Source organism: Pongo pygmaeus, chromosome 7 (genome assembly GCF_028885625.2).
Source record: "Pongo pygmaeus isolate AG05252 chromosome 7, NHGRI_mPonPyg2-v2.0_pri, whole genome shotgun sequence".
NCBI classification, from domain to species: domain Eukaryota; kingdom Metazoa; phylum Chordata; class Mammalia; order Primates; family Hominidae; genus Pongo; species Pongo pygmaeus.
In genome coordinates, this window is record NC_072380.2 from 143,580,725 (window position 1) to 144,157,440 (window position 576,716).

Sequence of the window (576,716 nt, forward strand, 5' to 3'; positions counted from 1 at the left end):
CAGGGATGAAGCCAACTCGATTGTGGTGGATAAGCTTTTTGATGTGCTTCTGGATTTGGTTTGCCAGTATTTTACTGAGGATTTTTGCATTGATGTTCATCAGGGATATTGGCCTGAAGTTTTCTTTTTTTGTTGTGTCTTTGCCAGGTTTTGGTATCAGGATGATGCTGTCCTCATAATATGAGTTAGGGAGAAGTCTCTCCTTTTCTATTGTTTGGAATAGTTTTAGAAGGAATGGTACCAGCTCCTCTTTGTACCTCTGGTAGAATTCAGCTGTGAATCTATCTGGTCCTGGGCTTCTTTTAGTTTGTAGGCTATTAATTACTGCCTCAATTTCTGAACTTGATATTAGTCTATTCAGGGATATGACTTCTTCCTGGTTTAGTCTTGGGAGGGTGTATGTGTCCAGGAATTTATCCATTTCTTCTAGATTTTCTAGTTTATTTGCACAGAGATGTTTATAGTATTCTCTGATGGTAGCTTGTCTTTCTCTGGGGTCAGTGGTGATATCCCCTTTATCATTTTTTCATTATGTCTATTTGGTTCTTCTCTATTTTTTTATTAGTTGGCTAGTGGTCTATTTATTTTGTTAATTTTTTCCAAAAAAAAAAAAAACCAGCTCCTGGATTCATTGATTTTTTTGAAGGGTTTTTTTGTGTCTCTATCTCTCAGTTCTGCTCTGATCTTAGTTATTTCTTGTATTCTGCTAGCTTTTGGATTTGTTTGCCTTGCTTCTCTAGTTATTTTAATTGTGATGTTAGGGTGTTGATTTGAGATCTTTCCAGTTTTCTGACGTGGACATTTGGTGCTATAAATTTCCCTCTTAACACTGCTTTAGCTGCATCCCAGAGATTCTGGTATGTTGTCTCTTTGTTCTCATTGGTTTCAAATAACTTATTTATTTCTGCCTTAATTTTGTTATTTACCTGGAGTAATTCAGGAGCAGGTTGTTCAATTTCCACATTTTCATTAGGCACTTGCTTGTTGGTGGGCATTTAGTCTGTTTCCATATTTTTGCAATTGCAAACTGTGCTGCTATAAACATGCATGTACAAGTGTCTTTTTCACATAATGAAATCTTTCCTCTGGGTAGATACCCAGTAGTGGAATTGCTGGATCAGATGGTAGTTCTATTTTTAGTTCTTTAAGGAATCACTATATTGTTTTCCATAGTTGTTGTACTAGTTTACATTCCCACCAGCAGCATAAAGGTGTTCCCTTTTCAACACAGCCACGTCAAGATCTATCATTTTTTCATTTTTAAATTATGGCCATTCTTGCAGGAGTAAGGTGGTATGGCATTGTGGTTTTGATGTGCATTTCCCTGACAATTAGTGATGTTGAGCATTTTTTCACATATTTGTTGTCCATTTGTATATCTTGAGAATTGTCTATTCATGTCCTTAGCCCACTTTTTGATGGCATTATTATTATTATTTTTTCTTGCTGATTTTTTTGAGTTCATTGTAGATTCTGGATATTAGTCCTTTGTTGAATGCATAGTTTGCAAATATTTTCTGCCACTCTGTGGATTGTTGGTTTATTCTGCTGGTTATTTCTTTTGCTATGCAAAAGCTTTTTAGTTTAGTTAAGTCCCATCTATTTATCTTTGTTTTTGTTGCATTTGCTTTTATGTCCTTGGTCATGAACTCTTTGCCTAAGCCAATTTCTAAAGGAGTTTTTCCAATGTTATCTTCTAGAAATTTTATGATTTCAGGTTCATTTCTGTTTTTTAAAAATAGTTTAGGTATTTTAAATATTTAGGTAGTTTAAAATAGTTTAGGTATTTTGTTATAGCAGCCCAAGTGGACTAAGAGAGTTACCATTTACTATTACATTATTAATGCATTTGTGTTTTGAGATCTCTGTCTAAGGACCTGGTGGAAGTAGAGTGCTCCCTCCAAGGGCAGTGCTATGGAAATGCAGCAAATGCTTCTTCTCTAGGGCCTCTTCCCAACATTCACAATCTAATTTCAGAAATAAGCCACAGGATAATTTGAAAAGTCCCATGAGTGTGTTGCAGGGCTGAGCATCAGGAAGCTCACTCTCTACCTTGATGCTAGCTCTGGGACTTTGAGCAAACCATTAAACCACCAGAGGATTCTCTTTTCTCTGCTTGGACTTACTTGTAGCATGTTGGAAGTAGAAAATGGATCTTGATTAAAAACTACCACGTTGAAAAACTCTGTTGAAGGCTTGCCCTTGACACTTCCCTCCACATTCTCCTAGCCATAGTGACTCACCAGAAAAAGAAACTGACCCAGTGCCAAAGCGAAGGTCAGTGGAGACATCGACTGGGGGAGATCTCCTTTGTTTGCTGAACTTGAGAGCACAGCAGCTGTGCTTTCTAGGAAAGATAGGAATCAAGAATCTTAGAATCCCAGGGGTGGAAGGAACATTAGGTACCCTCAGTTCAGACCTTCATTCCAAGAAAGAAGGCGGCTGGGAAATTGCCAGCTGTTTGGACCCCTTCAGTGATGAAGAGCTCCTTGCTTGTAAAAGCAGCTCATTCTATTGTTAGATGCTAAAGTTTTAAAAGATTTTAAAATTTTGTTGTTTCATTCACTGAATCATTCGATTGCTCATTTATTGCTTCCCTTCTCTGCACCAGGCATTGCTTTGAGCATGAGAGATAAGTTGACAAGCAAAATGGAACAAAATTAATGCCCTTATGGTTTATATTCTAGCAGAGGGACCATGTAAGAAAAAATAAGTATGTGAGAATTACATGTTGGAGTGTGATAAATGCAATGTCAGGAAAATGAGAGTATAATATTAAAAGGGGTTTCAGAATAGGTCTCCTTGAGAAGATCGTATTTTAGCAAAGATTTGAAGGGGGCAAAGAAATGAGCCATGAATCTGACACAGGCCATGCAAAGGTCCTGAGCCTGTTATGTTCAAGAAATCAGAGCTGATGTAGCTAGGGCAGAGTTAACAAGGGGATGAGGAAGAGATGAGTCAGAGTAAGGTGGGGCAGGCTGTGTACTAGCTTTAGGCTGTCATAAGGATATCACTTTTATTCTGATTGAAGTGGAAAGCTATTGGAGGGTTTTAGGCAGAGGCATGATATGATTTGATTTACTTTTTCACAGGATCCCTCTAGGTCCCTTTAAAAATTATAATACAGAAGGTAAGAGTGGAAGGAGTGTGATTAGTCAGGAAGCTATTGCAACAATCCAGGTGAGAGATGATATGACTTGGACAAAATTGGTAGTAGTGGAAATAGCAAAAAAGCAGAATTCTGATTTAGTATTTGGAAGGTGGCACCACCAAAATTTGCTGAGTGATTGAAAGTGGGGTATGAGAGAAGGAGAGGGGTCAGGGATAACTTCAGTATCTCTGACTTAAGCCGCTGGAAGGGTGGAGTTATCTTTAAATGACATAATGAGAACTGTGGTGGAAGCTCATTTTGTTTGAGAAGGGAGTTCAAACTTGGGCCAGAATAAAATTCACTTCCCTACAATTTTTACCACTGGCAATCTCTATTCTGGGACTGTTCCCGGAGAAATTCCTACCCTTCCTTTGTGTGGCTGTCCATTAGAATTAGAGCCAGCATGCCTGTTCCCTATGAATATTTTTCTCAATTAAAGCATCCCCAAGCTGCTCCACCTATTTCTCATTCATTCATATACTTATTCACTCATTCATTCCGACTTATAATTTTTCATTCATCCAATTTTGCATTTATTGATGCTTACAGTGTGCTAGTCACTGTAGTGGGTTCTTGGAACACAAGCTGGTCTGGGTATTTGAAGAGGGCACAGTGTGGTGGGGGAAGCTCACAGCCCTGTGCATTGCCTGCAAAGGACCAGGAAAACACATGGGGTTTGGAGGAGCCTAACTCAGCTTGGAAACAGGGAAGAAGACAAGGAAGGTGGCGATGGTGGTAGAGGAAGTCTTCTGGAATAGATGAAGTTCGAGCTGAGTCTTAAGGAAGTAGTATGTAGAGAAGTGGGGAGCAATTGAATATTTCAGAGCATGACGGTATGGGAGAGATGTCGGGTGCATGTGGAGGAGAGAAAGAAAAGATGCCAGATAAAGGAGGCTGGAAACCCGGCAGGCCATGATATGAAATGTGGACTTTACCTTGACACCATTGGGAGTCAGGCATTCAGTGAAATTTAAACAAGTAATGGATGTAATCAGATTTTCGTTGTAGGAAGACTTCTGTTAGAAATGTGTGGGACGGTGAGAAAAGAATCATGAGTTAATCACATGGAAAATGTTTTAATAATCCAGGCAAGAAACAACTAGTGTCTGAACCTGAGCAGTAGCAATGAGAATGAAGAAGAGGGATAGATTTTCATGTGGGATGTAGAAGCCCTGGATGCAGCTTGGTGGGCAACTAGCTGGGGAGGGTAATGGTGGAGGGTAACTTAAAATAACCGATTGGCCTGGGATATCAAATGGATGGAGGTAATATTTAATGAGGGGACACAGGAATGGAACATGTTTTGGAGTTTGTAAGGGTGAGATCATGAACTCAGGTTTGGTCCTGTTGAATTTAACACATCTGTGGGACAGTCCAGTAGAAATGCCCTCAAGTCTGGGGAGCAAAAAGGCCTGGGATGAAGACAGAGAATTGGGAGCTGCTGGAATCTCCAAAACCTTTCTTATTAGTGAAATCACCCAGGGAAATGAGAAGCATAGAGGGTCAAAGGCAGAACCCTGAGCAACTCTACCATATAAGAGGCAGACCAAAGAGGAAAAGGCTGCGAGAGAAACCAAGAAGGAAAGAGGAAGGCAACCATGAAGAAGCTGTGTTCTTAAAGCAATGTAGAAAAGAGGATCAAGAAGAGTGGAAAATATTTATAAAGATGTAAGATGAAGATATTAAAATAAAACCTTTGAGTGAGGAGGTCATTAGGTACTTTGACACAAACCACAGCAATGGAAAGTTGGGGAAAGAAGGTAGATGGAGATGGGGTGAGGAGCAAAGAATGGGTGAGGACGTGAGTTAACCAAGCATCCATGACTTTTCCTAGGATGTTGACTTTGAAAAGATGAGAAAGGATTTAGGATAGTGATGAGAGAGTGGTTGTATTCGTTTTCTATTGCTGTGCAACAAATTACCTCACATTTAGTGGCTTAAAACAGCCCATATTTATTATCTCACAGTTTCTGTGGATTGGGAGTCCTGGTATAGTTTAGCTTGGTCCTCTGGTCAGAATCTCTCAAGGCTGCATTCGGATGTCGGCTGGACTGAATTCCTTTCTAGAGCTTGGGGTTCTCTTACAATGTCATGTAACTGTTGGCAGAATATAGTTACTTGTGTTTGTAGGACTGAGGTGCCTGCCTTCTGATTGGCTGTCAGCCTGGAGCTAATTTCAGGTCCTGGAAGCCACTAGGGTTTTTGGCCACATGGTCCTCCCCAAACATGGAAGCTCACTTCTTCAAGGCCAGAGGGGAGCCTCTGCTAAGATGAAGGCTTATATAACCTAATGTAGCCACAGGTGTGACTATTCCATCACTTTTGCTGCATTTTATTGGCCAGAAGCAAGTCACAGGTTCCACCTCTCCTCAAGGAAAGGGCGTTATAGAAAGACATGATTTGTTGAGGGTCACCTTAGTGTGTGTCTGCCACAGAGATCCATAATTAGGAGATTTTGATTTTAATTTTTAATAGGAATGACTTGTATGTTATATGTCAAAACAGAGTCTATTGGGTAGTTAACTACAGAGTTTGATTATTTTAATCTTAAAGGGGCTAAATTGCTACCAAGGTAGAAGCTATAGACATGTTCAGAACGAGTAAGAACTGAGCTTGATGGTTAAGCAGAGGAAAATGGTGACTTGGACAATTTTCTCAAATGGTGTTTGGATTTCTGACTGTATCAGTTATCTGCTGCTGCATAACAAAGTCCCTCAAACGTTATGACTTAAAATAGCCACAAATGACTATTGCCTGTGGGTCTGTGCTGCAGTTTGATAGTTCTAGTTTCAGCAGGGCTTCTCCATGTCTGTAATCAGCTAAGGTTAGTAGGCAACTCGCCTTCTGGGGGTCGGCTCCTCTGTTCTCCATATGGTCCCCATTCTCTAGCTGGCCATCTTGGGTTTGGTTGCAGAGCGGTCACAGGTTTCCAAGAGGGAGGGTGAAGGTGTGCAAGGGCTCTTGAGGCCTAGAATTAGAACTGGCAGCACACTGCTTTCACTAAACGCTATTGGCCTAAGCAAGTTACAACGCCAGCTCAGATAAAATGCATGGTGAAAGAGAGCTGTAAAGTGACGTTAAAAACTGCATAGATACAGAGAGTAGTGAAGAATTGTGGCAACTACTTTTGCAGTTGACAACAATGACTCATGCACATGTGCAAGGTCGAGGCTGACCAAGTACAAGGTGTTAAATTAAACTAAATTTGGCCTAAGGATGCCTCTGTACATGGAGTCCCTACTGAAGCCTAACTTAGTACATAAACTAAAAGCCTAACTTAGGAGTGTACTTTTGTAACATCAGCTGAGTCTCAGCCAGTCACAACAGCCACGCTTCCGTCAATCACAAGCAGCCACTATGTTCAAATAAGGCAAATGCTGAGCTGCAACCAATCAGCTATTTCTGTACCTCACTTACATTTCCTGTCCATAAATGCAGCCACATTACTGAATGGAGCTCTCTGAACCTTTTCTGGTTCTGAGGGCTGCCCAATTATTGAATCTTTCTTTGTTCAATTAAACTTGTTAATTTTTTTTTTTTTTTTTTTTTTGTGAGGCAGGATCTCATTCTATTGCCCAGGCTGGAGTGCAGCGGCATGATCATAACCCACTATAATCTCAAACTCCTGGCTTCAAGCGATCCACCAGCCTTGGCTTTCCAAAGCACTGGGATTACAAGTATGAGCTACTGTGCCTGGCCTGTCAAATTTAATTTGTCTAAAGTTTTCTTTGAACAATGAAACATGGAGCAAGAGGAAAGTTAGATAATTGAAAGAATTAAGGTTATTCAACACTATTAAATTAAAATTGGTCAGGCGTGGTGGCTCACTCCTGTAATACCAACAGTTTGGGAGGCTGAGGTGGGTGGATTGCTTGAGTGCAGGAGTTGGAAAAGAGTCTGGGTAACATGGTGAAACCCCATCTCTACAAAAAATACAAAAATCAGCCAGGTGTGATGGCATGCCCTGCAGTCCCAGTTCCTTGAGAGGCTGAGGTGGGAGGATCACCTGAGCCTGGGGAGGTTGAGGCTGCAGTAAGCAGTGATCATGCCACTGCCCTTCAGCCTGGGTAACAGAGTAAGGCTCTATCTCTGAAAACAGAAATTAAAGTTTTTAATTTACTGAAAGCATTTTCATGCCTCTGTGGTCTTCTCTAGACGCTGGGGACCGATCTGGGAAGGACAGTGCAACATAGAGGCAGGTTTCACACACCCATGCTAGCATGAAAGTCTTTATGAGAAGCACTTATGAGGAGGTTAGTCTTCGGGGCATAGATGTATATCAAAGTCTGGGAATTAGTGCAGGCTGTTGGGGAGCTGAGAAAATCATTTAAATAGCGAGTTGGGATGGACAAGTAGAGGAGAAGATCCAGAGATTCAAACTCAGGGTTGGAAAATGTATGATTAGGTAAGATGACAGCCTATCTGAATAGGTTAAAGACTAGACTTTTGTAAACAGCAATTCATTTGCATACTGTTTTTCCTATATGTGGCTTATAGCATTTTGCTGAGCTGGGGGAACCTGATAAGATTCCAGTATGATCCTGGATAATAAATTGTTTATGAATTGGTGAGACATGTCAGTTCTTTGGAAAAGTGTATTAAGTTCTTAATATAGTACCTGACTCTCAACAAATGATAGCCATTATGTGATTCTTGTTATTCTTAGTTTAAGTACAATTCTACATATTGGATGTTTTTGGTTTTAATCTCTTTCCTCACCAACATGCTCCATCCACATGAGAAGTGCTGTCAGTCAGGTGAGTGGGCACCCAGCTTGAGGAAACAGCTGGGAGGGGGTGGATTGGAGGTGGTGGAGTAAATTGCAATCTGTAACCCTCCTAAAAATGGCTCTCATGGGGGAAAATTACTAATCACTGCCATTATTCTGCATCTGGTGTTAATTATTCCAGGTACAGGACACTATAAATGGAATGTTAAGTTCTTAATTTAGGGTGTTTTGGGGTGGGGGAATGGTTCATTTTATTAGTCACTATTCAAGGCATTAAAAAGAACAAGAAGTTTTGATGTTAAAGTAAGTAGCTAAGTTAGAAAGGTTATGAGACTTTTCTTTTGAGTGCTGATAACTTTCTATTAAAAAATACCTGAGTCCTTGCTGGATTTATAGGCGTTTGGCATACTCTAATATGAAAAGAGGGCAGCATCAGATGAATGGGTATAAGTACCAGGGATAACTTTCACTCTCACCTGGACAATTGCAGTAACCTTCTGACTGGTCTCCTGCTTTCACTTCACTCCTCTTCAATCCATTCTCCACATGGATTGTGGAGCCAGAGTGATTCTCTTAAAATCACGTGTCATCACTTACCTCAGCAAAAGCAAGTTCCTGTTACAGTGGGTAAAATCACATTAATTACTTAAGACTTCAGGGCATTGTCTGCTTATACCTGTATCTTTAAATGTATTATCATTTGCTTGTCTCTTCTTTATTTACTAAGCTCCAGGCATCATGGTGTCTTTTTAGCTTCTGCAACAAGACAATTTTATTCCTGCATCTGCAGTGTTCCATCTCATAACTAGCTCCCTATCCTTTATGTCACAGTGTAAATGCTTTCCCTAAAGAGATTTTTCTTGATCACTGTTTTAAAAGCAGAACCTCTTATTACTTTAAATATCACTTACCAGTAGTTTTTTCTACTAAATAATTATCAATGATCTCAATAGATAATTGTTTTATTCGTTAAAAGATATAATACCTCTCTATCCTACTAGCCTATAAGGCCCAACTTAGAAGAAATCCTGTTTGTCTTGTTATTGCCTAGCAACAGAGACTCTAGAGCCAAATCCTAGTTCAAATTCCAGTACTGTAAAATCCCAGTACTGTTAGTTACTAGCTGTGTACTCAATCTTGGGGCAAGCTGTTACATAACCACTCTGTGCTTTAATTTCCTCATCTGTAAAATGGGGAATAATAGAACGTGGCCTGGTCTAAACTCTCAATTGATATTTGTTGAAAAAATAAAGAAAGAAAAACGAAACAGAAAAGTATTTATTTTAAAGTAGTTTAAACATAGGTAGGTGATGATTAGGCTTCAGAAAAAAAGGCTTTTATGTTATAAAACTGCTCCAATTTCCTAGACATAAAACTAGAGGAGTCTAAAAGTGTTGAGTCATATCACTCACTGGCTGACACGCATAATAGAGGTATTATCTATTTCAAGCATATTTGAACAACATAGTTGTATGGATGATTTATTTGTTCATTTATTTATCCACTCAGAAAACTTGATTCCTCTTTATATGCTGGACAATGTGCAACCATTAAATAAATATAATCCTTGTTCTAGAAGAGTTGACAATCTAACTGAAAAGAAAGAGAAATGGATACTAGAGGATGAATGCTGAAATAGATGTCTGAACAAAGGATGGAGGGATTAACCCTGATATCTATAAGAAGTACCCATGAAAAACTATACATCCAGGGATCATCTCTATAGTTCAATACTAGAGAAGTTTCTCTGAACATGTAGACCACTGCTTGAAGGCACCTAGAGAGAAAAGTCAGGTCACTTACAAAGAAAACCCCATCAGGCTAGCAGAAGACCTTTCAGGAGAAACCTTACAAGACAGAAGATATTGGAGGCCTATTTTTAGTAGAAAAGAAACTAAAACCAAGAATACCATATCATGCCAAACTAAGCTTCATAAGCAAAAGAGAAATAAAATCCTTCTCAGACAAGCACTAGGGGAATTTGTTACCACCAGACCAGCCTTACAAGATTTACTTAAAGAAGTGCTGAACATGGAAACAAAAGATTGAAACTTGCTACCACAAAAACACACCCAAGCACATAGCCCACAGACAATATAAAGCAATTAATCAAGTCTACAAAACAAACAGCTAACAACATGATGACAGAATCAAAATCTCACATATCAATATTAACCCTGAATATAAATGGTCTGAACACCCCACTTAAAAGGCATAGAGTGGCAAGCTGGATAAAAATATAAGACCTAATAGTCTACTATCTTCAAGAGATATGTCTCACATGTAATGACATCCACAGGCTCAAAATAAAGGGATAGAGAAAGATCTACCATGCAAATGCAAAACAAAAAAAGAACAGGGATTGCTATTCTAATACCAGATAAAACAGGCTTTAAACCAACAACAATCAAGAAGGACAAAGAAGGGCACTACGTAGTGATAAAGGGTTCAATTCAATAAGAAGACTTAACTATCTTCTTATACAGGGTATAAGTATATATACTTAATATATTATATATATATATATATATAATATATATATATAATACCCAGTATTATATATGGGTATATATACACCCAGCATTGGTGCACCTGCATCTATAAAACAAGTACTTCTAGATCTATGAAAAGACTTAGACAGCCACACAATAATACTGGGGGATGTCAACACCTAACTGACAACATTAGACAGATGATTGAGGAAGAAAATTAACAAAGAAATTCTGGACTTATACATAACACTTGACCAATTGGACCTAATAGGTATCCACAGAATACTCTATCCAACAGTCACAAACTATACATTCTTCTCATCCACACATAGAAGATATTCTAAGATTGACCATGTGCTCAGTGAAAAGTAAGTTTTAATAAATTCAAAAAAATAAAAATGATACCAAGAGCACTCTCAATCTTTGTGCAATAAAAATAGAAGTCAATAGCAAGAAGGTCTCTCAAAACTACACAAAAAGATAGAAATTTTAACAACCTTCTTCTGAATAACTCATGAGTGAAAAACAAAATTAAAACAGAAATCAACAAATTCTTTGAAATTAATGAAAATGGAGACATAACTTACCAAACATTTTGGAATGCAGCTAAAGCAGTAAGAGAAAATTTATAGTACTAAATATCTTCATCAAGAAGTTAGAAACATCTTAAATTAATAATCTAACATTGTTCCTAGAGGAACTAGAAAAAAAGAACAGCCCAACCCCAAAGCTAGCAGAATAAAACGAATAACTAAAATCAGAAGAGAAAGTAATGAAATTGAGATCCAAAAGCCTAAATGAAAGAGCAATAAAACCAAGTGTTTTTTGAAAGAATAAACAAGACTGATAGACTGCTAGGGATAGATAAAGAAACAAACAAAAAAAAAACAGAAGAGCACAATCAGAAATGAAAAAGATGACTTTACAACTGATTCCATAGAAATACAGAAGATCCCCAGACTCTTATGAAAACCTCTATGCACACAAAGTAGAAAATCTAGAGGAAATGGATAAATTCCTGGAAACACACAATCTCCCAAGATTGAACCAGGAAGAAAGTGAAAACATGAACAGACCAATAACAAGTTCTGAAATTGAATTAGTAATGAAACTCTACCAACCAAACCCAGCCCTGGACTGAATGGATTCACAACCATTCTATGAGATATACAAAGAAGACCTGATACCAATCCTACTGAAACTATCCCAAAAAACTATGAGGAGGGATTTCTCCCCAACTCATTCTACAAAACAAGCATCATCCTGACACCATAATCTGGCAGAAACACAATGAAAAAAGAAAACTACATGCCAATATCCCTGATGAACATAGACACAAAAACCCTCAACAAAATACTAGCAAACTGAATATAGCAGCACGCCAAAAAATTAATTCACCATGACCAAGTAGGCTTTACTCCTGGGATGCAAGGTTGATTCAGCATACACAAGTCAATAAATGTGATTCACCATATAAACAGAATAAAAACAGAAAACCATATGATCATCTCAATAGATGCAGATAAAGCCTTTGATAAAATCCAGCATCTCTTCATGATAAAATCCCTCAAGAGACTAGACATCAAAGGACCCTACCTCAAAATAATAAAAGCCATCTATGACAAACCCACAGCCAACATCATACTAAATGGGCAGAAGCTGGAACAATTTCTCTCGAGAACTGGAACAAGACAAGGATGTCCACTCTCGCCACTGTTATTCAATATAGTACTGGAAATCCTAGCCAGAGCAATCAGGCAAGAGAAAGAAATAAAAGGCATCCAAATATGGGGAAAAAAAAGTCAAACTGTCTTCTCTGGCGTTATAATTTTAGACCTAGAATATCCTAAAGACTCTGTCAAAAGGCTCCTGGCACTGATAAATAACTTCAGTAAAGTTTCAGGATACAAAATCAATGGGCAAAAATCAGTAATATTTCTATACACCAATAACATTCTAGCTGAGAGCCAAATCAAGAACATAATTCCATTTATAATAGCAACAAAAAATGAAATACCTAAATAATTCTACCCAAGGAGGTGAGAGATCTCTACAAGGAGAACTGCAAAAATGACTGAGAGAATTCAGAGGTGACACAAATAAATGGAAAAATATTTCTTACTCTTGGAATGGATGAATCAATGTCATCAAAATGGCCATACAGCTGAAAGCAATTTACAGATTCAATGCTATCTCTATCAAAACACCAACATAATTTTTCACAGAATTAGAAAAAAACTATTCTAAAATTCATATGGAACCAAAAAGGAGTCTAAATAGCCAAAGCAATCCTAAGCTAAAAGGACAAAGCCAGAGGCATCACATTACCTGACTTCCAAGTATACTATAAGGCTAGATTAACCAAAACAGCACAGTACTGGTACAAAAACAGACACATAGATCAACAGAACAGAATAGAGAGCCCAGAAATAAAGCCACATACCTAAAACTATCTGATCTTCAACAAAGTTGACAAAAATAATCAACGGAGAAAGGACTCCCTATTCAATAAATAGTGTTGGGATAATTGGCTATCCATATGCATAAGAATGAAACTAGACTCCTATCTCTCAATCATAAAAATTAACTCAAGGTCAATTAATAATTCAGCTGGGCATGGTGGTACATGCCTATAGTCCCAGCTACTTGGGGGGCTGAGGTGTGAGGATCGCTGAGCCTGGGAGGCAGAGATTGCAATGAGCTAAGATCACGCCACCACACTCCAGCCTGGGTGACAGAGTGAGACCATGTCTCAAAAAAAAAAAAAAAAAAAAAAAAAAAAAAAAAAAATTAAATGTGAGATCTCAAACTATACAAATTCTCGAAGGAAACCTAGGAAATACCCTTCTCAATATTAGCTTTGGCAAAGAATTTATGGCTAAGTTCCCAAAAGCAATTGCAACAAAACAAAAAATTGACAAGTGAGACCTAATTAAATGAAAAAGCTTTTGTGCAGCAAAAGAAGTTACCAACAGAGTAAACAGACAGCCTGTAGAATGGGAGAAAATATTTGGAACCTATGCACCTGACTAAGGTCTAATATCCAGAATCTATAAGGAACTTAACAAATCAACAAGCAAAAAACAAATAATCCAATTTTAAAATGAGTAAAGGACCTGAACAGACACTTCTAAAAAAAAAAAAGACTTCCTGGAGGCCAACACAGATATGAAAAAATGCTCAGCATCATTAATCATCACAGAAAAGCAAATCAAAACCACAATGAGATAAATCTCACATCAGTTAGAATGGCAATTGTTAAAAAGTCAAAAAATAACATCTGCTGGCAAGGCTGTGGAGAAAAGCAAAGATTTTTTTTTTTTTTTTTTTTTTTTTGAGACCTAGTTTTGCTCTTGTTGCCCAGGCTGGAGTGCAGCAGCAGGATCTCCGCTCACTGCAACCTCAGCCTCCAAATTTTTTTTTTTTTTTGTATTTTTAGTAGAGATGGGGTTTCACCATGTTAGACAGGCTGTTTTTGGACTCCTGGCCTCAAGCAATCCACCCGTCTCGGCCTCCCAAAGTGCTAGGGTTATAGGCATGAGCCACTGCGCCCGGCTGCAAAGATGTACATTGTTGGTAGGAATGGAAACTAGTTCAGTCACCATGGAAAGCAGTTTGGAGATTTCTCAAAGAACTTAAAACAGTACTATCATTTGACCCAGAAATCCCACTATTGGGTATATACCCAAAGGAAAATAATTTACTCTATCAACAAGATACATGCACTCATCTTCATCACCATGCTATTCACAATAGAAAAGACATGGAGTCAACCTACGTGTCCATCAACACTGGACTGGATAAAGAAAATGTGGTATATATACACCATGGAATACTATATAGCCATAAAAATGAATGATACCCTGTTCTTTGCAGCAACACGGATGGAGCTGAAGACTATTATCCTGAGTAAATTAACTCAAGAACAGAAAACCAAATACTTTATGTTTTCACTTATAAGTGGGAACTAAATATTGAATACACATGGACATAGAGATGGGAACAATAGACACTGGGGACTACAAGAGGGGAGGGAAGAAGGGGAGTGGGTTGAAAAACTACCCATTGGGTACTATGCTTACTACCTGGGTACAGGCATCATTTGTACCTCTAACCTCAGTGTCACACAATATACTCATGTCATGAACCTGCACATGAACCCTTAATCTAAAAGAAAAGTTGATATTATTAAAAAATGGTGTATATTTATGGAGTGCAATGTGATGTTTTGATATACGTTTACATCAGTAAAAGATTAAATCAAGCAAAAAATGGGAACTACCCATGAATCCTGATTTTTAGTAACAATGTGTATGGTGAATGCTGCTGCATTGCCTAGATTTCCACTGCTAGATACCTCCAGTGGTTGTGTGGGTTACTGAAAACTCTGGCCAGTGTCCTTCTTTGGGGACTGACTGTAGATTCATCTGAGTTTACACCCTGATAGGTGTAGCCCAGGGCAGTCCACATCCAATGATAAGGATATTACCAAGATGGGGCTCTCTCTTTTCACTTTGTGACGACTTTGAAGGACCACCCTAACTCCAGGTTGCAGTACAAGCAGCTCAGCTGCTCAGGTCATATAACCACTATGGTATGTGAAGTATCTGTCATGAGAAAAGATGCTGCATAGAGTTGATGGTAAACCACAATAGAACACTCACAATGCAGGCCTTTGGAGCAAGGTTGTTATCTATGGTAGAGAACTGCACACTATTTGAAAAGCATTATCTGATCATGGGACATCAAGTGATTCTGTAGCCACAGCTGCCCACTGTGAACTGAGTTCTGTTAGACCACCAAGTCATAAGGTCAGGCAGGCTGAGGACTTGCATCATGAAGTGGAAGTGAGGTTAGGCTTCAGCAGGTCCAGAGAGCAGAAGTAAGTCACATATCATGTGGCCCAGATTCCATGTCAGCCACCACTGTTGTACTGGCCTAACCTTCAACTTACACCTATTGCCACCTGGTGTCCCTTACAACCAGTAGATAGAGAAGGACACATGTTCAGCTCAGTGCTGTAAATGCTGGCTGACTCTGCGTGTTGAATAGCCATCTCGAGTCAGCTTCTTTGCTCATTTTTTTGAGAAAATCTAATTCATACTGATCTCTTTAGTTTTTGATCATCCATATCACAAATCTTGTGTCATAATTTAAATTGCTTATCATGTGTATTTTATCCCTTCCAATTCTGTTATGATTGTATCCAAGACTTGATTCAGATAAGAAAATATGTAGCTCAGCTCTTGGTATAGAACAGCATCGCCGTTAAGTATTTCTAGACTCGAATTGAGTTCACGTAGACCTTGGCAGCTGAAATTGAACAGAAGGTATAGAAGATTCCAATAGAAGAATAGATAACATTTCTTAGAAATACATAGCATATCATATTTCTTCAAGGCAATCTTATTCATCCTCTTGGATTTTAAGCTCATGCTGTTCACTGACAAAGTAAATCAATTACTTTATCACAACTAGGTTTTACGTGGAATAATGCTATTATGGGAGGAAGCACATCCTCATGTTCCCATCAGGTAATTTCAGTTCTACTGCCCCAAAGGCAGTGTATTTGTGGAGCCCTTCAAGTTCCCCTCTCTATCTCCCCACGGGAAAATGAGCAGCTCAGATGATTGGTGTGAATGTGGATAGCCTGATATCCATTGGTCTTTGTTATCTGTAGCAGAGACACTGCATTGAAAATGAAGGTAGCAGGAATATTTCTTGCATGTTGTAAAATTGCCCTTGAAAACTCCCTGAGAAGGTCCCACACTGGTGACTAGAGATTGGGAATGCCTGCTAATACTGGCTCTCAATAAGTTGAACAGAATCTTTGTTTTTTCCCTCCAGCTTTGGAACACCATGTTTCTTTAGTTGATTATCAAGTAAAGCCTTCAACTTCCATTCTGTGGAAGTGTTGTACAAAAATATCTATTAGAAAACTCATGTATCAACATTCAGTGGGGCCAGAAGCTCAGACTATTAAGAGATGGGGCAACCAGAATGCACTGAGGGAACAGTGGATTGGAGTAGACCTCTGTGGAGGTCTCTGCTTATTGACAGGGGTGAAGTGGTGGAATTTCTCTCTTTTATTATCTTTGACATGGTCCAATAATTGAATATTTCTAAATCAAATAAGGTGGGATTCCACCACAAGCATTAGTATCATACTTGTCAAGTACTAAGCACTTAGTAAATGCTATCCTCACTAATAATTTCTCCATCACAGGTAACTGTCAAAATAGTACTCTGATGAGAAGTAGGTAGAATTGATTGAATCTGTCTTGTAGAGTTGATTGAATCTGTCTTCCCTGTGGGGTGGCTGTTAATACATTTTTCTGCTGAGATCTTCAAACAGACAACAATAGATAGCTTAATGGTGGAGTCAATGGTTAAAAATTGCTCCAAATATCTTCAACATAGGAAAGAGTACTCCTGCATGAAGGGCAACCCCAAGTAGAGACCTGTTTTTCTTTCTTCAGTCCAGAAGTGCTGGGCTGGAGTCTTGATGTGATTGATTAAAATGGAGAATTATATAAATATAAAATTTTATAAAGGGGATTTGTGGTTGTAAAATTAAATTCTTCAAGAGCCACACATTCTTATTCAGAGTCCAAACTATTTGGAAAATATATAAATCTATCAATAAAAAATTTCCAGACTGTTTTCTTTGTTTAGCTTTGAACACAACTGGAGCTTTGCTTTAAATAACTTGAAGAAGAAAAGGGTTCTGACCAAGAGACTAAGTCGGTGGCTTGAGGGGGTTTACCCAGAGTTTCTGTCTTTGCACTTGTTGGACTGACTTTTAGCTTTTATTGATCTCATAGATTAAAGACAATTGATCATGTCTAAGAATAAGTAAAACTAGATCAATGCTTTGTCAGTTATGATGAAAGCATTCTGAACTTGAGAGTTGCAAAAAATAAATGATTTGTCTTCTGTTATTGCAATAGCATCCTGTTCTTCATTTTCTTCCTTTTCTTTACCTCAAGCTAGTTTCTGTTGTTGTTGCCATTATCAGCACTTGTGCTGGACCATTGTTTTTATTCCATCCTATACGAGTAAGGGAGGTTAGGGTTGGAAGAGAGCAGCTTGGCCGGCACTCCTAATTTTATGGTTTAAGAAATTGAGGTCCAAAACGTTAAATGATGACTTAGCAAAAGAACCAGGATTCAAAATAGGATTCTGGTCTCATTTTGTTACATACTTTTTGCTGCATCAATGAAACAAACCTCTGAAATATAAGACCTAGCTACTATTCCTATTATCCTAGAGGAATAGAACAAAGACTAGCAGAGACTAACTGCAAGAAAGAGGTGGCTGCACAGCTTCCACCCAGCTTGTCACATCCCTGCTCTTTTCATAATTCCGTACTACTTCATGGCCGATACATTGAAGCTTCATTTTTGGGCCACAAGCCATGGGACCATCTCAGAATGATGGTCTGTTGGCATGTGCTAATTAAGATTTCTCTTGAATGAGATTAATGCTGTTATAAAAGAGACCCCAGGGAGCCATCTTGCCTTTTTCACCATGTGAGGACACAGTGAGAAAGTGTCGTCTTGTCTATGAACCAGAAAGCAGGCCCACACCCAACACCAGATCTTCTAGCACCTTGATCTTGAACTTCCCAGCCTCTAGAACTGTGAGGAATAAGATTCTGTTGTTTATAAGTCATCCAGTTTATGGCATTTTATAGCAGTCTAAATGAACTAAGATAGTTAATATTCCTTGTTAAGAACCAAGATAATAATATTAATATCCATAGTTGTTATCTTTGGAGTACTAATTTTGGGCCAGCTATATATAAATTGTACTCTTTTGGCCTGTATGATAGCCTTATGATGTAAGCACCGTGATGATCTATTGACGGATAAGAAATTGAGGCACAGAGAAATGAATAACTCCCCAAGCTCCCCTAGATGATAAATAATGGAGTTGGGATGTAAATTATTTCACTGTCTCATTGGAGCAAATTCTTCCCCTCCCCTCCCTGCCAATACCGTGAAAGCAACCCATTTTCTTATAGATAATTGAGACCTTAGCAGGAGAAACCAGAGAAATGAGTCAGCATAATCCATTCTTTGGTTTAGAGGTATTTTCCCCCAGGGATCCAGTTTGTTGATTTCCAAGGAGCTTGATACCTACATTGTCAAAACTTGAAAGCTTGGCCAGCATGTCCCTGATTTCCCAGTGACCCGGTACTGCTCAGAGCCATGCAATGTCTTCAAAATATTGAGCATCAAAAGATGCGGTAGAACCCCAAGATCTTACAGATGTTGCAAGGCAAACATGGGAGAATGACTCAGCTCTAAATAGCTAACAGTAGCCCAAGCATGGAGAAGCTTAACTTGTTTTGTTTGTTTGTTTAAAGGAAATAGCTTACACTTCTTTCACCGTGGAAGGCACCCCAATTTGTTATAATTACTTGCCTTTTCTGCTAATGTTTAAGTTTGGGGAGTTTTTTTTTTTCCCCTTCTCTCTATTCTTAAAACTTAGCACAGGGTATATATTTGTTAAATGAATGAAAGCATGAGTCTTGGGTGTGCTGACATAGTACCAACGATATACAAAGAAACATAGGCCAGCCAGGGGCGGTGGCTCATTCCTGTAATCCCAGCACTTTTGGAGGCTGAGGCGGGCAGATGGCTTGAGCTCACAAGTTCGAGACTAGCCTGGGCAACATGGTGAAACCCCATCTCTATAAAAAATACAAAAAATTAGCCAGGCATGGTGGCATGTGCCTATAGGCCCAGCTACTCGGGAGGCTGAGGTGGGAGAATCACCTGAGCTCAGGAGGTCGAGGCTGCAGTGAGCTGAGATCCTGCCACTGCACTCCAACTTGAGCAACCAGAGTGAGACCCTGTCTCAAAACAACAACAACAGCAGCAACAAAAACCCAAAAAGCAGAAAACAAAAAACCCCCCAAAATAAAAAAGAAACACAGGAAATTGGGGAGCTTTCAAGGCATCACTGGGTAGAACAAAGGGGAGAGAAGTGCAAACTCAGAATCTCTGGACACAGAAGACCCTTAAGCAGAGTGCTCTGCACAGTTCTCCCCCATTCCATTCGTGGGCCCTCTTTTGTGTGTGCTCAACAGTAACATTCTGATGGACATCAAGCTTCCAAAAGTCAACACCAGCTATTACCTTAGAATTATCTGTCACAATCTTGTCTCTACTCACAAGCTCTGGACTCTACATAGACATGACAAGACTTGGTCGATACTGTGGAATAAACTGATTGTTAATTGCTGGTAGAAGCAAACACACACACACATGCATGTGTGCACACACAAACACACAGTCAACAGAAGAAACTGCAAATAACCTACAATCTGTTTATCTCCTTCAAACTTCTTTGAGACTTTCCAGTTACGGTGGTCTGAAGTGGTAGATGGATCCTTTTGGTCAAAAACAAGTAGAAAACTGGAAAAAATGATTTAAAAAACCATTCAGGGGTTTAAAAGTTGACTACAGGCAGAACAGAAATTAAGGAGCACTTCCTTTTTCATAGCTTTATTGAGATGTACATATCATGATACTCACCTGTTTAAAGCAAATGATTCAATGTTTTTGTGTGTGTTCGTGGAGTTGTGCAAGAGAAGTGCTTATGTTTGAAAACCTGTACACCTGAGGAGCAGGGTAGGGATCTGTGGCCTTCTTTCCTGGAGCTACTCCCTTTACTTCCCAAGCTTGGGTCTGGTCTTGAATATCCACAGATTTTCTGAAAAAGGGGTCCATGCAACGCAAGGCAAGGCCTGAGCACCTGCACTTTGCCAGTGAAGAGCCACTGACTTGGTAAACTAATAAGGAATCCGCACCGTTATTTTATGGGCCACAAAGAAAAAAAATAAAACTTCTGCTAATTAAACCTGACCTTGATTGTACAATGCATCCCAATTTCAGAGATGTTAAAATGTGAGTCTTAGAATGGATGGAATATGAGTAGGAGCAAATGGGTGCGTGGTTGGGATCACATGAGGTGCAGATAAGGATGACTTTGATGTGTTGGACAGGGACAGATTTGATGTCCAGTAAGTGGTTTGAAACTTAGGAGAAACCCTGGTGTGTGGATACAGATTTAGGTGTGTCAGCCTACAGGTGGTATTTGGAACTGTGGGAGAGGATGTGATGGCCCAGGAGGGTGTGGAGAGCAGGGTCTTTCCGCCATGGCACCATTGATAGTACTGTGTTGTCAGGGCTGTTTCGTGTACTGTAGGATGTTTAACAGCATCCTGGCCTCTATGCCTAGATTCCACTAAGCAACCAACACCCAACTGTGACAACCAAAATGTCTGTAGACACTGCCAAATGTCCAGTGTTTCTACCCCTTGAAACCCCTTCTTGTCAAAAACTACTGTTGTAGAGGGAGGCAGGAAGAGGAAGAGGAGGGATTCAGGGGATATTAATGTTTAATACATGTTTAATAATGAATACACAGACTAAGAAGAAATGTGATATTGATTAAAGGATGGTGTGCCTAGTTTTTGTTTTTCCCTTCTATTTGTTCCCCTTGATCATTTTAAATGGCATAAGCTCTTTGGCCTTGCAGACATTGAGCAAGGAGTGCTGGATTTAGGTAGTAGTAAGGGTTCTGCAGTCAGAAATTCAGGGGTCATATCCTAAGCTTCGCTAGTCCCGAGCTGCATGGCCTTGACCACCCCTTGGCTACATGGCTTGACCACCCCTTAGCTGCATGATACACAGGTCAGATTCTCTCTTCTTTTTCTTCTCTTCCTCCCTCTCTCCCTCCCTCTCTCCCTCTTTCTCTTTCTAACTTTTTTGTTCCCAAGTATTTATTGAGAGCCAATCCAGTTTGGAAGGGGAACCCATTAAGAATGATGTTACAAAGGAATGTATTATTCAGAATTGTTATAGATTCTATGAAGGGAAACTGCTCTGATGGCACTGAAAATGTGGGCGAAGGATTACCTAGGTGCCGAGGCAGGAGACTGAAGGCACAAAATGTTTCAGTATGATAAAGAAAATAGTTAGAATAAGAATAGTCATAATACAAATTAGATACAGAGATGATCATGGACATTATCAATCATTAGTATAAGCATTATTAATTATTAGCTTTTAATATTACTCTTTGTTGTATTACTAATATAACAAGAAATAACTGGGGGGTATAGGGTCAGGTGCTGAAGGGATATTGTGAGAAGTGACCTAGAGGCAAGAGGTGAGCCCTCTGTCATGCCCGCATAAGGGCCACTTGAAGGCTTCTTGGTCAAGCGGTAACGCCAGTGCCTGGGAAGGCACCTGTTACTTAGCAGATCTTGAAAGGGAATCTTCTTTCCTTGGAGGTGTGAGGGAACACTCTGCTCCACCAGCTTCTTGTGGGAGGCTGGATATTATCCAGGCCTGCCGTAGTCTTCTGGAGGCCTAAACCCCTCCCTGTGGTGCTGTGCTTCAATGGTCACTTTCCTTGTCCACTTTCATGTTCCTCCCATACTTCTGGTTACTCTTTGAAGTTTGTAGTAGATAGCGGTAGAAGAAATAGTGAAAGTCTTAAAGTCTTTGATCTTTCTTATAAGTGCATAGAAGAAAATGCTGACGTATGCTGCATTCCCTCTCTGCTTTGGCTACCTAAAAGGGAAGGGCCCCCTGTCCCATGATCACATGACCTGCTTGACCTTATCAATCACTTGGATGACTCACTCTCCTCACCCTGCCCCCCTTGTATTGTTTGCAATAAATATCAGCGCGCCCAGCCATTCCGGGCCACTACCGGTCCCCGCATCTTGGTGGTAGTGGTCCCCCGGGCCCAGCTGTTTTCTCTTTATCTCTTTGTCTTGTGTTTTTGTTTCTTACAGTCTCTTATCTCCACACATGGGGAGAACACCTGCTAAGCCCCGTAGGGCTGGACCCTACAGAAAATCTCATTTAAACCCCTACCCCACAAACAGCCTATAATCAAGTGACATCGACACCCCTCAGGGATGACCCTTTGGGGGACCAAAGTTCTCATGGGTTCTCTGTCAGTGAATTTCACAGGATGTATTTCATAGGTAAGAGGGAAGCTTTGGAGATGGATTGTCCTGCTTATTAGCTTTGTGACATTGGCTAAGCTCATCAGTTTTATCTGTCATACTGGGAAAATGTCATCCACCTAATAGGATTTTTGGAAGGAATAAATAAGATAATTCAAGAAGAGGGCTTATACCAATTCCTAGAGTGTAGTCAGTGCCCAGTAAATGCTGTGGCAACTGGAAGGGTCTTAGACCACATGACCAAGGAGTGGGGTTGGGAGTAGGGTGGCAGGCAGGGAACAACTTAAACAACAGGAATGGGATTGCATTTCTCAGCAGAGCCCATGTAACGGGACTCTTCCTGTAGCTAGTGATCCAGGACAGAGTGTTCAGAGGTAGGAGAGTGTGATGGGCCAGGAGACAAGGGAGGAGAATCCATCAAGACAGATGCAGTCCATGCTGGACTATGTCGAGTGCAACAACAGTGGCAATAGGACTTTGTACTTAGGAGGATGTATTAGTCAGGGTTCTCTAGAGGGATAGAACTAATATATATATAAAATATAGGATATATGTATCATATTAGTATATAGGATATATGTATATTAGTATATATATATTAGTATATATATTAGTACTTAATCATATATAATGCAAGTCTGAAACCCAGACTTATACATATATGGGAGTTTATTAAGTGTGTGTATATATGTATATATGTGTGTGTATATATGTATATATGTGTATATATGTATATATATGTATATGTACACACACACACACACACACACACATATATATATATATAAAGGGGAGTTTATTAAGTACTGACTTACACAATAGCAAGGTCTCACAATAGGCTGTCTGCAGGCTGAGGAGCGAGGAGAGCCAGTCTGAGTTCCCAAAGTGAAGAACTTGGAGTCCGATGTTCAAGGGCAGGAGGCACCCAGCACGGGAGAAAGATGTAGGCTGAGAGGCTAGGCCAGTCTCTCCTTTTCACGTTTTTCTTCCTGCTTTATATTCCCTGGCAGCTGATTAGATTGTGCCCACCAGATTAAGGGTGGATCTGCCTTCCCCAGCCCGCTGACTCAAATGTTAATCTGTTTTGGCAACACTCTCACAGATACACCCAGGATCAATACTTTCAATCCAATCAAGTTGACACTCAGTATTAACCATCACAGACGAGGTGAGGACAGAAGTCAGTCTGGAGAGTCCAATGGTAAGGCAGTGGAGACACAGAAGCTAGATAGCTTCTGCTAGAAGCAAATCTGGGGAAGAAATGAAACAGAAGTCAGCAGCTTAAGAGTGCTGTGGCAATAGACAGAGAAAGGAGGCCACACATCAGATAGAGCCCGTAGGTAATTAGAAGGTCTGGGGCATTTGGAAATAGAAGGTTTCAGTTAGAATGGTTTTGCTGGTGTTGCCGTTTCATAACTTCTGGCTGGGGCAAGAGAGGGAGAAGGATAGCGTTGTTACATTGACTGACCATGGGGACCACTTCAAGTACAGATGTGAGGACAGGAGGAGGCAGCCAGATGGGAGAAACTTGGGGGACCAAAGTGACCACAGCTGTAAAGAGCAGGAGAGAGGGGAACTGTAGAATTCTGGAAGCCTGAAGGCTGTGTCTCAACACGGGAGAGAGGACTAGAGGGAGATAAAGACTTTACCAGCCTTGTGACCCCAACTTCTAGTAGATGGCCACCCACACATGGCAGGTATTAATATAAGTTGGTGGTGGGATGAAGAAACCATAGGTAACATAGGTCTCATTATGCCCATTTTGTAGATGACCAGAGACACTTACTGTTATGTTTAAGGTCACACAGCTAGAACGTGCTAGGGCCAAGACCCGAAGTCAGGTCTCCAGAGTCCTGGCCTAGGGCTCTTTCCTTCAGCACATTGTCACTCTCTCAGGCTTTGTCACTTGCCTCCACCACACCTACTCAGAGCCAACCTCCTATCCTCTTGACAGGCTTACAGGGAGGCAAGAGGGTGTTACGCAAAGGAAACTTTGTTCAAATTCTGCTTTTTCACTTGCAAGCTGTGTGGTCTGGGCCAATATTTTACCTCTTTATACCTCATCATTTCCTCTGTCAAACAGGAATGACTCAGCCTTCATGTAGCTGCATCTGAGACAGCCAGCTGGAACATAAACTCCAGGAGGGCAGGGACTTTTGCCTGTTTAGTCCACTGCTCTGTCTCCAGCACCAGCACCTAGAACAGCTCCAGGTCATTCTGGTTTTAGTTAAGCTTCCTTGAATGAATGGGAGAAGCAGAACCTCACACTTCAGGCTTCTGTTCCCCAGTCTGACCAGAAGATGGCAGCAAAGGAAAGCGTGTCCCCTGGACAAGGCTGTTGCAGTGCTGAAGGCCTCTGCAGATTTCCTGATTGCTTGCCCCTGCATTAGGAAGCAGAGCTGTCACTGCTCCTTGAGCTTCAGACCTGTGGGCCTGTGCAGAGCCTAGTTATGAATCCTTTTTGTAGAGGCCTGGTGCTGCTTGGGTGAGAAGGGGCAGCATGTGCAGGAGGTGCCTTTTGGGCCTCCATCTAGTAGAGCTGTGTATAAATCCATTTTCACACTGCTATAAAGACATTACCTGAAACTGGGTAATTTATGAAGAAAAGAGGTTTAATTGACTCATAGTTCCACATTGCTGGGGAGGACTCAGGAAACTTAACAATTGAGGTGGAAGGTGAGGGGGAAGCAAGGCGTGTCTTACATGGCAGCAGGAGAAAGCATGAAAGGGGAACTGTCAAGCCCCTTATCAAACCATCAGGTCTCATGAGAACTCACTCACTATCACAAGAACAGCATGAGGGAAACCACCCCCATGATCCAATGACCTCTCACCAAATTCCTCCCCTCCACACATGGGGATTACAATTCGAGATAAGATTTGGGTGTGTACACAGAGCCAAACTTTGTCATTCTGCCTCTGGCCCCTCCCAAATCTCATGTCTTTTTCACACTTCAAAACCAATCATGCCTTCTCAGCTATCCCCCAAAGTCTTAACTCATTCTAGCATTAACTCCAAAGTCTCATTTTAGACTTGGACTTTTGAGTTAAAAGTCAAAAACTTTTGAGACAAGACAAGTTCCTTCCACCTATGAGACTGTAAAATAAAAAACAAGTTAGTTACTTCCAAGATACAATTGAGGTACAGGGACTGGGTAAATGTTGCAGTTCTAAATGGAAGAAGTTGACCAAAATGAAGGGGCCACAGGCCCCATGCAAGTCTGAAAACCAGTGGGGCAGTCATTAAATCTTAAAGCTTTGAAATGATCTCCTTTGACTCCGTGTCTCACATTCAGGGCATGCTGATGCAAACGGTGGGCTCCCATGGCCTTGGGCAGCTCCACTCCTGTGGCTCTGCAGGGTATAGCCTGGCATTGAGTGCCTGTGGCTTTTCTAAGTGCATGGTGCAAGCTTTCAGTGGATCTACCTTTCGGGGGTCTGGAGGATGGTGGACCTCATCTCACAGCTCCACTAGGCAGTGCCGCAGTGGGGAAACTCTGTGGGGCTTCCAACCCCACATTTCCCTTTCACACTGCCCTAACAGAGGTTCTCCATGAGGGCTCTGCCCCTGCAGCAGACTTCTGCCTAGACATTCAGGTGTTTCCATACATCCTCTGAAATCTGAGTAGAAGTTCCCAAAGCTCAACTGTTGTCTTCTGTCTACCCACAGGCCCAACACCACATGCAAGCTGCCAAGGCTTCTATGTAGTACTGGGCTGTGGATAGCAATGGTCTGGGCTGTACCTTGACTCCTTTTAGCCACGGCTGGAGCTGGAGTGACTGGGATGCAGGGCAACAAGTCCCAAAGCTTCACAGAGCAATGGGGCCCTGGGCATGGCCCATGAAACCATTTTTCTCTCCTAGGCCTCTAGGCCTGTGATGGGAGGGGCTGCTGTGAAGGGCTCTAACATGCCCTGGAGACATTTTCCCCGTTGACTTGGCTATTAACATTTGGCTCCCTGTTGCTTATGCGAATTTCTGCCACCGGCTTGAATTCCTCCACAGAAAATGAGTTTTTTTCTACCACATGGTCAAGCTGCACATTTTCCAAACCTTTATGCTCTGCTTCCCTTTTAAACATAAGTTCCGATTTCAAGCTATCTCTTTGCGAGCACATATTGCTGTACACTGTTAAGAGCACCCAAGCCACCTCTTCAACACTTTGCTGCTTAGAAATTTCTTCTGCCAGATACCCTAAATCATCTCTCTCAAGTTCAAAGTTTCACAGATCTCTACAGCAGGGACACAATACTGCCAGTCTCTTTGCTAAAGCATAGCAAGAGTGACCTTTGCTCCAATTCCCAATAAGTTCCTCATCTCCACCTAAGACCACCTCAGCCTGGACTTCATTGTCCGTGTCACTGTCAGCATTTTGGTCAAAACTATTCAACAAGTCTCTAAGAAGTTCCAGACTTTCCCACATCTTCCTGTCTTCTTCTGAGACCTCCAAACTGTTCCGACCTCTGCCCATTACCCAATTCCAAATTTGCTTCCACATTTTTAGGTTATCTTTATAGCAATGCCTACTTCCAGTACCAATTTCCTGTATTAGCCTGTTGTCATACTGCTATAAAGAAATACCTGAGACTGGATAATTTATAAAGGAAAGAGGTTTAATTGACTCATAGTTTCACATGGCTGGGGAGGCCTCAGGAAACTTACAATCGTGGAGGATGGGGAAGGAGAAGCAAATACATTCTTCACAAGGCAGCAGGAAAGAGAAAGAGAACAAAGGGGGAAGCCCCTTATAATAAAACCATCAGATCTCATAAGAACTCACTTACTATCATGAGAACAGCATGGAGGAAACTGCCCTTATGATCCAGTCACCTCCCGCCATGTCCCTCCCTTGACATGTGGGGATTACAATTCAAGATGAGATTTGAGTGGGGACACAGAGCCAAACCATATCAAGCTGTGTAAACACCCACCTATCCCTATGCTCAGTGCCCCAGTCTCAGATCACTGGGGCCCTGGGATTGGGGACAAGAAGTCAGGGTGGGGTGTGGGCCAGATGCCAGCATTTGGAACATATAAAGGCACCACCTCGGATTCATACAGCAGTTGATCAGGAATCCTTGTCTACCACCCCATTTTGAGACTGGTGTGGTTATCATGGCTTGTTCCTTCAGGTTTGAGCTCAAAATATAACCTCCCCAGGGATGACTTTCCCACTTAAAGTAGGCCCCACATTCTATCATCCTTCTTCAAAGTGCTTACCATTATCAGAATTGATTTTCTTTCTTTATTTTGTAAGTTAGTTTTGAGTGTTTGTGGCCTTCCAATCACTAGGATGTTTGGGACAGGGCTGCTTTCAGTTCCCAATGGACCTCCAATGTGGAACAAGGTCTGGCATATAGGCATGTGTTCAGACAAGAACTGATGAGTGTTGAACAAATTGTGCCCACTTCCTAGCTATCATTCTCACTCATGATATATAGAATTTTACATTGCATGGATCACACATTATTTAGGAATTTATGTGTTAATTGTCCCACTCCCCAGGGGTCCGTAAGCTGAGGGAGGGCAAGACCACACCTGCCTTGTTTGGTACCCTGTCCCTTGATCTTGCAGAGTATCTGGCACCCAAGGTGATCATAGAATTTGGGAGGTGAAGCACAGAGATGCTAAGGCACTCATCGGTGAAGGACAGAGCTGGGACAAGGCTTGCCTTTCCCTTTCTGTCTGGTGCTCTTTCTCCACCAATGGCAGAATGCTGGGAGAACCATTCCCACCACCTACACCAAAGCTTTATTTCTGAACACATCTGTTCTTATCCTGTCTTGGGAGCTATGTGGGCTGGGCCTGTCTATTAGTGGCTTTGTGCACAGGGTTACGTTGAATTGACATAACAACCTTATGAGGGCATTCTTGTTAGTCCCTTTCTGCGTAGATGAGAAACCAAGACTCAAAGAGATTAAACACCTATCCAAGGCATTGCAGGTTAGCACAAGTGTAGGCAACCTTTGAATTTGGAACTCTATTGTCTCTCTGAAGGCAGATGTGACCTAACACAAAGGAGATAAACAGAAGAATTCTGATTTCTGGTGAATGTTTCACCTTGTCTCAATCTTGTTGTCTGATATTTTAGCCTGCAAAGATGATTCAAATCATCTTGTCTTGCAGGAGTTTCATCAAGATCCCTGCACTTTCTGTGATTGGTAGTTGTATGCATGCTTGAAATAGCCTCCGTCTCCTCCCTGTCCTTGTCTTCTTTTGTGTTCTTCAGAACTGTCTCGCCAGTGCCAGCTCCCAGCCTCCCTCTGCTTCAGAAAAGCAAGAGCCTCACCCCGGGCTTTCCTGTTTTCTGCTGAGCCTCTGCTCTCCTCAACCCTATAGGAGCTCAGCTTCTCTTCCTGCACTGTGGATTGGAAGCTAATGGCATTCCCTCTGCAGGCTTTGGAGACTTGCCAAGTGGCCCCCATGCCACTCTGGGCAGCTCCTCTGCTCAGGCCTCACCCCAAAAAATGGAGAAAAGAAATTAAAATGATGACCACCAAGAACGAATCTAATGAGCAGGAGGAAGGCTGTAACCTTAGACTGAGGCTTGAGCTAAATTGGGCAGTGGGATCTTTAAGCAACTGAGAAAATCAACACCCTGAGCAAAACAAAGGGTATAACAGCCCCAGTGGCCCTAGGCTGTGGCCAGGGGCCATCCTGGAAATCCAAGACTTTATCTAAAGGGGTTCCTGGCTCTCAGGACTGAGAGAGAGGGCATGGACTGGGGGCTTCTGAGTCCCCAGGGTGGCATGTGGCTGTCCATGACCTCTTCATAGCCACCCCACCCCATTACCCAGGGATCTTCCATGGAAGACTTTGAGGATCTATTTGTTCTTGACTGTTGGAGACTGGAGTGGATGTCATTGTAGACACTTTTGCAAAAGTTATAACACTGAGAAAATTATGACAGTGAAAGAGATCTGATCTAACCAATCCCCACTTGCTTTTAACCTCCAAACAGCCCTTAGACATTCCTGAGGGTAAACCAAGCTAACTTTGGGAGAAATTTAGTTTATAAATTTAAATGGCAATAGCCCTCCTGCAAAACTAAACCACCTGTGTAAAACTAATGAAAGACCACCAGGTTAAGAGGATGAGAGGAGCCTGAATTCTGTTAAGGTGTATGATTACAAGGTCACAAGATTTGCAACTTCCCCAATTACTCTACAGATAACATCACTATTATAGAATCTAAGATTTGCCTTTTGAAAAGCCTTTTCAGGTTTTTCATTTCTGATGACCGATGGCTCCACCTGGACCCACTAACTGGCCCTATGGTCCCATCCAGAAATAGACTCAGTACATTTTCTTAGGACCATTTTCCACACCCCTATGATTGCATCCCCAACCAATCAGCAGCACCCATTCCCTTGCCCACCAAATTATCCTTGAAAAATCCTAGTGTCATTCACAGTAGCAAAGACATGAAATCAGCTCAAATGCCCATGAATGATAGACAGGATAAAGAAAATGTGGTACATATACACTGTGGAATACTATGCAACATTGAAAAGGAAAATCATTTCCTTTGCAGGGACATGGATGGAGCTGGAAGCCATTATCTTCAGCAAAGTAATGCAGGAACAGAAAACCAAATACTGTATGTTCTCACTTATAGGTGGGGGCTGAACAATGAGAACACGTGGACACAGGGAGGGGAACAACACACACTGGGTTCTGTTGGAGGGTAGGGGGTGAGGGGAGGGAGAGCATCAGGAAAAACAGCTAACGCATGGTGGGCTAATACCTAGGTGATGGGTTGATAGGTGCAGCAAACTACCATGGCACACATTTACCTATGTAGCAAACCTGCACATCCTGCACATGTACCTTGGAACTGAAATAAAATAAGAAAAATCCTAGTGTCTGAATTTTCAGGGAGGTTGATTTGAGTAATAATAAAACTCTGTCTTCTGTGCGGGCTGCTTGGCTCTGTGGGAAGTAAACTCTTTCTCTATTTCAATTCCCCTGTTTTGGTAAATTGACTCTATCTAGAACCCATTGGATGGTAATAGTGTCGCACACTTCTGTCCCTCCTCCCTGTCCTCTTCCAGTGCTTTCTCTCTCCATAAGGAAAGAGGGGCTGCTGTATAAGTCAGAGTTCAGGACATCACTGGGCAATAATTTTCTGGGGGCAGGGTCACCATACCACAATGCAGAAGCCCATTCTTTGTTCTTTTCTTACACTCTCTATTCCTCCATGTGGCAGAGTTAGTAAACTGAATCAAGACTCCCCCTCATCCCCTTCCAACTGGAGACTTGGCCATATATTTCTTCTGGTTACTCTGTCTACTATACTGGTTCCAAGGTTTCCACTGAATGGAGAAGTAGGTGGCCCCACTTAGGTTGCTGCTGCTTTTGTAACTTGACTTTTACTAGGGGACCACCATCTGTTCACCATCAATCCATGAGTGCCACCATCTGCTGGTCCAGCTGCTAAGAAATTGGCACTTTGATTCTGCTTCTGCTATTTCTTTGTGGGTGTGTGTGTGTGTTGACAGAGACTGTTTCCTTGGCCAAATTTTAGTTAAGCTCCTTTGCACCATCTTCTCAACTAGACTTTGACTTTGGCCTTCTGTATCCATCCTGTCCTTGTTGGGCCTGCACAGCCAGCCTACTTCTAGAAGAATGCTTCTAAGTCATCTCTTCCTGCCTTGATATCTGATCAAGTTCTTCACCCCCCATATTTGATGTATAAGTTTTTGGCGCCCCTAACATTGATGTTCCTCTTAGTAATTTCCCATCCACTGACCCTCACCCTGCTTCTGGGCTATAAACCCCCACTTGTCCTTTCTGTAGTTGAGTGTGATCTCTCTCCCCTATTGTAATACTGTTATTGCAATTATCTTTCTTACCATTTTAACTAGAGTTGGAATGATTTTTTCTCTCTCTCTTTCTTTTTCTTTCTTTCTTTTCTTTTTTTCTTTTTCTTTCTTTCTTTCTTTCTTTCTCTCTCTTTGTTTCTTTCTTTCTTTTTCTTTCTTTCTTCCTTTCTTCTTTCTTTCTCCTTCCTTCCTTCCTTCTTTCTTTCTTTAATTCTCTTTATCTCTTTCTTTCTTTTTATTTCTTTCTCTTTTTCTTTCCCTTCCTTCCTTCCTCCCTCCCTGCCTCCCTCCCTCCCTCCCTCCCTCCCTTTCTCTCGTCTCTCGCTGTGTGTGTGTGTGTGTGTGTATGTAGACAGAGCTTTCTCAGGTTCTCCTTGGGGAGGAAGAGGAGATGGGAAGGATGAGATTAGAGAACTCCTAGGTCCTTGGCCCTAACAGCATAATTTTGAATACCTAATATATTAGAATAATCTTAACAGGTCAAGCTGATCCACTAGAATGCAAGCTACATGAAGGTGGGAGAGTTTTGTATGTTTTTCTCACTGCTGCATGTTCACCAACTAGAAGAGGATAAATATTTATTGAAAGAATGAATAAACGCATGTCCAGGGACCAGCACTGAGAGTGAAGTACAACCTGGGGAGGGGAAGTCCATGGTGTCTTGCAGTGTGGGACAGTGCATGATGTTGCCAGGCACAGGGAGTCCCTGGATAGACCTGGTTACTCGTCCATGGAAGTTACAGTCTAGTGGAGGGAAGTCAATAGTTCAATAAACTTTAATGCGTACTGTAGCACTGTGCCTGGGAGCACACATAAGAATGGTTAACCAAGTGTAGGGAGGTGGACAAGGAGAGAACCCAGAGGAGGTATCTTCCAAGGTGAGTCCCAAACCCTGAATCAGTCAGGAAAGGAGAAGAAGGGAGCAACCCAGGTAAAGGAGGCAAAGTAGAGAGACAAGAGTGGTCAGGGCATGCTGCAGGACATAAGGTGGTTTTGTCTTCCTGGAGCATGAAGGGAGGGGAATATTGGAAGCAAGGCAGAAGAGGGTACAGGGGCCGGGTCTGGAAGGACTTTTCAGGAAGTTTGGGCTGTATCTTCTGAGCAGGTGGACCTGGCTTCTGCTCACTGACATCTTCCTTCCTGAGTTTTTTCATTGGTTCATTTATTAGTTCATTCAGTCAACAAATGATTTTGAGGACATACAATAGCCAGTCGTTGCATTAGCCATGGAGTTAAAAACAAGTATAAGACATAGCCCCAGTCTCAAGGAGTTCATATCTGATGGGGAAATCCAACATGCTGTCAGTTAGTTATTTGGGCTCCACATCACTTTTCTCCAGTGCATCAATTCATATATGAGTCCTGGATGCTGTTGGCCTTTAATTGAGCCGGGACACTCTTCCTGATTATCTGTTTGTAACAAGTAGTCTTCAGAGATGGAAGAAATCTCCTGGAGAAGAAACAGTGGGACTCTGGGACTCTATTGAGAAAAAAAAGTGTTGAGAAAACCACCTGGAAACCTCAGGGGATGTCTGACAGAGGAGTGGTTGGAGGAGCCAAGAGGTTCTCTGAGAGCGAATGTATCATAAAGAAAGAGATAGCATAGAGTAAGCTTCGCTTAACCAACTTAGCATCATGACCTAAAGATAATTCTGATCATGAGCTCCATAATTCTGGCTGGTTCTTATTTCTATCTAAACCCAGTTGTTTTTATGCTGTGGTTACTTCCTGGAGACAGCTATTCATTTATGTGAGATTTGAAAGAGTGATATCTTTTGTATATCACTTAAGAATGCATTCACCTACAAGTACCAGAAAACTCTGGAGGCTCAAACAAATGGCTCTTTATCATTTATATTATAAGATGTTATGCAGGGCAGTTATTCACTTTGATTCAGTGGCTCAGTGATGTCATGGCTTATGTCTATGTAATTCTCCTGGTTGTTCCATATCATTATATAATGGCTGCTGCAGCTCCAGCTATTGCATCCATATTTATGGCAGAAAGAGGCAGAGTAGGTTGGTGCTGCCCACATCTACTGCTTCTATCAGGAAAGAAGAATCTTTCCCAGAAGTTCTGAAAACAAATTTCCCCTTGACTCTCAGTGGTCAAAACTGCATGGAAAGCCAGGTAACATGGGGAGCAGGTTTATTATGAATGGCTTAACACAGAAGTTAGCAAACTTTTTCTTTTTCTTTTTTTTTTGTGAGATGCAGTTTTGTTCTTGTTGCCCAGGTTGGAGTGCAATGGCACGATCTCGGCTCACCACAACCTCAGCCTCCTGGGTTCAAGCGGTTCTCCTGCCTCAGCCTCCCAAGTAGCTGGGATTACAGGCATGCACCACCACACCCGGCTAATTTTTTTGTATTTTAATAGAGATGGGGTTTCTCCATGTTGGTCAGGCTGGTCTCGAACTCCTGACCTCAGGTGATCTGCCCGCCTCGGCCTCCCAAAGTCCTGAGAATACAGGTGTGAGCCACCACGCCCGGCAGCAAACTTTTTCTTAAAAGGCTAGAGAGTAAACATTTTGGGCTTTGTGTGGACTAAAAAGCAAAATTAAAGATATTATATAGATTCTTAAATGATCATTTAAAATGTAATTATTTAAAAATATAAAAACTATTTTTTGTCCATGGGCCATGCAAAGACTGGGACAGATTTGGCCTGTGAACTGTATGTAGTTTGCCAAGGCTTGACTTAATCATGATTTATCATCCAGGAATGGACATGTAGCTGTCCTGCATAAACTTGGGCAAAGATGAGAGATGGCAATTGATGTTGATCAGAAAACAGTGTCTGCCACAACCAGGACAAGATGCTCTGAAGTCTAGGCAACCTCTCCACGGGACAGCCCTTGACTCAGTCTGACAATAGGAGGAAAGCAGTGTTCTTTCTTTACCTTGGTGAAAGACTTGGCTTCTTATGAAAGGATAGAGGCTGCATCCAATGATGCTGGAGATTCTCCTCCTCTAATGTGACAGCTCAGCAGTGGATCTACAGTTCCCAAAGTGACTTCAACATATGCAGTAGAAGCTGTGACTCCTGGCTCCACCACTGGCATCAGGGACATTGCTGCTTGGGGCACTCAAGATCAGCAGGTCAGACCTGTAGCTCCTTGGTGCTGTCAAGGGGTTCAGTTGTTTTGGAATCTGGCTGGGAGATGTGTGGGAGTTCCTACTCCACCACCTTGCAATCAACGAGATGCAACTAGAACAGATGGATGGACACATGGCAACCCAACTAAATGTGCTCAGATGTATTTTAGGAGGATGGATTCTTTGGAAAAGATACAGATCCCTTCTATTTAAGCAAGAAGGGCCCAGGGCATTGCATTTTAAACTATTAGCATGAGCTATGATCTCATTTGTAATGAGCAGCATGGGGATTTCACAGATAATTCATGTTTTATTATAAAGTTGTTCCAAAAGTGTGAAGGCACACTCCTGGGGGAGAGAACCAGTGGTGCTGAGATGCAGCATGTGTGGTGGGCTGGAAGGGGACACTGGGCACGCTGCTTGCTGGTTATCAACTTGGCTCTATTGTCACTTCTAGGGTCTCCTCTGAGTCACAGAGAAGCCAGGAACTGCATTTCCCAGAGCCCTTTCCCCAGGGACCCCTGAGTGATGGTTTTCCAAGGTGTAGGAGATTCAAGGAATTTTGGATCTGATTAAGGAAAAACATGACCATGAGGTGTAGCATGCACAAGCCTTGTTGTGGGGGCAGGGGGATAGATCAGAGAGGAGATTTAGGTGTCTCTAGGTGGTGTCCCTCCACAGCACAAGGAAGGATCTGTGGGCCAGAGAGCTCTGAAGGGCAGCAGTGGCTTGGGGTCCTATAAGCACCATATTATAGGCTCCATCTCACCAGGGGTCAGCAGATGCTGGGTATAGTTTCATGGAGTATAAAAAGCAGGCAGGCCCTAAATGGCTAAAAATCAGCTTGTATGCACTATTTTAAAAACAAATGAGTGTGTGAAAAGCTGAGTTTGGCATTATCAGGTTTTTGATCTAATGGTTTTCAGCCTTCAGTGGAGAAATAAATGAAACTGTGCTTGACAGGGTTAAAGCAAGCGGTGACTTAGAGGAATTATTGAGCTTGTTTTACAAAATGGCAGATAAGGAGACAGGTTGTTGAAATCCCCCGTGCTTGCAAAACAGCAACTTGTTAGAACCTGTTGCGGGAAGTCACGGACCCCGAACAGGGAGACCTGCTGAAGCCGTGGCAGAACAACATAAATTGTGAAGATTTAATGGATATTTATCAGTTCCCAAAATTAATACTTTTATGATTTCTTATGCCTGTCTTTACTGCAATCTCTGAACATAAATTGTGAAGATTTCTTGGACATTTATCTCTTCTCCAATCAATACTCTTATAATTTCTTATGCCTGTCTTTACTTTAATCTCTTAATCCTGTCATCTTTGTAAGCTGAGGATGTATGTCACCTCAGGACCCTGTGATGATTGTGTTAACTGTACAAATTGTGTGTAAAACATGTGTGTTTGAACAATATGAAATCAGTGCACCCTGAAAAAGAAGAGAATAACAGCGATTTTCAGGGAATGAGGGAGATAACCATAAGGTCTGACTTCTTGCGGGGTTGGGCAGAACAGAGCCATATTTTTCTTCTCACAGAAAGCCTATAGATGGATGTGCGAGTAGGAGAAATATCACTGGATTCTTTTTCCAGCAAGGAATACTAATAATTGATAGCCCTGGGGAAGGAATGCATTCCTCGGGGGAGGTCTATGAACAGCTGCTCTGGGAGTGTCTGTCTTATGCGGTTGAGATAAGGACTGAAATATGCCCTGGTCTCCTGCAGTGCCCTCAGGCTTGCTAGGATTGGGAAATTCCAGCCTGGTGAATTCTAGTCAGACTGGTTGTCTGCTCTTGAACCCTGTTTCTTGTTAAGATGTTTATCAAGACAATGCGTGCACAGCGGGACACAGACCCTCATCAGTAATTCTAATTTTTCCCTTGCCTTGTGATCTTTTATTGCCCTTTGAAGCATGTGATCTTTGTGACCTAATCCCTGTTTTTACACACCCCCCCTTTCAAAATCCCTAATAAAAACTTGCTGGTTTTGTGGCTCAAGGTCGCCATCATGGTCCTACCAATATGTGATGGCACCTCTGGAGGCCCAGCTGTAAAATTTCTCTCTTTGTACTCTTTCTCTTTATTTCTCAGACTGGCCGACACTTAGGGAAAATAGAAAGAACCTATGTTGAAATACTGGGGACTGGTTCCCCTGTTAGGAACCACTATGGCTGACTGAAGTCTGCATAGAATAGACTTGCTTGCCCAATGGGTGACTTTTTGATGTCATAGCCTGAATTTCTACTATATGTTTCATACCAACTGCCCCCAAATTTGCACATGTGACCCATGAAAAAGCATGAAAAGCAACTGTACATGTCCAACGGGCTTCCAAACTTCTCCTTTCCTGCCACCAATCATTCTCTGTTCTCAAAACTCTCCTCCCAAAGTCTGTCCCCTAAGTAAGCTGCTTTTAGGCTGGTATGGGGAGGCTGATTTGAGCTAGCTTCCCATCCCCTTGCTCAGCTGCCTTGCAATAAACCTTTCTCTCTGCAAAAGACCCACCCTTCAGTGTTTGGTTTTCTGTTGCATGCAGACAAACAAACTACTCTGCTTGGTAACATAAATAACTGAGGGACCAAGGCAGAGAGGTCATCTCTCATTTTTGGCTTATTTATATGACACTAGAAAAGGCACTTGTGTAACAGTTGGAAGGTAAAGGAGAGGGAGGTAACATTCTTCTCCAGAGGCAGCGGCAGCCCCTCATGTGGACAGGTATGAGATTCACAGAGGCTGCCAAGTGAGTCTCAAGAACCATGTTCACTGGGACATCAGGCTGAGGTATCCGGAGGTACTTCCCAGCCTCCAGGAACTACTTCCCTGACCTTTTCTTTCTCAGCTCTGCAAAGATTATATGAGCCCCTAAGAGTACCTTCTAGATTCAATTTCTGGCTTTATTTCTTTCTGGCAGGGCAAACATTCCAAGCTTCTATGTCCTCCTCTGTAATATGTGGGTAATATTCTCCCCACATCTGTTCTTTAGGAATCATGAGATATTTACACAAAGGACCCACCACAGTGTTTGGCAAAGTGCAGACATGTGTTAAATATTCCTCATTCCTCTCCACTTCTGTGTTTCAGAAATATCTGATGCACAGGTGAAGGAAGAAGGGAGTAAACAAAGACACGGTGGCCAGGCTGTTCAGAGGAATTGGTGCCTTCTTTCATTTGACAATGTCCCAAGGCAGTTCCTTTGTTCAGGACAGATGCCAATGGTTGAGAAGAGGCACACATTACTGAGTAAGGAAGTGTGTGGTTGTATAAGGAAGTGTGTGGTTGTATTTGTGTACCTCTTTACTGTTATTACAAGATGCAGAGAGCATGCTGGAGGCATCTCCATAATATCACAACTGTCTGAAGCTACTTAGCTGCCAGAAACCTTGGAAGACTTCAGGTTGAATAAGTCCCCATAGTACATTCAATTATTGTTGCAAAGATCATTGGATGCGAAAGGTCAGACCTGTTTGGGATGCATCTCAGAGGTGATGTAGTGCATCTCCAACTGCTGCTTGATAATCTTTATGCATATATATGCATATTATATATGTATTAATCTGCTGATTAATGTGAATAATCTCTTCTTCTCTCCATATATATGTGGAGAGATTAATCAGCAGACTCTGCTAGAGGTCTGCCTTTCCTTCCACATGTACCTTCCTTCAGGTGCTGGGTTCTGTTGGAAGTCTCTTAAGTCTGAGCCTAGAAGGTCTAGTTATGTGTAGGGAAGTGTTCTTCCCCCAGAAAAGAAGAGGGATGATAATATTAACTCCTATTTATCAAGGCTTTTTCCTGTGCCAGCAACACAGTTGAATGCTTTTGCACAACTTCTCTTACTAAATCTTTCCAAGTTTCTGCAGTAAGTGGGATTATCACTTCCACTCAACAAAGGAAGGAATGAAGACTGGGAGTCACTCATCACTCATCCCAGGTCACTCAGCGAGGAAGTGGCAGAGTTTAGATTCCAACCAGCCAGCTCGACTCCTAGTTCCTTGTGCTAAACCTCCTCCTTATCCCACCCCCCCGGCCCATGCAGTGTGGCAATGGCTGTGGCCTCAGCAGTTCATGTGTCGGATCTTGGCTTCTATTTGCCATGGGCTTGGTCTGTATCCTTCTATGGGAGGCCCAGGGCTTCATAATCAGGTAGAATCCCTTTTGGTCATGTAGGCCCTGCAATGGATGTTCTATGTTAGGGTGTGAAAGCTCAGACCCAACATGTGCCACAGGTTTAATTTCAGTGAGCAAGACTGGCTGGGAGGGGATACCAGGTCATGGCTAGGCTCATCCCTCCTTCAAGAGGGGAGCCCGTTCCCCTTCTGCTCTGGCTAACTGCTGCCAGGCAGATGATAGACTCTATGTAAATGGATTGTCCAATTATTTGATTTTATTTGACATATACAAATTATAGATATTTGTGGTGTACAACATATTTTGAAATATGTATACCTTATAGAATGACTAACTTGAGCTAACATGTGCATTACCTCACCTACTTATTATGTGTGGTGAGAATACTTAAAATCTACTATTTTTCAAGTACGCAATACATTGTTATTAACTGTAGTCACTATGTTGTATAATAGATCTCTTGAACTTATTCCCCCTTTCTTAATAATTTTTGTATCCTTTAATTAACATCTCCTCAATCCCCACCCCCAGCTCCTGGTCACCACCATTCTACTCTTTGACTCTTTGAGTTTTATCTGTTAAGTTTCTGCGTATAAAGGAGATCATGCAGTATTTGTTTTTCTCATGCCTGGCTTGTTTTACTTCACGTAACATCCTACAATTTCAGCCATGTTGTTGCAAATGGAATTATCCAACTTTTTCAGAGGAGCCAGAGATCTAGATTTTAAAATCTTCTAGTGTTTTAAATGCTGAATGCTTACTCAATTAAAAAAAATCTCTGCCTCCTCTTTCCTTCCAAACGAAGTATCTCAGGACTGGTGATTCACTGCTCCATTTAATCATTTGTTTAATGATTTGACAAATGTTTATTCATTGTTTGCTCACTGCTAGGCATGGGCTAGGCACTGGAGAGCGATGAAGAGCAAGACAGGGAAGACAGGCAATGTTATAGTAACACTAGTACAGCGTGGTACTCGCCAAAATGGGAAGCAGAGCTGTGGCAGTTTTGCAAGAGTCAGGATGCAGCACGTAGGCTCTTCTCAGTTGTGTTTTGAGAAAGTAGAATATTATTGAGGTTACCATTATTCACGAGATTTGGAGAATCGTGATGTAAATGTTTAAGGTGATGGATATCTCATTTACTGTGATTTGATCATTACACACTGTATGTATGTAAGTATCACATGTACCCTCCCAAATATATACAGCCATGATTTATTAGTTAAAAAAAGAGAAATTTGGAGAATTGTGAATCTGCTTGCAACCTTTTGGTTCAGAATTTTAATTCCAACTCTTATGAGAAGGAAGTAGTGAGTCGTAGGAGGGGGGAAACATGGCTTGTTACATGTTATGGTAGCTGTGGCTGCTGTGTAGACAGCAAGGAAGGAAATAAAGGGTGAATTGAGATGAGCCAGTGAGGACACAGTGAGGAGAAGAGGTGAGTCAATATATTGACTTGGCTGCAATGGGACATGTGATTAAGAGAAGTTGAGATTAGAGAAATAGTTGGCTGTGGATGTGGGGTTGAGGGAGAAAGATAAATGAAAGACTTCCTGGTCACAAGACTTCCTTTTTGCTGCTTTGGTTGACTTAAGCTTCATTTGTTAGTTTGCATTAAACTTTGCTGCAAATGACAGAGAATCCCAAACACTGGAGGTGTAAACAAGATAGTGTTATATTTCTGTGCCTTTTAGAAAGAGTCTGTAGATAGCCCAAGGCTGGCAGGGTACTCTGTGCAGTGGTCCCCTACATTTTTGGCACCAGAAACTGGTTTTGTGGAAGATAATTTTTCCATGCACCAGGTGGGGGGATGGTTTTGGGATGATTCAAATGTATTATTTCTATCATTATTACATTGTAATAAATAATGAAATAATTATACGACTCACCATAATGTAGAATTGGTGGGAGCCCCGAGCTTGTTTTCCTGCAACTAGACAGTCCCATCTGGGGGTGATGGGAGACAGTGACAGATCATCAGGCATTAGATTCTCATTAGGATCATGTAACCTAGATTTTCGCATGCACAGTTCACAATAAGGTTCGTACTCCTATGAGAATCTAATTCTGCCTCTGATCTGACAGGAGGCAGAGCTCAGGCAGTAGTGTAAGCAATGGGGAGTGGCTGTAAATACAGATGAAGCTTTGCTCTGTCACCACCAACTCACCTTCTGGTGTGCAGCCTGGTTCCTAACAGGCCACAGACAGGTATCCCGCCTCAATATCATGGTCTATGGTAGTATAAAAATATGGTCTGTGGTTTCCTCCAAAAAAAATGGACCCTAATTCTCCTCTCCTGGAATGTGAGCTGGACTTAGCAACTTGTTTCTAAAGAATAGGATGTGGTGGAAAGTGATGATGTGTAACCAAGTTCTAAAAAGACAATGTTATTTCTTCCTTTGATCATGAGGTCTGGGAGAAGCCAGCTGCCATACTGTGAGGGTGCTCAAGCAGCCCTATGAGGAGGCCCATGTGGCAGGGAACTAAAAAATCTCTGCGAAAGCCAAGAGGAAACAGATATCGTGTGTGAGTGAGCCATTGTGGAAGCAGATCCTCCAGCCCCAGGCAATCCTGAGGTTACTGTAGCCGGGGTTGATGTCTTGATGCACCCTGTGAGAGTTCCTGAGTCAGAACCACCCAGCTTAGCCTCTTCTGAATTCCTGACTCATGGAAATGGTAAGACAATGAATGTTCTCTCTTTTAAGCCATTATCTTTGAGGTGATTTGTTACATAGCAACAGATACGACGTGGTCCAAGACATTCCAGGATGCAGGATGGAGGGGGAGGAGGAAGATGAGTTTCTAGAAGGTGAAACTTGACCCTTTTATTACCTTGTATCAATCAGGACTCAGTCACATGGTTCTACAGCCAGCTGCTTGAGGCCAGGAATGTAGCCTCCATTCTTAACACCTTTGCCATCTTTAAGGTGGAAAGAATGGGAACCAGGGAGCAGTGAGCAGGCTCCACCACAAGTTGGGAGTGTTTTTTGTTTTCCCTAACAAAGGGAGCCTTTGTTGATACAAAGAAAGCACTTCCCATCCCTACTTTATGGAGGAGTTGGTCCATTTTTACCCAAAGAGATTGAAATGGTCAAATGCAAGGATCTTGCCTTTATTATAAGAGAAGAAATGCCCTTTCCTTCCAGGAGATGGCAGTAGAGTAAGTGTTAAGTCAGCTCCCTGGCCTTGCCTTACGTTTGCCTAGAATGCAGCACTGGATGGGTTTCTATTCCTGCGATCCCACTTCACACAGACCCAGGTTTGTGACAACTGTGCTTGGCACATCCATGTTGGGCTCCGCGGAGAGAAATAAGCCATAAGGGGTTTTGCCGTGATGCTGGGGAAAGTAGGGCAAGGAAGGCCCCTGTGGAAATAATGAGAACATTGCAGGTGGATGAGCTGAGGAGGAGGAGAAACACCCGGAGGAGGTCGGAGGTGGAGGTATTGTCACAGGGAGACTGTCCCCTCCTGGTGGGCTCTGAAGCAATCAGATTGGTTTGGTCATCCCGGTCTGCACTTTCCACTGGGGTGAGCTTTGGAGAAAGGACTGCGCATGCTGGGAACAGTGCTCCCGTACCACCCGCTTCAGGTCTGTCAGCCCCAACAGCAGGCCCTTCTTCAATCTTCATGTCTGTCTTCATTATGGGCTAAGCACTGGGCAGGGCACTCTCTGATAGCGGAGATTTGCCTTAGCAGGGAGTAAGTTCAAGTCAGGGGGACCTCCTGGGACGCCTTTTGGCTGATGAACCAAACCGTGCTTTCTAGCTTTCCTCTGTAAGGAAGCTAAAATCCTACTCGCTGTCTGTCCCCTGTGTCTTACTTCTCAATTAGTTTCTTTCTAACACATCGAGGAAAGATAGGATGAGGGTGGTGATGGTTATTTTAGGTCTCCAGCAACTTCTAACACTATCCCCAATTTTGTTTAGGGAAAAGAAGTCTTCTGCTGGATAAAGTGGGGTAGAGAAAAGAGAGTCTTTGTGGGGATTTTGCCTGCTTTAGGGATTTGGGACAGAGAAGTTACTTTGTGCCAGGTGCTGGTTAAACACTATATCTATGTCTATATCTCTGTGTCTATCTCTCTATATAAGTATCTATCTGTCTATCTATCCATCTGTCTGTCCGTCTATCTATCTAATCTCTCTGTCTACGTATCTATTCTTATTTGTCACAACTCTACGAAGCAGATACTACCATTATCCCATTATTCATAGAGATGAAGAAATAGATACAAAGAAAGGTTAGGTAAATTGCACAAGGTTACAAAACTAGTAACTGGATTCTAGTCCAGTTCACCTGACTCCAAAACCCACACGCTAGATGACATGGTCTTGTTGGATTCCAGGCAGGTAGGTTTAAAGTCAAATAGGTATTATGGGAAGGCAAACCAGCATGTTCAGTGCAGGATCTTAATGAGGAATAATTCTGTGTGTGTGTGTGTGTGTGTGTGTGTGTGTGTGTGTATGTGTGTAATTGTGGTGGTAAGCTGTCAGGAGAGCAGGGAAAAGGAAAAGAAGAAAAAGTGGTTGGAGAACCAGCAAGATGTGCCTCAGCTGAGCTAGAATTTAAGGAGTTGTACCCAGCCTGGCTGGGGCAATATTTAGTAGTATGCTAAGGAAGAGGGGATGAGCTTCTCTCCAGAGGATTGGACTTGAGTGCTCATGGGACATCTCTGGGGGTTGCCTTGGCATCAGTTAGACATTTGATCTCCTAGTTCAGGTAAGAGGTCCTCACTTAACACTTAGGTTTGAGAATCATCTGCAGAAGTGGTGGCTGACATCATGGGAAGAAGTATGATTGCGCATGGGGCATGTGGAGGAACAAAGCAGGTGAGGACGCAGGAGGAGTCAGGGAACCACAATGAGATGTCTGACTAAGCCAAAGAAGTGTAATCAACACCAGCAAGGTGTGATGGGCATTATCAGCAGGGAGATGAACCTTAATGGAGGAGGGAGGGGCTAGTTGGCTCAGACACTCCAGAAATGTCCAGCGTGTGACTGCATGTATCTCCAGCTTGGATCTTCCCCTGGACTCTAGACTCACACATCCAGATGTACATTAGGCCTCTCAAACTTGCTTGTCCAAAAGCAAACTGATCATCCTCTCCCAAGCCCGCTCCTTCTGTTGTCTTCAGGATCTCAGTAAATCCCCCCCGGCTTCTTCTCTTCCATATCTTGCATTCAATCTGTCTTCAAATATTGTGAACTCAGTGTTTATATATCCAGGTAATCCTGAGTCTGACCACTTTTTGCCACCCCCGTGTCAACAGTCTGGCCCAAGCACATTCTCCAGGTTATTGCACCAGCCTCTCAACTCATCTCCTGCTTCCATTCTTGCCATATTGCTGTACCACAACATGGCAGACAGATGGTGTATTAGCCCATTTTCATACTGCTATGAAGAGATACCCTGAGACCGGGTAATTCATAAAGAAAAAGAGGTTTATGACTCACAGTTCCACATGGCTGGGGAGGCCTCACAATCGTGGTGGAAGGCGAAGGAGGAGCAAAGGCACACCTTGCATGGTGGCAGGGAAGATAGTGTGTGCAGGGGAAATGCCCTTTATGAAATCATGAGATCTCATGAGACTTATTCACTATCATGAGAACAGCATAAGCGAAACTGCCCTCATGATTCAATTACCTCCCACCAGGATTATGGGAGCTACAATTCAACATGAAATTTGGGTGGGGATACAGCCAAACCATATCAGATGGTTGCTGCAAAAATATAAGTCCAGACATGTGGCTCCTTTGCCCAAAACCCTTGAGTGGTGGCCCATCTCATTCAAAGGAAACCCCTTAATAACAGAACTGCAAGGCAGGAGCCAGTGTCCTCCTGAGGGGACAGCCAACAGTTAGAAGGTGCCATGAGGTGAGATAGTCTGTTTACAGCCTGGCTGCTGTGGGGATTGTTTCAAATCCCAGTATTTGCTGGTCCCCACACCTCTCATGTCTTTGCTAAAAACAATGTAACAATCCCAAGTACAGGTTACCCAAATAAAAGGAGATTCATTACTTTTAAGCAAGAAGATGCTTATTTCAGTGGAAACTTGGTAGTGTCAGGGGATGCAAATTGCAGATTTTGATATCATCTGAGAACAGTCAGGGTCTTCCTTGCTATGTTGGCACACTCACTGGAGGCTACCTGTCCTTCAGCCTCCGAGTGCTACCAGTAGTGGACACTTCCTCAGAGGCTGGTGACCAAGAGAAGGCATCCCAAAGATCCATAAGTTGGGCTACTTCAATAGCTTTTTTATGTTTGGTCACTTTTGCAGAAGAGTAAGCTGTCACTCAAAAGGACAGTTGGTCAGTTGTTCACTGGTGACTCCAGGCATGACACACAACTTCCCCTCCAGTTGCTAACAATCTCCACCCCCGGAAGAGTAGGCAGCTATGGTGGCACTACAGTTCTTAGGAAAGGCTGAGGTTGGCTGCTGCCATTTGCAGCAATGGTTGGTTTTAAAAATGAATCTAGGAGGGAAGGAATTAAGACAACCAACAAAAGAAGTTTTCCAAGGAATAATGTACCTCTCTTTTTCTTCTCTTGCTGAAATATTTCTTTGGATTGGGAGCTAGGGTCACTCTCTTGGTTATAGAGAAAACACGAGTGTGCCCAAATCATCCTTTTGAATAGCAGATGCCCAAAGGGCACATATATGTGTGTGAGCACGTGTGAGTGCATGCATGCGTGTGTGTGTGTGTTGGGGGCTGCAGTGCTGCTAAACCTTTGAAGCAGGCCTTGAAGACTTTCACAGTGAAATAGGCAGGGTGAGGCCCTTAAGGAGTGTGGTGAGGGTTTAGAATGGATTGCTTTTCTGAGATGTTTCTAAAAATCCTCCACGCAAGAAGAAAGACACATCCCTAATGCAATGGTTTGTGGGTTTTCAGTTCTTCAGACAATGAAGGGAGTATAGGATGTAGTGTAATGAGTTGAAAATTTTATCATACTTTAGCTGGGATCAGCATTCTCCCTTGAAGGAAACTCTGTTTGGGAAAATACTTCGTTAATTATCTTGGAGTTGAAGGTAAGATGTTGGCTAGAGCTCAAGAAAACCGACCAAAAGTGACCTATCAGGGCTGGGTCCTGGCCACCTCTCTGACCTCCCCTTGCCCTGTGCTCACTTTCTCTAGCTCCACCCAGCTACAGGCCATACATGGTCCCACCACACCACAGGGCCTTTGCACCTGCTGTCTGCCCTGCCTGGAAGACTCTTCTATAAGACGTCTGATGGCTCACTTCCTTACTTCCTTCGAGTCTTTGCTTAAATGTCATCCAGATCATTTCTAACTAGGCTTACAAAAATAACACAACCCTAGTATGCAGGAAGTATCTGTGGAGTGGTGTAATGCCCTGTAATTGTTTGTTGAATGGATGCAGGAAAGTTTAAGTTGCTTGCATGAGAAAATGAGAGGAATTTGATTTTGCTGTCGAAAAGCAGGAGTAGGGGAGAAAGTTGAGAGGAAGCAGAGAAGGGAGGAAGTGGAGACTGTAAGATACTGAAGGTGGGCTGGGGACCCTGAAGATAGACAGGGAAGGGTTGTTGAGTGACACTTTATGAAGGGAGGGCCCTAACACTTAACCTGAATTTATTTTGTTACGTTGACATTAACCACTCTTCTGTCTCCTCTCTTGAAATATAGGGGAAAGACTACTGTACGCATGAACACTTTGTGCTTTGTGCATGTGTGAGGTGTGTTTGTAAGCTGTGTGTATGAGGGAGTGTGAATGTAAGAGAATGCCTGTGTGTGTGTGAGAGAGTGCACATAAAGGTTGGGAGTGTGAGAGAGTATGAGTGTATGTGTGTGTATTTGTGTATGAGTGTGTGAGTACGTATGTGTAGAGTGTGAGTGTGCATGAGCATGTGAGAGTGTATGAGTATGTGAGTGTGTGTGTATATATGAGTGTGCATGTATTTATGTGTGAGAGCATAAGTGTAAGCGCATAGGTGTGAGTGTATGTGTGTGTAAGTGTGTATGCAAATTAAGAAAGGGCTGAGCTTTGTATTGGGTTTTAGCAGTGTGGAACAGTGATGGGAAACAGAAGTGTGAGGGGTCAGCCTCAGGGGTCTGGGGGTAGGTTTCCACTGAGATTTGAATCGATCTTATTCCAGTCCATGGGTTAGGGGAGACTTAAGTAAGCTCCCAGTCACAGGGCTGACTTACTTACAGTAAGCCAATAAAAAGAGGTCAGAACACACGTGGTGGAGTCAAAATAGGACAAGGAATCAGATTCTCTGCATCCCAGCCCTAATTCTATATCTGTCTGTTGAATCTTGGCCAAATATTTCTCCCTCTTTGGGCCTTAGTTCCTTCCTACGTAAAATCAAGACTTTGGACCGTGTATGATCTTTAAGCCCTTTTCAGCTTTAACACTCCTTTGGATAGAGTTTTATAATTTATTTTTATCAATTTTTATTAGCCCTCATTTCCTGGCAAATTGGGATAATAATCTGCCTAAGAGCTGTTATGAAGATCAATTGAAATCATATTTGGAAATGGACTCTGCAAACTGCAATGCATTCTAAAAATGTTAGCTCTCATTATTATGATAATGTCATGATAGGGTCAATGTATTGTGAAAAGACTATGTTTGAAATCATTATGTCCAAATGGAAACAAATTGTGTTTGAGTCACACTGTCTGTTTTATAAAAGGTAAAGATAGGTGCATGGAGTATACTCGTAATGCTTTGGATGCTCACCTGATGAACGGAGATGTTATTTTTCTGGGGAGGGAGGAGGCAGGAGGGTGGCTGGAAGTGTGTGGCTGACAGGCAATTAATAATTCAAACAGGCACATGGTGTTATTCTGCAGGGCGCTCTGCCTCTGGTAACCCATCAGTAAAATATTGGGTTCAGTTGTTTGGAGCCCACAGCTAATCTGAGAGCAACATTCTCATTCGGAAATGCTGGTTGTCACAGGCACCAGAGTGTCAGAAAAGTCTGTGGGTCTGGAATAAAAATGTCAGGGAAGGAAATGAATTTAAACACCCCTTCTCTTACTGCATCCAAAAGGGCAGGGTATATGGCCCTGAAATCTGGGTCAGCAGTGGTGGCCCTGGGAAAATTATCTCTCTACCTAAAGGGGAGTTCCAAACAGGGCTGTCTGTTGGGCAGGGCTCCTCTGAAAGATGTCCACTCCATTCTAGGAGTGGTCCAAATCTCCGACTCAGGGTTTAATCAGCAAGGGTCAAGTGAAATCCTTCGCAGTTTTAAAAGTGAACCCATGTTTTACTTTTGCTTAACTGTCACTTTTTTCATTATCAAAGTAACACATACTTATTAAAGAATATTTTGCAAATACAGACAAGTAAAAAAGACACAGAAAATTGCAGATGTTCACTATTTCAATAAAATCACTGTGTGCTTAATAACAGCAACAAGGCTGGGCACAGTGGGTCATATCTGTAATCCCCAGCACTTTGGGAGGCTGAGGTGGGCAAATTGCTTGAGCCCAGGAGTTTGAGACCAGTCTGAGCAACATGGCAAAACCCTGTCTTTACAAAAATACAAATATTAGCTGGGCATGGTGGCACGGGCCTATAGTCTCAACTACTCAGGGGGCTGAGATGGGAGAATCACCTGAGCCTGGGAAGGCTGACGCTGCTGTGAGTGGTGATCTTGCCACTGCATTCCATCCTGGGCCACAGAATGAGACCCTATCTCAAAAGCAAAACAAAACACAACACCAGCCACAATAAGCAGTATTTGAGTGCGGCACAAGGCCAAGCTAAAGCGCTTGAAATGCATTACTGTCTGTTATCTTTAGGGCAGCCTAACGAAGTGCTGTGGGCTGACAATCTTGTATCCACAAGTTCAAAATTCTTGTATCCACAAGTTCAAAAGAGCTCTAAAAGCTAAAGTTTGTTTTGTGGCTAATTTGGGAGCAAAACATGAGTCCTATTTAGAAACGTTAGTTATGCTACTTGGTGTAAATGGTTATTTATTTACAACATTATTAACAGGCTTAGTTATTGCACACTGCCTCAGGCCCCTGGAGATGTTTCCTAGTACAGGGATATCTTGGAAATAATGTGGGTTTAGTTCCAGATCAATGCAATAAAGCATATATTACAATAAAGTGAATCATGCACATTTTTTGGTTTCCCAGTGCATGTAAAATTATGTTTATACTATACCATAGTCTATAAAGTTTGCAATAGCATTTTGTCTAAAACAAAAAAAGTACCTACCTTAATTAAAAATACTTTATTGTGTCCAGGCACAGTAACTCATGCCTGTAATCCCAGCACTTTGGAAGACGGAGGCACGTGGATCACCTGAGGTCAGGAGTTTGAGACCAGCCTGGCCAAGACGGCGAAACCCCATCTCTACTAAAAATACAAAAAAAAATTAGCTGGGCATGATGACACATGCCTCTAGTCCCAGCTACTCGGGAGGCTGAGGCAGGAGAATCGCTTGAACCTCAGAGGTGGTGGTTGCAGTGAGCCAAGATCGTGCCATTGCACTCCAGCCTGGGTGACAGAGTGAGACTCCATCTCAAGAAAAAAAAACCCAACTTCATTGCTCAAAAATTGCTAACAATCACCTGAGACTTCAGTGAGCCATAATCGTTTTGCTGGTGGAGGATCTTGCATTCATGTGGACGGCTGCTGACTGATCAAGATCGTGATTGCTGACAGTTGGGGTGGCTATGGCAGTTTCTTATTTATGCTAAATCCTTTGCTGTCATTTCAACAATCTTCACAGCATCTTCACCAGGAATAGATTCCATTTCCAGAAACCACTTTCTTTAATCATCCATAAGAAGCAGCTTCTCATCCATTGAAGTTTTATCATGAGATTGCAGCAATTCAGTCACATCTTCAGGCTCCACTTCTAATTCTAGTTCTCTTGCTATTTTCATCACATCTGAAGTTCTGGCCTCCACTAAAGTCTTGAAGCCCTCAAAATCATCCATGAGATTTGGATTCAGCTTCTCCCAAACTCCTGTTAATATTGATATTTAGACCTTCTTTCATGAATCATGAATGTTCTTAATGGCTTCTTGAAGGGTAAATCATTTCCAGAATATTTTCAAGTTATTTTGCCCAGATTTATTGGAGGAATCACTATCTACGGTGGCTATAGCCTTATGAAATATATTTCTTAAATAATAATACTTGAAAGTAGAAATTACTCCCTGATCCATGGGTTGCAGAATGTATGTTGTATAAGAAGGCACTAAGACAACATTAATCTTGCACATCTTCATCAGAGTTCTTGGGTGACCAGGTGCATTGTTCAATGAACAGTAATATTTTGAAAGGAATCTTGTTTTCTGAGCAATAGGTCTCAACAGCGGTCTTAAAATATTCAGTAAGTCATATTGTAAACAGATGTGCTGTTATCCAGGCTTTGTTGTTCCATTTATAGAAGACAGGCAGAGTGATTTAGCATAATTCTTAAGGGCCCTAGGATTTTCACAATGGTAAATAAGTACTGGCTTTAAATTCAAGTCACTAGTTGCATTAGTTCCTAACAAGAGATTCAGATGGTCCCTTGAAGCTTTAAAGCCAGGCATTCACTTCTCTGTCACTATGAAAGTCCTAGTTGTTATCTACTTCCAAAATAAGGCTGTTTCTTCTACATTGAAAATCTGCTATTTAGTGTAGTCACCTTTATCAGTGATTTTAGCTAGATTTTCTGGATAACTTGCTGCCACTTCTATATCAGGATTTGCTGCTTCACCTTGCATTTTTCTGTTATGGAGATGGCTTCTTTCCTTAAACCTCAGGAACTGATTTCTGCTAGCTTCAACTTTCTTCTGCAGCTTTCTCATCCCTCTCATCCCTCAGAGAATTACAGAGAGTTAGAGTCTTGCTCTGGATTAGGTTTTTGCTTAAAGAAATATTGTAGCTGGTGTGATTTTCTATCTAGACTACTAAGGCTTTCTGTATATCAGCAATAGGGCTCTTTCACTTATTTATTTTTTATCATTCCTGTGTTCACTGGAGCAGCACTTTTAATTTCCTTCAATAATGTTTCATTTGCACTCATGACTTGGCTGTTTGGTGCAAGAGGGCTAGATTTTCAGCCTGTTTTGGCTTTATATGTGTCATCCTCACTAAGCTTAATTATTTCTAGCTTTTTATTTAAAGTGAGAGATGTGAGGCTCTGATATGGTTTGACTGTGTTTCCACCCAGATCTCATCTTGAATTGCAACTTCCATTATTCCCACGTGTTGTGGGAGGAACCTGGTGGGAGGTTATTGAATCACAGGGGTGGGTCTTTCCTGCGCTGTTCTCATGATAGTGAATGAGTCTCATGAGATCTGATGGTTTTAAAAATGGGAGGTTCCCTGCCCAAGCTCTCCCTTTGCCTGCCACCATCCACATAAGATTTGACTCCATAAAACCTCTTTCTTTTGTAAATTGCCCCGTCTCACGTATTTCTTTATCAGCAGCATGAAAATGGACTAATACACTAAATAGTTACCAGTAGAGTAGGGTGCTGCTGAAAAGGTGCCCAAATACATGGAAGTGACTTTGGAACTGGGTAACAGGCAGAAGTTGGAAGAGTTTAGAAGGCTCAGAAGAAGACAGGAACTTCCTAGACACTTGTTGAAGTTCTAGACACTTGTTGGAGCTTCCTAGACACTTGTTGAATGGCTTTGATAAAAATGCTGATAGTAATATGAACAATAAGGTCCATGGTGATGTGGTCTTACATGGAGATGACGAACTTCTTGGGAACTGGAGCAAAGGTGATTCTTGTTGTGTTTTAGCAAAGAGAGTGGCAGCATTTTGCCCCTGTCCTAGAGATTTGTGGAACTTTGAACTTGAGAGAGCTGATTTAGGGTATTTGGTGGAAGAAAATTTCTAAGCAGCAAAGCATTCAAGAGGTGACTTGGGTGCTGTTAAAGACCTTCAATTTTATAAGGGAAACAGAGCATACAAGTTCAGAAAATTTGCAGCCTGACAATGTGATAGAAAAGAAAAGCCCATTTTCTGAGGAGAAATTCAAGCCACCTGCAGAAATTTGTATAAGTAATGAAGATCCAAATATTAATCCCCAAGACAAGGGGGAAAATGTCTTCAGGGCATTGCAGAGGTCTTCACAGCAGCTCCCTCCATCACAGGCCCAGAGGCCTAGGAGGAAAAAATGGTTTAGTGGGCCAGGCCCAGGGTTCCCATGCTGTATGCAGTCTAGGGACTTGGTGCCCTGCATCCCAGCCACTCCAGCCATGATTAAATTGAGCCAAGATACAGCTCAGACCATGGCTTCAGAGGGTGCAAGCCTCAAGCCTTGGCAGGTTCCATGTGGTGTTGAGTCTGAGGGTGCACAGATGTTAAGGCTTGAGGTTTGGGAAACTCCACCCAAATTTCAGAGGATGTATGGAAATGCCTGGATGTTCAGGCAGAAGTTTGCTGCAGGAGTGGGGCTCTCACGGAGAACCTCTGCTAGGGCAGTGTGGAAGTGAAATGTGGGGTTAGAGCCCCCACACAGAGTCCCTACTGGGGCACCACCTAGTGGAGCTGTGAGAAGAGGACCACCATCCTCCAGACACCAGAATAGTAGATCCACTGACAGTTTGCACCATGTGTCTGGAAAAGCCACAGATACTCAACACCAGCCTCCAGGCTGTACCTTGCAGAGCCACAGGGGCAGAGTTGCCCAATACCATGGGAACCCACCTCTTGCATCAGTGTGACCTGGATGTGAGACATGGAGTCAAAGGAGATCATTTTGAAGCTTTAAAATTTGACTGCCCTGCTGGATGCTGGACTTGCATGGGGCCTGTAGCCTTTTTGTTTTGGCCAATTTCTGTCATTTGGAATGGCTGTATTTACCCAATGCCTATGCCCCCATTGTGTCTAAGAACTAACTAACTTGCTTTTGATTTTACAGGCTCATAGATGGAAGAGACTTGCCTTGTCTCAAATGAAACATTGGATGGTGGGCTTTTGAGTTAATGCTGAAATGAGTTAAGACTTTGGGGGACTGTTGGGAAGGCATGATTGGTTTTGAAATGTGAGGACATGAGATTTGGGAGGGGTTAGGTGTGGAATGATATAGTTTGGGTGTGTCCTCACCCAAATCTCATCTTGAATTGTAACTCCCATAATTCCCACATCATGGGAGGAACCCAGTGGGAGGTGATTCATTTATGGGAGTGGGTCTTTCCTGTGCTGTTCTCTTGATAGTGAATGAGTCTCATGAGATCTGGTGGTTTTAAAAATGGGAGTTTCCCTGAACAACTCCCTCTTTGCCTGCTGCAATCCAGGTGAGATGAGACTTGCCCTCCTTGCCTTCCACCAGGATTGTGAGGCCTCCCCAGCCATGTGGAACTCTAAGTCCATTAAACCTCTTTATTTTGCAAATTGCCCAGTCTTGGGTATGTCTTTATTAGCAGTATGAAAATGGATTAATACAGGTTCTTGAACTCTTAGAGGCCATTGTAGGGTTATTAATTGTCCTAATTTCAATATTGTTGTGTCTCAGGAAATAGGGAGGCCCAAGGAGAGGCAGCAAGATTGGGGAATGGTTGGTCAGTGGAGCAGCCAGAGGAAACATGACATTTATTGATTAAATTTGCCATCTTATATGGGTGCAGTTTGTGGCACCCCAAAAAGAATACATAGTGACATTAAAGATCACTGGCCACAGATAACCATAACACATATAATAATAGTGAAAAAGTTTGAAATATTGCAAGGATCTCCAAAATGTGACAGAGACACAAAGCAAGCACATGCATTGGAAAAATGACTGTGACAGACTTGCTTGAGGCAGGGTTGCCACAAACCTTCAATTTGTAATAAAATGCAATATCTGTGAAATACATAAAGTGACGTGAAATAAAATGAGATATTCCTGTATTTGATAAGTTTCCCATACTTTTCAAGTCTTACAACTTTGGGATTCTAAATCACAACAGCTTCCTTTCTGATGCCCAGGTGGTAGGTAAAGAGTCTGGGGCACACAGAGTTCCTGCTGCATGTCCAGCATCAAACAGCTGGTAAGTGATAAATATAGCATTCAAACCAAAGCCTGTGCACCTCAAGAAACTGCCTCTGAATGGTTAGCCCAGTACTTTCTGACCTTTTTCATATCACAGGACAGAAAGAAAATAAGAATTGTTGTTTAACCCATTGAGGGAAGAGGATGAAGCTGTTTGAGATCAGGACAAGTGGCCCCAGGCTGTCTGAATGGCTGTCATTCCAGAGTTTTGCACAGCTTACCCATTCACACAGCCTGCAGCATGCAAGTGAGGAGTCTACTCAGAGATCCAACTTTCATTTAATGAACATTATTCACCCCCTTACAAGCTTCAACAGTGGTGTTTAAGGACAGGACTCTTGAGCTAGACCACCTGGCTTTGAATCCCTGTTTTCCAGCTGCTAGACCTTGGGTGAGTTGCTCAAGCTCTTTGTGCCTCAGTTTCCTCATTTGTAAAATGGAGATGACAACATAGTTGTAACTTCCAGTGGAAAGCAGCTACATTCCCATGGTTCCTAAAGAAGGAAGGAATTGGTGAAACTGGTGTGGGGGCATTTCTGAGCTCAAGATGACCCACCTGCTTTTATGTGATGGCAGATTGGGAGGAAGCAGCTCCTCAAACCCAGTCCTTGAATGAAAGCTACAGATACCTTGCCCAATCTCTAGGCAAGGCTGTGCTTGTCTCACGGGAGACTGTGCTTTTCCTACACAGCTGATGAATGGTGGGGGGACCCACCTGGATCAGCTCCCAGAAGAGTAAGTCAAGAATACAGAGTTATTGAGAAAGCCTCAACTAAACCTTATTGAATTTCTCCTTGTATTTCAGCATTTAGGGCACCATTCCCTTGGCATGTATTTATCCTTGACATTTCTAAAATCAAACCCCACATCTCACAGGCATAGTTCAGAGAAGGAAAAGGTAAGATTGATATCCCTGTCTAAAATACTATGCCAGGTTTCCCAGAAATCACTTGACATTTCAGGTTCTTTTACTAAGTGAGCTGAATGGACCAAAAATGTAGGTAAACAGAAACATACTTCTAATTCAGGAAGAGCGTGTGCCTTCATGGCCCCCTCCGGACTCATGCAAGGCCCAAGAAGAGGGTTGTTTTCTTAGCTATTCAACCATGAGCCAGTTTATGGTTCTGTCTCTTGTCCCTTTGCCTTAGTATGGAAAGACCACCTCTGCTGGTTCCAATGAATGTGCTGATCTAGAGGGAAGGGACTCAATGTTTTGGTGCTGGGTGAATTGGAGTAGAGGCCAGATGGCCACTTGATGGGCTCCCTGGCAATCTGATGGGAATTCTCAGCATCATCATGTCCCCTTGCTCCTCTATTTCCTAGAGTCCTGAATGAAGTCACACCTCCTAGACCCAGGATGGAGTGTCCACCTCCTCCATATGTTGTATCTTGAGGCTTGACATCATTGAGTCAGGAACACGTTCTGGGTGAAGCTTTACAGTGGTAACCCCACTGTCACCCCCAAATTGGCATCCACATGCCTGATGGTTCTTACCTTAGTTTCTGCCCAGTTATTTTGCCTAGGGCCAAGTTCTTCTAGTCCAGGTACTTTGTCCTGAGACCTAGCTCAGGGTTTAGAAACAAAGTCTTTCCCTACTAGCCTCTTTTCTTGGGGGTGGATCCAGCTCACCATGGCTTGTCTGCCTACTGGAGTCTCTGTTGATACTGGCTGTGGTTTTGAGATGGATCTTATGCTCTGGGGTAGACCAGAGCTTGATGATCTACATCAAGTTTTCTGTTTTTTAGATACTGTGCCTTCACAGCCTAAGTAACTTTTGGAGGCCAGCCTTTTTGCTAGCTTTGTTTGCCAAGCCTCGAACTACCTGAGCTCAGCTCCCCACCTGCATCTGGTGGTTCCAAGTCTCAGCAGGCATGAAGCTTTACTTTGTTTAAATGTCCTCAGTCCATTGGACTGAACAACCCATGGGGCTTTCCTGACCTCGGATTCTCTGAGTCTATGAAGATTGTAACAGCCTCTGGCATTGGTAGAGGGCTTTATAGTATACTGAGGCTTTTCACATGTCATCTTCACATTCCATTGGGGCCTTGCATGAATTTGGAGGGAGCATACTTCTTTGATATGTATATTGTTTCCTAGAGCAAACAGCATCCCAAATGTGGTTCAAAGTTCAAGGTTTACCTGAATCAATTCCCTCTCTGCTTTGTGCCTCAAGAGAAGACAGCTTCACTTCTAACATTAGGGTCCCACTTGAGATGCCTCAGGTAGATTTTTTTGAGGGTATATCTACGGTGGATTTGTTACCTGGCACCAAGTTTCTTTTAAATGGGATGGTGTTCAGAGTCAAGTGTTTAGAGAATGATTGGGATTTTGTAATTCTCATTCAATTACTTAAACCTTGTACCTCCAACATAGCGCTTACCAGAATAGCTTAGTGTTTATAAACATGGACTCTGGGCTCAGAAAGACTCAGGTGCCTGTGGCATAGGCAATTACATTTCACTTTTCCTTTTGGTAAGGGAACACAGGAATCATCCATTCCCTAACTTCCCCTGCAGTGAGGTGGGACAGAAAGATGACGTATGCCTGGTAGCTAAGACCTTCTAAGTGATTCTTGTTTCTTTCCATTTTTTCTCCTCAGTTGGCTCGATAGAGAGGGCCAAGAAGAGAACTCCAATGCAGAAGGAGGTTAGGCTCCCCGAAAATTGCACAGGAGACCCCTTGACACATATCCAATAGAACATGAGCAAGAAATACATCTTTTATTGTGTTTTAGCCACCAAGATTGGGAGTTGTTATAGCAGTTGGCTTTTATTGAACAATATAGTTATGAAGCTAGTTCTACAACTAACTACATGACCTTGGCCAAATCCTTTAATTTTTCTGGGCTTTCTCACCTATATGAATTTTTCCTGGCAGTCTTGTGGTCATAAGCACATAGGTGTCTTCCAGGAAACAGTGTGCTTGCCCACAGTAGCTCACTTACCCATTGCCTTTCTCATTGTTCCTCCAATGTGCCGGACTTGATCCCCCTCTGGGCTTTTGCACTTGCTGTTACTTTTTCTTCTGAAACTTTTCTCTCAGATCTTATGAGTCATCTCTTTCTATTATTTAGGGCCAATCTTTGACATCACATCTTCAAAAAAGCCTTCCCTGGTGCCTCAGTTAAATCAGCATCCCTGTCCTCCCATTCTTTATCCCAAGTGGCCAACTTAATTTTCTTTGTTGCCTCTACCTCTATCTGAAAGCAGATTATTATCCCAAGTGGCCAACTTAATTTTCTTTGTTGCCTCTACCTCGATCTGAAAGCAGATTATTTATGTATTGGTTAATAAGAATATTATATATTATTCCCCAACCAGAATGTTAGCTCTGTAAGGGAAACACTTTTGCTAGGATTTCCCTGGAGCATAGGACAGCCATAAGCACATTGTAGTTGCTCAGAAAATACTGATGAATGTACTGGTCAAGTGCTGTGAGGATTACAAGAGGTCATTACGTAAAAAATTTGGCGCTTGGCCTGGCACATGGCAAGTGCTCAAAAATAGCAGATGGTGGTGAGTATCTGACTGTATGGAGTTTCTGTTCACTTCACACGTCCCTCTTTTCCACCTAGTTGTAAGTCTCTCAAACTCTCAAAGTCAGAAACTAGATCTCATTTATCTTTGCTTCCCAACAAACCTTGTACACAAGAGGTGACCAACAAACATTTGTGAAGGGAACATTTGAAGAGAACCTCAAATTGTGTCCTTGATCTGGTACATTCAAAGACCAACGAAACCATCCTTGTTCTAAAAAAAATTAAACCTTTTTATTAGTATATTTATTTTATATATAAAAGAAATACAAAAAAAAGAAACACAGAGAAAATGCTTTTATGGCAAATCAGATTTGTCGGTGCCTTCAGCTTGGGCTCCAGGCTCCGTCCCGCTGGGTGACAACAAAGTCCGCCGGTTGTAATGACCCTTGATGATTCCCGTGTTGTTGTTCTCATTGAGTAGCTGCTTCTGCCTTTGCCTATTGAGGGACTGGACAAGTCCCAGGACAACCGCGGCCAGGGAGTACTGCCCAGGCAGTCTTCTTGGGGGCAAGATGAATGGGTTGGGTTGGACTCTTCCCAGGAGAAAGTACGTTTTGATTTTTCCTTCCTGTTCACTGATGCCCTTCACATAAATCTCCCCTCGGTAATCAAAGGCAAAGCCCTGGTCCTTCAGGATGAGATAGGTCTCCTCTGGGACTTGGATCCGGCCACTAACCCCCGTGCTGTCCATTCGGCTTGCCAGGTTCACAGTTTTCCCCCAAATGTCATACTGTGGTTTCTTAGCGCCGATAACGCCAGCTACCACTGAGCCGTGGCTGATGCCTGGGGGGTGAACCAAAGGAGCAAGAAGTCAGAGGGAGAAGAGGGACAATGGAGTGCCTGGACCCCTCCCTGGGACAGTGATCACTGTGTGTGGGGTCTCTGTGGATGAACGGGAGGGTCCAGATCCTGCCCCCAGTCACTTATTAGATGTATCACCTGGGTCAGTTAATTAACCTATTTGGACCTCACTTTTCTCATCAGTAGAATGGAAATAATTAAAGGCAGATTTAATGAGATAATACAAGTAAAGCCACTGTGGCATAGTGCCTGGCAACCAGTGAGTGTTCAATTGAATATAATTATTATTGTCATATGAGCACTGACTTGTCTTAGTCTGTGGGATGATCAGAGCATGGACCAGAAGTCAGGACCCTAGGATCTCCTGCTTCTGCTGACACAGTGCTCTGAGAGCCTGGACAGGACTTTTCCCTCTCTGTTTTAGCCCAGGTCCTCAGCATCATTCCCTTGGTCCATGGTGATGGCTTTCTAACTGTCTTCCCTGTCTCCTCCCTTGTCCCCTTGAGCTCGTCCTCCGCACTGCTGCAGGAGCGGGAGGGCTCTTTCTGATCAAGTTGCACATCTGATCAAGTTACAACCCACTTAAATATCTTCCAGGGCTCCTTTCACTTACAGGATAAAGCCAATGATCCTTAGAATCACCATCAAGAACCTCTCTGATATGGCTTTTGCCTGATTTTCCAGCCTCATTTATCCCACTCTCTTCGTTACTGCTGCATTATATCCACACTGAACTGCTGGAGTTTTCCTAACTTTCCAGCCAGTACCCACCTTTGTGCCTTTGTCCTGACTTTCCCCCTGCTTGGGCTATTACTTCCCCACACTTTCACAGTTTATCTGGTAAATACTTTCAAAGACAGTTTCAGTGCCTCCTCCACTAGGAAGCATAGAGTTCCAGAAATGGTAGCATTTCACTAAACCTGTTAGTGGGCATGTATATCTCTTTCTAAAAGACAATTATTTCATTCTACAAACATTGACTAGGCACTTGCTATGAGCCAGGTACAGTCCTAGGCATTGGGGATATGGTGGGAAAGGAAAGAAATACAGCCCTGGTCCCCATGGAATTTACCTTCTACTGGGGAGACATAGAAAATAATTTTACAAATGTAATATAATATTAATGAATGATTAGGGCTACAAAGAAAAATCGATGAGGGTAAAATAATGGAGAAAGATGGAAGAGAGTATATTTTGGAGTAAGGGGGTTAGCAAAGACCTTGTTGAGCAGAGAATATGGTGGGAATAGCCATGGAGATATCTCGGTAAGATTATTCCAGGCTGAGGCAAAAGCAAGACACATATACACACTGATATAAGTGACTGGAAATTTGAAAATCTCACTCTATGGAGTACATGGGTATCACAATGATAGTTAGCTCTTTAAAATTTGCAGAGAACTTTGACAGCCAATATCCCGTTTGATTCTCATATTATTATTGTGTGGTAGGGAGGCAGAGGAGGTAATAATTTAACACCCAGCTTACACAGGAGGAAACGGAGACACAGACGGTTTAAATGATTCACCCAAAGTCATACAGCTGGTTACAGCAGACCCAAAACACAAATTGAGATGCTTAATTCAGTTGGGAAGTTAATTTTCCAACCTCTGAGATCAGTGAAACTATACTAGGAGTATAAATGTCATGGCAAGGGTTGACCCTGATTTGGCAACATTTTCAGAATTTACTTAGAATATCTCTGTTCAGCATTACAGTTCCCTTTTTATTCCTGGTTCAATTGTGTAGTCAACAATTTCAGAAATGACATTGATAAGATTGATGGAAGATGTGGGAACAAACGTTGAACATCCCATCCATAGATCAAAAACATAAAATATAAGCCCTTTAATGCAAAGAACAAAGACATATGGCATTCCTTACATCTGACAAGTCAGATATTGGTATTTCTTGACCTCTTTTTCTTGAAAGCTGCTAAGGGAGAAGCAGATAAAGTAAAATGGCATATCAGCCAGAAGATGTCTGCAATGTGAGGACTGTAGCAAAAGTTATTTTAAACTGCACTCTGGCAGACAGAATGTCATTGTCTCAAAGTTAGGAAATGCTGGAGCTGCTGCTGGTGTGGCTGTTTGGCTGTGTGATCTTAGGCTAGTTACTCCCTTTTTCTAGGCCCGCATTTACTCATCTACAAAATGAGAATGTGGACTAGACCATGGGTTTTCAGACTGCATTTTAGGAGGTCATTGAGGCTCAGTAGAGATGTGGAAGGAATGGCAAATTATAAAGGATTATCATTGATTGCAGTGATGAATGTTATGTCGTCGGTTTGTGCAGTGATGTCTTTAAGCCTAAAGAAAGGGTGAGCTTTGTGGCTAAGTAAAGCCTGTCCCTGGAAATATAGTATCTGCCATCCTCAGGAGTAGAATCCTGCTTTTGTCTGAAGGAATTATCCTGAAGACCCTGAGAGCAATACATTGACCACCAGCATTGAGCTACCCAGGAGTCAGAATTAAATGACTGATTAGTCAGCTACATCTCTATGCACGACCTTGCATGGGCAGGCAAGTTGGAAGAGGGGTTCACAATAGTCTAGCATTTGCCAAAGGCTGGCTGCTTTGTATTGCTGCACACAAGCCAGTATCCTACTCTTGTTTCTAGCATCTTGACTGAGAGGAAACTAAGAAAGGCCTGAGCTGACCCTGTCCCTATCCTTGGCAGGGTCATGCTAGATCTATTGCATTTTGCAGGAAAAAGCTTCCCTGGATTGATGCCCAAGGCAGGGGAGGGTCTGTTGGAGCAAGGTCAGCTGGCTCTATCAGGCCCCACCTCTGCAGCTGCTACTCACCAATCCGGAGTTCAAAATTGTTGAATGAATGCTTGTTGATCTCCTGTATGCTTTCTGTCAGGGCGAGTGAGAAGTCAGCCAGAGCACACAAATGTCCCCACTTGTCTTCACATTGCTGAAGCAAACATGAGGAGAAGAATTCATTTAATGCGGAATGTGGGGGAACATTAACATTTCTGCAGCAGGGGCTTTACGTCCTAACCCAACCCTACCTGCACATCCCTTAAAGGAAATCATGTGGGTGAGCCCCTCTATACTCAAGTCACTAGTATCTCAGAACATGGGAAGACATGAGATTTGCTTGCAAGAGTGTAGTATATGTGGGTCATTGTGTTCCTTCTTCCACATCTACACCTGTCTGTTCAGGTTGATGTAGCATCAATTCCTTAGTGTATGCTCACTGGCATGTGTGTGAATGGGTGTGAGTGTATGTGTGTATGTGCGTGTGTGTTGGGGGTGTGTGGATGTGTGGGTGGGGGTGTGTGGATGTGTGTGGACGTGAGTGTATGTGGGTATGGGGGTGTGTGTGTGTGTATGTGCTCCTATGTATGTGTAGCTTTTCCAATCTAAGAATTGTGTCTATTTCCTTTGAATTGCTCAGTGTGTGTTTAAGGGATACATTTGCTTACAAAACTCCTAAGGGAAGTGCTGCATAAGCCTCTGGGCCTCTCTGAACATCAGTTTCCAAATCTATAAAACGGGGATAAGCATACTTGCCCTTCCTACCTCATAGGTATTGAATGAGATTTTTTATATGAGAGAACTTTGTGCCCCTGTAGAACAGAGGTTAGCAAATAGTTTCAATAAAGGCCAGATAGCCAATATTTTAAGCTTTGTGGACCATATGGTCTTTGTTGTGACACTCAACATTGCCATTTTAGCTTGAAAGGAGCAATAGGCAAAATATAAATGAATGGGCATGGCTGTTTTCCAATAAAGTTTTATTTATAAAAACAGATGGTGGGCCAGATTTGACCTGTGGGCAGCAGTTTTTTGATCCCTGCTGCGCACGTACCAAATAATAACCAGCATGAGTTTCATCCCAGATAGTCACTCTTGAAGTATTTTATTGTTTTTAGTTGGAAAAAAGCATACGAAGGATTGGAAGAAATTGATGAGAATTCCATTTCCCCAAGTATCTTGGACTCATATTCATTTAACACTAATTGAGGACTTTACTAGATGCAAGGCTTTGCTTGGGGAGCATGACATTATCTGAGCTAATTCATCCATTAACCCTGGAAGGTAGACAGTGTTGCTATTTAACACCAGTGCCTGGAACACAGTCAACACTCCAAAAAGCAGCAGCTGTTATTATTATTATGTAAGACTTTTGAAAGACAAAACAAAAATAGGAAAAAAGAGGCTAGTATTAGGGGTTTAGTAAGATCCACAACTAAATCACAATAGGGTATTTCTTGGCTCTTGATTTTGTTCAAGGGAACAATGAGGTTCAGAACAAAGTCTAGAAGTTTCTCAAAAAAGCAGCATGGCTTCATCTGGTAGACTCTACCTATCTTGGGGGCAAATCCGCATCACATAACTATTATAATTCAGTCCATTAGATTTTCTCCCCATCTTTCCCCAAGGATCTTGGCGACAGAGGCTTCACCACCATCAGTGACATGACAACAGCAAGACCCCTGCCATGCCTTGTGACTGAGTCCAAAGAGTCCTTTACCTGTTTTTCAGGTGACAGGCCTGACACGGCCATGTAGGTGCTACCAATGGTCTTAATCTTTTCAATGTCTTGAAATCGGTCTTCACCAAGCAACTGAAAGAGAGCCAGGCAATGGTGTTAGCCCTGGTGTTTATTCTTCCAGCAGCCTGGGCTCCTGAAAACAGGCCCCTGGCTCACAATGAGCTACCTCTGATGGTTCAGTATCCTCTCGTTATCTGTTTTTCTCTCTGAGAATCATGCTTTCAGCCAGTCAAATGTATTTAATGAGCACTTGCTAAGGGTCAGGAGTGGAGATGGGTGTAAATTGGTACTCTTTAAGGAGTAGGTCTGCCCCTTCACATGTAAGTCAGATCCTGTCCCTGCTCTGTGCCAAACCTCCTATGGCTTTCTGTTTTACTCAAGGTCAAAACCAGTCTTCACTGTGACTCGCAAGGCTTGCCAAGACCTGTCCGCTCTCTTATTGTCTCCCTCTCTCACTCTGCTCCAGCTGCACTGATCTCCTTTGCCCCTTGCCACACTGACCTGAGAACAAGCTCAGCCTGCTTTGGCCTCAGGACTTCTGCACCTGTTGTTCCCTTGCTGGGCTACTCTTCCCTCAGACAACTATATGGCTTACTCCCTCACCTCCTACAGGTCTTTCCTCAAATCTCATCTTTGCAGTGCAGTCTTCTTGACTACCTTACTTAAAATTGAACACAGCATCCCATTCCCACATACATATTCTTATCTTCCTTCCCTGTTTTACCTTCTCTCCTTAGCACTTATCCCTGATATTGCTTATTTATTGTCCTCTTCCTCACGGGAATGTAATATTCCTGGAGCATGTATTTTCCCCTGTTGTGTTTACTACTCACCACCTAGACAGACTGTAGAGATGAATGAACGAGTGAATGATTAAATGAAGGAATGGGTGCTATCCTGGGACATTTCCTTTACCTTTACCTGTGGTTTTGGTTTTAATGCTAAGAGAGGGAAATCTTGGTGTCTTATTTAGCAATGGTGGTAGGCAGAATAATGCTTCCTGAACCCAGGCCCCAAAGATGCCCGTGTCTTAATTCCTGGAACCTGTGCATATGTCAGGTTACATGACAAAAAGGACTTTGCAGAGCCTCTGGAAGGAGCACAGCCCTGTAAGGTTCATTTTGGATTTGTGACCTCCAAACAGTAAGATTATAGATTTCTGTTGTTTCAAGCCACTAAATTTGTAGTCACTGGTTACAGCAGCAGTAGGAAATTAATACAGTAACTATTCACTGAGTTCTTATATGTTGGATGAATAAGATACATGAGCTCTACCAACCCAAGTAGGGAGGTCAGATGTTAAAAATAAGTACACAGAACATGCCCTAGTTCAATTTTAATAGAATTTATGTTGGAAATATACAGGGTAGAGGGATGAGGAGATCAGGCCATTTTGATCTAATCTGGAGGATCTTGGAAGGGATCCCTCAGCAAGTGATTTCTAGCTTCAGTTCTAAAGGGTGAGGAGGGGTTTTTCTAGCAGTGAGTGTATGAGTTTGCGTGTGTTGGGGAAGCTAGGGGCACGGGAAGGGGAGCATCCAGAAATAGGGACCAGCATAGATGAGGTCTGGAGGTTGGGGAGAATGTACAGGAGGTCCAAAGAGTGAAGACGAGGCCAGTTTGGCCACAGTGTGGTAAGCCAGGCTATAAGTTGAAGGAAAAGAGCTGAGAGAGGTAGTGGGGGCCAGAACACACAAGGCCCTGGAGGACACACAGATGATATTGAAGACAATGGATCTCTATGCTAAGAGTAGTGACAAGCACTGAAAGGGTGTAGGCAGAAAGAGACCGAGTCAGGTTTGGATTTTGGAAAGGTCATTCTTATTGTCATGAGGGGAGGGAAACATGAGGGGAGACCTACTGCAAGATCCAGGCAGGTGATGACAATGGCTTGGGTTAGGGATGGAGTCAGATATATGGATATTTTGAAAGATTATATTGGTGGTGATAGAATCAACGAGATTGGTGCTGTGTGGCCTTCCTGCAAATTAGCTTCTAACATTTGCTAGTCCCAGATGTAGATTCGTATGTGTGTGCCTGTGTGCAACTATGTGTACATATTGCATGTGGGTGTGGGTGTATATGTGCATATATGTGTGTATGGTGTTTATGTGCGTGTGTGTCCACCTGCATACACACATGTGGGCACATTTGTAGTGATGTGTGTGTGTCTACATGTGTACAGTACATGTGTGCATGTGTGATGTTTATGTGCACATGCATGTCATATATGTGTCCACATGCATGCATTTGTGTGAGTATGCATTTGCATGTGTGCATGTGTGTGTTCTCATGCCTGTGTCCACATGTATGTGTGCCTGTGTGTGGGTGTGCACACACATGCATGTTGTTTATGTGCATGTGCATCCACATGTGTGCATTTGTGTGTAGTCATGCACATATGTGTAATATGTGTGTGGTGTTTATGTGTATATGTGTGTCCATGTGTGTGTGTGTGTGTGTGCATGCGTTTGTGTTCAAGGCAGTCACGGGGCAGAGAAGGGGAGTCAAGAAAGTCAAGAATAGTTTTGGATTATACCACATGCTTGTTTATCACATGCACATCTATCACAGGCACTTATTTCATATTGGCTTGGTGCTATGCACCAAGATTGACAAGCTATAAACTCACGTACAATATTTCTCTTCATCTGTTGTTGAACACTTAATTTGATTTCATATCCTGGCAATTGTGAATGATGCTGCAGTGAACACGGGAGTGCAGACATTCTTTTGGCATATTGATTTCGTTTCCTTTGGGTATACACCCAGTAGTGGGATTGCTAAGTTTCCATCAATGGATGAGTAAATTTAAAAAATGTGTTACATATACACAAGGGAATACTATTCAGCCATAAAAGAAGGAAATCCTGTCATTTTAGAAAACATGGATGAATCTGGAGGGCATTATGATAAGTGAAATAAGCCAGGCACAGAAAGACAAATGTCATATAATCTCACACATACGTGGAATCTACAAAAGTTGAACTCATAGAAGTAGAGAGTCAATGGTGGGGACTGGGGATGGGGGTGAAGAGGGGGTGGGGAGATGCTTGACAATGGGCACAAACTCACAGATAGGAGGAATAAGATCTGTTCTACTGCACAGTAGAGTGACTATAATTAATAATAATATACTATATATTTAAAAACAGCTAGAAGGAAGGCTTTTAAATTTTCTTATCACAAATAAATGATAAATGTTAGAGGTAATGAATATGCTACTTATTCTGTTTTGATCATTACATATTATATACATGTATCAAAACATCACATTGTACTCTATAATATGTATAATTATTATTTGTCAATTAAAACAAAACTTTACGAAATAAAAAAATTTGCAACTTTATTTGCCCCAAATTGGAAACTACTCCATAACAAAAATAATAAACTCTTGAAACACACAAGAATATGATAAATCACAAACAAATTACACTAAGTGAAAGAAGCCAGATATTAAAGAGTACCTATCATGATTATTTCATTTATATAAAATTCTAGAAAATGCAGAGTAACCTATTGTAATAGAAAGCAGATCAATAGTTGCACTGGAATGAGGGGACAGCGAGGAGCAGGAAGGAGGAATTACAAAAGTATGAATAAACTGTTGGGAATGATGGATATGTTCAGGATCTTAATTCTGGTGATGTTTCATGGGTGTCTAAACATATCAAAACTTATCAAATTGTATATTTTATATGCAGGTTTTTGAATCAACTATAACACAACAAATCTGTTAAAATAATTACATAAAACCAAATATATGCTCTTAAGAGTAAAGACATTCCCTAAACTCTAATGGGCTGGCTGATCTCAATGTCGTGGGCTACCTAGACAAGTTGAAGCATGTATCTCTGTGCCTGGCCTCTCCTCTGAGGAAGCTTCGTGGGTGCCTCTCTCTGCACCAACAGCCCTCGTCTGTCATCACCACATTATATTGAATGATTGGTGTTTGCCATACCAAGTGGACAGTATAATTTTGGAGAGTGGGTACAACATTGCATGTTTCCTTGTACTCCAAGTCTAATGGTCTGGGATGCACTGATAATTGTTAATATTCCTTGGAAACACTAGGTGATATTTGGATGTCTTCTTACCTCAGTGCAGTTTAAGAAAGCTTCACCCGACATCCATAATATACCTTGCAACCCTGTGCAGTCAATATTTTGTCCCCATTTTATATAGGAGGAAATTGAGGCACAGAGGGGTTGACGGAATTGCTAAAGGCCACCCAGCTAAGAAGAGTCAGAACAGAATTTGAATCTTGATTGCCTGACTCCAAAGTCACGCCTGCCTTTCCTGCTACCTTGCCTTAAAGCAGTGATTTTCAAAGTGTGGTCCCATAAGCATCACCTGGGAACTTGGTAGAGCTGCAAAATTGTGGCCCCTTCAGTCCTACTGACTCAGAAACTCTGGGGATGGGGCTTGGCAACCTGTGTTTTAACAAGCCTTCCAGGTAGTTCTAGTGCATGTGTGAGTTAGAGAAGCACCACTTTAAAGGAAGAGAATGAGCTGCCTGGGGGATAGTCAAGTCATTCATTCATTTATTCATCCAGTAGGTAGTTATTGAATGTTATATTCCAGGCACTGAGCTAGGGATACAAAGTCTTTGCCTTTGATGGGCTTGCTGTGTCCTGAGTTGCACATCCCCACACATCATGGACAAGTGCATGCTGCTTTGAGGGCTGGAGTTAATGTGGATTTGAACTTCTCTTCCAGATTTGAACTTAGACTACATGGTTCTGTGGTGTTTTCTACCTAAGCGCTGAATAAGCCATGGCACATTTCAATTCCCATTCTCAGATGTGATTATTAGAGAGACCCATGGGATGCGTTGGCTTTGAATTCCCCAGTTTGAAACGATTTAGGAGGGTGAAACGTCAAAGCCTCCTGTCTCCTTGTTTTTAACATCTATAAGTATTCATGTATGGTAGGGGCTACGATAGTACACAATCCCATTATAAAGTAGCCTGTTCTGTTTTTGTGACCTGCATGTCAAAGTTCACTCTATGCCTCACGGAACACAGCATGTCTCCACCTCTGATTACACAGGAAGCCTTGCCACCCTCCTCAACTTTCTAAATATCTACTCTGCTGAGACTTTAACTTGGGGTTTGCAGTTGAGGCTTTTCAAAGAATCAAGCCTCACAGTTTTGGTGGTGGTGGGGCACAGACAGGTCATAGATGAACAGGATTTAGTTCCAGGTCATCCATTTTACTCCCATCTATGCTGGTTGGTAGGGATTCACTCCCTGGGGACCTCAGCTCTTCCCAGGCAGCTCAGGCCACTGTTGGGAAGCCTCTGAATGAGAGAGCCTTCCTCCGTCGATCCATTATGCCTTTGGGCTGAGATGGCAGCTCTGGGGCAATATAGAAAGAGCCGAACCCTTCTCCATGGGCCAGCCCTTCAAGTGATGGTGCTCAGAAGTGGTTCTTACATCTCTCCTATTTCCCAAATCTCCTTTGAATTTCCCTGAAGTAATCTCTTGATGATGTAGTTTCCAGATCTATAGTACTCAGTTTACACGTTCACGCCCTTTCCCAAATTCTTGGGAACAGCATGGGCCAACAGCTAGAACATGGTTCTGTGTGGTTCAGCACAGGTGGGTTGGGTCTCCTCTTCTTTTACACTACATACTTTTTGGCTTCAAAGTCAAAACTAAACAGGCATAAATCCTGTTCTCATGAAGCTTATACTCTATTGTGGGTGAAGAACAATCAAAAAGAAATTTTACAGCAGGCTGTATGCCGATGGGAAAGATCTAGCAAAGAGGGTGATGGATGGAGTCGGGAAAAAAGGGAGAATGCTGGAGCAGCATGCCTAGGTGACAAGGGATGGGACCTATGTATGCCTGTGGGGCTCAGCCCTCACCAGGAGCCCTGAGAGTTCCTCCCCATTCCTGGAGAGAAGGCACATATGTGCACACAGGGGCAGATGCAGGTAAGTGGAGTGGGCTGGAGAAGTGCCTGGAGAAGACAGGAAAAGTGTGCTGACTTCTGGTTTAAGAAATTGCTTATGACATACTGATTTAAAGGCAAGGAACTAGCTCTAGCCTTCCTCTTACATGTTGTGTGCCCAGGGGCTGTGGCATAGGTATTTTCCTGTTTCAAGGAGAAAGTACCTGAGACTTGGTGATGCAGCTAGCTCACCTCCAAGGCTGCACAGGGCACAGCTTTAACCACATGTCTGAAGTGAACCTTTGGCAGGAGATTATAGTAGTGCACACCTGCTTCTACAGGCACTTCTACAGCTCATTCTACTTACCTGCACCTGTGTGCACACATGTGCCTCTCTCCAGGTGTTAGGAGGAACTCTCAGTGCTCCTGGTGAGGGCCGAGCCCCACAGGTGTTTACAGGTCCATCCCTCGTTGTGTAGGCATGCTGCTCCAGCATTCTCCTTTGTCCCTGACTTCATCCATCTCACCCTCTCTGCTAGATCTTTCCCATCGGCATACAGCCTGCTGTGAAATTTCTTATCCTACAGCAGTCTTTCTTGACGTCACTTTCCTTTCTACTTGTCTCCTTTTTTTGCTGTACAACTTCTGAAAACAGTTGTCTAGACTGATTGCTTCCAATTTCCTCCTCCCCATTTTTTCCTAAGCCTGGTCCTGCCATGCCACTGAAACTGCTCCTTTCCAGGTCCTGGAGGCCCTCCATGTCCCATGCTGCTGGCTGTCCTCAGACTCACTTCTCTTGGGCTACCAGCAGCACTGGACCCAGCTGATTGGGCTCTACTCCTGTTATACCTTTGTTCCTACTTGGCTTCCCCCACTTCAGATTTTACATCCACTTCACTGGTGATGCTTCACCAGTCTCTGTGGTTAATTCCTTCTTTCCACCATTATCTTATTTCACAGGTGGGCCTCAGGGCTCAGGCCTCAGACCTCTTTTCTTTTCCATCTAACTCATTTCCTTGTCGTATCATCGTGTCTTACAGCTGTAAATACAATCTCTTTGCTGAAAACTCCTAACTGCATGCCCTACCTTGACCTTCAGACTCAGTACGGAATTGCTTACATGATGTCCTCATTATAGGTCTAACAGGTGTCTCAGATCTGCCATTCTCAAAGCTGGCCCCTTGATCCTCCTCATTGACCCCCATCTTGGTTAGTAGTGTCTCCATTTTACCAGTTGCTTCAGAATAAAACCCATATAACCCACATCTAATCTATCAGCAGATCCTTAGCCCTATCTTTAAAGACATTCAGGTTCTGACCCCGTCTCATCACCTCCTTGGTCCTAGCCACCCTCATCCATTTTCTTTTATTTAAATAAGCCTCTTAAGTGACTCCCTTCTTCCACTCTTGACCCTGTTCTTCACACAGAGCTGAGAGGAACCCTGTTAAAATAGAAGTTAGGTTACATCACTTCTCTGCTGGAAACCTTTGTAGCCATCCCCATCAGTCTCAGAGTAAAAGCCAAAGCCTTTGCTCTGGTCCTGGTCCATGAGGTCCTGTAATATTTGGCACTCTGGCCCTTCTCTCCATCAGCCACTGACCCTGCCATGCTGGTTTAAAGGCAGGAACCAGCTCCAGCCTTCTTCATGCATGTTGTGTGGCCAGGAGCTGTGGCCCAAATCTTTCCCTGTCTCAAATAGAAAGTACCCAAGACATGCTGATGCAGCTGGCTCACCCCTAAGGCAGCACAAGTCAGGTTCCATCACCTGACTTGCTCAAGAGAACAAGAGAATGCCTGCTGCACACACCCTCCTCAGGGCTTAGAACTTGGGCTTTTCCTTGCCTGCTGCCATGCCCCCCAAGCTGTTTCTCTGGATCAGTTCCACTTCCTCATCTCCTCCAGGCCTCTCAGTAAGCCCTTTCTCAGAACCTTCTCTGAAATTGCACTATGGGTGTCCAAACATCTCGGTTCACCCAGGTCGGAGGGATTTTTTGAGATGCAAAACTTTTAGTGCCGACACCAGGAAAGTCCTGGGTAGGCAATGAGTGGGTGACTTTAATTGCACCCCTCCCTCCAAACCTTCCTTCCCATGTTCCCTGCATTATCTTCCCCCACCGAATGTATCTCTGTCTATTGTACAACATATTTACTTGTTATTCTTTTTGATTGTTCTTCACCCACAATAGAGTATAAGCTTCATGAGAACAGGATTTGTGCCTGTTTAGTTTGTCATTATATCCCATGGGCACAGGGCAGGCCTTCACTAGATACTGGTTCAATAAGCCCATAAACAGCAACTTCTCTGAGGCTGGCTTTCAGTGTCAATCTTGTCAATGAAGCAAGATTCAGTTAATCACTGCCACATGGACTTCATATCCACAGTGCATTTCCAGGGTGGAAGAGTATTAGTTGCAGAATGATGAGAAGTAGAACATATTAGTTTAGAAGATCATAAGTGCACCTCTCCCTTCCTTTTAAACAAACTGACATTTTATCCCTATGCACTTCTAAAAAGGATGTGAATAGTGTGAATAGTATACTGGGTTAAATAGTGCCTCTCAAAAATTCATGTCCTCACAGACTCTCAGAATGTGATCTTATTTGGAAATAAGTTTTTTGCAGAGTAATTTTTAAAGTTAAGAAGAGGTCATATTAGATTAGGGTGAGCCTTAAATCCATTATGGCTGGTGTCCTAATAAGAAGAAGAGCGGGCACAGAGACACACACAAGGAGAAAGCCACGAGAAGACGGAAAGAAATTGGAATGATGCCGCCACAGCCAGCCAGTCACCACCACCAGAAGCTGGGAAGAGGCAAGGCAGGAGTTTTCCCTAGAGCCTTCAGAGGGAGCAGGGCCCTGCTCACCCCTTGATCTCACTCTTCTTGCTTCCAGAACTGTGAGAGAATGCATTCTGGATTTTTTGTTTGTTTGTTTTGAGACAGAGTCTCGCACTGTTGCCTGGGCTGGAGTGCAGTGGTGCGATCTCGGCTCACTGCAACCTCCACTTCCCGTGTTCAAGTGATTCTCCTGCCTCAGCCTCCCGAGTAGCTAGGATTACCAGCACCCACCACCACACCTGGCTCATTTTTTTGTATTTTTACTAGAGACGGGGTTTCACTATGTTGGCCGGACTGGTCTCGAACTCCTGACCTTGTGATCCGCCTGCCTCGGCCTCCCAAGGTGCTGGGATTACAGGCGTGAGCCACAGCGGCCGGCCTCTGTTGTTTAAAGACACCAAATGTGTGGTACTTTGTTACAGCCACACTAGAAACAAATACACATAATAATAAAATGAACTCTGAATGATCATAGTTCTGTGCCAAGTGTATTAGTCTGCTCAACCAGCCATAATGAAAACAAACAACAGAAACTCATTTCTCACAGCACATGAATTTTGGGGAGGAGATGCTATTCAGTGCATCGCATCAAATACAGTCTTAAGTGCTTTTTAATCTCTGCATTTAACTTACAATGACCCTACTGTATCTCATTTTGTAGATGGGAAAACTGAGGTACATAGAGGGATTAAATAACTTGCTTAAGGACATAGAGTGAGAAAACGGCTAAATTACATAAATTCAATGCCCTTGCAGGTAACTATTAGATTAAAAATTCCAGGCTAGGGGTGGTGGCTCACATCTGTAATCCCAGCACTGTGGGAGGCTGAGGCGGGCAGATCACCTAAGGTCAGGAGTTCGAGACCAGCCTGGCCAACGTGGTGAAAACCGCTGTCTCTACTAAAAATAAAAACTCCACAGTGTACAAAGCATAAATTAAACATTTTAAAGAGATTGAAAAGTAGAGTGGAAGAGGGGATGTCTGCATATACTGGGGCACAGAACTAGGGGCTCTGCCTCCATTGATCATCTGTTTCTCTGAGTGGCACTTTGAGCTTAGTATTCTCAGATCCATTTTGCAGATGAATCAGCAGAGGCTTCATGTGGTAAAATAATGTGTCCCAAGGTCCCAGGGTGAGAAAGGGGAGACAGGACCACGCATAATTTGCAGGGCCCAGTGCAAAATGAAAATGTGGAACACCTTTTCCAAAAATTAAGACGCACATGAGAGCAATAGCAGAACATTAAAACAAGTGTGGGTTCCTTTTGTGACTGCACAGGCTGCACACTCACGAAGCTGACCCTGAGTGGGAGAGCTAGGCTCAAACTCAAACTTCACTGATTCCCAAGTCTAAACTTTGTCTTCTTATTCCCACTCTTGGCAGACATTTAGATGCAATTTCTGATTCTCTACCTTTCGTCTCCATTTAAAATTGTAATATCCTCAGAGTCTCTTGTCATCCTGGGGTGGACAGACAGGCAGACGGAGCAGAAGATGGGTTCTCTACAGACTCTCTTGTTTCAGGCATTGTCTCAAAATTAATCAGGGGCTATGAAACTTGGAAAATTCCTCCTTGAGAGGAACTCTTCTGGGAACATGGAGAACACAAGTAGGTGCTTTGCTTTGGGATGTGTGTGTGTTTGTGTGTATGTATAGCCTAATTTACAGCAGAGGCAGCTTTGTTTATTATTTTTGTTTCTTGAACTAAAGTGAAGCCCCTCTTCTGCTGTCACAGAGATTCTGCCAGTTGTGCCCAGGGTACACAGGTCTTCAGCCTTGGATCATGACTGATCTTTGCTTTCAGACCCTAACCAAACATATTTGGTGTTTTGGTAGCCCTTCAGCTGCTAATGTTTCAGCTTAAAAATCCTGGAAGATCTTCAATTGCTCACCTCCCTCCCTCTGCCTCCCTGTAACTACTTTCCCCCAGCTTTCTGCTGGCGGTGGACTGATCTGATGTGGTCCTGTGGAGAGCAGGTACTTTTCCTTCTCTTCTCTTCAGAATCACTTGGCCAAGAGCCAGCTTCAGGCTCTGGTAAGCCTCCCCCTCAGAAGATAATTTGGAGGCAGAAAGAAACTTCATTATCTCATTTAATATCCATCCAGCAGCTTTATTTACTCTATAGCTAAAAGTATCTGGGGGCATAGTGTGGTCCCTGATCAGCCCATTTGTTCACTAGAGCAAATGGGGAAGTGAGATGTGAGAGGGCTCTTCAGCCCTTTGTTGAGGCAGGGGCTGTGGGGTGAGGATCCCTTGAGTTGGGTTATTGCAAACACAGTCTTGGAGATGTGATCTGTGCAAAGTTCAGCTTTTCTCTGAGCCAGAAAGAATTTTGCATGATCTCAGGTTCCTGTGGTAATTATATCAGCAAGAAGAGAAGCATCAGTATTAAAGTGAACAGCAGGCATCTGGCTGGAACTCAGCCAGGCAGAATCTAGAGGACCTCTCTTGACAAAAAAAAAAAGGCAGGTCTGAGTGATCCAAGGACCCACACACAGGCAAAACTGAGAGTGTTTGGGCTGGCAATTCAGGCCGTGTTTTTATTTTTCCTGTTGACTATATTCTCCACTACCTTCCCCCCGCCCCACCCTTTCTCTTCCACCTCCTCCCCTTTCTTCTTTTCATCCTTCTTCTCTTCATCGCTGCCTTTCTTCTCTCTCCTCTCTCCCCTCCTCCCCATCTACTTATCCTCCCCCTCCTCTTACTCATACTTTTCCTCCTAGTCTAACGCCCATGTTCTAAAGAACCCAGCCTCCTAGACCAATTCCCTTTTCTCTACTTCCCTCTGCAAACACCCATTTCAACCACTAGGGGCACTGCCCTCTTTCTCTGCTTTCCAAGACTCTAGAGTGTCAACAATTGGGTTCACTGAGATGCAAATGTAATTCAAATGTATTTTATTGGCTACAATTTTAAAATATGAGAGGGAGCACTTTTGGAAGATGCGTTGCTATAAAGCAAACTTGTCCAACCTGCGGCCCACTGACTGCATGTGTCCCAGGACGTCTTTGAATGTGGCCCAACACAAATTTGTGAACTGTCTTAAAACATTATGAGATTTTTTTGGGGGAATTTTTAAAAACCCATCAGCTATCCTTAGTGTTAATGTATTTTATAGGTAGCCCAAGACAATTCTTCTTTCAATGTGGCCCAAGGAAGCCAAAACACCGGACACCCCTGCTATAAAGTTTAAAATACAACAAAGCCTGACGTCTTAATCTTTAGTCAGATATTTTTAATAGGGTAATTAAAAAAACTGGAAGTATGTTTTGAATTCCATTAACTTATCTTCACCTTACTATCTGCCAGCTTGTTTCTGTCCCCCCATTAATGAATTAATTCCTTTAGCAAGTACTTAGCAAGCATCTGCCATGTCCATCTCTTATGTGCTAGACACAGAGCTGGGCCCTGGAGACTTAACAAGATACAAGAATATGGTCTCTACCTTAGTGAGCTTATGGCCTAGCATAGAGGATAGGAGTTAAAGGTACTATTGTCACAAAATTGCCTTCCCCACCCCACCTTGCAAGACCCTCTGTACTAGTACACTTACCAGTGACTTCTTGTGTAAGGGCAACTAATAGTCACTCTGCCTCCCACTGGATGGTGAAGCCTTGGGAGGCAAGAAGTGATCACGTCTTATCCATCTTGACCCCCCCACACCCATCCAAGGGCAACTACGATGACTGTGTTTGAGCTTATGACTTCAAAAATCATTACCATGAAATGCCAGGTGAGAAACAGTGCAACACAAATGATTACAAATCAAAGCAGTATGGGAGACTGGGGTTCAAATCTTGGCTTTACCACTTAGCGGTATGTGACCCTGGTCATTTTTGATGTTTCTAAGTCTCAGCTTTGCTTATTTTTAAAATGAAGGCTAATCATTCCTAGCCTAAGTGTTTGTGTGAGAGGTAAATAACTATTAAATGATATATATTGAAAACACTTTGCATTTCTGGCAATACTTGTAAAAACCTATAGAGATTAGTAATATGGGTTTCTACCCTAGAACTAAGTGGCTAGTGGATGGTAAACAGGGTGGTAATGAAGGGTTTCAGCCTCTATGATAGGAGGCTTTTCAGAGCATAAGTTTTTCATTAAAAAAGGAGTGACAACATTTACCTGGATAGAGATGGGGGTTAGAAAAAAGCCTTCAACAGTAGAAGTAGTGTTTGAATTGACTGTTAAATGAATGTTAGCTTTTCAGCTGGTCATGGAGTCGAGGACAGAGGATGGGGTAAGGGCGAGGATGGCATGGCCTCCAGGCAGAAAGTGCAGTGTGTGAGAGCCAGGTGGGCTTGTTGGCTTGTAAGTAGTTACGTGGTGCTGGCCAGGTGGCCAATACTATTCAGCCACAAAAAGAAGGAAGACCTGTCATTTGCAACAACATGGATGGGCCTGGAGGATATGATGCTAAATGAAATACCCCAGGCAGAAAAAACAAATACATATGGTATCACTTATACGTGGAATCTAAAGACATCAAACTCAGAAGCAAAGAGTGCAATGGTGGTTATCAGAACCTGGGGGGTGGGGTGGGAAACAGGGAGACATTAGTTAAAGGGTATAAAGTTTTAGTTAGACAAGAGGAATACTTTCCGGAGATCTGTTGCATAGCATAATGACTATAGTGAATAATAATACATTGCATACTTGAAAATTGCCAGGACAGTAGATCTTAAATATTTTTGGCACAAAAAAGTAGTAAGACCTGAGGTGATGGATATGTTAATTAGCTTAATTTAATCATTCCACAATGTACACATATATCAAAACATCACATTTTGCACCATAAATATATACAATGGAAAGAAGGACTTCACCGGACTCAGTAGCTGGATTGAATGTAGGGATGGAGGGACAGGATGCTGTTTAGAGTGATGTAGCAGTTGTTCTTGTTTCCCACCCCAAGCCCCTTTGTGGGGCCATCCTCCAAAATGCCGTGAGTGCTGGCTGCTGACAATGCATTGCTGCACTTCCTTTTGGAGAATTTGCTTGGCCTCATGAGAACTCCCTTGCTGGAAATGCCTGGGATGTACCCCTACCAGTGCAGCCCATGACCAATAATGACTGACCAATATGGGTATCCAAAAGCCTGGCCCCCTGCTTCAGTGTGAGACAGTTGTACCATTTATGTGCCTGATTCCCCTCTGGGGTTAGGCAGGGATTTGGCTTCTTCCACAGCATTTTCTCAGTGAATCACTTGCTTCTCATCTCAGGCTTAAGTAACTGGATGGACACTGGTGTCTTTCAAGATGGGGAATGGGGGAGTAGAAGACCCACTTGTGTCAAGTTTATGAATGGAACTGAAGTGCAGCATGAGTATTTCCCCCCACAGAATGTGTTCACTAGACTCACGGAGCCTGGAGGAAGAAACCTCTATCTGTAGTATGTTTATACTTGCAATTAGTTCTCTGACAAAAGGCAAATGGACAGTTTTATCTTTGACACTTTGAGAAGATGGAGCAATGCCTGCTTCAGTGTCCAGCCTCTGCGGTGTCAGTGCCTGAGTAGTATTGGCCTCATAGAGGCCTCTAGTCAAGTCATGCCTTTGCCATCTGCCAGCTGTACAACACTGGTTTATGTTACTTAGCCTCCCTGAGCCTTATATTCCTGATCCCCCAAATAGGGAAATAATAGCATTTAACTCAGGTGATAATTATGATAATTAAATCAGATGGTACATGTTTGTGTTTATAATGCAGGCTGGAATTCCATAAGTGCAAAAAAAAAAATAAGTAATTCCTACAATGAATAACACAACACTTTGACAACGATGCCCATTTGTGATTGTAAATGTCTCAGGCTTAGAGTTACCTCATCGAAGTCAGCAATGATCTCATTCAGCAAGCGCAGGCATTCCACTCCCTGGTTATTCATTTCAGTCTGAGAGTAAAAGTCTGCAAATCCTGGGATGGAGGCAAACATCACCCCAACAGCATCATAGGATTGAGAATACAGCTCCTGGACAGAGACACACAGAGGGTGCCAGAAATGGTCATCAGAGGTCGGTTCTGCAATGATGCTTCCTGTGCACACATGTGTGTACACACGTGCACAGGCACCCACAGAGAGACAGAAAATGAGGCTTGGATATCGTTATGTCAACACTGTGTGTTTTAGTCCACGTGGGCTGCTATAACAAAATACCTTAGACTGACTGGCTTATAAACAACAGAAATTTATTTCTCACAGTTCTGGAGGCTGAGAAGTCCAAGATCAAGGTACTGGTAGATATGATGTCTCGTGAGGACTCACTTTCTGATTCAGAGATGTTGATTTCTCACTGTGCCCTCAAGTGGTGGAAGAAGCAAGGCAAATCTTTGGGGCCTTTTAAAACAAGGGCACTAATCCCATCCAATAGGGCTTTTACCTTCATGATCTAATCACCTCCCAAAGTTCCCACCTCCTAATACCATCACCTTGTGAGTTAGGGTTTCAACATACGAATTCTGGAGGATCACGAATATTCAGTTCACAGCATCATTACCATATGGAATGTGACGACTGAAAATTCACGGTCTCCAGCCTCAGCTGGGGCCCGAGTTCTGACTGCCAGTTCATTCATTCTTGGTCAGCTTCCTTTTCTTTTCTCCTCAATGGTTAGTCCAAACCTTCAGATCTCCACTTAACCCCCTACTCTGTTTCTCTCAGTAGATGTCTTACCTTTCTACTTCATTGAGAACATGGTAGTGGCTCTTGGTGGTGACTTACCTCTGTTCCAATCCTCATAGACTTGTCTGTTATTCATTTTCTTCTCTTTCACTTCCACTCCAGATGATGATGTGTCTGTCTTTCCTTCTCTTGCTGAAGGTCAATACTTCTACCTGATCATTTTATAACTTCTTCAGCAATTTACTTTTTCAGTGATCCTTTTCTTTCTCATTTCTTTCTCCTGGCCTCCTCTCCCTGCTCCTCCTCATCCTCTAAGAGTCTCTTCTAAGAAAAAGAACAAAGTGCCCTGGATCCTGCAGAAACTTGTGGCTATCAACTAGTTTCTCTTCCTCCTTGTTTCCAAACTTCTCAAACTAGTTACCTTCACTGCCTATTCCCACGCTCTTAATGCCCACTGGCATCTCAGGCTGGAATGAAATGAACTAAGAACAGTCTAGCCTGCCAGTCAAAGTGGAAAAATCAATGTACACATGTAACCTTATATCCTGCTGGACACCTGCAGATTGGTGTTTTTATTGATCACCCCAAGATCTTGATTCTCTTGACTTTTTATGCTTTAGTGATGTCCTTTGCTTTTCTCATGCCTGGCCCCTTTGAGAATGACTTTTTTTTTTTTTGCTTCTTTTATACCTTAAATGTTGGTGATTGCTATGGTTCTGTCCTTGGCCCACTGAATGGTTCAATTTTACAGACTTACCTGGTCCATCTCGTTTCAATACCATGTGCTGACGGTTTCTAAATTCCTATGTCGAGGTCAGTTATCCTTCTTGGGCTTCAAGCTTCCATGTCTCATGCTTGGTTGCCCTCACCCTCCTCCAATCACAAATTCCATAAACCGAGTCCATCTTCTCTCCAACTAAGCCTGTGTCTGCTGCATTGCTCTCTCATTCACTTGGTGGTACCAGCATTGCCAAATCATCAAAATGAGAGACCCTTAAAGTCATCCTGACTCCTTCCCCATTGTATCCATCTTCAATAAATCATCAAGTTCTGTTGGGCTTGTTTTTGTCTTCTAAACATGTTTGCTCCTACCACTGTGTGTGTTTTTAAAAATCAGGCTCTTCTCATTTTCCTTCTTGATCACTAAAATGAGAGCCTTCTACTGGGTTTCGTGACTCCAGTCTTGTTCCATTCAAAGGCATCCTTCACACAGCAGCCAGAGTGATCTATTAAAGATACACTATTGACCATGCCTCTCCCTATCTTAAATCCCTTCAGTTGCTCACCATTGCCCTTCAGGATAAAGCTCACACACTGAAGCATGACATATATGCATGCCCCTGCCTCCACCTATCTCTTCAGCTTTATTGTCTGAAACTCCCCAGTTGGATATGTGCTTCAGAACACAGAAGCATTTGTACTTCTGTGTGCATGTGGTGTCTGATGCTGTAGGTGCTCTGCCTGCATCCTCTCACCCAGTGTTCAAGTGTCAGCCCTTGTGTTTCTTCTCCACTAGATGGTGTTTTTCTCTCGCCACTAGAGGGCACTCTGCCCATGTGACACGCAGCCTTGGGAGGTGCCAGGAAATTAACACCCGTCAGAAGCAGCAGTTGACCAATGCCAATGGGAACTGCTGGAGAGTCCCGGCTCCCTCGCCCCTTGGGCCTGATAACTTTGAGGCATGCTCTCACACCATTTCCCTGAATTTCCCAGCGGGATTAAGCTCCAGTCGCCCACAGAGGTAACTAATCGGTTGATGCATCATTTATCGGTTGCCTTCCTTCTCATTTTCCAATCTACTTGTGTTTACTGGGACAACCGCTGAGTAAATTACTTGCATTCAAATCCTTGTCTCAAGGTTTGCTTCTGGAAGAACCCAAACAAAGACACAAACCCTGTTCTATTTCACACTTAAATGCTTTTATTCCTGCCGTCTGTCGCTGGGTGGGAAATGTTCTTCCTTCCCTGCAGTTAGCTTCCTTTGCCAGGCTAGCTCTTGTTTTCTGCCTCCGCTAACCATTTAGAGACCACGACTTCCAGAAGTCACAGAGGGGGTTTAGAGGCTGCACTTGGTGCTTTGCAGTGACCTCAACAATTCTACAGTATAGCCCTTGCCACCTGCATTACTGTCTTAACATCCATTTCTTCCTTTAAGTGTGGATTCCAGGAGGGCAAAAACCACATGCCATTCATCTTATTGCAGTCCAATCATGTATCATGCGATTAGTAGTTTTTAGATGCCCCGATATAATGCACGCCCTAGACAGTCTGGTCCAAGGTAAATACTCAAAACTGTTGGTTGATTAATGACTTCCTGACCTTCGTAGGAAACATGAAACCTTACAAATTGCTTTCATATGAATTCAATGATTTAATCCTTGCAATAATTCTATGAAGTCATATGGTAATTATTGCCACTTTACAGATACAGGAAATGAGACAGAGAGGAGTTAAGTCATTGTTTTGGATCACACAGCTAGTAGTGGAAGAGAGGATCAGAGGACTCCCAAGGCCTTTCCCTGCTCTACACATGTGAGTGTGCCTCCTCCACATGGCATGCCCTAGGTCAGAGAAAGATGGTGTCACTGCTTCATCATCAATTGCTCTTGAACTTTAAGCGTGAATTAATCTAAACTGATGTCTTCTTTAGTCCGTATCCAAAAGAGCACAGGCAGCTGATGACTAGGAAGGGCTGGGCAGGGTGGAAAGAGTGCAGATAGCAGTCAGGGAGCAGAGCAAAGGTAAAGGCTTTCAAAGGTGGATTTCTGTTTTCCTTGGCTTTGAACAATATGATGATGCCACGAAGGAGCCTGACTCTGCAGCAGGAGTCAGAGATCCTGCTTAAGTAAATGTGCATCCTTCTAATGGCTGTGGTTTGGTGGGAAAGTCTCTGTTTACTCTATTACCTATAGTACTCGTTTTCCAGGGCTGTTGTAATAAAGGACCATAGACTCTGTGGCTTAAACAACAGATTGTAGTTTTCTCACAATTGCAGAGGCTGGAAGTCTAAGTTCAAGGTGTTGCCAGGTTGGTGTTGTCAGAGGGCTTTCCGCATGGTTGCAGATGCTGTCTTCCCTGTGTCTTCACACGGCCTTCCCTTAGGTTCTAGTCTCCTCTTCCTTTTAGGGCACCAGTCATGTTGGGTTAGGTCCCCCTAATGACCTCAGTTTAACTTAATTACCTCTTTAAAGATTCTGTCTCTAAATACAGTTACATTTTAAGATCCTTGGGGTTAGGACTTCAACATATAAATTTTGGGGAGACATAATTCAGTCCATTACGCCTATATTTTTATTTTCTGCTTAGAAATAGAGAAAAAAGAGAAGATCCTACCCTCTAAAATTCATTGTGTAATTACGCAGTGCAGATCCCTTCCAACTTTGGTTTATGCCCTGTGATGTAAATGCCTCCATGGTATAAAATGGCAGGCAGCCAGGGGTGTCTTAACGATTGTTTGTCTCCCTGAATATTCTAATGAATGTTAGCTCCTCTCACACTCTTTTGTTTTTGTTTTTTGAGACAGAGTCTCACTCTATTGCCCAGGCTGGAGTGCAGTGGCAGGATCTATGCTCACTGCAACTTCCGCCTCCTGGGTTCAAGTGATTCTTATGTCTCAGCCCCCTCAGTAGCTGGGGTTACAGGCACCTGCCACCATACCTGGCTAATTTTTGTATTTTTAGTAGAAATGGGGTTTCACCATGTTGGCCAGGCTGGTCTTGAACTCCTGGCCTCAAGCGATCTACCCACCTAGGCCTCCCAAAGTGCTGGGATTATAGGCATGAGCCACTGTGCCCAGCCTCATGCCCTTTTCCTTAGTTTTATTTCTCGGTCTTTCCATCATTTGAAATAATTCTGATTGCTTAAATAATAAAAATGTGATAATAATATTAGCTACTTTTTTGAGCACTTACTATGTGCGAAGCACAATGCAAAAGATTACACATACATCATCTCATTTAATGTTTACCACATCCCCATGAGACAGATACAAGTAAGACCCTTATTTCATCTATGGGGAAACGGAGGGATGCAGAGATTAAATACTTTACCCAAGCCCCATAGTTGTTATGACGTAGAGCTGGAATTTGTACCTAGACAGTCTGACAACAGCCCATGCTACTGCTAATGATAACTATAGTTATAGCAACAACAACAGCAATAATAATAATAATGACAAGCAGGAATAAGTGTCATGGAAATTGGAAACTGGTTTAGGTTTGCCCATCTGATTGGATGGTCGTTTCACAGTGGAGGGGTAAGAAAGAGCTTGAAGAAATATGACCTGAGTTCAGACCTTGATTCTGTGGTATCCTACTGGAGGATGGAGAAGTGGGAATAGGGTGGGCTGGGACTCACCCCTCCTTTCCATAAGATGCTAACTGATGGAGAGAGTGGCTACAGGGGCCTGACAGTCAGTTCAAGACCAACCCCCTAACACAGGCTCTCAGATAAGGATGGATTGGACAATGTGTCTTGGATCTGAGGCACAAATGGGAACCTTTAGCTCCTTCCCGTGAGACAGAGTGGGACTGAACTGATTTATCTATCCAGTGGTTGGCAGGGAGCCTGGAGAATGGTGGGTCTTTACCTTCTTGTGGGGCAGAAAGGGAAACCTGTGTTACGTGGCTTGCCATATGTGAGAAGGCGGGTTCACCTTGGGCACAAACAGGTCCATGAGGATACAAGACAGATTGAGGTCTTTGTGGGTCTTTAGCACCCAGACCCCACGATTGTCTCAAGGTCTGGTGACCCTGGCTTTTCCCAGTCTGATGGGGTAAAGCACCATAAGAGAGGGAGAGACTCCCTCCCTGGCACTTCCCCATAGGGTGGACAGTGTTACAGGGACTTCCTTCTTGGCTGGTGAAGGCAGGAACGTGGGAAGAGAGGAACGCTCGACCCCCACAGCTGTGGGCACATGACTCTGGGCAAGTGAGGTGACTCCTCTGACCACAGGTCCCTCAGCCGTCGATGACAGTGCCAGCTCTTGCTCTGCTTTTGCCCCTGGTGGCCCTGAGATGCTCCACTCCAGTTGTCTGCCTGCTCCTCTGTGCCACGACTGGCAGTGGCTGCTCACACTGGTTCCAGTAACCGCTTTTTCTCCTTGTCCCTTTCAGCCTGGGAGCCACCACAGCTTCCCACAATTGCTGAGCACAGTGGAATATTCGTCTCCTCCTTATCCCTATTGCTTCAATTAGAGACCCAGCAGACAAGAGGGGGCACATTCAGATCAAGACCGTTCAGGAAGGGTTAACTGATAAAGGGGTTAATTAGAAAGATGAGGGCAGGAAGTAGCGAAACCCTAAGAAATCTCCCAGAAACCCAAGGCTAGTGGCAGGAGAGCAGTCATCCCTCTAGGCTCAAAGGGATGCGAAGAGCCCAAAAGGAGTGAGTTGGTTTGACATTGGAGGCAGCACAGCAGTGGCCTTGGGAGGAGATATTAATTTCTGTGAAGTGACATAGCCAGCCTCAGGCAATCGCAAGGGAATAAATATCTTGACCTCACATTCCTCACTTGCCCTCATCTCTTCCCCAGGGCCAGCCATTGATGACCCCTCACTTGGGTGCCTGAGGGCCAAGCAGGTCACAGATGTAACCTAAGTAATTAGCCCTCTCACCCGTGCCCCCCCACCCCCCAGGAAGAGCAGAGAGAAGAGGTGGAGGGATTTTGAAGGGTTCATGGAGGAGCTCTGGCCAACCTACATACACCTTCCGAGACAGTCCCTTCACTCAACTCACTCCAGTCAACCGCCTTGAGTGTGCCATCTGTTTCTTGCTATTTTGGGCTTCAAGAATATGAAAACACTTTGTAAGCTGGGGAGGAATTGATGAATACAGAAAAGCTATTATTGGTTTATTGTTATCTTCCTCTGGTTGGTCGAAGGTATGGACTTAGTAGAGGATTTTGAACATGTACATGCGCTCCGTCGCACACCCGCATATGTCGATATGAGGACTGATGTCCTCTCTACCTGGGCAACTATAGTCTGGTCCTTCACCTGCTCAGGCAACTCCAAGTCCTGCGTTGCTTATACCAGGTTAAGCCACCTCTCAGCATGGGAGAAACTATGTTTGAGACTTGCAAACCTTATTAGCATCCTTTCATGTCATTCAGGTCTCTGATCAAATGTCACCTCCTTAGAGAGAACTTCTATGACCCCTGCTCTTTTCTGAATGTGTCCGCCAAATTCATATGTTGAAACTTCACTGCCAGTGGAATAGTATTAAGAGGTGAGAGCTTTAGGAGGTGACTAAGTGATAAGGGTGGAGCTCTCATGAATAGCATTAAGGCCCTTGTTAAAGGGTATGAGGGAGTGGATTTCTTCTTTCTGGCTCTTACACCATGTGGGGACACAGCATTTAAAGTGCTATCATGGAAGCAGAAACAAGGGCCCACACCAGACATGAAACCTGCTGGCACTTTGATCTTGGACTTTCCATGCTCCAGACCTGGGAGGAAAGACATTTCTGTTCTTTAAAAATTTCCCAGTATCAAGTATTTGGTTATAACAGCACAAACAAACTAAGATACTAGTGTAAATACCCTTTCAACACTTTATTCCATTATTCAGCTATTTCTGTCCTCATCAAATTCATCATTCTCTGACACTATGTTATATATTTATTTATTTGCTTCACTGTCTTGTCTTCCCACAAAAATACATGTTTCAGAGCAGCAAGGCCTTTGTTGTTTTTTTCACTGTTTTAACCCCGGTATTTAGAACAGCACCTGGCACATGGTTGGCCCTCAATAAATACTTGTGGAAGGAATGGGTTAATGAAGGGATAGGGGATGGGGCTGTGACTGGGAAGAAGTAGAAAAAATAGCAATGACTCACATATATAAAAAACAATAGCCAACAACCAGTGTGCATTTAAAATGTGTCAAGCACCATGTAAGTGCTTTAGGCTTGATAATGCATGTAAATGTAATGAATCAGATGAAGATGCAGAGTATGGTTATGATCCCTTTGTAGCACAACAAGGGGCATGAGGAAAACGAGGTCCAGAAAGGGTTATTATCATTTGCCATTGGTCATAAAGGTAGTGAAAGGAGGAACCAGAACTAAACCCACAGCACTGGGGTTTTGAATGCACCCGCACACGGCCTTTCTATAATGAAGCTGCCTTACACCGGTCTGCATTGGGGACTTAATGTGTTATCCGATTTAGCTCTGACCCCAATTCAGCAAGGCCAGTATTATTTCCCCTATTAATCAGATGAGGAAATGGACTCCAAAGAGTTGGGTAACCTGGCATAGGTCACACAGCTAGTTAGTGACAGAGATGGGATTTATGCTGTGTGGACTCTCCAGCACCTGGGACAGCTGCCCTTGCTAGTGTCTTTTCAACAACTCCTCATAAAGCCATGATGAGCCAGTGGGTTTCCTGGGACTCAGAGCTAGCCTGCTTGACATTGATGAGATACCCAGGCATGGACCTCCAGCTGGCTTTATCTACAAGAATGTTCCTGACTAGAGGAAGTGAGTGCTATTCTAAGCCAAAAGCACAGCAGAATAGCAGAAGCTGCCAGAATATTGGTGTGGGTAACACTGCCTTGGACAGGACGCTTCTGGGTGTGAGGCCCTGTCCACCGCCTGTGTTTGGATGGTTTGAGTCATCCTTTGTCACAGTTCCCCTTCTCTGCATGCACTTACAGTGAGGTGGAGGGGAAAGAACACTGGCTTTGGTGTTACACATACCTGGGTTTGGATTTGAGGTCACTACTCACTAGCTTTGTGACCATGGGTAAATTTCTTTCCTTCCCTGAGCCTCAGTTTCTTCATCTAGAAAATGGGGATAATAGTTCCTACCTCCAATTGCACATTGAATCAGATCCAAGCTACTTCAGTGCTCTTCAAGACTTGTCTCTTTGTACTTACGATACCTTTGCTCTGGCCTGTTCTTTCCCTTAAAATATTTGGGTGCTTTTAGTCCCCCCAGTCCTTCTCAGCAAATATCCTATAGTATCTCATTTTTATGCCTTCGACCATTTGGGTCTGTCTGCCTGGAATTCTTTTCCTCCACCTCCTTGACTGATTAACATCTGGGTCCTAGGAGGGTAAGAATTAGAATCATATTACAGTTGAAGAAACTGAGGCTCACAGAACTTAACTAACTTGCTCCAAATCACACGCTAGTAAGTGGAAGAGCTGGGATTTGAATACATGTCCTTCTGGCTTAATAGGTTGGGATTTTCCCACTAGGTCACATGGCCTTCTTTGGAACACCTCAAAAGGGGTTAGAATCCAAGAAGGGAGAGAAAAGGGAGTCTGAGCTTGCAGCAATGATGCCAAGGATGGCTCTCAGCATACCCCTGGCTGCTGTGGCCAGGGACATACACACAAGTTACAACTAAGAAGTCATCTGGCTTTGCCAGCTGGAGGCTGTACATTCGGTTCCTCTTTGAGTGCGGTCTGTGGAATCATTTTCTAAAGTGTGAGGCCCACATTGATGCAGACAAGTCAGTTGGAGGCTTTGTGCATCACACAACTCTTCTAGGTTAGCTGAAGAACAGCCATGAAGGCACTGCCACCCCAGGGATACACCTGGGAGATACCCTGGCATAGTAGGAAAAGGTGGTGCTTTGGGTGCTATTGTGGCCCCGTGAAACTCACAGATGTCTCCAATCAGATGTTCAGAAATTTGTATCACAGTTCAGATCTGTAGCAAGGGGAGAAACTAAAAATGCCTTTGCCTTTTATGGTAACAGAGCATGAAATTGGGAGTTCTTGCCAGCCACTACAGTCCTGCCCCTTCCCTGTCATCCTTTCACGTATTGTATGACTCTGTCTCTCTTTTTCTGTACACACACACACACACACACACTGGTCTTTCCATACTCCAGACGTGGTATGGGTAGCAGCATTGTAAGGGGGAGGGGGCACAGAAGAAAGAAATCTGAGGGACTGGATTCCCCTTGCGGCTTTGCATAAAGAAAGTGGGGCATATCCTGCACCTCTCAGGACCCCAGTTTCCTCATCAATAATATGAGGCTGATGGAACTCTCAAAGTTGTAAATAGAATGAAAGATAATTTTCTCAATTGCCTATTTCATTATCTGGCATGGAGTAGGTGCTCAGTAAATGATATTTTATCCTAATGTGAAAATTCTCTAGGCAATATAACCATAATTGGTGTTTAATCCTAGTCCAGTGTGAACTGTTTAAATATTTATAAAATCTCAAATAATCCTGACAAGATGTCTTATACATGCGATTAATGCTGAAGCAGTTCTTTATTTTGCTCAGCAGGGTTTTGGCCTGAATGACAGCTGATGACCTGGAGTCTCAGCATGCATCTCTGGTTGGTTTCCTTCCTTTCAGGATGAAACCAGTATGTCCTTGCTCTTCTCCACTGGTCCTATGTGCCTCATTGTTTCGGTGTCTTGATTAAAAAGCTGTTTTTTTCTCATTTCTCTTTGGATTTTACATGTGGGGTTTTATCGTCTCCATCTGGTGGTCATGGTTGATACACGCTGATATTCTATCTGCTTCCATGGCTTCATCAAGAAGCTCTTGCAACAAAGACACTGACCTTAGGGAACCTTGAGGAAACCAGGCCTGAGCCCAATTTCAGGGAACTCCATCCGTTGAGGAGGGTGGAGTCTCTGCACCCAAGAGACTCTCAAAGACCTGAGTACATCAAGATCTGATTATTCCAGTGGCTGATTACTCATTCCCTTGGCTTTTCTTCCACCGGTTTTTTCTTCAGTGGCTTGGATGAAAAATGGACCTCATCATTCTCTCCTAGCTCTGCCCTCTATGGTCCTAAGGCAAGGATCACAAACCCCAATGGTTTTAGGGGCCCTACAGGTAACAAATGGCAGGGTACAGATGGGTAAACTGAAGAGCCCATTTTATGCATAAAGGCATCACATTCATAAATTAAATATAAATCAATCAACTAACCCACTGTCCAAGCCAACTGGCTCATTGGTCAGATTTGTCTCAGGGTCTTAGAGTTTGTAATTCTTGTCCCAAGGGTTTTTCATTTCCTGTTTAGCTCAGTCTGAAAATCTGGTCCTGGAAGAGCTGTATTATCCCTGCCTCTCAGACAATCCATATTGCTTTTGTAGCATCCTCAGCAAGGGGTTAGCTTTCCCAAGTTAAAGGCCTCAGCAAGAGAGCCCACTACTCCAGTTCATCCACAGGGATTTTGAAAGCATGGGCCACAGCCATGCACAGTAGTCCCTGCCTTGTGGATCTCACTGTGTTAGGAGGATGAGATGGCCTGATGGCTCTGTCCTCGTAAGGCTCCTCCTAACATGAAACCCAAAGATGTCCCCTGTGGGCCAGTCCGTGGTTCTAGACCTTCCCTTGGGAGTCTCACAGAGTAAGACCAAGCCCATTCACATAATAATGCCACTTCGGACTTTCAAAGACACCTTCAGTTCCCTTTTGAGTTACTTTCCCTTGAAGGTTAGAGGGGGAACCAAATCATTTGATTTTGTCATTTCTCACCTCCCACATCTGCTCCACTATCAAGAACTATTGATTCTATATCCTAGATGTGTCTGTAATTCATCTCCTTCTCTCCATCTCCACTGCCACCATCCTAGGCCTCATCACCAGGGTCTTGCCTGGGCCCTTTTAGAGTCTCCTGCCTGGCTTTTTGTCGCATGATCCTCCTATCCACTATCAGCAGCCAACTGACTAGGTTACACTTAAAACTTCCAAAGGCTCCCATTCTATGTGGAAGTGACCATCGCCCATGGAGCTTGACCATTAGGATTTGTCTAGGGTTTCCCTTCACAGCACTCACCATATGACCCTTCCTCCTTCTAGTGGTCCGAATAGTGCCTAGTGCCTCCTGCCACCAACACTCATGCTCCCCTCAACAGTCATGTCCAACATGGTACTATTTGGAAATAGGGTCTTTGCAGGTGTAATTGAGATGAGGTCATACTGAATTAGGGTAAGCCCTAAATCTGACTGGTGTTCTTAAAGGGAGAGTGCACTTGTCCTTTTAAGAAGGGCTGTGTGAAGATTGAGAAATTAGAGCCAAGTGGCCACAGCCAAGCGACTCCTGGGCCTAACAGAAGCTGGAAAAGCCAAGGAGAGATTCTCCCCCAGACCCTCTGGAGAGGGCATGAGACTCCCAGCACCTTGATTTCAGACTTCTAGACTGCCTTCATAATGTAATAAGAAAAAACAGTTTTAAGTAAAAAGAGCATTTCTGAGCATTTGCTACAGGCTAGGCAATGGGCTAACAAGATATATACACACATATGTATGTATATGTGCATATATGTGTATATAGATATATAAATACACACACATGTATCACACATATAGGCATACACACATTTATGTATATATACATACGTATATTTTATTACTATTATTTTATTTATTTATTATAATACTTTAGGTTTTAGGGTACATGTGCGCAATGTGCAGGTTAGTTACGTATGTATACATGTGCCATGCTGGTGCGCTGCACCCACTAACTCGTCATCTAGCATTAGGTATATCTCCCAATGCTATCCCTCCCCCCTCCCCCCCACCCCACAACAGTCCCCAGAGTGTGACGTTCCCCTTCCTGTGTCCATGTGTTCTCATTGTTCAATTCCCACCTATGAGTGAGAATATGTGGTGTTTGGTTTTTTGTTCTTGTGATAGTTTACTGAGAATGATGATTTCCAATTTCATCCATGTCCCTACAAAGGACATGAACTCATCATTTTTTATGGCTGCATAGTATTCCATGGTGTATATGTGCCATATTTTCTTAATCCAGTCTATCATTGTTGGACATTTGGGTTGGTTCCAAGTCTTTGCTATTGTGAATAATGCCGCAATAAACATATGTGCATGTGTCTTTATAGCAGCATGATTTATAGTACTTTGGGTATATACCCAGTAATGGGATGGCTGGGTCAAATGGTATTTCTAGTTCTAGATCCCTGAGGAATCACCACACTGACTTCCACAATGGTTGAACTAGTTTACAGTCCCACCAACAGTGTAAAAGTGTTCCTATTTCTCCACATCCTCTCCAGCACCTGTTGTTTTCTGACTTTTTAATGATTGCCATTCTAACTGGTGTGAGATGGTATCTCATTGTGGTTTTGATTTGCATTTCTCTGATGGCCAGTGATGATGAGCATTTTTTCATGTGTCTGTTGGCTGCGTAAATGTCTTCTTTTGAGAAGTGTCTGTTCATATCCTTCGCCCACTTGTTGATGGGGTTGTTTGATTTTTTCTTGTAAATTGGTTTGAGTTCTTTGTAGATTCTGGATATTAGCCCTTTGTCAGATGAGTAGATTGCAAAACTTTTTTCTCATTCTGTAGGTTGCCTGTTCGCTCTGATGGTAGTTTCTTTTGCTGTGCAGAAGCTCTTTAGTTTAATTAGATCCCATTTGTCAATTTTGGCTTTTGTTGCCATTGCTTTTGGTGTTTTAGACATGAAGTCCTTGCCCATGCCTATGTCCTGAATGGTAATGCCTAGGTTTTCTTCTAGGGTTTTTATGGTTTTAGGTCTAACGTTTAAGTCTTTAATCCATCTTGAATTGATTTTTATATAAGGTGTAAGGAAGGGATCTAGTTTCAGCTTTCTACATATGGCTAGCCAGTTTTCCCAGCACCATTTATTAAATAGGGAATCCTTTCCCCATTGCTTGTTTTTCTCAGATTTGTCAAAGATCAGATAGTTGTAGATATGCGGCGTTATTTCTGAGGGCTCTGTTCTGTTCCATTGATGTATATCTCTGTTTTGGTACCAGTACCATGCTGTTTTTGTTACTGTAGCCTTGTAGTATAGTTTGAAATCAGGTAGCCTGATGCCTCCAGCTTTGTTCTTTTGGCTTAGGATTGACTTGGCGATGTGGGCTCTTTTTTGGTTCCATATGAACTTTAAAGTAGTTTTTTCCAATTCTGTGAAGAAAGTCATTAGTAGCTTGATGGGGATGGCATTGAATCTATGAATTACCTTGGGCAGTATGGCCATTTTCATGATATTGATTCTTCCTACCCATGAGCATGGAATGTTCTTCCATTTGTTTGTATCCTCTTTTATTTCCTTGAGCAGTGGTTTGTAGTTCTCCTTGAAGAGGTCCTTCACATCCCTTGTAAGTTGGATTCCTAGGTATTTTATTCTCTTTGAAGCAATTGTGAATGGGAGTTCACTCATGATTTCGCTCTCTGTTTGTCTGTTGTTGATGTATAAGAATGCTTGTGATTTTTGTACATTGATTTTGTATCCTGAGACTTTGCTGAAGTTGCTTATCAGCTTAAGGAGATTTTGGGCTGAGACAATGGGGTTTTCTAGATATACAATCATGTCATCTGCAAACAGGGACAATTTGACTTCCTCTTTTCCTAATTGAATATCCATTGTTTCCTTCTCCTGCCTAATTGCCCTGGCCAGAACTTCCAACACTATGTTGCATAGGAGTGGTGAGAGAGGGCATCCCTGTCTTGTGCCAGTTTTCAAAGGGAATGCTTCCAGTTTTTGCACATTCAGTATGATATTGGCTGTGGGTTTGTCATAGATAGCTCTTATTATTTTGAGATACGTCCCATCAATACCTAATTTATTGAGAGTTTTTAGCATGAAGGGTTGTTGAATTTTATCAAAGGCCTTTTCTGCATCTATTGAGATAATCATGTGGTTTTTGTCTTTGGTTCTGTTTATATGCTGGATTACATTTATTGATTTGTGTATATTGAACCAGCCTTGCATCCCAGGGATGAAGCCCACTTGATCATGGTGGATAAGCTTTTTGATGTGCTGCTGGATTCGGTTTTCCAGTATTTTATTGAGGATTTTTGCATCAATGTTCATCAAGGATATTGGTCTAAAATTCTCTTTTTTGGTTGTGTCTCTGCCAGGCTTTGGTATCAGGACGATGCTGGCCTCATAAAATGAGTTAGGGAGGATTCCCTCTTTTTCTATTGATTGGAATAGTTTCAGAAGGAGTGGTACCAGTTCCTCCTTGTACCTCTGGTAGAATTCAGCTGTGAATCCATCTGGTCCTGGACTCTTTTTGGTTGGTAAGCTATTGATTATTGCCACAATTTCAGCTCCTGTTATTGGTCTATTCAGAGATTCAACTTCTTCCTGGTTTGGTCTTGGGAGAGTGTATGTGTTGAGGAATTTATCCATTTCTTCTAGATTTTCTAGTTTATTTGCGTAGAGGTGTTTGTAGTATTCTCTGATGGTAGTTTGTATTTCTGTGGGATCGGTGGTGATATCCCCTTTATCATTTTTTATTGTGTCTATTTGATTCTTCTGTCTTTTTTTCTTTATTAGTCTTGCTAGTGGTCTATCAATTTTGTTGATCCTTTCAAAAAACCAGCTCCTGCATTCATTAATTTTTTGAAGGGTTTTTTGTGTCTCTATTTCCTTCAGTTCTGCTCTGATTTTAGTTATTTCTTGCCTTCTGCTAGCTTTTGAATGTGTTTGCTCTTGCTTTTCTAGCTCTTTTAATTGTGATGTTAGGGTGTCAATTTTGGATCTTTCCTGCTTTCTCTTGTGGGCATTTAGTGCTATAAATTTCCCTCTACACACTGCTTTGAATGCATCCCAGAGATTCTGGTATGTTGTGTCTTGGTTCTCATTGGTTTCAAAGAACATCTTTATTTCTGCCTTCATTTTGTTATGTACCCAGTAGTCATTCAGGAGCAGGTTGTTCAGTTTCCATGCAGTTGAGTGGTTTTCAGTGAGATTCTTAATCCTGAGTTCTAGCTTGATTGCACTGTGATCTGAGAGATAGTTTGTTATATTTTCTGTTCTTTTACATTTGCTGAGGAGAGCTTTACTTCCAAGTATGTGGTCAATTTTGGAATAGGTGTGGTGTGGTGCTGAAAAAAATGTATATTCTGTTGATTTGTGGTGGAGAGTTCTGTAGATGTCTATTAGGTCCGCTTGGTGCAGAGCTGAGTTCAATTCCTGGGTATCCTTGTTGACTTTCTGTCTCGTTGATCTGTGTAATGTTGACGGTGGGGTGTTAAAGTCTCCCATTATTACTGTGTGGGAGTCTAAGTCTCTTTGTAGGTCATTCAGGACTTGCTTTATGAATCTGGGTGCTCCTGTATTGGATGCATATATATTTAGGATAGTTTGCTCTTCTTGTTGAATTGATCCCTTTACCATTATGTAATGGCCTTCTTTGTCTCTTTTGATCTTTGTTGGTTTAAAGTCTGTTTTATCAGAGACTAGGATTGCAACCCCTGCCTTTTTTTGCTTTCCATTTGCTTGGTAGATCTTCCTCCATCCTTTTATTTTGAGCCTATGTGTGTCTGTGCACATGAGATGGGTTTCCTGAATACAGCACACTGATGGGTCTAGAGTCTTTATCCAATTTGCCAGTCTGTGTCTTTTAATTGGAGCATTTAGTCCATTTACATTTAAAGTTAATATTGTTATGTGTGAATTTGATCCTGTCATTATGATGTTAGCTGGTTATTTTGCTTGTTAGTTGATGCAGTCTCTTCCTAGTCTCGATGGTCTTTACATTTTGGCATGATTTTGCAGCGGCTGGTACCAGTTGTTCCTTTCCATGTTTAGCGCTTCCTTCAGGAGCTCTTTTAGGGCAGGCCTGGTGGTGACAAAATCTCTCAGCATTTGCTTGTCTGTAAAGTATTTTATTTCTCCTTCACTTATGAAGCTCAGTTTGGCTGGATATGAAATTCTGGGTTGAAAATTCTTTTCTTTAAGAATGTTGAATATTGGCCCCCACTCTCTTCTGGCTTGTAGAGTTTCTGCCGAGAGATCCGCTGTTAGTCTGATGGGCTTCCCTTTGAGGGTAACCCGACCTTTCTCTCTGGCTGCCCTTAACATTTTTTCCTTCATTTCAACTTTGGTGAATCTGACAATTATGTGTCTTGGAGTTGCTCTCCTCCAGCAGTATCTTTGTGGCATTCTCTGTATTTCCTGAATCTGAATGTTGGCCTGCCTTGCTAGATTGGGGAAGTTCTCCTGGACAATATCCTGCAGAGTGTTTTCCAACTTGGTTCCATTCTCCCCGTCACTTTCAGGTACACCAATCAGACGTAGGTTTGGTCTTTTCACATAGTCCGATATTTTTTGGAGGCTTTGCTCGTTTCTTTTTATTCTTTTTTCTCTAAACTTCCCTTCTCGCTTCATTTCATTCATTTCATCTTCCAGGGCTGATACCCTTTCTTCCAGTTGATCACGTTGGCTCCTGAGGCTTCTGCATTCTTCACGTAGTTCTAGAGCCTTGGTTTTCAGCTCCATCAGCTCCTTTAAGCACTTCTCTGTATTGGTTATTCTAGTTATAGATTCTTCTAAATTTTTTTCAAAGTTTTCAACTTCTTTGCCTTTGGTTTGAATATCCTCCCGTAGGTCGGAGTAATTTGATCGTCTGAAGCCTTCTTCTCTCAGCTCGTCAAAGTCATTCTCCGTCCAGCTTTGTTCCGTTGCTGGTGAGGAACTGCGTTCCTTTGGAGGAGGAGAGGCACTCTGCTTTTTAGAGTTTCCAGTTTTTCTGCTCTGTTTTTTCCCCATCTTTGTGGTTTTATCTACTTTTGGTCTTTGATGATGATGATGTAGATGGGTTTTTGGTGTGGATGTCCTTTCTGTTTGTTAGTTTTCCTTCTAACAGACAGGACCCTCAGCTGCAGGTCTGTTGGAGTACCTGGCTGGCCGTGTGAGGTGTCAGTCTGCCCCTGCTGGGGGGTGCCTCCCAGTTAGGCTGCTCGGGGGTCAGGGGTCAGGGACCCACTTGAGGAGGCAGTCTGCCCGTTCTCAGATCTCCAGCTGCATGCTGGGAGAACCACTGCTCTCTTCAAAGCTGTCAGACAGGGACATTTAAGTCTGCAGAGGTTATTGCTGTCTTTTTGTTTGTCTGTGCCCTGCCCCCAGAGGTGGAGCCTACAGAGGCAGGCAGGCCTCCTTGAGCTGTGGTGGGCTCCACCCAGTTCGAGCTTCCCAGCTGCTTTGTTTACCTAAGCAAGCCTGGGCAAAGGTGGGCGCCCCTCCCCCAGCCTCACTGCTGCCTTGCAGTTTGATCTCAGACTGCTGTGCTAGCAACCAGTGAGACTCCGTGGGCGTAGGACCCTCTGAGCCAGGTGTGGGATATAATGTCCTGTTGCACCATTTTTTAAGCCTGTCGGAAAAGCGCAGTATTCGGGTGGGAGTGACCCGATTTTCCCGGTGCCGTCTGTCACCCCTTTCTTTGACTAGGAAAGGGAACTCCCTGACCCCTTGCACTTCCCGAGTGAGGCAATGCCTCGCCCTTCTTCGGCTCGCGCACGGTGCGCACACCCACTGACCTGCGCCCACTGTCTGGCACTCCCTAGTGAGATGAACCTGGTACCTCAGATGGAAATGCAGAAATCACCTGTCTTCTGTGTTGCTCACGCTGGGAGCTGTAGACCGGAGCTGTTCCTATTCAGCCATCTTGGCTCCTCCTCCTCCCCATAAATTATTTCTCTATTATTATTTTTAATTGTGGTAAAATGCATATAACATACAATTTACCATCTTGACCTTTTTTTTTTTTTGAGATGGATTCTCACTCTGTCGCCCAGGCTGGAGTGCAGTGGCACAATCTCGACTCACTGCAACCTCTGCCCCCCAGGTTTAAGTGATTCTCTTGCCTTAGCCTCCCAAGTAGCTGGAATTACAGGTGACTGCCACCATACTCGGCTAATTTTTGTATTTTTTAGTAGAGACGGGGTTTCACCATCTTGGCCAGGCTGGTCTTAAACTCCTGACCTCGTGGTCCACCTGCCTCAGCCTCCTAAAATGCTGGGATTATAGGTGTGAGCCACTGCGCCCAGCCATCTTGACCATTTTTAAGTGTATAGTTTAGTGGCATTAAGTATAGTCACATTGTTGTGTAACCATCTTCATCATCTATCTCTGGAATTCTTGTGATCTTGCAAAACTGAAATTCTGCACCCATGAAACAATAACTCCCATTCTCCTCTCCCTCCAGCCCTTGGCAACCACCATTCTACTTTTCATCTCTATGAATTTGAACACTCTAGGTACATTATATAAGTGGAATAATATAGTATTTATTTTTTGTGACTGGCCCATTTTACTTAGGATAATGTATTCAAAATTCATCCATTGCTGTAGCATGTGTGAGAATTCCCTTCTTTTTAAAGCCTGAATAATATTCCACTTTATGTATATATCACATTTTGTTTATCTATTCATCCATCAATGGACCCTTGTGGCTGCTTCAACTTTTTGGCTATTGTAAATAATGCTTCTAGATATATAAATATCTCTTTGAGACCCTTCTTTCAATTATTTTGGGTATATACCCAGAAGTGAAATTGTTGTGTATACATACATACATACACATACACACACATAGATATACATATATATATACACACACCCACACACGTGCATATGCACATAAAACTTTAAAATTCCAATTTAGTCTTTCAATGGAGACCTTATTATATCCATCTTGTAGATGAGGTGCCTGAGGTTGGGAGGCCATGTGTAAATTTCATAGTGCTAGGAGTTTCTCCATTCTCATGCACTCACATGAGTGACAGTGATGACACATGCTGACAGTGAAATTCTCCCAGAGTTTAGGATCAATGTGAACAACTGCACATCACCCACCACCACCCTTTCTCACTGGCTAGACTAGCCCCTGGCTCACCTCATTGTCTCGGTCCTTCTCTAGGAAATGGCGGGCCACGTGGCTGGGTAAGATATTCCGGAGCATGTTCTCATTGTGTTCCCTCAGCTCCTTCATCTCATTGATCTCCTCTTTGGCCTGTACTCGCCAAAGGAAGTCCAGGCGGGCTGTGTACTCCAGCTGCAGTACATGTGAGAGAAAGAGAAGAACCAGGTAAACTTCTGAGGTGTAGGCTTCAGGCACAGACAACTGGGAGGCAGGAAAGGCTTCTCTGGAACTCTTCACAAATGAAACAGAGCCTGATCTGAATATTTTGGGAGGCATTTTGTTGGAAGCCAAGTGATCAGAGAATGATTAGGTTTCACAGGGATATGTGCCTGCCTTTCACAGCATTATTGCCCCTGTGATTTCATACTTGTTTGTGTGATTACCTGATAATGTTGGTGTCCTCTACTAGACTGTCAGTGTTGTATGGTGTATTAGTCTGTTCTCGTGGTGCTAATAAAAATACACCCAAGACTGGGTAATTTATAAAGGAAAGAAGTTTAGTGGACTTATAGTTCCACATGGCTGAGGAGGCCTCACAATCATGGCAGAAGATGAAGGAAGAGCAAAGGAACCTCTTACATGGCAGCAGGCAAGGGAGAGCTTGTGCAGGGGAACTCCCATTTATAAAACCATCAGATCTCATGAAACTCATTCACTACCATGAGAACAGTATGGGGGAAACTGCCCCCATGGTTCAGTTATCTCCACCTGGACCCACCCTTGACATGTGGGGATTGTAATAATTCAGGGTGAGATTTGAGTGGGAACACAGCCAAACCATATCATACGGTCAGCGGTGCTTCTATCTGTTCGACTTTACATCCTTACTGTTACAGACTGAATGTCTGTGTCCCTCTCAGATTCATAGCCCTAACCCCCAATGTGATGACATTTAGAGATGGAAACTTTGGGATGTAATTAGGGTCGATGAGGTCATGCTGGTGTATCCCTCAGGATGAGATTACTGCCCTTATAGGAAGAGACATGAGAATACTTGCTCTTTCTCTCTCCACATGCACACACTAAAAAAAGGCCAGGTGGGAATAAAGCAAGCAGGTAGCCAGCCATCTGCAAGCCAGATAAGAGCCCTCATCAGAAAACAAACCTTTCCGGATCTTGACCTCGGACTTCTCAGCCTCCAGAACCATAAGATAAATTTCTGTTGTTTAATACACTCAGTCTATTGTATATCGTCATATACAACAGCTGGAGATACGAATACACTTACCATGTGGTAACACGTTTGGCACAGGGCAGGCACTTAATATTTGTTGGCTCATTAAATAAGTTATCATAATAAAACTAGCTAACACTTACATGGTGCTTATCATATACCAGGAATGGTTTTAAACAATATACATATATTAAATCCTTTAATCCATGTAATAGCCCTAATACGAAGATATTATTATCATTTCTCATTCTACAGATAAGAAAGTCAAAGCAAACATGAATTAGTAACTTGACTAAGATCACACATGAGTTAGTGGAAGCCAGGATTTGAACTTGATTCAAAAATCAGAATATAGAATCTGAGTTGTTAACCACTAGGTAATATAGAATACATAAATGAACTCATTAGTGAAAGGATTACAGAGTTAGTTGCTAGACAGATATAGCTTAGAGTTCTAGTTCCACATTTACATACTTTGACCCTGGACAAGTTACTTCATCTCAGTTTCCTTGTCTCTGAAATTGATGTGAACATCAGTGACCATGCAGGGGTGGAATAGGCATTATAGGAAGTTATAGATAAACACATGGCACATGGTAGGCACTCAATACACATTGGTTCCCTCTTGTCCTAGCCTCCCCTCTCATGAGAAGGTGCACAGTGTCCTCTCACAGCCCGTTTTTACTGCAGTTCTGGGTGTGTCATTATTTCAGTCTTTAACTGTTGACATGAACAGTATGCTACCCTGGTAAACACATGGTTAGCTTCCCTGAATTCAAGGGCTTAGACAGTTCAGATAGCTTCTTTTCTTTTTAAAAAAATTTTAAAGTCTCAGTGGATGGCAAAAGTATGAAAAGACCATATGCACAAGGTTATCCATTCAGCAGAATTTTAAATAACAAAGGCTGAAAACAAACCAAATGTTCATTTTGTTGGCTGAATAAACTTGAGTACAGAAATATCATTGAACATGATGCAGCTATTAAAAAGAAATGAAGACTATCTCTCCATACTTTAAGGAACTGGTCTCCAAGAGGAGAAAAGTGTATGTAGTATGCTACTGTTTATCTAAGGAAGATCGATCTCTCTGTCCACATGCATGCACACACACATATTTCTTAATTAATTTTTTTTCTTTTTTTTTTTTGAGACAGAGTCTCACTCTGTCGCCCAGGCTGGAGTGCAGTGGCACTATCTCAGCTCACTGCAAGCTCCGCCCCTCGGGTTCACCCCATTCTCCTGCCTCAGCCTCCCGAGTAGCTGGGACCACAGGTGCCCACCACCACGCCCAGCTAATTTTTTTTGTATTTTTAGTAGAGACGGGGTTTCACCATGTTAGCCAGGATGGTCTTGATCTCCTGACCTCGTGATCCACCCGCCTCGGCCCCCCAAAGTGCTGGGATTACAGGTGTGAGCCACCACACCCAGCCTTCTTAATTAATTTATTAAAACATTAACATATAAACCATTTTACATTTTATAAAATGGTTTATATTTTAATCTGTGAAATGACAAAGGAAGGGAATGGTGTGGGAAAATAGGGATAGAATTTAAATTTCTTTAATTATGTCTTGTTTTAAGTAAATAACTTTAGAATCATTCCAATATTTTACTTAATTATTAAACTAAATCTATTCTCAAAAAACTCTGTAAAAACAAACAACCAAGCAGACAAACAAACAAATGAGCCTACACAGAGAGGAACTATGTCAGATGTCCTTTTGCACAATAATTTGACGACATGTTGCCAGAAGGAAATACCCTAAGGATAAAAAGAGCTCAAGAAGAATGTCAAAACTGTTTACAGTAACCATATTATAGGTGGTAACAATTGTGTTATTATACTTAGACTATTATAGTGAATCACAAATGAGTAACTGTGTTGGTGTCATTAAAACTAGAATTTTGGGGAAGAGAAAAAGGAGCTGCAGATGTAAGATTGTTGAAGTTAGTCAAAAGCTTGTGGTCCTCATTATGAAGTAGAAGTATCACACTGTGAACTCATGATGTATAGATCTTCTAGCTCTGCCCACTGAAATCACGTTCTAGAAACAATGAAAACTTAGTAGTAATAACTCCCAGTGTCCAGATTGTGGTTTCTAAATATCAGTTCCTACAAAAAAATTCCCATTCTTTTCAGAGGTGCCCAAATTTTAGGTACCTTTAATTATGTCTTGTTTTAAGTAAATGACTTTATTGGAAGATTTTTTAATATGAGAAACCAGGAGTCTATCAGAGACTACCAGGGTTATGTCAAAATGATGCAAAAGCCAACTTGAATGAGCTCCCACTAGTCAAAGATGTGACACATTTAGCTTAATAAGACTAATAATTGCAATGAATTGAAACACAGAGAATACAGTAAAATGCATAAATTCAAAATGACACTTAAAAACCAGAACCTCATGGTCACCTCTGAATGATGCTAGGGAAAAAACTTATGGGGAAACTTACAGCAAACAAACTTATAGGGAAAAAATTCAGCATTTATCTTTGCTTTATGAATTATACTTCTAGGTAACAAATAGTGAGGAGATGGTTCTCTTTAGTAACGTATTCCAGCTAATAAATTATGGAGAACTGATAGGATTAGCATATCACTGTATAAAATAAGTGAATATAGGCGATTATCATAAGCAGCTGCTAACATCACAAAAAGATAAGGAGACCTTATGCACCCCCTAATTGTAGTCTATAAAACCGACCAATTAAATGTTTTGCAGAAATCATTAAACCTGAATCTCACCAAGCTTCTGGACAGAAATACAGTACAAAGAAAACAAAACAAAACAAGAACAAAGGACAGGGGAATCTCTTAAATGCCTTAGAGAATGCAATCAATAAACTGTAAGAAATGACAGCCCTGGAAGGTTGAGTCTCTCAAGGTCACTCATTCTTGAAGTGGAATTGCTAGGACTCAAGCAAGAATATTTGGTTCCAAGGCTTGAGTCTTTCCTTCTGAGCCGCACAATCTCAGGTGCCTGCTTTTATCACACCCGGAAGTTACTGGAGACAGGACCTGATTATTCTCTTTCTCCTTGTGGAGGTGTGGCTTCCTCTGCTAACAATGAAGATGCCCAGGCAAAGCTCAAACTTCCAGGGCTACCAGTGAATCAGGCACCGGGTGGGAGGCACCCAATCGTTTGCTCTCTCTGTTCAACGTTGAGAATGTTCACCTGCCTCAGAGGAGGAAGTGTTTGGCATGTCGTTTCCACATATGTGCAAGATAAAAATTTCCAATTATTCAGTTACATAACCACCTCCGTCCCTCTGGAGATGTTTAATTACACATGCCCCCACCAGACGCTTCTGCGTACCAGGCATCAGTGGGCACTATTCAGCCCCTATTAAAAATAGACGGCCTCTGAGTCACAAGGGAAAACCGGTAGAAGCAGGGAGCAAGCCCAGGAGTGGGCAGGCTTGATTGGAGATTAATAGGACCCAAAATGATGCTACAGATAGAAGACACCTGAAGTGATACAACCCTGCAGAAAGCCACCCCTATCACAGGGAGGCAGTGGCACGTGAAGGAAACAGAATGGAACTAGGAGTTTGAGCATTTGGATTCCCACTCCAGTCTGTCATTTCTTACAGGCTTTGTGACATCAGGGGACTTCAATCTCTGTTCTTGTCTTAGGACCAGATGGCTAACAATACCTGCCTTGTTTGTGTCATCAGCTTATTTTTAAAGTAAAATATTAATAGCTATCAATTTTGAAAATTTATATGTGCGAGCCAGTGGGATAAGTATATTACAATTATATTCTCATATAACACTCTAATAACCTGATGAAGTAGAACTTGTTATTATCATACCCATTTTACAGGTGAGGAAACTGAAAATCAGAAAGTTAAGTAAATTGTTGAAAGTCACATAGCTACTAAGTGGCAGAGTTGGGGTTTGAATACTATCTGCCCAGTTCCAAAGCCTGTACTTGTAACTGCTATAGTTATGAGATGTGGTTATATAATTTCAAAACCATTTGAAAGTTAAAGATAAAAGGGAAAAATATCAGATGTCACTTAAACCCAGTCACTCAGACCCTCATTAAATACTTACATACCCGCATTTTACCTATAATCTTAATGCAATTAGGTTATCTGCTTTCCCAGGACAAATGGAGCATAGGATAAATCAAATCTGAATGTTATTAGGGTACCATTTGAGGAAGGCACGGACAGGGCACAAAGTAATTCCCTAAGGTGACAGAAGAGACAGAACCATTCTCCTTTTTACGGAATGACGACCCTTACCCAGAACTTGTTCTCTCAGCTATTTCCAGGGATATCTCACTTGTCAATTTAAAACCTGTGTAACTGAGTGAGCATATGTTTGTCTGTAGGATGACGGCCTTGTCTAAATCTGTTTTCATAGTTCTCAACTGGATTGTCATTTGTGTGTCACACTAAGGCACTCTCCCCTAGAAATGAAAGCTGTCAAGCAGCAGAAGACAAGACCCCAGTCCTCACAGATAGTTGGAAAGACCTAAAAACAGGAATTCTAGAAATGGCTAGACTTTGACATTTGGCCTAGTGTTTCATCATAATTTCAGCCAAAATGGGAAAACAAGTCAAAGCATATTGCAAGATGCAGTGCCCTGGGTCACTGTGTTCGTATGCAGACAGCATCTTTGTTCTGCTCTGATCAGCCCAGTGATGTAGAAAGGGTAGGCTTTGAAGACAGATCAGGATTTGAATTCTAGTCCTCCTACTTACTAGCTGAATAGCCTTACTTTCATCGTCCATAAAACAGGAGTAATAATAACTTCCATTCCAGGTTGTTGATAGGATTAAATGAGAATAGAGAGAAAGTGCTAGGCACATAGTAGGAACTCAATAAATATTAATTCTTTATTCATTTCTTTCACTTGCCAAGTTTTAATATTATCTATTTTTTTCTTGACTAAACTGTACAATCCCCTTTATTACGAGTAACTTTAAATACCTGTCTCTGTGTTCTTGGGGTTTTGGGCTGTTTCATCCCTGTTTTCTCAGGGTTCGTTACCTCCGTTTCCATGGTGATTTCCCAGCAATGTGCTTCTATTTCTGCTCTGGCTGACAGTCTCCTTGCTGTGCTTTCCTCCTTTTCTGGTTATGGTTTTTGACGTACACACAGACCACAGAAAGATGGACCAAGATCCAGAGAAGGGTAGTGAGGGAGGCAGTGCCTGATTTCTACCAGGGGGTGAAAATCTCCCCAAGCGATGAACGTTCGTGGGTTGGAGTTCACCTGAAGAAGACCTACTGGTCTTTGAGAATCCTGCCTAGATGTTCCTATGAAGAATAATTTTCTTTCTCGAAGTCCCTAGCCAAGTCTCTTCCACACATAACATGTTTGCATTATTTGGGGTTAGCTCTACTCCAGGAGACTGGACCAGAGCTGGGATTTTGTACAGTTCTGCCCACAGTGCCCACTCCAGATTCTGGTAAAGAGTAGGGGCTCATGGAAAGCATAATCCATATGGCAGGCATTTATCTAATTAGGACAGATCTGTAACGAAGTCTTTATTATAAACAATGCAAGTCAGTGCACAAAATTCTACACACAATAATCTCCAATGCTTTCTCAAGACAGCCCTATTTAGGTATTACTAATTTATTTTAGAGTTGAGGAAACTGAGGCTCATGGAGATTAGTAACTTGCCCAAGATCATACACTGCTGAGAGTAAGAACTGTGATTAGAATCCAGGCTCAGCTGAACCCAAATGTTTACCTAAGATAGCACACAACTTTTGTAGTAATAATTTCATCCAGGCAACAGAATTGGGAGGGATCCCAGTTTGTCTTAGGCAGAAATTGAAAGCTCTTTCACTAGGATGATTTTTTGAAAGAGATATATCCAAAGGTCATTAAAACCACATTGTTTACCAGATCTTCTCCAGCTTTGTTTTTCATTAGGTGGTCTTTATTAGGAATTGATTTATTAAGAACTACAACTTGCCACAGGCAGCTAAAAGTTATTTGCTGCAAAGAGCAGCAGAGGCCAGTTTGATGGCAACAAGAAATGTCAGGTAACAGAGCAGTCAGAGCGAAATGTTAGATTACCTGCTGTCCATGGTAGAACACAGCCAGGAGGAACATGGCCATCAGTAGCAGCGATGCCTCCTTGGTCCCCAGGAAATCTCTGTTGGAAGAAAAAAGGAACTGATAACCATGGGGGGACTTCAAGGAGACCCATGAGAAAACTGAGGTTCAGAAAGGAGTGGTATAAAAAGAAAAAAACACACATCTTTTCAGCACCTATTATGTGATCGTGGCTGCTCTAAGCGTTTGCACATTGGCTAATTCAAAAGTCGATTGACCTCCAAGGGTATGAGGTGACCCAGAACACATATGGTGAAAGAGATTCTACAGTCTAGCCTCTAGATGGTACACTCACATTAATAATAATGTTTTCTATGTGCAGAACACATTTTATAGATTTTAAATAGCCTTTATACTTTCCTATCACAAAATCCATGTGAAGATGGAATCTAGCTTTATGCTAAAAAACCTTCCCAGCTTATACTGGGCCAGGCACAGTTCAACTCATCAGGATTGGACAGAGACTTAGGAGTGAAAATGTACATTCTTAGGGAGGTATTTTGCATATGAGGATTAAGAGGACCAAATAACTCTGTGGGCTGGGACAAGAGTCAAATCTGTGAATACCTTGGAGGAAAGATGCTAACAATAGATGATACTAATTATTATGCTTCTATAGACCCAGAGAAGCACATAATTATCGAGCATCTACTGTGTGCCAGGCATAATATTCTGGGATATAGAGATGAAGAAGGCATGTTGTCTTTGTCCTCGAAACATTAAGTAAGAGAAATAATCAAATACACAGATAATTTTATAATATGATAAACTCTGTGGAAAGGATACATCCTTGTTGCCATAGGAATGCACGGGGAAAAAAAAAGCAACCCAGGCTGGGTGTTCAGGGGAGGCTGAAGAGCTGAATCCTAAAAGATAAGACTTCACAAGGAAAAAGTGGGATGGGTTCTCTAGGTACAGGACATATATTTTGCTTAGCTAGGTTGTTTATAGGTCTCTAGTATGGGGATAAAAAATAAATGTCATATATCATGTTTGAAGCCATATGTAGACTCAGGACGAGAGAGTGCTAACAGAGCTGTCCACTGTGAGTGCTAAAGTGAAGAGGGCTGGACTGTGAGCCACACATTGTCATCCTGCATTTTAGGGCTGAGGAGTCATCCATCCATTCATGAATCCATGAATCCATGAATCTATGAATCCATCTAACCATCCACCCATCCATCCATCCATCCATCCATCAGTCCATCCATCCATCCTTTGTTCCATCTTTCCAGCCATCCACCGTCACCATCAGGCTTATTTTGAGGACATAGACACATTCCAGTACCATCCTTTTATTCTTTCATGTCACTTAATTCTCTAGCTTCTGCAGTTTGTGGACCCCTGAAAAAAGATTAAAGACATGAGGTTTGGACTCATGAAGATCTAGGTTCCAACGTCAGCTTTTCTACTGACCAGTTGTTTGACCTTGGAAAAGTCATTTAACATCTCTGAGCCTCAGTTGAATGTATCTAATAGTGTTTACCTCTATCACTGTGAGGATTAAATGAGTTAATCATGGTAATGTGCTTGGCACAGTGCCTGGCCCACATTTCCCCCTTGCCACCCTGTGAAGCACCTGGCACATCATCTTGCTCATGGTGGTGGAGCTTTAAAAAGTCACTCATTCACATTGCTTAGTTTGAATGAGCATGTCCTACGTTCAGCTCCTCCTTGTGACTTCTTCCCAAATCCCTGCTCTGCCTGGCACTTTGGATATCCTTTGCTTTGCCATACAGAAGACTTTAAGTCCAGAAATTTATCATTTGAAACACATTTTCAAGAGAAAACACAAATACCTCTTCAATTATTTTGAAAGCAGTGATTGACCAAAAATAGAAAGATGACTAGACAAAACTCAGAAGAAAAAGTAAAAGAAAATTACAAACAATCTTTGAGTCATTCACTGTATTGCAGATGGAAAAAACAGCCTGAGCACAGACTGCAGAATATGCATAGTAAGTCAGCCAGGCTGAGGAGCATCCCGAAAGAACTGTGGTTTGAAATTAGAAAGTTTTTTTTTTTTTTTAGTTTCAATAATTCCTTAAAGAACTTCCAAAGAGAACCAAATGGCTGAAATCTGTACTGTATTATAATGCTTTGCTTAATATTGGTTGTCAGGGACTTAAAATCAAGAACATGTTGAACTAATTTATTTGTATTGATAAAATCACTGAGTTAATACTATCATCTCTTTATGCTAATAGAAAGGAACATTCTTAAGTGAAAACCCATGTAGCATAATGTAATTTTCAGGGCTATAACAGTCTTTAGAGATCATCTTATCTGATGTATCACAAAAATTAATATTTGAGTGTTATTCATTACAGAAATATTTAGGCTAATTATAGTGTGTTTGGAAACTAATAAAGATGCACATATAACAAAATAAAAATTGCCCTTAAGCCTACCACCCAGAGAAGACAATGGTTAAAATTTTGGAGTTAACTAAATGTCATTTCCTTTTACCCCGTACAAAAAAGTATGTTTACAAATTTAGGATTGCATAGCTCTCATACTGTTTTGTAAGCTACTTCAGACTTAGTAAAAATTATGAAAATAATTTCAAGTAATTAAGTACCTTTTGTGCGCTTAGCAGATTTATTCTAATTCGTACTATGTGCACCACACATAATGTAATATCCCTTGAAGCCTTTTATTTTACAGGTAGAGACTGAGGCCCACGGAGGAGTAGTCATTTTCCCAAGGTCACACAGCTCATTTGTGTCAGAGCCAGGATGAGAACTCATATCTTAGTCACCAAATTCAGCATGTTCATTGTAGCACATTTGACCCTGAATTTTTAGTTTATTAGTTCCCAATTGCTTCTATGACACTCATAATAAACCACTCAGCTTGAATTTATCTTTTATTCTGTTGTCATAATAATGACTGTAAGTGCTAATTTTATGCCATACTCTAATAACACTTTATGTATTCTGCCTACTTTAATTATCATATCAACAATCAAGATACTATTATCCCCATTCTAGAAAAAAAACCCAAGACTGAGATGTTAAAAAATTTAACTTAATTAGCTAGCAAACAGTGAAGACTAGCTATCAATACAGATCTCAGTGATATTTTTCAGTAGCTGCAATGCCCCCCTCTATGTACCTACTTATAATTGCTTGCCCTTAAGGTCCTAAAGGATAAAAATAATGCCTTATTCATCTATGAACCTGCAGTGCCTAGTAAAAACCCACAGAAAACAATGTAATGTGTATTGAATGGATACACGGACGAATTCACGAAGGTCGTGTGATGTTGGACAAATGTTATTTGGCTTTGACTCTACGCGTGGATTATTTCCTGGTTGTTCATTCCTCCTATCGACCCTGCTGTTTCATGTGGACTAATGCAATAGCTAGAACTGGTTCAATAATTTGTGGACCCACTGTAAAATGAAAATGCAGGGGTTTCTTGAAATTTTTTTTTAGAGAATTTCAAGATGGTGAAAGCAGGGCATTAAACAAAGCAAGACCCTTCTGAGTGCAGAGCCCTATGTGAATGCACAGGCCACATGTCCATGAAGCTGGCCATTGCAGTTGCCTCCCAAATAGTCTTTCTGCATCCATTCTTGTCCCCATCTAGTCCTTTAGTTGTAGCAGACAGTGTTCTTTTGAACTACCCCAACTTCTCATTGGTTAAAATCCTTTTGTGCATCCCAAAAACCTTCTTGATTCTTTTTAATTTTATTTTTAATTGATGTGTAATAATTGTACATATTTATAGGGCACAGAGTGATGTTTCAATACATGTGTACTATGTGTAATGATCAAAGCAGGTTAATTAGAATATTCACTACCTCAAATATTTATCATTTCTTTGTGAACATTCAAAATCCTCTCTTCTAGCTATTTAAAAATATACAGTAAATTATTGTCAATTATAGTCACCCTGCAGTGCTATAGAACACTAAACATATTCCTCTTATCTAGATGAATTTTGTATCTATTAACCAACCCCTCTTTGTAGGAAGGATTGATGTATTATACAACACTGAAATGTTGCAGGTGTCTGTTTTCATGATTGGGTAGCAAGATCTGCATCACTTATCTTAATTCTACTTTTGTGGCACTGAATTTGGAAATGTAGCATTTGCCTTGAAAGGCTGAAGATGATGAATGGGAAGTGTGCCCAAGTTCAAGTGTACTGTGCCCTATGATTTGTATTCATATTTTGTGTTGTGTAACTGAGACTGATGAGGTGCACTTGTCCCAAGTGAAGTAGTTTCCATCATAAACCTGGAAAAGTTCCTGTTTTAAGGCTGGGCCTAGAGAAGATCAGTTCTGCTTCTAAAAAGTCTGATGTGTCTTTACGCAGACATTGTTTCTGCAACAGTATGGTCACTGTGATGTCATCAGAAAGTGCATGCAAAAAGGGAACTCTTGCCAATGGGAGAGACAGGGAAGGAGCCAGCACACATATTTTTCTGCCTTCCTCTGTCCTGAGACACTTTTTCCCACCTTAGAGCTGCCCAGAGGCATTTCAAATGGCTCTGCGAGTGGATTTTCCAAGGCACCAGCTGAATCTCTTCACAGCCCATGTTGCCAGCAAAATGTAGTGGTAGCTTGCATTCGCCTCTCATCCTTTTCTTCCTCACTTCTCTTTTCCCTCACTTTCACTGCCTTGGGGTTTCATTAGCCTTGCCTTGGGCTGTTTTTCTCTAAGGAGTCTGGGTAAGATATTCTTTTTTTGTACTTTTCTATATTTCAGCAGTAATACGTTTGTCCCTTGGTATCAGCCCTGTGGATACCAAAAGCCATGCATGCTCAAGTCCCTTATATAAAATGTCATAATATTTGCATATAACCTATACATATGCCCCCCATGCTTTAAATCATCCTTCGATTACTTATAAAACCTAATACAATGTAAATGCTATGTAAATAGTTGTTAAACTATACTGCTTTTGTCTGTAATTTTTTAAAAAATATTTTCAAACTGAAGCTAGTTGAATCCACAATGCTGTGGATATGGAGGACCAACTGTGCGATGCAAAGGGAGAGCATGAGGGCTTAATACACAGTGGCTGCTCTTATTAATATTGCTACAGCCAAATTATAAACAGATCCTACAAGTGTTGAAACCACTAAATTTGAAGAAATCATAAATTATCAGATTTGGAGGAGACCTGAGCTACTATTTAGTCCAAACTTTGATTAATTCATCTGTAATCCATATAAATGATGCCACTGAAAAGTCAGGATTTTTGCTTGGACTTGTAAACTACAGAATGCCTGATTTGAGCTATAAGTCAATATCCAGTCAGACCTTAAGTTTCAGTAACGCAGCGGGCATCATTTTCCCAACGATTCCATTTCCCACAGGAAGTTGAGCACACTTTGGACTCACAGTGGTGGGCACTTACTCTCCACTGTGGTTGAGGTTGTCATAACGCAGAAAGAGGCCTGCATAGATGGTCTCAGTGAGCAGGGCATAGATGGCGATCATGATCAGCAGCACTGCCAGCTTCAGGACGGAGTTCAGCCGGAGGAAAACTGCACAGGTCACCATGGCCAACACCCCTGTGAAGACAAAGTACTGGAAACAGAGAACACACGTGGTCAGATTCAATGGGGGCAGCAGTTCCCTCTCCTAGCCATGGATGCTTGTAGGTCTTACACACATTTGCAGAGAGTTTCCATTTGGAGGTCTCAAGGCCTCCTGAAATTCAACAGGTCCCAAATCAAACTCTTCATTTGCCTACTGCCAAGCCCTACTTCTGTGAATGGCATCACTATTCATAGTATTTCCCAAGCCAATAACTTTGGTTTCATCTTCGTTGCCTTCTTCTTCCCTACACAGGCCATCCTAAGTTGGTAGACTCTACTTTTTTTTTTGTTTGAGATGGGGGTCTCATTCTGTTGCCCAGGCTGGAGTGCAGTGGTGCAATCTTGGCTCACTGCAACCTCCTCCTCCCAGATTCAAGCAATTCTCTCCCCTCAGCTTCCCCAGTAGCTGGGATTACAGGAACATGCCACCACACCTGGCTAACTTTTCTATTTTTAGTAGAGACAGGGTTTCACCACGTTGGCCAGGCTGGTCTTGAACTCCTGACCTCAGATGATCCACCCACCTTGACCTCCCAAAGTGCTGGGATTACAGGCATGAGCCACCATGCCCGGCTGATTCTTCTTGAATAGACCTCCCTTTCAGCCAGCCTTCTTCCACACTGCTTCTGCCTTAGTTCTCACCAACAGCTCTAGAATAGTTTTTTGGCAGCTCTGCCTGCAGTTAGTCCCCAATCCCCACCCCACACCCATATCGTTCTCTACTCCATATTTCTAAAGCACAGATCTGATCATGTCACGTCTTAACTTGAAGTTCTTTCATAGCTCTCCACTATCGCAAATTATATTCTCCTTTCTGAATAGTAAAGCTCACAAGGCCATCACATATCAGATTTCCTTTCATTCTCTGAACGCTTCTCCCAAGTACCAGGGCCCTGTTGCTCAACTCTCATCCATATGCCTAGGGCTTACTCTTCTGGCAAATGTCAGCTTAAGTGTTCTTTCCTCTAAGAAGCCTTCCTCAGTATCTCCAGGTATGTTTGGATCTTGCTTCATTCCTCCACAGCACCCTGCATAGACCAGCATAACACCTATTACCCTGTATGAGAAGTAACTGCTCAAATTGCAAATTTGGAATTAGCCAAGAGCTGGAATATTAGAGTAGCCCTTAGATGTCAGTCTACCCCACCAGATTTCAGCCTTTTATGGGAAGCTCCCCAGCCTATTCCTTCCCTTAGAGAAGTATCCTAATATATCATTCTGGATGGTGGGTTCAGACTCTGACTATCGGGAACAAAAAGAATAAAACTTACATTATCAAAGGCCCATTTTGTGGCAATATTGTGCTCTCTATATACATTTTCACTTGTAACATTCAAAGTAACTGGTCAAGATGGGAGTCATAATTCCTATTTCATAGGTTAAGAAACTGAGATTCATAGAGCTTAAGTAAATTGTCCAAGATCTCTTGGCTATAAAGTGGCATCTAGGTCACCAGGATATAACCAATTCATGTAAATGGGGACTCTAGTTAAAATATTGGACTTGACAATTTCTAAAATTCTTTTTGGTCTTGTTGTACATGGCTGTTTGTAACAACTTGTCTTTTCTCTTCTATTACATAGAGAGACAATTTTTGTATGGGCAAGGGTGTTGGGTAAGAATATCCAAAAATGTCCAAGTAATTACTGAAGATTGTTTACAGATTTCTAAGCCTAGCTGGCTAATTTATGCATCCATTCAACAAATATTGACATCGACAGGTGTGGAGAGTGTCCTGACTGTGTTCTCTCTGAGGGCAAAGGCCCCATGCCTTTGTGGTACATAGGGTGGACTCATAAGTGAAAAAGGCATTTCCTTGCCATTAGGAGCCTAGTGTCTAGTGTCTAGTGTCTCCTTTACTTCTGTCTTTTCCTTTTCCAAGAAATCCAATTATTTTCTGGTCTCAAATGGGATAATAGGTTTTCTTCAGCTGTCCTTTAAGATCTTGAGGAAGATTTTTAGGTAATTCATTTTGATGCCTCTGTGTAGGAAGCTGTGTGTGAAGTGACTGGGCAATAAGAAGTTCATTCTCCAGAGCTCATTTTCTGCTCCAGGGAAACTCTAAGACCCTCCAGTTTGACAAAGGCCAAAGAAAGAGGACTAGACCTGAGGGGTCCTGTTTCATTGTTTCCTGTATCACAACAAGGGGCGGTGCATGGCTTTTTGCAAATTATGAATAATTTATTGGATAAAAAGCCATTGAAATGATTGTGTCCTTGGAACAAAAACTTATGTGGTCACAACAGTTAATTTATAAAATGTAATAAGCATTTATTGAGTGCCTATTACAATCAAGACATGGTGCTAGGCACTGGAAATTCAAAGGAGAGTAAGAGATGGTCCAGGCCTAAAGGAAGTCGTGGTCTAAAATGTAAAGCAGACATAAAAATACAAACAATAATCATGGTGGAAAGTGCTTTGCCAGCAATGTGACCAAATGCAATGTGGGTACAGAGGAAGGACAAAGCATTGTGCTTTCTGCAGGCACATCTGAAGAAGGCTATACAGGGGACATGAGTTTGAACTGGACCTTGAAGGACAGAGAGGATTTCACACAGTAGAAAATGGAAAGGGATGGGCATTTTAGAAAGACAGAATAACATGAATGCAAAAGTGTAAAGGAACAAGGTGTCAGGAAGATTAATTCCTTAGGTCATATTAGAGAATCATACAACTACTCATAAAGAGAACTAGTAACACAAGCAGAAGAAAATATTTGAATGTGTTGCCCTGCTCCTTTCTCTAACAAGGCTGCTGAAGGTATAATAGGCAAATATAATTGTACATTTGCACAATGTGTTGATGGGTCTTTCTCGTTTTGTTGCCTCGATCAATTGTGGCAGCATGCTCTTGCCTTCTTTACCCCTATCCCCCATTCCATCGAAAGGAATCACCCACTGCCTTGCATGGTTTAGGTAACTTTTTACTTTAAAGTATAAAGGTGAACCTTTTGGAGGTGATATAAACCATGGGACATCAAACAGAATGAGACTCCCGGACAACGTCAGAGGAATCTCTGTGCTTTTTATACCTTGAGTGAATAGTGGGGGTGGGACCAGCAAATGGGAGAACAACAGGAGGCTACAGAAGAATTATGGCTTTGTGAAAGCTTTGTGAAAACATTTCTCTTTTGCTGGGTCTGGACTCATAAATTGCATGTGTCCTGTAACTTGGGAAGAAACTGGGCTCAATGCAATTACTTAGTTTCTGTCAAAAAACAAGCAATTTTTGTGTTATATTACTCTAGGAACTTAGAAGGCCCACAGCTCCTCAAGTGTCCCCTAAATGGATCCTGGGTATAAGGGGCTTATAGGTATAGTAGGACAGAGTTAAGGGGCAAAACCACACTGTAAAAAATCCTCTTGTATGGAAATCTGTACTTTATTCTGCAGTCCATAAGGAACCACGGCTGAGTTTCTTGCTTGTGGTGGATTCATTAGGTCAGTGCCTAAGAAATAAATTGTGGTAGGGCAGAATATACGATGTATCAGGATTAATGGAGAAAAGCTGAGGACTTAAAGACAAGATCTTGGCAGATCTACCCAATAAACTTAGCAAGATATAAAAGTTGGACAACATTGTCTAGTTTTATGGGGAGGTAAGAGAGAGGAGTCAGAGGTAGCACTAAGATTTCCACTTTGTATTAATCTATTAAGTAAGAAAAAACTTAAGGTAAAGTATGAGGAAAAGGCAGTGAGTTCTTTTTTAGGCCTATAAAGCTTTAGGTATAGAAGGGGTGGTTCAGGAAGGATGTTCAGTGAGCAATGACATAAATGAGGCTGAGGTTCAGAAGGCAGATGGGGTCTGGAGACACACATTTAGCATCACTCAGCTGAACTTACAGGTGTGGAAGAAACCACTCAAGCAGAATACAAGTAAAGACAGAAGATACAGAGACTAACATTGAGAGCCTACCATGTTTGAAGGACTGTGGAAGAAGAGAAATAAGACTATTGATTAGGCATTGTTGGGGATGTGAGGAGGAGAACTAGAAGACAGTAGTGAAGAAACATGTGCCCGAAGAATAAATAGCTCTATATACAAGAGTTTTCAGAGGAGCGTTTAAATGACAACAAAGAGTGTTCAAAATAATTTTAAACTGGAAAGCAGGGTGTCAAATTGTATATATACTATGATTACAAGAATGCAAACTATGTCTACACAGACATGACATGGCTTTTGAGTGGATTATTTACTTTTGTAATGTCCTTTAGTTTTATTTTAATGTGCAATATGAAATGAAACACTAGGTTGAATACAGTGTTTCAGGGTAAATCCCTGTACTCCAGAGAACTCTGCCTCCCATATAGTAATGGGGTTCTCTGTTTTTTTTCCTAGACCTTTTAATGATAAAAAATAATAATGCCAAGATTTGTATGAGAAATGTTAGGTAGTGCGCAAAGTTCCCAGCAATCTCTGATACAGGAAGCAGACAAGCTATGCATTGTAAATGCATCACCTTTGCCTTGGGAAAGGATATAATGACACCTCAGTTTTTACCATTAAAAAAATTGGTTAGGAAAAAGAAGTCAAAGGCATTTCAATAGGTAAAATAAAATGTAGACAGGAGAAGACAAAAAAACCCTACAGATGTGGAGGTGTGAAAGAGACCAGATTCATCTTACATTAGATGAACTCCAGGTAAGATTGGTGGAGGGACCAGCTGGGTTAGGGATGTCTGTAAATCAGTGATTAAGTTGGTGGAAAGTAGATGTAATAATTAAACCTAAATATTTATTGGGCATGTATTCTGTGAATGACTTTGAATGACTTTATGTGTTTCATCTCATTTAATTCCTTAAATGACCCAAGGACAGGTATTATTCTTGGGTCCACTTTACAGAAGAGAGGAAGTATATATAACACTTTTCTTCTTCTGAATATACAAGGTTTTCTTCTCTCAGATAGATATTCTGGCTTGGGAAATCAATTTCTTCAATGTCTGTACTGAAAAAATTGGAATCTCATGATATGCCAAGGTGTTAAGGGCAGCAACAACTGAACCTGTTTCCATGAAACAAACAGTTTACAAACTAAATCATGCATTTTCCCACAATTGTTGACTGAGAACCCACTACGCACCAAAAACTGTGCCAGGCTAGAAGGACATTGTCAGTGCACCATAAATTGCCTCAGCAATATATGCACAATTTACTCTTAAAAGAGGAGGAAGAAGAATTATTTTACACAATGATAACTGACGAGGGAATTGAGCATCTACCCACATAAGTCAGACAAACTGGACTCCCTGGAGCTATCTGGTTGCTGCCAAAATCCCATAACATCATGAACTCATGGGACAAGAAGAAAAGAAATCAAGCAGACAATTTTCAAAAGTCACTATAGTTTAAAGAAATCATCCGGACTTATTGCTTTACACAAAATCTGATTCTTAGCAATTGTAGCTCTTGGCATAAGCAACACAGTGAAGTGTGTCCAGGCAAATGACAGAAGCTGCTCTGCTTCTTCTGAGACCAGCCTAGACTCTCCAGAAAGTCGAGCAAGGAGGGTATCATAAACCTGGGGACCAACACAGGGTGCTGGGAAGATGGCTGGTCTGACTCTCCAGGGTGTTCACTGGGTTGTGTTAATTAGGGGAAAAGAAAATTTTGTATGTGGTTGGTGCTCTAGTACACTCCTAATGGTCCTTTGGTTCATTCAAGATGCTGGTTTTTCATCGTTGTATTTTTGAAAAATCTTCTGTTATTCATATCATTGTCTTTTACTATGCAATATGTTCCCCTCACACATTTTATGATTTTGTCTTTATTATGGCTTGAGTAATTTGATTATGATGTGCCTTTGTGTGCCTGTGTGTGTGTTTATATTGAGGTTTTGGACCTGTGGATGTATGGTTTTCATCAAATGTGGAAAAATTCATGCCACTATTTCTTTAAATAGCTTTTCAATCTCCTCATCTTTCTCTTAGTCTTTCTTTTAGGTTAGGAGCTAGGACTCCAATTATACATATAGTATGCTGCTTGAAGTTGTCCACAGTACTGCTTTTATTTTTATTTTTTTAATTTTTGTGTTTCATTTCGGATACTTTATATTGCTATGTTATCAGTTTTACTTTTTTTCTTCTGCACTATCTAATATTTGTCTATCATGAATATAGTTATAATAATTATCTGCCTGGCTGGGTGCAGTGGCTCATGCCTATAATCCCAACACTTTGGGAGGCCCAGGCAGGTGGGTCACTTGTGGCCAGGAGTTTGAGACCAGACTGGCCAACATGGCAAAACCCCATCTCTACTGAAAACAATAATAATAATAAACTTAGCTCAGTGTGTTTGTGCATGTCTGCAGTCCCAGCTACTTGGGAGGCTGAGGCACAAGAATCGCTTGAACCTGGGAAGTGGAAGTTGTAGTGAGCCAAGATTGCACCACTGCATTCCAGCCTGAGCAACAGAGTGAGACTCTCTCTCAAAAAAAAAAAAAAAAAGCTAATTCAAATATAAACAGTCAAATCTGAGTTGGTCTTCTTTGGTTGATTTTCTTCCCTCGTTATCAGTCATATTTTCCTCCTCCTTTTGATGCTGGTAATCTTTGAGTGGGTGCCAGACATTGTGTATTTACCTTGTTAAATCCTAGATATTTTTGTATTCCTATACATATTCTTGAAATTTATTCTAGGACACATATTAAATTATTTTAAAAGGTTTGATCTCTTTGGATCTAACTTTTAAGATTTTAAAGGAAGAATCAGAGCAGCATATGATGTAGAAACAATTATTTTACTCTACTGAAGCAAGACTTTTCTGAATGTTCTAACCTAGTACCCCATGAATCTTTCTCAGTCTGACTGGTGGGAACAAAAATTATTCTCAACTCTGTGTGAGTTCCAGGTACTGATCCTTCCAGATGGTTCTTTTCCCATGTCAGTTTCCTCACATGCGTGCACTGATTGAACCCTTTTCAGATCTCTAGGTTTTTCTATCTATGCAACTCTCTAGAGTAGTGTGTTCTGCAGACTGTAGCCACCTTGGTCTCCCAGGACTCTCAGCTTAGTATTCTCAAATCAGGGAGTCCATCTTGGTTTCCTCTTCCTCAGCCACAGTCTAAAAATTCTCTTAAAGCAATAATAAAGCTCAGGCAATCACTTGCTTCCTGTCTTTCAGGATTATCGTCCTTTACTGACTGATGCCTAGTGCCTTGAAAACTATTGTTTCATACATGTTGTTTGTTTTTAGTTGTTTCAGATGGGAAGGTAAATCTTGTTCCTGTTAGTCTATTGGAAGAATGCTTCCTTTCTCTTTAAATATTTTAAAACACAGATTGTGGGCCCTGTCTTGTGCTGGGCCCTTTAGTCAATCTTGAATAGTTATACAATATTATCTTCACTCCTTATGTCAATAAATTTGACAGGATGGAAAGGATATCCCAGCTAAATAAATCAACTGTAGGAAGGATGGAGTGTGAATGCTAAGATGACACCGTAAGGGTATATGAGATGGCAGGAAGGAGAGTGACCTGAAGGAGTTGGGCCTGCCAAACCACATTATGGAAAAAGGGAGGCTTGAAGGCTGGGTAGGACCTGAATAAATGGAGAAGAAAGGGAAGGAAATGCCAGCATGCCAAGACACAGATGATCACATCTCTATGGAAAAATAGGCTCTTCAGGACCCTTTAAAACCATAGCAAGCTCTGACTGCTCTTGCAGATACAGTGAACTGTTTATTCAGATGTGCCAGAGCATATAATAAAGGGGCGTAATTCTAAAGTGAGGGTCTTCTCACCACATCTCCTGAGAACCACATCCAGGTGTTTGAGATAATGACACTCTGGGTTTGTGCATGTGATTTGCATTCATTTCACAATCCTGTGCCTTTCTTTCTCCTCGACTACTCTCCAACCCTGACTGGAATATAGCTTTCTTCACTTTCATTCCCGGCATCTTCACTCGTTTTTAGCATCTGACAAGCTTCGAATTTCGAACTAAATTATACTTTATATCATACATTGTAAAAGCCTCATTTTTTGTATTACATCATCCAGTTTGATAATATGTTTTTGGACTGGATATTATTTCTCATAGGGTGAGGCAGAAATGTCAGGTATACATTTGAAGAAACTGAGGCTCACAAAGATGAAGCGATTTGCTTGGGGACACATACTTGTGAGTACGTGAGTGCTGGGGAGTTGGATTAAGTCTTTCAGAAGGTCTGAATACCTAATCCATTTTAGTTTGGCAATGCTTAGTGAAGCATGTGTGCGCACATACACATGCACACATATATGCACACACACATACATACATGTATCAGAATGGCAAATGGTGGGTCAGATCAGGTGGTTGTTGCAGGTGGTGAATTTGGCCTGTGGCTGTAGTTTGCTGACCTCCTGAACAAGATGATCCTTTCATTGCGGAGAAAATGATAACATCAATCCATATTCATTTTATCTCACTTTTAAACATTTCTGTTGTTGAGTTGTTTCATAACATACACTGGTATATTACGCACAGTGGTTCGGGTATGTACAGGTGTTTGTTTGTTGATAACATACACTGGCATTACATGCTCAAAGCCCTTTTGTTGAAAATAATAAATAAATCATAGCAGACATTTAATGAGCAGACACTTTGTGCCAGGTGTGGCTTCTAAACACTTTATATGGATTAATTCACTTAATTCTTGTAATCAACCAATAAGGAAGGCCCTACTTTTATCCCCATTTTACAGATAAGGAAACTGAGGCACTGAAACAAAACTGTGTGATCAAAAATCTTACCCACCACTTTCTTAGGATCTGGCTAATCTCTGAGTGCTGTGGTCTTGTGTTTGGGGGTTCAGGTGTTGGGTCAAGGGTATACCATATTAATTCAAAGTGATGTGTGGGCACAGATAAATAGCTGCTTCATGTCAGATGCCATGTGAGGAGCTAAATATTTGCTAACCCATCTAGGCAGACACCATGAGAACATATTGTTTAACTCCACAGTAGCCATGTAAAGAAGGTATTAATTTTCTCATTTTCCAGATGAGGAAACAGGTTCAGAGAGGGTAAGAACTGATTCAAGGTTCCACTTCCAGCAAGTGAGGGAGCTTGATTGGAAATGAAAACCAGCTTTTGCCTAGCTCTGACTGTCCAATTCTGGGCCACTTACTCTCTCCAAAAGTTGAGACATTCCCTAAGCCCCTCAAATCAAGAATTTCTCAGGGAGCCATTGTCCCACAGAGTACACTAAGCTGGGGCTCCACTCATTCCTAGGTGGAAGGAAGTCCCAGGGCACATGGTCTGCCCCATGCAGCCCCTAAATGGGACCTAGTCCCATCCTGTCCTGCACATCCGTTAGTAGAGTCTACTGTCTCCTCTAGGGACTAGGCAAGATAAAGAATAAGGTAGATATGGTTCAAATTATAGTATCAAGCCTTGATAATTGAATTAAAAAGAGAAGGAAGGAAGGATAGAAAGAAGAAGGGAAGGAAAGAAGTGAGGAAGAAATAAGATCAGGCAGGTGTGGCCCTAACCAGCACTAAGCAAGCTGCTTTCTGAGCTCCAGTTTTATTATCTATAACACGGAGACAGTAATAGCCTCTACCCCAGACATCTGAAGGATTTGATGATGTTATGCATATCAAGCAGGTGCTCTATGCAAATGGATGGAGGGAGAGGAGGCTTGGTCTCCTTGTTGGAATGTTTCTGGGACCAATTCTTAGGCCTAGAAGAGACTACAGGGGGCCTTTTCTCCATTCATATGTTGGAGGGCCTTCTGAGTGTGGCAGCCTCTTAGAGAACGAAAGTCTATCCAGAGTCCTAGGTATGGGGTTGGCTGGGGTCTGCTGGGACATCTTAGCTGTTCTACTTTATGACCCAGAATGTCTACCCTAATATGTAAAGTTCCGGGTTGTGAATAACAGACCCCATAGGCTGACCCCAAGGCCCAGAAACAGACCACTGGCTCTGTGGTAAACATAGAGTAAGACACACATATTATGATCATAGGTGGCTTGTTGGGAGGCCTACAGAACACATGGTGCTTCTGGCACTCTTTTTACCAGTTAAGTTTAGTTCTAATTTTCTGCCTTTGTAATTCATTCCTCCCTCTCTTCCTTCTTGCCTCCCTCCCTTCTTTCCTCCCTCCCTTCTTCCCTCCCTCCCTTCCTTCCTTCCTTCCTTCCCCTTCTTCCCCTCCCTCCCTCCCACCCTTCCTCCCTCCCTTCCTTCCTTTTCCATCCTTCCTTCCTTCCTTCTCCTTCCTTCCCTCCTTCCTTCTTTCCTTCCTTCCCCTTCTTTCCTTCCATCCTTCTTTCCCCTTCCTTCCATCCTTCCTTCCCCTTCCTTTCTTCTCCTTCCTTTCTCTTCCTTCCTTCCTTCCTTCTCCTTCCTTCCCTCCTTCCTTCTTTCCTTCCTTCCCCTTCTTTCCTTCCATCCTTCCTTCCCCTTCCTTCCATCCTTCCTTCCCCTTCCTTTTTTCTCCTTCCTTCCTCTTCCTTCCTTTCTTCCCCTTCCTTCCTTCCTTCTCCTTTCTTCCTTCCCTTTCCTTCCTTCCTTCCTTCCTTCTCCTGCCTGCCTGCCTTCCTTCCTTCCTTCCTTCCTTCCTTCCTTAATTCCCTCCCTCCATCCCTCTTTCCTTAATGCAGTAAATACTGTTTGAGAAAGAACTCTGCCTGCTAATGGAGATTACAGTGCATTCTGCTACAGGATTTTACAAATAAGCTAGGAGAAATGCATAGAGAAGAAAGAGATAAGGGCAAATGGAAAATGGATAGAAGAAAAGGTGGAAAGGAAGAAAGGGAGGAGAAAGAAGGAGAAAGAAATAAGGAAGGGGTAAAGATGAAAAAGAGGCAGAGGAGGGGACAGGAAAGAGGACTGGGAAACAGAAAATATAAGGGGAGAAGGAAAGGCAGAAAAGGGAAAGAAGAAGAAAGGAAAGAAGAAGAGGCAGAAGAAGGAAAACAGGCCTCTTGAGTACTTTCTACGGCCCTTCAGCCAGTCTTGTTTATTTGGAGCTGGTAGAGATATATCTATGTCCAACTCTCACCAAGGGGAGCTCATAAATAAATACCTCTGGGTAGGAGCAGATATCTGTAAACACAGCTGAGGAATTGAAAGTCAGGTTCTTCAAGGGTATCGACTTGTCAAAATCACACCACAGCTGCGGATTAAAAAAAAAAAAAGAACAACAAAAACAAAAACAGGAACAACAAAGTCAGTGTGAGTGCTGGAAATGGAGCAGTGTGCTATCAGTGGCTGGGCTTCAGCACGAGCCTGGGTAGACTGAACCCTAGAGGGGACTTGAAGTCAGAATGGAAGTGCCAAAGTGCCAGCTTTGATTTCTTTTATTTAAAAAACAAGTGCTTGCTCAGAAAGAGCTTTTGTAAGCCAGTCATGAAACTAAGTTTAGACTGCTCTGTTGGCCCCATCATTTAAGGTCACTGGAGTGTGCTTGTGGAGCTCAGAAGAGAAAGCCAGATGGCAGGAGAAGAGGTCTGGGGTAAACTCGTAGCCTGTCTCCAGATCAACAGCTGCGAGGACTTGAAGAATCTGAAGGGGTACATTTTCCAGAAAGACTCTTAGCATTGGGGTGATGGGCATTTCCTAGGACAGAAGTTGCTGCAGGAGATTTTGTGGTACTAGGAAAAGAATAACTACCATTGGCCAAATGCCTCCTCTGTGCCAGACACTTTGTACAAAAAAGCCTCACAACCACCTTGTGATGTAGCTGCTATTTTTAATCCCCATTTTACAATTGAAAAATATGAAACTCTGAGAAGTAAAGTAACTTGTCCAGTGTCACTGAGCTGGTGACTGGTGGATCTGAGATTTGAACACAGGTCTATCTGACTCCAAAGCCTCTGATCTTCCTACCACACTACCCACTGAGGCACGGTTGGCCTCAGAGGTAACCCTGACCTACAGTCATTGGGCTTACTTACAAATTCTGCACCCCAGAAATATCTAATTTGTTATTAAGACTTAATTTAAGGTCCTGGATGCTTCTCTGCAGCCTGTGATCAATTGATCCCATGTACTTCCATTTCAGTTATCATAATCTATAAGATATTGATTAGATGATGAACTCAGTTAGATGATAATTTTCCTTTTCCCTTTTCCTTTATCCACAGAGCCTTCACTAGAAGGACAACCACAGAACTTAAGTAAGGTAATTACTGGGCCAAATTAGACAGTGATTTCAGGCAGTCTAGGCCTCCAAGTCACAGGCCAACAATTGTGGGAGTCTATAGCTTGGGTCCGTGCACACTTGGGGACCCTCCCTCAGGCCCAAAGGGCACAGTGATGGATTCAACCACACGACAATGCCTCAACTAGCCTCTCTCAACAAGCCAAGTTTAAGACCTGGAACCAAACAAAAATCACCTAAAAAATCTGGCTGCCTGAGTCATGGACAACACAGACTACTTATAAAAGCACAGAAAATACCTATAGGTACCATGGTACAATTCTTGAGAGAAAATGAAACCATGACAATGTGGATCAGCAAATTAAACAGTGATAAATATCATGGCAGTTGGAAAGTCATCTGAATTCTATGTGTCATGTGAAATACAAACTTTTAGAAAGTATAGGCGAGATACTCAGCTTTCCTAAAATGCAGTTTCCTCATCCATTAAATGGGGACAATAATACCTACCTGTAGCACATAGTAGGTGCTCAATAAATGGCAGCTATTTCATTTCCATTTCCCCCACCCCACTCCCACTCCCAGAGATACAATTTAGCATATTAGAGGGGCGTGGGTCATGGAGTCAGACAGACCTTTTTAGCAAGTTATTTCATGTCTCTGAGCCTCAGTTTCCTCAGCCATAAAGTGGGGATAATGAAACTTACCTCACGGGGTTTATGTGAGGATTAAATATGAAAAATATGTAAAGGTCCTCCTTTAGTGCGTGGCACATAGCAGGTAGGTACTGGTACTTAATACATGGTAACTCTTATTTACGATGTAATTGGCCACTGACAATATGGAAATTGAAGGGCTTTTGGAACTCCTTTGGAGAAAATAACCTATCCCACTGGGAAATAGACAATTTTCCAACAGTAAAATGCACAGTTTTGGCAGTAGCCACATCTTTGTTATCTGTCCCTAAGCTTGGGGCTGGACCAGGCACATAAAGGTAACTGGTACCAAGGAAGGGTAATGCAGGAAGCTGCAGGCTCCATAAACTTCATGCTCAACTGCACACTAGACACCAGAGGGTTGGTGGATGTGGGATGCTTACGATATTTAAGATGGCACCCAGGAAATTAATCAAGATGGATGCAAAGATGATGACGTTCCGGGCCAAATAGGTCTCATTAATCCAACAGCAAGTTTTCCGGAGGATGAGGGGCAAACACTTATAATCCTCTGCTGTGGTGATGAGGACCAGAGCTGAGTGCAGCATAATCAGAATGGAGAACTGGATGGTCATTGGCATCACTCTGCAGGGAAACACAGAATGTTGGATCATTGGCATCAATTGTCTGAGCAACACTGAAATTCTATTCCTGGTCTTCCTTTCCCATCCCATGCATCGGATACTTCTTTGAAAGTTCTGTTTGTCCAAGAAAAAGGTTATTAGCAGGAGAGATTTTTAAAAATTACATGCATCCCTAGAGCACTCTCTCTATTGAGAAATTTTGCAAAAAACAGAATATTTGGCTTGATTTATTGCTCCTGCCCATTTTTTCCCTCTTATTATTAATTTTTGTTACTAGGCAGCTGCTGTCATGGCAACACACCACTCTAGTTTGATATCAATGCTCTGGCTGTGGGATGAACCCATATATGCTTTCCCCTTCAAGGTGGGTTTTATGAAACTTTCCCCCTCCATCTATCCTGATACCAAGAACTGGCATTGGTTTTAAGTTGCTCAGGTTGGTTCCTGGTTTTGTGGTTTTCATGGACTATACCATAAGTTATTTGAGACATGGGTAAGGAGAACTCATCCTTGTCCAAGGCATCAGCATCACTCTCGAGTTTACATCTTGAGTTTCAAACTCTCGTCAAAACTCTGTCCCGTGGTAGCCTGTGTCAGTTGGACACCTGTGCTCGGTGTCAGGATGCTTAGTCAGTCTGTGATCTAAAACTCCATCTCTGGAGGCATCTTTAACTCCTCTCTCTCCTATCAACCTATTTATCACCATGCAATCTGCTTCTCCTTTGGAATTATTTCTTTGTTCTCAACTCTGTGTAGCCATTCATGTCCCACACTGGCAGCTCTAATTTTTCCATCTCTATTTCAGGCAGCAAACTGATGCAGGTGTTAAAGGGTACCTTGATAGAAGTGGTGGGAGATTTTATATCTGCTCCTTTTTCTATAAATTGAGGTTTATTCATCTGGCATTAATATCTTCCATTGGCCAGTACTAAATAAATGTGTGTTCAGCAAATAAAGTTGAACTCACCTTCTTTTCCTAACACCATCTCTTACTATCCTCCTCCTTAAACTTCTTATGTATTATTAATAACACTAGTATAAATAATGTATTGAGATCTGATTATGTGTTAGCCACTATGCTGAGCATTTTATATATAATATCTAATTTCCGTTCCTTAGAAGGAACTAAAGAGGTCTTTTTATCTCTTTTTTTCCAGATGAAGATTCAAGGCTCAGAGGGAAGAAACCTCCCAGGCATCATACAGTTGGTCAGTGTTAGAGCCAGAATTTAAAGTCCACTCTGTTATACCATTCTGATATTCTAATCACTTTGGTGAGCAATAGATCTCCCATGTTTGCATTAATCTTATTTGCTTTTATGGTTTCATCATAGTATTTATTTATTCAACAAGTCTTCTTCCCAGGTATAAAGTGGCAGGCATCAGGGTATTGGCGCCAAAGACACATCTTCCTCATCTAGGTGATTATAATCGAGGAGAGGAATATAAACATGCAAATGATGAACTATTATATAATATCCTAGGATCTATAAAGAGTTATAAACAAACATCAATTGAAAAATAGGAAAGGGAATCAAGGGAGGCTTCATAAAAGAGGTGACTTTGGGTTAGGCCGTGAAGATTAAAGAGAAGGCTTGCAGGTAGGAAAGAGTGGGGAGCATGAGCAAAACATCAGAAGAATGGGAGTGACCAGTGTCTTTAGAGTTTCCCAGTAACCCAGGCAGTGTGGCTGTGCTCAGGAGCTTTGACCTGCAGGCAATGTGCAGAAGGAAGTAATCAGATCTGTGTGTTTGAAAGACAAATGTGGTGGGAGGTGGAGGATGAAGTGAAGAGGAAACGTGTTTAGAAGAGTTAAATAGTTAAGGCATGAGTTAATGAGGGAGGAACACAGGGGAACAGTATGATAATTGGGGGGTGCAGGGAAAGATGTGGAGGTATATTAATATGTGTTTTGTATGTATGTGTAGAGGGTATTTGAGAGAGGGAAGTCATTAATGATGACATTAATGTTTTTTATTGTAACTGGGTAAGTGCAGGAAAAGAAGCTAGTCTGTACAGGAGATAGGTTGATAAAGTTGATTTTGGACACAATGCATGTTTGGTACTTGTAGATCATTCAGTTACAGGTATCTAGATGTCCAGGCAGTGAGGGACAACTGAGGAACTCTGAGGCTGGAGGGAATAGGTGGTGATTGAAGATCGAGGAATGGAAGCATTTGACCAAAGACAGTGTGTACAGCAAGAATCAAGAGGACCCAAGATGAGCTGTGGGGGATGCTAATGGGCTGGAAGAAGAGAAGACAGCAAAGGGAACTTATGAAGTGTGGTTAGATAAGCAGGAGAGCAGGAGTGCATGGCATCATGGCAGCAGGGGGGATAAGAAATTCACAAGGAAAGAGTAACCAAGAATGTCAATTTCCTCTGCATGATGAGGCTACTTTAAGGCTGGAAAGTGACTCCTCCCACAGCCTCAGCTATTGTTGGTAGAGGTTTCCTTTTGTTTTTCACTAGCAAAGTTTTGATTTTATGGATCACCTTGACAAGAAATCTCTGTAGGAGTTCTATATAAGAACAGAAGGTTGGTGCATCAGTGAGTTCCCAGAGGGCTCTAGGCAGATGGGAAACTTCCCTCCAAACAGGCTGGAAAAACACTCCCTGACAACACATCATTATTTCTGGGCACCAGGGGAGATAAATGAAAGAGAATGCAGGTGGATCGCTTTGTCAGGAAGTCCCATGAGAGAGGGGGCCAATTGCAAGGCTCATGTGGCTCATTCACATGAGGCAACCAATGAGTATAAAAATGTCTCTTTTCAAAGTGTGAGACAGAAGCAAACCAGGGAAAGGCAGGTTTGAAAGATGCTGAGTTGGCGCCTCAAATTCTTACACAGCCACCACTGCCTGTGGACCTCCACATGGCATACACGGCCTTGAGTGTCTGCTCTTGGCTCTCTCTCCTGCCTTTTTTTTCTCCCTCACCCTTCTGCACCCCATGGTCTGGGCAATGCTGAACTATGCGCAGTCTGTCCCCAGTGCTGTGCACTTTCTGCCTTATGGGCACTTAACATGGCGTGTCCTGTTCTTCCTGCAAGGCTCAGCTTTCCTTTGGATTCTTCCATGACACCTGGCATAGGGCTGAGTATACAGAAGGTGCTCAATAAGTATTCATTGACTTATGCTTTTTCTGGGAAGAGAAGACTCTGCTCCTCCCCTCAGCAGCCTTCATAGGGAAGAAGACTTCCACCTACATGCCCAGACTATCTCCCTGCCTGCTCACTATATCTCTCCAAGGAAGGAGGAAGGGCTAATCCAGAAACTATCGGGGGTGCTCAGTGGACCTCATTTTCCTTGGAGGGCAGGGTCATTGTTAAAGGTCAGTGTTTATGCACGGTTCAGACGCTTATATTCTCCTCCTCTTCGATCCACTGAGATGACAGGGAAGCCAGAGCCTTGATCTACCCTATGGGAGGAGGGCTGGCCATCTCTTCTCTTTGGCTGGGGCATCTCTGCCTTTAAGGAAGAAAGCCCAGGTTGGCTTAACCCTGGCTCTGGCCACAGATGGCACCATCTCAGGTCTGCCTCATTCACCTTTGGCACTGGTGGATGTGCATTTGTTTAGTCTTTTGCAACATCATACTGGTAGGATCTCACACCAGAGTTTAACGGTGGGATATGAGGGCCAGCAGAGAAGAGATTCAGGATGGAGGCCATGTGGTCTCTTGACTTTAGCCACATTCTGTATTCCAGCTTTTATCACAGTTTTGCATAGGCTAAATGGGCAATTGTTTGGAAATTTGTAAAATTGATTTTTTTTTTCTCATTTAGCGATTGAACTTTTGTGTAATCTTTGGCATGGCGGGGAGTTCATCAGGGTATCTGTAGGGCTGTGTGGGAGGATTTGCACACAGAACTCAGGTACTTGAGTCTCTGACCCAGTTTTAAATGGCTTTCTTCTGGGTTTGCTGTAAAAGGGAAAGGGAGGTGAAAGACAGACCGTGTGGTCCAGTGGCAAGAGCAAAGGCTTATATGTTTGAACCTGTAGTTCTGAAGCATAACTAGTAGTGTGGTCATGGGCAAGGTAATTGATTCCTCTGAGAATTACTTTTTAACCTGTAAAACAGGGATTTTTAAAGCCTACCTTTTAAAGGAGGCTCTGAGATTAAACAGAGTCATAAAGTAGTATAATAAAAATTTAAAGAAATTTTAGTTCTCTTTCTCTATTCATCATGAAATTCAGGAAACCAAAGGCACTTTAAAGTTCTACGGCAAGGGTATTAATTAGAAGATTAGCTTTTTAAGCAAAAGTATTGACACTGTATATTACATTTCTCTGGAAATCTCTGCAGCAGTTCCTCAGCATTCATTTATTTCTTTACATGTAAACATTATAACATCAGATTGTACATTTTATCTAATTATAGAGCCACTCAGGCATCCAGGGGTTCTGAATTTGCTTTTGCATTGTTGGTGCACATAAGAGGCAAGGAAAACTTTCATTTCTGAAATCGAGTCTCAAAAAGAATGACGAGTTTTGCAAAGCTCTATCCAAATCATTTCTAGACATTAAGTCCTAATTATTCTCTGCAGTCTGTCTTTAAAATGGTTTGTATTGATATTGTGATTTGACATTTGCTGGGAAGGCAGGAATCAGTGGGGATGAGTGAACAGCCTATAGCAGCTTGCAGTGCAATAGGAAACAAAAACTCAGATTATACTGAAAGATGGCACCTGGACAACGCTTTAGAATCTGCAGACTCTATGAGTGCAATAGTGTCTTTGATCCTCGCAGCAACCCTGAAGAAAGATATTCTAAGCCCTTTCAACAGATGAAAATACTGTGACTCCAAAAGGGAATTTGCCAGAAATAGGCTTGGTTAACTTAATTTTTACTGCAGTGTTGGCAAGTGGGCATTATCATTCCCATTTTATAGATGAGGAAACAGAGGTTTCAGAGAGGTTAAATACATACATATAGGTAGTATAATGCACAGAAAATAATAAGACCCAGTGCCTGCCTCTTTCCCTCTCTCCCTCCCTTGCTTCCTTCCTTCCCTCCCTCTCTAGGTCACTACCTCTCTTTCTTTTCCCTTTCCCTCCCTCCCTCTCTCCCCCTTTTCTTCTCCCCCTTCCTGCCTCCGCCTCTCTCTTTCTGTGTCTTTGTCTCTCTCTCATCATCACATACAGACCAGATACATTGTTCTATAGTCCCAAGAAGTATTTTCTAGTCTTTCCTTCATTTACCCTTCTTGGAGAGGAATATCTGTGGGCATGTGGAAATTAAAGGAAAGAGCTGGGTAAGCACTGTCTCTTTTTTTTTTTTTTTTTTTTTTGCCGAAGTCCATTAATTTTTGCTTTGGAGGCTAAGAATTAGCTGTGGTCATATGAGTAGAAACTCCCTCATCTGCCAAAAAAAATCCATGACAGAAGAAATGCGAGTGAAAAGCACCCACCATCTGTTTAGCTGCAAAGCATCAAACAGAAACAAAATGAGTTGGAGAGGGAACCAGCACATATTAAAGAAAGCTTTTGCTGTGTCTGGGGTAAATGGGCTACCCAATTCCCACAGCATGTGGATTGTCTGGTCAGAGTTCAGTTTCCTTCCTTGTCAGGATTTTTCTCTTCACTAGGTAAGGTTGGGGTGTGGGCTGTATTTCAGTTATGGGCTTCACCTTGAATTCTAGAGTTGGAGACTCCTTATGACTAGCTGCTGGGTGAGGGTTCAGGTCTCTTCCCCCTGAACCCCGGGAACCAGCGCATCAAGGCTTGCTCCCCTCCCCCACCCCGTCACACCACCTAGAAAGAAATCCAGCCCAGGCTGGCTGGGAAGTGTGAGGCTCGCTTCTCGTGGAGGACAGTGGCCCCTTCTCCTGTCCAGTGCCAAGTCCAGATCCTCGGGCTCATCCTGGTCTTCTCCATCTCTCTCATCCCCCACATCCAGTCAGTCACTGTGAACCGTCAACTCTCTGCCCTAAATATCTTAAAAATTCTTCCTCTCCTGTCCACCCTTTCGCCACTCTCTTGTCCTTATTATTTCGTGCCAGATTTTTTTTTTGCAATTGCCTCCTAATTGGTCATCTCAAATCCAGATCTCACTCCCACCTCTCCATCACCCCCGTTCAGTATGAGCCTTCTAAACATTAATCTGATCACATCATCTCTTTCATTAAAATGTTTCAATGAAGACTCCTCTGCCAACCAGTCACAACGCCTTAATGAACTTCACAACTCCTATCCTTCAGAATGCTCTATTTCCAGCCCTTCCTCCCCTTAATCCTTCTCAGTCTTTTTCCATGACCTGGTGAGCTCCTTTAGGAGCCAGGTGAGCTGTCACTGTCATCTCCTCTGGGAAGCCTGCCCTAGAGGCAAAAGGACTACTTTTGCCTCACCCCAACTCCCACACATCGAATCCCAGCTTACACCTTTCCTATCACAATAGTCATCACCCCATATGATAGCTGTTCAGCTAATTGTCTTTTAGCCCTACTAGATGGTCAGCTTTATGATGGTGGAGACCCTGACTGTATATCCCTATCACTATCCAGCACAAACTGTCACACTGATGTTTGTTGAGTGTTTGCCAGGCATGTCAACACCTTGAGCTCTAGGAGTCCAGAGGAAGCAACAGACACGGCTGGGCCCTTCTTGGCTACCACCTTCCCATTGACAAGAGTGACTAGAGGAGCCCAGCAGGTTTGGCTGAATCCTGCAAGGTCCCACCAACACTCACAGCTCGCCACCCTGAGGTGCCTTCTGTCAGGACCCTAGTCCTCATTGTCTCTTTGGTAGTCAAGAAACTCATTCTTTTCTGGTATTCTCTGGTACCCTTCTTCTGATTTATTAATTGGATAACACATAAATATCTATATACATATCTACATATGTATCTACCTTCGTAGGATATAAGTAGCTACATATATCGTGTATACACCTGGACAGATACATATATATTCCTTATGTCTTAGTCTCATTCCACCAGATCATACAGTCCAGGAGGGCAGGGATTTTTTTCTTGTCATCTTTTTTTTTGTCTTGAGATTTATTCCTAGTGTTTGGAATAAGTCTGGAACATAATAACCACCAGTGGCTGTTGGTGGGAGGACTCCTAGCCCACATTTGGCAAAAGTAGGAAGGCCTCCCCTCACATTAATAACTTTTTAAAAATGGTAAAACAAAGCATAAATAAAGAAAACCACACAAAAGTATAGCTTAATTAGTTCTTATAAAGCGTCTGCCTTTGTAATGACCATCAATTCCTGAAATAGAACTTTGCAGGGCACAACAAAACCCCATCCACGAGCCCTGTCCCAATGATAATCCTCTCTCTCAACCCCCATTAATCACTTTCCATTTCCATTTCTTTATAGTTTTATCCTTTCTTTATAGACACTACAGTTTAGTCTCACCCATTTTTATTAAATCTGATTTGTCTTTTAAATCTTAAAATCTGTAACTTCTCTCTTTATCCTTTTATCTTCCTTAAAATGGATTTATTGAAAAACACATGCCTCTGACCCATAGCATTTCTCACTCTCTGGATTTTACTGGTGTGTACTTATCCAACATTCTCTGTCCTCTATAATTCCTGAAAATTGGAAGCTGGATTCAAAGGCCTGACCAAATTTAGGTTTGATCCCATTGGCAAGACCATAGGTGGTGTGCGCCCCCACCAGGAGGTATGGTTGTCTTTCTTATTTGTGTTGATAGCATTCTCTGATGCTCAATTTGTAGATCCGTTAATTCATTATGGGTTGGAATATGATGATATTTTAATTCTTTTATTCTTTAAAATGTTTTAGCTAGGATACTTTTATGATATTTCCCCTCACTTACTATTTAGTGATCTTATGGTGAAAAAACACTGGTTTCTCTCACTTTTTTACAAGTTTTCCAGATAATCAACCACTTCCCTATCACCCACTAAACACTACAAACTTAAAAAAATCATTACAAACTCATAAAGCTAAATATATTTGCTGGATTTTGATAAGTATTTTAATAATTATCCCCATTGAAGCTCAAATTATTCCATCTTTGGACAGTGGGAACTTCTATAATGTGGCTCCTGCGTTCTTTTGATACGATCCTAAGATCGTGTTTGATGGCATCCTTGCTTTCTTGTAGGACAAGATGTTCTAGGCTCGTCTAGCATATTTCCTGTTCCAGCCCTAAAATTAGCCATATCTCCAAAAATTTTTTTTTAAAAAACAGATATATTACTTCAAGACCGTAATCTAGCCCTGAGGTATGCTAATAGATGCTGAGTTGCTCATTCTTTCTAAATCTTCCCATAGGTGTTTCTCCAGTCCAGGATATCATCTTCCATTTAGTTGTTATGTCTCCTTAGGTGCCTCCTTGCTGTGACATTTTCTCAGACTTCCCTTGTTTTAAATGACTTTGACAGGTTTGAGGAATACTGGTGAGGTGTTTTGTAGACTGTCCCTCAATTGAGATTTGTCTAAAATTTTCTTCATGATTATATTATGGGTTTGGGGAGGAAGATAACAGAGGTTATGTGCCATACTTACTAGATCCCATTAACATAACTTATCACTGTTGGTATTAACCTTTATGCCCTGGTTGAGGTAGTATTTATAAGGTTTCTCCATATTTGCCCACTGTACATAGTTTACTCTTTGAAAGAAAGTCACTTTTGCTGTTGCCCATACTTAAGGAGTGGGGAGTTAAATTCCTCCTCACTGAGGATGGATTATCTTCATAAAATATGTAGACTTTCTCTGCATGGGAGACATATCATTAATTTATATTAGTATGAACTGGTGGATATTTATTTTATATTGTAGATTATAAATAAATACTACATTGTTTATTTTGTTGCTCAATTTATTCCAGCTTTGGCCCTTGGGGGCTCTTTTGTTGGCTCCTGTGTCCCTTTGAAATACTCCCATTATCATGTATATGTGTGTGTGTGTGTGTGTGTTTGTGTATGCATGTGTATGTATGTATGTTTTAGCACATTCTTATTTTCTGGCCCTACAAGATAGCCAAGGCTAATCTTGTATATTTCCTGTCCCACTGTTAGAATCAGACAGTTCTCCAAGGAGCCCTGGTTCCTTTTATTGAATATCAGCATTAGAAACCAAGATGTGAGTGGTAGATGTGCTCATTACCACTGAGGTGTCATTGCTTCCAGGCCCTCTCCACTGACAGAGGAAGGAAATGTATGTATATATTCTAACCTGTGCATATAAACATATCTATAAATATTCCTACATGTAACCATCTCTATCTATATTAAGCTACACATGAGTTCATATGGATGTCTCCAACTCTAATCCATTACCACAGTGATATTTCTAACTTTCTCCCTTCGCTTGCATGTAAACTTCCATTCCAACAATGAGAAAACTGACTCCCACCATCTGCCATCCACTTACACAATTGTTTAGTCCCAGTATACATATATAGGTGTTGCAAATTCTTAACCCATGCCTCAATGGGAAATTCCTATATCAACTAGAGCACAGTGCTTAAGTGCAGTTTCTCTTGCCTTTAATCCTACAAACTTCTCTCATTTTCAAAGCTACTTAGTACACCATTTTACCCACCTCATCCCCTTCAGGGAGGTTGCTTCATACACTTTTAATACAGTTAGATTCTTCTGTCACAGTCTAATTCCATTATGGGATCCCCTAAACTCCTAAATAAAATGTTTTAAAGCCTGTATATATTAAAGTTCATTCTCTGTGCTGTAAAGTTTTATAGGTTTTGATAAATGCATAGTGTCAGGTATATACCATTACAGTATACTGAATGCACTACCCTAAAAAACATGCTGGACTTCATCTCTTTAATTCTCCTTTCCCTCATTCCCCAAGCTCCTCTCACCTAATAATCTATTTACCATTTCTATAGTTTTGTCTTTTCCAGAACATTGTATAAATGGAATAATATGTATAAAGCCTTTCAGACGGTTTCTTTCACTTGGGAATATGCATTTAAGGTTCATTGATGTCTTTGTGTGGCTGATATCTTATTCCTTCTTATAATGGAATCTTACTTCATTGTCCAGATATGCCACAGAGTTTTTGTTGTTGTTGTTGTTGTTTTCTCCAGCAAATGGTATTGACAGTTATTTATTTACTTACTTATGTATTTATTTATATATTAATCATTGTACTAGGCATGTAGTGGTAGGTCATTGTTTTAATTTAAATTTCCCTTATGGCCAATGATGTTGAGCATTTTTCACATGCCTATTTGGTATCTGTATATCTTGTTTGGTGAGTTGTTTGTTTAAATCTTTTGTCCATTTAAAAAATTCAGTTGTTTTCTAATTGTTGAGTTTTAGGAGTTCTTTGAATATTTTGGGTGCAAATCTTTTCCCAGACACATGTTTTACAAATATTTTCTTCTGGTCTGTGGTTTGTGTTTTCATTCTCAAAACAGCATCTTCCACAGATCAGACATTTTAAATTTCAGTAAAGTCCAACTTATAATTTTTTTCTTTCATGGATCATAATTTTGGTGGTGTGTCTTAAAACTCATCACCAAATTCAAAACCAAAATTTTATTTGTGTTTTCTTCCAGAAATTTTATAGTTTTGCATTTAGGTATATAAACCATTTTGTGTTAGTTTTTGTGAAGGTTTAAGGTCTGTGTATAGGTTCAAGTTTTTGCATATGGATACCCAATTTTTTAATTTATTTTTTTATTTTACTTTAAGTTCTGGGATACATGTGCAGAACGTGCAGGTTTGTTACATAGGTATACACGTGCCATGGTGGTTTGGGGCACCTATCAATCCGTCATCTAGGTTTTAAGCCCCGCATGCATTAGGTATTTGTCCTAAAGCTCTCCCTTTCCTTGCCCCCCAACCCCAACAGGCCCCGGTGTGTGATGTGTCCCTCCCTGTGCCTATGTGTTCTCATTGTTCAACTCCCACTTATGAGTGAGAACATGCGGTGTCTGGTTTTCTGTTACTGTATTAGTTTGCTGAGAATTGGGCATCCAATTTTACCAGTACCATTAGTTAAAAAGAATATCCTTTCTCCATGGAATTTTCTTAACATCTTTGCTACAAATCAATTGATTATATTTGTGTGGGTGTATTTTTGGAGCTTTTCTTTCTGTTCTATTGAGCGATGTGTTTGTTCTTTCTTTAGCATCATACTGTAGCTTTATAGTAAGTTTTGAAAGCAGGTAGTATGACTCCTCTAGCTTTGTTGTTATTCTTTTATGGTATTGTGTTGGCTATGCCATATTCTTTATCTTTTCATACAACCTTTAGCATTGGTTTGTTGATATTATAAAATAGCTTGCTGAAGTTTTGACTGACAATGCATTGACCTATAGATCAAGTTGGGAAAAATTAACATCTTAACAATATCAAGTCTTCCAATCCATGAAGACAGAATATCTCTTCATTTATTTACATCTTTGATTTATTTCATCAGTGTTTTAAAGATTTCTTGTACAAATTTTGTTAAATTTATTTTCTCCTTTTTGTTACAAGATTAAATTGCTTTTTGTTCTGTAGTTTCCCAAGGTAGAAGCTTAGATTGTTATTAATTTTAGATCTCTTTTCTTTTATAATATAAGCATTTAATGTAAATTTTCCTCTAAGCACTGTTTTCATGGCATCCCACAAATTTGGTAAGTTGTGTTTCCATTTTCATTTAGTTAAAATTTTTTTTTTTTTTTAGACAGAGTCTCGCTCTCTCCCAGGCTGGAGTGTAGTGGCGCAATCTTGGCTCACTGCAAGCTCCGCCTCCCAGGTTCACACCATTCTCCTGCCTCAGCCTCACGGGTAGTTGGGACTACAGACGCCGGCCACCACGCCCGGCTAATTTTTTGTATTTTTTAGTAGAGACGGGGTTTCACCGTGTTAGCCAGGATGGTCTCGGTCTCCTGACCTCGTGATCTGCCCGCCTCGGCCTCCCAAAGTGCTGGGATTGCAGGCGTGAGCCACCGCGCCTGGCCCAAAATATTTTTAAATGTCTCTTGAAATCTTTCGCTCATGTGTGATTGAAGAGTGTGTTATTTAATCTCCAAGTGTTTTGGGATTTTCTAGCTACCTTTCTATTATTGAATTTTAGTTTAACTCTACTATGATCTGAGAACATACTTTGTGTTATTTTTCTTCTTTTAAATTTATGAAGGTGTATTATGGCCCAGAATGGGGTCTACCTTGGTTACTGTTCCATGTGAGCTTGAGAAGAATCTGTATTCTTCCATTGGGTGGAATAGTCTATTAATATTGATTAGGTAAGTTCAGGTTATCTATATCTCTAATGATTTCCTTTCTACATGATGTATTAATTACTGACAGAGGGATGTTGAAGTCTCTATAATGGTGGGTTTATTTATTTTTCTTTTCAGTTCTATCAGTTTTTGCCTTATGTAGTTGCCATTCTCTTGTTAAGCACAAATGTTCATATTGCTAGTTCGTCTTAGAGAATTGATTTTTTAATCACTACGTAATTTCCATTTTTATCTCTGATAATTTTCCTTGTTCTGAGTCTATTTGGTGTGAAATTAATATAGCTACTTAAGTTTTTTTTCATTAATGTTAGCATGGTATATTTCTTCATTTCTTTAACTTATTTCAGTCTATACCTATAGTGGGCTTCTTGTATACAACATCTATTGGGGCCTTTTTTTTTTATCTACTCTGACAAGCTGTGCTTTGTAATTGGTATATTGAGACCATTAACATCAAAAAGTAATATTTTTATGCTTGGTTTAACATCCATCATCTTTGTAACTATCTTTGCATTTATTCTTTGTTTGTTCACCTTGTTTAACATTCTCTCTGATTTTGATTGAGCATTTTATGTGATTTAATTTTATTTTTTCTTAGCATATCAATTATATTTCTCTTTTTAAAAAACTTTTTTTAGTGTTTGCTCAAGAGCTTAAAATATGCATTTTAAATTAATGTAACTCAGCCTTCATACTACTTCATGTGTAATGCAGTTACCTTAAAATAAAGCATTCCCAATTCCTTCCTTATGTCCCTTGTGACATTTCTATTGTTCATCTCACTTTTATCCATATTTATAACCACCAAATACATTGTTAATATTGTTGCTTTAAACAAAAAATAATGTTTTAGATCAATTAAGATTAAGATAAAAACATTTTACTTAACTTCATTTTTTTTTCTCTGATGCTCTTTCTTTATGGAGATCCAAGTTTCTGATCTATATTATCTTCCTGCTGTTTGAAGAAATTTTTCACATTTCTTACAGGGAATGTTGGCTAAAAATGTAGTTTTTGTTTTTCTGAGAAAGTGTTTTTTCTCTACTTATAAAGGATATAGAATTCTAGGTTGATGGTTTTTCTTTTAATACTTTAAATACTTGACTCCACGCTCTTCTTGCTTACTTGGTTTCTGACAAAAAGTCTGATGTAATTCTTATCCTTGTTCCTCTACAGGTAAGGCAGTGTCCTTCCTTCTGGTAAGATGATGTCCTTCACTGTGGTATCCTTTAAGATTTTCCCTTTGTCTTGCATTTTCTGCAGTCTGAATACAATATCTTTTTTTGATGTTTATCGTGGTTGGTTATTTTTATTTAACCAAAGTATTTAACCTTTAAAATTCTGTGTTTCTGTGATTCTGTGGTTTGTTGTCTATTATTAATTTTGGAACATTCTTAGCCATTATTACTTTAAATATTTATTTTGCTTAGCTCTCCTTTCTTCTCCTTTTGGTAATCTAATTATGTGTCTGTTTCTTCTTTTGAAATCATCCCAGAGTTCTTGGATGCTTTGACCCATGTCCCCTGCCCAACCCCCATTCACTTTTGTCTTTGCGCTTCAGTTAGGGAAGTTTCTATTGACCTGTCTTCAAGCTTACTGATTATTTCCTTGGCCTTTCTGAGCCTACTATTGAGCCCATTGAAGGCATTCATTATTTCTGTTAGGTATTTTAAAATTTTTATCCTTTCCTTTTATTTCCTTTGATTTTCTCAGAGTTTCCATCTCTCTGTTTATATTGCCCATTTTTTCTTGCACATTGTCTACTTCTATTAGAACCTTTAATATATTAATAATAGTTATTAAAAATTCCCTGTATGATAATTTTAACACTGTTATATCTGAGTTTGATTCTGATGATTGCTTTGCCTCTTCTTTTTTTTGGTGTGCCTTCTAATTTTCTGTTGAAAACTGTTCATATTGTATCAGGTAATGGAAACTGAAGTAAATAGATATTTTCTGTGAGGATTTATATCACACTGGCTGGGAGTTAAGCTATGGTTAAGACTTGCTATAGTTGTATGTTCCAGTAGCTTCAAATTCCTCTAGTGTATTAGTTTCCTCTCTTGATATGGGCTTCCCTAAGTACTCTTTCTCAGAAAGAATCTGCGTCTTGCAGTTCTTTCAGCTGTTAGTATCCATGGTCAGTATACAGGGTCCTTGTTGGTGTGACGTTAAGGTGTGGGGAAGAAGGCTCTGTCAATCTTTTAAATTTTCTTTTTGACTTAAAAAATGATGTTCTTTCTTTCACTTTCTATATTTCTTAAGTAATTTTTGCTGCGTTTATGTGCTGTATGTTCTCTTTCACTGTCTTCACTTCTGAAACATATATATTTTAAAATTTTTATTTATTTCTTGAGCTGTCTTTCCAAATTTCTAAGTTTTTCTAATTTTGGTTAGGTTGTTATTTCATGTCTTGAACCACATTAAGTGTTTCAGCTTCTTTTAAAAGAATAGGTTAAAGTTTTGATATATTTTGTGGGCATGTCTTTCTGGAGCGCTTTCAATGACTATAAGAAGATTATTCTACTTGTTATTCTCTTATTTTTTATAATAGCTTAGTATAGGATTGCCATCAATATATTTTGTTGCTCATTTTTGTGTAAAACACTTCCCTGAACTTTTAGAAAAAGCATGGTTCAGGATTGTTTATTTATTTTTTTAACTCTATAGAGCTTTCTCTTTGGTTGCTTTCATGGAGTGTTTCAAAACATGATAGCTAGAATTCCTTCCCACTTTAACCTGTATAGCCCTTATTGTAAGTGATTTTGATTTCAGTCACACAGTTCCTTTCAGGGCTTTATCATGGGAGGGAGATTAGATGATCAGTTTCATGAGTTCATAGTGTCTTGATGGTTCCAGCTCTTCAGGCCTTTCAAAATGTTATTGGATTGGGCAAACTCCTTCCCACTTTCATTTGCTTTCTTAGTTTGGCTCACAACACTTCTCAGTGCATATCTGTTGGCTATATTGAGATCCTTTTGTTCCCCGGTGTGACATGCCCAGTACTTCTTTCTGCTTTCTCCCATACAGGTACTGATATCACATTTTGGGGCTATTGGGAGATTGTTGCTACCCATTTCTATATTGGAATGTATGGGTCTATCACCTTTTTTTGTTATAAATATAGTCCATGAGGTTTTTGGTTTTGCTATCTAGTTGGTCAGATTTGTAAGAATTCTGAGAGATTAAGAAATATACCATCTGTCCCAACATCTTCCTGGAATCCCCTCTCTCTTTCTAATGTCCCCTGCTAATTAGGGGGAAGGTCAAGCATGGCCAGCCCTTGCATATTAGTTAACTTGAACATCTTTGTTCCACAGCATCATGCTACAATCTTCCTAAAAATCTCCTGGGGCCCCTTCTCACCCTCAGGATCAATTCCAAAGTCTTTAACATAGTTATGAGCATTGAACTTCTGCTGGTTCTCTTCTTTTTCAGCCATAGTGTCTGCTATATTCTTGCACAAGCCCTTTGCTATCGGCTCTTACATTTAATCACTATTCTATAAACACAAGGCTTTTCTTACTTGTATGGCTTTGCCAGAGCAGTTTTCCAAATGGAATACTCTCCTACTTTTTCCTCTCTCATCTTAGTCAAATCAAAACCTTTTCTGCAAATTTTTCCTTGAATCATGTGGTCAGAAAGAATCACTAATTTTGATGCAAAGCAGTCTAGTAACTAAAAGCACAGACTTGGTCTCTGGGTTCAAATTTCCGCTCAGATATTACAAAGACATGTGACCTGGGATAAATCCTCATCTACAAATGGGAATTGGAATGCTGCTTCACTCATCAGTTATTTTTGAGGCTTTTTGAGACAATCCATGGAAAAGATGTAGTACTCTCCGGGCATGTATAAGTGCTCAGTAACTGGGAGCCATTGTTAATGTCTTTGTCACCTACTAAATTATGTCTTAGAGGTTACAGAACCTCTTCTTCCAAAACTGTATCATCCTCAGGGGCTATAATGTTCCTTAGCCTATATTAAGTATTTAAAAAATATTTGTTGATATTATTTTTAATCATGTGAAAGTGGAAATCTCATGGTAAGTATAGGGAGAAGGCAATTTAGCTGAGAAAAGAGGCAGGAGCTAGCTTATAGTTTAGAGGAGAGGAAAGAGCATAGCTATTGGACTAATCCAGAACCAGGTTCAAATCCTGGCTAGAGCATCTATAACCTGGACAATATGTGTTTAATAGAGGGTTAAGAACCCAGACTCTAGAGCTAGTCTTCCTGGGTTGAATCTAGGCAGTAACATCTTGAACTATGGGATCTTAGGGAATTTACTTCACTATTATGAGCCTCAGTTCCCTCCTCTTTAAAATGAGGATAATCATGGCACCTACCTCATGATGTTGTCATGGGGATTCCAGAAGTTTTTATATGTAAAGTATTTAGAACAGTGGCTGGCCACAAACAGGTGTTTGCATTATTATTAAAGTGTTGATTTTGCAGACCCAGGAGCTACGATGCTGTATCTGTGAATGAATTATACTAACAAAAGCACAAGTAAATGGTGATTGAGGTTCTTATACCTATTTTCTGCATTCATGGGTGTCATGTCAAATAAGAGTGGGGCCTATTTTAATTTTGGTTGTTGTTTTTATTAAGATTAGGAAAAAGATTATTGTCTGGACAGAGTTTTGAGATTATTAGCAGAGTAAGACAACCAGAATAGACATTGATACTATCAAACATTTTGGTATGGGTCCTGGACTCAGTTATTTTAAATTCTGATCCTTTGAAAAGTCAGCTGGCTGACTCCAGGTGAGGAATCTCACAAAGATATTTCACCAGATCAATTAGTTCTTTCATATTTACCTTGAAGAAGGAAGCAAACTTTGTATTGCCGTGATAAATAGAAGAACGATAAATGCACAGACCAAGTTTGACTTGAACACTTCATCCCTCATTTGAGAATACTGTAATTAAAAAAAGAGAGAATGAGTTACTTTGCAGCAGAGTTGGGTTTTGGAAGAATTAAATTTTAGCAGTGTTTGAGGTTGAGGGAAACATCAAGAAGAAACAAGGCAATTAGATTTTTTTAAAATTAAGAATAATTCATATCTTAATAAAACCTTCACAGAGCATTATCCCCACCCCTCCTGCCAGCTTTCCAGTGAGAGCCCAGGAGTAAATACAATGGGAGGGATACTTTGCATGAGCTTATCCAGTTCTTCCCCTCCCTCTGAACTAACATTATTTTAACAGAACAGAAGAGTGCACATCCATATATGCAGCAAATCAAATTCACATTGACTTTCTTCATGAGTAAACTTAAGTCATTTAAGGATCTTGCACTGTTTCGTGTTAAGTTTGGAAACACAGAGAAATGTTTTACCAGGAAGTCTTTCTGCCTCCTTTTTTTAATTAAAAATAAATTCTCAGGCTCTTAAAATAGAAAATAGCCTAAGAGATCTCCAGCTAGTGTAGCCCTTTCATTTCACAGAAGAGAAACCAAGACTAATAGACCAATATGCTTGATGCCCTTCTGTGTCTGCTCAAGGCAGCCCTGGGGAATGGTGGTAACTTTATTTTGATTATCCAGAGTACTCAGTAATTTCATTGTCTAGCTTTAAAAGCTTCTAGAAGGTCAGCGCTCAATGTGTATTTGCCTTACTTCTGCTTAGTCTCTTGAACCATCTTGGAGTTACTAAGCTGGGGAATATCTACTTCCTCCAGAAGGTGGGAAGGTTTTTAAAACTGAAAAAGACCTTAGAATTAGCCTAAATCAAGCCCCACATTTGACCTTAATGAGAGAGAGGTCTAGTAGCAGGCAGGTTATTTTATTTTTGTGGGACAGAAAACTAAGTGTCACTTCGGAACTTTGTAATCCCTGATTTGCATTGCATGGTTACTTCATACAGGAAGCTGGCAAATAGAGGTCTCACAACATCTTAGGCTCTATGTCCACAATACCAAGACAAGGTTTCAGTCAGGTCAAGAAATAAGAAAATCAGTCCAATCTGTTGTTGGTATGGTGTTTGCAATCAACAGTTACATGATTTTTATTCTTTTCTGACTTCTTGGTGTGGTCTGGGTTTTAGACTGAACCCCACTTCTCAGTGTCATGGCTAAGGTTTGGAGAATATCCTGTAGTTGTTGAGCTCTCTGGATGAAGCACAATGCTGTTCAGAGACTGCACGGTTATTGCTTTTGCAGGGCAATGCTTTTTCTACCCTCCAGTATTGAGGCCTCTGTCCACTTGTTGGCAACCTGCTTGTTATCTGGAGGGAAACCAGGAACATGGCTCTGAAGAATCACTCTAAGCCATCCTCAACCCTGATAAAACCACAGAAAGCCCATATTATTAATATTATTAATAGTTACCAATAGTGCTACCCTAGAACAGGTCACAATCATAGAGGCCTACACAGAGCAGCTTGAAAATTAATTAGCCACAAAGTTAATTCAAAGAAAGATAAATGTTTGCATTCCTTTTAACAAGCAATTACAGAGGATCTAATTATTCTTTGTTGGCTTACTTTTTTTTTTTTTTTAGACAGAGTCTCGCTCTGTCACCCAGGCTGGAGTGCAGTGGTGTGATCTCGGTTCACTGCAAGCTCTGCCTCCCGGGTTCACACCATTCTCCTGCCTCAGCCTCCCGAGTAGCTGGGACTACAGGCGCCTGCCACCACACCCGGCTAATTTTTTGTATTTTTAGTAGAGATGGGGTTTCACTGTGTTAGCCGTGATGGTCTCGATATCCTGACCTCATGATCCACCTGCCTCGGCCTCCCAAAGTGCTGGGATTACAGGTGTGAGCCACTGCACCCGGCCGGCTTACTGGTTAATTTCAAACCAGCATGGTTGCGTAGATTTGATAATGAAAATTTAAAAACAGCAGGAATAATAATTTTAGTGTAGTTAATCAGTACACTAAAATTCCTCCTTTTCTTCTTCTTCTTCCTCTTCCTCTTCTTCTTTCTTCTTCTTTTTTTTTTTTTTTTTTTTGATGGAGTCTTGCTGTTGTCACCCAGGCTGGAGTGCAATGGTGTAATCTCGGCTCACTGCAACCTCTGTCTCCCAGGTTCAAGTGATTCTCCCCGCTCAGCCTCCCGAGTAGCTGGGGTTACAGGCGCCCACCACCATGCCTGGCTAATTTTTGTATTTTTAGTAGAGATGGGGTTTCACCATGTTGGCCAGGCTGGTCTCAAACTCCTGATCTTGTGATCTGCCCACCTTAGCCTCCCAAAGTGCTGGGATTACAGGCATAAGTCACCGTGCCTGGCCCTTTTCTTCTTTTATGTCGTCCACCCATCATCATCATCATCACCACCACCTGTCATCATCACTATCATCATCACAGCATCTTGGAGTTGCAATTGACCATTGCCTTCCCAATTCAGAAATCCTTTTCATAACATCCTTGATGTCTCCTCAAATGTCTGTAGATTATCATCCGATGACCCTCTCTGCTTTATCTGGGAAAGTGGGTTTCTTTTCTCTGGTCCTAAGCAGGACATCTCAGGATTCTAAACACCCTCAAGTTGAACACTCAGATCCTGAGCCTGAGAGCTCATTGCTTTGCAAAGGCTTCCTTTCCATTGTTGGCCCATGATCCTATGAAAAGATCCTTTCCTATAGATCCCAAGCCTGAGTCTCTGTGACTCCTTTTATGAATGTTTTTTACGGATGACTTAAAAAATGTCACGTAATCATCATTTGTCCAGACTAAAGTTGCATAAGATATTATATTTTCAATTTTCTTCAGATGGCAAATTGGGTGGAGACAAAGTATGAAGACTTACTTTGCTTTTAGATCTGTCACTATTTTATTGTGAGCAAAGTCAATTTCTTTGAATCTTACTTTTCTTATCTGTCAAATGGGAACATTAATATAGTTCATAAGTTTGGCGTTAATGTAGTTCATAAGTTTGAAGCATTATTTTCCTGTTTGAACTTCAGTGCCTAGCATAACCACATAAAAGAAGAATCTTATAATTGTGAAGTTGACATCATCAAATATAAAATACTGTGTTTCAGAATGTGGTGCATTGTTACTCTGGAAATGCAAGGAGAGCAGGACTTCGAAAAGAAAATTCCTAATAGGCTCAGAATGATAGAGTAGTGATATTGAGTAGTGATTCATTTCACTTCCTCTTGACTTGTAAAGGTCTGAACACTCTGGCACATAGCTTTATTAAGTTAGTTGTGTGCTTATGCCTGCCAAAGTTAAAGACTCCTTGTCTCATCCCTGTTCTGTCCTCACCTGGCCCCACTTATCCTTTTATATCTCAGTTGTGAGCATGAACTAATCAAGAGCTAGATTAACTGGATTTGAATCCCAGCTCTAACACCTATGCAACCTTGGACAAAATCTTTAAGCTTTCTATGTCTGTTTCCTTATCTAGAAAATGATATAATAATAGGAATTATCTCATAAGGGTTACTGGGAGAATGAAATGAGGTAATACATATAAGATGCTTAGAACAGTGCCTTGCACGGTAACCCTATATAAATGTTACCTACTGTCAATCAATTAATTATACTTATTTTATTTCTATACTTTCATCTATGTGAAGCTTGCCTTTTCAATGGTGTTGCCTTGCAGGATGCTGTCTTCTATTCCTCTGTACAGTATTGTACCTTGCACTCAGCGGTGACCCCAAAAGTGTTGACTCATTTTTCCACTATGTTATAAAAGATTCTTCTAAAGAAATTATGATCTCATGTGTGTGTGTTTTATTTAACTTGGAAGAAGACCCCACTCTCATTATTCCCCTTGCTTCTTGAAAGATTACCCACCACTGGGTAGAATTGTTAACTTTTCTAGGATCCTTAGGAAAAGTGTTCTTGGAAATGACCTGTGAATCCTTATAATTTACTGAGCCCTTGGTCTACAAGAGAACTTGGCAATCACACACACACATGCACACGCGCACACACACACACACACATATGTATATATATATATTTTTTTTTTCAGATAAGAAACTTGAGGATCAGAGATGTGAAAGAGCTTGTCATAGTCAGTTGGTGGCAAAATTCAGACACTTGGAACAAATTACAAATACTTCTTCGGAGATCTTAGATTAGGATTTGGAATATTATTATTTCTCAATCTTTAGGGTCTTAGTTGATTCAAAAAAAGGTCAATATCTAGGATAAGGAATTTGAATAATAATGACTAATATCTAGTGCAAGGCTGGTGCTGTGCTACATGCTTTACATGAATGTTCTCATTTAATTATTACAACTCTTGAGGAAGGTGTTGTTTATAATATCCTCACTTTGTAGATAAAGAAACTGAGGATTTGAATAACTGAGCAACCACACCTTCACAGATTGCAAATAGAGAATCCAAAGAGTTTGGCTCTAGAATGCAGGAACTCACTGGCTACTGCTTCCTTGCTATTTTCAGAGTAAGGCTATCTTGTTCATAGGTGCATGATCAGATTTCTTGGGTATATTTCAGTGATGCAGTTTATGATATACAGAAAGGGAATGTGTTAAAAATTTGGGCCTATGTAAATCTTGGTTAGAATGAAAGTAAAGCATATGGGCAAAGAATGGACATTAGAAACAGCCTAAAAGTTAGTTTAATAAAATTCCACTGCTGTATTTTCTTGATTGATGAATGGGTCCTCATCACAATGCAATGCAAAATACTGAGCCCCTTTTTAGGCCAGGATGGGTGAACTGATAATAGGGAAGAAAACAAAAGACAGTAGATTCTATTTAAATGCAACAGAAGGAGAGTGACCACAATCTTCAAATGATAAACAAATCATTTCAAAAATGAAAATTCCTATTTGATTTGATGAAGTTCAGACCCATTCCTTCCAAGGAAGTGGAGCAGATAAACTTGTGTTTCATTTTGTTCATGTCTGGGGATTCTGGCCCTGAATTATCTTGAAAGACATATTCAGAAATGAAATCCTAGTCATGAGGGTCAATGGGTTTTTAGATCCACCACAAAGAAGCTGGGAAACCCCAGTCTGATCACATGCAAAACAAATCTATTTCAGATTTCTTATCCACAGAGAGATGATCAGGGAAGTTCGCTTACAGAGGTGATGGACAGAGCTTCCAGCCTTCCATGTTTCCATGCCTGGGATAGTCCTAAGAACTCTTCCTAGGTGAGGGGGAGGAAAACCGCAGTGCTTTCCTAGACTCTCCATTTTGACTGTAAGCTAAAAGGCACTGAAAGATTCTTACATTTCTACAAGATGTAGAAGATGCTTATAACTAAAACAATTATCTAGTTAATTGCCTAAACTGTAACTGTACTCTATCTTTTTTTTTTTTTTGAGACGGAGTTTCACTCTTGTTGCCCAGGCTGCAATGCAATGGTGTGATCTCGGCTCAACGCAACCTCTGCCTCGCAGGCTCAAGTGATTCTCCTGCCTCAGCCTCCCGCGCAGCTGGGATTACAGGCATGCGCCATCACACCCAGCTAATTTTTTGTATTTTTAGTAGAGATGGGGTTTCTCCATGTTGGTCAGGCTGGTCTCGAACTCCCAACCTCAGGTGATCTGCTCGCCTCAGCCTTCCAAAGTGCTGGGCTCACAGGCGTGAGCCACTGCGCCTGGCCACTCTGTCTTTGTATCAAAGATTGTAGGTGAGATTACAGAATCTTCTAGGTGGAGTGAATTGTATTTGTCATCTTGCTCCAATCTTTACTAATGCCAGTTTAACTCACTAATATCTCTCAGGTATAAGCTGTTAACTCCTGCTTGAATATTTCCAGTGTTGGGGGAAATCAACTCCTCACTTGGGAGCCAATTTCATCTTTGGATAAATTTAGTTTGATTAAAGAAAATTTTCTAGCACATCTTTTATTAGTATATACTAATATATTTGTAAAAGAAAATTCTCAACTGGGATAACCTGTTCATTTTGCATTAGTGGATGAAAAAATTTAACCACTGCTCTGTTGTTAAATTCATGCATTCTGTAGCACGGCAGTAGCATAGAGCATCCTTAAAATAGACCATTTGGGCTGGGAGCGGTGGCTCATGCCTGTAATCCCAGTGATTTGGGAGGCCGAGGTGGGTGGGTCATCTGGGGTCAGGAGTTCGAGACCATCCTGGCCAACATGGTGAAACCCTGTCTCTACTAAAAATACAAAAATTAGCTGGGTGTGGTGGTATGCACCTGTAGTCCCAGCTACTTGGGAGGCTGAGGCAGGAGAATCACTTGAACCCAGGAGGCAGAGGTTGCAGTGAGTGGAGATGGCGCCACTGCACTTCAGCCTGGAAGACAAGGCGAGACACTGACTCAAAAAAGAAATAAATAAATAAAATACACCATTTGGATACAAGGCATAATTGCAATGAGACTAATTTTCAGTAATTTTTAAATTTCAAAATAGGCCATCTTCTTTATCTTGGTTCCTACACCAATAAAATTGTTATTAAGATCAATTCTATGAGTGACAGGTGAGTGTGCAGAATGTCTCACTGACATATTTCTTCCCAAGTAAACCGGCCTCTGAACAAATGTGGATTTAATCATGTTAAGTTGACTCACAAGGAAACATGCTAACAGGCGTTTAAGATCGACGGGCTTCAGAAGTGCAAGGCTGGGAGGACACCTGCCCAGGGGTGACAGAAGACCCTAGGTTGGTAATACATTTCCTAATGTTATGCTCTTCCTTGATAGTGGGGTTAGACTGGGCACATGAGAATTTCAAGAAGAACTTATAAAAACCTTCCAAACCACCATTCTTCCAGCTCACCCTCCCCAACATCTTCCATCCTTGGGAGGAAGAACTCTTCCTTTCTTCACTGGTCCAGCCCCCCACCCCCACCCCCAGCCATGGAGAAGCCAAGAGAGTGGTAACTATTGCTATATTCCTTACCTAGAAGTCCCTGGTTGTAGATGATAATGATGTCTACACATGAAGCATTACAATTGCTTCAGTGACCAGGTCATGTCAATGGCCTCATAATTCTGTAATTCTGTATTACACTATTATAGGTGAAATTGGCTCTTCTGACTCTGAAAATGCTGGCTTTATGGGACTGGAACTGGCTAATTGATCTGATTAAAAAATACACACAGAATGGCACTTGATATCATTTGACTACCTAGAGGGTGGTAGAAACAGCTGTTATTTTGCAAGGTAATATCAAGACAATAAAGGAGTCCTATAAGGCTACTGTCTGATTAAGGGATGGATTTCTTCCCTAAGCCTCTTTGAAACCTGTCCTTCACATCTGAAGGAGGAGGCCAAGATATTCATACTATGTTGGGACTTACTAGAGCAGTAAAAACTCAAGAGCAGCCTGATGCTATAACAGAATGAATCTTTAAAAATTATTTTAATAATAAGATCATGAAAATGACTAGGAGATATGTGATTTAGAAAAATGAAAGAGAAAAGCTGAGACCATTTGGTTCATCCTTCATGTTCCTATTTCTGTTCATCTAAATAAGACATGGAGTGGTTCAACAAATTCTGAATGTCTCCAAGACAAAAATGAGCGTTTTGCTCATTACCCAATTCCAGAGTCCAACATCGTAACCCATCAGAAAATTCATTCGCTTAGCCTTCTTTTCTTTGCCCAGATTTCTCCTTTATTATTTTATACTAATCATTACAACTCCAATAAAAGTTGATGGGATGAAGTAAGAAACATTTTAGAGTTTATGATTCATTTTTCTTGAAGTTTTTAAAGCCTCCATTTAACTTTGATTTTCTTTATAAACGACAGAAAAAAACTGAGAGACATTCTGGACATAGCTAAGAACCAATTGTACTGAGACAAATAATTATCTAAAGATTCTCTTGTGTGGCAAATCCTTGGTTTTATGTGGCTGCTAACCAAAAAAAGAAGTAACATTAAATGAATGTTTTTGAAAATACTCAGCACAGAACTTGGTTCATAGTAAGCACTATTTACAATAGTTATCATAATATAAAACTGGCAAAAGCTTAGTTGTGTGTAACAAATGAAGCTCACTCAACTTCAGTTTTGTTTAATATGAATTTGATCTTTCTTTTTTTTTTTTGAGATGGAGTCTTGCTCTGTCACCCAGGCTGGAGTGCAGTGGTGCGATCTCAGTTCACTGCAATGTCTGCCTCCCAGGTTCAAGTGATTCTTGTGCCTCAGCCTCCCGAGTAGCTGGGATTACAGGTGTGTGCCACCACACCCAGCTAATATTTGTATTTTTAGTAGGGGCAGGGTTTTGCCATGTTGGCCAGGCTGGTCTTGAACTCCTGACCTCAAGTGATCCACCCACCTCAGCCTCCCAAAATGCTAGGATTACAGGCATAAGCGACCACTCCCGGCCGGGTTTGATCATTCTAGGTGGCTATTTCTGGCTTTATCTTCTCTTGAGCCATCTTGTCACAAAACTACCTCCTTGATTGCTCAAGCTAATCAGCCTTTTTTGGGATACACAGTTCAAGGGTGGTTCGAGGACTCATCACACCTTCTCCCACTGGTCTAAGAGAAAAAATGTTTCATGTGTTCATGTATTCACTTATTTGATTCTTACGCGTTCGTGTATAGCTAGGGTGATAGAGTTGCCTTTGTTTTCAGGCTACCTTTATCAAGATCGTGTCTGTTGCCAGAAACATGAGGTGGATTGTTTGTATATGTGTGTGTCTATATATGTGTACATGTGTGACATGTGTGGATATTTGTGTGTGTGTGTGGGGCAGGGGGGAATGAATAGAGGATAAAAGAAATGTTCATGGTTTTAACTTTTTTTTTTGTCTCTACGCTATATTTGCCATATGCATTACTGTATAACTCCTCCCTTGCAACCCACTGGCTGCATCCTTCATGAATTTCAAACTGTATGAAAATCAGGTGCTTAGGAGAAAGACAGGGTTTTTCAAGGTGTGGCAGAAGTGGTAGAATAGCTTGGGAGACACAGTGAACTCTACTTGAATCCCCACTCTGCCGCCTTCTATTACTGTGGGCCTTGGAAAAGCTGCTCAAACTCTCTGAGACTCCCTTACCTGTCAAATAGTACAATTAGTACCTCCATAAAGGAAGTTGTGACACTTAAGTAAAATGAGGTAAAACATTTAAAATAGTCACGATAGGGCCTGATATGGTAGTAAGTGATCAGCAAATGCCAATTTCCTTGTCACATTGCTGCCTCAGTTGCAATTCATTGCAGCCTCCAAGGCACTTAAGTATTATCTGTATTTCATCTGCACCACCTTGCAAAGTGGCCATTATCATGCCCAATTTTAGGATGGGAAGTTCCCAGATCACAAGCCAGAGTGTAAGTTCCCAGGGCACAGAAGCTGTGGCTTTATGTCTTCCTATATCATCTCAGTATAAGATGCCCAATGGAGTGGACACAAACAGAATCCAAACCAAGCATACTGAATGCTCTGAGCTGTTCCTGATGGACTTCCCAAGAATCAATAGCGTGAATGCTCTGAGCTCTGCTGGAGGCACTTCCCAAGAATCACTAGAGTGAACACTCTGAGCCATGCCTGATGGACTCCCAAGGAATCACAAGAAGTGTGGACAGAAAGACAATCTTTTGCAGGAGCATAAAGAAACCCATATGTGAAATATCTAATCCTTGGCTAGCTTGTCCTCATAAGAAGAAAAGCATGGCCTTTGGGAATGATCAAACACCAATCATCCTTGAAGAGAGAAACAATCCTTCTTATCTTTTTTTGGAAAATAATGATAATAAGGATCTTAGAATAATCAAATCATTTAGAGAAAAGACAAGCAAATGACACCTACAAATTTAAACACATCTCAGAGGCCAAGGTGGTCACTGCTTGTGCTCCAATGATCCTGGGAGATTGATGGAAGCACCTCTTCCAATGAGCTACAAGGCTGTACTTGCTTAGATTAATGACAGTTGGAACCCTGGTACCCTGGGATACAAGACACATTAAGATCTCGGCCCATGTGAGATTTATCTTAAAGAGGGTCTTGCCTTGTGCAGGTTTGGGTTGGCAGAGGATTAATTAGAAGGACAAGGGAAAAGAAAGACTATTGCATTTATACAAAGTTCTGTTATATGAATATTGTGCCATTTAATTTTCACAACAACCCCTAGGGGCAGAAAATCATACTCATTTCAATGAGATCAAGCCCTTTGCTTTGTATCACCCAACTAGTACTGGGTTCAAGTCAGGAATCCAGTCTATGTTCTTTCCTCTGTCTTTCAACAAAGACTAAATACTGGTGAGCGAAATGAGGATTTTATACGTGTGTGTGGGTATCCTTTTGAGTGACAGAAAGATATCAACTTGTCATTACCCATTATTGATCAGTAAACTAATCAACTGTCCTTTATGTCCACTTCTATTTCCAAAGTGAGACTTGAACTGAGGTCTAGTTGATCCCAAAGACTGTGGTCCTGAAGCCATTATTAGCCTCATGGAGACATCCCCTCTAGATTTGTTAAAAGCCATATTACCCTTGAGTTAGGACCCGGGGACTTTTTGATGTAAGCTGATCTCTGAAGATGTGGGGCAAGTGACCAGCCCGAGTCTCATGTTCAATCAAGGACAGAGAAAGATGGCCAACAACCTAGAATAACAAAATCCAAAAAAGAGTATTTACCAAAATGCAGGTCTTCTTGCAAAATCAGAATCTTGGAGGCAGAGTGATGGGATGGTACCTGCATTTCAAACAAGATCCCCAGATGATTCTTAAGTTTGAAAACTATTAGCTCTGAGACAGAGTTTTAGGACATAAATTTGTCACAAGGACAAAGGATGCCTTTTCTCAAAACAATTAAGAATCAAGAGGAAAAATGTCAGAATTAAAAGAAGGAAGGAACTTTAATCTTCCTTGATATGGCTTGATTGTAACACTTTACCCACAAAAATACCCATATCCAAAGCATAAATACCCAATCAATTTTGAAGTATATATTAAACATATCTTAATCTTTATTCAAGATGAGGAAGTCACCTTATTATAAGGTGATAATATTGTTTTTGGAACACTTAGCTTAATGAAATAATTCCAAATAAGTGTTCCTATGTTATTAAGCTCTCTTAAGACACTAAAGGTTTTGGGTTGGCTACTCTGGCTTGGAAACATCCATAAGTAAATGTAATTAATTGTCTTCCCTATCCTAAGCCTCATTCAGAGCCATTTCCCAGAAGAGAAGTGAGGACCAGAGGCTGAGAAACATCATCTTCTTGTAAGTGTTCCGAAAATGGAAGGGCCCAAGATAAGCGATCCCACAAAAGGTTAAGTTCCTCAGTGTGTAAAGAAGGCTCACAAATGAAAAAGACAAAGGTGAGCACTGCAATAAAAGATTGGCGATGAAGACAAATGTGTAAATCATACCATCAAGGTACGAGAAATGTGCAAGTCACAAAAGGAGAACTGTAAAGGCCAAAATATGTACTGACAAACCTTCTACTGCAATAATAATTTAAAAAATAAAAACAGAAATGCCAGGCAGGTGCTGCTTTTTATTTCTTACCAAATTGACAAGTTTTTTAAAGTGTAAGCACAATTTTTGAGGGCAATTTCAAAATGACTATTAAGTATTTTTAAATGTGAATTCTCTTTCACCCACCCCTAGGATTTTATCCTAAAAAATAAATAAGCAAAAGCGCATAATTTAACTATGAGAATAGTCATTACAACATAGTTTGTAATTTATAATAGTGAAAAACTTTTTTTAAAAGCCTGAAATGGTTAAATGTGCAATGAGATAGTATGTAAATACTAAAATTACTGTGTAAGTGAATATTTAATAATGGGGAAAAAAGCTCAAGCAAAGAATGTTTAACACTATGCTATGAAGCCCTGTGCATACAATGGTCTATTTTTATAAAAATTGTTGATATGGTTTGGATCTGTGTCCCCACCCAAATCTCATCTTGTAGCTCTCATAATTCCCACATGTTGTGGGAGGGACCCAGTGGGGCGATGACTGAATCATGGGGGCGGGTCTTTCCTATGCTATTCTCGTGATAGTGAATGGGTCTCATGAGATCTAATGGTTTTTAAAATGGGAGTTTCCCTGCACAAGCTCCCTGTTTGCCTGCTGCCAGCCACATAAGTTGTGACTTGCTCCTCCTTCACCTTCCGCCATGATTGTGAGGCCTCCCCAGCCATGTGGAACTGTAAGTCCAATAAACCTCTTTCTTTTGTAAATTGCCCCATCTTAGGTTTGTCTTTTTCAGCAGCATGAAAATGGACGAATACGGTTGTGTGCATAAGTCTATAGATTCACACTCATGTAAGACCAGAATGACAGATGCCAGAATGGTAACAGTGGTTATGCTGGGTTGAAAGATCCAAAGAGATTTCATTTTTTTCTTTTTGCCTTATACTTAGTATCAGCTTTTACTGGTGAAAATGCATTCTTCTTTTAATAAGAAAATATCCAATAAGAAATATCCAATAAGGAAATACCAATGTGATTGGTAGCATCTGACAGACACATTAAGTTTTCTACATCTCTTTACCATAGTTCTGATCTGTGCTTGCCCATGAGATCTGTAAGCCCACTTAGGAAATATCTAGCCTGGCTAAAGAAGGGCAAAGGATTCATCTGGGAAATGTGGGAAGAGCTGAAGAAGGCCTTTGGCAACTGCAATAGGTCTCCTCTCCCCTATCCAGAGGTCTGCTTAGAAAGTCCTGATGATTGGCTGGGTAGCGAAGGAAGATGTTGAGTCACTAATTCTAACGTGGCTGAGGCCCAAGCCTTGGGTCACATGACCTGTTACATATCATCCACACTGGGTGATTTTTTAGAGTGAAGGGAGGTGATACTAATTTCACGTTGTAAAAATAGACATCTACTACTCTCCTGGGCAAACCAGCACATATGGCCACCATGGTGATAGGAAATTCATAGATTTATAGCGTTAACTGCTGAAGCGGTCAGCAGCTGTCCAACATCCTCACTTCACAGATAAAGAATCCAAGGACTAGAGAAGGAAAGATGTGTTTGCTAAGCTACATGAGTCATGAGCATACTGTTCTGAAGCTTAACTCAAAAGACTCCTGTGAGGGAGCAGGGAGTGAGCCACTTTTGAAATTCCATGGCAGGGAGTACACAGAACTTTTATTCTCCGCTGAAACTCCACTAAAAAGAGTCAGATCAAAATTGACCCATGCCTTTCGGCTCTTAGAGTTCACAGAAAATATCCTGAAAACAGCTACAGGGGGTGAGGCAGTCTTATCTAACCTTCTTCAACTGAGTCTTTATTCATTTCCTTATTCATTCAACAAGTATTTATGCAATACCATGAATTATATAAAAGTCCTGTTTCACATAATGTTGTGGATAGGCATGCCAATTATTATAGGCAAACGTGACCAGGGAATGTCTGAATGATATTTCTATACATTTCAATGGAGCTTTGTTCATTTCGGTGTTTGAATATTTCAGTGTTCTCATAAAGGTGGAAAGGCAAACGGGTTCCTATATTCATTTGTCTTCTTATTGTTCAAACAGAATAAAGCCTTTTCTTTCCTACAAAGATTGCAAAGGAACAATTATTTTTCCGTTTCCATTTTTCCTTTCAGAAAACATACTTTTATGGTCCAGACTTCTTCCCAAGAAGAAGGGTAGGGCAGTGGGAAGAGAAAAGGCTTTAGAATCATAAATATTGTATGTATTTTAAAAATTCTAAGATATATATTCTTAATAAAAATGTTCAATTTTCCTTAAAATGTACACCTTAACATCTTTGAAATCAGCACGCACCTTATTATCAGGGGAATCCTAAAATCTTGAGTTCTTTCCAGGGAGGTTTGCAATTGCTTCTGTGGTCACCAGGTGGCAATATCAACCCAGGATCATTTTAAATTAAATTATCTGATAATTTTTTTTTTTTTTTGGTCCACATTCAAAGTGTGAATTCGTGCAGCAAACCTATGCAGATTCCATTTTGGAGTTTAAATTCTTGGGGAGCTTCTTCCCTTTATTTAATCAATACCAGGGTATAGGCATATGGGTTTCCTCACTACCCTTGTCTAAGGGGGTTGCCCCACCAGCCCCTGAGCCCCCCATATCCTTACCCTGAGGGTGTAAGCCCAGTTTATTAGTGTGTGTGTATATGTGTGTGTGTTTCCTCTTAGAAACCCATATTGAGGTGTTTTTTTTTTTCCTTTCTGAGAGCTGCATAGAAAATAGAGCATCTCACAGTTGATGACACCTTAGAGTCAATGAAATACAGTAGCTGGATTTTGAGATCTAAGATCTCTACTTAACCTCTTAGAGGTTCAGTTTTCTCTTTTGTAGGTTGAATAGTAAACTGATATATCTAACAGCAAGCACAGAGGAACTGCATATTAATGCTATTTTCTGATTCTGGAATCCTATGTATTAGAAAGCCTTGTTTTAATTTTGTTATGACTCTAGAACCCTTTCCTACTTAGCCTCTCCTGTAAACTCCCACTCTATGCCTCCCACTGCATCCAAAGTTTGACAAAAGGAAAATGAAGACAGCATGGGATTATCTTCTTCGTACGAAACCCTGGGAAATCAAGTCCTGGGTACTCCTGGCAGAGGCAGCATAGTCAACAGACAAGAGCAGTGGCTATGGCATCACGGTGGGCTCCGATTACAGTCCCTCTCTGACAGTTTGACTTTGGGAAAGCTTCATAATAGTTTCTCCATGTCTCCTTTCACCAAGTATAAAGTGAGACTCATAATAACATCTGCTTTTTATTACTGTTTTTGCCAGTTGATTTATGCAGACAGCTTAGAAATCGTGCCTGGTACTTGGTAAATACCCAATGAATGTTACTTGTGATATATTCTCTGCTCAGCAGTAACAGTCCCTAGAGATGGTCTCAGAGCAGGAGTCAATGAAGAATATCTCGGTGACAGGAGAGGAGTGATCATTTACTGATGTGTCCTGTTGCCGTCACCACTGGGGAACCCATGCAATGCATAGCACAGGCTAGTTGGTCTGTGGCTAGACTGTCAATGGGCAAGTCCTGTGTTTGTTCAGGGTGCTGCCCTCTGGCTCTTCTAGAAGAATCTTCCCTGGTCACAGAAATCAACCTCAGGCACGCTGTGCCTCCCTTAGGTCCATTTCTGCTCCAATACCAGATGGCTGCAGATGAGATGTGAATGCTATTAAATAAAACGCACTAGAAACTATTTGTAGTATGCAGGGGTTAGGTTATTAGTGAAGCAAGTACATCTTTAGCAAAAATAAATAAAAGCGTTTTGTATAGCTCTGGACACAGGTATTTACACAAGCTAATTGAGAAGTTTCTTTGTAAAGCCATCTGCTCTTCATCCTAGCTTCTTCAGTGCAGTAACCAGGAAAGAAAATGCATTTAATTTGGACCTTAAGCCCTTAATTAGATGACGAATAAGAGAAGTGTGTCTGCTACTTTTTTTGTGGGGGTTGAGTGAGGCAAAATGTTTCTTTTCCTTTTGTTTTGTTAGTACATAGACACAATCCATCTCAAATTGGGAACTGTAGGTGAAGGTATTAATTTTGGAGTCTGCAATCCTTAGGTAGCTATCAAAGAAGCTCATTGGGAATGCCGTATATGCACAGAATTGTGAATTCTCTAAACTAAGGAAAGCAAATCTCCCAGGCAGCTGAACAAACTTACAAAAAAATTGCTCACTGGAGCTTTACAGAGTATTGAATCAAACTCCTGAAATTTGCTTGTAGATTCCCTGCTGTTCCTGCCCGAGGCTCCTGCAGATGCCAGGCACCTCTTATGCTCAGTCAAGGAAGGTCTGTCAACTTCTATCAGCACAAAGGAGCAACCCAGTTAAGCAGGGTCGGCACCCCATCTGCCCACTCCCTTCTCCAGTTCAAAGCTGAGGTGGGGGAGGGGAATGGAAAAAGTCATCATTAATATGGTGATAGCTGCCATCCTTGAACACTTTACTTAATCAAGGTATTGCCCTGAAGACTTTCATATTAACTGTGAGGTAGGTGCATTCATTATCCTCATCATACAGAGGGGAACTCACGCTCAGAGAGGTTACTTTACTTATTCTAAGGTCACATAGCAAGAAAGTGGCAGAGGTGGAATTCAAATTTGACTCCGAATCCACAACCCATCTTCTTTCTACTATGCCTAGGTCAGAAGACTCTGAGGCAGCAGACAACTGGGAAAAGGGGAAAATAGATATCTAAAATCTAAGAAAGACAGTGTTTATCACTGATGCTTACATCAAGTTATTGGGTGCCCTCATTTATTATGTTAAAATGGTTGCAGCTGATGTGAATTCATCTAAAAGCAAAGGTAAGTGGCTGTTAATGCCACTTGGCTTAATAATCTCAGTGGAAGAAACTCTTTTTGATGCTTACTGAGTTAAAGGAGTCTTGTTCTTTGAGTCTTCTTTTTCTTAAAGAGCAAGCTGATGTTCTCTTAATCTAACTCTCATTTCCTTTCATGACCTTTAGTCTACTCATGATTTTCAAAGAGAAAAATGAAAGACAGTACCAAACCAAACCAAAGCAAACAAACAAACAAACCAAAACCACAGCCCCTGGGCTCTCTCTCTAGTCCCATGAACATTTACAACAATTTACTCAGAAAAAGAGGCGCTGTGGAGACCCAGCTCTACCTTGTGCTCCAGGCTGGAGTCTTTAAACATCAGTGAGAATGGCTTGATATGCTCTCTTCTCAATTTATCGCCACTCCGCAAGTCGATGGTATGTTCTATTCTCTTGTTAATTTCCTCAGGCCCAGACTGGACATGCAAAGCTTGTGCAAGATGGTTTGGAAGCAGATTTATTGAATTTCTTGTTAGGGCAGCCAGAGTCTAGGGGGAAAGCACATGCAAACACAATAAACCTGCTAGTCCCCTTTAGATAAAAAAGAAATGCAATGTTTTTAGATCATGTTGCATTGCAAACTGTAATAGCATTCCATGCAGTTGTATTCAGTGAAACCTACAGAAGTTGATCTGATAGCATTTGGTGCAGAGAAATACAACCTGGCAAAATAACAAATCCAGAGGGACACTTCCTTTTTCTCTAGGCACACTGAATTCCTTTGGTTGAGGTATTTGGAGAGTTGTTGGCTTAGAAATGTTAATCAAGACCCTTTCTCTAACCAGGCACAACCTGGGTATGAGAGAAAGAGAACCAAAAAAAATAACAGGAAGTAAATATATGTTAAAAGTCCACAAAAATGATCATCTCCAACTGAGTAGATTCCACATTTTCATGTGACCTTTCATTTAATGGTGGTGGAGAGACTTGGGGTCTTGTGGCTTGCATTTTTTTTTTTTTTTAGCATTACTCATAGACAGCCAAATATGCCAGGATCTGCCCATTAAACTTGATAAAGATTGCTAAATTTTGTACTTCGCTAATATGTCCCTCCCTCAGCATAGGCCATTATATATCTATATATTCATATAGATATATGTGTGTAATTTCTTTTAGGTAAAAAATGCAAGCAAGTTGCAGCCTCCCACCATTTCACAGGGTTACACAGCACGAGATGGGGAAAGGCATAACCACCATGGTTGGTCACTGGATATGGATACACGGACGCAGAAACTGCATTGGCTTACGAAGACACACCAGGTTTGGCAGGGAGACCTTTTCTCTTGGTGATTCAGTAGCCAGGATAAGATTAACTGGCTGGATCTAGCCAAATGCAGTGTTCACTCACAGCACCAATTTAAGGCGGCTTCTTAGACCAAAAAAAAAAAAAAAAAAAAGTGTGAGTTGGACCTGAAGGGATATAGGGACAAGGAAGCCCAACCCATCCTTCCAAGAGATCTTCTTGAGGGAAAGTAGAGGATGCCACACATCTGTAGAGTGAGTAAGGAAGTGAAAATTCTCTGCCTCTATACACACTCACTGCATTTGCTTTTCTCTGCCAGCCTCTCAGCTTGGCTATGTTTAGAACACAGGCTAGATGAAGATAAGATTATAGAGTCATCAAATGGCAGCCTGTGAGAGGTGACATAGGACCTTGCAGATCCTCTTGCCAAACCTTCAGATATCAATGAGCCTCAGAGAGACTTGCTCATTTGCCACCAAGCCAGATCTGCTGACTCCAGGACCACAGCTGGAGTCAGGAGCTTTGACCTCTGTGAAGCCATCCAGCCCACCCCATAAGGATTCTCCCTATGGTGTTATTGAACCCTTCATTTTAACCTTCATGAAGATACTCAATGTAACATAAATTTAAAGCTTCTAAAACATTCTATAGCAGGGCTCATCACAGCTAGAATTTACTGAAACCCTCTTCTCCAGCCCTAGAATAAAGAATAGAGCTGCATGTGCCAACATGAGAAAGCAAAGTATATGCTCTTAGGGCACTGAAGCATATAATTTCAGCTCTGAGTACCAAGGAGACTACTATAGAGAAAAAAAATAGATGTTAGTGGGGAGGCATGTTAGGAGAAGGGCTGGAGCACAGACAAGGAAGCCAGAACCAATGTTCCGGATAATTGAACAGCAGGATACATGCGGGGCCAGAGAGTTTAGTCTCTGGAATTAAATGCTATTAGTGCAGCATCCCAGAAAGCAAAGGAAGCTGAACTGTCGGCCACTTGGTGGATTTCTCATTGGTTTTTTTGGTCGGAAGTTTTTTTCATATGGCATGGAAAGTGATAAAACTCCATTTTCCATCTTGGAAAGGAGATGGAAGTGACAGTCCAGCTGTCCTTGTCTGACCATACATTCTGATCTTGGGATGCCAGGGTGCCCTTGTAAGTGCTTGGAGCTGGGGTCTAACAGCTGGAGATGAAATCTGCTACAACATCTAAGCACATTCATAGTTAGGCATCTCTCACTGTCTGATGTTTTTATTTGTATATGGTTTTCTTTCTATTAACTAAATTGAGCTTACCCACTCTACCAGTCCCTTATGCCTTCAGTGACTCTAAGACTTTTGGATTTCACAGAGGAGGGAGGTTTCAAAAAATAGTTTGGGGATTGATTTCTTTAAATTACAGTAGCAGCAGCAGCAGTAGCAACCACAGCTCTTTAATATGACCATTATGTAATAGAAGAAAGGGCATTTTTTTTTTCCTCAACAGGAATGATGTAATCTCAGAATAAAAGACAGTCCTTTACATTGAATGCATTTAGTTTAATAAATAACTATCTTCTTTGTCCTTATTTTTCTCATATTAATGTGAACTGGTGAAAATGTTAGCAGGAACCGATACTGGTATGTAGAGGACATTTGGAAGTTAGGAATAGACATTGCTTCCTGGTTGCCTGTGCTGTATTCAGCCGTCCATTCAGAGAAGGATTCTGCTGCCATTGGCCACTTCTGTAGGATAGAGACCAATGAAATCTCCTCCTTTCCAAACTCCCCTGCTCCTCTCCACATTCTATTGGCTGTCTATGTGGTTGCTTCAAATGAGACAGAAATTTAGAGGCATTCTTCTTTCTTTCATCACCACCACCAAGTTATAGGTAATAGTTGGGAAGGAGCTCCTTTCATCAAAATGTCAATAATGTGGTGGAGAATTCTTTTCTTGCCCATGTAGTTATTTTTATTCTTTGCAAGTGTTTTCCTAGCATTTTATGCAAGTAGTCAATTTTCAGTGATAATTTTTCTGATTATTTCCTCTGCCAATTACATATGACAATTACACATGCTGTTTGGCCAGCAACCTCTCTAGCACCTACCTCACTCCTTAGAAGTATATGTGCTTAAGGGAAGACCATCATTAACTTAAGAAGGCAAGCAAATTGAAACTAGAAAGGGACATCAGGAAATCATCTGCTTTCATTTAACCCCCAGTACACTGCAAAGCATACATGTCTTTGGGGCTCACTATGATTTGGGATTATCTCTGATACCCCTCTATTTCATTAGTCATTAGTAATGACCACTAAGATGTCACCTTCAGTGGGATAATGTTACCAACATAAAAAATCCATACACTGATATATTCACAGTGATTCATTTGTAATCAGTAGTGGAGACAGGTATAACTTGTCTTATTTGTCTATTTAGAGTCATTAGAGTTATACTGGAATGAGCTATTTTTAATAGAATAGGGCTTTCTCTTTTTAAGACTTACAGCACCAGTGTGAGCTAGACTGAGATCATGTTTAAAAATAGCATAAGCTTCCAAATATGATTCCAGTATTAAATTGACCTCCAAAATGTTGAGATGGTTCTTTCACATAAGCACCTTAAACAATTGCCTAAAGAATAGGACAAACAAATGGACAAAATGGAATAAAATGGAAAATGCCGTAGTACTTGACTATAATATAATACATATATAATAGAATACATATATTTGAACGTATGCGTCAATGTATGATTGAAGTACACATTGTATTTTTATATAATATATGTATATGTGTATACTTAGCTGGTGTGTTTGATATTTGAGATGTCAGATTGAAGCAGCAATGTAATAAATAATGTTATAAATGATATATTAAATAAATAATGCTATTCATTTACTTTAGCTGGTGTTTTAGATATTTGGGAAATCAGGTTGGAGCAGCAGAAATGGCAGAATTTGCAGCTGAGATGACCTCTCATGACTCAGTTTTTTCCCAAAAAGATGTTGAACTCCCTAGATTTATCCTAATGGAGATGCGTGCTCTCCTCAGGTATTTCCGTAAATGCTTCCTCCCTCACAGGTGCTTGAGACAGATCAAAGTGCAAATGAGAACCACAGTTCCTTCTGAACTCTGATGGTAGGATCTTGCTTGACAGTTTGGGGGTTCTGGTGAAAATTAGAATGAGAGGGTCAGGTAGCCCTTTGTAAATTGCATTTGAATGGGCTGGGGGAAGTCACAAATCCTCTTAAGCTCATCATTTGGTTTATGATCAGAAGATTCTTCTTTAGGGCTTGTCTTTTATCTGTGTTCCCAGTAAAATCCTACCTTTCTTGCAGATCCTATCACTTCATGGATTGTCATAAAATTTGGTATTCATTAATCAGTTTGTCACAGCAAATAATTCTTCCCAGCAAGATTGCAGGCTGAAGGTGTACTGTCTAGAAACATCCAGTTTTGTTGAGTCAAAACCATTTTAGGTCTTAGGGATCATATGCTCAAATCTCAAAAGACCCTTTAAAGCATCCTTATAGACACTGCAAATCAGCTTACATAGTTACAGTACTGGAGTGATCTACTTCATTGTTAGATCCTTCTAATTCACTCTTTTGTTAAAAAATATGTTTCAAGAAGCACAAGAATGATGAGATGCTTCATTACAAAATGGTTCTTTGGACCAATGAGTTTAGAAAATGTAGATCCATTATTTGTTTGCTGCCATTTCTCCTTACCTTAATTTGTCTCTTTTGTTTGCTTCTTTGTCCCCAGGGCCTGTGACAATGCCTGATACTCTGTAGTCACTTAAATACTTTGTAACCACAATAAATGTGTTTACTGAATGAAAAATTTCTTATATCTTCCTATCTCAGTACACTTTATTGAGATAAAGGCACTGATAAGTTCTGCAGAAATAAGACTTTTAAACTCTGCATCTTCCAAACTTTTTTGACCACAGATCCCCCTTTTCTTGAATTGCCTCTATATGTTTCATGGAATGCTATTTGGGAAACAGCGCTTTGAAGTTCTTCCTTGCTTTTATTCACAAGTTCCACACACGGGACCTGTTTCTGATCTCTGAACAAGATCTACATCCATCTCCCTCCATGTGGCTGCTTTCCAGTGTCCTTAGCTTTCTTCACCAGGCACATGAAATGCATTTCCCCAGTTGTTCCATAGGTGACATAGTTTCTACATATTGCACAATTCTTCTTAGTTTGTCCTTGCCTTGTGGGTACTACTTCACGGAGTATCAGACCCAATGCACGTGGCATCTGAACTTGTGGTGGAGCATGGACACCTAACATAATCTGACCTATTAAGTAGTTACTCATTTTATGTATTGAAACATGTAGCATCTAGGCATATATCCTACTGCTGCTTTAAAAAACAAATAAGACATCACCTTCTCCAGGAAGCCTACTCTGAGGCTGCAATTGTCCTTATCACCATTACTATGATTCATTGTAATTGTCTAATTAGGTGATTGTTTCTCTAGACTATGATCTCCTTGAGGCCAGGCACTGTGTTTTATCTATAACTGAGTCTCCGGCACCTGGTATATTTGCTAGGTTCGTAATAAGTGTGTATGAAAGGAAGGAATGAATGAGTGGATAGATGAAAGGTCAGGTGCCTTTATAAGAAGATTGTCCCTAGGGCAGTGTTTCTGGTCTTTCGCTGCAAAAGTCCCTTTAGTTTTTTTCTGTTCTCTCTCAAATGGACTTCAAATTTCGGAAAGATTCTGTTTACCAAACTGTATTAAATAAGAAGTAGTTTACTTTCATGCGATTTGATCAAATGCCTAGTTTTTCTCAGCATGAGATAAAAGGCACTACCAATGCAGTTAATATTCCAGCCAAGAGCAAGAGCCTTTAAAGGCAGCCTAATGACGCTTGTCAATGTGAGGTTTTATTCAGACTTTTGGAATCCAGAGAATGTCACTCCCATTACTACTTCCCAGTGCTGGCTGCTAGAGCACCAGAGACCACAGGCTGGCAAGGGGTAACCCTGAGCCTTTTCTGGGACCAGCACCTGGGCTAACTTCAGTTTGTGTGTTCTCCATGAGCCAGTTGTGGAAGGAGGTTAAGGTCATTAGTGAAAGCACTTTGTTCTTTATTAGCTCCTGGACAAGGCAGATGTGGTAGTCTTTGGATTTAGCTATAGTAGTTGTGACTGAGGTCTCACAGTGTGGGCTAACTCATTGCTGATATGGGAAAGACCTAGAGAGAACGCCAGGCTCAGCAGTCTCAAGGCACAGCTGTGCAGCTTCTGTCTTTCATGCTGAGATGTCCTAACCTTTCCCAAAGACTCTGCTTGTTTTCAGTTTCAGGCTGGAATCTTCATTCAGAAGTAGGTAGGGCCAGTAGTTTCCCCAGGTTATTCCTGGAGCATGCTTCCATTACCCCTGTGGCAGCATGTTTCTGTGCCTAACTTGGAAGCCTCTGTACCTCTATTTTAAACTTGCTGCCTGCAGCCTTTGGGTTGTGGAAAAGGCAGAGGTTCCACCTTTCAGTTCTTATCAGCTTCCTGTGTCCTACAAGACACAGGAAAAACAGTGAGCCTAAGTAAGAGTACCCCAACAGTGCACATTACAGTGATTCTTTCTCTACTGTTTGTTAAAATGCCAACCTAACCCCTGGAAGAGAAGGCTTCTACTTTAAAAAGAGTTATTTTGTGTTCTTTTTTTGATAAATTATAATAATATACAATTATATGGTACATTGTGATATGATATATGAATATGTTGTACAATGATTAGATTAACCTAGTTAATATGCCCATCATCTTAAATACTTATCATTTATTCTTCTTAAGAAAGCTCATACCTTGGGAAAGCTTCAAGGTGATCTAGTCTACAATGGTTTGCATTGAGGACCTCAGGGAAAATGCTTGTTATGTTTGAAAATGGCACAATTTTTTCCCCTCAAATCTGGGAATGGGGAGAGGTGAGATGAAATATTTTCCTAGTAAGAAAATGCTAAGTGGTATTTGAGTAAACATTGACTTGGGGAGCCCTTGATAAAATATCCACATGAGATTTCCAAGACCCTGTCTTATAACAAGTTTTCCTTCTTACGGGAGTGGAGGTCCTAGTGAATAGGACCATTTCCCATAAGCAAGGTATGTCAGTTAAGATTGTTGCAACTTTTCTTGTTTATACTAAGAGAAAATGAAACAGTACAACCAAATGATCTGTTTGATGCTTTTTTTAGTTAGAAATCATTTTTACTTTTCCTTTTATTTTTTGAATATTTATGTCACTGTAATCTGTTTTCCAAGAAAAGCAAATGAATGTTTAACGAGATCTTATTGTGGGAGGAGGTCTGTGGGATTCTGCTATGGAAAGCAGTTTAAGTAATTTTCATAATAGTCTCATAGCTTCTGCCCCAGGAAACAATATAACAAGGGTCAGAATGTCCATTCTGTTGAAATAATAGCCTAGACATTTCTAATAAGCCTACTGTAGGATTTCAGCACCCCTCTGTTGTCTGGTTTCCCAGTTGAGAGTAAACAATGTCAGTCTGGGGCTCAGGCCATTTGGGAAATCGTTGCTTCCCATCTTTAGGCAGAATTGGAAGTTTCCGACTATTGTCTGGATGCTAACTTTGATAGGGATGAAGGGATCTGTGACATCCTTTGATTGACTTTTGTTCCTTGGTGTCCTGAAATTTCAGTCTATGATGAAGAAAATAAAACAATGACATGGGAGGAGCCCCGACTCTGGCTGATACCACACTAGGCACACAACCTCACTCTTGGCCTTTCAACTAATATTGGTAAACTGGAGCATGAAAACAGTTTACTCATTTGGGGGTTTAGGTCCCAGGATATTCAAGCACAATGCTAGGCTGTCTTCCTGGTGTGCTTTGCCTGGCATTAAATGCCTCGCCTCTTGCTTCAGTCCAACCTACTCCTGGGTCATGGCTTTAGACACGGATGTACTCTCCTGGTTCTCTTGAGATGTGATGTGGGCAAGTGGTCAGCTGTGGCTTCTCTCCAGGTTCAACCACAATTCCAGGTGATTGGGCAGAGCTCTCAGGATAAGAAGACTCAGACCTCACAGAGGGAACTACCAACATTCTGGATTTTGTCCCTTAGACCTGGCCTAAGGACTCCAGCCAGGTTAACGTGGGTCAAGTAGGGTCTGACAATGATTTCCTTCTGCCTGAGAAGCTTGCCTGACTCTATTCCACCAATCTGTTAGCTAATCCTAGATGCTTGCCTCTGATATTATTCTTTGAGCTCCTTAAAAAGAAGATTCTCATCTCAGTTTGGGAAATGTGATTATGTCTGAGACATTACACACTTGGGTCATTTTTGTAAAATCAAAAAATGTTGTTAAACTTCTGCAGAATTGGCGGAAACAGAACTTGGCACACTCGTTTAGCTCCGACCGCTTTGACGCCACATGATTTGAGGCAAATTGTCAATTGAATTGAATTTTTAGCTTTTGAAGTATCACATCCGTAGTAATGTGTGGAACAGATATGCAAACTCCAGCACAGACTTCATCTCGAGATTAGGGATGGTGTAGGTGCTGGGATAAGGTACAATCTAGGAATGGAGGCAAGATTTCTGCCAGGATTCACATGGGACTCATAAGCAGGGGAGAGAGAAACTGAAACATCGGTGGTTTGTTCATAGGGCCACAGGGTAGGTGTGAATTGAAATATCTCCTAGCACTGAATTAGCTGTGTTGAAATGCCATTGGCTGTGGTTGGTGAGATGACCACTATCCCATTGACTGAATGACCTTGGGTTGGTAACCTGGAGAATTTTAGCTCAGGAAATGAATAAATAAACATATATCCAGACCTAGGTTACTCCATTTTCTTGTGAACATCAAAGATGTGGATTTTTTAGAGGTGTCAATGCCATGGGGAAAAGAAGGTGTGTGTGTGTGTATGTGTGTGCATGTATATATGTGTGTGTGTGCATGTTTATGTGTGTGTTTGTGGATGTGCAAGTTTATGTGTCTGCGCATGTTTATGTGTGTGTGTGTGGGTGTGCATGTTTGTGTGTGTGCATGTTTATGTGTGTGTGTGTTTGTGGGTGTGCATGTTTGTGTGTTTTGGGGTATGCATGTTTGTGTGTGTGTGTGGTTGTGGTTGTGTTTTCTTAATAGAAATTTTGGGAAAATTGAAATATAATAATAATAATTATTATTATTATTATTTTTGAGACAGAGTCTCACTCTGTTGCCCAGACTGGAGTGCAGTGGCGCGATCTCGCTCACTGCAAGCTCCGCCTCCCGGGCTCATGTCATTCTCCTGCCTCAACCTCCCAAGTAGCTGGGACTACAGGCGCCCGCCACCACGCCTGGCTAATTTTTTGTATTTTTAGTAGAGACGGGGTTTCACTGTGTTAGCTGGGATGGTCTCAATCTCCTGACCTTGTGATCCGCCTGCCTCGGCCTCCCAAAGTGCTAGGATTACATGAAATAGAATTGTTTAAATGTTTAGCTTTGAAGGTTCAGAAGTAACTTTTAATTTAGGCAGATGAAAAACATACATCTTGGGTTGCTGATAAATTGCTCATGTTTGGTGTTTTAAATTTCTCAGTATGAGTTCTTTCAGACCACTCTTATACAATTTACTAATCACATGTAGTTATTGATGCTTTCCTTAATTTAGTTCCAATGGAGCAACAAATTACTGACCTTCAAGAATCCAGCATCTCTTACTTTTCACCAGTTGTGTCAGGGCAAAACTGGGAAAAGAAGAAACCATCTACGTTAGAGCTACATTGCTACATCTTTGGGGTTGTGCCTGCTACTTCCTTTTACCCTAACCTTCCCAACACACACATTTCTATAAGAATGGTGTAATTGGTTTAGTTTTTCTGGTTTTTTATTATCCCGAGTATTTATTTCCAGGCTTATCACTTATGAGTGGTCCTGTGTTTAAGTTTCCCCCAGACATGAAGTCCAGAGTGGGTGATACTGCATACAACGTATCCAAAGTCCTTACTATCTCACAGTGGGACATGATTCTTTATGGGACTAAAGGTAACATAAAAGTCAGACAGTGGGAAGAGACACTGACAAATCTAGTGGTGCATAACCTGAAATTCACAACAGTAGTTTGGGAATCCTTGAGATAGAAGAGGACCTTGCAAAAACTTCCATCCATACTGTATGCTTACTGAAGATAAGCTACTGTAAGTCTCTTTTGACACAAGGGAAAGTAAAAAGAAGTACATATATAAGTACTGTGGCTGTTCAGGCCAACAAAAATATCAGTTATCTTTTCTCTGGCTAGAATTCAGTCACCTTAGAGTGGGAAGACCCATGTGTTTGTGTAGAGCAGGAAAACTGGTGGGTCAGGGCACATATAAAATTACTTGAAAAATGGGAATAAAAATTCACTCACATCAAATGCAATTTTGCTTGGAAAGAAAAACCTTCCTCGATATGAACTGCGCTGTGTCAAACAATAAAGGTTATACTTGGTGGCAAAGAGATGAGAGCAATCCTGGTGTAGCTCAATGAAGACATTTTACACTGAAGGATCTGAGCCCAGTCCTTGGTAAAGTGAACACCAAGATTGATAGAAAATAAATTCCACTTCTTTGTTTTCAAATTGAGGAAATAAGTCAGGGGAAAAGAATCCAGATTTTTGCTTTTTCTCTTCCTACCTATCTTCTCATATTTAAAATATCATACATTTCCACCTTGACATATTTAAAGTGCTATACGTTTATTGGGTCTTGTTTGTCAGCCCACAGTTTTATGACTCCCCAAACAATGACTCAATATCTTGTAAAAGAAGAGTCCAGTTCGTTTGTGTAGAAAAGTTTTAGCAGGTTATCAGCCATGGGAATAACCGTGGCTGCATGATGTATGCTTGACAACCTAAATGTGTATTTTTCAGGTCTGTGGTTCTACATAAGCCTCAATCCTATCTCTGCCTTTATCTCTTCTTCCTTAGTCTACCCCAGGAACTTCAGAGAAAGGAAGGATGATGAGTCAAAGCAAATGCATCCAATTGCCTACTTAATCTATTCAATGTTTTCTGGAAGGCTTCAAATCCACTTGTCTTTTGAAACAGAGTGAAAAAGCAGACTCCACTAATGATTCTCCCTGGCTGAACTCAGCAGCTATCCTCAGATTCAGGGCTAAGGACAGCCTGGGGAGTTTTATTGTCAGAAAAAGCCGGTTACTGGAAGAATGCAGCTTGACTTCAGGAAAATTTCCAAAGCTTTCCATGTTCTTGACCCTAAGTCTGCAGATGTCTTATCTAATAAACATCAAAACTTAATCTGATGTTAAAATGGTTAAAAAAATTACCTGTGGGGAAAAATATGCCTGTGATTCTCTGCATATTTATATTAAATATGGACAATTAGATATCCTGTAACTTAACACAGAAGCAGGTACCTCTGAAAACACACCTTTCTAAAGATCAAGATTCAATATTTCAGGTGTTTTTAGGGGGAGGAATTTCAGGTCACAATTCCCTGTAGGGAAAGAGAAGTCTGTGCTTTGGTCTTGAGCAAAGAAACTCAGGCTGAGATGGTGGATTTGCTTTTTCTCCCATTCTAAGGTCTTGTTCCCTCATTCTTGACTTAATTCCTGCTTGCCTGTAGATCTCAGCTTAAGGTATTTCCTGATTAACTCAGATCAATTTTCCCTCATCTACTACTCTACTACTCTGTCCTGCAATAATTGTAACAATGTTCACAGTGAGCCTGCTGACCTCTTAGTAGCACCACCTAACTAAGCTCTGGAGTGCTTGCCCCACCTTCATCTCTCTATCCCCAGATCCTAGAACTTTACTGGCAAATTGTAGTTTCTCAGTAAGCTGTTGATAAATGCATGGCTGAATGAATGAATGAACAAATAAGCATCTTGATAGGATTGCCTTTCTTAAGCTGAATGATAAAAGTAAGATGAGTTTGAATTTAAAGGTGCGTTTTTTTTGCACGCCTTCATATTCACAAAAAAGGGGCCTGCCACTTAGTTTGAATCCACCATTTAGGGGCAGAAACAAGAAGGAAAGAAATCAAATCCCAGAGAACAATATCACTCAATAAGAGAACACAATGACCATGGTGAAAACAGGACCTTGAAAGCAGGCAAAGCGTGATGATGTCTGTAATGATGTTTGGGTGTTTATCTACATAAAATCATAACTCAGTTATCTGAAATGCTTAGAGGAAAGGGTAAATCTCATTCCCCAGTTAGGTAAGATTTTACCTCAAATACTTTAAAATTTTTTTCTTTAACTCCTGTTGCTGAATTTGGTATTCATGTTTTAAGACAGTTCACCATGATAAGCATAGCTGTTATCCTACAGTAAGGTAACTGTAAACAGTGGATGTCCCCATGGCTTCCTGGTAAATTATTTATGGATGGTAGAATTCTGAAGTGTATGTGGCTCACCAGTATGGCCACAGTCTCACAGCCTGTGTCTGAGGTAAGGAAATTGAATAGGGCAATGTCAGAGCTGAAAGGAATTGTTGGATCATCCAATCCAGTTTTGCTGTTGTTCAAATGAGGACACTGAGCCTTGGAGGGGAGAAGTGGTTGCCCAAGTTCTCTTAGTAGCAACTGGACAAATCTGGCTCCAACTCAGTTCTGCTTAGTTTCTATTCAGGCCCTTCCACTATCATATGTGCAAATTTTAAATCCTGCAGAGATTTACTCAAAGATCACAAGACTCATAGCCTACAGAGTTAACCAGTTCACTCTGAGGAGCCTGAGGCTCAGCACTGGATCCACAAGGAGGTTTCAATCAGGATGGTGATCAGATGAGAATTCTTCCTTTTCTTCTAATAAATACAGAGAACAGGATCTAAGAAAAGTCCCAGCTGGAATTGGTGAAGATATAGTAACCTAAATACATTCTTTGACCGTGTTGCCCAGCCCAGCCAGCCCCCACTGTCTTCACATTTCCTTTTCCTCTGGTCTCAACATTTGCCAACTCAAGTGAGACTAAATCAAATTGTTATTTGTTTGTTTTGACTACTAGGCACATGTGAGAGGCTGCCTAGTGTTGCCTTTTTCCAGGCAAACAATCATCATGCGAGGATACTCAGGCAATGAGATCCTTCTTGGTTGGGTAGGATTTCCAAAATTTAGCTGGAGCAGAATCTGGTCATTTCCTGATGTTTTCATTTAAAATTTCCAAATAGCCGTGGTGAGCAAGTGACCCATATATGTGAGAGGGTAATACATGTACATACACATACACACCTCACACATACATACACATATACATACACACCACACACATACACAAACACACCACACACATATACACACATACCCCCCCAACACACACATACACACCACACACATATATATACACACTACACACACACACACCACACCACACATACATACACATATACATACACACCACACACACACATATATACACAGTACACACACACACCACACACACATACACATACATACACACCACACACACATATATACACACTACACACACACATCACACATACATACACATATACACACCACACACACACATATATACACACCACACACACACGACACCACACATACATACACATATACATACACACCACACACACATACATGCACATACACACACATACACACCACACACACATACACACACATACACACCCCACACATACCTACACATATACATACACACCACACACACATATATACACACTACACACACACGACACATACATACACATACATACACACCACACACACACACACTACACACACACACCACACCACACATACATACACATATACATACACACCACACACACATATACACACTATACACACACACACCAAACCACACATACGTACACATATACATACACACCACACACACACATATATACACACTACACACACACACCACACCACACATACGTACACATATACATACACACCACACACACATATACACACTACACACACACACCACATCACACATACCTACACGTATACACACATCACACACATACACACCATGCACATATATCACATATCATACATATATACACATACCACACGTACACTACACACACATACATACACCACACACACACCACATTCCTACCACACATAGACATATATACAACACACACAGCCACACATGGAAAGCAAATATGCTTCATTGCCTGGAATACAGATAAACATCCACAAGGTCACCAACACTGACAGGAGTAGAGAGCTTTACACATGTTTATACACACCCCACATCTATACACATCACACACACATACACACACACCACACACATATACACACATACCCCACACATACATACACACACATATACATACACACCACACACACATATATACACACTACACACACATACATACACATATACACACATCACACACATATACACACATCACACACACATATATATACACACAACACACACACATACACATACACACCACACACATACACACCACACACATATACACACAACACACACACATACACATACATACACATATACACACTACACACACACACAGCACACCACACATACATACACATATACATACACACTACACACACATATATATACACACTACACACAGATATACCACACCACACATACATACACATATATATACACACCACACACAGGCACACCACAACACACATACATACACATATACATACATGCCACACACATATATACACACTACACACACACACCACATCACACATACCTACACGTGTACACACATCACACACACACACCATCAAAATATATCACATACATATCATACGCATGTACACATACCACACGTACATACACTACACACACATACATACACCACACACACACCACATTCCTACCACACATAGACATATACTTGTACACAGCACACACAGCCACACATGGAAAGCAAATATGCTTCATTGCCTGGAATACAGATAAACATCCACGAGGTCACCAACACTGACAGGAGTAGAGAGCTTTACACATGTTTATACACACCCCACACCTATACACATCACTCACCTCACATCATATGCACATACACACACCACACACATACATCACATGCATATGTAACATACACATACATACCACACATACATCCACATATACACACACCTCACACTCACCATACCACACATATATACATATATCACACCACATACACTGTGAACATACATAATACATACACATATAAACACCACATATGTACACCACATACATACCACACACACATATACATGCACACTACACATATACATACCACGTACAAATATGCATAACACACACCACACCACACACATACACACACTATACACACAACACACACAAATACTCACTCACCTTCTGAGACTGACAGACGACCTGAAAACAAGGTAGAAGGTGACACCCAGCATACATCTTCAGGCCACAAAGAGGGAAGCAGTGTGAACTGATGGAAAGCATGGGGCTTTTGGAGTCAGATATATGGGGCTCTAATTCCATCTCTGTTATTTACCAGCTATGTGTCCTTCAGGGGATTAATCAATTCTCTCTGAATCCCAATTTTCCCATTTGTGAAGTAGGCACATCACACTTACCCTGTAAGGCTGGTGTGAGAATTAGGTGGAAAAACATGTGCACACCACTCCCGACATGCTACCTGTCCTAAAGCTCTCTACTCCTGTCAGTGTTGGTGACCTTGTGGATATTTATCTATATTCCAGGCAATGAAGTGTGTTTGCTCTCCATTTGTTACATGGAGATAGAAATTCCATCTGTGTTTATAATCCTCATGGGAAACACATTAATTTCAAGACAACAAAAATGCCTCAAATCAGTCTATTGTGTAGAAATGACTAAAATATACAATGGAGGTACCAGTTGTGTACTTTTCTCCATGTGACTCTTTTAAAAGGCCTAGCGGAGTAACAGAAACATGCCTGGATTCTCGGGCTGTAATAAATGTGAAAGGGATGGATGAAATGAAGATGATTCCACAACATATGGAAACAAATTCCAGGCTCTGAAAAGGGGCCTTTCTTTTAAAAGAGTAGCCTCAGTTCTCTTGACATATCACTTGTCGTAAAAATCCAGTTAAAATGATTAATATCCTTCACACAATACATTTTATAGCTACATAAGAACTTTTGGTATCTTCTTGAAAATCTGAAGTCTAAGGTGGATTTTTTTTTCTGCTAAGTCTACTCTTGCCCTGACAGTCCATTCTTCACAGGCAGCCAAAGTGATCCCTTAAAAATCTAATTGAGATCACATCACTGCCCCGCTTATACCCTTCCTATCACTTCTCTTGGAATAAAATACATCAACAAAGCTTGCAGGACGGAGGTCCCAGCCCCTTCAGCTCCATCTGTTACTCCTTTTCTCTGCTCATTATGCTCTAGCCACTTGGGCCTTTTTGCTGTTCTAACACACTAAACTCTTTTCTACCTCAGGGTGTCTGTACTGCTTTTCCTCTGTTTAGAATGCTCTTTTCCTGCTTATTTGTATGACAGTCCTTTTAGCACTCATATTAAATCTTTAGAAAGGCTTTCTCTGACAATCCCTTCTGTATTCTATATACTCCCTGGTCATATCTCTCTATTTCCTTCATTACACTTATATGTTTTGATTAATTGTCTGCATTCCTCACTCCTTTGAAATGTAAGCTCCTGGGCTGGGTGCAGTGGCTCAAGCCTGTAATCCCAGAACTTTGGGAGTCTGAGGCGAGTAGATCATTTGAGGTCAGGAGTTCGTGACCAGTCTGGCCAACATAGTGAAATCCCATCTCTACTAAAAATACAAAAATTAGCCAGGGGTGCTGGCACGTGCCTGTAATCTCAGCTACTTAAGAGGCTGAGTTGGGAGAATCGCTTGAACCCAGGAGGCGGAGGTTGCAGTGAGCTGAGATTGCGCCATTGCACTCCAGCCTGTGCGACAGAGTGAAATTCCGTCTCAAAAAAAAAAAAAAAAAAAAAAAAGAACAGAAAAGAAATACAAGCTCCTGGAGGACAGGGATTCATTACTGGATCCTCAGTATGTAGTACACTTGAGTATCTGTTAAATAACAGAATGAACAATAGCTCAAGCCCAGATATAGATTTTACTCAGAGCATGCAGCAGAAAAGGAAAATATAACCTTTATGATAAGGATCCTGTTCTCATCTTCCTTTCATTTCCAATGTTGTCTTTCAACTGAGAGATTCATTGTCCATGTTGATAACTCATTTAATAATCTAGCCTTGAACTTCCTGGATATTCTCCCCCAGATGTGAAATTTTTCACTTTTGATCTACTTCAACCATCTCCTTCTACTTTTTAAATCTTAAGTTCCAATAGTCCACCTGTGATCATAAACTTCTTGCCTTCTAGTTTCCTTACTTTCATTTCACCTGGAAACTCAAGGCATAGGGAATCTCACTGAGATCTGAGTCAGGGTTCAGGAAACCAAGGCATCAAATTAAGAGGCAGAGCATCTGCACCTGTCAGGGGGCAGGGATATAAAAGGGCATGAGTGTTCAGGATGTCCAAGAGCAAAACTTGGATACCAGAATGGGGTCAAACCAACAATTTTAACCCAAATGGTTACAGATACAGGGGCAGACAAGACACAGCATCAAAACCAAGGGAGTATGGTCAGGCAGACAGAAACTGGAAGACTCACATAAGGGGCCAGAGATAATTATTAGTGATTTTCATTGCTCCTCCAAGCCATTTATAAACTACTGAAATGGGTAGAGGGAAGGGAACAGGGGTGGAACTGGAGTTCTTGGAAACCCAGAGCCACCTCTTACCAATTATGATGACCTGGCTTCTGACTCTACCATCTCACCAGATTTGCCTCTTGCCAATGATGTCCTTCAATCCAGTTCCAATAGGCAGCTATCAGTCTTCATCTTCCTGGGCCTCTTGTCTCCATTTGACTTTGCTGATGGCCCCTTCCTTCTCAAAATGCCATATTCTAGGCTTCTGTGACAACACATTCCCTAGTTCTCTTCTGACCACTTTGACTGTTTCTTCTCTGTCTCTGCCAAGGAATACTGACTCTCTTTCACCTTCCAACTGTGTTCCTCAAGGTCTGCTTGTGTCTTCTTGTTCCTTAATTTTACAGATTCTCAACAGTGATCTCTTTCACTGCCATGTCTTCTACTAAGACCAAAATTCTCGTGACTATGAATACCAAATTCACATCTCTTGCACAGTTCTTTTATGCCTGAGTTTCAGAAATGTGTGATCACTCTCCCTGGATTTTTCCCAGACACCTCAAGCTCAACATGTCCCAAAGAGAATTCCTAGTCTTCCTCACACAATCTCCTATTCCAGTACTGCTTATTTTAGTTGGAAGTTCTATCATCCACGCAGTCACCCGAGCAAAAAATCTAGAATTCAAACTTGACTGGTTCCTCTCCCTCACTACCCATATCTATCATTTAATTCACTCATTCAACAAACTTTAATCAAGCCCTGTGATTTACCAGGTATTGTTCTAATTGTGGGCTAAATTGTGGTAAGTGAAATGGATATAATTTCTATCTTTATTAAGAATATAAACCACTGGCTGACTTTGTCTCTAAAGTGATTTTTTTCCCCATCCCTCCTCTTTTTTTTTTTTACTAGCAGTAGTTGGCTTGTAATAGATGCTCAATTAATCCTTATTGAATGAATGAATACGTGAGGATGTAACTATCTGAACATCTGCTGTCTACATAGCACAGAATATGACACAGCAATTTGATGCCATTAAACATATTTCTAAGCACATATTATGAATGAATAGAAGCCAAAACATCTGGCCAATTTAGCTGGAATACCCCCAGTGAAGCATTAGTATGCTTTATCTGTGTTATGCAAACACTCAGATGGTCGGGGCTTCCGTGGAATTGACTGGGGGTTTTGGCACAGCAAAGGCTCAGCCAGACCAGTCTTGATCTCTTCCAGGGACAAATTATGTCTCTGAATTGCACATATGGCTCACTGACTTCTAGAGTTAGGCATAAGTACAAACACTGAATACTTGTGACTGTTTTAATTGGCTCAGTAATTTCCAAAATATTATTGGTGGCATGCGGTTATTCATGAATATCAGCACACATTCACTGGCTCTTCAGTCTGAAGGCATCAAAATGAATTCAGATTATTCATGGTGAAGACGGCACAGATGGATTACACCCAGGCAAAACTTGGGCATCATAAAAAACTACATGGTATGGTTAAACAACAATAACAATCTCTAGCTAATAATGACATCTCTTATAATAGGTATTTGGTGACATCAGGAAATATGTTTAGGAAATCAGCAAATGAATATTTCAAGTATTCCTATACAATTTAACCAGATCAATCAACTATAGAATAAAACCAAGAACCTCCACCTCCCTCTTCTTGGCTCTCAGTTGTTAGTAGCAAGTTCATGTACAATACAGATTAGAACATTAAGGAATTATCTTAATTCCTACAATCAGCTTAACTGGAGAGAGATTTTTCAAAAATAAAAAAAAGACAAAACAAAAACTAAAACTGAGAGAGAGAACTTTATGCTGAGATATTCAGGATGAGGCATGCATTTCTTTCTCTTTAAATAATCAGCATTCAGACCCAAGCTAACAATAGGCAAAAGCAGCAGAGAGGGCACTGTCAGCTGGTCATGTACCCACTCCAGGAAGTATATAACACCATTATTTTATAAAACAGCAAACTGTACCATGCGCACCAACTCAGAGATGGAAAGAACCTAGGCATTGCAATCAGTTATGACTTGTGTGAGCATAATAATTTTTGGGGGAAATTAAACCCTCACAAAAGAGCTGTCGAAGACCTAAGGGTCAACTCTTGCAAGGCATGCAGCCTATGTTCAACCTGCAGCTTTTCCCAGTGGAATCTGGCCCATGCATTTTCTCATAGTTTTTCCCCCACAGATCCAGAAAGAAACCAAAGATAGCCTAGTCTCAGAGTGCCCCATCAAACTTTCAAATGCAGAAGAAAGAGGGGAGACTTTCAGCATTTTAACCTTTCCATTTAAAATTTTTTTAGGCAGACAGATTTTTCTTATCTACAAGTTAATTAGAAATGTTGAGGTCTATGGAATTTAAAAATTAACCCTTATATGTCTTCATAAAACTCCAGACCCTATTGGCTGGGTACTTCATAGTACTCTCAGCTTCTGCTTGGTCGAGGATCTTGTCAGAAACTGTCAGATAACTGTCAGATAAGTGTTATATATTGGCTATTTTTATTTCTTTCTCTAAAAATGTATAGTACAGTCACATCATTGAACTTACATGAATTCAACTAAATGTGCTGTGTCTAAGAGGTTAAAGGGAAAATCCATATTAGAGCAGGTAATTTTGCCATGGCTCCAAGCAAGCATTCTGGGAGAACAGAATCTCTGTGTCCACCTTGGTTCTTGACCTGGCTCAGCCTCAGTTCTCTAAGTGCCTCTTGGAGTCTGAGCATCTCATTGGGTTTACTGTGATTTCAATATTTGAATAAATAATTTAAAAAGAATTTTGGTTATTGGTGATCTACTCCTTATGTACTGACTTAGTAGCCCTGTCCTTCATAGAAGATGCAAATCCATGCTATATAAAAATAGAATCATGTGGGTGGCTTTGAAATTGCATGCTTCTCCTGAACTCCCTAACTCTAGGCATCACTTGGTGCTCCTTTCCTATTTCCAAATCAGCAGTGCCCTCCTGATTTTGAATCTCAGAGGGCGACGCAGAACTGATGATGGCCAGCTACCGAAAAAGGGGCATTCTCATGTACTTGATCCTCCCCTTTAGTTTAATAACAGAGGATTTATTTTTTCCAACATGAGTGGTTTTTTTTTTTTTTGGTAAAATTACAATTCAGCTTCACATAATATTTATTTTTAGCTAGGTTACAAAAAAAAAAAAAAAAAAAAAAGAGAGAGAGAGAGGGTGTTAGGAACCCTCTGGCATTTCTGGCATTTCCTGAAATTGCATACGAGGTTAATTCTGTCCTGAGGAGACACAGAGATAGTTTGATCATTTGCAATTATGGTGTTCATTGGAGAAAAGGTTAAAGATGAATCAGTTTTCTCTGAGGCGTCTGGATTGGAGATGCACACGAGCATGCATTCGTGGCCAAGCAGAAGGGGGAAGAGAGGACTTACATTCTGTTTCCCCACGATATTATCAAACGGCAGTTCAGGGCTCCAGGATCCTTCAGTGAATGTGGCCCCACTGTTTCTCCGGTCTGAGGAGCTCACTGACTCCTTGACGATATCTTCAGGCAAGGACAGCAGACTGTCCTCAGGCTGCTTAATTAAGTAAGTCTCGATATTATGCTTCCTCAGGAATTCATTCCTCTCTTTACCATGACCCTCTTCCACGTTGTAGTCACCGTTGAGACAGTCCAGCGTGGCTTTGGAAATGTGAATCCTCCTGTGTGTAGAAGGCATAGGTCATTACACACTCCTGATGTTGCCTGCAAAGGCTATATATTTTTTGACCTGTACAAAACCAACACCAGGGTTACACATGGGTATTATTAGGGCATGTCCTCAAGGACAACACTTGTCTTCCTAAAAAGTAGAAAGAATAAAAGAAAATAGAAGCATAAATTCATGAGCACAGTATCACGGACATCGTCCCAAGAGACACTGCTGCCTCTGATAAAATACAGCTCTTCTGAGCCACACCTAAGCACATCTTTTGGCTTTTCTTATGATTGTCAGCCTGATCCCAGCAAACTTTACAAAACAGTGATTTTTTTTTTCAGTCGTGTTGATTATATTGGAAAAACAAGTGCTGCAAATGTTTCTGAACCCCAGTGACAATCATTATCCAAATCACCATGCAAAAACTGTTCTTTCATCGTCTTGGAACCTGTCCTGTCACTTCAGTCTTCATGTATTTGTAACTTGTTTCTCCAACTTGTCTATATTCTTCTCAAGGGTGATTCTGATAAGTCCGTAGGGCTGCACTGAGGATCCTTTGGGAAAACCACTGTAGGGTACAATTTCCCCTATAACATGTATATTATAAGGAGCAAAGAACAAAGCTGTGGACATGTGCAGGCTGGCAGCTGGCTGGGCTCACTCACAAGGGAAGTGACTCATGGCTGCACAATTGTCAGCCACTGTAGATCATGACTCAGGCTTCTTTTTTAGCAAAATAACATGTGACATCAGGGCCTTGAGGATCAAACTTGATTCATGGAAATTTCACATGGTAAATTCTTCTGGGGAAGAGTTTTTCTGTCTTCATAACTGTCTAACTCAATCATATTACTTACTGTGTTATAATGTGGTCTGGGTAGACTAGCAAGGTAAGGTGGTTACAAACATGGACTTCGTTGCTAGATCTCCTGGATTCAAACCCTAGCTCTGCCACTTGGCACCTGAGAGATCTTGGGCAAATTACTTAGCCTTTCTTTCAGTCCATTTTCTTACCCATAATATGGGAAACATAATAGCACCTATCTCTGACGATCATTGTGATTATTCTACGAGTTGGTTTGTGTAAGGTAGTCAAAACAGTGTATGGTACAATATATACACTATAAAAGCAAATATGTAAGTTATTAAGAGTATTCTAAAAAATGCCATTGTCATCATATTACTGTTGTGTATTCCATGCCTCCTCAAGGTTTACAGAAGACTATTGTCAGGCCTTCTGAATAAGGCCTCCAAGCTTTCATTCTCTGGCTCTGTCACTTCAAAGCTCATCTTCTTACACTCCTCTAATATAGCTCTCCTATACTCTCTCCAGCTATTCAAGTAATTGGCAATTCTCCAGATTCAATGTGCTATTTGATGCTTACTAACAATTTCCTACTGTCCAATTCAGCTCAAAAGTCATTTTCCTAAGTTTACTTTAGTATTCATTTGAATGAAAGAATGCTTAATATTTTGATTGGCTTTTGGAATGCTAAGAACAATATATCCAAGTAAACAGAAAAGTTTTAAAAAAAATTTTAGAGTGGCTTTTAAAAATGCGTTGTAGTGGCTCATGCTGAGGAAGCTGAGACTGGTGAATTGCTGGAGCTCAGGAGATTGAGACCAGCCTGCGCAACATGACAAAACACCATCTCTACAAAAAAATACAAAAGTTAGCTGGGCGTGGTGGTGCATGCCTGTAGTCCCAGCTACTTGAGAGGCTGAGGTGGGAGGATCGCTTGAGCCCAGACAGTTGAAGCTGTAGTGAGCCGAGATCATGCCACTGCACTTCATTCTGAACGACAAAGTGAGACCCTGTCTTAGAAAAAATAAATAAATTCATTAATTAAATAAAATGCAGTTTACTTTTAGTATTAGCTCTGCTACTCCCTCTCATCCTTCTAACCCATTCTGCTAAATCCCTCCTTACAGAAAGAATAGTTCATTGCAAAGAACATGTGAAAAAACAGAAACTACAAACAAATCATTTCTGATAATTTAAGGCATGTTCTCCACATCTTCCACATAAATATCTTGATTGATTTCAAGTGCAAGATGTTAAAAATAAATGTGTGAAAGATGTTTTCACTCTCCTGAGAAATGTGCTGAATAAATACTAAATATTCCCAAGATGCATTTTGTTAATACATATGAACTCAACAATATTGACCTGGGAGAATGACAGATTGTTTGACCTTCCATGAAATGGAAGTCCCCGTCTGCTTTCTCAGATGAATCTCAGAGTTAAGACTGGAAGCTTACCTTTTCTCCTAGGCAAAATGAACCTGGTAGGAGGGTTTTCTAAAGCACCGTGGTTGATTTTCTTTTAAGATAATGAAGTTACATATTAACCCCATTTAGCATTTCTCTGGATTCTATTTTTATTATTCTGCTGTCAGTATGCAGGGGGACAAATACTTCCATGTATTAAATCAATATTATGTTTTCACTAGTGAAAGAGATCCTTGCCTTCACTGATTCTTCTGCTGAAGTGCTAATCAATATACACTTAAATGTTTTGGTAGAAACTAGGTTTCAGATGTTTCTTTTCATCCTTGCTACTAACTTGAGCTTTGGGGTAAGGCATTTGCAGATGAGATACTGAAGATTGCATTTCTTTCTAAGGAAATGTGTCAGTTTTCGGGCAATATTCTCATATATTGAGTGTCAAGTAAACTTGGCATTTTCTGATAAATTTTAATGCTAAGATATAATAAAAGTAGTCATGATACTAAATTAAGACCTAACAATTGTGTAACTCTTGCTTTGCATAAATGTTATCTAGTAACCAAAGGTATTACTGTGTGCTCCATGGATTATCTCATATAATTTCCATTCTTTCAACAATCTTAGGTATTAGACATTTCTTTATCTCCTTTTGCAGATGCTGAAACTGGCCCAGAAGTAACAAGTACATTTTTGGCCCCAAATCATATTAGTGGTTAGTGGCAGTGCTGGATTGAGACAAGAACTTTTACTCTCAGTATCTCTCTACCACCCCGGAACTGTACTATATGGTTAGTACTACTACCACAACCACAATCAATATTTACTGAGTACAGTACAAAGGACTTTAGATGCATTACTTCATCTAACACGAGTTCAAAAATGGTGATCTTCATGGTGTGGTACTAAGGCCAGCAGTTCCTACCAGGAACTGGTAGAAAGCATCATCTTGAGTTCCATGCCAGACATACTGAACCGGAAACTCGGTGGTGGGGCCCAGCAAGCTATGGTTTAATAAGCTCTCGGGTCATTCCAAGGCTAAGGTTTGAGAACCGTTCTTCTATAAACACAAGGCTCAGAGGTGTTAAAGAAGAAGACAATAAAAACGTGGAAAAATATGACACAATATCAAACCATGGTGAGTCTGGAGTCCCGTTTTGACATTCCTGCATTTTGCACATTGACAACATCCCATGGCTAAGCAGAGCTGGATACTGAACAGAAGACTAGACTACATGCTTTATAAGCACAATCATATTTGAAACTACATTTTTAAGGGGGATAATGTTTTCAGTCCAAACTTACAGTGAAGAAACTGGGAAGGGCATGAAGTACTTGCCACAATCTTCCAGCCTTCATAGCTGGTAAGTAGTAAACCCACGGTTCAGACTCATGACTCATGATATTAAAAATAAGGGTGTGAAAGATGATTTAAACTCAGTCACTTTTCTGTTTCTTTTTACAAATTATTTTATTCGTTTCTTTTCTTTTTCAACTTATTTTAGAATCAGGCGGTATATGTGCAGGTTTATTACAAAGCATATTGCATGATGCTGAGGTTCGGGGTAAGAAGGAACCCTCACACAGGTAGTGAACATAGTACCCAACAGGTAGTTTCTCGTCCCTTGACCCACTCTCTCCCTTCTCCCTCTAGTAGGCCCCAGTGTCTATTCTTGTCTTTATGTCCATATGTACTCAATGTTTAGCTCCCACTTAGAAGTGAGAACATGTGGTATTTGGTTTTCTGTTTCTGCATTATTTCACTTAAGATAATTTCTTTCAGCTGCATCCATGTTGCTGCAAGGGACATGATGTCATTCCTTTTTATGGCTTCATAGTATTCCATGGTGATGTGCTGATTTAAACTTGGTCACTCTTCTGTTTCTTAATGTTATTCAGAACAATAGCTAAACTGGCTTCCAGATATCAAAGCAGTATCTTACAAACCCCCAAAGCATATTCTAAGGTTTGCAAAAGGAATCTATTGAGTATATGGGCAATTCCCCATTTGGTGATGCTTTTAAGATACAGGCCTGGAAACACAGATGAATTGGCTATCTTGTTTGTCTAAATTCAGCAGGTAGTTACTTGTGGGAAAATCCTAAAGAATGGAAAGATTTAAGAAACCCAGCAGTAACACATCAGGCCTTTCTCAATTCTAAACCTGTCTGGCAAACAGCCATGACACACCACATAGACTGAAAGATCCCCATAGGAATAGTAACTGACCTGGGGCTGTCCCTGCACAGTGTACAAAAAAAGGTGCTTCATACCCATTGCCTGAGATAATCTTCACAGGAGACCTGTGAGGTGGATTATGCCCATTATAGCAGATGAGAGAACAAACTCTCATGGAGGAGGAAAATAAGTTCACAAGGTAGCAAATCATAAGTATTATTATCCCTCTTCCTGCAGTGAAGAAAGTTGGACTCAGAAGTTAAGCACTGGCCTGAGATCACACAGGTAAGTGCAAGCCAAGTTCACACTAAAATCACACGCCAGGTGCTGTGCATGCTTTACATAACTTGCTGAAGATAATAGAGTTTAGCAAGGGGCAGAGTGGGAATCCTAGTTACTCTGATTCCACCTCTTGTTGTCTTTTTCCCCCATGATAACATATTACTTGATATTAAACATAATTTGCAAGGAATGATGGCATATACCAGAGAAATCTGTGACTCCAAGGGCAGGTCTAGGGGGTAGGAAAAGGAATATGTGGAAGTGCTCTCTCTCTCTCTCTCTTTCTCTATCTCCATCCATCCATCCATCCATCCATCCATCCATCCATCCATCCATCCATCCATCATCTTTAAGAAAGAGAGGCTGCAGAAAATCACACTGGCTCACACATATCTGAGGTCTTATTAGGTCCAATCTGTGTCAACAGAATCTTGATACAACTTTTCAAGACTTACCTTAGTTGCAGTGGCCTTTGCAGACCACTAGCACCTTTGGGGATCCAATGTCAACCAATCTTGACAGCCAAATTTGAAACGTTGAGTTTCTAAGGAAGAGCCTGAATTTCCTCACTGAGTCCTGGATCATGCATGGAAAGTCAGTAGGTCTTAATCCTGGCTGCCCATTACAATTCATTGAGGAACTTAAAATAAATTCTGCACAGATTCTGCTTTAAATAAACTGGGACGGGGTCTGGACACTAGTATTTTTTAAATGTTCCTTTGGAGATTCAAATGTGCTGCCAAGTCTAAGGATCAATGCTGTGCAGGGCAGAGACCCGAACACCTCAGTGTTATTCCACATCCTTGTTGCCTCTGATGCATTTTACTAGGTTTTGGAAGCTAATAGTTGTATGATGTTTCAGTGTCTGGTCTCCTTCCAAATAATTGCTTCCTAGATCTAACCCTGAATTTCTGTACACAGGAAACCCACTGTCACAAAATGAGCAAATGACAACTGTTAAGCATGAAAAGGACTTTGCTTTGTCTTACCCGGGGATTCCTCCAGATTCGAGTTTGTTTGCAATATCCACATCCCAAGACCAGACATCAAACTGCCACTTCCTTAGTCCCAAAACACCGCACAGCACTGAGCCTGAGTGGATTCCAATCCTCATGTCAACATCGTGTTTTGTCCTTGACCGCACATACCTGTTGACATAGGTAAATGGAGAGACACATGTATAAGACCAGAGTAGGCATCCTTGGCTCTGCACTTTCTTTTCTTTTTTTTTTTTTTTTTTTTTTGAGATGGAGTTTCGCTCTGTCGCCCAGGCTGGAGTGCAATGGAGCGATCTTGGCTCACTGCAACCTCTGCCTCCCGGGTCACGCCATTCTCCTGCCTCAGCCTCGATGGTCTCGATCTTCTGACCTCGTGATCCTCCCGCCTCGGCCTTGCAAAGTGCTGGGATTACAGGTGTGAGCCACCACACCCGTCCAGCTCTGCACTTTCAATGTCACCCCTTTCATGAAGCCTTCGTAGGTTCTTTAATAACTGGAAGGAGTCTCTGAACATCCTTAGCCTTTTATCTGTACTTTTAAGGGCTCTTTGGCTCTTTGAAACCTTCCTCCAAAACCTGCTGTGTAACCTCTGTCTCAGGGAATGGCACCAGCATCTTTTTCTACCCAACATTAACCTGTGATAGATTATTGATTTCATACTTCATTACACATTCCATTTCCAACCAAAATGTCAACTGTTTCCTTCTTTCTAGCCCTTCTGTGACTTAGTTCAGACCACCATCATGCCTGAGTCTGGGATCCCTGCCTCAGCCTTCCAGCCCATACTGTCATGGTTTCCAGCTGCTCCTTCTAAACACAAATGTGACCTCATTACCCTATCACTCTTTTCTGACCTACTCCTTAGAGCTGTGGTCTCTGAAATAGAGTGTTTACATCCCAGGGCTGAGCTGGGTCATCCATTGAGATGCAGGAAGAAAATGTTAGAACTTCCATTCACAGCTTTTGTTACTTATGTTGAAAAGCTTTACCAACATTTGATATATAGATTGATATTGGAAACTTAGGGGATACATGTCTGGTCATCCTCTGACTGTAAGTATGGAGGAGGCGTCTTGAGAAGACAGAAGAATTTCTACCATTGGATGATTTCCTGTAGTCATGGGCATTCTTTCTTTCAGAGTATTTTGAACAATTTTAGTTTATGATTAAATGACGTCATTTATGCAGAAAATCAAATGGTAGAAGATAATACTTTGTAGTAGAATTACTAGAAAAACCTTCATTGCCCCCCAAACACAATGATTATGTGACTTCAAAATGCTTAAAAGAATTGTCAGACTTAAAGGTGAGCTATTCGTTTGTCTTTGACAAGAAGACAAGTGTTCCAAATTTGCTGATAGTTTTGTGATAATGTCGCCATTAATATTCCTTCTAGCATATATTTGAAAAAAACATACAAACTTGCTTAATTTATTTCTTCCAACTCAAGATGATGACTTAAGAATGAGCAAGAAAGTAACTGATTTTTAAAGAAATTGATGCTCTGAAGAAAGCATTTTGAGAATGGAAGTTTGGAAATGTTTCCATCTTTTTAAGAATTTTGTTGTAAAACCGAAGTTATATTATATCATCTATCAAAATTCTTAGAGCTGCACATTTACTAATGTTTAAATATCTTCTAAATGAAGATTTCTGATGAGGTCGGGACCCATTTATAAGGGCTTAAATCCATTTATGAGATTGGAAAACATTTATAAGATATATGTTTAGCTCTGATAGCCACTGAAGCCTGGTATAGAAATAAATTGAACTTAAAACCTGACCTTTACGTTACTATATCACAAACTATTAAAAATTTTTTTAAAAAAGAATTATGTTTAAACTTACTGCTCTCTAATAAATGGTGAAAGCAGAAAAGTCTTAATTAAATTAAATTGTAATTAATTTAAAATATTTTAAAATTGTGATTAAATTAAAATATTTAAATTCAATTAGATACTGTAAATTAAAATATTTTAAAGTATTTTTATTTTCTCATTATCCTTTAAAATCCCTATATTATGTATATTTTATGGTATATATTTTTAAACATATGAATATAATTAATAGAATAGATAAATACAATTTTATTAGATATGCATATCTTCATATAATTTTATTAATAAAAATAGGGGATCAAAATATTTAGATACTACTGGTCTATAAGATACCATGGAAAATTCCTAGTCTGGCACACAAAATTCCTCATGATCTGTCCAGTGCCTTAGTTATTCTTCTCATTCCTCAAGCACACATTAGACTCCAGCCATCCAAACAAGAAGTCATTGTCTGAACCTTGTGTTCCTTCTTTCCTCTCTGGGACCATGGTGCTTCCTCAATCTGGAATGTCCGTTACCTCTTTCAATGGAAGAGCTTCTACTCCATCTTTTAGAGTGAAGCTTCGTTTAACTCTGGCCAGTAAGCTGCCCTGATTTCCAAGTCTGACTTATGTACCCTTCCCTGTGTTCTCATTGCATCCTGGGTGAACAGTAATTAGGGTGCTGTGTTATAATAATCTGTCTCCTCTAAACTAATTGAGAATGGGGACTTTGAACAACTACTCTGTATGTTCCCCTCTTAAGATTGTACTGTATCTGGCACTTGGTTAACACTTAGCAGGTGTTTACTGAATAGGTGGATGGGTGGATGCCTGGGTGTGCAATACTTTCTATTAATGTTCATATATATCCAAGCTTTTTGGTAAAGAGTATAAGGTCCTTGAAGGCATTATTTCTGCCTGAGGCAGCCTTACATTCCTCACAGCCTGGAGCATCCTGCTTTTCATACAGTAGGACTTAAGACATGCAGTGTCCTTTTTTAAAAGAAAAAAAGAAATAAAGAATGAATGAATGATTCCATGTACTCAGTTGAATCTTTGCAGTCTCTGTTCTTAAATTGTAAGGTAATGCAAAGCTATTTACACAAGCAAGTAAAGTTGAATTGGGTTGAGAATATGGAAATATTGTAATAAATTAGACATTAGACAGGCAACATGTGAACATTAGAAGAAATGCTTGTAACTAAAGGATGAGGTTTTTCTTGATCTTGGTGAACTTCCTGGTTTCTGGGTCATTGTTTTGACTTTAACTCTTAAGTTAAAAAGCATATGGTACTTTATATCTACTGACAATGAAAACTGTAGGAGCCATTGAAAAAAAATTGACAAGGCAAGAGAAGAAATGGAATCCAGCCTTTGAGAGGAGCACATCAGTTTCTGAGGCACTTTCCCAGTGAGCTTCTGTGCAGGAGGTCATTGAGAGGAGTCATTTGTGTTATCCACAGCCATGCCCACTACTATATTACTCAAGTGTATAGTAGGATTGTCCTCCCTGCATACTTTTTTAATTTTTAATTTTTGTGATTACATAATAGGTGTATATATTTATGGGGTAAATGAGGTGTTTTGAGGCGTGCAATGTGAAATAATCACATCATAGAGAATGGGGTATCCATTCCCTCAAGCATTTATCCTTTGAGTTACAAACAATCCAATTACACTCTTTTAGCTATTTTAAAATGTACAGTTAAGTTATTATTGACTATAGTCTGTTGCGCTATCAAATAATAGGTTTTATTTATTTTTTCTATTTTTTTCTACCCATTAACCATCCCCACCTCCCTCCTAACCCCCCACTACCCTTCCCAGCCTCTGGTAACCATCATTCTACTCTCTATGTCCATGAGTTCAATTGTTTTGATTTTTAGATTCTGCAAATAAGTGCAAACATATGATGTTTGTCTGGATATTGATGTTGCTTTTGACCAATGAAATATGAGCAGAAGTAATATGTGTCACTTCTGGGCAGAAGCTTTAAGACCACGATCAACCATACTCTTTAAAACTTTTTCTCTCCTGTGTCACTGTCATGAGTCAAGGAGCTCCTGATGAAGCCTTCTAACCAGGGTCCTTGAATCAGGATAAAATGTGGTGATATCCTGCTATCCCACCCCCTCCTGTAATGAACATAAAGTGTGAATGAAAAATAAATGTTTACTGTTTTAAGCACTGAGATTTTAGGGATGTTTGTTACTATCCTGACTGGCACAATCATGAGTCCCAATTGATGTTTTCCTTATTACACTGTTATCACTGTAGTATGAGGGTTAATATCACAGACTTTAGTGCCAGACAGCCAAGTTCTCATCTTGTTCCATCACTTACTGGCAACATGACCTTAGAGAAGTTATTTTACTTCCCTATAGATGCTTTAATCTCTGCATCAATAAAATGTTAATAACGTTGTCAAGATTAAGTGAATAAACACATGCAGGGAGTTTATAACAGTGCCTGGCCTTTAATAAGGACTAGCTGCTTGTCTATTTGTGAAGGAATTGTAGCCTGATAAAGTAAAATGATTTTCCCTATGGCCCAGAGCTGGTAAGTAGAATTCCAGGACTAAACTGGTACTGTTGTGTTTTTAAAACCCATACTCTTTGAACATGTGATCCTGGGCACATAGTTTAATCTGACCCTAAGTTTCAATAGTTGTAATATAAGGCACTACCTGATTGCTTCACACACAGAACTATTGTGAGCCCCAAAGGATATAATAATGGATGTTAAAGTGCTTTGCCAGCTAATGGTGAGAGACTATTAAACAGCACACGGTGCTAATGTCATTAGGCAATTAACATTATACAGAGAGAGAATGCACTGGAGCATCTTAATGAAAAGACATTTAGATAAGTTTTATTTTCCTCTACAAAACAAGAAGCATAGCAAGAAGACTTCACATTTTTTTACTGCATAGCTTTTCTTTCTCTTTCATTTTATGTCTGGGATTTGACTTAAATAAAAGATAAGAATGAAACTATGTAAAAGTAATTAATAATTTACAGACATTGATCCTCATTAGTAAGGCTACCCCGTGGTTGCAAAGAACCACAAACACACACAGTGTATTTCAAGATCAGTTCTTGAGGGGAGGACCTCAGAGCATTCTTGAAGCTAAAATGGAGGCAATTCTACTCCTAGCGACAAGTCTTTTTCAGTTCTTCCAGAACAGAGCCCCAGGGATGTTTTGCTGGACTAATCAGTCACAAATTAAGAGAAAAGGACTATAGATGACATCTGCACCTTCTCTTTCTTCTCTAGACATTCGGGTTCTGGAGGGCAGGGATGCCACCTTCCATTCCCACTTAGCTCAAAGCTTAGCACACAGACATAGTCAGTGCTGAAAGTTATTTATCAAGTTAATGGAGAAAGCTCAATGGCTTTCTGGGTTCACAGGCCTTTGGCTGTCCCAAAACGGATCTAAGAGTCCCAGAGAAACCACTGAGTTGCCTTAGGACCTGCTAGTTGGGGAGGGGACGACCCTCTAAACCTCCTCCTTTCAAATAGAGCAAATCTACTTTCTGTTCTTCATGGTGAGATTCCATCCAAAATTTCTTTTAAATAAAAAACACACGTAATTATTATTTTTGCTCACTTCTATCTAGCTGGGGACAAATCATGCAACAATTAACAAACCAAAGATTGACAACATTATTTCTTTTAACTGAACTATTAAGGAAGCATGTTACAATTATAAGGTAAAAAAGGAAGGACCTTAGATTTTTTCTTTCAACTTAAATGCTTCAAAGGGTTCTTTTTAGACAATTAATCCATAGGAGTTGCTAGAGTAATGACAGGACGCATAATTCAGTAGCAATCATTGATCTATACATTAGACAGGAATTCCAATGCTGTAGGGGCTACAGCAAATTACACATATTTCCCCAGCAACACCACACAGGCATAGAACCTGCATTAAAGCAGGCCCAGATCTGATGTCACACTTCTCCATTTACTGCTTGTGGATGTCAGGCTAGTTGCTTTAGTCTCAGTGTCTCAGTCTTCCCAGGTGCAATGGGGAAGAGAATTGGTCCTCTGTAGAGGTGTTAGGATGGTTCATAAAGTAGTGTTTGTAAAACACTTAGCCTGGTGGATACTGAACACTCAAAAATAGTACCTAGTACTAACTTTTGGAAGTAATACCATTTTTCAATTGCACAGATTGAATCAGACCAATAAAATGATGAATTGATCACTTTATCTACTCTTTTCTGCTAAAACTCTGCCTACATCAACTCTATTCACACAGACATAGCTTCAACTAACCCATCAGCGGCACAGTTCTTAGGCATAAACTGGTCTAAACAGAGTGAACAATGGTTATAATTTAGGCAGCATTGATTGGGCCCCAGTCACCTGGAAAAAACGGTGCCCTTGAACATTCCAGAACAAAGGAAAGGCAAGGGAGTTAGTTATGGAGGTCAACTATGTTCATTGCCCAGGGCGTTTTGTGCAGATATGGAATCATCTTCATAACAAACCTGGGTATCACTACCAGAGCCATTTTACAAGTGAGAGAACTGAGCCACAAGAGGTATATTGCTTTAAGTCACACAGTTATTGATGGACTAGTTAGAATTTCACACCGGGTGTATGGGCCTGAACCCATTGGTCCATTTCTACTTCCCTGCATGGCTTCTTTGAAGGGAAATACAAAAGGAAGTATGTGGACTACTGGGGTCTGAGCTGACTCAGCCCAATATATGGACATAGTCTCTACAGATTAATCTCCAAAGCCTCCCTTCTTATAGATCTGAGTTTGCTGAGGGTACTTCAGGAGTCATTGTGGGGTAGAGACTGCCATTGTGGTGGCCATGGAGCCCAACTTTGCCTTCAACCCTGATCCATTCTATTGCCTCTGCTGGACTTTAGTATCAGCCTGCCGTATGAAACATAGGGTCCATCTGCTTCTTCAAATGTTTGAAAGCCACCATTTGTTGGGAGCAAGCTCCCCAAAGTCTGGCCATAAACTGGCCCCAAAACTGGCCATAAATAAAATCTCTGCAGCAATGTAACATGTCCATAATGGCCATAATGCGCAGGCTGGAAGATTGTGCGTTTATGGGAATGAGGGCAAGGAACACCTGGCCCACCCAGGGCGGAAAACCGCTTAAAGGCATTCTTAAGCCACAAACAAAAGCATGAGCAGTCTGTGTCTTAAGGGCGTGTTCCTGCTGCAATTAATTTGGCCCATCCCTTTGTTTCCCTTAAGGGATACTTTTAGTTAATTTAATATCTATAGAAACAATGCTAATGACTGGTTTGCTGTTAATAAATATGTAGGTAAATCTCTGTTCCGGGCTCTCAGCTCTGAAGGCTGTGAGACCCCTGATTTCCCACTTCACACCTCTATATTTCTGTGTGTGTGTCTTTAATTCCTCTAGTGCCGCTGGGTTAAGGTCTCCCTGACCGAGCTGGTCTTGGCACCGTGCTTACCCTGACATGAAAGTTGTGATTTCACAAAGTGCTTCCCAATTCATGTTCTCATTTTGATAGCCACAGTGACTCTGAAAGGTAGATGCCTATCAATATTATAAATTTTGATTTTACAGATGAGCGAACTGAGGTTCTGAGAGGATTAAGATATCGTTATTACCTCTCCTGTGCTAGGCCTTTTACCTTAATAACCTCATTTCATCCTCATTTCCACCACAGGCTACATATGCAGCTCATCCATTTATTCTTTCAAGTGTCTGTTGAAGAACTCTAAAGATATAAGCAGTGACCCAAACAGACAAATCAAGTTCTGCATTCATGGAGCTTATATCAATGTGGTTTATTCCCATTTTACAACCAAGGAAGCTGGAGCCCAGAGAGGTTAAGTCACACGGGTGTTAGGTAATGCCAGACTCCAAGCTGAATGGTGTTTGGATACTTTGCTGCTGCTTGCACTCCCTTCCAGTGGAAAGGTAATGGGGAAGACCTAACTGCACTCACATTCAAAAGCAGGGTGGATCTAGGGAGAGAAAAGTGAGAGCAATGGTGTTCTTGAAGATGAAAGCGTTGCTGACCCTGCCTGCCTTGGTGCCCCGGAATCTTAGAAGAACAATAGGGACCAAGTCAGGACAGCAGCTGTGTGCCAAGTCAGCATTTCCTTGTTGATCCCGCTCAGGGGAGTTCTGAAGTTCTGAATTCTGGATGTTTTAGGACAATTTATTTCCCGAAATGGCCCTAACTCAGGGGTGAGGGAGGCACAGGGAGTTTGTGTGTGTGTGTGTGTGTGTGTTTGTGTGTGTTTGTGTTGGGGGTGAAATCTTTGGTGCTTCTTTTATTCCCATTAATTTCCTTTCCTTCCTTCAAGACGCCCCTTATTGTATAGTGCATTTCCTTTTCCAACGTGACCTCTGTCCTACCTGCCTGGAAACACTCAGCATTCCCTAGCAGCCGACATCTGGCCCTGTAGCCTGGCCTGCTGCAGTGCTTCACTGCCTGCGTTCAAAACCCCAAACATTCTGGGTTGGGGGCATAATTTCTTTTAAATACAACTGGAATGTTTTTTTGGAGTTATTATAATTTTCAAGATACACAGGGTAATACTCAGGGATAGACATTCTTATGATTCTCTGATTTTGTGTGGGTCTTAATCAACTCAGGCTACCATAATAAAATTTATAGACTGGATGGCATAAAGAAGAGGAATGTATTTCTCACAATTCTGGAGGCTGGGAAGTCTGAGATTACGGTGCTAGCAGGATCGGGTTCTGGAGAGGGCTGTCCTCCTGGCTTGCAGATGGCTGCCTTCCTGTTGTGCCCCCACAAGGTGGAGAGAGCGAGCCAGCAAGCTCTCTGGGATCTCTTCTAATAAGGGCACTAAGCCTCATTTAAACCTAATTAGCTCCCAAAAGCCTCATCTCCAGATACTGTTATATTTGTGGTTAGGGCTTCAACAGAGGAATTTTGAGGGGATACAATTCAGCCCATAGCAGTGTGATTTATTAAATGAGGGAGTAAAACCTATTTTTTTAAAAGACTATATTATGAAATATATTTTAAGAGATTATTCCCATTTTAATTAATTTAAAAATTATTTAATGTGTTTTGTTTCTTGGTAAAAATAAACATAATATTGGATAAAATTTTAGATGTCAACTTAGAACTGTGTGAGGGGTGTAGTTTTCAACATTATTTTAGAGAGTATGGAGCAAAGAGTTTGTAAATCACTGTTCTAAAAACCAGAATCAAACCCTTCCATTGGACAACTTCTAATCCAGTGCTACAGAAAGTGTGTATCCTGGCTGGGCGCGGTGGCTCACGCCGTAATCTCAGCACTTTGGGAGGCCGAGGCGGGCAGATCACCTGAGGTCAGGAGTTTGACGCCAGCCTGGCTAACATGATGAAACCCTGTCCCTACTAAAAATACAAAAATTAGCTGGGCGTGGTGGCACACGCCTGTAGTCCCAGCTTCTAAGGAGTAGCTGAGGCAGGAGAATCCCTTGAACCTGGGAGGTGGAGGTTGCAGTGAGCCGAGATCACGCCACTGCATTCCAGCCTGGGTGACAGAGTGACACTCCGTCTCCAAAAAAAAGAAAGTGTGTATCCCATTAGATGTTCCATGAGAGAAGTCTCTGTTTAAACAGAGCTCTGTGGGACTGGTGAGTATCTCATGTCCAAACTGGGACAGTCATTTAACTCGAAACTTCGTCTACCCTTTTGCTGTTTTCTAACATGGCCCAGACACAACAGCCACAGGCTCATGTAGAGAGTGTGGGGAGTCCTGGCCAAAGATTTTTGTGTGCATATATATTTAACTCACGCACACACACACACACACACACCCCACACACATGATGTATGTTGTGATGGGCTACGACCAGGCCAGCTGTAGGCACATAGATACAGTGAGAGCAAGAACATGGCTCTGTGTCAACAGGAATTTCATGTAAAGGGGTTGATCTCTTAGTTGCCAGTGTGGCCTCTCTCCCAGCCTGCTGAAGACTGGGTGCAGAGCTTGAGGGTTGGGCTGGTAAATGTTTAACAACTGTCTCTCTGGGAAAAAAAGGTCCTGATTTGTAATGTCTGTCAACTTCTGTGGTGTCACTATTTTTGTCATGGATGAGTTCAAGCTTCCAACTTGAGGTCAACTGGCTTGTAAAATTCCTGCAAGTTTAACAATTGGCTTTTGCAAACAGGCAGGGGCTGACCTAGGCATATCACTTTTTAAGGCTTGTGACTAGGTAGTTTTCTCCTCCTAGGGGCAGCTGAGACCACCGCAATTCACTTCCCCCTGTATGGAACAGAGATGGACACCACAGCCCCACCCACTTCCTGGGCCCGTACTCCTCTGTGCTTTGTGTCTTGCTTGTTTCTGTTGTGGCAATGAAGTGAAGTCACTTCAACTATCCTTCAATATTCAAACCTGGATTAGTCCTTATGGTGTGGCCTTCCACATTATTATCCCCATTTCCTCAGGAAGAAACTGAGATTCAGCATGTTTAAGATTCTTGGAAGTAGGGCCTGGTGCAGTGGCATTCGCCTATAATCACAGCTACTTGGGAGGCTGAGGTGGGAAGATCCCCTGAGCCCAGGATTTCCAGGCTGCAGTGAGCTATGATTACACCACTGTGCTTTAGCCTGGGTGACAGAACGAGACTCCGTTTCTTAAAAAAAAAAAAAGATTCTTAGAAGTAGAATGTGAACCAAATTCTCCTGAGTTCTAAATCCTAACCATTTCCCAGTATGTCACATGGACTCTTCCCAGAAATGTCACTGGGTTAGAGCGAGAACTGTTACATGAGGACAGTAAGCAACAGACAAACAGTGTGCCAAGGACACTGTGAGGAGCCTTCCATTTAGAGCCAAAAACACAGTGATCCAAGGATGCTAATGGAATATGGCTCCACCACATGTGGGGCTCCTGGTATTTCAAAAGGAAAGACAGCTCTGGTCACACTAGACTCCCCTGCCCACAAACCTCTAAAGGCTCTGCCACTTATCCAATGAAGTGAAAGTGTTGTTACTATTATTATGTTGGTGCAAAAGTAATTGCGGTTTTTGCCATTAATACATTTTGATAGTCACCCTGACTCATCTCCATATATTGTAACTCTGCGCTTTTGCAGATGTTATTGCCTAAGGGAGGGAGGAACACTGTGATGGTTAATTTTATGTGCCAATTTGGTTAGGCCTTTGTATCCAGATATTTCGTCAAACACCAGGCTAGATGTTGCTGGGAAGGTGTTTTTTAGGTGAGATGAACATTTAAATCAGTAGACTGAGTAAATCAGATTACCCTCCACAATGTGTGTGGGCTTTACACAGTCAGTTGAAGGCCTTAAGAGAAAAATTACTGCTGTTCCCCAAGGAAGATGAAATTCTGAACCCAGCGTGCTTTTGGACTGAAGCTACAATATCAACTCTTCCCTGGATCTCCAGCCTGCTGGTCCACCCTGCAGATTTTAGACTTAACTAGCCTCCACAATTTTGTGAACCAATTTCTTAAAACAAATTTTTATAAGTAATACACACCCTGTTGGTTCTGTTTCTCCAGAGAACCCTAATACAAACACCTTCCTGTCATCTCTGTCAAAACTTCTTTTCTTTTTTGAAATAACATTTTCTTTTCTAGTTATATTAGTTATACATGATTATTCCTAAATATTAAAAAATATAGTAAAGAATAAAGAAGAAAATTAAAACTACTCAATTTCATCACAGAGCTTTATGTCCTTTCTTTTTATAAAAATAGATTTATTAAAAAGTGGAGGTTCCCATTCCAGCAGGGGTAGCTAAAAATAAATAAAAAATTTAAAAAGCTGAAGTTGGTTTAAACATGTGTGCATGTGTGTATGTGTGTATTCTACCATGTATACTTTAAATGCATGAGCATTTTTTATGCCATTGAATATTAATGTAAACCATGATGTTTAATGGTTACGTGTTTGTTTTTTTTAAGACAGAATTTTGCTGTTATTGCCCCGGCTGGAGTACAATGGCACGATCTTGGCTCACTGCAACCCCCGCCTCCCGGGTTCAAGCGTTTCTCTTGTCTCAGCCTCCCTAGTAGCTGGGATTACAGGCACGCGCCACCATGCCTAGCTAATTTTGTATTTTTAGTAGAGATGCGGTTTCTCCATGTTGGTCAGGCTGGTCTCGAACTCCCGATCTTAGATGATCTGCCTGCCTTGGCCTCCCAAAGTGCTGGGATTACAGGTGTGAGCCACCACACCTGGTCGTTACCCATTTTTCTATTTTTTACATATGCCAGAATTTATATAATCATTTCCATACCTTTGAACATTTATGGCATCAGATGGTGCTATGGTTTGAATATGTCCCACATATTTCATGTATTAGAAAGTCTCCAAGTGGCAGTATTGAAAGGGAGCTTTTAAGAGGTGATTGGATCATAAGGAATCTGCCCTTATGCATGAATGATTCCATTCACAGATTAGTGGATTCATGGGTTAATGGATTAGTGGGTTATCATGGCATTGGAACTGGTGGATTAATAAGGAGAGGAAGAGGCTTGAGTAAGCACAGCAGCTCACTCAACCCCTCATCATAAGATGCCCTGCGCCCCCTTGCGATTTCACAGTGAGTCTCCACCAGCAAGAAGTCTCTCACCAGATGTGGTCCCTCAGCCTTGGACTTCTCAGCCTCTAGAGCTATAAGAAATAAATTCCTCTTCTTTATGCATAGTCTGTTTCAAATATTTTGTCAGTAAGCAACAGAAAACGGGCTACTAAAGATGAACATGATTCAGAGCCTTTGCTATGTCACTTATAAGCTGTGTGTCATTGGTCAGAAGATGTTTTTATTCTATCAGAGCCTGAGTTTCATTTAGAAATTGTTCTTCACAGAGTGTTCGTATTTGTGAAGTAATTCAGGTAGATTATTTAGTATATTGCCTGGCACATGGCGAACATTCTATCAATATTAGTTTATCAACAATTATTTCTAGACATATTCAATTTTCATTATTACAAATAATTTTGCTAAAAATAAAAATTTCTGTCCATGTACTGAACATCACTCTAATTGAAGCAGGCTTATGAGGGCTGAATTTAATGACATTTTGGAACAGAGTGAGACAAGGGACTTTTGGGGAAAATAAAGGAAGGGAAAGAGAGAGAAAGAGAGAAAAGAAAAGAGGGAGAAGAAGTGACGAAGGGAAGGAAAGAATAGACAGAACAAAAGAGAAAAAAACGTAAGAGAGAAATAAGAAGGAAAGGAGGCTGGGAGGCAGGTTTAGGCATTCTTGCCTTCAGTAAAAACAATATAATTTCTGTTTTTCATTTCTTGTCCTGCCATATTGCTTGGCAGGGTGACCCTGCCACAAGGATTAAGACCTTTACTCTAATTAACCGTTGGGGACAAGCCAGTTACTACTTGGCATTCTGCTGTCATTCCTATGACTTTTTTAGCAATTGCTCTGAAAAGACCAAGCTCTGCAATTTTCATTAAGATTAATCAAGAACAACTTTTGCAGATCATTAATAAACATTGCATATGACAGAGCCCAGTGTCAGCCCTGGCATCTTCTCAACGATCAGGACTCCCCAAAACAGACACAGAATATGTGAAGAGAAGCCACCTGGAGCCACTTTTCAATCTATGTAACAGAAACTATTATATAAGCCTATTTTAATTAATTTAATTTTATGAACAGACATGCATGAGATGACATTAAGTGTTTCATTGGAAATAAAATTACATTCAATCTCTTTTTTGCCATTCATCTAGCTAATATCATGTTTCTAAAATTAAGTATTTTTGGTGGATTGAATTTACTATGAGGCTCTTTTGATTAGGGCTTATTATCTTGTTATTCTCAGATGTTTATTGACTGACATTTTCCTCTTTCAGTATCAGTTCTGCTAAAGTATTAGGAACATACCAATGTGTGTAGGATCTCCTAAACTATATGTTGATCCTTTGGGTATTGATGGCAAATTTCAGGCATCAGTAGCAATTGCACAAATCTGGAGTTGGGAGGTGGGCTACCATGATGACTAAGATAGACGGCTTTGAAGTCAGATGATTCCAGAATTGGTCCCCTTGTGCTGCCACTGACTAGTCATGTGATCTAGGTGGAGGTAATTATACAACCTCTGTTAGCTTGTATGGCAGAGGCACCTGACAGCCATAACTGAAGCATACCCTGAGGGTGACCCTACGGTCTAAGAAGAGTGTTAGTTTGGAGTTCCAAGCTAAGGAATCTGAGAGTGGCCAACATGGAGATCCACTGCTTATCCATGAAGAACAGCCAAACCTCTGGCTCATTCCCCTGGCACACAGGCTGTAAGGGGACTGAGGCTCTTTGCTTTGGATGAAATGGGGGTTGCTAGTAGAGAGCACTAAGTAAAAATGCTGTATAAACAGCATACTTTTTACAAATGGTAGTTGTCTTCTTGTGTAGGGTGCCACCACTGGACCACCCCATATGTAATTTCCCCCTGTAAACCCTATGTCTCATTTGCTGTCTCTAGGTCTCTTCTTCAGCCTGAGACACAGTACCATCCCTACTGGACACAATAGGGGTCCGGCACTACATGGCTCCAATTTTCTCATTGGTAAAGTAGGAGCCCACTTCCAGACCTTCCATTAGTTAGGACAAACCTGTCTAGCTGTATTGTTTGTTGTTTGCATCCATTCTCATTGTTGCTCTAAACTAGTCTGATTTGTCCATGCTGCAGACATACTTAGTTCTTCAGTATTTGGCCTATCACCCCGCCTATCTTCTAGAATTTTTATGAGGACTTAATAAGCCAATACATGCAAGACATTTATCTCAGTATCTGGGATATAGTTAGTGTTTAAGAAACTCAAGCGGCCGGGCATGGTGGCTCACGCCTGTAATCCCAGCACTTTGGGAGGCTGAGGCAGGCGGATCACAAGGTCAGGAGATAGAAACCCAGTGAAACCCAGTCTCTACTAAAAATACAAAAAAAAAAAAAAATTAGCTGGGCATGGTGGCATGCGCCTGTAGTCCCAGCTACTGGGGAGGGTGAGGCAGGAGAATCGCTTGAATCCGGGAGGTGGGGGTTGCAGTGAGCCGAGATGGTGCCACTGCACTCCAGCCTGGGTGAGCAGAGTGAGACTCCGTCTCAAAAACAAAACAAAACAAAAAAAACAAAACAAAACAAAAAGAAACTCAAACTGCTATCATTATTTTATGAGTATAGAATAGAAGCCATGGTAAAACAATAGGTTTCTGTAACTCAACTGCATCAAATTTTCCAGTATCCAAACTCAGCCTCCCTTGCAATACTCTATTAAAAATATTTCCATAATGATAACATGCATGCTACCTATTTGAGTTTTCCTATTTGAAATTGGGATCTTATTATCCTCATTTTGCAGACGAGGCCATGGAGGCTATAAGTTAAGTCACCCACCCATCATTACAGACCTAATTACAGGAAGAAGCAGGAAACAGGGTAGGTCTGTTGCTGCATGTCAAGGGCTCCCCAACCCATCCCATTCACTCAGCATATTTTCTATGTCACCTTACAGTACCATAGGCACTCTTTCAGGGAAACTTTGTCACAATCACATCCAGCAATGAATTATAATTTTAATAAAATAGAATCCTGACTGGAATTCTTGGAGTAGTCAATTGAAAAATAAGTTTAATGTCATGATAAATGTTTGATTTAATTAAAATTTGTATGTCACATATTGTCTGTTGGGTGACTCTTGGAACTCAGCTTTGATGTGTTATCATCCCTTCCCTTCTATTTCACAGCTGCTGCTCTATTTCAGGTCCTTACTTCTCTCCCCTGGATTAGTATGAAAATATCCCCAAACCAGTTTCCTTCCCTTTGGCCTCTGCTCCTCCATTCCAGTGTCAAGGGGAGAGAGAGTTATCCCTCTCCACAGTCATCTTCCTGACATCCAGATCTGACCATGTTACTTCCCTACTTTAAGAGTCAGTGACTTTTCATTGCCTGAGGGATAAAGCCCCAGCGTATCTTACCCTAACCCTATTGTTTTAATTTAGAATTGTGGTAATCACCAAGGTCAGCTTCAACGCTTAACACACACACATGCACACACATACAAACACATATAAACACATATATACCACACATGTACATACATTTACACACATACATACATACATATGTACACACATACACTAATGCACACATACATGTGGCTTTTGCCATTCTTAACAGCTAGCGTGACTCATTGTTCAAGCCTTTGTTTCCAGGAAAAAAAAAACCTTTTGTTCTTGGTTAAAAAGGCTACTGTGCAAACAGCTCAGTAAAAAGCAAATGACAGGGAAAAAGGTTTCTCTCATACTTGTACTTTTGATTGTCTTGACTCTTGCCCACTTTGCATTTAAAAAATATTTTTTATTTTATTTTTTGTACATTGACAGGTAAAATTGTATATATTTGTTGCATACAACGTGAAGATTTGAAACATACATACATTGTGCATCTAGCTAATTAACACATGTATTACCTCACAGTTGTCATTTTTATGGCGAGAACACATGACATCCAGTCTCTTACCATTTTTCAAGAATAAAATATATTGTCAACTATAGTCACCAAGATGTATAATAGGTCTTCTGAATTTATTTCTCCTATCTAATTGAAATTTTGTATCTTTTGATTAACGTCTCCTCAACCACACTCCAACCACCCCTAGACTCTGATAACCACTATCTCTACTTCTATGGGTTAGCTTTTATAGCTTCCACATAGGAGTAAGATCATGAGGTATTTATCTACCTGTGCTTGGCTTATATTTTTTAACATGATGTCCATGTTCATCTATATTATTGAAAATGCCGGGATTTCCTTCTTTATGGTGTAATAGTATTCCATTACATATATACGTGTATATATACCTATATATGTATATATGTATACATGCCACATTTTTCTTTATCCATTCATCCATTGATGGACATTCAGGTTGATTACATATCTTGGCTATGGTAAATAATGGGGCAATAAACATGGGAATGCAGACATTTCTTCAACATACAGATTTCATTTCCTTTGCATAACTACTCAGTAGTGGAATTATTAGATCATATGGTAGTTCTATTTTTTAAGTTTCTGAAGAACTGCCACTGTTTTAAATAATGACTTTATTAATTTACATTTCCACCAGCAGTGTTCAAAGTTTCCTTTCCACCACCTCCTGGCCAATACTTGTTATCTCTTGACTTTTTGATGGCAGCTATTCTAATAGGTGTGAGGTGATATCTCATTGTGGTTTTTATTTGCATTTCCCTGATGATTAGTGATGTTTAACTTTTTGAAAAATATAGCTGTTGGCTTGTATGTCTTCTTTTGAGAAATGTGTATTCAGGTCCTTTGCCCATTTTAAAATCAGGTTATTGGTTTTCTTGCTATTGAGTTGGAATTTCTTAGATATTTTGGATTTTTAACTTTTTATCAGGAGTATAGTTTACAAGTATTTTTTCCCATTCTGTAGATTATGTTCACTATCTTAATTGTTTCTTTTGTTATGCAGAAGCTTTTTAGTTTGATGTAATCCCACTTGTCTATTTTTGTTTTTTTTAGCAACTTTTGTAAATAAGCTCTTGTAAATAAAATCTTGACCTTTTTTTCAGATAGTTTGCTGTTAATATATAGAAATGCTACTTATTTTTGTATGCTGATTTTATATCCTGCAACTTTACTAAATTTGTTTAATTCTAACCTTTTTTTTTGGTGGAGTCTTTAGGGTTTTCTCTATATAAAATCATGTCATCTGCAAGCAGAAACAATTTAACTTGTTCCTTTCCAATTTAGATGCCTTTTAATTGTTTCTCTTGTTTAACCGCTCTAGCTAGGACCTCCAGTAACAGAAGTGACAAGAGTGGACATCCTTGTCTTTTTTCAGATCTTAGAGGAAAAGATTGCAACTTTTTATTGTTTAAAAATTTTGTTTTAATGACAGGGCCTGCTCTGTTGCCCAGGCTGGTGTGCAGTGGCACAATCATAACTCACTGCAGCCTCAAACTCCTGGTCTCAAGGACTCCTCCCACCTCAGCCCTCTGAGTAGTTAGGGGATTACAAGTGCCACTATGTCCAGCTTGGGGGAGGTCAATTTGAAGAACTGAAGCAGTCACCTGTGGCTGCTGAAGAGAATGTGCTAACACAGCAACCTCAAATTCTTGGGCTCAAGTGATCTTCCCTCCTCAGCCTCCCAAGTAGCTAGGACTACAGGTATGTGCAACCACACCCACATAATTTTAAAATATTTTGTGGAAATGAGGTCTTTCTATTATTGCTCAGGCTAGTCTCATACTCCTGACCTCAAGCTATCCTCCCACCTTGGCCTCATAATATGCTGGGATTACAGGTGTGAGCTGCTGCACTTGGCCTAACTTTTTCTTATTGAGTATGATATTAGCCCTGGGTTTGTCATATACATGGCCTTTATTATTTTGAGGTACATTCTTTCTATACCTAATTTATTGAGAATTTTCATCATGAAAGGATGTTGGATTTTGTCAAATGCTTTTTCTGCATCTATTGAAATGATCATGTGGTTTTGTCCTTTATTCTGTCATTGTGATGTATCACATTTATTGATCTATGTATGTTGAACCATCCATGCATCCTGGGATGAATCCTACTTGAGCATGGTGAATGATCCCTTTAATGTGCTGTTGAATTTGGTTTTCTAGAATTTTATTGCATATTTTTGTTCATCAGGAATAAAATCAGGAATATTTTTGTAATTAATCAGGAATATTCTGTAATTTTCTTTTTTGTAGTGTCTTTGGCTTTGGTCTCTGGATGGTGCTAGCCTCATAAAATGAGGGTGGAAATATTTTTTCCTCTTCAATTTTTTGGAAGAGTTTGAAAAGAATTGATACTCTTCTTTAAATTTTGATAGAATTTACAGAGAAACCATCAAGTCCTGGGCCTTCTTTAGATGAGAGACTTTATATTACTGATTCAATCTCCTTACTTGCTGTTGGTCTATTAAGATTTTCTATTTCTTCCTAATTCAGTTCTGGTAGATTGTATGCATCAAATGAATTTATTCATTTTATTTTATTTGTTTTTTTTCTTAATTAGTCCAGTGATAGGTCTTTCAATTTTATCTTTTCAAAAAAAATCAACTCTTGGTTTTGTTTATTTTTTCTAGTCTTTATCTATATCTGTTCTGATTTTTATTATTTTCTTTCTTCTACTAACTTTGGACTTAGTTTGTTCTTGTTTTTCTGGTCCCTTGAGGTGCAACGTTAGGTTGTTTATTTGAGATCCTCTTTTTTGATGTAGGTGTTTATTATTGTAAACTTCCCTTATGTAACTGCCTTTGCTGTATCCCATAAGTTTGTTAAGTTGTTTTCCAATTTTGTCTCAAGAAATTTTAAAATTTTCCTTTAAGTTCCTTCATTGACCCATTGGTTGTCCAGGAGTATGTTGTTTAATTTCAATGTATTTGTGAATTTTGTGAAGTTCCTCCTGTTATTCATCTCTAGTGTTATACCCTTGTGGTCAGAAAATATACTTTATATGATTTGAATCTTATTAAATTTGTTAAGATTTGTTAATGTCCTAACATATGAGCTATCCTGGAGAACCTTTCATGTGAAATTGAGAATAATGTATATTCTGCAGCTATTGAATGAAATGTTCCATATATGTCTATTAGGTCCACTTATTTGAGAGGATAGCTGAAGTCTGATGTTTCCTTATTGATTTCCTATGTGGATAATCTGTGTACTGCTGAAACTGGGATGTTGAAGTCCTCTACTATAGTTATAATATAGTATTATCTTTCCCTTCATATCTATTAATATTTGCCTTGTATTTTTAGGTACTTTGATGTTGGGTGCAGATATATTTACAATTGTTATATCCACTTGCTGAATCATCCCTTTATCATTACATAATGACCTTCTTTGTTCATTTTCATAGTTATTAATGTAAAGCGTATTTTATCTTGTATAAGTATAGGTATTCCTGCTCTCTTTTGTTTTTTATTTGCATGTAATACCTTTTCTATCCTTCACTTTCAATCTATGTGTGTCCTTACAGGTAAAGTGAGCCTTTGTAAGCAGCATATAGTTGAGTCTTGTTTTTCATCCTTTAAGGCACTCTACATTTTTTGATTCTAGAATTTAATGCATTTATATTACAGGGAGAGACTTGTTAATTGTTTTCTAGCTGTTTTGTAGATCTTTTGTTACTTTCTTCCTTTCCTTTTGTCTTCCTCTGAGGTTAAGTGATTTTCACTAGTGTTATATTTGGATTCCTTGCTTCTATTTTTTTTTTTTTGAGATGGAGTCTCATTCTGTCACCCAGGCTGGAATGCAGTGGCACAGTCTCAGCTCACTGCAAGCTCTGCATTCCAAGTTCACGCCATTCTCCTGCCTCAGCCTCCCAAGTAGCTGGGACTACAGGCACCTGCCACCACGCCTGGCTAATTTTTTGTATTTTTGGTAGAGACGGAGTTTCACCGTGTTAACCAGGATGGTGTTGATCCCCTGACCTCACGATCCACCCGCCTCGGCCTCCCGAAGTGCTGGGATTACAGGCGTGAGCCACTGTGCCTGGCCTCTTGCTTCTATTTTTTGTGTATTTACTATAGGTTTTTGCTTTATGGTTACCATGAGGCTTACAAAAACATTTCATATTTATAACAGGTTATTTTAAGCTGATGGCAGCTTAACTTTGGTCACACACACACACCCTACTGTATATTTTTAATCCACTTCTCTCCAGCATTTTATATTTTTATGTCAATATTTACATTTTAATATTGTATATTTCTTAACAAATTAGTGTGGGTATTAATATTTGTAGTAGTTTTGTTTTTTTATCCTGCATTACAAAGATATAAGTAATTTACATCTTTTTCCAAGTTTGAAAAGTTTTCTGCTACTATTTTTTAAAATAAGCTTTCTACCCTTTTATCTTTCTCTTCTCCTTCTAAAACCCACAGGACTTGAATATTTGCTCTTTTGTAGTTGTCCCATAAATCCTGTATTACTATAATATTAGAATATTCTGAATTTTAATTTGTACTTATTTTTACTGGTGAGTTCTACACTTCCAAATGTTTTTATTATACTCATTAGCATCCTTTTCTTTCAGCTAGAACTTCCTTTAGCATTTCTTATAAGACAAGTCTGGTGGTGATGAATTCCCTCAGCTTTTGTTTGTCTGGAAAAGTCTTTATCTCCCTTCATTTCTAAAGGACAGTTTTGCTAGGTTTAGTATTTTTGTCTGGCAGGTTTTTCATTTCCCTTCAGCACTTTGAATATATCTCCCACTTTCTCCTAGCCTGTAAGATTTCTACTAGGATTCTGATGTTAACCATATTGGGACTCCTATATATGGTATTTGCTTCTTTTTGTTGTTGTTGCTTTCAGGATCTTCTTTTTGTCTTTGATTTTAACAGTTTGATTATTATGATTCTTTGGCTATTCTTATTTGGGTTGAATCTGATTGGAGATCTTTGACCTTCATGTACCTGGATATTTACACCTTTTTCCAAGTTTGGAATGTTTCCTGCTACTGTTTGTTTAAATAAGCTTTCTACCCCTTTATCTTATTTTTCTCCTTCTAAAACCCCCATGACTTGAATATTTGCTCTTTTGTTTTTTTTTTTGTTTTGTTTTTTGTTTTCCAGAGCCTCAGAGGAAAAAATTTATTTCCCAAGAAAACAATGATAATGTAACAAAGTAAAATGTTATCTAGATTATATTGGTATTAAAATTATCTCTTATATAAAGTATATTGACTGTAACTATACATAGAAGATTCATAGTAACACCTGGAAGTTCCTTCTCATGTTATATATAAATTGAATTATGAAAGCTTTTTATATTACCTGTTTATGGCCTTATAGATTTAATGTACCAAATGAAAACTTCCCAGTCTACCCCTAGATAAGATAAAATCTATATTTATTTTCAAGGTAGAGTTTTAAGTGGCCATATTTCTTAAGCTGTATTCAAGGGAAAATTTTATTTCTTTTTTTTTAATTTTAATTTTAATTTTTTATTATTATTATACTTTAAGTTTTAGGGTACATGTGCACAATGTGCAGGTTAGTTACATATGTATACATGTGCCATGCTGGTGTGCTGCACCCATTAACTCACCATTTAGCATTAGGTATATCTCCTAATGCTATCCCTCCCCCCTCCCCCCACCCCACAACAGTCCCCAGAGTGTGATGTTCCCCTTCCTGTGTCCATGTGTTCTCATTGTCCAATTCGCATCTTTGCTATTGTGAATAGTGCCGCAATAAACATACGTGTGCATGTGTCTTTATAGCAGCATGATTTATAGTCCTTTGGGTATATACCCAGTAATAGGATGGCTGGGTCAAATGGTATTTCCAGTTCTAGATCCCTGAGGAATCGCCACACTGACTTCCACAATGGTTGAACTAGTTTACAGATCCACCAACAGTGTCAAAGTGTTCCTATTTCTCCACATCCTCTCCAGCACCTGTTGTTTCCTGACTTTTTAATGATCGCCATTCTAACTGGTGTGAGATGGTATCTCATTGTGGTTTTGATTTGCATTTCTCTGATGGCCGGTGATGATGAGCATTTTTTCATGTGTCTGTTGGCTGCGTAAATGTCTTCTTTTGAGAATTGTCTGTTCATATCCTTTGCCCACTTTTTGGTGGGGTTGTTTGTTTTTTTCTTGTAAATTTGTTGGAGTTCATTGTAGATTCTGGATATTAGCCTTTTGTCAGATGAGTAGGTTGCGAAAATTTTCTCCCATTTTGTAGGTTGCCTGTTCACTCTGATGGTAGTTTCTTTTGCTGTGCAGAAGCTCTTTAGTTTAATTAGATCCCATTTGTCAATTTTGGCTTTTGTGGCCATTGCTTTTGGTGTTTTAGACATGAAGTCCTTGCCCATGCCTATGTCCTGAATGGTATTGCCTAGGTTTTCTTCTAGGGTTTTTATGGTTTTAGGTCTAACGTTTAAGTCTTTAATCCATCTTGAATTAATTTTTGTATAAGGTGTAAGGAAGGGATCCAGTTTCAGCTTTCTACATATGGCTAGGCAGTTTTCCCAGCACCATTTATTAAATAGGGAATCCTTTCCCCATTGCTTGTTTTTCTCAGGTTTGTCAAAGATCAGATAGTTGTAGGTATGCGGCATTATTTCTGAGGGCTCTGTTCTGTTCCATTGATCTATATCTCTGTTTTGGTACCAGTACCATGCTGTTTTGGTTACTGTAGCCTTGTAGTATAGTTTGAAGTCAGGTAGCGTGATGCCTCCAGCTTTGTTCTTTTGGCTTAGGATTGACTTGGCGATGTGGGCTCTTTTTTGGTTCCATATGAACTTTAAAGTAGTTTTTTCCAATTCTGTGAAGAAAGTCATTGGTAGCTTGATGGGGATGGCATTGAATTTATAAATTACCTTGGGAAGGATGGCCATTTTCATGATATTGATTCTTCCTACCAATAAGCATGGAATGTTCTTCCATTTCTTTGTATCCTCTTTTATTTCATTGAACAGTGGTTTATAGTTCTCCTTGAAGAGGTCCTTCACGTCCCTTGTAAGTTGGATTCCTAAGTATTTTATTCTCTTTGAAGCAATTGTGAATGGGAGTTCACTCATGATTTCACTCTCTGTTTGTCTGTTATTGGTGTATAAGAATGCTCGTGATTTTTGTACATTGATTTTTTATCCTGAGACTTTGCTGAAGTTGCTCAAAGAGGGAATCCTCCCTAACTCATTTTATGAGGCCAGCATCATCCTGATACCAAAGCCGGGCAGAGACACAACCAAAAAAGAGAATTTTAGAGCAATATCCTTGATGAACATTGATGCAAAAATCCTCAATAAAATACTGGAAAACCGAATCCAGCAGCACATCAAAAAGCTTATCCACCATGATCAAGTGGGCTTCATCCCTGGTATGCAAGGCTGGTTCAATATATGCAAATCAATAAATGTAATCCAGCATATAAACAGAACCAAAGACAAAAACCACATGATTATCTCAATAGATGCAGAAAAGGCCTTTGACAAAATTCAACAACCCTTCATGCTAAAAACTCTCAATAAATTAGGTATTGATGGGACATATCTCAAAATAATAAGAGATATCTATGACAAACCCACAGCCAATATCATACTGAATGGGCAAAAACTGGAAGCATTCCCTTCGAAAACTGGCACAAGACAGGGATGCCCTCTCTTACCACTCCTATTCAACATAGTGTTGGAAGTTCTGCCCAGGGCAATTAGGCAGGAGAAGGAAATAAAAGGTATTCAATTAGGAAAAGAGGAAGTCAAATTGTCCCTGTTTGCAGATGACATGATTGTATATCTAGAATATTTGCTCTTTTGATGTTGTCCTATAAATCCTGTAAGCTTTCTTTATACTTCTTTATTCTTTTTTCTTCTTTGACTGTATATTTTCAAATAACCTGTGTTGGTGTTCACAATTTCTTCTTCCTGAGAAATTCTGCTGTTGATGTTCTCTATTGCAGTTTTCATTTTGGTTATTATATTTTTTGGCTCCAGATTTCTTTTTAAACATTATTTTCAATCATTCCATTAAGTTTCTTGTTCTGGTCACTTATTATTTTCCTCATTTTATTAATTTTTTTTGCATTTTCTTCATGTTTGCTGGGATTCCTTAAAATAGTTATTTTGAAATATTTGGCAGGCAGTTCACACATCTTCATTTCTTTAGATTTAGTCACTGGCACCTTATTTTGTCTCTTAGTGATGTCATGTTTCCCTGATGATTTTTGACCTTCATCATTGTGCCTTAATCCCTGCTCAGTTGAATAAGTAAGTCCTTATTATAGTCTTCACAGACTGGATTTTCCTGGGAAAGCACTATGGCAGGTGTGGTACTGGGGCATGCCAGAAGCCTGGGGCAGCTGCAGCCAGAGTGACATTGCTAGAAACATGGTACCTACTACATGGGTATTACTTCTGGGTGGGCCAGAAGCCTGGGACCACTGAGGCTTTCCCATTGCTAAGGGATGTCCACAGCCCAGTTCCACTAATGTCAACCTAATAGTGGTGTGTGCCTGAGATCAGATCGGCCAAGCAAGCCTGTAGCCTTGAACTGTGTGGTCCTACCTGCCATCGGGGCATGGGTAGAGGCTTAGTCTGTGGGTACCAGCCTGGTATATGGGACCATGAGGGTCTGCCTAGTGCTGGGTTTTACTGTGGCAGGCTCAGTGTTGGGGTCCAAGGCAAAGTCCTGTGCTCACTTCCCTTTTCCCCAAATGGATGGTATATTTTTCTTCACTGTGCTGCTTAGGATCGGGGAAGGATGATATGGGTAATATAATATAAATTTGTCCTGCCTACTCTGTTTAATGTGCCTTTTCTTATTGTGCTACAGCTGAGTATTATGACATCTCACCTGATTTCCTTAGCTCTTTTGAAGCTGTTTTCACATATGAATACTTGCTCAAATTGATGTTTCTGTTAGAGAATAATCACAGGAGAGTCCTGTTTCATTAACTGGCTTTACTACTCCTCACCCACTTTGAAACCTGCCAGTGCGCTAACTAGCAGTAGACAACCCTGGCCTTTCCTGATATTGGCACCCTATCCTATCCATGTCTATGGTTGTAGAGGATTTCTATCACATGTTCGGATTGATCAGTGAGTAAGAGACTAGGGTGATTTTGAGTGTTGGTTTGCCATTTGCACAAAAATTATAGATCTCATCTAAACAAGGAAACTATTGGAGTTGTTAGGTACAGTGACTAAAAATCCAAATGCCATGTTACCAACAGAGAACTGGCCCCTTGTTGTCTTTCTGCACTCTGGGGATTGATGGTATCCTAACTTTGAGAAAATGCCAGAAATAGGGACAAGGAGAGCTGCTGAAAAGGAAAGACAAAACCTCAAACAGGGATCCATTTCTGACAGCAAATAAAGAGGCTGAACATGAAATCTGGGGACACCAGTAAATAAATGGTTTATTAACCTAACGTTATGATATATGCAATATAATATTATGAACATTTCCAGTCTTTATGGCTTCTATCAAGTTTTCAAATTGGAACAAGCAACTTTGCAGCTGAATAAAAAATTCCATCTTGTGTAAGCAGTAATTGGTTAAGATTACTAACTTTTTGATAAAGCTATGTAACTGGCATTTTCTTCTAAACACATTAAGGTACAAATATTGTTCACCAGCCATTCCTCAGAGTGAAATATTTGACAGTAAGACTGGAAACTATAGAAGTCTGAGCCAATTGCAACCAAGGTTTGCCTAATTCCAGGGCTCCTATTAATTCCTTTTTAGCATGCTTTCTTGCTAACTAGAATAATTAATACTGGACCTCATGTTACTTAGATTAGAATCAAGGAGTTGTTTGGATATTAATAGATTTTGATTCATACAGTTTGAAAAAGACTTTGAATCATTTCTCACTGTTCAATTTCAAAACTCCAGAAAGGAGAACTTAAATTCAATAAAACGATCAGGAAGAATAAGGTCCTCTCCAGAAAGAGAAATAATAATGCTCTAAGTATCTTAAAGTATTTGATTATAGATGTTCATTTATTTTCCAATGTTATCTCTGTAACATATCTTTTACTTAAGGCTAAGATACAAACCCTTATGGAAAGTCTGTGGAAAGTTTTGCTGCTTAAACTCTGATGTTTATGTGGCTATAAATCACAGATTTTCAGAACTGGTGGAGACTTCAAAGTTGTCTGACCTGATTTTTTCATTTTGTAGGCAATAATTTAATTGTTCCCCTAAAGGACACCCATGCACAAAGACCTCCAGGTGACATGTTTATCACTGTATTTCTAGGGCTTAGCCCAGTTCCTGACACATAGTGGAGCTCAATAAACATTTGTTGATGGGTTTACTGATTGACAGAATAAGGCTCACACACCTAATTAGTTGTAGAGATCTCTGATCTTCTGGATGTCAGTCTGTATTAGTCTGTTCTTGCATTGCTATAAAGAACTACCTGAGACTGGGTAATTTATAAAGAAAGAGGTTTAATTAACAAGTAGTTCCACGGGCTGTACAGGAAGCATGGCTTCAGAGGCCACAGGAAACTTAGAATCATGGCAGAAGGTAAAGGGGAAGCAGGCACATCTTACATAACAGAGAAGGAGGAAGAGAGCAAAGAAGGAGGTGCTACACACTTATAAACAACCAGATCTCATGAGAACTCACTCACTATCATGACAACAGCAATGGGGAAATCCACCCCCATGATCCAATTACCTCCCATCAGGCCCCTCCTCCAACACTGAGGATTACAATTTGACATGAGATTTGGGTGGGAACACAAATCCAAACCATATCGCGGTCCCATTGTCCCCCTTTACACCAGTTAAAGTATTATTACAATTCATCCTAGTTTTCAGGGAAAAACTCTCAAGTGCCCAAATTAGCAGTTAAAAAACATCTGCAGCCTTTTCCATTAACCAAAACCTGAACAAAAGGGAACTCTGTGTTGGAACCCATAGATTCCTCTCTCCATAGTTTCTAAAGTGGAGTACTTCTGCATCTTTACAGAAGACAGGGAGATAGTAGAGAGGACATCTGGGGTCTCTTTATCTACCTACCTACTTGGTATTAGGGATAGTAAAGGGTTTGGTTTCCATCATACACTTCACAGAAAAGTACCATAAATTCTCATCCCACTTGTGCATCTCCTGATTCCATTTTTTTGGCTTTATGGGGGACTTTCAGATAAATTCCTTAAATGAGGCATAAGGCCTCTGAAATTGCTACTCAAAATTTTTTCTTTCCATAGGACCAATGACATAAGAAGACTGTGACAATTGGATATTTTTCTTGAGATGTGATAAAGCTCTACATGTGCCTTTCCAGAGGTAGGCTGCTGTCACTATGGACACATGCCTTCTGCTGATGGAAAGGTACTAAAAGGATTTTGGAAATTCCTAGTCTCTTTGCCCTTTGCTGGAATGGTAATCCAGCAGTCTTCAAAGAGGCTTGGATGCATGCAGAATTACTCTAGATCCACTTTGATCACCAAGCTGGCCAGCCCAGCCTAATGTAGTCTGGGGCGGTGGCCTAATGTAGGGCAGGAAAGCTTGGCCAGATAATGCTTAAAATTCTATTAGAGATGGTGTAAAGGGAGAAAGAAGGTTTTTAGAGTGCTTTTGTCTCCTGCTCCTCAGATTCCTTCTCTTCTGAAAGAATAAAAATATGATGCTACCCAGACAAGGAAAGAATCCCAAATTTTGACCTTAAGACACCCAGAACTATGGCCTCTGTGTTCCTGCTGACAGTCCACCTCCCTGTGCCTGGTCTTGTGAGTTCCTGCTGCTCCTTTTTGCAAGACAATGTGCTACAGCAACTGCACATCCTACTCAACTGTTTGCAGAAGACAACAAAGGCCCTGCAGTTTACAGACAGCACTCCACGTGAAGACTGTTGAGTGACCATCTTTGCTACATAGCTTTCATTTAGAAGCTGTACCCCTATTGCCCACTGCCTTCTTTCAACAAAACGTGGTTTTTCCTCATAGTAGCTTCTGGGAGAATATGATGTTTGCTAGTTTGTTTCCTTTGTGAAAACTGGGTTGTCTGTGGAAATATCTTTTACTGCAGGTGGGAAAACTTCATGTGAAAAGTTCATATCTGTGAAGCTACATTTTGAGAAACCCTCTATTATACTGATTTTTCCATGATATGCTCTGATTCCACCTTTAAAATCTCTCTAAAGGCAGTGGTTTTCAAGGCTGGCTGTACCTTTGTCTCATGGGAGAAGCTTACAAACAGCCCATGGTCTTCCCTAGATCAATTAAGTCTGAGTTTTTGAGGATGTTAGTCACCCAAGCACTGCCATATGTATATGTGTGTGTATGTGTGTATGTGTGTGTGTGTGTGTGTGTGTATGTGTATGTATTTCTGCCTATGCATCCTCTTGTTACTGCTTTTGCTGTGGCTTTGTGAGGACGTGACACTTAGAGGCTCTGCAACCAGTTTGGACCTCAAGGGGAGTGCTGACAATACTAAGATTCTGTCTGAAAGCCACACACAACCTAGTTCCAGAGTCCTCAACCCCAATAATTCCTTCCCCCTTGATCCATCATCTGTTTGTCAGATATGCTGAATAAAACCAAAAGCACTTGCCACACATCCATGAAGCCAACCCTAGTGGCAGCCTTCTAGTAATTTCCTATTGGCCATAGGATAAAGTGAAACCCCTTAACATGACTGAGAAGGTCATATGGGCTCTGGCTGCTGCCAGCCTACAGTCCATCTGTCGCTACTCTTTCTACTCCAGGCTTCACAGTAGCCATTGCAGCACATCCTGGTTTCTGTACATGTCCATCCTCTCTTGAAAACTCTCCTCTCCACCTCCAAGATCCTGTCAATGTCCACCCACCTTTCAGTCAACAGCTTAGACATTTCTATTCCGGAAAGCCTTCTCCAACATCCCACATTGAATTAACTTCCTCCTCTATTTTCCCCAAGCACTTGGATTTGATTTATCACAAAGCTTACTGTTCTGCATTGAAATTTTCTATTCATTCATTCATTCTTTCATTCATCTCTCTGCACTGTAACATCCCTGAAGGTAAGGACTATGCTCATCTTGTTCCTTGCTGCATCTCAACAAGGGCATTTGTAATACAAACTTGTAGCACAAATAATTAAAAGTGAGGTAAACTTAGAAAACAATGACGCTAACAGGTTCATTGGTTTATATGGGAGAAGTAAGGGGCACATGGTTTTTGTGAAATAAGTCAAAAGGTTCTGCCTTTCACCATACATATGATTTACCACAAAGGGTAGATGAAGTGGCCTGTGATCATGCACATTGAAGACCCAGGTAACATGATGGGGATCACAAATTACCTGATGGTTTTGATCATGCTGAGACCCATTTCAACACAGCAGTGGGCATGGTCCTGGCGGGGCTCAGGAAGTCCAGACACGCAGTAGTAGCAGTCCCCCAGGATTTTAATACGAAGGCAGTGATGCTCCTGGAAGGAACAGGATAAGAGGGAAGGGTCTATGTCAGCAGAAGGCTCAGTTCTTCAGAAAGGCTTGAGAAAGAGGCGAGCAGGGTTAGGTGGTCTGCAACTTGCGGTAAGGAGAACCTACCTTTGAAATATACTTCTAACTGTCTTTCTAAAATATTTGAGGTGTAACCTAAATGGGGGTTTGAAGGACCCAGAGGTGGAGTGAAATCATAAAAAAATTGGGTTTTTGAGCTCAAAAGCTACATGGTTATATCCAAGCTTTGCTGTATACTAGCTCTATGGTCTGCACACCTGTCACTCGGTCAGACCTGACAGAGTGCTCATAGTATCTCCTACAAATTCAGCCCCAAGCAATGTCTCTCTTCTCAGAAACAGCTGTGATTTAACAGCTTTCATCAGTCTTTAGCTTAATAGTAAGCACTTAAAAATGTACATCACTTAGGAATTCCTATTACTTCAACTCTGTAAAGTTCCTTTCCAGCAAGGACATTGGCACTTTATGAAGATGAACTAAGTCTTCTTATATATCCTTTTATTCATTTATTAATTTATATGTTTGTTCATTGAAAAAATTAAAAATCAATTGGGCGCCTATAATAAGGCAAACATTGTCCCTAACACAAAGATGACTAATAATAGCTCCTATTATGCACTATAAATAAAACAGAGTTAATCCTCACAACAACCCTCTAAGGTGGGTTGTTTTTTATCTCCATTTCACCGGTGAGAAGTAGTTGTTAGTTTGGTAGATTCCCAGTCTTAAAGACACAACTCTTACAAAATTTCAAAGAACAACAAGCATTAAGAAAATAATGCATGCTTTTATATTGGATAGGAAGCAGCTAGATGTTACAGGTTCTAGAAGAAAGAGAACTTAAGGTAGTATAGCATGAGGAGCCAAGAGCACTGGTTTAGGAGTCATACTGCACAAGATCAAATCTCAGATACCGCCTCTGTCTTTTCTGTGAGTCTTTGGGTAAATTACCTAACCTCTGGCCTTCAGGTGCCTCGTCAATAAAATGGGGATAATCATAGGGCCTGTCCCCTTGTGCCACTGTGAGGGTTAAGTGAGATGAAGCAAGTGAAAGTTCAGTACAGGGCCTGGCAGATGGGGCACTCAATTAATATTGCCTCTTTCTATGATGAAGACTTGGACTCCAGGCCTAGCTCCTTCACATATCTGTTTTCATCATGGACAAGTGAGGTTTCCTCTTAGTTTCCTTGGGCAGATTGTTGGGACTGAATGACCTCTGAGATGCCTTCTAGATCTGAAGTCCTAGAGGCTTATGGTTCTATGGCTGTGTGGGAAAAGGAGGGCCCCAGAGCCAGAGAAGGGGAGTTATTGATAAAAAGGACCCAATGAGAGACCAACAGTAGTGTTGATGCCCTTGTAGTAGCAAGCTGTAAAGCACTGTGTTGGTTTCCCAATCTCACCAGGAGTTGGACATTATGTTTGGGTAATGGATAAGTAAATATACTATCCCAAGAAAAACAAATATTAGACAGGGAAAAGAGAATCAGAACTGTCTCTGGTACTTCCCTGTCAGATTTCTGGAGCCTTGTCAACCTTCCCAAATGGGCCCAGATGCAATCTTCAGAACTCTGACAGCATGTACAGCCATCCCAGTATTATTTTTAGGGGATCTGGGCTCCTGTCTATTGGCTGCTTCAATGCAGCTAATTTTGCAAGACAGCTGACAATTAGGTCTGATTCATTAAATAAAAGAAGCTTAAGGCCTTCAGTTGTTTCTTCTAAGACCTTGAGGGTGTCAGGATCAGAATGGAACTTAGAAAGTTTCTTGTTCATTGGTGCTAGCAGTGCCCAGATTTGTGGAGTCAGTGGGACAGTTATGGAAAAAGAAATCAGAGGGTTTAGAGATGTTGTAGGGTACATTTTTTTTGTCAAGAAAGTATGAACAATCCACCAACAAACACCAAAAATAGCAATCCAAATACTATCTACTATCCCCATCACTTATAAAAGCAAATATATTTTTAACACCAGAACTAGTGGAAAGACATATCTTCAGAATAAAGGCAAGGTTTTCTTTTTATCTAAATAAATTTAACATTATGAAAACTCACTACATTGCTTTTATCATTTTTAAAATCTCACGCCCACAAGTTTAAAATTTCCAATTTTTGTGTATGAAGGAGAATTTGAGAACCAGTGTTCCAATATCTTACTCTGATTTTGCAGATCCGAACACTGAGACTGGAAGGCAAGGATTGGTGACTTCATCTGCAAATGGTCTTTTGGGGCATCGGGTTGGTATGAGAGACTCATGCGAAAGAAAGCCTGGTGCCATCAAAACCAGAAGCATGGACTGGCCTGTTGCCTGTTTGCTACAGGGAGGGATGAGGGAAAGGGGCATAACAAAAATTACTTTGGTCTAAGAATCTGACATCTGCATTCCAGGGAAATTTACCAGCTGTTTGACCTTGGATAAGACACTGAAGCCACTGTATGTGGGTTTCAATTCCTCATATGTGACAAGTGCCAAAATAATCTATCTTGTCCTTAATACACAACAGAGTAAGCTTGGCCATCACTTAACAATGACAATGACAACTGACACCTGGAAGTAGCCTTCTCAACGTTCAACATGCTGCTCCTTATCTTTTTTCGTTGAGCTTCACAATAAAACTCTGAACATGGCAGAGCAGGTAAAGTCACATCTGTTTTACGGATACAGAAATCTCAGTGGAGAGAGGGGAAGCTTCCTGTGCTACAGAGGAGCTAGCTAATAGTAACAACCTGGGCTGGATGTCACCCTCACCAACTCTGAATCTGTGATCTTTCCCTGAAAATAGAGGTGAAAGCACTTTGGAAAAAATGTAAGTGGGGACAGGAGCTAATAGTCATTGAGCATGTACAATGTGCCAGGCAGTGTGGTAAATGCATTACACTTATCTCAGTCTTCAGGACCACTTTCTAAGTCACGTGCCATTTTACGGATGGGAACAGCAGGCTTGAGGGAAAGGCCACACGGCAAGTAATAGGCAGAAGGAGAATTCAAACCCATGTTTGTCTGATTGTGGGGCTCCATGCTCTCTCTCAGCAAAACTGCAGGAATTATGGCAAAGTCCAGAATGGTAGGTCTCCTGACAAAAGTGTGCTTTAGAAGGAGATTGTGTAAAATAGTTTATTACTCTTCTGAGGCAGACATTGGATAATGATGTGATGATGCTCATGTCCAGGGTTTGTTATTCTTCCAACAAAAGGTGGAGCTGGTAGCCTCCTTGAAACTCTTTGGGTCCCAAATACATGGTTGTATGTATGCATATATATTATATAAAATTATTTTATATATAAAAATAAAATGTATGTAATATATATAATATATTAAAGGCCTGGATTCTTATCTGTCAAGGTCTGTCAATTTGCAGACACATTTTTCTGATCAAATACTATGAGCTGTCAGATGACTTGACAGTAATATCTGAATAACTTATTTGTACCAGAAACTACCTTGAAAAGTTCACATAAAGGAAGCCAGACTGCTTTGGAAAAAAATATTCAAAAAGAAAAATGAAGTAGGGTGAGGATCTTCTTGAAAATTTCATTGAGTTGGCCTTATTGCAATCCTCTCTTCCTGTCTTGATGACTTTGACATTATCAAAATCTTGGAAAATTCCCAAGAGTTTATGAAACTGCACATACAGACAATAGACAAAAATTAGGAGATGAATGCACCAAATTATCAAAGATGGTTATATTGTTCACAGGGTAGAATCACAGGGATGTATACTTTGCATTGTGTACATCTTTGATGTTTCAATTTTATGTAATGAACATGTATAACTTTAATAAGCAGAAAAACTCAATACAAATGAAAAAGAAAAGACTCTCTAAGCAAAAACATTAGTGCTATCAGTGTACTTTTTTAAAAAGTTAGAAATCCCAAAAAACTTTATAGTATTTTATCTAATTGTAATCACCTAAGTAGTACGTGAATATATTGTCCTAGTAAAAATGAAACTGTAGATAAGGTTGAAGTTCCCTGGGACGGCCTCTTCTCGTCAGACACACAGCACCCTGGAAGCCTGGTCTTCTTGCCCTCTCCATGGAGGCTGCTATGCATTCACATGTGATTTTCCCTTGCCAGACTCTGAGCTTCCTGAGGGGAAGGACTGGTTTTGTCTTTTCAGTCTTGCACAGTACCTGAAAAAGTATCCTTTCTCTTTCTCTGGGTCAGCAGGGTTTACTGTGACACCAGAAACCCACCTTAATCACATCTGCCAATGGCCTTTGGATGGCCGTTTTTGTTCATCTTGGCATCTTTGATAAAAAATATCAGAACCATAATAGGAAATGGAATAGCTATGTGTAACTGATACCAACCACCACCGATGCAACAATAAAAGGAAATGGTATACATGTTTTTCCCCAGTCTCTAGCACTTCAGCTAAAACCAACCCTTCTATTAGGAGGATCCCTCAGTTTCCACTTCCTCCTCTGCCCCTGTCAGTCTCCTAGCTAGTAGCTTTTCAGTAGCTGAAATTTATACTAAGGTTGCTTGACAAGTCCCTGCCTGTCTTTCTAGCCTCATCTCCACCACTTCCTACCTTGTACTTTATCGTCCAGCAATCTCTTCTGGTTTCTTCACAAATACAGAGTAACATCTTTATGCTTGTTTTCTCCTCTGCACAAAATATCCTGCTCTGATTTCTTTGCCTTGGTAATTAGTGTATAAATTATGTATAATAAAATCACCTTCTTGACAAATTCAAACCCATGTCTGTCTGACTGGGGCTCCATGCCCTCTCTCTACAAAACTATAATAATAAAACAACCACCATAATAAAAATATAAATCAGCTATGTAATCCCCCAAATCACCCCACCCCATGCTCCATTGCTATCCATATGCTTACTCCATTCCCAGCCCTCCTTGAAGCTACTTATCTGTTTTCTGCCTCTGTAATTGTACCTTTTATAGGATGTCTTGTAAATGGAGTCATAAAATACCTAGCCTTTTGTATCTGGTTTCTTTCACTTGGCATACTGCACTTGAGATTCATTGATGTTGCACATAAGAGTGGATAATCCTATTTTTATTGCTGAACAGTATTCTATTGTATTGTTTATATCATTTTTAAGACTCAGCTTAAGAGTTACTTTCTTCAATAAATCTTCTGTCATCTAAAGGTCATATGTTGCCTCTGTGTTTCCATGGCCCCCAGACTTACCTTCCTCATAACACGTGGCACATTTTACATTCCTTACCTATTTATGAATACTGAACTAGACTTAATTCGAGGAAGGGAGGAGGTGTGTTTTCATTATTCTCATGTTCCTAACACAGAGCAGCATGTACAATACCTAGTAGGTGCTTAAATGCAAGTATGAATGTATTTCCCATAGAGTGAGGCAGACTTAAAAGAGGACATTTTGATGCTCTGAAAATGAACTCCCACTGATATGGTCTTATTTAATTCTCATTACAGCTCTGTGAAGTTGGCACTAACATACACACTTTACAAAGCAGGAAATTAAGATGTCTATTTGAACCCAAAGCCCACTCTAAAGTACAGTGTGATAATGATACTACTTCGTAACTCAAGCGGCTTTAGGACTATGAATCTGTTTTGATAGCAAATGTCCATCTCCTTTAATCTGTTTTCTAGCTTAGCTCTGATCAAGTCAGCTGGAAAATGAAGGTACTGTCTTGTTGGCTAAAAACAAAGCTCTTAAGTTAGGTTGATCAAAATGGTGGTGGGATGGCCCAGCAGATTACTGGTTTTTGAGAACACGCTAATTCATCCCAGATGGCCAGGGTTGGCTGGGAAACTGCAGGCCATCATTACTGCATGCATGAGCACTGAAGCTGCAGCTGGATGGCACCTGGCCACGTGCAAGGGGAAGCAATGATAGGGGCGTGGAAAGCAGATAAAAAGGACTTGGGTTTGATTGTCCCTCAACCAGCTGTTTCTCAATTGAGAAAAGTAATCTGACAAACCTCCTGCCTGAGACCCGTAAATAGCTAACATCAGTCCCCAGAATGTGAGAGGATCAGGGTCCATGCCTAGGGACAGGATGCAGAATGGTAATGACATTGGGGAAGAAGGCTGAATCCTTCTCTTTCCTTATTCCATATGCAGTCCCTCACTCCTGCAAAAGACGAGGAGGGAATTAAATTCAACTCACATGGGCCAGTCGATCAAATCTGGCAAAGAGCTCGTTGAGCATCCTGACCAGCTCCTGAGCAGACAAGGTCGTGGAGAGGTTGGTAAATCCTTTAACATCTGCAAAAAGAATACTAAACACAGGGAAGAGGGTGGGGGTGGGGGGAGAAAGTATATTAATATTTTAGTCCATCTTGGGATACGCATCAACACCATCCCAGTAGATAAACTGTCTTTGTGGTCTGAGATTTTAGCTCTCGCTGCCATGAGAGTCAGGAGGAACGTCTCAGTATTTAATAAATATCTCAGCAGAGTCCACCCAGGAGCTCAGGAAGGACAAGGGAACAACAGGAAGCCCTTTTTTGCTGTGCAGGGCTGTGTAGAGTGGGCAATGCAAACAATCCAAGAGAGAATTTGTCACCATGAAGATGTCAATTTCTTGTGAAAAGCAAGATGAAGCTTTATGAATTGTCTCTATATTTTCACAAAGAACAGCAATGCACATGCAATGAACACAGAGTAAAATAGTCACAAGGGGCAGGGGCAGAACCCAAAACCTCATCATCTTGAACCCAATGACAGGTACAGTACTCAATATGGCAGGTAAATAGGCATTTCTCAAAAATTATGACAATAGGTGGCAAATCTGGGAGACCCCAGGCAGAATAATTAATTTCCCAAAACTCTCACGTTACTAAAGATTTCCGTTAGGTGAGGTCTTGTTCTATGTATATGGCCTGGTATAAGGGACAGGGCAGCTTCCAAAAGCCTTCTAAAAGCCAGGTTACTCTCTTAGTTAAGCCATCCAGTTACTCTGTGGGGTAAGCATAGTTCTCTCCATTCAGCCCATGAGGAAACAGGCTCAGAGAGGCAAGGAGACTTGCCCAGCATCTCACTAGTGGCACATGGCATAGCTGGGATTGTCCATTTGGTTGAATTGCACTGAGGGACATTGCTCCAATTATCTTACCATGTCATCTCAGGGACCTCTGAAAGGAAAGATAGGACACCAAACAGGATACCATATTTGATCATTTCTCATTTTTCATCCTCTCTGAAAGTGAGATGTGTCTTACAATTGATCACTTTAGCTGTGTGTCGAGCTTTTTACATCTTTTCTTAGTGTTGCCTAAAATAATGACAAGTCTTACAATCAGCCTATAAGTGTAATTTAGTTTTAATGAAATAGGTCATTGGGCTAGAAGACATTGTGGAATGTGTTGACTTACATCAGTAACCACATGTATTCAATAATTCTTAAAATTCATCTCCTTTACAAACCCTTTTAAGAATTTGACATAGACTATGGATTATCTCTCCCAAAAATGTATGAACATTCAAAATTTTGCACCTCACTTAAAGGGATTTTTACCTTCTGCAAAGTCCATTCATGAAATCATTAGGAATCCTTAGATCTATTGCTTTAGTTAATTATTGAATGGCTCATTCTTTCAGCAAATATTTACATATTTACTATGTGTTCAGCTAGGCACTGGGCTAGAAAGTTAGATTAAATGATATATAAGACCTAGTGCCTTTCCTCAAGATGCTGAGTCTGAGGAATGGAGCTGGAAAGACAAAAAGAAAAATGGAAACAGTGCAGGGTGATGATCACTGTGATTGAAGGACGTACTGGGGAGTGACCAGCCACAGAGGGATCAGGAGTCTCCCAGTAGAGCAAAGTCTCAGCTGGTTCTTGAAGAATGTGATGAGTGAAGTGATTGGGAGGATGGATGCTCTGAGCAGAGAGAACAGTACATTCTAGGGTCTGGTGGAAGAATATACATATCAAGGTTCTGCAGTAATTCAAGGGCAGCCAGTCAGAAGATATGACTGAGCAAGGAAGACAGAAGAGAGAGATGAGGTCAGAAATATAGGTGGGACAATGATGGAGAAGGGGCTGGTAAGCCAAGATGAAGAATGTAGACTTTGTCCTGAAAGTGATGGAAAGCTAGTGAATGGGATTTAAGCATGGACATGATGCCAATAGATTTTCAGTTTACAAATCTACCTTTGGCAGAGTGACTATACTGCCATTGTCTTCTACAGTTCTGTGGTGGCAGAGCATATGATCATATGCACAGAATTTGAGTCTAGATAGATCTGGGTTCAAATCTTAGCTCACCACTTACGAATTCTATGACCTTGGGCAACTTCCTGAACTTCTGTAAGCCCTAGCTCTGTAAACTGGAGATAACTGTCATACTTGCCTCATTAGTGGATAGTGTTTAGCACATCACCTGGCAATTGCCAGCATAGTAAATGTTCCTTAAATGTGTTAGCTTTTGTTATCATCATTTTACAAAATTATACTATAATTGCATGTTATATTTGAGAGAGAAAGAGAAGAGAGAGGTAACAGGTAGAAAATAATATGGCTATTCATTCGATTATGTATTACTTATAGCTAAAAGCATTCCTAACTGTTGATGAAGCCCGAACTGCCAGGCAGCAGCAACACTTACACAGTATTCACTGTGGATTTGGTAATGCTCTGAGAGCCCTACATGTATTCACTCATTTATTCCATGTAACTTATGAGGGAGAACCTATCATGTTCTTCTCCATTTTATGGAACTGAGGCCTAAGTATCTTGCCTATAATCATGAAGAGCTAGAATTTGAACCAGGAAGCCTGGCTCTGGCATCCATACTCTTTATTGCTCAACTGTGCTACTTTTGAAGCAAGAAAAGTCATTGCTATGACAGGTGGGAAGTGGACAGGCTCTTAGATCACTTGGTTTAACACATTCCCTTTATGAATCCATAAGCCCAAAGCTACCAGTATCCATCTGTCTATGGCAAGGATGTTTACCGATTTATTTATTCATTCAACAGCTTATTAATTAAATGACTACTATACACCAGGCAGTGGAGATAAAGTAGTGAGCAGATGATAGCATCATCCTAGCCTTTATAAAGCTCACAGCCTATTGAAAGAACAAATGGATTCCCTGAGAGCTAAGGTCATAAAAGTTTCAGATGTCTTCAGTGTTCCAATATCATCAAACTTCTCCAGGTCTTTTGATCCCATCATACATTATGCACCTGTATCTTTGTACATGCTATACCTGCTCCCTGGTATAGCTTTTTACCCCTTTTGCTACCTGTTAAAATCTGACTCGTCCTTCAAAGCCCCACTCAGGTGTTAAAATCATGTTAAGAGTCTATACCCTTCTGGAGACTTCCCCAAGCATATCCAGTTATCCCCAACTCAAGCTTCTCACCCTGTTGGTGCCCCTCTCTGTCATAACACTTAACTCTCAATAGCACAATCATATGTGGCTAAGTGTGCTCCATCTATTAGCTGAAGAACAAGAATGAAGTCACCTCTGCATCCCACCTGCCCAGCACACAGTTGGCCGTATTACATATTTCCTTAGTCCAATCAACAGAAACATTCAGAATTAAGTCCTCCTTCCTCAGAGCATGGTCATGGCCCCCAGTGGCATCTCATGAAATTGTTAGAAATGTAGACTCTCAAGCCACCTCTCCAGACCCACTGTAGCACGATCTGCTTTAACTGAGATGTAGATGGTTTGTGTGCACATTTAAGACTCAGAAGCACTGGTTTAAGTCATAGTTGTACAATAAGGATTCATTGAATAAAAGACCAGAGGCAGAAACCAGGGCCCTGGTTCTGCTTCCATTGCTCTTTCTGCCACCCCCAGGTGCTGGGCTCAGATCATCAAGTCTTTTGATTCTTGGCATAATTTGCAGCTTTCCAGGATGAATATACCAAGGGGGCCATAGTAATTTTCAACTCTAATTTGGTTATATAAGTTGTTTATTTGGCTAAAAATAAGTCATGTTACCTAATAGTCACTCTTCAAATAGAATCCCCAAGGAAGCTTTTGCAGAGTTCAATAGAATCATTAGGAACGTGGTCCCTGTGTAGACTCCTCTCACTAAGTTTCAGATGTGTTCGGTGTTCCAATATCATAACTGTGTGTTCTTGGGAAAGTTACTTAACCTCTCTGAGCTTCCATTTTTCTTGATTATACAGCAAAGGTCATTAAAGCTACTCTGTAGGACTACCATAAGAAGATAAACTTGTAAATCATTGCATAATTCTCAATAAATGAAGGGTATATAACTTCTTTGGGAAGTTTTTATGAATCTGGAAGTGCTTAACTGCCATGCGGATGGATCTAGAAAGTCATCAAGTTCTCTAGGTCCATTCAATTGCATTTTGCTTGTTCGTGAAACTCTAGTCTACAGGACAGATGTAGTGATCACACATGTTGACAGGGCTGGTTGGAAATTAACAGCCAGTCAAGAAAATGAACAGACTGAGCAAGAGTCTAAAAATGAGGATTTTTCTGATCCTTGACAATGGGTCACTAAAATATCTACCATGGCATAGGGAAAGATAAAGACAAACGTGTCTCCCAGACAGACCCACAAAATATGTGTCAGCAAATGTGCAAATGTACATGAAATGGAGTTGGCAGGGCCAACAGGAAATAGGAAAAAGAACCTTGACAGAGAAGGATGACTGTCCACCAAATCCATGCCTCTGTTTGCATAGTCAATCCACCTGTCACTAGGAAAAGTCATTGAGCCAGAGGCACTGTTCCCAGCCAACTTTGTTTCTAGGTGGGCACCTGGAATTGATTCTCCCTAATGGAATCTGAGCAGAAATGACATATGTCATTTTCTGGTTAAGGTGGTAAAAAAAAAGTGTGTGTGAGTACTCTGTGCTTCCCCTTCCAATAACAAAATGCCGGGAACTTTGAGGCCCAAGGGATGGTAGTTACAAAACAAAGGAGTCTTTGTTCCTGAATCACCCACGAACCGAACCGGTAATATCAGCAGTGGACACTTGTGTGAATAAATTTGATTGTTAAAAAATCAATGAAATTGAAAGGGTATTTGAAAGAGCAGATAGCATTACCCTAACGAATACAAGTGTCTCAAGTATCTGGGGGAAAAACAAGAAAGATAAATAGAATTGGGTAGGTGGGATGGAGAGCCTGAATGACTTCCAGTAAAAAGCTGGTGGCCAGGTGGATCCTCAGGTGAACCTGGAGAAGTCTCAGAGGTTGATAGCTGAAATCAACTTGAGCGTTCAAAGAGCCCAGCTTTTGGGTTGGGAAACGGAGGCCCACAGGGATGAAGTGATGCAGTCGAAGTCTCACCAAGGGTGTGGCTACCCCAGCCCAAGTGGGTACACGAATGCCCCCAAGCATGGCGCCTTTAACCATGCCCTTTCCTGATGAAGGTAAACAGTGGTATGAAATGTAAGTCAAGACTTAGAAGTGTACAGCACTTTTTAAGGAAAGAGTCTTCAAAATTAAAAAAAAAAAAAAGGCAAGGGAGAAGAAATAATGCACCAGGCAGTTTACCATGAAGAGGGTGACGGGTTTGGAAATGATTTCAAAAATGCTCCCAACACCGCAGCGGGGTTGCTTTGGGGGTTGGGGAAGGGGGTGGAGCAGCCAATTGGCTTTGTTCTCCGACTTGGGCTAGGGACCGTCCTCCTCTGCTTTCAAGGCTCCGGTCTTATTTTAGCACCCCGCAGCCTCGCAGTGGGCAGGAGACGCCCCGCCGCCCCGAGCTGAGTTCATCTTCCCGAAACCCCGTAGCCGCGGGCATCTCGCCACGCTGCTCTGAGAATAGCCCGGGAGCAACAGGGCCGGCGGCTGGTTTCTGCATCAATTCTCCTCCCCCTAGTAACGGCTCTGAAAACGCGGAGACACGGAGAGCGGAAAACGAAATTTTAATGTACTGCGGCGTGAACTTCTGGAAAAGGGTCTCCAGCACAAGAACTCAGTTCAATGACTTAAAATAAATGGGCAGGGTTGGAGGGTGGGGGCAGAAGAAACTAGCTGCTCAGGAGTAACTGGAGCACTGAAAAAGGATCCCTGCAGAAAGCGAGCCGCCGAACATGTTGTTTATTGCACTTAAGGCACCTGAGCATGTTGGTGTGGACGCCCTGGCTTGTTGAATTTTCCTTATTTTTCTTTTTAAAGGTATTTTTCGCTCCTTCTTTCTCCATGGTGACAGGTACTTTCATCATATGCCACATATTTTATTTATAAATTTATATGATTTGTATATATTTGTAGATGAGTATGTAATTAAATATTTATTTTTTCCCCAAATATTCACGCGATTTCTGCCTTCTCTGGATCTGCATTTATGGTCAAGCCATTTTGCCACAAGGGAAGGAATATGGAACACCACCTATGATTCTCTGCATGGACCGTGGCTCTGCCTTCACTTCTGCTGACCCCTTTGCTCAGAATTCGTGTATTTGTGTTTTTCACTTGGCTGACTTCGTCTCAAATAAAGCCAAGAAGAATCATCATCTCTTCCAGGAAGGTGTCTCTACCTATCTCCCTGTCCCCGCCCTCCACCTCCTTGCCCCAGGTTTTCCTCCTTTTATGATCTCTTGGCATTCGTTGCCTGCTTAATAATCAAACCCCATATTCTATTATGATTAATAGGTGCCTATTGTCTTAGAACTAGTATTGAAGAGTTCTTGTTATGTGTGGGACCAATTCCTAGATCTGGGGCCCATCTCTTACTGGAATTGCTGTTTGACAAAGGGCTGTTTTGCAAACTCAAGCATCTAAATCAGTGTAGCTCAATTCTTGGACAAAACCCTGGGAATGACCTATCCTGCTATGCCCGCTGAAGGGTTGTGTTAGAATCATGATCTCTACTGAATTTTAAAACATGTGTTCCTGCATGCCAGGAATAGAACACCTACAGATGCTAAGTGCAAAATTGTCCTCTGTCCTGCTGACATTAGGAAGAAAGGAACTATGAGAATAGGTTTGACATTTTTGAAGTTGCTTAATGTAAGAACTCTGACTCTATGTTTGGGAAATTTTTACCTTATGATATTTGGTGGGTGGGAAATACAGTTCCACTGTATAAACTGAAAATGCCAGAGACTTGCTTTCCAGGCACTTAAGGAAAATGACTGGGCTCAGCCAATCAGACCCATCTGCTCCAGGCTTTAACTTGAGATGCAATGAAGCAGCAGGAGCAGGAAGTCAGGGCAGAGCAAAGACAGCAATATCAGTTTCTGGGGCTGCAGGAGGAATTGCAGTGGTGGCATGCCGTGTCAGGGGACAGGGTTGATTGCACAAGCAATGGACTGGTCAGAGACAGTGGCAGTGGCCTCCTAACTGGCCTAGTGCTCTGGCTTGATTTTGCCTATGCCTTTCACTGTGTGGCCTTGCTTCATTCTGGCCCATTTCCCTCATGTACTTCTCCATTCTTTCCTACCTATTCTGTAATCCATGACATAACCTTTCAATACATTTATTATTATTATTTGAGATGGAGTCTTGCTCTGTTGCCAGGCTGGAGTTCAGTGGTGCGATCTCAGTTCACTGCAACCTCCGCCTCCTGGGTTCAAGCAATTCTCCTGCTTCAGCCTCCCGAGTAGCTGGGACTACAGGCATGCACCACCACACTCAGCTAATTTTTGTATTTTTAGTAGAGATGGGGTTTCACCATGTCGGCCAGGATGGTCTCAATCTCTTGACCTCGTGATCCGCCCACCTTGGCCTCCCAAAGTGCTGGGATTACAGGCGTGAGCGACCACGCCCGGCCAATACATTTCTTTTAAATCAGTCATGGTTGGATTCTTTTGACTGCAACTAGGAAACATGTCTGAAATGAACTACAGTATACTGAATGCTCTACTACTTGCTGAACTCTGCCTGTTTTATATTTTGTATTAATCTTCACTTACATGATCCACATAAAACTCTGCAAAGTGGCTAAGAAGATGCTCATTTTACAGGGAAGAATTTTGAGATTCAGGTAAATAAATTTCCCAAGATCACAAACAAGGAATAGGCAGAATTGGGATTTTAAAGCTGGTCTGCCTCACCATTGAGTTCATCCTTTGATTTTCAGTACATGCCATGTTGTCCAGTGTTGTGCTGGGCACATACAGGGCACTGATGCATGCATGGGGGAGTGAGTGGGAAGATACATGGATGGATGGATGGATGGGTGGATGGATAGATGGATGGTTGGCCAAAAATATGTTTGCAAAGGAAGATAAACTGTCATCCTTTTTGTATTGTTTTAAACACACTTATGAGAATATAAGGAGGAGATGTATGTGATCACACCTGAAACCCCCAGATTACATTCTGGGATTATTTTTCTTATCATAGTCTAAAAGGTGTTTGCCTTTCCCACTCAAAATGTAAAGACAGACATGCCTACTGTAGGAGAGCTAGGCAGTAAGTCAACCAGCAAATATAATTTTATTCTGTGACATTCTTCTCCAGCCTTAATTTGGAAATGTAGCACTCTCTGATGAATAATCACTAGATAATGAATTAATCAACCAAATGAGGAAAGGTGCTGACATTCAAGCAGACAGAAGTCACGGAAGTGCAATGAGAGCACCCAAACACACATGGATCACGTGGAGAGCCGGGGCAGGGGTGTTGTGTTTCTCACCTGACGTTCTCATAGCGATGGATGTAGATCCGATGGAACTGGTGCTGCAGGTGCTCATCTTCCACATTGGTCATGTCGTTGATCATTTCCAGGACAACAAACCGGGGAAGCACAGAAAGCACTAGCCGCTCCTGGAACAAATGAAGAGGGACGTTCCTGTTAGGCTGACCAGCGAGTCTCAGATGGGAGGGTGGAGGGTGGAGAAGTCATGGGGCTTTTGGATGAACTCCCTTTGGAATTGCTAATTTTATACCATTCTATGAATATGACAAATATTTATTGAGTACTTATTATTTGCCAGGCACTCTGCTGGGTGTTGGATATATAGTGGTGAACCAAATGGATGTGGTTCTGACTATGGTGGAGCTTACATTCTAATAAGGAAGATACATTAAGTATTACATACCCAAAGATACCTCCACACATTTACAGAATGTGATAAGTGCCATGCAAAAACAGGTCATGATGAGAGAGTACAATGGTTGATGACAGCAATTCATATCAGGGATTAAGAATGGCCTTACCAAGGAACTGATATTTAAAATTGAGACCTGAAAATCTGGAAGGAGTCTGTCTTGTGTAGTGCAATGAGAAATCCAGGAATTAAAAATAATAACTACAAATATCCTGAGGCAGAAACGAGCAATGGTGTGGCTGGAGGGTGGTGATAGCAATGAGGTTGGAGGTGTAGCTAGATCTTGCAGGTGAGCATACGATGTTTGCCTTTAATTCCAACTACAACTGAAAGCCACTAAACGGTACTAAGCAGCAGAGTGACATAAGTGGATTTATGTTTTAAAAGATCACTTTGGCTGGGATTTGGAGAAAGTGTTCTGGGAAGGAGCCAAGGCTGGAGGCAGAGGGACCAGGTGGGGAAGCTCCTGGAGTGTCCAGGTGAGATAAGATTCATAGAACTGGCAGCCGAGATGGCAGGAAAGAAAGAGGGTGTGCCCACCATGATAGCTAGTTTTGAGTTTAGTTGCCTGGTACAGTGAGCTACACCTATAGAAACAGGGAACATACAAAAGAAACCAGGCTTACAAGGCACTAGCTCTTTATCAAAGATGAGAGGAAGTGAGACACACGCAGCCTGAAAGTGGGTTCCTAACACCAAACAATAATATTTCTGTTGTGATCACCGCTGTAGATAAAAGCAAAGTAATGGGTTAACTAGCAACATGAATTAAATTCTAAAAAGTCCTTGTGTTGTGGAAACTAGGCAAGAGGCTGGCTTCTGACACATGGTTTACTTGGTTACATGGTTTACTGTGATAGATGCAGTTTAATACTTTTAGTTGAATAATAGAAAATAGGGTAATTATCATTGATATGATAATAATAGGTCATGCGGAAGTATCTAGTTGAGGCATATCACTACAGAGAGATAAAATTTTTCTTGGTCTATGGTTTACTATAGTGTCAAACTGAGTTTAAGACAGGCACGTTCTAATCATCACAGTTCCTCATATCTTTGTAGTTATTTATGGGTATTAAGCATTTTCACCATTCATTCTTTCATGTGTTTCTCTCAAAACCCTGACAATCAGCTTGCAGAAATAATCATTTTCATATAATGGACAGACTGAGTCCAGGAGAGATTAAGTTACTTGCACAACCTGAACAGTTAATCAAGCGGCAGTTGCAGGGTGTGGTCCTTTCCCTTGTTATTCCTTGCTGGGATTCTTGGTGAGATGGGAAAAGTCTTGGATTGAGTCTGATGAAGAAATTTAGATTCCAACTCTATCATTGGATATCCATTAGGTAAACTACCTCATCTTTCTCTGCCTTAGTTCCCTAATTTGGCAAATATTAATAGCAATAATATCATCTACTTCAAAGAGTTGCTGTGAGAATTCAATGCAATAAAATATGTGAGGGGCGTGGCATCAAATCCTTCTCCCTCCTCTCACCTCTACTTAACTCTGCCTCTCATGCAAAAGGCTTTATTAATGAAGTGCCCATTGAATGACATACGATGAAGCTGTTTCTTCTCTTGAGTGCTATCCCATCACAGGACTAAGAGGCATGCTTTCTGCAAATGCTCCAACATCATGTCCATTTTGTGTTCATTTGTGCTATTTGTCAACTTCCCAGGTACTTGTGGCCCTGTTCTCTCAATTGCTGCTGGGTGGGAGTAGGTGCTAATTACAGCTTTGAGGGGCACTAGTGCTCTGTCAATGGCTGGGGATGTTTAATTAAGATGCCACTGCATTTGCACTTGTAAGGGAGGCAATAGAGCTGTAATACACAATCCACACACACTCCAGGACCCCACGGTCAGTTTGTAAAAGTGTTTGATTGCAAATCATCCTTACACTAGTGTTGTATTACGGTGATGTTTTAATAACCAGAGTGAGAAAAATGGAAGAACTTATGTTAGGAAGAGAATGGCACAGGAGGTAAAAAGGTGGTGATGCAGCACATAAAATGATCCAAGTGTAGGGAAGAAATGGGAACTGAAGAGAGACACAAGAAAGGTATTCATTCACAGGACCTAGTTAAGAAGATGTTCCTCCCGGAAATTCAAGTCTATGCACATATTTATGAGGCTATCCCATGGATTCTGTGATCTGACCATTCATCAGAATGTTTTGAAGGTTCATAAAAGTGCAGCTGTCCTGACCCCACCCAGACCTACTGAATTGGACTCTGAGAAAAATGGTCAAGCAGGTGGAGTTTTCAAAAACTCCTTAGTTTTTGAGATACTCATGTAGGATTGAGAAATGCTGGCCTATCCTGTGGCAAGCACTACTAAGCACTTTATGATATTCAACCTTTACTATAGCTCCATAAAACAGATTATTTTCCAAATAAAACAAAAACATGGTTATGGTAAACTGATTACCTAGCAACATGAACACCTAGATCATAAATAGCAAAGAATTGAAACCAAATTCTCCTGATTCCCAAAATAGCTCTAACAACTGCACTTCCTACAAAATGTATTCCAATCACTTCTTATCTGATCCACATGGCTCTTAGAAAATTATAAATTAAGGCAGCACGTGAGATATGCCTATGATTGGAGCTAACAGTATGCAACAAAGCCTCCGAGGAGGAAAGAACCATTGTTCATTAAGGAAGATGAGGGACGAGTTTCTAAGGAGGGTTCCTGAAAAATGGGTGAGGGTTCAAACATTATATGTATTTATTTATTCATCTAACAAATATTTATTGAGAACATACTACATGTCAGCTCTATTCTAGATATGGGAGATATATAGATACATAGAGAGTAAGACAGCCAAGATCCTAGAGGGAGACTTTACAGGTAGAGACTGACAGGCTCCCAGAATGGCATGGAAAGATACGCATTCTTACTTCAGAGCTACCATCTAGTTGGCTCTGAAGCAACTACTGTGGGCCAGGGACTGAGTTAAGAGCTTCGTATATAATTTCATATAACATTCAACATAACTCTGTGGCAGAAATAACTCATTGTACATTAACAAATGAGAAAACGAAGTCTCGGAGAAGTAGTTTCTCAAGGTTATACAGCAAAGAAGGTCCAGTATCTAGTCTATCAGACCCCAGAGCCAGTTGGAAGCTTCCCCTTCACCTTATCAGATAGCTGTTCCTAAAAAAACTCTCCAAGCCCCATTTTTGGAAATTGAAAATGTAATTACCACTGCAAGTAGTGGTGCACAATTATGTCTACAGTTAAACAAAACATACACATGATACTCAGTGATTACTTAATTGAATCCTTAATGCAAACAAATAAAAACAGAATAGTACAGTTAAAAAGAAATCAATGAAAATATGTCAAATGGTGCCAAAAATTGTTGCTACCATACATTATGCAAACTAAAAACATTTTTTAAATGAAAAACTAAGAAACTTTACAAGTGCAATCTAAGATGACCCACAGTGGGTTTCCTTTTGTGGAACTCAGCTGCTTTTCAGACACATGGACTCTGCATCAGATTTTCTGATGCGAAGAAATGCCTAGGGAAGCAGTTATTAAATGCAATTCATCTGAAGTTAAACGTGTGGAGCCAGGCTGAGTGTGGTTGCTCAGGACTGTAATTCCAGCGCTTTGGGAGGCTGAGCTGGGAAGAATGCTTGAGCACAGGAGTCTGAGACTAGCTTGGGCAACATGTCAAGACCTCATCTCTACCAAAAATTTAACAATTAGCCAGGCATGGTGGCATGTGCCTATAGTCCCAGATACTTGGGAGGCTGAGGTAGGAGGATTGTTTGAGCCAGGGAGGTCGAGACTGCAGTGAGCTGTGTTTGTGCCACTGCACTCCAGCCTGGTCAACAGAGAAAAACCTTGCCTCAAAAAAAAAAAAAAAAAAAAAAAAAATCTGTGGAACTAGATTTGTAGATTTGTATCTTTGAATGGAAAAGTCCAGCTCTCCTTGGCTAACCCTTGTTTCCTTCTCCCACCCCCAACACACTCTAGGATCCTGTAATGAGGGACAGTGTTGTCTATCCTTGCATCCTCTATTCTGAGCAGGAGATCATGGGCTATTTATTGTGTTAAACTCAGCACAGGTCACTACAACGTGTGCTACTATTCTTCTGTCCTTAAATATCCTTTCTCCATTGTCATTTCCTATGGTTTACACATGGACTCCTACTCATCTTCAAATTTTAGGGTAAATCTCATTTCCGTGGTGAAGGGGATTAGTCACTACCTCCAATAGCATGTCCCTTTGCTCAGATCTTTCTCACAGCATTTATTATGCCACATGGCACCGGTTTGCTTATATACCAGTTGGTAAACTCGGAGCTCTTTGAGTTCATCTTTTTGTATCCAAGGCCCAGAATAATGCCTTGTGGTATGGTTTGGCAAATCTCATCTTAAATTGTACTCCCATAATTCCCACATGTTGTGGGAGGGACCTGGTGGGAGATAATTGAATCACAGGGGTGGTTTCTTCCTTGCTGTTCTCATGGTAGTGAATAAGTCTCACTAGATTTGATGGTTTGATAAGGAAAAATCCTTTCACTTGGCTCTCATTCTTTCTTTGCCTGCTGCCATTCATGTAAGATGTGATGTGCTCCTCCTTGCTTTCTGCCATGATTGTGAGGCTTCCCCAGCCATGTGGAACTGTAAGTCCAATTAAACCCTTTTTCCTCTATAAATTACCCAGTCTCGGGTATATCTTTACCAGTAGCGTGAAAACAGACGAATACAATAAATTGGTACTGGGAGTTGGGCGCTGCTGAAAAGATACCCCAAAATGTAGAAGCAACTTTGGAACTGGGTAACAGGCAGAGGTTGGAACAGTCTGGAGGGCTCCGAAGAAGACAGGAAAATCTGGGAAAGTTTGGAACTCCCTAGAGACTTGTTGAATGGCTTTGACCAAAATGCTGATAATGACATGGACAATAAGGTCCTGGCTGAGATGGTCTCAGATGGAGATGAGGAACTTGTTGGGAACTGGAGCAAAGGTGACTCTTGTTATGTTTTAGCAAAGAGTCTGGTGGCATTTTGCTGCTGCCCTAGAGATTTGTGGAAATTTGAACTTGAGAGAAATGATTTAGGGTATCTGAGGGAAGAAATTTTTAAGCAGAAAAGCATTCAAGAGATGACTTGAGTGCTGTTAAAGGCACTCAGTTTTATAAGGGAAGCAGAGCATAAAAGTTTGGAAAATTTGCAGCCTGATGATGTGATAGAAAAGAAAAAACAATTTTCTGAAGAGAAATTCAAGCTGCCTGCAGAAATTTGCGTAAGTAACAAGGAGCTGAATGTTAATCCCCAAGACAATGGGGAAAAAGACTCCAGGGCATGTCAGAGGTCTGCATGGCAGCTCCTCCCATCACAGACCCAGAGGCCTAGGAGAAAATGGTTTAATGGGCCAGGCCCAGGGCACCCATACTGTGTGCAGCCTAGGGACTTGGTGCCCTGTGTCCCAGCAGCTCCAGATGTGGCTGAAAGGGGCCAATGTGGAGCTCAGGCTGTGGTTTCAGAGGGTGCAAGCCCCAAGTCTTGGCAGCTTCCACATGGTGTTGAGCCTGCGAGTACATAGAAGTTAAGAATTGGGGTTTGGGAACCTCTGCCTTCTGGATTTCAGAAGATGTATGGAAATACCTGGACGCTCAGACAGAAGTTTGCTGCAGGGATGGGGCATTCATGGAGAACCTCTGCTAGGGCAGTGCAGAAGGGAAATGTGGGGTCAGAGCCCCGACACAGAGTCCCACTGGGGCACCATCTAGTGGAGCTGTGAGAAGAGGGCCACCGTCCTCCAGACCCCAGAATGGCAGATCTACCAGCAGTTTGCACCATTCTCCTGGATGTCTTTGGGTTATGACATGTGGGAAAAGTGATGCTTAGTGAGCAACATAATCCCTTGGGAGCACCCAGGACATACCCCAACGCCCACAAAAAATATGTGAATAAATTTATTTGTTCATAAATGATGCTTTATAAGCAAGTGGGTAATAAAAACAGACAGTTTCAGACATTAAAACAGCCCAGTTTATAAATAATTGTAGAAAATTGAATGAATAAGCAATAATGAATGCATCCCACTTTCTTGAGGTCTTTATGCAAAAGTTACCCTCTTGTGGAGACCTCCCCTTATGCCCATATCTCAGTGGTCACATGCTCCTGGTCTCTCATTTCATGTGCTCTGCATTAGCCTCTTCTCACACTGCTAATAAAGACATATCTGAGACTGGGTAATTAATAAAGGAAAGAGGTTTAATGGATTCACAGTTCCACATGGCTGGGAGCTCTCACAATCATGGCAGAAAACAAAGGAAGAGCAAAAGGACATCTTCCATGGCAGCAAGCAAGAGAGGCTTGTTCAGAGGAATTCATGTTCATAGAACCATCAGATCTCATGAGACTTATTCACTAACAGGAGAACAGTATGGGGGAAACTGCCCCTATGATTCAGTTATTTCCGCCTGGCCCTGCCCTTGACATGTGGGGATTATTACAATTCAAGCTGAGATTTGGGTGGGGAAACAGCCAAACCATATCATGCTCCTTTCCTGTTTTATTTATTTTTTCTTTCTTAGGACTCAACATTATTTAATTTTCTATATATTTTATTAACTTATCTTGTTTATTGTCTATTTCACTTAGATATAAGCTTTATAATGATATGCCTTTTGTCTCTTTTGTTCAGTACAATAATCCCAGCACCTAGAATAACACCTGGTTTATATAGGGCCTCAATATATATTTGTTGTAGGATTTCTGTAACTATGAACTTGACTTAACTGATCCTTGTCTTTTCAGTCCACTGTTCTACAAGTAATAATTGTGAAGTGAGAGAGTATGTAATATTGTACAGTTGAAAATTAAATCCTTTTTGTATTACTGGTTTTTAAAATATTAAACTATATTAAAGTATATATTGACATGTATTAACATGCTCTGTATTTGCATAGACTGGAATTGTCTACCTTTGATTTAGTAATTACAATGTTGACTTTGCCAACAGAAATGTTCATATGGTTTTCTTGGTTACAGGAAAAATGGGTGAGTATAGATACGCAATTTTGACATTCTTCATTTAATCTTCCTCTTTATTAAAAATTTATCTTAGTGTAACATTTAACAGAAAAGTAAGTAGCTATAAAGCTATGACTCATAATTCCTGTAACCGTTTCTAGCTCCAAGCACAGCAATAGATAGAGAACATTGGTGAACAGACCAAGCAAGACATGATGGCTGTATGGTCTGGTGGGAGAGTTGAGGTAGTAATCAAATAAGCATAGAAATAATTATACAACTACATCTGTAACAAGTTATGTGAAAGAGACACAAATGGTTCATTGAGAGTCCAAAGTGAAAGGATTAACTTAGATGAGCAGTTAATTGAAGGGTGTGTGTGCGAGCATGTACAAATGTGTTTATAGGTGTGCTAATGGTTGTGGAATATGATTCTAGCAGAAGAGAGCAGTATGTGCAAAGGCCTGATTGAAGAGGGCACAGCATGTTTGAGAAACCAAAAGAAGGATCATGGCTAGCGTCCAGCCAAGTGCAGTGGAGTGGAGTAGGGTGAGGGGTTGGAGACATGCTGGGCCTTGCTGGGTGTTTATCTCGAGAGCTACTAGAAGCAACTAAAGTGTTTGGCTTAGAGATCAAAGAAATGATCACATTTAGATTTTTTTTCAACATCATTCCAACTGAAATACAGAAAAGAGTAGATTCAATGAAATGGTTAATATAGAGGGAAGGGAGAATGAAAGGAATTAAATGGTTAATGTAATCATCCAGGCAAGAGATGAAGGTAACTTAGACCAAATTCGTGGCAGTGGAGATGGAGAAACATGGGCACGTGGGAGGGAGACTTATAGGAATTGGGACTGTGAAAGAGGGAAAGAGGGGTATCAAGAGGACTCCTGGGTTTCTGGACTTATAAAGGATGGAGACTTGGATCTACCTGAATAGACTTCCCATAGGCAGGTATTAATATTTACTCTGGACTGGGGAAGAAAAATGACCCAAGCATGTACTGCTTAACTTTCTTACTTCTGTCCATGTAGTCATCATTAATTGACTTGAACACTGGCTCTTGCTCAGCCTCCAAAAACAGCACTGGCAGGCATCACTAACTGAATGGAATTAACAAAGGAAATGAAACCTATTTATTAGTCATCCTTAGGCTATCATTATGAAGCAAATCCAGGTCCTTGCTTGACCTTGTGATTTCAGCCTGTCTTACTTTAGGTTGCACAGAGCAAGAGGGTTTCTGCAGCCACCTAGGCACAGGCGAGAATGACACAACCAGAAAAAGAGCCTGGAAATGGTCAGAATGGGAGTGGACAGGACAACTACATTGTCTTGCAATGACAAGAGCATGGATGGGCTAGTGCCAGAAGATACAGCAACAACACTAAAGTAGATTGAATACAAACACTAAATTCAAGCAGGGGAAAGGGGAGATTCTATCAGTGAACAAATCTGGGATGGGACAATGGCCCAGGAGTAAATGAATGTGAAATGGGAAGGCTGTGGTGATCATATCTGATCATATATCCAGTGTCTTCTTGGAGGATATGAATCTATATTCTCACAGGCAGGCCAATCCCATAGATTGCCTGACTTAGTTTTGGGTTTAACATACCTCTTAGTGTCTATTATGCCACTTGCCGAATTTAAACCCTGCTGTTCTTAGGAGAAATTCCAAACCCCTTATAATACCTACTGACCACTGTTTGGGATTCCAGTCACTCTTTCCCTTCCCTCTCATTTTTGGCAAAAAGCACAAAGAAGGCCTTTTACTTCCTTAAAATCTCTAATCACTTTCTTTCTTTTTCATTTTTTTGAGATGTAGTCTCACTCTGTCACCCAGGCTGGAATGCAGTGGCGAGATCTTGGTTCACTGCAACCTCTGCCTCTGGGTTCAAGCAATTCTCCTGCCTCAGCCTTCTGAGTAGCTGGGATTACAGGTGCCTGCCACCACACCTGGCTAATTTTTTGTATTTTTAGTAGAGACAGGGTTTCATCATGCTGGCCAGGCTAGTCTTGAACTCCTGACCTCAAGTGATCCACCTACCTCGGTCTCCCAAAGTGCTGGAATTACAGGTGTTAGCTACTGTCCAATCACTTTCTTAACTCTGAGTCTTCATAAATCTCTCCCCAGTTTTTCACAGCTCTGAATCATCCTTCATAATTCTGCTTTAAAGTTGCTTAATGTTCTTTCCTTTGAGAGGTCTATGTACCATTGCTCTGCAACACAGAACCTTTTTATCCTTTGACTTCCCTTCTTGTAATGCTCATCACACATGTTTAGTTGTCTGGTTCCCCTAACAAGACTACAGATGCTTTGAAGATAGTGATTCTGTCTTCTTTGTTCACTCAGGATCCTCAGCAACTTCCTCAGTGCTTGAGAGTAGCAGGTTCTAAGTAAATATTTCTCGAGCAAACTTGTGGACATACGGAAGGCAGGAGCTGTATCCAGCTCATGGATGCATTTTCTGCAGTGACCAGTAATGTTCCTGGTAGAGAACATTGGGGAAATAGTTTCTAGGATCATTTGAGCCCAGGAGTTCAAGGCTGTAGTGAGCTATGATCATGCCACCATACTCCAGCCTGGGCAACAGAGTGAGACTCTGTCTCTAAAAAGAAAACAAAATTATTAAATAGTCTTTAAGTGGCAACACTCGTTAGATCCGCAAGTCATCGATGCTTTCATGGGACACTTTGAAAATAAAATTTTACTGGCAAAATTCTCAAGCACCCAGGCTTGCCAGCCTCCAGCCAATTGTGCTACTGGCAATCATCCCAGCTCCTCCCTTTGTAAAGCATTTTCTGCAAGACATGGGAGTTTGCCTGGAGTCTGCTTATAAAAGCCCATTTTCAACACTTTTGTTTCCCTCACATTTGTTCACTGCCTGAGAAACATCATTTAAATTCCCTGAAAACACACTCTGAAATAAAATAGGAAAGTTTGCTCTTTAATACGATTCCCAACTCCTGCTGGGGCGCAATATATCCTTTTCTGGCTTTGGGGATCAGAAGTACCAGCTTCTCTCCTGGAGCCAGACTGTGGCCCTGGGTGGCCTCTGTGCTCACATTCTGCACATCTTTTTCTCCCTGAGTTTTTCCATTTGCATGAAAAGAGACCCTGGATTGATTCAAAGTCCATTAGTGGCTCCTGTCTGGATTCCCCTCTCATCTCACATAACATACTCTATTCATGTCATCAAAATGGTTTCACAGGCATCAATTGCTACAGTGCACCCCGAGGGGAAGTCAAGGTGAAAACAGTGAGGGATTCAGGATCTTTATTTTATGCAAATGCATATAGAAGTGAAGATAAAGGTATCAGGGCAGCCCTGTGAATCAGACAGCACTTTTGGGCTTACACATAGCAGCAGTGTTTCTGAACAGCTTCAGGAAGAGCTTGCCACTTTCAGGCTCTCACAAATGGAGGGACTTCTCATTAACCTCTTTCTCTCCACTGCAGGCAAAGTGGCATTAACTGGAGCCAAGGTCCAGGCACTGGGGAGAGACTTGTTCTGGAGTTATAAAAAATATCTTATTGTTGTTGATCACACATTATGTAGCACACCAAGTGCTTCCTATTCATTGTCTAATCGAAACCTCACATTAATCATAAGTGGGAATATGATGCTATTTTCATTCCATTATACATATGAAGATACTGAAAATCAAAGAGTTTAAGTAAATCAGACAACTCAGAGTCATGCATTTGGTAAGTGCATAGTGAAGACCCAAGCCCGTGTTTTTCTTTCTTTCTTTTTTTTTTTCTGAAACTTGGATCATAGTTCACCCATTTAATCACTTATTTACTAAGTCCAGGAGTAGGTGGCTTAGTGCTTGGCATGACGAATCAGCAGAAAAGAAAAACAGACATGGTGTTCACTTTTGCAGAACCATTGTTCTAAAAGCAGCAAACAAACCCTGTAGTGAAGTTTAAGGGGAGTTTGTGGCTGCTTTAGCAAAATGGTCAATGAAGAAATTTTCAAGGAAGTGATGTTTAACTGGTACCTGAAGGACAGAAGGAGCTAGACCTGTGGAGAGCTAGGGAAGGGTGTTTCAGACACAGGAGAACAGTCAATACTGAGGCTATGGTATGCTGCCTTTTATTAAATTAAATCATTTATCTATTCAACAATTTTTTTATTGAGATCCTACTTAAGACAACGTACTGTATTAGACACTATAAATGTAGAGTTGAACAAGGCAGACATGATCCTCTACTTCATGGGGGGTTTAGTCCCCAAGATGACAGGAGATGGGGAGAGATGATAGTCATGGTATCAGAGAGGTCCAGCAGTAGTTTGATGAATACTACAACAGTAAGTCAGGAGCAGGCCCATGCTAGAGATGTGGGAAGGCAACTCAGTTACTTAGGATTGGCTGTTCTATCAGTAGCAGGTGAGACCCTGGGATGATTTTAGACAGCTGAGAACAGAAAGGAGGAAAAGCTGGGCTTCTGCATGGTTTATCATCCACACTCAGAGCAAGACAGAGACCAAGTGTCAGAAAGATCTATGGAGACTAAAAACCAGAAATAAGAAATTCTAGAAATAAGAAATAAGACGTGCTTATCACTAAAATAAAGGCTTTCCACCCCAATGTTTTAGACTGTGAGGTTACTCAGATGGGTCATACATTCCTTTGATCATGCTAGATCTATACCTGGGATGCCTTCTCTAACTGGTCTGCTGAAGTGACACTACCTCCATGAAGTTCCCCCAAGTCCTCGTATGTCATGTAGACCTGCATCCTTCTGCCTCACTGAAACCTGCATCAACCTTTAAATCATCACCTGTACCACCTTAGTGTGGTAGACGCTCTCTTGGCTGACATCCATTTAATCAACTCTCTGTCTTAATTGATTTAGTGGACTAGCCCACTCTCTTCAATCACTCTCTTACACATGTCAGTGGATCAGGCCACTGCAGGGTGAAAGGTTCCCAGATGGTAAACAGATTTATAAATACCTACAGCTTCTATTCTATCTGTAGCCCCATGCTGAACAGAAATCACTGAGCTTGTCCTCAAACCCAGCTATGTTAGTTTTATCTGTTAGTGTATTTATGTGATTTAATTAAATATTAGATAAAATACTAAGTAAATAGGAAAAGAGAGATGCCCTTTGCATGATAATGAAATCAAATACTTTGGGAAGACTTTGTAATGCTGAGCAGCTAAAACAATGACACTAAATTAGATGTGGGCAAGATAGCTGTAAACATCTGTGAAAAAAATTATAAAAATCTGGAAGTTACTCTGATAATTTTGAAAGTACTTTTAAATTCTCAGTACATTTTAAGGAACTAGAAATATTAACTAATGCACTTTGGCTATGGTCTCTGTAAGAAACAATAGATCAACACTAAAAAAATGCTTTTCACAGTAGTTGAACTAACTTACATTTCCACCAACAATATATGACAATATATAAGCATTCCCTTTTCTGCACAGCCTCACCAGCATCTATTATGTTTTCACTTTTCAATAATAGCCATTCTTACTGGTGTGAGATAGTGTCTCATTGTGGTTTTGTATTGCATTTCTCTGGTGATTAGTGATGCTGAGCATTTTTTCATAGGTTTGTTGGCCTCTCGTATGTCTTCTTTTGAGAGGTGTCCGTTCATGTCCTTTGCCCACTTTTTAAAGGGTTATTTGGTTTATGCTTGTGGGTTTGTTTACACTACTTATAGATTCTGGATATTAGATCTTTGTCAGATGCATAGTTTGTGAATATTTTCTTTCATTCTGTAGAAATGGATTTCTTTCATTTTTTACTCTGTTGATAGTTTATTTTGCTGTGTAGAAGCTCTTTAGTTTAATAAGGTCCCACTTGTCAACTTTTGCTTTTGTTGCAATTGCTTTTGAGCATTCAGTCATAAGTTCTTGGCCAAGGCTGAAATCCAGAATGGTATTAAACATTGAGTGCACATGGACACAAAGATGGAAATAATAGACACTAGGGACTCCAAAAGGGAGGATGGAGGGGGAAACGTGTGAAAAACTACCTGTTGGGTACTATGCTCACTGACTGGGTGACAAGATCAGTCATTCCCCAAACCTCAGCATGACACGATATACCAATGTAACAAACCTGTACATGTACCCCTGAATCTAAAATAAAAGTTGAAAATAAAATAAAATAAATAAACCTGTGGTATATGCCTACATCATCAGGCTACATCATGAGAGTCACACATTCAACCTCATTAAGCAATGTTATATTCTTACAACATACTAATAGCTGCTCTACTTACTAGCAATGTGTATGCCCATGAAGCCACATTCAAACTTGATATTATCAGAATTTTTGATTTCTGATAATCATTTGACTGTAAAATGGAAATTTATAGAAGTTTTTTTAAAAATGGCTTGGCATTATTTCAAAAGAATAGGTAATAAATTTATCATTTTATGTTTAATTTACAAATAAAAGGTTTATGTATAAGTTTTCATAATTCTTCATTTTAGTTTGCTTTTTCAATTAACCAAGCAACAGCCCATACTATTTCAGCTAAAAGGAAATTTGCAATTTCTGTTTGAATGTCATCCTCCCTAGAATGTGAAATATTTGAGACCAAGATGTTTTCTCTACCTCCAGAACCCAACACAAGCTTAGTAAAAAAGAAGTGGCTGCATTTGTCTGGACTCCTTTGGTCATAAAGATACTCATATTTTCCTCAGTATTCACCTGAAGCAAAATCACACTTGATCATTAGTAAACTGGGATGACTTGTGGAATCTAAGGGCGAAACTGAGGCTGGACTTTGGGAACAAAAGAGACTCCATGACTCATCATGACACCCTTAAACTCGGATCTCTGCTTCTCCTGAGGGCTAACTTCCTCATCCCTTCTCACTTCTCAGCCACTAAGACCTCTGGATCCTTGCACCTTATGTCTATGCATTTGGAGGAAACTTGTTCAGTTTCAGTCTCAACATGTCTGAATAAGAACTCTGCATGGGTCAAACAATGACTCCTGCCTAAGGTACATGATTGAGGTGCAGGGCCATGAGAATAAGCATATTTATTATGGGGGTCACTGTTAAGAGGGGGGTGGGTTAGGTTCAGAGGGAAGAAGGGAAGTCCCAGAAAAATGACGGGCAGGGCAGGAAATAAATTGGTACAATAAGGCTGCCAATGCATGTTTGTAGAAGGAACAGATGAATAAAAGGCAAATACCTAACCCAAACCAGCATCAAGTATCTAACTCTAAAAAGGGAGAAGCAAAGCAAGGAACCTGAAGTGGTGGTAAGTGACTGCAAATGGCAGCATAGTAGAGGAATCATGCAAGTGATCCTGAAGCTAGGCTCTGGGTTTGAACCCTACCTCTGCCCCTTTCCAGCTCTGACTTGGGACAACCTGCTGAACCCCTCTGTACCAGTTGCGTCCTGTGTGAATTGCAGATGATAATAACAGCATCTATTTTATAGGGTTGGTGTGGGATTAAATCAGTTAATATTTACAAAAGAATTAGATAGCATCTAGCACATTGTAACCACAACCCAAATGTTTGTTAAATTTACTGGCAAGCCTGCTCTATTTTAATCATTGTTTTTGAACTTTAATTGTATATTGGTGCTAAAGCTTTCACTCTTAGAAAAAAGGAATTACCCAGAAAATACAGGGGAAATGAATAGACTTCATATGTGAAAAGGCAATTGTGCTACAAAGTGAAAACTGTTAATAATTTGAACAAAAATTAAAAATTTTTGTTGCCAAAATCTTGACTCTGGCATTTGGGTTTATATATTAAAGGGCTTTTTATGGAATTTTCACCCATAACTGTTTCTAAAAGCCAATTGTGAGCATAGCATTGCAGAAGCTGTTGCTTAACTGGCTCCTGAAGGCATATTCTGTAGGTTCATTTCAGACTGATTCAGCAAGGAGGTTGGAAGTCTGGATAACATTCATGTCTATTTGTTAGTGGTCTAAGACCCTAGGAATTTTGGTTCTGCTCAGAAATATTAAGACTGAAGTGTTCTGGTGTCAAGCAAGCTTGAGCTGAATCCTGGCTAAACTCAGCAACTCACTTGCTCTGTAACTGTGATAACTTATATTGCTCTTTTGAGCTTTGGTTTCTTCATCTACAGAGTGAGAACAATACCTGTCTCCCAGGATTGTTTAGACTAAATGACAAAGCTCCTTATGAAAATGCTCCTTATAAAGGTGATTAGAAAATAGCAGTGGCCACCAGATATGTTTTAATTCTTCCCAGTGCTCAACTCACAGGCCATGGTCTGCATTACTCTATAGTCTATATTTCATGGATATGGTATGTGATTTAAAGAATGAGTCACAAAATTCAGGTATTCAGGTTTCATATTTTGTTGGTTTTTTTTCTTTTTATGTTTTTAAGGAGTGAAGATTTTCTCAGATGCCTTTATTAGCAGTTCTAAAATACATCAAACTGGAAACTTTGGGACAAAGCTCTTTCCTGATTTGTTCAATCATTGCTAGATGCCCACTCTGTGCCAGGAGACCCCAATGCATAAGGCAGGCCAAGGCCACACTTCACAGACAGAAGCTCAGGTTCTGTAAGTTAGTTGTGGGAACTCAGGCAAGTTACTTAACCTCTCCAAACCTCATTGTCCTCATCTGTAAAATAATAGTAGCTCCCTTGTGAGATTATTCAACACAGTGTGATACGTTCTTGTAACATGCTTAGTGGCACTGACATGCCATGGGCATGTGGAGGTGGGGGAGAGAGAATGAAGAGTGGTCTGTACTAGATGCAGGCAATAAGAGGGACCGTGGTCTGTAGAGAATTTAAAATAATTAAAAAATGACTAAAAGTTATTCTGCTTTTTTTTTTTTTTGAGACGGGGTCTCGCTCTGTTGCCCAGGCTGGAGTGCAGTAGTGCATCTCCGCTCACTGCGAGCTCCGCCTTCCGGGTTCACGCCATTCTCCTGACTCAGCCTCCTGAGTAGCTGGGACTACAGGGGCCCACCACCATGCCCGGCTAATTTTTTGTATTTTTTTAGTAGAGATGGGGTTCCACCATGTTAGCCAGGATGGTCTCGATCTCCTGACCTCGTGATCTGCCCGCCTCGGCCTCCCAAAGTGCTGGGATTACAGGCGTGAGCCACCACACCCGGCTAGTTATTCTGCTTTTTATCATCACTATTCCTTCACAGTTTTAAACAATGGCAGTGAAAAAAACAGTCTTTGCTCCCAGGTGACTGCTTGATAGATGGTGTGGCATCATGCACATCCTCCGTGGCTCTCCACGCTACTCCAGTGATTAGCTCTTCTCATGTAGAATAACCCACGATCAGTTTAACCTTAAGTAATGCTTAGGACATCAGTGGTATTCTTTAGCTGAGGTCTCAGTCTGATATAGCAACAATTCTAACATTATGAAATAAAGAGGAAGGCACTTTTTTTCTTTGATAATAAAATGATAAACACTTGGGGAAAATGCTGAGGTCTCCTGAAAGGTATTTAGTCAAGTGTGAGGAATAAAGAACACATTTGCTGAGCCCAGAAGACATTAGACACTGAATCTACTGCTAAGTAGCCCCCTTTGGAAAAAATCTTTCTCTTAACCACGTCTTAGGGCTTAAAGACTTCAAAGTCTTTTTAGAGAGTGCCAAAACGTCTTTTTACAGGAGTTTCTCTACTTCTATCAAGACGCAGAAAACACTGCTAAGCATTGTGTCATTAACGACTGTGTGAAGGTTAACTTTATGTGTCAACCCTCTGGGCCATGGTGCACAGATATTAGATTAAATGTTATTCTGGATGTTTCTGTGAAGGTGATTTTGAACAAGATTAACATTTAAATTGATGGACTTTGAGGAAAGCAGATTGTCCTTCATAATATGGGTGGTCCAATCAGTTTGAGGCCTAAATAGAGAACAAAAAAGCTGATCTCTCCGAAGCAGAAAGGAATTCTCCAGCAGATGGCATTTTGATCTGAAATGCAACATTGGCTCTTGCCTCAGTTTCCGGTCTGATGGCTGTAGAATTTGAATTGCAGATTCTGGACATGCTAGCCTCCATAATTGAATGCACCAATGCCTTAAAATAAAGCTCTCTTTCTCTTTCTCTCTATCGACACATTCTCTTGGCTCTGTTTCTCTGTGGAACCCTGACTAATATACCTAGTATAGTTATTATCATGGCTGTTGTTACTGTAACTATCGTTATTATTAACTACACTTGTAGCTCCCATCATTTTGTCATGTGAAGACCCCGTATTAAGTTTCTCAGAACTTCCCAAATGTGTTCCTGGCCACAATGATTTGCCAAAAATAGATTATAACCTGGGTGTGCAGCTCTTGGGGCTGCCAGAGTCTTCAGGTCAGTCACTTCTAACCATGAGCAGCATCTTTACGTGGCCCTAGAGCAAATCTTAACCCTTCTTATGTATGTAATGATGTGGACAAAGTTGGAAGAGACTGCTTCTTATGCATCATCTCCACCCCTGCCAACAGGGATCAGATAAGGAAACTGAGGCTCAGAGAAGATTAGGGACTTGCCTAAGATCACACAACAAGTGATTAGTGGGACCAGGATTTTATTAGGTTCATTATCTCTGAGCTTTATTGATGCAGTGTCTTTTTCTCTTAATATTTGTATCCGAATATATTTTGTTGATTTATCTTATGTTCTCCATTAAATTATAACTATAGGGTCCTCTCTGCAGGGACAATGACACCTTTGTGAGTTTCTGAATAGTCCCTGGCTCAGCTATGCATGTGCTTTCAACCTAATCTTCCTACGTCCATACAGCTTTGCAGGATTAACTCAGTTGCCTGCTCCCTAGATCAGCAGTCCCCAGTTCCTGGGCCATGGACTGGTAGTGGTCCACGGCCTGTTAGGAACTGGGCTGCACAGCAGGAGGTAAGCAGTGGGTGAGCTGGCAAAGCTTCATCTGTATTTACAGCCACTCCCCATTGCTCACATTACCACCTGAGCTCTGCCTCCTGTCAGATCGGTGGCAGCATTAGATTCTCATAGGAGTGCAAACCCTATGGTGAACCACGCATGTGAGGGTGTAGGTTGGGTGCTTCTTATGGGAATCTAATACCTGATGATTTATCACTGTCTCTCATCACCCCCAGATGGGACTGTCTAGTTGCAGGGAAACAAGCCCAGGGCTCCCACTGATTCTACATTATGGTGACTTGTATAATTATTTCATTACATATTACAATGTAATAATAGAAATAAAGTGCACAATAACTGTAATGCACTGGAATCATTCCCAAACCATCCCCCTCCACCCTGGTGTGTGGAAAAATTTTCTTTAGAGAAACTGGTCCCTGGTGCCAAAAAGGTTGGGAACTGCTGCCCTAGATGATATTGTGTTGGTTCCACCAGTTGGAATTCACCAACTCTGGTGGAAAGCAATTGGGGATGTTTCCTCGTTGTTTCTTTTTTAGGTCACTCTCACTTCTGGTTGCAGAATGGCTTATAGAAAATCAAGAATGTAAACAGACCCGTTAGGTTACTCTGAATATCCAATGAGGTTATTCTGAGTGTCCCATGAGAAATGACAGGGACTTGGAACATGGTGGCAGGGAGAGAGGTGAATGGCTTTTAGATCTATTTTTGCTATGGTATGACAGATTGGCTATGAGGGATGGATGAAAGAAAGGCATTCGGGATAATTTTTGTGAAGACTTGGCACATAGGAAGGATTCAATAACATTAGGTACTGATGTTATTAATATGCTCTCTGAAGTCAAAGTCTAGTGAATCTTACACCTCTTTAGGTTTAGCACAAGTCTGGTATACAGTAGGAGCCCAATAAACTCTTGCTTGCTGAATATCTCTGGTGTGTTACTGTGTTAACAAGTGGTCATTGTCATGTTAATTATTGTGTGTTAATAACAAGCTCCTGGTAATAGAGTTAGACATCACCTGTATTTGGTACTCTTGCTTAGATTATTTATAAGTAAAAGTATTATTCCCAGTTACAGAAGCCCTGCTGAGAAGGAACCTCTTACAAGAGGGTTAAGTGTGAATTAAGAATACTGAACATGATATTGATACACATAGAGAACCCAATGTTACTTGTATATTACTGTAGAACTTACAGTTCTGTGTTTTCTCATTCCCATGTCTCTATAATCACAATTTTAAAAGGGGTTCATTGCTCATTATAATATCATTCATTTATCTATTGAGATAATCATTCATTAAATATTTTTTCAAACTCTCAAAATGATGCAATTTACTGAAGAAAATGTTGCTACTCTTACAGAGCTTCAGGCAAGTCAATAAGGATAACTGAGTGTGATAAATGCAGTGATGGATGGAAGGTTAAGGACAGTGCAAACCCAATTAAGGATGTCTGGTCTCAGGGAAGCCTTCCTGGAAGAGGTGATATGTGAGCTGAGTTTTGGAGCACAAGTAGACTTTAGCTAGATGGATAAGAGTGATGATGGTTTTAAGTAGAAGAAATTGTATGAGTGAAGCAATGATGATATGACAAAGATGATGTATTCATGGAGCTTCAAATAGTTGGATGTGGAGTTAGGCAAGGACCAGATTATAAAGAGGCTTGTGTACTAAGCTGGGTACTAAGCTTGTGTACTAAGATGAAGCTTTCAACTTCATCTTGAAAGCTATTGGGGGCTACTGAACGATCTCTTCTTATTTAAAGTACAATTTACATAGAGAATAGTATACATATCACAGGTGTACAGCTCTATGAATTTTCATAAAGTAAAACCACTCTCATAAACAGAATCTACCTAGAAGCAGACCATAATAGAACCCTAAAAGCCACTTGTGTCCTCATACAATCACCACTCTTACAAGGAGGAGGGAATACATTATTTCAATAATAAAGCAAAAGCCCAAGAGAGAATAGCAATCATTTTGATGAAACCATTACCAACCATACTCTTATTGAGCACTTACTATGTGTCAAGCCCTGTACATGAATCATCTCATTTAGTCCTCACAACAACTGATGGGGTAGCTGTGAGATTTCAGTGTATATAGGTCAATACAGAAAAATATATGTCCACAATCTGCTGTCATCTCTCATCATGTGTGTTTTGCTAAACCTTAATGTTCCACTTGTCAACAGGGCTGGGATCAATTTGCAACACATACACATACAGACAATGAAACAGATCAGACTTAGACTTTGATTCATTTGCTTTGTAATGACAAAACAATTTGCAAGGTAATAATAATAAAGCCAGAAATAGGACAACATTTAAAAAACTTAAAAAGACCCAAAATATCTATTTTGGAATAGCTTTCCGAGTCTGAAAAATGATATTTCTTAAATGATCGATGCAATCAAAGTAGAGATTTTTATATTCTCTTAGGGCCAGTTTATATTTATCTATAAACCTGTTTTGTAGTTAGAGAGTGAAAATGTTTTGTTCATTTAAAATGAATATTCTTTTCTGGCAGTCATTTAGGAAACCACATGAATGAAGCCCAACACATTTGCCACCCTGGTCTTATGCTACCTGTGAGAAGAAAGCAATTTTATTCTGGAGTATGACAGGCTAAGTTTCAGTACATTTTCTAGCTGAGTGACCTTCCTTCAGCATCAGTTTTTTTTTTTTTTTTCCCCAAAACCATCTGGGATAAGGAGATAAGCATCAGTTTTTTTTTTTTTTAATCTGTAAAATGGGAATGATAATTAGCCTCTCATGGAGTGGCTCATGTAAAAATGACAACTAGAGTGACTAACATAAGTGGGAGCTAAATCCTTCTCCACATTTATTTTCTTTTACACTTTAAAACCTTAACATGAAGCAGAAAAAAAGGTTAATACTAGTGCATTTACTTCCATCCCATGCCTCTTCTGACAAGTCACAACTATCTACAGTATCTACAATAAAATTCTCCCTTTTCCTGTAAGCCTGTAGGTACATGTGTTTTTTTGTCCAGTAGTATCCTATAGAGTTTTGGGAAGGGACTCATGGACAACTCAAACTTACTAAATGTGGTAGATTGCTTGCACATATGTGCATAATAATTCCTTTTGGGTAATGCCTTACATGTTGATTCTTGGCTTAGTCATGTTACTTGCCTTGGCCAATGGGACAACAGCAAATGCGGCATAAACAGAATCTTTAAAATTGTTTGTATGTTAGGGCTTATGTTTTCTTTTGCAATGCTTGAAACCATGAGACAACTATGTGAATGTACCTGCACTAGCTTGCTGGAGGATGAGAGGGCACATGGTGAAGAATTAGATGCCCTGGTCCACAGTCTTCCAAAATACTAGGCATGTGAGTGAGGCTACCCTATACCATCCAGCAGCCAGAGTCAGCAGAGCTGATCAGACCAGAACTCTCCAGCCAACACACAGATTTGTGAGCTAAGTAAATGGTGATTGCTTTAGGCCACTACATTCTGGTGTTATTTTTTTACAGAGCAAAAGATAATTGATACAAGGAATTAACACATATGGAAAGACAGGATGGTTGATTAGGCTACTTGACTAGGAAGGAGGGCTAACGTCTTCCGAGTGCTCCTGTTGTGTGTGGCAGTTGTCACCTAGCTTACCTCATTTGATCCTCACAGCTACTCAGTGGAGCAAAAAAGCGTATTATATATCATTCAAGGACATATCACAAAGTGGGCATTATTATCTTGTTTTATAGTTCTGAGTATATTGACTCAGAAATGAAGAAATTTGCTCAAGAGACTCAACAATGCAGATGACAGAACCAGATTTGAAAACTTGGTAAGCTTGACACACAAGCCAATACTCTTTTGAATACTCTTGATAATATGTGCATACAAACTGCTTCCAAAGCTGTCTCTCTATCTGTAGAGTAGACTAGCACTCTATCCATCAAAGCACCCTTCGTTTGTGTGACCCATTATCCCTTGATGGGTTTTCCACCTCCCTAACTTCTGAGCTTTTATTATCAAGAATGGCAGCCTTTGCTGGCTCCTGTCTTGGATGAGGGACAGATGCCTTGTGCCCGGGATGCTTTCTCTTGGGGGCCTGAATCCTGAAGAATCAAAATTACTTACAAGCTAATGGCTCTAGCTAGAAACACTAGAGACTGATGAGATCAGCTGGAATGGGGCATAAAGGACTGTGGTGGGCATGGTAGCCAAGACCTCCACATCTCTTCCAACCACAGCCAGTGCAGTGTTTTTTAAATTGGAGTTTGTGACACATTTGTGGGCTTGAAATCAAGTTTAGTGGATCATACACAGCAGGCAAAAATGAAATAGAAGAAAATAGAAAATATCAGACTCTAACAACTATAAAAGTAAGTTTTTTTGTGAAGATTTCATTTGTTTTATATATGCCTGTATGCCTTTGTGTACTAAATCATCAAGTAAAATGAACTTCTTACTGGGAGTTGCAGTTGAAAAAATAAAAAGGCCATGAGTATTCCTTCCTGAATAGGTGAGGCTGGAAAGCTAATGATTTAATTTCCCAGAATCCTTGCAGCTCTGGATATTGCTTGAGTTTTGCCAGTTAGATGTACTCCTGCAAGATTTAAAACATGAAGGTTAAATGGGGAGCTTTTTTAGCTACTTCTACTTTTCATTCCTGGCAACCACAGTTACAGAGATAATGGATTTTTAAATAGCAGCCCTCCAGTGTCTAGTCACAAGTTTTGTGGCTGTTCAGAAGGTGGCCATTGTCCACATATTGCCAGGGTGGATCTAGAAGGCGACATACCTCTGGAGCTAACAGCTGTGGCAATGGTGGTTTTCTGATCTATGCCCTTTATAATAAATGGGAAGCTGCTTCACCAGGTCTAGAAGAGAAGCTTCGATCCATCAAGAGAGAATTTCACCCACCTCCAAGGCCCATGGGCAAGAACAGTGCTGTCCTCTTGTTTAATCGTGGGAGAGGTGAGAGGAGAAGGAAGGCATTTTATAATTTTATCAACACTCTCAAAAATCCTTTCTAAAATTCATCAGGCCCTTAGAAATTATGTACACCCTGGAAGTTCTTCTGACCATATATTTGCAAATATTGCACCACATATCTCTCTACCATCCCATTCCATACCCAAAGAACATGCGTACTTGACTCTGTTTGACTATTCAATTCAATTCCCTTCAATAAACAGTAATCATGCTGACATGTGACAGGCTCTGAGTGTGCTGCTGGGAGTTAAATATGTCACCAGCCCTGAAGAACACACAGTCTGTGAGGAATGCAGGAGCAAGAAACTCCCAGCCACAAAACAAGGTCCATTGTAGAAGCAAGAACCTTGAACTCTGGGGACACTAAGAGTGACACGGGGGATGGGGAAAGGGTACCAGTTGGTGTCAGTCCCTAAATTAGTTAAGCCACAAGCATTTATTTCAAATAAGTGTCACAGTGATTCAGTGAAGCAGGCTGGATTATTCCAATGTAACAGATAAGAAAGCTGAAGCACATAAAGTTATATTCTTTGCTCAATTTTATACAGCTAATGAGATGCAAAGCTGGTGTTCCAAACCAGGCCCGTCCAACTCTATTGTCTATGTAGCCATTAAGTTGCCTATAAATACAGTTCAGATTCTCTCAGAAATTCGTCTGCTGAAAGAATTCTAACATTGAAAGATCAGAAGTCACAGACAGATTGGGGTGTTAGCTATTGGAAAATTCCCAGTGACACTCCTTGCAATTCTGAAAATTTCTTTTATACTATAGTAAATTCAAAATCCCTTAAAATGCATTCTATAATTGGTGATGGGGACAGGATATTTTATAAAAGCTACTAAAATATTGCTTCAGTATGCTAAAAAAAAAAAAAAAACACCACATATCTTTTGTATAACTGCAAATGGTAGTGTGGTAAAGACCTTTACATTGTAATTTTTTTTCCCCCCAAGAACATTCTGTCTACTCCCGGGGGTAGGGGTAGTGGTTGATCCAGGTTTTGTGGGTCCTGAGACTTAAATAACTTGGGGGCGGGGTAAGAGAATCCTGTTTAAGAAAAACTGTGAAAATCATAACTGCAAACTTGCTAGGGCCCTTCTGAAGGCCTTAGAAGGGGTTTGCGAGTGAAGGCCTTTGAAGCTTAACCATCACTGGCTTCATGATAAGGGCACTTCTGATAAAGCAAACTATATTTCATTATTGTAAGTGTCAGAAGATGCTAACACCTGGAGAACTACCTAACCCATGACTGCATGTGGACAGATAGAGCAAATTATTGCTTATTTCAAGTATTAATATGCGACAGTTTCCATAGATACCTGATTATCCCTATGCCATAATACATGCTTCAGAGGTAATTTGAACACCATCTTCTACCTAGTGAATTCTTAGTTTCTAATTCAATTTTTATAATTCTGAAGTCGTTTCTTATTCATTGATATATATTTTATGCACTCATCTACTTACTGAAATTTAAAAAATATTGAATTTATATTTTATCTTGATGTGGAACTGAGCTTTTCACATTTATTTAAGAAGATCATATTTTAATATCAATTGGAGGAGCTAATTTGGAAGTTGAAAGATAATGAAAATTCAAATAAGAAGCCCTTTGCTTGCAGCATTCTCAGGAGATTACATATCCTCCTCAAATATGATATTTAAAAATTTTTTAAAATAATTTACATTTGTAGTGTGTTTACAGTTAAAAATTACCTTTACATGGAGCTCATTTTATATCAAAACAACCTTGGTAGAATTATTAAAATGATTTTACAAGCGAGGAGACTGAAGCTCAGAGATTACCTTGCTCAAGGCCAACCTGTCCCATCACACAGGACACCAACCCCGTATTCTGCTTCTGCTGCATCTCAACTATCAAGAAAGCATGACCATCCAGGCCAGCGCTCCAAACAGAAATTGATCAGAGGCTGGAAGTCTCCACCCCTTTACTACTATATCTTCTCACATTGCTTGGAGAAACTGCCCAGGTCAGGCGTGAGCACATGGTGTTTGCAACCTCCTCCTCAGAGCCTTTAATAAGTGGAATTATTAAACTTTTCACATGGCGTTTAACTGTGAGCTTGTGTCAATTTTCTGCTCATGAGAAGAACAATGATCACTCCAACCTTTCTTATTTATACTTGAAAAACAGAAAATATCAGAATCAACAGAGCTTACTTGGACAATACTTGTAATACTCATTCATTCAGTGGGTCTCTTGTTTTTTCAATCATCCATGAGGTGTCATCCAACCTTCTTTGCTTTTTTCCTCTTTTCATACTCCAAACATCTCTATGTGTTTCTCCCTTTAATTATTTAAAATCAATTCAGTCTCTGGTAGTCTGAGGATTTTGCTTTCTGTGGAATGTATATATTTCACAATTAAAGAAAATGCCTAAAGGAGAGAAGCAATAAATATGGACTACACCACTACCAGTGAGAACTCTTATTGGGCACCTACTATGTTTCAAGATTTGTACATGAATTATGTGATTTAATCCTCATAACAATTAAGAGATAGGGGTATTTATTACCACTATTCCACAGATGTGTAAATTGAGGCACAGAGAGGTTAGGTACTTGTCCTAGGACACACAGCAAGTAAGTGGCAGCACCGAGATGTGCACACAGGCATCTGGATTCATTAGTGAATTCTCCTTTTTCATGCTCTGTGTTGCACAATCTGATTTAGAGTTCATCCTTTTCTTGGGTGCAGTGGATCACACCGGGCTGACTCTCGGGTCATAATCTTTTCCATGACTCCATCTAATCTATTGTGAAATATCTTTCACTACTCATTCATGCATCTGACAAACTGTTCTTCAGCAAACGTGTAGTAAGGAACGAGTTAGTGGCAGGCCCTGTGCTCTGCACTGGTGAGAGCAGTGGAGAAGCTTCACTCTGCCTTCACCATGCTTGCAGTCTGCTTGGCTGAGAAACTCAAAATGACTATAATGAAATATTAATTACATTACCATAGAAGTCAGCACAAGGCATCATGTGTCTCTTGCATATTCCAAAACAATTCTGGAATAATTGTGTGAAAACTAAAATGCTTTGAGCTGTTGGGGAATCAGGGGTTGTAAAGATGAAATATTTACATCCCTGTAATTAATATACAAAAGACATGGCTCCCATAAATCTAAAATGCAAATTCAGTTGGACAGTGAGAAAGAAGAAAGAAGAGTTAATGGAGTATAGAGTTCAACAAGAACATTCTCTGTTGGATATGAAAATTCGTGCAAAAACTAGCCTCTAATTTACTAAAGAGAGAAGAAAAATGATTCTTCAATATCTGTCGATAATAATCACATATTTGGGGAAAGAGAAATGCTCATTGGAAATGCTCCTTAAGTTAATTATTACTTTACTCATTTGATACAGTGTTAGTGAATGTTTAAATACCAGGGTAGATATTATAGGGGAAAAAAATCACAATTCCTCCATGGATCAAGGAACTTGTAATCTAGCAGAGGAGATATGAAGACATGACATATATAACTCTAAGACTAAGTTGGAAGCTGCCAAGCTTACCAAACTCTAGTTTGTTACAAAAAAATTCTATTTAAAAGTCTCCTCTTGTTTTTAATTCCGGCACCTAACTCAGGACTTGATCCACAGTATGTATTCTGTAATGCAGTAACCTAATTAGATTTTGATAATTTGTATTTGACTATCACCAAAGCTCTGAAGAGAACTCTTGAGTAGAAGGCTCTGAGAAAAAAGTCAATTAATGTAGAATTTTGATTGGATTTTAATGCCTTTGCTGAGTCCTGAATAACGAAGTGATCAAACAGGTGTACTAGATGGCCCCTGGACCAAGCTGTGCCTGAAGCCTGCTTAGAAATAGAACTCAGGTCTAATGCTGGTTGGGGAGGAAGATCGTCTACCATGGAATAAGTGATGTTCTGTTATTATTAGTAGTTTTCTCGTACTTGGTGGGTAGGAAAGGAGAAAGCTGGAGCCTTTAGAATACTTTGGAAGAGCTACAAGAGCATAAAATCCCATGGTAGAAGGGCAAAGGGAGCTTCCTGAAGAACGCACTATCCTCAGTCTGGTCAGGACATATCACTGCAGGTGGGAGCCTTCACTGGAAGCTGGCACCTTCATGGGCCACTGGGTCTTTTCCTCTGGGTAGCTTTAGTGTGTGTTGAACTATATATTTTCCCTATATTAAGACAACTCATCTGATTTCTCCACATCACTATGTATATTCCTATCGATCACATTACAGTCCTGTTGTGACAATTGTACACCTGCCCTTGGATATTCAGTAACATGAGGCAATACGTTCTTCTTATGAGTTGAGTTTCCTATCATTTGAGACTAAAAGAGCATGCCCAATGTGGAAGGGAGGGCTAGGGCACTCCCAAGGGAAAGAGGGATAGATTGTGAAGAGCATCCCATGTTGAAGGACATCATAGCATGATAATTGGTTATATGGGCTCTGGAGCAAAACTGTTTAGGTCTGAGTACCAGCTGTGCAACTTACTAGCTGTTATTTAGCTTGTCTGTTTTTCAAATTCCTCACCTATAAAATGGAGGTAAAAATTCACCCACTTCATAGGATTTATCTGAGGATTGAATGAAGTAATCTATGTGAAGTACGGAACCTCACACATAGTAAATGCTATATCAGAGCCAGTCACTGTTACTTCCATCTAGGCAACGTTTAAGGAGGGGAGAGAGGTAAGAAATGGGTCTGATTTCATTCTAAAGGCAACAGGAAGTTGTATTTGTATCCTAAGCTGGCATAAAAAATTACCGCAAAATTTGGTGGTTTAAAACAGTAGAAATGTATTCTCCTACAGTTTTGGATGGTCAGAAGTCTGAAAGGAAGGTGTTGTCAGGGTTGGATTTTTTTCTGGGGCCCTGATGGGGAAACTGTCCCATGTCACTCTCCTGGCTTCTGGTGGCTGCCAGCAGTCCTTGCAGATGCCTCACTCCAATCTCTGCCTCTGTCTTCACGTGGTGCTCTTTTGTGCGTTTCCTGCTTCTGCCTCTGAGATTCTCTGTGTTCTCTTCTTATAAGGATACCAGTCATATTGAATTAAGGCCCACCCTAATCAAGTGTGATTGCATCTTGAATAAATCTGTAAAGAGCCTATTTCCAAGTAAGATCACATTCTGAGGTTCGGGGGAGCATGCATTTTAGGGGGACATTATTCAACCCAGAACAGAAGTCATAGAGATCACCTAACTAGATGTAGATTTTAGAAGGATCACTCTGGCTGCAGCCTGGAGAATGAATTGCAGGGAACGAAAGGGTTGTTACAGAGATCCAGGAGAGAAATGGAGAAGGAAGTAGGGTTAGAAACGTTGGAAAAAATATGAAAGATGGATGAGAAAGAGAATTAACCGCTCATAATTGTTACTGCATGTCAGGGAAAATGGAGAGGACGGGGGTAGTGTGAGCTTGAAGAGTTGGTGGACAAGTGGTGCTGTTTGTTCACTAAGACAGGAAATACTGCAAGGGCAAATGTTTTGGGAAGGAAAGATCAATACTTGTTGAGAAAATGAAGGATGAAATAATGGTTTTGCCTTATGCCAGGTTTCCTTTTGCTTTGACGGCATAGTTCTCAGCCTGTGTCTCAACTTTCTAGATTCCAATGGCCGATCAAGAGTAGTGTCAATGTTTTTAAAAGATCAACTTGGAATTTTGGACTTTTCATAAATAATTTACAGAATAGCACTGCATCACAGTGGCCTCCCTACCCAACTTAAGTGATTCACTAGCCTATCTACTGTGAAAGTCTGTCAACAGTATACACTGAACACTCATAGCTAGCTGGTTCTTTCAAGTCTACCCCCCATGTCTGCTAGTTGTGTCCTATCTTTACCAAGAGGCAGTAATGTTTGTTTTCAAATCTGTTTATGATGAACAAGCTTTTGTTTCTATGAAAAATGAGTTGAATACTATGCTATACTCAAAACTTTCATTCTAAAAACATTGCTTTCAAATGAGGTGTGGGCAAGACATTTGCAAAAGATTAGAAGAAAAAAAATTCTAGGATGGTTTTACACCAAGATAGCTGAGATAGTGCCGTTAAATTATTTTACCTCTTTTATAGCCAATCTATTTTGGGTGTGACTCATGCAAAATAGTAAATGTAGAATTCTGGTCAACTGACCCATACTCAAGTCCCACTAAAATAAGCTATTTTAGGCATGGGTTATTTAAAAAATACTTATTTTATTTTTCTCCTGCTCTATTTTACTGCCACTCTTGAAAAGTGCCTTCAACTGTTTCAAGGCAACAGAGCATGTCTTCTCTTCAGCATTTTATAGTTAGGCTATATTATGTTTCCAATTTCAATTTCTTTAGTCAAAATTATCTGCACAGACTTTCAAGATAAAAAGCCCCCACAGAGTTCTTCAGCAGCTCCTCCAGCTCCTCCAGGCTGGATCAAAGGTGTTGGAGGTCCCTGATGGTGATTGATTTCTTCTTTCTGGATGGCCACTGTATGCAAATTATAATTGCACATGGGCATAGGGTCATGAACTGTCTTTGAATCAAGGGTAGCATTAAAAATTTGTATTGCTTATGGATGCCAAATTTGAATAAGAACACAAATAACAAGAAGAAAAACTGTTGTTACTAGAATCAGAATACCTTCTACTTTGAAACTTAGGATATGGCCCAGGTGATCCAACAGTTCAAGGATCAGCCATGACCCCCAGCTCTCATCTATTGAGGCCCCACTATATCAGCCAATGGGTCAGATGCTTTCTATATATTGCTTGATTTTCTTACAACCAGCTTGAGATCTAGGGATTATTATCTTCGACAGATGTTGAATCTAAGGTTGGTGTACACACAGTCACCCAGATATAGACTTAGAGCTAGGAATCAAATACAGGTTTGTTTTTCTTCAAAGCCTTCACGTCTTCCATCATGCCAGAAAACGCAAATAATGTGCTAGGAAGATTGCAAAGAACCAGGCAGCCAGATGGAACGCAAGAGCTGGTGTCCCACCCACATCGGGTAAACACAGTTCTTCGAGTGAAGTCAATTGTTACAGGGAGATCAGAGGCCATTAACACTGGTACTGTGCTTGCCACTCAAAACCTTCCTGGCAATTGGAGGGAAGCATGGTGCTAACCCTGATATAAAACAGAATGTGAAAAACTCATGTTAACAAAAATGTCTTAGTGCCAAAAAGAAAGAAATAACTTACAACAGGAAACATTAGAGGACGCTTCATAAGCGGGGACGGGGCATCTGAGCATCAGATTGGGGCATTGGTGAGATTTTCACAGAAATAGCCCTAACATTTGTAGAGTTCTTTACAGTTGAAATAACACTTTTTCAGGCATTATGTTATTTGTCTCTCAAAACACTCCTGTGGGTTAGGGAAGGAATTATCATTTCTAATTGAGAGATGAGGAAACTCACATACAAAATGGTTTGACAACTTGCTCAGAGTCACACTAGCAAGTTAGAAATAGAAATGGGACAAGCATCTAGGTCAATACTGTCCAATAGAAATACAATGTGAACCACATATACAATTTAAAAATTCCCAATTTAAAAATTCCATAAAAAATTAGCCAGAAACAGTTGAAATTCATTTTAATTGTATATTCTAGTTAACCAAATATATTCCAAATATCATTTCAATGTATAATCAACGTTCAATTAGTTTGTAAAAAGTCATTAATGAGATATTTTGCATTTCTTCTTTTCTTGGATTGTCTTTAAAATCTGGTGTGTATTTTACATGCACAGCATGTCTCATTTTAAAACAGGCACATTGCAGGTGCTAAATATACACAGAGGGCTAGCACCATACTGGACAGAGTAGAGATCTTCTGACTTCTAGCCCAGTGTCTTTCTGCTCTGCTGAACTGCCTCACAAATATATACAGAGTGGGAGTGGAACATCTCATCCTAATGGAGCAATAGTGGCATGTCATTTAGGTTCCTGGCAGGATATAGCTGGTACCTCAAAAGGGATAATGAAAGAGAGTTATTGAAAAATTAAGGTACTCAACAATGGATGGTAAAGCACCCCAAGGTTAGGAAGGGCAGGCAGCTACAAACATCCCTGGAATCTGGCAAATCCTTTACTCCAAGTGAGGGCTGGCTGATAGGAACTGTGGCTTTTGGTAGATAAATGCAGCCACTGTAAATCTACAATCCAGCAGGGTAGGATATGGGAAGATAAATGTATGGACGTCTCCTTCCTCCCACACTCTAGTTCACGTCCAGTGCCTCCCACTGGCCGAACCCAACAAGAAGCCGGAGGGTAATGAGTCTGTTGATGAGATCCATAAAGGCCACACTCCAGGGGCAGAGAGAATGGCAGAGAAGCAGAGAGGGAGGGAGACAGATAGGGAATGACCAGCAAGAAATCCAAGGCATAGACGTGCGGGGCATCTTTGCTGGGCTGTGTGAGGTGTTGGAGTACAAAGTGGGAGGTAGCAAGTGACATGATTGGAATGTCATGCTGGAGCCAGGTGGTAAATGGGCTGTGATGCAAGGTAAATGAAATTGGGTGGGTTCTATGGGCAGTAGCAATCCTGGGGCTTTCTCACATTTAGTGTGAGGTCTTATATAATCCAAATTAGGCACTAAGAAGATGATCCTGACAGGTGTAATACTCTGTGCTGGGGTTTTGAGATGTGAGTTAGTCATACACCTCCCTTCTCAAATGAACCAACTGAGAAATAGATACGGAAGACAGACAGGAATCGACCAAATCAAATCATTCAATCAAAGCAGCCACTTTATTATTGGCAAACGAATGGGAGACTTGGCTGCAAAGGAAGCAGACACGAGCTTCCTATTTTTTCTTTCTGCTTTATAGCCACAGTTCCCCAGCCAGAGGCAGAGTAGCTGGCTACTGTGGGCTCACTGCATCAGTGGAATCCCTGCAGGGAGGACAGCAGCCTGAATGTCTGGGCTTCCTATCAGGGGTAGGGGACAGCAGCCTGCATAGGTGGTCTCTCTGCGGGGAGGAGAGGAGCCTGCATGGGTGGGCTCCCTGTGAAGAGGACGAGAGCTTGCATGGGTGGGCTCCGTGTGTGGGACAGAGGAGACTGCATGAGTGGGCTCGCTGTGGGGTAGACTGCCTGTGGGGAGGGATCACATTCTTACTCCACAGAAAGGTCTGGAGAATGTATATACAATGGCTTCTAACGCATGAATCCTGCTCTCTGGAAAACAGAAACCAATGGATTCCTGCCTCACCGTCTCAACATCAGCTAGAGAGGGACAAGAATAGGTGAAAGAAAGCAGTGGCATTGGCTTCATGCCCTGCAGAGCTCAGTAAGTTTGTTTAGGTTTTTTTTTTTTTTTTTTAAATTTCATAGATCATAAGGAAAATGGAGAAAAGGGAAATAGTTTTATTTTTCAAGAAGAATGTTAAGGTGAGTGACTACAGGTGGCTAGATTAGTATACACTGGTTAGTAACTGGTTAACACCAGTTAGAAAGCTATTTTGTGAGAGGACTTAAACCAGGCAGTACTAGTAAAGGAAATATAGAAAAAAATGTGTGCATGTATGGTAAAGACAGCACCCACAGGGATAGGGTCTGTGGTTGATGTGAACGGATCAGGTACAAGGGTGTATCACAGAGAAAGAGGAGTACTTTTTGGGGGAATGGGAGGATCATGAACAGGCCGAGCTGGTGATACATGTGGGACATGCTGATGAGGCTATCGAGCTGGTGCTGGTGGTGGGAATCTGGAGCTGAGAAAAGAATGTAATGTTAGAGATACTGATGTGGGAACCATCCGGAAGTGATGGTTGAAGCCATGATACAGCACCAAAAGAGAATCAAGACAGGAACAAAAAAGAAGAGGTCAAGGAGAGGCCCTTGAAGGATGCCTACATTTAAGTGTTTGGAGGAGGAAGAGAGATATGTGAAGGAAACAGGAATCTGAAAGACTGGAAAGAAAATCAAGTGCCCTCTAGTAAAATTAAGAGAGGAGAGTGCTTCAAGGAAAGGGGGTTGGGGGGTGACTCAGCAATGCCAAGCGCTGTGAAAATCAAGGATACGAGGATGTAAAAATAAGGCAAGGGTGTAGCAGAACATATAAAGAGATTAATTCCGTACAGAAATGTATGAATGAAACTCTCATGGAGGTGACATTTGAGCTGAGTTTTGAAGGATGGATAAGGTGCAGGGATGAAAGGAAAGTTACACCAGGTAGGGAAAAAGGTGTAAACAAAGGCAGGAGTGTAGAGGGTAAGAAGAATGTGTAGGAAACAGTGAATATTTCGGTATAAACTAAAGAATAATGAATATGAAAGATGTTGATAACAGATAAAGCTGAACATGATGGGTGGTCAGTGGGTGGCTTTGAACGTAAGGAATGAAGAATAACAGAAAATGACTTGGAAGTAAGAGGTTTTCGGAGTATGATGAGAAGACCCATCTAGTTGGAGCAGAAAGAATAAAGATTCTAAGGTTCTACCACTTTTAGGTCAACCTTGATTCTCTGAATGAATTAACAGTGACAAAGCTCTACTGTACTAATCAATATTATTTTTAACTTTAAAAAGTCCCCAAGATGTTAAAAGGTACCAAAAGGAATCAGACTAATCAACTCAGAACTCAGTAGGAAACCCAGCTTTCTCAATCTACTGTCCGAACCACCAGTTTACACCAATATTGTCTAACAAAGATATTTAAGTTTAACAGAATTGCTTTAATACAGCTAAAACATCTGCTGCATTTAAAAATAATCTTCCTGCTGCTGCAACATATGGTATCATCAGAAACTTTATTCCAGTGCCCCCAGAGCTTCTGAGACACCTCGAAATGCCATGATTACCATAAGGAGGTTTATACAATTCTCCAAGCTGGAAGAAAAACAATTAATTCATTTTAATATTTAAAATAAATATGGGCCATTTGCATCATTTGGGAGAAGCAGCAGGATTATGAAAACTATAATAATTAGAATCTAACTCCCTAAAGAAAGATGCTTCAAGATGTAGCTTCCAGATGGAAAATTCCCCAACAAGTTGGCATAAGATGTATGTTCAGCCTGTCCCAGTCTCTCCTGAATTGGGTAAAAGTGCTCTTCCCACTAAGTTTTTTAATGGAAGGCACAATGGGCACAGGTATCTTTATTTTTACGCAAAGGAGTTACTATAATATTCATGTAGGTAGAAGTGAAGCTAGGAGCCAAATTTGAATTCAATATAACTAGTCAAATAAATATTACTCAGAAGATCCTACATTTCAGCCACTATGCTAGATAAAAACCAGAGAATCCATTGAATCATATAGAGTAGCTGCCTTTAACTAGTCTTTAGAGGTTGTGGCGAGAGAGACGCACAGATTAGTATATGTCATAAAGTGGGATGCATTCTTTAATAGACTTAACTATCATGGCATGCAGCGAGTACTAGAAAACCATTTCAGCTCTACCTGGGAGAAAAAAGCAAGCCTCATGGAGAAAGGAATGCTCAGACAGAAGAGTAGAGACACATTAGGAGGGAGGTGGATTTCCCAGAACTATTAATACATGGCACAGGGTGGTGAAATAGCAGTTTGGGGAAAGAGACATGCAATGATTGAGATCCAGCGTGGCATGCTGTAACACAGATCTGTCAAAGAATTTCTTCACTTTGGTGTACACAGTACTTTGAATAATGCCTGGTGCATAGTTAACACTCAGGAAATAGAATCTGTTATTGAATGGAAAGCAGTAGTGTTCCACTTAAGAGGTTCACAATTTGCTGCAGGATATCAGAGAAAACCTAGTGTCCGGCATTGCTGTCCTTTAATAGGTCATCGGTATCTTTGCTAATTTCTTTCTTCCCTCTCTTCTAATAATTAAAGTCATACTCATCCTCCAGGTCCAATTCAGAGTAAAGACTGAGTCTTATTTGGCTCTCTCTCTACAGCATGAATGGGTGAATAGACAGATGAATAAATGAATGAATGATCATGGGAATTCTCATAAATCCTTCCAACAAACTACTTTCTCTCTTCCTTTAAGATTTTTGCATGTGTTTTTTGCTCTTTATGGTGTACCCTTTACTGCTTCTCCACTGAGCTGAATCCTATTCACATGTCAGCTCAGGTAAAATTTTTTTTCGATAGCCTTCTACAAGCCTCCAGGTTAGGTTTGACCCATACACTGTTGCCATACGTGTCTGTGTAGTCATTCAGCTTCTTCTACACCTGGTAAACTCTTTAAGGCCAGGATCTGATTGCTAGTCAGCATTATATTCCCAATGCTCAGCAGAGCTCCTGACACATAATAGACCCTCCATAAAGAAATTCATTCACGGTTGAACAAATTAAATGATTAATTTTTTTTGTATCCTACTGTGAGACAAAAATCATGAGTGCTTGAAAAATCCCACAAAACCCAGTCATTTCTGTTGAATATAACCTATTTGATTCTTAATTTATAATTGCAAAATATTACTATCAATCTTATTTAGGATCATTATCCAAGGAAAAGGTATCTGCTGTCACTTAGGTTCTTACAGCATCTCCTTCACAGGGTATAGAATTTTTAACAATTATGGCATTATAATTAGTTCTGATGAGAGGAAAATGGGAATTCATTTGTCAACAACACATGATATTTTAAAAGATATGGATGGGAACTAATGATGATTCTGGTTGCTATGCACTTAAGGAGAGCCATCATCCTGATTTACCTCCATATAAATAACCCTAAGTTATTACAACTGAGCCAAGTCAATCCATAATAAATTCTCACATGAGTCCTCTTGGGACTGAACTATGTTGACTGATTCATATAAATCATTACACACAATAATGCTAATAGAAACTCTTCACTGACTTGCAAGGGTATCTCACACAAAGTAATTCTAACCATTAAGGAGACTTTTCAGGAAGGATGTTATTGTCCCCATGCCATCGATGGGGAAACTAAGACTCAGAGCTTGCTCAAGCTCACTGAAATAGTAAGTAAGTAAAAATTACTAATCCAGGGCAATCTCATTTGAAAGCCTATGTTTTCTCTGCCAGACTACACTGCCCATCTATTACTGAGGAAGTTCTCAAGGATAATGGAAACCTGAAGCAGAGATCAAATGCCAGTGGAAAGTAACTTTAGCACTGATGATGTGGAGTCAGCTATCTCAGACAATACCCTTGGGTAAATAAAGGGTGGTCAACATGCCACAAATATCTTATCATAGTTGTGAACATAGGACTAAAAGAAGCCTACACAATATTTTACTTAATTCTAGGAACAAAGAACCTTCCACAAAAGATAGTCTTTTCTTGTGTTTTATCCAAGAAATCAATGAAACTGACTTATATGTTTGTATTGCTTTCTACATATTATTTCATTTGAGGCAAATGTAATGCAGAAGAGAAAAATATTGGCCCATGTATAAAAAAGGAACCTATGGTGGAAAGTTAAATAGCTTAGGTGGTCCAACTAGGAAGTAATAAGAGCCATGACCCAAACTCTAGTGGTCTTTTCACTAAATTCTAGTTGTCACTTTCTCTTACCTCTGTATATTATTATTTTCTTCCTCCTTCTGCCAACTTAAAAAAAATAAAGATTAGAGAGAATGGTGGATGATTCCTCCACAATTTTAGATTATTAGATCACAGTGATTCTAAGAAACCCAACTTGAAGGATGAGAAAAGAAGCAAAAAGTCTTATGGAGATGGTAAGGCAATATTTTTTAGTGTCTCCAATATATCATAAACACTAAATAAGAGGCATCCCATACAACTCACCCACAATTTCAGCTCTTGTTGTGACAAAGCATTAAGAACAGTTGAATAAATTATTAATATGGCAGCATTCTCTGAATTGGCACAGATCCCATGGAAAGAGTGACATGCCAGTCTGGCAACTGATCTGTTTTGCACAGGAACATAATACAATAGTCCTGGGAGATACTCATGTTTATTGTACAAGGTGTTTTCTTTCTTAAAGACATTTTTCTTAATTATTCCAAGGGCTATTCAGAGAAACTACTATGAGGTTCCAGAATTATTTTAGGCAATAACTTAGAAATTCCTTATTCTGAATTTTGTAAAGTCAAAGTAAGATCTGAAAACTCAGTAGTTTCCTCTGCCCTGGGCGACAGCAGATGACAGTGGGAGTTCAATCCTCTCAGGTGGGCCCTACCTGTCCATCTCATCCATTAGAGTCACACGGACCTGGCTTCACTCACTTCAAGGATCCCTGACTTCCTGGTGATTTGATGCAAATTAATTATGAAGAAAATGTTGAGTCTTTCTCTGCTACTTTCTTTATGATTTTTGCAAACTATTATTGCCTAAAGTCTTAAATAAGAAATGTGCTGTATTATAAATAATAAGACACAACTTTAAGAAAAAGGGTTTAGTTAATAAAAGGTCTAGTATTGTAGAGATAATATATCTACAAGCATAAAATTTCCAAGAGCATATATACTTGGGATGCTATAAGTTGATGCTAAAACCAGTTTTCAACACATTCTTGATATTCCTTTTGGAAAATTGTGTTCAGAACAAAGGTATTAATGGACTTAAAATATATAAATAGCTTTAATAGGGACAAATCTTTATTTTTTGAAAGTAAATTTAATTTTGGAGAAATATATTATTTGAGGCCAAAGCTACTTTTAAGTTCCTATAACATCCACCCAATCAGGATGTCCAAAAAATTCTTGTATCTTAACCTCTCCAAATTGGAACACATTATTGCCCCCTGCAATCCAACTTCTTTTCCTACTGTATCCCTTATTTTGATGTTGGCATCATGTCCACAGGACTTGTTTGTGTACATCTCTTCTAAAAATCAGGTTGTGGTTTTAGAGACTAGACGTGTAAGATTCTTCCATCCGCTTACTCTAATTTGAATTGGTAAACAGAAAAAAAAATTTATCTGAAATAACACATTTACAGTTTAAAAGAAAGAGGGTCAAAGATAGGCATCCTGATGATTTTGAGGAATCATGACCTTGTTCATGAACACAGATGTCAGTGAAAGATGTCAGAAAATAAATTTGTGACTGTAACCTCTTTATTTCTTACGGGGAACGATGAATTGAGTGTAGAGAATAAGACCAACCCATTTTGACCTGTAAGTCTAACACAACTATTTCAGACTCTGGAATCCTGTGACATAAACTTTAAGAGAACACTTGAAAGTCAGGATGTGTTTGGGAGTAAAACAGTAGCTCAATATAATTTAGAGACTGGCTAGGTGATAACTAAAGCACACAGCCTTGTCAGTTGGTACCTGTCTTTGGTTCTCTGTCTCCAGGCGCAGCCTGGCCTCCACACACCTCCGAGTCTCCAGGAAAGCTTGGCGCTGGGCCCGGTCTGACAGGTAACTGATGAAGATTCCAGCTGTGTTCATACACATGAATAACACTGCCTGGGCCACAACCTAAAACAAACACAGTCTGGTCAGGTGCTTAAAACAAAAGCTATTTACAAGCAACAATAAAATACACAAATAAATGTGAATTTCCAAAGTAAATCCTAATGTAGTAATCCATATGTTTAATCACATGTTTGTAGAACTACGCCCTTCATTCAGATCTTGAGGCAAATGTCATCCCTTTGGAGAGGGCTTCTTTCTCCAGTTTCTCCAATTTAAGGCTTCTTTCTCCCCAGGTTTAGACTGGGGTCTTCATGGGAAATCTGCTGTGAAAAAGAGGGAATCTGGCTGGCTTCTTCACTCCACCTTCTCTCTCTCCCCTTCACCAGCAAAAGCTTCTGGCTTTTAAGGGGCTGGAGAACATGGTGGGAATAAAAAGAAGAGACTAATAAGAAACAGGAAAGGAATCCATTGAATACCTTTGCCTTCGAATACATTGACTACTATATATAGACTCTGGTGTTCTCAGGTCTTCTTGGATAGAATCCAAGTCTTGTTTGTAACTCAAGAAAAGAAACACATTTTTCTATTTCTTTTCATCTCCACTTCCATTATTCTATTTCTAGGCATCAAAATATGCTTCCTGGACTCTTAAATTGGGCTTCCTACTTTTTCATTTGCCCCCTTTCTTACTACTGTTCGGTCAAGAAAAGCAGACAGATTCTTGAAAAGGGGTCAACACATGGAAAAAATGAACAACAAAGTATGAATTTCTTTATTTTCATGGCTTTAGCCTGAGAACAGGTCACAGCTCATGCAGTGTGTGGTAGCTATAACTCCAATAGAAAACGCAGGTGTCTTAAAGAAGCAAAGAACAGAGTTCCAGGCCACTGTAGCTTCCAGAAAGTGGGAGGAGAATTCCAAAAAGAAAAGAACCCGGTGAAAGAAAACCTAAAATTGTTTTATAACCTCTTATCTGAGCCACATATGCATAGGGAAGACAGTAAGCAATTGAGTTAAGGATAAAATAACTGAACTGATACTTGAACTGCACTCCAAAAGACAAAGACTTTCTTTTGATTTCAATCAAGTTAATTACCTGTTAAAGTGAAACAGAACAAAACAAAAATCACTATTTCCAGGGGAATGTAAGATAATTCAGTCTTAACCATAGAGCATTCACAATGCCCAGAACATAGCACAGAATTATGTGACACAAAAATAAACATTAAAATGTGACTCAATCTCAAGAGAAAAGATAGTCAACAGACATCTATTCTAATCTGACCCAGATGTTGGAATCAGCAGGTCGAGATTATAATAGTTCTTACAACTTTGCTCAGTGACATTCTAGCAGTGAATGAAATTCACTGAAAGTAAATATTTTAACAGTGAATGAAAAGATAAGAAATAAGAAAAGAAATAGAAACCTCAAAAAAAGAAAATTTCAGAACTGAAAAAGAAAATATCTGAACCAACTGGATATTAACAGCAGAACATAGATGATGGAAGAATCAGTAAATTTGGAAATATGCCAATAGAATATAACCATTTTGAAAAAATTATTAATAAATAAATATTATTTAATAATATATATTAATAAATAAAAAAATTTTATATAATTTTTTTGATATGGAGTGTCACTCCATCACCCAGGCTGGAGTGCAGTAGTGTGATACTGGTTCACTGCAACCTCTGCTTCTCGGGTTCAAGTGATTCTCCTGCCTCAGCCTCCCGAGTAGCTGGGATTACAGGTGTGTACTACCATGCCCAGCTAATTTTTCTATTTTTAGTAGAGATGGGGTTTCACCATGTTGGCCAGGCTGGTAGGTCTCAAACTCCTGACCTCAAGTGATCTATCCACCTTGACCTCCGAAAGTGCTGGGATTACATGCATGAGCAACTGTACCTGGCATATATATATATATATTTGAGATAGGGTCTCACTCTGTCACCCAGGCAGGAGTGCAGTAGCACGATCTTGGCTCACTGCAACCTCTGCCTCCCAGATTCAAGCAATTCTCCTGCCTCAGCCTCCCAAGTAGCTGGGATTACAGGTGTGCACCACCACATGTGGCTAATTTTTGTATTTTTAGTAGAGATGAGATTTTCCTATGTTGGCCAGGCTGGTCTTGACATCCTGACTTCAGGTGATCTGCCTGCCTGGGCCTCCCAAAGTGCTGGGATTACATGTGTGCACCACCACGGTCAGCCAAAAAAAATTTTTTAAATGATTTATGAAAAGGTTTTAGTAGTTCGTGTGACAACATCGAAAGGCCTAACATACATATAATCGGATTCTCAGGAGGAAAGGAAAGAGAGAATGGGGCTAAACTAATTTGTTTAAAGATATAATGCAATTCTTATAAATTTTATAAAGATACATATTTACAGGTTCAATAATGTTCGCAAACCCTACCTAGGATAACAGTGAACAAAACTATTCCTGGGCACATCATAATCAAAATGCTAAAAAAGCAAAGAAAATCTTGAAAACAGTCAGATAAAAATGTTACATATAGGAGACATATTCTTCAGTTATGATAAAGATTCTCAGATTAGACAAAAAGAAATATTATATGTCCTATTTGTAACATATAGTCCTAAAATATATTGATATAAAAATTTGGAAGTCAAAACAAAATAAAGCTGGCTTTGTTGTATAAATACCAGACTAATGATAATTTTTTGAAAAGGGCATTACTAGAGATAAGTAGGGTCACTATACAATAATAAAGGGTTTAATACATCAGAAATACATAAAAATTCTGAACATGGACACATTTAATCACATAGCCTCAAAGTGTACACTGCAAAATAAGATAAAAGTCTATGTAATTATTTATAAATCTATGGTCATAGTGGTCTCTTTTAACACAATTTTCAGCAGTTTATATACCAAACAGATTAAAAAGTCAGCAAAGATAGAGATAATTTGGAAATCTCATATGATTAACAACCTTGAAATGAAACATTGATATGGTTTGGCTGTGTCCCTACCAAAATCTCGTCTTGAATTGTAGCTCCCATAATTCTGAGGTGTAGTGGGAGGGATCCAGTGGGATAAAATTAAATCATGGCGATGGTTTCCCCCATACTGTTCTCGTGGTAGTGAATAAGTCTTAAGATATCTGATGGTTTTATAAGAGATTTCTTCTTTCACTTAGCTTTCATTCTGTCTTGCCTGCCACCATGTAAGACGTACCTTTCTCCTTCTGCCATGATTGTGGGGCTCCCCAGCCACGTGGAACTGTGAGTCCATTAAACCTCTTTTTCTTTATAAATTACCCAGTCTCAGGTATGTCTTTATCAACCACATGAAAACGGACTGATACAAACATGCTATTCAATAATTAGATAGTAGAAATTCTTTTAAGGCACATATTGAAAATTCGTAAAATATCATCTTAGGATAGGACCTGAAGTTAGCCACAGCAAACTTTGAAAACCAGGTTTCATCTCCTGTTACAGTGTTTCAAAGAAATGCTTCAGGATCCTGATCCTGCTTGTTTAAAATGTCCACTGAAAGATCTGCTCTTGTCTGCAACTGATTTGGGCACATGGATTTTGATACCTATCAAGTAGAGTTTGATCAACTTTCATTGTTCAGCCAGAATTGTGTAAGCTGAACTAATTAAGATGTCGATGATATTGGCTATTGTTTCTGCCATTAATAGTTGGTCCTCTTCAATTAGGACATGGATACAATTAACTTTTTCTTCACAGATTGATGTGGATTGTTTGCCCTGTGGGCTTTACATCTTCAACATCATCTCATCCTTTCCTAAAATGAGTGATCCATTTGTAAACTGCCAATTTCTCTGGGGCATTCTTTCTATGAACCTTTGTAAAACACCAGTGATTTCACCATTTTTCCACCAAAGCTTCCCCATCAATTTGACGTTTTGTCCTTACTTCAATTTTAGCAGAATTCATGTTGCTCTGATACGGGTTCTTTTGTAACTGATATCTTATCCTTTTTAATATCTCAGGTGGCATCCTATTTAGACACATTGCAACGTTTGTATAAGTTTATTTTGGTGCAAAAAGTTTTGAAATCCATATTATCTTACCATAAACACATCATTTAAATCCAGTTAAATAAACAACTGTGAGTAATCACTGATCTTGTGGAGTCAAGTGGGCATGAACATTTTGAAAATCTCTCGTATTGCTTAGTTTGACTTCAGCTGTTGTTAAATTTTATATCATTGGAATCACATTTTTTACTAAACATTATTTTCTTTATTCATTTTGATGCATACATTGATAGTTCCTTGATTTTTACTGCTAAATAGTACTTAATACACCACAAAATATTTATCTGCTCCACTACTCGCGGACTTTCTGATTATTTCCACTCCCATTCTCTTGTGGAAAATGCTGCCCTGAACATTGTGGGCATGTTCCTGGGGCACATGTGCAAAGGTGACTCTGGGGTGTGGAGTGGGAATACTCAGTGCTAACCTGGTGGATACAGAATGGTCTCCCATTATGATTTTAATATCAATTTCCCAGATTACTAACATTTCACACTGGCTAGGTTGTGGGGAAAATAGTCACTCTGATACCTAGTTGGTGAAATGTGTGAATTTGGCAATATCTGTAAAAATTGACAATATTTCTACTCATGAGTTCAGTAACCCTAATTCTGTAGACTTATTTCATAAATATGACCACCCATGTGCAAAGATCAAAGGATATAATAACATCATTTACAATAATAAATAATTAGAAATAACTTAAATGACCCTAAACAGAGGATTGGTCATATTATAAATCCATCCAGTTGAAAAGTGGGTGTGGGAGAAGGAAAGAACTAACATGTACTATCATTTTTAAATGCGCGGACACACTCAATAAGTTATTGGGTAATGCTGGGACAGAAACTGAAGTCTGGGTTTTTAAACTCTACCTTTTTGGGTTTTTTTATATGTGCATGTAGTGTACCTATTATAATATATTGTTAAAATAGTAAAATGAAAACTTCCTATCATGACGATGAGTATTGTTTGATCCTCTTCAAGACCATTTTGTACTTTTCCTCACTTACTCATTTTGTTCTAACCAATCTGACTTCTGTTACTTTCCACTCCTTCATTAGATTTTTACCATTTCTGGGACATTCAAACGTTGTTTCCTCTTCTTCAAACACTACTCTCCATACTTCTTGCCTTGCTGATTCCTCTTATCCTTCTGTTCTTGGCTTTATTATAGTTTTCTCAGATAGACACTCCCTGATCACTATATGAAAGTAGGATTCCCCTGCTATACTTTATTCCTGCACCCTGTGAATTTATCACAAATTGTAATTATATATTATTTGCTTGCTTGGTTACTTGATGCCTATCTGCCGCACTGGATTGTCAGTTCTAATAATACAGAGATGATGTTTGTTTTAGCCATTAATGGACAATTAGCATCCAGCACAGTAAATAAATGCTCAGCATAGTGTCAATTAATTGCTCAGCACTTAATAAGTTCTAGATATTTGATAAATAAATACATGAATGGGTGAATAGCTTTCCTATGTACCAGTAATCATCATTTATAAAATATACCAAAACAATGATCTTACAATAGCATTGGTAAGATAAAACACCAAAACTATTCTTAAACAATACTAACAAATGCATAAGAGCTAGAAAAGAAAAAAAGCACATGACTTTACAAAAGATAAAGAAGAGAGGTATTTCTGTTAAAAATGCTAACTATTATTAACTATGTTAATAGGTATAATATATAACTATATATATATATGACTCAAGATGATTTACAGCTTTAATATTATTACAATCAAAATCCCATATGGAATTTTTATTTGGAACTTGAAAGGTGATTTAAAAGTATATCTGAAAGAATACATAAGTTAGAATATCAAAGAAATTTTTAACAAAAGAGATTAGAGGGGGGTCTTGACCAACCAGAAGGTAACATGTATTATAATGCTATGATAATTAAAACTGTCACAGCAGAGAAAAACGCAACTGCAAAATTAATGGAATAAAGTAGAGTATACTGTACAGAAACAAACAATAAAAATTGTAACAAGTTTGTACATGATACATGTAGCTCAAAGATCAAAGGTTTAATGGGAAAGAAAATTTTCCCAAAAAACATAATTGGTCAACTATAGGGAAAAAAAAAGTGGACTGATAGTCACCTCATACTATATGCAAAAATAAGTGCCAATGGATTAGAGCTAAATGTGGACGATGAGACTATTAAAAGGGGAAAAGAAAATAAAGGGGAATACTGCTCTAATCTAAGCAGAAAAATGTGAGCAAAGTCTTAAATTAAAGAAAACTGGTTCTTATTAACAAAACCAATCTGATACCTTGCTGATATTAAGAAACTTTACTGTAATATTTATGAGAAGAAAATTGGCAACATGTTGCAAAATTTGACTCATTTCTTTTGACCCACTGACCCAACCTCTAGAAATCTGTCTTTAGAAGATCATCAGACAGAACATTAGAAACTTCTGTTAAGGAATATTCATTGTAACTTTATTCATGAAAAATTTATAAGTGGAAACTGCATATTTTTAACAGTAAGGGAAATGGCTGAATAAACTGTGGTCTGTGTAAATAAAAAGAATATAAAATTGCTTTTAAAAATACTTAATGACATTAGCAAATCTCTGATGAATTAAGTAAATTGTAATATTTTAAACTGCACTTAACATACAAATCCATAAATTCAATGTGATCCTAATGCTTAAAATATGAAGAAATATATATACATATACCTACACATATACATATACATATACATACATATACATATATAAATAAAAAGAAATCCATAAGTCTGCACGCACTTGTGTAAATGTGTGTGTATCTGTGTGTGTGTACTGAAATAGGAAGAATAAGTTATTCAAACAAACTCAGTTGTGGAGCTCTAACAAGACAGTACAAACCCGTAAGGTGTCAAGCTCTACACTTAGACAGGTGACCCTAGCATTTGGGGCTTCTTCCTTCCTGGGAGCATTTGCAGATTCCAAAAGAGATGACTGAGAGTCTGAGAAGCAGAGCAGGATGTTCAAAACTTATGCAGCCAGTAGAAAAAATCCTGAGGTCTGGAACCAATGGGAAAAAAAAAAAATGCAGAAAAGACCATCCAGATAGAGTCTCCTGATCTTGGCCAGTAACTGACCTCACAAATAACTTTAAAAATAAGTGTTTGGGTTTTAGTATCTAGTAATTATCTAAAAATGCCTGAACCACTCAATTGTTACTATTATTAATTTTTATTAAATGTTTTGAAGGAAATACCACTCCATTGTGGCAGTAGCAGATTGGTAGTTCCATGAAGGGTTAAGTGCATATGGTGATGACCATCTCAGATTGGTTGTGCTTTGTAATCCCTCCAACCTACGGCTCTACCCGGATCCCTTGGGTGCCATCCTATCTGTAAGCCACCTCTGACCCAGAGTTGATGTGCTAGGTGTGAGATACTTGAGAAATATTTATTAATCATTTTTTTCCTGCCCTTATGCATTTGTAAACTACATTTGAAAAGCCTTCCTAACCCTTCACTTCTATTAATTAATCCATTTGAAATTATTTATGGAACGAGTTCTATGTGTCAGGCACAGTTTTATAAACCGGCAGTGTACAAAGCAGGTAATGTCCTGCTGTCATTCTAGTGGTGGGAGATGGGCAATAAACAAGTAAACCAAGGAATATTTAACACGTGGTGGTGGTGGTAGTATGAGAGTGTGATGAACGCCATAAAGAATGATACAGCAGTATAAGCAGGATGGAAAGTGATGGCACAGGAGTAAGACTGCTAATTTAAAGGGAGTTCAGAGAAGGCCTCTCTGATAAGAAGACATTTGAGCAACGACCTGAAAGAAGTGAGGGAGTCATCCTCATTTGGGAAGAGCAGTCCAGGCACAGAAAAGTTCCAAGGTTCTGAGGCAGGAGAAGCAAGAACCCACTCCAGCCCAGCATGTGGCCCACTGTGGCTGGAGCAGAGAGCCTTGTGGGAGCCTGGGGAAAACCTTTCAGAAGCAGATTCTGAAAGGCCTCAAAGGGCCAGACTGTGGAGGGTCTTGAAGCTTTTCTCTCCATGAGATGGGAAGGCCCTGCAAAGTTCTTAGCATTTGGAAACATGACCTACCATCCATGTTTCAAGAGTCACTTGGGCGACTGTGAAGAAAACAGACTGTAGTGCAGCAAGGACAGTCAGGGAGACAAGTTAGAGGCTGCTTCCAAGAGTCTCCTTGAAAAGAGATTTTGACTTGGACCACAGTGGTAATTATGCAGGTGATGAGATAGGGCCACACCCTGAATGTATTCCAAGGAAGAGACAACAGGATTTGCTGGTGGAATTTTTGTGGACTACATAGAAAAGAGAAAAGACAAAGATGATTCCCAGCAAGTTCTAGTTAAAAAAAAATGCAGATCCTTTGGTCATACTGGGACCCACTGAATACAAATATCCAGGGATGTGGTCTTGGAGAACTTTATTTTTAGGAAGCTCCCAAGTCGATCTGCTGCAGTGGGTCCATAGACTGGCATGAAGAAATCTCTGAGTCATGTCAATGACCTGATGATCACGTATAACACTGAACTTTGATCTCCTTTTTATATGTCCATCAACCTTACTCAATCTGAACTCCCCCAGGGCAGAGCTTGTGTCCACTGTCTCTTATCTCCTAGCATAGGGCCTAGCATCCCAGTGCTTCATACACTTGCTGAATCTAACCGAGTTGACCCAATAACATGAGTGAATTCCAATTGCCCACCTCTTTGGTCCAGTTTTGTGATCACCAGAAAGAGGAAAGTTGTCACTCTGGGTGAGAAGTCCTCTATGAATTCTTCTGGAACAGGAAGAAGATTCCCTCCTCACTTTCCCCTTCTTGTTCCCCCAACCCCAGGAGTGGAAAGGTTCTCCATGAAGCTGGGGTGATAGAGACAGCATGGGCACTGCTGTTTGATGCCAGGGAGTTCAAAGTTGGAAACACTCACAGAGCCAGCTTCCCCATTGATATAGGATTTGTGTTTTAAGGGCCTAACTCCCCAGAGTGGAGGTGGGAAGGGGGGATAGCTCCCTGGGGTGTCCTGAGGGGCGCCTCCTCTCCACTCTGCAATCACTATGTGTTTTCTGGTCCCACAGGAAGTTGCACTATATTTTCTTCATAGCACAGTTTGTACAAGGAACATCCCCACAGTCTGCAGCCCAAGCTGTTGAAGGCTAAAAAGGCCTGCTTTATTCAGAGCGGAAAGAAGATACTTCCACCTATTTCTGGGTCTCCCCAAAGCACCCACTCAAGTGTGATTGTGTGCGTGGAAAGACCAGCTCTGGGAAAGTGATCACTGGATCTGGGCCTTGAGTTCATCTTCTTTTAAACATTTAGACAGAAAATAAAGGAATGATGTGTTGCAATCCAGTACTGATTTGCATTTGGATATTTTCCAATACTTTCTTTTGTGGATCTTTTACCCTGGTTTGTCCTTAGGACTGATGTTTCATCATAAATTTTGGAGAATGTTAAAACTGAAATTGGGAGACTAAATAATAAGTATGACTTACTTTCATTGAGTTTATATTAAGTGCAGAACACTTTACAAAGTCCCTTTCATACATGTTCCTATTTAATTTCAGTGAGGAAGGAGCCATTATTATGTTTATTTTACATATGTGGGAGCTTGGGATCAGAGAAGTTAAGGAATGTCTCTAAAGTTAAACAGCTCCACAGCACAGTGGTAGACCTGGGAATTGGGTATAGGAGGGTGGGGTCTAAGCAAGACCTGGCTAGGATCTGATGGAGACCTTTGATATTCAGAGAAAACAAAGCCCAGTCAGTAGACAGGCGTATAATTTAGTAAATAAATACTGGACAAGGCAGGAAGCAGGTTTAATATTTTGCCTCAGTGTGCTGGGTATATGGGAAAAATGTAGGTAAAGGTCTCGTATATGTAGGTAAACGAGCCTGGCTGGAGAAGTGTTGGCTTCATTCTCTAATAGATAGCTAGCATTTGTTGAGCAGAGCACTTAATATGTGCCAGGAATCATTCAAAGTGCCTTGCATATTTTAATTCATTTAGTCTTCAAAATAGCCCAATACGGTAGACACCATAACATGAGCATTTTGTAGATGCTGGAGCTGAAGCTCGAAGTTTAATCATTTGCTTGAGATAATGAATGGTACAAGTGGTAACGCTGAGGTGTGAACCCTGGTAATGGGAGCCAGAGCCTGAATTATAACAGCTGTGCTCACCAACCCCATGCCTGAGTCTCTGCTGGACTAACACAACAACAGTTCACCCCATCAACAAATCCAGGCTCGCCACATGCACCCTAGGATTCGGCCATTTTTACAGATCAGTTCTTGAGCCTGGTAAAGGGAAAAGAGCCTTGGGAAGGAGGTGCGTGTTGTCTGCAGGCCTTTCCAGCACAGTCTAGAAGACCAGGTTGGCTTCCAGGTGGCTCTAGGAAATAAAAGAGAGCCACCTAAGGCAGGGAAAGAGTCTTCAAATGCATCGTAAAAAATAGTTACTTCATTCAGTTAAGACGTTCATGGAGCATTTCACTGTGAACTAGGTCCCATTCCTGTCTAGGGCCTATATGTTTATCCCTTCCCTCACAAAGGTGTTCTCAAGCACACACAATATCTCTATCTTTAAATGGAAAAGCTAAGGCCCTGAGAGTAATTTGCCCAAAGCCAAGTAGCTTAAAAAATTCTGGAGTGGTGATTACCACCTGGGCTATTCCGCCTCAAAGCCTGAGGACGAGGAGTGAGGGAGAAAACCTGGAAGGAGATTAGACACTCTCCACAGCTCTCAAGGGTGTCTGGAATCTGCAGGAGGTGGGGGTCCTGAGAGAGTGGGTGGGGCAGCTTCCCACTAAACGCCTTTGCACCTGCCAGATGCTGGAGCTTTTGTAATCAGAGACCTGGGTTTGCATCCCTCAGCTCCACCACTTGCTAGCCATGTGAGTTTAGGCAAGTCACTTTATGTCTCGATGAGCCTCAACTTTCTGATCTGACCAATGGGAATAAACCCTTGCCTCATAGAACTGAGGTTAATACTATATATACGTGTGTGTATATCTATCTATTTAATATATACACATACTATATATACAAATATTATATATATACATTATATATATATACTGTATATGGATGTGTCTAGCAGATCACAAATGCCCAATAAATGTTAGATATCTATGGAAATATGAGGCCGTCTATTTTTCCAAAGTCTAGTTTATGGTGTAATTTTTTTCTATTTTATTTCTGGATAAATGATGCACCATGGATGTTCTTCCTCCAGGTTAAGAAATATCCCAGAGGACCATGAAGTATTAAAGTCTTCTATATTCATGGTGCTTTACAAAGAACGTTTATGTCCATTATTTACTCTGCAGGGAAAAGAGTAGAGGGGGTGCTTAGGGATCAGGCAGAGTGGCCTTCAGTCCTATTGCTGCCATTTACCTCCAGGGGGACTGTAGGAAGTCCTTATCCTCACTACGGGAGTGGATACTAAAAGTGTGATTTGCTGTGCTACGCATAGAGCTTAACAGTTTAGCTTAGTGGCCAAGAATTTGGGCTTCTAATAATGCCATTTACTTGTTATGTAAACTTGGCTCAGTTAATCAACTTTTTTGGCCCCCACATTTTCTTACCTGGAAAACAGGAATACCTTCCTCAAAATGTTGGATAATCAATGAAATTAGCAGAAGACCTGTAACACAATCATTACTCAATATGTATTGACTGTGGTTGCAGTTATTGTCATTATTATTGTTTTCATTGTCTATATGTCACTACAGGACCCACCAAAGGGATTTAGCAGGTAAGTGACTTGGTTGGGTATGTGTTATAGAAAGGCCACTTGAGGAATAGTTATCGCACAGGTTAAACTCCTTAAGAATTCAGTGAAGAAAGGGATAAAAGAGGAAGAAAATACATAGGAGTAGCTGCAGAGACAAGAGGAAGGACAAACAGTCCCCACCAACATCCTCTGCCAGGGTCGTGGGCTCTTCCCACAGCTGTTGGCTCTGTGGCCATGCTTCCTGCCTGCCCTTTATAAATAGTACACACTGAATTGGAGAAAGAATTATAAATAGTTCATAGTGAAGCTTAAAAAATAACATAGCAATAAAGTAGTAAACTTAAGTAAAAGTCTAAGAAAAGGTAAAAAACATGAGGCCTGCTGAACTCAGCTGGCATATAATAAAAAAGTAAAACTGAATGATGAAAAATCTCTATTAACAACTTGAATTCCAAGAATAATATCCCGAGAAATTGCAAAGTTAAGAAGGGAAAAAATAGTCATTTTAAATGATAACAGAAGGGATTTTGAAAAATAGAATGAAAAGAACAAGAACAGGGATGTAAGTTTAAAAAAAATGAATTTGAAAAACTAAGGCTGGGCAGGGTGGCTCACACCTGCATCCCAGCACTTTGGATGGCCAAGGCAGGTGCATCACCTGAGGTCAGGAGTTCAAGACCACCCTGGTCAACATGGCAAAACCCCATCTCTACTAAAAATAAAAAAATTAGCCAGGCATGGTGGTGGATGCCTGTAATCCCAGCTACTTGGGAGGCGGAGGCAGGAGAATTGCTTGAACCGAGGAGGTAGAGGTTGCAGTGAGCTAGTGAGCTGAGATTGTGCCATTGCACTCCAGCCTGGACAACAAGAGTGAAACACCATCACACACACACACACACACACACACACACACACACATACATTAAGGAAGAAGTAAAAATGTTAAAGGCTAAAAATAAGAAGGCCTATAATTGAGAAAAAATAAAAGAAGTGATTACAACATTTAAAAATAGACTAGGTAAAAATGATGAAGAAATTTTTGCACAAATTTTAAAGATAAATTATGCTAATGCAAAGTAGTTTAAGATATCAACATATTCAAAATGTCTATTTATTGTATTCAGAGAAGTGGACAAAACAAGTAGCCATAATTATTCCAGGAGTGTTTTGCAGCCTGACTTAATTCTACCATTTAGAAATCCTGCCAACCTCTTCAGAAGAGGACTTGGGGAGAACCTCTGTTTACACACTCCAACTGTTTTCTAGATCCTGTGCTTTAGCCTTTACACATGCTATTTTATGGACAGTCCAATAGCAACCCTGCTTGGGCTTATTAGCTCCATTTCACAGAAAAGAAAAGTGAGGCTCAGAGAGGTTAAATAATAGAGCTAGTAAGTGGTACTAGGGTGATTGACTGTCTTGGTTTGACTGGGACACAGGGCTTTATTTTAAAACCTGGACAGTTCTGGGAAGACAAGGAGGAGTTTTATCCATGCTTTTCTCCTAGGGTCCACAGATTATGGGCGAGCTAAGAATAATTACATTTTTAAAGAAGTGTGGAAGAAGAAGGAAGAGGTGGAGGAGGAGAAGAGGAAGAGGAAGAGGAGGGGGAGGGAAATTAACTATGTGGTTAGCAAAGCCTAAAATATTTACTTATTTACAGCCTGGCTCTTTGCAAATAAAAACAAACAACAACAACAACAAGACTTGTTGAGCCTTTCCTCCCCCATCATGCTGGAGTAACTGCAGAGAAAAAAAAGTTTCCTTTTGGTTTTCACAGTTATCTGGAAGGGGTAGGGGAAGATTTGCAAGAGTGGGGTCCTTGAGCAGGTGAGAGGGTGGATGTAGTCTAGTGTACCATGGAGGGATTAGGCTTACACGAGCAAAGAACAGGCAAAGTAAGTAGGTACAGGGCAGGGCATTTGCAGCAAGCCTGAACTTCACAGTGTAGCATACAGGTTGCCTGTGATCTGCCTCCCAACACCCTCCCCAGCTTTATCTTTCTTTGTTCTGCCCCTGGAAGTCTCACATGTACCTCCCATTCCCACTCTACCTCCCATGCTTTTTTGTTGAAGCCATACCATTTTTCTGGCATGCTCTTTCTGCAGCTTCCTCCTCATCTGTCTGACAATCATCTATTCAACTTATGGAGGTCAAGCCTCATCCTGGTCAATCACTCTTTTCTTTTTTGATCTCTTGACCTGTACCCTGTATAGGCATCTACTATTGCCCTTACATGTCGATGATCAGTCTCACCCATTATGAACTCTGTTAGTCCCAGTGCTTTGCACAGTGCTCACATTTATTCATCACAGTGCTGCTTCTTATTCACCCATAGAGTCATCAAATATTTACTGAATGCCTCCTATAGGTCAAGCAGTGTGCTAGGGTTATACGTATGTGGACCAAACACATTCATATCCTGCCCTGTTGTAGCTTACAGACTAATAATATGCAGTCCTTCCAGGGTGAGAGACTAAAGGACTGTGAGCTAGGCAGCCTCTCTTAGGGAAGGCCTCTGCTAAATTAGATTCTCATGGACACTCACAGGGATGAAGGGAAGTGTACTTCTTCCCCGCTCAACTGGCTGGGATCATTCTGTGGTTCAGCGCTTTCAGGGTTTGGAAGTCAGAATTTAACTCCAAAACTCCACCTCTGAGAGCTTCTAAGTCTATTTTAGTTTTTAACTTACTGGTTACCTATTATATACTATGTGCCGGACACTACCCCTGGCTCAGGGGATACAGAACAAGTCTCCATCCCCCTAGATCTCATATTCCAGTGAAATTACAGTCTCTTCACATGCAAAAGAAAAAATAAATCCTTATGACCTAAAGTTACTGAAAGCATAAAATGAAGCAGCACTCGTCAAATCATTATCAAAGGAATTGGAACTTAGCAGTCACTGCATGAGGATTCTTCCTGGGTGGCTATAAAAGCTAAACGAGGCCATTGGAAGCGCTGTCTACAAAATACTTAGTATTTGCCTGATACAGAGTAAATACCCCAAAATGGCAGCCGCTAGTACTGCCATCCTCATACAGGCTGCCTCCATACTAAAGCACTGGGCAGAGACTGTGAATGATCCTTTGGGATTTGGTGCTTTCCCTCTCCTCTCTGGTTCCCTCTCCCGACTCTTATTTCTTCCCTGTGTGCTTCCCGGCTTCTAGTCACACAGGATAACTTGGCGTTAACTGGACCAACTTTGCTGGCTATTCTCCTTTGGCCTCTAAAAAACTACCCTTCTGTGTCCCACTCTTTGCCCAGAAAAGTTGATTTCTGGACTGTATCTATCAAGTTTCTTCATCTTTAGTTTCCATTTAGGCTTTGCCATGGCTAGTCGAAGAAGAAGACAGAAAAATCCAGAACGAGAGAGAGCAAGATCTGGGGCAATTGCTTATCCTGCTGTGCTGGAGTTTGTGCAATTACTGTATTCCTCTACTGTAGAGGAGCTCTTGTGAGGGCCTGGTGATACCATCCCTCCCCTTGCCCCTTCAGGCCTATAGGAGTGGAAACAGCTTCCTCTGCAGCTAGTCCATGGGTGCTTCATCAAGCCTTGTGGCTCCCTTAATCCCATCTCAAAACTTTGCTTCAGCTCACTTCATTTACTCTTTTGAGTGTTTCCTGCTGGAACCCTGAATAATACATGAACCACACCTTGGTGTTTGCACATTTGCTTCCCTTTTCCTTAAATGTCTCCCTGCTGCCACTCCAAATTCTCTCTCTCTCTTTCTCTCTCTCTGTCACACACACAGGCACACACACACACACACACACACAACTACTTCCTCAGCATGCTGCACAATGCACAAGAAGCAGCTTCTCTTTCCCTGAAAGCTCCCTATCTTTTAGGCTGTCCCCCTCTCACATTTCCTGCCAGCAAACTCTTATCATACTGCTCTATAGCTCCTGTCAGTTCTTGGGTCTTGTCTATGTTTTCCTGTGGGCAGGAGTTACTGCCATCCATTGATGTATTCCTATAGTTGACACACAGCAGTCATTCAGTAAATCTTTGTTGACAGGACACTCCTGTGGTTGTCTGTAGGAGCCGCTGGGAGATTCGGCAGGAGAGGCACTGAAGAGGCACCAGTGACCTCTGTGTGCTTCTGGCTCAAGGGAAAAATCAGATGCCCTTATCAAAAGAATGATTTCCTGGGCAGTGGGGCTTTTTCAAATTTATTTACTCTGGCAATGATGAGATTTTTCCCCATGACTTACTATTATTAATAAAGGATCTACTACCTAAAAAGTCTATCTAAACATGGCAGGATTCTAGACCTTAGTTTTTTTCCATTTGCATATGGAACATGAAATCTTAGGAAGCTTTCATTTTCACAGTCACAATCCCTGGTGGCTTAGCGGACAGATCACTGCCTGGGTCACCAACAATGCTGGGCAACAGTGATAAAAAGGGAAGGAGTGGCAGGAAACACAAATAACAAGAGGTTCTCTCACCAATCCTGTTTAGATCTCCATGAGAAATGTCAGAACTGAGGGTTTCCAAAAGACCTGTAATAATTTCCCCAGAAAGGCATGGGTGAGTGCCAAGGCCAGATGACAACCTTTCCATGGAGGCTTTGTGCTCAAACAGAGGATTTCAGTTTCTTGATGATACCAATCTTTTAGAACCATTCATGACTTATCTGCAATGGATGTATATGATTCTTTGCTTATTATACCAAACAAGAGAGGAAAAAGATATCATGTCCAAAGGAGATAAAATCCCAAATGAAGGTAAACCATCTGACAAACAGTAGGCACACAATAATGAATGAATGTACAAACAGTAAAAAAGAAAATCTTATGCAGATGTGTTATATTTATTAAATTCATTGATTAAACCTTGGTTAAAAAAAGCACATTACTGAATTAGCTTTTTATGAATACTAATTACTCAGGGAGGAAATAAGAAGACTATATGAACTATGTCAGGATCCCATGCATGGTTTTTGTTAGGCAAAACTTGCAAGTACTAGATCTCCCAGACTCCTAGCACCAATTCCAAGGTGTAAGAGGTAGGTCCTACCTCCTTATTAGTGATCTCAGATCCTTATTAGTGATCTCAGATGGGGACTATTTTACCTGCAAGGAGACATCTGACAATGCCTGGAGCGGTTTTTGGTTGTCACATCTAGAGAGGGCATGTGCTACTGGCACATATAGTAGTAGAGGCCATAGGGGCTGCCAAACATCCTACACTGCACAAGACAATATTCTCTCCCTCACCAAAAAAAAAATCTAGCTCTAAACATCAATAGTTTGAAGACTGAGAAACCTCCTAGAGCTTCGCAGTCACCAGCACATAGTAGATGCCCAGTAAATTATTGACAAATAAATGATAGGTGTGCAGCTTCATTTACAAATCTGTTTGGTTTGCAAAATATAGCAATTATCTTTCAAACATTTCCAAATTTCTAATCCTGTGATAGGGATTTATTTTCTTTTTGTATATGTGACTTTACAGCTATCCATTGAACTGCACACTGAGGGTACAAATATGATCATGATAGATGATCTCCCTGCCCTGAAGTAGTTCAGGTCTGGTGAGGCAGACAGACAATTAGACATGTACTTACTGCACAGAGGAATGAGTGCTAGGACAGAGGTACACTGAGACAATTGATAACTGTCACATGAACAGCAGATTTTATTGAATATCTACTGTGTCATAGGCACTGCTACCCATTAAATTCACATAGTCAACCAATGAGTTAGGTGCTACTATTATTATTAGGGTGACCATATAATTTGTTGTCCAATCAGAATGGTTTTGACGTGAAAAGGTTGTTTGTAGTAATTCTGTTAGGGTCAGAGGTCTAAACCTCATTTTTTCATAAGAAAATAGGGATGCAATCCCCAGTTTATATGTGAGGATGCTGAAGCAAAGATAAGTTAAGTACCTTGCTTCAGCTCACCCCTCCATACAAATTTGCAGCCCAGCAAGTCAGGCTTCAGAGACTTATATGGTTTGGCTTTGTGTCCCCACCCAAATCCAACCTTGAATGGTAATAATTCCCATGTGTCAAGAGTGGGGTCAGATGGAGGTAATTGAAACAATGGGGAAGTTTCACCCATGCTGTTCTTGGGATAATGAGTCAGTTCTCATGAGATCTGATGATTTTATAACCATCTGAGTGCCCCTGCTGGCACTCATTCTCTCTTCTGCTGCCCTGTGAAGAAGTGCCTTATACTATAATTGTAAGTTTCCTGAGGCCTCTCCAGCCAGCCATGTGGAACTGTGAGTCAATTAAACCTCTTTTCTTTATAAATTACCCAGTCTTGGGTATTTCTTCATAGTAGTGTGAGAACAGACTAATACAATAAATTGGTACCAGGATTGGGGTGCTGCTATAAGAATACTCAAAAATGTGGAAGTGACTTTAGAACTGGGTTACAGGCAGAGGTTGGAAAAGTTTGGAGGGCTCAGAAGAAGACAGGAAAATGTGGAAAAGTTTGGAACTTCCTAGACACTTGTTGAATGGCTTTGACCAAAATTCTGATAGTGATATGGACAATGAAGTCCAGGATGAAGTGGTCTCAGATGTAGATGAGAAACTTCTTTGGAACTGGAGCAATGGTGACCCTTGCTATGTTTTGCCAAAGAGATTGGCTGCATTTTGCCCCTGCCCTAGAGATCTGTGGAACTTTGAACTTGAGAGAGATGATTTAGGGTATCTAGTGGAAGAAATTTCTAAGCGGCAAAAAGTTCAAGAGAAAGCAGAGCACAAAAGTTCAGAAAATTTGCAACCTGACAATGCAAGAGGAAAGAAAAACCCATTTTCTAGAGAAATTCGAGCCAGCTGGAGAAATTTGCATAAGTAACGAGGAGCTGAATGTCAATCACCAAGACAATGGGGAAAATGTCTGCAGGGCATGTCAGAGACCTTCGCAGCAGCCTCCTTACCCCATCACAGGCCTGGAGGCCCAGGAGGAACAAATGGTTTCCTGGGGTAGGCCAAGGGCCCCCCTGCTGCTCTGCACAGCCTCAGGACTTGGCGCTCTGAGCCCCAGTCATGGCTAAAAGGGGCCAACATCAGCTTGGGCCATTGCTTGAAAGAGTGACCAGGTGGAGGTATTTGAATCATGAGGTGGTTTCCCCCTTTTCCCCATCCTATTCTCATGATAGTGAGTGAGTCCTCAGGACATCTGATGGTTTTATAAGCATCTGGCATTTCCCCTGCTGGCAGTCATTCTATCTTCTGCCACCCTGTGAACAGGTGTCTTCCACCATGATTGTAAATTTCCTGAGACCTCACCAGGTATGCGGAACTGTGAGCCAATGAAACCTATTTTCTTTATAAATTACCCAATCTTGGGCATTTCTTCATATCAGCATGAGAATGGACTAACACAAAGACTGTGCTTTTAAGCACTAACTATACTATGCTGTAAAGATAGTGCATTAGAGTAGAATCTATAGATGGTAGGGAATCCAGGAAGGCTCCCTGGAGGAGGTAACATTTAAGTTGATTCATGAATAATGTATAGAAGTTAGGCAAGCAAGGATGGGGAAAGTGTTTTAAAGGAGCAATGGGTAGAAAGGCAAGAAAATGCAGGAAGCATTTGGGGAGGTAAAAAAGTGCCTAGAATTGCTGGAGAATAGGATGATAAGGTTGGAGTGGCTGCACATGGTTGGGGAAGCAAGGAGAGAGCCAAGAGATTACCATACCTAAATGCCTCACATTATAGTGCCATTATCTCCTTAAATCCTCATCCCAATCCTGCAAAGTATGACTTCATTGTTTTGTATGAAAAAGAAAGACAGCTTAGATAGCTCACCTAACTTGCCCAAGAATTACATATTTACAATGGAGCTGAGAGTATGGATTCCAAAATCCATTTCATGTCAGTATATCCAATTCTGAACCTCACAATATATGGACTTTCTTATTTTAGGAGGTCACAAACACTTCCTTGAACATTTGAGCTAGAGATGTCACCACCAAAGAATTCTTATTAGTATCAATGTTAATAAATTGAGTGTTACGGGGAGATGCTGCTTCTAGGGGATCATGTGCATAAGAAAATCCAACTATTATTTGCAAGGAAAACAAAGAGCCAGGTCCAGAGTTCTGTCAAATTTGCATAGGGTTTTGGAGGAAGTTTCTCTGTTTGAATTTGAGTTGTACAAAGTAACATATTATAATGCAGTGGAATGTTCACATCTGTGTCTTTAGTTTGTATGCCATTTGAATTAAAAATTTGGGGAGAGAAAGAAAGAGAAAAAGAGAGAGAAAAACAGATACAGAAATAAGGGAAGAAAAATGAAGGTAAGTAAAAGGAAGCAAAAGGGAGAGGAAAGGAGGAAATAAAGCACTTTAAATAATTCCAGCAATGCTGTCTGTTCATGAGCATTTGACATGGAGTGAGAAGATGAGGATCTATAGTGTTTCAAGCTGTGGCTGCCAATAGTGTGCTCACTCCACTGGACTCAGTGTGCCACTAGGTTTAAAGTTACATCGTTTTCATAATCATGCTACCTAAATACAAGCCAACTGCTTTATCTGGAGTTCAACCATACAGAAGGGAAATCTGGCTATCCTGGACTTGCTGAAATATGATACATCCATTTACTGATTTTTGTGGGCATTTGAGAGATTTTTTAAAAGCGTGATTTTTACTCAGCTGTTGGTTTTAAAACCTAACCCCAGTGAAGCAATGATTCCAAGGTAGTGTAGGTTTCACCTAAGTTGAAAAATAGAATATGTGTCAAAATCCAGTCATAACATATGAAACAGATGTAGAAGTGAGCAAAAGAGGTATACCTTGGAAAATCCAGTCTTCTTTGCCTCTAATCTAGGATAGATGCATGCAGCCCCTGGCAGAGTAGTTAGCAATGAAAGGTGCATATTAAAGGTTTATTGAATGAAAAAAAAAGAATTAATGACCATGAGTTGCTGGCTATCAGAAAAGAATTGGGTATACTTTCTGAAAAGGCTCCTCATGTGGACATGGGACATTTTCAACATTGCTGTGGAAATAAAGTCTATAAATATTCACAGGTAGGCAAATTAGATATGTTTTGAAGACCAGAGTGAATACCGATTCAATTCTCTCCCCTGTTTATGTAGGGCCTGCCAAGCATTGCATCTAGAGTGCTTTATGGATGGGACCTGCAAGAATCAAGTGACTCTTTTCCCTGCTGGATGGACCTGGGCCAACAGGTCACTGCCAAACCTGCCTTTCTCACCACATTCTCAGTGCCTGACCCCCAGGGGATGGGACAGCAAGGGCTCTGCTTTAACAACATTTAAGAGTGTTTCTTCTAAGGCTAGCTTTAATCATCTAAAAGTGGAGGTGACAGTATGGGCCTGGGGTAGGTTTGTTATAGCTTTGGGGAGCGATGTGTACTGAAGGACCCGGCTTGGGGAGAATACTGTAGGTTCCTCCAGGTGTTGTGTCGGACCAAGGGACCTCCCTTACAGCAGATGGGGTGCAAGAATTGGCATAAAATTGTGGGATCCTCTGGTTCCAACAATGACTCTACCCCCAGAAGCTGACGCCCAGGTAGAATGCAGGAGCACCCTGGTGAGGGTGCAGCTGAAGAGCCATCTTGCAGTCAATACTCCCTGAGGATGGGGTGTCACCCTCCAGGACATAGTGGACACTCTAAATCAAAGGCCTCTAAATGGTGCTGTGTCCCTGGTAGGTAGAATACATGAGTCAGGGGAACAAGGGTGTGAAGGCAGGAGTGGCCCCTGTTACCATCACTTCCAGGAACCCATTTGGGGAGCCTGGCATCTCAGAGCCAGAAACTCTGCATTTTGTTGCTTTAGAGTTCCAGGTTGCCAAAACTGAATGTTTTCATCAGGTGACAGAGCAAGAGTCCCACTGAACTCTAAACCATGACTTTCACCTGAGCATGTTGGGTTCTTCATGTCAAGTGACCAACAGACAAGAAGAATCACCACCTGGAATGGGTTCTTCCATGGCCTGAGGAAGTCATGGTGACCAGAGGCTCAGAGCACTCAGAGGTTAGAGTCTGGGTCACACCACCAGGTAAACCACAAGATCAGGAGAGGTACTAGTGGAGTGTGAGGGGAATCTAGAATAATGTACATCGTTTGGTACCCCAAGACTCAACTGCAGCAGCAGGGACTGTAATTTGTCCCACTAATCTTCCTTTTAAAATTTCCCTAAAGAAGAGAAGCCTACCAGGATCATAGAGGAACAGCTCTCAGAAACAGTATGAAGAAGTGGATCCTAGAGATACAAGGGGTGCACCGTGGTGGATCCTGTGATGAGCCATTGGGTCTCCCTTCAGGAAAGATGGACTTGTCCTCCTAGGATTGCTTCTGGCAGACAGTCCTCAGCTGCCAGTCTCCTTTGAGGGTTACCTCAGCTAAAGAGGGTCTTCTCATCCAAGGTCATGCTCCAAAACTGATCAACATGGAGGCATAAAAGATCATAATGGAACTCAGAACATCCCCGGAAGGTCATCCCAGCTTCAGAACTCTCTGAAGTGTTGACTGTGGTCTCTGTTGAAATTGTGTCACAGCTCAACTTGTCTATTTCTGCTTCCAACTTTTCTCCTCTGTGGGTACTGATCCCAACAGAATCCCTAATGAGCTTCCTACAAACTTATCTCCTTCTCAGAGTCTGCTTCTCAGAAGACCTAACTTTGAACAACTAACAAATGGGCATTACCCTCACTAATGCAGTTGAATGAATGAATTTGTCAAATAAACCTAATTATGGATTTAATTAGTTGGTACCATCCAGGTTATTAGGTGAATGTTGATAATGACTACCCATAAATAATTTCCTCCCTCATTCATTCACTTTATAAGCATTTATTGAGTCCCAAGTATGACCGAGGCATTTAGATTCCAGTGACAAATAAGACAAATTAGGCCCCTTCCCAATGGGACATCCTGTGGGGACTATCATTTAAATTAAGTAGTCAGGGGAAAACCTCTGGGGATGAAATATTTAGATAAAACCTGACAAATGAAGAGGAGTGGACCAAGAAAAGACCCAGGCAACCCAGACAATTATTCTGGGCAGAAGGAGTGCAGGGAGGGTGATCCTACAGTGCTGTAGGGTAAGGGAAGGAGGAAGGGAAGAAGTCACTTTATGACCAAGCTTAAATTTAGTTCTGAAGCGCCTGGGTTGAGCCACTTCAAGCTCATGGTAAAAACCAATATAGAGTTCCTCAGAAAATAATTTTTCTACCAGTGTATCTCTGCCACAAGACCCCCTCCCCCAGTGATTTGCAAAACACAGAATTACCTTTTCCTTGCCAACTTCCCCTACCATCTCCTCCTCCATAGCAGATGGCGGTGTCAAGGAGGTAGTGTCAGCAGTTCCTAAGGAAGTTTTTGGTGTGAGCATGAAGGGTGTGTGGTGTAATGTGATGGTTACTATGGCAATTTTTATTGGGTAATTGGGTTTGAAGAAGCATTTTGATTCATCATTAGTTACTGAGCTAAAAATAGCAACTTGCCAAGAGCTTGTTTTCTCTTAAAATGCATCTGTTGTTGTTCAGGGTTGATAAAGTACAGTATGCACCAAAAATTGGAACATTTTCCCAAGTCACCTAAGTCTTGATCCTAACTCCTTCAAAGAAGTCCATTATTATATTCTGTTATACTTTACCAAAAAAGTGTGTTTATTGTTGCAAAGGAATCTCACATTAGCCTAAGAAAGATGAAAAAATGGTTTGTTAAGTACAAATTGAATAGCCCCACTCATAAAGAAGGTGACTTCACATGAAATAACTTTACAGAGTTTCTCAACTGTATTATTTTACAAGTTGAGACCAATCAAGTGGTCTCCCAATACTCCTTTTCTCTGATGAGTATAGAGAATAGAGTGGCTTCAAATTGGTGATCTAGCTAAAGAAAGGCATCAGTTAACCTCTACAGCAGGGCATAAGCATAAGCAAATCTATTAACAAGCATTTAGTTTACCCTTGCTTTTTCAAATTTACTCATTTCATGTTTCAATCAAATAAAATGTTCTTCCGAAATTTATGTACATGGTGATTATGAGTAAGTGCAATGAGTTTTGGTCTATAATGCTGAGTTATATACCTTGTGACACATTAGGTAGTAAAAATATAATGGAAGCTAGTAACATAAAATGTCTTTAGCCCATGGTGACTCATACCTAACACCATCCTGTTCACAATTTTTTAAAATAAATATGCTTATTTTAGATTTAAATCCTAATTCTGCCACTTAACACAGCTAAGCCTATTTTACTATTTTTTTTAAAGCAAGATAATTAATAACTACCTTCCAGGATTAACACAGGATAAAATGAGGCCACATATGGAAAAGCCCCACCACAGCACTTGCAACTTTAGCCTAGTAGTTCAAAGATCTGTTTTTGGGATTTGAATCCCAGCTCTGCCTTTTACTAGTTGTGAGAACACAGGGAATCTACTTACTCCCTCTAAACTTCAGACTTCTCATATGTTAAATGGGAATGGTAATGGGACTTACTTCATAGGTTGTTGTGACTGAGTGACATAATTACATAGACCCCTTGGCATATAATAGCACTTAATACTATTAGCTGTTACTATCAACGGTAATTTCTTTCTTTTTCTCATCTATACCATCTGTTCTTTTAATGTGGGATTATGTGTCATAGTTAATTCTTCTGGACTCCGTGGTTATTGTGACAATGTCATTTATTGTACAAAATGGGACATATTTCAGAGAGAAAGGAGACAGGCATAAATGTGGAGTATTCTGGGCACACTAAGGTCTTACCCAGGGCACATGCTATTGGGTTAGACATATGCCTCTAAGATAAGTCTTCAAACTATATTTTTGGAAAATTGATTGATAAAGAGCAGTTTCTTCAATTCGGTGAGAGCAGGCACAGCTCTAGGCTCTGAGGATATGTCAGTCATCAAAATAGATAAAATCTCTCACTTGCCTTATGGAGAGACAGAAAATAAAGAAAAAAATAATATTTTCTTTGCCTTGATGAAAAGTGCTATGGAGAAAAATAAAGCTGATTAAAAGGAGAAAGGAATTATAGAAGAAGGGAGTTTCTATTTTAGGTGGAGTAGCCAGGGAAGGTATCTCTGATGAGGTTATATTTATGCAGAGGCCCCAAATGGTGAGCACACTATGCAGGTATCCAAAGGAGTAGTGAGGAGTGCATATTCCATTATCAACAAACATTTGTAGCAATTGCCTTCATAAATCTGAATGGCACAAACAAAGGGTGGTAGAGAAGATATAAACAAATCAACTTTTACAGAGACTTTAAAAACTCAGTCCAGAAAGGCTTATTGTCTTCCCTTTAATTTTGGCTATTTTATCTCTAAACAATTCATAGCTTTATCCAGCTGTTACTACTCTAAAAATAATAGTTAAATGTATTATTTTTCTCCTTGGTATCTAGTGCTTTATTTAAAAAAACTATCTTATTTTTTATAATGACAAGTCAGTATGGGAGTTATTATACCCACTTTTAGGTGTGACACATGAGGCTCAGAGAGGTAAAACAACTTGTCTATGCACATAGCTAGGTAGAGAGGACTGGGCCCAAACTCAGATCCAAATCTGCTGATTCCAAATGCCTCTTTTCTGAAGACTCTATTTTCAATCCTAACACCTAGAGAGGAAACCTGTGTCTACCTAAGAATGACAGCAAACATCAATACACAGTTATTGATGGAAATCCGTTTCTTCATTCATCATTTGATTAATACTTCCTGAGTACCTACTACATGTCAGGCATTTCTGTAGACCCTGGGGATCTGTCAGTGAAAAATGGACATGATTTCCAAACTATGTGCCTGCTTTGCCAGCAGAAGCAAATAACTTGAATAAATTAATTATCTGGAGCTATAGAAGGTAAAAAGTAATTTAAAACAATAGAGCAGTTAAAGGGGAGAGTAACATGCGGTTGGGGTGGGAATGCCGTATGGTGGCGGGAGGTTACAATTTTAAATAAGAGGCTGGGCATGGTGGCTCACACCTGCAATCCCAGCACTTTGGGAGGCCAAGAAAAAGGATCACTTGAGGCCAGAATTTGAGACAAGTCTGGGCAATAGAGTAAGTAAAAAGAATTAGCTAGGCATGGTAGCACATGACTGTAGTCCCAGCTACTCAGGAGGCTGAGGTGGGAGGATAGCTTAAGCCCAGGAGATTGAGTCTTCAGTGAGCTATGATTACACCAGTGCACTCTAGCCTGGGTGATCAATCTAGACCCCATCTCTCTCTTTTAAAAAATAAAAATAAATAAGAATGTCACAGGAGGAGCTCTCACTGATTGGGTCACTTTTGTGTCAAAGCTTGAGGGAGTCTTGCAGATCTCTGGGGGAAGGACAGTCCAGGCAGAGGGAACAGCCAGTGGTAAGGCCAAGATGGTACATTTAAGGGACTGCTGGAAGAGAGGTGAGGCTGGAGTAAAGTGAGAAACAGAGAGAGAGTATATGGAGACAGGGACAAAGAAGTGCAGGGCCAGAGGCAGTTCTTTGGACAATTGCAGGGACACTGGCTTGACCCAGCATGAGATGGGGAGTCCTTCTAGGTTTGGAGCAGAGGACAGGCCTGACTTCTGTTCAAGAGTTATCCCCCAAAAGCCATTGGCCCATCTCTTAAAATTGACAGAACACAAAATAGCATACAGGCTGCCTCCTGAACTCTTCTTGAAGTTTCTTTAGCCCTAAGAGTAACTCTCCTATTCCTATCTAGGATGCTGGAGAAAGAACTCGTGCTTTGATTAGAAGGTGACTTTGGTGGCCTTGAGCACCACTCCAACTTGGAATGTCCATTGGAATGTACATGTTTTTTTAATTATTTTGAGATGGAGTCTCACTCTGTCGCTAAGGCTGGAGTGCAGCGGCATGATCTTGGTTCACTGCAACGTTTGCATCCCGGGTTCAAGTGATTCTCATGCCTCAGCCTCCCTAGTAGCTGGGACTACAGGCATGTGCCACCACGCCTGGCTAATTTGTGTATTTTTAGTAGAGATGGGGTTTCACCATGTTGGCCATGCTGGTCTCAAACTTTTGATCTCAGGTGATCCACCCGCCTTGGCCTCCTAAAGTGCTGGGATTACAGGCATGAGCCACCGCACCGGGCTGGAATGTCCATGATTCTAAAGTCAGAGCAGGCAGCAATTGGAGCTAGATGGCTGGAGACATTCAAACTAGGACTCTTTACTCCTATCCTAAGTCCTTGGCTTGTGAATTTAAGTACAGGAAATATGCTTACATAACTACTCTTTATGGTATGGGATGGGAAAAGCTGGGAAGCCAGAGAGCACTGGGTGCTAGATGCACTAGGAAAAGCCCCCCATCTACTCCCCACCCCCACACTCTGCATGGGCAGCCACCAGTCAAGGGGCTGTGCACACTGTTATCCACCATCCCTGAATATGACCCCACCACCTGCAAGGGGCCGACGCTGGAGCCCACTAGCAATCACTGCATCTTTGGTTTACTGGTCACAGCATGTTAACACTGAGCTTCCTTTTCCCCCTCAGAGTTTTAAAAATGATGGCAGAGAAGTATGCCATGTAAGAGAAAAAGAAAATCCCACTAGGAGATGAGCAGACCAGGTTAGCAGACTGCTCTGCTCTTAGAGGTTAAGAAACCTTTCAGACCCTTGTTTCCTGATCTGATAAGCACCAACGCCTGACACATCAAATATCAGAAAACTTTAAAATATAAATTGTATTACAAATGCCGAGTATAAACATTTTATGTTTTATTGTATTACAAATGCCGAGTATAAACATTAATGTTACGGGTGATTGAGGGAGTTGGTCATTTGGAATAAGTGTTGGTTTAAGGGAAAGAAGTGGGCTTTGAAGTACTTACTCTTCTTCAATATTTAATATAAAATAATGACAATGTAGTTCTGATACTGTCTTCTTCAGCAATAATTATTTTTCAAAGCTCAAAGAGAACCCTCAAAAAAAGAGAGGTAGTTCTTTCCCCTCCTTTTGTTAAAATACACTACCTTGAAGGAATGATGCTTGTATTCAACTTTATTTTTTTCAGTTTTCAGTTTTCAGTTGCATGGTTTGGAAATATCAGTTTAAAATGTCAAAGACATGCATTTCAATTAATCATACTTCTTTCTAGTGCTTTGTCACAGTCTGCCGCTAACTTTTTCATAGGTTGGCCACACTACCCTCCCCAGGGGTTCTGTTCGTTCATTCAATAAAATTTCCATGAAGCATCTGTTGTGTGCTAGTCATTGTTCTCAAGAGTGGAGATGTGACAGTAAATTAGAGAATCAAGATCACAGCCGTCATGATGCTTTCCCTGCAAACTGCACAATGACAGGTAACACTTACAGGCTCGGCACCACTCTGAGACTTTACTTGCATTATCTCTGTTTATGCTCACTCCTTTATAAGAGACATGCTGTACTTATCCCATTTTATAGATAAAGGAATTGAGGCTTATGGAAGTTTAGTGATTTGCCAGGTCATACAGCCAATGAGTGATGGTGTCAGAATTCAAACCAGGTACTCTGTCTCCACAGCATGTGTTCTCACTCATTCTGCCAAACCATCTTTTTCCATTTGAGAGGAAATATAGGAGTGTTAATTTCCTGGAGATTAACACACAAGGAAGGGCATGGTTAGGAGGTTAGGCCTCCATGTCTATCAGTGGAGGTCTATTTTTGTTGTTATCTCTAAATCTTACCCAGTTCACCTGCCACCTCCATGGTGAAGTCTTCCTCAATGTTCTCAGAAATAATGACACTTTCATTTTGGCTCAAACCACTACAGAAATGCCAAGGACTCTTGTGAAGGTGATGAGGAGGGAGGAGAAAGAGGAAGATGATGGTATGAAATTGATGGTATTGTTGGTATTAATGAAAATGATGATCTGGTGTATATTAGGCAATCTTGTCCTTTAGCGTTGCACAAATAGGGTAGCTATCTATATCAGGTCAACAACAAAAGTTTTCTACAAGTAGAGTTGCCACGTAAGCAACAAAATGAGATAAATTATGTTTAATGAAATTTGTGTTTGCTTCTTTAATGATACCATCTATTTAAAGTCTGTGGAAGCCACAAGTATTTTTACCAGAACATCAGCTATTAAAAGAAGAACATCATTCTGGCTCAGTGATTTTGTGCAGGATCATTGGAGTTACAATTTGGCAGATTCTTTGGGTCATCTCTTGATATGATTCCTGTTAAGCTGCTGGTACTGAAAACATTTTAGTTTCAATTTTTAGCCTTACCTAGGATATGAGCCAGATAGAAACAGGCCGGAAGTCTGGTAGAAGCACTAACTTGAATCTTAATCCAACTCAGGTTTATTTCACCTTCTCGGACATACACATCCTACTGCCATACATACCAGCCTTTAGCACCAGACTTGGGTATTCTCATTTATACATTTACTCTTAGATAAATACTTAACAAACGTGGGATGCTGAGACTACTCAGGCGAGCAAGCATATCTGACTCACTCCCTATCTTCATTGCTCTTACTATCTGCTGGGAAAACCAGAAAACAGACATGGAACAAATTCTCTCTCTCTCTCTCTCTCTCTCTCTCTCTCTCTCTCTCAGTAAGGGAGTGTTTTTCAAGAAAATTGTAGGTGTTTTGAAAATGAAATGGAATTGAGTCATGACTTAAGAGAGGGCAGAGGAAGCGTCCCTGAGAAAGGTTCCTTGAGCTGAGAATGAGGGAAGAACATCTTGGGCAAAGGAAGAACAGAAACTTAGACAGCTGAGGGGTAGAAGATGGCAGGGGTCTTTCAAAGAACTGAATGAAAAACATTGTGGAAGGAGAACAAGATGAGGATTAGCACTACCTGAGGGAGAGAGGTCAGATCTAAGAGGTAGATCCCAGGAAAGAATTTGTCCTCTGTCTTAAGATCAATAAGGAGCTATTGACAGTTACTGAAGATTCTAAGCCATCATCATAAAAAAATTGCACCCTGGTAACATGTGGAAAATAGATTAGAAGGGAGCAAAAGTGGATGTAGTGAGGCTACTGTGATTCAGGTGAGGACCAGTATCTTCTGCTCTAGAGTGGAAGGAGAAGACACGGATTGGATGTACTTGAGGACATTCAGCAGGCAAACTTGCAATGGACTGGCCATGGGACCGTGAGAGGGAGAAGTGTTGGGGATGCCTTCTGAGCTTTCTGGCTTGGGCAACTGCAAAGATGAAATAGAAATGCTGAATTCATTGAGATCAAGAATCAGGAGAAGGACAAAGTTAGGGACACAGTTTGATGTAAATATCCAACATTCCTTTCTGAGATTTGGAAGATTTCTTGGACTTCTCTACTTTTTAGAGTCCAATTATTCTACATCTTATCAATTATTTATAACGTCAAGAGTCAGAATCATAAGCTTCAAATTAGAGAAGACCTTTAAAATAGTATAGTCCAGCTCCTTCTTCTTTTCCTCAAATCCCTGATGATGGGCATCTGGCTTCTGCTAAGCACCCTCGGGGACTACTTTCTAATCTCACAAGGCCTGGTGCACTTTCAAAGAGTTGTAAGTAGGAAGGTATCAGTTTCTTCCCTTGGGAAATAGTCCCACTAGTCTTCTCCAGCAATAATTGTTGCCTGGTATTTATTATGTGCTATAAATTATACATCAGATGACATGACATCTGATCTAGGTCTTTCTGTTTCTCAAATCTCAAATATGGAGCAAAGCAAAACAAAGCACCCATAAAATGTAAATGGCTCTATTTGTCTTAGATGATTAAACAGATAAGTATAAGATAGAAGAATTGCAATTACAATGTTATCTCAAAAAATAGTCAATATTAATTTATTGGATGATACAGCATGAGTATATTTTGCAGCCAATATTGATTAGAAATTATATTAGATATTGGTAAAGGAGAACTAAAATAAAAGTAGAGTATTTTCTGTCACTTAAAAAAATCTAGCAATGAGCAGTCTAGGGCTGGCATGGTGCCTAGTCGTATCATCAGTGTTCTTGGATTCTTATTTCTTTGTGGCCCGCCATCCTTCTGTATGGCTTCCATCTCTCCTCACAGTCCAAGATGTCTGTTGGAGCTGTCATGACATCTGTCTACCAGGTGAAAGATGGCTAAAGGACGTAGGGTAGGTGAAAAAAAAGTGGGTCTCCCAGATGGATCAGACATCTTTTAAACGCTTCTCCAAATCCTCTAGTAATGCAACTGGGCACATTACCTCTCAAAATAAAGTTTGGTTCTATATGTGATATGGTTTGCCTGTGTACCCACTCAAATCTCATCTTGAATGGTAGTTCCCATAATCTTCACACATTGTGGGAGGGAACCGGTGGGAGGTAATTTAATCATGGGAGCAGTTACCTTCATGATGTTCTGGTGATAGTGAGCGAGTTCTCACGAGATCTGATGGTTTTATAAGAGGCTTTTCCCTCTTTTGCTTGGCACTTCTCCTTGCTGCTGCCATGTGAAGAAGGACATGTTTACTTCCCCTTCTGCTATGACTGTAAGTTTTCTGAGGCCTCCCCAGCGATGCTGAACTGTGAGTCAATTAAGCCTCCTTCCTTTATAAATTACCCAGTCTCAGGTATGTCCTTCTAGCTGTGTGAGAACAGACTATACAACAAGTGTGTCCTCAAATGGCTTATCATTTTCAAACATATGTAAAAACAATTTAGGGTAATTCAGAATTATGTGGGCAACTAAGTTTGGATCACTTTCAGGAATATAAGTAGGAAAGAAGGGAATTTATTTTTGTTAGTAGGGATCTGGGTAAAAATAAATATTTGGTCTGCATATTTTGATATATTATGTAATGATTCTTTTCCTTTTCCATTTGGTGTTCACACCAATCTGTTTTTTTATTATTATTATACTTTAAGTTCTGGGGTACCTTTGCAGAATGTGCAGATTTGCTACTTAGGTATACACATGCCATGGTGGTTTGCTGCATCCATCAACATTAGGTAATTCTTCTAATGCTCTCCCTCCCCTACCCCCCACCCCCAGACAGGCCCCAGTGTGTGATGTTACCCTTCCTGTGTCCGTGTGTTCTCATTGCTCAACTCCCACTTATGAATGAGAACATGCAGTGTTTGGTTTTCTGTTCTTGTGTTAGTTTGCTGAGAATGATGGTTTCCAGTTTCATCCATGTCCCTGCAAAGGACTCATCCTTTTTTATGGCTGTATAGTATTCCATGGTGTATATGTGCCACATTTTCTTTATCCAGTCTATCATTGATGGGCATTTGGATTGGTCTTAAAGAAAGATGGTGAACTATGAAGTCATCAGAACTTTAAATTATTTGATGTCTATATTTTCCCCATAAATGCTAGTTTTACTTCTGTCACAGGCAGCATGTGCAGACCAGGTAAAGGAATGAACCATTTCTCAAGTTTCTTAGCAGAAAGGGATGAAACCCATTAAAGTATAAAACCCATTGCAGCTCTCAGCAGGGCCAACATAAGAGGCAGCCCACATAACAACAGATAAACTTTTCTTTCCTGTGTTTGTATTCTGGTAATATAAGTGGCTCCAGGGTAGAACACATGTATTATTTGACTGCTTCCCTCAAGTCTAGCACATAGTAGATGGTGGAATGATGGAAGGAATATGAATTACTAAACGTAAATATACATTTATTTAAATGACCACTCAGCATGTACAGGGTGGTGATGGTAAGAGTCAGCGGGAACCCATGCATGTTTGGAGCCAAATTAACTTCAGTTCAAATCCTCACTTGGCCACACACTATCGGAATGACTTTAGCTAGGTTAAACTCTCTAATCTTCAACTTCTTCATTTTCAAACTGGAGGTTGCAATCCTGCAATATTATGCAGGAATACTATTAAGAGTGGACAGGATGTGTGCAAACCATATAATACAGATTCAGATATGGTAGGTGTGTAGGAAGTGCTAGATATCATAGCCATGGCCCTGTGCCTAAGCTACTCTGAAACAAAAGAGACCCTTCTGCCCTGATGCCCATGGACACTGGAATCAACACCAGTAAATTATTGCCACATACGAGTGTGTTCTTTTACCTTACTCTCCTTTTAGGAACATCTAAGTTAAGTCCTCAACAGCTAAAGACCTAGGAGAGGGTTTATAAAGTAGTGGTTCTGAAACATTTTTTGGTGGAAGCTTGGCAGTGCCTTGGTAGGTCACAGAGCAGAAGATGGCAGTGCTGCAGGAGGAGAGGCAGAGCATATCTTCCCTCCTCGCCCAACACACAGTGCCACTTTCATAAGTTTTATATTTTAGTGCTTAGTCTAGTTTGAAAAAGGAGCTGCCACTATTCTAAAAATCTTTTGTTCGTCCTATTTGTTGGAAGAAATTTGATATTTATCTTACTACATATTTCCTAGCAATTTTATTGACAATGGATTAGTTTTGCTGTCATTTAATGGTTGTTTGATATTGAGATAAGTTCCCAGTTTGAAATCTGCACACGTGCACGAGATATGCCCAAGGAGATCAATTTTATTAACTAGATTTTAAAAGGATACTTTTAGCCTTTTTTATATCCAAATTACCTCGAACCCACAGCTAGTTGAGTCTTTTTTGTAGGATGTTGAAGAAAAATTTGTATAGACCTTCCACAAAATTAAGAAGGACTTTACATAAGAAAAGACTTCAGTGTGGGAAGCTCTAAGAAGACATACCAGCATTTAGAGCAACATGGCTTCTCTTCCTTATAAGAGTGTTCTAGATACAGGGCAAAGAGGTGATTCCTAATGATTACTATTTTTGTCCACGAGTGGACATACTCACATCCTGCAGTGTAGTTCTTGTTTCTAGTGTGCAATGCTCATTATTGCCAGAAATGGCCAGGGGCACCATTTGTTTCATCCACTGTTCAGGTGATTCACAAGTGGAGTCACCTTGTGGACCACTGTCTTGTGTTTGGCAGTTTCACACCAACGACAGAACAAGACAGCTTGCCATTGCGTGAGATCATCAGACACAACTGTGTTATAGGAATAATTTATAACAATAATAATACAACCCAGTGTTTGTTTACTGCTGTATATTGGTTCAAAATGTTTTCTTATTCATTAGCTCATTTACTGATAAAGGAGCTACTTCATTCTCATCTTGTTATGGATGCAGTGACTAACCTACAGCATGATTAAGTGAGTTCCTTCAGGCTACCTTATCTGTTTCCTGGGGTCCATAGACAAAGAAGAGGAATGTGCCAAAGCCAGGCTCTAGGTTGTGACTATTCAGGTTGTGTAAATGTCCGATTCAATCATGGCTGGGTAATACTTTCACAAAATGGCTGTTGATTACAGTAACATGCACATTGTGGAAATGAGAGATAGGCAAGTGCCATGAAGTCACTAATTAGATAGTCAAAGTAAACAATTGTTTGTCAATTAATTGTCACAATTACTAGTCCCTTCAAAACAAATTGAATGACTGAATGACTAAAATGACACACAAATTTGCAACTGATGGTGCTAATGTAATTAAACCACTAGGAGAAATTAAATATTAAATACCATCTAGTGAGTGCTTCTTTCAGTATTTGCTAAATCATTACTCATAATTCTCTTCTTAAGAATCTCAGAGGTCAAAGACCTCAACAAGTTATGTGTTCTATAAGAATTGTCATTATCTGAGCTTGGGAGGCAAATAAATGGGGAAAGCATACCAATCCCCACATTCACATTCATTATAACTCATGGAATAAAATTTTTTAGAGCTGTAAGGAAACTCAGAAATCATTTCATAGTCATAGAATTTTAGAGCTGTCAGAAACTCATTTTGAAGCCAAGACAGCCCTGTGTGGCTTGAAGAAAGTTGCACTGTTTTGTATGTAAAATCTGAGGTGGGTCTTTTGATGACCCTTTACTCAGGTGTTGTTTTCAACACAGTGTGCTATCCCCTTGGCTCTACCTATGATAGTGATAACTATCATGATAAATATTGCTACTATTTGCAAGGTACATTTCATTTTTCTTTTTCTTTATTAATCTTAACTTATTGCCTCTGAAATGAGCATAGTTTATTGAGATAAAGTGGCCTTAAAGGAGCATCAAATCTAGAGGTTAGCTTTGGAATCAGATAGCTGTGGATGAAATGTCTTATTCATCATATGACCAAAGGGAAATGCTGTAACAACTCTGTATTCAGCATCCTCAACTATAAAAAGGGGAAGCAGCAATACTGATGTGAATATGATTGTTCAGGCATTTACTCAACAAGCTGCTGCTATGAGATTCCCTCGTGATGTGCCAGTGTCCATTCCAGTGATATACAAAAGGACAGACCCTGTTCTCAAAGAGCACATTGTTTAATAGTAGAGACAAATAAATAAAACATAATTCCAATCTTACCTGCTAACATGAATTCCTCCTGTAGATATTAAGAATAATTTCCTCATCTCAGGTCTAGTCAGGATTTTCCTTTTAAATAGAAATGAGTGCAAGCTGAATTCCTAGAGCACACAATTTCAGGAATTATTCCTTCGTAGGGTTGCACAAGTGCAGGGTCAGCCCCTGAGAACAAGTGCCTCTTGTAAGCTTTGCACCCTGGATGCCTCACTTGTCTCAACTAATCATGGCCCCACATCAAACCTGCCTTAAAAGTCCTTAACTCAGCTTGAAATCATTCACTTATTTAGGTGATTATTTGATGGATGACTGTCTGTAACTCTAGATTATAATCTCTTTAATAGCAGGATCCTGGATTCTTTTCCTTACCAAAGCACCCCTACTGCCTGCATGCAGCACGTTGTGGTACTCCATAAATATTTGCCATATGAGGCTAAATGAAAGCATGCATTAATGAATGATGGAAGAATGTTGCTATGATCTGAAAATTTGTGTCCCTCCAAAATTCACAGGTTAAAATGCTAACCCTAAGGTGATGGAATTAAGAGGTGGGAGGTGAATGTGTCATGAGGGTGGAGCCTTCATGAATGGGATTAGTGTTTAGAAAAAGGGCCTGAGATTGCCTTGTCTCTTTCATCCTGCAAGGACACAGTCGGAAGATGGCCATGTGAACCAGGAAGCAGGCCCTCACCAGGCACCAAATCTACTGGTGCTTAGATTTTGAGCTTCCCAGCCTCCAGAACTATGAGAAATAAATGTTTTTTTTTCTTTTTTGTTACAAGTCAGTCAGTTATGGTATATTGCTATGGAAGCCTGAATGTTCAATAATATAAGTGAATTAGAGGACAGGGATCTAAATCTACCTGGTGGAGTAGCAGGGACCCACTGAAGAGAAGGTGGGGTCTGTGCCAAACTCCAAAGCCTTTCCCACAAATTATGATCTGCAGACTGCAAGCATCCATTACCTGGCAACTTGTCAGAAACACAGAATCTAGGATCCTCCTCCTAAATCCAAATTTTGTCAAGATCTCCAAGTGATTCCTATTCACATTAAAGTTGGAGAAGCATTGGTCTAAAAGATGCAGGGGTTAAGCCAGGTGAAGCCCAGAAACTGTCAGCTTAGGGCAGAGAACTCATTGAAAAAGGGTGATTGTTTTAAAACTTAAACTATAAAATCAAATGAAATGTATTACCTGATTCCTCTTTACCAGGTTCTGATTTAAATACTCCATGTGTATTATTTCATCTCTTCAACAACCTTCTGAGCTATTATTATTATTATTCCCATTTTACAGCTGAAGAAAGTGAGGTGCAGAAAGATTGAGGCTCTTGTCAGTGTCATAAAATGAAAAAATGGCAGATCAATCCCAGGCAGTCTGAATCCACATCCTGTGCTATGAACTCTATGTTTTTTTCTTTCCTTGGGAAGTGTGTAAGTTTCGCATATAGCAATCTCCAATACATGTCCTCTCTCATTGAGAGTAATACTTGAAGGACTGCTCATCTTTTTGTCAAATTCTGCAGATCTCTCTGCCCCTCCTTTCCTTAAACACCTAACATGAGCTCAGATTATCAAAGTCAAACAAACACAATTCTCCAATTAAACACACCCCACTTATTCTTAAGCAGACACTTGTCCCAGAGAAGGGGTACAGAAGGAATTCCAGGAAGTGGTGACACTTGAATATTGCCAGGCAAGGAAGGTAAACAATTGTCCTAGAAAACACACACAGGCAGAAGCCAGCATGGAATATGCAGAAAACTGGTGATGAGGTTCAACAGTAGAACTTACCCAGTGAAGTGATGTGGTGAGAATGCTAGCATATGGTAGAAGCTCCCACTGGGGAGTGTGGGGGTGGTTCAGAGGAGCATGGGGTGGCTTGATGAATCTTGGGGGTGGGGCTGCACTGGAGCAGAAAGAGCAGGATAGAGAGCTGTGGACAGACCCCAGCAATGGAAGACTAAACCATCAGAATTTCATGTAGATATCAGATGGGACGGAGTCAATTGTTGACTTGTTGAGGTTGGGCTGCCTCAATGGAGGTATCCAGCAGGTCTCCAGGTTGCCAGGTCTTAAGCTTAGCAGATAAAACTGGGGTAGAGATACAGGGTTAGGAGTTAGCAGCACACAGATACATACTTGTTGACTGAGGGAGGGATTTGATTATCCAGGGAGTGGTGTGGATTGAGATAATGTGAAGTCGTATAGGATGGAAACTTCAGGAGCCCCAACATTGAAGAGGTGAATTGAAAAACAAGACCTGGAGGCACCTGAGAAAGAAGAGTATGTAACCAGCACTACACTATGCTGTAGAGACTTAACAGTGACCCAGATGCCACCCCAGACTTTGTGAAGCTCACAGCCCAGCTGGTGAGAGAGATGTGGAAGCCAATAGCACTGCAAAATGAGGCAGGATAAATGGGCAGGTAAAGGGCCATGCCCTCAGAGGAGGAATATCTAACTGGGTCGGGAGTGTTGAGATATCCTTCTTTTAGACATGAAGAAATTTTGGCCCAAAGAAGCTGAAGCCATTTGGCCAAAGTTGCTGTGAAAAACCCATAGCAAAAACAGGAGGAGAATTTGTGTTTTCTATGTTTTTAAGGAAATATACTTACATGGTTTCAAAAATATCTTTCATTGTCCATTGGCACAGCTTGTCTCTGGCTGAGATGGCTTGGGCAGGGCCCAAAGAGCTGAGTATCATGTCATAATTCACCTGGCAAGAGCCAAGGGCAATATCTCTGTCTCATAAATAGAGAAGAAGAGACTTTGTAGTCACTGCACACTGACCACTTGGGGCCATGAACTCATTCTCAAATCAACTACCTGCCACCAATAGGCTGGGAAGGCTCACCCAATGAATAAGGGTGTGGGAAATTTGACTTTAGAAGAAAACCAGCTTGCTCTTAGTGATTTTTTTTCTTGAACTAATTAGCAGGAAAAAAAAAGAACTAAAAAGACTCATGACCGTTTTTGGGACTTTATAAAGACAGTTTTAGTTAATTGCATTGAGTTCCATTCTCTAAAATCTGACTTTGCTTTTTAGAAGTCTGTAGATAAACTGGTCCAGTTAGGGTACAATATGGTCTTTATGTGACAGGTTTTAAGCTGTAGGAAACAGTGGACTAAGCAACTATCCATTTTTTACACTTAGGAAAGTCAACCTGCTTTGTCCAATATCTTCCCCTAAGGAGTGAGGCCTACCAGCCCCTCGGGTACGGAGCACCAGGAGTCAAGTGGAAGTGTGAGAGTACCTCCTGCCCACAGCTGCACCTGTATGTAGCCAGTTGGTGAGCACCCACCAGAAGGGGGCACCACTGAGACATCAAGCCCAGGAAGTGATTTCCAGCGTGCTGCACAGCAGGTTGTGGGTTGCACAGCAGGAAGTGAGAGGCAGGGCAAATGAATGAAGCTGCATCTGTATTTACAGCCACTCCCCATTGCTTGCATTACCGCCTGAGCTCTGCCTCCTGTCAGATCAGTTGCCAGTGGTGGCATTAGATTCTCATAGGAGTTCAAACCCTCCTGTGAACTGCACATGCAAGAGATCTAGGCTGCAAGCTCCTTATAAGAATGTAATGCTTGATGATCTGTCACTGTCTCCCATCATCCCCAGATGGGACCATCTAGCTGCAGGAAAACATTATGGTGTGAGTTGTACAATAATTTCATTATAAATTACAATGTAATAATAACAGAAATAAAGTACACAATAAATGTAAAGCTCTTGGATCCTCCCAAAATCATCCCCTACCCATGTCTGTGGAAAAATTATCTTCCATGAAACCATTCCTTGGTGCCAAAAAGGTTGGGGACTGCAGCTATAAAAGCAAAGAACTCCAGAGCTGGGTATAGAGATTCAGAGCCAGGACGCTGAAGAACAAAGAGGGAAGAGAACAAGAGGGTGATGTATTTGCTAGCAACTGGACTCTATTTTGAGTAGATGGGCCTGATCCATTTAAAGTGTTTGGTAATGGACAAATACCCATGAATAATTCAGGCCCATAACTTTTGTTTTAACTTAAATGATCTAGATAATTACTTGAATTTTTCTTCACATTATCTAATATGTATATGTATATGCATATGTACAGCAAAAACTCAGCTGCAGCTTTCTGCTCAAAGTGCTTCATGGGATAATTTCTGGTGTTCTTTTGCTGTATTGACAGAGAGACTGATTTCTCTTCTCTTGCCAGTTTTTCATTCCCTGTTGATGATTCTGTGATGATGTGTGTGTGTGGGTGGGAGTGGAGTAGGGGGTGGCTGGGGGAAGGAAGGAGATGGTCATCTACTATTCATTCGTTCCATTCATTTAAAATATGGTATTCAGAGTCATCCATGTGCCAGATGCTATGCTAGCTGCTAGAGACACAAAGATGTATAAGATACAATTCTTGACCTCAAGGGGCTCATAGTCTGGTGGGCATGTGAGAACGTTATGACATTGCTCTGATAGAGGAAAACACGCTATGTGGCAATGTACCAAGGAAAGGGACTTTGAGCCTTGCCTAAACTTACTGTCTGCCCATGTTTGTGTGGGAATGGGTTACCTACAGCCTCAGGGCAGCTCTTCAGTTTTCAGCTGGAGTCACTCTGAGTACAGAGTGAGTATAAGTTCCCAGAGCTGCATATGCTCCCTCCTGTCATGTCTTCAGGTCACCAGCCTTGTGACACATTCAGTTTGTGATAAGGTGATGCTTAGACAACTGATGACTTGGCCCATCCCAGGGTCCTTTTACATGCTCTTCTTTTCTTCACCAGGGAGGAAGATCCACACCCTTCCACTGTTTCTTCTGGAGTCTGACCTTTCCTTTCATGTAACTTCTAAAAGAAATCCACTGCAGCTTTGATGTTTCATACTTTAGAGGTCTGTAGTAAAAAGAGCCCAAGTCTTGCATTTGTGTAAAATATTTACTGAATCCCTGAATCCTGTGCTCCAGATGTGTTCTAAGAGTCAGGTATGAACCTCCAACCAAACCTCTGCAGTGGAGTCACAAATTCCCTACCCAAATCCATCCAAGCATCAGCTCCATTACATCAATAACCTTATCTCTTTAGTATCTAGCTGTGTTCTAGGACATAAAACCCAGCAGGCAGTCAACAAATATTTGGTGAAAAGTTTATCTATTCAATAGTTATTCCACCTTTCATTCTAATGCAATCCTGAACTTTTAAAGCCCAGCAAAATAATTTTTGACCATCCTTTCTTGCTGATAGAATTAATTATGTCTCCGGAAATACAAGGAGGTCTTGTTGGGCAGAGATCCCAGGGGAACTCCTCAAAGGGGCACAAATTCAGTTGACTTATGCCCTTTTACCATTTTGGCCTCTTGCCCTTTGTCTTCTACTTTTCCATGCCTGCTTGGAATCTTCATGATGACATGAGATGCAAGCCAATGACTTTCAACTGACCTTGAAGAAAAGCTGTGCAACAATCCATCGGGGATATAATAAAGGATTCCCTCTATAGGAATATATATGTATATATCTCCCTACATAGGATATTCCTATATATCTATAGGAATAGATATATAGATCACTATATAGGAATCTCCTTGATTACATCCCTGATGGATTGTTGCACAGCTTTTCTTTGGAGAATGCCCAATGGCAAGGAGCTCATCATCTCAAAAAGCAGCTCCCTGGGCAGGTCTGTTTGTTACCAAACTTTACCTTTTTGTGAATCAGAATTTCTCCTGCTTTAATGGCTACCCATTGGTCTTAATTCCATTCCACAGGAGACACACAGAAAATAACCAGTCTCTTTGTCATGGCAGAACCCCAAATATTTAAAGGCAGTCACCATATTCCTTCTATATCCCTTCTATCTTCAGGCCTTCCAGAGGTATTCTTCCTTGTTTTGTTTTTTGTTTTTGGTCCTTGCTATGGCTTGAATATGCCCCTCATTAAGCATGTGTTGGAAACTTAATCCCAAATGTTACAGTGGGGCCTAATGAGAGGTGCTTAGATCCTGAGGGCTTTACCTTCATGAAAGGATTAATGTTGATTTTAAAAGTGTTTGAGGCCTTGAGTTCAATCTCTTGCTCTTTTATGCCCATGTGATGCCTTCTGCCATCTTACATTGTAACAAAAAACCTTCACCAGATATGGTCCCTCAATCTTGGAATTCTTGGTCTCCAAAACCAGGAGCCAAATAAATTTCTGATTATTTTTTTAAATAAATTACACAGTCTCAGGTTTTGTTATAGCAGCATAAGACGGGTTCTGTTAGATTTTTTTTTTGTGCTCTTGTTTCTTCTCCCTATATTCTGAGTTAAAGAAATACATGTACTTTGATAATGCATTCTCTAACCCTCAGTAGTTTCTATTTTATAAGCAATCTTGTGCATTCAGCGTGTAATCACACACACATACATACACACAAATGAAGAAAAGATTCTGAAACGGTTTACTCCAGTCAACTGAAAAATCAGCTGACATAGAACGAGGATGTGTTGTTTACAAAATGAAGTGGTTATAGTTTTTTGTTTTTATGTGAAATTTTTACACTGGTACTGTAGATGGAAATGGCAGTTGTAAAAACATTACTCATTTAACAAGAAACCCCAAGATATTAATGTGATTTACTTTCATATCCAGCTTATGTCTTCACCATGTATAACTTTATCATTCCCTAATTTGGGGGAAGTTTGTGCTTCAAAGATATTTTGCAATTAGTAGCACTTGAGCTTGGAGATATAAAGCAGGAAACAGAGTGAAAGGGATAGAAAACCCCAGTAGCTATAAAGTACAAAGTATTTCATATATTAAAATATATGATCTAGCTAAATGAAATTCAGATATCAAATTGTACACATGCACATTCAGAGTGCAATGCATAGAGATCAAAGAAACAAGCAAACATAGGTTTATCTGACAACATCTTGTCAGATAAGCTCTGTTCCTTTATTGAGAAAGTAGTGGCGTAGTGGCATTTGCTGGTAGGTGGCTTTTATGCGTACCAGAATGTGCCTGGGCCTCCTGTGGAATGTCTGGCATCTCCATGGTTAATTAATCTATTCTGCATTCTTCCTCTCCCCCACAGGGCTGACTGTAAAAAATCTTGCAGGGAGAAAATCTGGCTTCTGAAGCACCGCTTAAGTGACCTGACTTCTTAAAATAGTCCTTCATAAACAAAACTCACATGATATAATTTGAGTGTGTAAATCCAATTACATTTCCTGCGGAAGTGCAGGGAAGATGATACTAGCTTTCCCTGCTCTGTTGTGGCTGGCTGAAGCAGCATTCCTTGACTAAAGCCCCACAAAAATCCTGGGAGGAAAATTCTTTATATAACCTACTCTTTTGCTAACTGAGGTTCAAACCTATGTATCACAGAAATTTTGCAACCTTCAATACTGCCACTAATCTTCATGTTCTATTACTTTAATTCTGCCCCAAAGAGAAAATCAAGAACACACTTCAGAAGTGATAAGTTAAGTGAACTGCTATGTTGTCCAGCTGCATATTCTGGGTCTATTGGTCTCTCAGAGAATCAATATTGTACCTATTTGGTGCTGACAGGAAAGGTTTAAAATGAATGTTGCAAGTGTCTCCTATGTTTTGGAAATAAACACATGTAGAATCAACTTAAATAGACACACTTGTGAAATGAATAAATTAGCATCTTAAGAAATATTTAGACAACAGTAAAATGTCACATCAGCATGATTTTAGTAGTGTCCTCTGATTAAATGTTGCTAGCAGCACTGAATATGGAATAAACTCTTTTTAAAAATCTTTCATTTTTTTACTTGGTTTCACTCATTTCTGATGAGCTCTTAAAATGCCATCAATCATCAAAGTGTAAATATGACTAATGCATTTGTCCTACTTAGCATGACATTGTAGCAGCTGCTCTAGAAGCAAAGTCCTCCCAATCTTCCCAGTTCTGATCTAATTATGCTCTGACCTGCTGATAACAGTCAGGTGATATTACCAGATATGAAGGAAAACAAATTCATAATTCAATCTTGCAAAGCACACACTACACAATCATTTTACAACTCATTCTAAATACAGAGACAACAAGCCTATTTGCAACTCCAGGGCAAAGATGTCTACAGGCCAGAGCTGAAGGGATTTAATTGGTCATTTCAGCAGTCATTAAGATATCCTTTGTAAAACCCATTCTCCACCAACACACATACACACAAGCACGCACACACACACATACACATGAAGAAGAAAGAAAGAAAAGAAAAATAGGAAGAAAGAAAAAGGAGAATCTCTGGGTATCTTTTACAAGTAAGAGAGAATATTTCCATTTCTCAGCATTCAGAGGAATCTCTTGGGAAGGTTGACACTCAAATCGGTTTTTGAAAGGCATTTTTCTCAGACATGCTGGAAAGCTGCCATTATTTTTTTAAAGCCTATATGAATTTCCTAAAGAAAAATGTACAGAAATGGAGATATTTGGAGTTTTAAGAAATGCACACCATAACTAGTGAGGTGCATTAAATTGGATTCCAGTCATACTCGTTTAATGGATATTTATGTCTCTCAAATGAGTACGTACCTTGATACCAACTACCAAATTGGAATGATTTCTATTACTTGCCATTTGTTGTACATTAAGTAGTCACAGGATTCCCTTTATTTGATTTGAGATAGCTACAAAGAACCTTAGACTTAGACAAAGAACATATAATATCTTATGTTTAAACTGTGTAAATGATGGGAGAGAAGTTGGTAATTTTATTATATTCATTTTATCTTTACTGTGAAGTCAGTCCTTCATTTAAGTGGTCAGAAATGTGTATTTAAGTCACATACAAAGTCAGCTTCCCTCCTGAACCCAACTTACTCATACTATACACCACTATCTTATCCAGCACAAAGAAAAAAAAATTTTCCCCTAAAGGATTTCTTAAAGGCCAAATGGTAGGCTAAATGTCCCTCATTATAAGTCAAGTTTAACGATCATTCTTTAGCATTTTTCTGGCTCTAGTCTCTCCTGTTCGATAGGATGTTGAAAGGTAGGAAAGAAGATGTTGCATGAGGAATTTAAATCTGATAGCATGACCTTGAGCACTGAGTAACCTGGATTTGCATACCTGACTGCCTTTGATTGTACAGTTATCTTGGAGAAATCATCTCCACTCTGACAAGTCCGCTTATCTATCTCACCAAGAGGCACAGAAGACTAGCCACTAGCTGTAACATTTTAGAATCCCCAAGAGGGAACCATAATGCAGCGATCTTTCTGGTTAAATATTGCTGCCTCTCAGTTTTCCAATAACTAAATGATTTCCACCATCTTATCACTAATGAGCTAAAGTATGAGAATGAGATGAGTTTCAAATGTAAGATAGCTCATATTGTCACTAGCAATTAAAATAGAGTAAAATGCTAACTATAGCAATAGCGTTTAGAATTTCTCTACCTTATAAATTATGCTGCTATAAAGACACATGCACACGTATGTTTATTGCGGCATTATTCACAATAGCAAAGACTTGGAACCAACCCAAATGTCCAACAACGATAGACTGGATTAAGAAAATGTGGCACATATACACCATGGAATACTATGCAGCCATAAAAAATGATGAGTTCATGTCCTTTGTAGGGACATGGATGAAATTGGAAATCATCATTCTCAGTAAACTATCGCAAGAACAAAAAACCAAACACCGCATACTCTCACTCATAGGTGGGAATTGAACAATGAGAACACATGGACACAGGAAGGGGAACATCACACTTTGGGGACTGTTGTGGGTTAGGGGGAGGGGGGAGGGATAGCATTGGGAGATATACCTAATGCTAGATGACGAGTTGGTGGGTGCTGCGCACCAGCATGGCACATGTATACATATGTAACTTACCTGCACATTGGGCACATGTACCATAAAACCTAAAGTATAATAATAATAATAATAATAATAATAATAATAATAATAATAATGAAAGAAAAAGAAAAAAAAGAAAAAAAAGAAAAAAAATAAATAAATAAGTGCTGACTTAAAAAAAAAAAAAAAGAATTTCTCTACCTTGTGAAAGAACTTAGCAAATATAATCTTATCATTAATCCTTTATTTATACGTATAACATCATTTTGTAATGAATTTCCTGGTGGATAAATCGAATTGGTGAGACAAACAATTGGTTTATGATGTGGAAAAAATAAACCAGGTGTTCCTTTCATTGGTTTGAGGCTTATTTAACTTGGATTGGGTGCGGTTTCGTAAGAAAGAAATGATTGTAGCCCTAGTGCTACCTATAGCTGAGCTAAGTCAGAATGAAATAAAAGAAACCCTTCAAACTGGGTTTTGAGCCTTCTGAAAGTTTCTCAGTCTTTCCAATGCCAATCCAGATGCAGAAAACATATGGGTGATTATGTCTGCTCTAGACAATAATCTCTTTGTTGGGTGGGAAGTCAATGTTTGTAGTGTGTTAATTGAGTAGAGAAAACATAAACTATCTCTTTGCTGATGGCAGGGAATTTTCTGAGTGGCCCCTTTTAGGTTCCATTTTGTATCCACAGTGGAAAGCAAATGGTGATTCAATAAACACAGGGCTTTGTCTCTTCATATAGGGTGTCTGCAGAGATTTTCAATGTGGTTGCTATCCTGTCAAGTCACAGATGTCATTTCCTTCAGGGTAGAAAGAGGGAAAGCAGATTCTCATAGCTTAAATTAAAGGAAGGCAATCATTGGCTCATTTGTTCCTTTCAAAAATGACATTTTCAGTGAAGTGAAACAGCTGCCAAGGTGTGCTAACTCTATACTCTCATTTTTGTTTCCTAAATCCTGAAAATGCTAAGTTAAACATTAGCCATCGTCCTAAAGAGAATGAAGATTAATGTGGAGAAAGATGGTATTCCAGTGTTTATGGCTTTTAGTTGACAGATTTGTATCCAGCTAAGCAGAGTGATGAACTAGCTATAATGAGCCTATGCCCAGCAATTCACTCATTTTTCTCTCATAATTTCCCTTTGGCTTCTTCATTAAATGTTTATTCATGTGCTATACAGAATTTACTCTCGAGTAGTAAAAGAAGTACTCCTCACTCTTTAATAGTTTCAAATCCTTACGTGTTTAGAAGGATAATCACTAAAGGGTTTCTGAAGAATAATTGGCATCAGAGTCAGGGTTTGAATTCTGTCCTCACCACTTGCTAGGTTCCTGATCCTCAGGATATCACTGTAAAGTTTTTAGGATTGTGTCATTTTTTTCTCTGAAATGAAAATGAATGATGATACCGTCTATTTTTCGTCATTAGATGTGATGATGCACATAAGGATGCTTAGTTACATATAAAATACTGTGCAAAGTAAAGGATTATTATTGTTTTTTGATTTCTTTAAAAGATGTTTATGTGTAAGACTGCCTTACACACATAATGATGTGTGTATGTGTGTGTGTGTGTATAGAAAGCTTTCACTAATACAACACCAAGGCACTTGGATATTTTATAATATTTCCTATATGATGAATTGTCTTGTTCATTCAGTGACCATTTGTTGAGTACCTACTATATGTGTGACATTTTTCTACAGGCCGAGGATAGAATGCTATTTATGATAGACAACATCCTTGCCCTTATGGTGTTTACATTCTTGTGAGGGTGTGGGGAGAAACATAGTAGATATAAACAAATAAGATAATTTCAGATAGCAGATGTGCTCTGGAGAAAATAAAACAAGTCACTTACTAGAGAAAGTAGCATTTGAGAGTCTGGAACAATGAGAATGTGCCAGTCTTATAAAGACTTGGGAAAAGTTGCTCTAGGTAGCAGGTGAAAAGACCTAGAATTAGGAAGAGCTTAGAATATGGCAAAAATGAATAGCGTATTTGGAGCCTAATGAAGAGAAGACAAGAGAAGAGAAGGAAATATGGTTGGAGAGAGAAGAAGCAACTAGCTCAGAGAATCAAGCATGCTGTGTTAAGAAGTTAGGATTTTACTCTAGTTGCTGTAAGAAGTGTTTAGCAGGTTTTGAGCATTCCTTATGTGTTACCAGACATGGAAAACTAAATAGTACCTATTCAAAAATCACAGATTCTTATAAAAAGCGATTTATTCTCTACTTCGTCCATCTGCGCGATCTAGGAAAGATTCTTAAGCCCATAGAGGGCGCCAAAGGACCTTTAAAAGCCCTTTCAGCACTGAAGTGACGGGAGAGCGCTCTGGTTGTTCCTTTTAGAGTTTTGGTAAAAGGTGACTCAACCTATGAAATCGTAGTTTATCTATAATTCTTACCCAAACAAAAAATTGAATGAGCTTGGTTTACATGCATCAGGACCTTGGATTTCACAGTGGAGAATTGTTTATGATGAGATGAGGGTGGGAAGACATTTGGGGGTTATTTTTAATCTTCTCCCATCTGGTAGTATTTGAGTAGAATATAAAACAAATATGGAGCCAAAATTTACTTTCTGGATTCACTTGGCAAGAAAAATATATCTATACTTAGAACTTTGAAAACACTCATAATTTGCCACTTAGGATGTGTTATTCTAAATACTATTCCAAACTTACTTATTAAGTTTTCTAGTTGTGTGTACTGAGAAAGGCTATTGCGTGAAAAGTAGTGGGTTATAATACATGGAATTTCTTATACATGATCAGATAGCTATGCTTTATCGTGAAAACAACTCATAGTGAGTTAGATGAAAAAAAGAGAAGGCAAAGAGAAGGAAAAAGAAGGAGGAAGGGGAGGAAGACAGGGAAGAAAAGATCTGCTAATGTCTAAGTATACAACAAAGAAAATAAAAAAGAGAATGAGAGAGCTTGGAAAAAAGTAGATTTAGATGTACTGGCATGTAGATCTTCATGTAAAGAGGATTGAGAAATAGTTAATACCAAAGAATTTGACTTCCACTTCCCAGATTGAGACTTATTTGTTATACGTGGATATAAAGGTTCATGGTGACTGTGATAAAACATTCATTATTGTCTTTAATAAGAAAAAGTTCAGTCAGTCAGCCCTTACTCAGAGTCTCTCATCTCTCCAGTTCATGTCTGATAATCAAAGGCATGTAATTTATATACTCTTTGCTTTACCCAGAGAGACTTCAGAAAGCACTGTAAAAGCAGCCAACCAGATAAGTCACTTGAGCAAAGGAATATAGAACCATTGGAGAAGAGACAGGATCCCACATTGACCAGAAGTCCAGGAGGCCAATGATGGGTGAAGCACTCTAACAGTGCTGGCAATCTGAACATCATGAACAATTTTCAGTGGGGTCATGCCTGTTTATTCTAAGCACCATCTATTCAAATTCGACCATAAGGAAGAGGAGTTTTAAGCTTCTAATACAGCAAAAATGATACAGAGGCTAAGGACAGAGCAGGCCCATACAAAGCAGCCCCCTGACCATGCATCTCACACCAGCCATCTATTTGAAAACACTTCACTTGACATGTTTCCCTCATTTTTGAGAAACCCCCAAATTCACTCTCTTGTTACCTACCATACATTTTGCAAAGACAGTGCCATGCCATTAATTATCTATTGGTTCTAGTAAATTTAAACAATAGAAACATTGTCTACCTTCTCATCCATAGACAATGTGAACTTTGTTCACAGAAGCATATCCCTATTTAAGGGGAAGAATAGAAAAAAAAAGGGAGGAGAAAGGAGGGAAAGATACCTAAAGAACAAGATTCCACCTAAATATAATATTTAAACCATCTATATCAAAATGCCCTTTTCCAATTAACCAAAACTTGCATTCTTTGCCACCCCCAATTACTGAGGTTGGTTTATTCAAAGCACTGGGGTCGCATTGTGTCATGGGAGAAGATATGTTCGGTCACCAAGGCAATAAAAAATTCCCGAGAAAACCATGTGTCATAGGATTGTTTGAAGGATTGGATGACATAACATGTACAGTACTCAGCACTGACAATCAGTATGTGTTTAACAAATGTATGTTCCTTTGAGAACGGAGGGTTTCTGGCTTAGAGATATGGAAAAACCCAACTCTGAAGCCCAGAGCCTGCTACAACACCCTGCTGCGACTCTTCTGAGGAGAGCTGTTAAAGAATGGGTCACCTTCTAAATCTGGATGCTTCTCCTCCCCTTCTGTCTCCTGCTCCAGAGACTGCAGACCCTGAGGGAGGGGAATGAGGAGCAGAAAGCAGACTTTCTTAGCTGATGTCAGAGTAGAATTACTCATAGTATCAGAGTAGAAGGGTAGAGTTGGTAGAAACTTTTAGAGGTCATTTAGTTCCACTTTAAGAAGAGATTGCATTCCGCTAACACTCAAGACCTCCTAGGTGCAAGGCACTGTGCCAGACTGAAGGCGGAGACTTAAAGAGAGTGAGGCAACCCTGGCTCTCTGGAAGCTATATGATTAATAACCCGGGGAAGTTAGAGGGGAAACAAATGCAAGGCAGGCAGGAGTTACCTGGTTGATGGAAATGACCGCCAGGCGGGGGATGACCACTTGGAGGATGACCTGCAGCAGCGAGGTGCCCAGGCCGGCCAGGATGGCCCAGGTGAGCGGCAGCGGCAGCATACTGTAGGTGGCGAAGAGCGTGAAGAGCACGTAGCCTATGCCGTCGCCCAGGAGCCCGTAGCCGAGGCCTGCTGCCAGGATCTGGGTGGTCATGGCCACCCAGGTGACCACACCGCTGTACTGCAGGTACGTGTGGGAGGTGGTGTCCTTCCGGACCACCACCAGGGCGCAGATCACCACCTCAATGCCGGTGAAGAAGCCCAGCAGGATGCCCTTGAGCGGGTCCATGGGGGCTGAGGCCAGGCTCAAGTGTAGGACCAAGAGAGTGAGTTTGGTCAGCACGTCCAGCACGTTCATCACCACTTCCGATTTGCGCCTTTGGCCCAAGAAATAGCGCTGGTAGAGGCGTTCCAGATCCCGAGATTTGAAGGAGTTGCGCAGGGTGGGGAAAATGACCCCTCGGTAGCTATAGCCCCCATTGAGAAAGAAATCCGAGTTGCTAGGGGCACAGTCCAGGTGCAGGAAGCCCAGGTCGCCTCCGCCTCCGCTGCCGCTGGCACTGCCGCTCCCGCTGCGTTCCGGGAAGACTTTGGTGCCGCAGGTGCTGTGCGCTCGCTCTCCCGGGCCCAGCGAGTAGAGGGGCAGCGCCGAGTCGCCTGACAGCTGCGGCGCGTGGTGGTTGGGGCCGCCGCCCGCAGGGTCCGAGGCTTTGCCCGAGCCTCCACTCCCGCTGCCGCTGCCTCCCCGGTGCCCGTGAATGAAGCGCTGCTCCGTGATGTGTCGCACCGCCGTCTGCCACAGCAGCCGCTGCGGCCGGGAGGCGCTCCTGCCGTCGCCGGCCGGGGGCGTCGGGTGAATGGTGTAGAGTTCCTCGCTGCCTGTAAGGCAGCGCACATCGGAGAGCTCCATGGCTCTGGGCCGCAGGGAAAGAGGTGCAGAACCTTGGGGAGGCAGCCGGAGGAGGGGTTCCTAAGGACTCAAAGGCGGCCTGGTAGGAGCTTGGCAGCGATCCCTTTTATCCTAGGCTGCCCCGTTGCAGGAGCCCTGCGCCAGGGCTCCCTGTAGGTCAGATCATACTGTGCCCAGGGGCAAAGGGCACCTGGAAGATCGCGGCGGACGTCGGCGTCCTTGCGCGCTGCTCTCCCGCCAGCCGGCGCAGCTTGGGTACGCAGCGGCAGTGGCTATTTGTCCTCAGGAGCCGCAGCGCTCTGAGCCACGCAGCCCCTTCCTGGGCTCAGGCTCCTTGGTTGATTCTAGGCTCAGCGTTTTGGCGCAGCCTTTGCTCTCCAAGAGACGCCTAAGCGCCTGGGCGCCGTGCTTCTGCTGCGCGTCGGCCGGGTCCTGGCTGCAGCACTGGGCTCTGGACACCCACTGCTCCGCGGCTGCAGGGGGCCTGGCCGGCGGTGACCGGCGGCAGCGATGGGTGCGAAGTTAGCCGATGTGGCTGGAATCATCGCCCTTCGGAGAACTCCATTGCGCCGGGATGGGTAGCAGGGGCGGAGCTGGGGGCGGGGGCAAAGAAGGAGGACGAGGGGGGCACGGTGAGGTGGCGGGGCGCCCCGCGACACGGTTGGAAAGGTGGTAGCCTCGGCGCTAACAATTCACCAAATAGTTAATTTGGAGGAAGGGGTATGCTGAGGCTCCCTCCTAGGCTCTTTCCTGGTTCCGGAGCAAGGACTGACGGCGCAGCGCTGGCTCTGGCCAGAAGCATCCCTCCGGGAGGGGGTGTGGGGACTCTCGCCCCAGGGTCCCAGCCCGAGCTAGAAGACGAGGTCAACGCTTTCAGCTGTGCTTTCGAAGGGTCGCAGCACACAGTTCCCATCCCCTTTACTTCGTTCTTTGGAGTCCATTTGGCTCAGAGCTAGGAGGATCAGGAGGCGGGGGAAGGAAAAAGTGGGGAGGGCTCCAAAGCGAAGAGCTCCGAGAACGAAGAGAAGCCGCCGGTGCGGATATCTGAGGCTGAGAACCAAAGCCTGGCGGATGAGGCAAAGGTTTGGAGGAGAAGGGAGGCCCGAGGCCGCGTGGAAGTCGACAGAGACGCCTCTGGATCCAGGGAAGCGCCGCCGCGTGCCACCCTGGAGCTCTGAAACGCACGGCGGGCGCCAGGCGACTGGGAGGAATTTGGAGACCTGTCAGAGTGGTCAGACACCCGCGGTGACTTAAACCCGCCCCCGCGCCAAGCCACGCCCCCGGAACCGGGCCGGGGGTGGCGGAGGGACCTGCCACCCAGATCTGGCCAGGACGCCCCAGGTCCTGTAGGCAGCGGCACGCGCGGGCCGGCGTGGGAGAGGACCACTGAGGGCTAGGGCGGGCTGGCGCCCCCGGCCTTCCCTGGGCGCACTGCGATCCAGCGTTCCAGCTGGCCGCGCCAGCCGGTTCCTCCGCTGTTCTTTTTTAGGCATTGGCTCTTGTCCTCTGCAGGTGCGGAGCCAGGACTCGTAGGCCGCTTTGCCCACGGACTCGGAGAGCCCAGCGCGACGGAATACAGGGTCTCCTTTCCGCCCTTCCTACCCGTGCGTCTTTTGGCAAAGCCAACTTTCGGGCTAAACGCAAAATCTCCCAAGAAGCCGCAATCATAGAGGCAGTCAGTTTCCTATAGGAGCATCTTTACTACCTCGATCCGAAGGGGGTGGAGGGTACGGGACATCAAAATGGGGACGTCCCCTGCCTGCCTCGCACACTAAGTTTCTCCGCTTACAGTAAGGGTCGAGGAGGCGGACGTGGAGAAAGGCATGTCCAGGGGCCCCGCCTCGCCCTAGCCCAGGTTTCCCGCCCTCCCAGGCTCAGCCGAGCGCTCGTGGACAAAGCCTGCGGCGGCGCTTGCGGCGGACCAAGTCGCTGAGCGGTGGGAGCTTAGTGCCGGTGCTAATGCCAGATGAGCCGCGTCCCGGGGTGCAGGGTCTGCAGCGCAAACGCGGCCGCCGCAGTCCCGCAGCCGGATGCAGGTGGAGGAGCGGTGGTGGTCACCACCTCCGCCACCAAGACTGCGGCTGCAGCCGGTGGAGCCCGGGCCCAGAGCACAGTCAGCTGATGGCCAATGACGTCAGGCCCCGGGCGCGTTCGCGGCTCCCCGTGGCGTCCCATGAAAGCCCAAATGACCGCCTTGCCTTGCCGCCCCCTCAGCCCCTCCTGAGCGGGAAGAGACGCTCCCTTCCCTCCTGCCTGTCCTAAGGAAAAATAAATTTCGATACCCCCACCCCCAACCACATACACTGTCTCCAGGGTTATTTCTGTCGGCCGTGTCCCAGAAACGCGGGGTTTAATTCTTTGCTTTTTAATTCCTGTTTTTCCCCTCACGCATTTGGGCTTCGGGTTAAACCCAGAACGGGTCACCTGCCTTGCACACAGAATTCCAGAAGGAAGAGAAAAGAATCCTCTAACATTCCCCCCAATCCCTAACCAGTAGATTTCTAGAATTTCGTTCACTCCCTGGAAAAGACTCCTTTAATTTCAATCCTTTAAAGTTGTATTCTACCATCCCCCAAGAAAGCCAAAATGAAACGCTCAACTTTAAATAGATAGACGGCTGATTCTATTTTTAACTCTGCTTGTAGATGAATTAATCTGTTAACGTTAAAGATCTCCCAGAATAGTTGGCCTATCCCATGGGGCTGAAGTTAAGGGTAGAAGTACCTCAAACAACTCTGTGTTACAGTTACCTAGCCCTTAATGAAATAACCCCTGCAATTACATTCCTATGAAAGAAATGCTTCTTGCTTCTTCCTTCCCGAGTTCCTTGAATTCATCAGCCTCACCCTACTGGAACTCGGGTGGGTAATGAGACTCTTGACTTGAGATGGGAACCCAGACGGAGCACAGTTGGGAGGGCTGTCCTATAGACCCTATGCCAGAATGTGTGGGGAGCTGTGTCCTTTCTCTGTGGGCATTGCCCGAAGGCATCTGTGCTGATGACAATATTAGCAAACTTGGCAATGGAAGACATCTCTTTATTTTCTCAGTTCTTTCTCCTTGGGGCCCTAAGGACTCAGCCTGAATAAATGAGGGGCTGGATGCAGTTGGAACTTTCCTATGAAAATCTTTCTCCAACCTGGACAGCTCCCAGGATGATTTATTCAGCAGCAAAAGGAGGCGGGCCAAGGAGGGGGAGATTGGACCCAATCAGATAAAATGACTCAGGCTGATGAATGAACACAGCATGCTACAGAAAGAAACTCAGAATTTCATGAACTCAGAGGTTGAAGCTAATGCATCAGGGAGGACACATCTCATCTGTTCAACTGACTGAACGTTTCATGGCTGGAAGGGTGTTACCATAGATTGTTTTAAAATAAGAACATGGATAACACAATTAGATTCCAATGTTCTTCTTGTTGGGATGACATAGTGCCATTCAGCCCAAGAGGCATTCTGTTTTTGAATGAAAGCATTGGTTCAACACAAATATTTAGAAGCTTTTTGGACTATGCAAACCACCAAATGATTAAGAACCACTTAAAACAAGAGAAGTTGGCTGGGCGCGGTGGCTCACGCCTGTAATCCCAGCACTTCGGGAGGCCGATTCGGGTGGATCACGAGGTCAAGAGAATGAGACCATCCTGGCCAACATGGTGAAACCCCGTATCTCCTAAAAATACAAAAATTAGCTGGGTGTGGTGGCGCGTGCCTGTAATCCCAGCTACTCGGGAGGCTGAGGTAGGAGAATCACCTCAACTCGGGAGGCGGAGGTTACAGTGAACCGAGATCACGCCATTGCACTCCAGTGTGGGCGACAAGAGTGAAACTCCGTCAAAGAAAGAAAAGAAAGGAAGAAAGGAAAGAAAGAAAAGAAAAGAAAGAAAGAAAGAAAAAATCAAGAGAAGTCCACACATTCTTTTGAAGCTATGATAGATCTTTCATAATGCTTTCATTTATCCTCTGCATATTTATTAAGGCAGGGTCTCTGCTGTCATCTGAGGACAGCGTTTTAACAATTCAGTGTCTTTTTGCACACAACTTCCTCCTCTTCCCCTGTATTCCTCCCTGAATATACTTGCTTACCTCATCCTTCAAAGTTTGAGCAATGTTGTCTCTGCATGAAAACTTTCCTGATATCCCCACTGAGAACTAATGACTTCCTTCTCTGTTTAATAGTCTTTTATGGGGGCTTTCAGTACGGTCCCTTATACCGGGACTAGCCATTGGCTTATGTATCTGTCACTCCTCCCCATGAAACAGTGAGCTCCCTGAAGGGAAAAACTGATTTTCCTTGGGCCCATATACCCCAGCTTCTAGCAACTATAATTTACATAGAGATAATAAGATAATAATAATGTTAGCCACAATTTAGCACCTACTAGATGTCAGATCTTTCTTAAGATCTTTTACAAATGTCCCATTTAATCATTCTAGTAATTATGTGAATTAGGTCCTTCTCTATTTTATTATTCCCATCTTACTGACTAGGATACTGAGTATTGAGGCTTCATGTGGCTAAGTACCTTGCCCAGGATCTCATGGTTAAATCCAGTGCTTAAAGTTGTATTGCAGGAATCTAACATCCACATGCTCAATAAAAATGCTGTCATAAGCAATCAATAACAGATGATAGAAATAAAAATGTCACGTTTTTGAGTTTTCAAAGGCAAGGTAAATAAGAAACTTCTGAGACATTTAGATTTTGAGAAATCTGTTAGGATGAGCCTGAATTGCAGATGAAGGTAGTAGAACGCATTATTGTTTGAATGGAGGGCCTATTAATTCTGTTTCTGTTCAAAACTTAGACACTATTTCTATAATTTATGGGGAAAAAACAGACTTTCACAATTGAGTTTAACCAAAATAATTAACTTGGTGTAATTTATTTCATTTAGGTAGTTGTGGTGGTGGGGGAAATATCCTGTTGTTTCACTGGAAAATAACATATTTGTTTAGTGATGTTGCTACATACCTTTGGCCACAATTATAGTAGATATGTTTAAGAAAAGGAAATTTGTTTTCTCCCTTGATGCACCTTTGACTTCCTAGGTTGATTATATTAATATATGAATTTAAATTTTTTAAGAGCCATGACCTTTGCTAAGTGCGCATAGAAACTCTGACACTTACTGAAGACATAAAATATTCACATGTAAAAGAAAAGATAGACTCAGTTCAGGAAGGGGACATGAAACCAGAGAGATCCTGTTTCCAAAGGGAAGGAGGGTGTTTGTGACAAAGCAGCTTCCAAAGTAGAAAATCCTTAAAGGAATATTACATGCCTGCCTTGCCTGGAAGAATTACTCTTAGGAAATATCAAAAGTATCAGCTGCTTGACAGCACTCCAGGAAATGTCAATGTCTTAGATACATAGAGATCATCTTTGAAAAGTTCTATGAATTAAAAACTTTGCACTCACATTTCATCTGGAATGCAGTACAATACACAATAGAATACAGAAAATGTCTATTTTACTTTTATCTTATATTTTCTCTGCCTTGAAAAATACAGGAAAAAAAATGTTTGTAGACATTTTGGATCTTCACAGGAACTAGTTTAAATTAGATTCTGGTGCCTGGAAGGAGAAGAGTGTTTCATCAGTGGGAAAACAATTCTGAGACAAGAAAGGCATAGCTCATCCATCAGGCAGTCAGAAGAAGAAAGCTGCAAGGGAGATAGACTTAAATATTTTCTTCTTAAAAGATGATTCTCTTGATGCTAGTTTAACTAGAGGATGAGCTAACTATGACATCAGTAATTAAGACTTTACTTACTGAAGTCCTGAAATGAAGAGAACACATACACACACACACACTCACACACACCGTTAGAGAAATGACTAGTAACTAACATAAGGTAATGAAAAACAGTAATGAAAGCAAAGAAAAAGTGGATTTCCAGCTAGTGCAGTCATGTCACTAAATCTTCTTTTGGCTATGCATTTTAATTTGGTACCTATATGAAGTCTTGGGGCAAAAAATGTGCAGACCCATTGGGAAATAAAGCAGATAATTTTCCCTTATCTTCAAAAAAATCTATCTGATGTCTATTTTAATATCACAGACTTATTTTTAAAAATATTTCACTCTATGACTGTTTTCTCCGTGTGGGCTATTGATGTTTATGTTGACTAAGCTAGCACTTTTTAGACATTATAATGCAAATACATTTATATAGTCACATTGATATCATTGCATATATTAATCTTAATTCATTAATTTAGCGTAAAAAAATCTCTTTCCCTTTCAGAATCAATGTATTTCTGTTTCTGCACAGTTGGTGAGACATTTAACCCATATCCTTCTTGGGACTTTCATCTGTACCCTCCTAATCCCAGGAAGATGCTATAGTTCTAGGTGCTAATGCAGTGCCAGATGTGTGTAGGGGGTGCCCTCATGCACGTGCTTGCCTTCTGGTCTTTGACTGTTCATTCACAAAGGTCACCACTTAGGCTTTCATTGGTCCTACCCATGTGGTCCTATCCTGTGGGTCCAGCAGCATTCTGCATTGCTTTTGTTCAACAAATAGACAGGTGAACCTTTGTACAGGTCTGCCCATGATCCCACTTACTTGACATAGCACATTGTCCTTCTACTTTAGGATGCTGTGCCTTCTCCAGGATATATCAAAAAGCCATTATTTAGGATGCACAGACTCTTCCCCCAACCCCACCAGTTGCAGAGAACTGCTTTTTAGTCTGGTGAGAATCCTTGTTTTTGAGCATATCTGACTTTTCCTGCCTTCTTCTGTTTTTCCTTGTTCCTTGTAACTTCTTCTACCTCTAAAACGTTTAAGTTTTCTTTTGGGATTACATTTTTGGAGAAATAAAAACTGGAAAGATGGAAAGAATGGTTTGTCTCTGCTAATCCTTTCTTGAAGCTATTGATAGAAAAATTGAATGAGGGAATGGAAAAAGGGGCATACAGCAGTAAATCTCATGAATTAATACTTGAAAGTCGTATCCACGTATACAAAATGTATGAAATGTATGAAATCCTCCTAGATCAGTTTTTTTCCACACTGTGGGTTCCAACTGACTTGTGGGGTTGTGAAATCAACATAGTTGGTCAAATTGGCATTTAAAAAATAAATAAGTAAAACAGTAAAACACAACCATAGTGATAATTATTGTTTTGTTATGGTATACAACGGCATTTTTTTTGACATAAAACAAATCCTTTCCCCCTGAAGTGAAGAACTGAAGAATATTAGACAGAATTTCAGAAAAATACTTTATCAAAATCTTTGGACTTACGATGTTTTATCTTTGTGACCTTGAACAAGTTATGTAACAGTTTTGAACTTTCACAATATGGTGGAGAAGTAAAATTTTGCCAAATTTTATGTAGATCAAAGGTAATTCATACAAAGCACTTGGTATAATGCATCACACATGGCAAAAATTCAGTATGTATGCACTCACCTCATTCCACACACTCAATCAACAAGACTTACTGAATACCAACAAAATAGTTCTCAACTTTCTTCTGTTTCACGCCACTGCTGCACTCCTGTTTTTGTGTTTTGGCCACCATCCTCTCTCACCTAGATGATTTCAGTAGACACTGAATCTCTTTAGCTGTAGTTTGCCTCCTTTCTTCAGCTGCTGTGATCAGTCTAAATTAAAAATAATATCATGCTACTCTTTTTTTTAATGGTGGAAAAAATACACATAAGACATAAGACTGACCCTCCCACCAATTTCCAAGTGTGCAGTTCAATATTGTCCACAACATCCACACTGTGTTACAACAGGTCCCCAGAATCTCCTCTCAGCTCTGCATGATTGAAATTTCATACCTATCAAAGAACAACCCTCCCCTCTCCCTCCACCTAGCTGATCGTGTCACTGTCTTGCTTAGAATTTTGTGATAACTCTGCTTTACCCTCAAATGCCTTAAAATAGAAGGCAAACATCTCCAGGACTGGCTATTTTTTCTCTCTCCAGCCCCATCTTTCACTTCTACCCCTCTTGCTCTTAGTGCTTCAACCACACTTAACTTCATTTAGTTCCCCAAAGGTGTCCTGTTCTCTTACTGTTTCCTTTGCCTGGAGTCTTTGTATGCATCTTTTTGCTCTTAGCATGGATGTCACCTTCTCTAAGAAACTTCCCTCAGCCTCCTAAGTCTGTTAGATGTCTGCATAAGTTAGAAATGCTTTTGGCTACCATTAGTGAGAAAACTATAAGAGTGGCTTAAACAAATAGGAGTTTGTTTTTCTTACACAACAAGAAGCATGGATGTAGGGATTTGCTGGTGGATCAGGATTCCAGCTATATCAGGGGCTTTGTGCTTGCAACTCTAGAGTACCTTTGACCTTCCCTTATGGTCACAAGATGGTTGCAGCTTCTCTAAACATTCATTCACTCTCACAAGGGTAGTAATACAGCCAGGAGTTCCCCCTGAATACCTCCTTCTTATCAGAGGTGAAAAATGTCTTTCCAGAAGCTCGTAGAAGACTTCCATATATATCTCATTGGCCAGAACTGTATCCTATGCTTACTCTTAAGCAAGGTCCTGAGGCCACCTTCCTAGGGATCAAGAGATTTGATACAAAGAAGCATGTCAGGGCTGGTTCTTGGACAGGCAACTGGTATATTTTTATATTACCTACTAGCTCTTTTCTTAGTAAACTGTACATCTCTATCTCAGCCCTAACAAGTCACCTCCCCTTTGTTTGTCTTAGTAGCCAAACTGCAAGATGATTCCCAATGATCCCATACCTCTTGGTATTCATACCCATACATATTTGCCTTCAATGTTGTGTTCAAATTAGTCTGTGTTGCTGATATAGTGCAACACAAATGGTGGCACATTAATCCCAGCGCTAGGTCATAAGGACATTGTGGCATATGCTTTACTCTCCTTGGAGTGCCCACTTTTGGGGAAGCCAGCCACCATGTTGGATATTAGGTTGCCACATGTAGCAAGAAGCTGAGGCCCCATACCAATAGCCAGCAAATAACTGATACTTCCTTCCAGCAGCCATTGGTCAATTATCTTGAAAGTAAATTTTCCAGTCACAGTCAAGCCTTCAGTTGACTGCAGTTCTAGCTAAGAGCTTGACTGAAACATCATGAGACATGCTGAGCCAAAATCACCCAATTAACCTACTCTTAAATTTCTGACCCATATACATGGTGAGATAATTAATGTTTATTGTTTTAAGCCCCTAAGTTTTGGGGCTATTTGTTATGCAGCAATAGGTAGCTAATATACTATCTGACTGTCCAGTAGGCTTTAAGTTTTTTTGAAAGAAAAAGCAAAACAAAGGCTTGTAGTGGTGGCTTATGCCTGTAATCCCAGCATTTTGGGAGGCCAAGGCAGGAGGATTGCTTGAACTCAGGAGTCTGAGCAACATGACAAAATCCCATTGCTACAAAAAATAAAAAAATTAGCCAGGTGTGGTGGCATGCACCTGTAATACCAGTTACTCAGGAGGCTGAGGTAGAAGGATTGCTTGACCCAAGGAGGTTGAGAAGACTGCAGTGAGCCATAATCACACCATTATACTCCAGCCTAGGTGACAGGGTAAGAATCTGTCTCAAACAAACAAACAAAACAGCAAAACAAGACCAAAGTAATGAGCTTCAGTTACACACTAGTAAGAATGACAGAAAAGCATTTCTTTGTTTTTAATTCATTATACATAGAGATAATTACATAATTCATTATAAAGAAGAAGCGTTGTGTGGTTTCAGTGATCATTTTTATTTTAATAGAGTAATGAGTGACTTGGGGCAGAGGCCAGCATGTAAAAGTGATAACATCACTTCTTTGTTTAAAATCATTAACTTGCTTCAGGGTGAAGTTAGTAATATTTTACACTTACAATTAATTAATTACTTAATGGGCAAATGAATGTTCATTAATTAGTTTACGTGCACATGGATGCATGCTGTAGATATAGCAGGAGAAGAGATTTTCACCAGAATTTGAAAGATAAATAGGCACTAAAGTGCAATTATTAGCTAAGAAGTAAAGGTGGAAAGGACAAGCTGCCCTTCACCATTGCTTGGTGTTCTCTCTGTCTAGAGTGCTTTTCTGGATCATTGCTTAGCTGCCATTTTGTGGTGTCACTCAGAAGTCACCTCAGAGAAGTGATCCTTGACCATTGCATTTAAGTTCCTTGCTCCCAGAATTTTCCAAACAAACTTGTTTATTTCCTCTATAGCACATCTTACAATCTGCGGTTATATTACTTAGTTGTTAGCTTTTTTTTTTGCCTTCTCTGATCAGAGTATAGGCTCTTCCAAGACAAGCACCATTCTCTCTTATTTGTCATTCTTTCCCCAGCGCTTGGTAATAGCAGAAGCTCAGTAAACAGTTTTTAATGAATGAGTAAAAAATGACCCAGTCTTGATAACTAACTGAATAATGACTCTGATGTAGGCTAACCATAGAAGCAGAGTTAGCCAGATTAGGAGAAAATTTATACTTATGTGCTAGACCAGAGCAAACAAAATAAGGAAATGAGAGCCTACATCACTGGGAATGTTTCACTGGGCTGTAATTGAGATGCTTCTTCATCTAGTGATCCCTCCTAAGGAAAATGAGACCAGGAATTTAGGCACCTACTATTTATCAGGTGCAGTGGTAGTACTTCACCTGCATTATCTGATTTTATCCTTATAAGAACCATAGGAAGATACTTTGAATGCATTTGGATGTATCTGGTGTAACTTCCCCAGTTAGATCTGAGATGGTTGGACTCTAATTTTTCTCCAAAAACCAGGAGACTACTGACTAGTAACATTTTTGGCTACAAGTTGCAGTATATCTGAATAACTAGCTTAACTAGATGGTTGTTTAGTTTTCTGTAGGTAGGTGGTTGCAAGCAGAGTCAGAGTCTCGAAGGTACTTGGGTGGTAATTTTTATGGGTCTCGTGGTCTTAAGATGGCTGTAGGACCAGTCATCACATCTGCATTCAAGTCAGGAAGGAAGGGATGAGTGCAGCACTCTGCCTTCCGGCCTTGAACATCTATCCTGTTTTCATTAGGAAGTAAAAGCTTTTCCCCAAGCCACCTCCTTGGCAGACTCTACTTAGATGTCATTGGAACTGGAACACATGACCATGTAAAACTGCAAGGGAAGCTGCAGAAATGAGAAACAGGATTGATGTGACTGGTTTTACCCTTCCAGGTTGACAATGGTGATAAGAGAAATCTATTTGGGACTATAGTTCAGGCAAAGAGAAGAACGAATGTTCAGGTAACAGTTAAACTGTGTTGCAAAAAATCCAGAAACATAAAAGCCAAAAATACCCTCTAACTTTCCTTATAGCTCAGTCAAATTATGTATGTGACTGCAAACTGATTTAAAGTGCTCAAATATTTGAAACTTTTCAAAGTGAGCCATATCTATTTTCCTGTGTTGACAATTAATACAACATATAAAACAGGAGATATCAAATAGGAGAGGCTGGTCCCTTTCTTTTCTCCTGGCCTGCTCTGTCTCCCATTTTATTATATATTCCTCACTAGCAAATATGTTAAGAGAAAGATAGTAACAAACACAAACACCGTTATCTCTTTGCTCCTTCAATTACTATTCGTGTGCTTTAGTCTTTTAAAAACTTGCCAGTCTTGCTAGACATCCAGAGAACTCTCAGATCTACTGTGTTTGTGATAACTTTAGTTGGTAAAAGAAGAGGGGGAGGAAAAGAGGTAGCCGGGAAGAGGAGAGAAAAGGAGAGAGGAAAGAAATAAAGAAAGCAAGAGGGGAAGAGGAGAGAGGAAGGGGATGGGGGGATAAAAGTTGGAGCAGGTTTTGAAAAGACCAAGATATAAAAGGGGAAGAGGAAGGAAGAATGGAAGAAATGACTGAGAAAGGCAAAAGAGTGAGAAGGAAGGATGGTACCCTGCAGTTACTCAGTGTGAACCCTGCGCTTTCAAATTCTTTATTGTATTTAATCTGCACAGCAATCCTGCAGGGTAGATATCATTCTTCCCACAGTACAATTGAGGAAAGCAAACCTCGTGAAGCTCACACAGTGATTTATTTGGATGATTCAAGAATGGGACCCAGTAACAGCAGAAGCTTTAAAGTTGATGTGCCTGCCTCCAAATCCCAGGAGAAAGGACGCAAGAGACACCAGAAGGTCTGACGAAAATGAATGAAGGCTGGGAGGAGTCAGGCCAGGAAAGAAAGAATAGGGAGGGATGAGACAGAATAGCCCAAGGTCTGATCCAAGGGACATCTGGTGCCCTTTTGTCTTCATTAAAGCTGTGGTTATTCTTTAACGACTGTGCATACTATTCATCAGATTGATTAATTAGGTTTGAGTGTACTCCTTACAAATCCCAGGAGGGTTGCCAATAAATAGAGTTCATGGCATAGAACCCAGAAGGAGGTCATCTAAAACAGAGCAGAATTCTTTGGCTTGGTGAGGCTGATGGATCCAAGGCAGGATTTGGTCATGAGTTCTCCATGTGTCCAGAGCCTAAGTTCCCAACTAAACTTATCTAAGAGTTTCCATGGTGAGATGACTTGGACTGAAGTGATGGCCCTGAGTGGGGATTCCAACATGGGAAGCCCCTTTCCTCCAAGCCCTCAAATTGATGAAGGACCTCAAATTTACCATTTGACATTATATCTCCATGAGGTTGTCTAAAAAAATATTCTGTTGATGTGATCTGGTAAAGTACAGGAGGTGCCCAAATGAAAACTTGAGGAATGGTGGTGAACTGCTTGGTAGAGATTCCAGGAGAGAATTGCAAATGCCATTTTAAGAAATGAAAGGATGCAGCACTCTTGATGATACAGATAGAAGATGATATTTTCTGGAAAGTATGGATACCGATGTTGAGAAGTTATTCCAAAGAGGATCACTTCAAAAGTTTCAGGACTATATCTCCCAATTTCTCTTATATTTTCCTTTTTACATATATCCAAGTGTAACATATGATAAAATCTTTATTTGGTTATCCTTAAAAAGCTTTTAAAAATATGTATAAAGTTAAAATTCAAAGTGATAAAACATTGCTTCATAGTTTAATTAGTAGAATTTTCAATTTTTTAGTAATGTATAAAATAATGGTGTCATATTCTAAGAAATACAGTATGTTGCTGTTATAACTAAGCCCTAATTTACGGAAGGAAGAAATGTGGAGACTCATACCGTTTAATTTTATAGGTGAGGTAATAGAGGAGATAAAAGAGTTTCCCACAATCATGACACCAGCTAGAGGCAAAGTTAACACTGGAACTCAGGTCTACTCATTGCAGGATGGGTAAATTGATGGGAGTGGGGTGAACACAGTCAAGGAGTGAGATCTGGCTATGAATCCTGACTTTTCCCCTTGACAGCTCTGTGACCTTGGCCATGTCACTTAACTTCCCTCCACTTCAATGTCTTCATCTACAAACTGGGAATAATAGTATATATCACAAAATGTATCTAAGATACAAATGAGACACTGTGAAGTCCTTGGCACAGTTAAGCATTCATTCTCTAGTGGATCAGAGTGCTACTATGAAGTTGCTAACAGTTTCTTTTTAGGCTTTTTTTTTTGGGGAAAGACTAACTTTTTCCTTCCTCCCTTCTTTCCTCTTTCCCTCCTTCCTTCCCTCCCTCTCTCCCTTTTTTCTTTCTTCTCCCCATTCTATCCCTCCATCGGTTCCTTTCTCTGTATGTTATTCAGAAAAAATACTTTATACAGACTTGTTTCTTAAAAGGTAAAGCAAACTCCTACCTATACTAGAATGGGGGAGTTTAGGAGGGCAAGATGGATTTGTGTAACAATGTCAAGCTGAATCTTAGCAAGAATATTCCCGTCTGGCTGGAGAAGGATACTAGTACTAGTAAATAGGGTGTCTGTGTGTGCATGTGTCTATAAGAGAGAGAAGAGAAGAGAAGAGAAAGAGAGAGAGAGAGGGACAGAGAATTAAGTAGAATTATGCATGCACCTAGATGTCTAATGTGTATAAGGTATTGCTACTATTATTATTATGGCCCTGTTGCTATTAATTATCAGAGATACAGAAAATGAAATTCAGAAATATTAACTGACTTGTCCAATATCACAAACTATCTACTGGTGGATCCTAGATTTTACTTTAGATAAAGGTGAAGAAGCTACTACACAGAAATGGCCCTTAATCCTAACTCTAATATAATATAACTGCCAAGAGAGCAGAGCACCAGCAAAATCATCTCTATCCTGAACACCTGGTAGATGGCACTGATGACTATAGGACTTTAAGCTCAGGTGACATTTTGGAATGAATTGTTGCATAGTGTGTGTATTCCTGCTCACTTGTTTGTGTGTGTGTACGTGCGCACGCATGTGCAGACTTTTCTTCCCCATCACAGTTAGCTCTTGGAATGTATTTGTTCTCGTGAAAATTCTAGCTAACTGGGCAACTGAGCACTTTATGGGAAATCAGAAAATGAGCCTTTGAGAATTGTTTAGCCAGATCTTTGCAGACACACAAGAGAAAAAGACTGACAGAGTTGGGGCAAGCTGCAAATTAAAACTAGAACACCACACAAGCTCTGGCACTTCATTCATTAGCGTCCAAAGCATTTGTTCACTGTCACCAATTAGTCACTAAAAGACTGAATGAGTCCTGTATACACCACAGCTTACTATCACCTTAGAAAGCATTTAAGCCAAATATCCAGATAAAAACCGCGGTTGGTTAAGTGTTTTAAAGTGCACAGAGTTCTTCAGTATTCTTTTTGTTCTTTACTCATTCATTTATTCACCATTCATTTCACTATTCAAACATAACAAACAAACCAATTAGAACTATGACTACCACTAACAGTGCTTTCTGAAGAAGGAGACTCCTGAACAGTGGGGGGCTCTTGTTCTACTGGGTACTTTGCCCATTTGAATGGTTAAGTTTAGGGGTTAGAGAATTGAAGGAGCTCTGTATAAATTTGCGGCTTGAGGAATTTTGGAGGTCAGAGTAAAGACTGAAATAATTGGGGACTAAAATGGTTTCTAGGCAAGTGAGCCCTTGGTCCTTGGTCTTCATTAGATTTCCCCAAACACACAAAATATTCAATATGGGTAAACTTGAAGAAATTTGTTAAAGTTGGAGTTTAATTTTTGCATCTAAATCTGTTACATGTAATAGAGATGATACATGTGGATCCTATGGCTGAGGGTCAGAGGGACTACAGGTGTATAAGCCTCTGGGAATTAATTGAGAGTGAGGGAGATGTGCTATTTATTATATCTGTTCACAAACATTATTTTGTTCTGGAAACATGGTGAGATTTAGCTTCCCCCTTCTCTGAAATTTGGCATGGCCCTGTTTCTTTCAAGGGCAATGAAATATGAACAGAAGCATCATGTGTCACCTCCTGGAGAAGCTGTGTGAGCCTGTGTGCAGCGGTCCGTCTTCCCTTGCCACTGTGGCAACGTATGAGGAATCAGGTGTCAAAAAGGAGGCTCTGTCTTCTTGAGTCCCTGAGAATGACAAAGAGCAGATTCCCCCTCAAACCTTGGTTAAACAGGTCATATGAGTAAGAAATGATTCTTATTTATATCAAGCCATTGAGATTTGTTGTTATGAAATGACCCATCTTACCTTGACTAACTCTGGAAATTTGAACCTCACAGTGGGTGCCAGTTATGTCCACATCTTCAGCATCGAGGGACTCCAGTTGACATGAGGGTTGCTCAATAAACATTCTTGGACCCCTACTTGTTCCAGGTTATGTTGGAGTCTGGCGTGAAAATATGGCATTGTGTCTGTTCTCAAGGGGTGTATAATAGACAGGGTGAGAAAAACCATGGTGGCTATACACTGAGCACACTGTCCGTGGTGCTCAGTGTGTCATTGGACTACAGGCAAAGGGCATAGTCACCACACTGGAAATACCAGGGAAGTTCCCATCGAGAAGTATTGCTTGAGCTAGTTGATACTCAAGTGAAAGTGAGATAAGGCAAGAAGAAGGTAGAGAGTATTTCAATTAAAGGGAATACCAGTGAGAGGCACAGACTCACTGCACTTCACTACAGCTGCTCGACACAGATACAACATGTCTTTGCACTCCCTCGAGTGAGTTGAGATTTTCCTCTCATTTCTTAGGCTATGCCCTTGATGCATTTACTGAACCATACATGCCTTTCAAGTACCCATGCTGTATGTAAAGCCTATGGTGGTAAATAAAACAAACAGTAGTCTCGCTTTAATGGAGCTTATATTCTAAAGGAGAAAGATGGGGGGAAACATATAAAGTAAGGAAGAAAATCTTGACTCATTTGAGGGACTGCAAAGACGTGTTGTATTTGTGTCAAGCAGCTGAAGTGATGTTAGAGAGGTAGTCATGCCTCCTGGGTGGCTGTGTTAGGGAGTTTGAATTTCATTTGGCATATCATGGGATGGCACTGAAAGACTTTTGTTGTGTGGAATCCTCACAGCCATCCTGTGAAGCAAGTATTATTCCCTAATATACAGGAAATACACGGAGGTTCAAAGAGGGCAAATGAAATGTGTTGACTCCATACAAGTACTAAGCAGTCAGTGGAGACTTGAATATCGTCCTCTAACTTTTCAATTTCTCATCTCTTTTTTTCTCTTTCTTGGGACACTATGGCCATGATGACCTATATTCCTCCTACCACTCTTCAAGGTCTCTTATTAGGACTTTAGTGCTTGCCCTTGCCTGTGACTTTTCACAGGGTTCCAAGATCTTCCACAGACTGCCTTTATTTTGCCATATGATCTCCCTAAAATGACCTCTCTGGAAGCACCCTAGCTGAAGTGCCTCCTCACCCCAATTCTCCCCCATTATCCCTATATATATCCAACTATATATTTTTCTTCATAAAGCTTATTGCCTTCTGAAAGTTTTCTTTGTCACATATTTAGATGTTTTCCCCCTGTCTTTCTCTTTTAGAATATAAGCTCCATGAAAGCTAGATGGTTGTTTGTTTTATTGACCTCCATAGCCTTTGCACCCAGAGTAGGTACTTGAAAGGAATGAATGGTCTGATAAGTGGGTCAAGGGCATAGCCTAAGAAAACAGCCTTATACATGATGCCAAAGGTTAGGGTGAAGCTGGTATGAACCAAGAAAGAGATTTGCGGATGATTTTATCTGTATTGGGGCCTTTTCAATTCCTATATGTCACACAGCTTTAGTATTGAAAAGTTCAAGCTAAGAAGTTCCCTTTCAAAACAAAAGCAAAACAAGCAAGGAAAATAAATCCCCCAAAACAATCATGGAAGGTTATGTGTTCAGCAAAGATCCTTCTTTGAATCTATCAAATATCAACCGAGCACTGAATACACACCAAACAACCCTGAGAATGCAAAGATAAATAATGCCATCTCTCTCTCTGCTCATGTTACCTAAAGCTTGTATCATTTTATGCCATTATTTAATTTTCTTTAGTTTCAATGATAATCCAAATAACATTTTATATTGGAGAAAATGCACAGTTTCTGAGAAAAATATTCCAAATCAGTTGAGTGACTTGTGGAAATAAATCAAAGATAACATTCTAGAATTTTAAAGTTATGCAGCCTCATATATAATTTCAGCTCATTTGTTTGGTTTATAAATGAAAAACTGGATCACAGATCTTAAGTGACATGCTTAAGGCCATGTGTAAGATTGAGAAATTTAGTTTTTTTCTGTTTTAGAGGTTTTCCTAGGCAGAAAATTAAGAATTTAAACAAGCAAGAAATTGGAGGAGATGTCTTCCAGGCAAAGAAATACATAATCGCTTTTAAGGGACTGATGACATTTGTAATGAATCATGATTTCCACTTGATAATTGCTCTACCAAACAAAAGCCACCAGTTGAATTATGTTGAACTCTTTATTATCTGACAAGAGCTGTGGAATATGAATGAGCTTTATTTCTACTAATCTGCTTCCGAGGTGTTACTTGGATGCAATTGTACCTTAATTATTTCAACCTACATATCTAATGTTCTGTCGACCCATGTTCACCTTTAAATTTAAAAGCTCAGATTTGTCCTCGATAAGTAAAATTTCCACACTACTTGGACAAGGGTTCAGGAGACAGAGCTGTACTCCACTGCATCACAGACAAGACCACTTGAAACACCAGGGCGTATTGATTTGAATGTGATTACAATCCCTTCAGAATGCCAGCACACCCGCTGTGCTAATACTAAATTTGCAAGTATCTTATGCACATAGACTCTTGCCTTTCTCTTCACTGAGGCTGAAGAATGTTCCTCTAAGCCAGCATTTTCCAGACAGTGGTTGGAAGCGGGTGGCGAGTATGCCTTTGTCTTTTTATCCTGAGTAGATGATATTGATGAATCCCATTGGCTGTTGACTTCACCGACTCATAGGAGTTTTTAGGTGAAGAGTGGGGACCGATGGCTGAGGTCAAGTGAGGCCACTGCAGGCAACGACCAGAATAAGCAACATCTGGCTATTCTTATTAGACTGTGAATTGTGAAACATAGCTAGGGGAGCCTCAGTCATGAAGCACTATTCTGCCTTTTGTGGACCACATGCCCGCAGAGTGTAGGAAGTTTATATTCCAGATGCCCTGGGAGCATGGCCTGTAGCCTAGGTTGTGGGAGTGGTGGAAAAACTGGAAGGCAGCTTCTTCAAGGACTAGAAGCCACAACTTCAGGGGCCAGCCCAGAGGCTCAGTCTTCACAATACTGGATCCCTCTGTTCTATTTGTGGTTGGTTTGCTCTTCTAGTGATAGTTCTTTTATCTTCTTTCTGTTCAAGCTAGCTGTAGAGGATAATCACTTTAGCAACTCACATATGTTTTCAGATGAGAATTTCTTCATTGTTTTGAAATATTTTTTATAAAAATGGTTGATTGCATTTGTAATCTATTTACATTATTGCAAGAAATGTACTTATTACTTTCATCAACTAAAAGAGAAAAAGATCTTCTGGATTCTGTAAATTTAATTTCAGCTATTGCAAATATTGAAGGGTTTTAAAAATAGTTTCACATTTTATTATCACCTACTTGAACAAAGGCAGTTTTTAGTTGTGGTGACCATTAAAAACTTTGAAAAGAGCTTCATTTAAAAATATCAATTAGAAATTGTATGTGGCCAATTCAAGCATAAAATCCAGTATAAAATAGAAGTTATCATAGAAGTAAGTTCAAGTTGCCTATTAGAATTTTGATGGCATTTTATTTGGATGTTTTATAGAAGTTTAATATTTAATATCCTCTCCATTACTTTGTACTTTGTCTGTTCTTATCATCATTATGTTTTCTAAAGATTTCTTGAATTACTGCTATAATATGGAATAATAGTATGATATTTTATATTGCCATAAAAATCTTTTAGTATACTGTTTTGCACTATACTAAATAATACTTTTACTATTCCCTATTGTAATTTTAATAATTCTTGTAATAAGTGATTTATAGTTTGTTTTAACTGAAAACTCTCACTTATACAACAATCTGGTGATTGTTTTCTGTCTTTGTGAAGATGAGGATGAGGAAGCAGTGAGGTTGAGTCTTGCCTGCATTCATGCAAAATGTAACTGGTCACTCTCTTTTGCTTTCTGCTCTTGTGCTTTGCAGATCTGTGCAAAGCTTCTCAAGAATAGAGGACACTCCCTCCAAACCAGAAAATTAAGATGTTGGTTATAATAAATATGATTTCCATTGTTATCATAATTATTTTAAGAAAATGAATAATCTCAGAAATCCATACAAGTACTCATTGTAAAATGTTATTAAACATTACAGCAGAGGGAATGAGAAAATAATCCTTCTATGGGTAGAGGATGTTTTGCTTTGTGGAATACCTGGCTGATAGGAAAAAGTGCTTCATTGTCTCGGGAGAGAGTAGAAAAAGGTACATGATCCAGGAAACTATAAAGTAATGCACTCAGGAGAAAAATAATACAAGCATACGCATAACTCACAGTTTTTAAGCCATATAAGGCTGGAGTAAAATTAAGGTTATTATAATAGTCTGCTATAACCGTTCTCCAGTTTTGTCCCATTGCTATTGTGAGACATTTTGCCATAGTCAACCTCAAATCTGCCTGCCTTTATTTTCAACTCCATCATCTCTTCTTCAGTACAAGCTAAGCTAGCTTCTTCATTGGTATCCTTGCATTCTTCTGGTAGCTTCCTATTGCTTTTATGGAAGCAATTCCATAAAATTGCCTGAATGGACTCCATGGCCTCCTTTGAGTCATCCTCTGTCTAGCTCTCCATCTTCACCTGGCCCTGAGCAACATCTTCAACATCTTTCTTTCTTTTCTTTTTTTTGATGGAGTCTTGCTGTGTCACCCAGGCTAGAGTACAGTGCTGTGATCTTGGCTCACTGCAAGCTCTGCCTCATGGGTTCAAGCAATTCTCCAGCCTCAGCCTCTCAAGCAGCTGGGACTACAGGCATGCACCACTGTCTGGCTAGTTTTTGTATTTTTAGTAGACACAGGGTTTTGCCATGTTGGCCAGGCTGGTCTCGAACTCCTGAACTCAGGTGATCTGCCCATCTCGGCCTCCCAAAGTGCTGGGATTACAGACGTGAGCCACCACACCCGGCCAGCAACTTCTTTCATCACATCTTCTAAGCACCTTCTCCACACCACCAATGGGCCTCTGCCCACTGCTGCTCGTACGTCTATATTTTCCTCCTCCATTCTCTTGACCTCCATAACCCCTTTTTATCCTTAATATTTCTACTTCATTCTTATACACTTAGAGAATCTTTCCTTGACACCCTTATTTGGCGAATAGCTCCTGTCACAGGATTTGAAAAGATGACATAAACTTTGACATAAACTTATGAAGAACTTTTTTCTTGGTTGTGCTTTTCACATTTATGATTTTTCATTTACTTGGTGATTGTTTGATTAATGTCTGCTTTCTTCATCAAACCATTTTCGCTCTATGAAAAAGGACTGTGTCATTTTTTCGCTCACCACTGTGATCCCAGGATCCAATATGGGGTCTGATCCAGTATAAGTGCTTAGTACACATCAGCTGCTATTTGTTATTAATCATTACGTAGTGAACCCAGCTGATGCACTTCTGATGCGCTGCTTAGCATTGGTCGCTTGCCCTTTTCCCAAATTTGGCTCCTGCCATTTCTGCAGCAGCCAACCTGGCTAAAGCCCCCATCACCTGTGTCCTGCCACTGCCTCTTCTGGGGACAAGAGTCAGGCTTCAGCAGTGGCCTCCATGGAGCCCCCCGGTGCTGAGAACTGTGGCAGCAGCAGACCTTGTCTGACCCCAGCAGACCCACGAGGCTCCAGCTTCCCAAGAGGCTGTCTGGAGGGTTCAGGCAACATAGCCAAGCACTATGGAGGAGTTCACATCCTATGGGGTGAACTTGGACCAGTGAGACCCAGAGACGCAAAAGAGCTAGCGGAGAAATTGCTCATTCTTCCCTCTGAGGCAGTGAAACACACTAGTTCCGTTCCAGTTTTCCAGGGACATCTCCCATGACCAATATATTTTTGTCTGAAACTTGGAACAGTTTAGTCTTGTCAAGCTTGTGTTTTTCCTTCTTCTTTCTCTGTCTTCCCTTTTGTTCCTTTCTCTCGTGGCCAGGCATTGTACTCAGACATTAAGATTTGCCTCAGGCTATTTTCCAGGAAACTCAGGCTTAGATAATTTTCCTTATTGTTTTAAAGATTATCATATTCTTCCCTAGGGACATCAACCTAAGCATTCAGAAAATATTGGACCTCATTCATGAATTTATTAGCTAAAGATTTATCAAAGCAATACTAGGAGACAGACTTTGTTCCAGGCCTCTTAGTTAGCAAAATACAGAGAAAGTTATTCCTAAACTTCAGCAGGTCACTTTTAAGGTGAGGTAAGAGGAAGCAGACATGTAAACCAGCAATGTGAGGATTATTGTACGTGTTCAATAAATAAGTAACCAGTAACTTTGTCAGGAGGGTTTTCCCGTGGGATGTTCACATGTAAGATGAATCCTAAAGGAGGAGGTGGGCTTTTTCCAAAGCCTAAGGTGGGTCAGAGAGAAGGAGCGTAGGGAGACTCTCCAGGTAGAGGGAGGAACAGACATGTATGTATGAAAGAGAGGAAGATCATGACACATCCAGGGAAACTGCAAGAGTTTCCTTGGAAATGAAGTTGGGAAGGACTTTGGGCTCAAAGCCACAAAGAAACATCATCTTTACATTGTGGTCTGGGAACCACATTTCTGAGAAACACTGTCAAGAAGGTCCAGAATAAAATGAAGAAAATGACTGAGGGGGCCTGGTGTAAATAAGCTTTGTTTATTTATTCCCTGCTTCAATTTTTTAGAGGGATTTCAGGCACTCTGAACTGCCTACATTCTGAAATAGAAAGATTGAGAGTTGATATAATCACAAAACATGGCATTTTATATCAGGCAGGACATGCAGAGAGGCTGCTGTTTCTAGAAACTCTGAGAGTTAAGTGGTAGATATAGCATAGTAGATACCCAAATTAGGTCTGTTTTTGATACCTCCTTCTTCTGCAGGGCACAAGTATTTTCAATAATAATCGTGTAATGGAATAAATATATTTTATGAATAAACTAAAATTCTTACTTCACAAATGAAAATACTTCATTTTGGATTTCACACTGCATGATTGTTTGACATTTTAAACAGAAATAAACATTCCCCATTGCCACATAGAAGGATAGAATGGAAGCAACTCAGACACTTTTTCTTTATCTTTGCCATCACTGTACTCTCATTGTTTATTTTTCAATTGTTGGTTAAATATAAAAATATGTACTACCACAGAGGTTGGAGATACAAACTACACCTGTACCTGAAGGGAGTCTAAATGATTCCTAATTGTTACAAACTTACTCTCTAAACAAATGTGTGCAGCTGGTCCTGCCTCTGTTAGGGCCTACTCCACAACTGAGAGTCCTCTGAATTAACTTTATCTTTTATTAATGGGCAATAAGCATGTGTCTATTTGAAACTTCTATGCACATCAGTAAAAGTCAAATTAATAGCAGCAATTGTTTGACCAACAAATAATTTGGAGAAACATGTATTTTTCTCCCTGAAATCACTTAGAATTGCCAGTGCTTGGTGACAATAAACACAGACTGATGTTTAGCCAGGTTTATTATTGTTTTCAAGTTCTTTAAGACAATGCACTACCTTATTGCCCACACCCAGAACAGACTGCCCCCTGATTCCACCCTTGGTGCCACTAGAACTTATGCACATGGATTCTGGAGCTGAACAAACTGGTCCAAATTCTGCTTCCTCCATTTCCTGGGGGTAAGATCTTCAGAAAGTTGATAAACCTCTTAATGCCCTGGTTTCTTCATTGAAAAATACACCTATAGTAGTAACTGCCTTATAAATTGTAATGATGGTTGCATAAGTTAGTATGTAAAGTGCTTAGATAAGTGCCTAAAGCATAATAACATTAATACACATTAGCTAATTAGATAATCTGGTTAAAGAAGGTAAAGTGAGGTCCGGTGGGGAAATCTAAGCTGATAGCAGAGACAGGACTGAAACCTAAATCTGCCACATTTTAATTCAGTTCTCTGATCTCTGAACAATATTGATTAATGTGATTATGGTGACAAACTGAACAACTTCTCAACAGGACCTGAAGACTCGGAACTTTAAAAGATGAGAAAAGTTTTTTGGAAATTGGTTTATGCAACTGACACATACTAGTTTTGCAGTGTTGAACCAAGTACCTAAGCCTCTCTGACTTGGTTTGACATGAGGTGTTACTGTATGGAAAATGAAATAATACATCTACAGCACCACTAACTGTCTGCACCTGTTTGCTTCTCAAAAATCTGTTATTTTATTACTATTATTGTTATACACTGATGCTGCCCAGTAGAAATACAACATGAGCTACAAATGCAAGCCACATATGCAATCTTAAATTTCTGGTGACTACATTATAAAAAGTAAAAAGAAACAGGTGAAATGAATTTTAATAACATTTTTACTCAATCTATCCAAATAGTACCAATGTTCTCTAACATAAAAATTAATAATGAGATATTTTACTTTTTTTTGAAAACAGTATGTATTGAAATCCAGTGTATATTTTACACTAGAACATATCTCAATTTGAACCAGCCATGCAGCAAATATCCAATAGGCAGAGATGACTAATGGCTATTATTTTAGATGGTACAGGTATACAGTTACTCTAACAGGTGGCATGAACTGAGGCTATAAAAAGGTATCAAAGACTTCTGATGACGCCTTGTACCACATTCATATTTTGGATAGTCAAGTGAAATCAAGGATGTCTGAGGGAGTTCATGAACCTTCAAGTATTTGACCTAATATAAGGAAATAGACACATATCCTTATATTTGACATGTATCCTTACATCCTCACGTATAAGGATATATGCCATTTCAATGATGTAACAATGATTATTGTAAGTGCCCACATAGAATTTAGTGGAAGAGAACAAAATTGAAAACACACTTTTTCCTGAAGAACAGATATTTTTCCTCCATTGGTCAGATTTTGAGACGTACATATCTACTGAGGTTGATTGCGTTGTCCTTTTTGCCTTGCCAACCAGGAAGCTTATACTACGTTGGGCATTCTACTATAATGGTTATCATTAGCCAAAGTTTTTTCTACTTGCACTACTCTTGGCTCTTGGTTTTTGTCCTAATTAATTTGGCCTAATTAATGTTCTCATAGTCATTTATTGAAAATTATTTGAGGAGAATCAATATATATAAAAGAATAAGTAAATAAAACTTCCTTAAATGCATTCCTTAGTACCTGATTCACACAGAACACTGGGCTCAATGAATGACATCTTTATGTAAGACATGAATTAGAGTTTAATATTCATATAACAGTAATTAAACCTCAAACTATAGATTCAGAGACTGTCACAGCCTGGAAGGATTGAGAGATTATCTCTTTTGATTAATAGAGCCCTAGAGAAGTTTAGTAACTTTCGTAAAGACTTCAAGATGGCTAATGGCAGTCCTGGCTTTTAGAAGGCCTTCTTTCCAATATATTAGCTTCCTCTAAATCCATTTCAATAAGATTCCAGTGAGCAAATCATCTCTTAATGGGTGGGCAGAGGCTGGGGCAATTTAAACCTTGACATTAGCTGGTGTGTCAGACATAAAGTAATAACGTATTATTTATTATTTGCTAAGGACAAACTATGCTTAACCTGACCAATTCATCCTGTAAAGGAGTCTGCATTATCCGTTCCTGATAATAGAACCATTATTCATGTGAGATGACACTGCACTGCAAGGTTAGACTATGAACATTAGTTTTTATCAACTACAGTTGATAATATCACAGACATGCTAATTACTGAAATTACTGAATATAACTTGGCATTGGTTTAGGAGAGAAAACAGACATTCTCATCTACCAGTCATAAATTGGCTCAAGCCTACTGAAGAGTAGTTTATGAATATAAAGCAAATCCTTAAAAATGTGCATAGCATTTTACCAAAGATACAGCTTCCAGGTACAGTATTTATCCTGTCAACTTAGAGCCTCTGCTTACATATTCATATTATAACACATACATCCTTGTCACCATTTCCAATCCCTATCAGGACCTGGAAGGTAGGGTAGGTCCAATTATACCCATTTTACAGATTAACAAACCAAAAATTGGCAAATTCAAGTAACTACCTTGCAGTCACACAACTAAGAGCTTGGATTCAAACTCATATCTGTCTCCAAATCGAGTACTTTGAAGACTATGGTGAGTGTTCTAGAGTTTTAAAAAATTTCCTAATATAGTTCATGTTAAGGTTTCCAGATAAAATACAGGACATTCACTTAAATTTGTTTCATATAAGCAATAAATAACTCTTAGTTTAACTATGTTTCCATCATTGCATGGATGTCCGTGCAATAGTTGGTGCACCCTTATATTAAAATTTCACTTTTGCTTATCTCAAATTTAAATTTAACCAGGTCTCCTGTACTTTTATTTGCTAAATCTGGCAGCCCCATTCTGTGGATATCAAGGTCCCAGGCCTGAAGATAATCAGAATAATGACAAGGAGAATGCAAAGTATAAAGCTGCTCAGCCACAGTCTTTTTTTTTTTTTTAGATTTTTTAAAAAAATTTTCCTCTTTATTTAAATATAAAACACATTTATAGCATGCAAATTGACTTAAAATTAAATGGTGTCTTCCCAGACCAAGTATTTGTGAATGTATCCTCAAGCACTGAAAATAAACCAACACATTCGACAGGCGGACTCAGACTCTTCTGTCACCTCATGTCAAATGGAGTTAAACACAAATTGAGTAGAATTCTTAAAGGGAAAAACCGTCATCTTTTGGACATACAAAAAAGTTGTCTCATACATCAACTATTAAATTCCTTGGCTGATAAAAGGATAGATCTTGAAAAATAACATAACTACATTTTACTATCTGGGACAAATCCTGTGGTAATTGCTATATAAATGAGAAAAGAATGTTGTTCATATTTCTGACTACTTTAAATATGTTCATGACTTTTTTTTACATTATTTATTTTATAACCAAACTTCATGTTTTCACTCATTACTTTCTTTTTTTTTGTTACTTTTTTTTTATTATTATTATACTTTAAGTTTTAGGGTACATGTGCACAATGTGCAGGTTTGTTACATATGTATACATGTGCCATGTTGGTGTGCTGCACCCATCAACATGTCATGTAGCATTAGGTATACCTCCCAATGCTATCCCTCCCCCCCTCCCCCCACCCCACAACAGTCCCCGGTGTGTGATGTTCCCCTTCCTGTGTCCATGCGTTCTCATTGTTCAATTCCCACCTATGAGTGAGAACATGCAGTGTTTGGTTTTTTGTTCTTGTGATAGTTTGTTGAGAATGATGGTTTCCAGCTTCATCCATGTCCCTACAAAGGACATGAACTCATCATTTTTTACGGCTGCATAGTATTCCATGGTGTATATGTGCCACATTTTCTTAATCCAGTCTATCATTGTTGGACATTTGGGTTGGTTCCAAGTCTTTGCTATTGTGAATAGTGCCGCAATAAACATACATGTGCATGTGTCTTTATAGCAGCATGATTTATAATCGTTTGGGTATATACCCAGTAATGGGATGGCTGGGTCAAATGGTATTTCTAGTTCTAGATCCCTGAGGAATCGCCACACTGACTTCCACAATGGTTGAACTAGTTTACAGTCCCACCAACAGTGTAAAAGTGTTCCTATTTCTCCACATCCTCTCATCCTCTCCAGCACTTGTTGTTTCCTGACTTTTTAATGATTGCCATTCTAACTGGTGTGAGATGGTATCTCATTGTGGTTTTGATTTGCATTTCTCTGATGGCCACTGATGGTGAGCATTTTTTCATGTGTTTTTTGGCTGCATAAATGTCTTCTTTTGAGAAGTGTCTGTTCATATCCTTCACCCGCTTTTTGATGGGGTTGTTTGTTTTTTTCTTGTAAATTTGTTTGAGTTCATTGTAGATTCTGGATATTAGCCCTTTGTCAGATGAGTAGGTTGCAAAATTTTTCTCCCATTCTGTAGGTTGCCTGTTCACTCATGGTGGTTTCTTCTGCTGTGCAGAAGCTCTTTAGTTTAATTAGATCCCATTTGTCAATTTTGGCTTTTGTTGCCATTGCTTTTGGTGTTTTAGACATGAAGTCCTTGCTCATGCCTATGTCCTGAATGGTATTGCCTAGGTTTTCTTCCAGGGTTAGTGGCACAATGGACAACGCATCTGACTACAGGTCAGCCACAGTCTTGACCCAAGAAAAGACATCAGGAATTGTCTAAGGTTGCAGAGGTTGTAAGTAACAGACTGCTTACCTAAGACAGAGCCTTCATCCAGACAGACAGAGAATGCAGTGACTATCTTATGTTGTGTAATCATGCAAAATAAATTCCAGTTTCCCCAGAGGGAAATATTTAAATTGTTTAAGAGTTAAACAGTGGTGTCAAATAGGAAAACAAGAAAATATATTCATTCTTACATAAAATATTTTGAGAAAAAAAGCAGAGTGAAACACTTAGTGAAGAGAATGTATGTTTGTGATGGCGAGACAGCATGAATGACTCTATAGATCACAGTGAATTCATTGATTGGATATAAAATTGAAAAGGAGGGATGGAAGATAAAGGATAATAGAATGCAAATCAGTCATTATTGTAATTGTTCGAAGAAATGAACAAACACTATATAGATGTAAAATCTGTCCAGGTTTCCTAGAAACACATCTGATATGTATTCAGGAGGTTTATTGGGAGTATTCCATGAAGAAGTGAGGAAAAGCAGGATTGGGCAGATAGAAAAGTTAAATTGGAATGCAGTTAACATGGATAACTCAGCCAAAAACATGTGGGGCTCTGAAGCTAGGATGCTCTTCAGGGTCTTCCCAACTGAGGCAAGGAGCCTGGGTTTTGTACCTTTGCATAGATGAGTCATTAGATGAGGGCTGCCCTGGAGTGGGGATGTAACCTTGGGGGTAGCTCATTCCTGTGGCTGGAGGCAATTCCCAGAGAGGAGCAAAGTGGTGATCCTCCATCAGGCACACTCTTCGCAGCTGGGAAGGTGAATGCCTCAGTCCTGAAGGGGATGCGGGCGGCACATCACAGCATCCACCATAACCCACTCCTTGCTCTGTTCAAATCTGCTTGTTGCTACTTTAAGTTTAGCCCATTGGAGACCAACTTCTCCAGGATCCTGGATTGTGTCTTTCTTGGGGAAACTTATAAGAAAAGGTTAGCAGGATGATGTATAACCCTTGCTTTTGTAGCTGGTCTTGGAGCTGTAACTGAATCACATTGTTTTCCATATCAATCTAGTTTCCCTTCACCATTAGCTACTACCTATGCTGGTCTTAATCAGTGGCACAGACTCTCGTCTCTGAGGAATCTGAGCCATTGGTCGCTATGCTCTTCTCAGGCTATGGCTTCAGTTCTTGACTACTTACCGTCAAGATTAGAAAAAGATCACCAAGTGATGGTCTGTGGGCCACTTGAATATCAAACTCTTTTTTTCTATGCCAGTTGTGAAACAGTGGAGGTCTGAAACAGGTAATGAGGGTCACCTATTTAAATCCTCTGAATGGGCCATCAGTTACTCCGTCAGGATAGTGAGTCTTTCCTTGCTTGCTTCTGTCTTGGCAAAGGAAGTCTGAAGTGATCAGAGGGCAGCCATGGCCTAAAGTTCCACGGGTCTTTTACTATGTCTCCTGGTGAGGAATTTGACTGTGAAAATGGCTTGGACAAAATGGGTGACTGATGGGTAGGGTGGGCTCTTGTGGGTATGACCAGCTCTCAGTTGTAGTGTTTTTTTTTTTTTTTTAGATGGAGTCTCGCTCTGTCGCCCATGGTGGAGTGCAGTGGCTCGATCTTGGCTCACTGCAAGGTCCGCCTCCTGAGTTCACGCCATTCTCCTGACTCAGCTTCACAAGTAGTTGGGACTACAGGCGCCTGCCACCATACCTGGCTAATTTTTTGTATTTTTAGTAGAGACGGGGTTTCACCATGTTAGCCAGGATGGTCTCGATCTCGTGACCTCATGATCCACCTGCCTTGGCCTCCCGAGGACACTTCTATTCCATCCAAGTCAGGCTATAGAATTTGTGGGGAAGCACATGACAATCTCATTGCTTTTCTTAGTAATTTATTTGTTTTGGATCAAGGGCATGCTTGGCAACTGAAGACTATGAAAATAGATTCCAAATCTTTGAGAATGGATAACAAGAATTGATAAGAGATTCAAGATTTCAGTCAAACAAGCATGAAATAAGGGACTCATTACTTCAGTCAGGGAATTTTCCAACTTGACCAGAGTAATGAAAATGTAATCAAGAAATTATAGTAGATATGAACCAAGTGACAGTGGTAGGCCATTTGGAGAAAGGCTGTAGCATGAGAGTTTGCCTAATGTCCCAGAAAAAGCAAAGGCTATGATGTCAAACAGATCCCTGAATGAAGCTCAGCTCTGCTGTCACCCAACTTTTAGGCCTTCTCAGAGCCTCAGTTTCCTCATCTGTAATAAGGGGCTATAAATAGATTTTACACGTCACCATGCTTGTTTACTAAATTATAGGTTTAGAGATAATGTATGCAAAATGTACATCCTAGCTTCTGGCCCACTCCCACTCAATAAATACTTGTCCACTGTCCATTTAATTTGAATTATGCAGACAGCTTTTGAGATACACACGCATTAGAACAATTCCCATTTAGAAAATCAAAGGAGACAGAAACAAGAGCAAAAGGAGAGCAAGCCTTCCCCAGGTTATCAGTTTTGTGTGATCCTTGAATATGTTTGATATAAAAATGGCAGATGAAAATGCTGCAGCTCAGACCCAAAGTTAGTAAACATGCAGACTTTGATGAAATTATGAACAATTCATAACGAGGCTGCTGCCGCTGCAATGACGGAAGCAAGCACAAGCCTTGCAGGTGCCAGGATTACACGGGGAAGTGAAGAAGAGCATGAGATATGCATTTTATTGAAATTAAAGTTCAATGTGATATGACAGTTTGCCTTTTATGGCTGTTCATTTAAAACTAGGAAAGATCAGAACCAGTAACCAGGTCTTATTCTTTGGACCAAAACAATTAATTTTTAGAAAAAAAAATCAAAGAACTAACTTACTATTTTAGCTCATTTAATTTTTATAACAATTTTATGAAAAAGTGTGGTTCCCATTTTAAAGAGGAAAAACAACAGAGACATAGACAGGAAAAGTAGAATTTCCAGCATCACACAACGAGGGTGAGATTTGAACTCCCAACAGCCATGTTACTTCCATTGTTTTATGCTCCTTCATTCCATGCCCGTGCTGTTCCTCTGTGGTATGTTATTTTTATAAAGTATTTAAGAAATATTTTCACACTGTGTTACAGACTGAAAGTGCTGCTATAAAGACACATGCACATGTATGTTTATTGCGGCACTATTCACAATAGCAAAGACTCGGAACCAAACCAAATGTCCAACAGTGATAGACTGGATTAAGAAAATGTGCCACATATACACCATGGAATACTATGCAGCCACAAAAAATGACGAGTTCATGTCCTTTGTAGGGACATGGATGAAATTGGAAATCATCATTCTCAGTAAACTATCGCAAGAACAAAAAACCAAACACCGCATGTTCTCACTCATAGGTGGGAATTGAACAATGAGAACACATGGACACAGAAAGGGTAACATCACACTCTGGGGACTGTTGTGGGGTGGGGGGAGGGGGAGAGATAGCTTTAGGAGATATACCTAATGCTAAATGACGAGTTAATGGGTGCAGCACACCAGCATGGCACATGTATACATATGTAACTAACCTGCACATTGTGCACATGTACCCTAAAACTTAAAGTATAATAATAATAAATAAAAAAATAAAAAAATAAAAAAAGAAAGACTTGCTAATCATAAAAAAAAAAAGAAATTTAATCCCCAGAGTGATGATATTTGGAGGTGGAGCCTTTGGGAGGTAATCAGGCAATGAGACTGCAGACCTCATGAAAGAGATTAGTGTACTTATAGCAGGGGCCCAAGGGAGCTCAGCTGTCTCTTCTACCATGTTAGGACACAGCAAGAAGGCTTCATCCATGAACCATAAAGCTGGTGCTCACCAGCTTTATGGTGAACAAATCTGCTGGCATCTTGATCTTGGACTTTTGAGCTTCCAGAAATCTGAGAAATGAATGTTTATTGTTTAAGCTACCTAGTCTGTGGTAATTTGTGATAGCAGCTCTCGCTGATTAAACACTGATTTTTGGAATATTTGTAATATTGACTTAGTTAAAGCAGTTAATACACGTGTTGTACCATGAACTAAAGAAACAACTTGCAGGTCACATTCTTCAAATAATAATTGATCAGTCAGTAACCATGAGTTGAGTGTCCACCATGCTGAACTTGTGTTACACATAATTACTTTTTGCTTCCATGTTATGTTCTAATAGCTGTCATTGTTAAATATAAAAGGTAACAATTTCTATTTTCCGCACAAGCTCTTCTTAAACTTTTTTCCAAATTATCCTCACAATTTCTTTTGTGAATAGTTCCTAATTTAAATTAGTTGCTCATTTCACTGACAATTCCATTGCATAGTCATCATTATTTTTCCCAGTTCCCATATTATTCCCTTTCTCATTTCAGCCTTCTTCATCTTTCGCTGCTTATTATTTACCTTTCTGATGATTTTTAATGATAGCACCAAATACATTCAAACGAAAAATTCCCTATACACAGTGCTTGGGAAAGGCCTCTGATTATATTTGCTTTCTTTCTTTACCTCTGAAATTTAGAATTACTTTTAATGCTTTCTATGGGTTAGAAACTAGAAAAACAAAGATGGATCAGAGGTTCCTGACTTATGGACTAATAGTATAGATGGTGGGATGGTGAAGACATGTATCAAACATCCACAATATAATGTAGCAAGTGCTGTAATCAAAGTGAGATCCAAGTATTGATGGAGCACTCAGTGCTCATTTGACTCTGCCAGGGAGTCAGGAAATACATTCCTGAGAAAGTGATATTTGAGCACAGTCTTGAAGACCGACAGGACTTTTCCTGATTGAGTGTTTGAGAGGGAAGGGCACTTTTGTGTACTTGGGGATTAGAAAACTTTGGCTTGGTTGGAGAGATAGTACCTGTGTCCACTGGGGTAGAAGCAGAAGATGGTAAAGTGAGCTACAGAAGATGGGACCAGCCTATATAATGAGAATGGAATCCCACTTTCAAGTGGAAATCATATAAAATGGACCATAGGGTTAATGGAAAATAGGGCGGGAGTTTTGTAGAGGCAGAAGATCGGGCTCAAAGACAAGTTCACTGTCATGGAAGACTTTGTGTAACATGCCAAAGACTTTGTCTTTTATTCCCTATGCAATGGGACATCCTGATAGCTTTTTTCATGGAATGGACTTAGATTCGTTTTGTTGATTGTGGAGAATAAATTGGAGGAAAGAAGTTAAAAGGAAAAGGAATAGTTAAGCTGCTATTTAAGTAATTCAGGTGAAAGATGATGAATGTCTGGACATAGATGTGATGAAAGAAAAAAAATCCCCATGTCCCTGCTTTCTCAGATCTCGCTGTGTATTTTGGGAGAATGCAAAATATAATAATCATATACGTAACAATACTTTACATTTTTGTAGTGCTTTGAAAGAACAACTGCAACATCAAGTCAAGTATTTGTTGAGTGCATACTATATGGCGGCCACTTTGTGTTAAGTGTTGTGTATGGTTTAGCTCAATTTAATTTTGTTCTCCCAACAGACTTATAAAAGAAGTGGAACACACATGCTTCCCATTAAGTGAGAAAGAAACACGCCTGAGAGTCTAACGGATTACTCAAGTCTGTGCTGCCAAGGAAGAACAGAATCTTTAGGTGAGCAAAATTTCATACTGCTGGTCTTGGAGGTGTTCTTTCCAGGATACTGGGATTAACTCAGCATATGTCACATATGTTAAATTTTTGATGTATATGCAGCCTATACTGAATGATTTCAGAGGCCCTTGGGCTGAGCTTTGAAAGCTGCAGACTGAACTCCAAGAAGTAGAAGAGTGACGGCTGAACGTTTCCAGTGGTAAAGAAGTATAAGTATTCAATTTCCCCTATAATTCCTCAGAAGACATAACTGATTTTAATTAATCAATCAAATATTTATTTCACCTCCTCTCTGCTACAGAAGCTGTGATAGGACCAAAAGATTTCAGCATGCATGTGGCCACAGATTGTCTGAGAAAGAAGCCATCTGTTAGAGTTGACAGGTTGTGGTCTCAGAAATCATTGAACCTGGGCTTGAATTCTGACACTAACACTACATAGCTGTGTGGCCTTGGAAGTGTCATTTAACCTCTCTAATCCTCAGCTTCCCCACCTGTACAACTGAATCAGAAGTATGCAAATTGCAGGGTTGCTGTAAAAATTGGAGTTTATACACTAATGTGCTTTGTACAGTATAGAACCAGGAGAAGGTGCAAAATCTATGGTCATAGTTCATTATTATTATTATTTATTATTTATATTAATATTATTAATAATAATTATTATTAATTATTTAGTATCTTTTGATCTAGTAAGGAGTGTGGAGAGGGATGACAGTGTGACTCCTTCATAAATCAGGAGGTGGAAAAACAGAAGTTTGATTCCATGGAGAGTCTGCTAGAAGGTCTAGAAGTGCACAGTGATGATGCTGGCAGGGGTCTTGGCAGCTAGCTAGGGCCTTTGTTCTTATTGTTCTTTTTAAAAAGGGTGGTCCTTATAATGCTTGCAGTCTCTGACTCCAATACTGAGGGCAGAGGAAGCTCCTGAGACACCCATAAATATCCATTTTACTCTGCCTTTTCAGATTCTGCTTCTTAAATGCAATACAGCCCACGCTACCTATTTCTTTACATCCTTTTGGTTTACTCTGTGCTTGCAGAGGCCCCCAGCAGGGACCACCCTGGGCACACAAACAGCTGGAAGTTCATAACTGCAATAATTTTATCTGCCTCAGTGCTGACACCTGCACAATGCACTTTGCATAACTTTGAGAAGTGAACCTGCTGTGTGCTATTGGCAAAGGGGTTGGAGGCTGAGAGTTTGCTTCGTGAGACCCAAGACAATGTAATTCAGAAAGTTCCCAATAGCGTGGACCCTTCAGTGCGCCATGCCACAGATCACATTTAGATACTGGACTCCCCATGGTCACATAGGATTGCTTTCCCACTGTGATACTAGTGATCAAACTTTTCTTTTTCAAAATGAGTATTGCTGTATTGCTATGTGTAACAGTAACAATGGTACTACCCTGTTGCAATAATTTTAGAGAATATAGAAAATTATAAAGAAATAAAAAAAGGTTTTTGGATTCTGGAGCCAGGCTTCCAGGGCTTGAATCCTGGCCCTGTTACTTATTAACTGTGTGTTCTTGGACGGACATCTTAGGTTCTGTACCTCGGTTTCCTTTTTTATAAAAGGGGAATAATAAAAGAAGCTACCTCACTGGGCTGTTAGGTGTTTCAGGTGAAACACTGCACTTAAACTCTTTAGAATAATATTGGGTTCTAAATAAATGTTAGCTATTATTGCTGCCCTGCTGGTACCTACCCTTCCATTCATGTATTTTGAAGTGGAGTTTCATATGTAAATAAATCATATTAATCGTGCTATTTTGAAAATCCTTTTTTAAAAATGTAGCACACTGTTGGATCTGTTTCCTTGTCTATATATAAAAATCACCATCATCATTTAAAAAAGCACAATGGTAAGAGTGTGGCTTGCACAGCCAGATGGTCTGGATTTAAACTCTGCACTGCTGCTTACAAACTGTGTGGCCTGAATGGGCAAGTCATTTGACTTCTCTCTTCCTCAGTTTCCCTATGTGTAAAATGAGGATTAATAATTAATACCTCATAGAATTATTATGAGGATAAAGTAAGTAAATACTCGTTTGTAAAGAACTTAGAATATAGAAAGTTTATATAAAGATTTATTTTAAGAAAGAGAAGAAAGCACAGTAAGGAATATTGGATGTTTTGCCTCCCTAGTGTCTCTTCCCAGCTCTAGTCGTAACACAAGCCTCTCCCCTGCGGGACACTGTCCTCCACCCATCTGTTCACAGGTGGATACTGGGACCAGGATAAGAAATTCCCAGTAGCAGAGTGATGAGTCCAGAGTTCACCTACAAAAGGAACTGTTTCCTGTGGTTCGGCTTCACAGATGCCAGGCCAGGATCCTCCCTTAGGCTTTTCTGCAGGATCTACAGGAAAAGGCTGCTGCTCTCTGATAACAACGTTTCATATCCTCAGTTGAACTCCTCATCTCCTCTACACCCCAGCCTACTCTACCCACAGCCTTCCACATCCCTATCCTCATAGTTTCTCAAAGACTTTGACCCCTCTCACTTACACTAAACAGTCTGTCCATAAATTCTGTTGTAAATTTCTTCAAACGTACCCAGAGTCCAACTACACTCACCATGTCCTCTGATGACACCCTAGGTAGATCCACAGCCATTTCTCACTGGGAGATCCACAGAGACACTCCAATGCTGCCCTTGCTCCCTGACTGGGAAATAATATGTGGTGATCCTTCAAACAAGTAAAGAGACCATGTTCCTCTTCTACTCAAAGTCCTGCAGTGACTCCCTGTATCTCCTAGGGTAAAAACCAAAGCCCTTACAATGGTCTACAAAGGTCTATCTAATTTGGTTCCTTGCTATCTCTTCTGTAACTTTCCCTCAATCTCACTTCACCCTAGCCCTAGAGGCCTTCAGAGGTTCTCGGAACACACCAGCCATGAATCTGTATTGAAACTTTTAACTCTAGCCATTGGCTTTACCTGGAATGTTTTTTTTTTTCTCCAGTATTTGCTTGGCTAATTTCTTTATCATCTCCTTCAAGTTTCCACTCAAGGTTCATCTTTTCTAAGAGGCGTGCACTAAGTAGCCAATTGTTTAACCCTGTAATTTATGCATAAATTATAATCATTTAGATATTCTGTTGTATCTTGTGTTCTGACAGCAGCTATCATCTTCTATCATTTTACATAATTTACTTGTTCATCATCTACTCCCTCACCCCATCACATAGTATAAAGTGCAAGCTTTTGGGGACAGGATTACTTTTTCTATTTTGTTTATTAATGTGTCTTAAGAACCTCAACCACTGCCTGACATATAACAGGTGCACAACAAAAATTTATTACATTAATCACTTGAATTCATAGTTCATCAGTACCTGAAACCAGATCTACTATTGGAGATTTTGGTTACATAAACACTAAGTTACTTATTTTATCTTAGCTAGCAGTAATGTAACTAGTAATTTATCTTAGAATTAATATACTATTAGTATTAGATACTTAGTATCTCAGTAACTAGTAATTTATCTGAGCTAGTAATGGTATTCTGTCCATTCTGTCACTTTCAAGTAAGAGATTATCTCAATAGATGCAGAAAAGGCTTTTGACAAAATTCAAAAACCCTTCATGCTAAAAACTCTCAATAAATTAGGTATTGATGGGACGTATCTCAAAATAATAAGAGCTATCTATGACAAACCCACAGCCAATATCATACTGAATGGACAAAAACTGGAAGCATTCCCTTTGAAAACTGGCACAAGACAGGGATGCCCTCTCTCACCACTCCTATTCAACATAGTGTTGGAAGTTCTGGCCAGGGTAATTAGGCAGGAGAAGGGAATAAAGGGCATTCAATTAGGAAAAGAGGAAGTCAAATTGTCCTGGTTTGCAGATGACACGATTGTATATCTAGAAAATCCCATTGTCTCAGCCCAAAATCTCCTTAAGCTGATAAGCAACTTCAGCAAAGTCTCAGGATACAAAATCAATGTACAAAAATCACAAGCATTCTTATACACCAATAACAGACAAACAGAGAGCCAAATCATGAGTGAGCTCCCATTCACAATTGCTTCAAAGAGCATAAAATACCTAGGAATCCAACTTACAAGGGATGTGAAGGACCTCTTCAAGGGGAACTACAAACCGCTGCTCAAAGGAATAAAAGAGGATCCAAACAAATGGAAGAACATTCCATGCTCATGGGTAGGAAGAATCAATATCGTGAAAATGGCCATACTGCCCAAGGTAATTTATAGATTCAATGCCATCCCCATCAAGCTACCAATGACTTTCTTCACAGAATTGGAAAAAACTACTTTAAAGTTCATATGGAACCAAAAATAGCCCACATTGCCAAGTCAATCCTAAGCCAAAAGAACAAAGCTGGAGGCATCACACTACCTGACTTCAAACTATACTGCAAGGCTACAGTAACCAAAACAGCATGGTACTGGTACCAAAACAGAGATATAGATCAATGGAACAGAGCAGAGCCCTCAGAAATAATGCCGCATATCTACAACTATCTGATCTTTGACAAACCTGAGAAAAACAAGCAATGGGGAAAGGATTTCCTATTTAATAAATGGTTCTGGGAAAACTGCCTAGCCATATGTAGAAAGCTGAAACTGGATCCCTTCCTTACACCTTATACAAAAATTAATTCAAGATGGATTAAAGACTTACATGTTAGACCTGAAACCATAAAAACCCTAGAAGAAAACCTAGGCAATACCATTCGGGACATAGGCATGGGCAAGGACTTCATGTCTAAAACACCAAAAGTAATGGCAACAAAAGCCAAAATTGACAAATGGGATCTAATTAAACTAAATAGCTTCTGCACAGCAAAAGAAACCACCATCAGTATGAACAGGCAACCTACAGAATGGGAGAAAAATTTTGCAACCTACTCATCTGACAAAGGGCTAATATCCAGAATCTACAATGAACTCAAACAAATTTACAAGAAAAAAACAAACAACCCCATCAAAAAGTGGGCGAAGGATATGAACAGACAATTCTCAAAAGAAGACATTTATGCAGCCAAAAAACACATGAAAAAATGCTCACCATCAGTGGCCATCAGAGAAATGCAAATCAAAACCACAATGAGATACCATCTCACACCAATTAGAATGGTGATCATTAAAAAGTCAGGAAACAACAGGTGCTGGAGAGGATGTGGAGAAATAGGAACACTGACACTGTTGGTGGGACTGTAAACTAGTTCAACCCTTGTGGAAGTCAGTGTGGCGATTCCTCAGGGATCTAGAACTAGAAACACCATTTGACCCAGCCATCCCATTACTGGGTATATACCCAAAGGACTATAAATCATGCTGCTATAAAGACACATGCACACATGTTTATTGCAGCACTATTCACAATAGCAAAGATTTGGAACCAACCCAAATGTCCAACAATGATAGACTGGATTAAGAAAATGTGGCACATATACGCCATGGAATACTATGTAGCCATAAAAAATGGTGAGTTCCTGTCCTTTGTAGGAACATGGATGAAGCTGGAAACCATCATTCTCAACAAACTATCGCAAGGACACAAAACCAAACACCGCATATTCTCACTCATAGGTGGGAATTGAACAGTGAGAACACATGGACACAGCAAGGGGAACATCACACACAGGGGACTGTTGTGGTTGTAGGGTCGGGGGAGGGGGGGGATAGCATTAGGAGATATAGCTAATGCTAAATGATGAGTTAATGGGTGCAGCACACCAACATGGTACGTGTATACATATGTAACAAACCTGCACGTTGTGCATATGTACCCTAAAACTTAAAGTATAATAATAAAAAGAAAAAAAAGAGTTTAAAACAAAGTATTTTATATACTTACAGTGGCTTTGCTCTTGATGTCCTATTGATCAATATTTATGTGATTTACAAATCTCTTCATAATAAATTAGAGTTCATAAATATTCTTGCAAATGCAAATTTGTAAGTAGCCCCGAAATTATTTTTTCTGAGGAAGAATTCTTTCCAATCAAAATTGTAGAAGTAAAATTTTTGGATCAGAGATTTTTGAAATACATTGCCAAATTGCTCTCTAGAATGAATTTTCCAATTTATAATTGTAGCCAGCAATAGATTAGGGTGTTCCTTTCCTCACACTCTGGCCAAAACCAAGAGGAGAAAAGTAGTATCTCATTGTGGTTTAAATTTGAATTTCCTTGATAAGCAATGAGAATACGTATTTTTTAATGTTTATAATAATTTAATTTTTTATTATGATCTCCTTTACCTGTTGTAAAAATCTATTCAGAATTTGAATAATGAAACCACTCCTTCACATCAGCAGTTCCATTTCAGAGGGTCATATCCACGTGTGAACATTTCTGTCTAGGAAGAAAATTTAGATATAGCCCCCCCACCCCCCAAATCTTGGAATTTCCTTCCAGAAGGCTTATACTGATGTTTACATGTCAAGACCAAGCTGATTTGGACGCCAGATTTGAATCAAGCCTCTTTGTAGTGGTCAGGGGGCTTAGGTTATTCATAATGGAAATTCATTTTTGATGGGCTCAAGGAATTTATTGAATGCCATGGAGAGCATAAATAAGACAAAGATAAAGTAAAACCAGAAAATTACCTACCAGAGTATTTTCCTCACCCACCCTTTTTTCTTTATGTGCATCCACTTCTCCTTCCCTTTTCTGCCTTACTGCTCTAGACTGTAGAGAAAAGATTCTCTTTTACTTTGTCTCTCAATCTCTGTCTCTCTCTCTGTGTGTGTTTCTATTTCTATCTCTTTTCATTCTCCCTCTCTCATTCTGTGTTATGGGCTGACTTGTGACCTCTCAAAACTCCTGTGTTGAAGCTCTTAACCCTTACTTACTACCTACACATTATATTTGGAGATAAGTCCTTTAAAAAAGATGATTAAATTGTTTAACTTAACAACTAATAAACCCCTCTTTTTTTCTCTCTTTCTCCCTTCCTTCCTTTCTCTTTCTGTCTCTAACCTCCTCTTCTCCTTTTTCTGTTATAGTTTGAAAAATCCCTGTTCGGACCACGATGGGTTGCATACCCAGTCATTATAGCCAAAGTTCGAGGTATCACAAATTTCCACTAAAACCATAGATTTAAAGTGAGATAGGGGAAAGATGAACAACTTCCTCTACACACTCCAGAAGGGGGCAAGCCTTCCTTAAGCTGGGAGAGGAGGGCTGGACAGAGGGCATGTCCACTAGACTCTTGGAGGGTATGTCAAAGGCAGCCACTGATTTGATAGACAAAGGATACTGAGAATTTTTCCAAAGCCAAATCTGAGGATCAAATTTAATACCAATTAAGAAAGTGTACAGGTATAGAAAAACAAAACAAAACAAACATACAAACAAAGGAACACCGTCCAGTGAGTCAGCCTGAAGGTGGCATGAACAAATAGACATGTTTTGCTGCACAATTATTTACTTGCATGGACAGGTTGGACAGTACAGCCATAAGAGTGAAAATATAGTATTCTGATAATAGTCCAACACTTGATGTTAGAAACCAGGGATGAAGAACTTACTTTGTCTTTTACTGTTTTGGGTATCTTAAGTAAGTTATTTAACATCTATGAGCCTCTAATACCTTGGATTTGTAAACTAAAAAGTATCTGAGACAGGTCTCAATCAATTTAGTTTATTTGCCAAGGTAAAGGATATGCCTGGAAAAAATAAACATGGAATCACAGAAACAGTCTGTGGCCTGTGCCTTTCTCTGAAGATGATTTTGAGGGCTTCGATAGGTAAAGGGGAAAAGTGGGCTGGAGGAGAAAGAAGGAGGGTATGATAAACCACATGTTGCAAGAGAAAAGGAGCAGGTAGCGGAAGAGTTAATTATGTATTTCTCTTGTGCTCAGTAAATGTAGCACTTTACACAGGATAAGGTGAACATACATCCTACCTGTGGAGATATTTAACCTTTTATCTATAGCTGCTTGCTTAGTAACAAAAGAAAAGGCAGCTTCTTAAATGACTCAACTTTCAGCTTAATTTTTTTCTTTTGGCATAGTGAATTGGGGTTCTGAGTTTTTATTTTCCATTCACAGATTCAAAATGGAAGAAGTAATTCACCGTGTCTATGATATCTGGCACATAATAAGTGCTCAATAAATGTATGACATCAAGCATTGCACATAATACCTTGCAATGTATATTTATAAGCTAAGTACTCTAACATAATCAAATATTATTCTCATTTGCAGTAATCATTCAGATCTCTAGGACTAAAGAAAAATCCAGAGATGTGGGGAAAGGACTCTAAGCTTATCTATTTATTTTTAATATGAAACACATTTCGTCTATTTTAACCTGGCATAAAAAGTATGGCACCTCAGAATTTTGTGAAATGGTGAGGTACACGTTATTAATGCCTACCACTATTCAGTTTTCCCTGTTTTCCTTGGCATTTCGGTAACTGGACTTTCTAATCCCCTTGCAGTTGGGCAGATTCATGTGACAAGTTCTGACAAATGAATCGAGAAGGGGAGTGGCTGTGCTGCTTCCACGTGGAGATTTTGAGAAGCTCCCTAACAATTCTCATATTCATCTTACTAATGTTATGGTGGTGATATGGTTTGAATGTATCCACCAAAAGTTCATTTGTTAGAACCTTAATTTCTTACTGCAGCAGTGCTGGCAGGGGGAGCCTAGTGGGAGCTGCTTTGGTTGTGTGGCCTCCACTCTCATGAATGGATTAATGTCGTTCTTAAAGGAATAAGCTAGTTTTTGTGGGAGGGGGTTAGTTATCATGAGAGTGAGTTGTTATAAAAAGCAAGCTTGGCTTCCTCTCTGGCCATGTGATATCTCCCACCATGTTATAAAGCAGCAGGAGGCCCCGGTCTGATGCTTGCACCATGCTCTTGGACCTTCCAGCATCCAGGACCATGAGCCAAAATAAGCCTCCATTTTTTATCAATTACCCAGTCTGTGGTATTCTGCTATAACAACAGAAAATGGACTAAGACAAATGGTATTTACTGATAAAGTTTAATATTGATTTCACAGAGCCCTGAAGAGTTTTCCCAACCCAGGGTGCAGCAGGCTTGATATTCCAGTTCTAAAGTACTATTCCCTGACTCCTGATATCAGACTTTAGTTAGAGCCTCTTTTGTTTATCCAAAACACATTTTGACCCCCGCAAGTCTTTGCTAAGGTGTAACTTTCTCTGTTTAGAATCTGTTCCTGGATGAGGATTGTTTTGAATTTGCAAAAACAAAAGGTTTAGTTAAAGTAAAATCATTATGGTACTTTGTTTCTTTCTAATGCTGTTTCCATTCTTACAGTTTATGACAATCAGTATCTCTCCCTCCCTACTTCAGAATGATGCAAAGGCTTTAAAATTCTTTAACTCTTCCAATCTCTCACCGCTCATTTTATGTGTTGAATTTTTATTATTAATTTCCCCTTGTTTTGATACTTCTAAGTTGATCAAAACCATTGTTGTATGATTTTGTATTGTTTAGGTTTACTTACAAGCTTATCCATTTTTAAAATTCATCATTCTATTTTGCAGCATATCTCTTCCTTCTGGGTTTACTTTCTTTCTTCATGAAGTACATTGTTTAGTGCTTTATTTATTTATTTATTTATTTATTTATTTATTTATTTATTTTTAGTGATGATCTGTTAGTGATTATGTCTCTCAAATTTTGTCTTATAATTTCTTTATTACACCCTCAGTCTTGAATGACAGCTTAAGTGGGTATAAAATTCTAAGCTGATGGTTTATTTTCCCAAAGTTTCAATGATATTATTTTGCTGTTTATTAGTTTCTAAGGTTGGTGTAGAGAAGCTAATGTTGGTCTGAAACATATTTTTTCTCAGCAAATCTGGCTTTTTTTTCCCCCCTCCCTCATTGCTCCCAAGACCTCCTCTTTGTCTTTGGTTTCCTGAATTTTTCAATAAGATTTCTAGATGTGTATCTTGTTTTGTTTATCCTTTATATAACTCAACGTTCTTCTTAATGAGAATATTCATGGTTTTCCTCAATTCTGGAAATTTCTCAGACATCATCATATCTTGTCTTCTCTCATTTTATCTGTTTTTTCCTTGTGTAACTACTAATAGACATGTTGGAATGACATAATTTATTCAGTTGCTACCTCTTTGGTTCTTTTTGCAGTGGTATGGTATTTTCCTCAGATCTGTTTTTCATTACATGGCTCTCTCTAAAGAGTTAATTGTGTCTAAGTTACTGTTTAACTTGTCCGTTGAGTTTTCAACTTCAATAACTGCTTTGTTTCTTTACAGAAGTTCTATGGAAGTTCTATATATCTGTTCCTTCTTGCGCAGTGTTTTTTTTTAATGTTTCTAATTTCTTGTTTTCTGACATTAGCCATAGTTTGCTTGTCTATTCTACGAAGAAACAATCTAGAAAGGGTTAAGAAAACATTTTGAGGTCAGAGTGCATGGTTTGAATCTCAAGCTTGCTGTGTATTAGCTGAATTATCTTAATACACATTAACTGTTAAAGCCCCCCTTTCTTCAAATGTAAAATGAACATAATGATGTAATCTATTTTATCAAGATATTAGGAATTAATATTATATTTAAAATAATTAAAAGAGCATGACACGTAATTGCTCAAAAAAATGTTAGCTCTGTCTTCACCATCACCATTATCAAAAATGTTAACTCTGCCAGGGACTTTTCTATTTGATTTGTGAACTCATTGTTAGTGAAGCTTTATCTTTCAGAATACTGTGAGTCTTGGTATGGTGGGTTATTCCTAATGGTCATTTTCTATTTATTTCTCTCAAGTATCTCAGGAGAAATTTCAGGCTGGGCTCATGTTTTATTTTAGTTTCCTGAGCTCTGTGTTGCTAAATTGAGTCCCTAAACCTGAGGGTCTGCGGGTTCCTATTAGGATTTGAGGTGGCCCAATAAATAGTAACAGTTGTTGGTTGGTCTGCCTGCATGTCTCTCTGTCTTTCTGTATTTCACTAGATTTCTATTATCCTTGTTTTTCTCTCTACCTCTCCTGTTTTTCATTTTTGGTTTCATCTTACTGTTTTTATAACCTTACTGCAAGTATTTATGAGTTTATTCCCAGAGTCTAGCTCAATCCTTGCTACAGGTACAAGGATTAAATAAATGAGTAGATTTCCCCCTTTAAAGAAGAGTCAGTTTGCTGTTTTGAATATAAGTTGAAAATGTACCCTTTGTAAGAAGGCACCCTTACTACAATAATACTCCTATTCCTATTCCTTCCACCGTTACTACTGATATGATAGCAGTTTCTTAAATGACTTATTCATTCTGTGCCAAGAGTTTTTTCTACGATGTATGTGTAAATTCATAAAACCCTCATAACCATCTTGGAGGAAAGATACTATCATTAATGCCCTCTTACTGATGAATACATAGGAAAACTAACCTGTTTTAGGTCAGTGTTTCTTAATTGGGAGCAATTTTGCACCTTCACCAGGGAACACTTGGCGATGTCTGGAGACATTTTTGGTTTACACAGCAGGGGAGGGGGATGTTACACAGCAGGGGAGTTACACAGTTACACAGCAGGGGAGTTCAGAGATGGTGTTAACATTCTATAATATACAGGATTATACACTTAAAATATTGTCTAGCCTCAAATGTTAAAAGTGTTGAAATTGAGAAATACTGAGCTCAATAGAATACATGATCTTTTGCTTCATTACTTTTAACTTCATAGACACTTTATTTTGCATACCCATATATTTTTCTAAATACTATATATTTGTATTGTTTAAATCTGATCTGTCATTCTTTATCTGTTAATGGGTGAATTTGACTAATTTATGTTTATGTAATTATTGATATAGTTGAGCTTATATCTACCATCTTAATTTATTATTGCAGTCTCTACTTTAATCCTTTACATCTTTCAAAAGCTGATATCCATATGAAGGACCATAAATCCTCCTTAATATCCTTGTGGATGATGGAAAGACTAGAAGGTAAGAAGATATTAATTGAAAACTAAGTAATTTGGAAGAGGAGAACCCTAGCTTTTGGCTGTCTATAAAATTAGGTTATTGGACTAGACAACTTAAAAATTCTAACATGAGGTTGATAGATAATAAAACTGTCCTGCATTTGGGATTCATACTAAATGAGTACAGGCATACCTCACTTTATTGTGCTTTGCTTTATTGTGTTTTTTGGATATCATGTGTTTTACAAATTGAAGTTTGTGGAAACCCTGCATCAAGCAAGTCTATTGGTGACATTTTCCCAACAGCATTTGCTCACTTTGTGTTTCTGTGTCACATGTTGATAATTCTTACGATATTTCAAACCTTTTTTATTATTATACCTGTTCTGGTGATCTGTGATCAGTGATCTTTGATGTTACTACTGTAATTTTTTTGGATGCTGTGCCCATATAAAATGGTGAATTAAATCTGTACATGTTGTGTGGTTCTAACTGCTCCAATGACCAGTTATTCCCCAACCTCTCTCCCTGTTCTCAGACCTTCCTAGTCCCTGAGACAACAATCTTGAAATTAGGCTAATTAACAATCCTACAATGTCCTCTAAGTGTTCAAGTCAAAGGAAGAGTCACAAGTCTCTAACTTTAAATCAAAAGCCAGAAATAAGCTTAGTGAAAAAGGCGTGTTGAAAGCTGAGATAGGCAGAAAGCTAGGCCTCTTGCACCAATCAGTTAGCAAAGAAAAAGTTTTTGAAGGAAATTAAAAGTACTACTTCAGTGACTGCACAAATAATAAAAAAGTAAACACCCTTATGCTATTATGGAGAAAGTTGGTCTATATGGTCTGTATAGAAGATCAAAATGGCTACAACATTCCCTTAAGTTAAAGCCTAATCCAGAGAAAGGCCCTAACTCTCTTCAATTCTATGAGGGCTGAGAGAGGTGAGGAAGCTGAGGACGAAAACTTGGAAGCTAGGAGAGGTTAGTTCATGAGGTTTAAGGAAAGAAACCATCCCCATAAAATAAAAGTACAAGGTGAAGCAGCTTGTGCCAATGGAAAAGCTACAGCCAGTTATCCAGAGGATCTAGCCTAGGTCATTGACGAGGTGGCTACACTAAACAACAGATTTTCATTGTAGATGACATAGACTTATGTTGAAAGAAGATGGTATGTAGGACTTTTATAGCTAGAGAAGAAAAGTCAATTCTTGACTTCAAAGCTTCACAGGATAGGCAGGCTGTCTTGTCAATGGCTAATGCAACTGTTAACTTTAAGTTGAAGCCAGTGCTTGTTTACCATTCTGAAAATCTTAAAGCCTCTAAGAATGATGCTAAATCTACTTTGCCTATGCTCTAGAAATGGAAGAACAAAGCCTGGATGACAGCACGTCTGTTTAAAGCATGGTTTGCTGAATGTTATACACTCACCATTTAGACCTATGGCTCAGAAAAAACAAATTCCTTTCAAAATATTACTGCTCATTGGCCACACACCTGGTCAACCAAGAACTCTGATGGAGAGGTCCAAGGAGATTTATGTTGTTTTCATGCCTGCTAACGGAACACCTATTTACAACTCATGAGTCAAGGACTGATTTAGATTTTCAGGTTTTATTATTTAAAAAATGCATTTAATAAGCTCCAGCTGCCATAGATAGTGATTCCTTTGAAGGATCTGGGCAAGTAAATCTTTTGGAAGAATTCACCATTCTAGGTGCCATTAGGAACATTCATGATTCATCGGAGGTGGTAAAAATATCAACATTAACAGAAGTTTGGAGGAAGTTGATTCTAATCCTCATGGAGGACTTTGAGAGGTTCAAGACTTTAGTGGAAGAATGAACTTCAGATTTGGTGGAAATAGCAAGAGAACTAGAAAGAAGTGGAGCCTGAAGATGTGACTGAATTACTGCAATCTCATGATAAATCTTGAATCATGAAGATTGTTTCTAATGGATGAAAAGGAAACTTGTTTCTTAAGATGAAATTTACTCCTGGTGAAGATGCTGTGAACATTGCTGAAGTAAAAAGAAGGATTTAGAATATTACATAAACTTAGTTGATAAAGCAACAGCAGGTTTCAGAGGATTGACTCCAATTTTGAAAGAAGTTATATTGTAGATATAATGCTATCAAACAGCATCATATGCTACAGAGAAATCTTTAGTGAAAGTAAAAGTCAATTGATGTGGCAAATTTTATTTTTGTCTTGTTTTAAGAAATTGCCACACCAGTCCAGCCTTCAGCAGTCGCCACCTTGATCAGTCAGCAGCCATCAACATCAAAGCAATACCCTCCATCAGCAAAACCTTCATGGCTTGCTGAAGGCACAGATGATCATATCATTACCATGTTTTAGTAATAAAATATTTTAAAATTAAAGTGTATACATTTTTTTTTTGAGACATGGTCTCACTCTGTCACCCAGGATGGAGTGCAGTGGTGTAATCTCGGCTTGGTGCAGCCTCCACATCCTGGGCTCAAGGGATCTTCCAACCTCAGCCTCCCAAGTTGCTGGGACTATAGGCTCATGCCACCATGCTCAGCCAATTTTTTTTTTTTTTTTTTTTTTTTTTGGAGACGAGGTTTTGTCATGTTGCCCAGATCTCAAACAATGATCCTCAGGCTTCGGCCTCCCAAAATGCTGGGATTTCAGGCATAAGCCACCATGCCTAGCCAGTATATTTATTTTTTAGACATAATGCTATTGCACACTTAATAGACTATAGTATTGTGTAAACATAACTTTTATATGCACTGAGAAACCAAAAAATTTGTGTGACTTTCTTTATTGCAATATTGGCTTCATTGAGGTAGCTTGGAACTGAACCCACAATATCTCCAAAATATGCCTATAGATTTTAGCTGCTTTTTGCCACACAAACAAACAAAAAGGGTAGCTATGTAAAATGATACATATGATAATTTGTTTCACCTTTTTACTATCCATAACATCATGTTGTATATTTAAATATACACAATAACATTTACTTCTAAAAATTAGATATTTAAAGTTTTCTGTAGCAGACTTTACCAATGTGCATTGATTATCAATGTGCCTCCACCCACATGCACACAAATGCTTATACATTCTTGCAGATAGACAGAACCATATGGCTCTGTCTGACCAAAATCACTTCTGGACTGATGCATTTAAGAGCTAGTTTGTGATCCTCCTTCTACCTGTTTTTCTTGTATGAGAACAACTAAGTTTCCTTTTGGGATGATAAAGCATTTGTTAGTCTGAGTCTCTAGTGACAGTATTGGTCAGAGACCCTGGATGACATGTTACGTGAGTAAAAATAAGCTTTTGTTGAGTTAAGCCACTGAGATTTTGAAGTTTGTTATTGCAGCACAGTCTATGTTATGACTTCTCAGTGTCACAGTTAACTGAGAAAAAGTTTGACTCCAGCTTTATTAAGATATAACTGACAAATAAAAGTTGTATATATTCAAAGTGTACAATGTGATGATTTGATGTATATGGAGATTGTGTAATGATTGCCACACTCAAGTTAATTAACACAACCCTCACCTGTGTAAGGAAATAGAATGGTAGGTACAGTGAGAGGGTGGTAAAATTATTTATCACCTTCTTTGCATTTCTACATCATTTTGTTCTTACTTCACATATAGCATTTGCCTTACTGAATTGCAGTGTGCATTTTTACATAGTACTCAGTTCCACTAGACAGTGAGATTTTTATTCAGGATTTTGTGTCTAGATGATGCCATATTTATCTTTATAGCCATATACATAATATGGTGGTAGGCAGAGTAGATTCATGGATGTTGTGTAAAATAATGAATCTGTAAGTATACAAAAGCAACTGACAACCGGACACAGTGGCTCACACCTGTAATCCCAGCACTTTGGGAGGCCGAGGCGGGCAGATCATGAGGTCAAGAGATCGAGGCCATCATGGCCAACATGGTGAAACCCCGTCTCTACTAAAAATACAAAAATTAGCTGGGCATCGTGTCGTGTGCCTATAATCCCAGCTACTCGGGAGGCTGAGGCAGGAGAATTGCTTGAACTAGGGAGTGGGAGGTTGCAGTGAGCCCAGATTGCGCCACAGCACTCCAGCCTGGTGACAGAGTGAGACTCCATCTCAAAAATAAATAAATAAATAAATAAAAATTAAAAAAAAAGCAACTGACGCAGGGCCTACACACAATTGGATGTTCAGCAAATTATTGGTTGAATGAATGAAATTTATCTGAATACATGAAAGAATGAAAGAGGCCACTTGTATTAGACTGTTCTCATGCTGCTGGTAAAGACATACCCAAGACTGGCTAATTTATAAAGAGGTTTAATTGACTCACAGTTGCACATGGCTGGAGAGGCTTCACAATCATGGTGGAAGGCAATTGAGGAGCAAAGTCACGTCTTACATGGTGGCAGACAAGAGAGCTTCTGCAGGGGAACTCCTATTTATAGAACTATCAGATCTTGTGAGACTTATTATCTACCAAGAGAACTGTATGGGGGAAACTGCCCCATCATTTAATTATCTCCAACTGGGATCCTCTCACGACACATGGGAATTATGGGAGCTACAATTCAAGGTGAGATTTGGGTGGGGACACAGCCAAACCATATCACCACTGTATACCAGGAAAGAGGGGTGAAGTTACAAAAGTTGTAAACAGGACCCTAAAAGCAAGAGTCAGAAGGTCTCTGAGACAAACTCCATGTATTTAATGATCTGTGAGATGCACCCACATCTCTAAGCTGTAGTAAGAGATGTGTCAGGGAACCAGCTGCTGCTCCCTGGTGGTGGTGTCCTTGGTGGAGGTTGGGGAGGGGTAAGGGCTCTCTGGATGCATGGGTGTGGGGGTGATTTACTTAGTGAGGTTACAGGGCAAGTGGCAGCATATATTAGGAAAGAAGCTATTGTAACAACCTTTATAAGTCTAGGCTTAAGAAAAGCTGTCAAATTTGGATGGGGAAGACAGGCATAGAGAAGAAGGATAATGGTTCTGGAGTCTGAGCTAACCTGATCAGGTGCTCCAGGTATGGCTTGGAGTCTTGGAGGTGGCTATGTTCCAGGACCTGGGAAAGTAGCCTGGATAGGGGTCTGAGCCCGGCTACTGCTTTTGGGTCCAGCTTCCACGCAGTTGCTACTTGGCTACCAGGAGCTCTCCCCATGTGGCTGCAGATATTCCATTATCCAAGCTTCCTAATTGAGTCAGGGATGTCTATTTTTTATGCATCTACTCTGAGATTACTACTAGAAATAACTGTCTCCAGTGCTTGTATTATTTTTATGTTGTGCTTGTGTCATTAATGGTTGTAAGATGAGGTGAGATAGTTAGTGTGCTCAAGCATTGAACTCTGGGGACAGATAGGAGCAACCTGGTTGACCCTGAGCTGCGAGAGATGTGGGGTAGACAATGGACTCTGGCTGTACTAACAAAAGAGGCTCACATTTATTGGACAGTTCCTAGATTTTTGGGAGCTCAGCTAAGGATATTTTCGTAAAAACAAGACTCCTGAATTTAAATCCAGTAGTGGGACTTTGTGAGAATCATTTAATCTTCTCAGGCCTCAGCCTTCTCATCCGAGAAATGGGGATAATGATTCTACTACCTCATGAAGCTGCTATGAGTATTAGGGAGTTAATGAAAAAGAAAAACTTAGAACAATCTGACAGATGGTGAGCCCTCAGTCAATGTTATTGACTTTTGTTGTTATTGTTTAATTCTCACCACAATTCAGTGGGTCCCATTGCTATTCTTACTTTCTCTATGCAGAAATTGGGGGACACGTTCATGAGGTCTGTTAGTGAGGCCACTAGGACAGGAATCTAAGCCTGTCTGAGTTTGGAGCCTTGACTCCAAGCTACTTTACTGAGTTGGATTGTGTCTTCCAAATTTATGGAACCTCAGATTGTGACCTCAATTGGAAACGGGGTCTTTGTAGATATATTGGGTAAGATGAGATCATACTGGATTAGGATGGGCTCTAAATCCAATGTGACTGGTGTAATTATAAGAAAAAGAGAGGCTACACAGAGGCGCTCCCAGGAGAAGCCCATGTAAAGAAAGAGGAGAGATTGGAGTGATGCATCAAGAAGTTAAGGTGGCCGGGCGCAGTGGCTCAAGCCTGTAATCCTAGCACTTTGGGAGGCCAAGGCGGGCAGATCACGAGGTCAGGAGTTCGAGACCATCCTGGCTAACATGGTGAAACCCTGTTTCTACTAAAAATACAAAAAATTAGCCAGGCATGGTGGCGGGCACCTGTAGTCCCAGCTACTCAGGAGGCTGAGGCAGGAGAATGGCATGAACCTGGGAGGCGGAGCTTGCAGTGAACCGAGATCGTGCCACTGCACTCCAGCCTGGGTGACAGAGCGAGACTCTGTCTCAAACAAAACCAAAAACCAAAAAACAAAAAAAACAAAAAAATACTTCAAGCACTGCTGGGAGCCACCAGAACCTGCTAGGAGGCATGGGAGGATTTCTTACACCTCAATTTCAAATTTCTGGCATCCAGCTCTAAGAGAGAGTATGTTCCTGTTCTCTTAAGCCACCCAGTTTGTGCTAGTACTTTACGTCATCTCTAGGAAACCACGATTGCCACTATACTCCTTGCTGGACTGCTAGTCCAGCCCTGGATGGAGCTTCTGTTTTGGGGGATTGAGGGTCTGGGATTCTCTGTGGAGTCTTTCCTGTGTCTGACTGGCAAGCCTATTTTTAACTTTAGCTTGTGAAGTTCATTTTGAGGGATTTTCTCACTTTTCAGTAGGAGTCAGACTTTACACCCCAGAATGCAAGTTTTTAAAATGACAGAACTGCAGAAAGGGCTTGTGAAGATGCCTAGAGGGTAAGAAAAGCTTTTTTTCCTTTGATTATTGAAGTCTTTGGGGAAAATTTAAATCATGATCATCAAAATAATTTCAAACATTGTCATGTCAAGCACTATATTAAGCACATTAAATGAATTATCTCATGTAATCCCATTAAACACCATGAGGTGTTTAATGCTACTATTCTCCCCATTTTCTAGATGAGAACACTGGCTCAGAGTGCAAGCAGTGTGTCACACTAGGGTGAAGGTTAGCTGGGCCATGGCTCTTGCCCCACACCCTTAAATGTCAATCTTAATGCACGGGAGGTTCTCTGGAAGCTTTGGCAGAAGTAAAATCACTGGAAATAGTCAAACTTCATTTGTACCTACTAGTCTATGGTCTCCATTACATTGAATGAGGATGAAAATCAATCCATCCACCTTGAATCCAGCATGGTTTACATGGTTAGAACTCGGGAAAATCAAATTGCTGTTTTCAGCTTGAGAAGCTAAAAAACAAAATGGGAGAACAATAATCAGAGGTTAGTTTGGAATCAGAGGTTTGTACTTTTGTACATTTCAGCAAGAAAACATCAAGATGATGTTAGAGTGTTTCTGCAGCTCAATGTAGGCAAAAATTTTCATAGAGCATTAACAAAACTTTTAAACTAGGAATGAAACTGACAATATAGTGAGTACCTTTGAAGTGCCAGACCCTTCTTTATACATATTTTCACATTAATTCTTACTATAACCTTCAAGGTGGGCATCAAATATCCCCATTTTATACATAATAAAAGAGGGGTTTGAAGATGTTATGTGACCTGCATTAGGCAAAAAAGTCCTCATCTCTCTGACTCCAAATGATACTTATAATTAATATGCACTTGGCAATTATGTTCCAGAAATTATTTTAAAGGATTTAACATAGGTTGACTCATTTTATCCTCACAGAAATCCTAAGAGATAGGTTTTGTTATCATCCCTGTGTTAAAGTGGAGGCTGCATAGTATTTAATATGGTTTGGCTTTGTCACCATCCAAGCCTAATCTTGAATTGTAGTTCCCATAATCCTATGGTGTGAAAGGGACCCGGTGTGTGATAATTGAATCATGGGAAAGGCTTTTTCCTGAGCTGTTCTCCTGATAGAAAATAAGTTTCATGAGATCTGATGGTTTTGTAAAAGTGAGCTCCCCTGTACATGTTCTCTTGCCTGCTGCCATGTAAGATGTGGCTTTGTTCCTCTTTCACCTTCTGCCATGATTGTGAGTCCTCTCCAGCCATGTGAAACTGTGAGTTCACTAAATCTCTTTTTCTTTATAAACTACTAAGTCTTGGTATGTCTTTATTAGCAGCATGAGAACGGACTAATACAGTGTTCCATGGTGTATATGTACCACATTTTTCTTTATCCAGTCTACCATTGATATATCATGGAACACTATGCAGCCAAGAAAAAGAATGAGATCATGTCTTTGCAGGGACATGGATGGAGCTGGAGGACATTTTCCTTAGCAAATTAACACGGGAACAGAGAACCAAATACCACATGTTCTCACTTATAAGTGGGAGCTAAATGATGAAAACACATGGACACACAGAGGGGAACAACATAGGCTGGGGCCTTTTGGAAGGTAGAGGATGGGAGGAGGGAGAGGATGAGCAAAAATAACTAATGGGTACTAGGCTTAGTACTTGGGTGATAAAATAATCTGTACAATAAACCCCCATGACACAAGTTAACCTATGTAACTAACCTGCACTTGTACCCCTGAACTTAAAATAAAAGTTAAAAAGTCTAAATTTACACATTTAAAAAAATGAACAAATAAAATGGAGGCATTCAGGTGGATTAGGTTACTGTTCCGGGTCACCATTTGGCAAAACCAGAATTTGAACCCAGGTGGCCTGTTCCAGAGCCTGTGCTCTTTGACCTTTTAAGTTCTCAAACAAACAGCATGCAGTTGATTAGGAGCAGCAACTGTAGCAGTAAAAGTAACAAAAAATAATGTGTAGCTGGGGTAAGAAATTTTGTTACTCAGAATTTCTCTCAGATGGTCTGTCCTGACATGAGAGGATGGTAAGGGAGTAGGTCAGACCATAAAGATGGAAGAAGTAGAATTTCCTGGTAGGGAGAGATGGGATAACTAGGAGGGATGGGAGAGGGAGAGAGGGCCTGGAGGAGGCAGGCATTTATGTGCTCTATCATAGCTCAACAGTGTTGGGCAGACACTGAAAAGTGGCCTGAGTAGATGTAGAGCTGGCCAGAAGCAACACTGGAGGAGGGTGGAGCCCAAGATGAGGAAGAGATTGGGAGAATGTAATTGTCCTGAAATTAGGAGAAAAATCTCTGAGAAAGGCACAGAGTTTGAGAGGTGATGGCTTTGGGATTGAGGGAGCTGAAGGCAGATGAACCAGATTTTCAAGGGTATGGGAATGCCCACTGACTGACTTCCTGAGTTGAAAATGGTATTCAGATATGGATCAACCTATTCCTCTAGGACTCTTGCTATAATTATTTATTAATCTGGTTTTCTCTGTGGAACCATTATCTTCTTAATCATGTCATGTTCTCTTGCAGCCAAGGACTTGGGGATAGTGGAGTGGGGAAAGAATGAACATATTTGTGATGACTGCTATGTGCTATGATCCTAGGTACATTGCATATTTCTGTCCTACCTGGAACAACCAACAGTGCTAAGTAAGAATAATTATCCCAATTTGACAGGTGAGGATAATCAGTTTCAAAGAGGTTACTTTCCTAACATCATTAAGCTAAGTGACTTGCCCCAAATAATAAAAAAAATTTTTTAAATTTATATAGAATGAAAAAAGAGCTCGCATAACCAAGACAATACTAAGCAAGCAAACAAACAAACAAACAAACAACAAAACAACAAAAACTGGAGGAATCACTCTACCCAACTTCAAGCTATATTACAAGGCTACAGTAAACGAAACAGCATGGTAGTGGTACCAAAACAGGCACATAGACCAGTGAAACATAACAGAGAACTCAGAAATAAAACTGCACATCTACAACCATCTGATGTTCAACAAACCTGACAAAAACAAGAAATGGGGAAAGGACTCCCTATTTAATGAATGGTGTTGGGAGAACTGGCTAGCCATGTGCAGAATAGCTTCCTTACACCTTATACAAAAATTAACTCAAGACGGATTAAAAACTTAGATGTAAAATCCAAAACTATAAAAATCCTAGAAGAAAATCTAGGCAATACCATTCAGGACATAGGCATGGGCAAAGATTTTAAGATGAAATCACCAAAAGCAATTGCAACAAAAGCAAAAATTGACAAATGGTATCTAATTAAACTAAGGAGCTTATCCACAGCAAATGAAACTATCATCAGAGTAAACAGACAACCTACAGAATGGGAGAAAATTTTTGCAATCTATCCATCTGACAAAGGTCTAATATCCAGAACCTACAAGGAACTTAAGCAAACTTACAAGAAAAAAGCAAACAACCCCATTAAAAAAATGGGCAAAGGATATGAACAGACACTTCTCAAAAAAATACATACATGTGGCCAACAAACATGAAAAAAAGCTCAACATCACTGATCATTAGAGAAATGCAAATCAAAACCACAATGAGATACCATCTCACGCCAGTCAGAATGGCAATCATTAAAATGTCAAGAAACAACAGATGCTGGCAAGGTTGCAAAGAAATAGGAATGCTTTTACACTGTTGGTGGGAATGTAAATTAGTTCAACGACTTTGGAAGAGAGTGTGGTGATTCCTCAAAGATTTAGAACCAGAAATATCATTTGACCCAGCAATCCCATTGCTGGGCATATACCCAAAGCAATATAAATCATTCTGTTATAAAGATACATGCACATATATGTTCATTGCAGCACTATTTACAATAGTAAAGACATGGAATCAACCCAAATGCCTATCAATGATAGACTGGATAAAGAAAATGTGGTACATATTCACCATGGAAGACTATACAGCCATAAAAAGGAATGAGATCATGTCCCTTGCAGGGACATGGATGAAGCTGGAAGCCATTGTCCTCAGCAAACTAATGCAAAAACAGAAAACTAACCACCACTTGTTCTCACTTATAAGTGGGAGATGAATAATGACACACATGAACTCAGGGAGGGGAACAACACTCACTGAGGCCTGTTGCAGGAGGGCAGGGGAGGAAGGCATTAGGGAAAAGAGCTAATGCATGTTGGACTTAATACCTAGGTGATGGATTGTTAGGTACAGCAAACCACCATGGCACACATTTTCCTGTGTAACAAACCTGCACATCTTGCACATGTACCCTGGAACTTAATAATAATAATAATAATTAAATAATTAAAAATAAATAAATAAATAGAAAATAACTTGCCTAAGAAGTTGACAAACAGGTTTGATGACTTTCCCAAAGTCCCTCATTTTTCTGACTCCAAAGTTACACTCTTCTCTTTCCCCCATTGCTACCTTCTCATATCCCAGAGCCTCCCTTTGTTCCTTCAGCACCAACACAGAGCTGAATTCTTCCTAGATACTCAATAAACATTTCTCTTAAATGAGTAACTGTGAGATGACCAAGGTTAGCACCAGGATGGGCTTTTCCCATTTTTTATTTTCTAGAAGTTTATTCAGGAGGGACACTAGATATCCTGGAAACGAAAGGTAATTCAGGTAATAATTTTACCTCTAATAATGTGAATTTTACATAATTCCCTCCTAAGCTCTCAAGATCCTACTCATTGAAGCATGCTACTTTTTTTATTAGCTATTTCTGGAAGTGTTTCAGAGTTAATAGAAGAACCATAATGATCAGGTAGATTTTTTTACCAGATGCATGCAGAGTATGAAAACTCTGCTTCATTGTCTCTCTTGCTTATCTGTGACTTTGTAAAAAGGTCATCACTTTTCTAGGCCTCAGTACCCTTTCAGAATAATGGGGATGTTAATGCTTTCATTAATTTTAAATAAAATGTACTTAAGTGAATCTTTAAGGTTTCTACCAGAGGGGAGGACAAATTCTGAGATTTTTAAAATTTTTTAAACAGCTCTTTTTAATTATAATTGATACACAAAGAACTGTGTATATTTCGTGTGTAAAATTCGATGCACTTGGACATATGCATCACCATATGGTGATGCCATTGTGATACCATCGCCACAGTCAAGGTAACAGACAAAACCGACACTTCCAAAAGTGTTCTTACCACAAAAATAACAATGAAAAAAAAAAAAAAGGCACAAGAAAACATTGGGAAATCCTGTGATGTGGAGGCAGGCACCTGCTTTAGAGTCCTGGCTGTTTAAGTCCTTGTCTGTATAAATTGGATTCTTGAATACATTCTTAACATTTTAACATTTCTATTTCCTTAATTGTTAAAGTGATTTTAAAAACCACCCTCCAGGTTATGAGTGGCTCCTTCTGGAGTTTTGTAATGAGGAGCTTGGCAAACATTTCTAGCCTGGACCTCTGCACCAGCTTTCTAGGTGGTGTCCCCACCCAAGGTCATGTCATAATGCTGATCCTTCTCCACACCTGTATTAGTTCATTCTTACACTGCTATAAGGACATATCTGAGACTGAGTAATTTATAAAGAAAAGAGGTTTAATTGACTCACAATTCTGCCAGGCTGGGGAAGCCTCAGGAGACTTACAGTCATGGCAGAAGGGGAAGCAGCCATGTCCTTCTTCACAAGGCAGCAGGAGAGAGAAGAATGAGTAAAGAGGGAAAGCCCCTTATAAAACCATCAAATCTCATGAGAACTCATTCACAATCATGAGAACAACAGTATGGGGGTAACCATGCCCATGATTCAATTACCTCCCACCAGGACCCTCCCATGAAATGTGGGGATTATGGGAACAACAATTCAACATGAGATTTGGGTAGGGACACAGCCAACCCATATCAACACCACAGCTAGGAGCACATCAAAACATGGATCAGATCCCATCTCTCTCCTGCTTAAAGCCCTCTAAGTGAAAGTAAGGTGACTGCAGAAGCAAGCACTAGGCATTCTCTGTGAGAGAATCAATTCCTGCCTGGCATTGTCTGCTGGAGTCATTTTAATGAAATTTACAGTTTCTCTAAACCTCAGTTTCTGCATCTGTAAAGGGAGAGCAGCAACACTTATCTTGGAACAGCTATGCTCACACAGCCTGCTGTTGACCTATTGAGGCAGTTGTTAGTTTGTATTATTATTGCTTCTTTACCTGGCTATTATCACTGTGATGCTCTAAGTTGCACTAGGACAAGGCTCTTATTGACTGTGTACTCCTGTCTCCCCAGATATCTAGCACAGGGCCTGAAACAGAATAGTATTAAACTGATATGTTTAGACTGTCCAGCTGAAGTCTCTAACAGCAAGGATTGTGTATTATCAACCACTGTATTCCTATTTCCTGGTACTAGGTTATTTTGTCTCCCCCTTTTCTTTCCCATTGTTGAGATCTCTGCAGTGGCTCTCCTGAAGACAGCAAATCAGGACAAGCACAGCCCAGAAGGTTTGAGAGATAGAGCATAGGCCACACTGGCAGGACAGTTTCAGACTCATCATTTCTAGGAGTGGTGAATTAGTTTTTTTTTTTGAGACAGACTCTCGCTCTGTCACCTAAGCTGGAGTGCAGTGGCGTGATCTTGGCTCACTGCAAGCTCCACCTCCTGGATTCAGGCCATTCTCCTGCCTCAGCCTCTTGAGTAGCTGGGACAACAGGTGCCAGCCCCCACACCAGGCTATTTTTTGTATTTTTAGTAGAGATGGGGTTCCACCATATTAACCAGGATGGTCTCGATCTCTGGACCTCGTGATTAACCAGGATGGTCTCGATCTCTGGACCTCGTGATCCATCCGCTTCAGCCTCCCAAAGTGCTGGGATTACAGGTGTGAGCCACCGTGCCCAGCTGGTGAATTAGTTTTCTATTGCTGCAAAGCAAACTATCCCAAACTTAGTGGCTTGAAAGAGCTAGCATTTATTAGCTCAGCTTCTGTGGGTCTAGAGTCTGGACACAGATTAGCTGGATCTTCTGCTTCAGAGTCTCACAAAGCTTGAATCAAAGCATCAGCCAGGACTGCATCTCCTCTGAGGTTCAACTGGGAAGGAACAGTTTCTGAGCTCATGTGGTTGTTGGCAGCATTCAATTTCTTGTGAGCTATTGGTCAGAGGCCACCTTCAGTTTCCAGAGGTCTCCTTCAATCCTTCCCTAGATGTGTCCTGTTTGTCCCTAGAGATCCAGTTTCTACCTGCTTGGTGCCCCAGGAAGCTGACTTCTGTGGAGTGCGTCAACTGAGCTCTTTGCTGTCCAACTTCTGGTTGGGTTTGACCAAGGGGAGAAACCAGCAGGAGATACAGAGAAGGAAGAAGCTTCATCTGTGTCCATTCCCCTCGATCCTTCTCTTCCAGGCCTTGAGTTGCCTGTTTATTTCTAAGCAAACATTACAGAATTATTTTCTCCAGCTGCTTTCAGCTCCAGCTACTGTGCCTGGATTCTTGTAATTGCTTCTCCCCTTGCTACTTAGGGTGGCAATGTCTCCCCTGGTTTGTTACCCCAGGGGGGCTTCATCATCCCTGTTGGTTTCCCTTAATCTGCTCACATCTTTGCAAATATTCCCTTTATAAATTTTCCTTATTTACCCCATTTGTCTGTGCCAGGACCCTGATATAACCTCCTTTGACTAAAGCATCCTGACTTTAATCTACTACAGGTTCAGTACCCCTTATCCAAAATGTTTGGGACCAGAAGTCTTTCAAATTTTGGATTGTTTTTATTTTGGAATAGTTTAATTATACTTACTGGTTCAGCATTTCTAATCTAAAAAATCCCAAATCATCTACTACAGCGTGGCTATTCCCATAGCTCTTATTTACAAATATCAAACAGAAAGAAACAGGGTCAGCAACAGTTGGTTAAAAATTGCCTTGCTTTTAAAAAATCCTTACATTTTTATTGTAAGTAAGGGTAAGTACCTACCACCACCACATCTCTTAGTGTAATTCTCCTTTATGCTACACTTAGATAATTATATGGACTTTTATTGACTTTAAAAATTATGTGTAATAGTAGGCTATATTATTATATATGAACTTCATTTCTAAAGGAGTCATTAGATTTATATGTAATAAGATAGCAGTGTTGGATCTGATGAGGCTGATCACTCCTCTTAGATACATCTGTATCTTTCATGTTCCCTTGACTGTGGCTGGCATACAGCAGGAGCTCAGTAAGTGTTAAAGAACTGAGTGGGTGGATAAATTATCTGCCTGCAACATTAGTTTAAGTTTCTTGGTGGACACTGCTGTGTGTTGTTTGAATGGCACATCTTTAGGCAGAGATCACCATCCCTACATCACTGGCTTCTGGGACTGGGGACAATTTATGCAACATTCTATTCCCTGAGAATAAGGCAAATTCTACACTGAGAGAACTTTTGCAGGTGGCCTTTTTTTGGGGAGATGAAACACTTTCTTGTTTTCTCAGTGTAAATCTATTAAGAAAAGGATTGCACCTTGATATTAATGAGCTCAGGAATGGAACTTAAAAACAACACAAAACAAGCAAAGTGTTCCTAGTATTGTTTGGGTATACAGAAGTCTCCCTTGAAGGGGAGACTTTATATATCCCTGAAGGGTGTATGTTCCAAGACATCTAGTGGATGCGTGAAGGCACAAACCGCACTAAACCCTATATTTTCCTATACATATGATCAAGTTTAATTGATAAATTAGATACACTATTAGATTAAAAACCATAATAAAATAGAACAATTATAATTAAATTCTGTAATAAAAGTTATGTGAATTGTGTTTGTCCCTTTTTTCTCAAAATGTTTTACTGTAGTATTCACTGGGTAACTGAAACCACAGAAAGCAAAATCGTGGATAAAAGGTAATATGGTTTGGCTGTGTCCCCACCCAAATCTCATCCTGAATTGTAGCTCTCATAATTCCCATGTGTTGTGGGAGGGACTAGGTGTGAGATAATTGAATCATGGGGGTGGTATCCCCTATACCGTTCTCATGGTAGTGAATAAGTCTCATGAGATCTGATGGTTTTGTAAGGGGGAACCCCTTTTGCTTGGTTCTCATTCTCTCTTCCCTGCTGCCATGTAAGATGTGACTTGCTCCTCCTCGCCTTCCACCATGATTGTGCGGCCTCCCTAGCCATGTGGAACTGTGCCAATTAAACCTCTTTCCTTTATAATTACTGAGCCTCAGATATGTCTTTATTAGCAGTGTGAGAACAGACTAATACAAAGGGGAACTACTGTATGTTGCTCCTAGGGACCATTGATTTTCCCACTACTTAGACTTCTTTCCTGTGCATGTCTTCAGTTGCTTCCTCTATTCTTCTCTGGAAATGATTTCATGTCCCCCATATTTATCAGTCCTCCCCAACCAGCCCAATGTGTCTTTTGGGTAGTGACATTGCTTTCTATCTTGTTGTGTCTCTGAGGTTGTGTCTCCAGGAGATTTGCACTAGCTGCTAGATGTGCAATGAATGCTTGTAGGTAAATCTTTAACCAGGAAATTATCTTGGAAGCTCAACCTTTCCATGTTTCCAAAGAGTAAATCGGAAATTACAGAGGTGTGATTACTTGCCTCAGGTTATAGGGATGGTTAGTGACAGAGCTGGACCAAAAGGCCTTGAATCAGGATTCTCTGTATATAAAATTTTGTGATTTAGAGGGAGGAGAATACAAATAAAATATTTCTTAAGCTAAAATGTAAAGATGTGATTATTCTGGTTAATAAAAATTCAGAATATATATTTTATGTACACTGAACTTACACATATAATACATACATAGTTATAGCTTTCATTTAAAATAATACAGTCCGTTGAAAGGCCCTATCAAAGTATGGAGATAATTTGCATAAAATATACATATTAAATACAAAAAGGAAATAGTAAAAATGAAAAAAAACTGGAAAGAAGAAAAGAACTCAATGTGCCAAGTAATTTACATACTGACAGCAAGTTTATTTGAATTGAACATAGAAATGTATGTAAATTGGCCCGCCTATTTAAGAAAAGATATGCAAATAGATGTCCACAGAAATCTGCTACCCTTCATGTTGAAGTAGAAAACAAGATGCTTAATTTCTGCCCAAATTATTATTTTTTCTTTCCAGAATGTCCTCTCAGGAAACTCTAGCAACAAATTCTTCCATGTCTAGCATTTAGCCATTCATTCATTCATGTAACTGTCTTACATGGTTCTGAGCCAGGCATTATATAGGGTGCTGAAGTTACAAAGGTGAGTAAGACACAGAAAGTTCTAGTCCTTGAGGATCTCAAAATCTAACGGGAACAAAAGATGTAGATGGTGTCTTATGACCACTGGGATCCTTATGCACTGGGAATACATGTGCTCAATGTACAAAAGCACTTGGGATATGTATGTTGTTTTATATATAACATAAAATGGCAGTGGTGCATATAATAAGGTTGACAGTGACTCTATTGATATCTCATATTCATGATGTTTCCATGACAGCCAGTGACCTCCTCTGTCAACTTTCCCATTTTTCTTTGAGTCCCCTTCTCTTATTGCTTCTCCATCTTTTCTAAGTCCTCATTTTGGGTTCAACATTTTCAAGTGCCTCCTGACTGTCTTTAAGCCTAACCACAATCTGTATAGTCTTTCTAAGCCTATTCCTCTGCAATTCTGTATCGATCTTTCTATAAAATGGGTCACAGGAATGAAACTAAAAGAAAAAAAAGACGAGAAAAAGGAAATGTGTTTCTCTTGAAGAATTTTCTTTCAAAAAGTGTAAGATTTGGGAGGGGACACGAATTCAAAATTTCATTTAGTACCTTCATAATTATGTGATCATAAGTCACAACCACTTTTGAATAAACCACAGGGAAGAGTCATGAGGACGACATGAAATAATGCAAGTAAAGCAAATTTATGTTTCCATCCTAGGCCCTTCCCTAAAACTCCAGGCTCATATAAGCAACTGACTATGTGACAGCTCTACTTGAACATCTTAGATTCATCTCAAAACATATCTAAAACTGAATTGCTGATATTCTCCCCCAAAGCTGTTCCATGCATCTCTTTACTTGTATATTTTAATGGCCACTCTATATTTCTAGTTGCTCAGACCAAGCCCTTGGAATCATCTATTACTCTTCTCTTTGGTCTTTCATGCCTCATATATAATAAATAAGAAAATCTCATTGTCTCCTCCTTCAAAACATAACCAGAATCCAACCATTTTTATGAACTGCACCGCTATCATACTGGCAGCATCACACAGTTTCTCACCTCAGTTGTGATAGCCTCTTTAGAACTCTCCCTACGTTGACAATGATGCCTGTAAATAGGCATACCTAAGACATTGCAGGTTTGGTTCCACACCACCATAATAAGGCAAACATCTCCATAGGTTGAGTAACATAAATTTGTTTGTTTCTCAGTACATGTAAAAATCATGTTTACACAAGTGTAGCCCATTGAGTGTGCACTAGCATTGTGTCTAAAAAACAATATATATATCTTAATTAAAAATATGTTATTGCTAAAATATATAATGATAATCTGTGCATTCAAGTCATAATCTTTTTGCAGGTGGAGGGTCTTGATGTTGATGACTGCAGACAGATCAGGGTGGTAGTTGCTGAAGGTTGAGGTGGCTGTGTCAGTTTCTCAAAATAAGACAACAATGGTGTTTGCAGTATCGACTGACTCTTTTTAAAAAAATTTTGTCACCAAAGATTTGTCTGTAGCATGTGATGCTGTTTGATACCATTTTACCCACAGCAGAACTTCCTTCAAATTTGGAGTCAACCCTAACAAACCCTGATGATACTTTATCAAGTAGGTTTATGTAATATTCTGAATCATTTCTTGTTATTTCAGCAATGTTCACAGCATCTTCACCAGGTGTAGATCACATCTCAAGGAGCCATTTTTTCCCCCCTCATCCATAAGAAGTAACTCCTCATTGGCTCAGGTTTTATCATGGGATTGCAGCAATTCAGTCACGTCTTCAGGCTCCAGTTTTTTGTTTGTTTGTTTGTTTGTTCATTTTGAGACAGGGTCTAGCTCTGTCACCCAGGCTGGAGTACAGTGGCGTGATCTTAGCTCATTGCAACCTCTGCCTCCAGGGCTCAAGCCATTCTCCCAAGTAGCTGGGGATATAGCTGTGCACCACCACACCTGGCTATTTTTTTAGATTTTATTTTTGTAGAGATGGGGTTTCACCATGTTGCCCAGGCTGGTCTGGAACTCCTGAGCTCAAGAAATCCTCCCACCTCGGTCTCCCAAAGTGCTGGGATTACAGTAGTGAGCCACTGTGCCTGGCCTCAGGCTTCACTTCTTATTCTAGCTATTTTGCTATTTCCACCATGTCTGCAGTGCCTTCCTCACTGAAGTCTTGAACTCCGAGGATTTGAATCAAGTTTTTCCAAATGCCTGTTAATGTTGATATTTTTACTTCCTCCCATGAATCATGAATGTTCTTAATGGCACCTGGAATGCTGAATCTTTCCCCGAAGATTACTGAATTACTCTGCCCAGATACATCAGAGCAATCACAATTTATGGTACCTGGAGCCTTACAAAATGTAATTTTTAAATAATAAGATTTGAAACTCAAAATTAGTCCTTGATCCATGGGTTGTAAATAGGTATTGGTTAGAAGACATGAAAACAACATTAATTCTTTTGTACATATCTATCAAAGCCCTTAGGTGACCGGGTGCATTGTCAATGACCAGCAATATTTTGAAAGGAATCTTTTCTTTTTTGAGCCATAGACCTCAACAATAAGCTTAAAATATTCAGTAATTCAGGTTGTAAACAGATGTGTTGTCATCCAGTCTTTGTTGTTCCATTATACAGCACAAGCCGAGTAGCATCATTGTTAAGGGCCTTACAATTTTCAGGATGATAAATGTGTATTGGCAATGCACGAAAGTTACCAGCTGCATTAGCCCTTATTAATCAGCCAGGCCTTTTGTGCTTTGAAGCCAAGAATTGACTTTTCTTCCCTAGCTATGAAAGTCCTACATGACATCTTCTTCCAGTATTAGGCTGTTTTGTCTGCACTGAAAATCTGTTATTAGTGTAGGCACCTTCATCAATTATTTTAATTAGATCTTCTGGAGAACTTGCCGCAGCTTCTTCATTAGCACTTGCCGCATCGCCTTGTACTTTTATGTCACGAAGACAGCTTCTTTTCTTAAACCTCATGAACTAATCTCTTCTAGCCTTTAATTTTTTTTTCCTCACCTTTCTCAGTCTTCATAGAATTGAAGAGAGTTAGGGCCTTTTTCTGGATTAAGTTTTGGCTAAAAGAAATGTTGTGGTTGGTTTGATCTTTTATCCAGATCATTAAAACTTTCTTCATTTCAGCAATGAGACTGTTCTGGTTTCTTATCATTTGTGTATTCATGGGAGCAGCACTTTTAAGTTCCTTCAAGAACTTTTCTTTTGCATTCACAACTTGGTTGACTGGCACAAGGGACCCAACTTCCAGCCTGTCTTGGCTTTTTACATGCCTTCCTCACTAAGTTGAATTATTTCTAGGTTTTGTTTAAAGCGAGAGATGCGAGACTCTTCCTTTCACTTGAATAGATAAGCCATTGTAGGCGTATTAATTGGCCTAATTTCAAGATTGTCGTGTCTCAGGGAATAGGGAGGCCTGAGGAGAGGAAGAGAGATGTGTGTGTGAGGGAAGGGAACCAATCAATGGAGCAGTCAGAACACACACAACATTTATTGATTAAGTTCACCATCTTACATGGATGCAGTCAGTGGCATCCCAAAACAATTACAATAGTAACATCAAAGGTCATTGATTGCAGATCTCCATGACAGATATAATAGCAATAAAAAAGTTTAAACTATTGCAATAATTACCAAAATGTGACATAGAGACACAAAATGAGCACATACTATGGAAAAATGGTGTCGATAGACTTGCCACAAACCTTCATTTTGTAAAAACACAATTCTGTGAACAGCTGTGAAAAGAAGCACCATAAAATGAGTTATGCCTATAGTTGGTTCTCAGGAGAGAAGGCAATATAATGTTTCAAAATCTTAAGTCAGGTCATGTCACCGCTCAAACCCTGCGATGACTCCCCATTTCATTCGACATAAAAGCAAAGCTTCACAATGACCAGTGGGGGCCTGTGTGAAGTGGCCCCTCATACCCTCTCTGACCTCAGCCCTCTGCTCTCTCTCTGTCCTTGCACTTTCTTATCTGGCCATCTTGATTCCTCACTGTTCCTTAATTTGCCCACACAAGCAGTTGCTGTGGGACCTTTGCACTAGCTGTCCCACTGCCCAGTACCCCCTCTTTTTCATGTACTTGAATGGCTCATTTTTTCTACTTTTTTCAAGTTTTTGCTCAGATTTCACCTTCTCAATAAAACCTAATGGGACCACCAAACACTACATTTCTCTCACCAGTCCTCTTGATTCCCCTTGTGTTGCTATGTTTTCTGTTTCTTTGTTTTGTTTTGTTTTGTTTTGTTTGTTTGAGATGTAGTTTCACTGTTGTTGCCCAGGCTGGAGTGCAATGGTGCAATCTCGGCTCACCGCAACCTCTACCTCCTGGGTTCAAGCAATTCTGCTGCCTCAGCCTCCTGAGTAGCTGGAATTAAAGGCATGCACCACCACGCCCAGATAATATTTGTATTTTTAGTAGAGACGGGGCTTCTCCATGTTGGTCAGGCTGGTCTGAACTCCTGACCTCCAGGTGATCCGCCTGCCTGGGCCTCCCAAAGTGCTGGGATTACAGGTGTGAGCCACCATGCCCGGCCACGATGTTTTTTAATAACACCTAACCTCTTTTTAATGAGCTAGAAAATATATTCATTGAGTCTGTTTATTTTTAATTGTATATTATCCCCACAATATGAAGTCACTCCCACCAAGGGCAGTGATTTTGTGTGTTTTGTATACTAATATGCCTCAGTCTATATCTACAAACATATTCGGAGATCTATAAATATTTGCCAAGTGAGAGTACCTGGCTTACGGCAAGAGCTCAATTATGATCAGTTTTCTCTTTCCTGTCTCATCTGCAAGTGAAAAGCTACAGAATGTTTGTTAGAATCAAAAGATGTCACCAGCTGTCTTTCCTCCCTGTCCTTGCTGTTGACAAGTCCCCATTCAGTGTGCGAACTGTCACTGCTCCTGAGGTGACCTTTTCCACCTGGGAAGGCATTCGTTGCTCCTGACGTGGATTCATCTCACATTAGGACAAATGCCATGCCTCTTCTCCTCTTCGTGCCAGATGCCATGTTCCACTGCATCTCATGAACAGAAGTCTTGTACTCCTCACCAGGAAAACACTGATCCTCTTTTCTGTTTCCTCTTCACTTGGCAGACTGCCATCCAGGCCCTCAGTTTCACAGTTTTTCTTTGTTGAAAGGATTTTCTTTGCTTACGTGTGAGAAGTTTTTGCCTTCCTGGTTACATCCATTGTGGCTTCTGAGCCTATTTGGGTTGTCTCTGCCAGGACTAATCTTCCTGACGTAGGCCTTGCATAAAACAGAATGCACAGTGGACTATCACTAACATTATGTTGCCCAAACAATGAATGTTATATTATAGTTTACAAAGCCCCTTTCTATTCATTCACTTACTCATTTGGTCTTGCTTTTTTATATATAAATTCAACTTTTATTTTAGATTCAGGTGGTACATGTGCAGATTTCTCACATGGGTATATTGTGTGATGCTGATGTTTGAGATACAAATGACTCCATCAACCAGGTATTGAGCATCAACCGGGTATTGAGCATATACCCAACAGTTTTTCAAATGTTGCCCCACTCCCTCCCTCCTGCCTTTAGTAGTCCCTAGTGTCTGCTGTTGCCATATTTATGTCCATGAACACCAAATGTTTAGGTCCCTCTTAAAAGTGAGGACATGCGGTATTTGGTTTTCTGTTCCTACATTAATTTGCTTAGGAAAATGGCCTCCAGCTGCATTCATGTTGCTGTAAACCTGTGATTTCATTCTTTTTAAGGCCTGCATAGTATTCCATGGTGTATATGTACCACATTTAAGTAATACTTTTATAATTTTTGTGTGTACAGAGTAGGTATATCTATTTATGGGGTACATGAGATGTTTTAATAGAGGCATTCAATGTGAAATAGGCACATCATGAAGAATGGGGTATCCATTCCCTCAAGCATTTATCCTTTGGGTTACAAACAATCCAATTACAATCAAGTTATTTTAAAATGTACAATTAAATTATTATTGACTAGAGTCACCCTGTTGTGCTATCAAACAGTAGGTCTTAGACATCCTTTCTATTTTTTTTTAACCCATGAACCATCTCCATCCCCCACTCAGCTCTCCTCTATCCTTGTCAGCCTCTGGCAACCGTCCTTCTACTCTCTATATCCATGAGTTCAATTGTTTTAATTTTCAGATCTCACAAATAAGTGAGAACATGTGTTATTTGTCTTACTGTCCTGCTTATTTCACTTAACATAATGATCTCCAGTTCCATCCATGTTGTTACAAATGACTGGATCTCATTCTTTTTATGGCTAATTAGTGTTATATTGCATATATGTACCATGTTTTCTTTATCTATTTATCTATTTATAGACATCAGTTGCTTCCAAATCTTGGTTATTGTAAACAGTGTTCCAACAAACATAGGAGTGCAGATGTATCTTCAATATACTGATTTCCTTTCTTTTGGGTCTATACCTAGCAGTGGGATTGCTAAATCATATAATAGTTCAATTTTTAAATTTTTGAAGAACTTCTTAACTGTTCTCCATAGTGATAGTGATTGTACTAATTTACATTCCCACCAACAGTGTACAAGGGTTCCCTTTTCTCCACATCCTTGCCAGCATTTGTTATTGCCTGTATATTGGATATAAGCCACTTTAACTGGGGTGAGATAATATCTCATTGTAGTTCTGATTTGCATTTCTCTGATGATCAATGATTTTGAGCACCTTTTCATATGACTGTTTGTCATTTGTATGTCTTCTTTTGAGAAACATCTATTCAGATCTTTTGCCTATTTTTGTTCAGATTATTAGATCTTTTCCTATAGAGTTGTTTGAGCTACTTATATATTCTGATTACTAATCCATTGTCAGATGCATAGTTTGCAAACATTTTCTTCTATTCTGTGAGTTGTCTCTTTAGTTTGTTGATTGTATCCTTTGCTGTGCAGAAGCTTTTTAACTTGATGTTATCTCGTTTGTCCGTTTTTGCTTTGGTTGCCTGTGCTTGTGGGGCATTACTCAAGAAATCTTTGCTCAGATCAATGTCCTGGAGATTTTCCCCAATGTTTTCTTGTAGTATTTTCATAGTTCTAGGTCTTAGATTTAAGTCTTTGGTCTATTTTTATTTGATTTTTGTATGTAGTGAGAGATAGGAGTGTAGTTTTATTCTTCTGCATATGGATATCCAGTTTTCCCAGTACCACTTATTGAAGATACTATTTTTTCCCCAGTGTGTGTTCTTGGCACCTTGTTGAAAATGAATTTACTGTAGATGTGTCAAATTGTTTCTGGGTTCTCTACTGTATTCCATTGGTCTATGTGTCTGTTTTTATGGCAGAACCATGCTGTTTTGGCTACTATAGCTCTGTAATATAATTTGAAGTCAGGTAATGTGATTCCTTCAGTTTTGTTCTTTTTGCATAGGGTAGCTTTGGGTATTCTGAGTCTTTTCTGGTTTCATACAAATTTTAGGACTACTTTTCCTACTTTTATGAAGAATGTCATTGGTATTTTGTTAGGGATCACATTGAATCCATAGATTGCTTTGGGTAACATGACATTTTAACAATAATGATTCCTCCAATCCATTAAAATGGAATATCTTTCCATTTCTTCATGTTGTCTTCAGTTTATTTCATCATTGTTTTACAGTTTTCATTATAGAGATCTTCCATTTTTGGTTAAGTTAATTCCTAGGCATTTGTTTTTATGTGTGGCTATTGTAAATTATATTACCTTTAAAATTTCATTTTCATATTTTTCACTGTTGGCATATAGAAATGATATTGATACTTGAATGTTGATTTTGTATCCTGCATCTTTACTGAATGTATCAGTTCTACTAGTTTTCTTGTGGAGTTCTTAGGTTTTTCTAAATATAAGATCATATCATCTGCAAACAAAGATAATTTGACCTCTCTTTCTAATTTGGATGCCCTTTATTTTTTTCTCTTCTCTGCTTACTCTAGCTAGGACTTCCAGTATTATATTGAATAACAGTGGAGACAGTGGATATTCTTGATGTGTTCCAGATGTTAAAGGAAAGGCTTTCAGTTTTCCCCCATTCAGTAAGATACTATCTGTGGTTTTGTTATTTATGGCTTTTATTGTGTTGAGGCACGTTCCTTCTATCCCCAGTTTTTTGAGGGTTTTTTTTTTTATCATGAAAGGAATGCTGAATTTTATCACAGGGTTTTTCAACATCAATTAAAATATCATATAGTTTTGTCTTTCATTCTGTTACTATATCACATTGATTGATTTGATATTCCTTGCATCCCTGGAATAAATCCCACTTGTTCATGATGAATGATTTTTCTAAAGTATTGTTAAATTCGGTTTGCTAGTATTAAGGATCTTTACACCAATATTCCTCAGATATATTGGCCTGTAATTTTTTTTATGTGTCTTTGTCTGGTTTTGATATCACGGTAATACCAGCCTCATAGAATGAGTCTGGAAGTAGTCCATCCTCCTCTATTTTTCTAAATCGTTTGAGCAGAATTGGTGTTAGTCCTTTAAATGTTTGGTAGAATTCAGCCATAACACCCTCAGATCCTGGGCTTTCCTTTGATGGGAGACATTTCAATGTGGCTTCTATCTCATTACTCAGTATTGGTTTGTTGAGGTGTTATATATCATCATGGTTCAATATTGGTATATTTTATATGTCCAGGAATTTACCCATTTCTTCCAGATTTTCCAATTTGGTAAACATGTCATTGTTCATAATAATCTCTAATGATTCTTTGTATTTCCGAGGTCTCAGTTGTTAAGTCTCCTTTTTCATTTCTGATTTTATTTATTTGGGTCTCTCTTTTTCTTAGTGTAGCTAAAGGTTTGTCAATTTTGTTTACCTTTTCAAAAAACCAACTCTCCATTCAGTTAATCTTGTCTATTGCTTTTTTTAGCCTCAATTTTATTTCCAATCTGACCTTTATTATTTCTTTCTTCCTACTAATTTTGGGTTTGGTTTCTTCTTGCTTTTCTAGTTCCTTGAGGTGCACCATTAGGTTGATAATTTGAAGTCTTTCTACTTTTTTTGGTATAGATATTTATTATTATAAACTTCCCTCTTAGTACTGTTTTTGCTATATCTGACAGATTTTGGTATACTGTATTTCCATTTTCATTTGCTTCAAGAAATTTTTCAATTTCATTCTTAATTTCTTCATTAATTCAATTGTTGTTTAGGACCATATTGTTTAATTTCCATGCATTTGTATATTTTCTGAGGTTCCTCTTGTTATTGATTTCCAGTTTTATTCCATTGTGGTCAGAAAAGATACTTGATATAATTTCTATTTAATTGAATTTGTTCAGACTTGTTTTGTGGCCTAAGATACAATCTATTCTGGAGAATGTTCTATGTGGTGATGAAAATAACGTGTTTCTGTAGCAGTTGGGTGAAATGTTCTGTAAATGTCATTTAGGCCTATTAGGTCTAGTATGTAGTGTAACTCTGCTGTGTCTTTGTTGATTTTCTGTCTAGATGATTGGTTTATTATTGAGAATGGGATATTAAAGTCTGTTACTACTATTGTATTGCAGTCTATCTCTTCTTTTATATCTATTAATGTTTGCTTTATATGCTTGGGAGCTCTGGTGTTGAATGCATAGATATTTATAATTATTATATACTTTTGATGAATTTGCCCCTTTATCATTATATATTGATTTTCTTTGTCTCTTTTTATAATCTTAGATTGGTCATCTGTTTTATCTGATATAATTATATCTACTTCTGCTCTTTTTTTGCTTCCAGTTGTATGGGATATATTTTTCCACCCCTTTGCTTTTGATCTATGTGTGTCTTTACAGGTGACATGGGTTTCTTGAAGGCAATGTATAGTTGGGTCTTGTTTCTTTATCCATTCAGCCACTCTATACCTTTGAATTGGAGAATTGAGACAATTTACATTCAGTGTTATTACTGATAAGTAAGAAATTGCTACTGCCATTTTGTTGCCTGTTATCAGTTTGCTTTGATACTTCTTCCTTCTTACTGATTTCCTTTGTGGTTAAATGATTTTTCTCTGACAGCACATTTTAGTTGGTTGCTTTTTATTTTTACTGAGTCTATTATATGTTTTTGCACTGTGGTTATACAAAGGCTTATGAAAACATTTTATAGATATAACAAATTATTTTTAGAAGAGGACAACTTATCGGAGATCACAAATACAAGAACAGAAACAAAGGCAAAACACACCTACTAAATTCAATGCTTGAACTCTTTTCCCCCCTGTTTTGACGTTTAGTTACCTCCATTTATACTTTTATATTACCTATGTCTTATCACGTTCTTGCAACTATTACTGTTTTTGATATATTTATCTTTTGGACTTTATAATAGATTTATGAATGGGTTGCTATCACCATTACGGTAATAGAGCATCCTGGGTTTGTTCACTTAATTTTACCTGTCAGTTTTTTGCATTAAAAGTTTTCTTTTACACATTAGTCTTTCTTTTTTCAGATCGAAATCTCCTGTTAACATTCCTTTGCTCATGCTCAGCTCCAGCTCCCCATTTTTTTTTTTTTTGAGGCAGGATCTTTCTGTGCCTTCCGGACTGGAGTGGGGTGCAGTAGCCTGATCATGGCTCACTGCATCCTCAGCCTCCTGGGCTCAGGCAATTCTCCCACCTCAGCCTCCTGAGTAGCTGGGACCATAGGCTGTGCCACCACACCCGGCTAATTTTATTTTTTTGTAGAGATGAGGTCTCTCTGTATTGCCTACACTGGTCTCCAACTCCTAGGCTCAAGTGAGTTCCTTGTCTTGGCCGCCCAAAGTGCTGGGATTACAGACATGAACCACAGCACCTAGTCTCAGCTCCCTCTTGTATATCAATACTTCTTAGATTTGGGCTTTTGAGGTAATTTTTATATATTGTAGGCAGTCTTCATTTCTTTTCATTCTTCTTTTTTCCCTCTGATTGTGTATTTTTGAATGACTGGTCTTTGAGCTCACTTATTCTTTCCTCTACTAGGTCCATTCTGCTATTGTGTGCCTCTAATGAATTCTTCAGTTCAGTAAATGTGTTTCTCAGTTCCACAATTTCTGTTTGAATTTTTATTTTGTTATTTCAAACTCTTTTTTAAGCTTCTCTGATAAATTTTTGAATTGATTTTCCATGTTACCTTATAAATCATTGAGTTTTCTTAAAACTGCCATTTTGAAAGCTTGGTCAGAGAGCTCACAAATTACTGCTGTCTTAGTATTAGTCACTGGATTTTTGCTTGTCCTTTTGGGTAAGTCATGGCTTCCTGCTTGCTCTTATTTCTTGTGGGTATGTGTCTATGTCTTTGCAGTGAAGGATCAGTAATTTATTGTAGTTTTCTCTGTCAGGCTTGTTTCATTTTTTATTGGACATATTTGCTTAGAGAATCTTTACTGCTAGGTTGCTGCCTCCTTTATGGCTCTAGGTGGTGGCATAAGCCTGGGTTTGCCTTGGCTTTAATAAACAATGAGAGAGCTGCCTGTCCTGAATGGGGGAGGTCACAAAAGGATTTTCCTGGCAGTATATCAAGGCTGGCTAGGGGTTAATGCCAAGAGGACCTGTAGGATGTAACTCCTATAGCATGGTGCAGCTCAACAGCCACTCTGATTTGGCACCTCTTTTGGCCAAGTAACACAGCAGAATTTCCAGGGCTGGAGATGGTAGTCCTACCTCCCTTCTTTGTCTCTGCCTGTCTTCAGGAATATGTCTCCTTCAGGTAGTCACAATGTTTTCTGTGGGCTGAGGAAGGGATGGGTCTCCTGCCAGGGCACCCAAGATGGTAGGAAAGCTGGTTGATCATCTCCATCTCACTTTTTCCAATGTAGAAACCATGAACTGGGGGAAGATTTTCCATGCATTTGTTGCTGGGCAGAATGTGGGTGAGGGGCATCCCAAATGTGGAATTCTGATTCTCTTTACCATCTGCTCAGGGTTTTTCACTCCTTTGTGGGACTAGAAAATGGTCTTTTCCTCATCTTTGAGTTCTGAGTTCTGATTTCTTGCTTGTTAAAAATCTGAGCACTGTATATCTGATTTTTGTTTTCTCTGGGGGGAGTGAAGCCAGCTTTCTTCTACACTGCCAATCCGGAATTAGAAGTCAAAAATATAGCATTCTTTTCACTTAATTTATCCTGAACCCTCATTTCCACCTAATAACCTCTTAAGTTTCTGGTGTTTAGTTTAACACACATTGGGAAATGCTGGGCTTGGAGAATTTTCAATGTTCTTTTCAATTCTAAAATTCTACTGATCTATTTCAAGATAGCAGCCTGTGGTCTACCTGGAGAACCCTGAGTTAATGCTATTTGTTCTTGACCCACATTTTGAAGATTTCTTTATTATATTTTATAGCTGCTCTTAGGTTGCTGAAGCAGGTTATTTAGAAAACACTAACTATCCTCATCAGAAGAATCTCCTGAAGAGCAGGTCTCTGAGAGGCTGTCTCAGTGAATGATCATTGAAATGAATCCTGTGTCCACTCATTCTGAGGGAAACATTTGTAAAGAGGAATTGTATCTCAGAGGAGGCCCTGAGGTTCATGGGGGTTCCTTGCTGCAGAGGACTTTGCAGGAGATGAGATTGGAGAATTATTTATTCTATTTTAGTATCTGGTTTGGGGGTGTGGGGAAAGATTGTGTTTGTGGTCTTGAACACGTCCTGTAAGATACTCAAACAATAAGGACTGAAACCTTTTAGGAAAGAGACTGTAATTAACTCAGAGCAGGCAGTCTGTTCTAGGAGGATGTGTCTTCTATCTTTGTTTTTTTACTTTGTTGGGTCATTCTAATGAAACTTATTAATTTTTAAAATTTCCCCTCAAAGCTTTTCTGGGTCATTGCTGTAGGGTTTCTTTGTGACACAGATCATGTGTAATGAGGCAAAGGGCAACTGCAGCTCTTAATCTTCCACGGGGCAGCACCTTTAACTTTAAGTTCATTAAACAGTGAGTTGTGGACACAGACCAAGGGCAGATTTGTGTAGCAGTCTTTCATCTTCACAAGAAGCTGGCTTCAGTTGGTGTGGCTCTCTGAGTTTGGATTCAAAATTGTTTTGTGTGAAGATGATGGCAGAGAGAAGCTGATTACAGTGAAAATGCAGGACACAAGCAAACTTGGTTCCAACATGGGCCCTGTGATCTCCCACCTTGGGCTTTGAGCAGAGGTCTAGTCACTGGGGATTTGGATGAAGGCCTGCCCTTATGGAGCTTGAATTTTTATGGCCATGGTTGGGAGAGGCAAGAGGCAATGGAGAGGCAAAGCACAAACAAATAAGTACATAAATACGATAATTTCAAATGGTTATAAATGCTGTGAAGAAAACAAAAAACAAAGAAGAGGAATTATGGGATGGCCAAAAGGTGATCAGAGAAGACTTCCTGAAGAAGGGGCTTTTGAACTGATATCTGCAGGACAACGAGGGGTAATATCTTCCATGCGGAGGGAACAATAGCAATTGTCCTCACTTTGGGAAGAGTGTGTCAATTTTAAGGAATAAAATGATGTCCAATGTGGCTGGAATTTATGGAGTGAGTGAGTGGTAAGATTTTTTGCTTGTGCAATCTGAAGCCATTGAGAATTTAAGCAAAGTCATAATACAATGGGATTTATGCCTTGAAATGCTATTTCCCGCTGTGCGAAGGTAGACAGCATAGGGGAAAGAACCAAAGCAGTGAGATAAGAGAGATGCATTGATAAAGTAATTCATGCTGGAGAGGAGGTAGCCTGGACTGGTGACAGTAAAGAAATTAAAATCCCATTCTAACTGGTGTGAGATGGTATCTCATTGTGGTTTTGATTTGCATTTCTCTGATGGCCAGTGATGGTGAGCATTTTTTCATGTGTTTTTTGGCTGCATAAATGTCTTCTTTTGAGAAGTGTCTGTTCATGTCCTTCGCCCACTTTTTGATGGGGTTGTTTGTTTTTTTCTTGTAAATTTGTTTGAGTTCATTGTAGATTCTGGATATTAGCCCTTTGTCAGATGAGTAGGTTGCGAAAATTTTCTCCCATTTTGTAAACTAGTTCAGCCATTGTGGAAGTCAGTGTGGTGATTCCTCAGGGATCTAGAACTAGAAATACCATTTGACCCAGCCATCCCATTACTGGGTATATACCCAAAGGACTATAAATCATGCTGCTATAAAGACACATGCACACGTATGTTTATTGCGTCACTATTCACAATAGAAAAGACTTGGAACCAACCCAAATGTCCAACAATGATAGACTGGATTAAGCAAATGTGCCACATATACACCATGGAATACTATGCAGCCATAAAAAATGATGAGTTCCTGTCCTTTGTAGGGACATGGATGAAATTGGAAATCATCATTCTCAGTAAACTATCGCAAGAACAAAAAACCAAACACCGCATATTCTCACTCATAGGTGGGAACTGAACAACGAGAACACATGGACACAGGAAGGGGAACATCACACTCTGGGGACTGTTGTGGGGTTGGGGGAGGGGGGAGGGATAGCATTAGGAGATATACCTGATGCTAAATGACGAGTTAATGGGTGCAGCACACCTGTATGGCACATGTATACTTATGTAACTAACCTGCACATTGTGCACATGTACCCTAAAACTTAAAGTATAATAATAATAAAATAAAAAAAGAAATTAAAATCCCAAGTAGATGATGTAGTGTTTGCCACAAAAGCAGTCATTGTGATTAGTTATTGTCAACATTAGTATTTAATGTTTGTCTCACTCCATGCCCCAGGGAGTTTTAAGCTGACCTCATATCTCTTGAGTTAAAAGGGGGTAAAAAGTGCTTCTGGAAGGAAGTTCTTTTCTTGGTCCAGGGGGCTGTCAGTGGCATGTCAAAGAGGTCAGAGATGCCATGAAAGGAGCCTAAGCTGGTTCAGGAAAGCACCTGGAAGCCCCAGTGGTCCATCTCATGGCTCCTCATGCCTCTGGGCTTAGCCTAGAAGAAGAGCAGTGCTCTAAAGAATGCACAGGCTCTAACTGGCCCAGAGAAGCTATGTGGGGCATGTCTTCTTTCAGGCTATTACTGTCCTTGTTGAGAATTTGTATCATTGCCTATAAATAAACAACTTCCAGAACTGCTCTCATACAATAAATCACTTTAATCTCCACTATATCTTGCATCCTTTTGATTTTTTAATGAAGGACTCTATTTTTAAACTTCTTTTATCCAGCTCAAAAATCACAGGGACAAAAATTACTTTCAACATTGTTTTCCCTAGATTTGTCTGCAAATGATTGAGTCCCAGGATCCTCTAGGTAATAGATTGCATTTTTCCTACCATATCTTTTATTATCCATCCATGATAACCACGTACTACTTTTACTTTCGTGCTTTTGTTCATATCCTCCTCTCTCTTTCTCTACGTGAAAAGAAAGATGAGAGAAAATAATAAATCTGCCTAACCAATGGGATTAACATTAGTGTCAGGTCGTTGCTTCTTTCCTTCAAGAACATTTTAGCAACAGCGGACCAATGAACTCCTGGAGGGAATTCCTTGCAGCGATATTGGATGAGTCTCCAAATATGCTTAGTCATTTGAACATTTCTATTAAAATATCAAAACACCATTCTTCTTGCAGTCTTCATTTCATGAATTATCCCCACACACATTCGTACAACTCTGATTAAGGAGCTTCAATGTGACAAGTTTTGTTTTGTTTTTTTTTTTTTGAGACGGAGTCTCGCGCTGTCGCTCAGGCTGGGGTGCAGTGGCGCAATCTCGGCTCACTGCAAGCTCCTCCTCCCAGGTTCACACCATTCTGCCACAGCCTCCTGAGTAATTGGGGCTACAGGTGCCGGCCACCACGCCCAGCTAATTTTTTGTATTTTTAGTAGAGACGGGATTTCACCGTGTTAGCCAGAATGATCCCGATTTCCTGACCTCGTGATCTGCCCGCCTCGGCCTCCCAAAGTGCTGGGATTACAGGCGTGAGCCACCGCACTGGGCCGTGACAAGTTTTTTTTACTGGTGATTCCACAAGGAATTTAAAGTGGATTTATTTGTTATTTTGTTACTATGCTTACTTAAGACAGAGAAGCAGCAAGGTGTAGGGAAAGAACAACAGATTGGGAGACAAAACCTCAGCTTTAGCTCTGTGATTCAATAAACTGGGTGGTTTTGGACACAGAATTTATACTTTCTGTATTTCCTTTCTCATTTGAGATGACTTTCTCATTTGAGATGACTTACATCTAATCCTCCATGCGATGCCAACATTACAGGACACTAGGCTTTATCAACTGACTTCCTAGAGGACTGCTATCAAAAGTTCTGGATTTCTATGAAACATTAAAAACTCGTAACTATGGAGTTCTTCCCTTCACACATAATAATAATAAAAAAAGCATTTTAAAGAAAAACAAAGAGAAAGGCACATAGCCTCTATGCAAGACCAGTTATCAGGCAACTGGATTGAGATAGTTTGGGAAACGCCAGAGAGAACATTAGAGACACTTATGAATGACCCCAGAGACGGCACTGTTGGACACTTTCTGGAGCCTGGAATGGATCCAGGCAGAGGTTAGTGAGTGTCCACTTTCCTCCCACTTTCCTCTGGGGAAACTTAGGAGTTTTTCCAGCCTCACTCAGCAGAGGCAGAAGGGAGATGAAGGGAAGAAAAGCTGGCATTCCAGAAGCCATCAAAAGATGAGCTAATATGCCAGACATTGGCTTTCAGCATCTTGGCTTCTTTCACTGCAGTCCTAAACTGACCAACAGGGACATTCAGTGATTCTCTCAGGCAAGAAGGGGAGAGGAAGAGGCAGACCATGGTAATCAAATCAGAAAGACAGCCCCTTGGCTTGTCGATGGGGTGCATCTGGCCATCTGGCATGGCCAGGCTCTCCTTTATGTTTGCTGTCATATTTCATCATCTCTGCAACCCTGTGAAGTAGATATTTCTGTACTATTTTTACAGATGAGATGGTGGCTCACAGTGCCTTGATACTTTACCCAACTTCATTCAACTGGGAAGTGTTTGAACCTGTGTCTGCCTAAATCCAAGCATGTGCTGCACTCTCCATAGAAGCACAAAGCTTCTGGAGTTAGCATTTCTCCCCAGAGGTCACCTCCTTTTACTGCCCTTCTATGCCTTTCAGCTGGAAATGTTTTGCCTTCCCTACCAAGACCCCCTTAGGACCCTTCTATAAACCCTCACTGGGCATCATTTACTTCTTTATTGGAAGTATAGGATCTACAGGTTTTAATTTGGGCATATGAGGAGAGAGAACATAAAAATAGAGAGAGAGAGAACATGAGAAACATCCTAATGCCTCTGCTTTTGATCCAGTTGGGTTTCTGAGGCTTAATAATGGCAAATGCCCTTTGCTGTTATAATAAAATGCAAACCCCTTCCTGGGCCCTACAAGGCCCCCTGCGGTCTGGTTTCTGGCTGCCTCTGTGTCATAAACATTGACACAGCTTGTTCTTGCCCATTCTTCTCCAGACACAAGATCATCATTCAGCACTTCTAACATGCTGAGCTTGCTCCAATGGCAGGACCTTTACAATAGCTCCTCCACACCCTAAGTCCTCTTTGCTTTGTATTTCAACACCTGGGACTTTCCCCAGTCTTCTTATGTCCTCCCCACTCCGATCTTTATATGGCTCAGAACAGCTTCTTTTCCTTTAGATATCAGTGTCAGCCCCCTCTGAACACTTCAACAATAGCCAGTTCCAAGCATATCATCCAGGTTTCTTTCTCTCTTTCTCCCTTTCTCCCTCTTTCTCTCTCTCTCTCTTTCTTTCTCTCTTTCTTTCTTCCTTTCTTTTTCTTTCTCTCCTTCTCTTTCTTTCTTTTCTTTCTTTCCCTCCCTCCCTCCTTTCCTTCCTTCTTTCCTTTCTTCCTGCCTTCTTCCCTTCCTTCATTCTTTTTCTTTTTCTTTTTTTTTTTTTTTTGAGACAGAGTCTCATTCTGTCACTCAGGTTGGAGTGCAGTGGTTTGATCTCGGCTCGCTGTAACTTCTGCCTCCTGGATTCAAGCAATTCTCCTCCCTCAGCCTCCTGAGTAGCTGGGATTACAGGCGCTCGCCACCGTGCTCTGCTAATTTTTGTATTTTTAGTAGAGACGGGGTTTCACCATGTTGGCCAGGCTCTTCTCAAATTCCTGACCTCAAGTGATCTGCCCTCCTCGGCCTCCCAAAGTACTGGGATTACAGGCATGAGTCACCATCCCTGGCCTTTTATTTCTTTCAAAACATGTATTACCATCTAAAAATATATTTTTATGTTATTTGTGTCTCATAGAACTACTAGGGGAAAAGAACACAGCAGATATCATCACTATTTTACAAGTGAGAAGACCTCAATTTCAGAGAGCTTATGAGATTTCTCCAATGTTAAGACTCAAACCTAGTCCACTGAGTACAAAGTGCTTTCCACATTACCATACTGCCTGCCCTGGGGAAAGGTACACTCTTTGGGAGCTCACTTAAATTATTTGTTATTCCTTTTATGACTATATATTTTTGCTTCATTCTCCGCATCATAAATTACATCTATATCTATATCTATATCTATCTGTCGTTGTGTCCTTCATAATATTTCAATGTAGAAACATGAGATCAATGCTGAGTGTGTGAGCAAATGCATGTGTCTCTGTGGCTGAAAATCCAAATGTACAACAATGATAGACTGGATTAAGAAAATGTGGCACATATACACCATGGAATACTATGCAGCCATAAAAAATGATGAGTTCATGTCCTTTGTAGGGACATGGATGAAATTGGAAATCACCATTCTCAGTAAACTATCGCAAGAACAAAAAACCAAACACCGCATATTCTCACTCATAGGTGGGAATTGAACAATGAGAACACATGGACACAAGAAGGGGAACATCACACTCTGGGGACTGTTGTGGGGTGGGGGGAGGGGGGAGGGATAGCATTAGGAGATATACCTAATGCTAAATGATGAGTTAATGGGTGCAGCACACCAGCATGGCACATGTATACATACGTAACTAACCTGCACATTGTGCACATGTACCCTAAAACTTAAAGTGTAATAATAATAAAATAAAAAAAAAAAAGAAAATCCTTCGTATTCACACCTCTATTAAGATTGCAGTGGATATTATGTTGGGTAGGAGTCATTATTCTATACATCTCTGGGACCCAACACAGCAGTAGGCACAGAATAAATGGCCAGCAAATGCTTATGGAATAAAGGTATGGTGGACTGCGTGTTGTCCTTATTACAAGTGATATTTCCCAAATTTCCTCTAAAGTAATTAAAAAAAGAGCTTTTAAACTCAAGACTTGTATCATAAAGTTCTTCCAAATTTAAGACTGAATGATGCCTGCTTCTCAGAGTAATGAGGACTGAGAGATACCTCTATTTTTACGCTTCATGGCATGATGAGACAGAGGGGCATGTGTTTCCAGACAAGACAAAAAGAGCCTCCAAAAGCCCTCCTGTAGGGCAGAATTAAACTACATGCAACATTATGGGCACACTAGGAGTCATAACAGTAGATGGTCATCAAGCATAAGAGAGAATGTGACCATCTCACACTAGTAATTTTGGGTAACATTTCAGAATTGAAGAGGATTCTGGATTGTACAAAATGTTTTATCCCTTGGGTTCAAGAATGGCTTGGATGGTGGTGTCTGTTTAGCTGAATACATAGGAGCCTTCTGGTGATTTCTGGAGGGGTGTGTAAAGATGCATATGACAGATTCTACTGTAGGAGAATGTGGGGTGGAGGCATGGAGAGGACACTGCGGATGGAGGATGTTGAAGGGCAGCGTGGTGTCTGTTTTCAGCTTTTGCTGTGGTTTGCTAACCTGGAATTGAAGTAGCAGAGCAAGCTTGATGTGAGTAATATGTCTGTGTAATTGGGGAAAGTTTATGGGTCAGATTCCATATGGCTCAGAAATTTCACTGGCTCTAATTCCTAACTTCACATCTCCTAGCTAAAAGATGCCAACAGATCAAAGATAATGAGGAAGAGTCATCTTTACAATCCCCCCCTTAATGTATGATTCCTGTTTGGCTTAGAAGAGTTCAGAGACCACAAAGTGTAAGAGTATATAATTTGTCTAGATGTATTTTAAATCTCTTAGTAAGAATCAGAATCCTGTCAGAGCCAGGAAAACACTTAGAATGCACAGAACACTTCCACTTTTAAAATTTTTCATTGAGAGGGAGTTAGGCCCCGACCTCCTCTGAGTAATACTTTAGCCAGCAGCCACACACGGCTAGTCTGAATTGAGATATGTCAAAAGTATAAAATACACATCAGATTTCAAATACTTAGTAAGAAAAAAGTTCGATATATATTGTTAATAATTGTTAATTGCTTATTAAAAGTAGCAGTTTGGATATATTGGGCTAAAATAGAAACAATTTAAATTGGACTTTATCTTTTCCTTTTTACTTTTTAAATATGGCTACCAGAAAATTTTAAATTACACATGTGGCTTGCATTATATCTTGGGCTTGCTCAGAAGAAAACAACTTGCCCACAGCCATGGAACTAATTAAAGTTGAGACTAGAAACTAAGTATCCTGACTTGGTCTCTCTTTCCCCTTCCTTCTCCTCTTTCCTCCCTGTCTCTTGGTCCTTTTCACACTTGGTTCATGGTAAATTCTCATCACCGTTACATGCCAGGCCTCTCCTGATTCTCCATTGATCTGTTCTTCCTCCCAGCCCACTTCTGCCTCTGCCCTCAATGTTGTTAATAGCAGTCAGTTTTCTAAGATGGGCTGACTCTAGCCCTAGAAAAACAGCAAAATCTGCTCCTTAAATTTCAAGGCATGTTTGGGACTGTGGCAGTTTCAAAATTTTGGGTTCCTTCAAATCTGCACTTAAAAATATTTGTTCAATATTTATTCAGTGAAATAAAAGATAGATGACAATTTTATTACTAAAATTATTTACTATTTGCTTTTGTTCCAAATGAGGGATTTATGACATACACATGAATGTGAAAAAAAGATGTCTTATTTGAAATGATATTTTATTTCACAGTGTTTAAAGATTATAAACTTTTAATTTACTTAGGACTACAGGAAAGGCAAAGTACAGCAAATTTCTGAAATCAAATGGGGAAGACAGTTTACATTATAAAGCTTTTACAAAATAGTACTTGAAAATATTATAATTTTATTGCTTTCAAGCATATAAAATTATTTCCACTTTTTAAAAAGCAGCTTTTTTGAGATATGATTAACATACCACACAATTTATCCATTTAAAGTGTTCAATTGTTTTCAGCATATTTACAGATATCTGTAACCATTACAACAGCCAATTTTATAATATTTTCATCAACTCAAAAAGAGAACACGAATCTTTTATCTATCACCTCTCTATACCCATTCCTTCCCAGCCCTAAGGAACTATTCTTTTTTAAATTTTTAAATTTTCAATGTTTGTGGGAACTTTTTATTGCTACAGATTTCCCCATTTTGGACTTTCATATAAATGGAATCATATAACATGGCATTTCACGGTTTTTGTATCACTCAGGAGAAGATATTGGTTATTCATTCCTCTAAAGATAAATGCTACATACAAATGGATTCTATTACAATAGCAATATTTCATGCATTAGTTGTTTTCAGCATTTCAACTATAACAGTTAGCTCCAAGTAACTCATTCATATTGCTGCCTCTAGTGGCATAATTTAATTTTCAGTGCCGTGCTGCAAAATTTCTAAACAGATATAATGAACAAAGCACCAGTAAGAAGTGTTCTTTTATTTTCTCTTTAGAACACCATTTTATTGGTGGAAGTGAAACTGATGTAATTTTCTCCAATCCTGTAAGTTCTGGATAAAAACTTGAGTTTACTGGCAGCTGTTCTATTTCAGTTCTGTTTTACTGTCCTTGGAGACGGATGTTCCAACGACCACCTCCTTATTCCACGTTAGTGTGTGCTAAGCTTTTGCTTTCTATGAACATGACTATCCTCCTTTCGAACTTTATACTCCTGTAGTTCCAAGCTTCTTGTTTCCCAACACTCTTTGTTCTTTTATGTGTCAGGGAAATAGGAGTGATTAAGAAGTTTTAATCAATGAGGTGATATAGTCAGATTTGCATTTTTGAAAGATGGCAGGCCATTTTGGAAGAGCAGGAGACTAGCTGGAAACCACAGAGAGGTCTGAGCACAAATAGCAGATGTAGGATGGAGAGACAGAAACCTTTTTAGCAGCAGAAATTGATAGTTGTTGCTGATTAAACACACGAGGGGCACTACGAGCATCAACGGTAACGACCAACATTTGGTAAATGGCGTCTTCCTTCACTGTCATAACGTTTGCAGGAGGAGAAAAACATTTGGGGTAGAAATTGTTTATTGGTTTAGCATGAGTTTAATGGGCCTGAGTGACATCTAAGAAGTGTTGATTTGGCAGTTGGGTATACACATCGTAACTCAGAAGAAAGATTTTGGTCAGACACACATTCACCAGTATTCAGCATATTGATGGTTGCAACCACCCAGGGAGAGTAGGGAGAGATTTCTGGGAAACATCCATAGGACTGATAAAAGAAAAACTTCAGCTGAATTAAATTTAAAGGAGTTTGATTGAGCAAGGAACAACTAGCAAATTGGGCAGCCCCCACAATCACAGCTGATTCACAGAGACTCCAGCGCAGCCGTGTAGTAGAAGATTTATAGACACAAAAAGCGAAATGAGGTACAGAAATCGGAAGTGAGGTACAGAACAGCTGGATTAGTTACAGCTCCGCTTTTGCCGTATTTGAACACAGTTTGAACACTCAGCAGTGTATGAATGGTTGAAATACGGCTGCTGGGATTGGTCAAGACTCAGCTATTGTTGCAGGTGCATACTCCTACCTAAGTTAAGTTTTCAATCTTGTCTACCTATTAAGCTAGGCTGCAGTTCATCCACAAGGACTCAAATACTGAAGTACGGAGTCCCTCTCAGGCCATATTTAGTTCGCTTTAACAGGCTTGAGGTTTAAAAGATGAGCAGAATAATAGGAAATAATAAAACAAACAGATGATTAGCCAGAGGTTTGGGGAAACCACTGAAAGAATGTGTTGTTGTGGAAGCCAAAGGAAAAAGTTACTTTAAGAAGGAGGCAGATGTTCATGTAAAGTAAGGTAAGGAATGAAAACGCCATTGGCTTTAGGTCTAGATTTTTACTGAGCTTGCTTAGGGCAGTATAAGTGGGAAGTGGGCTTAACATTAGAGTTCGGTGAATTAAAAATTTCAGTGAGGTGAGGAAGTCGTGACAAGTATAAGCAAGGTGGCTACATAGGGTGTAGTTTGAAGATGAAATGGAGTAAAATAAAATTATTTTTGAGTCAGCAGAAAATGCCCATAGCATCCTATACTGTCCTTTGTCATAGAATTTAACACGTTGAATTTGTGTCTATCTCCCTGTTATTTGCTCTTGAACTCCTTAAGGATAATAATTCTGTTTTTTCCATATTAGAATCCCCAAGTCTCCTGACACATCATGAGCAGGCAATATTTTGTTGTTGTTGCTAATGGCTGTTTAATAAAAGGATGAATAAAAGGGAAATAGGTGCATTCTTATGCCTGGATAGACTGCTCACTTCTTGGCACTGCATTTAAAAGGAATAACTATCAAATATCAAAAGAGATTGCTCAAGGTTTTCTTTGCTGTAACTTGACGTCTTTATCTGTTTTAATTTCTGTGTGCTTAGTGCTTAGACACGATGTCCAACACACAGTAGGTACTCTTAAAGGGCTTTTCACTTGGAATAATAGTGATGTGACTGAATGGACAATGGATGCAGAGTATATGCTTAATCTGAAATAGACCTGGGGAAGAGAAGGTTCAGGGGTTCACAGTTACTTTCTTGAAATATTTGAGGGCCTGTCAGGTACAATCAAGGTTAGGTATCTTTTCTATGACCCCAAGGAATAGGAGTAGAACAAAGAAACGAAGTAAGCAAAATATGTCAGCAACTTAACAGAATTATTGTTCATGTCTGTGTATTCTGTTTACTTTATTTCAGCAAAATAATGATGCTTTTGTAATAAAATATTTATGTTATTTGTGTTCTACTGGCAGTAATATTCTAAAAAATTAAAATATAAAATAGAGTTCTATTTGAAGTATATACAATTTAAATATATTTTCAGAAAAACTAAACTAAATGCAAACTAAAATGTAAATTATCTTTCTAAAAGTGTAAATGTTAACAAAATTAAAATTATTTTGCATTCATTTTCAAAAATTGTCTTACAAAGTATTTATTTCTAATTTTTGAGACAGAGTCTCATTCTGTTGCACAGGCTGGGTGTGCAGAGGTGTGATTATGGCTCACTGTAGCCTCTACCTCCTGGGCTCAAGCAATTCTCATACCTCAGCCTCCTGAGTAGCTGGAACTACATGTATGCGCCACCTCACCCAGCTAATATTTCAGTTTTTTATAGAGATGAGCATCTCACTATGTCGCTCAGGTGGTCTCAAGCTCTTGAGCTCAAGCCGTTCTCCCACCTTGGCCACCCAAAGTGCTGGGATCACAGGCATGAGCCACCATACCTGGCTTATACAATATTTAATATTGCTTATTAAAATACAAATATGAAATATCATTAAAATGAATTAATATGAAAATTTCAGTAAAATTATTCAAATATAATTATTTTATGTGTATAAATCTTATTAAATATAAAAATAACGTATTCACATGTCTTCCATTCAATGATCACCAACTTGCCAACGTAAAGAACTGAGATAATACTAAACACGTTATACTTAAGCTTAAAAATATACAATTTTAAGAGTGAAGTGCATGGTTTAATATTGAAATGTTTCTCAGTTGGTATCTGCAATTATTCTGAATAGTAGAGTACCTTCCAAACCACAAATTGTAATATAAAATGATTCAAGAAAAATGGATGTTTGAGATTCCTGGAAATCTGGGGCTTTAATAATGCCAAAAAATTATTCATGAGAGGAAAAAATTCACAAGGTAGTAATTTTATCTTTTCTCTTTCCCAAATATTTTCACTATTCAGGTCTTCTGTGCAAAGTTCTGTCCACCCCCAAAGTCTGAAGTGGCTCCATTCACAAATTTACATGGAATTTGGATTTGGCCATCTTTCCTTTCAAGAATATGTGGTAAGTGATCTTGAGAAACACTTCTCTGAGGCCTGAACAATGTCTGTGAGCTGATGCTTTAGTTTATGGGTTGTGCTGTGCCATTGTTGAATATAGGTTCCCAAGAGATAGGAGCACAAATGTGTTTTTATGAATTTACTCATATTGCATCTGTGGTATTCAGGATCTTCTAAAGCATAGGGTTCGGGGAAAGGCCACCTCTTGTGTCAGAGTCTAAAGGAGATATGATGTGGATATGGCAGATCAGCACTCAACCTCCATTCCAACCTCCTTCCATACATATTTATATTTGTAAAACTAGTAATCTAAAAATTACATTTCCCAGACTCCCTTACAAGTAGGGTTCTGGTTAAATTGAGTTTCTGCCAGCATTTGCACTCACATGAGATTTGGAAGGAGAAGTTGATCAGAAGCGATCTTTCTGCTGATATTGTTGTTGCAGCTGGCAAGCTCAGTCATGGAAACACTGGGTTTTATGTAGCAACATTGCAGGCTCCAGTCTGGGGGTTGGCCTCTGAGTTTTTGCTAGTGCAGAACTGCCATGCATAAAGTAACTAGATGAGGTGTCATCCTTCTATCCCCAGGCCGCAGGTAAGGTAGTTTCTTCCTGGAACCAACAGATGCTGTGGCAGCTTCCCTATCTCCTTTTTGCCTTTGGCAGAGGTAGCAACTCTCCTGGAGAGCATTTGGTGATGCTGCCTTATGTCCTGAAAGGAAAGCGAGAGCAGAGGCTTGAGAAGGGAATAAAGTTCAGGTGCAGACAAAAAAGAGCAGAAGAGAGAGCCAACCTTCAGTGGGTGCTCACTTTCTGTGTACTCTATCACATAATTGCATCTCAGACCTTATCTCATTTAATGTTTTTAACTCATTTTTAAAATAAGTGAATGATATAGTAATGCATCTTGCATGTATTAAGGTCCAGTTATCAACAGGCCATGTTCAAGTGCTTTCAAAATTATCTTCTCAATGAGTTCTCACAATAAAGCTTTGAACTATTGATCTTTATTTTACAAATGAGGAAATTAAAGCTCAGCAAAATTAACATCATATGGTCAATAAGTAGCAGAGGTGATTTGGGGCCTTTTTATTATTACCTCGACTTCAAAACTCTGTTTCCTGTCACATGAAGGATGGTGATGAAGCTAAATAATGTGGATGACTCAGTTAATTCTCTGGAGACTACCAGGATAACCCATATGATATTTTCTTCTGCAAATCTCCATTTGTCTTCTTTGCCTATAAAAAGTAGTAGCAGATCAACCTTTGTTAAAATAGGTTATTGATTTTATTTCTTGTTGTGAACTGATATTTATTGTGAAATTTATTTGAAAGAATTTGGATAATACATGATAGCATGAAAAAGAACATAAAAATTATCCGAATCCCACTATCTCCGAATAACCACTGTGTACATTTTAGTAATCCATCTTTCTAGGTTTTATTTTTTCTATGTAAATGAATGCACACAATTACACTTATACAGCTCACACTCTCTAATAACCTGCTCATTTTACTTGACAATTGCTTATAATGATTTCCTGTCATTACTTTTTTCCTAAATCTTCAGTCTGATAACCAGCTAGTATTCCATTTGATATATCATAATTTATTTTAGTGGTTTTATACTTCTGAACCTTTCTTTTTCCATTGATTTTTGGCTGTCACATACAAAGCTGCATTGATCATACACATTGATGTTTATTACGTGCTTAATAACGTTTTTAGGAATGGGATTTTAGGGTCAAAATACATTGTGGGAGTGGATGCATGAATATTGTCATACTGCCTTTCAAAAGGATGTATCTCACATTCTCATCAATATTTTGTAAGAGCGGCCATCCCCACCCCTCCATTGCTACAATTATTTTTAAAATTATTTTTAATTTTATTTTTAAAAAATTAGTTAAAATAAACCAAAAGTATGTATCACCTCAAATAGGAACTTATCCTTAATTCAATTAGAGCCATGTTAACATTGAGTTACGTGGGGGATAGGGAAACAGTTTGGTTTTTCTGTCACTTTCACCCAGTATCAGTGGGACTTGGAAAATGATGCCACCTTGCTTATTCTTATCCTACAGTTAAAACTGCCTGTTAAGACTTGCCCCTCCTCATACCCTGAGAGAAGTTTGATCTCTGCCATCAAGATGTGACAGCATGCTGTCTGGCTGTAACCTTTTTTTTACCTCAGTATGGACTTCCTGGAATCTAGGCCTTTTAGGACACTGTGATAAATGTTTGATCAGTTTAAAAGAAGAGGCAGAAAAATCCCTAAATATCTGAACTATGCCAGCAAATTCTCTGAAGTGGCTTTAGTGTACCTATTTTTAAAAATCAATTTTTGTACCTAGCACTTTGATGTTATTTTCCAAATTCCTTTTGCTATGATCAAAATCAATGTTGAGTGAAGTACTTTGCTGGGCTATAGGACTCTTCCATGAGGACTTTGGCTGGCAATAAATAGGGTAGACGGAAAGAAAAGTGTAGTTAGGGTCTAAAAGTTCGAAGGGAACCTGAATGTTACCTGACCCAATCTCTCTCCCAATCTTGGACCTGAGAACAAAAGACTGCATTCTATTTCCTCTGGCAAAGAGTTCAGCATAATGCTTGTATTTATACCATGCAATTGCAAGCATCCTACTTGCATTATCTCACATGTTCTCACATAATAATGGCCTGAAAAGATCATATATTATCATTGCCATTTTTCAGATGAGAAAAGGGAGACATAGACAGATTATTTTGCCTAAAACCATATAGCAAGTAATTGCCAGAACCCAGATGCAAACCCAAGGAGCTTTATTCTAGAGCTCACACCCCTCTCACACTGCTCTTTGCCTTGATGATGGAAAGCAGCTATGTTTTGAGCCAGCCAGGAAAATTGAAGTTTGATCCCAGTTCATTCTCCACCTCTCTGATCTGCTCTCCCAGCTGTGCTGTGTTTTAGGGTATATTGATTGGCACTGTGGTGCAGGGAGAGAAGATGGAGTTCCAGTCCATCTAAGCCTTGTCTCCTCTACTTCCTCACCATGCTCCTTTGGGCAAATTTCACAGCCTCTCTGAAGCCTCATTTTCCTCATCTGCATAGTTAGGATCACAATAACCACAGCACTATTTAGTTGTGAGTTTGTAATAATAATTTAGAAAAGTACCAAACAAACAGATATTTTATTCATTTTTTCCCTTTGTTTTGAGAGACAGTACCTCAAATATCCATGGCTCTACTTGATCTTACTGTCTCTTGACTCAACATTCTCAATTCTATTGTTTTTAAAATATTAATAACAAGAACAACAATAATAATAAATGTCTAACTTCACATCAGCTTTACATAAATCATCCTGGCTCATCATCATCTATAATTCTCACTACAATTCTGTGAGAACAGCAGTGACTTTATTATCACCCTAATTTTATAGAGAAGGAAATGGAAGCTTGGGAAGATGGGGGGACCTGACCAAAGTTATGGCAAGTCCACGTGAGTGAAACTGTGTCTTGAAAACAGGTCATCTGACATTGGGGAACAAATTTTTTCCACCACAGCGTACTTTCTTTCACTTCTCACATGATATATTTTCCACACTTTCTCTTGCTACTCTGGTTTTTTCCTTTTAGGTCATGGTCATTGTCAATAACTTCTTGGAGGTTGGTAGAACTGAGTTCAGCATTTCAAATGTGACCCGCCCCACACCATGTATTTTAATGTCCGCTCATTCCAGGATGCCTGGAAGAATGGGTTTCACTCTAGGCTCTGTTTCCGATTTGTTGCGTGATATTGGTCAAACTGCTTTACCACTCTAGTCCTTGGTTTCTTCATTTTCAAAAGAAGGGATTGAACAATGTCATATATATTGTTGGCCTTCAATAAATTTTGCTAGAATAAAGGAATGAATGGATGAATCAATAAATTAATGATTAAACTGGATAATTTCTTAATTCTTTATATCTTTGATTTTATATAAAGAGTAGCATTTAATAATTAATTAGCATGGTTGCATCTATATGATTGACTTAATTTCTTTAGCAACACCCAAAATTGAGCCAAGATTCTAACTGTTCAGTGGTAAGCCTCTTTCCTCCTTGGCTTTATGTTTTTATGTGGACGATCCCCCATTACAGCAACACCTTGGCCTCTTTGTTTACCACCACCTTCAGAGAAGAAAGAGTAATTTAATTGACTAGTGAATTGCTCAGTTCATTCTGATTCTTCTTTTTGGGACGTTCCTGTTTGTAAAGAGGAACCGTCTAGTCTATTTTCTCCATTATGCACCAATTTAGTGGAGGCTGACTTTGTATGCCCAAAGAGGGAAACAGTGATTTGGAGTTAAGTTAAATTCAGAGTGTTAGTAAGCCCATTGGTTCTATATGGAAATCATATTAATAACTATTAACAGCTTTTATCATAGTGAAGCTGATATTTGATTTTCATTTCTCCAATCTTGAATCCAGTTATCAGTTGGCTCCATAATTAGAAAAGAGTGAGGTATTATTTATTGACTACCAATATCTGTCATTTGGTGAAAGCAAATAATCTTAAACACAGATAAGAAATAATATTTAAGGGTAAAATAAAAGGTAGAGGATAGAGGATTTGTTGGTCAGGAGTATCGGGGGAACCCGCCCCCAATATTTCAACATAGGTTCTTTCTATTTTCCCTAAGTGTCGGCTGATCTGAGAAATAAGAAGAAAGAGTACAAAGAGAGGAATTTTATAGCTGGGCTGCTGGGGGTGACATCACATATCGGTAGGTCCGTGATGTCCACCTGAGCTGCAAAACTAGCAAGTTTTTATTAGGGATTTCAAAAGGGGAGGGAGTGTACGAACAGGGAGTAGGTCACAAAGATCACATGCTTCAAAGGGCAAAAAGGAGAACAAAGATCACATGCTTCTGAGGCCAGTAAAGACCACAAGGCAAAGGGCAAAATAAAAAACTCCTGTTAAGGGTCTATGTTCAGCGGTGCACTTATTGTCTTGATAAACATCTTAACAGAAAACAGGGTTCGAGAGCAGAGAACTGGTCTGACATCAAATTTACCAGGGCTGGGGTTTCCCAGTCCTAGTAAGTCTGAGGGTACTGCAGGAGACCAGGGCGTTTCTCAGTTCTTATCTCAACCGCATAGGACAGACACTTCCAGAGTAGCCGTTTATAGACCTCCTCCCAGGAATGCAATTCTTTTCCTATTATATTCCTTGCTAGGAAAAGAATTTAGCGATATCTCTCCTACTTGCACGTCTGTTTATAGTTCCTCTGCATGCAGAAAAATATGGCTCTTTTTGCCCGACCCCTTAGGCAGTCAGACCTTATGATTATCTTCCCTTGTTCCCTAAAATGGCTGTTATTCTGTTCATTTTCAAGGTGCACTGATTTCATATTGTTCAAACACACATGTTTTACAATCAATTTGTACAGTTAACACAATCATCACAGGGTTCTGAGGTGACGTACATCCTCAGCTTATGAAGATAATAGGATTAAGAGATTAAAGTAAGACAGATATAGGAAATTATAAGAGTATTATTAGGGAAGTGATAAATGTCCATGAAATCTTCACAATTTATGTTTCCTCTGCCATGGCTCCAGCCAGTCCCTCTGTTCGGGGTCCCTGACTTCTGGCAACACAGGAGCATGGCGTTGGACCCAAAGCTTTGGCTTGTGGTATCCATGGGGGATCTTAACTAATTTGTAGTGATCTGTGTTGTACCATGGGACTGGTTTCGGTTTTACAGTTGTGTACTTGGTCCTTCTGGAGGCTTTGTCTACAAATGAGTAGGTTTTATTATACAAGCAAGGTGGAATTTTAATAATCATACACCGTAGGAATATGATGGCTATTTAGATCTTCATTTTGGGCTGTTTTAAGTGGGTCTTAAAGCATTCAGATGTGGCTTGCCTTAGTATTTCAGGCAAGGTTGAGACAGAGATTAGAACCTTTTGGTCTTGATGGGTGGTACAAAATGTCTGCTTTTCCCGAGATCCTCAGCCAAGAGTCAGATCTGCAACTGGGACTTCAAAACTATAAAGCTAGCTATGTTCCACTTGTACTGCAGAGCCCTAATGTGTAAAGTTCTTGCTTTAAACTGTTATTGTCAGGCCTAGGCAGGCAGCCTTAAACTTGTGGCTCTAAATTCCATTTGCTACACTAAAGACCAAAGGAAGAACCTGAAGGTCCTAACTTCTTACAAATATGAGCTTGTCTGCCGGTTCCTGATAGTTACATACCACTGCATGATGTCAAGTTGGCATAGAGTTTGTTCATTTTGAAGCATCTGACTATGACTTTAGTTTCCCAAGATAAAATGATTTTGTCTACAGAATGGTGGTATATTTTATCAGCAAACAAAATAAAGAGAGATCTTCACTGTAAAAAAGAATAAACTATTTTCTTAGAGATAATTATTGAAAATCCAGAGGTTAATCAGGTAACTCAAAAGGCTGCCTGTGCCTCAAATATTTACCACAAAGGGATTATGTAGAAAATCAAGGAAGAACTAGAATATATTGACTAGTATGCGTTAGTGTTATTGTCTGGACAATAGCAGTAGAAAAATGGAAATTAAGTATAGGAAGAGTGTGTTAAAGCAGAAACAAAAAACAGATTACCCTAGAAGAAATGTTGATGTCTTAGAAAAATAATAAGGCAGATATAAAAGGAAAAATTGATGTTAAGGACTATGATAAGCAGATATAAAATTAAAAGTAACTGCATCTTGGTATAATTGCTCTGAAAGAGGGCCTTAGAATATTTTGGTTGTTCTTAGATCAGAAAACATGACAGTTGTACAATGAAATATAATAAAGGAAAAGAGGAAAGATCTTGGAAATTAGACTGGAATTCACGTGCCAGGGTGCTGGCACTCACTAAGCGGTGACCATATAAAGAATCCCCTGAAGACTGGGAGAGACATGTGAGTGATCCAGAAAGTCTGGACAGACAAGAGAAATCATCAGAACATATGCAAAGGAACTTCTGGATCAACTTCACAGTGACCTAGATGTTATAGGTGAACTAGCTGCTTTTACATTTAATCTAATTTTGGATTTATGATTCTAAGGCTACCATCCAGAGATAACTCTTCACAGTTAAATGATTAGATTAATTACATGATAGCACAATCTTCCTTTTGATTAACTCAGTATCAACCAATGAATAATTTTAATTAGATCTTCAGAATTCCTTTTGCCATGTAATGTAGCATAATCCCCAGTGTGATAGCTTATCCTATTCACAGTCCCAGGGATTAGAGTAGGATATCTTAGGGACTATTTTAGGATTCTTTCTACCACAACACATAGGGAATCTAAGCAAAATAATGATGATTAAGTCCAGCCTACATTAGATGTAGTCTGATGGAAAATTATCTCCTGGTTTGGATGCTTCAACTCAAGAAATAATAATGGACAAGACTTATTGAAATGGGAGAGGCTTTTGGCACACCAAGAAATTATTTATTTTACATGTCGCATTGTGGGAAACATCCTATAAGATAAAATTAAGAGTGTAATACTGGACAAATAAATATCTTGACCAAAAAAGCAGAGAAGGGAAAGAAGAAAGGCATTTAATTACAGCAAATAGTAGAACTCTATTTGTTAGAGAAGGAAAGATGCCAAAGAAGCAGATTGAATAGATAGAAACTCAGTTAAGTGTTCCTGTGAGACTTAGCAGAACAGAGGAAAAAGAAACATTGAAGGCATAGTTTACTGCAGCAAAATAGGATGTAGCAGAAAGAACTTCTATTCAAGACCAGGATCATTTAAAAGGAACAAAGACAATGTCTTGAGGAGCTCATGGAAGAAGAAGTGATCCTTACCAGGACCCTGGAACAAACATTTCCAAAGCATCAATAGCAGCCTTAGTTCTAGAATATACTGAGTGACTTTAACAGAAACAAATGTTTGAATGAGGAGAAGTCTAGAAGGCAGATTTTTTTTTATGACCCAAGGAATTTCATTGCAAGAAGGAACAGCGCCATCTCAGAAATGAACGTGCTTGCTCACAAAGATAATGTGAAGGCTGTGGTACTGACATTGTCCTGGGTGCCAGGAATGTTGAGCTCAACATGATCAAGAGTGTTAAGAGGTTTTGAATTAACAGGGGCTTCCACAGATGGGTATGTCCTTGCTTTCCTGAAAGGCAGGAGTTTCATAAGTGCAGCCCTTTAAGAAAGTAGATTAGGCCGAAGCGGGCAGATCATGAGGTCAGGAGATCGAGATCATCCTGGCTAACACAGTGAAACCCTATTTCCACTAAAAATACAAAAAAATTAGCTGGGCGTGGTGGCATGTGCCTGTAGTGCCAGCTACTCGGGAGGGAGGCTGAGGCAGGAGAATCGCTTGAACCCAAGATGCAGAGCTTGCAGTGAGCCAAGATAAATCCACTGCACTCCAGCCTGGGTGACAGAGTGAGACTCTGCCTCAAAAAAAAAAAAAAAAAAAAAAAAAGGAAAGTAGATTAGTGAGACATTTTCCCCCATCAGGTATGGCAAATACACCATTAATACTTGATGGTAGATTTCTCCTAAATAAGTTTCCGCTCAAGTCTATAGACTCTTAATAGCTTAAATAGACTGACCAGCATTCTAGTCATGAGCATCCGCAATGCTCTCAACTTCAGATACTTCTGAGTTTCTGCTATTCCCTGGGGCAATTAAGTACCAGAGTAACATTTTACTTGGGTTAAGTGATTTGGAGACTGAGACTTTATGCTTTCTAATTTTCTGGTCATGAAGTAAGTGCCAAAATAATATTTTTAGCCCTATTAATTCTTTGGATTCTTTAAAAAGGGGAGCTCATGAGAGATTTGGAATTGGACTTATACAAATCTGAGACCCTATCAGAAAGATATTTATTATAGTATGACAGCCCAGGTTATAGAAATGAAGGGATCAAGAATCCTTCTAGGCTGGACATGTTGGCTTATACCTGTAACATCTCTACATTTCCAATATTTGAGAGCTGGAGCACCATTTAGGTTGTCATTTGATCTCATTACAGAACCTCTGATGAGCTTTTTTGGACAAAGTGGCAGGGCATAATTTGGTAGAATAAAACATAAATTTCTAGTATTAGGTACAGCATGGCCTTGGAGTTAATTTAACTTATATCTATCTGGCATACTGTAGGGCTGTCTGACCCATTCTGGGGGAAAAATATTCAGTTTACCAGAAGGATACCACGAGGTATAATGGTTAATACTGAAGGAGGGACTTCATGAAAAGGGAGGCAGGAATGATTTGATAGATTGCTGATCTTCTGTTATAAGGGGTTGGCTTATAACCCCTTATAAGATATAACGCCTTGGAAGATCCTGGGTTGATGACTGAGCTCTATAATTAAAAAATGTTAATTTTCTATAAATTATGAAAATGTTAGGGAATTGAAATGTTAGGGAGAGTTCTTTCTCCTGCTCTCATGTTTTCTATGAAAGGATCTCCTTTAGAATGATGTCCCTGGCCTCTTGCCCCAACTTTTTTATATCTCTGCATCTCCACTTCAACCAGAAGAGGACTGACCATATTTTATTGGTGGGTTTGGAAGAAGGAACCCAGCAGGAATGGCTTACCTTACTCTGGGTTTCCTTTGGGATCTGTCTGTCTGCAAAGGGAAGCTTTCTGACCTGCTCTCTCTACTTCAGTGGAGCATCTTTCACCCACTACAAGGAAAGTCTGCAGTTTTAGGGGCTAAGTTCATTTCAAAGAAGTGTTACTAAGCCAGTTTGAGTACTCATCACACAAAGTTTTAGTCTATGATACAGCTAACATAATTGTCTTCGTGTCTCACCTCCTGATCCTTCTCAGTTTGTTTCAATGCATTAACTGAAACCTAATGAGTATAAAAGAAGTGGGGGTCTGGGTTCTAAATCTAGCCCCGCCACTGGTATGCTGCTGCCTGCTGGGAAGATTACATCTATTGCTCGCATTTGAGACATCTCAGATATATAATGAAAGGATTGGACAAGGTAATCTTTAAACTTTCTTTTAGCTTTGCCGTACTGTGGCACGAATGGGAGACCTTCAGATGGGAGTTCATGTTTGCAGTCTGTATTGCATATTGATTAACTGCCTTTTAACATCATAATTGTTAATCATTTATTATGGCCAGATTTGGGGAAATGGGTTCCCAAACAGTGGTGTCATATATGGGGTCAACAATTCATTGCTGTTAGGGTCTGCCCAGCTATCATTGGTGACATTAAAAATCAAACAGAGCCTTTTTTGGTCTCCCTGCCTTCTTATGTTTAGATAGTTCTGATAATTAAGATTCTGATAATCTAGACATTTTTCTCAGAGCAAGAAAAAACACTGCCAAAACCTCCAAGTGGGTCGTGTTTGAATTTGGCTGTATTTAAGAAGTATGTCTACAAGTTTGAATTATCTCTTTTCCTGAAGAGTTTTTTTAGGGCTGATATTCCTGCCTCCCACCCTCATGATTTTGTGTTTTTCTCTCTGGCTTTCTCTTTCAGCCATGCTGTCTTTCTTAGACCTTAATCTTATTTATGTTTCCAATCTCCATAGTACCTGGACACCTTGGCAATCAGCTTTTAATTTTAGTATGAAGCAGAGTGAGAGAAGCAGATGAAATATCATCGCTAAATAAATATTGGGCTTCTCTTTGTAGTTTTGAAATATGTTGGAACATTAGAAGTTGAAAAAAGAGCCAGGATTTTGAAGATTTGTTTTGTGTGTGTAGTTTTTCTATGGGATGCAATCTGTCATATCCACACAGACATGGTGATGTGAAAAGAGAAAAATGGATCACCTTGAGATGGCACAGTGGAAGGAAAAGTCTGTGTTTTGAGATCCACTGCTGTAGTTCTTTTGTATGACTACCTCTGGTAATAGTATTTCTGATAGTTGGCTGAATACCTAGCAATGATGATATTTTAAAAATGTTAATATTGAGGTTTCATTGTGTGCAAAGGACGTTCACATAAGGCAACATGTAGTAGCTCTTCCCCGAGACCAGCAACGTCCCAGAGAGGGATGTTCTGTCGGTCTGAGTCTGAGTCCTGCAGTGAAGAGAATGGGAGAGGAGTCACATTTGACCCATGTGGACAGATACTATGAGAGAGAAATAAACCTCTACTGTTGCAAGCCTGCGAGTTTTGGAGGTTGTTTGTTACCATGGAATAATTTAGCAAAGCTGAGAGATAGTGGTGGCAGCACCACAGAACCATTCTGAAAGACGAACTGATAATAAAAAACAAAGCACTATGCAATGACAACAGAAAAAAAGATGATATAGACTCCACAATAAGACAATTCAATTAGAAACTCTAGAATCTCTGGTGGCAGGGTTCAGATATCAGGTATCTGTGTTTTAAAAAGCATCCCAGGAAATTCTGATGTACCGTGATAGTGGTGAACTACTTATCAAGAGGAAAAGTAGAAATAAGTTTGCTTCTTTGTCTATTTTCACTCAGACTTTGGAGGATTTATTTTAGTCGAAAAAAGCCCCATGTTGTGACTAAATCATTTTGATAAAGGGAGAATGCTGGGTTAGGATTTATGGTTCAAGCTTTAGTTAGTATTGTCTGGTCTTAAGCAATCATGTAGTTCCCTTAGTGTCTCAAAGGTTAAGAGCAGAGCAGGACTTGGCTTCATTCTTTCAATAGGTGTGTATTGTTGGTTGATTGCAAACTGTGTGTCAGGCTCTGTGGTAAATGCAGAATTATTCCATTAGCAAAAGTTGCTAATGTGATAAGGGCTACCAAAGAGTATTCAACCAAGCTATGCAGAGATGCCGAATGGGACATCTAATCCAATAGGTGGGAAGAAAGGCTTTCCTGTCTATTTATAATCCTTACTTCTAGTATTGTCTTAGCATAGTCTTCTTGTCTCTTTGTTCCAAAGACACAATTGTCTGGGAGAGTAAGGAAAACAAAGACACTAGCTTAGGAAAGACCATATAATTATATTAGTAAGTACCATTTATCATTGTCTTTCACTACTACAAGCTGAATTCCTTCAGGGTAAGGGAGCACATGTCTATGAGTTATTCTCAAACATTTCAGAAAAAAATAGATTTAATTATGTGGGAGGAGGGAAGAGAAGGAGAAGAGACAAGGAGAAAGCAAACATTAACATTGGGAGAATCTAGGTGAATGGTATATGAGACTTCTTTTATTCTTGAAACTCATGTACATTTGAAAGTATGTCAAAATAAGAAAAAAGCTAAGAGGAAAAATTATGCTTTTCCTATACACAAAGATACTTTCTATTACTTTAGGAAAAGTCATACTTGGAATGGTAAGGCTTAAGATGGATGGAAGTGCAGTAGTAAGGAGTCTTATCCCTGGCTTGGGATCAGGATACATAGATCTGGTTTAAGGTGTCCTGAGTTTCTATGCAAGATGATACTTGTCTGGATTTTATTCAACAGACCAAGGGCATTGGGCTTGTTGGGAAAGGAGGATGATAGGGATGATTTTCTGATTCTGTGTTCCCTATTTATTTGCATGGTCCTACCACCATCTCGTTAGCCAAACTAAACCCTTGGAATAATCTCTAACTCTTCCTCCATTCTATAAGTTACTAGTTCCTGTAATTTCTATAAGTTACTAGTTCCTGTAATTTCTCCCTCTGAAGTCTTTTGGGTCCTCCTCCACCTGCCTCACCACTCCACTCCCCAAGCCTGGAAATATAATGCTCTCCTACATCCACCATTGAGCTTGCCCTCATCCCATTGAGATCTTATGTGCAGCCAAGGTGATCTTTCTAACCAAGGTGATCTTTCTAACATACACAGCTCTCAAACACCTCTACTCATGCCATTTCTCAAAGCATCAGTGGCTTCTTAAAGCCTATGGAATAAAATACAGAGGCTGCAACTTTTCATTTTATGCCATGATGTGGCTCCAAAATTCTTTTTTATTCTTCTTACTACTAACACCTTTATGCACATAGCTTCAGCACCACTACTTTCTCTCTAACATTTATGTTTGTTTGATCTGAAATTTTGTCTGTTTGGCATTTGCCCTCACTCTTTTGTTCATAGATATTTACTGAGCACCTACTATGCACTGTCTGTTGGGGATGCAGTGGTAAATGAAGTTGATCCAATCCTTCCCTTCTCTGCATCTACAAGCTAATGAGAAAGAGGCATACTTTAAGTTAAAAGAAAAATATATGTATTTATGCATGTTATGACTATAAAAAGAGTTACAAAATAGAAATATACATGGGGACTCTACTATGTATATAGTAGAGGAATATCTACTATATCTACCATATTAAGGGAATATCATGAGGATATTCCCCTAAAATTCTCCTACTCTCTAATATATCCATATTTTTTCCACTGTTTTTCAAGATCCAAAGTTTACCTCTTTAAATGGATCTTGCCTTAAGACTGATGTAATATCTTCCTCCTCTGAATGACAGTAGTGCTCCAACTGAACATTCCCTACACACTAGATCAATAGTTACATATTATTATTCCAGAGCCTGAATGACTGTAGGTCAACAGTTACATATTATTATTACTAAACCCCAAGGAGGCTAGGTCAACAGTTACATATTATTTGTTGTTTTAATCCTTGTGTTACCTCCATTTGTAATCTCTGATGTCTATGACTTTGCATTTCCTGTTTTTTGTTCTCTTCATTGCCTCAGGGCCAATCATAGAACTTTCCTTGTAATTCTGTGTACAAAATATTTATCAAATGAATAAATAAATGAGCTCATTTATAACACATAGAAATATATAATACAGTATGCCTTCTGTAATAACATATGAGCTGATTTTTTTAATACAATCTTTATTAGATCAAGAAAAATAATTGCTGATTTTTAATATAATCACTACAAATTCTGGCCTTGACTGCCAAAATCAAGATCTGTTTTAAGGGCCTTGGACAGAAAATGTTGAAAACTACTTTAGTATAAAAGTAAATAATATACATAGAATAGTGAACAATAAATAATATAACTGAATAAATTTGGCAGAATAAAAATTTTGAAATGCTAAGGGATCTTAGTATTTGATAGCAAAACAGGGTTATTATAGTCACTATAGACTATAGTACATTTAAAAACAACCAAAGAGTATAAATGTATTGCTTGTTACACAAAGGATAAATGCTTGAGGGGATGGATACCCCATTTTACATGCTGTGATTATTATGCATCACATGTCTGTATCAAAACATCTCATGAACCCCATAAATATACACATCTTCTGTGTACACATATAAATTATAATAAAAAAATTAAAAATGAAATATTAAGTGATCTTTGTCTATTTTACCATTTCTCCTTATGTCCTTTCTCCTCTCCCTATTGGAGTAGAGCTGTATCTAGCTATCCTTAATCCTTACCTTTCTCTGTTCATTGCCTCAGAGAAGGAACATGACAGAGAGAATGTAGATAACAAAAATAAGATAGGCTTTTCTTGGCTTTGGAGTCATAAACATTAGGATCTTTGGGAAGCAGAAAGTACTGTAGACATATACTAAATTTGAGAGAAAACTGAATGATTAGGCACGGATACTCTGTCTTTTCTGCTCCCACTCTTATTCTAAGAATGATTTCTCTGACGAGAGGAATAAATTTTAAGAGGAAGCAGTGGAGTTTAGTTAGACCTTGATGAGTTCCTGTAAAAGGAACTTTATCTTACGCTTCCTGGACTAAGCCAGGTGAGGCACACAAGCCCCAGATGGATTCCTAGGTAGAGGCTGAAGAAGGTTGCAGGTCTCTACCAGGATGGTAGGATGACAAGTTTTAGTTGATACAGTGTCAGTCAGCTTTGCAGATTCTCATGTCCTGGACTGGCAGGGGGTTAACAGAATTCTTGGGTGTTCAAGATTGACCCAGGAGTATATAGAAGAGGCTTATGTTCAGTAATGCTGACCTGTCTGAACCAATGACCAAAGGCCATGTGAGAGAGAATGACAGCACAGTAGATGATACTGGAGAGTTAATGGCGAGGACAAGGTGATCTTCAACACACATTGTGTCACAATGTACACTCTTTAGAACTTTGATGATGGAACTGAACACTTCCCAAATGCTTACATAATTTCCTTTCCTGTGTTGTTTGGGGTTACTGTCTTGCAAGTACAATTTTTTCTTGTTTAGCAAGCAATAAATACAGCTTTTTTGTTTCAGATCTTGATGGCCTCTCTCTTCCTTTGACTAAATTGAATCATATAAAATTTTAAAGAAATATTGTATACATGAGTTTGTAGATTTAGTATTGTACCTCCTAGGTGTGTATAATACCAGCTTTCAAAAGCTCACAATCTATTTTCAGATGTTGGCTGCTGGACTAAACAATTTTTGTAACACTGGCATATAATGTGAGAAATGCAAAGATAAGCTGAGAAGCTCATTTGAAAGAGCTCAATAAATGTCATTCCTTTTATTTCACAGATGCATAAATGAAGTTTGACAGAAGTTATGGAAAAGCTCACATAGTTGTAGGGAGAAGTGAGAGGAATACCCTGATCTCATGTCTCCCATATTGGGGCTCTGTGCTGCATGCCTTGATTCTGATTCTGAATGAGCTGCAGAGGTGTGTGTGGGGGGTACTCCTCTTTCCTCTACAGTAGACCAGCGATTGTCAAACTTTAGGGTAAATCACAATCATCCCCTGAAGGGCTTGATACAACACTCTTGCTGGCCCAAACTACACAGCTTATGATCTAGGTTTTGGGTAAAGTCTAAGAATATGTATTTCTAGCAAGCTTTGAGGTTGACTCTGCTGGCCCAGGGACAACACTTTAAGAACCACTGTTCTGTTGTTCTCCTGATGAACAGGATTGAGTTAGAATTGAATGTGAGACAGAGGAAGAGAAAGTAAACTAATAGACAAAGGGTTGGAAATGACATTTCTAGAGTTTCTGGACCCTTCCTTGTGGATTTGGGCACAGAGGAAGAGGCAGCAAGGTACATATTTCTCTCTTCCACATGAGTAGGGTAAACCATATTCTTAAATCTCAAATTAGGCTACATTTTGGGACAAGTAAAATCATACCAGAGGGGAAAGCACATTTTACTATCCTGGATAATCTGTTGCTGTGATTAGCACAGAACATGGCTCATGGGCCCAAAGACCTGGATTTGAATTTTCATTCCAATAGCTGTATGATCTCATTATGTTTCCTGACTTCTATGGGCTTTGTTGCTATACATAAGAGATAAGGGGTGGGGAGAGGATGGCATGATAGCCCTCTTAACAGCTCTGTGAAGCTGCTATAGGGTTTCCTTTTGAGGTGATAAAAATATTCTGGAACTAGCTAGAGATGATGACTGCATAACATTGTGAATGCATAAAATATCATGAAATTGAACATTTTATTTTATTTATTTTTTATTTTTTATTATATTTTAAGTTTTAGGGTACATGTGCACAATGTGCAGGTTAGTTACATATGTATACATGTGCCATGTTGGTGTGCTGCACCCATCAACTCGTCATTTAACATCAGGTGTATCTCCTAATGCTATCCCTCCCCGCTCCCCCAACCCCACAACAGGCCCCGGTGTGTGATGTTCCCCTTCCTGTGTCCATGTGTTCTCATTGTTCATTTCCCACCTGTGAGTGAGAACATGCGGTGTTTGGTTTTTTGTCCTTGCAATAGTTTGCTGAGAATGATGGTTTCCAGCTTCATCCATGTCCCTACAAAGGACATGAACTCATCATTTTTTTATGGCTGCATAGTATTCCATGGTGTATATGTGCCACATTTTCTTAATCCAGTCTATCATTGTTGGACATTTGGGTTGGTTCCAAGTCTTTGCTATTGTGAATAGTGCCGCAATTGAAATTAAACATTTTAAAATCGTTAATTTTACGTTACATAAATTTTACCTCAATTTTATAAATATATCTATTGCTGTGAGTGCCCACTCCACAGAAAATAATCAGATGACTGTTATTTATTTCCCGGGTTTGCCCCCATCAATCTTGATTGGCTTCATCCTGAGTGGTCATTTGGTGCTTCTAGACTCTAAGCATAAATATTCTTCCACCACTATCAATAACAGCTTTTTATCCATTCTTATTTCCAGTTGCTTACACTAGTGGCTGTGATAGGGCCGCCTGAAAATTTAAATAATAATAAAAAATATACTTTAAAGCAGCACATAATTTTCCACTCTGTGTTATACAGGATTTAGCTCAGAGGAAGAGAGAGAGATAAGAACCTAGTGATTATTGAGCACCTCATATGTACTGGGTTCTTTTACAAATGTCATTTCATTTAATCCTCCTAATGACCTTGAGTGGCAGATCATCTTATCCCACTTTTGGACTGATGTCAACTGGGACTCAGAGAGATTAAGAAATCCATTGAGAGTCAATAGACACTGAACTGGAATTAAAGAGTTTTAAGCCTACGTTCTTTGCATCATATGCTGCTCTCCTGAGCTGATGAGATTTCAGGTGAGAGGTTGGATACTGATGGACTTAGCAGAGGAGCAGATTTTGAAGAGGTGGACATGGGGGCAGAGGGCATTCCAAGCAACAGATGGAAAACATAGAGGTAGAGGGAGAGAGTTTGGTGATGTATGTAAGGCAATCTCTGTAAAGTGGAGATCTCTTTCCAGGGATGTGAAGAAGACAATAGCTTAAAACAAAATTATGGACTAACTTGAATGGCAAAGTGAACTGGCTCCTTTGGACCAGCATGGCAACATCTGACTGGCAGTCTTTCCTGGGCTCCAAACAGTGCTCTTAGTAAAGAATATAAGTCCGTTAACCTGGTTCACCAGGACAACCAGAATTGGGCTCCCGCTCCCCGTTGTGGTCTCCTTTCCCATCGTTCTCCTCCTCACTCCTTGCTCCCTAGAGTGGGTTTGCTTCTTTTCAGTTTCAGGAACCCTCCAGGTCATTTCTCACCACAGGGTCTTTGCATATTCTGTTCCCTCTGCTTGGAGCTTCCTTCTCTAATTCTCTCTTTCCTCCTTCACATCTTTCCACTAAACACATTTCCTATCTTTTTTTTTAATCCAATACCTATTATCATTCAAGTTACAGACAAAAATCTTGCTTCTTTGTAAGGCGTTTCTGGATCTCTTGGTTGGATCGCTGCCACAGCTCCCTACGGATGCTCCTCATGCTTGCGAGAATATTTTGTTTCTGTTTACCACTCTGGATTTTAAGGCCCCAGGAAGCTGTAATTGGGCCTACCCTGTTCACCACTACATCTAAAGTTCTATCACTGTGTCCCAGAATAAAGTAGATGACAATAAGCTATTTACTGAATAATTTCTAATGAATGTAGGTGTTTGTTAAAAACATAAACCTAGGTAAAGGGACATTTCATTCTAGCCACACTCAGGCATCTCTTTACCTTCTTCTTAGTCTTCCCCATGGAAGAAAGAGTGACTTGAATGTGGGGTAAGAAAGGGCACATATGCATAGCTCAGCCTTCTTCTTAAGAGCTGTCCTGCTCACAAAGCACACAAATTACTGCTGTTTTTCCTCTGCTCTGCATTTTAAATGAGTGTGCCCACTATGGGAGACCTAGGGTTGGTGTTCAGAATTGGGAAACCTTGTCTTGATGAAATGGGAAAAGTTCCTTATCCCCTTCACAAGGCATGTGATGGGGGTATGGCTCTCTTCTTTGGTGTCCTGCTGCTCAAACCTCTGCAGGGAGCATACAGATGGGCAGGCTGTGGGACTCCGACCCCATGGCAGTGTCTAGGGGTGAATGTTTACAGCTCCTGAAGCCCTGTGGGCGTGTGTTACAGGGTGCTTTTTAAGTTAAGCCATCTGTAGGCGGCTTGTGTTAGCTCAATTAGACCCCTGCCTTATCTCCAGGACAGGGGGCTTTCTGTATCCCAGTGTTTCTCGCCTTGGTGTACTGGAAGAATCGGATCACATGCAGGCTTGGAGAAGGAGTGCAAGGTTTTACTGAGTGGAAGTAGCTCTTAGCAGATGGGGGAGCCAGAAGGGAGATGTCTTTCCCCCGGCGTTGGGCCACTCAGCGGCCCGGGCTCTCCTCTGACCACCCTGGTCAAACTCCGCCTCATTCCATGGGTGGATGGCCTGCCAACCTGCCAGTGTCTATGGGTGTGCTCTTATGCCTTGGCATTCCTTTCCACATCTAGCTGCTTGTGTCTTCTTCTGCAGATGTGTTCCTCTCGATGTCCAGCCACTTGTGTCTCTGGGGTTTTTATAGGCACAGGATTGGGGCTTGGCAGGCCAGGGCGGTCCTGGGAAATGCAAGATTTGGGCAGGAAAACAGAAATGCCTGTCCTCACCTAGGTCTGTGGGCACAGGTCTGGGGGTAGAGCCCTAGCCAGGGACCACATTCTCCTCTACCCAGCACTTCCCTGCTCCTCCTCCATATCATCGCCATCTACTTTAGCCACTTTCTCAATTCAAATTTTATCAGTAATAAAGCTGCCTTCAATCTTTGTCTTACTCTTTCTTTTAATGTTTTAACTGGTTAAAAACACAAGTAGAGACGAGTAGAGATGATTTGTTAGACCCCCTCCAATCTCAACAGAAGGTATGAGCTTCTTATTTATTAAAGATAGTGTGTACATTTTAAAATGTTAGAAGCAGTGCTATAGTTAACATGGGACTTTTGAAAACTATTGTGCAAGGAACTAACATGATTGGATTCAGCAATCTAGCAAATATTTGTTGATTATCTGCTCAGTACAAAGGGCTGCACTTGACACTACTAGGGAGAAGAATACAGAGATGAATAGGAGCTATTTCAGGCCTGCTGAGAGCTCACAGTCTATCAGCAAAGACAGACACATACATAAATAACTCTAATTCAAAAGCAGACTGTGATAAATGCTATTGTGGGGGAGTAAACAACATCCTATGGAGTTTAGGGGAGGGAGAAACTAACTGAAAATGAGGATCTTAAGAGAGCTTATAGGAGAGGAGAAATTTGACCTGGGCTTTGAAGAATCTGTTTCCGCTAGCACCTAGATGAAGGAAGCAGTGGTGGTGGGGGGTTCAGAGGGACCCTTGGACTCTAATCCCTGATACAGAACAAGAAAAGTCTTTGGAATGTGGTCAGTAAAGGGTCTTGTCCAGATTAAGGGTGCTAGAGTAAGGAACTGTTCCCTAAAGAGACTCTATCTTTTAAAAGATAAGCAGTTTATAATGAGGCAAATTCATGGGCAGGTTGCAATAACCTGGGTTGAAGAGTTTCCTGCCTTTGAAAATTATTTGAAGTTGTTTCTTACACAACCACAACACATTCCTTTCCTTCCCACTTCACCTAGAATAGATTGTTTTCTTAGTAGTCCCAAATTCTGTCCAATGCATAGATTTTCTTCTGAGTAATTGATATAAGTAGGGCTGCATTTGAAATTACAAACAGATTTATTATTTTGAACTCCACATTATCAAAATGGGAAAGGAATATTTTTTTGGCTCACCATCACCCATGACTCCTCTCACATGTACCAAGGTATAAAAGACAGGCCAAGCATGGGACCTATAAGTGATCACAAGATTCAGGACTCTAGCACACATTTTGTCCTGAATCATCTGGCTTAACTTATCCATCAGAGTGGACATTGGTTGTTTTTTACCCAACCAACAGCTTGTCTTTTTTCCTTTTAGCAGTGCCCAATTTTTATGATGGTGTATTTCTTCTTCCTCTTCACATTGATTAACTCAGGGATGGGGATAGGGTGTAAGTCATTCCATTGAGAAACCATCCAGCATCTTGGTGCAATCATTGTAAAACAGGCACTATTTTCTCTGGGGTTGCTAAGCTGGTAGGATGGAAGCTTTGAGTTTGCTTGCACAAGCAGAAGACCAACTTAAGGAAACACAGCAGAAAGCAGAATCAACCTATGGAGAGAGAAGATGTCCAAGGACGTCATCAGTACATTTGTATTCAACCAAACATGAAGCCAATATACCCATAGATTTTTTAAGTTACATGAGCTAATGCCTTCCTTTTATGGCTCAAGCTGGTTTAAGTTAGGTCTCTACCAATTGTAGTAACTAAAACAGTCCTGATTAATTCACCCAGATGGTGCACCACATCTGAAAGACATCTTTCATGCCTTTTCATCTCATAATTTGCTACTCTTTCTTCATTTAATGATCCCACTTTTATCTTTAGATATGACTCTAGGTTGCTTTTGCTTGGCTACTTTCTCAACCTCCTTTTAAAACAAACCCTGACCCTGGGTCCTGGGAACCAGGGAGAGGGCTGCATGTGGGGTTGAGTTACCCTGTGAGCTACCAGATATAGATCCAAGGTACTGCTGACAGTCAGCATCTGGGCTTTGGGGGATCATACTGAACTGGCAAGCCTGCAGAAGCATCAGACCCAAAGCCTTTGTATAGCACAGGCACAGGGAAAAAAAACAAAACAAAACAAAACAAAAAAACAAAGCGATAAGCTCCATTAATCCAGGGTGGTGAGTCTGAGGATGGAGCCTGAGGGTTGAGGTCTGTTTAGTGAACAGAAAATAGAATGACTCAATAGATTATTCTTGGAGGATATTGTAAGAGAGCTCCTGGAGTGGTAACGAACAGCCAATTTGTAGAGGGTTTTGAGAGCCAGGCTGAAGAGTTTAGAGTTTATAAAAGAAATGAAACTTTATGACTATAATTCTAGAGGCATTGTGCAGGGGGCTGGTGACAAGAAAATCCACTAAAAAGCTCCTGTTCTGATGTGTCTGGCTTGAGTCTGGGTGCCTGGGAGAGAGCTAGCATCACCCCTGAGGGCAAGGTGGTCCATGAGGGAAGCTGGTTTTGCAGGGCAAAGGGAGGAGGTGTTAAGTTAGATTTCAGACACGTGGGATTTCACATGCCAGAGGGTGAAGATGATGTGGAACACACTGACTCGAAGATCCAAAGACAGAGTGGAGCTGACGATTAGAGTTAGGGGTCATTCCCATGGAAAGACAAGGTGAGGTTATATGTGTCACTAATTTTTCTGAGGGAAAATGATGTCGAGAAAATTTTCCACTTGATCCATTCTCCTGCATTGTGGAAGGAGACTGGTAATTCATCTAACAGATAACACATAAACTTAAAAAAAATATACAGTGATTTAGGGGAAAACAGAGGTGCATAGAATAGGATCTAATTGTCTGCATGGGAGATTCCCTTTTGGGAAGATATTCAGAGCTCTGCTCCAGCCCACTTTCACAGGAAAGCTGCTCTCTCCTCCGAAAGACCACACACAAACTTAAACCTTGGAAATAATTGGAAAAAATAATTTTAAAAGGCAACTACCATACAGAAAACATCATTCACATTTTTATCTTTTATTTGCAACTTTGTGGCACAAAGCCTTACTGCAAGAAATCATGGCTGACAGATTATATCAGTTTGTAAAGAATGTGTGGATCATTTACTGTTGGCAAATAAAGAAACATTATTGTAAAGAGACAGAAGAGACAGCAGATTTCAGTGATTATTCATTATTAACCTTTCCCTCTCTTTTATACTGTATTCCATTGGTCATTAATGCCCACCAATACTTTCCAACGTCTGTTGAAGCAGTTTGCTAACTCCTATTTGTGGTGAACTTACTAGGTGCCAAACTACACCAGGAATTTAGGAGACAGAGAATAAGAAATGCTTTCTATCTTCAGGTTTCTCAGAGATAAACAAGACAACAGTAAACACGACTTGTTTGGTGGTCGTATGGTAAATCTGATGCTGTGCTAAAGGTAATAATGGAGTGATACTTTTAGTCTTGGTTGATGGAAAAGATTTATCCCAGGAAGTGATATTTCATATGTTATTTCTGATATGACATAAAATATGCATAGGAATTTTCCAGTCAAAGAAATATACAGGAAGGACATCCCAAGTAGGGCATATTTGGAAAGTATTACTTTATTAATTAATTCATTCTACCAACGCATGAAATACCTAGACATAGTGCTAGGCATTGGGGATACAGAAATAAATGAAATGTACACAAAGCAATGAATATTATTTTTAGAATCCATTGTCTACACCCCCAAGATATTGGTCTTAGATATTTCTTTTTGTCTTTCTTGCCCTGTTTCTACTGATATTTCTTTAAAATAAATATAGATTATTCAAGATTCTGTGATGGGGAAATTGAGCCCTTTTATATCAGGGACAGACCATATCACAATGAGGTCATTGTTTTGTATGGCATTGTATTCATATTTTTGAAATCTCCTTTTTTTCTGTTCGGGGAGTTAATGATCTCCCTTTCCCAGGCAGCAGAACAAGCTGGGATAGTTGTTGTAACTTTGGATACCCAGAGCAATTAGAAGTCCTCCTTCTCAGCTGCCTGGAGACATGTTCTGATTTCAGTGCTGTCATGTATAATCCTGCCTTGGTCAAGATGAAGCCATTTGAGGTGACAACTTACACCGTCTGCCCTATGTGGCAGTTGTAAAAATAGACCCATTGTTGCAGGGACTGCAATGCAAGTCACTTTTTTGTTTCTCAGATTTTGCTTTTCTTTTTCCAATTCCCTTTCTGCCCCATGCTGTGAGCCTTCAACGTAGACAAATACAGTCAAGATTCTGGGAAACAGACATGCTCTGTACCATCTGCTGTCATGGACTAGCATCTTCCTGGTCCAGTTCCTTGTCTTCAGATAGCCAGAGCAAGTGAGCCTGGACAAGGACATAGCGTGAGAAAATGCAGAACTCATCAGTTGCCTGCTTCTACAAGGGCAGAAACCAAGAGTCGGGCCAGATTTCAGAGAATTGATGAGATACTGTGGTGTTGTGTGGGCACAAGTCCCATGTGACTCTGTGGTAACCCAGAGGGGATATAAGTACCTCCTGTCCTTCTGTTGTCAACCTCACAGTATCTTCCTAGCACAGTGCCAGGTACAGATGTGTCTTCTGACTTTAACCTTCCTCTTACTGGTTCCATTATTCTGCCTATCCAGGAGGCTTCATATCTCTAAACAAAACTCTAATCAATTTTCAGGCCATATTGCTTCATTCTTTGTCCTTCCTCTCCTGTCCAACCCCGTTTTCTCATCCCCACTCCCTCTACCAAGCTCAGTCATGTGTCACCTCACACCAGGATTATGTTGTCTATCAGCCTCTATCAGGGGTGTCCAATCTTTTGACTTCCCTGAGCCACATTGGAAAAAGAATTGTCTTGGGCCACACATAAAATACATTAACACTAACGATAGCTGATGAGCTAAAAAGAAAAATCACAAAAAGCATCTCATCATGTTTTAAGAAAATTTATCTATTTGTTTTGGGCCACATTCGAAACCATCTTGGGCTACCTGCGGCCTGTGAGCTGTGGGTTGGACAAGCTTGCTCGATGCTATCACCCAATCCACACTTCCCATGCCTCTAAGGTTTTGGTTCAACAGGGGTTATATCCATCACTTTCCTATTAAAAATAGCCCATGGATCCCCACAAATGCCTAATCTTCAGGAGAAGGTGTAGAACTTTTTTCATTTCTTTCTCCTATCCACCAAGGGCTTCTGACTACATGCTGTGCTTTCTCCTGTGCCAGGGAAGGACTGCCTTCTCTGTCCAAAGCCATTTGTCTATTTGCCTCTGTCCTGTCTTCGCGGTGCCCTTGAAACCAGCCCTGAGAGACTGCCAGACCAAGTGCTCTCAGTGCTAGGAAGCAGCTTCCCCCTCATCAGTCTGGCAGAGCCTGATCGCCTTCATGTGTCACATATCATTGTTCTAAGCCTCCTAATGTGACATTGATGCTACTGCCATTTCCCTGGACTCAGATGCATTTTTCTAATATATAGAGGAGCAAATCAGCTTGAAATTAGAAACTAGATGGCTACTTTTAGGGGAACAAGTATTTATTAAGCCCCTACTGTGTGCCAGGCTATTGTACTTCCTTATTTCATGTAGTCTCTGAAGATTCATGTTTTGCACATCTGCTAAATGACTGTGGAATGCCCTTCTTCTAAAATTTTCTTAAGGTTTAAAGGCAACATAGAACTAAGTAAATAACAGTCAATATGATCTTAGAAAAAAACACTAGTTCACCACCTTCTACACTAACAGCACTTTCAGCAAGCAGGAGTTTTAATTTTAGAGTTACTCATAGACCTTGTACTTCAGTGGCGTTATCTTAGCAGATGAACTCAAGCCTCCTGTGGAAAAGTGCAGGAGCAGTAGAAAAGTGGTAAATGGTATGTATGTATTCTTATGACAGACAGGCGTGTGGGCTGCACTTCACCTTTTCTGGTGAGATATGTAAGTCCAACTATAAGAGATATGCATGCATGGATGGAATCTATTGAATGGTCAGATTCCATTCATGGAACAGATGGATAATGTCCATCCATTAGGCTATAGTATGTGTAATAATAGACGTGTCTGCAGGGATAATTAGTCTCCTTAACTGCTGAGTTGGATGCTAATTAAATCAGCACAAACATGAGAAAACTTGGGTTAGAGACAAGGAAAATTATAAATACACACACACGCACGCACACACATGCATACAGGCATGTACTCTATGTATAGACGTGTACCCATCTGTCAATATACCTAACATCTACTTGTCTCACACCAACCATTAGAGTATATCAAGATTTCTTGTTCTTCTACCTCCTGCTGAGGGAGGGCCTTTGATTTACAGGTAATTGCTGCAGTTTTTAATTTTACCAGTATTTGCCTTAAGCCTGTCTTTTCAGATATTTGCATTTAAGAATTAAAAAATATATCCAACAGGAACACACATCATTTTTAATTTTCTGAAATCTCCAAGGCAGTAGTTGTAGCTGGGGAGAAACAGATTTTAATTTGTTTTTCAAAGCTTGAGTTTCACTTATCTACTTCTGAGAAACTACAAAACACTTAGGGTTGCTCCCCTTAACTTTTGTTCTCTCCCGCTTTCTTCTTTCTCTGTTTCACCTGGACGACAAAGATATAGAATTCTAGAATTTAAGTGGAACTTGGAGATCTTTTTGTATAATTGCTCCTTTGAAAGAAGAAAAAGATGAGGTCCGGAGAGGGAAAATGATCTTCCCAAGACTCCATAACTACAAAGTGGTAGAGCCTGAAATGATCCAGGTCTCTTAACTCCTGCTCAGGATTTTTTTTATGTGGTACAACTAATGTCTTTGCTTAGCCTGCTCGCCTGTCTGGTGTGAAACCCACCGTCCTCATACCTAGACTCCTGTCCACCTCCTCTCAGGAATTATAGAAGTTCTTTAACCGGTTCCAACCATGCAAGGACCCCTGAAATCCCAGACTTCACTGATCATACCCAACCAAATCAATGACCATCTTTTGGCTTTAACTTCTTTAGACCCAGAAACAGTCGTGTTTTCTTCCCTTCTTTTCTTTATAGAGACAAAATGTGGACAGAGCTTCATGGAAAGGAGCTTCCTGGAAGGAAGCCTTTTATTGTGTAAGTGGTTCTAACCTGCTTGTTAATGAATATAAATACCTGACAACAAGGACATCCATAATTCAAAGTCATGCAGACCTAGTCTTTTACCACTCTTCCAAGACACACTAGCTGATATGTTTTGGCTGTGTCCCCACCCAAATTTCATCTTGGATTGTGACTCCCACAATTCCCGTGTGTCATGGGAGGAACCTAGTGGGAGGTGATTGAGTCATGGGGACAGGTCTTTCCTGTGCTGTTTTCATGATAGTGAATGAGTCTCATGAGATCTTATGGTTTTAAAAATGGGAGTTTCCCTGCACAAGCTCTTTCCTTGCCTGCTGCCATCCATGCAAGACGTGAGTTGCTTCTCCTTGTCTTCCTCCGTGATTGTGAGGCTTCCCCAGCCACATGGAACTGTAAGTCCATTAAACCTTTTTCTTTTGTAAATTGCCCAGTCTTGGGCAAATTGTCTTTATCAGCAGTGTGAGAACAAACTAATACAGTAAATTTCGCTGTGATTCACCTATGGGGGCATGCCAGAGGCTCCAAACAGCATTCCTATCTGCCACTGATAACTCAAGCACTGTTGGATATGCTAGGTCATATGGCCCAAGTGGCATAGCAGCTTGCACAGCAGCCTGGACCTGTTGCAGAGACTTCTCCTGTTCTGGACCCCACTCAAAACTGTCAGCCTTTCGGATCATTCGATAAATGGGCCATAGTAACACACTCAAATGAGGAATGTGTTGCTTCCAAAATCCAAATAGGCCCACTAGGCATTGTGCCTCTTTCTTGGGTGTAGGAGGGGCCAAATGCAGCAACTAATCCTTCACCTTAGAAAGAATATCTCAACAGGCCCCACACCACTGGACCCCTAGAAATTTTACTGAGGTAGAAGGTCCCGGAATTTTAGTCAGATTCATTTCCCATCCTCTGGCACACAAATGTCTGACCAATAAGTCCAGTGTGTTTGCTACTTCTTGCTCACTGGATCCAGTCAGCATAATGTCATCAGTGTAATGGACCAGTGTGATATCTTGTGGATGGGAAAAGCGATCAAGGTCTCTTTGAACAAGATAGTGACACAAAGCTGGAGAGCTGATATACCCCTAAGGTAGGACAGTAAAGGTATATTGCTGGCCTTCCCAGCTGAAGGCGGATTGCTTCTGGTGGGCTTTAGGGACAGGAATGGAGAAAAAGGCATTTGCCAAACATTGGCTGCATACCAGGTACCAGGAGATGTGTTAATTTGCTGAAGCAATGAAACCACATCTGGTACAGCAGCTGCAATTGGAGTCACCATTTGGTTAAGCTTACGATAATCCACTGTCATTCTCCCAGATCCATCTGTCTTTTGCACAGGCCAGATAGGATAGTTGAATGGGGATGTGGTGGGAATCACTGCCCCTGCGTCTTTCAAGTCCTTGATGGTGGCACTAACCTCAGCAATCTCTCCAGGGATGCAATATTGTTTTGGATTTACTATTTTTCTAGGTAGAGGCAGCTCTAATGGTTTCCATTTGGCCTTTCCCACCATAATAGTCCTCACCCTACTAGTCAGGGAGCCAGCGTAAGTGTTCTGCCAGCTGCTAAGTACGTCTATGCCAATTATGCATTCTGGCACATGGGAAAAGACCACAGGATAAGTTGGGGGACCCACTGGACCCACTGTATGTTGGATCTGAGCTAAAATCCATTACTTACATTACCTTCATAAGGCCCTGCTTTAACTGGAGAACTGCAATGACATTTTGGATCCCCTGGAATCAGCATTAGCTCAGAGTCAGTGTCCAGTAGTCCCTGAAATGTCTGATCATTTCTCTTTTCCTAATGCACAGTTGACCTGGTAAAAGGCCAGAGGTCTCCTTAGGGAAGGTTGGGAGAAAGATTAACAGCATAATTTGTCAGTAGTGTAGTGAGCTCCTTCCTCAGGGTGACCTGGCCTCCCTCTTATTCAAGGGGTTCTGGGCATTTAAACTGGCTAAAGTCCGAAAGTTGATTGAGGGGCTGTGATTGTCTGTTTTTATAATTCGAATTAGTCTTTTGTTCACTTGACCTGAAGTTTTCTGCTTATATAAATTAAATAGGAATGCTGTAGGCTTCCTATCAATTCCACTTCTAGGAACACTGTGATTAATCAGCCAATGCCAGATCTCTACATGAGTTCGACTATTCTGATTGCTGCTTTTCCTCTGCTGTCCATTATGGTAGCTTTGCCCATCTTGCCTTTGATGGTTGAGTGCCACCACTTGGCCCCTGCTATCTCAGGATCCAATTATTCCAATTGCATTTATTTATTAATTTGTTGAGATGGAGTCTAACTCTACCATTTAGGCTGGAGTGCAATGGCATGATCTTGGCTCACTGCAGCCTCTACATCCCAGGTTTAAGTGATTCTCCTGCCTCAGCCTCCCCAGTAGCTGGGATTACAGGTGTACACCACCACGCCTGACTAATTTTTGTATTTTTAGTAGAGACGGGGTTTCACCGTGTTGGGCAGGCTGCTCTTGAACTCCTGACCTCAGGTGATCTACCCGCCTCAGCCTCCCAAAGTACTGGGATTACAGGTGTGAGCCATGGCACCTTGCATTTAAATTTTGTAGTTGAGTGGCTGTGGTTCCCACTGTTAGATCTGACATACAGAGAAGAGCAATTACAAGACTCTTCAAAGATGCAAGTGCTGCCCTCAACAAATCTATTTCGCGAAGCATTGGTCAAGGGTATTCTGGACCCTCCCAGCTGGGATGAGTATGCCTAAAGTGACTAATCCACTCCACCATCCCAATCTCCCTAAGCCTTTGGATCCCTTTCTCTACGCTAAACCAACAGAGGTTAGGCATTTCTAGCTCACTCACAGTGGGCCATCTTTTAATCCATATTTCAGCTAACCAAGCAAATAAACTACTAGAACCTTTTTTAATTCCTGAGCTGCAACATTAACTATAGAATCCCTACTCAGTGGGTCCAAATCAATACCTCCAGCCTGATCCAACTCTATGTTCCTTCCACCATCATACCACAACCTTAATATCCTTTCTCATGCCTGTTCTCCAGATTTCTGCTTATGTAAATTAGAAAACTCAAGCAGTTCTTTGTGAGTGTACTGCACCTCCTCATGGCTCCCACTCTGAACCTCACCTCTAGGGGCCCGCCAGGACTTTAGTCTAGTTGGAGGTCTAGAAGCAAACAGGGGTGTTGAGGGTGGCTCCTGAGGAGAATCAACATTATCTTGCCTGGCAACTGCCTCAGGGGAGGCCATCACTGTTGCCTCAGGCAGTGCAGGGTTTATCCCCTCAAACAAAGGTGGAAAGGCTGATGGCAGTGTGGATCAGAGAGGGAATGTTGCCACTACTGGGGATGGGGAAGCTGTTTCTTCTGGAAAAAAAGGTTCATCAGAGTTTACAAGCTCAGTGTACCCAGCTTCATCAGGGTCCTCCCACACATCCCCATTTCAAGTTAAGGGTCCCCTTCTTTTCCAGTCAATGCCCTCGCTTTAACGGTAGACACTTGGCAAGGCTCTGTGGCAACCTTTCGTTGCAGGTCAGCCACTTGCATGATAAGAGTTTGTGTCTAATTTTCCACAATTTCAGCTCTTTCCTTACAGGAGATAAGACTGTCACTCAGGGCAATCTTAGCAAATTTGAGGCTCAGTACCCACTTCTGAAGCTGGGAGTTAACATCCCTGAGTTCATCATTTTCTTTCATCACTTTGTCCAGTGAACTTAGGAGCAACCAACGAATTTCATTATGTTCCTTGGTTCTCCACATATGGCTAAAGGTATTATGTATAGTGTCACTAAACTCCTTGCGTCTCGCTAGCAGTGAATCGGGAGTGTCAAATGCATTTATTTTACATAACTCTCTGAACAGTTCACACCAAGGACTATAAGTGTTCTCCATACTATTAGAAGTAGAATCCTTAGCATTTTGGGGTCAAATCATATTACACAGCCAACCCTAGAAACTCCCAAACCAACAAAAGCACTCCTTTCCCCTAGAACCACTCTTGGTACCAAAATCTGTATTAGAGTTCTCTAGAGGGATAGAATTAATACTCCTTAATTGGATATATATATCCTATTATATTAATACTCCTTAATTGGATATATATATATCCTATTATATTAATACTCCTTAATTGGATATATATATATATCCTATTATGTTAATACTCCTTAATAAACTCCTCCATATATATATTTTTATTATAGTTTATTAAGGAGTATTAACTCACGCAATGATCCCACAATAGGCCATCTACAAACTGAGGAGCAAGGAAGCCAGTCTGACTCCCAAAGCTGAAGAACTTGAAGCCTGATGTTCAAGGGCAGGAAACATATAGCACGGAAGAAAGATGTAGGCTGGGAGGCTATGTGAGTCTAGCCTTTTCATGTTTTTCTGCCTGCTTTTTATTCTGGCCATGCTGGCAGCTGATTAGATTGTGCCCACCCAGGTTAAGGATGGGTCTGCCTTTCCCATCCCACTGACTCAAATGTAATCTCCTTTGGTAACACCCTCACAGACACACCCAGGAGCAATACTTTGCATCCCTCAATCCAATCAAGTTGACACTCAGTATTAACCACAACACAAGCTTTGTTTTTTAAAAAAAAAATATTCTAAGTTCAGTGGTATATGTGCAGGTTCATTATATAGGTAATCTTGTGCCATAGAGGTTTGTTGTACAGATTATTTTGTCACCAAGCTATGAAGCCTAGTGCCCCTTAGCTATTTTTCCTGATTCTTTCCCTCCTCCCACCAACTCTCCACTCTCTGACAAGCCTCTCTGTTCCCCTCCATGTGTCCATGTGTTCTCATCATTTAGCTCCCACGTATGAGAGAGTGTGTACAATATTTGGTTTTATGTTCCTTTGTAAGTTTGCTAAGGATAATGATCTTTAGCTCTATCCCTGTTCCTTCAAAGGACATAATATCATTCTTCTTTTATGCCTGCATAGTATTCCACAGTATAGGTAGCACATTTTCTTTATCCAGTCTACCACTGATGGGCATTTTGGGTGATCCTATGCCTTTGCTGTTGTGAATAGTGCTGCACTGAACATAGATGGGCATGTGTCTTTATGATAGAATGATTTCTATTTCTCTGGGTATATACTCTATAATGGGATTGTTGGGTCAAATGGTAGTTCTGTTTTTAGGTCTTTGAGCAATTGCCACACTGTTCCTTAAACCACAGCAAGCACACTCCAGCTGCAAAGCCTTTGCACTTGTCCTGGCCTCTTCCTGGAACTCTCTTCTCCCTGGAATCTGCAGGGTTTATTCCCTCAACTCCTTCAGGTTTATACCCAAATGTCAGACTGTCAATTTTTCCCTGATTAGTCTATCTAAAATAGCCATCCCTGCCTCTAACACACCTATTTAGAATTTCCTGTTGCTTATTATATTGACAGTTATTACAGCATATTATATTCACCTTTTGGCATATTATTTGTGTTTGTCTAAAAGGATGTAGACCCCATGAGGGCAGGAATTTCTGTACGTCCTATTCTATTACATCAGTAGTGCCTACAAAAGTGTGTGCACATATGACATTCAATAAATATTGATTAAACATGGGAATGAGTGAGTAGATAAATAAATGCCTGTTCCTTCCATTAACTGTGGTGTCTTTCAGTGTTCTCAATGGCCCTAGTCCCAGGGATCCTTCTCTATTAAGAAGGTTGACCTGTTTGGTCAGTTATTCATGTCTTCTGCTATAACTCAAGATTTTACGGAATTCTATTATCAGGCTGTACCAGTGGTGGAAATGATGCCTTTCCTTCTCTCCACTTACTTTTCTCTGCTTGACTCAAAATAAAATTGAGCTGAACATCAGGAATTCTGAGTTTCATCACCATCCAGCTCCCTGATCCTATAAACCTCTGCACTCTTTGGGCCCTGATTCCAGTAACCAGATAAACTGGTAACTGTGCCTTCCAGCTTTGTGATTGAAGCTACATTAGTATTAGGAGGGCTCCACATCAGAGAGCATGACCCTCCTATCCTGGGGACATTGGAGCTCTAAAAAGAGAAGTAAAGAGCATCTCAGGCATGGGAAATACACCAGGGACCCAGTTACTCAGGGACAGACATACAGTGAAGACCTGGTTAAGAGAACAGAAGGTGAGGCCCAGTGACTGAATTGCAAGGTCAGAATAAGACCAAGAATAGTTTTCATTCTCTTGTTAGCTCCTTAAATCCTCCCATGTGGGAGCCCGGGAGGAACCTGGGATAGGGCAGAAGTACTGAGAGGCCTGGTGGAGTGGAGCTTGGCAGGGAATGGGTTTTATGCCGTCATCCAAGCTGTTGAGCTGGGGGTGGGAGTGTAGCCAGTCTTCACTTTTGGTCCCCGTGTGGAAGCATTTTCCTAAACATTTTTAGATGACTACCTACCCCTTGTTCATCCACTGGGGAGGAAGGAAGCATTACTTAATAGGTGAGTTTGTGAGAGGAATTGGACACAGATGGCTCAGCCTCTTCCTCTTGCTTTCTGGGAGGGATCATGCTGTAACCTCAACCTGGAGAAACTTGTGGTTTTCCACTTTTACCCCTGAAAAGGTGGGTAAATCTGCCTAATCTTGGCAGTCTACTTGCCCAGAGATATAAGCTGTATTGTCTAATATCAGCTTCTTGTCAATAATCAAGGTAAGTTTTTGGCTTCCCTGAGTCTCATTTCTTAGGCTTATATTTCACTTTGGTTTAGAACTTGGGTGGGAAAGAGGAGTCCTGTTTACTGACTCCCACGTCATCTATGTATCAGTCAGTCACCAACTCCTACTGATTGCTTACAAAATGCCCTGCACTGTGGCAGTAGGGAAAGTGGGTAGGGAACTATTTGTGGAGTGTGTCCTATGCAGCAAGTATGCTCTGGATCCATTACAGGTATTCTCATTGAAACCACATAGTGACTTTGAAGTCAGGGAGATTATTATTCCCATTTTACAGAAGAGAGAACTGTGGCTCAAAAATGTAAAACAAAAAACAAAACTTATTCACAGTAAGTACAGGTAGTAAATGTAGGAGTCAGAACACATATTTTGTGATGTCTGATCCCAGTGTAGTGTTATTAGATATGCTCTCAGCTTTGGCATACATTGGTCTTGCACATGGTGAGAAAAATGAACTACCTACATCTGGAGCAGCTGGTTAGGTGTTAAAATGAAGAACCCTGGTCCAACTTCATCCAGACACACTGCATCAGTAGCACTGGGAATGCGGTCTGAGAATTTGTTTTTTATATTTATTTTTAAAATAAGCTCCTCAAAGTATCCTCATTCACCCTGAAGTTTGAAAAACACTGCCATTAAATTTATACGAAAGCACAGATAGGCAGACACAAATGAGGGTTTCCTCAGTAGTTGGACTAGAAAATCACTAATTTGGCTTAACTCAGAAAAGACAAGCCCCCAAAATTTACAAAAGTAAAATATAAAGAGATGTTTTGTAAAAAGGTTGCTCGTCTTAAAACCACTCTCTTTTGCCTCCTGCTTTTCATCCACGTGCTGTTCTGTCTCCTTTGGGATTACAAAATGTTCTAAATAGTTGTGATAATTTTGAGCATATTCCCTGAGATTATATCTCTACCAAGTCCCACAGAGAAGAGAAGGTCAGAAGTAAGTTCCAGAGGTGGGGGTTTACCAGCTCTCCAACTCTGGTCTTGACCTGCTTTCTATTAAATAATTCCTCCCCAGCTTGTTAGTCTTCTTTATCCATAAAACCTTTTCAGTGCTCCCAGCTGGAATTAGTCTCTCCCTCTTCTAGGCTGCTACAGTCTTTATCAAGTGCATTTCACTTATTTCTGCCTGCCTTGCAATGAGTTAAATCCAATAAAATGTCATTTGTGTAATGCTCTCCAAAGCATTTTTACACACACTAGCTCATTAATCTTCACAATATACCTTAGTTGGGATTAGAACTATTTTTATTTTAATAAAAGTTATTGAGGCTCCAGGAGGTTAAATGACTTCTTCAAGATCAAGAAACTAGTTAATGCCAGAGGCATATCTTCATACCATTACACTGTTTTTCATATAAATTGTATAGTTTTATTCCTCTTTCATTAAGCTACAAATTTTTGAAATTATGCAACTAAACGGGTCAGAACATGCTAGATGCCATGCAACATAAGTGCGTCAGTGGAGCCTCTTTCATTGAGAAATTTACAGTCTTATTAGATAATTGAGGTCCACCCTGATCACTTTCGCCCAGTATTGCAGTTGTTTATTCTTTTCTTTCTCAAATGCATGTAAGTCTCCATATTTTAGATGCTCCACCAAGAACTATACATACTTTAAAAAAATTGCAGTAGAACAAAGTAGCTGTTATTAGGAATATAATCACAGAGGAAAGATTGACCCTAGAATTACCAGATTGTCTAAGAGCTTGAGAGTTTAAGAGCTTGCTCGCTGGAGGCAGAATTTCTGGATTTGTTTCCTGTCTCCACCACTTAATACCTCTGTGACCTTGGGCAAAGATTTATATGTGTTATTCCTTGAAGATTAGAGGAGTGTGTAAAGACATTAGAACATATCCTGACACAGACTAAGTGCTAAATCAATGCCAGCAATGATAATAATAATAATTAGATGTTAGGATCATTATTTAAGCCTTGGGCCAAATTTGGGAAAATATTAGCCATCATATTTTCAAAATATTTTTCTTCACCACTCTTTCTGCTTTCCTTTGGAATGTTGATGACACAACTGTTAGCCATTTTGGTATTGACTCAAGAGCCCTAAGGCTCTATTTATTTCTTTTTCAATCTTTTTTTCTCTCTATTGTTAAAACTGGATAATTTCTATCAATATTTTATAAAGTTCATCGGCTTTTTCCTCTATCATTTCCAGTCTACTGTTGGGCCTATCCAGTGACTATTTTTATTTTGCTTAATGTATTTTTCACTTCTAAAATGTGCATTTTTTTTGTTATAGCTTCAATTTATCTGAAGATATATTCTTTCTTTTTTCATTTCAAGAGTGTTTACACTTACTTTGCAGAGCATGATTAAAGTTACTGCTTTAAAACCTTTATCTAATAATTCTAACACCTGTATTATCTTGGGGTCAGCATATGTTAATTATCTTTCTTCTTGAAAGATATTGATATGTCCTGGTTCTTCATGTTTAATAGATTTGTAGTATATCTTGGGCATTTTAAATATTATGCTCTAAGGGTCTGAGTCTTTTAAAAATCTCACACAGGATATTTTTTGTTAGCTTGTTTTAGCAAGTAATTGACTCAGTATCAGGCTATAAGTTCCTATCTGCCTTCCCTCTAGGATATAGTTCCAATGTAGGTTTAATTTTCAAAGCCTTTGAAGTACTATTTAGATCTGTCTCTTTTGCGTACCACTCAGTGACAAATCTAAGATCTAGATGGGGATTTACCACATAGTTTGGTTCTGAAAGCCTCTTGTATGCAATTTAGGGCTGAGTCCCATGAATGCACAGCTTGAAGGCAAGCCCAAAAATGTATACATAACTTTATGGTACCACTTTATTTCCTAGTTGTGATTTTCCTGGCACATTCTGGCTCCCAGCCTCCACATCTCATTTCACCTCCACTTCTGCCTTGGTTTTCTCTCTAGGAAACTGGGGTTTTAGGTGCCCATCTCTGCCATGTACTTTCTGCAATTGAGTCTCCATAAGGAGCCAAGCAATGAGGGGATACAAAATGATAAAAAGCAGCAACAGCTATTTCTTCTATTCTCCTGGTACCACAGTTCTTCTGGTCAGTAGTATATTTCCTCTCTTGGAGTTTTAGGTGCCTCCCCAGCCACTGCTGTCATTTTTACCACTACTAATATGGGATTGTCTGAGGACCATGGTGGGAGAAAAAATAAACAAAAGAAACAAAAAACCAGAAAATTTATACTGTTGTCTCTAACCCATTTCCTGCTGCTTGGACCCACAAGGGAGGTTTTCTTCTACTTTCTTAAGGGTTGAATTGTGTGCTCCTAAGATTTATATGTTGGTGTCCCAACCGTTAGTATCTCAGAATGTGACCTTATTTAGATGGAGGATCATTGCATGTGTAACTAGTTAAGATGAGGTCATGCTGAAGTAGGATGGCCTCCTAATCAAATATGACTGGTGTCTTTATAAAAAGGGAAGCTTGGACACAGACACATGTACAGGGAACATGATGTGAAAAGATACAGGGAGAAGACAGCCATCTACCTGCTCAGGAGAGAGGCCTGAAACAAATCCCTCAGTCACGGCCCTCAGAAGGAATCAACTCTGCTGACACCTTGATTCTGAACTTCTAGCTTCCAGAACTATGAGATAATACATTTATGTTGTTTAAGCCTGCCATTCTGTTGTTTGGATATTATGTGGTATTTTGTCATGACAGCACTAGCAAACTACCATTCTTTTTGCCCACACTTGGTGTAAACTTATGAGTTTTAGGCTTGGGGGTGGGGGCGGGTGATGGCAGGGAAGAACATAATTACCAGTTTAGTGTTATTCTGAGTTCTGGGTTTCTTTCTCAATCTGCCTGCTACCACCTGCTTTTCATACTCCTCCGATAGCTGCTGTAGGCATTCTGTACAGGGTTTGCAGTTACATTTAGTGAGAAAGACAAGGTGAAGTGAACTTACTCAGTCTTGACCAACCCAAACTGAGAGTTTTTTAGTTTGTTATGACCCTCTCCCCTCCTTAGATTTTACAAGAATGATTTGAAAAAGGATCTTATAATATTTCATAATTTCATCAAGGAATGGAAAAAGGAATCTCATGATCACCTTTGCTTTTGAAACTAATTTCCTCCGGGCTCAGTTTACAGATGTTAACACCTTTTAATTGCAATTTAAACTTCTGAGTTTATTCTGCTTATTATTAGTCAGAGTTGAGGGACCTTTGAACTTTGGGACAATAAAATAAATTATCTGTGTTCGCCTTTTATGACAAAGAATGAGCACCAATGGCACAGGCATTTTTAGGACTCCTGTTCCTGACTTATTCAGGTTTCATCCAATTCAATTTTATAGACATTTATTGATTTCCTATTTTTTTTTGAAAAACTTTTACTAATGACACTAAAAGGATAGAACAGACATGATTCTTTCTCTCAAGGAATTTAGGTGAACAACCTAAATTTTAAAAACACTCTAAAAAATAGGAATAATGTTACTCACCATACAGATGATGTGTGGATATTTAGAAAAAATAAAATAAAAATTTTGTAAACATAAAATTTCATGACAATGAAGGGTAATTATATTTTATTTGCCCTAAAGAAGCCTTCTTTTAAGCTTTAAGAAAGGCCTGAAAATAGGAGTCTGAGTTTTCCTGAAGAAAACGATGTTTCCTCTCTTTAAATCCCTTCAAATTTTGTTTCTACATTTTCTAAACCTAATATTGCAAGGCAAAACAATCCTTATGTTTTTAGTCTGGAATTGTGCAGCAGCCTGTGCTGGCCCTTGCCCTTTTGGGAACATCTAAAATATCATTAAGTCTTTCTGAAAGAACAAGTACCAGAGCTGCACACAATATTCTGCCAACAGACATCCTGGGTCTTGCAAAGTGGGAGACTGTGATGTATCCGGATTTAAGAGAAAAATGCTAGGTATGAAAGTACACAACCTCTTACACTGATAGATAATTTGCTTTCACTCTTGAAGCTATATGGAGTTTCTAATGTCTTTACTCTTCCTACTTCTCCAGCCTGTCAAAATAGGACTCATTTATGCAATAAGTAATGTATGAACTTACACTTGGTGGTTATGGTGGTGAACAACATAGAAAATGTCCATGATTTCAAGGGGTTTGCATTCTAATAGAAGAGGGGGAAGGAAGGAAGGAAGGAAGAGAGGGAGGGAGGGAGGAAGGAAGGAATGAGGGAAAGAAGGAAGGAAGGAAGGGAGGGGAAAAAAGAAAAAAGAAAAGAAAAGAGAAAAAAGAAAAGGAAGAAAGAAAGGAAGGAAGGAAGTTGGAGGAAAAGGAGGAGAAAGAGATAAATATCAGTTAATAATAAATGTTGAAAAGAGAATTACAATAGGGTAAGATAATAGACAAAAATGGGATGTCAGGTAAAACCTCTCTGAGATATATGAAGGGCAAGAGCAAGAGCATTCCAAGCAGAGGAAGTAGCCATTTCAAAGGTGCTACAGCAGGGATAATTTTGGCACAACTGAGGAAAAGACAATAGGTCAGGGGCTAGAATGGAGATAACAGAGAGGGAAGTGGTACAAGATGAGGTCATAGAGATTGTCACAAACCAGATTACACAGGGCTCTGGAAGTCAAAGCAAGAAGTTTGGATTTTATTCTTAGTGTCATGGAAGCCATTAGTAGTCTTCAAGCAGGAAAGTAATATGTTCTTACTTTAAAATTCTTTTCACTCTGTCATCTTTGTGGAAAGTGCATTGCATTTCTCCTTCAGGACCCATTTTATTTTATTTTACTTTATTTTTAGAGACAGAGTCTTACTCCTTTTGTCCAGGCTGGAGTGCAGTGGTACAATCATAGCTCACTATAGACTCAAACTCCTAGGTTCAAGCCACCTTCCTGCCTCAGTCTCTTGAGTTGCCAGGATTACAGGCATGTGCCATCACACCTGGCTAATTTTTAAATTTTTTTGTTGAGATGGGCTCTCACTACATTGCTCAAGCTGGTCTCAAACTCCTGGCCTCAAGTGATCTTCCTGCCTAGGCCTCCCAAAGCATTGGGATTTTAGGCGTGAGCCACCATGCCCAGACAGGACACATTTTAAATGTTTCTTTTATCATACATTCTCCCTTCAAACTCTTGGGCAAAATCAATTCTGCCTCCATCTTTGGCTTGAGTATAGATCTACTGAATATATATAGTCACTTGGACTTCAATGACTAGTCCAATTTAATTGCACCTGAACGTTTCTTTTCTGGCTCAAGTGATCCTCTTGCTTCAGCATCCCAAATTGTTGGGATTATAGGTGCGAGCCACTGCTCTTGGCTGTTATTACTTTTAAAAAGTGTAAGTTGTACTACAGAGAGCAAACTTTGATTCATTTGGGTTAGCTTTTTGGCATATTTCAAGATGACAACATTCAAGGAAAATAAATGCCTTGAGGTGTCTTACTTCTAACTTTCAGGTTTTAGATACCAATGGGCTACAACATGACTTTCAAATTCTTATATCTAGCCCAGACTTCCTCTCAGAGCTTACACTCACATGTTCATTTGCTAAACCCTAACAGTCTTACTAAATTTCTCCCTGTTTCTTAATTTAACCCATCAGCAGACCCTATAGGTTTTACCTCCTGAAAATATCTTAAATATGACTTCATATTAATTTAAAAATGAATCTGGCTAACAGTCTTTGATGTAGTTTCTCTCCAACTTATTACTAAAAATATATATTTAAAAAAGACAAAAATTGTCAATGGCATCAAATATTAAAACTTAAAATTACTGGAATCCAATGCACTTTTAACAAATTACTGTAAATTTGAAAAATAGAAAAAAATAATTTTCAACAAATTTCAGTGTAGCCAGTGGAAACATATCAAATTTACTTTTCTGAAAATATAGTGGGAAATCCTACCCAATTTTTGGTCTATAGATGTGAAATAAAAGGACTGAACTAAAAGAAAATGGAGCCAATATCTCTCTTTTACTAAGTTATTCTGTTGAAAGCAGTCACCATGTCTTTTTCCACAGCTATTTCTCCTTCGTATATACAGAACATATCATACTTGGGATTATTTAATATCTGATTTTTTCTAAAGTGGCAGATAAAATTGCATGTATTTACCATGTACAACCTGATGTTTTGAAGTACAAATACTTTGTGGAATGGTTAAATCTAGCTAAGTAACATATGCATTTCTTCATATAGTTATTTTTGTGCTGAGAACATTTAAACATCTACTCTCTTTGCATTTTTCAAGAATTCGATATGTCTTCATTAATTGTAGTCAACGTACTGTTCAATAGATCTCTTGAACTTATTCCTCCTACCAAACTGTCATTTTTTGACCAATTCTAAGTAGAGTATGGTCTTCAGAAGGACAGGGTTACATCTATTGTGTTCATCATGATGTTTTTAACGTCTAGAAAAGAACCTAGGACATAGAAGTTACTCAATATTGCTTTGGTTTGGGGCTAGAACCATTTCTTCTTCTGTAAAACAACTGTGGTATATTAAAAAAATATAATTGGCAGTGATGTACTATATTTGGAAAGTAGAGCACTTCATTTGGGATTAAAAAAAAAGAAACTTGTTAGCAGGCTGTTTTGTGACTTTTTTTCCCACTGTAGTCCATTGATTCAGAGAACAATAAATCCGGTGGTGGGGTTAGAAAAAGCTCCCATTGTTGAGCAGATCTACAGATGACTTTGGAACTGTAAATCCCAATTTCTTTGAGAATGATATTTAACCATCACCCAAATGAACAATGCCTGGAAACTAAGGCTGGTGAACACTAAGTGTACAGATATACACTATAAGGCCCCAGGTTTCTCATCATATTTCAAAGTGAATAAATTGGAAAATAAGTACGAAGCCTACTGCAGAACAAATGAAAAACAAAACAAAGCAAAAAATTATTTTGAATACAGGAGATTTTCATACCTATAGGTATTATTTTTATAGAAATCAGAAGTAAATGTTAGAAAACTAAATAATGTTTTAGTAGAACCCAAGAAATTAGGATTACTATAAAATGAAAGCAGAAAGTGTTAAGCAAGAACGAGTTAAAATGCAAAGACAGCAGGCTTGGAAGGCAAGAGGGTTAGGAGAAATAGAAAGGACTATAAAGAAATAAAAAATTCAATAGCAGAACTAAAATTACTAATAGAGGGAGTAAAGGAAAATCCAGTAAACTGGCAACTTGATAAGGGACCAGAATTAGTGGAGGACAACCTTGAGCAACTCTACTGAAATGCAAGGGAAAGGTAATTATTATGAGAGGACAAAATGACATATATAGAGGAGAAAAAAATATGCCACAATGATGTTATTTTAAGTATTTGAAATTTTATCCTCATAGTACCATAAAAAATGATTTTATAGGCCAGGCACAGTGGCTCATGCCTGTAATCCCGGCACTTCGGGAGGCCGAGGTGGGCAGATCACAAGGTCAGGAGTTCGAGACCAGCCTGGCCAATATGGTGAAACCCTGTATCTACCAAAAACACAAAAATTAGCTGGGCGTGGTCGTGGGCACCTGTAGTCCCAGCTGCTCAGGACACTGAGGCAGGAGAATGGCTTGAACCCAGAAGGTGGAGGTTGCAGTGAGCCAAGATCACGCCACTGCACTCCAGCCTGGGTGACAGAGTGAGGCTCTGTCTGAAAAAAAAATTGATTTTATAAATATGATCTGTATGAAAAATATACTAAATGATTTCTCAGAAAAATTAACATGCTTATTATAAGGGTATGTCTTCAAAGATGTTAAACCATTTAAAGAAACATTTTAATATGAATATCAACAGCATAAAAATTTATGAAAACACAAAAATTTAAGAAATCCAACTTAGTAGCTAGTAACTATTACTAAAAATAAAAGTAAAATCAGGCAGTGAAGTTCACTATTGTAGGATAACTGGAAGAAAACCCAAGAAATCACAAATTTCATGGAGAGTCTGAATATGGCTATTAAAATTATATAGTCTTGCCATGAGTGCCTTAAATATCTATTTATGATGAATTTACAAACATATATGCATTGGTCAGAAATTTCACTCTTCTTCTAAAGATAAAAATTCAGTCAGGAATTATTTTGTTTAATCAGTTCTTACAAAAATATTTAGCAAGAACCCATTGTTTACCAGGTATTATACTGTGTTCTGGGTACCTTAAAAATGACCAAAACAGCCCTTTATTCTGCCATCTTTGAGTCTGGAGTCTAATGTAGCATACCATTAACAAATCAGACAATCACAAAACAGTCTGTTAAATGTGGTGGAAGTAGAGGGACCTGTTGGGCCCCAGAGGAGAGGTACTTCATCAAATTCTCTGGTCTCAGGGAGTGAGGGGGTTATTCCAGGCTGTGGTCATCACTGGTATGGGCATAGGAAAAACTCCCGTTGTTGATCAGACCTACAGATGACTTTGAAGCTGTAAATCTCAATTTCTTCTTTGAGAATGGTAACTAACCGTCACCCAAATTAACAGTGTCTAGAAACTAAGGTTGGCGAACGCTTAGTTGATACAGTATAGGGACACAGATTAGATAAATCTCAGCACTATTTGAAAGAGAATAAAATGGAAAATAAGCATGAAATCTACTACAGAACAAATGAAACAGAAACAAAAACACATCATCCTGAACACTCAGAAGATCTTTCTCTGAAAGCCAGAGGAGCTAGGACTTCTTTGTGTGTAGCCCTTAGAATAAAAGGAGAACAGGAAGAGACACAGAGAGAAACCAGCTTGAAGAGATAGACCACTTTAAGTTGTTGGATAGGTTTCCAAGTTTATCTTGGACTTTCTCAAATATAAGGTTCAAAACAAACTTGTGGATTTCTTTGTTCTTACATTTTGCAACTCACAGTAGCCCATTGGGTTTGTTAAAAGCAATGTACCTTTCTAAACCCTTTCTATTTGCCAGGTACTTTACAGATATTATTTCATTTCATTCCTTCAGAAATTTCATGAGATAGTCATGATTACCTTAAGTGAAAACTATGAGGCACAGATAAATTAACCTGTGAAAGTTTAAATAGGAAGTGGTACAGTGGGAATTCAAATATAACTTTCTCTATCTCCTGGACTGGGCGATCATGAGAAGAGGATGAGGAAGATGATGAAGAGCATCACCATCGTCATCATTACAATAGTAACTAATACTTACTAAGTACCAGGCACTAGTTTTAGCATGTTACATCAATTTATTTGCACAAAAATGCCAGGAGTGTTTTTGTTTTATAGATGAGAAAACCGAGGCTTAAAGATACATTAAAAGAAAAACTTTAGACAAATTAAATGTAACAGAGTTTAATTAGCCAAAGAATAATTCATGAATTGGGCAGCCTCCCAAGCCAGAATAGGTTCAGGGAGACTCTGGCATTGCTGCTTGGTTGAAGATTTCTGGACAGAAAAAGATCAATGGTGTACAGAAAACATAAGTGAGGTACAGAAACAACCAGATTGTTTACAATTTGGCATTTGCTTTATTTGAACACAATGTAAACAGTTGCCAACCTTTGATTGGCCAAACCTCAGTGATTGGCACAAGTGTAGGTTACAGTCTGTTTACACATATTCAGTAAGGTTACAGTTCATCATGTGGGGAGAAACCTTTAGGCTGAACTTAAAACATGTAAGGAGGCAGCTTCAGACTAAATTTAACAGGTTTAGTGAATCTAGGCATAATTCAGACCACTCAGTCAAATTGTGCTTGTGTTCTTCAGTTTCAATATTTAATGACATACATGCTTGTTCTTCTGCGTGGGCTGCCCTCCCCGGCTCATCACCTGAGTTCGATTAACTTTCACACATACTGTACTTTAAACTGCAGCTCAGGCATCATCTGCTTCAGAAACTGTTCCTTGATCCCTTCCACTCCCAGCCCTCATGTGATTAGGTACTGCTATTCTGGGTTCCATTACAGTGTGTGTGTATCTTCATCCTCCCACTCCACATTTGGTTCTATCTTTATATGTGATTCTACAACTCCCAATCTTCCATGAACTCATTGAGGAGAAAATGTGCGCTATTCCATTTGGGGCCCTAACTACTTTTTACAATACTTGAGACACTGAGTTTTCCAAGATGCACAACTTACTGAGAGCTGAGCCGAGTGATTGGAAATAACTAATAATTAAAGTAGGACTGAAGATGTGGTGTTATACAAAACCGAATACTATTCAGCCATAAAAAAGAAGGAAATCTTGCTACTTGTGACAACATGGATACAACTGGAAGACATTATGCTAAATGAAATAAGCTGTGCACAGAAAGACAAATACCATGTGATCTCACTCATATATAGAATCTATAAAAGGAAAATTCATAAAAGTAGATAGTAGAATGATGGTTACCTGAGGCTGGGGAACAGGGGAAGGAGAGTGTACAAAATGTCAGAAGGAAGATATTTTGAGGTTTCTTGCATAGCAGGATGACTATCATCAACAATAATGTGTTGTATATCTCAAAATAACTAGAAGGTACATTTCAAATGTCTCACTACAAAAAATGATAAGTAAATGAGATGATGGTTATATTAATTAGCTTGATTTAATCAAGCTAGAATTGTATACATATGTTGTATACATTTGTATACATACATTGTATACATATGTTAAGATATCACAATGTATCCTATAAATGTATATAATTATGATTTGTCAATTAAATATAATAATAAATAGATGAGCATTTTGTCTAAAAAACAAAGAAAAAGTAAGCTTGAAGACAATATTATACTTAAAACTTACAAGTTTATTTGTGATAAAAGTGACATCTCAGTCCAGGTTAACTTATGCTTTTGTGTAGAGAAACTGTTTTATTGGTTCTTTTTCCTCCCTAAATAGTTAAAGGATTTTTTTTCTTTAAACATGGAAAGTAAAAAGAATCACAACTTGTTGTGTTAAAGGATTAATGTCATTTCCTTAATATTGCCTGGTGGGTACTTTTCATATGCAAGCTACAGATTTTTTCTTTAGCCTAGGAAAAGTCTTTACTATTACAATCTTATTAGTGTAGTTACTTACTTTAGTCTTTCATGTCGTTTATGCTCTATTATAAATTTTATCTTGGCTTCATTTATGAATTTGAAGGACATTTGGGGACATTTACCAACCTGTTCTCTCCTGTAACCCAAACTAATGTTATGATTTCTATTGGGTTTCTTAATAATGGTCAATTAGCTTTTTGCATCTCTTTAGCTTTAAGTGATATGAAATAATTTTCTTTTTGTGACTGGAACGCTTTCATTTTAAAGATTCTAAGTCCTTTTTTTTTTTTTTTTTTTTTGAGATAGAGTCTTGCTCTGTTGTCCAGGCTGGAGTGCAGAGGTGGGATCTTGGCTTACTACAACCTCCGCCTTCCAGGTTCAAGTGATTCTCCTGCCTTAGCCTCCTGAGCAGCTGAGACTAGAGGCATAAGCCACCATGCCTGACTAATTTTTTTGTATTTTTAGTAGAGATGGGGTTTCACCATATTGGTCAGGCTGGTCTCGAACTCCTGACCTCAGGTGATCCACCCACCTTGGCCTCCCAAAGTGCTGGGATTACAGGCGTGAGCCACCACACCCAACCCCTATCTTGATAAGAAAATTAATTTCAGAATGTGAAAGTTTCCTTCTGTTTCTCTTACTTACTCTTTTTTGAATCTTTTGAACTGTAGTATCTATCCTTGTGTTCCTGACTTCTCTTTGTCTTGCATCATGCTTGCAAGAGGGCTCTGTATTTTCTGTGAGTGGGTGCATGGTGACCTTCTCTCAGAGATTGCAAGTGTTCTTGTTTGTCATTTCTAGCACTTTTTTCTTCAGATGTGGCAAATTATTGGCATATTGGTATTTTCTTTGATCCAGTTTTTATATCATTGTATAGCAATCACCCAATGTTTTCAGCATGTGGGTGTCACTCTTCTTGAATTTCTAGTAAAAATAACATTTTTTTCCTAGTAAAACTAACAGTCTTATTGGTCATTTTATTTCAGTTCTGGCAGGTGGGTCCTGTATTTCATTTACATAGAAAAGTTACACATTAATTTTATAATCAAATTAATAAAATAGCTGAATAAAGAAATATTATACAATTAATTTATAATTTTCTTTATTCTCAGAGTTTTACAAATAACATATGTTGTTCATATAATCAGGGAAAAAGTTATGATATTCACTCATATTACTGATAGGGAACCTGTCCTCAGATGACCACCTCAGGTAGGCAAAGAGCAGATTAAACTAATACAAATATACAATCGTGCCTCATGTAATCAACATGTTCTGAGAAATACATAATTAGGTGACTTTGTCATTGTGCGAACATCATAAAGTGTATTTACACAAACCTAGGTGGTATAGTCTACTAGACACTTAGGATACATGGTATAGCTTACTGCTCTGAGGATACAAACCCCTACATCCTATTATGGTACTGAATACTGTAGGCAATTATAACACAATGGTGAGTATTTGTGTATCTAAATGTAGAAAAGGTACAGTAAAAATACACTATAAGAAATTTAAAATGGCACATCTGCATAGGGCACTTACCATGAATGGAGTGTGCAGGACTGGAAGTTGCTCTGAGTGAGTCAATGAGTGAGCAGTGAGTGAATGTGAAGGCCTGGGACATTACTGTCCACTACTGTAGACTTTATCAACACAGGACATTTAAACTGCACTACATTTATACAAAAATTTCTTAGCTTACTAACCTTAGTTTATAATATTTTTTAAAGTATAAAAATTGATTATTTTTAACTTTTTGACTCTTGTGATAATATTTAGCTTAAAATACAGACACATTGCATGACTGTACAAAAATATTTTATTTCTTTATATTTTTATTCTGTAAAAATACGCTAAATTTAAAATAAAATTTAAAAGTTTTTTACTATTTTTAATTTTTTTATTTTTTAAACTTTTTTGTTAAAAACTAAGACACAAGCACACACCTTAGCCTAGATGTACATAGGGTCAGGATTATCCATGTCATTGTCTTCACCTCCACATCTTGTCCCACTAGAAGATCTGTGGGGACAATAACTTGCATGGATCTTTCATCTATGACCACAATGCCTTCTTCTGGAATACTTCCTGAAGGACTTGCCTGAGCTTGACTTACAATAAGTAAGTCAAGGAGGCCGGGTGCGGTGGCTCACGCCTATAATCCCAGCACTTTGGGAGGCCGAGGCAGGCAGATCACGAGGTCAGGAGATCGAGACCATCCTGGCTAACACGGTGAAACCCTGTCTCTACTAAAAATACAAAAAAAAAAAAAAAAAAAAATTAGCCTGGCATGGTGGCGGGCGCCTGTAGTCCTAGCTACTCGGGAGGCTGAGGCAGGAGAATGGTGTGAACCCGGGAGGCGGAGCTTGCAGTGAGCCGAAATCGCGCCACTGCACTCCAGCCTGGGTGACAGAGAGACTCTGTCTCAAAAAAAAAAAAAAAAAAAAACTAACAAAAAAATTAAATAGAAGGAGTACATTCTAAGATAAAGATAAAAAGTGTAATGAATACAGAAACCACTAACATAGTCGTTTATTGTCATTAACAAGTATTATGTTCTGTACATAACTGTATGTGTTATACTTTTATAAGACTGGCAGTGCAGTAGGTTTGTTTACACCAGCATTATCAAGAACGCGTGAATAATGCATTGTGCTATGATGTTAAGATGGCTATGATGTCATCAGGTGATAGGAATTTTTCAGTTTCTTTATAAGCTCATGGGACCACCATAGTATGTAGTATAATCTTCTGGGTCCATCATTGATCTGTCATTGAGCAGCACAGGACTGTATTTGTATTATCTGTCTCTTAGTTTAGTTTTTATATCAACCATTAGAATGTGAGCTTCATAGGGTAAGGATTTTGCCTGTCTTTATCATTGTATCGCAGAACCTATACCAGTACTTGGCACACAGTAGGTGCTTACAAAGTTCTAAATGAATGCATAAAGGAATAATGAGAGTCTGGATTAAGAGCCCTGTAAAGAAGGTGACATTATAGTAACATGAAGTTTAAGCCAATATTTTTAGACTAGGAGGATCCAAGGCTTCAGCCTCAGTCTATGAATCTGTCATCACCAGGTCCCTCCTGGTGGGCCTCTCAGGGGTACTAGACTGTCTCCTCTAGCGTCCTTCTTTGAGCCTTTATCCTGGTATCTGCTTGACAGACTCTGCCTACCTTGAACTTCTTTCTGACTCTGTTATCAGCCCATCCATGACACCTGGCTTCTTCCTGACCTGGATGAATTTCTGTTCCTGACCTGGGCATGACTTGAATTTGACTTTCATTTTTATCTACTGGTTGCCTTGTTTTAGTGTCTATGGAGGGACCGTGATTCCAGTAATGAAAATTTGTATTTTCTGATGAGTGTGAGGACATTAGTGAAAATGTTAACCATGATTGTATTTGGGCTAATGTATTGGACATTTTTTTTCTTCTTCTGTATTTATGACTCATGGATTTTTCCACATTTGTTGTGCTGAATAAAATCCACACATATGATGGAAAGGTAAATGTTTTAACAATACTGCATGATGTCTGACTTGGAACTACATGGCATGCTACTCCACTTATAATACATCATATGGTATCCCTTGTTCCAAAACATACAACGTGAGTAAAGCTTGAGGCACAGAAAGGGAACAAAAACTCTATTCATTTCTGGCCTTTTATACTCTATGGTCACTTTACTGTCTCTCCTATTATACTCATCTCAAGTACTTTGGAAAGTTCCCAAGGAATACCTAATGCTCTGAATCTAAGAATTGGGTTTGTTACTTGCTGAATTTGCTGTTCTTCTTCTCTGCCCCACCTCCTTGTGGTGAGGTTTACTGTGTAGGGACATGACCATGGGCATGGAGGTGAGCCTTGGGATATCCCACCACTACTGAGGTCATCACCTTCCCTTGCTCTGGAAACTGTTGCATCTGCCTCTGTTACTTGTTCTCCCAATGGCCCATGCTAGTTTATTTCTCTTTTTAATTGCAACTCTTTCTATTTTTAAAAATTTATTTATTTATTTTTGTAGAGACAGTGTCTCACTCTATTGCCCAGGTTGGTCTCAAATTCCCGGACTCATATGATCCTCCTGCTTCAACTTCTCAAAGTGCTGGGATTACAGGTGTGAGCCACCACGCCGGGACTTTCTCTCTCAAAGTTACAGTGAGTTCATGAGAGCAAGCCTATTGGACATGTTTGAACATTTCCTGAGCTGTAGTCACAATTACTACAGTGCTTGTCACTACCTCATTGTCAGTGCCTGCCTTGGAGCAGATGTAAGTGCTCCAGATCGCTTTTCCCTTCAGACGAAATACATACCAAGACGCCTCTTGGTCCTTCATGCAAATGTTTCCCTATCAATTCTCCCCTGAAATTCTTGAGCTGTCTGCAAGCATGTCTGGATTTTAAGGTTAATATTCTGTGGGCTGCCAGGCTGGAAACCTGCCACACAAATGACTGTGCTTAATTTGATTGATGGAACTTAATGTGGCTATGTCTCTTGTATTGCACATTTTTTATTCTTGAAAGGCCAGGACAAGACATTGCACCAGTATTGTTTTGTGACTCAGATAGGACTCTGAGTAACCTTGGGGAAAAGGAGCACTTAGCTGTTTTGCTTACATGCAGTGTGGTATTTCTGCAGGAGCTTGCCGCCTTCACATGTACACCGTTTATCAACTAAATTCCTCAGCTCTCAGATGAACTTGATCTTAACACAGTCTTGAATTGCGTTTTAGAAAAATGGAAAAACCAGGATTGGGGGGCATTGGAATTATGAATAGTGTTGATTTTAAATTTGTGAAAGATGATTGATCTAATAATATTAATACTAGAAATAATATTAACACTGATACTAATATTAGCTCTCAGATATTGAATACCTATATTCTAGGCTCTTTGCTAATAAATTTATCTACATTGTCACATTTAATTTTTACTACATTTCTCTGAAGTAGAAATACTATCCTCATGTGACAAAAGATAAATCAAAATATTGGAGAGGTTAAACACCTTGCCAAACAATATGTAACTTATATGTGGCAGAAAATGCTTTGTTTCTTTCTAAATCATATTCTTTTAAATCACTCTATGATTAATATAAAGATGGCAAATGTGTTCCCTGATATTGGTGAAACTGTACTCACAGCATCACTGAGTCTTGATTGCAGGCTCTTTATTCATTGGCAGGGACTCTAGGCTCTGTCTGTAAGTATGATGATCAAGAAACCAGTTCCTGTGGCTTGAGGGAAACAAAACAGATCAAGGCTAGGACGCTGGAGTGCTAAGCAAAAAAATGAGGAAAAAACACATTGAATTAATGGGGAAATTAATTCAAGGGATGAGAAGGTCTTCAGCTCAGATACAAAATAAGCGAATGTTCAGAACTCAACCAAGCATCTGAACACTGAACTTGGGGCAGTCTATTGATGAGGCTGAATGTACAGTCAAAAAAAAAAAAAAAGTTGCATTGATTAGAATGGCTAAGGAAGTGGTCCTTAGATGGGCCAGCAGAAATCTGCACATTTTGACATGCTTCTTTTCTCCCAGGTCTGCAAAGCAGTCCAAAAAACGGCCTTAGCAGCCTGAGAGGCCAATTCACCTCTCACTGGGTCTGCAGAGTCAGTCCAAATCTACTACCTCTCATTATCCTTATTAGCTCTTCATCCTTGATTAACAGCTTCTGGAAGAAGATACCTCTTCAGTTTCACCAGGACAGATTTAGTTCTGAATATTCTCACATCTCTTGGCTTTAACCGGAAGAAATGCCTTCTAGAATGTCTTAATTTTCTTTGCACAACAGAAGCCAGACCGGTGAAAGCACGTACAACAAAGCAAACTCATCTCAACCTCTAAGGAGATAGGACTGGTTATACTGGGAAATACCTCTAGTTTTTAATGTTAATTGTGATTTCATGTACTTAGGTGAAATATAGATGAATCATTAAACCTATCTTATGTGACCCCAAGGTAAGGGACTGAGTCTAAGGAATAGAAGTTTCTAGAAGACCAACTTTTCTCAACCTAATGGGAAACATTACAATAGTCAGAACTGTCCAGACATGAAATGAGCTATATCAGGAGAAAAGTCATACACTGAAAAAAATGACAGGTTGCTAGACACAACCTAACCGAGGCTAGATAAGCATTTGAAAGGTATGCTGGGGATGGAACACCAATATCATGTGAGAGATTGGATTTAAATTCTTGTATTGATTAGCTATTGCTCCATAACAAATCATTACAAAATTTAATAGCTTAAGGCAATTTGTATGTTTAGCTCACATTGTCTATGGGACATTCAAGTGATTCTTTAAGTCTTGGTTGAACTCCCTCATGTATTTGCAGTCAGCTGATCTAGGTGGGGGAGGCTTTACTGATGTAGGTTGGGCTTTTCCATAAATTTAGGGGTGAATGACAATTGTCTGGTTGAGAATGGCAATGGCTGGGGCAAATGGGTGCTCTTCTATGATGTCTCTCATCTTCCAGCAGGCTATCCTGGTGTCGTTCATGTAGTAGTAGTAGGGATCCAAAAGAACAATACACTCACAGCCACTTGAGACCTGTGTTTGGAACTGGCACTTTTACTATATCCTGCAAGGCAGTCAAGATTACAAGAGTGAGGTAAGACTGACTCTGCCTCTTAATTAGGAGGAATTGCAAACACTCATTGCAAACAATGTGAACACAAGCACAGAGAAAAATGCTGGCCACTCTTTTGTATTTGACCGCAATCCTCCTTCCATTCCAAAGAGTGGTGATTGCAGTAGATTTGTGGGCCTATCTTAGTCTTTTTATAAACAGGCTGTGATTTTTATTTATTTTTTCTTCTACTAATATATAGCCTGCTTATAACTAAAGGATTAATGGTTCCTTATAGTGGAAATCTACAGATATAAGCTATAGTTCCTTCCATAATGTATAAATATAGCTAAAATTTTGTCCTGTCTTTCTTTTAAAGGATTCTTTTTTTTTTTTTTTAATTTAAGTTCTAGGATACATGTGCAGAACATGCAGGTTTGTTACATAGGTATAAACGTGCCATGGTGGTTTGCTGCACCCATCAACCTGTCTTCTATGTTAGGTATTTCTCCTATTACTGTCCCTCCTCTAGCCCCCTACCTGCTGACAGCCCCCGGTGTGTGATGTTCCCCTCCCTGTGTCCATGTGTTGCCATTGTTCACCTCCTACTTATGAGTGAGAATATGCAGTGTTTGGTTTTCTGTTCCTGTGTTAGTTTGCTGAGAATGATGGTTTCCAGCGTCATCCATGACCCTGAAAAGGACATGAACTCATCCTTTTCTATGGCTGCATAGTATTCCTTGGTGTATATGTGCCACATTTTCTCTATTCAGTCTATCATTGATGGGCATTTGGGTTGGTTCCAAGCCTTTGCTATTGTGAACAGTGCTGCAGTAAACAAACATGTGCATGTGTCTTTATGGTAGAATGATTTATAATCCTTTGGGTATATGCCCAGTAATGGGATTGCTGGGTCAAATGGCATTTCTGGTTCTAGATCCTTGAGGAATCACCACACTGTCTTCCACAATGGTTGAAGTAATTTACACTCCCACCAACAGTGTAAACGCATTCCTGTTTCTCCACATCTTGTCCAGCATCTGTTGTTTCCTGACTTTTTAATGATCACCATTCTAACTGGTGTGAGATGGTGTCTCATTGTGGTTTTGATTTGTATTTCTCTAATGACCAGTGATGATGAGCATTTTTTTCATATGTTTATTGGCCGCATAAATGTCTTCTTTTTTGAGAAGTGTCTGTTCATATCCTTCACCCACTTTTCAATGGCGTTGTTTTTTTTTTTTTTCTCATAAATTTGTTTAAGTTCCTTGTAGATTCTGGACATTAGCCCTTTATCAGATGGATAGATTGCAAAAATTTTCTCCCATTCTGTAGGTTACCTGTTCACTCTGATGATAGTTTTATTTGCTGTGCAGAAGCTCTTTAATTAGATCCCATTTGTCAATTTTAGCTTTTGTTCTCATTGCTTTTGGTGTTTTAGTCATGAAGTCTTTGCCCATGCCTATGTCCTTAATGGTATTGCCTAGGTTTTCTTCTAAGGTTTTTATGGTTTTAGGTCTGATATTTAAGTTTAATCCACCTTGAGTTAATTTTTGTATAATGCATAAGGGATGGGTCCAGTTTTAGTTTTCTGCATGTGGCTAGCAAGTTTTCCCAACGCCATTTATTGAATAAGAAATCTTTTCCCTATTGCTTGTTTTTGTCAGGTTTGTCAAAGATCAGATGGTTGTAGAGGTATGGCGTTATTTCTGAGGCCTCTGTTCTGTTCTGTTGGTCTATATATCTGTTTTGGTATCAGTGCCATGTTGTTTTGGATACTATAGCCTTGTAGTATAGTTTGAAGTCAGGTAGTGTGATGCCACCAAAATAGAATGCTATCCAGACTAATAAAGAAGAAAAAAGAGAAGAATCAAATAGACACAATAAAAAACAATAAAGAGGGTATCACCACTGATCCCACAGAAATACAAACTACCATCAGAGAATACTATAAACACCTCTATGCAAATAAACTAGAAAATCTAGAAGAAGTGAATAAATTCGTGGATACAAACACCTCCCAAGACTAAACCAGGAAGAAGTCGAATCCCTGAATAGACCAATAACAAGTTCTGAAATTGAGGCAGTAATTAATAGCCTACCAATGAAAAAAAGCACAGGACCAGATGGATTCATGGTCAAATTCTACCAGAGGTACAAAGAGGAGCTGGTACCATTCCTTCTGAAACTATTCCAAACAATAGAAAAAGAGAGACTCCTCCCCAACTCATTTTATGAGGCCAGGATCATTCTGATACCAAAACCTGGCAGAGACACAATAAAAAAAGAAAATTTCGGGCCAATATCCCTGATGAACATCGATGCGAAAATCCTCAGTAAAATACTGGCAAACCGAATCCAGGAGCACATCAAAAAGCTTATCCACCACAATCAGGTCGGCTTCATCCCTGGGATGCAAGGCTGGTTCAACATACACAAATCAATAAATGTAATCCATCACATAAACAGAACCAATGACAAAAACCACATGATTATCTCAATTGATGCAGAAAAAGCCTTCAATAAAATTCAACACCCCTTCATGATAAAAGCTCTCAATAAACTAGGTATTGATGGAATGTATCTCAAAATAATAAGAGCTATTTATGACAAATCCACAGACAATATCATACTGAATGGTCGAAAGCTGGAAGCATTCCCTTTGAAAACCAGCACAAGACAAGGATGTCCTCTCTCACCACTCCTATTCAACATAGTATTGGAAATTCTGGCCAGGGCAATCAGGCAAGATAAAGAAATAAAGTGTATTCAAATAGGAAGAGAGGAAGTCAAATAGTCTCTGTTTGCAGATGACATGATTGTATATTTGGAAAACCCCATCGTCTCAGCCCAAAATCTCCTCAAGCTGATAAGCAACTTCAGCAAAGTCTCAGGATACAAAATCAATGTGCAAAAATCACAAGCATTCCTATACACCAATAATAGGCAAACAGAGATCCAAATCATGATTGAACTTCTATTCACAATTGCTACAAAGAGAATAAATACCTAGGAATACAACTTACAAGGGATGTGAAGGACCTCTTCAAGGAGAACTACAAACCACTGCTCAAGGAAATAAGAGAGGACACAAACAAATGGAAAAACATTCCATGCTCATGGGTAGGAAGAATCAATATCATGAAAATGGTCATATTGCCCAAAGTAATTTGCAGATTCAATGCCATCCCCATCAAGCTACCATTGACTTTCTTCACAGAATTAGAAAAAACTACTTTAAATTTCATATGGAACCAAACAAAGCCATATAGCCAAGACAATCTTTTACAGGATTCTTACATCAATAACCAAACCAACTACCCAACAACATTAGTATTTGAACCACTATATTCAAAACTTATAAATATTTGATTATATTTGACCTATGCAACCAACTTTAGTGCTATCTGTACCACTATATTCAAAGCTTATAAACACTTGATTATATATGACACATGCAGCTAACTTTTGAGGCAGGTAGGGCATTCATTTAACAGAGGAAAAACTAGGGCTCAAAGGGGTTATGGAAATTGTCCAATGTCACCCAATGACATGTTCCTGAGATCAGTGTCTTAGACTCTTTTTCACAGTTCTTAAGTATTTTCCTGGGAAGATGTTAGATTTCAGCAGAGATATTTCCTATCTCATACCATTAGGAGGCCATTTTACTTTAATAAGAAATAAAATCTTGCTTTGCATCCTGAGTTCATGTTCCTTTCCACAGTAAATAATATGTTCAAAGGAGTAGGAAGATGAAGTTCTTATAAATTAAATCATAATATTACTTTTCTGTTCTGCCTTTCTTGTCTTATATGTTCAATTTAGCACATTTCAAGAATACCTAATCTTTAGCAAGTATCCACTTATGGCCTTAGGCAATTCTAGACATTTTTACATGTATTATCTTATACTTCATAAACACTCCATGTAATTGTAATATTATATAATAAAACAATGATAATACTATGGAAAGTAAGGTTCAGAGGGAATAAATGGCCTATTAGGTAACACAGTTCACCAGGGGTGAATCCAGCAATTAAAACTTTTTGGTTTTTATTTATTTATTTATTTTTATTTTTTAAATGTTATTAGACTTTAAGTTTTAGGGTACATGTGCACAATGTGCAGGTTAGTTACATATGTATACATGTGCCATGCTGGTGTGCTGCACCCATTAACTTGTCATTTAGCATTAGGTATATCTCCTAATGCTATCCCTCCCCCCTCCCCCCACCCCACAACAGTCCCCAGAGTGTGATGTTCCCCTTCCTGTGTCCATGTGTTCTCATTGTTCAATTCCCACCTATGAGTGAGAACATGCGGTGTTTGGCTTTTTGTCCTTGCGATAGTTTACTGAGAATGATGATTTCCAGTTTCATCCATGTCCCTACAAAGGACAGGAACTCATCATTTTTTATGGCTGCATAGTATTCTATGGTGTATATGTGGCACATTTTCTTAATCCAGTCTATCATTGTTGGACAAGTCTTTGCTATTGTGAATAGTGCTGCAATAAACATCCGTGTGCATGTGTCTTTATAGCAGCATGATTCATAGTCCTTTGGTTATATACCCAGTAATAGGATGGCTGGGTCAAATGGTATTTCTAGTTCTAGATCCCTGAGGAATCGCCACACTGACTTCCACAATGGTTGAACTAGTTTACAGTCCCACCAACAGTGTAAAAGTGTTCCTATTTCTCCACATCCTCTCCAGCACCTGTTGTTTCCTGACTTTTTAATGATCGCCATTCTAACTGGTGTGAGATGGTATCTCATTGTGGTTTTGATTTGCATTTCTCTGATGGCCAGTGATGGTGAGCATTTTTTCATGTTTTTTGGCTGCATAAATGTCTTCTTTTGAGAAATGTCTGTTCATGTTCTTCACCCACCTTTTGATGGGGTTGTTTTATTTCTTGTAAATTTGTTTGAGTTCATTGTAGATTCTGGATATTAGCCCTTTGTCAGATGAGTAGGTTGTGAAAATTTTCTCCCATTTTGTAGGTTGCCTGTTCACTCTGATGGTAGTTTCTTTTGCTGTGCAGAAGCTCTTGAGTTTAATTAGATCCCATTTGTCAATTTTGGCTTTTGTTGCCATTGCTTTTGGTGTTTTAGACATGAAGTCCTTGCCCATGCCTATGTCCTGAATGGTAATGCCTAGGTTTTCTTCTAGGGTTTTTATGGTTCTAAGTCTAACATGTAGGTCTTTAATCCATCTTGAATTAATTTTTGTATAAGGTGTAAGGAAGGGATCTGGTTTCAGTTTTCTACATATGGCTAGCCAGTTTTCCCAGCACCATTTATTAAATAGGGAATCCTTTCCCCATTGCTTGTTTTTCTCAGGTTTGTCAAAGATCAGATAGTTGTAGGTATGCGGCATTATTTCTGAGGGCTCTGTTCTGTTCCATTGATCTATATCTCTGTTTTGGTACCAGTACCATGCTGTTTTGGTTACTGTAGCCTTGTAGTATAGTTTGAAGTCAGGTAGCATGATGCCTCCAGCTTTGTTCTTTTGGCTTAGGATTGACTTGGCGATGCGGGCTCTTTTTTGATTGCATATGAACTTTAAAGTAGTTTTTTCCAATTCTGTGAAGAAAGTCATTGGTAGCTTGATGGGGATGGCATTGAATCTATAAATTACCTTGGGCAGTATGGCCATTTTCACGATTCTTCCTACCCATGAGCATGGAATGTTCTTCCATTTGTTTGTATCCTCTTTTATTTCATTGAGCAGTGGTTTATAGTTCTCCTTGAAGAGGTCCTTCACGTCCCTTGTAAGTTGGATTCCTAGGTATTTTATTCTCTTTGAAGAAATTGTGAATGGGAGTTCACTCATGATTTGGCTCTCTGTTTGTCTGTTATTGGTGTATAAGAATGCTTGTGATTTTTGTACATTGATTTTGTATCCTGAGACTTTCCAGCAATTAAAACTTAATTTGACTCTAAATCTTATATCCAGAAATCTCTTTTATTGTCTTATTTCCTTGAATGTATAATAAAATTTTACATCTTGATGGCATTTTGGTGTTCCTTGAATTACTGTTATATTTATAACTTCAGTTTTTCATTACAAAAGGATTGGCAACAAATGATGGTCAATGTAAAATTTATTTTCCTACTTTACACTTCGAGATAGTGGGATGGAGCTTGGTCAGTTGACTTGTTCAAAGTCCCATGGCTATTTGTGGTAGATCTTGGACTGAAAAGAAGATCTGTTAAATCTTAAGATGGGTTTTCTTTCCAATATCTGTTAATGTCTCCAGATATTAGGACTTCTACCTCTTATTTGCTCACTTTAGGTTTGCAATGCTCACTTCTTTGTTTTCCTCTTTAGTCACTGAGATATTTAATCAAAATAATGCAACAATAGGAACTAAGTTTGACATTAGGAAACATGCATTCAAATCACAGCTCTGCTGCATTTTTTAATATTATTTTTTCTTTTTCAACTTTTATTCTAGGTTCAAAGGATACATGTGCAGATTTGCTACATAGGTAAATTACATGTCACAGGGGTTTGGTGTACAAATGATTTTGTCCACCCAGGTAGTGAGACTAGTCCCCAATAGGTAGTTTTTTGACCCTTATCCTTGTGCCACCCTCCACACTCAAGTAGGCCCCCAGTGTCTACTGTTTCCCTCTTTATGTCCATTTGTATTTAATGTTTAGCTCACACTCGTAAGTGAGAATATGTGATATTTGGTTTTCTGTTCCTATATTAATTTGCTTAGAATAATGGCCTTTGGCTGCATTCATGTTGCTGCAAATAATGTGATTTTGTTCATTTTTATGGCTGTGTAGTATTCCATGCTGTATTTGTATCACATTTTCTTTATCTGTCCATCACTGATGGGCCTCTAGGTTAATTCCATGTCTTTATTATTGTGAATAATGCTACAATGAACATACAAGTGAAAATGACTTTTCAGTAGAATGATTTATTTTTGTTTGGGTATATTCCCAGTAATGGGATTGCTAGATCAAATGGTAGTTCTGTTTTAAATTTTGTGAGAAATCTCCAACTGCTTTTCACAGTGGCTGAACTAATTTACATTCCCACCAATAGTATATAAGCATTCCCTTTCCTCCATAACCTTTCCAACATCTGTTTTTATTTGACTTTTTAATAATAGCCATTCTGACTGGTGTGAGATGATATCTCATTGTAATTTTGGTGTGTTTCTCTAAAGATTAGTGATGCTGAGCATTTTTTTATATACTTGTTGGCCATGTGCATGTCTTCTTTTGAGAAGTGTCTGTTCATGTTTTTTTGCCCATTTTAATGGGGTTGTATGTTTTTACCTTGTTGATTTGTTTAAATTCCTTATAGATTTTGGATATTAGGCCTTTGTTAAATCCATTGTTGGCAAATATTTTCTCCCACCCTGTAGGTTGTCTCTTTACTCTATTGATTTCTGAGCTATTAAAATCAGAAAATGCTACTGAAGCTCTTTAGTTTAACTAGATCCTATTTGTCTATTTTGTTTTTGTTACAACGGCTTTTGGAAGCTTTGTCATAAAATCTTTCCCAAGGCCTATGTCTGGAATGGTATTTCCTAGATTTTATTCTAGGGTTTTTCTATTTTTAGGTTTTACATTTAATCTTTAATCCACATTGAGTTGGTTTTTGTATATGATGATCTGTAGCAGTACATTTTCAATATTTTGCATATGCCCAGCCAGTTGTCCCAGCACCATTTATTGAATAGGGAGTCCTTTCCACAATGCCTGTAATTATTGATATTGTCAAACATCAGTTGGTTATAGGTGTATGACTTTATTTCTGCTTTCCCTAACCTGTTTCATTGGTTTATATGTCTGTTTTTGTACAAATACCATGCTGTTTTAGTTACTGTAGGCTTGCTTGAAGTCACGTAATGTAATGCTTCTAGTTTTGCTCTTTTTGCTTAGAATTGCTTTGGCTATTCAGACTCTTTTTTGGTTCTATATAAATTTTAGAATATTTTTTTCTAATTCTGTAAGAACTGACATTGATAGTTTGAAAAGGATAGCATCAAATTTGTAAATTACTTTGGGAAGTCTGGCCATTTTAACAATATGATTCTTTCTATCCATGAGTATGAAATGTTTTTCCATTTGTTTGTGTCATTTCTGATTTCTTTAGGCAGCGTTTTGTACTTCTCATTGTAGAGCTCTTTCACCTTCCTGGCTAACTATACTCCCAGGTATTTTATTCTTTTTGTGGCTATTGTGAATGGGGTTGTGTTCTCTTTTTTATTATTATTATTTTTTTTGGTAGGGGGTGGGATTGTGTTCTTGATTTGGCTCTCAGCTTGAATGTTATTGGTTTACAAAAATGCTACTGCTTTTTGTACGTTGGTTTTGAGTCCTGAAATTTAACTGAAGTTGTTTTTCAGTTCTATGAGCCTTTGGGCAGAGACTATGGGGTTTTCTAGTTATAGAATTATACTGTCTGTGAAGACAGTTTGACTTCCTCTCTTTTGGATGCCTTTTCTTTCTTTCTCTTGCCCAATTGCTCTGGCTAAAACTTCCAGTACTATGTTGTATAGGAGTGGTGATGGTGGGCATTCTTATCTTGTTCTGGTTCCAAAAGGGAATGCTTCCAGCTTTTTCCCATTCACTATAATGTTGGCTATGGATTTGTCATAGATGGCTCTTATTATTTTGATGTATATTCCATTGAAGTATAGAATAAACATTCTTCTCATCTGCACATGGCACATACTCTATGATTGGCTACATGCTTGGCCATAAAGCAATTCTCAAAAATTTCAAAAAAGCTGAAATTATATCAACCACACTCTTGGACCACAGTGTAATAAAAATAGATACCAATACCAAGAATTTACCTCAAAGCCATACAATTACATGGAAATTAAATAACCTGCTGCTGAATGACTTTTGAGTAAAGAATGAAGTTAAGGAAGAAATACAAAATTTCTTTGAAACGAATTAAAGCAAAGATACACCATACCAGAATGTCTCAGAGACAGCTAAAGCAGTGTTTAGAGTAAAGCTTATAGGGCTAAACATCTTCATCAAGAAGTTAGAAAGATCTCAAATTAACAACTTAACATCATACCTAAAGCTACTAGATAAACAAGAGCAAACCAACCCAAAAGCTAACAAAAGAAAAGAGATAACCAAAATCAGATCAAAAATGAGCAAAATTGAGAGGGGAAAATCTACACAAAATATTAATAAAACCTAAAATTTGTTCTTTGGGAGTGAATAAGTTTGACAGATTGCTAGGTAAATGAACAGAGAATAAAGAAAGAAGGTCCAAATAAATACGATAATAAATGATAAAGATGACTTTACCACTATGCCACCATAATACCAAAAAAAAAAAAAAAACTCTCAGAGACTTTTAAAAACACCTCTATGCACACAAACTAGAAAAACTGGAATAAATTTATTAATTCCTGGAAACTTACAACCTCACAAGATTGATCCAGAAAGAAATTTAAATACTAAGTAGACCAACAATGAGTTCAAAAGTTGAATCAGCATTAAAAAAAAAAAAACCCCTATCAACCAGGAAAATCCCTGGACCAGAAAGATTTACATCCATGTTCTACCAGATGTGTAAAGAACAGTTTGTACTAATGCTACTGAAATTATTTCAAAAATTGAGAAGGAAGGACTCCTCCCTATCTAATTCTATGAGGCTAACATCATTCTGACACCAAAACCTTGCAGAGACACACACAAAAATGAAAACTTAAGGACAGTATTCCTGATGAACATAGATGCAAAAATCCTCAATAAAACACTAGCAAATAAAATCCAACAGCACATACAAAGCTAACTGGCCATGATGAAGTAGTTTTTTTTTTTTCCTGGGATGCAAGTTTAGTTCAACATAACCCAAATCAATAAATATGCTTCTTCACATAAACAGAACTACAAACATTAATCACATTATCATCTTAATAGATGCAGAAAAGGCTTTTGATAAAATTTAACATCATTTCATGTTAGAAACTGTCAATAATTTGGGCATCAAAGAAAATTTCTTGATTATTTTAATTGGAAAAAACAGCATTGTTTATAATTTCTAATTTTATGATATATATCTTGTCTCTTCATTTGACATTAAATCAATTTTTTCTCATAAACCCAATGGGCATTTTTCAATGAAATAATATGCATGCTTCTCTACCTTCTTGCAAGAAGAAGAACAGCCAGAGAGAGCAGTAAAAACCTGTTTCAGTGGGAATGTTGCTTAGGAGAATAAAATAATAGAAAATATTAACGAATTTGTGTTAGGTATTTACTTACCTCTAAGGGTTTTACAGGTGGAGCAAAGTGTCTAATATGATAGATAAATGAGAAAGAAAATATCAATTTTGATGAATTTGAGGACGTATTCGTTATTCCATTTTTGTAAAATTCAATTAGATTGGTAAATTTCTCCTAATATAAATCCAGACCTTGTACACAGAAAGAGAGTTGGGGATTGAGACAGAGAGAGAGAGAGAGAGAAACAGAAGTAGGCCTACAGAACACTGTAAATCCATTAAAGTAGGGACATGGATGAGGAAGTATATTTGCTCACCCTTTCAGTCACAGGTGGAAGGAAGGTAGGAAGATACTCAGGATTTTTTCTACCAAAGTGGTTTTCAAACTTTAGGGTACACTTGATTGCCTGCAGAGCTTTTGATATTCAGATTTCTGGGTCCCGTCCCAGAGTTTTTCATTCAATAGATCTTAGATGAGACTAAGAATTTACCTAACTTCTGACAAGTTCCCAGGTAAAGTGGATGCTGCTGGTCCAAGGATCACTTTTTGAGAACTGCTGCTCTAGAAACAAGACTACCATGGCACTAGAAATAAAATAATAACAACAACAATAGCAAAACAAAAACTGTTGCTTATGAAGCATTTGCCATGTGTTAGGCACAGTTGTAGAGCTTTATATAAAATACCTCATGAAACACTTTGGATATTTTTCTCCACCCAAATCTCATGTTGAATTGTAATCCCCAAGGCTGGATGTGGGGCCTAGTGTGAGGTGTTTGGAACATGGGAGTAGATCCCTCATGACTTGGTTCTGTCTTCATGATAGTGAGTTCTCACAAGATCTGATCATTTAAAAGTGTGTGGCACTTCCTCTCTCTCTCTCTCCCTCCCCTTCTTCTCTTTTGCTTCTGCTTTTGCCAAGTGATGTGCCTGCTCTCCCTTCACATTCTGCCATAATTGGAAACTTCCTGAGGCCCCCCCAGAAGCAGATACCACTATGCTTTCTGTAAAGCCTGCAGAACCATGAGCCAATTAAACCTCTTTTCTTATATATTACCCATCTCAGATTTTTTTATATAATTAAAAGAATAGCCTAATAAAGAAAATTGGTACTAAGGATGGGGCATTGCAATAAAGATACCTGAGCAGAGATTGAAGAATTGGAGGGCTCATAAGAAGATAGGAAGTTGAGGGAAAGTTTGCAGTTTCTTAGAGATTGGAAAAATAGTTTTGACCAAAGTGCTGATAGTGATGTAGACAGTCCAGGCTGCTGAGGTCTTCGAAGGAAATGAGGAAATGACTAGGAACTGAAGCAAAGGTCATGAATGTTATGCCTTGGCAGAGAACTTGACTGCATTCTATTCATACTGTAGGGGTCTCTGGGAGTTTGAATTTGACAGTGATAATTCACTGTCTGCTGGAAGAAATTTCTAAGAAGCAAAATGTTTAAGATGTGGCCTGGCAGCTTCTAAGTGCCTCTGCTCAGATTCAGGAGCAAAGGAATGACTTAAAGCTGAAACTTAGGGAAGCATAGCATAAAATTTTGGAAAATATGCAACCTGGCCATTTGGTAGAAAAGAAATGCCAATTTTCAGGAGAAGAATTCAGGCAGGACATGGAGCAACCACTTGCTAGAGATGTTTGCCTAACTAAAAGGGATCCAAGTGCTGATAGCCAAGACAATGGGAAAAAGGCCTTGAAGGCATTTCAGAGACCTTTGCAGCAGCCCGTCTCATCACAAACTCTCAGGCCTAGGAGGAGAGAATGGTTTCAGAAGAGAAACAGTTTCAGACCCACTGCCCTTTGCAGCTTTGGGATATTGCTCCCCTTATCTTGGCTGCTGCTTCTCCAGCCTCAGCTCACAGTATCCCCAGATACTGCTCATGCCACTCCTCTGGAGAGTTTAAGCTGCCCTAAGCCTTGACAACTTCCATGTGGTGTTAAGTCTGCAACCTGCAGAGTGCAAGAGTGAATGCTTGGTAGCCTCACCTAGATTTCAGAAGTTATATGAAAAAGCCTGGGTGCCTAGGCAGAAACCTGCTGCAGATGCAGAGGCACCACACAGAACCTGTATTAGTGCAGTACCTAGGGGAAATATGGGGTTGGAGCCTTCACACAGAATTCACACTGGGGCACTGCTTTGTGGACCTTTGAGGAGAAGGCTGCTATCCTCTAGACTCAAGATTGGTAGATTTACTGGCAGCTTGCACCCTGCCTCTCAAAAGCTACAAGCATTCACTCCCAATTTGTAACAGCAGCCCTCTGAATCCTGCAAAGACACAGGGGCAGAGCTGCCCAAAGCCTTGGAAGCCCACCCCTTGCACCAGTATGCCCTGGATGTGGGACATGGAATTAAAGTTTATTTTGGAACTTTAAGATTTAACAACTTCCCTGCTGAATTTTGAACATGCATGGGACCTGTAGCCCTTTTCTTTTGGCTAATTTCTCCCTTTTAGAACAGAAATATTTACCCAATACCTATATCCTCATTATGTCTTGGAAGTAACTAACCTGGTTTTGGTTTTACAGGCTCATAGGTGGAAGAGACTTACCTTGTTTCAGATGAGACTTTGGACTTTGGACTTTTGAGTTAATGCTGGAGTTAAGACTGTGGGGGACGGTTGAGAAGGCATGATTGTCTTTTGCAGTGTGAGAAGAACATGAGATTTGGGAGGAGCCAGAGGTGGAATAATATAGTTTCCATATTTGTCTTCACCCAAATTTCATGTGTTGAAATGTATTCCCTAATGCTGGAGGTGGGGTATTGGGTGGGCGGCTGGTGTTTGGGTCATAGAAGCAGATCCCTCATGGCTTGGTACTGTCTTCATGATATAGAGTTCTCACAAGATCTGACTGTTTAATAGTGTGCGGCACTTCCCTATCCCCACACCCCCGACATGCACACACACACACTCTCTCTCTCTCTCTCGCTTCCGCTTTTGGCATGTGATGTATCTGCTCCTACTTTGCCTTCTGCAATGATTGAAAGCTTCCTGAGGCCTCCTCAGAAGCAGATACAGCTATGCTTCCTGTACAGCCTGCAGAACCATGAGCCAACTCAACTTTTTTTCTTTATAAATTACCCAGTTTCAGGTATTTCTTTATAGCAGTGCAAGAGCAGTCTAATAAAATTCATTTAATCTTTTCAACAACTATGGGTGGTGAACCTAATTTTATCCCCAATTTGCAGATAAGTTTAAATTATGTGCCTAAGGTCATACAGCTAATAAATGTAGGAGCTGGGATTTAAATGCAAGAAGAGTAACTCTAGAGACCAGTCCACTATGCTTAAGCAAGTCAGTTACCTTCTCTGAGCTTCAATTACCCATCTGTATTAGTCAGAGTCCTCCAGAGAAACAGAACCAACAGGATAGATGGATGGATGGATGGATAGATGGATAGATAGATAGATAGATAGATAGATAGATAGATAGATAGATAGATAGATATGAAGAGACTTACTGTGAGAATTGGCTCACAGAATTATGGAGGCCAAAAAGTCCCATGATCTGTTGTCTGCAAGCTTTATAACTAGGGAAGCCAGCAACTGTCATTCAGTTTGATATAACTCCCAGTCTTAGTGAGGCCTTGGGTGGTGAGGTTAGGGAAGGAGGGACAACTGATGTAAGTCCTGGAGTTGAAAGGCCCGAAAACCAGGGCTCTGATTCCCAAGAGCAGGAGAAGATGGATTTACTAGATCAAGAAGAGAGAGTAAATTCGCTCTTGCTTTTCTTTTTTGCTTCATCAGGGCCCTCATGGATATATGACATCTACCCACATCTGTGAGGGTGGATCTTCTGTACTCAGTCTTTTGATTCGAATGTTGATTTCTTCCAGAACACCCTCATGGATTCACCCAGAAATAATGGTTTGCCAGCTCTCTAAGCATCTCTTAACCCAGTCAAGTTGACACAAAATCTATAAAGTGGAACTCACCATCTGTAAAATGAAACTCAGTGTTCTTTTGTGAGGTAATAGGACATGTTAATATCTTCTCCATTTCTCTTATACCTCCAGCTCTACCATTTACTGATATTGACTTTGGGTAAGTCATTTTGCATTTTAGAATTTCTTGATTTTAGCCCTTTATCTGTGTTTTGACTCAGCTCATGTCATCTGTAAAATAAAAGGATCATATCTATTTTAAGCCTCCTAATTATTTGATGTTCCACTAGATAAGAGGTATGAAAATGCTTTGAAATGGAAAACAAGCACAAAGCTATGTTGAGGAAATTTTCTTATCATTTCTGCTATTATTGATTTTTCCATGTGATTTTCACAAACGTTCTAAAAGGTACCTGAGGATACACTGCTATTTATTAAATTGTAGAACTCAATTACTGTTAGAACCATTGAGATTTGCATACTAGGCTTCTTTGGAACTCTCATAAAGAATGTGGACCAAAGTGGTGTGGTGTAAACATAGGAGAAACCCTGCCTTATTTTAATGCGTGATTGCTATTTTCAGGCATTCTACTAAAAATTTGTCATCTCATTTAAAATTCACTGTAACTCTATGAGGTTTGATGGTATTATTATACCAAATTTTCCTGTAAATTGAAGTTTTGAGATGTTAAGCAACTAGCCAAAGATCAGTTAGTAAACTTGTCATTGAGTCAGAAACAAACCAGGGCAGACTCCCAAGCCTAACTTTGTAACTAGCACTTTCTGATTTCGTTTTTCTCAATTCACACAAATAAATCTTAGTAAAATTTCATTTTTAAATTTTTCTTTTTCTTTCATTTAAAATGTTCTCATATATTTGATACTTTCTACCCTTTGTCTATATCAGGGCAATGTGTGGCAAGTTTAGTGAGAAATGAGTCTTATTCTTCAATATGAGGAACTTCTTAACAGATTTGTCATTCTGGACACTGCAACGAAATTTACAACAAGGTTACATTATATCCATTGCACATGTCTGTCTACAATGCCTGGAGGGTTTCTTCAACCTCAGATTTTATGAAGACTAAAGGATTTATCATCCACATTCTGAGATGAAGGCTCAATGTATCTTTCTATTTTGTTCATGTATGCAAATACATATTCCAAATCTGCTAAAGTTCCATGGGAGGATCTGATGTAAGCTTAGAGTTACTCCTCCTTAAAGAATTAGCTAAAACCCCAAGGCAGAGGGTTGGTCTCTCCGGAAAGCCCCCTTAACTTCCTCCAGGTGCAGCTGAATCAGCTCTATGTCTTTCATTCTCTCTCTACTCTTGCTGGTCTATTCTTGAATGACACTTCTTCAAGGATTAACCTTCATCTTCACTTGTGCACTTGGGCAAGGCTCTTCTTTAGTTGGCTTTGTCACTGGAATGCCACTCTTTCCAGTAACTCAGCAAGTGTCTGACTCCTCAATTGCAAGTTAACAGGGAAACAGCTTCCTGTTCTCTAGGTAAAATTCTTGCTGGACCTGTGCCTCTGTAACCTTAGCACTTACCTGCATTCTATCTACTGCTTTTTCTGTTATAGAGTGTTTGAGGAGAGGGACTGTAATTTGGAGCAGGCAGAATAACTCACTATTTGGGTGTAAAGTCTTTCACTGTGAAGAAAAAACACATTTAATACAATTTGACAACTTTATTGAAGGCTCAGTATTAGCAAGTCTGGAACTTCCCAAAGTGCAGAGCTTGTATTCAAAACAATTTTAGAAGAAGGACAGAATTTTTTTGATGGGTATGTGTTTAATGAGTTTTCAAATAATTCTCTTTAGCTTTCTACTTTAAAATATAACTGGTATCTCCATAAGTACTGATAATTGTGATTTTACAACTATCAGTGCTTATAACCAGGTAAATGCCATCTAAAAACACCAAAGAAGATTGTCAGAACCATCAAAGTAGCCAGTTAGCTGAAGGATCTAGAAAGCATCATGAAGTAGGCTTATGAATGAGTGCACTTTGAGAAATGCTGACCTAGATTTACAGATATCAAGACACACTCCATAGGACATTGTCAGTCCTCCTGCTGTTGTTCCCCATAGCTGTTTGTGTGGCTCTCCTATTTACTCATTTCGTGTTTACTCACATTATCTGTATCCAAATCTAGGATCTACCAATTTTCTTGCTGAGTGACTCAGGACCACTTACTTACTGCTTGGAGTCTAGGTCTCTTCATCAATTACATGAAGGACTTAGAATAACACCTACCTCTCAGGGTACTTATAAAGCTTAAATGAAACTATATATGTATTTAGCCTAGTACCTGGCCTGAAGTAAGGGCTTAATAGGTGGTAAAAGTATCTTTAAGGGATAAAATACATATGATGTTATTTCCAGCTTAATAATCCAAAATTTTCAGGGAATTCTAAAAACTGAAACTGACTTCCAAGTGTTCTGCTAACTGAACTGTGAGTCAATTGAGGCTGACAGAAGTTGAGCTGTTTGTGGTCACTAATGTACCCAGAGCCTGGGATCTATCCCTCCTCTTCTGACTGTGTGGAAGAGCTCTTTCTGTGCCCTAGTTCTCCTCAGAATCAAACATGTCTCTATACTTCTTACCGATAATATGATTCCTATTCAATTAATCAAATGCTGTGTGTACCAACCCAGAGACTTTTTAAGAAAATCTGAGGTAACAATCCCAAGAATCACAACCGACTTAGTGAAAGATAGAGTCCTGGGGTTTACTAAATCCTTGTCCTCCACACCTCAGTGGTACATTGTATAAATGCATTTCAGAAAAGAAAAGAAACTAGGGACATTTCCTTCTCTCCTCCCAAGGTAATACAAAAATAAAAGAACCCTTTATAAGTGTCACAATGGTACTTTTTATCAAGGGCAACAGATGTATAATACATTACATTATTTATTGTTTCCTTTCTCTGACCTGAGGTAAAGGGTTCTGTTGTCTTATCCTCAGATGGAATAAGAGTGCAAGTGTTTGTTTCTTTACATATAATCAGATTAGTTGTTGTCATTACACTGTTTCCAAGTTGTTTCTTATGGTCTCTGTCTCTCTTTCATAATGGGAAAATATGCTCTGTGCAAAATTGGAGACATGCTTCTGCTTTCTCAAATGTTAGGGGTACCATCTGCACAAGGTCCCAAAGTTTGTGAAGGAGAAGGTAGGTGACACCTATCAAACCTTGATGCAATAAACAATGTAGATGATGGGGAACACAGGGTTGGGCATTTTTGAGGTGGATGAAAGCAGGCTTCTTCTTATCCAGAGAAGTTATGCCACCTATAGGCTAAGTCATATGTAACAGACATAACAAATGGTCATATAGATAACATACACAGTGAAGACCTCTTTTCGAACTTTATTTTCCTCTGTCTTTATTTTCCTGATAGGAAAATGAAGAACGAGTTGTCCAAGTTCGCTTACTTAGTACTTAGGCAAGTTCATCTAGTGTTGTTAAAGTAACATCTGACCACTGGTTTCTAATAGCATAGCAAACTTGGACAATTAACTAAAAGTTTCTAAACCTCTGTTTTCTCATCTTTAAAATAAGACAATAGTGACTAAAGATTTGTTGTATGCAGTTATCATGAGCTGCTATATATCATGCAATGCTTGTCATGGATTAGATGCCTAAAAAAAGTTGAACCATTACTTTACTCTTAGCAGTCATTTGCTATTGTGGACATTCAGATTGTTTTCATTCATTTGTTAATGCTTTTATTAGAAAACTGTGAGGCAAATACTCTGTGCCAGGTCCTATGCAGGGCTAACTATGGAATGGGACTGAAAGTCTGGGAGGACAGATGACATCAACAATAATATTCAAGTTACGTAGTAAAAGAGGCAAATTATCTTAGGATGGGACAGTATTATAGGAGGGTTTTTGCTTTTTGTTTTGCCTTCTTTCAGTTTTATTTTTAAAGGTATGATATAAAATTAACTTTTAAATAATAGAAAGAATATATAAATATTTCAACCAAAGCATTGGAGCACTAATATGGAAAAAATATAACTTTGTTGACTTCCTTAGGTTTAACTTGTGTTTAGTATTCGTGGCAGGGACCAAGAGTTTTGCCCTTTCTCCATTCATTTCTTCTTCCATTGTAATTGAATTATTATCTGGGTACATGGCGTCCCAGAATTGCAACTGTGTTATCTAAGCTCTCCTGCAGCTTTGTGAGATCATATAACTAAGCTCTGGGCAATGAGACATAAGAACAGAAGTTTTCAGTTTTATAAAGGTCAATTTATAATTTATAAAATTTATCAGCCATAGTTTTCAAGGTAAGATGTTTTTCTCTTATGTTTTCCCCCAGCAATTTTATAGATTTAGGTTTTACATTGAGGTTTATGACCTATCTTGAGTTATTTTTCATGGATGGTGCAAAATTTGGTTCGAAGTTTATTTATTTATTTTTTTGCATATGGATATCTAGTTGTTTGGGTACCATTTACTAAGAAGGCTATCCTTCCTCTACTGAATTGCATCTGCATCTTTGTTGAAAATCAGTTGTGCATATATGTGTGCCTTTATTTTTGTATTTTCTATTTTCTTCAATTGATAAGTGTGTCCATCTTGATGTTATCACTATACTCTCGCAATTACTGTAGCTCTGAAATATTGAAATCAGGTAGTATTTGTCCTCCAACTTTTGTTCTTCTTTTCAAGGATGCCTAGGCTTTACTAAGTCCTTCGCATTATCATAGGTGTTTAGAATCAGTTTGTCAAACAAACAAACAAAAAAAGCTTTCTGGAATTTTGATTGAAATTCTATTAGATTTGTGGGTTAATTATAAACATTTGATGCCTTAGCTACTGAGTCTGCCGACACATGAACACAGTGTATCTCTTCATTTAAGACTTCTTTTTTTTTTTTTTTTTTTTTAAAGAAATGCTATTTTATTAAAATCTGGCACTGCCAATGATGGGGGCCACAATTATACATTTTACAGATCTTCATCTTATTTAAACAATAGCCTGAAATCACAAATCAGTTGTGTATTCATTATTTGAATGCAATTCCTCCTGTGGAAGTATTTCTCTCGGTGATGTTTTATAGTTTCCAGTGCACAAGTTTTACACTTCTTTTTTAGATTTATTTCAAAGTATGTCAAATTGTTATGGAATTGTAAAATTCTCCTTCGTTTTCCACCATGATTATAAGTTTTCTGAGGCCTCCCAGTCATGTAGAACTGTGAGTCAACTAAATCTCTATTGTTTGTGAATCACCCAGTCTCAGGTGGTATCTTTATAGCAGGGTGAAAACAGACTGATACACTTCATTTTCATCTAATGTATTGTTTCTGTTCTAGGTTCACAGCCAGTATATCTCATTATATGTACACATTATATCTTTTTAGGCTCCTCTTGGCTGTGACAGTTTCTAAGACTTTTTTTAATTTTTGATAAAACTGACAGTTTTGAGGCATAGTGGTCAGGTATTTTGTAAAGCATCATTCTATTGCAATCCATGGTAAAGTTATTCTTTTTTTTACTTTATGAATACTGTACTCTTTGAAAGGGATTCCCTATGGATAGCCCACATTAATGAATGGGAATGCTTCACCTCCTTAAGGTGAAATATCTATGTAAATTATTTATAATTCTTCTGCATGTGAGATGTATCTCTTGTAATTTATTTATTTAGTTAGTTATTATTTAGTTATATCAGTATGGATTCGGATATTTATTTTATTCTTTTGTTTATAATCTGACACTACTTTGTATTACATATACTATATTATATTATATATACCGTGTATTTATTTATTGCTCTGATATTCCATCTTTGGCCACTAAGAGCACTTTCAGTTAGTGTCTCTTTGTCATATCCCATCAGTGTACTGTGTGTTGTTTTATTTTCAAGTGGCTTCTTTCTTTCTAGTACCACAAGATATTCCAAATCTCATATATTTCCTGCCCCAGTTCTAGAATCAGCCATTTCTCCAAGAAGACTGAGTTCCTTTCATTTGAGAATGGTATTAGAATCTGAATTGTGCATGCTAGGTATGGTTGCTGCTACTAGGTGTTATTATTTCTAGGTCCTCTTAGGTGACAGAGAAAGAAAATAGCAGTATATGCGTATATTCTAATTTGCACATATATGCATATCTATATTCCTATATGTAATAATCTATATTTATTAAATTAAATATGAGCTAATACTGATGTCTCCAATTCTAATGCATTACCATATGGGCCATTCTGGCCTCCTCTCCTTGCTTATCTATAAACTTATACTGTAACACCGAGAAACCAGTTTTTGCCATCCATTTACTTAATTGTTCAAGTCTGGTATAAATGTATACAAGCACCAGAATTTTTAGCCCATGACCCTGTGGGAAACAAATTCACAAACTGGAGTGCAGTGCAAAATGATTGCTTTCTAAATTTAAATTTCTGATTGCTCATTCATAATGTACAAAGTTACAATTATTTATATATTGCTTTTATTCTTCAGCCTTGTTAACTCACTTATTAATTTTAGAAGATGATTTTATAGATACTATTAAATGTTTTACATGTGTTATCATGTTCTCTGGGAATAAAGACAGCTTTACTTCTTTGTTTTGAATCTGCATACCTGTCATTTCTTTTCATGAATTTTTACAATGACTAGAACATCCAGTAAAATGTTGAATAGAAGGGGAGCATGAGAATCTTTGCCTTTCTCCTCATCTTTGGAAAAAAATGTTCAATTTTTATATCCTTATCTATGATATTTGAGGGAGTTTGTTTTTGCTTTATTTGCTGAATTTTTTTTTAAATGAGGAAGAGATGTCATATTTTCTCAAATAGTGTTTATGTAACCATGGAGATGATCATACAGCTCTTTCTTTATTCTGTTGAGGTACTAACGTATATTTGTTAGTTTTTTACTGTTAAACCAACCTTGCATTCTTAGAAAAATCTACTGGGTCATGACATTATAATTTTTGTATATCTTTGCTAAAATGTTGTTATAAATTACTCCATTTACATTCATACGAGTTATTAATCTGTCCTTTTATTTATTTATAGTGTCCTTGTCTGATTTTGGTTACAGGGAGACCAAATAGAATTAGTTGTGAAGTATTTCCTCCTCTTCAATATTTTGGAAAAATTTATTTCGAACAGGTTTTAAAGTTAAATTTATTCATGACTATTTGGGCTACAATGTGAGCTTTGGTAGTTTGTGTATTTAAAATAGCTGTTGAGTTAACCTATGTTGTGGGATTTTTGACATAATGTTGTTTTAATATTCTCTTATTAACTTTTAAAAACATCTGTAATCTGTATTGATTTTAAACATTTTACTGCTGATATTGGGAATTTGTTTCTTCTTTTTCAGCTGGATAAATATGGCTAGATGTTTATCAGGTTTCATGATTTTGGTCAAAGAATTGACTTCTGGTTTATTAATTTTATCTATTTTTGTATTCTATTTCATTGATTTTCACTCTGATCTTTATTATTTCTTTATTCTGCTTACTTTGCTTTGAATTTGGTCTTATTTCTCAGATTTTCAAGATGTAATCTGAGGTATTGATTTGAGACCATTCTTTTTATCATATGAAAGCATTTAGTGGTATAAATTTTTCTCTATGCATTGTCAGCACCCTACAAATTCTGATATACTTGCCGTTACTTTTATGCAGTCCACAATGATATCTGACTTCTATTTTGATTATTTCATTGAGTCATCCTTAAAAACATGTTATTTACTTTCCAAATATGTTGAATTTGAGGATTTTCCAGATACCATTCTGTAACTGAGTTAGTTCCATGGTGCCAATTAGCATGCTTTGTATGATATCAAAGTGTTATTTATTGAGATTTGTTTTATAGGACAGGGCATAGTAATGTTGGTAAGTTCCATGTGCACATGAAAAGATTGTAAATTCTGCTATTGTTGGGTAGAAGTTTTCTAAATTGTCAATCAAGTCATGTTGGTTGATAGTGTTTTGCAAGTCTTCTAAAATCTTAGTGATTTTCTATCTACTTGTCTTATTAATTACTGAGAATGGAGTATTGTAATATTCATCTGTAAGTGTGGATTTGCCCAGCTCTTCTTTCAATTCTTCATGTTTTGAAATCCATATTTTGTTAAGTGGCTAAAAGCTTAAGATTGTTAGGTTCTTTTGATGAAGTTATCCCTTTATCATTATAAAATGAACTTCCTTATTATGAAATGGTAATATTCTGTGCTTTGAAATCTACATTGTCTTATATTGATATAGCTACTTCAGACTTTTGATTAGTATTTGCATGATGAATCTTTTTTCATTCATTTTTGACCTATGAGTGTGTTCATTTTTGGCTGTGTTTGTTGTGGGCAGCACGTAGTTGGTCCTTATGACATTTTAATCTAATTTATCAATCTCTGATTTTAATTAGGGTATTTATGTTATTTATACTTAATATAATGATTGATGTTTTGGTTAAAATTGAGCATCTTTCTTTTTATTTTATATTTGTCCTGTCTGATCTTTCCCCACATTTTCTTCTTCTTTTTCCTTGCATTTATTTGGTTACTTAAATTTTTTTAGGATCACAGGTTGTCTCCTCCATGTTTCCAGATGTTTAACTTTGTGTATTCTTCAATAATATCCTGCTTATATGGTTTTAATTCTTCCTCTGATAACTGCATGCTAGATTGACTGTGAGCAGCCCTTCTTATAGGTAGTCTTAGCAACAATCATCTGTAGAATAATGGTTTTTCTCATCCTCCCTCTTTTCCCTCAAGACATATTTAAAAAATCTTTGGATAATTTCTTCTTTTGATTACTTATATTTTCTAAATATTCAATAATATATTTCCATTGAGTGTAATTTTATAGTTGAGACAGGTCTTACTCTGTCACCCAGGCCAGAGTGCAGCAGCCTGATTACAGCCCATTGCAGCCTTGACCTCCCCAGGTTCAGGTGATTCTCCCATCTCAGCCTCTCAAGTAGCTGGGACTACAGGTACACACTACCACACCCGACTGATTTTTGTATTTTTTGTACAGATGAGGTTTTTGTACATTATTCAACCCCTGTTGCTCAGTTTGGTCTTGAACCCCTGGGCTCAAGTGATAGACCCACTTTGGCCTCCCAAAGAGCAGACAAATGTTAATTTAATCAAAGTTGGGAATAAAGCAAAAGGTTTATGAAAACATAATGGCACCTAGCTTTTAAGTGTATTCTTTGCACATTTTCTAAGTAAATCACCTGAATTAGAACCTGCTAAGTTCCTTCTTGGCTACATTCAGTTCCTTAGCTAGAGGACACTTGAGCATATCAAGGGTGTTCAGACCTATTCTGAGCTCTGAGATAAAGCATGTTAGTCAGTGGGAACTTAAAGGGCAGACTAGTACATGAGTTAGGGAATCAGACTCTGTCAGGCAAGACTGCTCCTGGACAGTGGTTGGGAAGGGGATGCAATAGAGTCACATGGCTGTTTCAAGATCTGCCAAGGTTGGTAGGCCTGCAAAGGCACAGACAATCATGCTTCCTGCTGGTTTGAAAAGAGTAGTACTACTCCCAGAGCAGAGCTGAGAGGATCTGGAGTTGAGTTTCAGGGCTGTTGTATTGTCACAGCTGGGACCAAGGCCAGTGGGCCTGTCACCTGAGGCATGAGAGGGCATGGCTCCTTCTAGTTCCCTTGGTGGATAGTTCTGATGGCAAGACAAAGGCCAAATGGGGATGTAGCTGAGTATATAAGAGACCATTTCTGGATCTGGAGCCAGGACTATGCCTTAGGCCTGCCAAAGGGTGTGGCTCTGCCTTCTCAAGATGACCTGCTTAGGTTTTGGGATCCACTGGGGTTTTATAACCTCCTACCTGAATCCCAAAGTTCCAACAAAGGCAGTTTTGTTTGTGAATGGCTGAAAATGTTGCTATGGTGGAATACAAGTGGGAATCTCATATTCTGCTATCTTGCTGATATCCTTGGTGTTAAAAGTATGCAAAAATGGACAATCTATGGAGTCCAGTCAAAACTTACAGAGATAATCCACATTCAAGTAGTTTCTGAGTGTGCTTTTGTCAATTTTTGGCTTTGCCAAAAAGCAAGGTTCTGCTATAAGTTGCATGGCTATGGTAGCTAAAACACAGGTGGAAACCTCACCCCATAGACTTTCTTTCTGGCTAGGAAAGACAGGGAAAAGAGACCTTGTAGGTCAGAAGGTGAGGTGAAAAATATTAAAAAGAGGACAGAAAAAGTAAATCACTGTTTTTACCAAGGTTTTTTTTTTTTTTTTGGTAGTTCATTCTTGAATAAACTTTTCTCAAGTGGACACATGCCTTTGATCTATTTCCAAAGTCCTGAAAGAATTGTTTTTGTCAAATTTGTCCAGTTTTAGCGTTCGTTTTTGGAAAAAGGATTTGCTAAGCCCCTTACTCAGCCAATCCAGAAGTAACACCAACATTTAACAGTCAAAAGAAAAGGCACCTATTGGGATGGAAGTTAAAATAAAGATACCCATACTTGCCAACAAAAATGAAGAGAAGGTACTAAAAACAGTATTAACATATTACTATATTGAATTGTTTTGGAAAGAGAAAAATAGGCGATTTAAAAACTGGAACATAGGGAAAATGGGTGCCTGGAAGAATGTCATTATTCAACCTAAAGGAAGGAGAAGGCCCATCAAATCTAGTATTGTGTGCATGATTTTTAGGGTCTAAGCAATGAAAGCAATTGACATCAGGGAAATGCATTATTGGATATTTGTATCTTTATTCTTGTGATATCTTTGAGCTCTTTCAGATCTGTCGATTGCTTTTGTGCATCACCAGTTCCTGATTAAAAAGGGATAAATGGTGCAAATGAAAACTGCACATGTAAAAATTATGTATATTACTTCTGTCCATTTTCTTCATGTTCATTTCCCTTTAGCTTTTTAGTCATAAATGGTGGAAACGTAACACGAAATTGTGAACAATGAAAAATTGCCCTCAGAATAAATTGGTGTAAAATAGTAATTTGTGAAAGCACATTAAGAAAACTGTGGTTCTATAGTCTTGAATAGTGACTACAGGGAAAAGATTTGGAGTTGGAGAGATTCACTTTTTCTTTCATTTATTCAACAAATACTTACTGAGCTGTTACCAAGGGCCATGCATTGCTGGGGATACAGCAGAGGACAGTAGAGACAAACTCCCCTGTGTTTCTGAATTTAACATTCTAGTTGGGGGAGACAGGTTATAATCATGGTAAGTTGGTGAATTATATAATATACCAGAGGGTATCAGTTTTATGGCCAAACATTAAATAGGATATTGGGGACAAGAAGCAGTGTGAAGTTCTACAATTTTAAGTAGTATAGACATGGTAGACCCCACCAAGCAATAACTTGAAGGGTGGAGGACGCAAGCCATGTGAGCATCTAGGCAAAGAACATGCCAGGCCAAAGGAAAGGCAAGTGCAAAGAAAGAAGATTACTTGTCATGTTAAAAAACAAGGTAAGCGTGACAGTAGATTGAGCAAGGAGAAGAGTAGAGGAGACGAGGTCAGAGGACCAATAGATCAGGTTATGCAGCGCTCTGCAGGCTAACTCAAAGTCTGGTTTTTACTATACATGAGATAGGGAGCAATAGGATAGAGAAGTAACAAGATCTAATATTGATTCAAAAAGCTGATTACAAGATCTGTGTGTTGTTAGAAAAAGGATTAGGATGTTGAGTGATGAGTTGACATCATTTAAATGCCATTCTTTTAGTCTTCTGTTCACACAGATGTTATTGCTGATATTAGATCTACAGGATCGAGTCCCAGATTGTTAGCACGACATTCAAGGCTCATCTTGATAGGGCCCCTACAACCACTTTTCAGCCTCATCGCTTGTTTCTTAACTACCACTGCTCTCTTATCATCCCTATCTCACCACCCCACGTCTCAAATGTATTAAATGTGCTGGGCAGGCAAATAATACATTTTGATTTTGCTGTTTCTACCTACCTAGAATGCTTTTATTTGTCTCTGGAATTCCTATTTCTTCTGGTTAGCATAACACTTATCACATTTTATTACAACTGGTCATATTCCTATGTCTCTCCTTGAATCCTTAGCAACAATACTGACTACAAGCTCTATGTGAGTCCATTGCAATGAATACAATAGGAACAAATCTAATCATCTGATTCAAGTTAAGAAATGTTTACATTTAGGCTAAAACTAATTTCAGAGAAAAAGAAGGCAGTTTAAAGCAAAAACCTTTATTTCAAAGGATTTGTCATGGTGATAAACTGAAAAACTCTGTTGGGAGGTCGGTAAGGTACTAGGAAAGAAATGGGTATTGCAAAAACATAGGCTAAGAATGCCTTTTATTCAATATGCTTATTATTACTTGATATTACAGTATACATGTATTTGCATTTTTCTCTCTACCAGGATGAAATCTCCATTAGAGCAGAGACTTTGCCTTTTGCACTGCCATGCTTGCATTTCTTAAAATATCTAGGTGCTTGGTAAATATTTGTTAAAGGAATAAATAATCACTTTAAGTGAACTTTAAGTTTAGATATGAGCTTTTTCTTTATCATGAAGAATTGTTATTATTTTTTGCTGGTAAAAGGAGCTGTAATAAAGTTTTCAAGAGAAATTAACTCTTCGACTTGAGTTAATTCTTAGAGGAGTTATCTCAATCTGACAGAGTCTTACCTAGGGATTATTGGTAAAGATAATGATCAATGTCTTTAAGAACAGGTATATAAAAATTTCAAAAGTGTTCTTCAGGTTATTACTGTTTACAGTGATCCAAATTAAAAGCCAATACAATGGCTACTATTCACATTATATTAATAACTTATATTAATTATAATCATATAAGTAATAATATTAACTTTTAATTCCAAATAATGTTAACTTTTAACTCTAAGAAAACTAAAAAAATATAGCTCATAAGTAAGTTTCTGGTTAATATAACATGGGGAAAAATAGACTCTAGAGCCATGTGATGATGGGCAAGACCTTGAGTCTTTAGTTTTATTTCTCTGAAAGGATAAATATTGACCTCACAGTTTACTAGTATCTTTTCCTCATTCATCAATCTTTTATTATTATTTGTAGACTATAGATTGGAACCAGTTTCCCAGCTAACAGTTAATTTTCTGGTCCTGTGTGCTGAGTTTATTTGTACTTTTACCACAGCCTTGGCACTGTTGCAGCACAATGGAAATTCTGCGAGAGTCACTTTATCATGCTTCATACTTGATATGGTTTGGATCTGTGTCCCCATCCAAATCTCATGTCAAATTGTAATCCTTAATGTTGGAGGTGGGGCCTGGTGGGAGGTGATTGGATCATGAGGGTGGATATGCCTTTTAGTGCTGTTCTTGTGATAATAAGTGAGTTCTCATGAGATCTGGTTCTTTAAAGGTGTATGGAACCTCCCCTCTCTCTGTTTTCCTCCTGCTCCTGCCATGTGAAGTGCTGGCTCCCCACTTTTGCCTTATTCCATAATTGGAAGTTCCCAAAGGCCTCCCCAGAAGCAGAAGCTACTATGATTCCTGTATAGCCTATGGAACCATGATCCAATTAAATCTTTTTTAAAAATATAAATTACCCAGTCTCAGATATTTTTTATAGCAGTACAAGAATAGACTAATACAGAAAATTAGTACTGAGGAACAGGGCATTGCTATAAAGATACCTGAAAATGTGGAAGTGACTTCGGAATAGGGTAACAGGCAGAGGTTGGAAGAGTGTGGAAGGATCAGAAGAAGACAGGGAGATCAGGGAAAGTTTGGAATTTCCTAGAGACTAGTTGAATGGTTGTGATCAAAATGCTGATAATGATATAGACAGTGAAGTCAAAGTTGAAGAGGTCTCATGGAAATAAGGAACTTATTGGGAACTGGAGCAAAGATCGTGCATGTTATGTTTTAGCAGCAAAGAACTTGGAAACATTGTGCCCCTGCCCTAGGGATCTGTGGAACTTTGAACTTGAGAGTGGAACAAATTTCTAAGAGGCAAAGCATTCAAGAAGCAGCCTGGCTGCTTCTAACAGCCTATGCTAATATGCATGAGCAAAGAAATTACTTAAAACTGGAATTTACATTTAAAGGAGAAGCAGAGCATAAATGTTTAAAAACTTTGTGGCCTGGCCCTGTGGTAAAAATGAAAAACCAATTTTCAGGTGAGGAATTCAAGCAGGTTGCAGAAATTGGCAGAAGTAAAGAGGAGCCAAGTGCTAATAGCCGAGAAAAAAGGGCAAGGGGCCTTGAAGGCATTTCAGAGACTTTTGAGGCAGCCCCTCCCATCACAGGCCCAGAGGCCTAGGAGGGAAAAATGCTTTCATGGTCCAGGCACAGAGCCCTTCTGCCCTGCACAGCCTTGGGACACTTCTTCCTGCACCCCAACCATTCCAGCTCTGGCCATGGCTAAAATGGGTCCAGGTATAAAATGGGTCCTGGACCACTGTTTCAGAGGGTTCAACCAGGGGCCTTTGTGGCTTCCATGTGTTGTTAACCCTGCAAGTACACAGAATGCAAGAGTTGAAGATTGGGAGCCTCTTCCTAAATTTCAGAGGATGTATGAAAAAGCCTGGATGTCCAGGCAGAAGCCTACTGCAGGGACAGGGCCCTCATGCAAAACCTCTACTAGGACAGTGTAGAGGAAAAATGTGAAGCTAGAAGCCCCACACAGACTCCCCACACGGATCTCACAAGTAAATTCTTGTGAGATCTGGTAATTTAAAAGTGTGTGGCACCTCCCCTTTCTCTATCTTTCTCCTGCTCCTGCCATGTGAAGTGCTGACTCCCCTCTTTTGCCTTTGCCATAATTGGAAGCTCCTTGAGGCCTCCCCAGAAGCAGAAGCTGCTATGCTTTCTGTATAGTCTGCAAAACCATGAGCTAATTAAACTTCTTTTCTTTATAAATTACCCAGTCTCAGGTATTTCTTTATAGCAGTATGAGAATGGACTAACACTATACACACACACACACACACACACACACACACACACACACACACATATGCACATATATATATAGTATTGAAGTGAAATGAAAAAATATATATGTGCATGTATATAATACATAGATATGGATGATATATGCGTGTGTGTGTATTTGTGTGTGTGTGTGTATATATATATACACACACACATATATATGAATTCCAACAGATAATCCCAGGATACTTAAGGAAAAGGACAATTACAAGACCTTCGTGAGGAGTGTGTTCTTTTGATTCTGCCACAGGAGTAGACTTTTATTATTTTGCCTACCACATGCCTTATCAGTCTTTTGAGAACAATGTTCTGATTTTGCTTTGGGAGGATAGTCCTTCCTTTTCTGGTCCACATGCATAAGGTAAACAAGGCTGACTTTATCCCCCTCCCCTGCCCATACCATCCCCTCCACCCAGATTCCAGATGTGTAGGCCTTAACTGAACTATGCTGTCAATGCATACAGCACCCCCAGCCACAGAAACAGGTTCAGGAGTTGAGAAGTGATCCATCTCAGGCTATTCACTGTCACCATGACTCAGTTCTCTGACTCCTGTCAGCACTCTCTGGGAAGTGCTGGAACAGATGCTGGGGCATTGATAACCTGAAGCTATTTCAGGAGTCACCAGGAAGAACCCATAATGTGTCCTACCCAGAGGAACTGGAGAGAAAAGTGGAACCTTGTGACACCACTTGGACTCTGAATCATGACTTAGGTAAAGCCAGGTCTAATCCTGGATATTTTACCTTACATGAGCACCCACTTCCCTTTTTCTTAGCTGGTTTGAATCAGGTTTTCTTCCCCTAGCAACTGACAGCATTTTAACTGATGCAGACACTAACCAGTTTCACGACTGTGGACCCATCAGATTATCTGCCCATATTTCCACTAAATAAAAATAATAATTTCTGTCCAAAAGTAGTAAAGGCTGTAGAAAAGTATTTGAATAGACTATTAATTTACATATACATTAAAACTGATACCTGATTTTTCTGGCTACCAAACACTTCTTGAACATAGTCGTCCCTCAGTATCCATGAAGGACTGGTTCTGGGAACCCCCTTACATATCAAAATTCACAGATGCTCAAGTCCCACAGTTGGCCCTGCAGACATAGAGATATGGAGGGATGACTGTATTTCATTTTCCTGATGCATTGTTTGCTGTTCTCATATGCCTGAAATAGCCATCCACATGCTATCATTTATCTGTATTCAACTCTATGTTAGAAACTTTTAGAGCTAGCTGGGGACATATAAAAAATGAATATTGTCACCTTCAACAGCTTTAAGTGAAGATTAACACTTGGAGGTTTATGTAAGAAAAGCAATTGCTAGTTGGAAGATAAATTAAGAACTAAAAAAATGTTCATTGGAAGATAAAAGTTGCCTTTTTGAAAAAAAGAGATTTCACGTCATGCACTCATTACATATTATCTCATTTATTTATTGTCAAATGTATAACAAGTGTATGTGATCTCTACTTTATAGATAAGGAAATTAAGGTGATGAGGGTTTGAATAATGTTCTATAGCTCATTTGTGATTGCATAAGAATTCAAACCTTTTGTCTAAGCCTAGAATCTTCGCTTTTTATAACTTTTGCCTTGAAGGATAAGGAAGATGTGGGAATTCAGAGGAAGTGTAAAGGGAAGTCTGGAAGAAGTGACCTGTGGATCTTTCCTAAGCTCCAGGTCTTAATCAGCACTGGTGTAGTCTGGGTAGCCTCTACACCACTTACAACCAGTCCTGATGTAAGACAGGTGAATTGGCCGGGCACGGTGGCTCACGCCTGTAATCCCAGCAATTTGGGGGGCCAAGGCGGGCGGATCACGAGGTCAAGAGATCAAGACTATCCTGGCCAACATGGTGAAACCCCGTCTCTATTAAAAATATTTAAAAAATTAGCTGGGCATGGTGGCGGGCACCTGTAGTCCCAGCTACTTGGGAGGCTGAGGTAGGAGAATCGCTTGAACCCGGGAGGCAGAGGTTGCAGTGAGCCGAGATCATGCCATTGCACTCCAGCCTGGGTGACAGAGTGAGACACTGTCTCAAAAAAAAAAAAAAGGTGAATTGCACGCCCAGTGAGAGGGGGATATGAACGACTGTATTACTCACTGAACATTTGAGACTATTCATAGTACAAGCACGTTTGCAATTTACAGGGTGCCCAGAGCTCCAATGAAGTGTCCAAATCTAAATAATGTGAATGCTCTGAAGAGCTCAGAATGGAGAAATGTGCATCCCTTCCATTTTATCTTACTAATATTATCAGGAAAGCCATTTAAATTCATATGCAACCTGAAATACATACAGTTTACACCTGAAGTCTTTTACTGTGGTTTTATATTTGAAGTTTACTTTTCCCATTGCAGATACAAAAAAAAAAAAAAAACAATCGTACAAGGTTTTACAGATTCAACTGTCATATAAAAGCCAACTTTAGAGTGGCATACCTGTTAATTGCCATGCTTCTCTACTGTGATTAATTTAGAGAGGCTGTAGTTCCTAAATATAACATATTGAATGCTGTGGTTTCAGGAATAAGATTTATAGGAGGTAGAGTTAAGATGAGCACATATGAAGAGAAAAGAGTTAACATTTAAAGACTTATGACCTGTCAAGCACAAAGCTTAGTTGGCAAACATTATATCAGTAGATTCTCGTAACAATCTTCTGAAATAACAGTTTTTATCTTCATCTCACAGATGAGGCTCAGAGGGGTAAGCAATCTTCGCAAAATTACAATTTATACAGAAAGGCTAGCATATTTTTAATACTTTACATGTGCTAGGTGCCCTGCTAAGTGCATTGCGGGGTCTGATATAATCCTCAGTACACTGATATAATCCTCTCCTTGCAAATAGGAAGCCAGGCTGCAAATAGGAACCCAGATAAAAAACTGCTCAAGATATCACAGGGATAACATTAGGCGGTATGCAATTAAGAAGTTGGCTTTTATATAAAGGTTGCATTTGTAAAACCTTATATGCTTCTTTTTTTGTATCTGCAATGGGAAAAGTAAGCTTCAAATATAGAAACTAGCTTAGAGGACTTCAGGTGTAAATTGTCGGAATTTGAACCCAGCACTGGTGGACTCAACAATGTCAGTCAGGGTACTCTATTTGTCCCAACATCTCCACTTTTTAAAGGCCCTTTTGCAAAATCATGAAGTGAAATTCATAGATAATATAACCAGTTACACATATGATTTCAAGAAAAGCCAACAGAAAGACCTGAATGTAGTATATAAAATAAAGTTTTAATAAAACAAAATCTTTAATCCAATACATAATATATGCTACTGGATTATAAATATTTTACAATGTACACAGACATTTTTTATTATTATAAATATTTTATCTGTGATTACTGACATATGAATATTCTAGAAGGCTTAACACATTGTCAGATGTTTCCAGGATCACAGGCTCACCAGAATATGACAGCTACAAACACAGATGTATCTAAGTGTATTATCTTGGCAACTCAAATATCACAAAGTCATTACTGTTGGTGATTTTCTCAGTGGGGAACAAACCATAGTAACATTCTAAAAATAACAAAATATTTTCTCATTTTGCATGGTAGCTGCATTCCTGGACAATTAAGTTTATTTTAGTACCATGAAAATTACAATCATGCGTGTGCGTGTGTGTGTGTGTAATAATTAAAAGCATTTGTTAAAAAGTACAGAGTAGAAACTTTGAAAATGATATGGAGTGAGAAACAGTTTTTTTATGTGAGGGGCTGTCCCTGGCAATGCAGAACACACAGCAACCTGATTTCCACACATAAAATATTGATCACTATGCCCAATTTGGGAGATAAACGAAAATGTTCACTATACCTTTCTAAAACGCATTTTGGAGAGTTGTCCCCTTTTGAGAATCACTGTCATCAAGTTATCAAATACTGAATCTATCTGACTCCCTCATGAATGCAAAACCATAACAGGTGAGAGATGAAGAGATTGAAGAGTAGGCAGACTTCTCCTTAACTGAGCCCGTATTTCTTAAATATCAATCATTTCTTTGTCATATTTAGGATATTTCCCTTATATGCAAAACACTGATATTTAGTATTTCTCTTTTAACTGATTCACTTTTTACTATAAAATTTTCACTTTAAAAATGAACATCTTGGGGGAGGGGGGAAGGATAGCATTAGGAGATACACCTAATGCTAAATGATGAGTTAATGGGTGCAGCACACCAACATGGCACATGTATACATATGCAACAAACCTGCACATTGTGCACATGTACTCTAAAACTTAAAGTATAATAATAATAAAATTTTTAAAAATGAACATCAATTACTATCTTAAATGGAAAATAAGAATCACTTGCCATCAGTGAAATATAAACTTGAAAATAATGTAATGAATAAAGCAAACACAAAACAACAAATAGAAGATGATGTTAGATTCTGTTGCCAGTTGAAGAGTCTCAGCCTGATGTCTATTCTTTTTTGTCTAATCACTGCATTAAGCCTAAATTGTCTCCCCAGAACAGCAGCGACCCAGTTCTTTGTCTGGTTTCCAGAAGAACGGAGGGAAAATTCATTTTTTTATACTTCATGACAAGTCAGCTGCCATTATTCTCATCCGTTCAGGATAAAGACAGTGTTTGGTTTTGTTTAAGAATAAAATACATTCTTTTCTCTTGAGTGTATGAATCCCCTCTATAAACATTTATTCTTTTTATAACAATAAAATATTGTGACATATTTGTTACTGAGCAGTATTCTAGACGTTTAAAATATACTATTTCTAGTATTTTGTGCAATACTCCAAGGTATGCCTCAAAGCTCCCATTTTACAGATGAGAAAATTAACATGCAGTGCATTTGCATTTGCCTAATTTCCCCAAAGTCTTACAGCTGGTTTGTGGCAATGCCAGGATTCCAACTCAGGGCTAATTACAAAGCTCAGAGAACTCTTACTATTCCTTATGTAAATTTACCATGGAAATAAAAGCCATAGTAACATAGACTTGCCTGCCTGTATGGAGATAAGTACTTAAGGTGATTTAAATTTCTCTCTGACTAAATAGAAATGTGTTAGCCTTAACCTAGTGGTATATTAATATAATCCAAAGAGTTTTATTTTAAGTCTCTTCCTGTTACTTAAGAGAAATGTAACTAATCACATTCACCCAATGTGAAAGCTCTATTGTTTATCAGTTTCTCTAAAATGTTTCACAATGCTGGTTCAAAAGGGATCTGAAATCTAGTAGCAAATGAATAAAAACAGATGTTGGATGCTCTGGAAGTTGGCGCCATCCCTCAACATCAGTCTTTATGACAGTTGCTGGTACTGCTGGGGACTGGATGAGGCAGATGTTAAAATCAGGGAATACCGAAGGCACAGGTGGTTTAACAGCCTTAATTCTCTCCTGTCATGCTCTACTGCATAGGCTGGTTCCCCTGAAATTGCAATGTGCTTTCAGCCTCTCACTCTAACCAGGTCCTGCACACTGCTTTGGAACACCTTCATTTCAAACCTCCGTTTTTTTTCCAAATATCTGATCATTCAAACCTTCCTTTCTCAATCTAATTACATCAACTTGCCTCCTACTTCACTGAGAAAATACAAGGCACAACTCCCACATCTTACCTGCATCTGCATCTGTATTTTCCTCATTCCCTTCTGACACCACAGACAATGCATCCTTCTCTAAATAAAGCTAACCTTCTTGCATTGTGGATTGAATTCCACTCTCAGGAACCTTGCTGCACTGATTAGACCCCACTATCCTTATATACCTTCAATTCTTTCCTCTCTTCCAGGTTGTTTCCATCATTTATACACGCCAAAGTCCCTCTTCCCTCTGCAGACTCTGTTATCTTTCTGGGTTATTCCATCAGCCACATGGCTTTAATTATCATGTCTTTACTAACTATGGTAAGTTTCTATTTTATTTATTTATTTATTTATTTATTTATTTATTTATTTATTATACTTTAAGTTCTGGGATACACGTGCAGAACATGCAGGTTTGTTACATAGGTATACACATGCCATGGTGGTTTGCTGCACCCATCAACCCGTCATCTACATTAGGTATTTCTCCTAATGCTATCCCTCCCCTAGCCCCCAACCCCTTACAGGCCCCAGTGTGTGATGTTCCCCTCCCTGTGTCCATGTGTTCTCATGTTCAACTTCCACTTTTCAGCGAGGACATGCGGTGTTTGGTTTTCTGTTCTTGTGTTAGTTTGCTGAGAATGATGGTTTCCAATTTCACCCATGTCTCTGCAAAGGACATGAACTCATCCTTTTTTATGGCTGAATAGAACCCCATGGTGTATATGTGCCACATTTTCTTTATCTAGTCCATCACTGATGGGAATTTGGGTTGGTTCCAAGTCTTTGCTACTGTGAACAGTGCTGCAATAAACATATGTGTGCATGTGTCTTCAAGACCAGAACTTTCTTAACTTCAGACTCACACATCCAACCATCAGCAGGATATCACCAATTAGGGTTCCACCAGTGCCTCGTCCGCTTTCTCTTCTGAGTGTTGCTCATCCGGGTGTGGCCAACTTCACAATGTCTGAAGCAGGACCTGGAGGATCAACCTCAACTTCTTCCATCCCTCTGCTCACCATCCGCAGACAGTTATCAACCTGCAGTGACTCCTAATGTCTCTCAAATGGCCCCTGTCTAGACATCTCCACTGTCACTACCTTAGCTTAAGGCCCATTGTCTTAGTCTACTTTTTGCAGCAATAATAGAATGCCTGAGACTGGGTAAGTTTTAATAAAGAGGAATTTATTTGGCTTATGGTTCTTGAGACTGGGAAGTCTAAGAGCATCCTGCTGGCATCTGACAGAGGCTTTTGTACTGCATCAACATCGCAGAAAGGCAAGCAAGCATGTGAGACAGAGAGAATGGAGGTTTGAACTTACTGCTTTTGTTAAAAACTCGCTACTATGATGACTAACTCACTCTCAAGATAACAATATTAATCAATTCATGAGGCAGAGCCCTCATCACCTAATTACCTCTTAAAGGTCTTACCCCTTAGTACTGTCACAGTAACAATTAGATTTCAAAATGAAGTTTTGGAGGGAACATTCAAACCATGGCACCCATCATCTCTCCTCATGCCTGTATTACTGCGGTAACTCTCTTGGGCTCCCTTCAGCCAATCTCATTCTCTCTATTCTATTATCTGCAATGCCATCAGAGTGGTCAGTAGAGAAAACTAACCTGAAAATGTTCTTGCTCTGCTTACAACCTCCAAGATAAAAAACTAGTTACTAAGCGTGACGCAGAAGTCTTTTTTTAAAACAAAAAAATTATTTTAAGTTCAGGAGTACATGTGCAGGTCTGTTATATAGATAAACTTGTGTTATAGGGGTTTATTGTATAGATTATTTTGTCACCCAGGTACTAAGCCTAGCACCCATTAGTTATTTTGCCTGATCTTCTCTCTCATCCTAACCTCCACCGTCCAATAGGCCCTAGTGTGTGTTGTCCCCCTGTTTGTGTCCATGTGTTCTCATCGTTTAGCTCCCACTTGTAAGTGAGAACATGCAGTATTTCGGTTTTCTGTTTCTGCATTAGTTTGCTAAGGATAATGGCCTTCAGCTCCATCCAAGTTCCCACAAAGGACATGATCTCATTCTCTTTTGTGGCTGCATGGTATTCCATGGTGCATATATCCCACATTTTCTTTATCCAGTCTCCCACTGATGGGCATTTAGGTTGATTCTATGTCTTTGCTATTATGAACAGTGCTGCAGTGAACATACACATGCATGTGCCTTTATGATAGAATAATTTGTATTCCTTTCGATATCTACCCAGTAATGGGATTGCTAGGTTGAATGGTAGTTCTGTTTTTAGTTCTTTCAGGAATCACCACAATGTTTTCCACATTGGCTGAACTAATTTACACTCCCACCAACAGTGTTTAACTGTTCCTTTTTCTCCACAACCTAGCCAGCATCTGTATTTTTTGAGTTTTTTTTATCATAGCCATTGTGACTGGTGTGAGATGGTGTCTCTTTGTGGTTTTGATTTGCATTTCTCTGATGATCAGTGATGTTGAGATTTTTTCATATGCTTGCTGGCTGTATGTATGTCTTCTTTTTAAAAGTGTCTGCTTATGTCTCTTGCCTACTTTTTAATGGGTTCTTTTCTTCTTCTAAATTTGTTTAGGTTCCTAATAGATGCTGGATATTAGACCTTTCTTCATATGCGTAGTTTGTGAATATTTTCTCACATTCTGTAGGTTGTCTGTTTATTTTGTTGATAGTTTCTTTTGCTGTGAAGAAACCCTTTAGTTTAATTAGATCACATTTCTCAATTTTGTTGTGATTGCTTTTGCCTGTTCCTATGTCCAGAATGGTATTGCCTAAGTTGTCTTCCAGGGTTTTTATACTTTTGGGTTTTACATTTAAGTCTTTACTCCATATTGAGTTGATTTTTGTATATGGTATAAGGTAGGGATCCAGTTTTAATCTTCTGCATATGGATAGCCATTTATCCCTGCACCATTTATTGAATAGGGAGTTCTTTCCCCATTGCTTGTTTTTGTTAGCTTTATCGAAGATCAGATAGTTATAGATGTGTGGCCTTATTTCTGTGCTCTCTCTTCTGTTCCATCAGTCTATGTGTCTGTTTTTGTATTACTACCGTGCTGTTTTTGTTACTGTAGCCCTATAGTATAGTTTGAAGTTGGGTAGCATGATGCCTTCGCTTCATTCTTTTTGCTTAGGATCTCCTTGGTTATTTGGGCTCTCTTTTGGTTCTATATGAATTTTATAATGGTTTTTTCTAGTTCTGTAGAGAATTTCAGTAGCTTAATAAGAATAGCATTGAATTTATATATTTCTTTGTGCAGTATGGGCACTTTAATGATATTGATTCTTCCTATTCATGAGCATGGAATTTTTTTTTCATTTGTTTGTGTCAGCTTTGATTTCTTGGATCAGTGTTTTGCAGTTTTCCTTGTAGAGACCTTTCAGCTCCCTGGTTAGCGGTATTCCTTGATATTTTATTCTTTTTGTGGCAACTGTGAATGGGATTTCATTTCTGATTTGGCTCTTGGCTTGGATACTATTAATGTACAGGAATGCTACTGATGCCAGAGTTAAATCTTAGCTGAATCATAAGTCTGTGACATAAGAAAGCTGCTTCACCTCTTTGTGTCTCAGTCTTTTCAGCTTAAAATAGAGATAATAATAAACTCCGTATCCAAGATTGTTTTATAGATTATGGTAATACAGGGAAAATATTCAGCAAGTGTCTGTAACCTATTAAGTGCTTAATAAGCATTAGTTATTATTATTGTTTCATAATGTAGCATGAGATTCTTCTTAGTGCTCATCTCTAAGCCTGGTTTTTGTCTTATATTGTCATCATGAGCTCCTATATGTCAAGAAAAAGAAAATATTTTCCTCTCCCTAAAACATCACCATATATCTGTCTATCTATTCATTTTGGTGTGCCAGGAATTCCTTAAAAGACTATGAATGAATAAGTCATTTTTTGTTGTATGTAAAAAAAGACAAAAGTGCAATTTTCTTATATGGATATGTTGCATAGTGGTGAAGTCTGGGCTTTTAGTGTAAACATCATTCAAATAATGTAAATTGTACCCACTAGGCAATTTCTCATCTTTCATCCCCCTTATAACTTCCCACCCTTCTGAGTCTCCACTGTCTTTTATTCCATACTCTATGTCCATGTGTACACATAATTCAGCTCCCATTTATAAGTGAGAACATGTGGTATTTGACTTAGTGTTTCTGAGTTATTTCACCTAGGATAATGGCCTCCAGTTCTATCTATGTTGCTGCAAAAGACATGATTTCATTCTTTTTTTATGGCTGAGTAGTATTCCATATATAAAAATATATATCCATTCATCCATTGATGGACACTCAGGTTGATTCCACATCTTTATATCCTTGCTATTGTGAATAGTGTTATAATAAACATATAAGTGCTGGTATCTTTTTTATATAATGGTTTATTTTCTTTTGGGTAGATACCTAGTAGTGGGATTGCTAGATCAAATGCCAGTCCTATTTTTAGTTCTTTGAAAAATCATCATACTGTTTTTCATAGAGCTTGTACTAATCTACATTAGTACCAACAGTGTATCAGCATTCCCTTTTCTATGCATCCTGCCAACATCTGTTATTTTTTCATCTTTTTCATAGTAGCCATTTTGGCTGATGTGAGACAGTATCTTATTGTGGTTTTGATTTACATTTCTCTGATGATTAAGTATGTTGAGCATTTTTTCATATGCTTCTTGGCCATCTGTATGTCTTCTTCTGAAAAATGTCTATTCATGTCCTCTGCCCACTTTTTAATAGAGTTTTTAGTTGTTGTGGATGATGTTGCCAAAGAAATCTTAAGCAAAAAGAACAAATCTGGAGGCATCACATTTCCTGACTTCGAATTATAGTTCAAAGCTATAGTAACCAAAACATGGTACTTGTGAATACAGCTAACTGATGCTTGACAAAGATGGCAAAAACATACACCAAGGAAAGGACACTCTTTCCAATAAATTGTGCTGAGAAAATTGAATTGTCATATGCAGAAGAATGAAACTGAACCCCTATCTGTCATCATATACAATAATCAACTCTAGATAAATTAAAGACTTAGCCAAAAATACTAAAAGAAAACCTAGGGAAAAGTCTTCTGAATGTTAATCTAGGCAAAACATTTTTAAACTGAGACCCGAAAGACAAATGCAACAATAACAAAAAAATAGATAAATGGGACATAAACTACAAAGCTTCTGAAAAGCAAAAGAAATTACAATAAAGTAAACAGATAACCTATAGAATAGTAGAAAATACTTGCAGACTATGCATCTGACAAGGTATGAATATGAATATCCAGTATCTACAAAAATTATGACTTATACTCTCTAGTGACTCCCAGAATAACAGAGGTAGGAAGCCACATATTCAAGTAGCATATAACAGTATGAAATTTGCTGCAATTTAGGTGCTCCATATGACAATTTCATATTCATTCTTCAAAAGGGGTAAATGGGAATATCACCTCCTATCTGAAGTCTTATTTGATTTTCCCATGAGAAAATATTTTTCTGTTTTCAGCTGTAACCATTTTCTTTTTTTTTCTTTTTTTTATTATTATTATACTTTAAGTTTTAGGGTACATATGCACAATGTGCAGGTTAGTTACATATGTATACATGTGCCATGCTGGTGTGCTGCACCCATAACTCTTCTTATCTTTTCACTGTGACCACAATATTTTGTAATTACTCATATTAAATAAAGGGCCATTTGAAGACTGAGCACTAGTGTTTTGTTGGCTCATTTGTTTTTTTACCCTTTTGTAGGGCTTTAAGATTTTGGACAGTGCCAGGAATACAGGAGACTGTCAGATGCTGGTTGACAGAGGAGGAGAGAAAGAGAAGGATGAATGGAGAGATGGTTAGGGGAAGGAAGGGAGGGGATGGTTGGCTGGATAAATGACTCCAGGGCAAACACAGGGGAAGAAAACATAAATTCTGATTTCAGGATAGGGAAGTCTATACATGGTGTGGGAAGGCTGGTGGTGGGAAATGCATTCATTCTAGGCAGAGAAAAAGCACCAATTAAAGCACAGAGGCATTGGGGTTGAATGATGATATATCAACTGAGTGGTGAGTAGATCAGTGCAAACAAAGTTGGGACTGGAAGCTGGAGGGGAAAGGCAGAGTGAAAAATAAAATAGGTTTCAGACTATAATGGACCTTGGAAACCAACATAATGAATTTGGTTCTTCAAACCAGAGCAGTTCCTCAATGGGTGAACTTGCTTGTCTTTCTACAATGGTTAACCATTATTGAAGACATTATTTTTTTTTACTTTCAGCTGAGTGTCAAGTACTTGGTTAAAACTGAAAGCAGGAAGACAGCTTCAGTGGTTTTTCCAGAGGGCCTAAATCACAGAGTTTTGGAATCTCTCAATTTAAAAGGAAATTAAAATCGCTTCAATACTCATTCAGGCTGAAACTACTTTTAGAATTTCCGAGAAGAACAATTGAAAACACAAATCTGTCTCCTAACAATGCTCTGGCTTTGGGATTCTTTCTGTCTTCTTTTCTGTTGAATGAGACAAAATTGAAGGAATAATAATACCTGACATGCCCTTACATTACATTTGTAGAGCACTCTTACAAAAATGATCTCATATGATCTTCATAAAAACCCTGTAAGCTAAGCACTATTATCTTCATTCAGCAGCAAGCAAATAGGCCAGAAATAGCAAGGCAGGCAATTCTTGATTTTCTCACCTCTCTTTTTCCTTAACCTTCCCAGCTGGGTAAGGTCTGAGGCTCTCTGCAAGTAGATAAAGGCCCCCTCAGATGCAGAAGTCAATCCCTAAAGAGGCAGAAGGTTGAGGGGCTATGTAACGGGTTGAAAATCTGCTATGTTGAACACTTTCCATGATTATGATTATCTAATCCCATCACCACTCCTGGACTTAAATATAATTGTGCCTACTTTGTAGAAAAGGACAAACAAAGCTCAGAAAGGTTAATAAATTTGTTTATGTTAGCCCAGCTGCAAAATAGTAGGACCAGATTTCATCTCTATTTGTGGCTTCCAGCACATACTCCCTTTCATCACCTCACACTGAGATGATGTTAGATTGTGGCCTCAGCCTGCAGACTGCCATGTTTTACCACTGATCAGCCTTATGACCTTGATACTGGCTTTATAATTTTGAGAAACTGTGCTCCAAGTTCTCATATTTAAAATGAAGATTCTATTAGCACTTCCCTCTAAGAGTTTCTCTATAGATAAAAATATGACAACACATAAAGTGCCTAACCAGTTCCTATTCCCAACACACTAGGTAAGTGTCGTCTATAGTTATCAAGTATCTTATGAGTCTTAGAATTAATTCCCTTCCCCAGACCCACATCTGATCTCCTGACGCAGAAACAATTTGTTTCTCTTGTGCTAGGTCACAGTTGTCAAACAGACTTGACACTAGAATCTCAGAATGAATCAACTGGAAGCCCAGTTGGTTTCTAACCAGGTTTTCCTACAACTCTCATTGTATCAGCCTAATCTGAAGGCCAGAATTTACCACTTGGATTTTTTTTTTGCTTGTCCTCCAGTCCCCAGAACCCTAGCTCATTGGATTAGAGCTCAACTAGCTAAAAACTCAACTAGCATCCCTTACACAGAATGATGTCCTAATGTCCTGTCCCTAGCCTGCTGGCCAGTGTTCCTCTTCCTTTACATATCCTTGGAAGAATAAGTCCTGCCCTGTGCAGCATTTACATTACTGAAGATTGAACCTGTTCTTTCCTGGCTTGCTCCTCTTCTCTGTTGGGATTTTACATCGAACATTTACTATATGTCAAGAAGTAGAAGATGTCACAGAAAAATAACTTCAATCAACCAAACATGGTTGATGTCCTTAGAGGGAGTAGCCAGACTTTAAGTAGTCAATTACACAAATAATTATTTGATTATAGTTGAGAAAATTGATTAGAGGAAAGATAGAGGATGCTTTGAAAAAATATAACCAGAAGACTCCACCTACTCCATCTACTCTGAGGGTTCAGAGAAGGATTCTTGAGGAACTGAAAACATTAGTGATCCATGACTCTCAAGGATGTAGTTTTGCTTATTCCCATATTATATATTCAGGTATAGTATATGTATGTGTGTATACATGTGTATATATATGTGTGTATATATACATATATATACACACACACACATACACACACATATATAATTCCAATTATATACTGCTGTAATGTGGTTTGAAAAGAGTGGAGGAAAGAGTTAACCATTTCTCAACGCTGTGATACATTTCTCAAAGCTGTGATACATTTTCCAATCTACACCAGTGATTTTTATAACATGCTTACAAGAAATTTTATTGAGTATACATCTGACACTTTGCTAAACACATTGCATTAATCTTATCCTCTGTTTGATTAAAGTCATGAGTAATAAGCACACATCATTTTCAGGCACTTTTCTTGGTTCTCAATAAACAATTGCTTTAAGACACAGTCTCTGCCTTAAAAACACTTAAGAGTGGACTCATCCTCACCACAAATTTGAATTGTGTATCAGTCTAGGTGGGGTAGGATGTGGTGTTTTAATGTATTGGTTTCCCATACCTTCATCACAAATGCACAAAATGAGCAGCTTAAAAGTCACCTATTTATTAGTTCATAGCTTATTAGCTCATAGATCAGAAATATTCATGAGCCTTAGTTCTCTCTGTGTGGTCTCACAAGGCTTAAATAGAAGTGTCCAGCAGGCAGGGCGCCTGTCTGGAGTTTTTGGGAAAGAATTCACTTCCAAGCTCATTTGAGTTGTTGGCTGATGACAACTTCTTGCTGACTGTTTGGGGGCACTCTCTGCTCCTAGAAGCCATTCTCAGGTCTTTCTGTATGATCCCTCCCATCTCAGCAGCAAAAATCTCCCTTGCATTGAATGCCCCTCACACTTGAAAACTAATTTCTTCTGCCACCAGCCAGAGACAATTCTCTTAAAGGACTCATGCAGTTAGATTAGGCCCACCCAGGTAATCTCCTTATCAGTTACTTATAGTCTTAATTACATCTGCAAAATCCCTTTTGCCATGTAAAGGACTGGGAGTAACACCAGGGAGTAAACGTAATGAAACCACCTCGAATTTTTCCTACCGTGTGTGACAAACAGCCCTGCAATTTCAGTGGTTGAAAAAATAGAGGCTAATTTTTTGCTTATGAACAAAGTTCATAATGGATTGGCTCTAACCCTGTTCTGCAATGCCCTCCCTCTAAAAAGCAGACTGATAGAACAGCCACTGTCTAGAACATCACCAGATGCACAGCAGTGGGACACAGAGTGAGAAGATGGATCACATGTCAGCCTTTAACACTCTGCCCAGAAGGAATCTATATGGCCTGATCACATTCCATTCACCAAAGAAAGTTACATGGCCAGAATTACTTCCGAGAAGCCAAGGATGTACAGTCCTACCATCTGCCTGGAAAAAGAGGGACCCAGAAATATTTGGGAGACACAATAAGCTACATAGTTCCTCTTTTCATTGCCAAATATTTGGTTCACTTTCCATCTAGCATACAAAATATACTCACCCTTCCTTCCCTCCAAGGATGCAACCCCAGAATCCCATTTAGTTGCACATCAAATCAAACTTCAGAGTTTAGGGCTATGCAGGAGTCTCTCCATGAAGGAGTAAGCATGATATTCTCTGTAGCAGGTCTAAAGACACCCTTAGTGTTGTTGTCCTCATTTGCCAGAGAAGCCTCATTTGGCTTCAAAAAACTAAGTCACATGATCTAAGTCAAGCAACCAATAAGTGATGTCACTTATTGAATGTCACTTTTTGAAGTGATTTCACCTATTAAATGCCAGGATTTCAATATAGGTCTCTCTCTTCACAACAACCTCATTCCTTTACTCCCAATTGATAGAAGAGGAAGTGATATGGGGGATGCAGCTTGCCTTCTAAGATCATTAGTCCAGGTGGGAGCCAAACACATAAAAAAAAAATCCATCCCACTTTGTGGTCAAAACTGCAATAGACCTCAGCAGAGTGCTGTGAGGGTGACAGGAACATCAGGGGACATCATGCCCCTCCTACAGGTTGGGGGTGAGAGAGGGTGATTGAACACATTCCTGAATAATGAGAAGTTTCCCAGGTAGGCAAGAGAAAAGAAGGAATTCCAGAAATGAGAAAGGGAATGGCATGTACAAAGAACAAGAGGAAGGAGTGGGTGGTGATCATTGGGAAGTCTGGATTCATGTATGATGAGACAGCTTGAAATGGGTGTTGGCTAGTAATAGCTGTACAGGGCTGTGTGTGCTTTGCTGAGGAATCTAGACTTTATCTTGTGGCAGTCACAGAATTTAGGAAAGATACTCTCTTAATCCAGAACTTCCAGGAAGGAGATGTCAAAATTCGATTACACATGCCATCATCTAATTAGGAAGAATGCCTATGAGATAAAAATGGGGAGGGAACCATGGAAAGCAGAGAGAGTGTCACACCTAGTGGATGAAGGATGGAGAGAAGGTTGGGTGGAAGTGTTCTGGAGTTCTAAAGTCAACCAAAAATGTCTCAAAGTGAGAAATTATGAAATAATAGAATAGGCATATTTAAAAATGAGTAACTATTAGAAAAAATGCAAAGAAAGTTCAAGAAATTAAAAGTGCTTAACTATGTGGAGCTGGATGGGGGTGGAAAGTGTGGGGCAGTGAGTTCTTGCTCACTACTACCCATGGTGTGTGTGTATATATAATTAAAAACTGTTATTTTTCTAACCTGCAAAGAAGAGGGTGGATTTGAGGTGTTTTGTACATGAGGCAGCCTCTGAATGAGACACCTAGCCATTTCTCCTTGGGCCATTTTCCATTTCCCAGAGCCGCTTGGAGCTTTATGAACTATGTAAAAGAACGTGTTTGATGGAAACTTTCCGGCCATGCCTATTAACCACTGACCTTTCTTCTCGATGAATCCTCACCTGTTTCAGCCTCTGTGCTGTTTGGGGAAGAAGAGAAAGCACCTGAAGTGGCTTTCAAAGGAAGGATAAGAAACCTGTACTAAAACTGGCACTGGGGGAGATTGCGTGGGTCTCAACAATGTGTACTGAAGCAAATGAGCTGGTCCCCTGAGAGATAAATAAGGGAGTTTTTAGGAGAATTGACAGTGGGAAAAAAAATATCTTAAGGAGCAAAAAGTAGCTACACAAAAGAGAATGGAAATAGATTATCTGATAAAACAAATGGCCAGAGCAGGTTAAAGGAGAGCCCAGGGCTGCAGCAGTGTTCCAAGAGAAAATTATTACCAGACATGCTACATAGACCCAGACCTGTCTCTCATCTTCATATGTGTGCATGCACACATACACACACACACACACACACACACATTGTCTGTTTGCATGTGGTGCTGTAGTCATTGCTTCTGGCCATGTCACATTACTTCTTGAATGCTCCATATCCTTGAAATAAAGACCTAGATCTCTGCCTAGGCATCTAAGGCTCTCCTATCCATCCATTCTCAAGCCAAAGCATCAGTGCTTCACGGTCCTTCCATTTTTCTTCAATTAAAATGTGCCTTCTTCTCTAGTTTTATATGTCATTGCCCCTGCTGGCCTCTCAGATACAGGTTATGTGCAAGTTGGCCTGTCCCTATCAGAGCACTTTTTTTTTTTTTTTTTTTTTGCACTGCATTAAAATAAAAAATTATTTGCTTGTATCCCTAAGGTCTTACCTTTAGAACGTTGAGGACAGGGACTTTATCTAGGTTCCCATTTACTCTTGGAGCCAAAAATAGGACCTGTCACTTAGTGGGTTCCAAGTTAATATTTCTTTAATGAATAATTAGACTTGAGAATAGAGGCTCACCTGAGTGCCAAAGGAAGGAATAAGATAAAATTTTTCCTCGTAATCTTCCTTGGGTTTTGATTTTTCCTAACTAATGTTACTTTCTCATTCCCAGATTTATTCACTTTCATTCTGCTTATTAGAGAAAACAGAAACAAAAACAGGGAGAAGCAGATGTTATATTTTCTTTTTTTTTCCTTTATTATTATTATTATTATACTTTAGGCTCTATGGTACATGTGCGCAACATGCAGGTAAGTTACATATGTATACATGTGCCATGCTGGTGCGCTGCACCCACCAACTCGTCATCTAGCATTAGGTATATCTCCCAATGCTATCCCTCCCCCCTCCCCCCACCCCACAACAGTCCCCGAAGTGTGATGTTCCCCTTCCTGTGTCCATGTGTTCTCATTGTTCTATTCCCACCTATGAGTGAGAATATGCAGTGTTTGGTTTTTTGTTCTTGTGATAGTTTACTGAGAATGATGATTTCCAATTTCATCCATGTCCCTACAAAGGACATGAACTCATCATTTTTTATGGCTGCATAGTATTCCATGGTGTATATGTGCCACATTTTCTTAATCCAGTCTATCGTTGTTGGACATTTGGGTTGGTTCCAAGTCTTTGCTATTGTGAATAATGCTGCAATAAACATACGTGTGCATGTGTCTTTATAGCAGCATGATTTATAGTCCTTTGGGTATATACCCAGTAATGGGATGGCTGGGTCAAATGGAATTTCTAGTTCTAGATCCCTGAGGAATCGCCACACTGACTTCCACAAGGGTTGAACTAGTTTACAGTCCCACCAACAGTGTAAAAGTGTTCCTATTTCTCCACATCCTCTCCAGCACCTGTTGTTTCCTGACTTTTTAATGATTGCCATTCTAACTGGTGTGAGATGGTATCTCATTGTGGTTTTGATTTGCATTTCTCTGATGGCCAGTGATGGTGAGCATTTTTTCATGTGTTTTTTGGCTGCATAAATGTCTTCTTTTGAGAAGTGTCTGTTCATATCCTTCGCCCACTTTTTGATGGGGTTGTTTGTTTTTTTCTTGTAAATTTGTTTGAGTTCATTGTAGATTCTGGATATTAGCCCTTTGTCAGATGAGTAGGTCACGAAAATTTTCTCCCATTTTGTAGGTTGCCTGTTCACTCTGATGGTAGTTTCCTTTGCTGTGCAGAAGCTCTTTAGTTTAATTAGATCCCATTTGTCAATTTTGGCTTTTGTTGCCATTGCTTTTGATGTTTTAGACATGAAGTCCTTGCCCATGCCTATGTCCTGAATGGTAATGCCTAGGTTTTCTTCTAGGGTTTTTATGGTTTTAGGTCCAACATTTAAGTCTTTAATCCATCTTGAATTGATTTTTGTATAAGGTGTAAGGAAGGGATCCAGTTTCAGCTTTCTACATATGGCTAGCCAGTTTTCCCAGCACCATTTATTAAATAGGGAATCCTTTCCCCATTGCTTGTTTTTGTCAGGTTTGTCAAAGATCAGATAGTTGTAGATATGTGGCATTATTTCTGACGGCTCTTTTCTGTTCCATTGAGCTATATCTCTGTTTTGGTACCAGTACCATGCTGTTTTGGTTACCGTAGCATTGTAGTATAGTTTGAAGTCAGGTAGTGTGATGCCTCCAGCTTTGTTCTTTTGGCTTAGGATTGACTTGGCGATGCGGGCTCTTTTTTGGTTGCATATGAACTTTAAAGTAGTTTTTTCCAATTTTGTGAAGAAAGTCATTGGTAACTTGATGGGGATGGCATTGAATCTGTAAATTACCTTGGGCAGTATGGCCATTTTCATGATATTGATTCTTCCTACCCATGAGCATGGAATGTTCTTCCATTTGTTTGTATCCAATAGATGCAATAAAAAATGATAAAGGGGATATCACCACCGATCCCACAGAAATACAAACTACCATCAGAGAATATTACAAACACATCTACGCAAATAAACTAGAAAATCTAGAAGAAATGGATAAATTCCTCAACACATACACCCTCCCAAGACTAAACCAGGAAGAAGTTGAATCTCTGAATAGACCAATAACAGGAGCTGAAATTGTGGCAATAATCAATAGCTTACCAACCAAAAAAAGTCCAGGAGCAGATGGGTTCACAGCCGAATTCTACCAGAGGTACAAGGAGGAGCTGGTACCATTCCTTCTGAAACTATTCCAATCAATAGAAAAAGAGGGAATCCTCCCTAACTCATTTTATGAGGCCAGCATCATCCTGATACCAAAGCCTGGCAGAGACACAACAAAAAAAGAGAATTTTAGACCAATATCCTTGATGAACATTGATGCAAAAATCCTCAGTAAAATACTGGCAAACCGAATCCAGCAGCACATCAAAAAGCTTATCCACCATGATCAAGTGGGCTTCATCCCTGGGATGCAAGGCTGGTTCAATATACGCAAATCAATAAATGTAATCCAGCATATAAACAGAATCAAAGACAAAAACCACATGATTATCTCAATAGATGCAGAAAAGGCCTTTGACAAAATTCAACAACCCTTCATGCTAAAAACTCTCAATAAATTAGGTATTGATGGGACGTATCTCAAAATAATAAGAGCTATTTATGACAAACCCACAGCCAATATCATACTGAATGGGCAAAAACTGGAAGCATTCCCTTTGAAAACTGGCACAAGACAGGGATGCCCTCTCTCACCACTTCTATTCAACATAGTGTTGGAAGTTCTGGCCAGGGTAATTAGGCAGGAGAAAGAAATCAAGGGTTTTCAATTAGGAAAAGAGGAAGTCAAATGGTCCCTGTTTGCAGATGACATGATAGTATATCTAGAAAACCCCATTGTCTCAGCCCAAAATCTCCTTAAGCTGATAAGCAACTTCAGCAAAGTCTCAGGATACAAAATAAATGTACAAAAATCACAAGCATTCTTATACATCAATAACAGAGAAACAGAGAGCCAAATCATGAGTGAACTCCCATTCACAATTGCTTCAAAGAGAATAAAATACCTAGGAATCCAACTTACAAGGGATGTGAAGGACCTCTTCAAGGAGAACTACAAACCACTGCTCAGATGTTATATTTTCATGTGTCAATGGTCTGCATCATATAATTCATCTGAAGAATTGATCTTCTCCCTTCTTTATTCTTTCAAGAACCTCTCACAAGGTTCTTGTTAAGAGGGAAATGCAAGAAAACAAAATGTGTTGATCATATTTTCCAGAAATTGTGTGGGATATTTCCAACACATTTTTTCCCATTAAGCCTATGGTAACTCACAGGTTGGTGTTTTTATTCCTATTTTAAAGTTGAGGAAATGAAGGCGCAGACAGATGCAATCTTTTGCCCAGAGTCACGGAGCTAGCAAGTGTCAGAGCTGAGATAGAGCTCGTGCAACAGTGACTTGAAACTGGTACCCACTTTCCATCACCGAGGTGCCTCTCAAACACATTTCCTTGAAGATCTTTGCAGTTATCTTTTAAAATCTCCCTACTGTACAGTTGAGGTCCAGTGAAGGGAAGTGATTTGCTTAATGTAGTTATTTTTAACGTGCCCTTTGTGTTTTCACAGCCCTTTCCTTACCTTACTCAGGAATAGACTAATTATGCTTTTAATAGCTAAACCAATAGATCAGAGAACTATAGAAAACAAATATATGTGGGCAACCCTTAGACAAATGGTCCAATTAAATGTGCTTATTTTGAATGCAGAACTTTGGTGTCAGGCAGGGTCAAGTTCAAATTTGAGTCCAGCCACTTGTTAGCTTTGGGAGGAAGAAGCTAACCTCAATAAGTATAGTTTTCTACTAAGGTTATTATAAGGATTAATTCAGGTGAGGTATGTAAAACACTTATCTAGGGCTTGGTATGTACATCATCTAAGAGTATTGTTATCTTTATAAATAAGCTTGTCAAGTGCAGAAGTTTGTAAAGTGTCACTGATAGTAAATACCATAGAGAACAGATCTTACTCCCTGTCCCTCACCTCCCACTGTATAAATGTGATACAGCCATAATAAGTCTCCACGTCCCTTTCTAGCACCCTGAGTGTGTTAGTCTTTATAATTCTTAATTTCTCAGTATTTCTAAAATGCCAGTCTTTTCAAAATTGTGCTTTGGAAAAAGAATTTTTTCTGTTTTTATATGCCACCAACTTCCTTCCATGTGGCTTTAATGTTTTTCACTCACGAAATCTAGAACATAAGGGAGTGTTGCTGTGGAGAAAATCATGACATCATTAATAACGAAAATGCTTTGAGGTCACACACATGGCTGAGACGTTGACTTTAAGAGCTCTAAGTTGCTAGCAGTACTTGCAATTTCAGGAAGGAGAGCTATGGTCTTAAAGGATAATATGCTTGTGGAAATAGATTTCCTGCAATCTGAGAATACAGTAAGAATACAGTAAGAAAAAAAGCTCATAAGCTTTGTAGTCAGGAATACCAGTTTTCAAATCCTGAGACCATAATTTGTAAACATGACTTTGAAAAAGACTGGTATGTCCTCTTGTCTCAGATTTTTTAGTCATAAAAGAAGGATTTCAATCTCTGCTTTGCAATTTTGTCATGATTCTTATATGTCAGTTAAATACCCTGTGTCTCTCAGGTTGAGAGTATTCACAAACAATAATTCTTTTTACTTGGAGTTACAGTGCTTTGTATTTGGATGCAAACCCATTACTTGGTAGCTCTGTGACCAAGCTAACTAACCACATTTTACCTGAGTATCTTGCATGTAAATAAAAATTGATATTCAGCTTAATATGTCTACATTATGGACCTCCCATGAATATCAAATTAATGAACTTATAAATAGTGTCTGGGATGTTCATTATAAATAGTTCACTATTTATAATAAATGTCAATAAATATCTTTCTCTCCCTTTCCTCCGTTTTCTTTTACTTTTTAAATTCTTTCTCTACCCCTTGTCCTTCCCTCTTTACCCAGGGATAACTATTAACGTGCCAGGATATTGTCCTCTTATATAGGGATGCCTAGTTGCAATAATGCAGCTCTCTCCTATTCCTTAGTTTCCAGTACCAGGCTGCCCAGAAGCCTGTCTTTTCTCCTCCATTTCCATGAGCAAAGGTTATGCAATCAATGAAGAAAGCTGACGACAAGCCACCAGTTGTCTCCATGTCCTGTTCTTCTCTCTGTGAAGAAAGGTTTAGGTTTAGGCTTCCACTGTCACCAAGGTATTTTCATGGGGTTTCAGGCTGGCTGACACCATTTTTTTTTTTTTTTTTTGAGAAGGAGTCTCGCTCTGTCTCCCAGGCTGGAGTGCAGTGGCGCGATCTCAGCTCGCTGCAAGCTCCGCCTCCCGGGTTCACGCCATTCTTCTGCCTCAGCCTCCAGAGTAGCTGGGACCACAGGCGCCCGCCACCGCGCCCGGCTAATTTTTTTGTATTTTCGATAGAGACGGGGTTTCACCGTGTTAGCCAGGATGGTCTCAATCTCCTGACCTTGTGATCCACCCGCCTCGGCCTCCCAAAGTGCTGGAATTACAGGCGTGGGCCATGCTGACGCCATTTTTATGTGCATGCACAATAGACAAAGACATCATCTTTCCTGGCTCTGAATAGAACTTACCAACCACCCATCTACTCTAACACTCTAGCCCAATTACATCACAAAAAGTGCTGCTAAATGATGGTGTAATTTGACTATATTCTTATGGCTCATACATTTACTCAGACATTACATAACCTCCCTAAACCTCAGTGACCTTGTCTCTGCAACAAAGATTGCTGTAAGGTTTAAACCAAATGCAATGTGCAGGTGCCTATATGTGCCTGATATATTCTTTTAATATTTTAGGAATCAAACAAACCTAATGTTGAGTACCAGGGTTTTACACACACATGCACACACACATTTTAATAACATGTATACATATAAACAAACACACATATATGCATTTTTGCCCCACCATAGTACTAACACATTCTCCATGTACTCCCCATTCCTATTCCCTCACATTTCTTTGCTCCTTTTTACACTTACTAATTGCATAATTTTACATGAGTTGCTTAACTCTTCTGAGCTTTAGTTATCCACGTATAAAATGATGATAACACTTCACAGGGCTATAGTAAGGATTAAGTAACTAATATATGTAAAGCACCTGCCTAATATCAGAAGCTTAATAAATGCTAATTGCCTTCCTTTCTCATTCTTTCAGCCTAAGAAATGCCTGCTGCAACCTTTATGGTAAATGAAACAACAGAGACCTTCCAATAGTATAAAAAAGCACTCAGATTATTTTAGGCAGAGTATCAAAAGCTTTCTATACAATTTTTCTTCCAAACTGAAGATCAACTATCTTCTTCCCAGGCCCAAATGCTGCATAAATGATCCCTTTACTAGTTGACGATACCATTTGAAATAGTTGTGTCAGTAGAATGCCTGCATGTTCTTTGGGCACATGCTGAGGGCAGTGGCTTCCAGGAGGTAAACTGAGCTCTCCAAAACCTCCAGCAGGAAAATATTACAGTGATTTTTATGATAAGGGAACCATTACTCACATCTGAGTAAGTTTACAGTACTAATTTTCTTCAAAAAAAATAAGCAAAAAGGCATAAGAATTCTATCACAATCTTCAAAGTATTGCTATTTAAAAATTTATAATTTTAACGTTAATTAAATGGATAGACTTTATTTTCACCATTAACATATAGTGATAGTTTCCATTTATTCTAAAAATATTATGACTTAGACTGCATCAGTTCTGTGGAATTTTCCATAATTGAAAACTGATAATTTTAGTTTTAAAATTGGATGATATGTTCAAAGGAAGATAATTGGTTAGAAGACAGAATATTCATTCACCATTGAATTATTGAGTGACTTCCAGTGTTTTTTGGGTAAATGTTTAACAATCAGTGCTTTTATTTTATTTTGGAGAGGTAGATTTGTAGCATTTATCAAGTTATGTGGGGTGAAAATATTCCCACCGTGCCCAGTTTCGAGCTAATTGTTTGTAACAACTGACTTGTAAAATTCCCAAACTGCTTCCAGCACAGTGTTGGCTTTATATGAAGTGCTCTGATAAGTACTGGACAATAGATATAGAGTAAGCACTACATTCATTCAAAATGTTAGAAAGTTTACTGAGCTATCCTATAGAATGCAAAAAGCACTGAACTTGAAATGGATTATTAAAAAGTCAAAAATAACAGATGCTTATGAGGTTGTGGAGAAAAATCAACATTTATACACCGATGGTGGGAATGTAAATTAGTTCAGCCATTGTGGAAAACAGTGTGGCAATTCTTCAAAGACCTAAAGACAGAAATACCATTTGACCCAGCAATCCCATTACTGGGTGTATATCAGAAGGAATACAAAACATTCTGTTATAAAATCACATGCATGCATATGTTCACAATAGCAAAGACATGGAATCAACCTAAATGCCCATCAATGGCAGACTAGATAAATAAAGTGTGGTACATATACACCATGGAATACTATGCAGCCATAAAAAGAATGAGATCATGTCCTTCGCAGGTACATGGATGGAGCTGGAGGCCGTTATCCTCAGGAAACTAATGCAGGAACAGAAAACCAAATACCACATGTTCTCACTTATTACTGGGAGCTAAATTAATTATGAGAACACATGAACACATACAGCGGAACAACACACATTGGGGCTTATAAGATGGTGGAGGCTGGGAGGAAGGAGAGGATCAGGAAAAATAACTAATGTGTCCTAGGCTTAATACCTGGGTGACAAAATAGTCTGTACAACAAACCCCCATGACACACGTTTACCTGTGTAACAAACCTGCACTTGTACCTCCAAACTTAGAAGTCAAAAAAAGAAAGAAAACTCTAGATTGGGATTCTGGTATTTTCCCTATGTAGCAGTAATATTAACAGAAAAATATATAATGTTCCTAAGTGTTGACATTTTTAGGTATTGTAAAAATAATGTCGGGATGATTAAATGAGAATATATTGTGTGAAGCTGTAACCCAAGAGAAATAGTATGAAATGTTTCAATAGTGATACCCCTAATAAGCTGTAAGATGTTTGATTTTGGGACGCAGGACGTAGCCTTTCATTGAACAACTGAGGGATCCCACATGGGGAGCAACTTTTCCCATCAAAAGTAAATATCTATACACCAATCTCCACAACCGCAGATTTAGAGAGAAGAAACCTCGGACAGGCCACATATTTAGAATCAAGCACTGGATTAAAGGCAATAATAACAACATAATAGCAGTTAATAATTATCTAGTGTTTATTGCATATATGGAAATTATGTTACTCCAATTATCTCATATAATCCTCAGATAATCCATCTAAATGTCAATTAACAGTTCCATTAAAAAGTTGATTTCCATTTTCATACATTTTCTAGATTCAATGAATTTTCAATAAGGAAGTGAAACTTGATTTCAACGATGTTTTTCAGAAGCTAAAGCTTTTGCCAGGAGGAGAAAGATCACCCCACTCCTAATCTGAATTTCAACATCCCACCAAATAATTGGAACACATTAATATTTTAGAAGTAACTTCTCACAGGATTTTTTACTTCATTTCTAAAATATCAGTTATTTTAGAATAAAATCTGTATGTTTCTAATTTCTTCCATTTGACTTATGAAAGTTCTGAGACTCTGTTTAAAGGAATGGATGCCCCAAATACCTGGCAAACAGCTCTTGCTACTGACTATAGTTTTATGATTTAAACCATTCATATTTTATGTATTTTAAACTAAATGTCATTTAATTAGCATGTTGTCTAATCCTTTCCTTACTCGAATCATCCTTTATTCAACTTCCAGATTTATAGCCCAAAAGCTCTAGCTCTTATCTTGTCAACTCCATCTTTAAAAATGTTAACTCCTACAGTCTATAAATAAATTATAAAAATTATCAGACATTGTATTATTCTGCTCCTATGCTGCTAATAAAGACATACCCAAAACTGAGTAATTTATAAAGGAAGGAAGATTAATTGACTCACAGTTCCACATGGCTGGGGAGGCCTCAACATCATGGCAGAAGGCTAGGAGGAGACAAGCCACATTTTACATGTCAGGAGGCAACAGGGCATGTGCAGGGGAACTCCCCTTTATAAAACCGTCAGATCTCGTGAGACTTATTCACTATCAGCATGAGAAAACCCCGCCCCCATGATTCAATTAGCTCCCACTGGGTCCCTCCCACGACCTGTGGGGATTACTACAATTCAAGGTGAGATTTGGGTGTGGACACAGAGCCAAAACATATCAGGCATAAATAGTCCTTCACATTCAGGCTCTAGTTTCTCTTTCCAACTTTGTTTTCCCGAATATGCACAGAGAGGTGCATGCACCCACACATATGTATACACCCATATCTACACACATATACATACATAAATACATGCAAATGTAAACACAAACACATACACATGCACTTTTGCCCCACTGTACCATGCATGTCCTTCTCCCTGTTCTCCCCATTCTTTTATTTTTTTCTTTTATTATTATTATACTTTAAGTTTTAGGGTACATGTGCACAATGTGCAGGTTTGTTACAGATGTATACATGTGCCATGTTGGTGTACTGCACCCATTAACTCGTCATTTAGCATTAGGTATATCTCCTAATGCTATTCCTCCCCCCTCCCCCAACCCCACAACAGTCCCCGGAGTGGGATGTTCCCCTTCCTGTGTCCATGTGTTCTCATTGTTCAATTCCCAACTATGAGTGAGAACATGCGGTGTTTGGTTTTTTGTCCTTGCGATAGTTTACTGAGAATGATGGTTTCCAGTTTCATCCATGTCCCTACAAAGGACAGGAACTCATCATTTTTTATGGCCGCATAGTATTCCATGGTGTATATGTGCCACATTTTCTTATCCAGTCTATCGTTATTGGACATTTGGGTTGGTTCCAAGTCTTTGCTATTGTGAATAGTGCTGCAATAAACATACATGTGCATGTGTCTTTATAGCAGCATGATTTATAGTCCTTTGGGTATATACCCAGTAATGAGATGGCTGGGTCAAATGGAATTTCTAGTTCTAGATCCCTGAGGAATCGCCACACTGACTTCCACAATGGTTGAACTAGTTTACAGTCCCACCAACAGTGTAAAAGTGTTCCTATTTCTCCACATCCTCTCCAGCACCTGTTGTTTCCTGACTTTTTAATGATTGCCATTCTAACTGGTGTGAGATGGTATCTCATTGTGGTTTTGATTTGCATTTCTCTGATGGCCAGTGATCATGAGCATTTTTTCATGTGTTTTTTGGCTGCATAAATGTCTTCTTTTGAGAAGTGTCTGTTCATTTCCTTCGCCCACTTGTTGATGGGGTTGTTTGTTTTCTTCTTGTAAATTTGTTTGAGTTCATTGTAGATTCTGGATATTGGCCCTTTATCAGATGAGTAGGTCACGAAAATTTTCTCCCATTTTGTAGGTTGCCTGTTCACTCCGATGGTAGTTTCTTTTGCTGTGCAGAAGCTCTTTAGTTTAATTAGACCCCATTTGTCAATTTTGGCTTTTGCTGCCATTGCTTTTGGTGTTTTAGACATGAAGTCTTTGCCCATGCCTATGTCCTGAATGGTATTGCCTAGGTTTTCTTCCAGAGTTTTTATGGTTTCAGGTCTAACATGTAGGTCTTTAATCCATCTTGAATTAATTTCTGTATAAGGTGCAAGGAAGGGATCCAGTTTCAGCTTTCTACATATGGCTAGCCAGTTTTCCCAGCACCATTTATTAAATAGGGAATCCTTTCCGCATTGCTTGTTTTTGTCATGTTTGTCAAAGATAAGGTGGTTGTAGATATACGGCATTATTTCTGAGGGCTCTGTTCTGTTCCATTGATCTATATCTCTGTTATGGTACCAGTACCATGCTGTTTTGGTTACTGTAACCTTGTAGTATAGTTTGAAGTCAGGTAGCGTGATGCCTCCGGCTTTGTTCTTTTGGCTTAGGATTGACTTGGCGATGTGGGCTCTTTTTTGGTTCCATATGAACTTTAAAGTAGTTTTTTCCAATTCTGTGAAGAAGGTCATTGGTAGCTTGATGGGGATGGCATTGAATCTATAAATTACCTTGGGCAGTATGGCCATTTTCACGATATTGATTCTTCCTACCCATGAGCATGGAATGTTCTTCCATTTGTTTGTATCCTCTTTTATTTCATTGAGCAGTGGTTTGCAGTTCTCCTTGAAGAGGTCTTTCACATACCTTGTAAGTTGGATTCCTAGGTATTTTATTCTCTTTGAAGCAATTGTGAATGGGAGTTCACTCATGATTTGGCTCTGTGTCTGTTATTGGTGTGTAAAAATGCTTGTGGTTTTTGTACATTTATTTTGTATCCTGAGACTTTGCTGAAGTTGCTTATCAGCTTAAGGAGATTTGGGGCTGAGATGATGGGGTTATCTAGATATACAATCATGTCATCTGCAAACAGGGACCATTTGACCTCCTCTTTTCCTAATTGAATACCCATTATTTCCTTCTCCTGCCTCATTGCCCTGGCCAGAACTTCCAACACTATGTTGAATAGGAGTGGTGAGAGAGGGCATCCCTGTCTTGTGCCAGTTTTCAAAGGGAATGCTTCCAGTTTTTGCCCATTCAGTATGATATTGGCTGTGGGTTTGTCATAGATAGCTCTTATTATCTTGAGATACGTCCCATCAATACGTAATTTATTGAGAGTTTTTAGCATGAAGTGTTGTTGAATTTTGTCAAAGGCCTTTTCTGCGTCTATTGAGATAATCATGTGGTTTTTCTCTTTGGTTCTGTTTATATGCTGGATTACATTTATTGATTTGCGTATGTTGAACCAGCCTTGCATCTCAGAGATGGAGACCACTTGATCATGGTGGATAAGCTTTTTGATGTGCTGCTGGATTCTGTTTGCCAGTATTTTATTGAGGATTTTTGCATCAATCTTCATCAAGGATATTGGTCTAAAATTCTCTTTTTTTGTTGTGTCTCTGCCGGGCTTTGGTATCAGGATGATGTTGGCCTCATAAAATGAGTTAGGGAGGATTCCCTCTTTTTCTATTGATTGGAATAGTTTCAGAAGGAATGGTACCATCTCCTCCTTGTACCTCTGTTAGAATTCAGCTGTGAATCCAGCTGGTCCTGGACTTTTTTTGGTTGGTAAGCTATTGATTATTGTCACAATTTCTGATCCTGTTATTGGTCTATTCAGAGATTGAACTTCTTCCTTGTTTAGTCTTGGGAGGGTGTATGTGTCAAGGAATTTATCCATTTCTTCTAGATTTTCTAGTTTATTTGCATAGAGGTGTTTGTAGTATTCTCTGATGGTAGTTTGTATTTCTGTGGGATCGGTGGTGATATCCCCTTCATCATTTTTTATTGCGTCTATTTGATTCTTCTCTCTTTTCTTCTTTATTAGTCTTGCTAGTGGTCTGTCAATTTTGTTGATCTTTTCAAAAAACCAGCTCCTGGATTCATTAACTTTTTGAAGGGTTTTTTGTGTCTCTATTTCCTCCAGTTCTGCTCTGATTTTAGTTATTTCTTGTCTTCTGCTAGCTTTTGAATGTGTTTGCTCTTGCTTTTCTAGTTCTTTTAATTGTGATGTTAGGGTATCAATTTTGGATCTTTCCTGCTTTCTCTTGTGGGCATTTAGTCCTATAAATTTCCCTCTATGCACTGCTTTGAATGTGTCCCAGAGATTCTGGTATGTTGTGTCTTTGTTCTCATTGGTTTCAAAGAACATCTTTATTTCTGCCTTCTTTTCATTATGTAGCCAGTAGTCATTCAGGAGCAGGTTGTTCAGTTTCCATGTCATTGAGCGGTTTTGAGTGAGTTTCTTAATCCTGAGTTCTAGTTTGATTGTGCTGTGGTCTGAGAGACAGTTTGTTATAATTTCTGTGCTTTTACATTTGCTGAGGAGTGCTTTACTTCCAATTATGTGGTCAATTTTGGAATAGGTGTGGTGTGGTGCTGAAAAAAATGTATATTCTGTTGATTTGGGGTGGAGAGTTCTTTAGATGTCTATTAGGTCTGCTTGGTGCAGAGCTGAGTTCAATTCCTGGGTATCCTTGTTAACTTTCTGTCTCGTTGATCTGTCTAATGTTGACAGTGGGGTGTTAAAGTCTCCCATTATTCTTGTGTGGGAGTCTAAGTCTCTTTGTAGGTCACTAAGGGCTTGCTTTATGAATCTGGGTGCTCCTGTATTGGGTGCATATATATTTAGGATAGTTAGCTCTTCTTGTTGAATTGATCCCTTTACCATTATGTAATGGCCTTCTTTGTCTCTTTCGATCTTTGTTGGTTTAAAGTCTCTTTTATCAGAGACTAGGATTGCAACCCTTGCCTTTTTTTGTTTTCCGTTTGCTTGGTAGATCTTCCTCCATCCCTTTATTTTGAGCCTATGTGTGTCTCTGCACGTGAGATGGGTTTCCTGAATACAGCACACTGATGGGTTTTGACTCTCTATCCATTTGTCAGTCTGTGTCTTTTAATTGGAGCATTTAGTCCATTTACATTTAAAGTTAATATTGTTATGTGTGAATTTGGTCCTGTCACTATGATGTTAGCTGGTTATTTTGCTCGTTAGTTGATGCAGTTTCTTCCTACCCTTGGTGGTCTTTACATTTTGGCCTGTTTTTGCAGTGACTGGTACCAGTTGTTCCTTTCCATGTTTAGTGCTTCCTTCAGGAGCTCTTTTAGGGCAGGCCTGGTGGTGACAAAATCTCTCAGCATTTGCTTGTCTGTAAAGGATTGTATTTCTCTTTCACTTATGAAGCTTAGTTTGGCTGGATACGAAATTCTGGGTTGAAAATTCTTTTCTTTAAGGATTTTGAATATTGGCCCCCACTCTCTTCTGGCTTGTAGAGTTTCTGCCAAGAGATCCACTGTTAGTCTGATGGGCTTCCCTTTGTGGGTAACCTGACCTTTCTCTCTGGCTGCCCTTAACATTTTTTCCTTCATTTCAACTTTGGTGAATCTGACAATTATGTGTCTTGGAGTTGCTCTTCTCCAGGAGTATCTTTGTGGCCTTCTCTGTATTTTCTAAATCTGAATGTTGGCCTGCTTTGCTAGATTGGGGAAGTTCTCCTGGATAATATCCTGCAGAGTGTTTTCCAACTTGGTTCCATTCTCCCCGTCACTTTCAGGTACACCAATCAGACGTAGATTTGGTCTTTTCACATAGTCCCACATTTCTTGGAGGCTTTGTTCATTTCTTTTTATTCTTTTTTCTCTAAACTTCCCTTCTCACTTCATTTCATTCATTTCATCTTCCATCACTGAAACCGTTACTTCCAGTTGATTGCATTGGCTCCTGAGGCTTCTGCGTTCTTCACGTAGTTCTCGAGCCTTGGCTTTCAGCTCCATCAGCTCCTTCAAGCACTTCTCTGTATTGGTTATTCTAGTTATACATTCGTCTAAGGTTTTTTCAAAGTTTTTAACTTCTTTGCCATTGGTTTGAATTTACTCCTGTAGCTCGGGGTAGTTTGATAATCTGAGGCCATCTTCTCTCAACTCGTCTAAGTCATTCTCCATCCAGCTTTGTTCCATTGCTGGTGAGGAGCTGTACTCCTTTGGAGGAGGAGAGGCACTCTGCTTTTTAGAGTTTCCAGTTTTTCTGCTCTGATTTTTCCCCATCTTTGTGGTTTTATCTACTTTTGGTCTTTGATGATGGTGACGTACAGAAGGGTTTTTGGTGTGGATGTCCTTTCTGTTTGTTAGTTTTCCTTCTAACAGACAGGACCCTCAGCTGCGGGTCTGTTGGAGTTTGCTAGAGGTCCACTCCAGACCCTGTTTACCTGGGTATCAGCAGCGGTGGCTGCACAACAGCGGTGTACTTGTAGACTGCTGTAGAACAGCGGATCTTGGTGAACTGCAAATGCTGCTGCCTGATCGTTCCTCTGGAAGTTTTGTCTCAGAGGAGTACCCGGCCATGTGAGGTGTCAGTCTGCCCCTACTGGGGGTGCCTCCCAGTTAGGCTGCTCTGGGGTCAGGGACCCACTTGAGGAGGCAGTCTGCCCTTTCTCAGATCTCCAGCTGCATGCTGGGAGAACCACTACTCTCTTCAAAGCTGTCAGACGGGGACATTTAAGTCTGCAGAGGTTACTGCTGTCTTTTTGTTTGTCTGTGCCCTGCCCCCAGAGGTGGAGCCTACAGAGGCAGGCAGGCTCCTTGAGCTGTGGTGGGCTCCACCCAGTTCGAGCTTCCCAGCTGCTTTGTTTACCTAAGCAAGCCTGGGCAATGGCAGGCGCCCCTCCTCCAGCCTCGCTGCCACCTTGCAGTTTGATCTCAGACTGCTTTGCTAGCAATCAGTGAGACTACGTGGGCGTAGGACTCTCCGAGCCAGGTGCAGGATATAATCTCCTGGTGTGCCGTTTTTTAAGCCCGTTGGAAAAGCACAGTATTAGGGTGGGAGTGACCCGATTTTCCAGGTGCTGTCTGTCACCCCTTTCTTTGACTAGGAAAGGGAACTCCCTGACCCCTTGCACTTCCCGAGTGAGGCAATGGCTCGCCCTGCTTCGGCTCGCGCGTGGTGCGCTGCACCGACTGTCCTGCACCCACTGTCTGGCACACCCTAGTGAGATGAACCCGGTACCTCAGATGGAAATGCAGAAATCACCCGTCTTCTGCTTTGCTCATGCTGGGAGCTGTAGACCGGAGCTGTTCCTATTCGGCCATCTTGGCTCCCAACAATTGTATTCTTATGTGAATGATTGAAATGATTACGTTTTCACTTTCGCAGGTTGTAAGCTTTGTGACTCTGGAGACCACTGATTCCCTAGTGCTTAAAAAAGACCCATTGTAGAACTGGTGCTCAGGATAGAGCTGTCAAATTCTAACACTGAATATGTGCATCATTAATTTGCTCCATGGATGAACAGGTATAGACCTGCATCTGAGCTCAGCAGCAGTGTTAAACACTGGGGAACAGGATTAAAGACATGAAAATGAGCTTGTGATAAAGTGAGTGTGTGCTGACATGTATTTAGCCTGCTTGATAACAAATCAAGCCACTGGAGGTGTCAGTAGGACGCTCAGGTGGAGATATTCATTAAACATGTTGAGCTCTTAGGAAAGAGATTCGGAGAAAACCAAGACCATAGTTACTTCTCTACTTAGAAGTAAACTCCAAAGAAGGGCTATTTTAAACATTGAAACTGCATGATGTTGTTTAAGATGTAGAAAGACTGTATTGGAAGAGAAGAAAACAAAAAGGCACTGTGTTAGGCACAGTCTAGGCTTTAAATCACTGAATTGTCCCACCAGCCCTGATTGTGTTAATATTCCCATTTCATAAGTATAGTAGCTGAGGTCCAGAGAGGTAAGAAACTGGGCCAAAAATTGCACAGTTTACCCATATTTAAGCTGAGATCTTTACATGTCAGAGTCTAGCCTACATTTTCATATCCAACACAGTCTAATGGGATAGGACTCTATAGTGAGTTCATTTTCACTGGAGAAGTTCAAGCAGAGAATCTTGTTAGGGATACTGTAGAGCTCTGGAGGCATTGAACTGGTCTTTTTACATTAGATACTCTTCAAAATACCTTGAGTATCCAGTGCCTCACAGAATTGAGTCTCAAGGATTCCTACATTTAGGAGGTGGGAGGAACAAAAGTGTCAGTGGTGAAGAAACCACCTTTCCCAGAGAGGCCTGTCTCAGACTCCACTGCTATTCTGCCTTTTGTCTGCTGCCTGCAGCACTTGAGCCTGGGAAGAGCCCAGAGAAAGGAGCCCTAGAGAAATGTAATTGGTGAATCTTTCAGATTCAGAGCTCAAAGCACCCACTCACCCTCTAGTTTTCATGTTAAACTGTTCAAGTGGAAATCTCTTGGCAGGTGTAATTAAGGTCATTTCAAGAGCAAATAGACACTAGTTTATTTCAGTCACTTGCTCAGTAGTCTCCCTAGACATTTGCCAAGCTGGGTCACTCTCCCAGCCCCTAGAAGCTGCACGAAGCAGTCAGCAGCTTAGAAGAGAATGCCAGGTGCTCATGGGGCTGTGATTTGTTGCCTTTGATGCAATGCAGCTTGCAAAGTTAGTGTTAGGGATTGTTTCAGAGATAAACTAAGACCATCCACATATTAGCCCCAATCTACCACTTGTAGTAATTTTGGAAAAAATAAAAGACTGGTGGAGAGGTCGGAATACCCCCATCTTAGATATTAGCTTACCAGGTGACTGAGGCTAAGTCACTTCCCCTACCAAGCCTCAGTTTTACCATTTGTCACATGCCAGTTTTTCTTAAATTGAGTTCTTACTAATACTTTTTGTGTCCTATGCTGTGTGAGACATAAGTGGCTGAGACAATGGTCTAGGAATCTGTTTTCTGACATGTGGGAAGGACAGTACCAAGTGTGGAAGGTAGCATGATGCAGTGAATTTAGTAGCAAAGCTTCTAGCTTTGTTATTACTAGTTGTATTACTGTGGGCAAGTTCTCTGAAAATCTGGTTCATTTCAAAAAACAAGAATAGTGTTATCTACATTACTGTGTTATGGTGAGGAATAAATGATAAATACAACTTCTAGCCAGGTATTTGACTAGACGCAAGACATGTGTTTGTATGCCCCCTTTTTCCTCCTCCTTAAGACACTAGGAAACAATATTCCCCTCAACATCTCCAGCAGTGGACCTCAGGGGTAATAACTCATTTGGACGGGGAAACCATCTAGGCATCCAGATTGTTTAGGGTAATCATTGAAAAGGAGAAGCCAAGTTTTTTTTTTTAATCATAGCCCAGTTAACATCACTCAGACTTTCCTCCGTCTCAAGCAGCTCACATCCTTCACGCTCCTTCACCAGACCTATGAAAAGTCAGCCCCAGTAGAGGTAGGACCAAAAAAAAAAAAAAAAGCTCTAGTGCCAAAGTCTTGGTTTCTAAAGAGGATGGGGAAACTTCCTAAAGGAAGTGCATTTGAGATTACTTTTAAAGAGCAGGGAAATGAAAATAAATGAAACCAAGTTTCAGAGGACAGAAGTCAGGCATGTGGGTTTATAACAGAGGATACTCAAGCATATGAGGACTTTCTCCCACCGTAGACTAGTGCAGAGGTTTCTGAAGACCTAGTTCTAAGGCCTGTATCAATAATTCATAGACTGTCTCTGCAAAAACTTGTCAATTACTAATCTGGAGCTGGAAGCAACACAGAGGAAAGACAGAATATGCATACGGCAGCCAGAAGGACTGACATTTGGGAGTACAAGTGAGATACTCCAGGTGAGCTTTCAAACTTCTTCATGTGATATTTGAAAAGTGGCAGGGGCTCAACAATTTAACTGGGGCTGAAAATTAATTCATTATTTTAGTATTAAATTCTTGCAACTTCATTGTACAACTCCCTCACTCTCTCCAACCCCAGTGCCAGCAAGTCACCATAGCCTGGAGAATACCCAGTGCTTATGAAGTTTCAAGCACTCTCCTAAATACTTCAGTTGTATTAACTCATTTATCATCAAGGGGTTAGAAATTGACATTTGAGCAAAGGCTAGTTGGTGATGAAGAAACGAGCCATGCAGGTATTTAGAAGAGAGTACCACACACAGGGAGAAGGCATTGCTAAGACCCTGGGATCAAGTGGACCTAGTAGCAATGGAAAAGTCAGTGGCATGAACAAGAGGGAGACTTGCAGGATAGAAGGCCAGATAGTGTTGGGTTTCATAAAAAAGCAATGCCAAGTCACATTTTTTAGTCCTCCTCCTCAAAAATTATTAAATCTTCCTTAAGGTAGAGTCAGAGTCATTTTGTTCTTTTCTAGACTGTCAATATGTCTTAATAGTGATATTTTCAATGAATTTAATCTTCTCTGTCCCAATGTAACACCTGTATTTTTTTTTTTTTTTTTTGAGACAGAGTCTCACTCTGTTGCCCAGGCTGGAGTGCAGTGGCGCGATCTCGTCTCACTGCAAACTCCGCTTCCTGGGTCCATGCCATTCTCCTGCCTCGGCCTCCCGAGTAGCTGGGACCGCAGGCACCCGCCACAGCGCCTGGCTAATTTTTTGTATTTTTAGTAGAGACAGGGTTTCACCGTGTTAGCCAGGATGGTCTTGATCTCCTGACCTCATGATCCACCCGCCTCAGCCTCCCAAAGTGCTGGGATTACAGGCATTAGCCACTGCGGCCGGCCAACACCTGTATTTTCTAAAGAGGAATAACAAGGTGACATTTATGGAAATATAGAGACCAAAAGTACGAAATAATAATATAAGCATTAATCAAATGTACTAAACATAAGTTTTTATTTCTTTTTTTTTTTTCAAATTTGGACCCAGAAAAAAGTACTTGAATTCTAAGGTAATTTAATGAATGCTTAGATTAGTGATGTTAATGTTATCCTCTGATCCATAGAACTGATGGCTAACCTGGATGTTTATCTCAATTCTGCCGTTTGCTGACTGCATGATATAGGACACGTTAGTCAACCTCTGTCAGTCTCTATTAGTTTTTTCATCTTTAATATGGGAATATTTATGCTTACCTTGAAGGGATCTTGTGAGAATTAAATAAGGTAATTGGGTCAAGTGTTTGCATAATTGGTGGTGGCTCCATTTATAGTTGATGTGAGTCTCACTGTCATTGTTATCATGGTATTAGTTAAGACCCTTAGGTTTTCCATGACAGAAATCTAACTCAAATTAGCTTAAACAAAATAACAATGTATTACAAATTTTCTTAGGATTGCATGAGATAGGAACATGCCTGAACCTTAGGATAAATCAGAACAAGAAACTTGAGTAGCAGTAGAATCTTTGGTCAATTATCTTTGTTCCTCTTTCTGAATATTATTTATTCGTCTACTTTTTTTCTGTGTTTTAAGCTAGATGCCTTCTGCTCCCATCCTCATTCCATTCCTCAGATTTAATCTATGCAATAAGTGGCAAAGGGGAGCTCCCAAACCTTTCTCACATTTACAAGTTTAGTATTTTTGACATGAATCTCTCTTTTCCAAGTTCAAAAATTCCAGGGAACAGACTCATTGATCCAGGCCCTGCACCAATCATGTATAAAGAGAGTGGATTCATATACAGTAAGCTGCCCATGTATAGTAGCTGCTTCAATAGGGTGAATAACACGGGAGCAAAGGAATCTCAAAAGAACCAGCAGGAACAAGAATGTCCTCAGAAGAAGGCAGGATTGCTGTTTAGAAAATAATAGTTTCCTACTGTAATCATTATATGTATTTTCATTTATCATTATTATTGCACTTAGGACAAATTTTCTAGTATTTATATAGTTCTAGGTTATTAGAAGATGTAGAATGGAAGGGATTTTATAACATCATTAATTCTAAACAACCTGACAGAGAACTTTTGCTAGTCCTTCCAAGAGGTGTGCTTTGAATGTGCTTCTCCAAAGAAGACCATCACCTCCCAACATCTGATCACATTCTCTGCTTTGAAGACAGGAAGCCCTGCTTTTTCTCCATTTTGTTCCATTTAATGTAGGTTCCTCTGATGTCATTCTTAGAGATGATAAAGAACAGCTGGCCACCATCTTAAGTATAGTAATGTTTAATATGTCTGAAAACTGCGATTATGTCAATCCCTTTGCCTCACTTCAGACTAAATAATCCCAGTCACTTCAGCTTTACCTCTAAGCTGCTGCAGCATTATAATTGCTACCCTATTGACTATTCTAGTTTCTCCTTTTCAGTTCTAACTTAGCTTTTGGCCCTGATGAAGTCCAGGGTCAAGCTGGCATTTCACTGCTTGGTCAAAGACAGTTTATCACTGGAATATTTTCAGGGAGGGGAGTCAGGAGTGTAGGAAGAGACGTATTCTGATGTGGGTGAGCTATATGGCCAAAAGTTCATGTATGGTTTTCTTAACTGCTGTTAGTGGGATGACGGTGTGTACTGGACACAATATAAAGTTTCATAGACATGAATTCAAATCTTTGCTCTATTATCTATTGATAGTGGGCAAGTGACTCTATTCTTCACCCATTTAAAAAATCTATACTTTGGAGATAAGAATACTAGTAGCGTTTAGTAGTAAATGGAATGATTCATATAAAATGCTAAATGATGTGCCAGATATATGAGTGGCTCAATAAATTTTAGTTCCCTTTTTGTTCTCCTTCTCCAAATGGGTTTTTTAGGAAACCAGCAGGTGATAAGAGCCAGATTAATGAGCAGGAAGATAATTCGTGTTCTAGTCCCAGCTCTGCTGGTAATTACAAGAAAAGTTGTTGTATGACGCTTGTCTCTAAGATAGAAAGTTGGAAATAAAGAAGTTAATTCCTAAGGTTGCTGACAACTCTAAAAATATAAAATCCTAAGACTACTGTGTTCCTTATAAGGTTTGGCAATTTTCAGAATTAGGAGATCATTAACCACACACATATTTGCCCTAAAAACAACACTGAAAGTAATACTTTAATTCACAGACTAATATTCATGCATCTTTAATTGTATTAAACATCTCCTCCAAAGAAATCCTGTGCTCTTAAGTTTTCTGGTTGTTTGTTGTATCCTATTGAGAGGCAGAGCCAGGGAGTGAGACAAGAGTGGGAACTGAAACCAGAAGTCCAAGGAGGTTGTCATCAGTTCTGGGGAAGAGAGATCAGAGCTGAGCCCCTTACTGGCCATTGCCAGTGAGGGAAGGTCATGCAGCAAAGATCGAGAACCCCCAGCAGGGACAGCACAAGAGAGGCATAGAGTATATGAGTTAAGATTGTGAGTTTGAGAGTCAAGCAAACCTGCTGGAATCCTGTTTGTGCCATTACTTTAGAAGTAATAACTCTTGTATAAGAGGGCTGTTGAAAGCATTAAATGAGATAATGTATGCAACGTATTTAGCATATGGTAAATACTCAGCCAACTGAGGCTTATATGATTAACAGAATCCACAGCAGGAGCTTAGTGGGATTGTACTAATAGAACCCAGAAAGAAATATGCTGAGCATCCCTCTCCTCCTTCAGCCAGTCTGTTTGTTCTTGATACATAACCCTTCCTACTGTGGGGGTTTCTGATGCCAATAAACCGGGAAATCTCTGACATTGCTTTGAGTATAGATAAAAATGACTTTACTACATTTACCTTTTAGGAGAAATGTTATTAGATGGTTATTTTGGCAACACAGTTGGTTCTTGACTGATACATACCAGCAGTCTAAATTGACAGTATTATTAAATGATTTTGCCTTCCTCAAACATATGCCAAGGGATGTAGGGGAAAGAAGTCTGGGGCTAAAATTTTGTCACAGACAATCTATCTGTGAATGGGAAAAGAATGTTAAGACAAGAACACACATTCATTAGATAGGCATATTTAATTACATAAATAAAAAACTTCCATAAGTAACCAAAAAAAGCAAAACATGTAACTAAAGTCATAAATGATAAGCTTGGGAAACTATATTCAGTAAAACATTGGAACTCTTCAACTGACAATTTAAATAAACAAAATGAAATTCTAAAAAATGCATAGGCAAAGAACATCAACAGATGTATCCCAACTAGAAAACAAACACAGGAAAAATTACTGTTACAAATAATCATGAGGTATATTAAATAAAACATGATTGTGCTTGTTTTACCCATTAATTATCACCTTCCCCGAATAACTAGACTCAATGCTAATGGCAGTGAGGTGAATGTAACAACCTCATACATTGCGGGTGGCATTTTAAATTGCTATAGTAGTTTGGAAAAGCCATTTGGTCATGTATCTCAGAAGCCTCTTCTGAGACACTGACCTACAGAAGTAGTCCAAAATAGAGAAAAAGATGTATGCACAAAAGGATTCATTTTTAATAGCAAAATGTTAGAGGCAACACAAATGCTCAAAGAATAAATAAACAATGGCAAATTAATTCAATGAAACATTATACATTCATTTAAAATTTTCTTTATGCAGAATCTATAATAACTTGATAAGCTAACACCATCATAATGTTAAGAGAAAAAAGATACAAAATAATTTGTAAATTTTGAATATATTAAAACAATTAGAAGTAGATTTATTAAAATATTATCATTTTTATTGATGTTGTGGAAACTTCCACCTGAAGAGTCTCCCTTTTTCCTTCTTTCATGAACAGCTACTGGCCCATTTTTTTTGCTCCTCTTTCCAGCAGTCCTTCTGCACCCCATTGCCACCATTCCCATGTTCTTGTCAAGGCTCTATAATGCCTTATTTGCAACATTTCTTTTCTTTTTGAACTCTCTTCCTTGGGCTCCCCTGATACCACATTCTTTGATATTCTTCTTACCCTCCTGATCATACTCAAGCTCCTTGCTACCTTTGCTTTGTTCCTTGACCTCTGAATATTGGAGCGCTCCAGGAACTGGTTTCTGGGAGCTATGGTCTTCTTGGTTCTGCCCTTTCTCCTAAAATGAATTCATCCAGTATAATAGCTTTCGGTAACACTTTGATGGCCATGATTCCTAAATTTATCTTTTCAGTGCTGACCACTGATTGAGTTCCAGACTTAGATATCCAACTACTTATTTACCATCTTCACTTGCATATTTAGCATGCATTTCAAACACAACATAACCCAGTTGAAACACTGATTCTGTTTCCCTTGTTCCCATTTGTATCAATCTTGATCTCCCCACCTCAGAGAATAACATCCCTATTGACTTAGTTGCTCATGTTAAAGACATAGAAGTATTCTTTCACTCCATCAGCATGTCTCTCAGCTTTAACCTGAATCAGTATTCTTCTCTTAATCTCCGTGTACGTTGCCTTAATCCATACCACTGCAATTTCTCTCCAGAATCATTGCTGTGGAATCCAAATGTTCGCTGCTTCTACTTTTGCCCATATCACCTGTGGTTTTCTTATTCACAAGCTGCCAATGCGAAATATTTAAGAAATAAATTAGATTGTATTATTTCCTCAAATTATTTTCTTTTTCTAAGGGTACAATGGGAGAAATGCCTGTTTAGTGTTATCTTCTTCCAGTAGATGGGGCTATTGAGCACCAAATTTTTCTCAGAACTGATGTTTTACATTTTTTTAAAATAAAGAGGGGTTCATCAATGTCGATTTTTACTAACTGTAAAACATTCCTCAGAGTAGATCCACTATGTTTGCAACTATCAAAAATTTACAAAAGTGGAAAACATAAAATGCTTATTATAAATCATGAAAATAATACAATTTGTTAATCAGATTCTCTTACTATTTGAAAGCCCTGCAAATTCGTGTGAACTCTAGAACATATATTGACACTCAATTATAATCTTTGCTAGGAGAAAGAGAAAGGAGAGCTCTTTTTTCTTCTATTGGTGAGTTTTACGTTTATTCCACAATGGGCATGATTCATAGTCTCCACTGGGATTCTCCTAAGGCTCTCATCCATGTGGATGAAATAGGATGATAGCTAGGAAGGCAGAGACATTAACACTTAAAGAACAGCTTCTATGTGTCATTTTGCGTATTTTATCTACAGCTGCCATAGTATTTATTTGAGTTAAATATTCTCACCCTTATTTTATTAGATGGAAAAAATGGGGCTGAAAAAGGTTAAGAGATTTGCCATTAAGAAAAAGTAGATAAAACAATTGAATTTGAATCCACTCTGGCTTGCACAGATTCAAATAAGACTCTCACTGGGGTTCATACACTGTTCATACACAGTGGTAATGTCCTTGACTGAAAGCGAAAAGCATGTGGCTCATGCTAAGGCATGATCCCGTGAGCAGAAAGTGAGTCAAAGTTGGGATAGAATGATTTGGTGTAGACATGGCTGGAATTAGAGGCAAGTGCAAGGTGCTAGGAGACAGCACAGGAAGTGTCTGAAACAACATCCCTGTATTGACTTGTCAACCTTTCCATACGCTATTGCTGAACAGTGGGGGAGGGGTTATGGGTGAGCATGATATTACACACCTGTTAATTACTAACGCTTTAACCAGGATAAATCTTACACTTAGTCTTCAGTTGTGGCAAGCAGTGCAACTAAGGAGAAAGAGTATGAGCTCTGGATTTGAATCCTGTATTCTAGACCCTGTGTGACCCTGGACAGGATCATGACTAAATTTTAGGACTTTGAAAAATTGGTAGATATAGCTACCAACTGATTTTGAGGAAAAAGCTAAGTGAGCTCATGTTCTAAAAGTGAATGCTCTAAGCTTTACTATTGGGATTTGTTATCTTTAATAGCAATACTGGCATGATGTATCAGTGACCCACAGACAATCTGTTGGCCATTTTTGCCCAGGATGGGAACCATAGTCAGAAACAGATGAGCACCTTATGTTTCTGGCTGGAGTCAGGAAGAGTAGGGAGTAGGTAAAGAGTAAACAAGCAGAAACAAGGTAAACAAAACCATTCTTTGGGTTCCATTTTGTTTCTGGTCAACCCATATCCCAGCAGTCCCTGCTTCTCAGGTCAATGAAGATTCAACAGACAGTGTGGTGCTGTCTGCTGCCAATTCATAGCCTTCAACTTAGAAACTAACAAACAGACTTTTTGCATTTCCTCTGCTGAAACTTTTCACCTCTGATTTAAGCAGTGCAGTTGGGAAACTTCAAAGTAAGTACAGTGATATGGTTTGGCTGTGTCCTTACCCAAATCTCAACTTGAATTTTATCTCCCAGAATTCCCACGTGTTGTGGGCAGGACCCACGGGGAGGTAAATGAATCATGGGGGCCAGTATTTCCTGTGCTATTCTCGTGATAGTGAATATGTCTCATGAGATCTGATGGGTTTATCAGGGCTCTCTGCTTTTGCTTCTTCCTCATTTTCTCTTGCTGCCACCATGTAAGAAGTGCTTTTCCCTCCAGCCATGATTCTGAGCCTCCCCAGCCATGTGGGACTGTAAGTCTAATTAAACCTCTTTTTGTTCCTAGTTTCGGGTATGTGTTTATCAGCAGCGTGAAAACGAACTAATACAGTCTCTACTTCCATTGTATTTTTAGCCATGCATTGTGATGCAAATGAATGTAATAGTAAACTATAAATTCACAACAAATCAATGCATGCATTTAAACCATTATTATTTTTTCTTAGTTTTATTTTTAATTGGCAAATAATAACTGCATATTTATAGAGTTCAAAGTGACATTTCAACATATACATGGTGAAATGATCAAATCAGGGTAATTAGCATACCATTACTTACCTCACCTGTTCATCATTTCCTCCTGTTGTAAATATTTAAAATCCTCTCTTGCAGGTATTCTGATGGATACAATACATTATTACTAAGTAAGTACAATCACTGTCGCCTTTCTGTGTAATAGAATGCCCAGAACTTATCCAGAGGAGTCTGGCGAGATAAAAGCATCCTAAACAAGATTAAAAATGGAGAAGAAGTCAATCTATATTTCAAAAGGGAAAACCTTTAAAAATAATAAAGTTTAATGGGTATAAAGTTAAGCCATTATTATTTTTGAAGCCTTTGCTTTTGAAACACAGAACTGATTCCCTCTACATTTTTAAACCTGTTTAGGATACTCTTTTATCTAGCTGGATTCCTCAGGGGGTATCAAATTGTTACACATTGTTTTCATTACTCAAGTTCTGTCTCATCAGTTTATATTTTTAAAAATATACTGAAGAAATGCGGTTTGACATTGGCCAGAGGGACCAGCATTGTCTTTTCTCCCAGGAATGGAAGTTTGGCAGGTTGTGTGTTGGCTATGACAGAGGGTGGGGATGAGCACAAATATATTACACCTTTTAGGGCTGAAAAATAACACCTGAAGGTTTAAGACTGAATTACAGAACACTTAGCCTTCAGTAAATCCACTGTGATGGGCAAATGCCTGCCACATTTATTTAGGGCTAATTGCTTCTGAAGGCCTTAACAGGTGTCCCCATTACTGTCAGGACTGAGGTACTGTTACTGACTTAAATGAGAATTTAGTGCATGAAGAGTAGATAGGTGACCAAGACTCCCTTTTATTCCCTGATAATGCAGATAATTTGGCAGGGAGTGAGGCAAGAAGAGACTCTGAATGCCTGGTTATATTTGGACACTTAAGCAGTTATGTCTCTACTTTATGGCAGAGAAGCCATATGTCAGCATATAGAATTATTCTTTACCCTGTATTAGCAGAATGACTTGACTAATAGCAAAGAAAGAACGCTCCATATTCGGGAGCATACCAGAATAAACTTTAGTTTTTCTCATTTGCATCAAATCTGATGCAAGATATGTGGCCCTCTGCTATCTTCTAACTCTACCATCTTTTACTCTCAGCCTCCAGTGGCACCATGGTGGCCAGTGGGGAATGTATGAGGTATCTGACTGTTCACCTCCTTGGACAGAAAATTACAGTCATCACAGTCCATTGACCAGAGCTGGCAACATTGTTCCACTTCAATGTTTAGTGGTCTGGGAAATGAAGAAGAGCACATACGATATTTGGTCATTGTCGTCTCTGCACCATTGTCCACAATTCCCAAGGGGTCCACCATCATCATCACCAGCAGCAGCAATTCCCCCATGAGCTCAGTTTCCTGATTTCTGAAAAAAATAAGGACAATAATGCCTACTTCACAAAACTTGGATGAAGTAACATTTGGAAGCACTCAGAGTATGGCACAAAATAGATATTCAGCATGTATCATCACCAGTGCTACACTCTTGATAGAGAATTCAACAGGGACATTCCCATTGCACATAATTAAACACATAACATGAAACTGAAAAGAATATAAAATAGTCATTTATTTTTATTTTCCAGTCACATATTACAAAACAAAGTAGTTAGTAGTGACTCTGATATGGCTATTTGTTCTTTAATTCATCTTCTTATTCTCAAAGGGCACTGTAGTCATTGCCTGAGATCTGTGGTTCTCAACCTCTAGGTGACCAAAGGGAAGCAGAGTTGTGAGCCAGTACAGTCCCTTGCTTTCTAGACTTCCTACTCTCACCCTGTTCCTCTGAATATCATCTGGATTCTGGAAAAGTACATATTAAAAAGTACATCGTAATTAGTTAATTACTTCCAGTTTTCTGCTACCCCTTGATTACCATTGTCAGTATCATCATCATCAACCACGTTTTTCACAGAGTAGTGTTTCTTTTTATTAAAAACACTATAATGTTAGGTTCTCATTTATAAAATTAATAAAGCATTTCACAAGCAAGATTTTTTGTTCCCTTTTACAATGAGGAGACTATGACTCAGACAGGTACTGTGACTAGTAAGGGGAAGAGTAAGGGACTCCACTTCAGGTTTTCTCATACCAAGTCCTGTGCCTTTTTAGTTGTATCAAAAGTCTCCTAAGGTTGGGATCCCAGGATCTGAAGACAAAAAATAGCAGTGGCTTATAAAAATAATAGCAGTGGGTGATTAGCCTAAGATGAGCAAGTAAGGCATTTCCTACCAGCAAATCAGTAGCAATGTTGCTCATATGAATTGAATGTGTTTCTTAAATTGTCTTAACAGTCAACTCACAATTAGAGTTTTAAGAGATTGCTAGAAACATTAAATGAATAAAGTAATTGGGCTGACCACTTGTGCGCTGGTTATTTTGATCATTAAGAGTGGCCTATGTTAAATGAATTTGTTTAACTGTAAATAACTTCATCCCCAAGCTTCCCAGATCTAGCCAGTCTCAAGGGCTGAGCAAAGCAATTTCCTTGGTTACACTGAGTACTTGTGTTTGCCAAGGCATCTTGGATACCCAAAGGACCCAAAATAGATCTACTCAAATGGATTCCAATCTTATTTGCTTCCTTCTCCCAATAAGGGTCAGTTCAGAAGGATTCTAAATTAATGCAAATTCTCCAGAGGTCAGCATAAATTAAAAAACATCAGCATCTACTTTAACTATTGATAGCCTATTAAACCCTGATATTTAAATTGTGCTAGCATATAAATTAGGCTGCTGAGTATTAAGAATCAAGGGGCAATGCTTTGTTAGAGTAATCCAAATACTGCATACTAAATTGTAAGGCAGATTAAAATAACAGATTCTGTAGATACTCTAGCCTAAAGGAAGAAGCGTATAACTCTCTACTACTTGAGTGAGGGCTGTGCATAGTGAATTTATTCCAAAGAGTACAGTACAGAAAAAAAAAATCTTGCAATGGAGAAACCTAGAAACACTTGTCATTTGGGTAGTTAATGGTCAAATCATATTGATAATATATACTCTTCCTTTATGTGATGAGAATGGCGCTTTGTCTCTGTGATCCTCCTCCCTAAACCCACAACCTCAATCTAATCATGAGAAAAACTTCAGGCAAATTTCAATAGAGAGAAATTCCACAAAATGCCCGACTAGTACTCCTCAAAACTGTCAAGATCATCAAACCCAAGGAAAGTGTGAAAAAATGTCATGGCCAAGAGGAACCTAACAACTTGTGACAAGCAAATGTAACAAAGGTTCTGTGTGATATCCTAGAACAGAAAAATAATGTCATTAGGTAAAACAAAAAAAATAGATAACCATGGACTTTAGTTAATTATAATATATTAAGATTTGTTCATTAATTGTAATATGTACCATACTAATGTAAAATAGTAATAATAGAGACAATGAGACTCTGATGTGGAGAAGTTGTATGAAAACTCTGTTTAATCTGCATGATTTCTCTGCAAATCTAAAACTGTTCTGAAAAATATGTCTATTAATAATTCTAAAAAATCACAATAATAAACCCTTATATGGTCCCAGGTACTGTTCTGAGTTGTGTTATTATTTTGCATGATAATTTACTAATGATATAATTCCCATTTTATAGATGGAAAAACAGAAGCACAGAGAAAAGTAATCTGCTCAAAGTCATGCCTACAGGAAATGCTGGGGGTATGGTTAGAACTCAGGGAGCCTGAATGTAGTGTCTAGCTCTTAACTACCAGGCTATGCTAACTTTCTAAAATCTATTTTCTTGTTTGTCTTAGTCTACGCTCATCTTCATGAACCTTTTTTGAAATTAACTTAACTTCTGTCTAAACCAAGCCTCAATTTACCTTCTTTAACGAGAATTTATTTTTCCTTTCCTGAAATTTATTTCCAATTCTGCCAGCGACACTTACCACTACTCTGCCTCCCATCAACATCTTCACCTTTGGAATCTACATCTTTCCCAATAACAACCAACAAGGTTTGAATTGTGTTGACTCTACTCCCAGTTCCAGGGTTGGTCCAAGCCAATCAACCTAGAGCATTCCTCTGGCTGCAATGATTAGCTACAGGATGGCCACATAACATGGCCAATGAGAAGATACAGAAACTTCTCCAGGATTTCCAAGACAGTGACGCTTTTTTTCCCCCTGGATTTGGTGAAGTGCGTGCCTGAGGCTTGTTGCTGCACCTATATTACTACCTTGAAGGGTGCCACGCTGAGGAACAGTTGATATTTGTAAGAGGACAGAGAAAGGTAATCCAGAAAAATGAAATGGATAACAATATTTCAGCCTGCCTTGCCCTTGCACATTCAGGTTATAGGTATCAATTGATTACCTTTTTTTATTTGAAAAATGTGAGGTTTTTGACAGATAAACATAAGGAGTTCCAGCTGCTGCACTGTGCTCCTCTGGACCTCGACCCCAGGAAAGTCAGTCTGAATTTTACCTGAGCAGTCAACAACGAGTCTCTGTAGGTGAGATGAATTTTCTAAGCCCTGTCTCACCCATGCTCACCCTCTTCCTCTCCCATTCTTCCCCCATTGGGGCTAGGTTGCTCATGAGTCAGAGCTCCAAAGACCACAGGTGGTTTTAATTCAAACTGATTACTCTTAAATGGGACTGGCATTCCCTTGACTTAGAGTTTTTGTTTTTTGCCTTTTTTCCTTTTCTTGTCCCCAAATATTAACAATTCCTTTTTTCATGAGCCTCCTTTTCTCTCCACCATTGCCTTCCTTGCCTTCAACTAAATTTTTATCTCAAAAAGAGAAGGGAGAATTTGTCCCCCATATAATTTCTTTCTATTGCATATTCCCGATCCCACTGAATGTTTCCAACAGCTGTCTAGATCCTCAAGCCAGAAACTGGACATTTTTATAGTTGTTGTTAATTTTTTTATTGATACATACTGGAGTAGAGAGTAGACTGGTGACTACTAGAGGCTAGGAAGGGTAGTGGGGAGGAGGGTGAATTTGTTCCTTCTCATGCTGCTATGAAGAAATATGCAAGACTGGGCAATTTATAAAGAAAAGAGGTTTAATTGACTCACAGTTCTACATTGCCGGGGAGGCCTCAGGAAACTTACAATCGTGGCAGAAGGGGAAGCAAACATGTCCTTCTTCACATTGTGGCAGGAAAAAGAAGTGCAGAGCAAAGAGAGTGAAAGCCCCCTATAAAACCATTGGATCTCATGAGAACTCATTCACTATAATGAGAACAGCATGGGGGAAATCACCCCCATGATTCAATCATCTCCCACGAGGTCCCTTCCCCAACACATGAGGATTACACTTCTGATTCACACCTCAAGATGAGATTTGGGTGGGGACAGAGAGCCAGACCATATCAAAGGGGGTGAAGAGAGTTTGGTTAATGGGTATAAAAACACATTAGATAGAAGGAATAAGGGCATCAGTTTTTATTCTTTCCTCTTTCATATACTTGCATCTAGTGTTACCATACCCTCTGCTTTACATTTCTAAAATGGCTCACAAATCCATTAGTTTTTGTCTGTTTATCAATAAATGCTTATCTACTATTATCAACAACTATTACCTTGAAGACTTACAGCAATAACCTCCTAATTTATATTCCATCCCTAAACATTGAGAATAATAAATTCACAGATGCTTGGAGCTGGGAGAGACCTCAAAGATAATCTGGCCCAATCCTTTGTTAAAGTTTTTGGTACACTTGGCAACATAGCACAATATCACCTCAACTGCTCAAGGCCCTTCACCCCATACATCCCCAGATCCGGCCTCAGCCTCATCCCTCTGTGTACTCCTATGCATGTGAACTGTCACTTACTTACATCTTACCACATAGAACTGCACATTCAGGCTTCTGGGCCTTTGCTCCTGCTTTTCTCTCTGGAAAATTGATCCCATCCCTTAAATCATCTGACAATAAGCATTCACTTTTCATAATTCAGTTCAGGGTCACTTTCTTATAACATTTTTCCTGATGATCTTTTTCCTTCTTGGAAGTTTGTTCCAACTTACATGCCCCTGCTGTGGCCTCTATGGACTGCTATCACAGTGCCTAGAACTTTTTATCACACCTGATCATTTATACATCTGTCTCCTCACCTAAACTGAGAGTTTTGCAGGCTGAAGGTGTGCATTTTTGTATTTGTGCCCCTATACCAATCATAATATCTGTTATGTAACAGAACCTCCAAGCATGTTGAATGAATGGTTAAGTTAATGACTGAAGAATTAGGTCTTCATCCATAATAAGCTAGACATGGTCAGGGTAACGTTCCCTTGCCCTTTTTGCAGCCCTTGAGTGACTGAAGAGAGCCATGAGGTCTCCTTGGTTCACAATGATTTATTTCTATCCCCTTATCATAACATAGGGTCTTCAAGGACAGGGTGCATATGTAAATGGTCCTCAAAGTGTGGTTCAGCATGGGTATCTCTTGAGAACTTGTAAGAAATGCAAATTAGCAGTCCCCACTGAAACCTACCAAATTAGAAACTCTTGTGATGAGGCTCAGAAGGCTGTGCTTTAGAATCAGGTGATTCTGATGTGCTCTGATGCACATTCAAGTTTGAGAACTACCACCATGTACCACTCCTGCTGCATTGTCAGCACAAGGAACTATAAAGTAGAAATGATTGTTAATCTATTTGAAGCCATCTAGTTACCCATTGTTCAGTCCTATCACAACTCTTCAGGAACTATCCTAAACCATTTTGACATTCTTCAGGTTTCTAATTCTTTTCTGTACTCTCACTCCCTCAGCAGAAGGCCTGACCATTTACCGTCCTGAGAAAATAGAGGGTATCCTAATGACTTCCCTCCATTTCTCATCGTTTCATCCAAGTATGTCTCAGTTTCAGCATTCAGGTAGTTTAAACCCCTTAGTATTGCGGACCAAACTTTCATGACATAGAATGTCTCCATCCTCACCTCCTACCACTTAACTAATTACAAACTATTCCCCAGCCAAACCCTAAGACAGGGAGTCTTCTTTTATAAAAACCCTGAGCATTGTCTCATGAAAAAAAAAGTACTACTCTTCCATAGCTCCACCTCCATGTACACACATACAGGGTCTCTTGGCTCATAGTTGGGCCTCAAAATATGTGTGTTAAATCAAGAAATAGGAAAGGTGCAAGTCAGGGCTCTTGATTGCAGGGAAAAGAAACTAGTTTCACCAAGGTTAAACCAAGAAGAAAATTTTTTTGGAAAATATGTATTTTAGCTTACAGACTTGAAAGAAAAGCTAGACCATCAGGCCTTGGAAAGGACAGCTAACCAGAACCCTCTACAGGCATTGGAAGCAAGGCAGTGTCTGAGGGTCAGTAATGTTAGTCAGCCAACTCCAACCATTCTCCATCATTTCATCACTGCTCCAAATTTAAAGTCATGCATGGAGGATGGGCTAAACTGGCTAAATTTGTGTCACATATAACATCCAAGTCACAAGAGGTGTCTTAATATGGATTTCTCCAGTAGCAAATCCGGAACCAAAAACTTGAGTGCTTGTAGTTTATTTGGAGGGTGATGCCAGGAACTAAATGGAAGTGAGAAAACAGGGATAGTGAGACAGGGAAAGAAGAAAAGACGTTATCATAAACTATGTAGAAAACCTCTGATTCCCCACTTCTGGATTGCTCTGGTTGGCAAGCAAATGAGCTCCTGTTGTGGAAAACCTACAGGGTTCAAAGGGATGGGGCAGGGATTAATAGAATCTGCTATAAGAAGTTAATGCACCTCTTTTAAGAATTCCAATAAGGGGGGTGGAGCCAAGATGGCTGAATAGGAGCAGCTCCGGTCTACAGCTCCCAGCGTGAGTGGTGCAGAAGACAGGTGATTTCTGCATTTCCATCTGAGGTACCAGGTTCATCTCACTAGGGAGTGCCAGACAGTGGGTGCAGGACAGTCGGTGCAGCGCACCACACGCGAGCCGAAGCAGGGCGAGGCGTTGCCTCACTCGGGAAGTGCAAGGGGTCAGGGAGTTCCCTTTCCTAGTCAAAGAAAGGGGTGACAGACGGCACCTGGAAAATCGGGTAACTCCCACCCTAATACTGCGCTTTTACAACGGGCTTAAAAAACAGCACACCAGGAGATTATATCCCGCACCTGGCTCAGAGGGTCCTACACCCATGTAGACTTGCTGATTGCTAGCACAGCAGTCTGAGATCAAACTGCAAGGCGGCAGCGAGCCTGGGGGAGGGGTGCCTGCCATTGCCCAGGCTTGCTTAGGTAAACAAAGCAGCTGGGAAGCTCGAACTGGGTGGAGCCCACCACAGCTCAAGGAGCCTGCCCGCCTCTGTAGGCTCCACCTCTGGGGGCAGGGCACAGACAAACAAAAAGACAGCAGTAACCTCTGCAGACTTAAATGTCCCTGTCTGACAGCTTTGAAGAGAGTAGTGGTTCTCCCAGCATGCAGCTGGAGATCTGAGAACGGGCAGACTGCCTCCTCAAGTGGTTCCTTGACCCCCGAGCAGCCTAACTGGGAGGCACCCCCCAGTAGGGGCAGACTGACACCTCACACGGCCGGGTACTCCTCTGAGAAAAAACTTCCAGAGGAATGATCAGGCAGCAGCATTTGTGGTTCACGAAAATCTGCTGTTCTACAGCCACCGCTGTTGTGCAGCCACCGCTGCTGATACCCAGGCAAACAGGGTCTGGAGTGGACCTCTATCAAACTCCAAGAGACCTGCAGCTGAGAGTCCTGTCCGTTAGAAGGAAAACTAACAAACAGAAAGGACATCCACACCAAAAACCCATCTGTACATCACCATCATCAAAGACCAAAAGTAGATAAAACCACAAAGATGGGGAAAAAACAAAGCAGAAAAACTGGAAACTCTAAAAAGCAGAGCGCCTCTCCTCCTCCAAAAGAACGCAGTTCCTCATCAGCAACGGAACAAAGCTGGACGGAGAATGACTTTGACAAGTTGAGAGAAGAAGGCTTCAGATGATCAAACTACTCCGAGCTACAGGAGGAAATTCAAACCAATGGCAAAGCAGTTAAAAACTTTGAAAAAAAATTAGACAAATGTATAACTAGAATAACCAATGCAGAGAAGTGTTTAAAGGAGCTGATGGAGCTAAAAGCCAAGGCTCAAGAACAACGTGAAGAATGCAGAAGCCTCAGGAGCCGATGCGATCAACTGGAAGAAAGGGTATCAGTGATGGAAGATGAAATGAATGAAATGAAGTGAGAAGGGAAGTTTAGAGAAAAAAGAATAAAAAGAAACAAACAAAGTCTCCAAGAAATATGGAACTATGTGAAAAGACCAAATCTACGTCTGATTGGTGTACCTAAAAGTGACAGGGAGAATGGAACCAAGTTGGAAAACACTCTGCAGGATATTATCCAGGAGAACTTCCCCAATCTAGCAAGGCAGGCCAACATTTGGATTCAGGAAATACAGAGAACGCCACAAAGATACTCCTGGAGAAGAGCAACTCCAAGACACATAATTGTCAGATTCACCAAAGTTGAAATGAAGGAAAAAATATTAAGGGCAGCCAGAGAGAAAGGTCGGGTTACCCACAAAGGGAAGCCCATCAGACTAACAGCTGATCTCTCAGCAGAAACTCTACAAGCCAGAAGAGAGTGGGGGCCAATATTCAACATTCTTAAAGAAAAGAATTTTCAACCCAGAGTTTCATATCCAGCCAAACTAAGCTTCATAAGTGAAGGAGAAATAAAATCCTTTACAGACAAGCAAATGTTGAGAGATTTTGTCACCAGCAGGCCTGCCCTAAAACAGCTCCTGAAGGGAGCCTAAACATGGAATTGAAAAACCAATACCAGCCACTGCAAAACCATGCCAAAATGTAAAGACCATCAAAGCTAGGAAGAAACTGCATCAACTAACGAGCACAATAACCAGCTAACATCATAATGACAGGACCAAATTCACACATCACAATATTAACTTTAAATGTAAATGGACTAAATGCTCCAATTAAAAGACACAGACTGGCAAATTGGATAAAGACTCAAGACCCATCAGTGTGCTGTATTCAGGAAACCCATCTCACGTGCAGAGACACACATAGGCTCAAAATAAAGGGATGGAGGAAGATCTACCAAGCAAATGGAAAACAAAAAAAGGCAGGGGTTGCAATCCTAGTCTCTGATAAAACAGACTTTAAACCAACAAAGATCGAAAGAGACAAAGAAGGCCATTACATAATGGTAAAGGGATCAATTCAACAAGAAGAGCTAACTATCCTAAATACATATGCACCCAACACAGGAGCACCCAGATTCATAAAGCAAGTCCTGAGTGACCTACAAAGAGACTTAGATTCCCACACAATAATAATGGGAGACTTTAACACCCCACTGTCAACATTAGACAGATCAAGGAGACAGAAAGTTAACAAGGATACCCAGGAATTGAACTCAGCTCTGCACCAAGCAGACCTAATAGACATCTAAAGAACTCTCCACCCCAAATCAACAGAATATACATTTTTTTCAGCACCACACCACACCTATTCCAAAATTGACCACATAGTTGGAAGTAAAGCACTCCTCAGCAAATGTAAAAGAACAGAAATTATAACAAACTGTCTCTCAGACCACAGCACAATCAAACTAGAACTCAGGATTAAGAAACTCACTCAAAACCACTCAACGACATGGAAACTGAACAACCTGCTCCTGAGTGACTACTGGGTACATAATGAAATGAAGGCAGAAATAAAGATGTTCTTTGAAACCAACAAGAATGAAGACACAACATACCAGAATCTCTGGGACACATTCAAAGCAGTGTGTAGAGCGAAATTTAGAGCACTAAATGCTCACAAGAGAAAGAAGGAAAGATCCAAAATTGACACCCTAACATCACAATTAAAAGAACTAGAAAAGCAAGAGCAAACACATTTAAAAGCTAGCAGAAGGCAAGAAATAACTAAAATCAGAGCAGAAGTGAAGGAAATCGAGACACAAAAAACCCTTGAAAAAATTAATGAATCCAGGAGCTGGTTTTTTGAATTGATCAACAAAATTGATAGACCACTAGCAAGACTAATAAAGAAGAAAAGAGAGAAGAATCAAATAGATGCAATAAAAAATAATAAAGGGGATATTACCACCGATCCCACAGAAATACAAACTACCATCAGAGAATACTACAAACACCTCTACACAAATAACTTAGAAAATCTAGAAGAAATGGATAAATGCCTCAACACATACACCTTCCCAAGACTAAACCAGGTAGAAGTTGAATCTCTGAATAGACCAATAACAGGCTCTGAAATTGTGGCAATAATCAATAGCTTACTAACCAAAAAAAGTCCAAGACCGGATGGATTCACAGCCAAATTCTACCAGAGGTACAAGGAGGAGCTGGTACCATTCCTTCTGAAACTATTCCAATCAATAGAAAAAGAGGGAATCCTCCCTAACTCGTTTTATGAGGCCAGCATCATCCTGATACCAAAGCCCGGCAGACACACAACAAAAAAAGAGACTTTTGGACCAATATCCTTGATGAACATTGATGCAAAAATCCTCAATAAAATACTGGCAAACAGAATCCAGCAGCACATCAAAAAGCTCATCCACCATGATCAAGTGGGCTTCATCCCTGGGATGCAAGGCTGGTTCAATATACGCAAATCAATAAATGTAATCCAGCATATAAACAGAACCAAGGACAAAAACCACATGATTATCTCAATAGATGCAGAAAAGGCCTTTGACAAAATTCAACAACCCTTCATGCTAAAAACTCTCAATAAATTAGGTATTGATGGGACGTATCTCAAAATAATAAGAGCTATCTATGACAAACCCACAGCCAATACCATACTGAATGGGCAAAAACTGGAAGCATTCCCTTTGAAAACTGGCAAAAGACAGGGATGCCCTCTCTCACCACTCCTACTCAACATAGTGTTGGAAGTTCTGGCCAGGGCAATGAGGCAGGAGAAGGAAATAATGGGTATTCAATTAGGAAAAGAGGAAGTCAAATTGTCCCTGTTTGTAGATGACATGATTGTATATCTAGAAAACCCCATTGTCTCAGCCCCAAATCTCCTTAAGCTGATAAGCAACTTCAGCAAAGTCTCAGGATACAAAATCAATGTGCAAAAATCACAAGCATTCTTATACACCAATAACAGACAAACAGAGAGCCAAATCATGAGTGAACTCCCATTCACAATTGCTTCAAAGAGAATAAAATACCTAGGAATCCAACTTACAAGGGATGTGAAAGACTTCTTCAAGGAGAACTGCAAACCACTGCTCAATGAAATAAAAGAGGATACAAACAAATGGAAGAACATTCCATGCTCATGGGTAGGAAGAATCAATATTGTGAAAATGGCCATACTGCCCCAGGTAATTTATAGATTCAATGCCATCCCCATCAAGCTACCAATGACTTTCTTCACAGAATTGGAAAAAACTACTTTAAAGTTCATATGCAACCAAAAAAGAGCCCGCATCACCAAGTCAATCCTAAGCTAAAAGAACAAAGCCGGAGGCATCACGCTACCTGACTTCAAACTATACTACAAGGCTACAGTAACCAAAACAGCATGGTACTGGTACCAAAACAGAAATATAGATCAATGGAACAGAACAGAGCCCTCAGAAATAATGCTGCATATCTACAACCACCTGATCTTTGACAAACGTGACAAAAACAAGCAATGGGGAAAGGATTCCCTATTTAATAAATGGTGCTGGGAAAACTGGCTAGCCATATGTAGAAAGCTGAAACTGGATCCCTTCCTTACACCTTATACAAAAATTAATTCAAGATGGATTAAAGACTTACATGTTAGACCTAAAACCATAAAAACCCTAGAAGAAAACCTAGGCAATACCATTCAGGACATAGGCATGGGCAAGGACTTCATGTCTAAAACACCAAAAGCAATGGCAGCAAAAGCCAAAATTGACAAATGGGGTCTAATTAAACTAAAGAGCTTCTGCACAGCAAAAGAAACTACCATCAGAGTGAACAGGCAACCTACAAAATGGGAGAAAATTTTTGCAACCTACTCATCTGACAAAGGCCTAATATCCAGAATCTACAATGAACTCAAACAAATTTACAAGAAAAAAACAAACAACCCATCAACAAGTGGGCAAAGGATATGAACAGACACTTCTCAAAAGAAGACATTTATGCAGCCAAAAAACACATGAAAAAATTCTCATCATCACTGGCCATCAGAGAAATGCAAATCAAAACCACAATGAGATACCATCTCACACCAGTTAGAATGGCAATCATTAAAAAGTCAGGAAACAACAGGTGCTGGAGAGGATGTGGAGAAATAGGAAGACTTTTACACTGTTGGTGGGACTGTAAACTAGTTCAACCCTTGTGGAAGTCAGTGTGGCGATTCCTCAGGGATCTAGAACTAGAAGTACCATTTGACCCAGACATCCCATTACTGTGTATATACCCAAAGGATTATAAATCATGCTGCTATAAAGACACATGCACACATATGTTTATTGCAGCACTATTCACAATAGCAAAGACTTGGAACCAACCCAAATGTCCAACAACGATAGACTGGATTAAGAAAATGTGGCTCATATACACTATGGAATACTATGCAGCCATAAAAAATGATGAGTTCATGTCCTTCATAGGGACATGGATGAAACTGGAAACCATCATTCTCAGCAAACTATTGCAAGGACAAAAAACCAAACACCGCATGTTCTCACTCATAGGTGGGTATTGAACAATGAGAACACATGCACACAGGAAGGGGAACATCACACTCCAGGGACTGTTGTGGGGTGGGGGGATGGGGGAGTGATAGCATTTGGAGATATACCTAATGCTAGATGATGAGTTAATGGGTGCTGCACACCAACATGGCACATGTATACATATGTAACAAACCTGCACATTGTGCACATGTACCCTAAAACTTGAAGTATAATAATAATAATATAAAATAAAATAAAAAGAATTCCATTAAGACTGTGTGAACTAACCAGACATAGTTCTGTAAAAGAAAATCAAGATACTGTTTACCAGGAGAAGGGAGAGTAGATCCTGGGCAGATAACATGATACACGTATCAACAAATAAGGTAAGCCATGGATAAGAGGGATTTAGAAAAAACATGCTTGGGGAGATTCATAGGGTAGAAAGATCTTATCCAGTTAGAGAAAAATCATTAAAAACATTCATTGAGAATTTGGATTTTGTTCACCAAATGCACTCTCCTGTCACAGCATAGCAAAGTCTGTCTTTATGGTCTCTCCCCTTCAAGCATTCGACGCATGTATGAGCTACACTGGATTCTCATGATCACAGCATAATTCAAAGAAAATGCATGTGGATGTGTGGATGTAGCAAATCATTAGTGCTGGGTGTTTGCTTAGATCCTGTTGATGCTATTTTCAGGTGAATAATTGCTAATTTAATTCTTGCTGGGAGAAGATTACACTCAAATTCCTGTGTGGGGGGAAGAAAAGAAAACAAGGCACTAATGACTAGACAGACTTAGGTTTCTATGGCAACATATTGCTCTTAAGGCTCAAGTGGAATATTAAAATAATGGTTCATTAGGTGGCACAGGTTTATTTTCTATTATAGTATATGCACAATATATAGTGCATCAGTAATGTAGTACTTGATTTACAGTCTCTAATATAACCTCTATAGCAGTGACAATTTTTTTTCACCATTTCACCACATAAAGAATTATTTCAAGGCTGTAGCTATATTATTATTAATCTATTCATATCTTTTTGCCTCTATGTAGCTGAGTGTATATCTGTACCTCTTTATCCATCTCTCTATCTATATCATGGCCACGGATATCTGCCCTGCATCTAGTAAATGTAAAAATTCCGTAGAGGAGGGGAGCAACTCTCTGTGTGAGCATATGAATGTCTGTCTGTGAATATTCAATGGGCCTGACATTCAAAACTCTCTGGGATCTTGCATCTCACTACTTCATTCTTCTGCGTCCAAATAGGATCATTCAAGTCTCTTCAAGAATGCTCTTTGTTTTTTATTCTGAAAGCCATTAATCTAACTATATCCTCTTCCTGGAAGATTCTTCCAGCCATCACTCCTTTGCTTGTTGAGAGTCTATGCATTCTTCAAGGGCCAGTTGAAATACTCCATTCTCTGTCCTTTCAGACCTTCCTTAAAGGCTTGATCAGAAATAACTGACCCTTTTTCTGCAGTATAAAGGGTCATTTGTATTTTGCTGATGGCCCTATTAGATTGATCTACTGGCCCCAATGTGGATTAATATTAGAGACACTTCTCAAACACTTGATTTTTTTGTTTGAATCTTTCTCCTCACCTATAATAAATAGCATTGAAATCAGACAGCTCTGATTCTACTTCCTTCTCAACTTATTACGTGTGTGTTCTTGAGAAAGAGAGAGAACTTCCCTAAGCCTCAATTTTATCATCTACAAATTGGTTTAAACAATAGATCCTATATGATATTGTTGTAAAGATTAAATGAAAGGCAAATCAATGTTGATGATGATGATGATAGTAATGACAATGGAGAGAATGAAAATAACTATACTGGTTTAGATGTGCTTGAGTATTGAAAGAAAATTTAAATTTTATAAATAGTGAGTGCAGGGGACCCACATAGCTCAAAAAAGCAGTAAATAGTATGTTAATGCTCCGAAGAGAATGAATGCATCACCAAAAATTCACTGAGCATTTATTAATCATTTCTATGTGCTAGCCTCTGGGGAAAATTAAGTACAAAGAATACTTAATATCCTGCAAAATTAAGTTCTGTTTTCTAGCTTGGAACATAAGCATGACTAGTATGCTGCTAGCATTTTTAGAATTTTCTTCCTATGATTTTCCTAGATTTTACAGTTCTCTCATATCGCTATATTTTATATTTTTCCACTCACAATTTCCTTTCATTGGAATGTTTTTCTTTGTTTTCTTCACCATTCTATCCCCTAATGTTTCCTCAAGATTTTGCTCAATAATTGTGTCTTACCTCCTCTAGCAAAGTTTTTCTCTGATCCACCATCCTCTAAGGTTTGGTCAAAATAACCACAAACAAGCAAAAAACCAAGTCTCCCTTTTTGCTCCTATAGTTGCTTGTGCAGGTCTGTCACTACACTTTTGTCTCTGGATTTTAATTAATATAATGTACTTGATTTTCCATACAAAAAAATAAGTTAGAATTATTTCTTTATCTCTACAACCTTAGCACTTAATACAGTGCCTATCACTTAATATGAACTCAGTAAAAAATAAGTACATAAATGCATGTAATATTTATTAGTGTTGTTTGACACAAATGGTATAGTAGATTATGCTTGGTAAATAATCACTCTCACCTGCTTCACCTTCGTGGGAGAAATGTATTTCTTTGCCCCAGCGACAGTAGCCCTGGCCATGACGTAGTTTAGATGTTAGTGGACAAGACCCAAGCAAAGACTAGAAATGTGCTTGTGAGCTTGGGTCTTTTTTTTTTTTTTTTTTTTTTTTGAGGCGGAGTCTTGCTCTGTTGCCCAGGCTGGAGTGTGGAGTGCAGTGGCGCGATCTCGCCTCACTGCAAGCTCCGCCTTCCGGGTCACGCCGTTCTCCTGCCTCAGCCTCCCGAGTAGCTGGAACTACAGGGGCCCGCCCCAACGCCCGGCTAATTTTTTTGTATTTTTCGTAGAGACAGGGTTTCACCGTGTTAGCCAGGATGGTCTCAATTTCCTGACCTCATGATCCACCCGCTTCAGCCTCCCAAAGGGCTGAGATTACAGGCGTGAGCCACCGCGCCCAGCTGCGCTCAGCTCTTTTTGTGCATTCATTCCTTCCTTCTACCGTGAGAAGAATGTGAGTTAGGCAGCTATCAGTTCTAAGGAGAAAGAGAGAGACATGAAGAGTAGCTCTATATCTACTCAGAGGTGGGATTGTCACACTTGTTAGGATTGCTGTTATCAAAACAAACAAGCAAACAAACAAAAACAAAAGATGACAACTATTGTTGAGGATTCAGAGAAACTGGAATGCTTTATACGCTGTTGGTGGAATGTAAAATGGTGCAGCCATTATGGAAAACAGTAGGGAAATTACACACACACACAAAACAAAACAAAGAAAAAAACAGAAATACCATATAATCAATCCACCAATATCACTTTTGAGTATTTATTCAAAAGAATTAAAATCAGGATCTTGAAGAGACATTTGAACTGTCACGCTCATTGCACTACCATTATATGCATAAAGTGGAGTGTTGTTCCACCTTAAAAAGAAGGAAACCTTGTCATATTTGATAACGTGGGAGCACCTTGAGGACATTATCCTAAGTGAAATATTCCAGTCACAGAAGGGCGTATATGGCATGATATCACTTATATGAGTTATTTAAAATATTCAAATTCAGAGGAGAGAATCAGAGAGTGAAATGTTTCCAGGGGCTGGGAGGAGGGGTAGATGGGGAGCTGATATTCCATAGATATAACGTTTTAGTTAAACATGATAATTAAGTTCTAGACACTTGCTGTACAACATTGTGCCTACAGTGAACAATACTGTACTGTACACCCAAAACAATCTTAAAAGGATAGATCTCAGGTGAAGTGTTCATATCACAATAAAAAAGAATAAATCAGAAATTTTTCTTTTAAAAACCCACAAAGGTTTTGAGAAACCCGCGTTTATCCTGACTAAAAGAGACTGAGACAGAGACTGAGAGAGACTGACACTGTTGACATAAAAATAGCTCTGGTATCGTAACTTTCTACAAGGAAGAAGCAGGCTGAGAAATACGCTCACATACCAAAAGGATATATTCTTCAATTCCGTCTTCAGAAGTGACCAAGGAGGAGGATTTCTCACAGAGTAGAACCATGAACCATGGAGAACAGTGGGCTAAGGAGTCATTTCCAGAAATCACAAGGAGATCTAATCAAAGAACCAGGCACGTTTTGCCCAGTGAGATTTCAGCATTGCCCAGAACTGTTTACAGCTATGTACCTCCCATTCTCCTTGTGTTTGTTGTGGTTATCCTGCCCATGTCCCAATACTATGTGTCAAATGTAAGGAGGGCAAACACCTTGTCTTTTTATTCATTAGTCACTCTACCAAGAGATGTGCACAATGGGCTTAATATATGATTCTGGATTTGAGTATGCCCTGATTCAATGAGGTTAGGAAGACATCTTAGGGTTGCATCAGTGTATTTTGTAGGTATAGATAATGTGAATATTTATCATTTTAGTGGATACCATGCTGCCCTACCCCCTTAGGCAGGACCACAGTACTCATTTTCTTCCATAAGGACTGTTGCCTCCTGATGGCTCACAGCTGAGACTCTTCCAAAAAATTACCATCAGCATAGGGAAGCTGCCTCACCAAGTACACATCCCTTCCCCACTTAAGATAGTCCCATTGCTTCAACCAGAGACAAATCTAAAGAGTCATTTTAGGTCGGGCATGGTGGCTCATGCCTGTAATCCCAGCACTTTGGGAGGCCGAGGCGGGCGGAATACAAGGTCAGGAGATCAAGACCATCCTGGCTAATGTGGTGAAACCCCGTCTCTACTAAAAATACAAAAAATTAGCCGGGCGTGGTGGCAGGCACCTGTAGTCCCAGCTACTTGGGAGGCTGAGGCAGGAGAATGGCGTGAACCCGGGAGACAGAGCTTGCAGTGAGCAGAGATCATGCCACTGCACTCCAGCCTGGCTGACAGAGCGAGACTCTGTCTCAAAAAACAAACAAAACAAAACAAAACAAAAAAAGGGTCATTTTAGACCCAGACTTCCCTACTGGATCAGCTGAAGTCTGATTTGAATTTCATCACACTTCATGAATCAGCTGAAGTCTCACTTGAATTTCATCACCCTTCATCGTCTTTTTCTAATCCTACTTCCTTCATTCACATACATGTCATAACTGAGAGTACTGCTAATAAATTTCCTCTAAGAATAATGTCTATATTATGGTGAGTTGCCAGAAAACACAATCAAAGAAAGTTGGATCCAGGAGTGGTCTAAGAAAGCAGAATGTAGAATGAGATGTTAGATCTGGATCAGTCATCATCTACTGACTGACAATGAAGATCCAGTCACTAGTGGCAGGGGGAGTGTGGATAACCCTTGGCAAGCTGGAGCAGTACAACTTGAAACATTTTTACAGCTGATGTACTGGGATAGAATAACTGTAGGAAGGAATGTTCTGGCGAGTGAATATATCTCAGGCACTTGAGAAGGTCAGTGGAAAGTGGAACACCTTGAATGGAAAGAGAAGTGGGTTGAACACACATCTTCATGGGCAGTTGTGAATTGTTCACCTTGCTCATGAACTTGCTCATTAAGCACAAATTGGGAAAATCTTAGTATCACATTTTCATGCAACATAGAGAGTGTTCATCAGGCAGGAGGTATTAAATAACCAAGAACAGAGGTAATGTGGCCAGCTAGATCAGCTAACACGGTGGACACCTGAGTGGAATAGCCGTGGTGGCAGGCATAGAAGCCATTCATGGGAAACTGAGCATAGCTACCTTTTACTGTGGCTCATTTAGCTACTACTGCCACCCAGTATTCCACCTGCCAGCAGCAAATACAAATGATAAGACTCCAGACAGCGCCTTCTCTCAAGGTGACCAATTAAATACTTGATGGATCATTGATTACAATGGGAAAGGGAGGCGAGTAATTGTTTTTGTGTTTGTTTGTTTGTTTGTTTTTGAAACAGAGCATCCCCCTGTTGACCAGGCTGGAGTGCAGTGGCGTGATCTCAGCTTACTGCAGCCTCAACCTCTTGGGCTTAGGAGATCCTTCCACCTCAGACTCCCAAGTAGCAGGGACTACAGGCATGTGCCACCATGCTAGGATAATTTTTGTACTTTTTGTGGAGATGGTGTTTCACCATATTACCTAAGCTGGGTGAATGATTTTGACTTGAATTTACACATATTCTGAGTATGAGTTTGTATTTTCTCCCTTAAGGGCCTCAGTCAGCAAAATTTTCCAAGAACTTATAGATGGTTTGGTTCACTAGCATGTGAAGCTGCATAACACCACATTGGATCAATGGTCCCCACCTTTAGCTCACAGAAGATGAACATAGGTACATGCTTCACTGGCTACATCACATACTATACATCACCCCAAATCTATCAGCCTTATAAACAGATGGCATAGCTAGGATGCTATCCTGGAGATACTACTCTGTGATGATGAAATACCACCCTCCAGGAAGGAGTGTAAATTTGAATCAACCACCATTATATGGTACTTCATCCCCAAAAGGTAAAATATACATATTCACAAACCAAGAGGTGAAATAGGAGTGGCTCAGCACTTTGGGCCACACTAGACACTTTGGAAATGAGTATTTCCAGTCCTAGTCATTCTAAGCTCTGTTAACACTAGAGATCATGATTCTCATTGGTGAATGATTCTCTCTGGAGTACAATAAGAGCCACCATGACACTTATTGCCACTTATGCGGTGGTTGTGGCTTGATAAGTACAAGCCCTTGTGACAAGAGACCTTCAGGTAAAGAGTCATCATCCTGGCAGAAGTAATTGACCCGAGTCACCAGAAGGAGGTAGTTACATTGCTAGACAATGGGGTAGGGACGCATACATTTGTCATCTAATTGATTCACAGGTCCATCACATACCCAACTTTGATTGTAAATGGAGAAGCACAGCAGCCATGGCTTGAGAAAGATAAAATGACCATGAGCTCAGATTCCTCAGGAATGAGTGTCTGGTTGACTACAGCAGGTAAGTCACCTCAACCAGCAGAAGTGCTAGCAGATAATGTGGGAAGTCTAGAATTGGTAGCAGAGGAAAGAGATAAAAAAAATAGTTGTTGCTTTACTAGACAAACTATTCACTTTTTTTCTGTAAAATTTCACAAGAATAAAGATAACCTAGTATTCTCAAGGATTTGCTCCCAGATAAGCAAACTTACTGGAAGCAAATTGATGTGATTGATTCAACGGGTACTGTCCTCCACTGCTCCAATTTCTTGAAACAGAACATTCCTAGCTTATAATTCACAGCTAAGTCCCTCCATAAGACTCTTCCTCAGCCTAGGGAAGCTGCCCCACATAAATGTGCATTGCCTTTTCCAGGGACAGCTCTCATCCAAATGGCTAGTCAATTTGGTGGCACAAAAATCTAGCCCCTATGCCTCACCTGGGTCAATTCAAACTTAAGTTTTCCTCATACTATGAGCTGAGGACTCTTGTAACATCATCGCAGTTGGTTTTCTCTTACATTCCAATACTGCTTCTGACTTCTCTCATAGTTTTTGTTCCTGAGAGCACTCCCAACAAACTATTCACATCCATATCAATGTATGTATCAGACTTTTTCACAAGGAAAGAAGAGGGCAATTGTTAGAGATTGGTTATATCATCATTAGATGTTAGAGAATTGTTATATCATCATTCAGTAAATAATTACCCCTTCCTTATTACTTTCTTGGAAGGAGTATATATTCTTACCCTATTGATGTTGGACTTGGTCAAGTGATTTACTTTGGCCAATGAATCTTTATGGGTGTGATATAAGCAAATGATTGAAATGTGTTTATATCTTTGCTCTGGGATGTTAATCTGTGGGAAATCGGAAACACATGGGGTAGATCAAGACCCAATATGAGCTTGGAACCAAGCCTAGTTAAGTCTAGCTTAAATCAGCCAAACCCCAGATGAAAACACAGGTGCAAGAGCAAGAAGATATTATACTACACTGACTGTTGTGTTGCTTTGTTAAACAACATTATTTTATATACAGCTAACCAATACACTCATTGTTTCCAATTTTCGCTCATTTTGGACACAGTAGGATAGTTGCTCCTGACCCTATCATGTTGAGTGAAACAATGTGACTAATTCCAGCAATTGAGTTGTGAGCAGAAGTCCATGTGTCAAGGATGGTATATGCATTTGTCTGTTGTCCTGAAATCCTTTAGGATTTTCTCTTATCTTTGACACAGTGGTTGGCAACCTCCAAAATGATGGCTGCTTTACTAGCTTAGGTATTTCAGCAAATATAACTAAGAGAATCCCCTTCTGACTCATGATGGACAGGTACCATGAAAAATAAACCTTTGCCATTTTAATCTCCTTGGATTGTGGGTGTTTTGTTATGGCAGAATAATCTAGACTATCCTAATAAATTAAATGGATTAATAAATTAAATGGATGCTTCTGTGATCAAAGGAGCACATGACCCCATGAATAAATGAAGGACATGGCTCCTGACATACACTCACTGTTATGGGAAAGACCAATTCATCATGATCCAGTTCACATTCCAAGTCCCTGAGAAAGCCTTGATATCCTGATGATGATGATGATGATGGTGATGATGATTGCTGCTGCTGATGATGGTCATGGTGATGATGGTAATATTATTTGATGGCTCAGAGTAATTACTATCATCTAGGAATAGTTCTAAGTGCTTTACATTTATTGACTGATTTTTCATAAAAAATCTCATAAATAAGATATTAATTTCCCTATTTGCCAGAAGAAGCATCGGAAACACAGGAGAGTCATCTTAGTCTGTTTTGTGCTGCTATAACAAAATACTTGAGATTGGGAAATTCATAAAGAACATAATTTTTTTTCTCACCCTTCTGGAGGCTGTGAAGTTCAAGATCAAGGTACCAGCAGATTCTGTTGTCTAATTAGGGCTACTCTCTGTTTCCAAGATGGTGCCTTGTTGCTGCATTTCATACACTGTGTCCTCATACAACAGAAAGAGTAAGGGCAAGCCAGTCAACTGCTGTATGAAACCTCTTTTATAAGGACCTTAATCCCATGAATAAAAGGAGGAGCCCTCATGATATAATCACCTCTTAGAGGCCCCATGTTTTAGTACCATCAAAATGGCCATTGCATTTTAACATCTGTTGGAAGGGACACATTCAAACCATATGAAGGGTCAAGTAACTTATATAAAAGTCACACTGTTAATCTTTGACAAAGCGAATATTTGAGCTCAGGCTCTCTGACTTAGAGTCTGCATAGCTTATAAATTTATTTCAGTCTCATAACCAAACTTTGCAGCAGATATTATTCGCAACTATAGAGGAGTCAATTGAGGCTTAGAGACATTAAATTACTTGCCCTATTTCAAATAATTTGTATATAGCATTTGTATAGATTGCTGCATAACAAACTATTCCAAAACTCAGTGCTTAATTCAACAGTAATCAATTATTTCACTCATGAATCCGTCCATAATTAGAACTCATGGAACTCAAGTAATGTGATGGGCCTGACATTTTATCCTACTTGTAAGGTAACAAGATAGCCTGCTACAGCTTCACAGATGTTGTCAGAAGACATAAGCACCCCCTAGCATGGAGACAAAGGTCTATACATAGCACAGAAATCAGCATGAGGTTTTATATTTACATTGGTTCCTTTCCCTCTCATGTCTCATGGTGTATTAGTCCATGCCCACACTCCTATAAAAAACTACCTGAAACTGGGTAATTTATAAATAAAAGAGGTTTAATTGACTCATAGTTCCACATGGCTGGGGAGGCCGCAGGAAACTTACAATCATGGTGGAAAGCTAAGGGGAAGCCAGTAACTCTTCTCATGTCAGAGCGGGAGAGAGCGCAAAAGGGGAAGCACCACACACTTATCAAACAGCCAGATCTCATGAGAACTCTATTAAGAGAATAGCGAGAGGGAAGTCTGTCCTCACAACTCAGTCACTGCCCACCAGGTCCCTCCTGTGACAAGCAGGGATTACAGTTTGAGGCGAGATTTGGGTGGGGACACAGAGCTAAACCATATTACATGGCATTTATGTTGAGTGCTCCAGGTTGATGTTATAAACACAGTGGGTTTGCATCACAGCGGAGGAACCTTGAACTTAAAGAACCTGGATCTTTTAAAAAAGGATGCACACAAACATGCCCTCTGCTCTGCAGGGAGACTCTATCTTTCGAGGCTATTCACTATACAAACATGCTTTAAAAGTTCAGAATAAAATGGCAATTAGGGCATCACTTTCAAGATAAGCAGAAATGTGAAAGACCATGAAGAATTGTTGTAAAACACAGAGCTCTTTCATCCCTACTCCACATGGAATTAAGTTGAGCCCCTTGACTGAGGGCTGGAGGATCCTTTGTCAAGATGGTTCACTCACATGACTGGCAAGTTGATGTTGATTGTTGTCTGGGAGCAGCAACTGCAGTGGAGCAGCAATTTAGCTTCCTCCAAAATTTATCTCTGCATGGGTTGTTTGGGCCTCCTCGTGAATGCTGACTAGGTTGAGTTCCGGATTTAGAAATCATACAGCATCATTTCCACTGTACTCACAAGTCCATCCCTACTTAATGTCTTAATGGGAGGAGTAGTAAAATCACAATGCAAGAGAAACATGCAGGATGGGAGATATTGTGGCCCTTTTTCTTTTGAAAATGCAATCTTCTGTAACATCTATTAATGTAATAGCCATGTGTTGAGCATCTATTATATTCCACACAGTATGCTAGTTGGTGAAGAATGACAAAATCACTGGTTAATGAGTTCCCCATTTAGTGGAGAAAAGAGAGGCCCAAAGAAGTACAGTTAATACTAAATGGTGTGTTCAATAACAGATAAACATAGAGTAACACAGGCACACGGTACAGGGATATGAGTCCAGTCTAAGAAGGAAGTCAATCATTCTGATTCTGAAACCAGCGCTGGCCCTCGGTACTTAATTTATCATTAGCTTTTTGTACTTACGACATCTCATGTTGCATTTACCTGGACATATGTCTTTATTACCCATCAGATTATGAGCCAAACAATAATACCATTTCTTGAGCCATTATTTGTTTGACAGAAAATATACTAAATATTTTATTCAGGATATATCATTTGTTCCCTTACAATAAACCCAAAGTGGCAGATAAAATTACACTATTTAAAAAATGAAGAATCAAGTTTCTAGAATGAGAAGTTATTAAAACTTTTAAGTAGCAGACCTTGAATTAGTTCTCAAGTCTTTCAGTTTCCAACACTTATACCTGCAACCACTACATTGTGCTGTGGTATGATGATCTTTATGTCACAATAACTAAAATATTAGTGCATAAATATTAGCATGTCCCTTTCCCTGTCCTTTAAAAGGAAGAGTTCTATTTTGCATTTATTGTATCCGTGCTTTATTATGAAATTGGTCAAGGTAACAGATGAAGCTGGGAGTCAAGAGAGGCTAGATTGGTTTGCATTGGAAAGGGCAGACTGTCAGATACATATTAAAAGGAAAAGGAAATAGGAGGGAGAGAGTAGAGACTAACTACCAATATATGAGTTATATTTAGAGAATTTTATAAAGTTGGAAGAGGAGAGTCAAAGAGTAATAGGAAAGATAATTTAGGTCATTTTACTGTGGTCTGAGCCATGTAATGTCTTCTTGATTTTTTTTACAGAAAAATACCAGAAATATTCAATTGATTTCCAATTACTTTGGATGCCAAACTTGTTTCTTCTTACATCATTCAGAGGTGTAAAGTCCACAAAGCACCTCAGTTTTATTGGGGTTCTATTTGCTTCAGATTATTTCAGATCCAGAAACACCCATTAAGTTGCTTCTATGAACAAGTCACAGTGCTAGGTGCTGGGTATTACATAGACCTAAAGAAAACATGACTTTGTTAGTAACTTTACAGTCCTTTGAGGTGGAACCAATAATAAATAATTGTAGTGTATGCAATATTGAGGAAAACACAGGAGGATTGTGAGGCCAGAGAGGATAGACACAATGACTATGTGCAAGTGGTGAGTGTGGGGTTGCTACAGAAAGGTCTAGTATGTTGCCTGATGATTTCCATATTCAGAGCATTAATCATATCTAAATTTCTTTGAAATGGGAAGGAAGGTTAGAGGGAGACTTACCAAGTGAACTTGATATCAGAGAGCACCTTAAGCAAAAGGGAAGTTTTAGCTCATAATTTGCTCATTCCTACTGAGGAAGTTAGGGCAAGTGTCTTATCCAAACTGATTCTGCAACCCAGCAATGGAGAGAGCCTAGCTGGGCAGGTTCATTAGGTTACATGCCAAGCACATATTAATAAGCCTATCTCTGGGAAGCTTCCCATGGAAGTGAGCTTCCCACTATGCATTGAGGCAGGCCACACTATAGCTAAGTATGTGTGTGAACTGATTTGCTGTCTGGGATACTTTCTTGGGTAGCTCTTTAAAATAACCCAACAATACTTTTAAACTTTGTTATGTGAATTCCAGACTCTTACTTAGTCTTTGGGATCACAGTTGTTTTGTTGATTGTTTTCTTCTTGAAGAATAGCCAACAGGTTTTATTCATTTTGTATCTCTGGAACTCTGTGTGGACACTGATACTGGTTTAGGGAAGAAAAATGACATTCCAATCTCTGAAGTGGGTATTTTCTTCACTACTGTTTCTATTGTATAAATGAGGGAGAAAAGTCTTAGCGAGGTCAGGCTCTTCAATTACAGGGTGAGTGTTGGTATTTTGGTTCAAATTCTGTGATTGTATATTCTAAAGTCCATATATTTTCTATAATTAAACTTTATCTCAATATGCTTCTTGAATTAGGCCAAATAAATAGTAGGTCTTTCAACTTTTGTATTTTCAATCAATTGGCCCTGTTAGTTCACTTCTTAGCTATCTGATACAAAAACAAAATAATCAATTAAGATACGGACTATATATGACATTGAATAACTCCATTACATGTTAAGTTAAAAAATATTATGTATGCAGGTATGTTAAACATGGCTACATTTTTGTAAAATACAGTATGTGTGTACATGTGTGGGGCTGTGTGTGCCTGAATTCCTGAAGGCTATATACAAAAAATGTTAGCAAAATTTATCTGTGAATGGCAGAATCACAGGTAACTTACCTTTCTCTTTATTTTTCTTTTCTGAATCATTTATTTTTTGGAACAACTCCTATGTTTTACTTTTATAAACATATAAAACAGTAAAGTTATTTCCATCGTAAAAAGATAAATCTCTTGTACATATTTGATACTTTGTTTTTTGGATTTCAGTGCTATAGAAAAGCCCGGGGATTAGGGAAAACTAGCAAAGCTGGTTGAAATGAAACAAACAAGAGCTGAGTGAGGTTCCCAGTACCCCAGCTCTAATAGATCAGTGTTTGTGTCCACGTGTGTCCAGGTGTAATTTCTGATGAGCCCTGGTCTCTGGTTCAACAGCTTGTTGCATTTGTGTAGTCTCTTACAGTTTACAAGGTCTCTGATCTTCTTTTTCAACAAACACACTCTGTATAAGCAAGAAGGTCAGGCATTGTTTTCTTTTCCTTCCCCATGTCCCTATTCTGCTGTATTTAGGCCAAGGAAGTAAAATTCAAAGAGGCTGTTACTTGCTAAGTCCTATACTGAGTTGAGTTATGGCATGAGAAGCAGTGCTGAGAGACAGTCAATAAATATTATGAATCATCATAACTACTGTCTTTGCCATTTATTTTATCTTCCCCAGCTCCCCCAGGAGAACTAGACACTCCCACCTCTAACAAAAATTACACATACCTCCAACCCTAATACAGCATTTGCTTACATGCATCTCCTTGAGGGAAGACAGTATTTCAATTTCATACTGCTTATGTCAGAATCCGGCACACAGCAAGTTCCCAACACACAATTACTGAATAAATAAACAGCTTCTATCCTGGAGGCCCATAGTACAAAGGTAGTTATGAAAAATGAAGAAAGGAAAGGACCCCTTTATTAATATTATGGAGCTCCAGGAGGTGAGGGGATGCAGGTTGGTCTCTGGACCCCCTCATAATCTCCAAATTATAGCAATTTCTACATCTGTCCTGGTGTGCTGGAGCTGACTCTTATCACCTCACAGAGCTGATAACTAAAATTGTGAAGACTTCTGTGAGCCATTTGACTCACACTGGTAACTTGAAATCGGCCATGGTGGAAGGACTTACACTGCAGGAACTGGCAAATGGTACAAATCAGGAATTTTGTTATTGTTAGTTCCTGGACCGAGGGCTTCGGTGCTGTCTTTGTCTCCTCATGCCATAAACCTGCCACTTTCATGGAAAACTGACACCAGGAGTATTGGGAAGGCAAGGCAGAGTTAGGGGGAAGTGACTTGTTCTGGCTTACTCAGTAACTTCAGTAGGGCAAAAAGAGGATTTTAACCCTCAATTCCTTAGCCAGTATTTTTTCTTCAACACCACCATATTAGAAGGGCTTAGACAGGCCAGGCGTGGTGGCTTACACCTGTAATCCCAGCACTGTGGGAGGCTGAGGTGGGTGGATCACCTGAGGTCAGGAGTTTGATACCAGCCTGGCCAACATGGTGAAACCCCATCTCTACTAAAAATACAAAAATTAGCCAGGTATGGTGTTGTGCGCCTGTAGTCCCAGCTAATTGGGAGTCTGAGGCAGGAGATTCGCTTAAATCTGGGTGGCGGAGGTTGTAGTGAGCCAAGATCACACCACTGTACTCCAGCCTGGGCGAGAGAACAACACTCCATCTCAAAACAAAAACAAAAACAAAAACAAAACAAAGAAGAGCTTAGACACTCTTCAATAAAGGCCAACTGCTTCCCCTGCTTGAGTGGATGTTACCCTCTGGGGTAACATTATCTTAACAGGAATGCATGCTTCCACCCTGACATCTGCTAGGGAGCTGAGGTAGCCACAAAAGAGCTGACTGCTTTGAGGAACATGAGGAAGATGACAATGATAGTGCTGATGGCAGTGTTTATTATGTGCTGGGCCCCATGCTCGGTGTGTCCATGTACGATGTAATTTAATTCTCATAGCAACACTGCAATAACAATAATGACTAGTATCTGTTCATTAGTATTTTACATGCTAGTTTTTATGTCAAACTCTACAGGTGACAAGCAATCTCTGCCCTGGGAGATCCCATAATCTAGGAGCAGTTAATCACAGAACATCACAGTCTGCTCAACCTATACCTAAGCAATAATAACAACAAGAAAAACAAAAATAGTAAACAGTTGCTTATTATTTACCAGATGTTGTTCCAGGCATTTTACATGTATTATCTCATTTATCCCTCCCCTATGGGTGAGCTATCATTATTATTCCCATTTTAGAGATAAGAAAAATGAGAAACAGAAAGACTGAGACTGCATTTTTCACTACTATACTTTGCTATTCATAAAACAGAAATCCTTGTTTCGTAAATAAAGAAACTGAGATACAAAGAGATAAAGTAAGTTTCCTCAAAGCCACACAACTAAAAGTGACAGAGATGGGATTTAGTCCCAGGACTCTGGTTTCAGAGAAGGGATTCTCTTAATAGTATTTATGATGGAGCTGATGATGGTGACAAAGAAAATCATGCCAGCCCTCTAGTAACAGGGCTCCTCATGTGGAAATAGTCTCAGATGAGTCAGATATTATTAATTACTTCTCACAGACAATAAGTCAAGTCCCATAGTCAGAGTCATAAAGCCAGTTATGTAGAGTCAGAGACCCCAGCCCCAACCTCAGAACTCTCTTCACATCCTTGTGCCCTTTTCTACTGCTTTCCCATGGACTGTCCTCTCAGGAGGATGACTGTCACAGATCCTTGGATTACTGGTCTGCTTGATAGCATTTCTTGAATATAAACTGGCCAGGATGTAGGAGTCTCAAATTAGGGGTCATGGTTTCTTGTCATTTCTGGTTTGATCTTAGGCCTGCCTGTTCCCTTCCTGGATTTCCATTTTCTGAAGGTAAAATGATGTGCATTGGAGAACAGACCTAATGATCCGAAAGGTGCTTTTTAAAGTTAATATTACATTCTAAGTTTAGCTGGGAAAATAGAGTTTTCTGAGAAAGAGTCATACTCTATAGCTTTGGATGGGAAAGTGCTTTATGACATGAGATCTGGGAGAATTAAGAAATCAGCCGAGCATCACTGAGTAGGCTGTGAATGGAAGAATGCTGGCAGATCTTCAGGGACACAGTAATTAAGCCAGAAGCAGATGAAAGTTCTAAAAGAGACATCAACAAAAACTAGTGCTGTGGCTGGGTGCAGTGGCTCATGCCTGTAATCCCAGCACTTTGGGAGGCCGAGGCAGTGGATCACCTTAGACCAGGAGTTCGAGACCAACCTGGCCAACATGGTGAAACCCTGTCTCTACTAAAAATACAAACATTAGATGGACATGGTGGCAGGCATCTGTAAGCCCAGCTACTCGGGAGGCTGAGGCAGGAGAATCACTTGAACCCGGGAGGCAGAGGTTGCAGTAAACCAAGATCGCGCCACTGCACTCCAGCCTGGACGATGTGCGAAACTCCATCTCAAAACAAACAAATGAACAAACAAACAAACAAATACTAGTGCTGTGCCCGATAGCCTCTAAGAGACCTGCTCAAAGATTTGTAGATAAAGGAAACGTGGGTAGAGCCTAGGAGATAGAGAACTACTATAGGGCAATTAATGTGAAAGAAAACATTAAATAAGACTACAGTAGTACAATGAAGTGATATTGGAGAACATTTAAGTCACAGAGTCCTTCTTTCACAAAGTTTTATCAATTGTGAGGAACAAGTGAGAGTTTAGGAAAACCCTCATGGCCTTTGCTGAACCCTCATCCCAGCAATGGAGACAGAACTTCAGAGTTCTCCAGCTGTTTTATTTTCCAGTTTACAGTACAGTGGAACTACTGCTTTAGAAGTTTGGCATCACTTGTTGGGGATATGAGTGGCAGTGCCTGAGAATTAATCTAATACAGAGAAAATTTAGAACTGAGAAATCCATTAAGATGTAAAGCATCATTTGAGGTCCTGGACATAGCTATTCTTAAAGCCATACTTCCTCTTATAGGGCTAGACAATACCTCTCATTTCTATTATGCCTTAAGTCTCTTGGGTTAGTTACCTTTTATTTGCAATAAGAAGAGTCCTGGCACCTAATACAAACTAATAATTTTATGTAAGTATCTATACATGCATGTGTACATTGAAAAAGTCTAGAAAAAATAGCACCCCCACAAAACAAACACTGCATTGCCTAAATCTTGATTTCTCAATACCATCACCCAACAACAACAACAAAAAAGCCAGAGATCCTTACAGGAATGGCTGATTCTAGGTTTGAGGTGGAAAAGTACAAGGTAAACTAAATTTTTTTTTTTTTCCCCCAGAAATCAAGAAAGAACTCAAAGACTGATGGGCTGCATCCAGCACAAACAGGAGCAGAGGGAAGGGGTTCCCACTGGCTAATTTTTGGAAATTTAAGCACAAAAAAAAGATTATAATTTATTGTAGTGCATTTAATTTTTTATAATTTATAAATGTATAATAATATGAGAGAGGTGGAGTAAGGGAGAGAGAAACAAAAGGGTAAAAAAAAAAAAAACTGTCCTATACAGAAGAATGTCAGCTTACATATATAGAAGAGATTATAGAATTAGAAAAACAAGTCATTTTAATTGATTTAAGCAATGATCATCAATGGAATTATGGCCTGTTTCTACTCACAAAATTTTGATATCAACTGTGTGGGTTTTTCCACACCAACAACCCTTCTCTAACCCTCTCAACACTAAATGGGTGTCCAATAATTCAACACAGTTCTTAACACCAACTACCTGGAGTTAGCATCAAGCCCCATAGGTGAAAGCCTCAGTTTCTCAAGACTGCCCCTATTTCAGATGCCAAGAGTGAGTCCTGGGGACTTTCCTGCTTCTGACTGACTAGCTATAAATCTAGGGTTCCCACAATTCTCTCCTTGGTTTTGATAATTTGCTAGAACACTTCACATAACTCAGGAAGTTACTTCATTTTTATTTACTAGTTTATTATAAAGGAACAGCCAAATGGAACAGAAGCATAGGAGAAGGGATGGGAGAATGCAATATCACAGAAATAAAAAATCATTAAATAAAAAGTTTTAGGGGAAACAGATATTCCATGATGCCAAAAGACCCCTACCTCCTTTGCCACCCCAGGAAATCTTGTAGATAATAGGAAAAAGAAACATGTACCTTTCCATACAAACATCAGGTTGACCATCATCTTAACCAAATGATCAAACTTTGCCTTATCAATAGTTGGAAAACTTGATTTTGTTTTTTTCCTTTTATGTTGTAAAATGACCTTGCCGAAAATGTTTAACTTGGATCTAAGCAAGCCTTTAGAACCAATGCTCAGTTTCTAGAAAAAGTAGAAGATGGGAAAAAATGGCTAATTATATTCAAGAAATGCTATCAAGCAGACCAGTAATCCAAGGGTCTGTGAAAAAATGGCAATCAATACCATATTGAATTATACAAAATTCAATAAATATAAATTAATAGAGATGTGGAGTTTTCTACAAAACCATTGGCCTAGACTCTTCCAGAAGTCAATATTAACTGGGGGAGAAAAGAAAAAATATAAGATGGCAGATTTGTTTTAGATAGAAGAATTTGAAGAAACATAATGATGAAAGATAATGCATAAACCTTTGAGTGGATATTGATTTTAAATTTTAAACAAATATGGAAAGAGTCTAAGGATAGTTGAGAAATTATGACTGTGGGCTATTAGTCAAAATTATGAATACTTATTAATTAATTAATGTGCGAAAGGCATTGTGGCTTTATAGAAGAATGTCTTTATTCTTAGCAGAGGTATCCAAAGTGTTCAGAAGGAAAAGGTCGTGATATCAGCAACTTACTTTCAAATGGATCAGAAAAATATGAATATAAGCCCTTTATATTTACAAATATAGAGAGATAAAGCAACTATGATGAAATGTTAACAACTTTTGACAATTCTTGGAAGGTATACAAGTGTTCATTGTGTAAGTCCAAGGGTTGGCAAACTTCTTCTGTAGAAGCCGCTTTACACATATATAGTAATTTACACTAAAAAATATAGTAAATAACAAACTTCTTATGCTTTGTGTACCAGAAAGTCTCTGCCATAGCTACTCAACACTGTCCTTACAGTGCTAAAGCAGATATTGACAATGCATTTCAGAATGCACATGGTTGGATTTGGCTCTCAGGCATAGTTTACCAATCCCTGTACAATAAATCCCCTTTATCCATGGGAAATAACATTCTAAGACCCCCCCCCATAGATGCCTGAAACTATGGATAGTATGTTTTTTCCTAAGCATACACACCTATGATAAAGTTTAATTATAAATTAGGCACAGTAAGAGATTAACAACAATAGCTAATAATGAAAGAGAATGATTGGAACAGTACACTGTAGTAAAACATGTGAATGTGGTCTCTCAAAATTTCTAACTGTACTGTACTCACCCTTCTTGTGATGATGTGAGATGATAAAATGCCTAATGATGAGATGAAGTGGGATAAATGACATAGGCATTGGAGTGAGGCATTAGGCTACCACTGACCTTCTGAAGATATGTCAGAAGAAGGATCATTTGCTTCAGGTGATCCTGGATCACTGACCCATGATGATGTTGATGGTGGTATTTCAGGAGCAGACCATGTAGATGACTAATGGGTGGGTAGTGTATGTAGAGTAGATACACTGGACAAAGAAATGATTCATGACCCAGGCAAGATAGATTTCATCACAAAATAGCTTGCAGTTTAATACTTAGAAATTGTTTATTTTCAACCTGAGGTTGACTGAGGGTAACTGAAATCTTGGAAAGTGAAACTGGGGATAAGGGTGACTAACGCACTACTCCTTTAACTCTGTATGTGATTGTAAATTCTCATCACATAAAGTGTGGAGAGAAAAGGGAGACTTGGTGTTGATCATCATAATGCATATCAATGAGGAAGTATTCAATATGCACAATGGAGTGGTGATGGACAAGGGTTGGCAAGAGGGCACCTCATAGTCTCTGCTGAGGGCATGGGGCTTTGTGGGTAACACTGAGCTAGCAAACGCATTCTCTACTCTCCTTACAATTGCTTGTTTTAAGAGCTTGAGCTCCAAATCACTGTGCTATTTCACATTTGGTCTTTTTCTATTTTCCTCAGGTTTTTAAAATGTATTATTGTTGTTTCCTGTTTGCCTCCAAATGCTGCTTGTGTATATTTAATACAACTCAAAAATCTCTAGATTTACTCAAATCTATCTTTATTGATCTTGCCAGTTAGTGACTGTATAAAACAGAAAGGCCTTGAACCAATTGCAGACAATTATTTTATTTCTAATGCCCTTATCTTGATGTTCAGTTCTTTAGCAAGACTTATCTACTTTGACAGCTGGGCACTCTGGGACTTCATTCTGCCAAACCTCAAGTAGATGTGAGGCTATTAAGGGAGTTTGTTGGTTTGGAAAATCGAGCACTGCAAGTTCTCAGGTAAATAGGGAGGAAGTGCTGAAATGCTGCTTCTTCAGCTTCAGTCTGCTTTTGGCTAGCATTTTATCCAAGTTAACATCAGAAAGAGAGGTTGGGGTTCTTCTGTTTAGTCAAGCTTTGTTTTCAAAGATCTGCATGTACCTCTACCTGGACACACCTCAACCTGTGCTCTTTCTAGAGCACTGACAGTCTTATCAGACAGTCTGTTCAGAGTCAATCAACCTCATCTGGCAATTAGGCTGAAGATAAGCTATTCCTCTTTTTTGCATTTGCAGATAAAATCATGCTTCCCATTCAAGAGGTTCACTCTGGGTATAGACGGCATTTCTGAAAAGATGGCATTGACTGACATTATTGACAGTGGACTGGGAATGGAAAGATCAGAGTTCTTTGCATGGCTGAGCATCTTACTTTTCCTTGATCTTGGGAAGGCAGGCGCCTTCTCTGATGGAGATTATCTGTCAGTGAAACTAGGTGGGTAGACCTGGAAACTTCCAGCTCCCACCTCCTATTTAACTACAAATCTATATACATGTTCTTTTTTCCACTTTATTTTATTTTCTAGTCATGAAGGCAATTTTATGTTTCAAAATAAGAATCCATTTCCAGAGGAAGAATTTGTTACTTCAACTGTGCAGTTTAAAAGATGAGGAAAATAGTGAGTAAAGAAAATACACATGCATGTGTGTACGTGCAGGCTTCCAGAACAATGCTTTCTCAGAACAAATGTATCAGAAGTTGAAAGAAAATGTTATTAAATTGCCATGTCATTGTCATGCTCAACATGCGCTCTCAAAAGGAAAGAAGAGAAAGTAACCATTGTTACTTAATCTGTAGTATATTCTCAAAATTCTTATCCTGAAGTGTAATATGTGTATATATCATAATTGACCTTTGTGTGTTATTTTTGTTGCCGTTCATTCTCCTGCTCCACTTTAAGCTGAGTACAGGTAGGCAAGGGATCTCTCAAACACCATTGTATCTCTAGTGCTCCGCAGTTTCAAGTGCATGGGCTCAGTAACTATATGTTGAATCAAATACAATTGAATTAAATAGAGAAATAGAGTCTATGGAATCAGGTTTTATATCTAGACTATGCAACTAGTGTTTGAAGTTAAGTGTGCTAGACGTTAGCCTGTGTTCATTCCACTAAACTGTTTTGTCTTGTAAGATTATTATTAAGCACAGCCAAATAAGTGAACTTGAGGCACTTTACAGACAGAAAAGCTCTGGTTCACCTCCCCTCGCTCCACCAAGAAGCCCATTTTAAATCTAGCTGATACCAACAATTCTACCATAGTACGATGATTTTATCCTATGAGTGTAAGCTTCTGATTAACATGAAAAATGCTAATATCCTTGGAAGATCTCGCATGCACATTATCAGATATCTATCGTTTTATTTAAATAAAACATCTTATTCCAGCAGCACATGTTCTTTTTAGAGTTTAAATACCAATCACTATGGAGAAACAGATGGAGGACTGAAAACCAGGAATAAGGGGGAATTAAGAAATGTAAAACAATCTGACACAGTTCTCACAGTGACAGCGCTTTCATTTTCTCTCTCAGCACCCTGCTTCTGGTGTCACTGGTATCCAAGTTATTAGCTGGTAAAGCTTAGCACCTCCTCGAGGGGTCTGCATTATTTCACTCTTCAAGACAGAAAAGTTGTCAAGACTGAAGGAAAATAAACCTCCGTTAGGAAAAAGAGGATTGCTATTTTGGGATTTGGGGTTCTACCCAGCAACACCCAAGATACCACCTTTTTTACCATGGAGATGAGATCATTACAAGCACACATACAAATGCTTATGTGAAATTAAATTATTTAGAATAAAAAGAAATATGATTTCAGAAGAAAGCATTTATGTGAAGACATATGTCTTGTTTGGCTCATTTGATTCTTTGAAATTGTTTCTTTTAAGGCAAGGAGAATGAAAAAATCTCTATAATTCTACAAACATAAAATTATATGACTCAGTGATTCAGTTTCACACCGAGTATATTGCTAGCCAAAATATAAAAGCCTTTTTATTATTATTTTACTCTTTTAAAAAGAGTTGTTCCCAAATGACATGAATTCACATTGTGGCATAGAGAGTTAGCAAAACCCTAGAGGTGTTCAATCATTAACTAGATCATTATTTGGCAAATACATTATAGAGGCCAGTCCTGCAAAACATAACGGTGGTTTTCAAAGTGTAATCTGTGGTTCATACACATGAAAATCACCTAGGCTGCTCGTTAAAAAGTGGTAACTAAAATCTCCAGTGATGAATTTTAGTAATTTGCATTTTAAACCATTTAACAGGGGAATTCTTTTGTAGTCTGAAACTAAGAAGTACTAACAAAGAGAACTGGATCTAATATCATAAAGTCCAATTTCAGATCCTATTTTCTCTTCCTTTATGTTAGTTTTTAAAAGCATTCTGTTTGCTCAAAAGAAAACGGATGAGATAGTAGATCATCTAGAGTTCCTGAGTTAGGAGCACCAGAAACAAACTCTGCTAAAAAATGATAACAGAATAAAGGGAAAATAGTACAAAATCTAGCCTTTGGAAACACATGACCTGCAGTCACTCTTACGAACTTGGGCAGTATGGGCTATCTTTTGAGGACATTGCTGCCGGGATAATTCATTTCTAGTTAACTTCAGTTTCCTAGATTAAAATTGAAAAGTTTTAGAGAAAAAGGTATTCATGTTGGAAAGAAAAAAGTAAAACTATCTCTATTCACAGATAAGATGATATATATGTGTATGTGTGTATACATGTATATACATGTGTTATATACACACACACACACACATATCTATATATATAAAATCCACAAGAATGCTACTAGAGCTAATAAAGAAGTAAGCAAAGCTGCAGGGCACAGGACCCACATACAAAATAATTGTGTTTCTGTATGCCACCAATGAACAATCCAAAAAGAAAATTTAAAAAGTAATTTTTAATTTTACTTACAATAGAATCTTTAAAATTTTAAAGATTATTTAAATTTAGATTTATTTAGGAATAAATTTAAACAGAGAAGCGAAAAATCTTGTACACTGAAAACTAAAACATTGTTGAAAGAAATTAAGGAAGATCTTAAGAAATGGAAATACATCCCACATTCATGGATAGGAAGACTTAACATTGTTAAGATGTGAATATTATTCAAAGCAATCTGTAGATTTGACACAATTTCTATCAGAATTCCTGCAGCTTTTTCCACCAGGATCATAGCAGCATTATTCACAATAGCCCAAAGGTAGAAACTACCCAAGTGTTCATCAACAAATAAATAGATAAACGAAATGTGCTATATACACACTATGGAATATTATTCAGCCATAAGAAGAAATAACATTTTTATATAGGTTACAACATGCATGAACCCTGAAGACATTGTGCTAAGTGAAATAAGCTAGACGCAAAAGGATGAATGTTGTATGATTCCACTTACATAAGGTGGAATAGACAAATTTCATAGAGACAAAGTAGAATAGAGGTTACCAGGATCTGGAGATAGTGAGGAATGCAGAGTTATTGTTTAATGAATAAAGGGTTTATGTTAGGGATGATTAACATGTTTTGATTATAGATAGTGGCAATGGTTACCCAACACTGTAAATGTATTTAATACCACTAAATCAAACACTTATAAATAGTTAACATGATAAATATGTTATACATATTTTACCACAGTAAAAAAAGAAAGGGAAAATGCCTTAAGATAAAGAATGCTAGCATTAGCTTAGACTTGGATCCTATCTATGACCACTCCTTGCCTGGGAATAGCGTTCGTAGGGTGGGAGTTAGGATTTGGGGATGGGAGTAAATTTGATGAGTGGCCCCATCCAGGCTGCCAAAATGGTGAAAAAATGTTTCCCCAAAGAAAAATCAAGAGGAAAGTGAGGAAACAAAAGCAAATGTTTACTGCAGAGATATTTGAATGGAGATTACTTCTTAGTATCCACACACTACTAATCTCTTAAATTCTCAACTGCATTAACAAAAGAATGATTCGGCTGACCCCAGCAAACATAATTTGTATTTGCTGATTTAAAATACCACTTGCCCTTGACAATTTGACATGTGCCTCATTCAGTCACCTAGAGTGAGGGACTTCTTACAGAAGGAATAAAAACCTGCTGTCCCCAAAATGAGTGATTTCTGAAAATTTTTATTTGAATTTGTTTAATGGAAACAGACACTATCTAGTACACTTTAGGCCTCACAACCCCTCTAAGATCTTATACTTGACCCAACTCACTCACTGGTGTGATCTACTTGGTCTACGTAGATTTTTAAGTTGCAGCCCTGGGCTTATGGTGAATTGGCAAGCATGTGTGAGAAAGATCATGTTGTCTTAAGCAACTTTGATTCCAAGAGAAGGAGAGTAATATGAGTACTCCAGTCCAGTCACCTGATGAGAGATTCCTGAAGGGAGAACTTGCATCTTCAAAGCATTGGAGGTAGAAGGAAGACAGGCAAAAGGACGTCCCAGAATCAACCCAGGTACTGTCCTCTGCCTGTCACACTTTCCACGTCTTCTCTCAGCTCTTTTCTCACTTATTTTCTTCATAGCATTTATTACTCCTTTCAATGGTATGTATTTATTTCATTACTGTTTTTTTTCCTTGCGTAGGATGTGCCTAGAATAAAAGGAGTTTTTTTTTCCACTGCTCTACTTGAAGTATCTAATACAGTTTAGGCATACTTAGCTAGCACAAAATAGGTGGACTATAAATATTTGGTGAAAGAATAAATTCAAATCCGTATTCTTGAAAGTCAACTTTCTTAAACTACCTCCAACACCTCCCTCCTCCACAAAATGAAAAGTATGTTAGAGTCAGAGAGTTTCATATGGCACTATCTACTGCCTTCTATTATAGCAGATGAACAGATACAACAATAAATGTTATGTTTGTTCACTTAGATGTCTTTCCACTGAATTCTCAACTCTTCAAAAACAGGGAGTGTGCAAACTCTTTCAGTGAATATTTATGGAAGGGATGAAATAAAGCATGATTTGGGAAGTGAACTCTAAGTGTAAACAATAAAAAATAAACTTCAGGTAGAATGTAATGCTTTTCTTCTCTTACTATCCATCAAATTCAAGGAAGTACATTGGTCCTGATTTGTTGCCCTAGTTATTTAAGCTTTTTGCTTCCAGCAGAGGATATCTAGATTAAAAGATAAAGGTTGAGATAAAGATGGATTGTAGAATGCCAAAAATAATTGTTATTGTCTTTTGAACAGTTCCAGTATAGTAGGATCTAAATTAATCCTGGATTACTAATATTTATTGTCAATCATATGAGAGATAACACAAAGGCCATATTAAAATTTTTGATCTTTAAAATCTTGCCTCCAAAGTTCAAGTAAGTTCAAGAATATATGGATAAAAGAAACACAAGCACATTTTTAAAAACGTTATTAAGATAGCTGACTTTTCCCTAAGTTTCAAAAGGAATAAATTTAGCATTTACAAAATATAGAAAATAAATGTGTATGTATTCATCAACATATATATGTGTATAGAGTTTAATATTTTCCACATTATTTAATATTTATACATTTTAACATATTTAATATATTTAGTATTATTAAACTCCTGTTTTATTTTATTAAATAATCTTTAAAATTACAATTTCTGTTTATTATTTCAATATTTGCATTATTCATTTATTCAGTCCCTTATTGTAGGGCTTTTATATCCCGATAGACTGCAAGAATTGTCCAGTAATCTCTACTCTTATCCGTATTCCCACCATTTTTCAATGTGGCTTTGAAGCTTCTCTTATCAAAAGATGCAAACTATTTCCCCACTGGTCTTTGATGAACAGAATGTGGTGGAAGTGACTGCATCAACCCTGAGCTGACATACCCAGAAGCCTTGCAGACTTCTACTTCCTGCCTTGGAATCCTGACAAGCCACTACTTAAGCAAATGTGAGCTACCCTTTTGGTGGTGGTTACATGGGATTAGATGAGATACATGGGGCACAGATTTCTGATTGCCCCACTTGACAGCTGAGGAACACCTGGGAGCAGGGCTGCCCAGCTAACATCCGCTGACTGCAGATGAATGAACAAGCCCAGCCAGATAGAGAAGAAACAGTCAGCTGGGCCATAAACAATGTTTTGTAATAATCATTTATTTATATGGTTTACATTTTGTTTCACTCTCATTTTTTAATGGGAATAGGACTTTTTTATTGTGGTAAAATGTACATAACGAAAATTTACCATTTTAACTATTTTAGCTGTACAATTCAGTGGCATTCAATGTTGTGCAATGCTCACAACTATTTCCAACTTTTTTCATTATTCCAAATGGAAACTCTATGCCATTAAGCAATAACTTTTGATTCTTCCCATCCCCAGCTCTTGGTAATCTTGATTCTACTTTCTGCCTATATGAATTTGCCTATTTTAGACACCCCACATAAGTAGAATCACACAATATTTGTTCTTTTGTATTTGACTTACTTTACTTGGCATATTTTCAAGGTTCATCATGTTGTATTATGTATTAGACTTTTATTTCTACTTATGGCTGAATATCATCCTATGGTAGATAGATATAAAATATGGTAAATATATGTATATATATTATCTCTTCATTTGTTAATGGACACTTGACTTGTTTCTACCTTTTGACTACTGTGAATAACACTGCTATGAACACTGGTATAGAACTACCTGAGTGTCTGCTCAATTACTCTGGGTATATACCTAGAGACTGAATTGCTGGGTCAAATAGTTATTCTATGTTGAACATTTTGAAGATTGCCAAAATTTTCCAGAGTGACTGCATCATTTTATATTCTCACCAGCAGTTCACAAAGATAACATTTTCTCCACATCCTTGCCAACACTTGTAATTTTCTATTTGTTTGATATTAGTCATGCTAGTGAGTGTGAAGTGGTGATATCTCACTGTGGCTTTGATTTGCATTTTCCCAATGACTAATGATGTTGAACGTTTTCTTTTTCATGTGGTTATTGATCGTTTGTATATCTTCTTTGGAAAAACTGTCTATTCAAGTCTTTTGCTCACTTTTTAATTGAGTCATTTCTTTTGTTATTGAGTCATTTCTTTTGTTATTGAGTCATAGGAGTTCCTTACATATTCTGGATATAATTTCTTTCCAGATATATGTTTTAAAAATATTTTCTGTCATTTTGTTGGTTTTCTTGATAGTGTTCTGTCATTACCAAGTGTCAATGCTAATTTAAAGAAAAATTTGATGAAGTCTAATTTATTCATTTTTAAATTACTTGTAGTTTTATTACCATACTTAGAGACCATTACCAAATCTAAGGTCATGACAATTTTTTGTTATGCTTTCTTTTAAAAATATTGTAGTTTTAACTTTAAATTCAGTTATGTAATTCTTCCAAACAATTTTTGCAAAGCGTGCATTCCTTGGTGTGTTTGGCCATTGAAGTTTCTGTTCTATTATATTTGTGATCAGCCTGACAAGTAATTCTTTAAATGTCTGATTGACTCCAAAATGGGAAAGAACATGAAAAAGATGCTGTCTCCTTAAATCTGATAGATGCTTCTCAGGAATTCTGCTTCTGCTGAGGGGACCAAAACCAAGGCAAGCATTTAGGCAGGTTCCTCAGGGCACTGCCAGACCAACCTAAACACACAACTCCAAATGTTTAGAGAAGGTCTCCTCTGCCTGTCCTGGAACCAGACAGCAACTCCAAAATGTGGGATGCTAACCCCACAGCTTTGAAGGGGCTAAGAAATAGGAGATGATATTGAGTTCGAGCATGAGCACGCTGGTCACTTACATGAGATCAGCAGCCTTTCCCTTCATTGAGCACTGCTCTGGTTGCTGTAAGTGTTAGACCAGGTTCCAGAACTCCAATGAAATTGATCCAAATCACTTTTTTCAGCTCAGTGATTTATTTGGGGGAGGAATCAATTTCTGCATTGCATTGTAAAATTTTCTACTCTGCCATTGTATGACATTCTTCCTCTCACATTTTTTAATTAAACATTTTGAGATAACTGTTGATTCACATGAAGTTGAAAAAATGATACAGAGAAATCCCATGTATTTATTTATCCAGTTTCAACTTCTGGTAGCATGTCGTAAAATTGTAGTGCAAAATTACAAGTGGAATATCAGCACTGGTACAGTCAAGATGCAGAACATTTCCATAATACAAGAATTACTCATGTGGTCTTCAAATAGCCACATCCACTTCCCTTTAGCTCTCAACCCTTCTGAACCCCTGGTAATTACTATTCTATTCTCCATTTCTATAATTTTGTCATTTCATCATTTGACCATTATTCCATAATTTTCTCAACCTTAAAGTAAGAATAGTATTACTTACTTCCCAGTGTAACTTCACATAATATACTTCAAATTTATTTGAGTACTTATCTTGCACATATTAAGCACTCCAATAAATGTTAGCTGTAATTATTGATGCTATTATTACTATGGTCAGAATCATAGCCTTAGGGTATCAATATCAGGGATAAAGTATTGTCATTGGAAAAAAGTTAAAGAATATGGTTTTGGCTTTAACTTTTTCTTAACTAACTAGAAGATATCCTCCATTATGTCATAATATTTCTAAATCTCACTTTCTCCACATTTTGAATGGAAATAAGAAAGTTATTTTACATTCAATGTTTTTGTGCTGATTAAACGTACCATGTTTATATAGGCTGATCCAGTCAGCTTTCTTTCCCCTTTTATTATTCACTGACAATGTATGAGAGTTAAAGGTTAAATCTTTTGTCAACCTGCAATGTACCCATTAGAAGAGGTACACAAGCAAGAACATACTATACAATTGTTTAATGAAATTCTTATCCTTCTACCTCAATGGCAGAGGAGGACAATATTTTGAAAATGCTTATTCTACCTCTTCTACGCTTTTTCTGGGAAAGCAAGTTGGTGTACTATCTTTGGAAGGTTCTATGTTAGGTCTATTGAATTAGGCCATTCTTGCTTGCTACAAAGAAATACCTGAGACTGAGTAATTTATAAATACAAGAGGTTTACTTGACTCATGTTTCTGCAGGCTGTACAGAAAACATGGTGCTGGTATGTGCTTGGCTTCTGGAAGCTTTTACTCAGGGTGGAAGGCAAAGTAGGGAGACGACACATCACATGGCAAAAGCAGGAGCAAAAGACAGCGACTTAGCAGGGAGGTGCGACACACATTTGTTTAAATGACCAGGTCTCATGTGAACTCTCATGATCCAAGTCCTCATGATCCAAGTACCTCTCACTAGGTCCACCTCCAACATTAAGGATTGCATTTCAACATGAAATTTGGGTGGAGATAAATATACAAATGACATAATTTCATCTCTGGCCCCTCCCAGATCTCATGTTCTTCTTGTATTGAAAAATACAATCATGACTTCCCAATAGTCCTTTAAAGTCTTAACTTGTTTTAATGTTAACTCAAAAGTCCAAAGTCCAAAGTCTCATCTGAGATAAGGCAAGTCCCTTCCATCTATGAGCCTGTAAAGCCAAACACAAGTTATTTACTTCTAAGATAAAATGGTGCTATAGGCAGTATAGGGTAAACGTTGCCATTCAAAAGGGAGAAATCAGTCAAAATAAGGGGCTGCGGGCCCCACGTGAGTTCAAAACCTACCATGGCAGTCATTAATCTTAAAGTGCCAAAATAATTTTCTTTGACTCCATGTCCCACATCCAGGGCACACTGGCGCAAGGGGCAGCTCCATCCCTGTGGCTTTGCAAGGTTTAGCCCCTGTGGCTGCTCTCACAGATTATTGAGTGCATGAGGCTTTTCCAGGCGCAAGGTGCAAGCTGCCAGTGGATCTATCATTCTGCGATTCTTTCCTACAGCTCCAATAGGTAGTGCCTAGTGGGGACTCTGTGTGGGGGCTCCAAACCCACAGTTTCCCTCTGCATTTTCCAATTAGAAGTTCTCTGTGGGGCTTCAGCATGCTTCTGCCTGGGCACCCAGTGTTTCTCATACATCCTCTGAAATCTAGGTCAAGGTCCAGACTCCTTAATTCATGCACTCTGCACACCCAGGCTTAATACCACATGGAAGCTGCCAAGGCTTATGGCTTGAATTTTCCAAAGTGACAGCTCTAGGTGTACCTGGGCCCTTTGAGCTCCAACTGAAGCTGGAGTGCCTGGGATCTGGGAAGTAGTGTCCCAAGGCTGTGCAGGGCAGCAGGGGCCCTAAGCCATGCCCAGGAAACCATTCTTCCCTTTAAAATCTCTGGGCCTGTGATGGGAGGAGCTGCTGTGGACGTTTCTAAAATGCCTTTGAAGTCATTTCCATTATTGTCTTGGATATTAGCACTTGGCTTTCTTTTAGTTATGCAGATTTCTCTAGCAAGTGATTGTTCCACAGCATGTTTGAATTCCTTTCCAAAAAAGCTTTCTCTTTTTCTGCCACATGGCCAGGCTGCAAACTTTCCAAACTTCTATGCTCTGCTTCCCTTTTAAATGCAACTTCCAACTTTAAGTCATTCTTCTGCTCCCACATATGAGTGTAGCTCATTAGACGCAGCCAAGCAACATCTTGAACTCTTTCCTGCTTAGACATTTCCTCTGCCAGATACTCTAAATAATCACTGTTTAGTTCAAACTTCCACAGATCCTCAGGGCATGAACAGAATACAGCCAAGTTCTTTGCTAAGACATAACAGGCATGACCTTTGCTCCAGTTCCCAATACATTTTTCATTTCCATCTGAGACCTCACTGTTGATAAAACTATCAGCATTTTGGTCACAACCATTTAACTATTCTCTCAGAAGTTTCAAACTTTCCCTCATCTTTCTATCTTCTTCTGAACCCTCCACACTCTTCCAACCTCTGCCTTTTTCCCGGTTCCAAAATTACTTGCACATTTTCAGATATTTTTATAGAAATGCCCCTCTCTTGGTAGCAATTTTCTTCATTAGGTTGTTCTTGCATTGCTGTAAAGAATAACTGAGACTGGGTAATTTATAAAGAAAGAAGGTTTAATTGGCTCATGGTTCTACAGGTTTTACAGGAAGCATGGTGGTGATATCTGCTCGGCTTTTGGGGTGACCTCAGAAGCTTACAATCATGGCACAAGGTGAAAGGGGAGCAGACACATCACAAAGCAAAAGCAAGAGCAAGAGGGAGAGTTGGGGGGGAGGTGCCACACACATATAAACAACAAAATCTCAGGAGAACTCACAGCAAGAGCTAGCTTATTATGGCCCAAGCCATTTGTGAAGGATCTGCCCCTATGAACAAAACACCTCCCACTAGCCTCCAGTTCCAGAATTGAGGATTACTATTCAATATGAGATTTGAGTGGGGATGAATATACAAACTGTATCACCTATCAAAATGAAAAATCTACAAACTTGTATTTCCATGAATTCTATTTTCAGGTATTCATTATATAGACAGTTTTACAAGTGTAAAAGGGTACTATATTTTATTTTATTGCTTATTTGTAAGAGCTCTGTACATATTGTAGCTACAAATCGCTTCTCAGGTATATAATATGCAAATGTTTTCTCCCAATCGGTGAGATAATAAACATCCCTTTAATAAAAGTTTATTTCTATAAATTTAAGGGGTACATGTGCAATTTTGTTATATGAATATATTGCATAGTGTTGAAGTCTTGGCTTTTAGTGTACCCATCACCCAAATAATGTATATTGTACTCATAAGTAATTTGTTATGTCCCTTCCTCCTTTCAAGCCCTAGCCTTCTGAGTTTCCAATGTCTTTCATTCCACACTCTTTTGTCCATGTGTACACATCATTTAGCTCCTGCTTACAAGTGAGAACATGCAGAATTTGACTTTCTGTTTCTGAGTTGTTTGGCTTAAGACAATGGCTTCCAGTTCCATCCATTTTGCTGCAAAATACATTATTTCATTCTTTTATATGGCTGAATAGTATTCCATGTTGTATATATACACCATATTTTCTTTATCCAGAAAATATGGTGTATATATACAACATGGAATACTTTATCCAGAAAATATTGTGTATATATCCATGTTGTATATATACACCATATTTTCATCCATCAGTGGACACTTAAGTTGATTCCATATCTTTGCTATTGTGAACAGTACAGCAATAAATATACAAGAACAGGTATCTATTTTATGTAATAATTTATTTTCCTTTGAGTAGTTACCAAGTAGTGGGATTGCTACATTTGTATTTTTAGTACTTTGAGAACTCTCCATACTGTTTTCCTGAGAAGTTGTACTAATTTACATTACCACCAACCCTTTTCTTTGCAACCTCACTAAGGTTATTTTTTGACTTCTTAGTAACAGCTATTTTCACTAGTGTAAAGTGATATCTCATTGTGGTTTCACTTTGCCTTTACATTATGATTAATGATGTTGATAATTTTTTCATTTGCTTGTTGGTCATTTGTTTTCTTTTGAAAAATATATATTCATGGCCTTTGCCCACTTTTAAATGGTGCTTTTTGTTGCTGTGGTTGCTGGAGTTGTTTGAGTTCCTTGTAAATTCTAGATATTAGTCCCACACTGGATGCACAGTTTGCAAATATTTGCAAATATTTTCTCCCATTCTGCTGGTTATCTGTTCACTCTGTTGATTATTTCTTTTGCTCTACAGAAGCTTTTTAGTTTAATGAAGTCAAGTTCCATTTGTCTATTTTTGTTTTTGTTATTTGTGCTTTTGAGGTTTTAGTCATGAATTCTTTCCTTAGACCAATATTCAGAAGAGTTTTCCCTGGTGTTCTTCTAGTACTTTTCTAGTCTCAGGTCTCAAATTTAAGTCTTTAATACATCTTGGGTTGGTTTTTGTGTATTGTAAAAATGAGTCCATTTTTGTTATTCTGCACATGGCAATCCAATTTTCCCACCATTTATTGAAAAGGATGTCCTTTCCCCAGTGTATATTTTTATTGACTTTGACAAAACAGTTGCCTGTAGATATGTGGCTTTATTTCTGGGTTCTCTATTCTGTTCCATTGATCTATGTGTCTATTTTTACACAAGTACCATGCTGTTTTAGTTACTATTGCCTTCTACTATAATTTGAAGTCAGGTAATGTGATGCCTCCAGCTTTGTTCTTTTTGCTTATGATTGCTTTGGCTCTTCAGGCTCTTTTTTGGTTTTATATAAATTTTAGAATGCTTTTAATTCTGTAAAAACTGATGTTTGGATTTTTATATGGAGGACATCGAATCTGTAGATGTTTGAGACAGTATAATCATTTTAGTTTTTTTTTTTTTTAACTTTTAGGTTTGGGGGTACGTGTGAAGGTTTGTTACATAGGTAAACATGGATCTCTGGGGTTTGTCGTACACATTATTTTTTCACCCAGGTATTAAGTCCAATACCCATTAATTATATTTTCTGTTCCTCTTCTACCTCCCACCCTCCCCTCTCAAGTAGATGCCAGTATCTGTTGTTTCCTTCTTTGTGTTGATAAGTTCTTATCATTTCGCTGTCACTCATAAGTGAGAACATGCGGTATCTGGTTTTCTGTTCTTGCATTAGTTTGCTAAGGATAATAACTGGTAGCTCCATCCGTGTTCCCACAAAAGACATAATCTCATTCTTTTTTATGGCTGCATAGTATTCCATGAAGTATATGTACCACATTTTCTTTATCCAACTTGTCATTGATGGACATTTAGATTGATTCCATGCATTTGATAATGTGAATACTGCTGCCATGAACATTTTCACACGTGTCTTTATGGTAGAATGATTTATGTTCCTCTGGGTATATACCCAGGACTGGGATTGTTGGGTCAAATGGCAGTTCCTCTTTTAGCTCTTTGAGGAATCAACATACTGATTTCCACAATTGTTTAAAGGATCAATATTACTAAAATGGCATATTACCCAAAATAATGTACAGTTTCAATGCTATTCCTATCAAACTACCAATGATATTCTTCACAGATGTAGAAAAAGGTATTTTACAATTTATATGGAACCAGAAAAGAGCCCAAATAGCCAAGGCAAAACTAAGAAAAATTAAAAAATGAAGCTGAAAGCATCATGCTACCTGACTTCAAACTATACTACAAGGCTACAGTAGTCAAAACAGCATGGTACTGGTACAAAAACAGGTATATAGACCAATGGAACAGAATAGAGATCCCAGAAATAAGGTTGCACATCTACGACCATCTGATCTTTAACAAAGCTGATAAAAACAAGCAATAAGTGACTTAAATGTAAAACCCAAATATAAAAACCCTGGAAGACAACCTAGGCAATAGCATCCTGGACATAGGAATGTGCAAAGATTTCACAGCAAAGACACCAAAAGCAATAGCAACAAAAGCAAAAATTGACAAGTGGAATCTATTCAAACTTAAGAGCATCTGCACAGCAAAACAAACTATCAACAGAGTAAACAACCTATAGAATGAGACAAAATATATGCAAACTATGCATCTGACAAAGATCTAATATCCAGCATCTATAAGGACCTTTAACACATTTACAAGAGTAAAACAACTCCATTAAAAAGTGAACAAAGAGCATGAACAGAAATTTCTCAAAAGAGGACATACATGCAGCCAACAAGCATATATTAAAAAGCTCAATATCAGTGATCACTAGAGAAATACAAATCAAAGCCACAATGATCATTTAACAATAGTAATTCTTCTGTTTCATAAGCATGGAATGTTTTACCATTTGTTTGTGTCATCTACAATTTCCTTCATCAATGTTTTGTATTTTTCCTTGTAGAGATCTTTAACCATCTTGGTTTCTAGATATTTTTTGTTGTTGTTGTTGTAGTAGTTGAAAACAGAATTATCTTCTTTATTTGATTTTTCGCTTCATAGTTACTGGTGTATAAAAATTCTACTGATATTTATAAGTTGGTTCTGTATCCTGAAAACTTACTGAATTTTTTAAATCAAATAGAAGATATTTTGGTGGAGTCTTTAGGGTTTTTAAATGTAAGATCACGTTGTCAGCAAACAGAGATGATTTGACTTTCTCTGTTTCCAATTTGGCTTTTCTTTCCCTTACCTGATTGCTCTGGCTAGGACTTCCAGGACTACATTGAATCAGAGTAATGAAATTGACCAAACAAGATAAGGACATCCTTATGTTGTTTTAGTTTTTAGGGGGAATTCTTTCAACTTTTACCCATTCAGTGTGATGTTGGCTGAGGGTTTATTGTATATGGCCTTTATTATGTTGAGATATGTTCCTTCTATGCCTAGAAGGCAATACAAAAAGGAACTGTAGAAATGATAT

At 39.7% G+C, this 576,716-nt stretch overlaps 1 protein-coding gene and 1 long non-coding RNA gene across 4 annotated transcripts; both read right to left on the reverse strand.

The window, feature by feature from the left end:
- Nucleotides 1-57,123: 57,123 nt before the first annotated feature.
- ADCY8 (adenylate cyclase 8) lies at nt 57,124-317,336 on the reverse strand. 3 transcript variants are annotated; one of them, XM_054499607.2, is made up of 18 exons: nt 315,186-317,336; nt 265,719-265,868; nt 227,288-227,418; nt 218,872-218,983; nt 212,594-212,721; nt 183,021-183,179; nt 177,079-177,349; nt 156,054-156,251; nt 139,415-139,515; nt 122,211-122,412; nt 120,035-120,124; nt 108,840-109,012; nt 103,427-103,505; nt 96,180-96,338; nt 76,787-76,933; nt 62,205-62,297; nt 60,524-60,638; nt 57,124-57,700 (listed from the first exon to the last, which is right to left on the reverse strand). In XM_054499607.2, exons 1-18 carry the CDS (start codon nt 316,143-316,145, stop codon nt 57,213-57,215), a joined length of 3,756 nt encoding a protein of 1,251 aa, XP_054355582.1. In that variant the 5' UTR covers nt 316,146-317,336; the 3' UTR covers nt 57,124-57,212. The 3 variants fall into 3 exon arrangements, with proteins under 3 accessions (XP_054355582.1, XP_054355584.2, XP_054355583.1); XM_054499609.2 differs by lacking the exon at nt 156,054-156,251 and having other exon boundaries at nt 57,209-57,700; XM_054499608.2 differs by lacking the exon at nt 120,035-120,124 and having other exon boundaries at nt 57,209-57,700.
- An 85,875-nt stretch (nt 317,337-403,211) lies between these two features.
- On the reverse strand, nt 403,212-418,342 carry LOC134739962 (uncharacterized). The gene is made up of 3 exons (XR_010127129.1): nt 418,273-418,342; nt 404,515-404,656; nt 403,212-404,127 (listed from the first exon to the last, which is right to left on the reverse strand). It is a non-coding gene; the product is annotated as an uncharacterized LOC134739962 (long non-coding RNA).
- Between the last annotated feature and the right edge of the window lie 158,374 nt (nt 418,343-576,716).

Coding starts and splice junctions, on each gene's coding strand:
- ADCY8 (XM_054499607.2), bottom strand. CDS start 316,145: ATGGAGCTCTCCGATGTGCGCTGCCTTACAGGCAGCGAGGAACTCTAC. Junction 183,180..212,593: donor AGCATGATCAAAACCATCAG/GTAATTTGTGAT, acceptor CTATGTCAACAG/GTATGTGCGGTCAAGGACAA. Junction 139,516..156,053: donor ACTCCAGCCTGGAGCACAAG/GTAGAGCTGGGT, acceptor TTTTAATTACAG/TATTCTCAAATGAGGGATGA.